This window comes from Psittacula echo (assembly GCF_963264785.1).
Source record: "Psittacula echo genome assembly, chromosome: 6".
Classification (NCBI taxonomy): domain Eukaryota; kingdom Metazoa; phylum Chordata; class Aves; order Psittaciformes; family Psittacidae; genus Psittacula; species Psittacula echo.
This window is the reverse complement of record NC_137743.1, coordinates 16519459-17096174: the sequence shown is the minus strand read 5'-3', so window position 1 is coordinate 17096174 and position 576716 is coordinate 16519459. Positions and strand designations below refer to the sequence as shown.

Genomic DNA, 576716 nt, shown 5'->3' with positions numbered 1-576716 from the left:
AATAAAAGGAAACAACAACAGAAAAAAATGAAAGCTGAAATGAAAAATGAAAATGAAATGAAAAATGAAGTGATGCACAATACAGTTGGTCACCACCTGCTGACCAATACCCAGCCTGACCCAAGCAGTGATCTGGGCCTTCCAGGTGATTGTCCCCAGTTTATATGCTGGACATGACATGCTGTGGTATGGAATACCCGTTTGGCTAGTTTGGGTCAGGTGTCCTGTCTGCTTCCTCCTGGCTTCTTGTACCCCTCCTCACTGGCAGAGCATGAGACTGAAAAGTCCTTGATCAGAGTAAGCATTACTTAGCAACAACTAAAACATTGGTGCGTTACCAGCATTATTCTCAGACTAAAGCCAAAACACAGCACTGCACCAGCTACTAGGAAGGAGAAAAATAACTGCTACTGTGAAACCAGGACATACATTTAAGTATCTGCAAGTCTTACCTTTTTGTCATCTAAAAATTGTTTAAAGGGAAAAAAGATGCCTGCTTAAACTTTGTATGAACTGCAAAGAGAAGAATCCTTTATTTTTGCAGGGATTGACCACAGAATATGTGTTCTAAGGTTGTATTTATTTTCAGTGGGATCTTAGTGGATATGTGAAAGAATTTGAAGCAAGATAATAGGAGAGAGATTGTGTTGATAAACGGCAAAGTGTCAGTAGAGATACTGGTTTTTAAAGGTGAGTGAATAAAATAAACCAAATACAGAGCATATCTTTTTAGTTTGTGGATGGAGCTACTTGGGTCCTTGTCATAATTTAACATTTATATAGTGCTTACTAGGTACAAAACTCTTTATAGATATTAATGATCTTCATTACACCCTCTGAAGCATGTAGGTGATCTTCTATAAATGAACAGTATAGGACCAATATATTTTAGACATAGAAATCTGATAGGAGTTTGAATTTTGATACAAATTTGAAGTGTATGAAGGGCAGACTATATCCCTTAATATCCAAAATCAGCTTTTACAAGTTATGCTTTCATTTTTAAGGAATAAAGTTACAGGGTTTCATTCTGAATGCTTGAATAACATCATGTCTCTGATAGTGGAGTATAGTCAGATGTAGTTTTTCCTGAATTAATGTGTTGGCTGCTACACAGAACAATTATTTAAAAGTTCATACAGAACAGATCTTTAATTTACAAAGACTGTGTCAGCTGTAGCTTCAATTTTTCTGGAAAGGTGGTTACTCATGGAAAGTGGGAGCTTGTCTTTCCTGTCTCCACCCTCCTTGGTTGACAGACTTTCCCTGCAGCAACGAGTTGATAGCAATCAGTTTGAGGACTATTTCTGTAAGGAAAAGTTTCACAGCTTTAGTTCAGCAGTAAGATTAAAAAGAAAGTAGCTGTCATCTATTTCCTTGGCTTAACTAGTTAAAATCATAGCCACATAAATGCCCTATTACTCAAATTTCATACAGTAAACAGACCTTATTATAAGAAAAGCAGTCAAGACTTGCAAACAGTAGTTTGTACCGTAAAATACAAAAACATAAATCTTGACTGGAACTTCAGAATTTGCTGTTATTGTTTCTAGGTAAACTATTTAAGTCTTACAGTGTTTCATTACAGTACCTGTATATCTTGGGACCTTGTCATGTATGATGGAAACATAGACAATTCCCCAGATAAAAAAAGTTAATGTCTTACAACAGCCACATTCTCAAGCATCTTCCAGACTTGCCTCACATTAATTCCCACACTGCTGTTTCACATTGTACCATTTATAAAGGAAAGTACTGTCAAGTTTAAGATGGGAAATCATTTGCAATTGTCAACTTCGACACTTTCTAGTGATATATTCCTGAGTTGCAGTATGAAAATAAGCATTTAAGATTTTTTTTATTTCCCAGGTTGCAACAGTTGGACATGTATTAGACATAATCCCCAAACATTAGGTTCTGTCAGTCTCAGGAAGATTTGACTCTGCTTCCTTTGTACCACATGCTGCCTTTAGTTTATTCTGTAAATAGCTCAATTTACTTAGGTGTGTTTTGTTGGGGTTTTTAAATTTATTTACGTGGTTTACAGAATTTCATTGTACAGCTTTGATTTTGTTCTATACTATTAAATATTGAGTCTTCCAGTAGTTTTGACAACCTGTGCATCACTGATTTTCTGGCTGTGATATTTTCCCCCTCCTATAGTAAATTAATGAAATATCCTTACAATGTGTAGACTTTTTTGTGCTTCTAGGGTTTTCTAAATTCGAAAATCTGACATGTGCACTGGAGAATGAATAAAAAGAAAAGGCTTGTTATTTTCATACTCTGCTGCATTCTTATGTTAGCTCCAAGTTTTTGGATCCTAAAGTAAGATCCATGCCTGTACATTGCAAAAAAAAAAAACCTTCTTAGATTAGGCCCCTTTAGCAGGTTAGAGAGCTGAATGTTGTTTTCACACTTCTTTTAATATCCGCTCAGCAAAATTATGGAAATTTCAGACATTCATTTAAATGTTTGATGACTGGCTTTTTATGTTTGTACTTTACCTCCTGTGTCCTGATAGCATAAACAGTGTCAGTGATAGAAAGCAGGCATTTCAAAACTAAATTTATCTTGAAAACGGGACTGTTATGGTAATTACATACAGAGTTTTAGAAAATTAAAATAATATAAATCTTCACTAAGGGGTCATTCCTCAAAGTCAGGTAACCAGGTATTCAGAAAAGAGCATTTTACCTTTTGTCTTTCAAATCCTTGTGTGGTCATATGCACAGAATATTGTGCTTTAATACTCCAAGGAATTGTTCTACTTGGTTTCTGTAATGAAGCAGTTTCCTTTAATCAAATAGAAGCCAATAGAAATACAGAAGCATTGAACATAGCTCTATGTTGCCCACTGGGAGATAGTTAAATTTGTGCTTGCTTGCACTAGAAGGACATGCTGTTGAAGTGTTTTGTTTTGTTTCTGTAAAAACTCTAATATTCAGTGTGTAAAATTTTCATTTAAAAAAAGCCCCAACAATATTATATGTATTTACTGAGGCAATTAACTGTTAGGCCAATTGCAGAACAATACTATGCATGTTTTAACATGTTACTCCTGTACAAGATGATCGTATTACTTTATACTGTGGATAAACAACTGTGGGCTACTCTGCTGTTTCTAATTTACTTTTTATGATCCTAGGTTATTCTCATTTATTAAATGGAAATAATAATTCACGTATATATTTGTGAGGAAGGACATAACTGTCTTAAACTGCAGTTTGTTTTGATGGAGGTGATTTTGCATTTATCGATAAAAGAAAGATTCCTTGTTAAAAAGATTCTGAGAAAGAAGAATGTTAGGATTTCAGAGTAATTTTTAAAAATTATCAATCAAAACTACTAGTTGTCTATGCATATGTCTTCTTACATGTGCATCAGTGTTTTGGCACAGCCTCTGCCTGTGCAGTTATGTGCTGTGGATGCTGGTCCCATGCAATGTGTTCTTCGTGTGCAGTTAATAATAGAAACAGATACTTTATAACCGATACTTTATATTTTTTGTGATCATGAGATGGTCAAATTTGAAATCCTTAGGACAGTGAGAAAAGCATGCAGCAAGCTCACTGCCCTGGACTTCAAGAGAGCAGACTTTGGCCTCTTCAGGATCCTGCTTAATAAGGTTCCGTGGGATATAGGCCTAGAGGGCAGGGGGCCAAAGACTGTTGGTTGATATTCAGGGATCACCTACTACAAGCTCAGGAGTGTTGCATTCCAACTAGAAGGAAGTGCAGCAGGGGAGCCAGGAGACCTCCTTGGATGGATAAGGAGCTGCTCAGGAAAATTCAAAGGAAAAAAGAGGCTTATAAAAGGTGGAAGCTAGGGACAGGTGGCCTGGGCAGAATATAGGGATGTTGTCCAGGAAGCTAGGGACCAGGTTAAGAAAGCTAAGGCCCAGTTAGAATTAAACTTAGCTAGGGATGTGAAGGATAGCAAGAAGGGATTCTATAGGTACATTGCAAATAAAAGACAGATTAGGGACAACGTAGGCCCTCTCTGAAAGCTATCAGGAGAACTGGCCACCCTGGATTTGGAGAAGGCTGAGGTTCTTAATGACTCCTTTGCCTCAGTCTTCACTGGCAAAGGCTCTGACTGCACCACCCAACTCTTGGAAGGCAGACGTGGGGACTGTGAGAATAAAGACCTTGGGCCCACTGTAGGAGAGGATCTGGTTTGAAGACCATCTTAAAAACCTGAACGTACACAAGTCCATGGAACCTGACGAAATTCATCTGCAGGTCCTGAAGGAGCTGGTGAATGAAGTAGCTAAGCCACTGTCCATCATATTTGAAAAATCATGGCAGTCAGGTGAAGTTCCCGACGACTGGAAAAATGGAAATAGAACCCCCATTTTCAAGAAGAGGAAAATGGATGACCCGGCGAATTACAGACCAGTCAGTCTCACCTCTCTGCCTGGCAAACTCTTGGAGCAGATTCTCCTGGAAGGCATGCTAAGGCACATGAAAAACAAGGAGGTGCTTGGTGACAGCCAGCATGGCTTCACGAAGGGGAAATCCTGCCTGACCAATTTGGTGGCCTTCTATGATGGGGCTACGAAACTGATGGACAGGGGCAGAGCAGTTGACATCATCTACCTGGACTTGTGCAAAGTGTTCGACACTGTCCTGCATGACATCCTTGTCTTTAAATTGGAGAGACATCAGTTTGATAAGTGGACCACTCAATGGATAAAGAACTGGCTGGATGGCCGCCTGCAAAGAGTTGTGGTCAATGGCTCGATGTCCGGCTGGAGACTGGTAACGAGTGGTGTCCCTCAGGGATCGGTGTTGGGACCGGTCTTGTTCAACATCTTTGTCGGTGACATGGACAGTGGGATTGAGTGCACTCTCAGCAAGTTTGCTGATGACACCACGATGTGCAGTTCGATTGAGACGCAGGAGGAAAGGGATGCCATTCAGAGGGACCTCGAGACGCTTTTGAGGTGGGCTGATGCCAACCTGATGAAGCTTAACCATGCCAAGTACAAGGTCCTACACCTGGGTCAGAGCAATCCCAGGCACAGCTATAGGTTGGGCAGAGAAGAGATTCAGAGCAGCCCTGCGGAGAAGGACTTGGGGGTGTCGGTCAATGAGAAAATGAACATGAGCTGGCTGCAGTGTGCGCTCGCAGCCCAGAAAGCGAACGGTATCCTGGGCTACATCAAGAGGAGCGTGACCAGCAGGTCAAAGGAGGTGATCCTGCCCCTCTACTCTGCTCTTGTGAGACCTCACTTGGAGTACTGTGTGCAGTTCTGGTGTCCTCAACATAAAAAGGACATGGAACTGTTGGAACAAGTCCAGAGGAGGGCCATGAGGGTGACCAGGGGACTGGAGCACCTCCCGTGTGAAGACAGGCTGAGAAAGCTGGTACTGTTCAGCCTGGAGAAGAGAAGGCTGCATGGAGACCTCGTAGCAGCCTTCCAGTATTTGAAGGAGGGCTATAAGGATGCTGGGGAGGGACTCTTCATTAGGGACTGTAGTGATAGGACAAGGGGTAACAGGTTAAAACTTAGACAGGAGAAGTTTAGATTGGATATAAGGAAGAAATTCTTTACTGTAAGGGTGGTGAGGCACTGGAATGAGTTGCCCAGGGAGGTTGTGAATGTTCCATCCCTGGTGGTGTTCAAGGCCAGGTTGGACAGAGCCTTGGGTGACATGGTTTAGTGTGAGGTGTCCCTGCCTATGGCAGGGGGGTTGGAACTAGATGATCTTGAGGTCCTTTCCAACCCTAACTATTCTATGATTCTATAAATTTTGATTTGTTAATTTTAAACATAATTATTATCCTCATTATTTTTATAATCTCATTATAATTTTATTTTTTTTTAACAGATCGAACAACCAAACCATATAGTGAGTTGTGATATAGGAAGCTTTGAGTAAGACTCAGAATTAAGTTTTGGTTTTGTAGCTATTAAATAAGAGATGTTCAATATGGGTCTTTTTTGAATAGTATGCCTCAGATATAGTGATTTGTATCTGCTGCAGTGTGTAATTGAGCTTATTTTTACTACTTAAAAAACTGGAATAATTTCTTGCATTTCAGAATTCCTCAGAACATGAATTCTACCTTCCAGTTAGCTAAGTCTCCAAGTATAAAATACCTTAATTTTGACCTCTTAATGCCTAACTTACCCTAATTTTGATGCCGAGTAAATACCTACTTAGCTTTAATACATTCCTGTTTAATGTGAGGTTGCTTTGAAAAGTGAATATTGAATATTGTAATCTAATTTGTAAGATCATAAGGAAAACATTTTGCCTCTTTGAAGTTTTATAAATTGATCCCTTTTTATTTAATATCAAGGGAATGAGTCTAAGAAGGCTAGGTGAGATGAGAAGGGCTCTAAGTGGTTTTCCCCAATAACTATACAATGCTTTCTAAGGTTCATTCCGTGTTATTCAGACACGTATGGCCACAAAACGAGTGAGGAATTGACCTTGTTTTCCTGATTTTCCTCCTGTATCTGAAAATGGATGGGCAGGTGTAGCAGAAGGTTTATGTTCAGATCCCTCCAGGCTCCCATTTTTCTTGGTTTCCCATTTTCTCCTGAATGCTTCCTCTGACAGTTGGAGAATGGTTGCATTGGCATTACCCAGAAAGCAAAGAAAGCTGTACTAATGTGTGGCAAAAGCATTCCAGAGAGAAGACTGTGTTGCGTCTGGTTCCTGTGAGTTCCTTGGATAAATGGAGTTGCAGTGGGAGAGCTGGAAATCACCTGATTTGCTGTAATGCACTATCTGGGGAAAAGATGTGGGAAATACTTGGATGGCAGCAAAGCTGTCTATTTAGTGGAGCTCACTTGAGTGAAGTAAAGTAGTAAAGATCAGAATGTCTAATAGCGCTACTACCAGCACAGTCTCAGAATTGACTAGAGTTCACTAGTTTAGAATTGACTAGTGACTTTAGATGTTCTGAGCTTTGTGCTACCAAATGGTATATTTCTAAAAAACTATTTATGGAGAACTGATATTTCATGTTTCTGAAAGTTAGATTGATTTTAAAGGAGTCAGGTTTTCAAATTCTGGCTTCATGCTTAAAGGATCTAGTCCTGTATATCCATGTACTTTAATATATGTTCACAGTGCTTTTTCATAGACTTGCTTAGCAGTAAACAGAATAAATTGCTTTAATGATGTTTTTCTTCTTGTTTTTCACTGGAGGCAGGTAATACACCTTCTTTACATTAGTAATTGAAACACAGTGAGTTTTAATTGTCAGATGTCACCAGATACTTTAACATGAGTATTTGCAAACATAACTGTGATGATGGTGAGGCACTGGAACAGGTTGCCCAGAGAAGTTCTGGATGCCTCAGCTCTGAAAGTGGATGGCGCTTTGAGCAACCTGGTCTAGTGGAAAGTGTCCCTGTCATGGCAGGAGGGTTGGAACTAGATGATCTTTAAAGTCATTTCAAACCCAAACCGTTCTATGACAACATTAGTTCTGCTGAAATCCATAGAGGTGTATATGGTTGTAGTTACAGTTGCTTGAATTGAGCTTGCATTGAGTACTTCTGAAAAGAGCATTTGTTTAATGTTGGAACATATTCCATATATTCAACTAACAGTTGAGACAATTTTTATTATTTTTTTTTTTTAAAAGCCCATGTCATATCAGAGCTGGCATAGGGAAAAGTTTTGATTGCTTTGATATTTGGGTCATGATAGTGAAAAAAAGGCTTCTGACTTTGCAAATTATGCTAAACTAGGAGAAACAACACAATTAAGTTTTGCACAAAAGAACTTACATTAGTTAAGTATTCAAGCTAATAACTGCCAGGTGTAGTTAAATGCAAATATGTAATGTTACTCTGGGGCAAGAAGCAAATTGAGGGTATCTACTGCATGGAAAGATCTTGGAGCTTGCTGACCAGCAGAGTTACAGAAGGATCTGTTAGAAGAATACCTGGTGTATAAAGTTTTGTTTCAGTACAGCTGTACTGTAGCTGGGGGAAGAAAGAAAAGGGAGAGTTATATACATAAATAAGTTGAAGTCATAGAAGTTGTTAACTCATACATACATGGGGACATTCAAAGTTAAACTGAACTAAGCATTTTTATATTAATCATATTAAGTCAATATGTATATAACACTTGTTCCTTGTCTCCATTCAGTATATTTCACTGAATTACCATTTTATTTCTTAAGAAATATGTGTACACATATATTTTAGATTTCATTTGGTTTCATATTCCTGAGTTTTCTTATACTGATGTGACCTGAGATCAAATCTGGCAAATTAAGGTGTACTCTGTGTGTATGTTTGACAATAGTTACTTTATGTGCTTAAGACATAGGTTCACATTATCTCCAGTGAAAACGCAGACAGGTTAAAAATACTGTTGTACCTTCTTGCCAAATAGTGGACTTAACCTGCTGTATGTGAAGATGTTATTTTGAAGAGGATAATAGAAAGTAAATAATATAATAAAAAATGTGATGTACTATTCTTTCTGGGGGGAGCAAGAATATGAAACATGTTGAACAACAGGGTGGAAAGAGAGGAGTCCATATTTTAATGGAGTCTAGGAAAATGGAATGTCTGGGATTAATCTGGTCATAAATTAGGTTTTCCTACTCTCATAGTCTGTGCTCATTGGACTTACTAATATGTGGTAATCCACTCTCTCTGTATGGCACCAGGATGAAAAAAGGACTGTCTTTGCCTGCAGAGCCCAGCGCCATCCATTTTCCAACCCACCCCTCTTACAGTCCAAAAAGTGATTGCACATTGCACTCCATTTCTAAATATGATCTACTTTCCCCTTCATCAGATTTTGCGTTTGCTGGAGAAAACACAAGAACTTAGAGTCTGTTTTTGGTGTACTGGGCTTGACTTTATTGGTGATTCAGAAAAATGGGCTCAGATTGGCTGTCAGTGAAAAAGCTCAGCTTTCTGCTGTGAATAATCAACAGTTGGCCAGCAGCTGTGTGTGGAAGGGCTCAACAGTAGAGCCTTGTTGTGGAAAGCTAGTGTTTTATCATCCATATAATTGGTGTCTGAAATCCATCTGCAGCCATGTGTCAACAGATAGCTGAGGTTAGAAATTAAGTCTCTAGCAGTAATAGCCAATTCCTGGAGAAAACATAGGTGTTATAAGAATATGATAATACTGTAGCTGATGTTAAACCAGCATTAGAAGTCAGGGGGAAGGACAGAAACTCAAGCCAAGGTTTTATTCCAGGAACCTTCACCAAATTCTAGCTTAAATGTATGCTGTCTGCCTATGCTAACTTATTGCTGTCTTACTTTGAGGCTGGTGTAGCATGAAGGAAAGAAATCGTAAAATGTCCATGGTGCAAAGGAGTAATTTTAATTCTGGCATAAAATCTGAGACACCTAATATTAACCTTATGAAGTTAATCTTGCATGCCCTTATACACAGTTCTTTAACATTAGACACTGGGGCAGTGGCGGGGGGTGGCTGTGGTAGGTGCTGGTCTTTTTTCCTGCTCTTTATTTGTGATCATCTTAACTGAATTCTGTGTTCAGTCATTTCTGAGGTTACTGTAATAAAATTTGTTTGGCTTGGAATTCTTGCTCTTTGCTTGTAAGTAGCCAGTTCCCTGTTATCCCTCTCTCTTTTGTTGAGGTTGGTTTGGGGGTTTTGGGAGGGGATTTTGTTTGGGTTCTTGTTTTATTTTTTGTTGGGTTTTTGTTGGGTTTTTGTGTGTGTGTGTGTTGGGGTTTTGTTTGTTTGTTTGTTTGTTTTGGTTTTGTTTTTAATTATTTTCCCAAGCTTGGTGAATGTTGTTTCATGGCAGACAGCTTGCATGCCCTGTCACCCTGCCATTCTAATTCTTAAACTGAAACTTTTGGGTTTATGTTTTTATATATCATCTCTGTGTATATGCTGTCTTTCCCCTCTGTTTGTCAGAAAGATTAATGTGACACTAGTATATTACCACAGCATGGCGCAGGATTGTATTAGCTAGTTCTTGTCTCACTAGAAAGGATCCCTATTCCTTTATTGTATGTTTTGTTTGAATTTGTTGACACTATGAGTAGAATCCCACTGAAGGAAAAAATTATCTCTTTGGAAAGCTAACAAAGGAACAGTTCTATATAACAGAAGTGTCACAGAAAAGTGGTCATTGTTTTCATTGTTTGCACCTTTAGACTAAAAAGCCAAAATGAATCCAGTCATTACTGCAATTTTTGTATACTACAGTCACAGTAGTTGAGAGTACTTGCATAAGTGGACAGACAGGAAAATAGTAAAACACATTAGTATAAATATACTAATTTGGGGTATATACTGTTTGAATTCTGAACTGGAGAAGCATGGGTCTCTATTTTTCACACTTAGGTAGAATGACAGAATAATTCAACCTCTATTTGTGAGAGTGCTAACTGAAGCTGGTGAGCCACGGCCTTTCATTTAAGAAATAAAGGTATGAAATATGAAATAAATATGAATATGAAATAAAGGTATGTCGCTCAGTAAAAAAACAGTGCATGTAGCTGAGGAGTTTTGCTGAATAATTCTTAGGAGAAATGAGGGAATGACACAAAGGTGAAAATGAGGCAAATACTCATGACTTTGTGTAAATAACTACTTGAAGTGTGAATTCAGACACTGCTTTGGAGAGCTCTTTAGATGGAATAGTAGATGATGATAGTAAAGAACAGAAAACAATTGCTGTCTGTGTTTTGTTGTGCTAAGTGGAACTTAAACACTCTCTGTAAATAAGCAAGATTGCATCAGACACCAAGTTCCGTCATCTGTTTCCTTCCTTAATCAGAAGAAAACTTGAGAACACTTTAATTTTATGTAGCTGTTTAAGTCAACTGTAGTTGAGCTGATTCCATCTTTAGGAACAACCAACTCTTTACCTGCTACAATAACTTAAGGTAAGGATTGAGAAAACAGGTTCATCATTGTTTGAAGCATTCCATCTCTGATCTAAGTAACTGCCAAGGGATCTCTAGAGAACTTCTCGTTTATGTTTATTTAGAACGCCAGGAGCACCTTAGTCTATTAGGGAAACAGTTATTAAGTCCACGCAGTGCATTCTAACTCACTTTTGAAAGATTTGCACCTCCTTCCACTGAAATTTCAGAGAAGCCAGTTTAGGTATTGGATGCGGGAAGGACTGAGCATGCCTCTTGCATCTAACTTAACACAACTATTCAGTAATAAGAGTTATAATTCTCAAAAAATCCCTTAGTCAAGTTGAAACTAGGAAGAAATTTATTCTTCCAGAATGGGATATTGGGTTTTTATGTTTTCATAAGCTTAGCTAATTTTGAAGGTGTAGATAATACAGTCTTACATCTGGCTGACTTAAAAGTACGACAGTACAGCATAGGTGAGGAGCAGAATAATGATCTGTGTCTACTAAAAGTGTTGTTTCCTGTACTATTTTGACTTTTAGTGTATGTACGGGTACTTAAAACTTGTTACGTAATTCGCATTTAACATCTATTTTTCTTACTTAACTCTGCTTTAAGACTGTTTTCCTACTTCTGTGCGGTTCTTATGGGAGTGTGTTAATTGTGTCCATATTGTGTGTATTTCTAGCACATAGACATTGGGTGTTCTGATTGCATTTTTTTTTGGTTTAACAGTGGTAGAGCTAGCTCAGACCTTACTCAGTTTCTTAAAAATGAATTGTGAATGTTTCTGTCATATAGTCTCATAGTAAAAGTCTTTTCCTTATACGTGATTAGAATTTCTCATGATTCAGCTTACATCTGTTATCTTGCCTCCTCCAAGCATGCAACACTATGAAGAGCCTGGCTGCACTGTGATGAGCTCCTTTTTTGTTAATAGTAGCATTATAGATACTTCACTTGTAAGGTTGACTTCATTTTTTTGTGGTTCTGATACCAGAAAGGTGTTGGAGGCAATTCATCCCACGTGTCTAATCTCTGTTATAGATGTGGGTACTTGAGAAGGTTTAGAAAGAACTTATCAATGTTTATAAGTATCAGTTGGAGAGTGCAAAGAAGATGAACCTGTACTGTACTCAGTGGTGCTTGGCAGGAGAATAAGAAGAGACAGTGGGCATAAAATGAAACATACAAATTCCATCTGAACATAAGAAAACAGTTTTTTATTCTGAGGAAGGTCTGGAATGGGAGGGTTTGGGGTTTTTTATTATTTGGAAAAAATATCGAATAATCTCATATAGATAAGTAAGTTTTCCATTATGATAAAGAGATGAGATGCAAGTTAATGGAAGCCAACTGAACTAAAATACTGTTGGAAGAAACCAATTTTTTTAACCATATGTTCTTAATTAATTGCCTTTTATTCAGATCCATATATCTATTGAAATTAGAATAAAAATCTTGATGTTATTGTTTCCTTCTGTGAATGCACTAGGTCTAATTACTTCAGTAACATTAAACATTTCAGTAAAACTTGTGGGTTATGCCCCCAATCAGTTCCTATTGTTCCAGTAGGAAAAAAATTTAAGTATTCTGAGTCATCATATAACCAAAAATTATTCTTGTTTTTTTTTATTATGTATCAAATTTTTATATAGCAAGCAAGGCAAGTAGAAGTTTATTCAGTTATAAAACAAAACAAACTTTTTTTTTTTTTACCATTCAGTTTCAGACCAAACTAAATTTTCCACAGAATAAAGTAATTTGAAAACGCACTCAAATTTTTAGAAGCATTTTAAGATTTATGGCTTGTAACTGAAGATATTCAGAATTAAAGATTAATTACTAAATTGCAAAATTAGTGTTTATTGAAGGATTGCCAGGTATTTCTAAGATGGTATTTAACTCCTTTATTTACAGACAAAAATGTATCCTGAAGTATCAACATTCTGTGCTACTATTACTACTGTGATTCAGAACTAATGAACTGATTTATCTAGATGGAAGGTTTCTGGAAGACTGAAGCCAGTATTTTTGTTGTAAATAGACCATCCTTCCATGTTACCTTGATCAGCTAGAGCTCAAGCACAAGAGAGCAGGGCCACCAGGATGATCAGGGGAGTGGAGCACCTCCCATATGAAGATAGGCTGAGAAAGTAGAGGCTGTTCAGCCTGGAGAAGAGAAGGCTGCATGGAGACCTCGTAGCAGCCTTCCAGTATCTGAAGGGGGGCTGTAGGGATGCTGAGGAGGGACTCTTCATTAGGGACTGTAGTGATAGGACAAGGCGTAACGGCTTAAAACTTAAATGGGGGAAGTTTAGATTGGATATAAGGAAGAAATTCTTTACTGTAAGGGTGGTGAGGCACTGGAATGGGTTGCTCAAGGAAGTTGTGAATGCTCCATCCCTGGTGTTGTTCAAGGCCAGGTGGGACAGAGCCTTGGGTGACATGGTTTAGTGCGAGGTGTCCCTGCCTATGGCAGGGGGGTTGGAACTAGATGATCTTGAGGTCCTTTCCAACCCGAACTATTCTATGATTTTGTGATTCTATGTGTCACCTGTGATCGACTCCTGTGTACACAAAGCATGAGATATAAAGGAAATAAACTACAGTATAGAATAAGCATCAGAATTGAAACCTCTGACCACAGGAAAAATGTTTGTACTTGTTTCATTCTGTACACAAGCCATAGATGCCAGCAGTGAGTAAGGTGTACAGACGTCTTTTTTTCCCAAAAAGTTCTTTCTACTTCATTTGGTGGTTTTAGTAATTTCTTAGTTCACTTGAACATCAGAATTCATTGGGGACATCTTACACAGAAACTGAATCAGCATGTACACTTCAGGGCATAGGACATCCACAGTTTCTCTGGGCAACCTGTTCCAGTGTCTCAGCACCCTCAGTTTCACTGGAACTTGTGAAAATGAGGTATTATACATATCAACAGCCTAGATTATATTTCAAGTATGAAACTCATGGTTGGAAGTGTCTAACTTCTAGGGTTCAGTTGCTAAAAGATGCATCAATATCTGTATCTATAGTAGACTGATTTGATGAAAAAAAAAAAAAGATAATCTTTGAGTAAGAAGAAGTCTGGCTCAGAAGCATCTGGTACTATCAAGTTTCCTCTTTCAGCCATGAAAGAGATAATCAAGCTCTGAGATAAAAGATTGCGTTTGGATTTTAGAAACATTTTTAGGTGAAAGTGAATTTTTACTCTTCTCTTATTATTTCTCTGTGGTGACTCTGTAGGGTAAGTTTTCCTGTACTGATAAGCTTTGCTAGGAAATCACTTGGTGATGATTTCACTTATTAAATTTTGAAGCTTTGATATTGTGGGCATTAAATGTAAATGAGGTTTTATTCAGGCTTTTTGGTTTTGATGCATTTCCCAGAAAATTAACTGCAAATACAAATCAATGTACTCAGGATTAGAGGTAAATGTATAAATGGAGGTAGATGTTCTTGAGGAAATGTCTTTAACCTAAACTTGAATTTTTGTTTTTCTAAAATGTTTTTTGAAACACCATTACTGTAATTATTTCTTCAAAGAGAGGAGGAAAAGATGCTGTCTTCCCGCCCCACCCCAAGCCACTGTCATAGAAGCACCATTAACATATTTTTTTCAATATTGTTTTGTGAAAATATTTTTAGAAACTTTATAAATGCACTTAAACTCTCCCCAGATGTTGTTAAGTGTTTTTTACATTGTGGGATTTATTTTCAGGAAAATTGAAGCAAAATATACATATACAGCAATATTACAGATGTATGCTGCTTCCTGTTGACGCTGTGTAAAATTTTACCAGATTGCCTTCTGTTTCAAATAGATTGTAAAAAATATTTTTTTACATTTTACATTGACTTGGTTTTAGTTTGCCCCTGTTTTCCTCTGATTATCCTTTTGGGACACTGAGTATGGCTTCAGGCAGCACCTTTTCCGCATTTACTAATTGGTAACACAGCAATGAAACTGAAAATGCATTTCTTAAAATGAAAAATCAAAAAAGACAGTGTAAGGCACAGATGTAGCATAGCATACAGTATTACAGGGCACCTGCTAGTTGCTGATATTTATGTGTTTGAGCAGTTGGTGGTACTTAAAACTGACATGACACATTGAGATTCATCAGTTTGACAGCAAGTCCCACAGTCCATGCTGTCAGATAACAGAAACACTGATAAAGTCTAGTTGGGAATGAAGTGCTGTAGCTGTAATTGTGACAGATAGTGATCCCTACCACTTCTACAAGCAAATAAATATATAAACTTCCTGTTACACACCTTTTAATAGCCTAAATGTAATGCAGTTGAGCTCTTTTTCATTGTCTGATAAATATAAATGAAAAACTGTATTGGTTTTGAAATCTTGCTTTTTTGTCTTTACTCTGTTCTTCAGAATGAGCTACATTAGAAGTGTTCCAAGGACCTTTAATAAATGTGGGAGTATTTTGAGCTGTTTCACTTGGTGATCTGTTTTGAAATGATACATACACAAAGTCAACAGTTTGCAACTTCAGGCAAGGAACTAATTTTGAATAGAGACTTCACTGCTAGATTTAGTAGCATCAGCAGTGGTAAAGAACAGTGCGTAGTTTTTTCAACAAACAAAGGTACCCTGGAGGTACTCCACAATAATCTTTTATTTATGTTTATGTTTATATATACACTTATATATACACTTTCACTTACCAACTTTCAAATTATAGTTGATGAATAAATATGCCACTTACTACTGGAGCAAAAGTAGACTTTTTACTTAGACTGAAGTATTTTTAAATGGCTCAGTGCAGGGCTATTTAGAAGTTTACATATTTTAGATGTGAAATTTTACCAGGTGTGCTTTAATTGCACGTTCTTCAATCCCAATCTCCTTTTTTTTAATTGTTATTTCCTCCCATCTATGGTGACCTATACAGATACTGCTGTGGCACAACATTGCTCTTAAGATAGTTATTATAACCATCTTAGGATAGTAATTAAGTAACACAAGTCAATATTTTCAATAGAATCCTAAATCACACCTGTAACTCTTGTTTTGTTTTTTTGAAGCCCTGAAGATGTGTCACAGGATAGATTATATCTCATAGTTATTACTACTGGTTATCCATATTGCACACTGTTAGAATTGTAGATTACTATACTTTTAACTAGTCGGCTGTAAAGGTTTTTCAGCTGTTCTAAGAGACTTCTGATGCTTTTACCACTTCTCATAACTTTGATCTCTGATTAAAATTACATAATATTAACTTGTTTTCTGAAATTCTTGCTGCTGTATAATTGTTTCTAAGTGCATCAAAAACTAGAATGAAATTTATATTCTTATAACTTAATTAAAATTTTGGTTTACTACAGAATACTAAGCGTAATTTTCATGATCAGATGGTGATATGGAGCTTTTTATTAAGCTTCAGAAAAGAATGCACACAATTTAATTACAAATAAAAGATTCAAGCCAGACTTAACTTCACACTTGACTTTACAATTCTTTCCTTAAGCTTATCTCTTTGCTCAAATGTCTCGATATTCAATAACTTTTCCATACTGTATTCACAAATGTGTCAGTTTTAATGGGAAATATTCACAGTATCTGTGGATAGGTACACTTCCTCTCATTCTGGACTGAGGTCAAATCAAGTAAATCGCTGTGTCCAAGATCATGGAATTCATTAAGCTTTTATATAAAGATGTAAATACAGTTTGTTCCCCCAAGGGAGGAGACTTCCTGTGTGTGCACTGAGGAGTTCACATGTGTAGTAGCTCTGATGTAGGATGTATTGAAGCTGTTGTTGATGCACTTTACCACTCAGTGTCAGCATACATGGCAACTTCATGTATATCTGCTAACGTTATTATTATTGTAGCTGTTAACATTAGCTCTTACGGGGTTGTTTTGTTTATAAACTGTATTTTATGCTAGTAGAAGATGTCAGTTTTCAACAAAAACAGATGTAGACTGGAAGTGTAATCCCATGCTTCCTCCAGAGATAATGCTCTCTGAGAGCTATACAAAAACAATTCTTGAATTACCGAAAGTGAGGAATTTTGTAGTTTTTCAGAAAAGACGTGCTTTTATGTACATTATTAATACTTACTGTTTTTTACCTGGTTGTATTTAATTTTTCATTTTATGGAAGTGCTCTGAAAATGTTCCATAGGTAAACAAATGCCAGGAATGCCATGTCTTCAGGGTAGGTGGAGAAGAAGACTTAAATTCAAACTGCAGTTTGATTGTATGCTAAATAATAACTTCCAGTAAAGACTCCTTCCATTTAATTATATGCAGTTCCAGAATATTTGAGAACACCTATAGTGACCATTAGTAGTGTCCAAGTTAGCCCATGTTGAAGCACCTGGCACTCTTTTATAAATAGTGTTTGGTATATTAGCTTTTGGATTTAATCTTATGAGGGTTAGATGATCTAAACTTCTTAAAGCTTACTGTTCTGCTTCTTTCAGGGAAGATTTAGAGAAAGAGAAGGTGGTTTGTTTTTTGGTTTTGGGTTGTGGGGTTTTTTTTGTTGTTTGTTTTTTGTTTTTTGGTTTTTTTTTTACTATGTTCCTGCAACCATTTGTTCTTTTTAATTTAGTTTTATGCAAGGAAGTTCTTACTCAGGGCAAAACTAGCTTTACAAAAAACACTGTGCTTCTTTCTTACATCCTCATGAAAAGGTGTTAGATTTTCGCACAGAGATAACGTCCTTTGTGCAACAGTCTCAAACAGAAGTATTAAATTTAACTGGTAGCTTTCTTGTGACCTTTTTTATTGATGCTTTTTTTAAAAAACATGGTTAGTAATATACTGATATTTAATAAGTGGCTGTTGATGTTGCATGGGGCTCAAAGGCTTTTTGTTCTTTGTTCTCTGATACAAGATACCGTGTGTGAGGCTACTGATTGACAGCACTGCTTGCTATAACATTTTCTATTTTGCTGTGGTCTGTGGTGTAGTTTAGGTAGGTCTTCAGATATTTCGTCAGGATGCAGCCACAATACCTTGGTTTAAGGAAATTAGCTTCTTCCATTCTTTTATTTTTGGATCATTTTATGTTTACCTGCTTCAACATACATTTCACAGAGGACAACAGTTACAATCAACAAAGTATGCTAACTTTAGAAGCAATTACTGGAAGCCAAAAATGGGGCATAAAGTTAGCTAAATAATTCTCAGAGAGCAAATGGCGTATTTACAATGTTGATTAATCATGCTTTACTTAGAAAGTAATTAACTGATCATATGTGCCATTATGTTCTACGTGTCCTATATGTACCAGCTTTACAGTCAAACAAAGATCACGTTATACTAGAAACTCTTCTAATGTAATTTAGATGAACTTTAACATTTTCCATTTATTACAAATGATCATTAAAAATACATATGTAAAAACTACAAGTTGAAAAGACCTTAGTGGCAGTCCTGCTACTGTTCAGACAGAGCAGACAGCTCTTAAAGCACAAGGAGACTGAAACTGATACACCTTGGTTTTGTTGTGCAGGTTACTCCTTCCCTCTCATATGTCCAGCAGAGGGACTTACTATCTTAAATACATGAAAGCAATAGGTTTTCTTCAGCTTCATCTCCTGATAATTGCTGTGGAATCCCAAGATCACAGAGGAGGAAATGGTGAATGGGAAAAGTGGAGATGAATGATACATGTTTTTAAAAGGGACCATGATCTTTTCTCACCTGGCCAGATAGAATTTTCCTGATTTCTGGGAGCTGGGCCACAGGGAAAGGAAAGTCCCAGAGATTTCATTAAGCTATTGCTTTTACTGTGTATTCAGTGGATTTAATAAGAGTCTGATTTAAACAGAGAGGAAGGAATTTCATGAAGACGATCATCAGGCTTCTGACACTGGCTAATTTGTTTCAGACAGGTTCTGAAAAGTAATCATCCCTCAAATAAGCCTCTTAGAGGATGATTCTCCATCTGACAGTTTATTTGAATTTGATTTCTTTAATCTTAAAAGACTATTTCTGGATCTGCTCCTCACCTACCCCAATGTCTGTTTCTCTGCTCATATTTTCCTTTGGAGGTGGAAAATATTTGGAGAATAAGAGTAGCAAGGCAACTTGTCTGTGGATTTTTGCTGTCATTTTACTTGCAGGCAAGTGAAAACTTGAAGATTGACTCTCAGCATGGGTGGTTATGGATAGCATGCTGCAAGTATTCCTCAGCAGAATATACTTCATTATAGCTGCAACCAAAATCTCAGTCAAGAGATGCATTTTGAAGAATACATACCAACAAAGTGACAAGGCATTTAAAAAACCCCAGAAATTTGCAGTGGAAAGGTGAAATAAAATTATCAGAACCAGGGGGAGCTCTCGCTCAGTGCAACTTCATCAAATTTAAATATAAAAGCTTTCTAACTCTGTGGAAGGTTTCAGTTAAAAAGTTTTGGTAGATTTTCTTCTTTTTTTTTTTTTTTCCACTATGTCTGGATTTGGATTCTTTATTTAACTCTACTGTGTTTTCTCTCCAGACCACTTCATAGTTCATTTGCTAATTAGGAAACTAAAAAAAAAGAAAGCCCAAAAAGCAGGGAAAGAATACAGTCTTTAAAATGAGATCTTACATATTTTTTCCTAAAGTCTTTTTATTGTATTAAAGGGGTCCAGGGGATCTTTAGTTTGTCACTAATGGAAAAGAAATTTTTTTTAGGCTTGAAAATAAGGTCTGTGTAGGTTTTCAAGTATTCTTTTCTTCTAAAGCAGGTTTACAATAACACTGTCAGATGTTTTTCCCAGCAGAGATACAGAGTTTATGCTGAGTAAGACATTAATAGGATAGACAAGTGTCTGGGCAGGAGAGCTGCCACACCACATGCAGTATCCAGACTAAAATCAGGAGTATTTATAGTGGGAAGGGTCGCACCACAGTTACTTAGAAACAGTCTGCTGTGACGGATTGCAGCCTTCTCTATGTGCATTGACTTCTTACCAAGTAACACTCCTTTTGGAACAGGACTTATTGATGCAGATAGCAGCTGTGGATACTTTTATTACCCTAGTAAGGTAGACAAGGTAATTCAAGCTTTCTGGGTCAGATCTAACCTCTATTACCAGAAGTGTGGTAATAAAATAAAAAAAAATAAAAAAAGTGCTAGACTTTACAATATTTTAAAGCCAGTTACCTTTACCAGCAGCATCTTCTATTGCATTCTTGTCCTAAGGATATTTTTAAAATGCTAACCACAAACTATTTTTTAATGAATTTTATTGTTTTTTAATTCATTTCATTTACTAAATTTGGACATGGTTTGTAAATGATCAAAAATGTGCTTGGATATGGTACTGTTCCTCATGGAGTGAGGTTTTGCTCTCTGTAGAGGGCTTTCAGTCACCTCTGGTAGTTCTACTAATGTCTTCACCATCTGAATATTTCTTTCACAAAAGATTCACTTTCACTGATGTATTCTGTTTCATTACCTACTCAAATTAAACAGACTGTTCTTAATTAGTAGTAAGATTTGATTACCAGCTACTCCAGGTTTGTCCTCCCTGCACATAAGGGGCTTTACAAAACAGTTGAATCTCAACTGCTGAAGGGAAACTTTTTTTTTTAATTTATTTATTCACTGTATTATACTATGTGTTGAAATATTCCAGTTTGGGACTGCTGGGGGGGGGCAGTACAAATGCTAAAGACTTCTGCCTACAAGAATTATAATCTCAGCATGAACTAAGAGATGACAGATGGATACAAACCAAGGGGAAGCAATATGAGGAAACAGTGAGATGGTAGAAGGTAGACATTCAGCAAAGGAGCAACTGACTTCTGAAGGGCAAGAAAACATTGGGCAATAAAATAGCTTTGCTAATACTTTCTGGAATGTTTTGTGTGGAGAAGAGCACCGTAAGAGAAAACTCTGCAATTCTGCTGCAAGTAAAGGAGCTGACAATAGAAAAAAGGATGGATGATGATAAATGAAAGATGGCAGCAGACAAAGGTAGATTATGAAGCACTGAAGAAAATGAGGTGAAGCGGAAGACAGTTCATATGTTTGGCCTGTATTGTGATAGCTTCAAATCCTTTTAACTTTTCTTCTTTTAAAGAATTACATTGTGGAACATTGGGGTTAAAGCACCCATCCTACATACAATATGTTAGTTTGCCAGAAAAGTTGTATTAATCTGGCAAAGTATTTTCTGTTATCTTTCGGTTGCACTAACTACAGGATCCAAATGATTTAAAGATCGAAGCCTCCTGAGAATACATCTGGCTCTTTCCTTTTGTATCTCAGGTTGTTGAAACTTTCACTCTGAATAGCTACTGCCATGCTTAATTAGCAAGCAGATCATAAGCAAAACTGCTTCTTCACCAACTGTGACCAGCAGGTATTGACAAGAAAGCCATGTAAACTCTACAAATGACTGCTGGTGTGCTTAAAACAGCAGAAAAATATGTTCACTTCAATGTCCCTGGAGCATTTAGCTTTGTATGTTAGACAGCAGTTTTTACTGGAAATACAAGCACAAGGCTTGTGAACCTGCAAAAATCTATAGATAATGTTCCAGCTGTTTGAGAAAGCCCATGCTCACTTTTTGGTAAAGTGTTGGTAATATTTAACTGGACAAGTTCAAAATGTTTTTCTAGGGGATAGAAAAAACCAAGAGATTGTTCATTTTTCAACTTTTCAGAATAATTTTTGATCTATTTTTGGTACCTTCCAGGTATCAGGACTAAAGCCTTAAAGCAGTCATTTTCCCGGAATAGCAAGACCTTTGTCTCTCTACCACCATGAAAATTTTAATTTGTCCAGTAAAAAAAAAGAAGTCTCAGTTAATCTGTATTAAATTCTGAATTCTGGAAAGAATTGATAACTTCACAAATAAAATCCTGCTGTTTCTTATGTTGTTAGTAGAGAATTAATTCTACATCCTAATTACAAGCAACTGGAATTCTCAAATTATGCTTGCAAATAAACTGTAATATTGACCCTTCAAGTCAGGATGCAGACAAGTGTCAAGAGTCAGCTAACTTAACCAGAGAATCTGCATTTGTTTATCATTGAATCCTTTGGCTTTGATGGACCTAGGCCTCCCTGGGAATACTTTGCATTATAATGTGTATTTAAACCAAAGCCCACCAATGGCTTAGTGTGTATATACATACGTATGTGTACATGAAAACATCTTGATCATTCTGTATAAAAATAATATAAAAGATACATAAATTTATTTAGCATACAAATTATGCTCTATTGGACAATGCAATGTATTTATACCTTGATTAATCATGAAGTCCTCTGTACCTGATTAATTTAAGAGCACTTGTGATCAGTTATGCAGAACTTCTTTTTATGAAATTGAAAACCAGCATACATTTTGTATGCCTAGGCAGAGAGATATTCATGCATTATTATCTGCATGAATTCATAAGTGCCATATTGTCCATTAAAACTACCAAGGAATTAATCTTGCTGACCAGTTTCAATAAGAACTTTTTGCCATAGTAAATAGGAGGTGCAATTTGTAGGAATATTTTTGTAGATTACCTAAGGAAGCTGTGGAAGTTCCATCACTGGAAATTTTTTATGATCAGGTTATACAAACATCTGTCAAGAATGGTTTCGATAAAGTTCATCCTGCCTTGGGACAGAGAGGCAAGGCTAAGTGACACCTTGAGGTCCCTTCCACCTCAGTTTTCTGTGATTCTGTGGTATTATGATGTATATATATAAATATATATTGTAGATATATTTATAAATGTTATTTATAAAAGCTTAATTGTACTATTTTATCTGAATCCTGTTTCTTAAACTTGGGGGATTCACATGTATAAGTAGGAAGGAAAGGAGAATGGTTCCAAATTAATTATGAAAACTTGAAATACCATTTAATTGGATGCTGCATTTTAAGTTCTACCTTGAGACTGATAAAGGACAAAGAGCAAGGAAGAGATAAAAGCAAAGCAGCATAGAAGAAGACTTGAAAGTTTGCTAAATCAACCTTACTTAGTAAAATGTTTTAAATAGAATACATCTGTAAAGACAGGACAAAGTATTCTTCCTACAAGTTTATGAGGAGGAAAGTGTGGCATTGCCTTGAGCAGAGACTGGAATGTTAGAACTGACATCGGAGAGGTGGGTTTAGTGTGAAGTCCCAACTATGCAGGGTGCTGAGAATTCACAGTTCCTATTAAGTTCAGCACGTTCTTAGGGAGTGTAAAAGAGCTGCAATAACAAGTACCAATTTACACAGCAGATCATCTCATGCTACAGATACCCCTTTTGGGTATATAACTGTGGATGAAAGAGCTAGTACTCAAAAGGTAGGCTGCTTCAAGGAAATAACATTTATTGAAGAATGTTTCTTTTATTTCTAGCAGACAATGATAGCATGTTTGGCAGAGTTGTTAGCTTTTGCTAATTGGTGATATAAATAATGTGCTTGTTCAGACTGTTCTTCTGTGAAATTCGTAGAAATGTATGTTTGCAGCCTCTTACTGTATGCCTTGTCCTGTTCATGGAATGAATGGTACAGTTCTTTAGGACTTCAAAACTATGGATGGCAGCAACAATATTTATGCCTATTCAGCTATGCCTGCAATTTATTACCAACTTTTCAAGCTCAAAAACTGAAAACCCAAGGGAGATGGTAATTAAAGTGGAGTTGAAAAGGTGTACAGTTTTGTAAAATGTTCTTCTTTTGAGAAAAGGATTGAAAAGCTGGTGGATAAGGAGGAGAAAACACAAGTTTCCTGAAGTGGTGTGGTCTAATGATGGAAATAATGGTACTCAGACAAATCCAGTACTTGACTGTACTTCTCCCAGAGCCCAGATCAGTGTCCTAACAGAGGCTTATCAAACATTTTTTTAATTAAATAGCATTTGTGTTAAACATAAAAATGTTTCAGTTGTGGTTTTCTACAGAAGAAACATTAATTTGAAAACTTCTGAATTTATGTGGCTTTGCAGTAGTGATTTCTAGTACATGTTGTAGCTACAATTAATATAGCTTTGTTTCTATGAGAAGCACAATGTGGCTTCTCGCATCCAAACTAGGCTAAGCTTGCTAGAATTGACTGAATTGACTGATCTTAGAACAGCAGTACTTGCACTGGTAGAACAGAATTCTGGTATCTTCACCTTTGAAGTGTGCCTTAACCATAAGTCATTTTTCAAGCCTAGTAACAATTTATATCTGTGTGTATGCATGTCAGGGTTTGTTACTTTTTGGTCACTTGAGGACATCTAATATTTTGGGTAATGGGACTCCCCATGAATATTACTGAGTTCTGGTTTTTTTAAGTTAATATTGTTTGATATTATTATGTAATATTTCTGTCATTAAAATACGTTTCTACTATTAAACATTAGTTGTTGAGAATGCTCTCTAAATACTACTGTATAATAATAGATTGGAAGTATTTAGGTTTTTGCAACTCACCCATTTTTAGAAATTTCTGCAACATTTGCACATTTAGAACATGAACAACTACTCAATTTATAGAATGCTCATTAAAAATGAAGTAGCAGTTTAGTATAGGAATAGTTAAGAGGTCAATGAAAGTCCCTGCAGCATGGGACTAAAGCATTTCCCTTTATTTGTCATACTACATACCATTTTCCAGCAGTAATATTGAAAACTGGTAGCATGTAGGTAACCTAAGCTATTTGTTACCTCAGATCTACATGCATGATTAACTTTCTTATTCCATGTAGATGTATTAAAGTAATAAGTACCAATAATGGTAAGCACACAAACAAATACTTTCAAAGAAAATAATATGAGAAAATATTTTCTGTTGCCTTGACAAATATTTAACATACATTTTTAAAATTAATTATTAATTTTATATGCCTCTCTTCTTAGCTGTTAGGTGTAGTTGTTATCAGGTGAAGTGTACCTAGCTGCTTCTGTTATTATGGGCTGTATTTGGAGAAGTTTAGCATTTAGGAAAACTTGGACTTTGATATTAAAGGTTGTCTGTTTAGAATGGAAACGTTAAAATATTCTGGAAGTTTCTTAAACAGTTGCCCTATGCTTCCATCTCTATGGAGTCTTCAAATGTTGTTGAGTGTGTATTTCTGAATCAGATTTTTATAATCATTACTGGTTTGAGCCTTTTTGGTTCTGTGTGCTAATTTTTCACAGTTAATCAAGTGTTTAAAAATGTCTTTGCAATTCCAGTGGATTTTGAAAGTGAGCTATTAACATGAGTCTGAAGGTTTATACTGCTGAAGTGAAATCTGAGTGACAGATATAACAGTTCAGTTAAAATATTCCAGGATTTGATGTGGAAGATATGTCAACTGAAAATGTTGCTGAAATCACAGCAAGGTATGGAAATAATTATATACATATTTAGGTTGGTTGTCTTAGAGGATGAAACCTTTGATAACAAAATAATGTAAGCAAACACTTTTAGACTTAAGTATGGCTTTTTATTTCAAGGAATTCTAGTGTGCGCTTATATTCAAAACATGGCTAAGAGTTCTGTTGGATATCTCTACAGTCATGTCTTGAATAGAGAAAAGGTGAAAATGTAGTTCTAAAATTTAGTTGAGATATTGACAACTGCTCTCCAAGAAATAAGTTCTGAGTTACCAAATAGCCTTTTGTAGATTCTGCTTCAAATACGTATTACATGAAAGAGTTTTTATGTTTATCTTCTGATACTGGCAAGGGTTACAGCTGTACACACTTCAGATGTTGTGTGTCAAAAGGTAAGCATTCTATCTTTCTTCAAATTCAGTATTATGTTAATGCTTTTCAAAACACTGTGGAACCCTAAATACATTTCAGGACTCTTGACAAAGGCATAAACTGCTAGCATTTTAATAGCATAAAAGACTATTTTCTTTTGGTTTAGGGAGGGAGAAACAAAGATTGCTATTACTTCCTTACTTTCTGAAGAACGTTGAATTTGTGTGCATTAATCTACTTAAATTTTAAGCAAAGTTTACCTATGACCAGTATACTGAACAGCTTATTTCATTGATTTAAAAATGTGGTAGTTCACATCTTTTATTTGGAACACTCCTTGAATTTTGCTAGTGGAGCAAATTACCTATGTACCACCAATTAGATTTAAAAATAATAAAAATAAAAAAATATAAGTTACATTACACAGAAAAAAATTAGAGTGTTGTTAAAGAAATAGTGAAGTCCTTAGTTATGGCAAACAAGCTTCAGGGATTTGGAGGAGGAAAGGTTCGGTGCAGGTGTAATTTTATTTGCAATATAAAGAAGAATCAGTTTACACAAATTTGTTTTGGGCAAGTTTTGTTAGAGTGGGAATAGAAACAAAACCCTGAAAGCTTCCATTTCAAGGTAGAAGTGGCAGTAAAGTTAAACAGGTTTAAGAATACTCAAAGTCGGATTAAACGTCTTCTTTGTTCAGAACTGCAAAAGGCATATGAGAACATGAGAATGTTCACTGGGTATCAGATCCTAAAGAGGCAGCTAAAGACTTTTTGTGTTTAAAATGGAGTTTTCATGATGTCGTATATTTGAAGTAGCTTCTGGATAAGACAGGTCTTGGAACTGCTCTTGCTATATAAGACTACCACTAAGAAATAATTGTTCAACTTTTCTCTATACTTACGTTCTAAATTCATACAGTATGAATTTTGTTGCATGGGCAGTATACTGTATGGGCAGATTCAACAAGTATTTTGCTAGTTATTACTCCCCCCCATTGTTGGGGTATATATTTCTGTCATTCAGGTGTGTTCCACCCTTTGATTGTGTTCTTGTTGCATATATTAACCAGTTCTCTGAAACATGCTTTCTTCTTTTTTCAATTCTTCTGTAAAACAGAACTCTTTTGGATAGTAATGTACTTTTTTTCTACAGACTGCTAATAACCTGCAAGTACATGTATGTTACTTTTACACAGGTAGTTAAGGGAATGTGGGGAAGCCACTTAAAGAAATACTAAAACCATACATGCAGCAGTTACCTATAATTTGTATGCGATCTTGAAGCTAAAATCTCAAAACAGTTGGTTAGCAGAAATGAAAGACGGAATTGTCTTATTTTGTATTGTTTAATGATACAGGAATACCTCAGACTATTAGTCCTGTTGCTCTCTTTCTGTTCTTCTGTTGTGCTTAGTAGTACTTGTTTCACACATATTGTTGAGGGTTTTTGTGAAGCTTTATATATGATACAGCCGCAAAGCTGCCAGTCTAAAATACAAACACAATGTCATATATGATGGAGGCAATCAGCAGAAGTAGAGACAGAGGAAAGAAAGCTTAGTATGTAAACAATAATTTCAGGATACAATTTAGACATCTTATCTGTGTCTTAATAATGCCTCTGAATCGCAACACATTGTTCAGTATTTGGAATGCAAAATTCAGAAGTTCACATACTGTTGTCATGGATTTTCCAACATCACAGTGTGTGGGCATCCTGTGTGCAGTGAATTTAGATGTATACATGAATTATTGCTTATGCTCTGATGATAGTTTTCTTCATCCACAGCAGAGGAAGCTGTTCGTTCAGGATTTGCAGACATCAGTGGACAGGTCAAGGTAATAGATTCACTCAAAAGCGTATAGAAAAATCAGAGAAGTTGTCAAACAAGGTGTTAGCATGGACAGGTTTGTAAATGTTTATAAGCAAGAGCCTGTCCTATCGGGGAAGCTAGAAGTGGTGCCAATATTTCATATTGCACATGAATAGCATCATATTTTCAGTTTTTCATAATGCCCCAGTTATCAGTTTATTAGAGGAAGCTGTTCTAGGTGAATCATCTAGCTCAAGCTGAATGTTCCTCAAAATTTACCTATTCCAACTATATCTAAGAACTCTTCAAAAATTAAACAGAGAAAAATATGGGTGTAACATCTTAAAACTAATAAGCTTGAAACCTCTTCTGTGATTCTCGGTTGTAGAAAGGGTTTCTCTCTCTTGGGTTCATTTTTTGGAGTCTGTATGGAATGGGCTGCTAGTGGTTACAAACACCTAAGTCTCCAGCTCCTTTTGGGTCCTGGTAGTAATGAAATACATCCCGTCTTCCCTTCCAAGTATCTTGTCCCTTTCTGTCTGTTCCTTTGGTTTCTTCAGCACCCTTGTGGCATTTATGCTCCCTTGTGCCGCACAATTTTTCATTGCAGTGCACCTGAGTGTGACTGCTGCTGCATAGCCTGGGTGCCAAGCAGGAACTCTGAGGCCAGGAGTGGGGTTTTCTGCTTGGCCTGCCAGCTGCTGTGTAGAGTAGTGGAGAAAAACAGCTGTGGGAAGGGAGAGCATGCTGTGTGCAATGGGTGATTCAGAGAGTTTTGGCAACCAGGTTTCAAATTAGATTGTGTGTAAATATAAATTAGTAGAAACTATAACTTGGCCAAATTTGAAGGAAATTTTCATGGACTCAGTAAAATGCTGACAATTCTTTGCCAGATTACAAAGCCCTGTTTAACAAAATAACACAAACTTCTCAAAGAGCAAGTTGCTATATATTTTCTTTATAACCTGAACAAACTGTGTGATTTGCCCCAGCTTCATTATTGGAAGCAGCTGAGCTCAATAAGTTACTGTTTTCAAGAAAAAACATCACCTTGGGCATGTACGCAAGTGTGACAGACTTGCAACTGAAAACTGGATTTACTAGTAAAACTGTGTTTAGCAGCATTGGTGTAAGTCATTCTAACAGTAATTAAAATTACAAAGATAGGTGGGACTCGGAAGGGAGAACTGAGGAGGAGGGAGGAATAAAGCACGGAAACAAAAGGAGAAAAGTGAAGCCATGAAGGTAAATGCTGAGAGACTGCAGAGCAAGTTAAATAGGAGAGATAAAGAGCATGGAGAACATACAGTAGTTGGATAAAGCTAGATGATAGGTGTCATTTCACAGTAAACAGGTGTCTGCATAAGTGTTTTGGAATAAGCAGTGCATGGAGTTAGCTCAGTTTCGAAGAAGTTGCATTAGTCTTAACCAAATAATAAAGTGTCAAGCATAAAGACTTTATGGATTTGTTGTTAGCATTATTTAACCCATTCCTATGAACTGTTCCAAAGCTACTGAATTCAGTGCAAATAATTCTTGCTGACAGGTGTGATTTGTACCATATACTTACTGTAGAGAATGTTTAGAGCAAAAACATCATCAAATCTCAACAAGTGAACTATAGAATGATTTCATCTGGACTACTTCCAAAGCTGTGTGTTGGAATCTTGAACCATCTGGTGGTTTTTGGTCTTGGACTTTAGCACCAACTCAAAATCCTGCAGAATGCAACAAAGTTCCATTGAATTGCTCTAATCTGTTTGACTATACCTTAAAAAGCTTAATTCAGCTACTTTTGATACATCTCTAACAGGTTTATGTTTGGTCTGTTCTACAGTTCACATTTTGGCTAAACTTTCTTACAAGGAGGCACCAACAAATCAGTATGCAAGAAATGAATACATGCCATTTATTCTGTTATTCAAGCATAATAGAAACTAAAACCACAAATAGAACATAAAACCACGGTAAAGGTGTACCAAAAAAGAGCTTACAAAACAATTTGTTAAAGATATAGGCTACCATTATTTCAAATAATGGAGTAGGAAGCCTCTCTTTATAAAGCAAAATTTACAGGTGATACTAAATTTTCCTGAATAGGAGAAAGAAAAGCCAACTGCAAAGAAGCACCTCAGTGATAATGAGTGATAAATTGACAAGTGAAATTCATTGTTAGTAAATAAAAGTAGTTCTCAAAAGGGTAAAAAAAAATAATTTTGTACCCAAGAATGGATGCGTAATTGACTGTGAGCAATAAAAACAGTAGCAGTCAAAAAAAAGCGCATTTAATATTAGAAATTTTTAGAAAGAAATAGAACAAAGTAGAGAACATCATGGCTACAAGCAGTGTCACAGTGGGGCACCTGCACCTTGAAAAGGTAAAGAAAAGAAGGTAAAGAGTACGAAAAAGGTAAAGAGAAGAAAAGGTAAAGAGTACGATGAGTAAAAGATGATTAAGTCTTTCAAACAAGGACCAAGTAGAACTACAAGTTTTCAGACTGGGAAGAAGAAAATTGAAGGAGGTTATGACAAGTTCATCAAGTCATGAGTGTCAAGTAAATAGATGATGAGTGATTGTTCACTGACTCACTGCAAGGACATTGGGCATTAGATGAAACTAGGAGGTGCTGTGTTTAAGTTAAACCAAAGGAAGTATTTTTTCATGTTTAATATACTTATGCTATGAAACTCCTTGCCACAAGCTGAGTTTACATTGATTTGAAAATGGTAATACTAGTTTCTGATATCCCTTAGGGACTGTAAAGCTAATAATTCTGTCTCAGAGAGACACTGAAACTCAGACTCACTTGAGGCTGGGAAAGTGTGCTCGGAAAAGCACTGCGTGTTTGCCTTGTTGTAGTATGCTCCCTTACATGTAAAGAGGGGATACAGGACAAGTAAAATGCTTGGTCCAACCAAGTGTAGCTTTTTGTAGATTAAGTTTAACAAATGCTTCAGTTAAAACTGCTGCCAAGATGCAAGCATATTTCAGTTGGCTTGTAGCTTCAGAGATGGAGAGCTGGCTTTGTTTCTTTTGTGTGTTTTAATTTGATTTAATCTGAAATTGATATCTCCATTGAGATGAATAGGATAACATTTTTAGATCTGTGTTGTTATTGTCACATAAAAGTATGTTCCTTTCATGGCTAGTTATATTTTAATTTACTCACTGCATATATTCATATCTTTTTTGTGCATTTAATCACATATCAACTGTTGCTTTGTATTTAATGCCTACACTTGCCTTTTAATGCATCTTGAATGAGACCTGCACTATAGAGTTCAGTGTTCATTGGCAAAAAGCTATATTGGACTACACAATTTGTAAGCATAAGAAAAACAATACATAGCATCTTTTATTGATGCCCAGGATGATGGAGGAGACATAGAATCATAGAATCATAGAATAGTTAGGGTTGGAAAGGACCTTGAGATCATCTAGTTCCAACCCCCCTGCCATGGGCAGGGATAAGTGACACTAAGTGAGGAAGGGTACAAACACACTGGAGGACAGGACTGGGTGTCAAAATGTTGTTGCTTTATTCAAGTAATAGTTTGGATTAAATAGGGTGCAGTTTAATAAGGTCAAGTACAAGTAGAAATAAACAAATGTTTAACTGTACAAATCTCAGGTGTGGAGCTATTGACTAGCTCAGAGTGCTGCACAGAAGAATTTCATGTGATTTGATGGATTAGAAGCTGCCCAAGGATTAATGCCATCCCAACAGAAAAAGCAGGAAGAACGTATAATTATTTATGCAGGCCATTGTCTGAAAGGCAGCTGGGATGGTTGATTGTTCTCTGTTAGTGAAGTCTTAGGGTCTTCAAGAGGCCTAGGATTTGGGGTCATGATTGATGTGTATATGAAGCAACAGAAAGAGTCTAGAGATCAGTGAGAATGGTCAGAAGTCTAGAAAACATGACTCACAAGCCAAAATTAAGTAAGTTGTGACTGTTATCATGTACTGTCTCAAGTTTTCCTTTGAGTAGTGTAACGTCTTCAAATTCATTAAGATGTTCATTAAGAAGTTTAGGATTCATCATTTAATCATGTTATCTTATGCCCTGGCATTTATAATATGTTGAAGGATTCAAGTTCCTAAATTTCGTCTTGCTTAATTTTTTATGTTTACCACCTTTTTTCCTCTGGCATGTGACTATCCTGTCATGCTGCTGTCCTTTTTTGTTGTCTTCCGTAAGTCATCCAACTTTGCTTATACTTTCAATATCCATGTCAGACTGTATGCTCTAATTGTATAGTTCCTGATCTTCACTAACTCGGTGAAACACAGAAAGTGGTACTTTGAGCTATGACAGTGGAAACTATGGTAATTTAATCAAAAATGGAGATTTTTCTCTGCCCCTCTTACCACAGAACTCAATAAAGTAAACAAACATGTCCAAACCTATTAAAAATCAATATTTATTTATATAAAATTTCTTTGGAAAATGTATTAAAATAAGTTGTTACATATTTTATATGACCTGCCCCCTAGTTATTATCATCCCAGAAGTACAGATTTCTCAAATTCGATTCTGTTTCCCCTTGAGCTCTTGTAAAATCTATTTTATAGTAGATTGCTTATTTAAAACACTAAATACTGTATTTTGACATACAACTTGAGATGCCCTTTGTCTTTGTTGGCTGTTCTTTTTTATTTGCTTTACATAGGTCTTCAGTAATACTTAGTGGCAATGACACTCCTAGATTAATTGCGCATTGTTCAAAGTATATAACTTTGTCAGTTTTAATTTCATTGCCTTTTTGTTTCACTGAAACATGTTTTTCCAGAACTTGCAAGGGGATGGGCAAGGGTTATCCTAGTTCATTTATCTAATGTAGCAGTCAAAGTACAAAATCCCAAGAAAGTCAAAAGATGTGTGTATTTTTCTGTCTCCTTATATTAACAAATTATTGATGCTTGCAATCTTCTTTTGACAGCCATGTCTGAAATCCCTCTCTCTTCTGAGAGCGATTGACCAGAATGAAACACACTGTTCTTAGTCAATCTGAACCATTAGTTTACAAAAATACATTAAAATTGTACTGGCATTTTCTTTTACTGCTTTTGCATACTAATAGTGTGCTTGCCTTTGTCTACTGTAGTGCATCAAGCTGATGTTTTCATTGAGATTTTTGAGTGATTCGCAATGACTCCGAATTATAGGGCTCTCCAGGAAGTCTGAGGGATCTAGGTGTCCATCTCTAATTTAAAATAAATTAGTAACTGAAGCTCTTTAAGCTCCTTTGAAACTCTCAGCCTGTATCTTTTCTGAAGAGCTGCATGGTGCAATCTTCTGAATTAACCAGGTGCTGAAGATTTCCTGACATTCCTACACTTTCTGAGCTATTTTTTTAATCCACATTGAATCTTTGCTTTTTACACGGAAACTAATAGCGAAGTAGCTTGTCAAAAAGTCAAGTAAGCTATGGAAATCAGTTCTTTTCGCTGTGCTATTTAGCTTGCAAGGTCAATGGAATCCAAGACCTATGTAAAAATTTTGCTCAGCAAAAAGTGATATGTGTTGGATTATATGGGAGGGGGACTGTAATCTAAATAAATTGATTTAATTTTAGCATATTCCCTCCCATTTTCTTATTTTTTTCAAATGTAATTTTTCTCAGTTTGTATCAATGACTGAAAGGAGTTTGGTTGGCGTTTTTTTTGCATTTTTCATAGCTTTAAAATTATCTTTCAACATGGGAGCTGATATTGCTTGTGTTGATTGTTTTGTCAACTCTGTAATTTAAAATCCCTCTAGAACACCCAGATATATTTCTAAACATGCATGGTAATTTAGTATTTCCTTTACTGTTCAGCATTAGCAATGCAGCTCTCTGCTACAATCACAAAAAATCCATCTTAAGGTCCTTTCCAACCCTAACTAGGCTATGATTCTATGATTACCTCCATCTTTCTGTCACCTGGACATTCAAGGTATTTGGATCTGACATTGTAGTATCACTCCAAGGTGAGAAACATAATTTGGAGGAGCGTAAAGTGGGGAAGAGAGGGGAATATTTCAAAACTTTCATAACTTTACTACTAAGTAAATTATTCTATGACTGAATTCTGTGAGACTAAAATTAGACCAATGTAAATGATTCTGAAAAATTTCACCCTCAAGGCTTGTCTTCAAGTGGAAATTACTGTGGTGTAAATTTGAAAACACGTTAGCTGCTCCCCATGTGAATAATCTCATAGTTTGAGGAGGTTGCTCTACTTGGAGAGCATGTAATCAACTGTAAATTCAAACTCCATCTCACTTTGTTATGGCATAACTGTCCAAGGTCTGTTTGCTCCAGCTTCCACAGGGCAATGTGGAAATTGAACTCAGGTTCATTCAGTCTCCACTACCATCACAACCATAATACTATCCTTACCACTTTCACCTTCCTACATATCTGCACTATAGTAGAAGCTAAATTGTCCTGAGGTTTTATATGTTGTAATGAATCTAAGTTCATCTGTGCTTGAACAGCTGTTCATGTTTCCTGGGTGTACACATTTATCTGTTTGCAATAAACTTTGATAATCTACATTTATCAGCATCGGCTGTATTGCTCATGAACCCATGTAAATTCTTTGATTACATTTTCTATTACTGCCTGTTCTTTATTTCTGTGTACTATATATGTGTGTGTGTATTGGCACAAATACAGAACCTAACTCTAGTTATTAAAACAATTAGTAATATGGTTTTGCCTACAGATACTTATTTTTTTGCTTTTCATAACTTCTACTGCTTTCTTCCCTCCTTTCCTCTTTCATTACCAGCTTTGTGGTGCTTTTAGAAGTTGGTTACATCTTATATTTTAAAATACTTCACATTCGATTTCTCTTGCATATTTAAGAACGCAGCAGATCCATAATGTTTTATGAAATAGGTTGAACTTTGTAATTTATTTCCCCTGCTACTTTTAAATTTGACTGAAATTTTGTTTCTGAAACACTCATAGACTGTTAATGACAATTATATCAGCCATTTTTTTGAAATGTCAGGGAGAATAGCTTCATTTTATGAATTTTTTAATGCACTATTCTCTAATTTCTCATAAAACTTTGTTAAGTGCCATAGTATAGGAATTGAGACTCTTTCACATTCAATAATTGAGCTTCTTATTTCTCACACACTGACACTTCAGTGTTGTTCGATGGTAACATCTTGATTCTGATCTCAAAATTTGCTCTGAACTGTTTATTATCTATAAACTCAGAGGGACTTTTGACTGTAATTCGCTTTAAGGCATCAGTAGGTGTTACAGCTTTCCAAGTACATCCATGTCAGACTTTCCTCCCTGTACAGAAAGGTTCTGGAAGAAATTTAACCTGCTCTTAATACTAATGTTCTTTTTGCTTGAAATGTATTTAAATTGATAGATGCCATCAAGAGTAAGTGGGACATGAGTGTGAAAATATTTTTTAGCTAAGAAATGTCAAACTGCAAATCTAAATGAAAATTCAGCATTAAAAATGTAAAATAATGTATACAATTTATAGTTTCTAGAAGAAACACTGTCCTCCCTTGAGAGGAAAAGCTATTACCATTGCTTTAAAACAGAGCTGGCATCAATAACCGGTAGCTTACATTGCTTACTTGCATTACCTTTTTTAGCATGCTATAAACAGAAATAACTATTCCATATTTTATAGTTACAAATTAATTTTTAAAGCCAGATTTATTTTCCCCTGTGGGTACATATTTAAGGTGAGAGGACTGAACATTCATAACCAGAATGCAGAAAAAAATCTTTTATTGCCGCAAAATTAAACATGATGTTGCTTTAAATCGAAGGATACGTTTTTCACAAACTGGACCAGGGGGAAATGGCATTATGACTATGCTTGGCAAACCACTTTATGTATTGATGACTGAACAGTGACATACTGAAAGCTGAGCGTAGGGAGATATAGTGATTGTGATAAGTAATGCTGGGATTTCATCAGAAATCCTCTTTCCCTAACTGAATTTCATGTTAATCTTACCTAATTACTGCATGTTTGTGAGGTTTTCTTTTAAACTTAAAAGTTCTTCTGAAATGGCATAAGGTTTCTACAACTGTCATGAGCTGCAAATGGGTAGGCTGCAAATGTTTGCCAGAGAATCATTACATAAACTTGAATATGTTTTTTCCATCTTGCTGAGTTGGAAAATGGTTGTGTCAGTGTCTGAGACCAGGTGCTCTTCACTGGAGTTCTAAGCCGTAGTAGAGATACAAAAGCTTCAGATGCTCAACATCTTTAAAGATTACAGCACCATTTACACAGGGAATTAAGATTCTCTACTCTGACATTCAGCACTATTCAACTCCATTTTATTAATGAAGCACTACTCACTGTGAGTAATGGCAGCAGAATGCCTCTCTGATTTCATGTGTTTTTAGGCAGTCTGATTTGAAAGTGTTGCTTTGGCGCTTCACTTTCTCTTTTTTCTATGAATCTCACTGGACTTGACATTTGTTCTTCGAAGGTTCAGAGTAACTTCTAAGCTGCTGATGAAGGATCATAGAATAGTTAGGGTTGGAAAGGGGGTTATGTCACAGAAAGCCTCCTGAAAATATTTCTGTTAGCACTATGGAAAAAATCAGAATGTATTGAAAAGGGGAAAAATAATGTACTCAGTAAAATATACAGGGAGAAAATTAAAGTAATTGCACCATGCATAGGGGCTGCTGAGTGTGCTTACGGGAAAAGGGAAACAAGGATCAGGAGACACAATATGTGTATTTTATGTGTAAACCCATCAAATGAAAACACCTACATCATTGCTTTATATAGCAGTGCTTTACAGAATCATAGGGTTGGAAGGGAGCTCTGGAGAACATCTCATCCAACCCCACTGCCAAGGCAGGGCCACCTAGAGCACATAATGGTGATAGAGAACAGATAAAATGGAAATGAGAACTGATCCTCAACTTTTCTTTTTTAAACTTCCTGAGGAAAAATTAAATGGTCCAGAACAGTATGGAATGTGTGGGTTGTGAACTATATTGTAAGGAAAAAAAAACCTAATTGTGGCTAGACAATGGCAATGATAGATCACAAAATTGATCACCTCCTCCCATAGAAAGTAAAGGTCTTTCGCCAGTCTGGAAATGAAATAACAAAATTTTTTGCTTTGTTTTTTTCTGTCTCTTTTACTTGCTGTACAGCCTCCCTACTAGTAAGAGAGTGACTTTGGACATTCTAACAGTTTATTGTTCTAATTAATATGCAGTTAATTATGAAAATATTTCAGAGCTGCTCCATACCTCTTCCTCTTTCTCCTCTGTTACAGGAGTTTCTAGCACCTTGCCAACTACGGGAATACCAATAACAGCATTCAGACTTAAGGAGAAAAATACTAAAAGGTCACTATAAGTGCAACAGATGTTTTCCGAATTGATGCTACAATTTCAAATAAAAAGGTGCTAATTATAAATTTTATCATCATAACCGGCTAACACAATATTTGACTCTGGGAGGGAATCTTACTATGCTCTAATTCATTTTCTGACCATATCTATTGTGGCTTCTCCTCGTTTCTAATGTTCCCATTAGCATTTGTCACAAGTCTCACAGATTTGAAGTCTTAAAGGCCAGATCTTGAATGTATGTGATGGCTCCTAAATATTATTTTACCTTAAAGACCTAGGTGAAAATTGACAGAACTTAAAGGCTCCAAAGAATTGCTGTAGGCACACTCAGACATCAAAGAGCTTTTCTGAGAAGTTGTAACTGATTTGAAGTGAAGCAGCATTAAATGAATAGTGCGGAAAGCTTATTTGGGTGCAAAGTAGTGCTGAACTGTGGGGGAGGAGAAGTGATGCTGTATGTCAGTGAACATGTTCTGCTTGAATTAACCATGCTGTTTGATGTAGTGGTACAACCACAGAAAGTGTGGGGAGACGTTAAACTGGTAGATGCAGAGATTGTTTTTGCACAGAGAAGTTGTCATATTAACTGACTGGACTAGGGGAAAGAGAAGAGGGAGTTGCTTTGTTTTCCACTGAAGAGGTTTTGACATATGTATGTATATCTTTGGCTGGAGTACTGACATGCCTACAGGTTCAGGCTGTACATCAAAGTTAGAAAGGTTGAGACTGCAGGGAATTTTTTCTAAATTCTGTCTTCCCTAACCAAGAAGTGCAAAAGACAGTCAGATAGGAAACCTGCTGAAGCTCAGAGATCCTGGAGGTAAGCATAAGAAGTATTTGGTATTGGCTATCTGCTCCCAGACTTCTTAGAGTAGGGAGTATTCTTTTACTTTATTTTAACATAGTACTTCAGCAGTGGGAACAGGTCTGGTAAGGAGGAAATGATCCAATTTCTGCTTTTCTATGATATCCAGAAAATAAACTCTTTTTCTTACTCTGTAAGACTGAAAGACTGTCATCTTTGACTCTCTTTTTAGCCTGAGGAGCAGTGTGAAAGAGGCATGAGTTTGGCACACTGGGCTACTGTCTGTGCTGTACTGTGATTATTAGGCATTTTCAAATGTTTCCATAATTGCTTTCATTCCTGTGTCTCTGCAGCTGCCTGTTGGGTTGAACATGTAACTCAATAACTGATGTGTTGAAGGCATTGAGTCTTTATTCAAGAAGAGTATTATCTATTTGTTTCTTTCCTAATGTGCTTGCTTGTTCTGTATTATGGTACCTTCTTTGTTAACAAGGATTTGCTTACCAGTGTAAGATTTTGCCTTTTCACTACTTTCTGTATTAATCAGTGTCCTGGTTTAGCAGTAGCAGCCATTTTTTCTCCTTCTTAGTAGCTGGTGCAGCGCTGTGGTTTTGACTTTCGGCCTGGGAATAATACTGGTAAAGCTGATGTTTTTGGTTGCTGGTCAGAATGTTTACCCTGACCAAGGACTTTGTGAGTCTCATGCTCTGCCAGGGAGGAGGGGAAGCTGGGAGGAAGCAGGGACAGGACAGCTGACCCAAGCTAGCCAAAGAGGTATTCCATACCACAGCACGTCATGCCCAGGATGTAGAACTGAGAGTCCCTGGAAGGGCTGGATCACTGTGGGGTGGGGGCAAGGTACCGGTCGGTGAGCGGTTGTATTCTCTTCCCTTGTTATTTCCTTTATCATTATTCTTATTGGTGGTAGCAGTAGTGATTTGTGTTATACCTTAGTTATTAAACTGTTCTTATCTCAACCCGTGGGAGTTGCATTCTTTCGATTCTCCTCCCCGTCCCTCCAGGAGTGGAGGGAAGAAAGGTGGGGGGGGAAGTGGACTGCGTGGTTCTGATTTACGGCCCGGGCTTAAACCACGACAGTTTTAAGAATCGCTAGGCCGTTGCTTTCTGTGGTCTCTGACTTCAAGTTGTGTGTGTTTGTTTACTCTGAGGAAGGAGGCTTTTTTTGTATAATTTTGGATTCTTTGATGCTCAGAGACTCAGCATACTTAAACTCAGCGTGGACTGCGTATGTTTCTTAGTTTAGCAAATCGTGTTGTTTTGTCAAACATTCATACTACTCAGGCCTTTTGTCTCTGATCCTTATCTTGTCTCTTATTAAGGCCTATGCCAGTACCCAAGATTTCAAAATTAGATTTTCAGCCTTAAAACAATTGCCTAGATGACTGATGTTTTCAGTTTCTTTCTGTTCTCTCAAAGACCCAGTTTTATAGGTTTCTGAGCTGGTTTGGGGTGGGTTTTTTTTTTGGTGGGGTGGGGTTGGGTTGGGTTTTTGGGTTTTTTTTAGTTTTTCTCTGCAGTACTCCTCACAATCCTGAGTTAGCCAAAAACTGCTAAAAATACCAAGTACTTAAGAAGTAGCTGTAGTCAGAAAAATAAATATGTCCTTTGGTTGCACACAGTAATGAAGTACTTCTTAAACTTGTTCAGTTATCCTTGACAAGGCCAGATCATTTCAACTCTGATGGGCCTTTCAGCTGCTTTGTTTTATTATGGGTGAATTCTCAGCTCACTTTACACCTGTGCTGAGCCAAGAAGCCTTCTCTTAGTGTATGAATTTGACATTAGAAGGTCTTCAATCTGCTGATTCTTGGATAGGAGGACTTATTACCAAGGGAAGAATCTGTTTATTTCATGCCTTTTACAATGGGGATATACAGCAATTGTATAGGACCCAATACAGCAATTCTTATCAGTCAGCATCATATAACTACTTCCTAGAGACTAATGCCAGTCTTGGAAAAGTTCTCTGAAAAGGTATTATAAACAGAGGGTAAGATAATGACCTTGGCTCAGCAGACTTGGCTGAAGTGCTTATTTGTGGGAGAGCTTTCTAGATGGGGACAAAGAAGCCTCCTTGCCTGCAAGACTTCCATCTCATGGCTTCTCTCCCTGGCCAGCTTCTCACGTGTCACTCCTGGCTGCCTTAGGTAGCTCCCCGTGCAGCTGCCAATGTCTGATGAGCAGCTCTGCCTCTATAGTGGGGCAGTGCTGAAAATGAATCATAAAATATTGACAAGTTCTGCCCAGAAGAACTCTCATGAGGCCAAGTTTTCCCTTTTTGGAGTGCTTAAATACTTTAGAATCCCACTGGTTCAGAGTAGCAGGGGGTTATGGTTGTGATTGGCTTTTTTGTTCTTTTTCTTTTAATGCCAGGAAGTTGTGCTTTTCACAAGAGAGCATAACTAGTTCTAGGGTCACCTGTTTCACATGTATGTCCTGTAGGAATTGCTGGTTTGTACAACAGAGAGCTAACCTGTCCTTGTCCCTCTTGAATGATGCTGCCATCTCTGACCCTCTGAGGAATCTTTTCCTTTGAAAGACGGGTCTCACATAAATTCTCTGCAGCAAATCCTAATATTAATTCCTAAGCATCAGTGAGTATTAAGGTGTTCTTTGTGACAATGAGTGGGGGCAAATGAATAATATTCAACTAATTATATCCAAGGTAGAAATATTGAAGTTTTATCTTAGTAAGATCTGTAGAAATAAAACACAAAAACTAGATATCAGTCACACATCATTACATTTTACACCTCTATAATTCCACAGTTACAGCTTATTCAGCTGAAAACCTGGTATAGCAGATTACATGAATGTTTATGTTGGTCCTCATGCATAATTAACAATTAGAAGTGTAAGTTTAATTCAACAAAACAATAATGTAATCCCATTTGAAATATGCCAATGTGATGTGTAGGGTGGTTAGATATATAAAATTGGCCTTGTTATCTGTATTAATCTGACCACTATCTATCCTTACATCTTAATAGGAGCAGAATTTTTATGGCTATTTAGAGGTATAATTATAATGTACCTCGCTTTATGGACTAAATGTATTAAGGGCCTTCATGAAATTGCGATTCAGTAACTTTTATGTAGATGGTTCGAGTGTGATATTGTCAAAGATACCATAAAGTATGAACATGTAGGCTACAGCCATAGAAGGTTTATTTAGCTCAGAAATATATTAGCATATTTATACTGTATATATTACTGTATATAAGGGCTGCTATATATATTTGCAGTCATCATCAGGCAATTTTCTATCTTGAGTTATCAGAAAAAGGAGTTAGAAAATATAATGTTAGCCTTAGGGAAGCAAACTTTTTTCAAAATTCCTATCTACTAGTATCACCTGCCAATGATTTAATGTGTTTATAGTTTATGCTAACCTTAGCTTTCCTTTTCATCCACTGTAGTCTGTGTACCTGGTAGAAGGGAAGCCTGCAGCCAATTGCCATTACTTCACAGCTCTTATCTTTTACTCACCAAATAGCAATTTTCTTTTTTATTTCTTTTCATATTCCTGTAAGGTAGTAACTGTTGGCTATTAGGAAACTGCAATCTCATTAGAAAAGGTTAATCCAAATAAATTCACTGTTGATGACTGGCACGGGGGTTGGAACTAGATGACCTTAAGGTCCCTTCCAACCTGAACTGTTCTGATTCTATGACTGTATGATATTAGGACTTTAAAATGTTAAAGTCTTTGTCTTTTTTTGGGATAATATATGTTTTTGTATTGATGCTTAAAGAGACACCTTTAGACTCTCTCTTTTCCAGAAGAGTTGTTTTGACAGCAAGACAGGATTTTGGGACAGTCTGTGGGATCATGTTTTTTTAGGAATTACCTCATTTAAGAATTCTTAGTACATGTCCCTAGAAAAAATATGTTTATAGTTTTAGTACAATTAAAGTGAACAAAATTTTTAGGTGCATACAAGAATATTAATGTTCTTTAACAGCAGCATGAACTGCTGTGATGTTTGTGTGACTCTGTAATCTATGGCTCTTTTTTTCACCTTCCTAGTCCTCCACTCCTTGTATAACCAGAGACCAGTGGAGCTCAACTTGAAGTTCTGTTAGAAAAATCCTTCATATTTTACTCACACTCCACGATCACAGGTGGGAGGTGTTCTTCATGTCCAGTCTGTGTATATTCATGGAAACTGGCTAACCTCTCCTGGCAGATTTTGTAAAGCCTTTGATAAAGCCCAGTGATGACATCACGGTTATTACATTTAGTTATTACATTTAATCTGGCAACAGGAGATAAAGTAAATGTGTAGCAGAATACTTTCATGCTCTAGCTAAAGAGTTATCATGTTCTGGGATCACTGTCCTTTCACACCCAGTCTTTAGTTTCATGGAACAGTTAATCTGGGATTCTTCTAAATCAGATCTCATCGAAACTTTTAGGACACATCTCTAAACTTATTCAACTGCACCTATTTCTTATTGATCTAACATAAACCTAAAGTAATTGCACTGCTTGTAATGCAATTCAGGCCTACTCACAATTGTTTCTATGAAGAAAACTTTTTTTAACTTTCAAATATTTTTCACACTTGGAAATGTACTCTCATTGTCTCCTGAACTCAGTCTAGGCAAATGCAAACTGGATGGATAGAAGTAGCTAAATTTTGTTTCCTTTCACTTCATATTAAAGATGATACTATTTTGTTCAACCATTGGACATGTATTTGTAAATGTCAGTTATTTCACACATGTTTCTAGCAAGCAGAATTAAAGTATTATGAAGAGGATTATATGAAAAAACAGGAACAGTAGTACACTTTTTTAAATCGAAGCATATTTTTAAAAATCAAGACAAAAGTTGATGCTTTGTTATATATTTGTTCTGAGCACCTCCCTTTGCTGTAGTTTTCAGTAGCAAACAGTAGTATTTCTGCACAAATACCTAGAAACAACAAAATACTGAATTTATACTTTGTTTCAATTGGAGGGGAGGCACAGGGAAGAAATTGCCATATTCCGCAAAATACTCGAGTCTTATGCTGAAGCATTGAGGTGTTTGCTCTTCAGTTCAGCATGTAGCCCAAATACAAGTTACCACAAAGAGATGGGAGTGGCTGCCATGAAATGGCACAAAACTGGAATTGGAAGGGGAATTGGAATCCCTGGTGGGTTTTATTTTTGGTCAGGACTATAAAGCTGCTACATGACCTTGAACAGATCACATTAACCCTGCCTTTCTGAAAGCATTTGCACCCCGCAGCTGGATCTATAGGTTGGTCAGTTGCAAGTTCCTGTAAGGTGAGAATGGTGTCTTAATGGGGTGCAAACAGTTCATTAACACAAAGTGCTGTGGAATTCTCCAGTGAAAAACATTACAGGCAAACTATTATTAGGAATTAATAATATTATAAGTTGGTATCAATAATATAGTTTGCTTTACTCTATGATGTACTTTACCCTGAAGCAAGATAAATCATAAGCCGCTTAGAAGTTGGGGTTTTTTTACAATAGAGTGCCAGCTGTTAAGGGTCTTTAGAATGCTTTTGCAATATTAAAATGATTTTTCAGCCAGCATATTAGCTTCTTCAGTCTAAGGTTTTAAAAAAGTAAACCAAACAAAAGCCCAAGGTATTATTTCCTTAATTAGTCCTCCCTGCAGCATGAATTTCTTTCTGAATTTCATTTCTGCTTAATAAGTAGCATATCTGTTGATGTTCCTTATGTTACTAAGCAACACCGACACTAACAAATAACAGAAGAAAAAAACCCAAAACATGTAAGAAGGCACTGTAATTTTGATTGTGTATCATGGGGTTAATTTCGTAGGAATACTCTGAGATACAGAGAGTGTGCAGTGCAGCAATGTAAAATATATTGGTTTCATTATAAAAAGCCATTCATATCTTCTAAAAATGTGCATTTCATTGCATAAAGGCAGAAAAACAACACAAAAATTACTCAAATAACATTCCAATTATAGTGGATAAATCATCTTTAAAACCTTTACATTTATGCAGCAATTATAACCTAACCACAGGATCTAACATCTTAGAGCATCATCAAAATCAATCAAATATCTTAGGCTGAAGCTGGAATGTTGTTCTGATGGAATTGCTCCCAAAGGCAATTTTGATCTATTTAGGCACTAGTTTTACAGCACATTCTGAATTTGGCTATTTCTAGTAGTATTTCTTGGGTAAGGTTTTGTTCTAGCAATGACTCTATGACATTTCCACTACATAAAACAACTAATTAATGGCAAACTGGTTAAACTAACATAATTGTTTTCAAAAATGCTTCAGTCCCTAGAAAGCACAGAATCTCTTCTGTTACTTGGTTTCTAAGTGTGTTTTATAGAAAACTGCTGATTTCAGATGATAGGTAAAACAGACTCTCACTCACGTCACATGTGAGCCTGAGAATATTTTAGAAGACCAATATTTCCTTAGCTTCAAGTATGAATTTCTCATTAGTGTCCAGGATTCTTTGGATGACAGTAGTTGGATGACCAGATTCTTAGGTGCATGAAACCAGGTAATTATCAGTTAATTAAGGATAAAACAATATAAGTGTGTTGGGGTTTTTAAATAAAATTAAAAAGAGAATTTGAGCGTTTTTTCATCTATCACCAGGTCTAGGAAGAACATACCTCTATTTATACTATTGTAGAGTGCCCAATCTCACATACTTTTGTATCTTTTTTTACAATGATTTTAGTTTATTTCAGAGAAATTCCTTCTTTCTGCTCTCCCTTCCTATTTTTTGTTTAAGCTATTAACCCAGATAGTCTCAAGAATACTTCTCAAAAACTTGACTATATAATACTAGTTAAATAAAGTTACCCAAAATATCTCTCAAGAATCAATTCATAAAACTGTTTCAAGATGGATTAGGTCTGGAATTTGAATTAGATAATGAGCTGTAAGTTTCAGCTCTGGATCTGCAAGACATCCCTTGCTTGGCAGACATTCAGGCTGGTCTTGCCTTACTTTCAAACTACTTGTAATTGAATATATACAGGTGTATATGCATTATAACATACAATGTGCCATATGTATCAGCACAATAAAGGTAAATTGAAAAAAGATTGTAAGGTGTTTACAAAAACAATTCCTCAATCTTCCTGGAAGAATTTTAAATTTTAAATGAAGATTAATAGAATGTAAATTAACACTGGGGGTTTGGGACAGGTTAAAAGAAAGATTAGCTGCTCCGTCTCCCTTCCTTCCCCCCCCCCCCCCCCTTCTAAATCTCAGCCTACTGACATCAAAGCTCTGAAAAACAGTTGTGCTACCATATATTCCTACTTCAGAGAGGAAAGGAAGTGTTTTCAAAACCATTTTATGTGTAGCTCTACCCTTACTCAGAATGGACTGTTTAGGAACCTTGCAAATCTCCAATAATTTAGCTTGAAATTATTAAAGCAGACTCACTACCTATGAACATGCTTAACATTTGAAGGTCGGTATTTCAGCAGTCATGTGGACTGTGGTGCCTCAAATTGCACGGTCAGTCTTTTACATTCTGTGGAGCTTTTCAAAACCAACATTAGCTGCCATTATAGCAGAATGCATTTTGATTCCTCAGCAGCGCTAACTAGCGTGTTTACCATTTCCCAAACTTGCCATTCTGAAAAATGTAACTACAGATTATTTTAGTATAAACAGATCTTGTTTTCCATCCTGTAATTGCTGTAGAAATGTTTGCATTCCCTGCTCTTGAGAACTTTAAACAGAATTTCCATGTAAAGTTCTTAGTAAAAAACTTGTGACCTTTAAAGTGTAACTTCCTTTCAGGTTTGTAAAGAACAGTATTTTCTGCGGTCTCTGATTACAAATCCAATTTTGTACTTGGACTTTTACAGTATTTAAGATGTATATGCTCACACACTACCTAGTTGAAGCTGTGCTCTTTTCGAAGAAGCAATTGCCCTTTAGGTCTTGCTTGAACATAAGAGGAAATGTTATGTCCAATCTCCACAGATTTGCTCACTAAAGATCTTATTTTTCAAATGGCAATTTTAGGGTTAATATTTGCTATTTATCTGTAATTTTAGCGCTCATTCAGGCTAACAAGAGTCTTTCCCTAGATATCCAAGAAGCTGGAGTAGGTTTTAATAAGATTTAGAAAATAGATTTAATGAATCTGCTACCTTGTCTAGACTGTTGTTATCAAAAATATTAACAGTTTAAGTATTTAAAGTAAGCCTCAAAGTAAACAATTTTTACATGAACTACTAAGTGCTCCTCAGAGCCATGACAAATGGGAATTGTCTGTTTTCTAAGGTTGTTTCTAAGAGGCAAAGTACTGTCAGCAATATATTCAGAAAAAGAGACTGAGAGTGGAACTGAAGAAGGAGCTAAAATCATAGTATTTCTGAGACTACTTTAAAATATGAGCCATAATTCAAATTCCAAAAACAGATACTGTTTTTTAAATGACTGCTGCTTCACTATATGAAATAGCTTGTTTCCACAGTCTACACTGAAAACAAGGCTATAGATCTATTCTATAAATCTTAAAATGTTGTAATTGCTCAGAAATTGGAAGAAGTGCAGGAATCTTCTCAATGAAGATTTTTCCTGTAACATTTTCAGACTTTGAAACAGGCAATCTAAGCATAGTGGCTCCAGTGCAGGTGTTGCATTGATCTGAATTTGAGATGGTAGATCTGTTTGTGATTTGTTTCAAGTAATATATACAAGAATTCCCCAAGAGATTTCAGATGTCAACAACACAGTTAAAGTGACGTTTTCTTTCACTTACATGTGCACATGCACATACTTGGAAGCCTAAAGCTTTTTCCAGATTTTTAAGAAATTTAACATTCACGACTTCCTTAAAATGAACATATGCTATGTGGATTAAGAATAGTGTAACCAGCTCTGACCAGACTTCCCTGCAAAAGTTTTCAGGCATCTAGGTATCTCTTATATTGAACTTTGGAGGAATTGCAGAATATTATCTGAAGGTTTGATTTTGCCAAGATTTTCCTGACACTTAAGTGACTGTGCATCACAAGAACTGGAGAGTCACAAAGAATCCACCGTGACTCATTTTTGTTCCATGCCGATCCAACTCAGACACTTGCTTTGTCACACTTCTAGTTTTCTGCTCTAAAAGGCGCTGATTCAAAAATTTTGCTTATATCTATGCTTTCTTTTATGTGTCTAAGTAAACAGACCTTTCTTAATATGATCCATAGCTCAGTGGAAACCACATGGATGCATCACCATCCAGTGCTATTATTTAGATTAAGATATACTATACTAGAAGGGAATTTTGGGAAAGGCATTGAGATTCTGAAATGCTTTGGAATTATTATTAATATCATATTAGTTATGGTATATACAGCAAGAGAAGTATATCCTGTATATGGAGAAGAACTAGGGAAATCAAGAAAATAATGGTCAAGAATTTTAAATCAGGTAAACAATTCAGTGTTCTGTTTAGAGGAAATAACAAGCTGTTTAAGGGTTAGCATCCATCATCGGTCACCTATGATTAAGGGAAAAAACACACATGCAGATTTTTTTGTTCTGCTGAAATAAAGTCAGGGAAAACAAACAACTTCTGTGTAAATTTTCTGTTGTGATCACAGATTAGATTTGTGAATTGAATTGTGGATTAAATTTCTGACTGGTGATGCATTTAGAAACACTGACCTGTCTGTCTTTATATTTTGTAGATGCTTCAGAAACTTGCTGTGTGTTTACCTCGGGTTCTGCCAACCAGCTTGAGAGGGGACTTACCTATTCTTTCATTAGCCGAGCATATCATTATCTTGAACTAACTATTCCTCTACACATGGCCTTCCTACTGGTGTCAGCTTATCTTCTGCTGACTCATGTTCAGGGTGCTCCTGTTGAGAACGGGGCACTGTTGGAAACACTGAAGTCACAAGTAGGATTATTCAGCAATAAAAGTGAACACTCTTTGGCACAGGTGAGACCTCCTGGCACAAGCCGACAAATACCTCAGACAATCATCATAGGAGTTCGTAAAGGAGGGACAAGGGCTTTGCTGGAAATGTTGGATATTCATCCTAATATTGTGGTGGCAGCTACAGAAGTCCACTTCTTTGACTGGGATGAAAATTATGTGAAAGGAATAGACTGGTATAGAAGTCTGATGCCATTTTCTTATGGAAATCAAATTACAATTGAGAAAACACCAGGCTATTTTACGTCACCACAGGCTCCAGGAAGAATTCATGACATGAATAGCTCCATTAAACTGCTGCTCATTCTAAGAGATCCCACTGAGAGAGTTATATCTGACTATACCCAAGTATATTACAACAGAGTAGAAAGCCACAAGCCTGTTCAGCTTTTTGAAGATATTGTTATTAAGAATGGAGCACTTAATACCAAATACAAAGCTATCCAGAGAAGTCTATATGATGTTCATATGGAAAAGTGGCTTAAGCATTTCAGTTTGGATCAAATTCACATAGTGGATGGCAATACTTTAATCAAGGACCCTCTTCCTGAATTACAAAAAGTTGAAAGATTTCTAAATCTTCCTTCCAGAATTATGTCTTCTAATTTTTATTTTAACCAAACCAAGGGATTCTACTGCATTAGAAGTGACGGAAGGGAGAGATGTTTACATGAATCCAAAGGGCGTCCCCATCCTCTTGTTAACAACACTGTTTTAGAGCAACTGTATTCTTACTTCAGAGAGCACAATGCAAATTTTTTCAGGATGGTTAATCATTCCTTTGACTGGCATTAATGCATTTGGAATCAAATGTTTCTTTAAAAGGGCCTACAACGAACTGTTTCAAACATATCTTTCTAAACTGCAAAGATTTGTATTATGAGAACATACTGGTAGTGTGCTTCATGGGAATAACATTAACTCATTGAAATGGTACCCTTTAGGTTGGGGAAGCAGAAGTTTCACATTTGTATGATTACTGTGAGTCATAGTCTGACCTTCATCTTTTCATCCTGCAAGTACATTGACTTCAACAGACTTCTTTCAGATACACATCTATTACAAAATTTGTGCTGTATTGGAAAAGTAAATGCTTATAACCATGTAAAAATGTAAATATTAGAAATCATATTATTCTGTTATGTATTTTTTGTTCTTGGTATTTTTTATATCACGCACAATTGATAGAGGTGTTGATTTCTAGAATTTTTAATACAGTAAATTAAATTGTATGTTAAAACAGGGGCATACATAGTGGCTCCAATAAATAATTCATCCACTGTTAATGCTGAATTAACTAATTAATAATAAAAGGAATCTATTTCACCTGTGATTTTGAATAGGTGAAGTAGAAGCTCCCTGTCTGTAGATCATTAGTATTAAACTACACTTTTATTATCTTGGATTTGGAAAAATAAATAAATAAATAAATCTCCAAACAAAGTAAGAATATGAGCTGTCTGAAGAAGTTTAAGGTGAGAGTTCTGAATGTAAAGAAATCAAAATATCAACCTCAACTTACACTGTTATTCTGTACACTAAAAAAAAATAAAATACCAACAACAAAAATGCAAAAACATTATTAATATTAGGAACCATGCAATATCTCATTATAAAAATTATCTTGCTTTACTCTTGAATGGAAAAGCTTCTCATTAGTACTACCATATGGATCATGTTTGTACTCTGTTGTTATTCTGTTGTTCTGGCTTTCGTTTACACATCTGCATTGGCACACTGATTCTTCTTAAAAAAAAAAAAAAAAAAAAATTGCTTGCCCTCCAAAGCATGGAATATTTTTATTTTGTCATTTCTAATGCAGACGATGGGATGCTGTCATAGTTAAAATAATATCTTGTTATGCTGTATATCTCAGACACCATGTTCCATATGCTAGGTATGACATACTTGGATTATATATAAAAAACATCTATCTATGCTCCTGCATTAGGAATTTTTTACTTGTTTTGTTTTGTTTGATGGTATTGTACTCATGTGTTCTCCATTTTCATATAAACATTTTATTATTTATCAATACCAAAGAAGATCAACTTGAAACGTTAAATATTGTGCCAGATAGAATTACAGATACAGATATGCTTATTTGACATTGTACCTTGCAGTCCAGAAACTCCGGTGCACCCCTTTAGTAGAACACTCATTAGGTGCATTCCTCTTCAAGCTTCTCAGAACACTGGTGAGTTCTAGTTGTGTGAGCACGCTCCAATCGTCACAGCATCAAACTCTGCTCAATGCTGCTGAAGATCCTGGATCTATGTCCTTCTGTCTAAGCTACTATTCAGCCTATAGGAGCAGATGTTCCTAAAATGGGATTCAGTCTTCCGCTTCTCAAGCTAGAAGGTATGTATTGCAGAGCTAATTTTAAGGCTTCTAATACTTTATGAGGGGGCAACTTATATCCTAGGCAGGTACAGCAGCATTCCACTGAAGCTGAACAGAATCAAACACAGCCAGTTTATGTGGAAATAATCTTCATCAAATATTCCCTCAATAAATAGAAAACATTAAAAATAGTATAATAAATATTATTCTTTATCTCTTCCACTACTTGTATGTGTATACATGAAAGAAAATTATATTTGTCATTAGCATATAATTAACCTCTGAAATAATCTTTCTTAAGTATGCTCTTACTACATCTCTGATTTCTACAGATGGCCGAAATTGTTATTTACTTTTGCCACCTTTTCTGAGAATTCTGAATCATTGGTCAGATCTGGACACTAATCAGAAGTATAAAGTTGATCTGAATCAGGTGTGGAAATCCAAATTTATTTTTTTCAAATTAGCCAAAGAAGAGGATGTTTATGCTGGTCTTATACAATCTCTACAAGGACATTAGATAGGGAAACTGTGGTAATTACAGTCATTTGTCAAGTAAAAACCTATCCCAGAAAAATTCCGAACTCTGAATCAGTAGGGTGATTTTACATTGAACTAACACTTCGTGTTTTGTGAGCACAACACTTTTAGCTGATAACAGAAGCCTCAAATCCAGATTCCCTATATTGTTTAACACAGCCTGTTCTTTCTGACGGGTGCAACCTCAGTGATGAATGAAACTCATTCCAGTCCACTAATTTCAGAAATGTATTGAAGGTAACAACATACCAGCAGTATATATCATACATTGTAGTTTTTCTTTCGGCATTGCTTTCTGTTTCTTATACATTCTACTTGTTTTGCTTCTTTTCAATGAGTCAAACAGTATTGAGTAAGAATGAGGTTCTTTTCTTTATGAGGGCTTTTGGTGGTTTGGGAGGTTTTTTTGTTTGTTGGTTTATTTTGGGGTTTTTTTTGGGAGTTTTTTTTGCAAGAACCTAATTTGGAAATGCTTTAACAAAGGTTTCAGGTAGTTTGCCAGTAATTGAAGAGTTCATATGTCTATATGTCACATTCAATTTCATAGGCTTCCAAGAAAAAAAAAAAAATCTAATGTCTTTCTATATTTGTGCTTGCAGGCATCAAGTCTTTCTTTTTCTTCTCTGAAGTTTACAGCAAATCTTTAGATAAGTTGAATGCAGGAACAGCGGTTGACAGAAGCTGCATGCATCTTTGAAAATGCAGATCCCTTTCTGGAGTTTACATTTCAAGGACAGCTGATCTGTATAGATCAGTGATGCATATATCTACTTGATTTGTTAGCACTCTTCATTCCTGCTCAGCATTTCTGGGAAGGACAGAGTTCATGGAATGAATTCAATGATCACTTTAGAGTTTACTAATACCAGAAGACATATATTATGCCTAGTATAATTTGAGTGAGGGGCTGTTTGTTTAGGTTTGATTTTATATAAATCAAGACACTTGTCTGAAGTTTTGTTTTGATGAATAGTCTAAAACCTCAACCTCTGCAGTACAGAATTCAATAAATGTATCAGACTATAACATTACAAACTGTTTCGATCAGTTTCTCATTTTTGCGGTCCGAAAAGTTTATCTCATGAAGGCTGCCTGACCTTCTTCATTCTTGTCATCTTCAAGATAACACTCCTTCCCTCATCCTCAGGAGGGGGATCAGATCATAGAATCATAGAATAAATCAACTTAAAGCAGATCCACTGAGCCATACTTCAGTAATACAGTAATAAAATAATATAGTAATATATAGTGATATAGTAATATAGTAGTATAGTAATATATAATATAGTATATAATATAGTATTACATATAAATATAGTATATATACTATATATAATATTATAGTATCTATAATATGGTATGGTAATATAGTAATAAAATGCACTCAATTTTTGGCACTTGGAATTGAAAAGTAGTAGAATTTTTGAAAGAACTGGAGGCTCACAATCGGTTTAAAGGTGTTATTAACAAGACAAATGTCAATTTAAGAAATTACAGATATCTCATATGATACATATGATATGATTTCACAATTGATTGCAAACCATAAACTACTCTTCTCCAAATTGGTCATTGAAGGACTTTCATCTCGTTATCTGATATTCAAGAGGTGTTTGCAGAAATAAATTTCATGTGGGAAGGTTGCTTAAAAAGATCATGGAGTTGTTTCAAAGGGTTTGGGATCATCTGAAACAGATGATACAGTCACATGTGTAAGACTACTGCAGAATTTATGATGATTTGTGCAGCTCTTTGATGTTGTTTTGCATTCCACAAATATTAAGCCTTCACTTTAAAAACTCTTCCTTTCCTTTTTCAGTTAAAATGCTGTAGTTATAGTTGCTTTGATCTAATATCACTAAGAATTAACAATATCAAACAAGTGCAGCTGTAACTGGATCAGCTTAGCTTTTGCCACAGTAAGAAGCTCACTCACCCTTAATACTTACCTATGTCTAATATTAGCATTTTTTTTATTCAGACTACATGTATTACCTAAAGTACACAAAGGAAAAGTGTTGGAAAGCTGAAGAGGGGGGGGGTTGCACAGAAAAGCTCTTAGCACTTAATGGGAAGAAAACAAAAAGGTTCCTCTACTGCACTTGTTTTACCATCAGAGGGTTGGATTTTTTCATTGTGTCCTCTGTATCTAACTGCTCAGAGGCCTTCAGCTGGCTTCTGGTCTTTTTGTTCATAGCTTAGCCTTGACAGAGCATTTACAGTACCTCTTAAAGAATACATGTGAAAGCAGAGACATTTTTGGAATATCCATAGGCAATATGATGGAGAAGTTTACAGAGGGTATACACTTAGTGCACTTCATTGTATGCTGCTACCCAACATCAACTCTTTCACTGTCCTTTTGATACAAAGCCAATAGATAACCCTATGAAATGCATTGAAGAAAGATTAGATTGACTACTGTAGGAAACTGCATCTGCATACAGAGTTTTCCGTCTTCATGCACATTTCAACAGTGCATCAAAAAAGAACTTTTAAAATTGGGTTCTTTCCAGCAAGACTGCTTATTTCCTTTGCCAATTTAGATGCTTCTTTCATTAGTTGGACAAAAATTTTGATATTGTAATAATTGCTATAATGTCTTGTGTGGTACAAAAAAAAAAAAAAAAAAGTTACTCCTTTGCTTTATAGGATCACAGTTAAAAAAAAAACAAACCCCAAACCTTGATTCATAGCTTCATAGTAAGAGTGGCACAATAACAATCTCACAATAATATTTCCTTGCATAGAAAGAAGTAAAGATTATACTCATGTAAACTCTTATTTTCTATACTTGTGGATTTGATCCTTCATTTCCTTCAAAAATTTGCAATTTATTGTAGAAATGAACAAACACATTGGAATGAAAATCGGTAATAATTTGCCTAGCACAGTAATCATTGCCAGTAGTTAATGGCCAATATTTAGTTACTGGCCAAATAATTTCACTTCAATTATTTCAAGTTTCAGTGTGACTTGCTAAACTGTTTTGCAAGTTTGTGAAACAAATTTAAAAGTTAGAGCCAACAGTGGATAAAAAGACTTTGTAGTATCATCCTGTGATTGTAGAGGAATTGCCATGTCTTTAAGGTTAATTAACAGTGAAATAAGCTTACCTCAATTCCTGAAAAATTTTGGAATCCAAGATACTAACGGAACTGCAAAGTATAAATTACTAGTTGAAGCTGAATCCACTACTTCAGGAAAATACAACAGATTAAAACAGACTGATATAAATCATACTTTGCTGGTTAAATATATGTGATGTAAAATGTACAGTATCTTGTGTATTAGCCCATGTAACAAGTACTATGAAGTCTATTTTCTGATGCAAAATGGTCTTAAAATTTACATTTTATGTTCTTTTAGTTCCATAACAAGAAACCTCTCAGTACATGTTTAAAGAAAAACATCTTAACGTAAAGTCTTTACAGTGCATTTTTTTTTCTCTCAAAGGACATTTCTGTGGTTTTGTATTGGTTTGAGTCACTGCAATAAATGCAGACTTATCATACCAGAATTAAAAATATAATTTCTGTTTATTACAGTTCTCAGTGAAAAACTATTATGCCCTTACATAAAAATGTTCAAAAATCTCTTTGTATTTTCTCTCTCTTCATTAGCTAATACAACTAAGTTTTAGTTTTTCTTATTTGGAAGAATGTTACTCTAACCTCTTTGCACTGTTACCCAAAAGCACAGACTTGCAGATTGAAGTTAAATGGCAGTAATAAAAGGGAAGGATAGGTAATTAAGAATCCATTCCCTTTGCCACTCAGACTGGCTAAGATTTTCTTATTTTTTAGCTCTTTTGATGTGAACATGATAATGACAAGTGCAAGGTCCTACACCTGGGTCAGAGCAATCCCAGGCACAGCTACAGGTCAGGCAAAGAAGAGATTCAGAGCAGCCCTACAGAGAAGGACTTGGGGGTGTTGGTCAATGAGAAAATGAACATGAGCCGGCAGTGTGCGCTCGCAGCCCGGAAAGCCAACTGTATCCTGGGCTGCATCAAAAAGAGCGTGACCAGCAGGTCGAAGGAGGTGATCCTGCCCCTCTACTCTGCTCTCGTGAGCCCTCACTTGGAGTATTGTGTGCAGTTCTGGTGTCCTCAACATAAAAAGGACATGGAACTGTTGGAACAAGTCCAGAGGAGGGCCACTAGGATGATGAGGGGACTGGAGCACCTCCCATATGAAGATAGGTTGAGAAAGTTAGGACTGTTCAGCCTGGAGAAGACTGCATGGAGACCTCATAGCTGCCTTCCAGTATCTGAAGTGGGGCTATAAGGATGCTGGGGATTCATCAGGGATTGTAGTGATAGGACAAGGGGTAACAGGTTAAAACTTAGACAGGAGAAGTTTAGATTGGATCTAAGGAAGAAATTCTTTACTGTGAGGGTGGTGAGGCACTGGAATGAGTTGCCCAGGGAGGCTGTGAGTGCTCCACGCTTGGCGGTGTTCAAGGCCAGGTTGGATGAGGCCTTGGGTGGCATGGTTTAGTGTGAGGTGTCCCTGCCCATGGCAGGGGGGTTGGAACTAGATGATCTTAAGGTCCTTTCCAACCCTAACTATTCTATGATTCTATGATTCTATTTTGATCCATTATAAACTTTCTATCAGGATACAATCTAGGATGTATCAGCCAAACTTGCAATAGGGGAAAATAAGGCGATTGAAACTAGATGCACTCAAACCTAAGCTGAAAGCTCTTTTCTGCTAAATATTTGCTGACATAATATATCACAGTTACGGATTAAAATTATGGTTGGCCTGATAAGACAATGCACAGGACTAAGTCACATGTTACTATATGGATTTATCTAGGTATTCTACATGCCTGAATTAATTTTACAATCATTAGGCTATTAGGGGCATACATGAATATACATTTAAAATTCCTTATGAATAACTTGGAGCACTAGATGTAGCAGGTTTGGCTTTGATTTGACAAGGACTGTCAGCCTAGAAAAATGCTATGCAACTGTCATGAGAAGATTGAAGATACCTTTTCTGTGCTATGCCAAGACACAAATCTACAACTCAAGACAAGTGATACAGATGGAAAACTGTAAACTGCAGGGGGTGCATTGCTGCCTTGAGTGAAGAAGGATTAAAGGCTCATAAACAACATATGCTATAGTTACACTAGCACGCACCATACACAGCTTGCACAATACACTCAATCTAAACCAAAACCAAGCAGAATCTACAGCTGCCCGCTGAAGTGATCCTGTTGAAGGCATACTGAAGCAGGGGCAACAGTTTCTGTATGAACTATCTGTAACCTATTGTTTGTTGTATTAATAAACTGAAGTCTGTTTAGGCCATGCACTAGGCATCTTCTGTGAGTTAGCATCATATACTGCTCTTAATATTTTCACCTTGCAAACAACGAGTGCTTTATTCTCAGATTCCAAGTGAGCTTCATCCATTATTTGCCAGGCAGCCCACGCTGTTGTAAGTTCTTGTGTACATACGACAAAATGAATAAAACAGATAGATGAACAGATTCTGTGGGAAAAAATGGCTAATGGGTCATATACTTAGGGCCTGTTTATGTACAGTAAGCATAGCAGAACAGGGTTCAAGTAAATTGTCTTTCATACTTTTCAAAATAAACTTTTTGGATGTTTTCATTTCCTCGGGGAAATGAAATGTAGAGGGGAAAGCCTCCTCTACATTGTTTAATAAAACCCTTGCAATTTTAAAATTAAAATTCACATGAGAAGTTAAAATATTTTTATTTCAGTGTCTTAAATCACAAATTACCATTCAGAAGTTACTACGTTTTTATCACCATTTTCTTTTTACTTCTTTTATGCCTTGTGTCACACTTGCCCACCTCTCCCTTGAAAAAGTATTCTCGCAGGAAATACCCTTTTTGCCAGCTGCTTTCAATGTGATATGGGCAGAGTTCACAATGTTAATAATTTGCATTAAAAGTACAATCATTGGGTAGGGTGACAGCTAAATCTTAGATTTCTACATAAGTGAAAAAAATGGCATATGAAATAGAACTATGGTCACTTAAATGGGTAACTGCTGAATCATACTGCAAATTGTGTGCTCCAGATTATATATAAAGAGATCAGGGCTGTTTCAGCCATCCAAATGACTACTTGCATCATCTTATGTGCATTTGGGAAGGGTGGTTTCCCCCTGCCGTCAAATGCACTTTGAGGATTCAATCTGAGAAAAAGTTTTTTTCCAATTCTTAGGCCAGGTGGAAATGAGTGGTTAGGTGCCTTTTTTCCCCCTAAAATTACCCACAGGACAGACTTTTACTGAACTACAGTATGTATTTGTAACAGCAAACTACCTTTGGAAACCCTGTTTAATTTCTTTTGCTAAGTGCTGGGCCATCCGTTATAGTTGTCCAAAACCACAATTCATAGAAACATAGAATAGTTAGAGTTGGAAAGGACCTTAAGATCATCTAGTTCCAACCCTCCTGCCATGGGCAGGGACACCCCACACTAAACCATGCCACCCAAGGCCTCATCCAACATGGCCTTGAACACCGCCAAGGATGGAGCACTCACAACCTCCTTGGGCAACCCATTCCAGTGCCTCACCACCCTCTCAGTAAAGAATTTCTTCCTTATATCCAATCTAAATTTCCCCTAAGTTTGAACCCGTTACCCCTTGTCCTGTCACTACAGTCCCTGATGAATTTTCCATTGCCAGCATCCTTATAGGCCCCCTTCAGATACTGGAAGGCAGCTATGAGATCTCCACGCAGCCTTCTCTTCAACAATTGCTGCAGATGGTAATTATTCTGGATAAACACAGACACCCAGAAAAGTATGAATAAAATATACTAATCCAGCTTTCTGTAGCTACTAGATACAATGAGACAGAAAATACAAGAGCTTGTTATCTTATTAGGGTCCTTTGCCCATGAATCTTCTTTATCAAATAAATATCAGGTACAGTTATATAAGCTTGTATGACTCCCTATCCTGATCATCTGTATATCATTCTCAAATGAAACAGGATTATGTTACCTCACTTTAACACTAGAGCCCAGGATGTTTATTTCACATAAATGCAACTTCACTGCCAGACACCTACTGTCTTTGGGGGTTTATTTTTTCTCTATCTATAAATTCTTGTCTGTGTTTTTTTTCATTTACTGTTGAATTCTGTCTTTTCCTTATTGTAGAATAAATAGTTTTGCTCTTAAATGGAGCTTACCTGAAAAAACAAAACAAAACAAAAAAACCCACAAAAAAACAAACAAAAAAAGCCCAAAACTATGGCTTTCAAAATTAAATCTTGTCTCTGTGCTGTTAGTATGTCAGTGAATCAGATTAAAACTTGCAAGCAATTAAGAAAAAATAGTTAATCCTAACACACATAGCAAGCATAATGATTGAGGATGGTTTTTTGGGGGGATAGGAAAAAAAATCACTTCCCATTAAAAAAAAAAAGAAGCATTTGGATTCATGTGCTCCAAAAATGTTGCTCTGACTTCAGTCAGTTACAATGGCTGCAGTAAAACTAATTTGTAGTTAGAGAATGCTACTTTAGCCTTAGATGGTTGATAAGCCAAATAAAATAACTGCACTTTCTGAAACGTAAGTACTCTTATCAATGCACAAATTAAACATTTGATAGTAATTGTAATATAGAAGCTATTTGTGTCTTAATTTGATTTTTCCTGCAGAAATTCTAGTCAGAGAGTTAGTCAATGGCAAGCAATAAACTACAAGGAGAGGGGCGGAGAGGAAATTCCTTTATATGCATCATTGGCCTCATTCTGTCAACATATCACCCAGATAGCTGGATACACACAGAGATGCATTCTGGCAATGCTAGGAAGGGACCTGCATTTCCTGCTGTCTGTTTCAACTTATTAGTAATAGGATGATGCTTCTGGCACGTCTAAAATAAATTAATATTCTATTAATTCAATTCAAAAAGGGGTCAGGAAGATACACTGCAGATTCCTTCAGTGCAAATTTGAGACCAGTATGTATTAAAAAGAGTACCAAAGTACTCCAATGTGTAATTGCCTAAAGCTGAACCAAATGACAGAATATATTCCAACACTTTCAACATGCCTTCAGTGCAGATTAAGCCACCAGTTCATAAAATAAATATAAATATAGTACTTTCAATACTAACAGTAACACAAAGTAATTATTCTAAATAGTTTTGGTTTAATTTAGAAATAATTTTGTCTGAACTGACAAAAGATTTTTTTTTATTATTGCTGATTTGAAGTTGTGTTCACTGATGAATATTGAGGTCTTTTTGAATATCAAAGAATAACAGTGCAGCAGTATTTTTTTAAAGTGGTAATAGGCTTGGCAAGAGCAGCTGACAAACTTTACATAATTGACTTAAGTGTAATACTGACTGAAAACATTTGCAAGACTATATCTAAGTAACTTATACATAGTATTAGACAATGCCAAAAATAAGAGTAACAGAAAAGTCGGAATAAACATTTTAGCATTTACAGTACCTTATTGATAGGAAGATAAACAAATAGGAGACTAAATCTGTAGCCTTTGACCAGAAACACACTCCTACTTGTAAGACATAACACTTGAGCTAAGGCTGTGGATCCAGACCATTGATTTGATTGTGCTGTATTCTGGTATTTTGTTCACAATACCTGTGTCTTCAGTAGGACCTCAGATACAGTTATATCCTACTCAAGATGAGAAAACCTGTCAGGATTTCACTGGATGTGAGGATGAATTTGGATCATCTTGTAGTAGACTAATAAAGATACCTTTAGCAAAAAAGTCTGAGCACATTTAGTAGCTTGCCCTTTGTGCATTTTACAAGTGAAAAACATAAAAATCTTATTTGAAGTGTTTAGTAGCTTACGAATTAAAATAAACAAGCATAGTAGCCTCTCAAAGATTCCCAAAAACACTGGGCAGTAAGCTGAAAACCTGTAATAATTTTTCATCAGCAATGTTCAAGGCAAAGAGCATTTAATAAGGTTAGAAAATTTCCAGTCTGCTACTTTAAATCATAACTACTAACAGTGAAGTAATTACAACTAAAAGTATTGTTGCACAAAGCTTTTCCAGTCATAGTTGGAAAGCATTTTTTTAAATACACTATAAATTTGTGACACGTTTTAGCTCTGGAGGATAAGTACTCCAGAGGAAAAGACTGTACACACTCAGCTCATTCCATTTCAGAAAACCCTCAGGCCCAAAATCTCTCCCTCCTAACTGTCAAGATTGAAGTGGAGTACAGGGCATCAGAAGCTCAAAAATGCACTTGGGATGCAATCCTCTTGGGACTTTAAATGTTAACATGAAAAATCTTAAACCTTGGGCTACCAGGCAGCTGATACAGATAGCAAAACATTGTGAAGAGTCACACTCATTTCTGCGGATCTCTCCTTGCAACAATAACACACAACTACTTAGTGAATCAGCTGCAGGCAACAGATCATTTATGCAAGTTGCCCAATATACTGCATGTATTTCTTTAATCTGTCTGCCATTTCACAAAGATATGCATCATTATCATCAGGGAATTCAAACAGAGCTTGATCTCATTTTCATCACAATAAAGTTAACAGTCCCTTCAGGTCCTTGAATTACAGCCTCTGGTCAATAACAGCATGTAGACTGCACAACCTGCTGCCCTGCAGGAATGGTACCTTATCACAATTCAAAAGGCCTAGGGAAATAACACTTTCTTCAGACCGCCTGCCTGAGCCAATCATGATATGTTAAATCTGCAGGGAATCTGTCTTGGCTAATCTCACCTTTATCATGTAATTCAGTCATATAAATGGAAAACAGTTGCATGTCTTCCTAGGTTGCAACTGGATATAGATTATGCTAATGATAACTCAGGCCATCTTGCCCTCAAACTCCTGATAAGACAAATTGTCCTTTACGCATAAGTATAGGAACCAAACCAGACCCTTGTGAGACACAATGCTAGGCAAAAACATGCAAAAAATTAACTAGGGTCAAAAGTATGCTGGCACCATCTGCTATCCCAGGTGGCTTAGAAAAATAAGCCAGTCCCAAAGAAATGAAAGAATAAAAAGAAAAATCACCAATTTCTTTACACTCTTCAGTTTGATTTTACTTCCATATTTAAGCCTTCAGGGTGTTCTAGTTTCATATATCCACACTTTTCATTCTCTACAACCAGAAAATGTGGGAATTTCTTTAATTGAAAAAAAAAAGAAAAAGAAAAAAAAAAGCCAAGATACTTACACTAATATATTTGATATATTCACAAATTTCCAATAGCTGAAACTTTGGGGAAAAAAAGAACAAAGACCTGGAATTACCTTGACGCTTGAACTTCAAATGTGGGAGCTGGTGAAGTTGAAGAGAGATTCATCACACACTTCCTATCTAGATTATTAGCTGGAGAACAATCCGGATCTGCAGTATCAGAGAGGAGATGATGCAAAGAGGTGGTAAGGTAAACTATTATGAATCATAGGGGCCAACCTCTATTCATCAGATCCCCATTTAATTTTACGCTAAATGGCATGATTCAAAACCAGATTCTTCTGCTAATTTAATCTGAATTTGGCTCATGGTAAGAACTTGTAACATTTAGATTAAACTCTATGAACACCCACTTTTTTTAATCTAGGACATTTATTTTTTTGTTGATAATAATCAGTGATATATATTCTTAATGAAACATGCTGGTTTTGAAAAAGATTTGTGCAACATGCTTTAAACAGAAACTCCAAATTTGCAATCTCTGCCCTATAGTGTTCTTTGGATTACTTGGATTATCCACATTTCATGTGGATTTTGCAGTTAGTCATGAATATTTCCTATATGTTTACACAAGAAAAAAGTTAGATTAGAGCTTTATTCATGGTCCAATACTATCAGGCATTGTGCCTATGAGAATGAATTATAAATTACATAATTTAATAAATGTCTGATTTGAGAGCCAGCACAGTTTTCTTGATGAATGATACCTAGAAGTTATTAAGTCTGTTATGGATGGAAATGGCACTGAGTTTGCATTTATAAACACATTAACAAAAGAAAGATCAATTTTTTTGAAGTGCTGGGAAACAAGATTTTTCTGATAATATTTTCGTTTATCCTCAACCAAATACCTGTGCTCTCATGCTTCATAAAAAAAAAATACATAAAAAAAAATACAGTGTGAAATTTTCTTCTAGTCTTTGGAAGCCAGCAGTGTGTGCTGGTAGATCCTAATCTCTCCTCCATCCAATTGATGTCTATTTCAGTTTATCCATACTTAAATCACTGCGACCAAATAACTGAAGAGAAACTGATTTGTTTCAAAGCTTTTTGTAAAGAGGAAGGAGCAGTTTCCTCTTTAAAGCTCCAGGCTTACCAGCCAGCTGTTAATTTACTTCAGTAGTACTTAAATTGATGCATGTTTAAGCAGGGAAAATACTGTAAAAAGGAAAGGCAAGTGCTGTTGGGACAACTTCTTTACATAATGCTATAGAATTTTCAATAAAAATAAAAAAGCCACACTCCTTTGTAGACAATGCCTCTATTGATGTGAATCACTGTTATCATCCTTTATGCATGTAATTCTGCACCTATCAATACATAGTCACAAACACTGTAAGCAGCACCCTGAACTGTGCAGACAGAACACAGCCATACTGTGCCTATACCTTTGCTGTGAGTAAAACATCCCCGGGAATGGGTGCCCTGTTCTCTGTAATGGCGTATCAGTGTTTGTTTATCAGTCTGGTCTACTGATAAACCTTGACAAAGAAAAATGGAATAGAAAATAAATTCTCTTCCAAATTTCTTAAAATCAGTAGTTCAATATCTTTCAATAAATGGAAGAAAATGGGAGAAATCAAACTACTGGAAATATCTGAGAAGGGAGAGAGAAAAAGACATGCATTTATTTTCTCCAAAAGCAGACGTTCAACAGAGCAGCTGTACTGAGAGAAATTTCAAACTCCACAGTAGAAGTCAACATCAAAAGCATTGCAGTAATACATGAGACATAAAACAGTGCCCATATTTCATGTGGAAAAACTTAGAATTTATTGGTTTAAGATGCAGATTCACTTAGATGCTGGGGAAGGGATCAACAAATGCTAAATAGATCTTTAAAAGAGAAAAGAAATAAAGAGTTGAGCAGTAAAAAATATAAATAAGGAAAACATTAGATAGATAAAATTAAGTAGGATACATTTCTCATGTATTTTATGTAAATTTATTATTTCAGTGTGTTGAATCTCATCCATTACCTTGTTATTTTTAGATATATCAGATTATTTTTTCCCTTAAGATGAATCCATGTTGTTTGAATATTCACTGTAATGTAAATAGAATACTGGTGGGTTTAGAAATTCTGTACTATAAGAATTATCTCTCAAACTTATATAATATGCTTCTAATGCTAAAAAATTACAATGTGAACATTAACAATCAGGTATGTCGAATCAGACGCTGAGCCAGTAAGAACATTTTTCAGACAAACTAAAGCCATGTTGGCTGTCCTTGTATATTGAAGATACATCTTAGCTGTATAAATTTCACCTAGTTAATTAGAATCACGAGCATTCTGAGCTGACAGGTGCAATTGCCTTTTTTTCCTGCCATAGCAATACTTTCTGTTTTTTCCTACAGGTAGTTGCTTGTGTCTCTAGTGGGAAAGCAAACCAGAAAAATACAGCACTTACGAATTAGCTTTCCTTGAAGAAGTCCTACCTGTTTCCTTTTGACTAAAGCTAAGTTTTAATCACAAATATCTGATTTGTTCAAATATTTTTGCGTCTGTCTGCATATTTACACCTCAGTTTCAAACAGGCATGCAGGATTTTCTGGGTGGCTGAAAAGCACCTGGGTCTAAATACAAGTGGGGTTTTTTGTTTGGTTTTTTGAGGTGGTTTGTTTGAGGGTTTTTTGTGCATACAGAAGTGCAGTGCATAGTTCTAAATAAGTATTTTAAATTTTGTTATTTCTATGCAAGTATAAGGAGAACTGGTACTGAATGTAGGCTTAATAGATTTTTCAGATGTATCTATTTAAAATGCAAATGTGTGTATATGTGAATATCAGGGTCTATGCCTATAAAAAGCCTCTTTAAGTGTTCAGACTCCTAATTATTTTTTCAAAGGATTCCTGGGGATTCTTTGACTCAGATCACCTTTCAATTTTTAATTTACTTTATTAAAATCTCAATAAATCATCATATTGCCAACTTTTCTATCTGGAATTCATTAACATATCAGAAGATAATTTATCAGTCTCATCTCATATATTGCTTCTCATACATCAATTTGTCATTTCTCTGCTTTCATTCTGTTTTATATGAACTAAGAAAATCTTGTTTCAAATTTCTATTAATCCAGGACATCTATATTTTAACTATTTAAAGTCATCTAAAACCTTAAATTAGCCAAGTTTACATATGCCAGATTTTTTAATTTTTTTGCTTGATAGGTGAAAAATATTCTAAACTACTGAATTATAGACAATATTAGGTTTAAGATTCATCAGTGCTGACAAAATCTTGCAATAACAGCTAAGAACCATTTAGCTCTAACAGTATTAACAGTTTTGATATAGCAAGACTTGTGTTTTCTGTGCAATCTTAGATAAGTCACTTAAGCCTTCCTGAATCCCAGAGCTTTTCTGTAGGACATTAGTCAGAAGAATGCAATAGTGCACTAAGTGAACACTCTCCTTCCAATGTACTTAAGGAACTGTAGAGCAACTGCAGGTTGCCCCCACTTAGAAAATGCAGTGTTCCTATTTCATGGGAGTGTAGTGAAGGTGAATCATTCCAGATTATAAGGCACTTGGGCACACACAAAACCTAAAGTAGACAGATAAGTAACCATGCATGTGTGAACCAATATGATCAAAGTGATACTAAAATTGCTTTTGGTAGCTGGCCATCTGCCTGCCTGCATTAGAAGCCAGGTTCTCATCTGCACTTACATTCAGGTGAAATACGTAATATCAAATTGCATCTACACCTTTACCTAGTTTTCACTGATGGCTACAGTGACAGGAAACCGCTGCATAAGTGAGATCAGTCTTAGGACATTGGATATTGTCTGCAGGAACAGAGGTATATTTTACAGAATTCAGTTACCATATGCAGACTGTCATTAGGTAGTTAAGAACTCCAAGTGGATTAAGAGCAACTGGAAAGTCACTAGGACTTTGTCAGTTAAACGTATTACTGTATGAATTCTGAAAAACAGAAAAAAGCCAGCTCTTGTGCACAGTGGTTTTAGCAGATCCAAAGTAGTCCCATTTTAAAACTTTGTAATATAAACAGAGGACTGCTCCCATCAATATCTGATGAAACCCATCATCAAGGATAATGGGTTATCAAGGATAATCATAAGCTATATGATTTTGTGATAGCACTTTTTCAGGAGTGAATGTAGAAAAATCTATGTAATGGAGGTACGAAGTAAAAGCAGAAGAGGCTGTAGATAATCTTTCTTGACATTCTGCAAGACTGCAACTATAAATGACAGTTGTGAACAAGTGGGAGCAATGAACAATAGGAGATTCATCTTACCTGACTGTAGATGCTTACATTGCGGCTACCTGCATATAACTGTATTGTCTAGATTGGTTCAGTAAGAAGTAATATGCAGCAGGCAAAGAAACTGGAAACACAGTTCATCTAGCCTGTTTTAGACATCTATGCAAGATAATACAAATTATGCCCTAAAAGTACCCATTTCCATCCTCTGAAATCTGCAAAAGAATTAACATTTGCAAGTATTTACACTAGCAGTGTTCAAGTAAGATGAATGTTACCCAAATTACTGTCAATGAGAAGAGCAGATGAAAAGTGGAAACCTGGAAGAAAACCACCACATTTATTCCCACCCTGGCAACCAAAAAAGCTGTTGTGGCCATAAATATTTGTGAGAGTTTAAATAGAGGTATTCTCTATAATTCATACACCTACTGGTTTTTTATGCACCATTGTGCTCTAGTCCTTGTTTTTTAACATGTATGTGCTTTATTCAGTACTGTTCTGGAAACTCAAAGGAAAAATCTTTTGCTAATTGCTATTAACAAACCCTTAAAAGGCAGCTACAATCAGCCCCTGACTTGTCTCAGTGACCTCCTGAAACAGCAAATGCCAATGAATGATTATACTCCAGGGGAAAAGAAAAAAGAAAAAAAAAATCCCTTTGTCCTTTAATTTCACTTTATCTCCTTACTTCATACTTTGAGATAGAGTTAAAAAGAAGACAGTAGTCATTTCTTAATAATCTTCTCACCTCAATCAAATCCCTATTATTCACCTTATTCAAAATGAACTATCATGGTTCTTTTGACTCTCTTTGTTCCTATAGAAGTACTACTATACCTTTAATCACTTTGTTAACACCTATCTGAACTCTTTCAGTTTCAGCTTTATCTTTCTTAGGCAGCTGTCAGAGAAGGCACTGGGATCACAAACATGTACAGAAATATAAGTAACAGTTTCTTATATACAGTTTGCCAGATTACCAGTGAGCATGTGTACTTGCTTGGTCACTCCTTGAACTTCAAAAACATGTTCTTGTATCAGTTTTTAGACTGTAAATGATCTAAATTACACAATAAAGAGGCAGAATTTGTGAAAGTTTCAAATGACAACATAAACTTGTAATCTCTCATTAATATAATGTAGTTATGAAAAAGTGGCAGTCTGCCAAAGCAAATATTTTCAACTCCAGGGGAGTACTGTGGGAATATATTGCAAATTCTATGATAGAAAATACAGGCCTAAGAGTCACAAAACTGAGAAAATGTATAAAGAGCAGAATGAGTTAAGAGAAAAGAACAAGTAACAGAAAAATAAAAAAAATTAAAAAGAGATAATTAATTGATCTGGGTACGCTGGAAGGAGGAAGAGTGATAGGGGAAAGATACTTTAAGAGATCAGGCATATTTTACTCTGACGAAAGTGTGAAGGTGTCAGAGAAAATTAATTGTCATAAAGCCCATAAAAATATTTGTTCTGGATCCTAGAGACAGACATCCTTTCCACCCTCACGCCTTCCTGCCAAAGAAACACACAATGATTAAATGAGACCTTTTACTACTTTTTATCAGGTTAGATGCCACAAAGAAAACATTAAAGAACAACTTTTCCTGGACAAAAATGTAACTGTCTGAGAAAAAAAGACAGAGGTGGCTTAACACAGCTGAATGATCTTGGAAGCAAAACCGTCGCTCAAACTCTTGAAATGTTTCCTATGCATCTTTCACATAGCATTGTTAGTTTGTTTGGGACAAATTAATGCAACTGTTGATATCAACCTAATCACATGAGGGATAAGTGAGAGTCACATTTTCTTGAAAAATTTACAGCTATTTAAAGTCAGATTAAAAAGAAGAGACTAAGAATTCTTTCAGAAAGATTCTTGAGCAGATTCTGCATGACTGCAGGGGCAAGGCAGGGAAGCAAAAGTTTGCAGGGAAGTGAAAAAAACTTTAGGAATATAGATGAGCCAAGTTCCCTGAAACAATAATGCTCTTTGAATCATGGGGTTTAAAATGGTTTTTAGACAAATTTTGTAGCACCAGGATGACATCAAGTGGCAACTCAAGCCAATTACTCCACACTTGCGGGAAACAGTCATTATGACATCTCCCTAATAAGCTATTCCTACTGTGTAAACATAATTGTGTTACCAACAACTGCCTCTATTTTAAATTCAATTTTTGCATGTCTTGATTTCAAGTCCTCTGTGCTTTCCTTAAGCTTCCTTCCATAAATAATAAACCTAGAAACCTTCTAACTCAAGAAATAAATCTCTCTTTCTCTAATACCTTTCAATTCAGAAAATAAGAAATACAGATTTTTTTGAATTTATCAGGTTTCTTAGACTTCGTAATAACTGGAATAGCTAGGCTTAGCTAGTCAGACTTTAACTAGAGTGAAAGAAATTAATTTAATACCTTAAAATATCTTCTTGATGTGTAAGGCAGATTATTAATAGTTGAAAGAAATTTCACAGTTTAAGACAGAACAATCACTGGAACAACACCCACAGTGACATGGTAGAGTCCCCATTGCTGGAGGTTTTCATGGTGGGGTTTGACAGAGTGATAATCTCATCCAGGCTCCCTTTGCCATGAAAGGCTGGGCCAGATGATCTTTCAGGGTGCCTCCCAACCCAGGCTATTCTGTGGTTCTGTATTCTAAACAAACAAGAACTCTAGCTTCTGACAAGCTTGTATTAAGGCTATAAAAATATTATAAGCCATTTAGAACTAGTTAATGGATAAACATTTCAAGCACCTTTTTACTTTATTAATAGTACAACTCACTACAGTTTGCATTTCTCGAAATCTTATTCAAATAAATGTCCATCTTCGAACATGGCAGTAAGGATTACAGTCCAAAACTGAGTTTGCAGAAAACTAAGTATCTAAGAGTATTTATAAGACAATCTCTTTCCAACATGAAGAATGTGATCTTAAAAGTTTCCACATTTCCTTTCTTGGTGTTGCACAGAATCTAAGTCCTCATAAAGAAAAAAAAAAAAAAGTCACAAATAGCAGAAGTAATGGAACCTTCCTATGAATTTGTATCCTTTGATCCCACTATCAAGCTTTACACACCACAAGAACCTCACCCTTTTTCCAAAGACCCAGATGTATTTTGTCTGCTTTTCATTTAGAGGGACATTATTTTGAATAAATTTCCTGCTTCTGAGTGCCAGTTTCCACGGATCGTATAGGAACTTAAGTAAATTTCAAATTTGCTTGAAAGTAGCTATCATTTCAAATGTTATTACAGGTACAGTGACTAGATGAAGAAAGAGAGACAGCATTGCCAAGTAAGCCTTGTTTCCTCAAGGAGTTAGTTAATAAAAAAAAAAAAAAAAAGCCACACAAAACTACCACAAACTACCAAACAAAAACCCCCACCAAATTCCAAACCCCCCTCCCCACTAACTATTGCCCTAAACAGCTATCAATTGTCAAGACATCTGTTTCCATTCTTTCTCTTGCTTTCCCAGCCTCCTCTATGAACGTAATGAAGGCTAAAACTCTTCTACATTCCTTTTGCTCTTTCCTTTTTCCCCAGTCTAAATGCAGTTCAAAAGATTACCCACTCTAAAGATGCCTTGCAAAATATACCTACAGGAGTTTTGTCCAAACCTAGTCTTGCCAGCAGTTTCTACTCTGCTTGCATGTCAACTAGTATTTTCATTCAAGTACTCAAATGACACCAAGCTGTCGAGTTCTGCCAAGAGTTCCTCTGTGTTATGTAGTCATGTTTTTTATTGAAACACTCCAACTCTCAGATGTTTTTATCTGCTATGAAGCCCACACTAAGCAAATCTGTGCTAATTCCTGGAAAAGTAAGCCTTAAGGAAGCTACTCATCTAGAAGAACTACACTGCCCTTCAGAGTCTGATAATGACCCAGATGCCCTCAGGGGCTTTTCTAACTAGACAGTCACGTTGTCTTGTCTAAGCTTTGGGGTTTCAGAGCTGAACTTGATAAGGAATGACAGCTCTTAGTCACGGCAGACTCTAGAACTAACAAACTTCTTTAGATGACAGACAGAAAACCAGCTGCATTTAATCTGATTTTATGGCACTGGGTATAATACACATTTTTAAAAGTATTTGTCCTCTAATTACACTTTTTTTTTCTCTGCAATCATTTATTCATATTGAAAGTAGTTTGGGAACAATATAAACAAGAATGTTCATTACTTCATTGCTTTTCTCTTGACCTTTCACTTTCAGGACAAATGAGAGAGTGAACTGCTCGCTTTGAAAGTATATTTGATTGTCATGATGCACAGATAAGAATCATGCCCCTATTTCAGTCATAGACTGAAAATAAAGAGTACAGAACAGAATGTAGAACACTACAGAGACCATGAGGAACTCATCTAAAGCACTTTAATCAGATTACTTCAGTAGTATTTGATAAATGGCTATAAATATTAGTCACACCACAAAACCTAAAAAATAAACAGGACATCTTAAGAAAGGATAGATATAATCAGTCAGAAAACCTGTTCTTATTGTTGTTACATGTTCCATAATTTATTTTTCAAAGTTTTCAGGGTTTTTTTCTCTAAATTAAGGCTAATAGTGTGTGAGTGTCAGAGTGAGAGAACATGAGCAAGGGTAAAAAGAGAGCAAGCGCATTCATGCACCAAAACTGTTGAAAATAATTTTCCACAGTCTTGAGCTACGATGATGGAAACAAACTCACAACAAAAAACTGTGGCTACTTAAGAATCTCTGTTTGGGTTCCTTTTCAACAATAATTTAGCATGTTTGCCAATACTGAAATCATTGGGAAATTCAAACTTTTCCACATACAGGAGCAAAGGAACAAAGGAATTGTAATGCAGCATTCAGCATAAAGTTACAAATAGATGCTTTCTTTCCAAATTCCAAGAGAATTTGATTTGTCATTTTCTTTTGTCAAAGAAGACACTGAGAAAAGAATGTGGCTCTAGTACAAAACTGTTTGGAAATGTTCCTATTTAGAGGATGGAGAAGGATCTTTACTGGCAGACAAAAGGAAGAAATTACAAGTTGAGATAATGGGGAAAAAATAAGTTTCTCAAGCAATCATATTGAGTGCTAAGTAGTTTGGAAATATCAGAATTACTTTGTTTTGATTTAATTAATTTAATGAGAAAAAAATTAAAAGCCTAAATAAAAAACAAACAAACAAACAAAAACCCAACAGACAAAAAGGGAAAAAAAAAAAAAAAGAAAGAAAAAAACCCCAAACAACAAACACCCAACCTGTTAATGCAGTATCACCTAGCATCTTGAAGCTTGTTTTATGTTTATTTTTGGAGAATCAGGTCCTTACCTGATGGAAATTCACATAGTTCCACTAACTTATATTTAACTAGCTGAAGTATCACAAACTATAGCCTAGTATCAACAGGAAACATACACCCTTACAGCTACAGTGCTTGCCACTGTGATAACATGACTTTCCGATGTGGAGTGCTATTATAATTTGAGGTATAATTAGTTACAAAGGAGAAATAGGGAAACAGGGAAACTTCTAAAATCCACTTCTGATCCTACTGATATACACAGAACCTGACATTACAAACCGAAAGCAAATTGTAAAAATAGATAAGATAATGTAGTTTTATTTGATTCATTAATGCAATTCTGCATTGTGAATCTAGCCATCAAGAACGCTTATGCTGTTGCTTAGTCAACAAATTAAAAGCTTCAGAAATAGCATAATACAGGATTAGACTCATTAACAGACCTACATTTTCCTTTTGTTACTGGCATACCAGTAGCATCACTTATGGCTACTCTTTATGCCCTTATCTAGTTTTAGCTTCAGCTAGGCTTGGTCTTAAGAGATCTCATCCTTAAGATATTCTTTTACAGCATCTTCCTATGGCAACTGTTCTTGCTTTCTTTTCCTATATGCCCTCTTTTTGTATTAAGAAGCCATAGGTGACTATCCAGTGTTGGCAGTAGTGTGGTTTTGAACAGGAGGTTGGACTAGATGACCCTCAAAGGTCTCTTCCAACCAATATTTCTATGATTCTGTAAATACTTATTTTCAGTAAGTATCGATTTCTAAACTGATGCTAAATTTTACATTAAAAACAGTACATATAAAAATTGGTTTTAAGTGTACTCATCAGAATACAGTCCATATTAGTTTTGGAATCTACAGTGTACCACTCCCACTTAGTAATTAATGGTCATTAGCTCAGAAAAAACCTATTTTGACAAAAATTTTGGTGCTTACACTGAGCTGTCATTATTTAAATAAAAATAATTTCTTTGAAGAACTGTTACTGTGCTGATTGTTAATGCCTTAAGATGTGAGTATCAGGCCCTAAACGCTTATTATTGGCTAGTATCATGTGATGATACACATAGATGTTTTAAAAATTATAAAGACAGAAAAAAGGATGTTTTTATATTCTCCACATTATGGGAAAGCTGTCAGACAAAAATCACTTCATATGGTTCAATTCCCTACTCCTTTACATTTCGTCACAATAATTTACACCTATTCAAAAGGTATGCAGTTTGTTACCAAACTGGACTGGTTTCAGTTAACACCTAATTTCACTCTGCATATGTGCAAATTAATACATGAGGTGCAAACCAGTGGAGAATTAGGATTCAAGGCAAAAAATTGTCTGGTTAGGCAGTGCAGGAGGTTATCATCAAGTGTGTACTGGTTTCTTTCTGCAGCTCATTTCTTGGGCTAGGAAAATGAGGTACACAATGAATGAAGATAGCAAGAAGAAATTTGTGTTATAAGACCATCCAAGTCACAAGTATTCGTAGGGAATAAGGAAGCTTTCTCCTGAGAAGACTACATTGGCACAAGGCTTCTCAGTTTTTTTGTCCTCTTTATAGTAACAAAAGAAAAGGTAAAGTTCTTAGAAAAAATTGTCATGCAAACTCACTATAAGCAGTGTATGAGCCAGAGCAGGCAGATTCCAAGGTAACAGGGTGATAAAGAACTTGACTTCAAACTTAAAAGCTACAGAAAGAGCCTGTAGGATGCTGAACCTGAGCTAAAAGGCTATCCTTTAGCTAGATCGATTTAAAGAAATTTCAACCTCAGAAAAAAATAAGGTCTTTCCATAAAGGGAAAGAACATTTTACGTAATCTAGGAGACAGTGTAAAGAAACAGGATAGATAACAAATAGCTGGTTGTGTGATCATCAGGCCTAGAAAAAGCTAAGCATAAAATTAATTTGCAGTTTCCACTCTAACAGAAGTTACTATATCACAGAATCACAGAATCCCAAGGGTTGGAAGGGACCTCAAAAGATCATCTACTCCAACCCCCCTGCAAGAGCAGGGTAACCTAGAGTACATCACACAGGAACTTGTCCAGCTGGGCCTTGAATATCTCCAACGTTCGAGACTCCACAACCCCCCTGGGCAACCTGTTCCAGTGCTCTGTCACAATGAAACACCTAATTTGGGTGCCTAAGCTAAGAAACCAAGTTTCTGTGCAGTAACACAGAACCTTCCTGGACTATAACACCAAAGCACAAATTTTCCTTTATGCTTCCCTGCAAAGGAAACATAAGGCTGTGCTTTTGACCTGGCCTGTGCTTCAAAAGGCATGTACCCCTCACTAACATAATGAAACTGGCATCTAGTGGTAACACCCAGATGGCAGCAACCTCCACAAATTTTTGCTACTGATTTCTTTGTTGCCAGGATTTCACTCATACATGGCAAAGTAACACGGAAAATTTCAGGAGTTGGTTTTGCATCAGGAGGGTCAGCCTACATGGCAGAATGCAAGATTCTGCTGATATATCCATGCTAACTCAGCTTCCAAATGCAATAAGGATGAATTACTACATTGTTCTGCCTGGGCACCTTACTCTGCTTAATCAGCAAAGCAACTAGCCTAAGAAAACATTGATCTTCTAAAGCTATAGTACTTTTGAGATCTAAGCAAGTACTGCATTGTGCCATGTCAACACTTGAAAACAGTTGAATTTATGTGAAAATGTGGAGGTCAGTCTTGCAGGCTGACTTCCTTGATTTGGACTAAAATTAAGTGGGAACTGATTGGTTGAACACAAACCAGAAATCACTAAGGAGAAAAAGGAAATGAAATGAGAAGATTATGACAACTAATATCTCAGTTATATGTATGTATGTCTATGAATAGTTACAGCTGAGTGGCAATGGATGGGGAGATTTTACAGTCTCTCTGCTACTTCCCAATCATTTATCACAAATTGCAGGCTGTACAGGACTGAGCTAGGAAAAAGATCATACAACCTAATTTTACTGGAAATGAAAGTTACATTTTGAATGGCCATTTTTGCTTATTTGTATTTTCAGTTTGCCTTTGCTATGAGTGTAAAAGATGTGACTGTATCCAGGAAACTCCTCTGAAGGAAGGGGTGAGTTTTCTACTCTAAAATTCACCAAGCAGCCAATCTTAAATAGCCCATGTATCTTGAACACTGAAATTCATTGTTTCGGGGGTTTGGGTCTTTGAGCGGGTTTGGGTCTTTGAGCAAGTTTGGGTCTTTGAGCAATGCAAGAAAACCTGTGATCAATGGATATAAAAAGTCACAACATGTAAATTTTCTTCTGACTACATGCTAGATACTGGGTTTTTCTATAACTTTAGGTATACAAGAGTTAGTGCTTATAGTAAATATATACCATTTCCACATAAAAGGCAATGCATACTGACTTAATTTTACTAATTACAGTTTGCAGTATCAGACTGATGTCAGTGGTGAATTCAAGAATGAGCAGTGCAAAACTCTTCATACTTCTGTCATGGGAAAGAAAAAGATAGTGCAACATATAAATGTAATTAGAGAGACATGAAACAGTTTATGTTTAAGTGTGAACCTTAAAATTGAAGAGTCTAAGGTGACAGATGCATCGCAAAATTATATTATTTAAACATAGAATCAGTTAATAATATAGAAACAAAATTATCTCCTCCTCAAAGTAAATTGAAATGTCAATGCAAATCAGAATTACAGTACAGGTCCTGCAGCTAGGATATCCAGCTTCTTGTGTAAGAGAGTTTTGCTTATATATGTTAAATATCAAAACCAAATGAACTTCTCTCTCTAGTATGTTTGTTTTTTTGTTTTTTTTTCTCACTAATCTCTTGCTGTTCTAATCTGTATGGACCTCAAAGTATCCCAAATTTGTTAGTTTCAAATCTTGTCATTTTTCTAACTAAGTTCACTGTAATGATAGCAAAAGTAATAGCAAAACCCTTTTTTTTTAAGCAAACCAACCCAGGAATCTGCTGGGCTGGCAGATCTTCATGAGCTCTTACAGCTTTAATTTTAACATTGAAAAGCTAATCAAGTTACATTTTGAAACTGAAATGTTACTTCCTGCTTCTAGATTTCATGCTGGTAATTACAAACTGTTTTTTATAGGGGGAGGGACGGAAGAGCTGCTTAGAGCCTTCTTACCTAAACTTGACAGAATGCCTTTCTGCTATTAAAAGTCCACTCAAAGGCTTGACTTTGCAACACGTTTGTTTTTGTTAGGGTCTTTATGCTCATATGAAAGCAGATTCGTTGCCTGAGTTCAGCTCTTCAAGAAGTTCAGTTTGGATCTGGGAGTGTACATAAAGCAGACATCTAACAATATAAATATTTTTAAAAAGCCAAACCAACCTTAATTGGCTGAAGACCCTACAGTCCTACAGTAAACAGAAGAACTTTGTACACTATAACATTAATGTAAAGCATGTTTAAGGAGCAAAATCAGATTAAACTGTGTTTTAAGTCAAATATTGCAATATCTGAATGTGTTAGGTGGTCAAAATAAATCGATTCCTCTATATGCCAGAAAGCATGTGTTCTTTGACTTTCATGTCTGTAATGATCTTTAAATATGAACACTAAATACAAAAGACCTATTTGGTTTGCTTACAAGATTCTTAGAATGATAAATGTAATTCTAAACAGTATTTGCATCCTCCCACTAAATTTATTCAAGCAAAGAACAACAGTAGAACAATCTGAAGTTTAGTTTCATGTCAGTACAGACATTTTCCAGCAGAACTAGTTAATGTACATGACTCCTTTTAAGAAGGGGGGGAAAAAGCAGAGGGGAGGAGGGAATAAATCAGTAGATCTTTCAGCTATCTGTATGTTGTTAATAGAAATTATAATCATTCCATATTCATAGAGGTGCGGCTGGCTGTTTAGTATCTGATTATAGGGCAATTTAGATTGAAAAGCTTCTCAGAACATCTGCAGATCAACCTCTGATTCAGAGCATGGTCAGCTTTGAACAGCTGTCAGGCCAGGTTACTCAGGGCTTTTTCCAGCTGAGCTGTTAAAACCTACAAGGATAAAGCTGCACAATCTCACAACACTTGACAATCCTCATGGTCAAAAGCCTTTCCTTACACGAAATCAGGATCTTTCTTCTTTCAGCTCATGCCCATTTTCTCTCATCCATCTACCATTTATCACTGTGCCTGAGTCCAGCTTGATTACCTTGTATTGAAAAGCTTTTGTCAGGTCCCCAGTACACCACCGCTTCAAAGTGAAGAAGCCAAGTTCCCTCAGCCTGTCCTTGTAGGGAATGAGCTCCAACCCATTTCTGAGCATCTCAGTGGTCACTGGGCACCTAACCTCCTGGCTGTTTTCTTAAAAAAATAAAAAATAAAAATAAACACACACACACCACAAACCAGATAGAACTGAACAACTGGAAGATACTAAGATTCTAATAGGGTCCTCAAACCCTATAAAGCATTGCAAATGACCTTTTGGTAGCATCTTAAAACCTGACCACGGATCTATGTATGATCATAATTTATGTGACTTGGGTTCAGACAGAGCAGAATCTTATACCTAACGTTTATATCTAGATCTGATATGAAGAGATTAAATTAAGAATAAAACCCTGAGATGCTTTAGATGGTTATTGCATTTCACTTGGCTATTACTGCCATCTAGTGATATAATTTACAATCTTCAAAACTTTTCCTTTAGAAATTATATTGTATCTGATGTGTTTAGAAAGGTTCAGCACGTATTCTGAAATCAATGCTTCTATGTTTCATTTACTTGCTAATGAAATGCCCCATGCCGGTATGCAATTATGTATATACACAGTTTTGGAAGCTGGTATTTTTTTCTATCTTCCCTATAAGCATGCATGTGAAGATCCAGATATTTGCCTAAGAAGAAAACTGTTCAGAACCATAGCAGTAGTTTGGAATGTATTCAGCACCTTCTATTCTGGCAATTTTCCCTTCAACAGTCCACATTATTTATGACTACAGTGGTTGTTAGCAAATAATTCATAATTATTTATATAAATCTAAATTATAAATATATGTTATGAAAATATTTATGGTCAAGGGAGCTAATCTCTTCCTCTTTTCAGTGAACAGAAAGTGTCTCATCTTGATTTAAAAACTAATGACTTACCAGATCTCCTACCTGCCTAACATGAGACAATGAAGTGAGGAAACACTTAATAGTGAAAATTGACTCCTAGGATATTACTGAAGGTTGAAGTTCAAACGAGAATAAGGTACACAATCCAAATGAGAATAAGGTACATAATCTTTATAATAAAGGAAAATTGCCTATTAGAAACATTTATTATTTGTCTGCGATTTGATGTCTTTACATCAAGATTAATCTTTCTAAAGAATTCACTAGAGCTCAAATTTACAATTTAGTTCATACAAAAAGATGGAGGTTTATAATCATCTGGTTTTACTTCCTAGCTAGCAAACTACTTAGCAATTTTCTGTAGTTATGTGCATTTAATAATTTTTTTTAGTCAGATTATCTCACTTCCCTGCATGGTCATCCAGTTCATAGTGCTCCTGTATTTAAATCAATTTATGTATTGAACAAATCCCAAAGAAAAACTAATATCTAAGAATCTTAGGCTTGAGATTATCACATCAACTATAATCAAATTTGGTTTCAATTCTCAATTGAACTGCATGTGAAAAGCCTTCCCACACAGTTCTACCATGGGAGAGGTCAGACTTTCACCATAACTTACCACTTGATGCCTGGATCACAGACCAAGCTCTGAGGGTTCAGTCACAGTGAGCTCTATTAACTTTTTCTTCACAGATGAATCTTTATGTTTCTCCAAGTACTGCTACAGGCCTCTAGGGCACGTTTTTATATTTTATATTATTTGGATGCCACTCCTTGATATCTCCCCTAGCTGCCACTGAAAAACCTGTCTACAAGTCTTTCTTTAGCTCAGCTGAACAAACTATGTGATCTGCTTCAAAATCTGTGATATGGGGAGCTGGATAATAAGGTCACAGAATAGACTATATATGCACTTTCTTGAAGGACCTATTCTCATCAGCATCAGTTAGGAGAGTATTTAGCCTACATATGTTAAGAACACAGTCTGTGGAAAGTTTACATTCTTTAAATTAAGTAATACTTAGGTCCTTTATTCTAGCAAGAACTTGTATAATAAGCACTTTTACTATTATTATCATTGTGAGCTGATGAATGTTTTGTTTGTATATATCCAGATTCCAAATGCGTTCCTGTATTTTCCAGTTCTGAATGTTAAAACAAACATATATATTCTGAGTTTGGACTCAACTCTCTGTACAAAATAAAACCTAATAATTTAGCACAAAGGTAATCCTACTGTCACATGTAGAAGCAACCTCAGTTCTAGCTCACTTGATTCTAATCAGCTCCAAAATCCCAGACAACTTCATTCTTAGATTTCAGCTTTTTGGTGCTAGGTAAGTCTCACTGTAACAATACAATCAGGCAAATGCACCTCTGATAATATTAACTATGCAAATAGGAAAGAAGAAAATGCAAGTCAGACATCATATTCTGCACAGTGGATTTTCATTTTTCCTGGAATCTAGGAAAGAAGAAAATGCAAGTCAGACATCATATTCTGCACAGTGGATTTTCATTTTTCCTGGAATCTCTTCAGATTTAGATACTATTAATAAGTATACATTCTACCATATTACAGTAAGACATTCAAAATACATACTTCTAACCACTAGAGTAAACTGGAAGAAAATGCTGCTTCTGAAACCAGAGGGGCTTGGACATTCTTAATTAAACACGGAGATTATACTGTTGAGCACAGCTATGATTTCTTGCATTCACTGCATCATTGTTAAAGTAACTAATCTGATGGACCACTAGCAGTTCTAAGTTACTCTACTTTGTAAGCCATTACATCAAACATATCTAAAGCAAGAGATGACTTCAAGTGGTAGAAAAGTGTGCATTTTGAATTATCTTTTTAAAAAGCCATCTGCTAGTGTCAGAAATAAAAGGATAGGAAGCAGAAATAATGCTCATACAGAGAATTTTTATTGTCAAATCTGTAACTTGCTAGAGCTAGCAAAAGGGATCAGACAGATGCTTCCAAATCCGTGTATTAACCAGAAAAGGTCCAGGAAAAGATAGCCAGGCATGGGTTAAAGTTAGACATTGGGTCTTGAATTAATCTACTAGTTCATTACTACCAAAAGGGGGGGATCTTGTTCCTCCTGTTTCTGGCTATATACACTGTCCTCCTTTCATATTCTGCACCATACTCTGCATTGAGTCAGTTCAACTTGTTAAACCAGAAGAAAATTAACCTAAGACAGGAGAGGGAATAATTTGTCTGTGATTTGAAGACTGGAATCAATTTATCACACAGTCTATTAAGTGCGAGAGCTGGTGTGAGGGAAGAGGTGGGATCACGCAACTAGGAACACCTGAGGAGTTAGAATTTACCTATTCTCACAAGAGCAAGCTGTTATATTACAGCAGTCATAAAACGTAATTTTATCCTCAAACTGTCCCTCCAAATCCTGCTTATTTATGAGATTTAGCTGTACTTGAAAGCTATCTATACAGTCTTGATCTTCTCTATGCCTCTGTTGCCCAGGCTAGTCCACAGAAATCATACTGGCTTAGTTTGCTACCAAATTGTAGTGTCCCTCAAACTTAGAAAATGCTCCCCCTAACACCCCCACCCCCCTAAAAAAAAAAAAAAAGGAGTAACAAAAGATATTTCCATAGAGTATTCTCACTTTTCATTCCATTTCCCTTTTATCAATGTTTTGAACTACATCAATATTCCTTGAATCAAGGGCATGTCAATTAGAACAGAGCCACTAGAAGATAGAACTGTGGCATCGTAGAAGGTTAAGTAGGGGTATCAGGCCAGTATGTAACCCACCCTTCTCCTAATATTTACCACAACTGGAAAATTGAGACTTACACTTGAATTTCTCAATAGCAGATTTCAGCAGCATGTAAAATTATTTAAAGCTAATGATAATTGAAGAAACTTAACTGAAAAAGATTACCATATTTTGATTAATTGAAAAAACAAGACTGCAATAAATGTCAAGTTTCAAAATAGTATAATCTTATTAAACTGATTCATTATTTGCTGGAATAAAGGCAAATCTATTATAACTAAGCTTGTATAAAGACAATATGCCCAAAATAATTCAATAACCACCTATGAGATTATAGAATTCAGCAATAATGCACCCACTATAATCACAGTCTTTATAACCCCTGATAAAAATGAACCTAAAACACAATCACAACAATTTTACCTTATCACAGCTGCCTATTTATCTTCATATACTTCAACAGTAATAACACAAGGTAAATGGATATATTTTTTATAAACCTGATACATTTTTTTAAGCAAACATGTACATAACAATTGCAAAAAGAAAAAGGATTAAGTGCTGTGACTTCTGTTCCAGGTCAAAAGTAATCTGCTCAAAATTAAACAGCAGGGCAAGTCCCATTTGGGGTTTTAGATTGGGGTTTTTTTTCATTTTGATTATTGTAATACTTGGAGGAAAGTTTTGAGCTGGCAACATTTGCAGTTTCACTGTTCAGCTACAAAAGTTCAGGACATGCAGCAATCAGCTATTGAACTAGCCCATTAAAAACATCAGCTCTGCAGTGACCATCTCTAGGTTAATTCGCAATTTGCTCTCCTTGAAACCCTTACGAGTTCTCACTGGTCTGTTGAAAATGGTTAGGCTAACTCAGGTGCCATCACTGTGGTGGAATAACCTCAAGATACACTCCTTTTCTCCTACAGATAGATCTCAGTGTTACAGCTCTATCACATAAAATTAATCAACAGGCATCACTTACACAAAGATCAGCTTTCAGGGGAAACAGATGTAAGGAGGTCTCTATAAATGCAGCTTCCTGCTGAAAGCAGGGTCAACTTTGAGATCAGATGAAATTCCTTGGGGCTTTATCCATTTAGGTGCTGAAAACCCCCAAGGACAGAGACTGCTAAAGTTCTCTCTGTGCAGCCTGTTCCGATGTTAATGCATAACTGTCCTGAGAAAGGGTGACTAAAATATATCCTTTGTATGGTCAGCCACTGTTTGGGAAGTAACAACATTGAAGGACTATGCTGAATTTTGGTGTAGAAAAGATCCTAAAATTTGACTCCTAGCAAAAGCAAAACCAAAATGTATTGAATAGTTGATATACATTCAGCACAGCAGCCTCTTCCTCTCTTACAATGGCTATAAGAGATATAAGAAAAGAAAGCACTCCCTGGTAAATACTCCTTGAAATACTGATCTCTTCTTTGCCTTTATTCCTCAGAACCAGATTATCCAAAAAGCCTGTGGTTTGGGGTTTGTTTGGGGTTTTTTCTCCTTACTTTCTTTTTTTTCTGACCTACTTCCTCTTGAGAGGTGAAGTGGGAAATTCTGGACAGCTGCTAGTTCAGGTAACATCCATAAGGCAATTTTCCCTTAAAATTCAAATAGCTGTACTCTGAATAAAACAAGGCTGGAAACAGCCAGTCTTAATTATTCCATTCAGCAATGTCATCTGGCAGACTACATCTGAAAACAAAAAGCCAAGAAAAAATGACTGGTAGGATCAAAATTGGTTTGATTTTAGAACACTAAACTGAATGATGAAATAGCTACCTTTGTCTTTAACTACACACAAACACTCCTCCGTACTGGAAACCAGGTTAAGGTAAGGCCCAAATGAAAATCAAAACCAAGGCACTCAGAGAATTCTCAGTCTGTATTTAAATTATTTTCCACCTAAATAATCTTTGAAAAAGAGCAAATCATGACTAAACATTATCACCTTCCATAACTGTCCATTTCATTCTCTTGGGCAGTAGTTAAAAGAAACAAATATTCAGAATTAGTTCCTTAATATTTTCTGAATTCATATTTTCATTTTTATTAGAAAATACATTACACAAGATAATTGCCAGAAATAGACAGGGGGACTTTTAATCATTTGAACAAGATTAGATACCAAAATCCTTGTGTTTTCAATGAAAAGCAATATTTTGTGAAAAGAACATTTTATACTGAGAAGTTTGGAACTAAATATTGATAGTGGTTTGCATTTCTAATTTTGCAGCTATCTGTGATCAACTGGAATGCATGTTTTTTTCTCTAATTCAGGTGCAGAGGAGCTGTTTGGGTTTCAGCTGAAGAGCAAAACAAAGTATCTTCATGGGAAGAAAATACTGGATAATAGAGAATTATCCAATTCCTAAGGAATAGCCTAACAAGAACCAATAATAAGAAGCTGAAAAGAGAGAAATGTAAATCAAAATCTTCAACAAGGTGATTAATTTGAAGCAGGGTGAGGGGATTACTAAGAAAAATAAGGGTCCCATCTTTTGAAAATTAGGTAATCTTTTGAAAGACAAACTATGGTAAAATAAAATTACTAGACTCAAAGCAGAGGTGACTGGTTAAAACTTAATGGCCTGTTAAGTGATCATCTCATATTAAACTTTCTAAGGCTTCTTGTCACCTTCAGTTACACGAATTCCAGATAATTTGCAATGTTTATGCAGCAAAACATAATCATGCTTTATATTTCAGAGCACATTCTAGTGTTATTTTAAGAGGGGAGAGGAACTGAAACAGAATTAACCTAGATCTTAACTCAGGGAGAAAAGCAGAATAATCCCAAGAGGTTTCTCTTTTCTAAGGCTAAACATGGTCAGAGAGAGTTTATTCTAGTAAGAAGATACAGATCTTTTCACTATGTTGTCTTATCAGACATAGAAGCATTTTCTGGCTGTAAGTTGGAAAATGAACATGCTGATATTCCCACTCAAAAAAGTAATTTTTAGACACTGATTCTGGTCATTTTCGTGTAGTCCTGCATTTCACCTGTGTAATTCTGAGTCTGATTTGAGAAGTGTTTTGCAACAGTTTGGGAGCAAGGGCATAATAAAAATGGGGTTTGATATTATTGATTTAGACTGGATATAAGGAAGAAATTCTTTACTGAGAGGGTGGTGAGGCACTGGAATGGGTTGCCCAGGGAGGTTGTGAATGCTCCATCCCTGGTGGTGTTCGAGTCCAGGTTGGATGAGGCCTTGGGTGACATGGTTTAGTGTGGGGTGTCCCTGCCCATGGCAGGGGGGTTGGAATTAGATGATCTTAAGGTCCTTTCCAACCCTAACTATTCTATGATACTATGATTCCTTATAGAATGTTTTTATCTAAAAAGTCCTTTCTGCAAAAAAGAGCTTTTTACCACCAAAAAAAAAAAAAAAAAAAAAAAAAAGAGTCAGTGTTATCAAAGCTCTGGTACATTTTGACAAACTTCAATTCTTTATTTTACGGAAGTATTTTTAAAGATATGTATACACTGAAAAGGAAATTTCATTTTCTGTGAATGAATCTTTTCAAAATAAATTCAGTGAAAACTAGGTAAAAAAAAGGAAGCTATAAAATACTGAAAGGTCTTTAAGCCTGTACAGTGAAGCTGACTGAAAAAACCCCAATCAATCTTCTATTCAGGAAGACAGTTTTAGTCGTTACTTTGCCTTAATTTTTTAGTAAAAACAGTGTTAGACATTTCTGTGATATGTTTATGACACACACAGATCACCAAACATACTTCAGAACTTGGCAGACAGAATAAAGATGTGAAACAACTTTCAAAGTGAATGCTTACTGCACAAAAAAAAAATATTTTTCTCTTTGCTGTTTATCAGCCTTTCTCAAAAAAAACCCAGCTTTTTGCAGGTGGTACAGAGGCTGCTTAGAGATCCTCTCAGATACAGATACTGCCAGATGTGGATTACATTTTCTCACAAAAATAATTTGCTTGTTTTCTTTCTTTGTTTTGAGAGCGCACAACTCTGCTGTGAAGGAAAAGAAGTACTCACAATTCAACTAATAATAGAAGAATAAACCATTGTGCAATCCTGCACTGAATGAATCTTTTGGGACAGATGAGCCGTTATCCAGTACTACTTCTGGGAATCCCTAAAAGCAAAAGAAAAAAATTGTCTCTCTGTATAAGTACAGAAGTGTTAGGAGACCCTTAGGTTCAGGAGCATGAAAGACAGTAAAAACAGATCTGAACAAATCAATGTGGACATCTGTAGCAAAATCCTGGCCTAATTACATCTATCAGAAAAATATATTTTTTTACTTCAATAAAGCCGTAACTTTTTCCTGACGTCCATACATTTCCACCTGTCCTTAGTGTAAAACAACTTTCTTTCACATACCCTGCATAAAGTGATCAAATCTACTCATGTACAAAGCCAGCTTTCAGTCTTGTCAAAAGGGCAAATCATTACTCTCTAACTGAAAGTGAGGAAACCATTTGAAACAGAGTATCATTTTCTCTAATTCTTCAGTAAGCCAAGACTAGGTTTTGAAAATCTAACTAAATTTTAGCCCTAATGCCACTGCAGTTGTCATGCTGATACAAAGGGACAGAAGATATTTTTAAAAGCTCCAGGAAAGTTAAAATCCTTCCAGAATATACTTATTCTCATGCAGTTATTCATGATAATTCTCCTTCTTTAACTTCATATCTCAGTTCCCTTCATGGCAACATAAAGTAACTTCTAGCTAATCTAATATTCTCCTGGCTAAATATAAGATCCAGTCATTTTCACTTGTGTTTTATGTTGTCCTTTCCTCTCTTTCTATTTGAACACTCTTCACTATGATGTTTTTGTTTCATTAAAAAACTGTAATGTACCAGGAGAAATTCATTTTGCATGAGAATGACAAAACTGCCCACTGTCATCTGACTGCCAGATAGGAGTTTTCATGCTTTAAGCTTCAGAGCAAGTTCCATCTCCCATGCAGCAGAGACAAATATCATGCTGCGATTCATTAAATATTATTTTCTTTAAACGCTCTCCAGAGAAAAGTAACTATGAAAAACTGGTCAAATCACAGATCTACAGAAAGAACATGTTTGTAGTGCAATACAATACGTCAGTTTCTCTATGTGGCTTCTGCAAACCTATAAACAATATTTTAATAACTTTAAACCAAAATGGTGATTTTAAAGAACAGTATTGTTCCAGAATGGAATAAAATATATTGAAACTTTTTCTACACATAATATATGCTAATAAGCTGAACACAGTGTTTAAATGAACACAGTGTTGAAATAGTCACAGACTGTTAAGATTCTCAGAAGTTATTAGGAACATAACTAAGTGCCTCATTTACATGTGCCAAATTTCATGCTCCTAAAGATCAGAAAGAAAATTCTACATTAAGGCTGTTTCAAAAAAAGGGGACCTTTTAGGGGCAGAGGAGACATTCAAAATCACTAGCAACTTCTTAGTAACTTGGCCTTGGGTGGTTATTAAAAGGTTTGTTGTAGGTCCAAAAACTGTTTCTCTCTAATTAGGTTATAGATTGCAATCTTATAGGATCCTGCTGCCAGCTACATTTATGTGATTGATTAATAACATGCTGAAAGATCCCAAATTCAGTCTAAACATATTCAATTTGTAATGGAAGAACTCTGTTGTGAAAATTTAATTATATTTTGCTTTAACTTTTTAAAGTGTGCATTTCACTTGTTATTGAATTTACATTTTTCCTGAAGATGTTAGCTAGAATTTTGTGTTTTACAAAAAAAAATTAGGGGGTGAAGAAAGGAGGTACCACAAAAATAAACTGAAATACAAAAGAAAGCACATAGCAGCTATATTTCTAAATATAGAAGACCAGACTTCACCTTTCAATACTAAAGAACTGGTAAGTTGGTTTAGCATTTTCAAAGAACCACGCCTAAAGGATGCTGTTCCACAAGTTTGAAATGCTCTAAATTGTCAGTCCAAAATAGGTTGTCTTGCTCAGGAGATTAAACTGGCCAAACCAAATACCTGTAATTGAAAAGTTCTTGAATGTTTTTTATTTATTTTTTTTTTTAAGACAAAAAAAGAAGCTGTTGTTAAGGTGGGCAAGCACTCCATTTCTTTTTCTGATATAGAAAGTAACTTTCAAAGTAAGTGCTTTCAAAGCATTTATTGCCTCTAGAGACGGAAACCTTTGGGAAAAAATAATTATTTTTTTTCACGGCCCAACGTATTCTGTGTTGTCTTGTCTCCAGTTACATTTATGCGTGTACTTACCGTAAAGGTGAAAATTGATCAACTTTTGTAATAAACTGGCTGACACAGTAATCTCTAACACAGGGACTTATTTCCATTCTTCACATAAATTAGCAGATTGATTTCACCCTAATGCTTGTCTCAATAATTTACCTCAAGTGACTAAAATTTAGGGCAACTACAGATAACCAGACAATCTATTTAAGAAACTGATGCGTTAGTTACTGTGAGATTACCAGCATATGGTAAGAATATTTTTTCCGGTAGAATCCATTTAAATGGTCAAGTTTGATTCATATTTGGCTAGTATATGGTTAAAATTCTCTATTTGAAAGCAGGAGTATGGTGCTTCTTTTAGTTTTCATTTCAGTATAATAATTATCCCATAATACCTTATATCATTTATCCCATTACCATATTTATCCTAGATCTGAAAATATACAATGAAGGCACCAAAATTATACTCTAGGACACACTATTTCTGAAGGAATAGAAATTAATAAAAACAAAGATATTCTTTAAATAAAAGAAAAGAAAGACAGAAAGACAGAAAGAAAGACAGAAAGACAGAAAGACAGAAAGACAGACAGACAGACAGACAGACAGACAGAAAGACAGACAGACAGACAGACAGAAAGAAAGACAGACAGACAGAAAGAGGGAAGGGAAGGGAAGGGAAGGGAAGGGAAGGGAAGGGAAGGGAAGGGAAGGGAAGGGAAGGGAAGGGAAGGGAAGGGAAGGGAAGGGAAGGGAAGGGAAAAGAAAGAAAGAAAGAAAGAAAGAAAGAAAGAAAGAAAGAAAGAAAGAAAGAAAGAAAGAAAGAAAGAAAGAAAGAAAGAAAGAAAGAAAGAAAGAAAGAAAGAAAGAAAGAAAGAAAGAAAGAAAGAAAGAAAGAAAGAAAGAAAGAAAGAAAGAAAGAAAGAAAGAAAGAAAGAAAGAAAGAAAGAAAGAAAGAAAGAAAGAAAGAAAGAAAGAAAGAAAGAAAGAAAGAAAGAAAGAAAGAAAGAAAGAAAGAAAGAAAGAAAGAAAGAAAGAAAGAAAGAAAGAAAGAAAGAGAAAGAAAGAAAGAAAGAAAGAAAGAAAGAAAGAAAGAAAGAAAGAAAGAAAGAAAGAAAGAAAGAGAAAGAAAGAAAGAAAGAAAGAAAGAAAGAAAGAAAGAAAGAAAGAAAGAAAGAAAGAAAGAAAGAAAGAAAGAAAGAAAGAAAGAAAGAAAGAAAGAAAGAAAGAAAGAAAGAAAGAAAGAAAGAAAGAAAGAAAGAAAGAAAGAAAGAAAGAAAGAAAGAAAGAAAGAAAAAGAAAGAAAGAAAGAAAGAAAGAAAGAAAGAAATAGGGGGGAAAAAACCCACCTAGGAAATTATTATCTACCACCACCAAATATTAGCAAGCATTCTACAGTAAACATGTTCAGGTTAGTATACCCTACTGACCTAAACATTAAATTAACCAAATCTCATGTCCTCATATATTGTTCTAATAGCATGTGGGATGTGTGGTTGACAGTTTTTCAGCAGGTTGCTACATGTAGAAAAAAGATCCACACATTTATCAAATAAGTCTGAATTTTATTCTCATTTTCACTTATTTAGCCTTGTGGATTATTTGAAACTGAGCCTGAGGCAGGAGCAAGAATTTTAAGTCTGATTAAGATTGGGCCACTGTATTTTTTATATGTTCAAATTAGATACTTGAATGAAACTTCTCTTTTAAGGGGTAAAAGTAATTGAACAAATCCTTCAATTGGGCTAAAGAAAATTAAAAAGATACTGTATTTACACTCAGAAATATTAGCACGAATAAGTCTGCTGTAACATTACTTTAAAAACACAGTAAATAAAATGTAACTGCCCATAATCAGTTAAGAATTGTAGGCCTCTTTATATCCATAACTTTAACATTGTGTCACACTGTTTTCACAAGAATGCTCTCCAAACAGTTTCAAGGTTAATTTTGCTGTGACTCCCTCTGGTATGGAAAGAAGATAATTCTGTCTCCTCACTAATTTATTTCCCAGCTTGGTATCAGTAGCTTGTACCAACGCTAAATGAAGTTTTCATTTTTCTGTCAAGGCCACTGTTTGAATTTGTCTGTCTGTTGTATTTCTAAAGGTAACATTTATACTTCAAAAGATGTAGAAAAAAAATAGGATGCTTCTTGTTAGTGAGATTGCTGAGAATGTTGTATACCTAGACTGTAGTGCAAGATGCTGTATTTTTCCATTTCTGTTTCCAAGTAATTGAAATTGAAGAGGATTTGCTTGAACCTGATCAAAAGCATTTGCCCCTGTGGCTATAGTACAGACTGGGGGAGGGGGGGAAGGGGGAATCTGTTAGTCACAGTGTCAAACATTAATAAGTTAACTGTATAAGCCTTAAAAGTTTCACTTTTCAGATCATAGTCACAAAAAAAAGTGTTCCATTCTTCATATTCATATTGGCAATTCTATTGAAGTAAGACTATTCTAAGTATATAACATGTAATTTTTTTAATTTGGAGTGATGCAGTTTAGCCTGGGGACACAGGCAGCTTAGTTGTTGACAAAATGATTAGATTCAGACTTAAACTAAGGACTAGATGTAATAACAGTACTCTGTTCAGACATCCCTTTCATTAATGCGCATCTTTCAAGTTTGAACAAGCTCCTAAATAATAATGATATAAATAATAATTTTGTTCAATGCACAGCACAAAAACTTTAGGGCCTGCTGCTCTGAATCAACATAGCCCAAAAATCTTTATTCATTTACAACAGCTGAGGATCTGGTCTACAGGCGGTGCATTACTTGGCATTTGAGACTAAGACTGTTCAGATACACCACCATTTCTTAGTCACTCAGGAAAATGCTTGAAGTACTCCAAAATCTTGTGAGCCATTACCCATATATACAGGTGAATGAGATCCTTACATTTTATTAACACTTAGGTAGTTTTCCACATGCATCTGAAATACATTCTTTAAAAAAAACCAAAAAAAAATCCGATTAAAATAATAATGTGTAATCTATAAGTAACTATTGCATTACTTCTAATAAGAGCTGAGGAAAACAAACAACAACAAAGCTGATCCACACTGCTAATGTTTTATATTAACAAAACGCCTTTGGCTGATAGACTGACATAGTGCTACAACAATGATAGAGAAATGAAATAATAACAAAGCTTTTGATTTCACTATGCTGTTTAGCACACGTTACTTACTCCATTTCCAATTGGAATAGAGACAAAACCCAGTCTTTGGGGATTGCACACAGTTACCAGTTACATCATCCTGGGCCAAGGCACATTAAAATTACTATTATTCTGGGTATCTACACTTTGAAGCTGTGGTTCTGCAGTCAGGCCAGCTGATTTCGCTTTTATTAAAATGAGGAGTCCTTATTTCCACTTCTTTTTCCCTACATCTTGCTAATATGGCTGAAAGCTACTTTATGTTGAATTAATCTTTCACTGAAAACTAGCTAGTGAGTTGAGCTGGGTTATGGAGATGTACAGCAAAAGCCAGAGCCAGCACAGTACAAGCAGCAGGAACATATGTCAGAGATTCAGATAGAAAGCAGAGAGTTAGCAATGACCTGATAAAATTGTCTCAGCTGATGTCAAGAAACTGAATCTTCAGAAAGATTTATAACTGACCCAGTTAAAGATTTCCTTCACCCAGTATCTTCCTCTAGATTTTCACAAATGTGAATACTGAGATTTAACTCTGAATATGCTAGACTGCTGAGTACTATGCTGTACTTTGATTGGTGTACTAATGAAGCACAATGAAGGCAGCAAAGTCACCTGCAAAGACAAACTGAGAAGAGTTTTAAAAACTGTTCGCACATGCTCCTGTCTAGTGAAATACAAGCTACCAATGTTTCAAACACTTTTATCAATTTTCAGCTTTAAACATGATTTTTTTTTTTTTTCCCTTGAAGTCAATGAGTCTGCAGGGACTTAAAATTAAAATTATGTAAAGCTAGTAATGCAAAGCCATATTGTAGAAAACTCATTCCACTGTACATATGTGGTAGAGATAGGGAGGCTTGAGGAAGCTTATCGCCCCAGTCATAATATTACAATAGGCTCAACAATCTTTTCCAGGAACTGTGGAACAAGTTGTTTGTCCTCCTAAGAACACAAGGGAATCATCAGCTACTGAACTGTTTAGCCTATTTCAGTATCAGTGTTTCCTCACTGATACTCTGGGGAAAATACTTGCATGCAAGCATCTTGCAAACTTTTATATGCTTGAAAGGGATCACTTAACACATGGATAATGGAGCACCACATTTTAGTTCAGAGATACCATTTGCAAGGCAGAGAGTGGCCAGCATCAACACTTCAATAACAGTTCAAATTTATCCTGCCCTAATATGAAAAATCAAAACCAATTATTTTTATTTTCCCTTTAAGAAAGCTGGACTTGTTGCCCTGGTATGCCAGAGCAACCTGCAGTTTAAGATAGCTTTGCACCATATAAGTGAAAAGTACAACTGTGTGTGTTCAAGTTCTGCCAATAAATCACCCACACAAACACATAAGTAAGCATGCTTTCAAAGAAGGGGGAAATTGAGGGGTAGAGAAATTTCTCTTTGGGTAGTTTCAAAAAAAGCTTATATTGGTTAATTTATGTCAAAAGGAACTTGAAAATAATCAGACAAGAGAAGGCTGCATGGAGACCTCATAGCAGCCTCCCAGTATCAGAAGGGGGCCTACAAGGATGCTGAAGAGGGACTCTTCATCACAAACTGTAGTGACAGAACAAGAGGTAAGGGATTCAAACTTAAACAGGGGAAGTTTAGGTTAGATATAAGGAGGAAGTTCTTTATTGTGAGGGTGGTGAGGCACTGGAATGGGCTGCCCAAGGAAGTTGTGAATGCTCCATCCCTGGCAGTGTTCAAGGCCAGGTTGGATGGAGTCTTGGATGACATGGTTTAATGAGAGGTGTTCCTGCCCATGGCAGGGGGTTGGAACTAGATGATTCCAGCCCTAACTGTTTTATGATTCTAGATGGAAACCTTAGTTTAAGAACAACAAATCCATTAGCTGTGCTGAATTTCTAAAGACATCTGTATGGTTAAGATGGGTTTCAGCTTTGATTTGTAAAATACTGGCACTTCATATATTATTCAGATAAACCGGAAAAAATAATGAAGATTTTGAGACTCCTCTAAAGTCTGGTGTTTTCACTGAGAATCTTTCACCAACTTCAGTGAACGCTGAATATGAGTTGATTCCAGTTTAGTTTGAAAGCTTTTTCCTGCAGTTTGCATACAACTAACTTTATTTACCCTACTTGGCCCAGAAAACCAGTTTTGAAGGCCAAATACTGTATCTTGCATTCTCTTACTAGTTAAGATACTTGCCAGATTCATTCTTTCAGACACAAAATATGCAAGCTTTCTTTCAACATCTTTGACCATTACTGTTCATGTCACTAACATGTTTTTAATACTTCAACTATCTGTGCACAGTTCACGAATCTTCATTTTAAGGCAATTTAATTTAAAAGAACCCAAAATAATAGAATAGAATCTTATTACACAATCAAGATTTGGCATTTGTAAGCAAAGAAAGCTTATTCTCTTTTGCTTATATAAGAAGATTTTATGCAAATTAATTTTTTTTTTTTTTTTGAAGGATCACTCGCACCTGCTTTTATGCATTCAGTGTATTTTCCTGAAATGAACTGGCACAGGTCCTGCTTTTATTGAAACGCTAATACTTTAGGTACTGAAGAGTGAAATAATTTGCATTCATTAAAAAATTGAACTTAGGTATAATGTTACTATATGACACTTTCAAAACAGCCTAACATTACATATAAATACTGTTTTCCATTACAAGGTTTACCTCAAATACTACAAGGTTTACCTCAAATACTACAAATAATAGTAATTTAATTACATGTTTGTCCAGGTAAGTATGTTCTGTTACAGGATACAAAGTTAAAAACTTATAACCTGACTGGGTCATAATTTAAATTCAGCAGTTTTGTCTGTGAAGCCTTTGGCAGCTCCCGTGACCATCTGTTAAGAGACTGTGTGTTGATCTTTGTTTGATGAGTCACACAGGACAATGTAAGGTTGTAGTTTTATTGAAAGCAGTTCATCATAAGAAAGACCCTGCTGGATTCTACTAAGCACATTACTAAATGAAAAAATGAAATCCTTACTGCATACAGCTAAGTACAAAACAGAAAACAGGAAGTAGGTGAAAACAATGAGACAATTAGTCTCATAAATTAGTGCTGACGAATTAGTCAATATGATGAGCAGTATGATCAACCTACAGCAACCTAGCTATTAAGGTAGTTCTTGAAGGTACCATGGCAAAAGGTAAATTTTAAACACAGATTTCTAGAAAGCTAGTTAAAAAAACTTTGTAGATGTATAAGTAAAACCATGTCATATAGTAGAAAGCCAAAGATTCTAGTTTGGAAACATAATAATAAATACTGTCGTTCTTGGTCAGTCAGAGGCACAAATCAATTTCTCTGTAGTAAATGAGAGTGATACAAGTACTGACTGTGTACAAAGGCCTAGAAAGCAAAAAAAAGCAGCTGCTGTTTTATACAATAAAAGAGAGAAAGGCAAAAAAGCCTCAACCTGCTTCTAAATAATGTTACTGTAGCTGATGCCAGGTATTTTACTTTCCACAGGGCAACATATTAAGAAATATTAAAGCTATATCTGACATTTAAGAAGGAATGTGTCTCTCAGGCACTCACTGAAAAAAGTCAAAATAGAAATCAAAATATTTCTTAGAACAAGAAAAGTCATCACACGTCAACATCACAAAGTGCTTATACATTAGTCCTAACCCCTCCCAAACTTAGGCCACTGTAACCCAAAGCACTTTCAGCATATAGCAACAATTTTTCATATTTTTAAAGCTATCTTCAGAATGTGCATATTAATTATATTAATACATAGCTGCTTAGCACAGTGAAAAGACAGAAAATATCTGAAATGACACATATATACCTATATAAACATACATGCACTAATCATATGTTTATCAAGAATGCCAGATTCATTATGGATACTGAACACCTTTAACATGTCAACTGGCTGAAACTGTACCTATGATCATCATGTTGCTAATCAGAAAAGGCACACTGGTTCAAGAAAATAAAATTTTTTAAAAAAGTATGGAACTTACAATAAAGGAAAGGAGAAATCATATATATAAGTGTCTGCTCAACTGTGAAAGTCACCACCATGGGCTGACAGATCCCATTTTGTATTTAGAATATACAGAGTAAATCGCATTAAAAAAAAAAAAAAAAAATTCTGATCTTCCTTTTTTTGGACATTATACAAAATGTGCAACTATGAATGAACATTCCAGTTTCAATTCAGGTGCTATGGTAGGTCTAACAAATACTATTTCTACATTTAAAACATATAAGAACTTCATTAGAAAGGGCCCAGCCCTGTCACATCCAGAGTTTTTCTGAGGAATAGTGTTCTAAAAATCTGTGCTGAATTTGATTATTAACAGTAATTCAAGAGAGACACCCAAACTGCTACTACATCTTCAACTACTATAAAGTATGCCTCCAGCCTAATCATACTTTTCCAACCTTCCATACAGGTTCAATAAATTGCATTCCAACCTATTTTGTTTCAAAGCCACAATTCAAGCATTATAAATCATGTGGCTGATGGAAGATAAATCTAGGGCTTTCTCTCATGTCTGTGTGTTACAGCCCATTTAGCTTTCCCTTCTGCCTGCATCTACCCTGTAACAATCATTCATGAAAGGACAGGTTACAAGTGTTTGTTTTAGATGAGCAATTCATAATAGCTTTCACATGAGAAAGGGGCTGTTCAAACAGAGCACTTAAAAGAGTGGCAGCTACATAAAATTAAGAATGTTCTTTACTTAGGCAATTAGGTTTTAAGTCCCAGTTTTAAAATGCTAAACTTTCCCTCTCCCCAAGGTAATGATCAACAAATTAATAACACCAGGAACACTGGGATGGCTTTTTTTTTTCCCAGATTTATTAGCCTTGACAAATACATATATATATATTTATATTCCATAACCACAAGAACACCAAGCATTCTTTTAAAACATCACTTCCAGTAATTAAAACTGTCAGCTCCACTTAAACAATAGTGTATGATACTCCATATAGAATTTTACTGAGGTTTGAATGGAAAAAGTGCATGGTTTTATCCAGGCTGTTGTTCAGACAGTGTAAGAATTTACTTGCATGTTTGCCCAAGTGCGCACTGAAGCTAAAGGGAGGTTGACCACTGACTTTAATGAGAGCACTCTCAATCCTACAATCATCCACCTGTGGAGTTGTGTAAGAATACAGAAAGGAGTCTGCCAAATATTTCCAATAACCAGCATTGTCCCACGTGTAATGTCATCCAGGTTCATTGCAAAATATAACCAAAAAAAAAAAAAAAACCCCAAAAAAAACAACAACAAAGAAGGTTCACATACGAACCAAAGGATCACTGCTTTTCTACCTCTGCAGCTATTTGCAGCATTAGACTATTCAAAAGATATTATTAGTCTATTCAAAAGATATTATCATGATCCTGTTGAGGGTAGTAAGTGAGCGAAGCATCTCTTGATAACAGCTGATTTTTTTTTTTCCTGTGTGGGATTCGGAGGGGGCTTGAGAGGGAAGCTGGTGGGGGTTTTCTGGGTTTATTAGTTTGGGTTTCTCTTTGGGGTTTCTTGGGGGGGGGGCTTGGGTTTGCGGTTCTGTTGTTGTTGTTGTTGTTGGCTGGTGGGGTTGTTTTGGAGTTTTTTCGGTTGGTGGGGTTGTTTTGTTTTGTTCTCTTAACCAATAACTCAGAACCTTATTTATTCTTAGGGGAAGCATGTGTGGTGTTTTAAGTGAGGCTTTTCCCAATTCACTTCAACCTCTTTCACAAGTTAAATGCATTAACTTGGTCACCCCTGATCTTGCAGTTGGACTAGATGACCACTGTAGGTGCCTTCCAACTAAAATTTCTCACATAGACAAAAACATTGAAAAATGAAAAATCTATACAAAGCTGTATGTGTCATAATTAAAAAAAAAAAAAAAAAAAAAAAAAAAAGCATGAGATGTTCCTAAAAGTGTGGGGTGTCCCTGCCCATGGCAAGGGTGTTGGAACTAGATGATCTTAAGGTCCTTTCCAACCCTAACTATTCTATGATTCTATGATAAAATCCCAAAGCAGAAAATCAACTTGAGACGCATAAATAAGTCCTTGCAAAAACACACATAAATGCACAGCTGCCCAAAAATGAAATAAAAAGTCTCTTTCACACTGCTTATGGCACCCACCTAAGACAGCTGTGTGTAAACTGATGAAAAATGTACTCCAGAGCTTCACAAACACTAATCTGCCCTTTTGAAGACGCATTACAAGATACTTGGGACTTTAATCCCACTAATTCTAACTGCTCAGGGGGGGTTGAAACAAAAAAATATCCTGTAAGATACATCAGTGCTACACAATTCATCTGACTGTTTCTTTTTTTTTTTTTTTCCCTTCTCTCTCTCTCAAAAAGGAAAAAAAAACCAACACACACACACAGCAAAAGTCCAACACCACCACACAAAAACCCAGCAGCTAACAGCCACGATCTACAAGTCTACACATATGTATGAAGTTAGGTTCACATGGATGTTTTTACAGGAGAAGGTTGTTAAATATAAACATATATGATACCAAATTACACGTATAAGGCATAAAATGCTGGATACATCAATCCTTGTTATGCATTAAAATTTCAGGCTATTCATTTTATACTAGCTACCAATTTTATGTGGTTTTCAGAGGAATGCATGAATGGAGGATATTTCAGAAATTGTGCCCTGAGGTTAAAAGTGATCAGATCACCTCTTTGTATTGAACACCAAAAGCAAAAGATTGACTACTGGCTTTATTTATTTTTTTCTAAAATTTCCAAGTTGCCCGCTTTATTTATCTTTCTGAATAAAAAACAATTTACTAAAAGTTTAATTCTGCAATCTAAATAAAAAACAGCTTTGACTGTGTTCTTAAGAGAGACTGATAAATTACAAATCAGCTGTACTAGGTATTTTCCCAATTCACAAATATGTAATACCAATTATAAACCACAAAAATCAAGAGGCTGTTCCTTCACACATAAGCAAGCTATCTTATTCCTCTCAATGAGAACACTTATACGAACAGCCACTCGTGTTCATAAAGATGGAAGCCTCACAAACGACTTCAGATGTCATTAAGGTCTTCTGTGCATATAGACCTTAGACAAAGCTTCACACACCATCTAATGTCAAAACATACTATTCCCAGGTTTGGTGGTGGTTTCACCCTGTGTTAGATGACCTCTCTAGGACTCAAGACTAAAGCATAAACACTGCCTATATTCCAGCTGCTAATCTAGTAGTTTAACGTTCAATTCCCTTGGGGAAAAACAAACAAACAAAAAACACCACACTTCCCTCCTTCCCCCCCATATGTCTATTTGTCAAAAGAACATATACCAAAACCAAACCTGACAATTCCTTTAGCATGTCTGTTATGTGAAGAGCCGTTCAGTACTGCTCTGAACAGTCTTTGGTTTTGTGCAGTATAGGTTTTCTCTTTCCAGGTGACTTTACTATCTGATTGAAGGCAAAAAGCCCAGCACAGCCAAAGTAAGCATTACATATTATAAATCACAAAACATACAATACTTTCTTCAGGACACAACTAGGATGGCTTCAGGCCAAAAGCACAGAAGCTCTCTGATGAAAAACTGGAAGAATGAATTGTACATTTTGTAAAAATCTAAGGAAAGATTCATCCTACACTAAAATCAGAAACCTTTTTCTTTCAAGTCACTGACTTGATCAGAATGCAATGACTGTTATGACAGGAAGGAACAAACTGAACCTGAGGTTACAAAATGAAAATTAGGAAATTAAGGAAACTTTGACAAATCTTGACAGTGAAAAAGTGCACTTACTGAATTTCAGGAGTGCCCAAACTTATGAATAAACAACATCACATAACAATTAGTACTGTGACTATTTTTGACACAGTAGTTGTCTGAACTAATTTGAACTAATTCCAAACACTTTTGGCTGATCACTCCAGACTTCTAATACATTAAATAGATAATCTTTACACAGGAGATCAAGTTTTATAGCAAAATAAAGGTCCTAAAAGAAAGACAGCAACTTGAAAACAAATGGTTAAAGAATTTGTTAGCAAATAAGATTAAATATGGTGAAACATGTCTCCCAGCCTTGGCATGAGGAGGGAGCCTCACTAGTGCCTGGATAAGCAAAGGAAAGCCTTGTACACAGACCTTGATATCTCCCCAGTAAAGTCGTAATTGCAGTGAAGGACATGATAGAGATTCTCAAAAACAGTGTGCTGGGGAAGACAGGGGGGTAGACAGAAAACATGACAGGGTCTGAGAACAAGAAGTCCCAGATTTACATTTTCCAAACTTCATTGACGTATGTGAAAGAAAACACAGACAATAAATTCTCATTCTCAGCGCACATTTCAAGACATAACTTCGTTAGTCCTATCAGGCCTGTTGTCCATTGTGCTCCCATTTCTACCTCCCACAACATATGAATGATACTTTTCACGTTTTCAGCAGTTTTACGAAGCAGCGCTTTTTGTGCACCCAATCTGCAGGTGCAGCAAAGACCTTGGCAAGGGGCAAACTGATTATCACTTATGAAAACAGTTACACTGTATTGTGCATCCTACTTCAAGGTCTTGAGCAAAGCATAAATTCTCAAGAAAACGAAGTTATTGCAGTTCAAGAATCAGACAGCTAACCAGGTAAGTCCTTTTATTTGTAGAAATTATTTTACAGTATTTTGTAATTCCTAAATCTTTTTTCTCTCTTTCTCTCTCTCATGCACTTGCTCAGTAATTCAAATAGGTATTTTCATAGCTCTTAAGTAAAAAAGCCTCAAATACTGTGTGATCCTCTGAAAACAGGATTTTAATACTGACTGTAATTTATCTTTAGGTCAGTTCTACAGAGCTGACTCTTCATTTTTCCTAAGAACTCTACATTTTCTTTAATGTATTTAAAAAAATTAGATTGCACTGATGAATATTTACATATTAAATACTGTTAAGTCTCTACTGAATCCTAGTAATTAATGTTGGTAGTCTTATACTTTAACCTCTGTTCTAACCTGCACTAGTTCTTAACAGCCTTACAGTTCAAAAGAAAAAAGCACTGTATAAAGAATATAATTTATTTTTATTCTCCTTAATCTATACATTTATATTGCAGGTTTATTCTTGTCACAAGTGGAGATGATCGCAACCTGGCTCGTTGTTCCTTTTTCCTATGCATATACTTCTTTGAGAATTCGATCTAAAGAGGTATAGGGCATGGGAAAATGGGGCGACTGAGGTACTTCACCCTTCATTTGAAACAGCATTGCCACGGCAACTATAGAAATGTATAGAGAACACAGATTTATGAAGAAATGAAAGGTTAATTTATGAAAATCTCAACTGTCAAAAACTGTAAAATGAGATACTGGTGTTATTTACCCTGATATAACAGTTGAATGTTGCTTTCATCCTAAAAATCTGGTAAGATTAATAAGAATAATATTTTAAGCATTTATCCAACTACAGTATTTAATACACCGCTTGGTTTAATGCTCCATCTAAAATGTAAGCACTGCTAAGAAGCTACTTCTGTATTCCTTATTCCCGTAAGCCTCTAATTTAAAATAATGGGACCGCAGTCACACAAACTGCAAAAATGCAACTCTTTGGACTTATCTCAGTTACTGAGAGTAAATCTTTACTGAATTTAGTATGACTCAGGTGTGTAAAGCCCAGTCATGCAAATGTTCTGAAGTGAGCTGTCTGCAATGTATTATTTATTTTTAGGACTTGATCCTTCAAGATTCCAAGTAACTTTTATATGATGCCTGCACTTGTCGAATTACAAATGCCTCTCTTGTAAAAATCAGACAGTTAACAGTAAATCAAATAATAAACATGCTAATTTTTTTTTCTTCTTTCATCCACAGGTACCTTGGCAGTGGAAGTGTAGAAGTTCTGTTGGCTTTTTTTTGTTCAGAAAAAAAAAAGGTGTCATTAAACACACAATGTTCCTGTCAGAATACTTTTATTTACTCTAAACAGCAATGTATCACATCAATGCTGGGGAAAAATATTACTACTATGAAACAATGTACATACTGTAAACCAAATAAGAAACTGATGTTTTAGTCACAGACCAAAAGTTTGCATTACCCTGCATTACAAATTCTAACAAGTCATGCAAAGCTACGTGCTTAGAAAAAGCAAAACTTGGTGCATTACAAGTCATTTTACTCAATGGTTATTGTTATGTTATACTATTCAAGCCTAAATGAATATTTTAGAAGTTACTGTTTTAATTGTAACATAATAGTGTCAGAAAACTGTTCTATTTGCATGTCACTTTTTTTCTTAAATTAAAAGTCAATAAAAAAATTGCACCCACAACTGTATCTTTATTCACTGATTTCATATCAAAGCTATGGTAAAAGGGATGGAAGTACAGAAACAATGCATTACTTAATTCACTTGTGAAAGAAGGGAAAGATTTTGGGATATAAAAAAAAAACCCAACAAACTCAACACATGAAATCTCATGACAGTCATTAAATTTAAGAGAAACCTCTAGAATTATTGCACATAAAAGTGGAAAAACCATATAAATAAAACCAAAAAATAACAAAAGTCAAACTCCCATATAACTTACAGTTTCTCAAGTTCCGGTTTTCACACAAACATACATACATAAATAAATAAATAAATAAATATTTTACCTTTAATACTTCGCTAGTATAACTTAGCCTATAACAATTCCCAGAGCCGTATGCGTCAAGCCTACAAATGATGCTTTTTGGTGGTGGTGGTGGGTTTGGGGACTTTTTTAAAGACACAAAGTATACAGCGTAAATTAAAAGCTAATAGGAAAAATAATGTCATCTCAGCTATAACCAAAAAGAGAAGAGAACAAAGCGTTTGAGTTTGGAGTGAAATCAATAAAAATATCAGGCTGAAGATCAACCATATCAAACATGGTAATAGCAAGGCAACCAGCAAGATTGAACTGAAAGAGTACAACAAGATTGTAAACAACAGAATTTTAACATTTGGTACCTTTTTTTCTGTTAATTTAAAATTTACTGGCTCTTATAAAAACAAACTTAGAACGAGCAAGCTGCTGCATGATTCTGAGTTACCGGCTGGGCTTAAACCACAACAGGTACCTAAAATCAAACATGAAATACAACATTACACACATTCACTATGTTATAGGAATCATTTCACTTTATTTACAAAAACTTGGGGTACCAGGTGTATATGAACTAATAAACAAGCACGTAATTGATTTAGGTTTTTTATGCTTTGGGGTTTGGGAGTTTTTTCTGATTTTAAAATCCATTGAAAAGAACAAATCTACTTCTCACTTACTGATTACTGATTCCAGCTTTCATGTCTGAGGTCAAAACTTTACAAACCTTAACATACCTCTAAGTATTCTCAAACTCCACATTTTTTTATTAACTCCAGCACACCAGTCTTTATAAGCATAGTGAGGTGTGTATATATATATATATATATATATGAAACAACATGACATACAAATGATAAAACTCAGGACAGAAATTGGGAGCAGAGCTAGTAAATCTGGAGAAAGGATAGGATCATGAAGCACAGATTATCTGCAGGTTTTTCCACCTCTTTCTAGTTTGTGCTTAATTTCTCAAACACAGACCACAACCCTATGCTTAAACACCTTCCTGAACAAGACTGAAGGGAGAATAAACGACATGGTGCAGGTGGAGACATTTCCCTTTTTTATTTTGGTGGCATAGAATAAGATCCAAACTAATTATCGCCAAAAAGAAATTATTTTAAGTGTGAGCTGTAAACCTAGGAGGCAAGGACAGAAGGATTCCACTCTGTACATCTTAAATAGAAAGGCAGAACCCTAGCTATAAACATCTTTTTCACCTCCTGAAAAAATTGGGTTAACATGAACTAACAAAACAGTATCATGAAAATAACATACAAAGGTACATGCAACATTACTAAATAGCAAATATTCAGTGAAGTAAAATGAAGGGCTGGAAAAATGCAAAGAACATTACAATACAAAGAAAATCAGTATTAAGGATTTTACTGTTCAACAACTGTATTGCAATTTGTACCACTGCCTGAGTTAAATGGGCAGTGAAGCTCTAACAAACTTCCTTTGCACAAATATACTCTCATGGTTCATTCTGTTTGTCATTTCTCATATCTGTTAAGAAATGGGAACAAAATGGGATATGGGATAGGGAAAAGTATGAACTTACTTCTACCTGCAGATAAAAAAGTAAAAAATGTCCATTAAAGTAGAATAAAATAAAACTTGCCAGATATGAAGCAAGACAGTGATGAACACTGACACTACACCAGTTGCACAAAGACAGAAGCACCAAGCTGGAAAAGACTGGTGATTACTGTTCTAAAGCACTGCAAATCTACCTCTAATACAAGGAGAAATCTATCAAAATTCACTAGCTTAGGGTTTTAAAGTAATTTCATGACCAATTTCTCTCCTCAGAGATGGGATCTTTTCCTTTCTATCAGCAGAAACATGAGTAGAACATTATAATTCTGTAAGAAAACAAAAATTAAAAAAAAAGAAAAAAGAAAAAAAAGGTTTGGTTGCATTAGAACAAACACCAGCATTTTGCATTACAATGACTGGAGTGTAATTGTGTCACACTCCGCATGCTGGACAATTGCTCCTCTGTACTCAGGTAAGGGAAGCAGATTTTTCCCTTTTGGAATTTTTTTGCCTGTGTACCTCATCTGAACCTCATCTCATGTGTTTCAAGGTACTGATTTTGAACTAGATAATTGGTATGTATTTTATGCACAAATTGATAACATCAGCTTGTATTTATATGTGATACTTCAAGGTAATTTAAAACACTGAAGGGTCTCAGTCATGCAGGTAGATGTACAAGCAAATGACAGCTTGAAAACTATTTATAAATAGGAATAAAAATACAATTAATCTAAGTTACAATGCCTATACTTTAAAAAATTTCTGGCTAACTAAAACTTCCTATTTGTCATGGTGTTTCGTTCTGTAATCCCTTACAGCTTAAAAGCAGTGACAAGGATAGAAAGGGTGATAATTCAGTTCCCTTTTACCTGCCTTGATAATCTCTTCCTGAATTTGCACTGCCTATGATAGTTTTCAAACTCTTACATACGTGACTAACTTTGTAGTACAAAGGTTAAAACAAAACCCCAAACCAAGAACAAAGCACCATAGAAAACCACAACACACACACAAACTCCAAAACCAGATCCACAGTTTTGTGTTATAATAGAGGGTTATACATTAATAAGACTCCCTTTAATACAGGAATCTAAAGTGTGTCAGTCCTAGAAAGAGTTAAGGAGCAGGAGTGTGCAACCAGAAGCTCAAAAGGTTAAGTGCAACAGCATTGTAAGCTATTAGGTAAGGTCACTTGCAGTTGTGGAACAGTTCTCTAAGGAGCACAAATAGTTCAAACAAATTAAATTGAAGCAGAAACTAGATTTTCCGAAAAATTGCTGCAAGAGAAATTCAATGGTGCCAATAACACCACTTCAAAACAAGTCTCTGGGGTCTGACGGAACTCTCAAGTAATCCTGTCAAGTTTCGGGCTGGTAGAGAAAAGCTAGCCTGCAGCTGTTTAGCATATTTCGCTACTTCAATATAATTCTTTTCGTAATCATTTCTTCTTTAGTTTACACTTTGGGAGATAAGCATTTTAAAATATAAAAATCAAACCAACAAAAGCCCTCTCAGAAGTCAGGCTACCTTAATTTCATTGCAGTTTTTCATTATCACTGCAAGCAATAGACTTACAAGACAAAAGGAACAATGTTTGAAGGGGTTTTTCCCCTCCATATTTGGTAACAATGTTGTTGTGACCAGCATTACGCAACTCCCATGACTCCCTATTTCTATTCTGCCTCACTGTATATGAGCTTCAAACAGATCACACAACCAACCTGCCTAAAGAAGAAAAAAGGCAGACATAAAATTCTGCTTCCCCCCTCCCAGTGGAACTAGTTCTCTGATCTGATTCATTTTGCACCTGCAAAACCAGCTGCATCAGCGTAATGAAGGAAGAGAAACAGAAGTTGCTTAAATTGGAAGGACACTTACAAACATCTTTGGAATCGCAGTTTGAAGAAAGAGTGTTTATATTTTCTCTGTACTTACTTTCTCCAACACACAAAGAGCCATGATAGATTAACCCTAGAGAGAAGGCCCAAGACTTAGCTAGTGGGAAATATGTCCATGTCCCCCTTTTTCAAAGACTCACTGACTCGTGTAAATCTAGCTAGTCTGTAACACTACCTGTCAGCACTGTCATAACTGACAGTGGGAAAGCAATAAGCAGTCATGGTCTGTACATCCAAACAAAAAAAAAAAAACCCTAACACAGAAGCAACATACTATACCACAAACATTTAGACGCATTTTTAATTGAAACTAAAGCCAAGTCTCCAAATTCATGTTCCATCATCTACACAAAGCTTTTTTCTTTTTGCAGATGCCAAGAGGTCAGTTTTATTACTAAACATGAAAAAGCAAGCTACAGTTTTATACGAAGATTTGAGCACACGAAACACCTCACTAATGCTGGAAAAGAACAGTCCCCCATACCTTCCACCAAAGACATCCAAAAAAGAGGAAAATTGTAGGTCTAAGGGTTAAAAAAAAAACCCAACCAAAACAAAACAAAACAACCACACACACACACACACACACAAATACCACACACACACGCACAAAAATACCACAAACACACACAACCGCCAACACAAAAAATTATAATTTTCAGGTATTTTTCTGTCAACTTTGGGGTGTGAGGTTTTTTCCACTGAAGAACAGCAGTTTAATAATTTACACACCGCACACGTATGTGGGGAGAGGCAGAGGGGCCGGAGAAGAGGGGAGCCTGACTCTATACCTGCCCTAAAATAGCTCAGTTTGTGATTAATCTGGAGGAGGTTTTGGTTAATTAGTTGGGCTTTTACTATATCAAACAAATGCTACAGCAATTTAATTAGTGAGTTCTAATTCTTCCAACTTTTAACACACAGCATAGAAGTATTAGTTGTGTGGCTGCTCTTTTTCTCGTGAAAATTGTTCCAATTTTTAACAAGTCCTAAGTGTACACCCCGCGAAAATGCCAACCCAAACAGATTTCACAGGCACTCCAGAGAGCACCTGTTGAATTTCAGCATTCTCCAAAAACTTTCCTTTCGCTGTAGGCACGCTTCCGCTCAGGACAGCGAAGACAGGAAAGGCTGAGGGGAGTCCCACCACGGTTCTCACGGCTGCGCCCTAGGCAGAACTAGCCTCTCCCACGGTCTCAGCGCTCCCCCTGCTGACACTTGCCCCTGTAAACACGAGGAGAAGGAAGCGGCTGTAATCGGAGGTGGAGAGAGGGTAGTAGAAACGATGTGTCAAACCAAAGGAGACTGGGTTTGCAAAAGCACGGATGAAGGGAAGAAAGGACTGGATGTTTATGACACATATGAGAAGACAAGAGCTATTGCTGAGAGGAATGAATTTGGGGCCTTTAGTGTTTTTCCTATCCTCTTCTGTTTCTGCAAGCCACCGGTTTCTATAATACAACACCCTTCAGAATTTGGGATTACAGTGCTTATTACTGTCAGCAAAATTTAGTTTTTCTTATTTGTGATAGTGAGCTTTGACACAAGTCCACATTGTGGGTTTTTTGTTTTAAGGGTTGGTTTTGTTTTTTTTTTTTTCTTTTTTAAGAAAAAAAAATATTTGTAAATATTAAGCAATCTACTAGGAGCTGAGAAGTTAAAACATACTGCAATTACTCATACAATCTTAATTCTACTTCATAAAATACATGTTACAATGCAGTCTGAATTCAGTGCTTTCAGTCTTATAAATTATTACTTTTTTTTTTTAACCGTAGGGGTCCTCCTTCATTCTTCAGGACCAAAGCCTTATCAGTTGTACATATGGAAACTACAAATTAAGTGAAGAAAGGAAAGCAGAAAGTGAAAAGAAATATCTTAAAATGAAGAAAAGTTGTTTCATATATCATCAACCTATTTCTTCCATCTGGGACAGTTTTCCTGTAAGATGGGTCAAAGCTTTTTAAACAAATATCCTTTTTTTTTTTTTTTTTCCTTATTTTCTGTGTCTTACAATGTGTCAAGGGGGTTAAATTAAAATTAAGTACTATTTGAATTTTAAATCTAAAATATTATTGGTTTCCATTAAAGATACTTTTTCCCATTACCATATAATATGCTTCACTGTCAGAAGGAACCTGAGCAGTAACAGACAACTCCTTTGCTGGAGCACAATGCACTATTAAAATTAAGCTGTCAGCTAGTCGTTGCTGAATCAAATGTGGAAGGAAGCACATGAGTTCAGCCCATTAGACATTCTGCTTCGAGTACTGCAAAGTGCCACTAGGTGACGTAATCCAGCACCACCATATGAGGCCTTGCACTCGTACAAGCCAGCAACATTCTATTCAGTAAAAGTAATAGAGCAAGGAGCAGAGGGCATACTACAGAGTCAAACTGACATAATCAAAGCATCTAGGAAGGCTGGAGAAGAGGAAGCCACGAGAGTAAAGTTATATTCAAAAATCATTTATTTATGAGTGAATTTATGCAACTGTTTCTGTGTGTCTCCACATTGCTCCAGTTCTTACTTTAGTGTATCTGGAGAAACTGAGTAATTATACTGATCCACTGACTGTGAAGTCACTGGCATTTATTTATATAAAGCAACAAAACTACTCATTATTAAAAGGAATCCCCCTGCTTCTTTTCCCTTCCATGCTTCAAGCATTCCTCTGTGCAAGCTACAGAGCTTATCCAGCTCTTCAGTAAGTGGGTTTAACACTTCTAGCTGCTAAAAGCCATGTGCTTTTCTTTTTTCCTTTTTTCTGCTGGCTTAGAAACCTAAAATGGACTCCCTGATAGATCAGAGGGCTAGCTAAAGTCAGTTCATGTGTGGAAAAGCATGCCCGAAAACAAGAGAGGGGCAGTGGAAAAACTCCATTCAACAACAGAGAGCTGTTATTTCTAGTCAACCCATTTTGTTTAACTAGATGTGTCCTTTGTATGAGGTGGAAACTAACATGATATATAACACATGATGAATGCCCTTAATATTTGTTCAAGTGATTGAATTAATCTGTCTCCAGTGTTTTTCATTGCTAGCAAACTGACAAATCCTAGTACAGCTTCTATGCATAAATATTTTTCATAATTTTCTGCAAAGCAATAATTATTTTCATGGTGTTGATTTGACTACCTTCACAACTGATGCAATGACTAAAAACATACAAATTACTAAGAGACACTCCATAAAGTTATTTCAACAAGAGACTTGGACAAAATAAAACATAGCTGTATGTGATACCAAGCATTTTCACTGAGATCTCAGTCAAGAAATGTTAATCATTAAATGACAGCAGTAAAATGTGAGTCATGTACACGTCCCCTACATTTCTCTAGCTTACTATGTACATTCAAAATTTTGGTTATATGTTTTTTTTTTAAGTCCATGTGCTCATAGAAAGTGCTAATAATCAGTGGAAGATGGGATGTTTCATCACAGGACCTGCAGGTTGTTAATTGCTAACTAGAAACACGCGACAATTACTCTTTTAATTGTAATTGCTCTCATGTGATGGTTGCTTATGACGTTACAATCACTCCATCAAAGCCTTTTGAATGCGGCTTTGCCTCAAGCCATGTTCTGTATCTTAGGTAAGTCATCATAATAACACTCAATGCATGAACATTAGCATTTAAAAATATAATTCACTTTAAGCATATGTTTTCTTGTGTTTAGCACCTTCGTACCCATTGACACTTCCTCTTTAGTTTTGAGCTCCCCTCTTTAATTTTGTTCTAACATTACAAGGTTGAGTTGCCTGTCTGGCAAAAATAGTTTGTTGTTGTGAATTACGACTACTCACTCCCACAAAGAAAAAAAGAAAAACCAAAACCAAAAACTAACCCACAACCCCAAGCAGACACACACAAAACACCCAAACCACCAAAATTTAAATATCAACTGAAGGAAACAGAAAGATCTTGCAGAAAAAAACAAGGATAAATAGTATTAAAAGCCTTGAAAAACCAAACATATATTCAGTTTCTAACAGAGGAGAACACTACACATCTTTTATAGTGCAGTCACACACCAGCACAAGAAATTTTAGTCATTATGTCATCTACTTCTCTTTACAATAAACGGACCAGCAAAACATGGGCAGCCACCAGAGTTACTTTAATTTTCTGTCTGCACATGTTTTGCTGCTAACAGTTGCACCAACACAAAAATGTTGTCAACACATTTTATTTTACCCAAGAAGCAGCAGAAGTCCTTAATGGTATGTCTGTGTTGTTTACAATTATAGATCAAAACTACTAGCACTGGTTTTAAAGTATTGTGTTAATGCAAAAATATCCTCAGCAGAAAAAAATCTCAGAGTAATTCTGACTCAAATCTACGCAAGTTTTTATCACCAGCAGATACAGCAAAGGAGATTCCCTACCAGCACCACCCTTTAAAAAGAAACTTGATTTTCAAAAAGAGCTGGGTAATGTGGAAATCCCTACTCCTAGGCTCCAAGGTACAATTTCAAAGGCAAACTATTTCAGAGGATGTAAAGAAAAATTCCAGAAGAATTTCTCAGGTGATTCAGTTCCACGAAAACAAACAAACAAACAAACAAAAAATTATATTAGCTTCGTGTGTCTTTTGAAATTAAGGCTTTTCTCCTAAAAGCTATAAAATGGATTATTCCAATCTAGTTAGATAATAGCATGAGAAATGATTGAAGGATTTAAAGCCAAACACACAAACCCACAAGCTGCATTATCACCAAAACAGAAATTTAAAAACTGACAACTGGCAATCCTTTTGTTGCTTAAAAATATGGTGTTCATTTTAATAGATGAACTAATAACAAATGAAAACCTAGAAGCAGTAGCATAACAAAGGAAAGATGTCTCGTCGTTCTGATTAGATGTCACCAGTAACACTGAATATATTTCAATGATTCACATCAGAAATTGTCTATAACTTTATCATTTTTTTCCAGAACAAACTTTGTTCTTTCTGGGACTAATTTGCTGGTATGTAGGACTAGAAACCAAGCTAACTAAAAATATATATAATGGTCCATTTCAGACAAATTGTCCTGTATACTGAATTATTTCCCAGTAATTTCTCCCAAATGTTACAGGACAGGGTTCAAGGCCTTTAAGATTGATTTCATCTGATAAATGCAGGAAAAAAATCCCTGCAGGTTTCTCTATGGGGTTTGGTTTAGAAATTTTTGGGGTAGGGGTGTTTATGTGTTTATTTCCATTAAAAAAAAAAAAAAAAAAAAAAAAAAAAAAAGCTGTAACTTCTAACTTGCATCTTAACTGGTTTTCAAAGCCATAGATTGCTGATCATGGAATTAGAAGCACTCAAAGTCAATGCCACTGTCAACCCTTTTAGTCTATTCACATAAGATTTTCAATAAAATGTAAACGCCACCTATGCACAGTCATTTCTTTGAAGCCTATGCAGTGACCTGCAGTCACCTCCTAGAAGTTTCATATTGCTAAAAAAAAAAAAAAAAAAGAAGGAAAAGTAGAAGCAGTCTGCCCAGACAGGTGTTAGAGAGAATTTTTTTCTCATTATTACAAGGAGGACAAAACATTTTACAACTGCAGATGCATGTATGAAGAATATTCAAAGCCAGTGTCCAAAAAGGTCTTTCTTACGTCATGCTTTGGCACACTTAACAAAAAAACATGCAAATCTCATTATATTCATAGAAGAAAATAATATTCCTGCCTGAGAAAATGTAGAAAACCCTACAAGAAAAAGAGCTAGAAGGATAGCATTATCTGACTTTTGCCATCTCACTACGAATACATCACCGTTCATAAAAGGTGAAGTTCTTTGAAGTCTGAGAATTAACATGTTGTCTCAAACACATTCAGCTCTGAGTGAGTTAGTTCATTATCTGTGACTGTATAAACTCAGGCAGTAGTGACTGTTTACCGAAACAACCTGTAAATGTGTTAGCCTGTGTTTGCGGAGGATAAGGACTGTGCCATCCCAGGCCCACTTCAGGCCGTAAAAGTGGTTCTTTTCTCACCCTTATCTGAATCATCCCTGAACAGACTGCCTCTGAACAGAGTTTACACTCCTCTTCTTTGATCTACTTTATAAGAACATCAGAACTGTTTACTTTGAAATGCACACATTTCTTTCTTGGGGTGTAGAGAAAGGAGATAGTGTTTTAAGACTTGAACAGTAATTTTCTCAGTGTTTCTGATTCTGACCAATAGGCTGAAATATAACTGCGTATTACTTAATCTCATTCTTTAATAAATTAATAAGAATTAACTTATTCTGCTACCTTTTAGATAAGTCAAAACTTCCCACCCTACTTTCTACGAATGATCTAACAAATTCCCAGGCTAACGTTCTGATTTCAAACCTCTCCTGGAATACTTCGTTAAGTCTCTGATACTGCATAACCTGAATTCAACAGCGGTATCTCCTCTTTCGAAAGAAGATAAAGAGTCCTAATTGCAGCACTCTGCCTCATGGACAGCAGTGAAAAAATATTGAACTTTGCATTTCCAACTAATTCAAACAACATCTACACACCTTGACTTCTTAAAGAGTGGTGTGTTACCCATAGGCATATTGGGAAGATACTAGAATCAGTGGTTTTTTCCACAATTTTACCTGTTTGCAAGCTCGAGAACTACCTGTTCTTACCTTGAGTCACTCCTTTGCCGGTAGAAAGGCAACAGGATTATTCCAAACTTTGCATCAAACAGGCAAAAGTGGCTCCAGCTTTGGGTTAAATCTCATAAAAGAGGCCTCCCTATATTCTCCTTTGTTACCAGTACCGTCTGAATCCTTGTCCTTCATACTGGGAGATAAAGATAGAAAATCACGGCGTGATTCGAGAGTTGAGGCCAGCTTGGGCAGCATAAAAAGCACTGGCCATGATGCAATTACCAGCAGCTACGTGGTCAAGAGACTACTCAGCTGAACTTGGCGCCAGGTCAGGTAGCCTTGAGTTCTGCTAACTGCTGCGTTCAGAGATTAGGCGGATGTAACAATCACCTGAAAGGGGAGATTAAAGCACCTCTCAATGAGGTCCTTTGTCCTCTGTCTCATTTGATGCTTTGCGGCCTTTTCAAAAAACACGTCTCGGAAGGTGCTTTAAATGTTTGCCCCCAGAGCCGGGGAGGCCTCAGTGAGCGGGGACCGGCAGCAGCGGGGGAGATGGAGAAAGGGCCTTTCTCGGTGGAGTGGCTGGCCGAGAGCAGCCGCGGCGGAGCCCGGCTCGCAGCCGCAGCTCCCTGCTCCCCGACCGGGGACATCGGCTGCAGAGGGAACGCGGCCAACCGCGGTGAGTCGTGCTGCGGGACCGTTAGTGGTGGCAGTTGGGCTAACGATCGCCGCGCGTGATGCCGTCGGAGGATAGCAGCCGCACGTGTGGCCGCTGCCTACGTCATCCCCTCCCCACCACCACCCCCACCCCCACCCCCCTCGCCCTGACGCCCGATCGTGTCCCCGCAGCCGCGAGCCGGGACCGGGAGGCCGCTGAGCGCAGCAGCCCCGGGCACGAAGCGGAGGCCGGGACCGGGCGGCCCCGCACCAAGTTCTCGGCCGCGCAGCTGCAGGAGCTGGAGCGGAGCTTCCGCGAGCAGCGCTACATCGGAGCCAGTGAGAAGCGGCGGCTGGCCGCCGTGCTGAACCTCTCCCAGAGCCAGGTGAGCTCCTCTCTGTCTCCGTCTGAGGGCACACGGGCCCAGCACCCCTTCTGAAAGCTGCGGGAGAGGAAAGGCGCCTTGGTCCCTGCTTGCCTTGGCGGGCACCGCATTAACCTCTGGGAGGACGGCAACAGTGACAGCTCCCACAGGTGCGGTAGGCCAGGCCGCTGGCCAGCCCTACCCCTCTGGCAGAGAACCAGCACGATGGAGGTTACACCCCTGCTTCAGCTCTGTGTCCACTGACTGCATGTTTTGTATTAAGCCCGAGACAATATACAAACGAACAGTGAATACTTAAAGTACACTTTTAAGCAGAAACTTGAAAGTAAAACTTCATCAGAGGTTAAAAACCGCTGCCAGCCTTGAGTTACAGTCCTGATCCAACTGAGTAATTGGCTTGCCATGCGTCACAGAGTTCTCACAGCTTGATTCCTTCTCATGCCAAGACAATTGCTCTACTGAGTATAGATCAACGTTATTAGCCCTGACTCTTATAACTGTCAATATATTCTGTCACTCTGATAGTCTGATTTCAGGATGTATTACTATATGGAAAAGGAACAAATGGCTTGTTTTTCAATTTTAACTTTTTTTCCCTTCAGATCAAAACCTGGTTCCAGAATCGTCGTATGAAGTTTAAACGTCAGACTCAAGACGCCAGAGTGGAAGCTCTTTTCTCAGGCTTGTTTTTGCCATATCATTGCTACTCAGATATTGCTACATCCAACTTTTCTCATGGGATGGATGTCAACATCTCTTCTACCTCTCCAGTTTCCCCTCACCCAGCTATGCCAAGCCCTGCCTTGTTGTTACCTTCTGTTGCAGCTCAGCCTCTTCATCCGGTTTTGCCAAGTCTGGCATTACTATTGCCTTCCAGCCCAGGATTATCTTGTTACTCCTCTGCAATTCCAGCAATGACTGTAACTGATGACCATAAAAGACTGAGGTTCCAGCCATACCTTCCTTCCTGTTAAAAATTCCAAAGATTACCTGTAGTCTAAATCAGAACTGCCAGATATCTCTAAGAATAATTATTTAACTTATTTTGTTATATTAAATAAATTGTTGATTCAATTTAATGCTTTAATCAAATGTTGGGGTTTATGTTAAAGGAGAAAGGATTTGTACTAGAGAAGCAGAGGACTTGAAACTTCCTTTTATTCCTGCAGTCTTCATTATGCTGCATTGAAACTTTTATATAAATTTTCCTATCCCAAAGGAATTCTATATAAATATTCTATATTATATATATTATATTCCATATAATACATTCTATATAAATATTCCTATCCTATAATCATGTGGGGAGCCCCACAGAAAAAAACGGTGTACTGTTTACACTTCAGTTTACATACTAATGATGTAATAGACAAGTGTTAAAAACCTTGGCCATTCAACTTGTGTGGGGTTTTAGAGAAAGATTTGTAAACTATAGCAAATAAATTGAAATTAAAATGCTACCAAAGGTGTCAGCACTAGAGAACAAAACTGAACAAGTTTTGTTCCAGTGTTCTCTTTTATCTGTATATTCTCCAAAAACCTAAAGTTGTCTCCCATGTTTGTCCATTTATTGCATTTAAAGAGAAGTGAGGCTAAGTAATTAATTGGCAAGAACGTATTTCGATGCCAATGTCAAACATACCTATAATTTAAACCTGCTGATGAAAGCATTAGAGTTGTTCACAAGTTCAGGTCTCTTGAAACATTCAAAATGAGATTGTTTAGATTTTACTTCTAAAGCTTCAACTGTAGATTGACAGCCTCACTAGTTTTAAACTGCAGCATTCTGTTAGGACTGTTCCTAAAATTCCCAAAGCAAGCTTTATGAAAAATAGCAAAGTTAAGCTTTCAGGGAATAATGAGAAACAAGAGATCTTGCATCAGTATAAAACAACTGGAGCAGGTGTGGTTACATCTTCCCTGCACTCGACCATCGTAACCTATCAGGTGATGGTTAGACTACTTTGCAATTGTCAGGAAAAAAAAATAGAGAACCCACACAGTACAACAAAAGAAGTTGATAAACAGGGCCTACAACACCCTTGTGCCTTTCCATTAACTGTTGTGGAGCTAAAGAGGGCAAAGCTGAAATAAATCTTTGGTAGACATCAGGGATATTGAGATGCACAAGGGGAAATGAACAAGTTTCATCCAAATTCCTGCCTCCTATGTCTCATCTCCTGTCTGATTATAACCTCTGATGAAAAGGAAATCCCTGAACATGCCACAGCAAGGTTTTCTCTGAACCCACTCTTCTGCACTCTGACCTTTCCTATCCAGGGGGAGGGTAAGAGACACCTGAAGGGATTTTCCCCACCACACAGCCCCTCAGTGCCACACTAAGCACCACTCCAAGATGCAGCTGGGCTGCTGAAGGGGCAACACATTCATTTCTCAGCCCTTCGAACAGACTGTAAGATGTAGTGAAGAGGCACCTCACTTCCCTCAGTGACCAGCAAGTTTTCTTCCAGCATGTCAACCTGGATCCTCTTGGTGTTAAGACTATACCTGGTTTGCAACAGCATCGTCAGAGAAAATTCTCCTTACCACTTTCAAGTTGTCTTTTCACAAGTGAGAAAGCCCATAGGCTGTTAAATCGAAACTCCTAATGACTCACTGGATTGGAGGGTGAAGAAGGAAAATTTAGGCTACAACGCAGCAATCAATCAACTTAGTTTCTACTGCATTTAGGAGACCTCTGAGGTGAATTAAAGAAACTTCATTAAAGTGTAATAGATTAAAAGAAATAAGTGCTAAGCAAGCTCTTTCAGGAGAGGAGTGAAAACAGATGCCACAAAGAACAAAAATCTAACAGATTTCAGGATTGTCGAAACACAAATTTGAGCAAGTCACTTTAAATGTTTCTTCCAAAGGGTTCAAATTACTAAAAATAAAATAATTTTTTAAAATGCAGTTGCCATCAGTTATTACGGGCATTTAGTGGTGAAAAATCCCATTAAACAACATGGCTATGAACCAATACAATTGAGCTTTAATACAAAGCGATGCATTGATTAATATCCAGAAAAGAAACTCACCAGCAGTTTATCCTTCCTTCTGGAGAATGCACTCAGCCAAAAGCACAGTGTGGTGCAACTATTAACGTCCAGGTTTCCAAACACACTCAACAACAGACTATACCTCAGTGTCCTGGGTTCAGCTGTGGTCTTAAATCCCAACACTCAGCACAAGCAGAGTCAGGTAAGATGTATTAAAATATGTAAATCCTCCATTACCCAAACAGAAGTTCAGGTGACCATGGTCATTTACACTGTACGAGTGCAGCCTATATAGAGTTGGCACATATAACTGTTCAGATTTTATTTATATGCAATGAAAACCATTCTTTTAACATGTCCATCCAGACTAAACTTAATAACTTTCCCCTTCACCATGGGAAATTTTGCAAAAGCTATTTCTGCTGTTGCTTTTAACTCTCCAGTTCCGTGGACTACCAATACTTAAAAAATTAATATCCTGTCAAAAAAATACTAAGAGTGGCATCACGTCCAATAAATTTTAATATCGTTTAGTACAAATATAAAATTATTTGTTTTCACATTTAACTTAAAATAATAAACATGCTCTTCCAAATCAGACATGAGGTCCTGAGCACACTGTATATCACAGCATACAACACTTTTCTCCTTTGCCTGCCCCTTTTCATTTTCACTATAATGCATATACAGGGTGACCTTGCTTGTCCATTTTGTTCTGAATGACTGGATGGAAAGAAGGATGAGGGAGAAAGTGTCGATGGTAGTAGGGCAGCTCATTTGCCATGAAGTGGTAGGTACTTTGAGATGCATCATATCTGGGAAAGGAGAAGCCGAACTGCACAGCAGGCACCGGGGCAAAAGGCAAGAGTCTCTGGTGCTGCGCAGCAAAGGGGTAGTGGAACCCATCCTGGAACAGAGCCGGAGAGGTGCCCGGGGGGAAGCTGTAGAGTGGAGCAGGAGCCACGAGGCTGTGCTGGTTGTCCTGTATCTGCCTCTTCAGTTTCATCCTCCTGTTCTGAAACCAGGTCTTGATCTGAGCAACGATAAGAGCAGGGTGGGGGATGAAGGAGACAAATCAGGGACTTTGCTTAAAAATAACATGCACACTATGAACAATTGTAGCTCAGCTGCTTCTGCCATTTTTTTTTCTACTTCAGCCGACAAAGGTGGACTTTTGCCCTAGTTGACAGAAGGCAGAGGATCTGGGGGTGTGTGTGTGTAAAAAGGAAGAGTGACCGTGTTCAGCAAGTTCAGATTAATCACTTTGAATCTTTAAGACCATATACAAGGTTCGAAATGTCTGCACAGACCGCTGCACATCGAGAACAAGCAGCTTATCTTACTAAGAAAGACAGGAACCTCGATACCTTCCCTTTAGAAAGTGTCCCCAAATTCCAGACTGTTAACTCGTTAATACCCGACCCACAGGCCCTGATAAATCCAACTGAAGACGGCTACGTCTGTTCAGCGCAGGGAAGGCCGAAGCAAGACTGCCGAGCCCGAAATCGGAATTTGCTTCCCCTGGAACCCACCTGGATCTCCGAGAGCTGCAAGGCAGCCGCTAGCTTCCTCCGCTCCGAGGCCCCCAGGTACTTCTGGCGCTGGAAGGTCTTCTCCAACCGGCAGACTTGGTCCGAGGTGAAGGCGGTCCGCGCCCGCCGCTGCCGCCCGGGGCTCCCCCCCTCAGCTGCCGCGGCGGCGCGCTCCCCTCCCGCGCTCTCGCTTTCGTAGCCCGAGGACTCGTCGGCGCTCAGCCAGCCGCTGTCGAGGGCTGCAAACGAGGAAGAAAAGGGCAGCCGTGAGGCCTTTTCCCCGGCTGGGGGAGTGCCTCCGCCTCCCTTCGTCTGACAAGCAGTTGCACCGACGGGAGCCAGGGTCCCGTGTGCACACACCTCCCCCCCGACACTCCCCTCTTCTTCGTCCCTGTCCATTCTCACCCACCTGGCTCTGACGGGCCCGCGTCGGTAGGCTCTCGGGGACTGTCTCGGTCAGGCTGGGCTGCGCAGGGCTTGCTGTCCTCCGGCTGGCTCGGCTGCGGCCCGCCCCGTCGGGGCTCGGCTCTGACCACGAGTGGGGTACTGCCGAGGGAAGTGGGTGGACGTGGAGGCGCAGCAGATGTGAGGCCGGACCTCTTGGGGCTTGGTCTCAGCCGAAGGGAGCTGGGCCTGGCTCATGGTGAGAGGGGCTACGGGACCTACGAGCTCGGTCCGCTCTTATATGTGCGCTCCGGTCCCGGGCGGGCTCGTTTGCAAGTGTGAACCCACATCAAAGTGGGAATCGAGCAGAGATAACAGCTGCTAGCATGGAGGAAAGTTCACACATCTGGCAAATGTCTACAGTCCTTGGCTCCAGCGTGTCTGCGGAGCCGGGAGACCCCCTTGAAGTGCAAACCTGCCCCTCTCCCCCGGAGGGCTCGGCACGGGCAAGCCCAGCCCCGCAAACGACGTTTAAAGATGCCGAAGGTGCCGATAACAGCTCCGTTTTACCCACTTCCTTTTCAGTCGTGGGGTCCCGTATTACGCAGGTACCCAAAACCAGGCCCGAGACGGGCCGGACTACCCCGCTCCGTCGGAGCACGGGTCGAGGCCAGGGCAGGGGTAATGGTGAGGTGTAAGGTAACGCTGGCAGGGCCTGCCAGACCCGGGCATTGCACCTCGCGGGAGCTGCGGAGACCGGCGTCCCTGGGAAAAGCGATGGGGGACCACTATCAGGAAGTCCCTATCCCCCAGGCTGAGCCCTCACTCCCAGGGACCGCGGCCGGGTTAGGGGGGTTAGTAGAGCCGCGGGCCCTCTCAGCTTGAACTTGGCGCCGTCTGTCTAGCCAGAAAACGCAACCGATCTTCGGAAGAGCTCAGCGATCAAAGCCTAAGTGATCACCGAAGCTCGCACTTCATCAGCTTCAAACTATCCAAATCCACACGTTGCTTCCCGAGAAGGACGGTGTCCAGGTAATGCAGGGAGGACGCCAGGACACACCCTCCCTCACCCCACCCAGCCCCAGCAAAGCCGAGGGAAAGTCGGGGAAAGGTTGGATGGGAAAACAGGCATCCTGGCCTCTCAGCCTGTCGCCGGGCCCTTCTTGTGTCCGACATCTACCCGGCTTTTAGCCACCCCATTGAAAAAGTCCGCACAGACCACAACCGCTCTGGCAGCAGCGATACTGTGATAACACGCTCTTCCTGAAGGTCAGGGGAAGTAGCTGCCGTTGCTGTAACTGAGTAAAAGCACAGGCAGGACCTCAATTTCCACTGAACTCCTAAGGGTTCCCGCTGAGATGCACAACTAAAAGGAGTGGGCATCATGCAGCTGGGCCTAACAGGGCAGGAGCTTGTTTCTTTCTAAGAACGCAGCAATAACCTAGATTCTCACACTTAAAAGTAGATGCGAGTTTCATTTTTGTAATAAACAAAGTCAACCACATTAGCCAATCCAACTTCCCCCGAATCTGCCCCTATCTTTAATAGATCAGGGGAGAAAATTGTATTCGTGGTATCCATTTTCATTGTTTCAAGTGTTCCTGTAACTCCAGGGCTGCGGGAATGGTCGGTGCGTTATTTACAACCCCTCTGCCCTCGAAGACCCCGCTGTTTATCCCAGCTCTGGCCCCAGGGAGCGATAAAGCCCAGGTACTAAGAGCAATGCAAACGCCTTACAAAGCCCACCGAGCCCAGAAGCTGGATTCTTCCTGGAGCTTTGCTTGTGATAACAGCCCCTAAGGGCAAGGATGCGGCAGGCTGTGGTTGCCTCGATACTGCTCTTTGGGGTGCTGGGCACGGCCACTAAAAGACCTTCACTGGGTGCTAGCACAAGGCTGTAATTTTGTCTGATAGGCACAAGGCAGTGCAAATTCCCAAGTAGTTGAACACTGAGCTGAACAACAGACTCCCCCCCGGCTTGAACCACATACTTGTGAGTGGCACTGACCCAGGCAAAACCTCCGTAACGGGAGCATTTCCTAGACGCAGTTCAGTCAATCAGGGATAGGTCATTTGCTACTCCTCAAAAGAGCTGAGTGCTTGCATATTCGTTTTAATAGCTTCTGGATGTAATAACTATTCCTAAACTATTCCACCTGTGCATGGTACCTCTTGTTCTGGAGCAAATGCACCTCTGTACTCATTGTCTCCATCTTATTTCAGAATAGCAATTTCTTGAATAACTCCATGTGAGGACAAATCCAAGCAGAGAACCTCAGACTCCACCGCATATAAACTTATGCACAGTGAGCTGTCCCTTGCAATGCATCGTATATTATCTGCAGAGCCTAGTTCCCTTCTAAAACTAAATTTGGAGGTAGTATCTGACCACCACTGTGATTCAGAAACTCTTAAACTGAGCACACACCTGTCTAGCAAGCAGGATGCCTCTCCATCGATACTCCAGCAGATGAAATCTATGCAAAGCTAGGCAGTCCTGAGTCCCCTGTGCCCTGCAGTCCCCCGACCCAGACACACAGTGACACCAAGGAACCATCTAGGGAGAGACACTTAAACCCTACTGCCAAGATTAAACCAGGCTTGAGATGACCATTCAGTGCTGTACCCAAAGAGACCAATATGCACATTAGCATTTATACATCATGTGTCTGGGAGAAGGAAACGGTCAGTACACCTGAAAAGCTACGTAGCAGCTATCATTTCCCTTCTCATTAGACTAAGGATGCAGGGAAGCATGTGACCTGTCCCATTGTCTCTTTCAAGTAGAATCCAACATTAATTGTTTTTTTGTAAGATGTTTATACCCAACCCTCAGATGAACCCCCGGATGAAATCTGTAGATGAGCATCTGTTGACCACAAAACCCTGGAACAGATGGCGAAGGGATGGGAGGTGTTATGGGGCTGTTGCAGCTCCCATCAGAAAGAAGTGGCAGCTTGAGAAACTTGAAAACTTTGATGGCCCTGGGTAGACAAAAGCTCTGCAACTGGAGTTAAAACCTCATAGAAATATAGTGCTTATAGGAGACAAAATTTACTTCCATTCAATTATTTTGTATTACTTGAAGCTTTTGTAACATTCAGTCGATAGATTTATATTTTTTTAATCATGGGTATACAAGTTTTTAGGGAAGAATGTAGAAGAATGTAGAATACATCCAGAACCTGGGGATACTGTATTATCTCAGAATATACGTGTATTTTTCTTACACAATTTGCATTAAGAACATAGTGGCCCTGTTTCTCCAAATCATAGATCAGAATACTTATTGTTCTGCATTTGCATATAGGCCTTACAACCAGAAGAAATATGCTTGCTTCAAGAAATTTACTAATAACTTATGTGCATTTGTAACTCAGTATAACACCCTGAAATTTAGTTGCAGCAATTAATGCTAGGATGTGAGAATTACATCTAAGACCATTAGAACAAAGTGCTCTTTCTATGTGAACTCTACAAGACCTCTAGGGGCAAATGATAGATTTATCTCTCTGGTGCACAACTGGAATATTTCTTTTGGGACTTCGTGCACACACACAAAATATAAGCCCATAAGAGCTGGCAGGACTGTAGCAGTTCTACATGCATGGGTTTGTTGCTGGCGAGAAGGCTCACCCTGCTATCTAGGCTGCAGTGTTTTTTACACCAGTTATTAGAAGCTCACCCTTTATTAGAAGCTGAAGTGCTTGTACTCCCCAAGAATGCTGTTGGTGTGCCAAGTCCTCCAACATACCATCACACCTAGTTGTGTGACAGCATAAGTAAAAATAGCCACAAACAGGAAAACGTAAGAGTTATCCTTCTCAACAAAAAGGAATTTCAGGCATAATAGGGCAAATCTTCAGATTCCAACTTTCCTTCTAGGAGCCATGTCTGAAAATAGTCCATAAAAATAAAATAAAATAAAATAAAATAAAATAAAATAAAATAAAATAAAATAAAATAAAAAAAAAAAATGTACTGAGCAAACTATCATAGCATTTATCATAGATGAAGAGCTGATGTACCAAATCACCATCACCAGACCAGGGACCTGTTGGGCTACCAAGGTTTTTGGCTCCAGCATAAGCAGATCTCATTTGTCTTTTTCTGAAAAAAAAAAAAAAAAAAGAAAAAGAAAAAGAAAAAAAATCCTAACAACAACAAACCCCAGATATTTCAGAGTCTACTTGACAAAACTGCAGTTAGAGGATGCAGGAAGCACAACTGCATTGCCACCCCACCCATCCGGAGGGAAACAGCCCAAGCCCGCTGTTTAGCTGCACAAATAAGCAGGAGAAGGGAATCTGGGGCAGCGCAGCAGCCCCTTGGAGGTAAGTAAGCTGATTTACTGAAAGGGAGGAGGTTAACACAGGTAAGACATTGTGCCCTGTTCCTGCCAGGGCCTTAGGAAACCCCAGGCCACAGGCAGTGGCATGGCCCGGGCTGGGCCCTCGGAGCCGCCGGCCGCGGCCTGTGGGACAATCGGTGACTTGTTTGTACCCTCCGCTGCTACCCTTTGGAAATGCTAACTAGGTTATTCAGCGCCTCCTTTGATGTCCTGATAGGTGCTATTAGATAGTCAATTAGGCATCAACGAGATCGATTGTTTCGGAATAGCCGCTACTCTGTTTGAAGTACCCGTGAGCACGAACAGTGTCATCATCACCCAGGCGCTCCTTCGCCCGCGGGAACAACGCGGGCTGACAACCCATAAATAACAAATGCCACTGACTCACCCAGCAGTGCTACACCCTCTTCCCTCCCGGCTCACACGCTGCTAAGCCCAGCTATTCCTATTCAGCATAGGTCGGAGCAAACAGGCGCTTTGCATTAAAAAGTTTATCGGGGAAATCTCATTCAGTTCTTTGCGCAACTAATGGAAAAAGTGCTCCGATAAGTTAAGGATAAGTTAAGTACAAGTCAGCTCGAAACAAAATAGCACTTGAATTCCCATGCACGCCATTGCCAAATTGCCCGAGGACTTGTGACACCTCCACAGTTGTTTAGAATTGCCCAGGCGGAATAACTAAGCACTAAAATAAGAACTAACGCACTTAACCTGCCTCAATACCAAAAGAGATCCCGGAATTAGCTCCCTACTACATACTATTAGGAGTTATCACTAAATCGAGGCCTAGAAATTTAGGAGACAACTATAAAGAAAAAGTAAGAAAGTCTACACAAGGAACATGTCGAGACCAAGAGAAGTCTCCCTTTTTTTCTTCCTTTCCCCCTCTTCCCCCCTTGGGATTTATCAAGTTAATTGTCATCTAATTGCGTATCAAAGAAAGAGATAATGGGCAGCAATTAGATGTAATGGCCTGCCAGTGCAAGATATCTCCCGATTAGCACACAACACCGAATAACTTCGCCTGGTTTGTAAAGAGGTCCCCGGAGTGGCTCCAGCGAGTCTGGGAGCTGCAGGGGGGGACACCCCGACACCCTTCTTCACCCCCAGTGTCTCGTCAAACCGGGATAGGCGAGGGCCTGCCGGCTCCCCGCCGTTACCGTGATGCTAAGGCAGCTGCTCTACTCCCCCCTCCCGCACGCACTGCGGGGTGCAAGGCTTTGAAGTTAGTGCTCCGGCAATTTTCTCTTCCCACCCCTTTTCCTGCCCGGGGAGCCCAGCTTCCAGGTTATGCAGCCCCTTCCTCGAGAGCCGCCAGGCCGGGAGCTCCAGCAGTTTCACCGCACAAGTATTATGCTGTTCCTCCCCAGCTAATGGACTCGGCTTTGCCCTCCTCCCTGCATTTGTAGCTGACTTGCATATACTGCTTTGTCTTGTCGGAGAGTATTCCGGTACTGGTGGTTATTCTGCGGTTATTTACTAACTGGTGGTTATTTGATTGTGGTTACTACACCCGAAATTAAAGGCTAGAAGGGAAGAGGGCTCTCGACCTCACTGGTGGAGCAGCCCGGGAACTACCTGCAGAGGCGAGCAGCCGGTGCGGTGCCCCAGCAGAGTCGCTTGGCTTCCCGGAGAGGGACTGAGAGTGTGCAGGGGTCCTGAGCTGCCGCTATTGCCCCTTTATTGCTGCCGGGAGTAAAACACAGTGGGTGAGAAATTCAAACAAGCGGGAATACTACTTGAAAGGATATCTGATGTGGTTTTGTTTTTTTTTTTTATCCCAGATCAAAAGGAAAACTTGAAGCTGCTTTTGAGTAATATAGCTGGACCGCTTTAGCAAAAATGAAATTATTTCATATACAGTTTTCTAGACCTCTGGAATGTAGCAGTTATCTTCTAGAGAAAGCCAACTTTTGCATGAAGAAGAGGAATTAGCACTTAGGTATCCAGAGGAAGCTGTTCCCTTTAGAGACTCAGCCAAATGAAAAATCATCTCCCTCGTTCATTTGAGCAGTTGTCGGGAAACTGAACGATATCTTCAAGCTAGCGCTGCTAAAACACGGACAAGGTATTTCCTGTGCTTGTTGAGGATACAAGTTGCCAAGGAATCATTATGTTAAGTGATCATTAGCACCTTCATAAACAGATCCCAGCTTCTCCGTCGCCGGCCGTTCTGCAGCTCATGCGCCCGGAGACAGGACACCCTCAGCCCGCGCCCCCAGCAAGGCTGAGGGGAGCCGCGTACCAGCACCCCGCCGGCAAAGCCCCCACCACCGAGACCGCCCAGTAGCTAATGCCGCTCGGCCCCGCAGCCCTGCTTGTCCTGGAGTGGTTCCCACTATCCCGCGGGCCTAAATCATGGCAAAGACTGCATGTACTACGTGTTGTCCCAGCAGGCCCAGTCGTCTCTCGCTTGCTGTAAACTTTTGCACTTAGGAGGAACAGTTTCCTCCACCCCTCCGAGCACCGCTGGGGCTCAGTGGAGCAGCACTCGGATGCTGGCAGATGCGGAGCTAGGCCGGCTCTGAGATGCTCACCCGCTGGGTTAGCCAGGCCCGGCCCAGCGGCCGCGGAAAACCCGATGATGCTGCAGCGGAGCCGGCTAGGGGTTAGCAGACCAGGGAGAGTATACCCGGGGGAGAACGGGTCGGACACCCCAGGAGGACTCACAACCACCGATAAGGTGTGCGCCTGCCTCTCACTTAGTATCATCCACCCCTCACAAACCCTGCCCTACGAAAGCAGCTTCCTTCCGCGGGTGGGACCACTTTGTTACCCCTCTTTCTTCCCGAGCTCTTTCCTCTCTCTCTCACTTCCCCCGGGCCCAGCTGCCATGGAGACCTTATCTCCCCAAACACCTTTCACCCGAACCCATTTGGGCCGGGGAGCTCTCACAGTGCTGCGGGCAGCCCTGGGCTCGACCAGTCCCCCCGGAGGTTGCTGTTCACACCCCACCCCCAGCCCCCAAATCCGCAGGCTCTGAATTCTAACAGCAAGAAGGGCTATTGCTATTCCTTTTTTATGGGGTGATGAAAACAGTTGGAGAGTGGGGTTCTCCCCTGTGGCCATACAAGATGATGAGGGGATCATCTCAACCACTATTCCCTTGAATTCAGAATGGCCAAATCGAGTCCTGACTCACTCCCTTTCCTCCCTCCCCTTCCAATTTAAAAATTGGATGCTTAAGAACAGAAAGTATTTACCATTGCAGAGCTTTATGGAAATATTCCAGTTCCCTAATGATTTTTGAAAGAGTCAAGAGAGAATTGTAGGTATTTTTTTTTTCTTGTAATCAATATAGCCGTTTAGCAATACCTGACTTTAAGAAATAAGTCCCCACTAAATGGGAATTTTTATCTAGTGTCACCAAATTTCCTTAATCCCAAACTGCATCATTTTCCTGAAGAGGTATCACCAAGATTGATAGCACCTGAGCCCTTATTAGTTTTCTTGCATTAAAGCTACATTAATTGTGCAATCGCAAGCAAATATTAATATCTCAAATGGCTAGAAAAACACAGCATGGATTACAAAATAATTAGGGAGACTTCCAAATGTGACAGCTTCTCAGAAAATCAAAAGCCACAGCTTTCAGCGGCACATAATGTTGCTTTTCACCAGGCAAGTGTACTCAAGTGGCAGATTGGCCCCTCATACAAAAGAAAACAGTGGTGGTCAAGGATGACAGAGAACCTTCAGACCATTCATTACATGAGCCCAGATTACAAGTGCGCCGGAAATACTCTAATAACCCCCAAGATCAATTCTAAAGTGATGGAAATTTTTATTGCTGTTTTCATGTTAGTTGACAGTTGACTTCGAAAGATTTATGGCAACCTACATCAGTCAAGGAACCTTTCTCAGAGCCCTTTCTCCAGCCTGAAATCAGGCTGTTTTGTTCTTAAGTTTTCTAGAGCTTTATTCAAATTTAAAAAGTGCATAGCACAATGGTAACATCTTTACTGCTGCCTGGTGAAAACCAGCTTTGTAATGTTACATTTCTTTTGATCATACCCTCATACCCTGTTAGGTGCATTAGGTGAGATACTGGGATACTATTTTGTTGATAAGAAACTTCAAGGATAGGTCCTTTCCAAGCCCTGTTTAGGCAAGAGGCCACTACTAATCTACTGAGGCTGCACACGAAAGCGTGAAGATATATTTACATATTTATTTAGTAGGTAACATTTTATATCTTAAAATCACATTCTATATATTATTTAAAGGGTTCCATCTGGACTATATCAAGACCAGTATTAAGTATTAGCAACAGGTGTATCCATATATTTGGTCAAAAGTACACCCATCATAGAAAATACCATCTAAGGAGTAGCTGAAGGAGTTTACCTGTTTTAGAGGACAGGGGGAAATTCACGCTTTTTAGCACTCACCCTCAGTAAATTGGAGGGGGCAGAACAGATCTCGATAATAAAGGAATCTGTGCTTCCTTTAACAGAGTTACCTTTTAGGGCAGGATAAATAGCTCTATAATCCTTGTGTGAGGAATTCACACCAAAACTGGAAAAAGTTTATTAAAAGATTTATATTAGTGTTTGTCCCACTTCTTTTCTATTTTACACAGTTGCCTATAAATGCTGGGGCATGAAGTCCATGATTCAGATTGTCCAGTATGCCTCTGTAAAATATCTTGCACATTGCTGCATCATAACTCCACCAGGCAGTTACAGATAGGTAACGGTAGTGCAAATCCTCCTTAGCCATAGTCCTTATCAAAGGGTCAGACACCCAGCAAGAAAGCTGTGGGGTCCCCGTACCCAATAAAGCAGGGTGCCGCCCAAAAGCCCACAGGCTGTGCTCTGCAGGCACTGCTGAGTTCCGGGCTGGGTGCCGGGAGCGCCGCCAAGGTGAAGCCTCCGGAGGCAGTCCCTTGCCGGGGCAGAGGAGGTGGCTGGGCCATGTACGTGAGCGGCAAGGGTACAATGCTTCTCTGAGGTCCGTAAGGGAGGCTGCAGAAAGACTCCGTCCTCAGCTCCTGCAACTGCCGCTTGAGTTTCATCCGGCGGTTCTGAAACCAGGTCTTGATCTGGGAGAAGGGGAGGGAAGAAGAAGGGATGAGGTTACAGCGGCGCCCAGCTCACGCCACGGCCAATGCCCAAGCCGTTGTCCATTCTATTACCTAAGCAACGGCAACTCATGCTGCTGCCCATACTATTTTCCAAGGCCCCCGCTAACCTGAACCTCCGAGAGCCGCATCCTGCCGGCCAGCTTGCGGCGCTCGGCAGCCCCCAGGTATTGTTGCCTCTGGAAGGAGCTCTCCAGGGTGCTGACCTGCACGGCGCTGAAGGCAGTGCGTAGCCGCCGGCCGCCCTTGCCGCCGGCCTCCTCGGAGCCCGAGAGCTCTGGACTTCCCTCCGGCGGGGACTGCTCTGCTCCAGGCGGCCGCCCGCCTGCTTCTGGGGACAGGCGAAAGGGAGAGAAAAGGGTCAGCCAGGGCCTGGGAACCCCTAGGGTGCCCACTCGCCTCCTTCGCTTCCGGGCAGCAGCTGCACAGTCGCGCCTTATCGGGGGACCCGGATTGTGGGGGGTACCAGGCCCGTCCGTCCTTTTCCTCCCATTCCAGAAGCACCAGGATACTCCCGAGGCCGCCGTTACCTGTAGCAGAGGGTGCCGCCAAACGCTCCCGGCTCCTGCCGCCTCTCCCAGCCCGCGGCCCGGCGGGCTGCTTCTTGCTCCGTTCACTCAAGCCGGGGCTGGACGCGGCAGCGGGCCGGTGGCCCTCGGAGGATGATCGTTGCGTGGAGCCCGCGGTGGTGCTCTTGAGCGCCTGGCTGCTCTGAGACAACCACTCCACAGAGAAAGGGGCCTTGGTCATCCTGCCTTGTTTCAGAGATGTAGGAGGGTGTCGGGGAGCACGGCTCTTTCTTTATACCGCAAGTCGCGGAGGAAAACGTTGTTTGTGTAAATACACATCAAAGGGCCAGATAAGTATCATCTAATTGCTATCAGTTCTCTCCCTCCACCCCCCCCAACAAAAGATACCGTTCACACATTGCCACAGCTCGTGGAGGCCCGGCTCCGCCGTGTCTGCTCCTGGAGTTATTCCTCCGCCGTCAGTGATTTACAGCTCTTGTTACATCCTATCCCGATGCAAATGGCATTTATGGAGCTGAGCAGCCTCAAACGGCGCTGGGGAATGCACACCCGGGGGAGCGCACAGGGACCAGCATCCCCGGACGCTTCTGCACCCTTCTTCTAGAGCTGGCTTTTCCATTCCTTTTAAAGCAGATCCACTGTGTAAAGGGATCCTCTCAAGCCTGCTCCTATCTGGACTGAGCACTGTGTTCTCGAGATAGCCCGAGGCAGGCAAGTAGATAAACTCACTCATTGCATTCTCCTGGGTATCAGGTCGTAAGCACCAGGCAGAGGGCAAGGGGTTTGGAGGAAAAGGCTGTGAAACAGAAAAAAGTAAAGGTCAAGGCTATTGAGTTGTACAAATCGACTGGCTTCTGGCTGCTTAAATAAAGTATGTTTTCTGGACTAAAGTATCGGGTGAAAAAAAAAAAAAAAGAAAAAGAAAGAAAAAAGACAACTTTCCGCCTTAGAATTGACATTCTACTGAGGTTACAGAATTCACATCATATCTTCCTTCCCAGATCTCTTGCAGCTGTTCAGGTCACACAGGTTTCTCTGCTATTTCACTCTTCCTACCTTTCCTCTCATTGCCTTATGCATGTCTTTCAGAAGTATTCCCATTCTTCTTTGGGTTTTGTGTGCACCAGGAACACTTGGCTGCTGCAGTAATGTCAAAACGACAAAAGGTTTCTGGTGCTTTATGGGCAGTTTTTCACTGCAGAATAATCATGAATTCCCTCCCCTTTCCATCCTCCCATTCAGTGCAAGATCAGAGTGGGACCACTGCACCATTGATTACTCCTATCACACCCCTGCTTAGTATCAGTCTGCCCCCAGAAATCACGACTGCATGTTTGATTTGTCTGTCCTTGTTCCTGCCTTCTGCTTTACAACTGACCTCTACCACCTGCAAACAAAGTGCTCTACTGTCCCTTTATCCTGTGACTTGCGCGGTTATTCTGCCATTCATGCTGGATTTCTCAGTATTTGCTTTCTCTGCAATGACAATTAATATGACCATGCTTCTATCTTTTTCTTAAACTTTCAGCGAGGTAGAGGCTTGAAGACTGAAGCCCTTCTATTTATTTTCTATCTAAATTTTTCAATGTATTCCATTTTAATATAATAAAACATATTTTTCATTATATTAACCCAGTGAAAAGGTTTTATTTAAACCCTCTTCTATCTTTTCCTAGAACCAACAGTTCAACTTACTGTCTGCTCGAAGTATGATATCCATTCACCCATCCATGAATCCATTCACTATATTAAAGAGTGTGATGTCTAATTTCTTGAAACCTCATCCACTTATCCTTCCCAAGCATTTTCAGATTAGCAATGGGAAGTTTGGAAAGTTTACTTAATCAAACTGTATAAGATTGTTTTTAAATTTTCTCTATTTTATAAACACCCCCCAATATACCAAGCAGAGGTTCTTAACTATTCTTTTCATTAGGTAAATGTGAAGACTACCCCCACCAAAAACCTGAGGAAATACTTTAAAATACCAGAAGTTCTGAGTGTTAGCCAGTTCTGGTGACAACATATTTCACAGAGCAGATCAAGCAGGCATGAGATAGATGGAGCGAAGACATATAGGAATCTGCTCTGTTAACTGAATTACTAAATGATAAGTCCCCGGAGTCTCCTGCATGTAACATGTGGCCTTAACAGCAGCCTCACTAGTCAGAAGTGGGAATACCAGTGCTGTTGCCTGCCTTGCAGAATCCTGCAGTCAGGCAAAATGCCATTCTTAAGGACTAAATTTCATGAACATCAGAAAAAGGAAGCGTAACTTTCTTGCAACCTTCTTTTGCAATTTATACACTCTAATTACTTTAACAGCATTCTGTATCACAGATGGGGTAAGATCCCAAGGGAATATGCTACTTACATACTTATATAACATATATTCATATATATCTATATGCAATTAGTAAAAAAAAAGTATAAAAGTCTATCTAATGATATCCAGTTTTATTTATGTCAACAAATAAAAGGCACTTGGCAAGATATTGGTTAGGACAAAAAGAATATATGACATATGATGGTGCTTTAAAAAAATCTTGGGTTTTAGCATCCACTGATACATCTGCCACACAGTTTCTTTACAGATTTTAAGACATTTTTGCCATCTGAGCTGCAAATTACATCTTTATCCACTGCTGGTTTATTAATTGCATTGCATCAAGGCAAATGTCACACAGCTGAAAGATGGTGTCAAGTGTTGAGCTCTCAGAGACGCAAATTGATTATATTGTGACAAGGTTAACCCAAATCTCATTTGGTTATATATAAAATGTGTAACTATCCTGAAAAGTGGCAGATAACTTCTGCATGTTAATGACTGCTATGATACTTAACAGCTGTTAGTTTAATTTTATCAACAATTCCTAAGCTGCCTCCTTTCTATCTATTATTCACTATTTGTTTGAAAATTTCCTGGTAAACTGTGATTCACAAATACCACGTTAAAAATCAAGTGATATTGCCAATGGGATGAAAACCTGCTCATGCTAAAGTCCTCAGGAATCTGTCAGATAGGACCTCTCATTCTGCTGCTACAAGGAGGAGGAAAAAAAGAGCTCAGGCATATCAACATGACTGCCACTGGCAGAAGTCTGAAGATTCATTTTCTGAAGAAAATGACAATACTTTTCAGATATTTGTATAATACACGGTTGCACTCTCTGGCGAGGCAGCACCTTCTCCGTGAAAATAAGGAACATCAGCTTCCTGAAGACCAAAGGAGACAGGGGATCATAATGCCAAACACCAGGCCAGGCCATTCTGTGGGAGATGGTGTAGAAGGGAACATTTTAGTATCCAGGAGAATTAAAATGAGTTGAGATTTGTCACTTGACAAATCTTGTGAGCAGCAGCTGCATTCAAAGAGGCCAAGAAGTGGCTTTACTGACGTTTGGCTGGGACAGGTAGGGTGAGATCAAGATAAGGGTGCTTATATGCAAAACAGCTCAGCAGAAATGCATACACACAACAGTGGTCTCAGGCTGAGGAGGTTCTGCAGAACTAGCTAGTCCTGTTTGGATGCCTTCTAGGCAGTTGATAACATAGAAAATTTGGGATAACAGTCCAGCCTTTGAGAATTAATTGCTGCTCCACATCTTCCAGCCAGGAGGCCAGCTCTGCCCTAGTAAGCCAGCACAGAGCCCTAGAGAGAGGCAAGATTGTGCTCTGAGATATCTCCTTCCTGTTGAAGTTTTGAAGGAACTGAAGAGAAAGTAGCAGAGGGCTGCCAAGTACCTTGTGTTCCCACAGGTACTGGAGAAAAATGCCACCACTTGGCCTTGCTGCAGCGGGCGTCTGCAAGACCAAAGGAGGAGACCATCATTTTGTAACAGCAGGTGACCCTTTCTTGTAAAAGTTGAGGGTGCTGTAAGACTAGATAGAGTGAATGTGTGGTCCTTGGGAACAGGTAGGTGCTGATACAATTCAAAGAGTAAAAAAAGCAGTTTATGACACACAAGAGGATGCACGTTCATCTATGGACATGCAGATTCCCTGTGAAGGTCTGCCCAGTGAAATAAAGGCTGCCGTACAGTTCTATGGTCTTTGCCCTGATATGTTTATCCAACCATTGTAATTTCTGAGAAATCACTGTTTAAGACTTAAAAGTGTTAGAAATGGCCTCTAACCAATCTCTTTATTAGCAATTATTATAATCTTTCCTCTTTGACAGAATAAGAACTACTTTTCCACAAGGAATGAAAAGATCATATATGCAGGAGGGCCTGAAATAAACAGAATTACAATGCATAGACAAAAATTAAAGTCTCATCATGCTTGGAATTGATCTAAATTAACAGAGCTCCCACAGCTCTTTACCATAAGGCTGTTACCAGCAACTAGGCAGAATAGGTGAAATGTTTTTAAAAGATACACGTTCTGCAGAGACATGATGTAAATATTAAGAAAGAAAACATGTGTTATGTTTTTAACAGTTCTTTACCCAAATTTAAGCTTATGAAAAAAAAAAATCAATATGAATCAGTTTCAATATGAAACGTGCCAGGAAGCAGCATGAAAAGGGGCTTAAGAAATGATTTTATTTTCTGAAGATAGGGATTGTTAGGTGCTCAAACATGCTTTAGGATCTTGGTTATGTTAGATATATGTATCATCTAGGGATATGAGATGTACTTACAGAGAATAATGGGCATATGGAAATTCCCATAAATGCCACTAGTTTTAGTAATTTTTCAGATCACTTGGACTAACATTCTGATGGATACTGCAAAATGTCACACTTTCATGCACTGAAATCCTTTCAAAACCCACTCCACATTTTAGATCAATGCTTTTTGTTGTTTTGTCAGTCTCCGCTGAAGGATAAATATTTCATGATGGTTACTTTGAAAGTTACATTTAACAACCTATTAGATATAAAACCAAGAATGCATTAAATCAGAATTGCTCCATTATTTTTACTTTTTGTTTCCCACAAACATATTCTAGAGAAATTTATCTATGACTAAAGCATTTATAATTCTTGAAAGTAACTTTTCACTTTCAACTATCATAGAATGATTTTTTTTTTTTTCCTTTTTCCTTGATTTTAGAGTTCGAATTGGAGCATGATAAGCCAGCAAGAGAATGAGCTATCACAGCTTGGCAGCCCTGGCTCATCTATCACCCTCAGTGCCCATCCTAGCCTATGGTTTGAAATGCATCGGTCCCAGCAGTGAAAATATTTTACAGAATCTTCCTTCCCTTGACTTATACCAAATATAAATCACATCTTTGTACTGCTCCAAACCCAGTCTGTTCAAATTAAATTGAAATAAATGTTACCTTTTTTTTTTTTTCCAGTTCCCCTTTTTTTTTTTTTTTTTTTTCAGTTCAAGGCTTGTCTCCATTTCATGTTTCTAGTCATTCCTTCCTGTCGCCTGTATTCCTCACTATAGAGTTTCTTCCTATCGCCTTTCTTCCAGTCACTTCTACTAAGTATCCTGCAAATGTTACTTTGACAGGATGCAGAACTGTAGCAGCAGAGCACAAATGACACTGCCCATCTACCTTCATTGCCTTCCAAAACAGGGAGCACAGACATGTCCCAACATTCCCTCTCAGTATATTGATAAAGGAAAATATGGGCTGTTGCAGGTGAGGACAGGAATGTAGTTAGGTAAGATGCTTGACACTGCCCCTATGTAATCCAATGTCTGTGTTTCCTCCCCAAGCAATGCAGCATACTTCTTTTGACAGGTTTTACACAAACAAATGCATTACACATCGACAGAAGGTACTTAAGGTTTAAAATTATAAAGTTGTGTGTGCATGCACTTCTCTAAAATATTAAAGGGAGCAGCTGAACACAAACACGTTCGTTTTAAAAATTGGAATAATAAAAAAAATCTCTGCTATTTCGTGTTAGCCTGTTTCTAACAGGCAAATTTTAGGCAGACATCTGGAAAGCCGACCGTTTTTCCCGATACCTTTGCTCATAATGAGGCGCGTACATCTAAAAGTCTGCAAGGGTCTCTTGTGCCATCTTCTGGTTATATTAAGACTTCACATTCAAGAAACTGCTAGGCAAAGGAAGAGAAAAGGTCGCAGACTTTTAGCTGAGGCAATGATTGAATCATTTAGTTTGGAAAAACCCTTTAGATCATCGAGTCCAACCGTTAACCTAGCATTGCCAAGTCTGCCACTAAACCATGTCCCTAAATGCCACATCTACACATATTTTAACTACCTCCAGGGATGGTGAGTCAGTTCTTAGCCAGCTAAAAGAACTAGTAAACCTTGCTTTCCACCTTTTCTCAACACATGGATGTGCATGGAGGGCTTTTATCCCTTTGCACATTTTAGAACCAAGTAATTTTCTCATTGCATTAGCATCTGTATATCATGGAAATTCAGTATCCCTCTGTAACATCTCTTACGTAAGTTCTAGTAATGGACACCCTGGCAACACCTATTTGTTTGCTGTCTCAGTGCAAAAATGTAAATTAAACCCTTGAAAATTAAATTTAACCTTCATCATGATTATTGTGCGTTCTAGTCTTGTGTGTTGTATAAGTGTGCTCTCTCCCACCCCATATTGTATTAGTAAAATCACAGACACAGTTGGATCCAGGCCCCACCTGTAATAATACAGTGTAGGGCATGAGAAGACATTATTATGGTAACCCAGGATAGTTTGCCTCGCTCATCAGAGTATGTTAGTTCCAAATACATCTTATCTTCTTGTTCTGGTAAGACAAGATGGTTCACTCACCCCTACCCCCACCATCTGCATTGCCAAGGTGAAGGCTGGCTGTGGATCTCAGAATTTAGACAACAGCACTTGTATTACATCAGTTCATCAACGAGCAAAACAGGACATTGCATATGTATGGTATGTTAATCAGTGCAGGTTTTATTACTCACCCTTGTGGTGCTTTCCCTTGAGCTTCACTCCTGAGCAGGGCTCCACTTCATTCGGTCCCATTTGATTAGCACTGGTGTCCCAGGAATCCCATCATGGTAATGCCATGCTTTTGGTTAAAGCCAAGGCTCTCACTGAGTGTTGTGCCTCATCCCTGAGGGATCCACACCTGCTTTTTGCTTGTAATATAGAGGTAGTCCTACCCCTCCTATCTCCCACTCAATTTATCTTCACAATTCAATGGACACTGGTAATTACCCTTTGAAATGAGATACTAACTAGTTGTGTATCCACCTTACAGTACCATCATCAGGATCCTAGCAACTTAATAAATAATCAGCTCAGGTGGATCTGTTGTCAATGGGTTTATTGACTTTAACACATAACATAGTGTTTTGTTTTTACATATTGGAAGAGTTAGTCTGACAAAGGAGACCATCATGCTATTTGGAAATTACTTTACAGAGAAATGCATGTTGGCCTTTTAAATTAGTCTCTATGCTTGAAGATTTTTAGACAGGTTTTTTTCAGTAACTGGTCTGGTATCAAAGTTCATCTGACTGATTCCCCAAGTCATTCTTTTACCTCGCCTTTCCACTCATTCCTGTGCTCTTGCACACTTTCAATAAGTAATATTATTTTCTGGTTCTCTGGGATCTCACTCATTCTTAATCAAAAATACAATCATTCCAAGATTGAGTTTTGCACCATATTATTATAGAACAGATTTAATCAGAATTTAATATTCTAAAACATCTAATTAGCTTGATAGTTCCCTTTCTGACCTGTATTTCTGTTTCCTGGTTAACTTTGATTGTGACACACATTGTTTAGAGAATAGGGAGTGAAATACAAAGCACTTCAGGCTTTTGCACCATTTGACATTTATTCACTTATCCTAATAAGCAGAGAACTTTTATTGTATAATAGAAAATTATTTAAGAATCCATTTTTATTGTTTTGCTTTTCCCTTGCTGTACAGTTTTGTTCCTAACCTGCTGTGCTGTTCTGCCTATGCAGCCTTATTGTTCCTACTTATTTTCAGTATTCTTTTTTGGTATTTTTCAGGTCAGTGATGGGCCCCTAATGCAGCCACACTGCTGTCAGGTTTTTTTTTCCCTTTGCTTGAGAATAGACTGTTGTTATACTTAAAATATGGCCTGTTTTAGAACCCTGTTTTAGAAACCCTCAGCTCTCTTGAATTTCTTTTTGCCTTAGAATTCTTTCCTCAGGAGCTCATGTACCAATTTCTTGATTTTACTGATTGGTTTTCTGAAGCCCACTGTTGCTCACCTGCTTCTTTTTTCCCTTTCTTTCCTTTGTATCATGAACTCTGTTGTCTCATGGTAATGCTCATCTTGATTGATTTTCAACTTTCCATTATTAGATTTTCAACTAGTTTATTAATCCCAGTACAAATGAATTCTCCACACTGTTTTTGGCCAATGATTAGTTAGAGACTACACGTTATGGCACCTCCCGCTCTTAGTTTAAACACAGAAAAACCTATGTAGGCCTGCCTTTTGATTCTTAACTATATTTATTTTTGACTTACATTTTAGTACTAATTCACCTTGTCATTCCTTCTTTCCATGTTAGTTCCCTCTAATGCTTTGCAACATTTTGTGTACTACAGGTCTAGCTTTTTCCCATTATTATTTTTCTAAGCCTCCTCCACTAGTTTGTTTGCAGAAAAAGTCTTAAGTATCTGTTTCTTAAGTGAATATTTTACTACTGTTACTGTTTTTGAGCTTTATGAGATATGATCACAAATAAGCATCTACTTGCAGAGATTTTAATTCTGAGTCTGGTACTTAGGCTCACGACCCCATGCCCAGTTAAGCTTTCCAAATTATGTCTCTCAGGTAATGGCAACTCAAATTCTCTAGCCTTCTGAGCTCTAAATTTCATGATGAAAATTGAGTTCGACCAGTTTTAAACACAGTATTTATTTTAATGTCTAAATAATGCCAACATGCAAATGAGACCAACTTTAGCATTAGAGTGAAGAACTAAATAGTCTTACAGCTAAGACTCAGCACATATTTACAAGATAGTAATTAAACTGTTTCCTCTTAGGCAAGTTACAAAAGCATCATTTATGTTAGACCAAAAATGAATAAACAGAATGATGCAAAGACCAGGTCCTAGACTAGATTACTGCAGTGGCCTGATGTAATATGGCGACTGCAAATTCTACTTATATGTGAGACACTGAAATATCACTGAACAGGAAGCACACTAAAATAATGCCAGCCTAAGACTGTCCTGCCACACTTTCAGGTTGTTCACAGACAACCTTCATGTAATAGCTAAAAGTCTTCTTCAAACATTGCAACAGAAGAAACTAAAGAGCTCTTCTCCACAAAAGGAGAGAAGATAATTTTGAAAGTCAAAGTTTCTAGTTTACAGGAGTTATTGTCACTCATTTATAGATTAAAAGCAGCCTCATAAAGAGGTCTTTCAAACATTTTGCTGCAGGAATTTTTAAATAGAGATTGGAAAGTGGAATTGTTCATTCTCACGTGTATTTTAGAGAATTACATACAAATCACATAAAAAACACTAATAGAATATTCCACTGCAAATAAGTAATTCATTGGTACTTAAATAATTACAGGATCTCTTGGGAAAAAAAACCTTATATAATGCAAATTGTAATGGGGGCAGTTAAAATGGCTATGTGAAAATATCTTACATTTATAATAACTAGATGATAATAACTAGGCTGAGAAAAGGGGGGCTACAGGGATGCTGGGGATGGACTCTTCATCAGGGACTGTAGTGATAGGACAAGGGGTAATGGGTTCAAACTTAAACAGGGGAAGTTTAGATTGGATATAAGGAGGAAGTTCTTTACTGTAAGGGTGGTGAGGCACTGGAATGGGCTGCCCAAGGGAGTTGTGAATGCTCCATCCCTGGCGGTGTTCAAGGCCAGGTTGGACAGAGCCTTGGGTGACATGATTTAGTGGGACGTGTCCCTGCCCGTGGCAGGGAGGTTTGGAACTAGATGATCTTAAGGTCCTCTCCAACCCTAACTATTCTATGATTCTATGACAAAAAATACTTACAGATAAATAATACCTGCTAGTTGGGCAAATCCCAAAGATGACCACTCAATTAAGCTTGATTTATGGGGCTTGAGTTTTCAAATACTGTTCAAACCTGCATTTCCAATGCTTTGATACCTCTTCTAAAGATCAACATGCATTTTAAAAGATTCATAAAGCACATTTTAAGAAAGATTTTCTGGAAGAAAAAAAAAGAAGAAAAACTCTAACCAGAACTGAATGTGTATTCTAAATAAGGATATGCTTTGGATTGTATTTAAGCAAGAATAAGGAGAAAAATAATTTATCTACACTTTTTCCCTCATTGCAATATCAAGGATTGAAGCAATCAACCATATGTTTAGCGCTGAAAAATTGTTAGCTTCCCTTCCTTCAAACTGTAGTTTGTCATGTAGAAACAGATTTCCTAAAATTTTAATCGTTTGCAAATCACATACAGTACTCACGGGAGTCTCAGCAATCCAATGCATAAAGGAAGAATGTAGAAAACCATGAAAATAAAGTTTAGAAGTGGATGAAAAACTTCCAAGGAAAAAAATTTGTCAGAATTATGAATCAGTGTTGGTTCATGAAATATTTTTCCAGTTTCTTGTTTCCGGTTTCTATGAGATAGTTCATAGATTCCAATTGAATTCACCCTTGTTTCCTGACAGGCTTCTGGAGGAGGTGTTGGAGATGGAAATCTGCTTTCAAATGTAGATAGTATAACTAGGACATAGTTCCCAGGTGTCTAGCAGGAGGCCTCAAAACCCCAGGGATCCTGGGGACAGACACCTGCAAAGGGACACAGAGAGAGCACCAATGCACAGAGCACCTGGAAAGGCTCCCAAGGAGCAGATGTCATTTCAGAAACTCCATGGGTCACTGTTGGAAAAATAAACAACATAAAACAAGATGAGGGAAGTGTGGAAAAAGTAAAAAACTAGGACAGCTGGTGGCAATTCTGGCTTAAAGAACAAACTAATTTTTCCCCCCCCAAACATTCTAATTTGGTATTGGAATGGAAACATGAGACCAGACTGCAAAGTCCCTCATTTATGTAATTCAACTACTGATGCCAATAATGTTTTGCCAAGATACAACTGAGCTTGTTTCTTTGAAATGTTTTGTCCTATGTTTCCTTTTAAGAAGACATTCCCCACAAAGAAAGAAAACTTTGGCCCAACTTTTCCTTCTTGTTAGTAATAAATAAGCAGTACAGTTATACGCTAGATGTAACTAGTTTATTCTGAAATCTGTGTCACATAAGATGTGCATATATCAGTGTTCATGGAAAAAAGCAAACCAGTTTCCTTGTATAAAAATGATTTTGATTTTTTTTCAATAGCTATTTACATTTTCTTTTATTGTTGATGTTGTGATGTCTAAATACCAAATCTTAAATATCTAATTGATGAAAACACCCCAAAGTAGTACTGCAACTCAATATTATGCTTTTAGAGAAAAATGAGGTGATACACTGAAGCATTATACAGAAGACATGAAATGACTTTTAATTTCTTGTATAGCACCAGTTACAGTTATAAACATAATATTGGCTAGGTGTAGTAGTTGCTTTCAATCCTGATAAAAACTGTAAGAAATATATGAGACAGCTATAATGAGTGCAAAATATAAATGCTGAGTAAATCCATAAAAGCAATTTCAACAGTTTGACTGGCAACTAAGTAAAATTAATTTATTAAAATGCTTGGCAAGTTTTGTGGAGTTCTTTACATTAGAAAAGCTTATGCTACTTAAGATTTTACTGTCTTTCAAAGGCAAGGTGTGGCTTCAAGAGAATGGTGGTTTTTAATTGAGAAAACCCCAATAAATACTAATAAAACCAGTTCTTTAAAAATAAATGCATATAGATCAAATACGTGAAACGTATGTCTGAAGATAAAGTTATCATTAACATTCTCAAATCACTGTATTACATAAAGATAGAAGGCCAAGATTAAATGTTTCTACATTTGGCAATTTTTAAAGAAATAGCAACACATTTTGCTTCCTTAAGGGTAAGTCAGAATACTACAATTAATGACATGCTAAACCTACATATGGCAAATAATAAAACAAATCATCTTAAGAGTAGAACACATGCAAGAAAACCCAGTTGAGGACTGAGTTCTCCAGTGTTTAAACCAATAAGAACACAAATGTTAGTATTAATATATTAGTAAAAGTAACCAATTATTTACGGAAAATATGGACATACCTTGTTTTTACTGAGAAATATGAGGAGTGGCTTGTGATGTATATATTGTTGTTACTGACAGGAGAAAAGGAGAGGCTTTCTTCTTAAACATTGAAGAAGCTACAATTTACATGTGCACATTCATTTCTGTCAAATACAGTAATACAACTTGCAATATACGAGGTCTGCGCACATTCCCATTTCTTACATCATTATCCTTCTCCATCACTAAAATGTGCCAAGACAGTTCACATCTGTGCTTCGCATCTCTCAAAACATTTTCTTACTAATTTTTCTTTTTTTTAAGACCCGTTTAGCAAATATCTGTCAGGACAGAGTTTATTTTAGCTGTTTCTTGCCCCTCCCCACTTCTTTTACAATATTATCATTGTATCTCTGGTAGATATTCTTATATTTGTAACTAATTTGTAGCCTTAATATTTTGGCCTTGCATAAACCTGGGTAGCTCAACAAACATCCTAGCAATAGCATCACAATTCATTGCCATTTAGAAGGTCTTGTAAGTGTAAGCTCTACAAACAGGTTATCATTGAAGTTTTACAAGTTACATATCCAAATTTCACACAGTTATCTTCTACTTAGTGCTGCTGGAGCACTGCAGTCTACAAAAGCAACCTGATAATCAAATCTGCACACACACATACATACACAAATTGATTCTTGTGCCCAATACAGGAAAAAAAAGCAATTTCACACTTACTGTTTTCACAAGCCCATGAGCAAATCAATAAATTCATAATATTTAGATTCAGATCTTATTTTCATTTGGAAAAAGGTTAGTTTGATGACATTAAAAACCAAACAAAGTTGCAACATGGCATTCCTCTCCTTCCTCAGTATGCTTAAAGAAAAAGATGGCAAATTCTTTAAGTTAATTATAGTTTTCAAAATACACAACGTAAAATCAAGACACACCAACAGTGAAAGGATCTTAGATGATCTGTGTCCCTGAATTATATGCACACTGACAGTATACAAGTGTACGATGCTTATATAAAAATATACTCAACATTTAATGAACTATACTCTGAACTCTCTTAGGCCAACTTTGCAACAGAAGCTGTAAGTTTAGTGTATATCCACAGGATTGTTTAGATATTTGTTTTGGGGTTAATTATTCTTTTAATGCTAAACAACAGTGACAGTTAGTCATCTCTTTCTTCTACACTCTTTGTACTTTAATCTTTACTTTTATTCTTTTGATCTTTCATCCAGTTGCTAAGGATTCAAATCTCATTAGTCAGCATTTTATAATTCCATGTTAAAAATATAATTGTTTCAACTTGATATAGTATTTTAAGTCACTTCCCTTAAGTATCTGCTTGGGAATTGGTTCAGGAGATGAAGTCAACTGAATCCAGTCTTACAATCCACGCTTGGAATACAACAGATGAAATGTAAATAATTACTGAAATGTTGCCTTCATTCTGCGCAGTGTGTCCTGAATTTTTCGAGAATGTTTTTCTGCTGGTATCTGATGGAAGTTGGCACAGTTACCAGCTGCCAAGGCAGAAACATCTGCATCTTTAAAGCAAGTTATTCTTTGTCTGAGGTAAGATTGCAGCTTGAAATCTGGTGTATATGTGTAAGGATTCTCTTGAAATGCATGAACTTGGCTCACAACTTTGGCAATATTTCTTGAAAGAGAATACAGTAAAAAAAAAGTTAGTTTCTTATGCTGACAATAAAACCAAAACCAAACTCCCCAAATCCAAACTTTAAAAGAAATTCAAAGGCATTGAGCATTCTCTTCTACAACGTATGTCCCTTTGACTGAAACCATTTAAACTGCTAACTGAAATGTTGCATTAGCTTGCATTACCCCTTTAGACAACAGTCTATTTTAAAAAGTTATGTGACATACCTATATAGTTAAAATTATTACCTAAGTTTAGTCCACTTGTGAGCTCCATTTGTCATTGTGAATCCTCCAGTTTCAAGTTGTTGGACATGCATAGCCAAAACATGGGCTGATGGAATTGTTGGAAGTGTTTTGAATCTTTCTCCTTCCATCAAGCACAAGCTGTCACTTTTTAAAAACACCTAGTTTAAAAATGCACACAGATAAATCTCCTGTTAAGTATTGCGGCAGGTTTTAAAAGAAGTTCGCCACTTCATGTGTTTAGTGCTAGGGATTTGTTTGTCATGAATATTAACTTTTGGCATTGAAGACTACACTATGAATTAATCTGGTGGCAAACATTTTAAAGCACACAAAGTAAGTAATCAAAAGATACTTCATACATAATTGTAATTGTTCTAAATCATAACCAAAATAATATTTTAGAACTTCATTTTATGATTCAAAATTGCACAGATCAGTAAGAAAATGCTTGAGATAAAATAAATATTTAAGATTTTTCAAAACAGATTACAGCCACAAAATTTCTGCAGACATCGTCAGGAAAAGTTATTTAATGGTCTAGCTTGCATTGAAAGCTATGAAATGGCTTTATTTTTAATCACATAGGATACATTTTTGAGAAATACTGAGGAAAATTCACACAAACCTTTTGGATTAAGAATCAGAAGTCTTAAATTAAAATCTCCTTTATAATACAAAAAAATAATTATGGCTTTCAGGCTGCAAAGGCACCCACTTATCAGAACTTGCATCTTCTCCAATCCCAAAGAAGTGTTTTTACATTAAAGACTTCATACTATACCTCAACAGCCTTGAGTTCCTCCATTATTTCAGCTACTTTTGCAGGTAAGATTTTCCAGGCCTTACAAGAAAACAAAATACATTTTTGTCTTTCACATTGATGTCTATATTGGAAAAAGATTATGTTAAGCAGAATAGTTACAGAACAGAGCCCCAGACTTACTGGTAACTGACGTACAATAAGATTTTCCAAGCCTGCTAGGATCTGCATCGCAGTAGCAAAATTTCTTTGTTCATAGCAGTATTTTGCTATTAGAAGAAATTTTGATAATAAGCTCACCTGCAGCTGAAAAAAAAATAAGATATACTCTCTATATATAAAATATATACTAAATATATAGAGTAAATCTACATAAATCTAAATAATAAAATTAAATGAGAAGGAAAAAAAAAAAGGAGATTCATTTTCTTTTTGAATTTGTTACCAAAACTGTTGACTGTGATAACATTTCCCTCCAACACAAAAATTCCCATTTCATGTCACCAAGTTGTCCTTGTCTGACATCTATTCTCCTCAGGCAACCCATTTCTTAATAAGTTTTGAGATCTCCTACTACAAAACATCCAAGACCCTCCTTGCAAACTGAATTTTTAACTGCCCACTTACAGGTGTATTTCAGAATATTTATGGCAGTTTTGCTATATAGCAACTCCTATACAATAAAAATAACTATTTCATAATTAATAATACAATAAAACAATGACAAACCTTAGATGTGTGACATGTTACAATTTCAGCAGCAACCCAGGTGCTGACATTGTCTGCATTTCTTAATAATTGTAGAAGGTACTGGTCTTGTATGCACTTTGACAGAAACAGATTACAGACTTTAAATGGAACTGTCTCAGCAGAAACAGCCCTATGGAGAAAATGGGGAAAAAAAGGCAAAAATAATTGATGCTGACTTTGAATTTTCAAAGAAAATCTTGATTGTGAAGATGCCAACTTCTAACCCTTTAAAATGATTTTGCAGTTTTTGCAGTCTTGAGTTTATGATCTTTTACAAAGTACATAGTGATCTATGTCACTTTTTTCCCTATAATTACAAGATAATGATATGTAATTTCAAGATAAGGATGTAGTATATGTTTCTATACATAAAGGCACCTTCACCACTTGTTACTAAATAAACCAAGCCATCTAATCTGGTGCAAAATAACAGCCAGAAATCCAAACTCATTAAAAACTGCAGTCACATAAAAAATTGAGCCTGATACCTAGTGGCACCATAGAGTTTGTTTCCCATGCTTGAACGACTGAATAAGTATAAACCAGCCAAGTTAGCCTCTGTCATTTGACAATCAGTAAAAGATGAGCTGCTTTAGATGTTCATTCCCTGCTCTTACAAAAAAAGTCTATTTCAGATAGTGCAATTAACAAGTATTAATTAAAAACTAGCCGAATCCACTGAGTACATAAGAAGCAGACCATAATCAAATATAATTAGGTCCATGTGACTAGATGAAAACAACAATTACCATTGAGCAAGTAATTTAAATAGGTTGATAACCACTCTAATAACTAGAGGAAAATTCTTATCTATCTGTGAATACTTGATACTTCATCTACCTAACAGTACAAAATCAACATTGCACAGAGAGGTTCTGATGTTTCCATCCACATTCAGAACCAAACTGCATAAAGTCCTGGACAACCTGTTGTCACTGAATTTGCTTAAGGCAGGGAACGTTGTACTACATGATCTTGAGAGGTCTCTTCCAACCTCCTCTATTCTGTGACATTACAATGGGCACTGAGATTTTATATGCATACAAACATGCGTGATCATGAAGCCTGTTTCAGAAACTGTTATTTTTTTTTCTGCCAAAATGGAACCTTTGAAACAACTCCGCAGTACAAGTCTTCAGAAATATTTTGTCCTGACCCACTTTGGATTTAAAAGAAATCACCTTTCAAATGTGACCTACCACATACGTGCACAGGTATGTATATGTATAATATCTCCTGAAAGCAAAAAATTTATATAAACAGACTGTCTAGTCTGTTGAAAATATATTAAGTATTTAAAATGTTTCTCTCTTCCTGAATATATTAAAGGTGTAACACAGTAAGTTATTGTGCATCAACAGAATAGAGGGCAGTTAAAATAAGTAACTTACTTTTGGACAGAAACACATTTGTCTTTAACACCAAGTGCTCTTGAATTTAGAAAGTGTACCGGATGACATTTATGAAATACTTCCTGAACAAAAAGAGCAAGATATAGCTGTTGTTAAGATCAAGCAGTTCTTTTAAAATACTCAGGGATAAAAAAGACAGACAGTTCTTCTCCCCCCGCCTCCCCTTCCCTTCTCTTCAGCAAATTAATCAGAGGGATCACAATCTAAATTTTACTGTAGAAAGTTCAGGGAAAAATGGATCATCTTAATTCAAAGTCTTATGAAGTAATACAAAATAGCTTGAAAGAGGGTTGGGAAATGTTAAGGAAAGAAGGCTGAGTACAATGTAAGAAGACAGATATTATTTTTACTTCCAAGTAAACCTAGACCTCTGTACCTGTTGCAGTAATGTCAGCTGACAACAAAGCTGTTGCACACCGTATTCTATTAAGAGATATGGTCCTACTTCATCTGCTTTAGTGAAGGAGACTAGGAATTCTTCTGTAAAAGTGTTATAGCATGGCTTTGGCAAAATTGATGAACTGGTGTACAGTCGCTCTCTCTGATATTGTGCAATTGGTCCCACACTTTTGGAAAGCTTCCAGTTAAAGTTCTGTAGGAAAGAAAAAAAACAAACTACAACTTCTTTAAAGCAAACATTATGTCTCCCCTCGATGTAACTTCCTGGAATGTTCTGTTAGAGAAACATCTTTGTGGATGCAAAACTTTTCAGTTCATCTTCAAGGTTAGCCCAGACACTGATTGGTTTATTCAACACTGCTATTTTAAGCTAATACTCACAGTCGATGAGTCTGTGCAGTAGGCTGCCAGATGAGTATTTAAAACAACCTTCTGTGTATTCAGGCTTGCTGCTATAATATGGTGCATATTCTTAAGTTCTATATTTTATATTCTACGTCTTACTATTTCTTGTACTCTTTTTGCTTAGCATTAAACATCCTTTCCAAAGAAATATTTGGTTTTCCATTCTTTTCCCTTTTTCTATCTTCCAGTATCATTAAAATACAGTGAAAATAAAACAAGTCTATGTTTCTCTATTCTGCTTGCCTTTTATTGGTTGAATCCCCAGAATACTCCATGGAATTCTGCACCTTTTTCAGAAGGCTGATTCTAAATTCAACTTACACATTACAGATACATTTGACTTCCACATGTCATTTTGGTCACTCTGTAGAGAGAGGTCTTTTTTTCAGGAGAAGTATTATACAGCATGTTCTGGCTTCTGGGGTTATTTTTCACTAGCACACTATATAAATTAGCAAATGTGGACAAAAGTTTAGACAAGTTTTTGGTACAAGCTTTGAAGTTTCAGCAGGAACCCTGTCAGCTCCTGCTGTTGTAAGACTGTATTTATAGTCTTACAAAGATATATGCCCAATAAAAAGTATTTATCTTTGACAAGGAGGAAAAGGTTTCCTAGGTAAGTCACATGCTAGTATCAAGGATGAAAAGTTCAAGTTCTTTCAAAATTATTACCTGTTCTATTGTACTGAAACAGCTGACAGGGCACAATTAAGGCTTAAGATTATTTATGCAGTTATAGAACAGTTTAGGCCTTAAATACTTCCAACAGAAAATTTAAAATGCAGGTAGATAATTTTTGCTAGATCAGGATCTCAACCATGAGCTGGATCTCTAGTTTTTGTCAGAAAATAATCAATGGAAATATGTTCTATATACTGCTGTCTGGTGAAAAGACATACCTTTCTGGAAACGTCTTCTGAGAGTTTTTTACACATGGAATGTAATGTTTTTCTGTCCTCCTCACCTTCCTCTTCACATTTGTCCAGGCTAGAGCTCTGATGAGCACTGCCACTTTTCCTGGCAGAAGCATCCTCAAGCAATGACAACAAGCGTTCACCATAGCCATTTAATGGAGCAACCTGTAAATGCAAAACAGTTAACAGAATATTGAACTCAATTTCCCATAAAATATAAACAAAACAATACAGTTGAAAGATTCATGTCTGTCCAAAACCAGGCATAGTCAACATAGCTGTCAAAGACAGCAGTATATTTATTTTACTTTAATTGTAATTAGAACAGTCTTTTGCAATAAGAATCTTACATATACCCCACCTGACTTAAATGGATTATATTTTTTTCCCCCTTTAAGCCTTTACTGAAATTCTGACTTACCTTGGAAGAAATAAATTCTTTTAGGGTGCATAAAAGATCAGTATTTGTTGCAAAGTCTACACTGTAGCAGTCTTCAATCCAAGCCTGCAGGATGTAGAAACTGCGGTTACATATTTTGGTAAGTGAGGTGGAAGAATCCAGGCTTGCACTGGTGGGAAGAAAAAAGAACTGTTTTAACCAAAATTGGTATCCAATCCAAATTTAAAAATAAGTGTTCAATAAACCACAAGTTTATTTTCAAAGTGTTAAGGCATTACACGTCCAAAAACCCACAAGTATTATTTGGTAATGACTGCGTTATCTCAGTTCTTGAGCTTCATGTCTCTAGAATCCATGGCTGTATGGAAACAAAGCTGTGGTTGTACTTACGGTTGTAAGTACATCACTGAACAACTATTGAAAGTAAGAATTCAGAACTAAAAAAAAAAACAAACCAAAAAAGTAACCACACTGTCATATATAGCACTTACTCTAGGGTCACTCTCACTTTGCAAGACTGTCTTAAAAAAAAAACCCATCAAAATTCAATTTAATTAGGTAAAGCTGTTCAGAAACAGCTATTTGCCATTGGGAGGGGACACAACAGGGGGACAACTGTGCTTTAATATAATTTTTCACAGGAAATTACTGTACCTGGACAAAGTGCTGCTGATTCTATCAAGAAGAAACTGCAAAAATTCTTCTTGCGTGCAGAAATAGCGAAATGTGTAGAGAAACTGCTGTACATAGCCTTCTAAAAATGCATTTCTGTGAAGAACAAGAAAAACTTCAGACAAGTAAAACCACATTTTCTTCTTGCATCAGACTACAGCAGTAGAAAAAAAATCCTCAAAATCTCATGAATTAACAGAGATTTCAAATTCTGAAGATCTATATAAAACCCTGATTCCTTTTTATTTTATTTTTACACATCAAATATTATGATTGCCAACACAGAAAGCATAATTTGTTTTAAAAAAAGTTTCTCTATTTGCAATTTTGTGAACAACCACTTTGACATTTCTATTATGATAATAAATTACATTTTAAGTAGTATGGAAGAACAAGTTTAAATTTTTTCCCCATCAACTCACTTGAAAAGATTTTTATTATAATAACAGCATAAAAAGTAGATATTTTAAGCAAGAAAATATTTCCTGTAGCTCTAATTAGAATAGTGGTTGTTTTAACAACAGAATATACTTATTACACACATTAAAAATGTGCATATTTTATTTTTTGTATACACACACATACTCTCAAGGTTTGAACACAGATTAATTGTCCTGCCTCCCTGATGGTTTACAGCTAACCATAAAAATTTGGGTTTGATATGTGTGGGAGCTCTGACTAAAACAATTTCTTCAGTTTGTGCATAATATTAACTACCAGGAACAGCAACACTCAGGATAAGTAACTGAGTCTGAAAAGTCAGGATGACCTGGAGGAAGTAGCTGGGAGTAAGTTGCTCCCTCTATAGTGGCACAAGTCTGATGAAGCCTCCGAGGCAGTTTCCATCCTTCATACTATTGTGCCTCAGGCACCCTAAAACAACACTGCCCTCACCCTAGTTGAAGATAAAGGACATCTTTGTCCACATTTAAGCCCTGAAGAAAGACTCTATCTTGATCGGTTCCAAGGACTGGGGCAATAATCTGTAAAACATTTTCATATCCAGGCCCTATTAATAAGAATTATCAATTTTTATGTTTTGAAGAATTGTTATACTGCTGAGAGTAGCATAAAGCCTTGATTCCATGGCAACCATAAGAGCAAAACCTTAAATAAGTACAGGATAAAAAAGTTACAAGTTATTAGTTTTTGATTTATTATCAAATGCTTCAAGTTTTAATTGAATCCAAACTTAACAGTTTGGCCTATTTCTTATCAGGCAATCTTTTGCCATTTCCATGCCCATTTCTGTAAGCAAGGGTTCTCAGAAATAACATTAAACTCGATTCAAAAGAGGAGAATTTATGCAATGTTGAGGAACTAGGGTTTATCACAGAGACTATTTTTTCCTGAATTAGCAACTATGCCTCAACCCACTCCAAATTAAGGACATGCAAAAGATACTATACCTAGAATATAAATAAGCCATTAAACCAAGTGGTGTACCAGCCTGCAGAACTCTTATTCCATTTTGATTATTACACTGGTGTTTCTCTGTGTTATAGTAAAGAAGTACTGATGACTCATCTGTAGGTGTCACATCCACTGTGTCAGTTCTCTCGTTGCGAATGATTGTAGGCAGCACACAGGATTCCACACCCCACTGCTCTGCAGACATGATCTGCTCAAAGATGCAAAGCCATGAAAACATAAACCATAGGAAACTAAAGAGGAAAATCCACACAAAATACAGTCAAAGCCTAATCACATTTCATTATGCAACTGATTTATTTATTTTTTTTTTTTTTTAACTTCTAAGCAATACTAATAGCAGTTACTTTTTCTTTTGCTAATTTAGATCCTACTTAATTTGGCACTTTGACACAAAACATTTTGCATTTCATATACTGACTTGGGCAGCCAACTACATTGATGCAGTAATGACATGACAAATGAAACACAAGCAAAATAAAGTCTGACTTGCCTGCATATATTTCTTCACCAGTTCAAGAAACTGTACTTTTGATTTAATCTCCTGTAGCTGTTCTTTCAGTTTGGGCAACATAGATTTAGTTTCAGGACCTTTAAATTTAAAACACACAGTGTAAGAACATCACTGATTCTGATTTACAGGGAAAAATAATAAAATCCTTTAAAGTACTACACATCCATTTCATTAATTGCAAGTTGCTGTAATCTTACCTTTGTTGCTTCTTTCTTTCTGTAACAGTTTCTGGTAAAACTTTATGGTCTTCCTGTAATTTTTTGTCTCCATCATTAGCAATTGTTCTAGTTCCTATTTAAAGAGAAAAAGGATTCTGATCAGAATGGTAAAAGCAAGGTTCTAGTGAGAAACAGAAGTTTAAGAAGAAAATTATTTTGTATAAAAAAGAGAACATCCAAACAGACAATTAATATATTAACCAGGAAAAACTATCTTTCACACCTGTGCTTACAGGCAAGCTACAACATGCATCACCTGTCCCCATGAAAGCATTAGTTATGGCACAGTGTTGCAACTTCAGAACTAGAACTAGTTTCTGTTTGATGAGACTGCACTGAAGTTTGCCTGAATCCATTTTTATAAATATGCTTTTAGTTATAACTGCACTTATCTTGTTGTTCTCTGGAGCAGTTAAAAAAGTTATACTCAGAAGTCATTCAGAATTAAAAGTGATGGTTTCTGAAATCAGTGCAGACCCCTGAAAATCTCTGTTAAGTAGCTGACCTATATTTGCAGCAAGAACGGAATCATTGACGAAAGTGATGCTTTCATTCAACTATGTAGAATTACGTTATATTACAGAACCAGGTCAGAAAGCAGACAGGAGAGCTGCTCTATAAAAGATATACCGATTTTGAAGTTCAGATTACATATTTTATATTTATGCATTTTACATAATTGAAAAAATGAACTAAATTTCTATAGAATTGTATAACTTAAGCAATGGATAAAATTAAATTATAGTGGCCTTCTCACATTAATATGAAAGTTAATGTAAACATTTATAATTGTTTGCATATCAAAGGTTTCATTACTTTACCAACCAATGAAAATGGGCCATCCGCTTTGGGTTCAGCTTCTTATTTATTATGAAACACCAAACATGATGTGTGTTGTGTTTTATAGAAGTGGTGGCTTTTGCACTTGGGTCCTAAGCTAACTACCAGTGACCTAGTTACTTGAAAGAGCATTTTAAATGGACTAAGTTCACTGAATACAGCAGACAGAACTCCCACAAGCACAGCAATCAGAAAACACATAGCTCAGAGCTAACATATCAAACAACAGATTGGTAAATAGGTTAGCTTTAATGGGAAGGGCTTACTAGAAATAAATTTAAGTTTGAGAAAAACCTGTCACTGTTTTTCAGAAAAGCTCAAAAGGTTTAACAACACAGTTCATTAGCAGGAAGAGCCACAAAAGCCCTGTGGATTTTTAAAACACTGCTACATAGGCATCACATAGAGAATAATGAAAGCACGGAAAAGCTATTACCTGATTCTGAATTAGAAATTGTTTGCTTTTACTTAAAGACTTGGTTTTGTTTCATCAATTAAATTGAAACCAAGTTGATTAAGACACTATGAACACAGAGAGGGAATCAGAGAGAATGACCACTTTCTGATGCTTGGAATCTGATGTGCAGAAGTGGTTTGCCCCATAAATAAATTCAGGTGAGTAGAAACAAAGTCAGTAGCAAATTCCCAGTCTATTCCCCAACATCTTCCAGTTTAGGTAGGTATAGAATATAAACATTTTTGATGAAGCTACACATTCAATGGTTCTGATCCCTCTGAAATACATTTATTTGTCAGGATGTACTTCTGTAGAACATCCCTTATTCTAGGGCACAAAGTAATGACAATGTGACTTTGCTTGGGAAAATTAGAAATTCCAATCTGTCCTTGAAGCATAAGTTTTTTACATCCTGAAGAGTGACTCAACCAAAGGATTCAGAATATTGACAGAAGAGAAAGGAAAAGAGAAAAGGAATGGGAAAGGGAAAACTGTGACCAGAACATGCAAAACCTTTGCTAGCAACAACCTAGTCACAGCTTGGGTGCACTGAAGTTTAGTGGAGACTCTTACAAGTAGCTTATAAGGGATAGCTGAAACCTAGCATGTGCAAAGAAGAAAAGAGCAAAGGCTAAGGCTGAAGGCTTGGGGCTGCAAAAAAACCTGAAGCCAGCTTATCAGACTACGGAAAACAACCTTCTTATTATGAGGGCAGACCTGGACATCCTCCTGGAGAAACAGCAGCCCTGGTACCTGCCTTCCCTTTAAGGACTTGGTTTGCTTTGCCTGTATTGCACTCTGTATGAGAGTGCAAAATCAGCAGCTCCTGGACTAGAGATGACATGTGATGCAAGGGACATACACTTGTTTGCCTTACAAGGACTAAGTTTTCTAAATGCATATTAACCTTTGCTGACCTTAAGAACCACAAAGAACTATCTGATAAGCACCTGAACTGCAATGAACTGATAAGCACTTACACAGTAAAGCCACCTGAACTGCAATGAACTGATAAGCACTTATACAGTAAAGCATTGATTATTTTTATGACACTTGAAAGTGTCACCTTGATCCATAAATATTTTATTTTTATTTTATTTCACATTCTTTCCAAACATAAAAATGCATGTTACCTTTTTTGAATCATAACTTGATTAATCCTGTCAATATTGTTCATCATACAATAAATGTTTTACTTTTTGCATCTTATTAAATCACAACCTAAGGTGGAGACAATATCTAACAGTTCCCAGTAGAAAAATAGAAAAGTTCATTATTTTTATGGCAGAATACTTAATTTTGCCATAAATGTATGTTCTGACACTCACAGTTTCTCAGAACTTTTGTGTTCTCAAACCTACTTAAAGGTATACAAAATAAAAGAACAAAATAAATTTAATTGCATTTAGTTTTAGAATGTGAATAAATATACATTTGAATTATATTAATATTTTCATTGGAGAGATTCGTGTATTAGTGAGATGTACATGTCTCCAAAACTGTAATTTGTTGTGTGGTTAGACTCTCATTCAGTACTCAACTGCAGCTGCAGACTAGACTTGCATTGACCAAGCAGAGCTACTCCTATGAAAGAGAAGTGCCACTAAGTTGGGACAAATGCAGTGAAGCTCAAACGTGTAACTACCTTTAAACATGCACTCTTTGAAACAGCAACTCTTAAACATTGCTTTAGTGCACTTTACCGCAAAGCTGTAGAATCAGGTCAACTTTGTCGCTAACTTTTCGAACACCTGTCAAAGACCTGGGGCAAGAAGTAGGTTAATATAGTCCTTGTTAGACAATGAAAATTAGACTACAACTAACAAGGAACTGGTTTCTGAAATAGAACTGGTTTGATGAATCAGGCAGCAAAGAGACAGGAGAAAGAAGCTAGGCAGAGCTGCTTAGCACCTACATGGTGATAATGGATTGTCTTAAGAGCTTAGAATCATCATCTTCTGACTGTTGCAATATCAGAAAAATAAATTTCAGTTTCATATTTTTTCTCTGTCTTTCTTATATATATTGACCACTTAAAACTTGTAACAATTCATCTCATCTCAGCAATACTGCTAATAGTTTACTTCAGAAATTGTCATGATTGATGGAGTTTGGAAAAACAGCAGGATTTTAGAAAGGTTTTCTTTGCTCAGGTTAGATGTTCAAGATTGCTGCAATTAAGGGAATATGATCCTGTAAGTTTTTATTTTAAACACATTTGGAAGAAGCTGGATTTCACAGAAAGTCAGTGGAGTAATGCCAGCAGAAAGTTTAAAGCTGTTGATGCTATGGTAGTGAAAGAAATAAAACCAGTCAGGAGACCAAAAAGTAACTGGTATTTTAAAGTATCTTCTGTTAAATTTGTAGTAACAAGACACTTAAAACACATTTTTAATAAAAATTATGAAATAATATTTAAAAATATTATGGTTTTAAGATTATATACCTTAATATTCTAGTATGCCAAGACTTTTTTATATAAATAGTACAAGAGAGAATATAAGTATCTGCACATACATGCTTTTTTTGAAATTTACTCTTCTTTTGCAATGCATTCAAAACATTTCTACATCATAAAAGTGTACTTAATCTTCCATTAATAATCTTCTCTGAATATAAACTGAAATATAAACTGAATTTGACTTAATAAAAAAAATGACAATTTATAATTGTATTCCTTGTAACTTGGATACAAAGTGATGTCACAAATTAGGAAGACTATTTACGTAAGATACCAAGCTTCTACTGTCTCCAAATAATTCTTTTATTCTTGTTTGTCCACCTGGCCTCATATGCAGTCCAGATCACATACATTATTTCTGCATTACTGAGAGAGAATAAGATCAGAGTCTAATTTTTGTCTGGCTATTAAGATTTCAGATTTTAGATACCATTAGGAAGATTAGTTCATTTATCCTCTGAGTAGTATGTATCTTTTTGAGCTATCAGAATGTATATTCTTTTGCTCTCTAAAAGAATTATTTACTAATTGCTAAACTGATCTTTGTATCAGTAGTAATTGTCCTCCACTGGAATGTTCTCGGCATGAACACAATATAACTTTCTACAGAGATACGTCATGATTATCTCCCTCCCAGCCTCCTGCATTGTTGTTGGGTTAGCCAAGCTCTTACGTATTAATGCATATAGTAGCAATGTATAATAGTACGCAGTAATTTCATAAGCAAATTCCAAAGCAAACTGTAAACACCATAAATCATGCTTCATTTTTGTTGTATATCTCTTAAATGGGGAAAACAACTGTCAAGAACTCAGAAGATAACTTTTGAATCAAACTAAGTTGACAAGTAGCCTGTAAAATCTCAAAGTCAAAAAGACTGCCTGTTGAAACAGAAAAATCTTTTCAGATGCTTATGAAAAATCCTTTACTTGCGAAAATTTGTTCTTTCATCAAAAACTATCTTTCAAGTAAGAGAGATTATACAAGCCCATTTTTCTCTAGTTGGCATGCTTACACAGGATTAAACAGCTTTATAGGATTAAAAATAGGACTTCTTGAGTAGATGGAAATTTGAGAGTGACAGATCTGAAAACTCTTTTTAAAAAATATTTATTTTTACACAAAGCAATAGCTTCTCATGCTATTTTCTCCTATAGACTTACACTTGAACATTAAGAAGCTTTAACTTGCTGAAAAAGACCAGTAAGGTTCTGCTTCATCTTTGTTAAGCATGTATGTGGCAGAAACAATAATAATACCTAAACTAGACAACTAACCATTCTCAGGGACACATGAAGATTCCAGGTGTCCCTATACTAACAGGTTTTCCAGTACCACCAACTCATATACTTAAATATTCCCATTTCCTTCCCATGAGCCAGCTCAACTATATAGATTTTTACATTTTTATATATTATCCTTACTCTGTAGCTTTGGACCTGCAATATTATGAAAATATTTACAAAGTGAAGCTCATTATACATAGATGCACAAATGTGAAATGGAAGTAAATGTGATCAATATAATCTTTTAGGTAATGGAAGACATTTATTTTGGAATACTACCCTGGTTTATCAGTCACACATCACAAATCTTGAAGATTGTAAACCACTTAGGAGTCAGTATTTATAAGAAGGAGAGTTTCAACTCACTAGAACAATTATTATAATTTTTTTAACCAGCAAATAAAGAGGTATCTTAATGATTTTAAATCAATGTACTCACCACTTTTTTAGCATCTATATTTTGTGACTCACTTGATTTCTGCTTTCCAAGGTTTTTCATGTAATTATGAACTTCTGAATCAAAACATTCAGCTCCATAAAATGCACTGCTCCAACCAGGACTACAGCCGTGAAAGTCAGGTAGGTTGGGAGACACAAGGTAGCTGTTTCCAGCTATCTTTATCATGGTCTTTTCCTCGGGCTCTATATGTTCTTCTGCAAAGCCTGGACCAACACAACTGCGGTTGCCTTGTAAACATTGTTGCTCTTTCTCTATGGGGACAGTATTCTGCAGCCTCAATTCTTTTTTGATATTATCCGAAGATGACTCATCAAATTCCATTTCACCTAATGATGTATTTATCATAGGCTCAGCCTTCACATCAAAGGCTGCTTCCCCTTCTCCTAAGAGGGTGTATAGGGGGAAAGAAATAACAGTCATCTGCCGTAGTGCATGCTTTGCTGAACTTAAACACTACACATACAAAACACAATTACAAGACTACTTAGGTGCTCTAACAGTGGTGTTAGGTGCTTATTTTGGCTCTGTGCTATTGTACAGTGATAAAGGTTGAAGACATTTCAGAACTATTAAGCAACAGTTAAACAATACAATTATGAAAATAACACAATATTTTCTGTGCATATGGAAAAAGCATTTAAAAAAAGCTAAGTACAGAAGCTTTAAAAGAAAAAGTATGTCAGACCTGTGCAAGCATTAGTAAAAAGCTTAGCTCTTGAGGTTTTTTCCATCCGTAAGTCTTGAAGTTTTTATTTCGTATATAGAAGGCAGGAATATTTTATATAGCCAAAGGGGATGTAGATGTTAAACTTTCTACTCCTGCAGGACTCAATCCCTTGAGCTATGAAGGAACTTCATAGTTCTAATCGCTACTACCAACTTTAAGGGACAGAAGAGACAGTCACAGGTTGGTATGATGACAGGAGCTTTTACACCTGCCAATAATCTCCTTTTTTCAAGTGAAAAGTCTCCCTTTTCACTTGAGCAACCCTCTAGGGCATAGATATGCCACCTTGGAGTCAAATGGACCTAAACTACTGGTGCAAAGAAATCACATATCCCATAGGAGAGTCTGGCTCTACATTTGCAATTATTCTGAGCCAAAATAGAAGACTGTAACATAGAATGACAGCAGCCAAGTGCAAACTTAACTTTTACGGCAAAATATGAATTTGTAAAATGTAGGGATATAATCCATTCTGTAAAGAACACACAGTTTAACTTTAATCAAAACAGAGAAGTAACCAAGTTTAAATGCTGAAACTTGGCTGAACTATCCTGGGGAAAAAAAAAAAACAAAAAAAACAACAAAAAAAAAAAAAACCCCACACAAAACCACAAAAAAACCTCAAAACCAAGCACCAAAACAACCAGGAAATACTGATGCAACAGCAACCAAATACAAGCTGTTCATGAATATATCAAGCTCAGAAAGGGTAATGGTTTTGTTATAACAATGGGATTTACCAGTCCCAGCTCAGTTTCTAGTTCAGTTACTGAAAACTCAAAATGTGAAGTACAAATAAACAATCCACTAATATAATAACCTCAACGAGTGCCCTGAAATGGTGTCCTGTAACCAAGATTGTGATTAAAGGGCAAAACTATCTTCATTATCCTTTGTCCCACTGTCATTTTGCTATCCATCTTTAAAAAGACACTTCTGTGGATAGAATAGGGAAGTGGAAGAACTCCTAGGAGAGACATAAATACTGTTATTTTTTACCTGTTTATGAAAACCCTTTTGATGAAGTTAAAAAACACCCATTTAAATCTAAAAGCAGTGAAGTTTCTAGACTTCAGTACAATTTCCTTCCTCTGAATTTGTAAATAATTTTATTGACTTTTTTTTTAAATGCATTTTATTTACTTTATTGCCTAGTTTTGTTTTAATTCTGATATGTGAACAAAGAAGGACCAGATCTGTTGCACAGCTATCCTTCAATCAATCAATCCTCAACTTCTTCAGTAACTGAGGCCTAATAAGCATCTTCTAAAGCTTTCCTCTCTGCCTAGCTAAGCTTGCTATGCTGTCTGAAGCCGATCCAATATGGCTGTCCCCCTTTCCTCTCCCTCCTTTAAAGCATGCCACTGGAACATCTAGTGAATGAACACAAGGAAAACCACATTTAGCAGTTAGGATTTTGGGAGTTTTGTAACAGACACATCTGTGTAAATAAGATTAAGTAAAAGTAAATGAAATGGGGATCCCACTCAATGACATTTTTTCACATGTAAGCTTCACATAAGACAACAGGTCCCGAAGGCCAATGTTCAGATTAACTAATAATGTTTGTAAGTGGTAAGGTGGGTATTTTCCTGAAGACACACTCAAAGTGCTAATCTCTCAAAACTTGTGTCATTGATAGATTCCTAGCACACACATAGATCTAGAAACATGAAGTTCTTTCTCACCCTCTTTCTGATCACCGCTTGCCAACAAGCTATCAAAATTCTTTAGATCTTGGAATGCATTGCCACACTTTGAATCATCTGCCTCAGTTATGCTGAAAATAAAAGATAATTAGGGAAAATTAATGTTTTATATACCTTTATATTTACATCAATAAAATAAGATCTTACAGATGGCTCTATGTATGTAAAGGGCTTCATAGAATTTATCTACCTCCTGAAGTTTGCATGTCCAACTTCAGTTATTTTACAAGAAGAAAATGTTCAAATGGATATTAAACACACTGAGCAAGATGTGGAAATTTTACCTTACAGCATTTGGTAAAATTCCAACAGAAGTATCAGAACACGTACAAACAGAAGGCATAACTCCATGCATAACTCAGACTGCGAATTATAGTAATGGGTTTTTCAGTCAGGATTCAACCTCTGGTTAACAGTCTGACTCTAAGTCACCCTTAATAATAATAATAAGTTATATAACATAACTTATTCAAAGAAGGTTAATAATTAAAACCTGCCATATTCTTTGTCTAAAATGAACATAAAATAAAGAATATAGCAGTATCTCAGAATATTCTTTGTCTGAAGAAGTAAGCAGTGTCTCAGAGATATTCTCAGACAGTTCTCACTTGTGATCTAAAAGCTAGATGTGTATTTTTTACTGGTTAAATGATGATTTCTTTTCCATTTCCATTTTCAAAAACTTTGTAACAAAACTTCATACAGAGGTTTATCATCTTAGTATATGCCAATAATTCAGCTGCAACAGCTAAAGTTTATCCTACCATCACATTCAACTTGAGGGAATTAAGAAGATAACCTCCGTCCAAGTTTCAATAGCTCCTTAAAAGAGCCAACCAAATAGGAAATAAACCAGCACATCAGGGTCTGATATCTGGAGGTTGTACTCTATTCTTTCTGACACTTGTTGTAGGGATTATATATATTTTAACACTGAAGTGTTTATAGATCACATCTACCAAGTCAAAATTTCCAATTTGTAATTCCAGACCATGACTGACAAAAAATCCCGTACATAACTTTCACATATAAATTGATTACTGTTTACAATAGCCTTCAGGAAAAAACTTCTATAAGTATGCTACATTTAGAGGCTGCAATAAAACAATAATGCTTTTTACTATTTTTCAGGTAGACATGTCATGGAAAATGAAACAGTAAAATGAGAAATCAATTATGCTGGTGTTTTCTCACTTAATAGACCAATTACAAAGACTGCCAGGAGGAACACTGAGTCAAACTAAACCAGTTAAGAAAAGCATTTCTAGCAAAGCTAACTTAATTATGCTGGTGTTTTCTCACTTAATAGACCAATTACAAAGACTGCCAGGAGGAACACTGAGTCAAACTAAACCAGTTAAGAAAAGCATTTCTAGCAAAACTAACTTAATTTCCTTATTATTAGGTGTGAATAAAACAAAAGAATGCATGAAGAACTAAACTGAAACAGAATAAGCAAATTGAACAGTAAGAAAAATATATTTCACTTCTGATTAAACAGCCTCTTTCTAACGAGACCATGAAGCCAATGGTTGAAAACAATATTGACTGGAATCAGGTTTCCATTATTCAGATATCCTAAAATGGGAGTTACAGACAAGCTTAGTGCTTAGCCATTAAGCACTGTTTGCTATGGAGAGAGCCATAAAGTATCTAATAAACTCTGAAATTAGCAGTTTGCAGGAAAAAAGTAAGGATACTTGAAGAGAAGCAGCATATCCCTTCCTGCTTCTAAAAAGTAGGGAGAAAAGCACTAAACTGAACTGCAGGAAGGAAAAAGTTTAAAAACACTTACCATAAATGTGAAGGTCTTTCTCCATTTACTACCTGATAGAGATTCTCCAGTAATTTTTCATCCCAGTAAAGGTCACAAAACTTTTCACAAATTCTATCGGAGAATATGCCAAATCTAATTTCCTTTAAGTTTAAAATGAAGTTACCTTGTTAAAAAAAGAAAAGAAACAACAGACAAAAAACATTAACAACAATATTCTTACACATCAATGACAATAATCTACAGAAGAAAAGCTACATACCCATATCAAAAACTTCAACTCCATTCTCTAGATAACCATCAAATGCAAACTCCTCCTGTATAAGATGAACCACTTCCTGTAGTAAAGTGTCACTTGTTCTGTTCTGCTGGGACAGGGCTTCAGCGTCAAAGAGATGAGAATTTTCTTGATTCACTGAGGTACATGGTGTGTATCCTTGTTCAGTGAAAATACTGTCTACATTGGCAGTACACTTAATTTCTTGGCAGGTGGTGTGAATAACTAGGTTACTCTTATCAAACTTGTTCTGTGTATTAGCAGTCTCGCAGTTTTGCACTTTGTAAAGGGAAGCATCATTTTCTGTCTGTGTGCTTATCTTATAACTTGCAATAGTACTTGAAAGTAGCACTGGCAAACTATGATAGCAATCATAAGCAATTCTTGAACGAAGAGGTTTATTTGGTATTTGCTCTGATACAGCTAAATGTACCGGTACAAATGTTGTAACTCTTTTCTCTGAGTCCTGTTTGAGAATGATGTTACTTATATGAAGAAAATTAGAAGAGGTAGGACAAGCTGAGGAGCTTGAAGCAACTTCAGGTAATATGCTCTTTTCCGGTAGAATATGTGAGGAATCAGATGGTGTTGGTAAAGTAACTATAGAAGTAAATGCATTGCCTGGCTTTTGCTCTTCTGAAGATATTTGGGATGAATGGCTTGGAACTTTTAAATCACACTCACGTATTTCAGATTCAGCAACATCTGTGGCCTCAGTAGCACAGCTTTTAGAATCTTCTGTAAATCCTGATTTGTTGTTGCCTATGTGTTTTTCTTGTCTTGTCTCTTTATTGAATTGTTCAGAAGCTGGTGTGTGAACCTCACTGAAAAGGAAAAAGAAAAATTTTTGCTGACAATTCCAGTAGACTTAACAATTAATTGTCAAGTTTAACTTATTCTGCTTTAAGATATACTAACTTTGTTATATTTTCATTTCGTTGCAGAATAATAGGCTTGAAGTGAGTTGCAGGAGAGGTGAATGCAACAGGTAATGTAGCTTTCTCACAATTTAGAGAAATTTGGCATGGTACTGGTCCTTTAACTGCTACAAGTTTACTTTCACTGGTAATAGGCACAAATCCTGAAATCAAAACCACAGAAAGATGAACAATATGTATAATATAAATGTAAGGTAAATAACAATCAATTTAGAAAAAAAACCCCAACAAAACCCAAACCCATGCACCTAAGAAAATATTACATAGAGAACTGATCTAGAGAACACTAAAACAAAGTAAACATGTCAGTTTATACTTACCTAGACTTGACTCTGAAGGGTCCATTTCATGTCTTTCATTTTTAAATGCAAAAGCAACATGATCTTGAGACGAGATTATGTCTTCCTCAACAGCCTAACAATTAAAATTGAAGTCCAAACTGAATTTATTAGCTTTTTTCTTTTTTTAAATTTTGTTCCAGTTTATATTACTTCCAAAAAACTCAAACCAACCCAACACCCATATAAATCTAGAATGTTGCAAAACAACAATCTAGTCATGCTAAGGTGGAGAATTAAAACAAATGGCATACAAAACTCTAAGGACTGTTATAACCATTTGGAAAACTCTGTTTCAAATCAAAACCTCTAGGTAATCAAAGATTTGAACAGTTAGTTCCATGGATTGACTGAATGCTCCATGCATTATATACACATAAACAAAGAGAACACAACAGTTACATATTGATATCTTCTATTCTGATAAGAGGAGTGGTAAATGCAAGAGAGTTTACAAAATTAAGTTACTAGTTCTTCATCTATACAGACTGTAGATTCACGGCAGCAGAATCTGGGGAGTGACTACTCCAACAGCAAGAACTGGAAAAAAAATCAATACTTAAAGGCTATTTGAAGATAAATCAAAATGAGAACAAATCTAACTATACTTGCGGGGGATGAAAGTCTTACTGGAATACAATTTATGGAATTTATTAAAAAAAGTAGAGAATTAAAAAACGGTAGCACTCTTACCTTAAAGACAGATTTATTCAGCAATGCCAAAATGCTTTTGCTGTTTACACCTTGTTCAAATAAATAACGACTGCATGTCTTAAAAAAAAAAAAAAAGGAAGTCATAATTTCCAGTCGGTAGAAAGTTTTCAATCAAGTAGGATATTATTGGACAAGGGCAAAGTCAAGCTAAGTAGCCAATTGGAAATAATCTAAGTTTAGGATGTCTTATGAACTTATTCCAAGTACCTTATTGACAATTTCAATATAAATTAAAAACACACCCCTCTGCTGTCCCTAGGGAGGTAACTTATAAAACAACCTTCACAGTGTCAGATTATGATTTAATTAGATATCAGTTTATTACCAAAATAAATATTTTGATATTCAAATTATTAAAATAATACTTTAGACAACTAGATTACACATAAAATTGCTTAAATGTAGTAACCTTAATTGCATCAGCTACAGAAGGTCTTTCTTCAGGGTTTTTTCTTGCCATATCCAGAAGAAGTTTTTTAAATTTTCTTGGCAATACTAGTTTGTGACTTGGTGGAACACTGGATTTTGCAGCCATCCACAGAACTGCAGCAACAGCATAAATGCAGACCTGGTATAAAGTAAGAGACAGGAAAGATGTAAACAGACTTAAAAAAAAAAAACCCTTTCACTTCAAAACCCATTCCAGCAAATTATCCAAAAATTTCCCTCTTTCCCCACACAAATAATAATGCATAGAGCTTCCAAAGTAGAGATCACATTTGGCTTTTGAAGATGCTGATGAAAATCCCTGCCCATTAAAAAAAAAAAAAAAGCTATTATGCATGCAGGGCAAATAATAGTAGCTAATTTTCTACTGTTAGAGTAAAAGACATAATTTATCTTGTTCTTTCTCTAGCAAAATTATTCAGGAAAAAAGTGTTTTTAGAATAATTTTGAAGAATTCCTTTCTCATGTAAAAAGTTAAGATTGCTGCAAGCCTTAGAGTTCTACCATAAAACCTGATATTTAAAAAGGTCATGATAATTCAGCAAGTAAGTGGCACACAGTAATTATGAGCTAGCCAATGCAAGTCATATTTTACAGAGAAGATTACAAGTATCGGAAGAATGAAGTACTGTATATTCATTTCAGCAATTACTGTGCTATCTGCAGCTAGACAAACTGAAGTTGTCATGATGAAGAACCTCTAAAAGCACTTGATCGTCACAAGCTTTCTTGTTTTATTTGAAGAATAAAAGAGTTTGAAGAACACAAAGAGTTGTGGTCAATGGCTCAATGTGCAGCTGGAGATCAGTGACAAATGGCATCCCTCAGGGATCGGTGTTGGAACTGGTCTTGTTCAACATCTTTGTCGGTGACATGGACAGTGGGATTGAGTACTCCCTCAGCAAGTTTACTTATGACACCAAGCTGTGTGGTTCAGTTGATACGCCAGAGGGAAGGAATGCCATCCAGAGGAACCTTGACACACTTGTGAGGTGGGCTGGTGCCAACCTTATGAAGTTTAACCATGCCAAGTGCAAGGTCCTACACCTGGGTCAGAGCAATCCTAGGCACAGCTACAGGTTAGGCAAAGAGATTCAGAGCAGCTCTGTGGAGAAGGACTTGGGGGTGTTGGTCAATGAGAAAATGAGCATGAGCCGGCAGTGTGCGCTCGCAGCCCAGAAAGCCAACCGTATCCTGGGCTGCATCAAAAGGAGCGTGACCAGCAGGTCAAAGGAGGTGATCCTGTCCCTCTACTCTGCTCTCGTGAGACCTCACTTGGAGTATTGTGCACAGTTCTGGTGTCCTCAACATAAAAAGGAGATGGAACTGTTGGAACAAGTGCAGAGGAGGGCCACGAGGATGATCAGGGGGCTGGAGCACGTCCTGCATGAAGACAGGCTGAGAAAGCTGGGGCTGTTTAGCCTGGAGAAGAGAAGGCTGCATGGAGACCTCATAGCAGCCTTCCAGTATTTGAAGGGGGACTATAACGATGCTGGGGATGGACTATTCATCAGGGACTCTAGTGACAGGACAAGGGGTAACGGGTTCAAACTTAAACAGGGGAAGTTTAGATTGGATATAAGGAGGAAGTTCTTTACTGTGAGGGTGGTGAGGCACTGGAATGGGTTGCTCAAGGAAGTTGTGAATGCTCCATCCCTGGCAGTGTTCAAACCAAGGCTGGATAAAGCCTTGGGTGATGTGGTTTAGTGTGAGGTGTTCCTGCCCATGGCAGCGGTTTGGAACTAGGTGATCTTAAGGTCCTTTCCAACCCTAGAACTTCTATGATTCTATAAAAATTACAATTTTCAGACAGAGCCAGCTTTAGCCTACTTAATGCTTAGTTTACATATATTAGTATGTACTACAAATGCAATTTTGACAAAGCACCATGCTTCTTCACATTGCCTCTAAAAGATTAAAAATGACAGAAACCTAAACACAGTACAGAATAATGTGGTTCGATAGAACAATATTTCTAGCACTTTTTTGACCAAAGTGAACAGCAATGAACACAAGATAATGAGGAAGTTCACTATAATGAAAATAACCTGTGAACCAGCTGAACTGTTGAACAAAAGCTACTAGTAGATACAAAACCACCTGAAGTAGGAGAAAGAAGCTCCACCAAACAAAAAAAAGTTTTTCCCCTTAAGCTCAGAATTCCTAGAGATCAATGGAATCACAATGTTAACCTACATTTATTTATTTAGGAAAAACCAGGTCAGCTTATTCTATATATAATGTAGATAAACAAGTCAAAAGATTACTTTTCTAAAGAAAAAGAATAAAGCATAAAGACTTTAGAGTTATTAATTTCTATTGTCTGGTAAAACTGCTGTATTAGATTTCAGGGTTAGCTTAAGCTTTTGAAGCCTTTGAAAAACCTGCATGTTGGATCACAGTAGTTTAAGAAAAAAAAAGCAATTTTAAATAAGATATATAAATATTTTCTAGCTACAGATTATTTTACAGAAAGTCAAACTCTGTCTTTAGTAGATTTTTTATAAGTTTTTTTTTCTAATTCATGACTATGGTGTCTAATTTTAAAGAACTCATGGACACAAGGTACTTATTAGGTAACATTTTTTCTTGTTACATTATAGAAAGGTACCATGAATTATTTTTTCCTAACTGCTAAGATCACTGTAGTGCAGTTTGCTATTCAGATGGAGTTGCAGTGGAGACACATACCCACCTGCTATTTATTAGCATGGTTATCATCCCTGCTCCAAAAACTCCTAATGGCTTATATCTATAGCAAAAAGCTCTAGGAAAATTGTATTGGTAAAAGACAATAATTCATAGTGTTCCAATAGTAAAAATATGCTGATAGTGACATTTTACCTAGTCTTCCAAATAAGCTAAATGTTTGGGCTTTAGCCTAGACAGTGTAAAATCCCAATCTTAGCATGATCTCCAGAGGGTGAGAACATGACTTCAAAGTCTGTCTTATTGTTAACAAACTAATAATTATTAAGTCTTATGGAAAACTATGGATTAACAGATTTTTGGCAGTTACTCCAACAGTTTTGGAAGGCATAATTATTTTTCAGAAGCAACTAATTTCATGGCAGATCAGTATACAAAACCCCACAGATAACTAAGAAACATAGGGGGAAATGAGAAATATTATCAGAATTGTAGAAGAGTTTAGCTTTCTTCCTCAAGCAGCAGAAGGATGCAACTGTACCTTGATAAAATGCAATGCATAGCAACCTACATAACCTACCACATTACCTTCTCAGTATCCACATACTCTTCTTCAATTTCAGGAGCTAAGTAAAATATATCACATGATTCTAAATGAGAAAAGAAACAAGAAACAAAAAGTAAGATGGTTGCTTTCTTCTCCACTCAGCCCGAAAAGAAATAAAAGCAGAGCACACAATGTATTAGTTTACCATCAGCTTTTGGAGCAGCAAAGAGAATACTTCCATGGCAGTTAATCAGCACGGAGTCCAAACATAACACCACTGCAAAATAAGCCACAAAAGGGCAGGGCATAATAAGCATCTGTCTTGTAACTATTTGACAATAATACAAATATGTAATTTAAAAAATAATTTGCAGTGTCAGCAATCATCCTATGATAAATGATGCTTTAAATAACACTAATGCTAGAACAGACACCACCCAATAAAGAGACAACAGATGTATTATCACTCAAACCAATTCCTGCAGAACAGAAAAGACAGTAAAAATGGGATTACAATAAATAAAAAGGCTTAGAACACCAGAAGTTTATTCTCTTTATAGCCAGCATTGAAAAGGAAGACCAAGAAAGGAACAAAACAGAAAAAGAAATATAACAGCTACATGTACGCTAGTATTCTTACAAGGTACCAATAAAGACAGTCAATTTATCTTATGCTTTTAATCTCTCTTTTTTTCCCTTCTCCAAGCCCACCAAATACAGGGTCAATATCTCGAGACAGTTGGGACATATGTGAGCAGATGTAGAACACGTCAAGGTAGGATAGGATATGGAGTCGAGTTTTGCACAAATAGTTATGATTGCACACACTGAAGAAGTGTTACATAGATTGGTATTTGCAAGGCCCTGAAATTTTCCACAGTTAGGAAAGAAATAACTGACTTCTAAAACTATTTTAAATTATCTGAGGTCCTCAAGAACTTAATATTAAGGTCATGAAATTGTGTTATATAATTTCAGTAACAGAAACTTGTGATAAGACTACATTTAGCTGTTTGATGTCTTCAAAGCACACTGTAATTTAACATGTTTCAACATAAGCCGACTGGTTGGCAATATAGTCCTGCGTTTGTAGACTACCATCTAATATGTTTTCATATTAACGTGTTCATATTAATAAATGTAGTAGAATATTCTTTCATTAACTTAAGAGGTTAACCATTAAATTTATTACCTATTAAATAAAATATTGAAGAGGCATAAGAGTAAAACATATTTTTATTAAATAATAAATTGAAGAAATCTAAGAAAATTAAAATAACAAAGAAAGGAAATAATCTTTTTGCAGTTATCTATATACAGCACATCTAAAGCCACTAAATTGCTCACAATGCTTAATGTAAATACAGGCTTGCCTACTACCTTCAATAATATTTAAGCTGGACCTGAAGTATGTGTTTTGAAAAGCAAAGCTTTGCCAAATGGAAACCTTTACAAGTTATTTTTGTAGAGGCAGCTCCCCTGAGAACAGTTCATGCTTTCTATCTTTGCTTCTCAAGAGTTATGCCTTTGGCCCTGAATCTGCAACAGTTCATGCTAACCAATTCTGAACGACAGTGCAACATGAGAATTCTCACCTAGGTTCATTAAAGTGCTTATGAGCAACAGGTAGGCTACATCTTTTGCTATGAGGAAAGGAAATATATGAAGTCTCAGTAGAGGGTACAAATCCTCCTGCAACTTTTTGTAGCAGGACTGAATTAAAAAAATACTTGGAGAAGGGTATATTTTCTTACCCAGATCATTCCTGCTTAGGATAATGAAAAAAGTGTAATCAAGGAAGGATTTGTAGGAAAAGGCTGTTCATGTGAACAAATCATAAATAATCCAGTTTATTCCATGTTTCATATATTTAACTATGACTCATCAGCTACCAATCTTACACTACCAGTGTTAAGGCAAAAGATATTTTAACAAATATCCTTTTATATGATATCAGCTTCACTTTTAATTAGTTAATATTATTGAAAAGGAACGGTGAGAACACTTTATGGGTGTATGTGGGGGCACAGAAGTAGTGACACCACTGCAAGTCATTCTGCAATGCACAATTACTCTCAGAACAGGCAGAGAATCCTCTAGCACAAATACTCTACATCTGAAAACAATATTCAGCTTCGAGGTAGTTTTATTTGTCAAATATGGAATTTATGTAAGGTGCCTTCCATTTACTGGTTTGTATCATTATGTTCACTTTTATAGGCTACGTAAGGTTCAGATCACGACTCAGACCTGCATATTCTGGGTGCATGGAAGTACAGTAACAGAGGCTAGCTAGGCATATTAAATTAGAATCTGAGTCATTATGTGCAATTACTTGAAACCTTCACAAACACTAGCACCATGCTATAAGGCTGAAATAATCCATCTGTTGCAAGGTATATAAATGCTTAATTTTAAGGCTAACATCATTTAAAGTGCTCAGAAATCTCCATTTATGGACAATTTCCTTTTTAACAGTTTTATATCACACAAGATAAAACAGCTGAAGCTGAAAACCAAAGGGACGCGGTAAGTTTTCTGTGCCTCATTATCCAATTTCTTATGTTCAGTTATAGACTTCAAGCTCATCCTTGCCCAAACCATCAATAGCAGGCTTTTTAAATTGAGAAAAATAAAAGGCAGGGGGTGGCAGTGGGAACCTCTGTTCTGTTTATCAGAACAGCTACAGACTGATTATTAGCACAAGCTAAACCAACATTCAGAATGCCTATGGAAATTTAGGATGGTCTTCTCCCCAGTTACACACAACACATTCTAATTCTCCCAAAGGACAGTTCCCCATTGCTCTCTCTGAAGCTGACTTCTGATAATTCTCATATAAACTGAAGTATAGGGAGTGTGGAAGGAGTAATGTCATGTCAAGACCCTGGGTGCTTTAAACTAATGAAGCCCTGTATTATCAAAAATACATCAGGAAGCATTTGTCAAAAAGGAATCCAGGCAAGAGAGGAAGTTTTATATTTACATATACAGCAAACATACTTCTTCCTGCTTTCAACTTACAAGTCCCAAGTGCTTAACAGTCGCAGTACAGTTTCTCCATCCCTGAAATGTCTGAACACATTCAGACTATTCAGGCTATTCAGCCTGGAGAAGAGAAGGCTGCGTGGAGACCTCATAGCAACCTTCCAGTATCTGAAGGGGGCCTACAAGGATGCTGGGGATGGACTCTTCATCAGGGACTCTAGTGACAGGACAAGGGGTAACGGGTTAAAACTTAAACAGGGGAAGTTTAGATTGGATCTAAGGAAGAAATTCTTTACTGAGAGGGTGGTGAGGCACTGGAATGGGTTGCCCAGGGAAGTTGTGAATGCTCCATCCTTGGCGGTGTTCAAGGCCAGGTTGGATGAGGCCTTGAGTGGCATGGTTTAGTGTGGGGTGTCCCTGCTCATGGCAAGGTGGTTGGAACTGGATGATCTTAAGGTCCTTTCCAACCCTAACTATTCTATGATTCTATGAACACAAAATCTGTTTCACGGCTTGAAGTCATAGTGATTTGTTTCCCCATGAAAAGAATAAAGAGAAGACATTCCTCTATATAAGAAAGATAACTCTAAATTGAGTAAAAACTCTAACCCACAATTTGAGAAAATTCAATTAGAAACATTGCTTATTAACTTTTATGTACACAAACATCAAAGTCGAGATATTAACAATTAAGACAATAAACAATACAGTAAACATGAAAAACTAAGCAAACATTTTAACATAATTAAGACTATACCTGGATAATCTCCATAAGTCTGCAGAGTACATAAACACTCATGACATAATGCCCAGAGTTCATAGTCTTTCAGGGGTTTACCATACCAGGACAACAGGATTTTTAGAGAGATGCACTGAAATAAAAGGAGTGAGTATGCAGCAAGTTATTAAAAATTATCACAAACAAAAAAAGTTTACTGATGCAATGAAAAAGCAAGTCTTAATATACAACACACTCACCTAAAAAGCATTGAGGTTTATTGCACTTACCAGTAATGAACTAATAATACTTGTTATATAAAGTATTATATATATAATTATATTAGTATTGTATGTTACTGAAAGTATTATATATATAATACTTCTTATTGAAAAAGCATTGCACATTTAGCTAGCTGTATAGATGAACCAATATTTCCTTAAACATGCAACAAAAGTGGAATTCAAGTGAAATTTCAGCCAGAATAAAAGTCTTTCAGCAAAAATTAGCTGTTTGGAAGCTCTTTCTTGTCATACTAAGGAAAGACTCTTAAGATGTTAAAGATGACAATTAACTAGAGATGACACCTAGACTTAAAGACATAAAAATCCAAGTGATCACCACCAAGAAAAAAATTCCACATTCGAACCCTGATTTACCCTGACAGTTTCATTACACGTCTTATCTTAAAGATTTCATCAACATTTGTTGCTCTTCTGTGAAAGATGTTAACAATGTTGACAGAATTAATGACTGGTTTATTTGAAGTCCAAACATGTTGTTCTGCTTTTAAGCACTGGCTGCTCAATTTGTAGCCACAGATTTTGTTTTTCTGGCTCTCAATTTAGCATTTGATACCTGGCATAATATATTTATGTAATGGATCCTGCTCCACAGAAACTCACTGTTCTTTAGAGAATCCATTTTTCAAGTTCTTTTTTGGGGAGGTGAATATAAGAATTTGAAATTGATAGTATGGTACAGACACCTTCCCAATCAAGCTGTGCTAATGGAAGAGCTTATCGCTACTAGTGACTCTTGGCATCAGTTGGACCTTATGATCTCCACCAACCAAAGGAACAGTAAAAGATTCACAGTAGGCAGAAACATCTGGGTTAGAACCGAGACATCCAACTATTTTTAAAAACAGCACCACACATCTTCTGTTGTGTATGCAGCCCCAAGATTATAAACTATCTTTAAATGTCAACTTTTGGCCACACTGGGGAAAAAAAACTACTAGAAGCAATTCAGAATTAACTCTGGGGGAAAAAAAGAAAACAAAACAAAACAAAAATGGAGCACAGGAGACAAAGATTAAAACCTCTGAACTGTTCTGTTGTTTTTACAGACACCTTTATATTCCAATCAGTCTTTGCAAAATCTAAGCAGACTAAGGGTCCCTCTCACTCACACACTATGGTAGTTCATCATTACATTTGGCACATCAGTCTCTGCACTGCCATTTAATGCAGTCAGTCTTCCATTATCCTGGCTATGAAACACCCATCAGGGAGGCACTATTTGGATTTTATTGTAAAATACGTAATGAACAGACTACTGCATTAACTTTCAAGATTGACAAACAGAAATAGCTTTCTTGTGATCTATGGGGCGGAGAAAAAGAACCACATTTCTGCAGCTGAAACTTTGTTGGTACTTCTTACCAGAAGACCTTTTCAAGGAACGTAATAATTCAGGCTCATACTGTTTAGATATCCCTTGAGAGTGGTACAGATAAACTATATTTTTTTAACATGTGCAAAACACACCTTTTGATTTACTTAAAATGTTTTATATTCTGCCTACCTCCAACTTACATAAAAATTAGTTTTGTGCTTTTATTCTCCTACCCTCCATTGTGGCACATGACAAAAATTAGTAACTTCAGAATAGACAGATTTAAAGTCAAGTAATAAGGTTGAGCTTCATTCTCATATTTTGCTATCACCAGCATCCTGACATGCAAAATTCTTTCATCAATGTGCTCCTTCATTATATCTCGACAATTAAGCTCTTGAACCGTCTGATAAAAAGACATCAATCACACAGCAGGAAGGAAAAGGAGAGATAGAAGAATTAGTCTAGAGAATATTCAAGACAAAGTGTCATACTTGATTACTATCCCTGACCAGTGCTGCATTCCCTGCTCCACAGCACCCTAGTTCTCATGTGCATCAAGTGTCTTTGCTCACAGACACTTTACAATGAAAGAAACAGAATAATTTTCAAATTCACCCTGTACAGCTGACATGAGAGGAATCAAAATAGAAATTCTACCGTCTGACTTGAATATTACGAAGGTTTTAAGATTTGGGAATATTTTTGTAATAAGTACACACCACTGCCACATGTGTTTTTGAAAGAGAATCCCTCCTCTTGAAGTTTATGTTCCTAGAGGCTCTAAAAGCTGCAGCAGAGAAAGATGGACTTCCTCTATTCCATATACAAATCACCTCTCACTTCAGGACAAGGTGATGGATGGCTAGCTAGGGGGAAGAACCACCTCTCATTAAATTGGAGACTGAAGTTAGTTGTACAGCAGAAAGCTGAAAGGCATTTCCTATCACTTCTGGGATGATAACCAAGCTCTCTAGAGGAAGAAAGAAATGACAAAGAAATTTAAGCACAGCAGAAAAGTGGGAACAAGCCCTAAGAGGAGCAGCAAAAGTTTATGATAAGAAAAAACAAAGTGTCAATGATAGATAACAAAATAGAAGATGAAAAAGTACCAGAAAAAGTCTGTTTCAGAAGGAAAAAATGATGCAGGAAAAGCAAATCTTAGCAGAAGTGAGAATCACTGCCATCCACAGAATGGCCAAATTAACCCGAGTCAGGAATAAAAAAAAAAAAAAAAAATGCAGTTACAGGTTGGTGAACTTTATTTAAATGTATACCCTCATTGTTTCTCTCTGGCAAGCATCCTAAAGAAGAATGAGCTTCAAATATTAATATTGCTAGCTAGCTGTTTCTTCTGTGATACTAATAGCTAACTGCATTGGCATTATCTCTTATTATAATTCAAGTCTCTCCCAACCTTGACCATACCAAAAGGTTATTTTCATTCTTGAAAATGAAACAAAATGCAAAAACCAACCAAACAAAAAACCAAACCCCCCCCCCCAAAAAAAAATCCACGGCCCCCTACCCTAAAAACAACAAAAAAAAAAACTAACAAAAAAAAACCAAAACCAAAACCCGCACATAAAAATCCAAACCAAAAAACAACCCAAGAAGGTAGTTCTTCTAGTGTTCTAATTATTGAAACTGCTCACCTTCCTACACCAGAAAGAGAATTCTAGAAGACTTCATCTGAAGACTGAGGGTTCAGACTTGCTGGGGATTTGTCCTAACACTTTATAAAAGTTAGAGGTGCATGATAAGACATGTTTCATCATACATTTACAGCTGTGATGAAAAATGTGAGCAGTCTGGTTAAAATAGTTTCCGCAGGAAAAATGATACACTTTTCAACTTCAGGTTATGAGGCAACTTTTATTTAAGCCTCAAACCTCAAAGGTATTTAACGCAGTGCACATTCAAATCCCGCTGAACTTCTTTATGTTCTGGTAAACACTTAAGTGTAAAATTTTTTTACTTAAGCATGTCTGATGTTTGGTTGTTATGTTTGGGTTTTTTCTACATGCAATTCTCCAATTCACAGCTATTACTATTCCCTACAACTTCAAAAAAACTTCACTCAACCACCAAGGAAAAAAGACAAAAAACCAAAACTAACAAACTGAAACACTGGAAAACATATGATTAAATATTTTAGTCAAACCACATGTAGCATGCATTGTTCATTAACCATCTGTTCAGACATATTAGCAAAGCAAGCTCAAGAGAATCGCTCAGCATCCATAATGCCTCAAATCCACTTCATTTAAAGCATTAATGCTGTTTTAATACTGACATTCATACATTTATTAAGATATTAGCACCAGTGGAATTGCAAAGAGCAAACAAAATTACAATCCAGTGCCTCTTCCTGAATTTTTTTGTGTACTTAATCTGACCTTTGCATAACAGAAATTGTATAACCCAGTTTGAAGTAAGAAAGTTTTTTACAGCAGTTTTGACAGAAAATTATGAAAAAGCCAAATGACTGATTATCGTCTATAGCTACAAACTGGTGACATTTTGTTTTATGCCAAAAAATCACTTTTTAAGCCTCACTTGTTTTGTTTGGGTTTTTTTTTTTTAGTCTTTTTTTTTTTTCCCCCAACAAAAGTGGCGTTTAGTTCTTCAGATCATTTAACAGATCTTTTATTTCATTGTGGGTACCAGAATTGTAAAACCAAAGCTTTTTAATAAAAGTTTTATATATTCAGACTATGCCAATGTACTATATTTTATGAATATAATGCTGGCATGTTTTAAACAGCCAAAGCAAGCAAGATTTATCATTTTTCTTTTCTTAATAAATACTGTTCTGGGAATTGACAACTTCTTTCTTTCAAGTGTTATTTCCCAGTATTCAAGTGTCATTCTCTAGCTGCATGGCTTTTCACTTCTCTCATGCTCGACTGGATATGAATAACCAACAGAAAATAAATGTGTATCTGCCGGGTTCCCATTAACCCTTCTCATGTAAAGGCCATAGCATTTGAACCACAAATAAACATTAAAAGCATTAGAGATGAGACACACCTGATTGGAATGAAATTGGTTAGAGAAATAAAAGATCCCCACTCAAACTTGAAGTGAAAAATATTTATTTATGCATGCAAAACTATAAAAACTACTAGGAAAACCCTCACAAGATACATTGCAGTAGCCAGACAAGCAAGCAAGTACTTTTAGTAATGCTTACTAGCAGTAAAGCACACAACATTAAGAAGCAGTGTTGGAGTATTAGAAAAATACTATCCACTGGAGAAGTATTGACAGGCAAGAAAAACTGCCTGTTCTCCAGAGCAGACAAGGTTGATCTTCAACCAGATGGGACTGGTATTGCATTTCTCTAAAGAACAAGAAATATTTAAAGGGATGCTAGTGGTACTATTTCAAGAGCTTTTTTGCTGCAATCATGCTTATCTGTTACAGAAAAGTAGTGAAAAAGCAACACTGTAAATCTGAGGGATTTTTTTATTTAGCCCAGAAGATAAAAATCACATTAGCTTGGGCTTCACACTTTTTGTGCCTTTACAGTAAATGAAAAAAACTCTCAGACTCAAATTATACCTCCTTAGAAACATAACAAACAACCAAAAAAACACCCATACATTTTTAGGCATTTGGTAAAATTCTGGCACAGAGAAATAAAATGAAAGGTAACTTGAAAGAGACATCAGTTGCAACTTCTCACATAAGGGATAGCACAGTATGGCTTTATTTTTGCAATTATCAGAAGGTAAGACAGAGGCAGAAAGTGATGTTTCAGAAGCCCGAGAAATAACATTTCTTGTCCAAAAGAAGAAAAAGAAGCCGAAAACATTAACACCCCTCCCCTTTCCTCTAAGACAACTTATAATAGTCTGCCATACCTCACTTCTACCAAGAGCCTACTTAGAAGAATGAAATTCTGTTCAAACTCAAAAAACATTTTATTTAAATTGATGATGAAAGAGTTGAGGGGAATTTCAGAAGGATGGCCGAATAACCTGAAAACACATTCTTCTTTACTTTTCCATGTGCCAATCTCAAGTGCAGCTGCAGGAAAAGGAAATGGGACATTTTTTACATCTTTTACATCATGCAAGAATTTTAGAAAACTTTAATTCTGAGGAAGGAGATTTTCTCAAAAGTATCTTCATGTACCCAGACTTAAATTGTTGTCCTGGCAATCCAATAAGGACAGAATACAGGTCTTATTTCAACAGTTCTTTTCCTACTTAAAGAAGGACCCCTATCACTACACTCAATTTATGTTCTTAAGTGATGACAGTTTATACACCACACCTCTCTAGTTAACACAGAAGCTAAGTAAGCCCACTTCCACCTCAAGGCAAGTGACTTAAGTATGGTACCTTTATTTCCTGGAATTAAAACCCTGAAAAACAACCAAACCAAACCAATCCACAAACACAAAACAAAACAAAAATCCAAACCAGCTGCAGTAGGGTTTTATAGTAGTCTGATAGCCTTATCCTAGCCATCTTCTTCATGACAAATAAACATGCAAGATAACTCCTAGGTTTATACAGTTTAGCATTAAAACATAAAAACTCAATTCAGAGAAAAGACTTGTACTTCAGATGACAGTTTTTTCTGTTGCTTGAGTACTAAGACATATCTAGATTTCTGTTTACTAATAAGCTTTCTCACAAGATGTCAGCGATTGAAATTACTATGATCCTTGCTAGAAACACAAGTACATCTACTAAATGAAGAGGTTCATGTAACTCCAGAGTAGCAAGTGACAAAGAAAAAGCAGAAGATTTTGGACTCTTCTGAATATGTTAGGTTGCATACTGCAGAGCAGGAAGAGGGGGGAAAAAAAGTGGGGAAAAAAAAAAAGTGTCTACAGTACATGGATCTTTTCCCAGAGTTTGAAGAATGCACCTGCAGGATTTAAGCATTAAATAAAGGGTTCAATATGCATACAATGAGTAACTCCCTCAGAGAGCAAAACCATGCCATGTGGTACTTATCCATATTTACTATCCTCCTGCGCTATGAGTTCAATAAGTGTACATGCTGTTGGGAGGAGAAGAGACAGGAAAGGGATAAAAAAAACATTTAAAGCAGAATCTTCAATGTTGAATTGATTTTTCTTTCTTTTTTTTTTTTTTTTTAGCTATGATAAACCAAAGGCTATGATGAACACACCTTATAGTCCTAGGTTACTACTCCAGTGGATGTGTTTGGGCAAGGTGAAAAGAGGGATGGATGCAGACTGAAAATAACCTTAGATGCCACTGCATGAGAGGGCTGGAAGACTGGCTTTTAGGCAAGGAGAGCAAGGGTGAGTTGACAGTAAGCAAGTAAGGAAAAAAAACCCAGTATGTTCATAATTTTTGTAAATGAAATATTTGAAGTTTGTGCTGCTCATTTTTATCAAGTCACAACAAGGCTGGACTGTCATCAAGGCTGGCATCAACCACCTGCATTTTTAGCTAGCAGCTTTCCTATTACATGGCTTGTTTGCATCTCTTTGAGTGTGGCACAAGAGAAAACCATCTAATTAGAGACCAAACTTGTCCACCCTGAGAATATGTAACTTGAGCAGAGACCACACTACAACTACCTATCAACAAATTCTAGTAGACTAATTATCAGCTCTCCTTTGTATTTGAGTATTTATAAAGGTGAAATGCTTGAGACAACATATCCATCATATTGTGCACATATTTGAATTCTATCATGAAATATACACAACAAACACAGAAGCGGCAATTTAAGAACACAGAACAGATATAGCATATGTACAGTTTTCAAAAACTTAAATGTACACATAAAGAGTAAAAAAAAAAAAAAAAAAAAAAAAAAGTGGAGTCTTTCTACCTCCCGAAGCAGATGGGATATTGCCATTGATTTCAATGAGGTCATGTTTACAGTCAGGAACTCTGCAATTTTTATAAGCACCTGGGATGCCCACTGCAAGGTAGTGGACTTTATGCACTGACAGTAACAAAGAGTTAAAAATCCACATATGCTTTGGTAATGTTATCTTACAAATGTAACCAACTTTTATGCTGCTCTAACATGCTAGCAAGTATACTCCATTTGTAAGAAAAAAAATTAAGATGAAAGTTGATTTTGCACAGCATAATTTTCACTGTAGCTCTTTACTTTTAAAGAGGAAAAAAGAATCACCATGTTTCCAATATTAACTCTAAAAGTGCGCAGACTAGCAAAATTCAATTTTCGAGGATGATAAAAGGGATGGGGGGGGGAAAAAAGTCACACAGTATTTAAGTCATTTCATCTCCACATAAGTGACTACACCAACTATATAATGAAGACTTTATTTTTACTACCTGCTCATTATTTTTGATTTCTGACCCTCTGCCTCCACAAAGATTATCTTCATTATTGTTTGCACTCATCGCACCGTTGCTTAATTCTGGAAACCTAATTAGGTTTGATCCATATCTGTTCCCACTGGGTTTTGTCGTTAACACTGAAGCCATCTTGCTAAAATGTGGTAAAGAATTTTCATTTGACCCTTGAAAAGTTTCAGAAGAGTCTTCCAATGTCATGTAATTGTCTACCATTTTTGCTCCAGCAAATGATTGATTTGGACCTTTCAGCATACTAGCTGTATTTGGCATTTCAGAGGTAGCATCAGAACAGTCATCTTTGCGATCAGATGAAGCAAAACCTATCTTTTTACCATTAATAAGCAACATATGTTCTTCTAGATTCATGCCAGACACCTGTGTGCATACACACGGAGCTTCTAAATGAAGATCATTAACCTGGTGATTCGTTGGTTCTATTTTTGGTGGACTACTAATAGCAAACGAATTAAGATTTCCTTTTGCAAAAGCAACCTCATTATTATTGTCTAGAGGTAGTGACTGCTGCGTTAGCAAGTGATTTTTCCTAGCTAGCGGTCCACTGTTGGTTACAGAAGTAAAAAAGTTATTTGTATCTGCAGGTTCCATTGGTAGCTTTGGAAAGGTTTTAATTTTTCTCAAAGAACCTTTCTTAAAAATGCCATCTCTCTCCAGGTCAGTAACACAAGATTTTATATCCAATGCAACACTAGCAAAACTGTCAGTATACACTGCATGTTTGTCCTCTTCTTTGCTCTTTTTATTTTGAGTTGCAAGTTGAGAACGTTGAGTTTTCTCATTATCCAGATCAATTTGCATTTCCTTTAAACCTCTTTCTCTGCCAGTCACCATAGTAACTATAGAAGAATCCTTATGACAGGTAGCTGTCACATCTTCTACTGCAGACAAATCACCTGCTATGTCGTTTTTCTCATTTGAATGCAATTTAGATCCCAGACTTCTCTGACACATTCTTCCCTTCCACATGTTATCACAGACATCTAGATGCAAAAACAGATGCTTGTATTAAATGCATATTTAAACCTTTCAATCTTCCCTAAAAAATATTTATATTGCTTTTTCTGCTACTACTGTTACATACCTTTAGTATGTTACACAATTATTTCTGGACAAGTCACTTTTAATCATAAAAGGACACATAATTATGTTTATTAGAATTGTACTCTTGCTGCTCCCCACCCCCAATCCACAAATGATTAATAATGTCTTTTTGATATTTAGAAAGGAACCTATAAGAGAAAGTACAAAACCACAGTATTTTAAAAATCATTACATACATCAGGCAATCTAAAGTTCTAGACTAAATATATTTTAAGGTTACCTTGAGAAGCACCAAATGATTCAATTGAAAGAACTCTTCTTCCAACAGCAGACAAGCTTCGACAAATATTACTTGATGAAGCAACCTTCAGCTTTTCTTCACATAATGACAAAACGCTCTAGAGAAAATTAGTGTTAAATACTTAATTATTAATAATTTGTGAGTTTTGACTAAAGTCCATCATTTTAACTCACATAGTGCATCTGAATTTATATGATGTTATGTTGGAGGTTTTCTGTGCGCTGTTCATTATACTGTGTGTTTCTATTATGTCATTGAATTAATTTCTCATTTTTACCACAGGCTATCATGAAATTATTTAATACATTTCAAGTTCTAGCCTACAGTTAGAACACTAAGAACAATTGATAAAATTAATATATATGAATAACATAATGAAACCGTAGAAATCTAGAGTGTGGATTATTTTTTACACAGCCAGTGATTCATGTGAAGTGACATATGCAGGATAATAACTGGTTTTATTACCAAAATTACATTATAAGTACATCCTGAATCTTTAAAAACTTCAAAATACAAATATCTGGAATGTACTGTTACCAATTAGAGAAAGCAATCAGTATCAAATCACAAAAAGAATCATTATTACATAGCTCTAATCTGTAGCCTGAGTATCATTCAATGGCATTAGCACTGGTCTCACACACAATTAACTACAGGCATTCACATCTGAAAACCTGTTACTTAGGGAAGGAAGTGAAAGAGAGCTGCCTTGTCAAATGCATCCCACTGTTTCCTCAGTAACTGTTCCTAAATAAACACTGATGGAACCTCATACAGCTCTGATGAGCTGCTCTTACTTCCCCATTAGCCTGCTCAACTGCTCTTCTACTGTTGTTGTGAGTGGAAGAAAGATACCGGCTCTGCTGGTTCATGCATCAGATTGAGGAAGGGCAGGAAAAAGTGAGACAGGTTTTTTTTTGGGGGGGGGGAGGGGCGGAATAAGGGTGTGTTGTTTGGTTGTTTTTTGTTTTTTGTTTTTTTTTTTCTTTTTGGTTTGTTTTGTCATTGTTGGTTTTTTTGGTGTTTTTTTTTGGGGGGGGGGGTTGTTGTTTTTTTTTCCCCCAAGAATGAAAATAATTTTTTTATATGGTCACAAAGCAACCTTTGTATATTATCCTAGACCATCCTTGACCCACTCTATTCTTGGGCTGATGTGAGTAGTCAGCAATAGCTTTCGCTGACTACAGACCAAATGGAGATGGGTAGAGAGTACTGTACAATTCCTTTCCTGATTATGCTTGAAAGTGAACAAAAAAAAAAAAATACAGGAAAGCTGATCAAGAAGGCCCTGTGTAGTCCCCAGCCAGGGAGCCAGTGTTTGCTTTATAAAAATGAATCTATTAATTCTTCTTCTGCAGCATCCCTTATGTGAAGGATAGGTGCTACAGCATTTAAAATATACACTAGCAGCCCAGGAGGGAAAAAAAAAAAAGTACACAGCGCTACACAGAAGTAAATGAACTGAATCCACAAAAAGCTGTATTTGAACAACTGTTACTCTCTGGCTACAGTCTGAAAGTCTGCAAAACAACACATTAAAGCTAAAATTTCACACATTAATACCAAATAACATGTTACCTTAAAAAATTCTTTATATCTTCAAATTCTTTATGAAAACTAAAGGTATTTCACAGCATAATTCCTGTATTTATTACTTCTAATGGCTTTCTCTCTCTAAACTAAACATTAAATGGGAAGAAACAGGTAATGAGAAAATTTAGATCCTCAAGTATATTCACCCAATCTTCTTCAAAATTCAAATCACCGTAGAATATCTACATCTGTTCTCAGGTTGCCACTCCATTAGAGTAAGAAGAAACAATTTCTTTTGAGTCTGGGAAAACTTCAGCTTTCTTACAAAAGTTGAGCATATTAAAGACCATCTGTTTATTAATGAGGACATACAGAAATCTTTTTGTCACCTTATTTTGAACAGGAAATTATGTAAAGCTGTTTTACCTCAATATCTGGCCTATTTTCAGGATTCTCTTCTTGCATTTGTTCCAGTAGAGTATGTAGATCCTGTCCAAATTCTGATTCTGTTTCAGGTTCTAATATATATTCTATTGCTGCTTTCATCGTTGCACCCAAAGAATAGACATGCGCCTGTATGAAGTTTACAAAAAGGCATTAAACACATTACCAATTGTTTCTCATGCCAAAAAAGCTCTGAGAGCACAAGGGATACAGCTTACATTGCTTTCATTTTTAATTTACAAGGTAACAGTTTACTGGAAAGGTGGTCTAATTTAAACAGGAGGGACAAAACAGGCTTTAGTCCTGGCTTGGGGGATATGCATTTTACAAACAAAAAGAAATAACTCTGTGAGGTCCAGCTAGAACCCTTTTTCTTCCTCACCTATATCAAGTATTACAATTGTTCACTTGCTACAGTAAAATATAAAACTTGTCCCCCTGTGTGTGCAAGCAGAGCTAGAAGCATGCTGGGAGATCAAAGTGGCATTCTTCTTAGCAGGTAAAAACAAATTAGTTTGCCAAAAAACTTTACATATAGCAGTATTTCTTAAGTGCTATCTAGCAGAAAGAAGGTAAGCAAAATCAATATAGCATAGTACCACTTGTCTCTGAAGATACTTATGAAATAATTTTAAAGAAATACTCCATATTTGCAATCTCTGCTCCCCTTACAGCCTACAGGCTTGTGATGAGCTCCAATAAAAACAGAAGTGAGACAACAGTTTTCTTAAATCTAGTGCTTATGCATTAGATTTGCCATACAACTCAGCTACCTCCTACTTTTAGAAACACTGTGCTTCTTAAAAAAAAAAAACAACAAAACAAAGCAAACCCAACCCAAAAAAACCCCCAAAAAATCTTTCCAGTTCTGCTTTAGTAGTAATAAAATTTGTCCATGATGGCCTATATTTTATTTTCATATTCTATTCAAAGTACACAATTCAGTAAAATTTATAACCAGGATTATAACTGCAAGTTCGTGTAAATACTTCAGTGGTGATGTAGTACAGCCAGGAATTCAAGTGTACTGAAAACTGCCCTCTCAGGTTTACCAATACATACCAGATTTTTACGTGAAATATGGTGGTACTAATGCATTTGTTACATGCTTTGCTATTTTTCACCCTAGAAAGAAAACTAACTTTAAGGTCAAAAGCAATTTCTTCCCTAGACCCTCCAGTTCCTCCCTCCAATTTTCTCATTACAGTGTATTATTATCTCTAAATTGTATGAAGGGGAGGTGACTTGTTCCACAGGCATGCATACATGTTTACTTTTCTAATGAGGCAGGGCAACTCCACAAGGGGAAGTGCAACACTACTGTGTAAGGAAGTGCTCTGTGTGTAAGCAAGCAGCTTGGACAGTTTCATTTCTCCCCCTTCCTCCCTGCCCCCCCAAACTGAGAAAGCATAGACTGGTGCTGACTACTGGATATAAAGCCTTGATTTGCCCTTGGAACACACCAAGATCATAGAATCATAGAATAGTTAGGGTTGGAAAGGACCTTAAGATCATCTAGTTCCAGCCCCCCTGCCATGGGCAGGGACACCCCACACTAAACCATGTCACCCAACGCCTCATCCAACCTGGCCTTGAACACCGCCAAGGACGGAGCACTCACAACCTCCCTGGGCAACCCATTCCAGTGCCCCACCACCCTCTCAGTAAAGAATTTCTTCCTTAGCTCCAATCTAAACTTCCCCTGCTTAAGTTTGAACCCATTACCCCTTGTCCTATCACTACAGTTCCTGATGAAGAGTCCATCCCCAGCATCCTTGTAGGCCCCCTTCAGATACTGGAAGACTGCTATGAGGTCTTCATGCAGCCTTCTCTTCTCCAGGCTGAACAGCCCCAGCTTTCTCAGCCCCAGCTTTCTCAGCCTGTCTCCATACGGGAGGTGCTCCAGTCCCCTGATCATCCTCGTGGCCCTCCTCTGGACTTGTTCCAACAGTTCCATGTCCTTTTTATGTTGAGGACACCAGAACTGCACACAATACTCCAAGTGAGGTCTCACGAGAGCAGAGTAGATCAGGACAAAGGTCAGAAAAACAAACCATGTCATAGGATCTAAAAGGAAAAGATCAATTTATTCTTTTGTCTTTTTTTTTTTTTTTTGCAAAGCAGTAATTTCAGTCTCAAGTTCTTCACTATCATACAACTTCACCATCATGCAGAAGAGACAACTGAAGACTTTTGTTTTAATCTTCAGAGTCTCAAAGAAACTCAGGCAGGAATTGTTACGATTTTTATTTTAATTTAGCATAAGAATGAATGTTGCTCATCTGTTCCAAGAGTAAAGGCTACTTTTCCTCTCCCCTTCCCCCCCCAATACATTAAGCTATAACCCACTTAGTGGTAGTAGCCCTACCAAACTACACTATTGACAGACTGCCATGATTATGGTTTGGTGGGGTCTTTTTTGGGTTTTGGGGGTTTTTTTGGTGGGTTTTTTTTTTTTTTTTGGTTGGTTTGTTGTTTTTTTTTTTTTGTTAAAATAAACCTGTCTATATTGGCAAAAAGGATACAAAACTATGAAACCTGAGCAAAACTCATTAACAAGGTGGTAGAAAGACAGTTATTTCTTCATACTTCCTGAAGTTACCACTCCTTCACCCATACTTATTTTGGCTTCAGAAAACAAACTCCATCCTGGACTAACAGAAGTACAACTTCTAATAAATGTTTAGATGGTCCTGCAGTCAGCACAAATTAACTCACTATAAACCTAACTAGGTATAAATTAATACATTTCTAAGCCTGCCCAAGACTGAAGGCCTGGGAAAAAAAAAACAAGAAAAAAAGTATTCTAGATTCATACTTCAGTATATTTCAAACTGGGCAAGAAATTTAACCAAAATTCCTTCCCTAACATCCAGGAATTTATGAAGACAGTTTTAAGGGTTTTTTTTCTACAGGCTGTTTCATAAGCTTTTGAACAGTGAAGAGGAAGTGTAGAGTATAGAACTTATTCCTCTACTTTGACATTACTGTGAGCTTAGTGAGCTATGCCATTTTGCATTTCTCAATGGACATCATAAAAGAAAACTGAATATAAAGAATAAGACAGAAAGGAAGACAAACTCTTAAAAATGTAATACAGCCTATTTAAAGAACTTTTTATATAAAAGCAATATTGTACTGTGGTAGTTTCATATACTCAATGTTATTGAGTTTTTCCATGTATTTTATATGAGCTGTAACAAGTGACACCAGCTCTGTTGCACAAAATTACTATTAAAGAAATTAATCACTCCCTTAAGCATAAGGAAAAAATCATAATGTACAGGTTATGGACATATATTATGCAGACCAAGCAATGTCAGAATACCAGATGAAAATAATGTCATGTACTGTGGGGGTACCTTTGAATACAGGAGCTACTTCTGAACAGAATAACTAATGTCAGCCTCCCTATGTTGATTCTAACATCAGGAACGGGTAGAATTGCTTTCTTCAGAAAATTTGTTTTCAGACTGTAACATCCACTATATAACTGACTCCAGGATTCATTGATGACACTTTAAATATATTGCTTATGTGCTTTTTCATCATGTGGCAAAAGCAAGCAACACATTACGTTGGTATGCCATCAGCAAATCATAGACTCATAGAATAGTAGGGTTGGAAAGGACCTTAAGATCATCAAGTTCCAACCCCCCTGCCATGGGCAGGGACACCTCACACTAAACCATGCCACCCAAGGCCTCATCCAATCTGGCTTTGAACACTGCCAAGAGTGGAGCATTCACAACCTAATCTTGCATTTGTATTTATTTAGTATGGTGTTCTACTTATAGAAATGCCAAGGTTAACAAACGCAGCAGCAGCAAAAACCAACTTCAATCTTATTCATTCTTAGGGAAAAAAAAATTAAAGGGAGGGGGAGAAAAGAGAAAAAGCAACTAAGACTCATCCTACAGAAACATAAGGTTGTAACATTTGGCAGGTCCCTAACAACCCACATCAAAAGACAGGATGTAGTCATGAAGTAAGAATTAAAAACAATTTACTTCAAATTGTCAACTTCACACATTTCTGTTTCTGTGTTTGGCATTTAGCAAACAGGTAGAAATTTCAGGGAAACTCAGTGAACTAGGATATGGCTGCAAAAGATTCTTGTTCCTGTCTCCTCTTTTTACGATGTTCAAAAGTAGTATTTTACACGTGTCTACAGGCATTGCTTTATTTTATCATTTGGACATCACCTGTATGATTAAGCCTCTCCAAAAGACGTGTGATTCCTCAGCATTTGATTTCATTTACAGAATGTAGTGTTTACTCCAAACAAACTCTTGTTTATTCTTATGCACTGTGTATCCAGTCCTTTTCAGTAATAAATTTATAAGAAATCATAGATAATTTCTTATAATACAGAAGAAATAGAATTCATTACATACAACTCAAATACCAACTCCAAAAGCAGGACAGAAAGATGAGGAATTTAACTTTGAGGGAACAAAAAATTTGCCTTTGACAAATTTTTTTTACCCACAGGAGGATGCATATGGACATAAGACACAGGAACAGGAAGGGCAAAGGAACATATTACCTCATCCCACTCTTCCCAATTAATAATTTCTGTGCACAGTGGGGTATAACTCATATACCCTAGTCTGCCTTCAAAAGCACAAGGGTCTCAGATACAAGCAGATAGGCTTCCACTCCCTTCATTTTGCTGTCCTGTTTTAAAGAAGTTCACTGCATCTTTTCTTGTACAAGGAGAAGGCCAGACTCATATTAAAGGTATTTTTTTTCATCCAGAGTTGTTCTGTTGAGATACTTCCTTTCCTCTGCCACGACCACCTCCACAAGAAAAGGGCAAAAGAAAATCCAGCTTTTTAATCAATTTCCTGAGCTGACAGTAAACATGGTTAATATGTAAAGTAAACAAAAATAACCTTAAGTCTCCTGTCTGAACTGGAGCAATGAGAAAATGAGTTAGTGATCATCCACTAGGTGGGGCGTTCCCCAAGTTTATGGATCAAATCTGGTTCTGCTTACCAGACTGTTTAGTTTTAGAAAGAAAATTTCACTTTCTGGGAAAGCAAGATGGTAAATGCAATAAATAAATAAATAAATAAGTACCAAATATCTAATGCTCATTAGAAGGAACTACTCTCAATGAAAACAAGCTCACAATTAAGCTAAGGGGTTTTTTAGCATGCTACAAGGAAAGTTAGAAACAAATAGGAAAGAGCAGCAAACAACTTTTCTTCTCCTAGAAGTCAAGCAAAAACTGGTACTGTACTGGCAGTTAGGAACTTCCTTTAGTAGTTAGGAGGGTTTTGTGTTCCTCCTTAGTTTATGAAAACCCCCAAACCAAAAAATGCCAACCCACCAAAAAAACCCACCTGTTTTAAATCTAGCTAAGAATAATTTTTGAATTACAGGAACTTTTGCATTACAGGATACCAACATTAATAGCTGGTAAACAGCATGCATTTCAAGAAAGATCCAAAGGAATTAAAGATGAAACCAAAATGTCTTCACAATTACACCCAACCTGTAGCTGTGCCTGGGATTGCCCTGACGCAGGTGTAGGACCTTGCACTTCCCTTTGCTGAACTTCATGAGGTTTGTGTTGGCCCACCTCTCAAGAATGTCAAAGTCCCTCTGAATGACATCCCTTCCTTCCAGCATCTTGACTGTACCACATAGCTGGGTGTCATCAGCAAACTTGCTGGAAGCACTTACCAAGGGAGAAGACAGCTTCTATCATCGTGCTAAAATTCTATATAATAAGTGATCTACATTCAAGGCTTCTGCCAGTTCCAATCAAAAGTTATCTGCCTTGCTGCATGCCGATTTATGACCATTTAACACTATAGGAAGTGAAATCAGAGAACAGTAATGATCCACTATAGTTTTAAAATCTCCAAATCAAAAGATCAAGAGAGGAAGTAAAAGCTCCAAGCCTACATGCAGAGTGTGACAGAGGCTCTGTTGTATTACTGCCTGACAGGGCTAATGAAGTAGTCTTCTATAGGAACTCATACTTGCAGATAAACACTACAGGAAAAAAACTGACAAAAGAGCTTTTGAGTAGTGACTGCATAAGCATTTAGCATATTGCAATTATGAATAATGACCATTTATATTTTGTATTGAGATTTCACTAAGTTCATGTAGGTCTTCAGCTGAACTGAATCAGACACACTGTAATAGAATTAATACTTCCTGTAAAACATTTTTGACTAAATGACAAGCTACAGAAATAGTCCAAGACAGTTCTTGTTTTTGACATTCATATCTGACCCTTATTTTACTTTGCAATTTTTTCTTTTATTTATTGAGATGCTTCCACCCTTTCACAATTCAAAGCATTTAAAGGTTCCTTTAATGAAAGCTTCAGTGTTGCTATAAAATTTGAAGTTTTATAAAGAAATTCAAGGTACTGCTTGAGAAAATTACTATTGGGAGAAAATATTTCATATTTATATGTCTTTTTTCAATGTACTCTAAATTGCATTATTTTTATGCAAAAGAAAGTCAGACAGCAAAGTTCTTCTGCAACAAAATGAAAGGGAAATAAGGCTATTTTTAATGCTTTCCTTCTTTACGAAGAGACTAAATGCTTTTCTGCATAACTGTAATTACTGAAAGCTGCTGTATAAAACATTAGCTTTTTATTCATTTGGCACTTTGGATGTGTAGATAATTAGTTTGCAGAATGCGCTAAAAGTGCTAAACCACTGTACACTATTCACAAAGCATATACTGTAGCTTGAATTGGTAGCAAACGTTGGAAAAACAACATTTTCAACCAAAGCTGTATTTGCAGTTTGTCCCTTCTAACTACAGTTGCTACTTAGCTTTGAAATTTTTTTTCCCTGAAAGACTGTCATAGTCCTTCTAAAATTGGCATAAGAATTCAGCCACATGTCAGATTTTCTCAAATAATGTGTTCCAAGCTGAAGTCTGCAGGTATTTCAACTCTTAAATTGCCTTTTAATTTACCTAACTAAGTGAAACGTTTTACTATGTTCCTAGACAAACATCAGGTAACCAGTTTATACCACAAAACGCAAGCAAGGCTTCATAGATACAATCTAAAAAGCAATGCTACAACAACATAAGGAGATGTGAACTAAGCAAAATACAAACGCACTTGGAAAGAGTATGTATCAGATACACTATGACTCAAATGTTGTCTAGTCCCTACATTTTATTTTGGTTTCTTGTGACTTCTATTTATATCATTCAGTTTGAACTGACAAACTCTACACATCAGTCTAATCTCAGTTTTATAGTTGCAGGCTTCTTCTCTATAATGGTCCATGACAACTGTTTTATCTCCATGAATTTGTCTAAGCTTTATCCACAAACAACCTTTTTGCATCTGTGGTTTGCAGCAAGAATTTCCACAGCTTACTGCATAACAAAGAAGCATTCTCTCTTGTTTTGAGTCTGTTCAACGAGCTTTGAACCTGTGTTCAACTCATTGTTGCCACCTACTTCATCTACCAGAGCTGGCAAATACTCTATGGCTGCAGTCATGGCATACTTCACAGATTTCTAGCAGAGCTTCTCCTTCAGGGCTTTGTTTTCCAGGCTAAAGACTATTACTGTAAATAATTGCATCTTTTATGAATGCTGTTTCACCATCTGGTCCTGGAAATTCATTTTATTGCTAATTTTGTCAACTTGGTCACTCTTATTTGAGATTTTTTTATTGGACGCTCTTATTCGAGGTTTTTTTTTTTTTTTATAACTCCCCATAAAGAAGAAGGGGGAGTCAGAAAATACAAAAACTTTTCAAATGCACCTCAATATAGTTTCAAGAAGCTGTTACCTTAACTATTGTAGTGAAGATTGTGATACATCTTAAGCCACTGGCAGCCATCTTTGTAAACATTCGTTTCACTTTAAGAAGTCACACGAAGATGAACATACACAAAAACTTGACCAAATTTAAAACATGCTATGTGTATGAAATTACTCATGTGTTGCCAGGTTGAGGACACAAATTAAGAACAGGTTTATTACATTTCCATCCCTTTTTTAAGGCTCCCTTAATCACAAAAAAAAAAAAAAAAAAAAAAAAAAAAAATCAGCATCCCAACACAGATGGGCACACCAATTACTCCTCTCTTGCAGGACTGTAGAAGTATAATTATACAGGTAAGGAAGAACACTGCAGTAAAACTGTTGGAGACCTCAGAGGTTAGATAGCAAAAGTTACAAACACTTATCTTTAAAGCTTCTTAAACAATGCTATTTTCTTAGAACTGTCTTTGAAACAGAGTTTTATGTATCATAACTCTCCTTTATTTATGTTTATCAGCCATTAACCTCCTTACTTTTAAATTACATGCCATAGGTAATTCACTTATCACTTAATTATACTAACAAAATTTATCCCCTGTAGGCGTAGAATCATAGAATAGTTAGGGTTGGAAAGGACCTTAAGATCATCTAGTTCCAGCCCCCCTGCCATGGGCAGGGACAACCCACACTAAACCATGCCATCCAAGGCCTCATCCAACCTGGCCTTGAACACCGCCAAGGACGGAGCACTCACAACCTCCCTGGGCAACCCATTCCAGTGCCCCACCACCCTCTCAGTAAAGAATTTCTTCCTTAGATCCAATCTAAACTTCCCCTGCTTAAGTTTGAACCCGTTACCCCTTGTCCTATCACTACAGTCCCTGATGAATAGTCCATCCCCAGCATCCTTGTAGGCCCCCTTCAGATACTGGAAGGTTGCTATGAGGTCTTCATGCAGCCTTCTCTTCTCCAGGCTGAACAGCCCCAGCTTTCTCAGCCTGTCTCCATACGGGAGGTGCTCCAGTCCCCTGATCATCCTCGTGGCCCTCCTCTGGACTTGTTCCAACAGTTCCATGTCCTTTTTATGTTGAGGACACCAGAACTGCACACAATACATAGAAACAAGGAAGCCTGGGAAACTGTTCTATGCACTCTGAGCAGACTAGCTGTCTTCTCTCAACTGTTTAAGCTTTTTTTCATTATATGGCAAATATGATGTTATACAAGTTCATTAACTTATAGTTACTGAAGTTATTTGTTTAAAAAAGTATATTAATTTTATCTTTAATGTAAGAGAATTTGCCTACTGGTAAAGTCTCTCACTCAGAGCCAGGTAATGCATTTGCACAATTCTGCACTGGGGGATGCTTAACTCCACATTTTGGAGATAAAAGACTGAAGTGCAGCATTTCCCATTAAGAACGCTATGGGACAATTTACTCAAATAGCATCCCAGGTCCTTTACCATGGCATGGATCAACAATATCAGGATTCTGATAGGTAAAATATTTGTTGCTGTGAAGTAACCATTTCATTTTCCTTTGAAGTAGTAATCTACGTAGATTTTTTTTTTTTGTTTATATATATTTTTTTTTTCTCAAAAGAAACATACAGAAGAATCACTGATGAGCGGCAAATGTAAAAAGCTGGCCAAACACTTCTGAACAGATCCAACTGCATAATATCTTGTTAAGACCACATTCAAAACATGAATTTTCACACAACAGCTGTAGGTGACTGAAATAGCAAATGAGTAGGTAGCTCTCATTTCATGCATCAGGAATGTAAACAGTGAAGGATAATCAGGAATGATTTGTGGTTTGGTTGTTGCTTTTTGGGGGGCAGTGGTGCTGTTGGGGCTGGTTTGGGTTTGGGGTTTTTTGTTGTTGTTTTTGTTTGATTGTTTCACTGGGGAATGATTTCTGCAGAAGTAAACCTTGCTCCTTCTCTATTCAGGCATAGAACTCATGTGACAGGACTTGAAGCGTACAGCCCATAAACAAGTAATATTTTACAAGGAAAGAGTAACATAGATGTTTCATTCATGCACTCCTTGAAAACCTGATTAAATCAACATTCCTGAGTCAAAAGGCCACCCCTGTTGCCATTAAAATTTGAAAGAAAGGAAGAGAATTTTGCATGGGTTTGAGTGCTGGTTTTTGTTTATTTTTTATTTTTTTATTTTTTTAATTTTACTATAACTTGGTAAAAGGGCTTAGAAGTTCAAGAATCCTGGAATATGTATATCCTAACAGGTTTATACAAAAATGTCTCCAATAGTCACTTAAGAAAGCCTAAGTCACTTGCAATGCTTTTCCCAGGAGACAAGATCCTTAGTTTCAAAAGGGTATTCGCAACTGTTCTTTGGAACTTTTTTGAAATGCTGTAACTAAAGGAGAATGACGTGTGAGTGACAACCATTTTATTACAATCCTGAAAAATTTTATCTAGAGATTAGGAAGTTGCTCATTTCTGATGACTACTTCTAAATCAATCAGTTCCCGAACCTTTCAAAAGAAGGAGATATTTATGAATGTTCTCATACACCGGTGAAATGCAAATCATAAATGTAGTTCATGAAAATGGTAAAAATGAATTGTTTGTCATTGTTCAAGGAGTATAAAGCCTCCAGATCTAGTCTAGCAATGACCATGGATCTTTCAGTGAACTGAATATCCATGTGAAACAGACATAAAATTAATGAAATCTTCTGATACCAAGTAATGACAAGGAATAATTTTGCTGAAGGTCTTCATGTCACTTTTAAGGTTCAGGCTTTCAAAAGCATTTCTAACATTTCAAAAGCATTTCTAACATTTCAAAAGCATTTCTAACATTTCAAAAGCATTTCTAACATTTCAAAAGCATTTCTAACATTCTAAGTAGTAAATTATGTAAACAAGTACAGACTGCATGGGAAATTAAGTTCTGCCGGTAAGACCAATATGATGATGGCTCCATGAAAAAAAAAAAAAAAAAAGAAGAAAAAGTTTGAATGGGCAGCACCAGAAACTGACAGGTAATTCTACCAAGACTAAGGAAGACAACTTCATCTGTGTCTGAGAAAGTATAAGTACTAATCAGAAGACTTTATGAGGAAGAAGCTGAAGATAAACAATTGATCCAAAACTTTTCTTTGTCTTTAACACTAAAGATGCCAAAGTTTTATGACACTGCACAAGTATAACAGGAGAAAACAATCTGCCCCCTTTTCCACAGATTTCTGCTTATGATAGAAACTATCTGCAAATTTATCCAATACAAATCCTCAGGCTTCTAAAAAAAGTAAATTTCAACTACTACAGGAACCAACTGTTTTAAGTCAGAACACAAAAGTCCTCTTTTCACTCCCAATCTTTCCCTCACAACCCCAATATCCTCAAATAAGCTGATGTGAAAAATGCTTTTTTACATCAGTGAATAATCCTCCTCAATCTTAAATAAATTATCTTAGCTTTAATAATGCCTTCTTATAGGAATCTTATTGCTGAGTAAGGAAGAAACCTAGAATTCCATGCATTTTCATTGAACAGGTAACCTGTTCAGTCATTTCTCTCCTGAGGACATTTTTCCGCCAAAGAGACAGACTACTCCTGATAAAAATATAAATCAGTCTGTGAAAAGCTCTTTCACATTTAGAGGCAAAACTGTGAAAATACCAGCAACATGCTCATAAAGTCTGCTAGAAAAGATCAGTATAAGTTTGCAAACTCAGCTCCAGGACTAAGCAACAAGCCGTAGGTTTTTGAGGTAATCAAGTTAGAAACTTTAAGATATTCTATACATAAAAACCAGGCTGCTGTGGGGAGGAAAAAAAAAAAAAAAAATAAAAGAGGGGAAAAAAAATTCTTCCTTTGGTTATCTCTTTGTGGAAAATTACTAAAGGATGATATTCGCCCAGTACTAAATCCCTGAATGGAACCTCAATTGGGCCAATGATGTTATCCTTGTGCTCTTGCTTTTACATTTCCTCTTCTATAGCACAGCAGAGGTACAGGTAACTAAATAGAAGTAATCTATTTTTACCACTGAAGGAAAAGACAGCTTCAAAAAACACTCAGAAGAAAGAATGGTTTAGACTACAGGAGGAGATAAGTTACCAGTTGCTGATGACAAGCCTTGCTGCTATTAAACTGAATTAGTCTCAAGAGGAGGCTTCATGAAACCAAGAGAAACAGAACTCAGAAAAAAGGCACTAAGAGTTTCAAAAGACTTATTCCCCCATCAGATAAACACAAACCCAAAAACCCCTCTAGGAGAACATGCAAAAATTTTCTTTTTTCCTCCTGCACTTAGAGCTAAAGAAAGAATAGAACAGCAGAATAGTCACAGCATTCAAAAGGTACTGCTTTAAAAGACCAGAATAATGGCAAAGGCAAGACTTTCTTTATACCTTCTGCTGTTTTGATCTGGGAGAAAGATGAAGGCTTTGATATTTAGAGAAGGACCAACAGCTGAGACCTGAGCACTAGCTCAGTAACAATCAGCTATTGAGAAATACTGCAGCACCAAACTGTCAGCCGTTTTCTTCAATAGGACCAACATATATGTATGCCCTGAACCTTCCTTTCTTTATCTATTCCCTAAACTAGAGCAGCAGTTTCCATTTGGCACTTCAACTTATGCATTTATATGTATATAAAATATTTGTATGTATATGGTATATCTCAAATCCAACTGCCTTGTCACATTTCATAGGAATAAGCTGTAGGAATCGTAACTACTTAGTTTAAAAAACAACAAGAACAAAAAAACAAACAACAAAAAACCCTAAAACTCAGTAATACATTTTAGCTTGTCTCTATTAGCACTAGTTATGTAACTTTTTCATATTTTCAAGGTTGCTGAGATACTTGGACTTATTTTTTTAATATAAATCAACTATAACCCACTGAGAACTGCAAGTTGAAAGCTATCGCATTCTTAGAAAAGAGACAAGTCATGTTCAGCCTTTTCTGGTTCTGATTCTTTCCCAGGTCAGCATACTCCACTCCTGCCATGATAGCAAAAAGATCAAGTTCTAGATGAGAAAACAGACTTGTGACACTCACTTTTCTCTCATTTTCTCTCCTGTATTTTCCCCTTCTCTTTGAGGTAGTATTCAGTTCTGTATTACTTTCCAATTCTTTTATTTCTGAAAGGTTTTAATCCTGCTGCATACAGAGATTTCTGAACTACTGCATTTTATCACCTCTATATAATGGAAGAAGTCACTAAGCAGAAGCATTATCCAGTCTGCTTCAGATATTAGGGGAAAAAAAAAAAAAAAAAAGCAGACTGAAAATTCACTGATTTCTGTTACAGAGGTTCACCAGAACAAGCAAAGTTGAATAGCCACATTATTAAAAGATTATAAATGCAAGTTCACACATTGCAGACATCAGTCCTTCATCTCACTGAAAGCTCATATCTTAGAAATGTAGGGTTCTACATCAATTGAATCTCTGTGTCAGACTCAATGGCAGTTTTGTGATACAGATAAATAGCTATTTGAAACTGGTGAGACAACCACTGTTTTTAACCTGAGGCAAACTTGTGTTGTAGTGACAGAAACAAGGCTACTAATGAACTCACCAATATTTAACTATTCCTGTTGGGCCTCTAATCGGTCAAATTTCAAAAGTCTATCACTATATTTCCCAGGACAAGAAAATAGGAACCATTTTCATTAGGAAAAGGTTAACGCTCTTCCTATTTAGAGGAGAGGACCGGAACTCAGCTTATACTGAAGATGAATTGTTTGACAAGAACAGTACATAGTCAAGTAGGCAAAATTCAAAAGCAGCCTCAAATCTGTATTTTTGAAACTCAGTCTCTTGATGTCTTTCCAGAACAGAAAAATTCACATTCTATACTGCTCTCTACAGTAGCATATGGGTAAAACATTACAAAATGAGAGGCTAGTCTTTATACTTGAGGTGTTTCTAACTAAATTCTAGCTCAAGATTCTAGGAGAGCAAAAAAGTGGTCAATACTTGCTCTAGCAAATACAGACACACTTTCCAGCTTAGAGAAGTACAAAGTGATATCTTTACATCAATGCAGGCAAGTGACAGCATCAGCCATCAGAAAACTTTTACTGAACACAGCCACATCACATACCTGTGTTTGCAATAGGAATAAAAGTGAAAATGATAATAAGTGTGCTGTATGGAAATTCAGCTTTTCTTTGGAGTTACAATATGGATCATAACTCTAAAGTTTGTTTCCTGTTTCCCTCTCTCTCTTTGCAGCAGCCAGTCGTTAACGGTGCAGTTACCAGGGCACAATGGTAATAGAACTCTGTGCAGAGATAGCAAAGTTAGAGGAAAAAAATGAATACAGATACATAGGAGATTCTCTATAGTTCAATGCTGTCCTAGAAACCACCAGTACCTGCTTGGCTGCCTTTTCTTCCCTTGCACTGTGACTATGTTTACACCAGGAAGAGGAAGACGTAATAGAACTACAAGCCAAACACATTACTGTACCAGTTACTTGGAAGAAAAATAACTATTTGAGCCAAAACCAGGACCCCTATTAAATGCTGCTTCAACCACTTAGCAACACAGTCCATTCAAGGACTCTTGAGACCTTCAGAAACAGCAATCCTTCCTCCAACCCCACAGGTTAGCAGCTCTAAAGAAGTCATCAGTTGGTGACTCAGTCACACTTCACTGTTGGCACAAAAAGCCCCTTTCACAGCTACTTCCTTCTTGACGTTTTTCTCTCTAAAAAGTTTGTTCTACACCTGACACTGAAGCTGACAAGTCCCTGAAGGGCTTTTACCTTCCTACTCTCAACAGTAACTGAAGTTAGTGTTATTTTTCCCACTTTACAAATGGAGAGCAAGTCAGAAAACAAGTCACAAGTCTTTCACCACATGAAATCAATTACTTTTCAGTCCTGCACATTGTCATTTGGATGAAGCTTTAGCTCTCTTGCTATTTGAAATTCCAACTAAAACCTGAAATTTATAATAGTGTTGTTTCAGACACCAGGACAGTAATTCAATTTGCTCCCATGTCTATTACCCTTGTGTGCCTCTGAGTGTCAGCTAAGTTTAGTAACTAATTAGACTGGAGTCACTATTCCATTAGAGGTCTGGATCAGTAATTCACCAAGCAGGAAACAAAACATCTCTTGTTGAAATAACAGTCGCTTTTATTTGAGGAATTTTTTACTTTTTTTTTTTCTTTTAAGAGTTTAAAGAGGAAGAAGTCATCCAGTAGCTATACAAACCTCACTGTGTGCTTCCATTTTAGAAGCCACAAAGTAAGTCATGCTCAAATCAACTGAAACCTCTGGCTGACATAAGTATTTTAAATCAGCTGAGCTTTGACACTAGGGCAATAGTCTATCAAAGATCTTCCTGAACATAATTAGTTGTTCCATAGCTTATTTTTTTTCTTTATTTTGAAATGGAACAGTTTCAATACAAACACTACTTTTCATTGCTCTCAACAAAGCAGCTAAACAGCTGCAAAAACACTCCTTCAACAAAGAACAACTGAGTAAGCTAATTGCCAAGGAAGAAGGAAGCTGTAACAGAAAAGATTTGATGTCACTGTAAAAAGGGCAGCTTATTGATATAGTATAAAAAATCTTATAATACCAAGAAAACACAAGGGCCCAGGGTTTCCTCAGATAGATGTATATAAACTAATGCTATTCTGCTATTGCAGAAGATGTTACAACTAGGGGCGGGGGATAGACAAAAGTATCAATACCTTTGAAAAAGAGAAGTTTTGCTATCAAGAAGGAAACAGTTACCTTGGAAAGATTACAGTATTATAAAACTGTCGTTAGAAATACATAAGGATTAACCCACTGCAGGTGTTAGAAACTGCAAAGCAAAAGCAAGATGAGGTCAGTGTGGAATACGTGGCAGAATTTGATCTGGTACCAAAGTACTTTAGTACTTTTTGAATTTTATAATTATGATACTGCTGAAAGAGAAGACTTCAATAATAAACCTGTACACAGATGAGTTTTACCAAAGAGGGATACAATGACCTTGTACATCAGACAGAACTAAAATTTCAGGTCACTTAGCATTCCCACAGTCTTCCCAAACTTCCATTTCACCTTGTTCCATCCTCTTGGTCTTCTAACCTCTTTCAGTGTATTTATTTGCTACCTGCATAAGAGTTCAACAACTACTAGAGCAGGAAGACAGGGTTAGGAGGAAAAGCAATTTTGCCAGAGAAGTAAATAATCTCACAAGTCTGTACGTGTATGTGTCAGAGTCTTTGAGGCTTGTTAAGGGGCAAGGGATGGAGAAAACTTTTATGTAAAATCTTACACATGTATGTAAAAAAGTTGTATGTCCAGCTTCAGACATACAACATAAAGAAAACAAAAATAGTCACCTTTGGGTTACTTTGGGATTTGCTTTCCTAACCAAACCTGAATATAAAAACTACTGCAGCTGCCAAGTTCAATTGCAAAACTGGTCACCTCCCAACCACCCCTCATCCACATTGGCTCCCTGTCCCCAAAGACTACCAAAAAAACCAGCCTGGGTGTAGGGCGAGAGTGAGCACAAAAATCATTAGAGTTCTGTTGGCCTATCTACATTGATAAAGCATAGCAGAATGAAGAAATTTTGCATCCATAACCTTCAAACACTGTACTACTTCCTACTCTGCAATACTACCCTTCCTGCTTTAGCATTCTCATCTTAGTTGTAGTACTACATACTTCCAAGGTTCACTTATACTTCCCCCCTCCCCCACCAATGAAACAGAGAACAATAAACATGACTATGAAGGCTGTAACTACAAAAAGTAAAAGGTATTTGTGTTGAACTAAAGAGAAACAGAATATTTTTTATACCTTGAATTGAACAAGTTTGAATTCTCTAAGAATACATGTCAGAAAAAATACTGTATGAAAAAAAAAGGATATTAAGCAAGCAAGCACTCCTGCAGCATGCAATGAGATAGTTGACTTGGGAGGCTAATGAATTAGTATAAACAATTTAGATCTAATTTAATTTAACAATGTAGAGCATTTGTGCATTGCAAAGCAACAGACAGTAATTTGTTTCTTCATTAAATCAAAGATAAAATTGCTGATTATCCTTCCATGAATTATTTTATTGAAGACGATGACAAACAAATTTTATATTTAGTCATAAAAGTTCATGGCTAGTCTCCAAACAACCAAATGTAACCAGTGAGGGATACCAGTGAACATAGTAGAGGCCAGCTGTAGTTTAAGACAACACATTCAGCCAAACCAGATTCTCACATTGTAACAGTTAGTGAACATGTGTTTATACTGAACATTAATATAGCATTTTACATTTACTTTTTATTTCCACAAAGCATATCTAAACATCACAATTTACTGTTTGCAATCTTTAAATGTGTTAACATGATACATTTGGAATGCTGAGCATTTGGTACTAAAATTATAAAAACCCCCTCTATTTTACAGATAAATTTTTGAACTTGCCTCAAAAGTGTTACCAGTGATATCAAATTCTGGTGGAACAAAGGCACCCTCTGGATCATCTTTGAAAGCAAAAGGAAACATGTCAGATTAGAAATTAATAGCCTTGTTTGTTTAAAAAATAAGCAAATTTGATGATACAAATTTAATTATGTTCTAAGACCTGACAAAAAAGAAACTATGCATATAGCAGTATTTTGCTTCACTCACATGATATACAAATAACTTATTATCCATGATTCTAGTACTATAAGTAAAGTGTTATTTTCAAACTTCCTGTAACAAAATACCACTTTTCCTACTAAGAAACAAAACACCCTAAAAGAAATACATTTACCACAGCTAACCATGTCTTGCCTTCAGACATTTATGTTTAGATCAAGTTATCACCTAAGCTAGTGCAGCTCAGCTGTGGCTTGCAGACTTTATTTGATTAATGCGACATTTCCATTCACTGTTTTCCACTGCAGACTTGGGTGATAAGGGTTAAAGCACAAAACCAACCTGAACAGCTAATTGCTTCTTCATCTACCAACTAGCTTAGAACCTTGACCCTTCTGCTTAGTTTATTTTAATTATGAGAAGAGTTGAGGAAACACATTCCCCACCTGTGCGCTGTTAGCAGGGAACTGAGCTACTGCAGTAACTGCTCCTGAATAAAGAGGTGCAAGAAAAAAAGGAACATCTTAAGAGAAACCAATGCTGCTGCAGCATCTAACCAGACATATATTGTCACACTGCACTGAAGTCACATGAATGCATTAAACAACATCAGGGATTAAAAAAAAAAGTGCCAGACTAAACTCCTATTTTTCACTTACATATTCAGCTCACCTAGTCTACCCTTCTGTGAAGCCAATGGATGATTGAGATAACTTACAAGCAAAGACTACAAGTTTCCCATCTCAAAAGAGAACGAAAAAAAAAAGGTATGCTCACAGGTGTAGTATACTTTTCATAGCTTTAGGTCCAATAAAGCTTTTGTGCCTGTATTTTAGAAGTGAAATGCAAAGCTCTTTTACTGTGAGGATACTAAACTCACTTGGTAAGTTTTGTGGGTTTTTTTTTTTGTTTTTGTTTTTTTTTTTTTTTTTACTGTCCTGGGTTCAGCAGCAGCAGTCATTTTTTCTTCTTAGTAGCTGCTGCAGCACTGTGTTTTTGACTATCGGCCTGGGAACAGAGCTGATAACACAGATGTTTAGACTGACCAAGGACTTTGAGGGTCTCATGCTCTGCCAGGGAGGAGGAGAAGCTGGGAGGAAGCAGGGACAGGACACCTGACCCAAACTAGCCAAAGAGGTATTCCATACCACAGCACGTCATGCCCAGGATGTAGAACTGAGAGTTCCCGGAAGGGCTAGAGCACTGCGGGGTGGGGGTGAGGTACCGGTTGGTGAGCAGTTGTATTCTCTTCCTTGTTATTTCCTTTACCATTATTACTATTAGTGGTAGCAGTAGTGATTTGTGTTATACCTTAGTTATTAAACTGTTCTTATCTCAACCCGTGGGAGTTGCATTCTTTCGATTCTCCTCCCCGTCCCTCCAGAAGCGGAGGGAAGAAAGGTGGGGGGGGAAGTGGACTTCGTGGTTCTGATTTACGGCCTGGGCTTAAACCACGACATTTACATATTCATACATTGCAGCTACCTGGCATGGTTGACTATCCATGACATCCACATGCCACTAACTGATTTAGTTTCTTGCTATGCTCCTGAACGTACTTTCTCACTGAAAAAGAGAGCACCCCTCATTTTTTTTCTGATATTTGGGGAGGCAGGAGGGTAAGAGAACTAATGGACAGAAGATGTTTCGTCCTCTCTTCTCCCCTCCAGACTATTGCTCCTTCTTTTCATCTCCCCATTACCTTTTCCCTTTCTTTCCATAGAATACTTTAAAGATTGTACAAGCATACAGTTTTTTGTCACTAGTAAAGCTTGCTGTAATCTTTTAATATCACGTTTACAATGGAAATTTTTCTGATCTGAAGAGACAAGATATCACAGCCCTTGGCAGTATATCCTATTGAATGTTTGTCACTGTAGCACCACAGAACCTGCAGGAAGCAGAACATGCTGCTAAAGGGAGGTGACAGGCTGTTAATTTTCTCTCACTGGCAAGCAAATCCAGAGGTTATAATTTTCTTCAGGAAGAATAAATCCATAGATAACTATAGGGAAGCAAAAAGGCCAACCTCCCAAGTACCTATCTAGCAAACTTTATTTTAACCAAATAGGAATAAGATTTGCAAGAAAGTGGAAGAAAAAGATTCAAAGACACAGTGGAGCATGCATGTGGAAAACAGAATATATACATAACTTCTTGCAGTCCTAGGGAAAACACAACTTTCCTTAAAGAGAACTAATGAAAATTCCCTCTCTCAGAAACGAGCATGACTTCAGGGAACTAAATCTTTGTCCATTTGCTTTGCACAGGAATTTGTTATCCCACATTTTAAGCACCTGAATACAGCAAATACACGGATCAATTGTTTGCCAGCTACTCAATTAGACTAAAACATTTAAGAAGAAATTGATTTTTTTCTTTCCTAGTAGCAATTTTTCATCCACCAGATTTCTTCTCTTCACCGAGTCTTTCATATACCCTTATGAATACAAAGTTGTTTTTAATTTTTTAACTTCAAGTTATGACAAGCTCATGAAAATAACGGAAATTGATTCCACATTACCCTATTAACACAGAACTAAAAGTTGACTCACATATTAGGGAAATTTAAGCACAAAACAAATATAACAACAATTATAGAGATATATTTTCTTCTTTATTAATTATATTTTATAATGTTACATGCTTATTTGATATACTATCTTTAATTCTAAAGAAGGCAGCAAACATCCATTTGTTGCAAAGTTAGTTTACCCCATTTTTTCTAACTACTGTCATGTAAATTTCAACTGAAAGAATAAACACTTATTCTGACATAGATTTAAAAGTAAATTAGGTTAAAGAAAACATAATAACCTGAGCAGTGTGTATACAGACCAGAACAGTTCTTCTAGTTACAACCTGACAAATATTTAACAAGGACTACAGAGCAAGAGCTGGGGTTTCTTGTTTTGTTTTGTAATATTCCTAACAAGCTCAAGACCCATCATTTTGAGATGGGTCATGTGAAAATGGAATAGTGACAATGACATGCTTTTATGTCTGTCCTGAAATCAGAAGTCATCTTTTTAAGTTAAGCATCCCCCCATTCATCTACTACAATATCTGAAGATTTCATATGCTACTACATACTGATTTTAGCATATTAAAATTCACGTCTCAGTCAGTCACCATACTTGCCGATTCTAAAAACCATGACTTAAAATAAATCCAAAATATGCTCATTCAAGAGGGCTTTTCCTTTCTAACAGTGAATATGCACCAGAATTGCCCCATTCTCTGTGGCCACAATCATCACGATAAACTGAATGTCAGATTTCTCTAGAAATAGCACATATCCATGAAATGAGAAGAAAGGGAAAAGCCCAATAATGTGCTTTACACAGGTAAAGTCTTGTGGACACAGATACACAAATACATACTACAGTGTTTAAAATGGATATAAATCACATTCTCCTGGATAAGTCTCAAAATCACCTGAATGAATCTTCTAAGAAAACCCATAAAAGCCTTTGATCACCAATCACAAAATTGAGCACGCAGTTTCATATGGACCTATACTCACCCATTCCTAAACAAGTTTTTGTTTTCTCTTTATTTTAGCTACAAGTCTTAAGAATAGAATATAATGCTTTCCTACAGTCTCTCACTATGAGTTTCCATAGTTCTAAAATAAAAGGCCTGTAAACACAAATACTTACCACTGAGCTGTTCCATGAAGCATACATTGCCATTGGTGTTAAAAGCCAAAGTATCAGGAGTGATGCACAGTGTCTGGAAGATTGCAGAATGGGCAATACTCTTCAGAGAATGGCAACACTCCAGGCAAATTGCCCAGATATCTTGCTCAGTAAGACAGCTATCCCGCAGCGACAAAATATCAGCAAGGGACACATTCTCCTGCCAAGATATGAATTAATAAATTACCCTGGATTTCATGGCACTACTTTGTGTATCATAGATTACATTTGACACAATTGGCTCAGAGTAATCTTTCCAGCAAGTTCTCAAACTTTCTAGGACTAACACCCCAAGAAACACCAAGTGCATGACTTTGTTCTTAACACAAGGAGTCTCTCAAGAAGCAGTTAACCTGAATAAAGGTATTGCAGTATGTTAAAATTCTTAAAAAGAAAAAAAAACAAAAAAACAAAAAAACCAAAAAAAACCCACACACACAAAAAAACCCAAAACAAACAAACAAAAAAACCCAAAAAAACCAAAAACAAAAACAAAAAATAAAACTTACTATGGGAGCTATGTGAGTTACATAAACACTGCATCAAAGTTAGGAAAACAGACCATTGGGAGGTAAAAGCAGAGAGACTAAGTTAAAACATTTTGTTTAACCCATGTCTCCCTAAAGTTCTCCCAGAAGGCTTCAGATAAACTACTCAAAAATTCTCTTCACTGCAGTTTTCCCTACCATCTGTGATCTGGGAAGGAGTACCCTTTAAATTAGCCTGCCTCAAGAATGATGCTGTTGTGAAGTTTAGTTATATAGACTACTTAATAAACACTCAAAAGCCAAGCAAGTCATAGGAAAAGTGTTCTTACACTTTGATTGAAAACCAAACACTTTGGTTGTTCTAGGCCTCCCCATTATACCCAGAGCTCTCAGTGGTCAAAATAGCTCATAGACTTCATTTCTAAGTTACTGTCTGTCCTGGGTTCAGCAGCAGCAGTCAGTTTTTCTCCTTCTTAGTAGCTGGTGCAGCGCTGTGGTTTTGACTTTCGGCCTGGGAAAAATATTGATAAAGCTGATGTTTTCAGTTACTGGTCAGAATGTTTATCCTGACCAAGGACTTTGTGAGTCTCATGCTGTGCCAGGGAGGAGGAGAAGCCGGGAGGAAGCAGGGACAGGACACCTGACCCAAACTAGCCAAAGAGGTATTCGATACCACAGCACGTCATGCCCAGGAGGTAGAACTGAGAGTGGCCCGGAGGGGCTACAACGCTGCGGGGTGGGGGTGAGGTACCGGTTGGTGAGCGGTTGTATTCTCTTGCCTTGTTATTTCCTTTATCATTATTATTATTGGTGGTAGCAGTAGTGTAGGTTTGTGTTATACCTTAGTTATTAAACTGTTCTTATCTCAACCCGTGGGAGTTGCATTCTTTCGATTCTCCTCCCCATCCCCCCAGGAGCAGAGGGAAGAAAGGTGGGGGAGGAAGTAGACTGCGTGGTTCTGATTTACGACCTGGGCTTAAACCACGACACTGTCCTAAATTATAAGCCAACTTTCTTTGACCTCGCTATGAGAATAAGGCTGAGAAGAGTCCATTTTCCAAAAAAAAAAAAAAAAAAAAAAAAAAAAAAAAAAAAAGTGGCTGCAAAGTGGCTTTCCTAGGTAAGATATTCAGAAACAATGCTTAGTTCAAAGCAGCAAGCCTCTTTATGTACAGTTTTTAGAATACAAAACTAATACATTACCCATAGCTACAGAGTAAAGCTTTCATGAACATAAAGGAATGACAAAACAACACAAACAAAACATCAATCCCACCTGTAAGGAAAAATACGCTAACAAAAATGGAAGTGTCTACAGAACTTACTTTACATCAAACTATATCACTATGAATTACACATAATATTTTCTTATTTACATGCAGTAATTAAGACTAAAATCTATGTTTCTGAATTATATTAATTATACCTTGAATTGAAGATGCAGCTCTATATTACTTAAAGTACGAGATAGTCAGCAAAACAGAGTGTGAGGTACCTTAGAGTTCAGAAAACCATGGTGGCTTAAACTTTTAATTCCTTGGAAAACAGAGTTTAAACTTTCTTTTCATACCTCAGTCCTGGTGAGCATAAATGATATTTGGATTACCATTTACAGAAAGGTTAACAGTTTGTTAACATGTTTTTTCAGAGAATCAAGTATTGCGCTCATAATAGCCTTCAAACACAGAACCACCTTTAGTTCCAAAATTTATTTTGCTTTTTAGTCTGAAGCAGAATGCTTAATAAATGAGGAAAAAATCCCAAACAAACCCAAACAAACAAAAACCAAGCAAACAAAACCACTCACAAACAAACAACCCCCCCCAAATCCCAACCTAAAAAAAGCAAAAAAATCCAGGTGGGAAATAAAGCACACTTAGTATTAATTGGGAAACTTAACTTCTATTATTAATATTCTAATTTTCATCAGCCTAGAGATGGATTAATTTACTAATGGCAGCATTACTACAGTGCTTTCTAGCACTCATCACGAACCCCGGGCTCATTGAGTTTAGTCCTACATAATGATGAACAGCAAAAGCCCTTAGAGTTCAGGTACACAAGACAAAAGATCTCATTTCTTTTGTGCTGTGCCTAGCACCATATGTGTAATGCTGCCATCATGTTTTGAGGGTGGATGAGGAGGTTTTGCATATCTTTATGGTGAACTTCTTCCAAGCATGAAGGGCAGCACAGTGATTCCTGTATCTGAAAACATTAACATATGAAAAGGAACTGGACCGCAAGCCATTAGATTTTGAAGCTGACCAAACTGGTAGGTAGGATGAGGATAGGCAGGATGATGATAGGCTTGGAAAGGAAACTACAAACTGCTAATTCTATGGCAAGAAAAAGTTTAAAAAAGAAAAAATAAATAGAAATTCTATGATCAAAGCAATGAACCTGTAATAATTTTTATTTTAAACTCTCATAGGATCAACCTTTAAAACTGCCTCAATATCAAATTCCAGTCACAATCAGGACTTGATAGAATTTACGACAAGCTTTGAGGCTGAGCTCTACAAGCGGATACTAATCATTAGTAGTGATATCTACAGTATAAACCTACAAAAAAATCTCTGTCTTGTGGTTATTTGGGGAGTAAACAAAAGATAATAATGAACTCATGTCAGATAAACTTCTTTTCCTTCCAGGTGATGGGACAGTTAGGCAATACATAAAAAACCTAAACAAAACCAAAAAAACCCCAATCTCATAACAAAGGAAAAGGAAAGTGAAAAAGGGGGGAAAGAAGGAAAAAAAAATAAAAAAAAAAAAAAAGAAGAAGAAGAACGGCCTATGAATGAATGTTCAGTACCTTCAATCAGCAATAGATGGCTAGGTGAAGATTAAAAAACCAAAGCAAAACACCAGTACCACAACCATACCGCAAGCCTTCCTCTTTCCAGTGCTCCAGGATGTGATACCATGTATTTCTCCACAGAAACCATGTATTTCTCCACAGAAACCATGTATTTCTCTACAGATTACGCTGTCTTGACCCGAGTTACTAAAACTGATGTTGCCGCAAAGCAAGGCCTTTGTGAAAAATGAAGCATTGAAAACAGAGAGACATGCAGTGGACTAGTTTGCATCCCCAAAGCCATACAGAAACAAAGTTTTCACTGGGGGGGGGGGGAAGAAAAAGTCCTTTTAAGACTACAACACAGAAGTTTCTGGCAAGCTGAAGCTTCTGGCGAGGCATGACTTCTATACTTGGACCGCTGAAAGTTGGTCCACTTGAATTACAGGAAAACTCGAGTGTGTTATGTAACAGAGATGCTGATGCTTTTTCCCTCATCTCATTATCAGTAAGATACACTTGTAAAAGCAATTATTGTTTAATAACTACAAAAAGTGAACAGGTCAGACAATCATGCTTTAATTACTCACTTCAGTTCTCATTTTATTCTTATATTTTCTTCAGAAAATCTAAAACAGTGCAGTAGCATATAATTAGGCTGAGGAAGAGAGAGCAGGAAGAGAAAACTAATTGGCTACAGGTAACTTCTCAAAAAAATTAAAATTAAATATTAAGGAGTGTGAGACAAAGAAAGTCCTAGTAAAGAAAGACACCTTAAACACACCCACATCCTTTGCATTTCCTGCTCTTCAGCTCAGGCAGCTTCTTGCTTCACATATTGGCTTTTGTAAACCACATACATTACACCCCAACCTCATTCCTTATACAGGTCCAGTGACGAAAGTCACAGGCTCCACTAAATGACTAAGCATTCACAGTTTTCTGGCACCTAAGCCTTTTTGCCAATTCACACAAACTTCAAAACAATCTGTTCCAAAAATCATGGAAAATGTGTCAACCAAATGTTAACCATTCATTAAATTCCTCACATTTTAAGAAAAAACACTGAGTTGCCTGGGTAAGCCTACCAAGTATGCTTCAAAGCAGCCCTTTTAATTTCTCTAGCCACCAGGTGACGGATCATGCTCATTCTCTCAGCAAGAATATGGAAAATATTCATGTACCTGGAATAACCAAATAGAAAGGACTGCTGAGAATCCATAATCAAAGTATATATTTAGCAGGTGAGAAAAATAGGCTCAGGCCTTCCTCACACGGAAGAGTTGACCTTCAGTTTTCTCACACCCTGAAGAAACACTGCAAGAGACTTTTAATTTTAAAACTCACTTTTAAGTCCTGATTGAGTTTGGGTTCTTCACATAGCAAATGAGAAAGTCTGCAAGATCTCATTTGGGGAACAAGTGGCTCATATATCATTTACCAAATTTCCACTTAAAAAAACCAAGCCAAACAACCAACTTAAAACCAACAAAACATTCTGCCCAAACATTCAGCAGGGGGGCTAAGGAACACACTTCATGTGGAAAGATACAAAGATGAGCAAGAGCAATAAAAACCAAGTGCAAAACCACGCACAAAACCAGATAAATGCGATGACAGAACTGAGTTTAGCTACAGGTTATTTCAGGTTATTTGGCATAGCAACTGAACAAACAGCAACAGGGCAGGAGAAGATGAGTGTACAAAAAATCTGGTTTGTAGCTACAGGAAACACTTTTGCTTGTAATAAGAGATTTCCCTGTATCAGGTGTGACAAGGACGTTCAGTCCCCGACCGCAGCCTTAACCCACGGCTGCCACGAGAGTTACGAGACACCCCGCACTCGAGGACCATGTCTTTGCTGTTGTGTGGAGAAGGTGCATGGGGACTGACTAAGCCCGACTTGGTCGCCAGAATAACCAGGCAGGAGAACGTGAGGAACACACCGTGAACCCGAAGAGGACAGTTTTGCTGCCGCGGCCTGGCCGCTCCTGGCGGGCCGGGCGACCCCCAAGCTCCGGCCGGAGCCGGGGCCCTCGCAGCTGATCCCACGGTGGGGGCAAGAGGAACGAGGCGCCAGCTAGAGTAGTGGGGTGCCGGCTACCCCTGAGGCTGCCTCATCACAGGTGAGTGCAAGGGCGGCGGCGGCTCCGTCCCTGCACCTGCCTCACTCACCTCGTCCTCCAGCAGCGTCGGTAGAGGCTCGAAGTCATAGCAGTTCACCTCCTCCTCTTCATAAAACACGTCCTCTGCGGCGCCAACAGCCTCCATTGTGCACAGCGAGGGAGCAGGGGCTTCACCTCCGCAGCCTCTCTGCACGCCCGGAGCACAGCCCTCGGCCCCCGCCACGGCTCATCCCCACAACCGCCTGCAGGCTACCCCCTGCGGCGACCCCCACAGCACCGGGCCAGCGCTCCCTCTCTGATTTAACCCCTTCCCCTTCCGGCGGGGGCCTGCCGCGGGGAGGCCCTTGCCTCTCCCGGCGGCCGCAGCAGCCCGCTCAAGCCCTCGGCTGGGGCAGTGGTGCCATGGCAACGCGGCCCGCCGCCGCCTCGCCCTCCCGGCGCGGCCTCGCTGCAGCGGCGCCCGCCCTCCTGTAGCGGCGCCCGCCCCGAGAGTCACAGGGCGCGAATCCCGACGTGTGCCCCGAGCCCCTTCCTCCTCGTTGATGGATGAACTCCCGGCACGAAGGTGGTGGCGTGGTGGTGGCCCTGAGGGGCAGCCCTCCGCAGTGCCAGCTGCGGCCGCCGAGCGCCGAGGGAGCCAGCTGGGCTGCGCTCTCCGAGAGAACAGTGGCGGCGGGAGGGAGAGATGGCGGTCTAGTGTCCGGCGAGAGGCCGGGGAGGCGGCGTGGCCTGGCGACCGAGGTGCTATCTGTCGGTATGGCCAGGGAGCTGCTCCCGCCGGCGAGCGTTTTCCTTCCGTGGGGTTACCTGTCTGCCCGTGTGCCTCGGCCTCGTTTTATCATCCCGGCTCTCCAAATCACTGGATTTACTGCATATACCAGAGTTTACAATTAGGCAAGTGACCAAACCTCGGTGGCATGATCATGGCCATAACTCCTGAGGCAGGTCAAACGGTGACAAGCATGAAAATAGTCTGGAAATACCGATTTTCATTTTTTCCTAGCTCTTCTTTGCTATACACAGCGCTTAAGGTGCCTAAAACAACTTCATTAAGGCTCCTTTTGAAAATGAAGGCTCAAGATCAAGGATTCCTTCAGAAATACCACCTGCATAGGCACATGTTTTTAAGTAAACCCCATTGGAAACTGCAAATTGTGTTGGTAAACAGGTCGAAGCCATTCCCCTTTCTGCCTGGGAAAGGGGGTTGGCTTGGTGGGGAGGTAACTGCACACACTGCATACACCCCTGAGCAGGTGTCTCCTAATTGAACTTAAAGCCTGAGTGCAGGTACATGGAAATCTTACATCTCCGTTGTAACCAGCATGGCAGATAGAGAGAATAGACTGCTTTCTCCTGTAATTAAATTTCACAACTACATGTAGTTGGAAAATAATAGTGCCATTTTCATTATCCTGCTTTCCTATATGCCTATAATTCTGTGTCAAAATGGAGTATGTTAATGAATTAATATGTACACAGTGCATCAAGCAAAAACAAAGGGTTTATATTTTTTTTTTGTATATAGTGCCCTTTGGAAAAGATTAATTCGCTATTAAAATATATATTAACAAACACTGTGAAGCAAACGAAGATTAACTGCCTCATAGAAGTAATCTTGCAGCAGTCATAAGATTTCTCTCAATTAAACATTAATTGGATAAATTTTGCAGATACACCATGCTACTGAGGAAACACCTAAACCCAGGCAGATTGGAATCTTCCATGTACATGCTGTCTTTTTACTAACATTTTTGAACTAACTTGTGGTGAACAAAATGCATATATATTTAAAATTTGATATCTCAGGCTTTTAAATGTGGACAAATGTTAAAACATGGGAACAGTGAGTGCCTGATGCTTCTGAAAATAAAGCCCAACATGAGACTAAGAACAGTATTATTAGAAAATGTTTCTTAAAATGTATTTCACCAGCATATTTAGCAAAATGTTTTCCTCAGACAGTACAATGTACCCAAGAAGAACCTTGAATACCCAAGAAGAACCTTGAATACCCAAAAAGAACCAAGACTCTTGCAGGCTGGACTTACAACTGCATTGTAAAGAAAAAGAAAACAGAAAAATTTCTTTAATGTGTAAATTGGGTCTAAAAATCTATGCTCATCCATAAATAGATCTTAGACAAGAGCTCCATTGCAATTACTGCTTGAGCATTCAGAAACATTTCTGAAAAATTATAGTTTAAGTCAAGTCTCTGGATGCTGCATGGAAATTCACATGCTAGTTTTGAAAGGATAGGGTTTTTTGTTGAATAAGAGAGATTCCCTTGCTAGAAAGAATTAGTAATTGAATGATGAGGCATTTCCTTGTAAGAGTCATTATTTGGACCTTGAATCTAGGCTTGGGTAGATTTTGTCAGAGTAAGTGTATCCAAGTGATTCGAGATGCTTGAGACCTGTCTCCCGGTTGTTACAGTTAATTTACTTGCTGTGTTGAAGAACTATTTATATCAAATGGAATATGTACAAAATGGAAAACAAAATGACATAAATACAAGATTTCTCTGTAAATGAAAACTTGTAGCAGACTTAGCCTTATCATAAGTGCCTTGATAGGCAGGACAAAACAGCACTGGAACTGATACGGTCTGATAGATATATCCAGAATGGTTGCTATGTTAAGCCTTTGCTCTCATCAGTAATTCTGCTGTTTTGCTTTTCTCATTGGTCTCACAGATGAGACAACTGTCAGAAAAGGCATTTTAACTTGTTTGATACATTCATGTAGTGATTCTCAGACTAGAATATTCATTCTGATTAACATTTGCAATTAATCATGGCCCACGGGAGTAGTTGGAGGACATGCAACACTACGCAGTTCGACATTAGAAAAACCCCACATGCAGATGAAGCTGTCAGTTTGTCTGCAGTCATATTTTCCATTCTTTATTTTCCACAATATTGCTTAAGATATGTAAAGTTCTTAAAATGTCTTTATCTAGTATTGGTAGGCATTTTTTGAAAGACGTTTTGATGGATATGAATGCCTGTGGAATTTATTTTCTGAGTCTGAGGTTGGCTGAACATGCAAGTGAATTTCATATTAAAACCAGAAATATATAGAACAGCAATCACATTTTTAAAGGTGAGTGTTCTCAAGAGGCAGAATTAAAAATATTATTTTGCACTACTAATATTCTATAGCCCAAAAAGAAATAAGAAATGTTATCATAGATTAAAGAGATACACTGTAACTGAAATTGCTTTGGTGAAGGATATTTGAAACAGGTTTCACTATGGAGGTACTGGAGAGAGGTTTCATTTCTCTGTGATCAGATTTTAGAATCATAGAATCATGGAATAGTTAGGGTTGAAAAGTACCTTAAGAACATCTAGTTCCAACCCCTCTGCCATGGGCAGGGACACCTCACACTAAACCATGTCACCCAAGGCTCTGTCCATATATCCAATCTAAACTTCCCCTGTTTCAGTTTGAACCCGCTACCCCTTGTCCTGTCACTACAGTCCCTAATTAAGAGTCCATCCCCAGCAACGTTATAGGCCCCCTTCAGATACTGGAAGGTTGCTATGAGGTCTCCACGCAGCCTTCTCTTCTCCAGGCTGAACAGCCCCAACTTTCTCAGCCTATCTTCATGCAGGAGGTGCTCCAGTCCACTGATCATCCTCTTGGCCCTCCTCTGCACTTGTTTCAACAGCTCCATGTCCTTTTTATGTTGAGGACACCAGAACTGTGCACAGTACTCCCAAGTGAGGTCTCACGAGAGCAGAGTAGGGGGGCAGGATCACCTCCTTTGACCTGCTGGTCACGCTTCTTTTGATGCAGCCCAGGATAGGGTTGGCTTTCTGAGCTGCGAGCGCACACTGCCGGCTCATGCTCATTTTCTCATCGAGCAACGCTCCCAAGTCCTTCTCCGCAGGGCCGTTCTGAATCTCTTCTCTGCCCAAGCTGTAGCTGTGCCTGAGATTGCTCTGACCCAGGTGTAGGACCTTGCACTTGGCATGGTTAAACTTTATAAGGTTGGCATCAGCCCACCTCACAAGCGTGTCAAGGTTCCTCTGGATGGCATTCCTTCCCTCTGGCGTATCAACCGAACCACACAGCTTGGTGTCATCGGCAAACTTGCTGAGGGTGCACTCAATCCCACTGTCCATGTCACTAACAAAGATGTTGAACAAGACCGGTCTCAACACTGATCCCTGAGGGACACCACTCATTAGTGGTCTCCAGCTGGACATTGAGCCATTGACCACAATTGTTTGTGTGCGGCCATCCAGACAGTGTTTATCCACCAAGTTGTCCATCTGTCAAATTGATGTCTTTCCAGTTTAGAGACAAGGATGTCATGTGGGACAGTGTCGAGTGTATTGCACAAGAACAGGTAGATGACGTCAACTGCTCTGCCCGTCCATCAGTTCCGTAGCCCCATCATAGAAGGCCACCAAATTGGTCAGGCAGGATTTCCCCTTAGTGAAGCCATGCTGGCTGTCACCAAGCACCTCCTTGTTTTTCATGTGCCTTAGCATGCCTTCCAGGAGAATCTGCTCCAAGATTTTGCCAGGCACAGAGGTGAGACTGACTTGTCTGTAGTTCCTTGGGTCATCCATTTTCCCCTTCTTGAAAAGGGGGTTATATTTCCATTTTTCCAGTCGTTGGGAACTTCAGCTGACTGCCATGATTTTGGTTATGAACTGAGATCTCTTCAGCAACAATAACACTGGGAATCACAATTATTAGAGATTTTCACTTCTTAAGTGTAGATTAAAGATGAAAAACTACTGAGCAAAAGTGAACTTGAGGTATAGTGTAGATATTATACATGAGAAACACCTTGACCAAAAAGTCATTGAATCAACAAGGAGTCTGGTGTATGATCACAAACAAGGCAGAGGGACTGGATCTAATACATCTGATTTCAGTCTTCTCATAGCTACAGCACACTTCCCTTAAGCTCTATCTAATTTGTGACAAATGCAATAGAGCTAGGGCAGTTTGTAATTTCCACATAAGCAGTGTTTGCAGCAAAATAGCTGACTTGATTTCTGTCTCTATCAGCATCTGATAGCAGATGTCTAGAGAAGAGTGTAGGAACAAGGTGGTTATGTACTATATGCTTCCAGTGCAGTCTCACAACCTCCAAAGAGTCACAGTTCAGATATTCCCTAAGGCAGTGGTAGTGCCTACTGGTTTAAGAGACACTAGAATATTTTTCTTTAATGAATTTGTTCATTCACTTTTTGAGTCTGAATAGTTTTACTGTCCACCATATCCTACTGCAGAATTCCTCAGCTTACCTACATATTGCATAAAATAAATTCTTTGTTTCATTTGAGGCCTCTAGTTTCTTGTATTTAAAAAAGGTGTGGATAGATTCCCTACTTATCATCTTTCTATCAGTTGTGATGCTATAGAGTTGTCATATCTCCCATAGTTTTATCTTTCCAGGTGGAAAGGTCCTGGACTAGTTACACATCTGCAGAATAGAAATTACTTCGATCATGCTTTATTGCTTCACAGCACTAATTGTGCAATTACGTAATAAAAAATTGTGAAAAGGAGGTTGGAAAGAGAGGGGAAAGAAAGGGAGGAAGGAAGGATGGGAGGGAGGAAATTGTATAGGATACAACTGTTGTGACACTTTGTGCCACTGGAGATGTCTTTCATGTCCTTTTGTATTTTTTTCCTTTTCATTATAGCACTTTGGTTATTCTTTTTAATATATTATACAATTATAATTGACTGTTAAAGTTTTGGTGTGCCAGCCTTGAAGATGAAAGGTACACGTTTGTTACACTATAATTAGATTGTACATTCTCCTTTTAGGAGCTTTTGTTTAATGGTAGTTTGCCTGAAGGTTCTCATTTTAATTTAGTGTGTGTGAAACTGAGGAAACTGAAGGATTACAGTATAAAGAGTTGGGTTTTGTGTGTGTATGACATATGCTTTTCAATTGTTTGGTTTTTGTTAATCAGAGATCACTTTACTGCCATGGACTACCATACTTTCACAGTCTATGAAGCTACTGTTCTTCCTTCAGCAGATATATATATTTCAAGGTAGAGAAAAGCTTTCTGCCAGTTGCCAACTGCTGCTGCCTTTGTGGCAGCAGTGAGAAAGCATTGTAATAAAAAGTAAATTATGTGTTGCTGCTATTGAAAAACCTGAAAGAATTAAAAGGTAAAGATACTGCAATTTTTTAACCAGCCCCATTGCTGCTACTAATTGTATATGAGCACAAATCTGCTTGCCTGAAGTGGCAGGTTAGTATGTATTCCAGGTACTTCAGAATCTTGCAAAGGCAATATGGATGTGGTAGCTTTGCATTTCTGAAGAGGATCAGCAAATCATACGCATAGAATGCTGACTTTGTAGGCATCCTCTTTCCATGGTGTTGAGTGGTAGGGATGTAAATTTAAGAATCATCAAGCACAATCTTCAGTCATTATAGGCACCTGTCACATCATTCTTTTCACAGAAATATCAGACTCCACCTGTTCCTACATTTTAGGCTTCTTCTGATTTCCAGTCTCTACCTATGCACTTTATCCCGAATATTGTCTTTTATCTTTTAATTTCAGTTCCTATTTCTTTACAGATTACCGTATTATGCGTACATCTGTTCTGTTGCTTTTGACTTTGTTTGTCTATTCTAAACTGCACATTTTCTTAAACCTGTGTTCTAGTCATGATTGCTTTTCTATGACACTACACTTCTGTTCTCTTTATACTATTGATAAATTTAATTTCATAATTTCCTTATGTGCTTGGGAAATTGATCTTTTCAATAGATCCTATCTACCCCCCTGGTGCATTTCTTTATGGAGATTTTTGCTTTTTCTCATCTTCATAATCTTCTCACATGTCCACTGTCTAAAGATTTCGATTTGATTGCATCTTCTTTGAATAGTAGTTTCATTTGTTGTCACGCAAAAGGCTATCAATGCAATCTTTGTTGTTCTCCTCACAACATCTTTCAAACATCTAATACATCTGAATAATCATCTGAACCGCAGCTGCATCTTCAGTTCCTGTATTCTTTATATATGATCTCTACTAGGTGGCACTCCAGGCATAGATAGCTCTCATCAGGAGCTACTTTAGGGTAATGTGCTTTGCATTGAGACATCTCCACTTTCTTTGTCATTTAAGTATCCTATGCTAGTCAGTTGAACATGACCTTCTTGTACCAGCTGAAATGCAGGGAAAAACAGCAGAAGTAAAGATATAATTTGGCCCCAATTGAAGTCAATAGCAAAACTGTTGCGGCATAATTTGCTTTGAAGAGAGCTTATCGAGATGCAAGATCAAAGACCAGAATTATTTTTATAAAAATCGGAAATTTACCTAGTGATGATCCAATATGTAACCACGTGTCTTTCTTTTCACCACTGGAAAATTAGAGTACAGAAAATAAAGCCCAAAATCAGTCCAATGCTAAGTCTGGTATGTGGGAATTTCTGAGTCATTGTCTCATGAATTCATTTAGATTATTAGGTTTTTCATAGGCAGTATCTATCAAGAAGTAAATGTGTGTGTATTCACACATACAGAGGTCAATAGTGGGATTCTTTCTGTTGTTATCATTTGGGAGTGTTACATGACTTCCTTTATCTCAGTGTCTTAGTACATCCCAGGTATTCCCACAATAGGCTTGTTTTGCAAGGTGATGACTGCTTTGCTTGTTTCACACAGTAAAGTGAGGTAACATGAAAATAAATCACTTCCAACATTACTCGGGAGGCTCATATCAACTGGAAATTTAAGCTGTAAACCTGAAGAGCCAAATTTACAGTGCAATTGCTAAGCGTCCTGCAATTGATTCTGAAGTGCTTTATTTTTGACATTATAACATTGTCTCCATAACACAATATTGTCTTTATAGTACCTATTGGTCCCCTTGTGCTTTTAATTCATTTTAGTGGTTATCATTTGAAAACACTAGAAAGTTGTGCAGAAGATAATTTTAAAAGATAATGTGCATAATAAAGTCTAATATGACACGTATGCCAGTTTTGCACTGGAAAAGAAGCTTTAGGTAGTACTAGACATCCTTCAAAGAAACACCTCATGAGAATTAACTAAATCTTAAAATCATATTAAAAAACCCACTAAAATTAACTCTGTGCAGGCAGAATTCTAAGCCTGAGATTGCCTGTATTTCTTACATTTGGCTATTTCCTTAAGCTTTCCTCTATAGAGATTTATGAGATCATTGAGCCGTTCATAATGGAAAGGAAAACACTAACAAGACAAAGTAATCTCCCATCCATGGGGCAGTGAATGAAACTGCATTGTTTAAATCCTTCTTGAAGTTAATGAATCAGCAGCAAAAGTCCTTCCTGAAGACCTAATGTCTCCAAAATATCACCTGTCTCCCCAACAGCTGATACAGAATACACTAGTGTCCTTGCTGTTCTACTCCTTTCCCCAGAGACATGACCATGGTTATCCTGGGAATCTTTCCAATAAAATATAAAGACAAACTAGAACATAGATGACTTGATTTACTAGCAACAGAGATAATATACAATATTTACAATTTAAAATTTTTTATTATTGTGACTATTTGTCTCCAGTGAAGATTTAGCTACCATGTTTCATGCTTGGGTCACTGTGGTTCTTTCTTCTTGACATTGAATTGGAAAGGCATTTAGAAATTCCACCTGTGCAAGACAAAACAGCTCAAATCTCCTGAGAACATGCCAGGTGCTGTTCTCCATATTTCTTACAGGCCTTCCAAAATAACAACACAGCATATCCAGCAACCTGTTCTCCATTCTTACCCTAGGAAAACAACTGCTTTCCATGGAAGCCCAAGGGCTGCAGTATTCCACTGTGAAGCTCTCAGGAGCTGAGATCAGACTGTTCTTGGCATAGGGCCCTATGTTATGTTACTTTGTGCCAGAGCTGATTAGAATGAGTCTGATCACAATCAATTTCAGATCACAATGCTGAACTCAGTCTTCTGCCAAGCCCTTCAATCAGTAACAAAGGTAGTTAAAAGAACTTTCTAAAGTACAGATCATCCAATAAAGTCACTTGACCTGACAAGAGGTGAAGAGAAGGTTTTAACATACAAACTGAGGCAAATCTCACACAGGGTATCAGAAACTGTTTGTTGAAAAACACAGCAGGAGCCGTACTGAAGCTACGAAAAATGCAGATTTGATTTCCAAAATAGTTCCATAGAGATTTTTATTTTTCACATGGTAGTCACAAGCATACTAAAAAAGGGCATAGTTTGACCTCTGCTATGATACTTTGAAAATGCTGTGAATAGGTTGCACTCCTGGCAGATGGAAGTAGCTGTCCTCTATGCAGGCAGGCTTTGGATTTTGAACCCTGGTGCCCCACACAGATGAGTGCCCTTTTGCATTCTGAAAAAAAAATCCCAACACTTCTATTTCCTGTCACCCTAAATTAAGACTCTTCCCTAACTTCTCAATTCACCTACTGCAATGAAAAATCAATTATTTGCACTAATCGAGTCTCAGTTTTGTAATTGCTGCCTAGATAATTTGCTGATGCATGCATTAGTAGTCCTTACGTATTGTGTCACTGGGGACTTCTTTATACTGGGAAATGCTCCTCTGAGGAGAAGCAGTCAATACCCAGAATCTAGCCATAAAATACAACCAGAAAGCATAGTTTTCTGTACAAGACTGAATCTTGTACATTGCACATGCAGATTAGCAGGAGGAGAGAAACTCTTACCAAAAGAGTTCCTCTTACCAAGAGGGCTCATCAGGAAAGGGAGAAAATAGCTTCTCAGCCTTCACATGATACAGGGCCTGAAGAATTGAGCTGCAGTGTGGTTTACAGGACCATAGATTTTTAGACTTCCCTGTCTTCTTTAGAACTAATTCAGGGGCAGAGGTGACTGATTTGCAAAGACTGCTGGAGATATGATCATTAGTTGTATGTTAGTGAAGCTCAAGATAGTGTTTAATGAGCCAGGAGGAAAGAAAAATCACTGAGTTCAGCTCAAAGTCTATAGTAGCTACAGTGAGTATGGGTTTGAAACATTGTCATTAATTAGGCATCGTCAGTTACCTCTTGGATGAAACCAAAGCCATCTTGGGCATCATAAAATACATGAACTACAGTCTATGTGACCAGAATTTGAGAATCCAAATTAATCAACTGGGTAAATCTCTCTTACAAACTGTTAGAACTATTGATTCATCTATAACATGTTATTAAATTTTCATTCTTAGGAAAGATAGCTGATTTATATTAAGGAAAAAAAAAAAGGAAAGATTGCTGGTAGTAAGAGGTTAAGTACATAAATATCCCATAAAGAAACTCTCATAGCACACAGGGAGAAGCAGAAAGAGTACAAGATGATGCCAATGCGTAGGATTCTGTTGATTCCATGAAAGTTTGGGTCTCTACATTGATGTCTCCATGAACACCACTTTCAGTCAGGAAAAAATCAGCTACTTGTATATCAGAAACGACACATCCCAATTTTAATCTGCATCACAAGGATAGATAAATTATTTCAATTCAGCTTTTTGAAAAAAACCACTATTATGTGTAGAAGCATAGCCAGGAAAAGTCATAGAATGGTTTGGGCTGGAAGGAACCATAAAGTACCTGCATGCAAGCTTCCCTAGTAAGATTTCCGTTATCCTGGCCATTCCTTACTATTTCATGAAATAAGAGGGAAACTCTTCCTATCATGTCTTTTCTCTGAATACCCACGTAAAGCCTCTTCTGCTTGGGACCTAAAAATACAAGACTAGATTCACTTACAAATTCAATGTAACAACCTCTAGTTTTCCTAATGTACCTGATGCCTTTTGGGTTCCCCAGACGTAAGTAGTTGTCAGGGTGGCACAGGATCAGTGGAATGGCTTTTATTCCTACCTTGTACAAAAGGCTACCTGGGCATGACAAGAGGACCTGGCCTCCAGGAATGTCCTCCTGAAGCCAGAATGTCTCTGACCAGTGTGAGGCCAAACTACTGGACATTTTGTTTGGTATGAAGGAGAGCCTTTAGGTACTACAGAACCAACACAGGAATATCAAGTGTTCATATGGCTTACTCTGTCCTAGGCTTGGGGCAGAACAAAGTAAAGCCTAGCAGCAGTTTGATGTGCCAGTTCCCCTCAGCCATGCCAGGCATACCTCAGCTGCAGCCAACAACCTGGCACTGAGGCTCAATTAACCAAGAGAGGTTATATAACGAGCACAGAATTTCAGCCAGAAAAATTCAAACGTATCTGCACACAAAACCCTCATTGTTCAGTCCAGTCACTTCTGTTACGCACCAGCTGCTTCTGTGAACAATTTTTCAGCTTATCCTCAAACAGTATCTGTCCTTGATCATGTAATCAGTATTTAAAGCTGTGACTGTGATGTTATTGATCCCACTTGTGCCTCCAGCATGTGTTTCAATGGAAAATCCAGCACAGAAGGAAAGTGCAGAACACTTTCTCAGCATCCGCAAGAAGAAAAAGATGCATTTTTCTACCTCCTGATTTTATGGTTTGTTGTATAGTATCAATAATCTCTATTGCTTTCATATACTTGCAATAAGTGGCTTTTGAGATCAATGAAAATCTGAACTTCACTTTGGCTATTAATCATTCTCAGTAGCCATTTATTGCTTCATATATTACAAATAACAGAAGTTATTCCTCAAACCTACCAGGTCGCTGAGGACTGCAAATTTCAAGCCTGAGAGACAGATTCACTGATGGCAATCCCTGTGTTGTCTTTTATAACAGTAAGTAATAATAACAGCACTGTGCCTTCAACCTGCAAATTTCAAAACCCACTCTACAATGCATTTAGGAAAATGAACCTTGCTTCTCTGTTTGAAAGAGGGAAGAAGGTGAGGATACAGGTAAGAAATATCTGTGAAGATGCCTCACTGTTTTTTTTTGTCATTATCTGAGAAAGCAATATTTGTAATCTGACAGAATATTAATACCTGCCCTTGGTGCCATCCTGCTAGCAAGGCAGGTTGGGAGTCAACCTTCTGGCTGCAACTGGGGAACAGGCACTGATGGCCCTGGGAGATAGGCTGTATTGCTAGTTCTGGCCAACATCAGCAAAACTGGTGTGAAAAAACATGTTCACTCAACAAACTTGCTCCACATGTTTCCTAATCTGGCCAGTCTTCAGACCCTTTCTTTTCTCCCTACCTTCTCTCTGCCTCGGGCCTAATAATGTATTTTGGGTAGTCATAAAATAAAAATGGGCAATGGCATTTAAGGAGAGAAATCCCATTGTAAGTTTGGTTTCGGAAAGCATGTTCAAACCCTGAGAGTAGTAGTGTGGGTCCTTCACAAAGAATGAATTATCATGAACTTGAACACAGTGTGCTATTCTCTTGTGTTAGAGGCTTCAGCTTTGAGATATATCTGCCTCTTAGATGTCTCTGCCTTAATAATCCATCATACTATATTCCAATAAAAATTCAGAGCCTATTTCTCAGTTCAGTGGAATTCCATATTTGTTTACTCAGATGATGACAGTGGTATAATTTTTTTTGCCTGCACATGGGATTTACAAAATGTGGTAAGAAACTACCACGACTAGAGGCTGTAATCACTTTGAATGTGAGCTGTCAGTTGCACAGGAGCAACCAGGGTGCTCTCAAGACATGGCACAAACCAACTTACTGTTGTCATAGGAAGACGATGAGGCTGTGTGAGGTCAAGCTGTGCTTATAAGGAAGGACTTTTTTTTTTACAGTGGGGGAGGTAAAACAATGGAACAGATTGCCTGGGGAGGTAGTAGATGCCCCGTTTCTGGAAACACTAAAGGCCAGATTGGATGGTGCTCTGAGCAACCTGGTCTAACTGAAGATCCCCCTGCTTATTGCAAGGGAGTTGGACTAGATGGCCTTTGAAGGCCTCTTCCAACCCAAACCATTCTATGATTCTATGAATCCTGGCTGTCTGGAAACAGATGTTATTGGAGCTCAGAGAAAGAACCCCAGCCATCTTTTCCACACACGTTACATTACATGAGGGTAGGAGCAGATGGTCAGTAGGTCAGAATGAGAGGTCCACCAGCAACACTGGCTGTAAGTACATAGTGGAGTGTGTACAATAGTGTCAGTTTGACAGTGCTGCAAATATATACCTCCTTATCCTACAGATCTGCAGCCAGATAATATGAAAATGTGATGTTCTTTCATCTACTTTTCTGCAAGATTCAGAAAGCCAAAGTGAAACTCGACTGGGATATCACAAATTTTTTGTTTGGGCCTCAGACAATGTGAAGAAATAGAGGGGAAAAGCAACTTTGGTGCATTATTAGCATTTTGATAACAGGCTCAGGGACTGGCTGGTTTTAGGTTTGGGGTTTTTTGTTTGGTTTGGGGTTTTTTTTTTAATCGACTGGACAGAATTCACTTTCTTCTCCCAGGTGTAGTCTAGGTACTCTACTCCCCAGTGTTACACTACCTTTAACCATGCCTCATGGTTTAAAAACTCTTTGCCCAGATTAGCCACCTCAATTCCCACAGTTTATTTTAATGTTTTCTACAATTTAATAATGACCTATCCTGCTGAGTCTACTTCTGCATGTAAAATGAGTCTATACTATTAATGACGGCAATTTTGTGTTATTGCAGCACACAGTTGCAACAGGCACTATGTGAAATGAACAGCTGAAAAAAAGTATGAATAAAAACTTCCCTGGTTTTCAACAAAACCTTTGTCATGTTGCATTTCCATTAAGCTTACATAAGACATGGTGCTACCCTGCAAAGTACCTGTGTCTTAACAGTGCTTGCTTATTCGGTGGATTACTTCCCTTTGAATATTAGGAACTATATTTCAATAATGGAAGTAGAGATGGTTTGCTCTTTAGTCTCTCTAGCTCAACAGAAGAAAATCAGAAGGGGAAGAATTGGTTCCTGTTCCTTATGCATCACTGCCTGAATTGTTTCCACGTTTCAAGTCTAATCTAAATTACACTTGTGTAACTCCAGAATATAACAGAAGAGATGCAGCACTGGAACTGAGAGAGGTCTTACAACTTGCTATTGGAAGTTTCAAAAAGTATTACTGACATCTTTCCCCACCCTCCCTTGCTTTCCTACCCTATTTTTTGCAAAGACATTTGTTAGGGATGGCTGAGGTAGTTGTTCATGCAGCTCAACTGGGTCTTGCCAGACCTCTTCAGAACTGGGTGAAGAGCAGATCCTCCATGTATCTAGTGAATGCATATTAATCTTATTAATCAAATAATATTTAACCTCTAGCTGTCTGAGGAGGAATATAAGGTCTCTTGCCTAAATATAAAAACTGCCATGCTTTGTAAGACTAGAGATCTGGTTAGTTCACTTAGCTACCCTGTCTCTGCTACTGGGCAATATCATACGCTTAAATAAGACTATTAGAACACTGCATGTACAGAATGATCCTTCTCCACTTTTAGAAATCAGCATTTTACTGTGATTACAAAAAGACCCTTGTTAACTAGTGAACAGATCACAGGAGTCTGGAAAGATGAGTTCTCTAAATGATTCTTTGAATTGCTTTTTGCCCTCAGGCAATTCACAAAGGTTGGGACTCATTTACCAAGTCAGTATGAAAATATTCACCAGGCTTTGCAAGTTTGTAGGGACTGGATGCCCTTATAAAGCCTTGTGTCACTGCAGCATAGCTTGTCATACAATAGCCATAAAATCTGCTGCTGCCAATAAGAGAAAAACATGCCATGAAAAGTGGTTTAGAGATGCTCTGACATCTTGAAAACCAAATAGACAAATGAGGTTGTAAATTTATGATCCAAGGAAATTTGTACAGAGTAGAAATGGTGAACTTAGAATTATGGTGTTGTATTCAAGTAACTTTTTCTTGTTTATATTTTTCTAAAAATAACAAAAGACTAATGAACACAGAATAACTGTGTAAGTTGCAGAGAACAATGACAGAAGCACCTTTCAAACAAATGCTCAACAAAAGCGAGCACTAATGATCTAGCAGTCTCAAAACAGAGACAAAGAAACTAGTTTTGCACTGACTCAAAACACAAAGACTTGTTATGTCCAAAATTCTCTACAGCATCTAAGGGGAGTATGCTATAAATTCTTTGTTCTTGCAAAAATGGTAAGACTGATGAGTTTTTCTTTATTTGCAAATTGATTTCAGAAACCTCTGAGGTATTCCACAGTTATGTTTTGGAGACATTATTTATCATATTTCTGTTTTGAAGATGCTACTCTGAATCCATCTCTATGCCCTCTTGTTTCATTTCCAGACATACTTGTGTATCAGTTTTACATAATTACCTCAGTCACCAATTTTCAATATATAGAAAACAGAAATATAACTCGACACAAAAAAACTATACCTCACGTTATGTCTCTTAATTTCTATTTGTTCTTCTATCTAATAGAAAAATAAAAAGAAAAATTGTCATGGTTTGTTAGTTAAAGAAAACTAATTTACTCAATGAATTGTATACATAAGTGGAAAAATATGTATGAGTTTCCTTGCTATATTCCAACAAATTGCATATTATCCATCAATAGTATTATCCAGTCATGTAGAATATTAAATAATAAGTTGGCTGCTTTCCATGAATTTCATCAAATATTCCTTTCATACTTAAAAAAGCCTTACAACTTCAGTGAGAAAAAGGGCAATTGGAAAAGTCCAATCATATTTTTCACTAAGTCAGATAGAACAGAGATTTTAGATGTCTGACGTAAAGGAGTTCTGTCTTGCTTCATTTGATAGGCTGTCCTCTTCTGTATTGGCTGCTACTTTATATGGTGATAAATTTTCCTCTAAAAACCTCCAAGAATCTTCCAGGTTATGAAAAAAATGTATTTTTTTCTTTACAAAACTATAATTTGTCTACTGACAAATTGTGACAAAACCCTTAGTACATGTGTTGACTAGTAGGTAGTATTTTTCCTCTGTTCTTTAGAGTGTCACAATCAAAGCTTATATCCACTGCATTCAGTTTGCTCAGAAAATATAAGAATAAACAGTAAAAATTTCTTTTTTAAAAGGTTCCCCTTTGACATCACCTTCCATAAAAAAGTATATGCAAGTGCTTTTTGCAAAACGTTGCTTGATCAGCAGCAAGGTAATTGCTTCCTATCAAAGTCTGAATGTTACTATAAGGCAATATTCTCAGCAGATGGCCTTGCCTATGCAGAAAAGCTGACCAGAACAGTTCTCTTGCAAAACATGTTTTTCTAAAAAAGCTATTTTCCAAAGTAATAGTTTACTTTTTGAGTGGAGGAATGTGTCAGAGGGAATGAATTCCACTCAATTATGTTGCCTCAAAATCTCTGCAGAGAATTGGAAATGGAATTCGCTCTTTGCCTCAGTCTTTGAAGAGCAGCATGAAAGCTATTAAATAACATGACTGCGATCACAAGCATCTGTGGCATGTGATCTGCCTCCGTCCACAGTAAATCACCGAGTCATCATATTGCATATTCATGATATATATTTCTCAGAATAATCTTTCTCAGATCAACGGACTCATATGGCTTCTGTTATCTATTAGGCACTAGGGAGTTCCATCTACAAATCCATTCCTCTAGTGCCTTAACTATAAGCCTTAACTATAATTTGCTTTGTGCAAGGGAAGTAGTAACAGGCAAGTTAAAGAGAAGGATACTCTATTCTTACAGTTGTCAAGAGGTCCAGACCATTAGCAACCAAACTCAGAAAATAAGTTCTGTCATACCAGCCTAATTTCTTAATTGGACTCTAGAAGCCAGAAATTAAGAAACAGTATGGCAGAAGAATGTTTTAACATTACATCAGTATAACTGGAGAAAATCTAGAAGGATATATAACAAGAAGGAAAAATATTATAACTGCATAACCTCAGAGTGGCTGTTAACTGATTCATGCCAACATCATTACTAATAGTGAACTATCAACACTATTCTTCAAAAAGCCTCCTCTACCTCAGATGAATCTCTAAAATTTACTTCATTGACTCAAACTTATCTTCCAAAGCTGTGAATTTACCCAGAGTAGGAATAGACCTAGACAAAATGGAGAGTGTTTGACAGAAAGGACACTTTTCTAAGATACAATTATGCTAACAACTATCTCTCCTTGTTCCATTTTGTGGAAAGGGATTAAGAGTGCCTACTCATCATTCCTACAGCACTCTGAGAGGTATGAAAGCTAAATAAATTCTACATTTCATTTTGAATAACGTTCAGAAAGTAACTCTTGTTTTATTGTGCATTGCTAAACTGTCATGTGACTATTCATCCACACAGGTCTGTGTATCTGGGAAGGAGACTGAACATTATGGGACAGGAGAAATGCCCTTTGGTTGAGTTATGTCATGAAGTGCTGTGTTATATATTGCATTTCTCCCTACCATGGCCAGTGACCAACAGTATTGAAACATTGCCTTCATTAACATCAAACTAAATTAATTGCAGTGGGTCCTATCCTCAGCTGTCATGAGTTGTGAACCATGCTGTGGTCAGTGATATTATGTTGGGTTATTCATCAGAAAATCAGGGCTCCCAGCTGCATTAGATACCCAGGGGATTACTTGAAGTCAGAGTTGAGTTTCTTGATACTGTTCAGATGTTTTGAAGAGTGAAGTTTCTATCAAAGAACAATGTATGCTGTATGTTAACTGTCTCTTTTGTCTTTATGGAGCATCAGTACCAGTAACTGTTACAAACTTCCATAAGAGACCAAGCTGCCCCTCAAGGCACAAGGTTTTGTCAACGTTTTTACTTCTTAAGATAAATCATATTCCCAGTTATAGGTAAAATGTTACCTTTAGATCAGGTTTTGCTGTTATTGAGAACATCACAAGTGGGGAATTGCAGGACAATAGAGCAGAATTTACAAGAGAAATTTTTGCAAATCAATAAATCCCTTTCAAAAGGAAAAAAAAAAAAAAAAAACAACAAACATTTCCGTCCTGATGAAGTAGAAATTCTGGCTAGCACCCAGCAACCAAACCCGAGCAGAAAAACTGCAGCTTAGTATCTTTACAGAAAGGGAAGGAGCTTTTCAACTCCAGCACGCCCTCCTCTGAGCATGACCTATTGCAAATGCATTATCTGGATTCGTGCAGTAGAGGACACTATTTTACACATCATCACCTCCTGCCCAACGTTGTGTGGTAACAGCCCCCACTGTCATCACGCCCTGTCATCCAAATACAAAAGAAGGGTTGCATTAAGTTGTGGATGAAGTGTCATGCATGCCAAGGATGAAATATTATCGACATGATTATTATTATTATTATTAATAATAAAAATAATAGTAACAACCATCGCAATAATAATAATAAAATGATTGAATAGAATTTGTGTATTAAAGGTGTGTGAGTATATGGCTTGACCTGAGTTTTGTTGTGCATGAGCACCCTGAATCTCCTGTCCTGCTAGCATATACCTGAACAATACAGCTGAAACCACAGATAATAAGCGAATTGCCACTCAATCCTCATGAAATGCTAAATCAGCCATCTCTATGTTCCGAACCCAGAATGCACGGCTGTATTCTGATTTTCCTGGAACTTAATCTGATGATTCTGAGTACAAGCAAGACATAGATGCATGAAAACCTAGGGGAAAAATGCATTTATAAAGGTTGCTAAAGGATTTATGTCACGCTAGTTGTTTCAATGCTTAACTTAGCACATCTAGGGAACTATTTAATTAAGTTTCCTTCGAAAGTTCCCAACTATTAACATGTTATAACAGGATTGGGAAATGTAACTATATTCTTGGTTGAAACTTTAATATAAATATGTAATATTGACCTGCCTGCCTCCAAGTAAGACATTGAGGAATAAATTTATAATTGTATTTACAAAAAAAGTATAAATCATCAGCATAAAAGTTATGGAGAAATAGAAATTAAGACTTTTTTTAAAGAATTTTTCCTCATGACCCACTTTTGAACCAGTGGAGTTATCATATAGATTTGATTAGGAAACATCAATCACAATATACCTTTGGTACTGTTTAGTAAGAACAGTCAGAATCACATTTTCTGGAACAAAAATGTAATTAAATGACACAAGGCAAAATTTGGGATTCTCCCTTCCAAGATGCTTTCTGGCAGCACCAAGGGTTCTCTCTTCTCAGTTTAAAGTCATACTATATGAACATTTTCTACTTTATCTTGGACTCTTCTGTGTTATTTCTTTTCTTGTGTCTCTATTTATCTGTGCCCGTTCACAAAGTCACTGCTCAAACAAAGCAGTAGACAGACCTCATGTTCACAGGAAAACTTGCCATGATATACCATGGTATTACTTATACTGTTTTATGTAAAAACCTCAAACAGGTGTCCAGGATCTGTTGTGCAAGGCACAGTACACATACATCAGGAAAAAATCATGTCTAGTTGCATAAACTTCAGTCAGGTTACATCAGCATTAAATTACTTGTCTCATTAACACTTTTTATTAAATTCAAATTAGATTTCTGAATAAAAGTTCCTAGATATTTTTGCTTTACTATTGCAATGATAAATCGGTGCTGTGGGTATAAATTTTAAAGAGAAGAAAGAGGTCTCTTAGAATATTAGGATAATTCAGGTTGGAAGTGACTTCACAACCTGCTGCTCAAATTAGAGTCAGCACTGAATTCAGAACAAGTTTCCCAGAGCTTTGTCCAATGGCGTCTTGAAGTCTTCCAAGGATGGAGAGTCCACAGACTCCCTCAACCTTGGTCCAATGATTAATTATCCTCATAGAGAACATTTTTACATAATATCTATTTAGAAGCTCCCATTTCAATTTAGAGCTGTTGCCTCTCATTTTTTCCTGTAAAGAGCCTGTCTCTGTCTTGGCAAATTCCTGATAGGTCTTGGAAGGCTACTGGATGTTCTTTTGCTATGCCTTCTCTCCTCTGCAGTCTAAACAAGCTCATTTCTCATATGATATGCTCCAGTTGCCTGCCTGTTGTGCCGATGGCCCTCCACTGACCTAGCTCTTCATTTAATTCTGTCTGACTAATGTGGATGTAAAGTCCTGCAAGGGAGGCAGATTTATCTGCACCTAGTCTAAAAAAGAATGTGACATGCTTTTATCACGGTGTTACAATTAATTACAAAATTTAAATATATATTTCATATCACTGCCATCAACTGGAACCTCATAAGCAAGTGACAATCAATCTTTAGGCAGAAATAAAAAGACAGTAACTTCACCTTATGAAATCCTTGTGGCTCCAAGTTGGTCAGCACTTACCTAAGGCTTTGTTCAGCATGACAACCAACTGTCTTCATTGCATAAACAACTGGGCTGCCTTTGAGAAATCTTTACTACTCACAGTAAACATCACAATCTTCCCAGTCTATCCTGTGGAGCTAAAGGAAGAGGCTTTTCCATCCTGAAAGCTAAAAAAAAAAAAGAAAAGGAAAAACAAAAAAGTCCAGGAGGTTGAAAAGAACAGAATTATTCCATTGGAATATGTCCCTTATCATCCTTGACCTTGACTTCAGCCAATTTATATTAGGAACATCACAGTTGTCTATGTTTATATGACTACCCAATTGCTGGGAATAAAAAGATATAAATAACCTATTCATAAACACTAAATTATAAATACCTCTATTGGTAATAAGCATTTAAATGGACTAGGTTATACATGCTGTCCCCAGCTCAGTTCTATAAAAATTCAGAGAATAAACTTGATTTGTCCATTTCTAATCTGGTAGATAATGTGTGTGTTACACGTGGTTATTTCAATCCTTGGGAATGATTCCAGTGAGATAATCTCTTGGGGAAGGTGTGATTTACCAGAGGCTTGTTTCTTCATTAGTTCAAAGGTCTATTAGCAAATATATGGAAAAATTGCAGCTTTTGAGGCTTAATCCCTCTAATTTCAGAGGGACAAGAAAGCAGATAACTGTAAAGTGCTGTAATTCCAGGCACACAGCTCATTGAAGACATGAAGTATTCCCTTTCTAGGTACCATTAGAAGAATTAGAGTCATAAAATGGCTGTAATTTAGAATCTCATCCATCTGATCCACCTTTTTCATCAGTAAGAATTCCACTTAATAAATAGAACTCACAATTTCCTTAAAGGAAGACCTTGCTAAGATCTGAAAATCAGGATTTCACAGGTTCTACTATGGTTAGGACATGCCAGAGAGGAGAGAGTTATACAGTGTGTCTGAGACATTAATTTCATCTCTGTAAGCCAGAAATGGGATACAAGTTTCCAGAGGTGTGAGTGGGATATGGGAGGAACACTCACTAATGGTCCTGTGTGAAAAATCTAAAGTGGTCTTTCAGAGGCAGGGGGGGAAATAGATGAAAAACCCCACTTCCCATGAAAAACAATCCCATGGAAATAATTTATTCAGTTCTTCAAGTAACTCACAGAAGTTTCAGGTAACATTTCTTGAGTTACTAGAATTCTGGAAAGTTTCTTGTTCCTGAAGGGCTTATGCCTCACAGAAATGAGGAAAATCGCCTTGCTGCTTTTACAGAAGGCATAGCTGTGTGTTTCACAGTGAAATGCATTAAGGCACAAGAGAAGTATCTTTCCTTTTATCTTGCAACACATCAGGCATATCCCAGGCATGTAACAAATAATAAATAAAATAACAGCATAAGTGTGACTGGGAATAGAATACTATTACCATACTCTGGAGTCTCTGTCATGCTTTTTCATCACACTCTTGGCAGCCCATTTGTCAGCTGACATCATCGTCTGAGAAAGATCTGTATCAGCTACACATGAGAACAAGAAGCCCAGGATATATTTTTTATTAACTTGCTCCCTGCATGGGCATATCTCAGCAAGATCCTTGAATATAGCTGATGAGTACTGGCCAGTACAGAAAGAGAGTGCAATATTAAACACTTCTTTCCAATGAATTCTTACCTTGTCTCCTGAAAAAAGATGTCTGATGTCAAGGCAAAATACATATCCTTGAGTTTATCCTGCCCTTTTTCTGCTCTAATCCTTTGCTTGAGTATGACTATATCTCATATGTTAGAAAAATCTGGGGAAGTCTGTCTCTAATAACAATTAGCTAGGTTGCAGGAATTTGATACATACAGAAAGATGATTTAAACTGTATAATAAATCCTGGAACTCTTCCTGGCATGGCACCAATGCAGTTAAAACACAGCCCCAACCACTGTGATTGCTCCACCTTTATATTTTATCTGACAGTTCTCTTTCTCTCCATGGATTGTCATGTAGCCCTTTTGCTCTGTCTGTTCACATTACACACTAGCTCCTCTAGTGTCTCTTTCAATTTTTTCCACACAAATGCATTCCCTGTGATATGTTAAAATTTATGCACAGAATACTTCCTCAGACTTACTGTTGCTTTGGCACACTTACCTTTATGCATAAATAATTAATAATAATACAGATTAGTAAATGCCTGACCAAAATATCAGGAGCATACACAAAAGTTAATTTTCATAATATATGTCTCAATGGAGTGCCAGGATAAAATTTTCCTTGTGAAGGATACCCAAGTTTTTCCATAGCTTCACTAGTTTCAGTGTTTGTATTAGCAAGTAGAAGAACTTCCAGTAGCATAAACTGATGGTGACAAAGGCTTTGGTAAGGAAATCAATTCAAACTTGTGACCAAAGACCATATCTGGAGGCAAAAAAAACCCCATTACTGCATATGGCCCTTAGTACTACAGGTTATATTACTACATAAATAAGAATTTGGTGGATGTTTTAGTTTCAAGAGAGAATTGGCAGGTAATATTCGATATGAGGACATTCAAGTTTTGCAACTGAGAAGCTAACATCTCCTTGAGTAACTCTTTAGTGTTCCTCCTCTTTCCCCAGATGTCTTTGAATATGATTTGAGCTGACACCCACAGTTGTGTTTGAATAGCTCTCTTCAGCGCTAGGTTACAGTTCACACGTCACCTTCCCAGACCTAAAAATCATGAAACAATTATGTTTGTCAGCTCATCCTGAGTTTTTACTTTATCATGAAATTTATTGAAAAAGAAATGTTGAGCACTTGATTTCCCTCTTTCAGATCTCTTTTAAACGTTACAAAAAAACTTACTGAATAATATAAATTCCCTCAAAGTATTTATAACTCTCCATATCAGTAATAACTTATACACCAGAAAAGTCTACTTTAAGAACTCTAAGTTAAACCACAAATAAGTTATCTCTTGTTAATATAGTGTTGGCCTCTTTGATTTTAAAATTTATAAATCCAATGAAATGAAAACACATATAAAAGGAATTATATGATCTATATACTTTCCACAGAAAATTTAAACATTTAAACTGAATGAATTCTAAAAGGAACAGTTTTGAGTGTTATTGACTGAAAAAGCAGATGGTGCAAGGATACATTAGTGTCACAGAAGATTACTGTCATCATTAGGAGCAGAGAAAGCATCTCAGTGATGCACTGGGCTTTTTTCATTGCTTTTTAGGTGGTTCAAATCATAAAATATAACCCCCCCTGTTTCTTACTGAAGTTGTGTGTTGAAGAAAGCAATGTATCTCTTATTTACTCTTGTATATAGATTGTTACTCTAAGGGGAAAATTCAGCTTGAAGCTGATAAGTCATTTAAGTCTCACCTAAAACCTTAAAATAGAGTGCAAGTATGACTTAAATTATACATGAACCTTGAGATAGCCTTTGCAGAAAGAGAAACTCAGTTTCCTTAACCCTCGTGCATTAGACTTAACCCATTTTTAAATATAAGGAGGATGAAGGTTTGGCACATTGAAGACACCTACTTGCCTTCTTCAACTTTTTTTCCAGAGGAAAAAATCTATTTCTATCATACAGCCATGTGAAACATAGTTGTAAAAAATAATTCCTGAGTTTTCTATTAACAATATTGGGCAAGGGGTAACGGGTTCAAATTTAAACAGGGGAAGTTTAGATTGGATATAAGGAAGAAATTCTTTACTGTGAGGGTGGTGAGGCACTGGAATGGGTTGCCCAGGGAGCCTGTGAATGCTCCATCCTTGGCGGTGTTCAAGGCCAGGTTGGATGAGGCCTTGGGTGGCATGGTTTAGTGTGGGGTGTCCCTGCCCATGGCAGGGGGGTTGGAACTAGATGATCTTAAGGTCCTTTCCAACCCTAACTATTCTATGATTCTATAATATTAACTGAATCCTATCATAACATAACCTGGAAATATATGTCAGCCCCAGAGTGCCTTCTGTAAGGGTCACAGTCCCTTGCCCCAGGCTCTGCCATGCAGGGAAGGGGGGTTTCTCAACCCAAAGAGCAGCAGCCAAGATGAGGCAGAGTGGCAGCCACCTCTTCTCCTGCCCAGCCAAGATTTTCACTAGAAAAACAAACTAGGAAAAACCATGCATGAACCAATAAAAGAGATCTTATTAATCACAGAAATAGAATCATAGAATAGTCAGGGTTGGAAAGGACCTTAAAATCATCTAGTTCCAACCCCCCTGCCATGGGCAGGGACAACCCACACTAATCCATTTCACCCAAGGCCTCATCCAACCTGGCCTTGAACACCGCCAAGGACGGAGCACTCACAACCTCCCTGGGCAACCCATTCCAGTGCCCCACAACCCTCTCAGTAAAGAATTTCTTCCTTAGATCCAATCTAAACTTCCCCTGTTTAAGTTTGAACCCGTTACCCCTTGTCCTGTCACTACAGTCCCTGATGAATAGTCCATCCCCAGCATCCTTGTAGGCCCCCCTTCAGATACTGGAAGGTTGCTATGAGGTCTCCATGCAGCCTTCTCTTCTCCAGGCTGAACAGCCCCAGCTTTCTCAGCCTATCTTCATACAGGAGGTGCTCCAGTCCCCTGATCATCCTCGTGGCCCTCCTCTGCACTTGTTCCAACAGTTCCATGTCCTTTTTATGTTGAGGACACCAGAACTGCACACAATACTCCAAGTGAGGTCTCACGAGAGCAGAGTAGAGGGGCAGGATCACCTCCTTTGACCTGCTGGTCAAGCTCCTCTTGATGCAGCCCAGGATACGGTTGGCTTTCTGGGCTGTGAGTGCACACTGAAGCCGGCTCATGTTCATTTTCTCATTGACCAACACCCCCAAGTCCTTCTCTGCAGGGCTGCTCTGAATCTCTTCTCTGCCCAACCTGTAGCCGTGCCTGGGATTGCTCTGACCCAGGTGTAGGACCTTGCACTTGGCATGGTTAAACTTTATAAGGTTGGCATCAGCCCACCTCACAAGCATGTCAAAGTCCCTCTGGATGGCATCCCTTCCCTCCAGCGTATCAACCGAACCACACAGCTTGGTGTCATCAGCAAACTTTCTGAGGACGCACTCAATCCCACTGTCCATGTCGCCAACAAAGATGTTGAACAAGACCGGTCTCAACACCGATCCCTGAGGGACACCACTCATTACCGGTCTCCATCCGGATATCGAGCCATTGACCACAACTCTTTGCGTGTGGTCATCCAGCCAGTTCTTGAAAATGAAATTATTTTTATTAAGCACAGTATTCTCAGTTCCATTTAGAAGTCTCAGGACAAGATATATTGGTAGAGAGACTGCAGGAATATTAAATACTTACCTTTTTCTGGCTTCATTCTGAGATCACCCTTGCCTCTTATATCATTACCCATTTTCTCAAACACACAAGAACAGACAAGCCTATTTGGGCCTCAGTGTGTGACTGTGACAGACCCAGGAAGCGTTCCCATTCCAGTGTGACAGTTTAATCTCCATTAATTTTCACCTACTTTAAAAAAGACTCCTCTGTACAAAGTTCAATATTCAAAGTCTGTGTAAGCATTCCCCAGAGTTTTCCGTTCAGCCAGACACTGAATGCATGCGTGTCTGCATGACACCTCACCCAGAACAGCTCTATGTCAGCAGGAAGAAGCAGCTAGATGAGCTCACAAGTCTTCTACTGGTCTAACTGCTGCTTCTTGATCAAGGTTAAAATAATTTATACTAAATTGCCATCTGAGGCTGGGCCTTGATCCAGGCATGCATACCAGTCCACAGAATCCTTTTGCTAAAAAAGATGCTGAGAGTGCAGCCTTCAGTGTATAGAAATAAATTTCACATGCCTTTCAGAAGGGAAGGCAGCTTGAAAACATGCCTGTGGCAGCACAACTGCCTTTGGAACTGGGTTGCATCTACTCCAGAAACCCCCTAACTAGGCCTCAGAGAGACAAACAGCATAGGTATCGCTTAGACATAAAGAGGGGCGATGCTGGAGATTGTCCAGCCATGCTTTGCCTCGCACCATTTACCTTTCAGTGCTAATTAGGAACTATTCACGGAGGAACTTCCACAAGACCAAGAATCACTTTTTCCTGTATATCTGCCATACCTGTCTTCTATATCACAACTGTGAAAAGATACAGGAGCATTAGGGAACTTTTATTTGGGGCACTATAAAAAAAAAACCAGCAAAGCCCAAGCAAGAAATTCTTTAGTTCCAGAAATGTGTTAATCTATAATTAAAAGAAAACACAGAAAAATCAGCAGGATTTTTAATGACGTCCAGACTTGAGCAAAATTGGTGAGAAACTATAAACTGAAATTAGCTACCAGAGAGGTCTCATTCGGTTCAAAATGGCCAGTGGCTTCATTAACTTTGGCAAAAATACTGAATAACTGTGGAAGTTTACAGACTTCAAACATGCTGTTGTTTATATAATACTATGCCTTTACAAGAAAATGGCAGAGAGGATTTATCTGCTTGCCTTTAAAGGCTTAAGCTGATAAGGTAGAAAAAAAATACCAAATGAGAAAACATTCCTACAATAACTTAACTAGTGAGTGCAAGATGATTCAGACTTGGTGCAATGTGTCCATGTGACAATACCGAACTATAGCAATGGATATGCGTAAAAGCATTACAGGCAGCCACAGTGAGTGCCTATGGATACTCTTCTCACTATTGTTCTATTGAACAGAATCCCCTTTGAAGCTGCAAACATGCACGTTTTGAAAAATCCGTTCAGCCCTAGTCAAACTTGCAGCCTGTGGACAGAGGCTAAAAAAGAACATCTTATTTATTTATTTAATATTGAAATGAGAGAAGACAAGAAGCAAAAATTAGATAATTTAAACAGTTATGACTCTGTGAGTTTCTAGTAAAAGCGGGAAGAGCTAGGGACATGTCTTTTGAACAGACAATTCTCAGAGTATCTGGTAAGCACGTACAAACCCTGGGTAGGTACTGCATGCTTGAAGGTTAAATTCATCTTATCTACTTTAGCCCTCTGGAAGTCAGGCATATGGCATAAACCACTTGCTAAGCTGTCTTTATAATCAGTGGAGAGAACAAGGCTCTCAGAAAAGGTGACTAGTCCAGCCAATCTCAGGAAGAGATGAATTTTTCATTTAAAGTGCTCATCTTTTGCTTCTAAGGTCAGCTGTTGTCCCTCTGTAAGTGATAAGCTTGATTTAGATACCTAATATTTAAATAGCTATAAACAGCAGAGAATAGTCCTTTATATGTTCCAACTGCTTAATAAAATACAGGCTCTTTCTCTTCTAAAAGCCAGGTTTGTCAGTGAAAGTATGTGCTACATGTTTCAGTTAATGGTGAAATAAAGGTCAACATTGCACACTGCCTGTCCATTGTGAGCCCCAGCTTAGGCACAAGAGGATGTTGACATCCAAGTCGTTGGTAAATGGTGGCATTCCGGCTCCTCGTGTTTTGGTCCTGAAAGTAAGGCCGTGTCAAGGGGAAGTCCCGTCTTGTATTAAAAAACCCCCAAACATTACATCTAATATTTATAAATCTAATGTCTCGGGTTTGTTGTAGTGGGTTTTGATTTTTCATTTTTCTTTTTCCTAGTGACAACTTAGACAAGTGGAAACAGGCTGGTTACTTGAGCAGAAATTAAATGACACACAGTGAGAAGTGGCAGGTTTCCTCTTTTGTGTGGGTTAATGAGACCTGGTAAGACAGCAAGAAGGTGCTTTCAACTGTTCTAATTAGCTTGACCTAAAAGCCACTTCATGATTCACACACAGCAAATGCAATTTAAAATGGTCAAATTGATGATCAAACATAGACTAGTTAACAACAGAGATTATTAAATACCATCTTCAGGGAATTTTCTGCTCCTTCCAACCCCATGCCAGGTTTTATTGAATATAATGTCCTAGGCTGTGAACAGCTCCTACCAGAAGTCTTGTATGTTTTAACACTCAGGATATATGCCATCTTTAAATACACTGAATACAAATTCAAATTCAAGATGACCATGTCTCACCCTTTCTTATCACTCCTTTGTGCCCTGCGCTTAGCTTGCTGGTGAAATCTGTCTGGGAAGGAGCTTGCTGAAATGCCTCACTGCATGGGAATACACTGCTGGATCTCTGCTTTGGTGAAGCTGTCCTAGAAACCTGCTGGGAATTCTCTTGTTATAGTTGAACACTGTCCACACTTTTTCTCCTAGATTTTTCTCCTATTCTGAGCTATTTCTGTTGGTGGTGCTACTTCATTAGTTATGGAGAACTACTGGCATTTTAATCAGGAGCATCTCATTCTAATCTACCTGCTGGTGAAAAGAGAAAAAAGGTCATATTTGATCCATCCTTCTAGCAAGGCAGCATTCTTCCTGTTGAATACTACAGAGGCAGAGAGGTAAAACTCTTCAGATGATTAGAGGGAATATTTGAAACTCAATTCTACAAAAAGTAGTTTGAAATGAAACCTAAGCTGCAGATTCTGCTATAATGAGAGCAACAGATTGCACAAATGAGAGAAAGAAGTGAGACATATACGTAATGTAAATCAGCACATTAAGTAATCTTTCTACTTGTGAAGGACTCCCTTTATATGTGTTAGGAACATATTTGGACAAGGGATATCAAACAGGCATGAGTCAGTTCCTTTTTTTCTTTTTTTTTTTCCCCATTAGTACATAGCCTGAAGTCTTTTATAAGCCAGAAAAAATACATTTCCTTAATGTGGTCATTGTCCTATATCAAATTAGTAGAGATCATCAAATCTTTCATACTACTGAAGGCCATTTCCAATCTATCTCATTAGCACAATGTTCAATCCAGTTAAAGCTGGGTCAAACTAAAGTGAGCAACTAATGGACTGAAACACTGCATTTTTTTTTTTTTTTATATAAAGTCCCTGAACTCAAAAATATAATATCTCTGATACAAGATCAAATGAAAAATTGTAGCATTTTCTTGAGAAGAACTTTAAAAAGAGATTATAATGTATCCATGCTTGATTTCTTCTGAGATTAAAAATACTATAAAGGGATTATATTGACAAGATATAACAAAGACCAAGTTAAATCCCAGGTTATAACTTGGAAAAAATGAACAGCATTTTTTGTGTGTCTGAATATCATAAAAGTAGTGATAAAAGGGATAACCCCACCAAATACCATCCAGCTCATATTTGAAAGAGAAAACAAGAACAAACAGCCTGTAATCTATGTAGATTCTAAAACAATACATGCTTTGGCACACATTCCTATTTGCCAAGCTTACCAGTATATGACTGATGTTGAGATTTGTATATACTGATTTGTAAGATTCACTTGTGTAAGGAATTTATTATACTTGCATGTGCAAATCAGGCACAGTATCTCATATTTCAGTCTGGACATAATCCCAACAGTGCTTTTCTGAACCTTTTGGCTATGAGTATCTTTATTGGTATCACAAATGAGCGATTGGAGTTCTACAAGGGTCCCAGGACACGTTTAGCACACATCTACACACTCAGTTACAGACAGACATTAGGTTGCTCTGCCAAGCCAGGGGGAGGCAAATGAAATCTCTCTAGACAAGCTGTCAATTTGCTTTGCCTGAGGTAATAGACTGTGCAATTCCCTCGGTGGACATATGCAGAATGGACATATGCATGACCATGTAATTTCTCATTTCGGAACTGTTGCTTAACTTAAATAGCTTTCAAAAGGGGTGGAGAAAGGAGGGGCAGGGGAGAAGGCAAGGGGGAATCCTGTGCTGCTGTTCTTAAAATTATCTTGAAATTTGGCTGAAACTGACACCATAAATACAAGCTAATTAATGAATAGAGGTGCCAGTGTGGTTTTCAATCCAGTAACAACAGCATTATGAGAGAGATATGAACTACAGTACAGCCCTGCCAGATGCTAAGCAACTGCAAAACCAGAATCACAATAATGATGGTAGAACTCTAGGAAATAACCAAACAACTTAGCAAAATAAATTTCCTTAGCTTATGCAAAAGTAGATTGAATGTTTGATTTTTAGTATGTTTACGTCTTAAAAGATTCACATTTTAAGGAAAGCACAGGTTTAATGTTAACTACTGAAACAAGTAAAGTCAAAAAGTTGCTTTCTGGAGGATATCCTTTAATCAGAATTGATCACTGGGCTCTGAGCTATTGGTCAGTGTGGGTGTCACTTCTGGTCTTCAAACTCCATGAAGATATAAGTGCCTAGTCTCAGGAATGCATAATTTAGCAATACCAACATTTCAGTCTTTGCTAAGAATGGCCAGAGTTTCAAAGTGCCACAAATAGCAAGGAGGAGAGATGGCTATGCTCTCTCTTTGGCAAATGTGTGCAGATAAATTTGCCTTAATTTATATTAATGCTTTCTCTGTTTTCTCAAAACTATGTGGAGATTATAACTCATGGGTAAGTGAAGTTTCACTTCACTTTGTCCGTAAAATATAACTGGAGCTTCACATAATAAAAGGGAGCTATAGAGCTGAATTTTCAGAGGCATTCGGCACAATGTTTCTTATCAGAATTGTTTTCAATGTACAACTATAAGCTTTATATATAGCCATGATATGTCAAATTTGGGTCCCTCCTAAGATCTGGGACTTTATTATCTGTTAACTTAGTGCATGAGAACATCATGTTCCCAAAAGCTGATTTTATTGTCATAGCTTTCAACCTATAGCTTTAAGAAAATGTTTTTGTCCTTGAAAAACCTATGATGCAAATTTGCCTCTCTATATAAGGTGTTTTTTTCCACTCAATTATAACAACAGAAATGGAATGTTTTCCCAATTTCATTTAGCCACAGTATTTGTTGGAAATAATGTCTATCTTGTTAAAAAACCTTATATATTGCAAAAAGGAATTCTGTGAAAAAAATAATCCTGTGAGAAGCTCTAGTTATAATGGCAATGTTGGTAGCTCTTTTTTGCTGGGGGAGGGGTTGGGGATGGTTATGTTTTGTTTTATTTTGAAGGAGAAATATCTTCTCTTTGTATTGAATAATGACCAACTTGTCTTTCTCCTTGTTCAGATTATACTGTTTGACATTTCAGGAGGAATGACTTACAGTTCAGAGGCATTAAAGTTATGATCATCACAAGCTTTTATTTTGGTGAAATAAACACATTTCTCTGTTCTTCCTTTCGCCTGCCAGCTCTGACGACGATAGGCATGCTGACAACTGTCAGGACTATTAATGTGTGTTGGGGAAAGAACAAGGGAAATGATATAGTAAAGAGCTCTTTTTTATGGCTGGGAAATTTCTTAAACCAGTAACAAAATGCAATAGGTGAGAACCCCTGTTTTCACAGTTACAGTAACTCTATTATTCAAATCAAATTTGTGCAGTTTGTCTTTATGCTGGCATCTGTTGAGAATAAGTGTAAAAAAGCCACCCAAATTAGGAATGAGATTTTCCCTGTGTACAACAGAGTTTCCTGCAGTGCAGTAAAGTTCATGAAATTGAAGTAACTTTTGGAATGACCCAACCTCCTCATTTCTACACCTGTCCCTGTCAGCAAACTGAAAAACCAGTGTGCTGGAATCTCTTGTTCAGATTTCATGTTTCCTTTGTATTGACATCAATGTGACCTTTCAGTATCTCACAACAGACCAATGGTCTTTATTGGACTAATATTTCAGAATCTGTAGGTTTAACTATGCCTATACGCTACTGGGCAGCAACTTTACTCTTTATGCAGACGAGAAAAAGGGAAAAACTGCATCCATTTTTAAGAAGGGTAGGAAAGAGGACCCTGGGGAAATACTGACCTGTCAGCCTCATCCTCTGTGCCTGGATCAGGGGAACCTCAAGTATCAGTAGAGGCTGGGGGATGAAGGGATTGAGAGCATCTCTGCTGAGAAGGACTTGGAGGTACTGGTGAATGAAAAGCTGGACATGAGTCAACAGTGTGTGTTCACAGCCCAGATAACTATATCTTAGATAAAAGGAATAAATCTTTTATAGTGAGGGTGATGAAACACTGGAACAGGTTGTCTGGAGATGTGGTAGATGCCCTATCCCTGGAAACATTGAAGGTAAAGTTGGAAAGGGCTCTGAGCAACCTGGTCTAGCTTAAGATCCCCCTGCTTTCTGCAGGGTCCCTTCCAACACAAACCATTCTATGATTCTAAGAAATCCAGTTTTGCCCTTGTTTAGTTTTACAACACTGTTCTCTTTAATGTTAACAACTTCTCCCCCTCACTGTTGCCAAGAAAAAAAAAAAAAAAAAAAAAAAAAAGAGATGAAAGCAAAAATTATATTTCCATGCCTGCGAGACAGACAGCACAGTCGACAAGATACTGTGTTGGTGACAGACTGAAGAAATCTCGTCTGGGTAATGCAAGGCACAAAACAAGGCAATATTCACTCTACACCATCATGGAACAGACACATATGATATTTTCCCATGCTCTGCTCATTGCACTGCTTACCTTAGTGCTTTGTTCTTTATAGCAGTAACTACCAGTGTCAATAAATTCTGACCTCTGCCATATAACAGGACCATGGGCTTTTGTAATCCTGAAACAGGTGAGGTATCTGAGGGAAGAAAATAAAGGTCAATTGTCTCTTTGCATCATTCCTGTAAACCACAGCATTAATACAGTGGTCTAGGTAGTTCAAACCAACCTTACAGAGAGATTCTGCCAGAACTGCTTTTGCAGTTCTGAATTCAGCTCCAGGAGACGAATACAAACAAATACAAACAAATCTGCATGTCAGGGGAAGCACACAAAAAAGGATCTCTCTCATAATAGCTGCCTATTAAACTAGACATAAAATCAGAAAGAAAGGAGAATGGGAAAGACAGAAAGAGAAAAAGAAGTTCCACCCATTATTGTGTAACTCTTTGTAAGTAACTTCACGTTTGCATTAGCAAAATACAATTGAGCTCATCATTACTAAAGAACCTTTAAAACACTCACATAATTTTCCTCTCCCCTGTAGTTTCCATGAAACAGATGCATGTGCATATTAAGTTGTATTTTATGATTCATCTGGGGCAACTTAGCTCAGACACATCTTTTTCTTTGCTACAAAACCAGCCTGGATTGATTTTTTTTTTTGTCAAATAAATTCTTAGTGAATGATAGAGTAAGGGCTTTAGTTCCCAAAGTTGTAGAATTATTTCTTCTACTGCATGGCAAGCCAAAGCAATGCATAGCTAGGTTCCATACGCTATCAGGGTACAACCTTAAGGTCACTTAATGTATTAACAGAAAACGGTCCCACAGTATGGAGGAAAATAGGGTCAGCTGTGGGATGGCAGTTCTAATTGGCAGTTTGCAGATGGCTCTCTATGGGTTATAGCTTCTCTCTAGCCACCTACTCACAGACCAATTTTTGAAGACTTCCCAATATTTCACTTCTGCAAGGTGATGCTGAAAGAGCCCAGACATCTGTAGCTGATGCGTTTTGGCCTGAGTTTCAACAATAAGGTGATGGCTAGAATAAAAGTATTGAGGAGCTTCTGGGGTGATGTGCCACAGCATGCTGCAAGGTTATCAGTCCTGATCCCCACACAAGGAACACCTGGCACTAACAATGTGAGAATGTTTCTAGTAAAGACAGAGTGAATTAGGTTGGCTTACGTAACAAAGAACTTACATTTAGATAAAGCACAGCCAGCTGAGTGCTGGTAAAAATCTGGTTGGTTATTCTCTTACATATTGTTTTTCCCATCTTCAGCATTAGCTGGATATATCTTGAATAGCAGAGATATTCCACTCCATTACATTATACATCTGCAACATAAAAGGCTCTGCAAGCAAGTCTTCAACAGACATTAAGGTTTACTGTGATCTCAAAAAGGCAATAGGTTTCTAGACCTTGTCATATGCTATAGTGGAAGGTATTTTTTTGTACAGTATTGTTTGTATAACAAGTCCCAGGATGCTTCATGAAACTTCAAGGCTCTTGCACTTGATGTCTGAAATACTGTGCATATAGTATATACTTGATCATCTCATTTCTGGCATTTTTGCAGATTGCCAGATAATTGTGCAACGCTAGCTCAGATTTCATGAAAAATACTGACTTCTGCTTCTAGGAGCAAAGCTACCTTTAGTAACACTATCAAAGTAAGTAATTCAGAGATGTCCACTTGAATCTGCAGACAGAAGCACTAAACCCAGCAAGAGCCACATCTGTTCATCTACCATTTATTGAACTTCAAAAGGAAATAACAGCAATTAAGTAATATCTTTCTTTTACAGTTATTTCCTCAGAAACATTAGATAAATGTATCCATTTTAACTACCTCTAATTATATGACTATGAGAGTATGCATCTAACTAAATGCTTTTTTGCTCTGAATAGCATATTGTGTCTCCATAGTAACATATAAATAAAAGACCACTTAATTTGTGAAATTCTATTTTTAATAAAATTTTTATTTCTAATTTTCCATTTTTCTTGTAAATGCATTAAAAAAAAATAATCTATTAAAAATATTTTTTGCCAAGATTTAGTTATTGTAAGAGCACATGTTGTGGTACAATCCAAATTACTGACAAGGTACGTAAGATCAGGGAATAATGAAATGGAACCATCTCACACCCAAACAGGAAATCACTCTTTACTGTGAAGTATGCAAAATCTCAGGCTAAAATACCTGTCGTTAGTGCCATAAGTCAAAATCCCCTCATCTCGCCTGGATGCCAGGGTCACCTGAAGTGACCATCTCAATTATCAAATAGCAGTTTTACATTTTTGCTGTGTTCTTTGCCTTTGTCTTGGTATGTCTGAGAAACTAAATATTCCCATGATTAAGGATCTTTTATCCTTTAATAGCATAGGTCCAATTGCTTTTATGCCAATGTTATAATTTATGCTTCAGTAATTCTTTCCTTTCCCTTGTGTTACTACCCCCTCCAGCCTTATTTTCTCTAAACAAGCCAAGATCATTTTTTATCAAACTTTACTCTGCCTTTGAATGTTGTTACATATTGTCCATCTGTACCCTTCAGCTCAAATAATGAAACAGCTCTACCATCAAACTGGTTATCAGAATATTTTTTGTTTTTAAATGCAGGTAGCCAGAACTGTTTATTGTGTTGTAGGTAAATTTTAAGTGTTGCCTGATTTATTATTTTTTTTTTAGCTTGCCTGATATGTCTGAGCACAGTTTTACTTTTCCTCTTCCTTATTACGTTAGTGACTCACAGAAATCCTCTGACTGTCTGGTTTTCAAATATTTAACCCTAAATGCATACCTGTTGTTTTCCCTCCTAAATGCATGGCTTTGTTATACCTCCTTTGTTCAGTGAAAAATATTTCTACTTACCATGGCTAGATATTCCTACATTCTGCCATTATTACTAATATTTGTTCTAAAGCCTGTTTCTGGAAGGTCAAAATCTCCCATAAAGACAGTAAATCTTCCCTAATGCTAATATTTCTCTTTCTAATAACATTATGGAGATCTTTATCCAGCACAAATTAAACTCTAGGGGGCTAAAGCAGACATCCAACATTATCCAAACATTTTATGATCCTTCCTTAAATTGTTTTTTACTCAGATTTACCCATTTTATCATGTTATCCCCCTTTTTTTTTTTTAGCTTAGCAAGTTAGGAATATATAATAGTCTTTCACTACCCTGCCTTTTATTTTTATTTTTCCTGAACAATGTGTACTCTTCCCATTTATGTTGTACCCTAATATTATTATTCTAGCTCAGCTAGGTTGCCCTGGTTATATCTGGCTTGACACCTTGCACCATAATTCAGTTTCCTCTCTTTTGTTGTTCAGATAATTTTAATTCCTATACTGACATTTCTATTGCATCTCAGTAGTTCTATATGATTTCCTAGCTAGATTAGGGATATTTCATTCATGGCATTCCTCATCTGATTCACCAGCTGCTGTCACCAGCTTTTTCTCCTTCAAATTCCCCAAATGACTCTTTCCTTGCAGCATCTTCACTGACCTGTGCCACTGCCTGTGGCATCCTGAGCAACAGTATGTGGTGGGTGGAGTTAAACAGACTAGAGAGAAAATATCTAGTCCCTTCCCATAGGAGAGGTCTGCAGGTGTGAAAGAACCTGAAGAGGTCTTCTTGAATTTCTTGAATTTTGAATTCTTGAAGATTTTCTTCTTGAAGAAAATATACCTAAATTCTAAGTTGGTCATTTTGAAAGGGGTTCACTTGCTTATGAGATAACTCATGTGATGAGAGAGTTGGTGGCCACCTCCTCCCACCCCCAGGTAATTCACGTGATGAGGGTTTCCGTGGTCTCTGGAATTGGTCTCCTTTCATCCCCCGCTGTAGAGGAGCTGTGTTTTTAGGATGATGCAGGTTTGACAGAGCATTGCCTTTGATGTTAGGAACAACAGAGACTCAAGTATTTCCCAAAATACTCTTAGTACAATCATCAAATATTGATCAGTTAATAAAGGCATCTCTGGGAATACCAGGCGTTCAGAAATGAAAGTGATGCCCATAAGCTGCATAATTTCATTGTAATGTGCTATTTTAAATTGTTGTCCATAGGCAAAATCTTGCATTGGCAGGACAGTGGCAAAGTGTGCAACAGCTTTACCCCTACATAGCATCCATATTTCTACATTTGAAGGTGTGAGAAAATTGTTATATTACTTACAGATGTTCCGTCATCTATAGGTTTTTTTTATTGTTCTGTAGAACTCTGTGGCAGAAGTACCTTGAAACTCAAATGAAGAAATAAATCCTAAAAAAATACAAAGGTCTGACACTGAAGTAGAATCTAAGGTTTTGGAGAAGAGGGATTTCTTAAAGGACTTGCATCTCAGGCAGAAAAAAAGTACTATGGAGTCAGATGAAGGCAAACAGAGAAGTCACAACTGACAGTAAGAATAAAAATGGTAGGATTTATCCTTTGTGCAAACAGTCAAGCAAGAAACATTGTTTTGGTAGGAAATGAATGGGACAAATCTGGCCTTCATTATTCCAGCTCCTCTGAACTATTAAATAGGGCAAAAAGTGAAATAAAGATTAAAGCTATTTTTGCTGCCACTGGAGCGGCAAAAAACAGTCTTAGTGGGGATTGAGATCAAACCATAGGACTCTGTTAATTAAAATAGCCACTATTAAGATATTTACTGTCCCTAATAATTGGAGCTATGCAATTTGTACTACTGAGTAAACAAATCATGCTTTAGAAGTTCCCAATTGGCTATTACAGTCTAGTCTATCAGCTGTCATTTAGTTACAAAACCAATTTTCCATGTAGTTTATTTGCATAAACAACATCCTTTCAAAGAGCTTCATGGAAAAAGAAATCACATTAAACTAAATTAAAATTAGGTTAAAGTAATGTTAATAATCTGACAAGCTCCCCAAAGCCAAACTAGTCAAAAATTTTTTAAAAATTTCATGCTGAGTTTTTTTGATGTGTTCACCTCTCTAAGCAGACTTGTGCTGTGTTAAAAGAATGATCATTACTGCTTCTTGAATCCTGTTGTGATCCCGAATGCATGCGTGTGCAGGGTTATTTGTAATTGGTCCCTCTCCAGATATTCTCTCATCTCTCTCTGTTTTCATGAAAACTAAAAAAATATCAGTGCCAACGATCATTTTCCCACTAATCCCTCTCTTTCTCTGTAAATTTTGGGTGTCCTATACTGATGTGGTCTAGATTGGACAGATACTATCACATTGATTTTCTTTGGGTGGACAAGTTGGATCTGCCAAAATTGCGATATTGGGCCACCAACTTTTAACATATTATAGTCACAGACAAGGTGCAGTGAATTTTTAGTTTAAGTACAGAACACTTTTCATAACTTACATATACAGCTTAATATATTAAATATACCCAGATAAGACGAAGAATTTCAGGACTTTTCATAGATCAAGAAGCCAGTGGGAGTCATATCGCAATACAGGTCTTTGTTGAGTAAATATGATGGTTAGATTTGCTCTTTACAGTCTATTGTAACAGTTATAGTCTTCCCCTGATCTTCATTAACCCTGCCTGTGTACCTTCATATCTTGTAACATGTACCATAGCTATCTTCTCAAGGCAGGGGCAATACTTTAGCCTTCTACTCATAAACATTTATTTTATTTTTAAAAAATACAACTTTTTTCTCCATGTACTATCTCAGTATCTTGCATTTCACCCATGTCATTGAAACATTATTGTTTTCACTGAAGGAAATTCTGCCCCTGAGATATTAATCTGGCCAAAGATTTTAGGTTAGGCAACACTGCAGGGAATCCCATTACAGCTGAAGCCAGTAGAACATTGTTTTCCACTGAAAAATACTGAAGGGATTGTAAAGTCTGCAGATTTCTTTGGAAACCTCTTTTAAAGTGCACCTAACCACCCTGCAGGACCCAACAGGATTGTTACAAACAAATTCTAGGTAATATCGGATCTCTTCTAGAAAATTTGCAAGCCCCACCGAGCTTTTAGCTTTTACATTTGTCAGATGAGGTTTACTGAAAAAGGAAAACGTTGAAGCTGCTGACTAAATAAATATAGGTAGATGCCCATGCACCTTTCTCCTGATGACACTGGTGCAATGGAAATTTGTCAGCGATGGCAGCGTTTGCAGGTATAACAGAGAACAAGAAATGTTTTAAACTGCCATGAATGGCTTTACCTTTGGGGAAAGAGAGACTTCTGGGGTTTTTAGGGTATCATTTTTTCACATGTCATTCAGCATATGCTTATGCAACCCAGACTGGTCTTGTTATTCATATTTCACAACATTTCAGGCCAGCATTTTCTCTTCTTCCCCAGAGCTTTAGCTGAGCTGCTCTTGCTTGACTGCCTCTGAGCCGGCATCTGATTCCTGAGTGAATGTGCTTTCACACTGCTCAGATAAAGGGCTTTCACTGCAGTCGTGACTTGCATGGGGTTGGATATTATACCTTTCTTACGTCTAGACCTACAGAGGTGATGACATGCTGATTCATCTATGAATAATCAAAGCGAACTCTCAGCCTCAAAATAGACTTTGCTCAGTTTTATTAACCCCAAGATGCCTGAACAATACTGAGATGTGAAAAAACCCAGAAGTGTCATAATACATGCTGTGTACGGGTGTACCTATTGTGTTGTAAATATGATGAGACATAACAATAGCGAGTGGAATAAGTTTTAAGTAAAGACTGCACACAAAACCTGGAGCTTATGAGTCTTTTTTTTAAGGACACAGCCAGTCCTGGCTCAGCTTCCAGCCTACAATTCTCAGTGCTGCTATTTTGACCCACAACTCACCACCAAAACGTATGCATTTAATTTTGTAGCATTAATTTCTCATTTAGATTCCTTCACATGCATTAAAAACTTGATAATTTTTTCTTCAAATTCTTTAATAAAGTCTACCCTTTTCCTTGAATAAATCTTCTTCACTGAAACCAGATGCTTGAGCACTGGCCAGTGAGGAGAGAGGGACACTGGGCACTTGTCACTCTTATAGGGTAGTAGCTTATGGAAGGACACAGCAGTTGGGCAACTTGGAGACAGCTACAAATCAATTTTTTCCCCATCAGGTGATTGTTCCAAGAGAATGAAGAGAGCTTGAATCAAAAGATATTTATTTCTGTAATGTTTTCATTTCAGCATCAACAACAGGGGATAAACTTTCACAATTTATCTGGAAGACTGATTTGTGTCTTTTGCCCAAAAATCTGTCTGAAGACACTTTTTCCCCTGTAACTCCCAAGCAATGTGTCTACGAATTGATGTACATCCTTAGTTTCATGGAAAAAAAATAGTATCAGGCAGCATCTGGAATTTACTGTTTATGAATTGGAAGATTTTATCAGTGTTTGAGATAAAAAAAGTTAGATATTTGGGGTGTCTCATTAATTGTGTTATTACTTCTCAGATGATTTATTTCAAATTCCTCTAATAGTTAGCCAAAATGATTGTTGTGTTTTTATTTACTGATGGCTACGTTTAGTTTTACAGTTAAGAAAACCAACTTATATTGTATTCTAATATAAAATTGAAAATTAGAATTAATGTATTCTAAAGAACATTGAAATGAAGAACTGGCCTCTATGTTAAGTACATGTTTCTGTAATAAATACATGGGCTTTTTTTACAGGCCTTTTACACTGCTGATATTTTTGTTTGTTTTACAGTTCACAGACAGTGAAGTAAGGTGACCTTCCATCAGATAGACTGCAAGGAAGCTTAGGAGTGGCCTTGGGCACTGGTATCAGCTGCACCTCAATTTAGTAATCTTATTGTCTCTCTCAAAATTAGGTCATCTGAGAGCAAATTCCTAGTTCTTGCTTATGGGGATATTATGTACCATATATTTCTACATACACAGATTTAAATGGAATTGTTCATATTTGAAGAATAGACTCAGATTAACAGAAATCATTTTTTTTACTAATGCCAGGAAAATACATTGTTACTTTTGATGAAATAATATAGTATCTGGCTTATGCTGAGATTCCATGCAGTGCCTGTATATCCTCCTTGTAGACATGAGAAAAATACAAAATGATTTGCTGACCCTCAGCTTTGCAGTTAAGAGCCATGTGACGTATTCCATGAAAACTGGCATGTATAAAAGATCGCATTATTATATACAGCTGTTAAAGACCTAGAAAGTGAACAATGTGCTACTGACATATAAATAATACCTTCTGTGCACAGTTAAACATTGGTGGTATTTTTGCCAGATTTTAAGCTCTTTTGAGGCCAACTGGAACAGCTGAAATAGAACATTAAAAAAATGTTTTGATGCTGGGGCACAGATGGCAGTAGCCCAATGTGTCAAAATAAATGTTTCATTTTGGTCTAATGTGGGAAAAATAGACCTTCTCAATTACTCCAATAATCACAGGTGCAATAAATGCACTCTGTAGCTAAGAAGAGCTATTTCAGATGGGCATTCAGAGAAATTTTATGTATCTTGCTTCCAATAGCCTGAAAAGGTAAATTACCTTAGGCCAATCACTTACTGCTTTTGAAAGGGCTCTAATAGCCCCAGTCAAGCTGGAAGCTTTAATCCTTTATTTGGCACCTGAATTTCACAAACACAGGATGTCTCTCAGAAGAAGCAAGTTTGAGAAGGTGCTGTAGACAACAGATCTGTTAACTTTAAGTCAATGACATGTATGTTTAGGAAATTTAGAATGTGTCCAACAGGCTTCAGCACTTAAATGTTTGTCCAGATTATTGTAGAAAGCTTTGGTGACGAGCAGAACAAACAGAAGAGTCAGTCAAATGGAGGCAAATTGTTTTCAATGTGAACATCTGCTCAGACCTTCCATGTCACTGGCATTGAATGGCCACCACAGCAAACTGGGGGCAGGAGCCTGGAAACAACCATTAATTAGTCTCTTGACTGTTGCATTTGTAACTGAGAGAACAACATCTACATGTGGAAAAGGGGCAGCCCACCAAGGCCTGAGTCACCCCACTGAAATGATACAGTGCTCTGAGGAGAGATGTCAAAAAAACCAACAGATACCACCGTGTGAGAGAAGATACTGGCTAGTTAGGAGACAGCATTTAAAATGGTTTCAGCTGCCGATACTCAGCACTGCTTGGTTACAACCTCAAAGGGTTTTGTCTGTAAGATGGAGCAAAGTGACAAAGAGTGAATGATAATTTTTATGCTACAACACAATGGCAAAACGATTCATGTTCTCTTACCCAATATTTTACTTCCCATGTGAAAATTGAATCTGCTCCAGCTAGTGCAGTGATAGATCACAGTCTGCATGGGCAGTGAGAGGTGTCGGAGGGAGGAATGCAAAGCAAAGCAGACTTAAAACTCAGATCTGGAAGGCACCTCTCATTTTACTGAGACTGTGACCTTCCCGGCAGCTCTACAGCTTGCCTTTGCCTTTGTACAGGTTTGACTCTCTGGCTTTGTGTTTTGTCATCTGCAGTGAGATTGCTGCATTTCTGTTGAAGAGGCTGGATTGTTATTTTTCTCTGGGCACTGCAGCACAGAAGGGAATCTATAGTTTTTGGCTATAAGTGACCTGCAAGGCTTGAAAAGCCTGTGAATACTATTGCAGTATTAATTGTCTTAATCTAAACAACCTAATTTCTTTCATGCTTGTTTTTAATCTGCTTACAGTGTTCCAGGTACCTCAAAACATTACTTTTCTAGGGAAAAAAATAAAATAATAATAATAAAAAAAAGGACCAAGCCCACTTATTTTTTAAATAACACTAGGATGAGGTGCTCAGTGTGGATTTCATATGGGTGACCCAAAAGAGAGGAGTAAAAAGGGGAGATATGGTGCACACAAGAGGTAAATAGCAACATCATGAATCTGTAGCCTGAATTTTAGGCTTTTATAAGGTTTTTCATGAGCATAAGCTGAGGATGATAACCAAAACTCTGAACCACAAAGATGCTTCAAGGAGAGAAATGTATAGGAACATCTGTGAAGTTGACTTCCTACGTTCAACAGGCCAGCATGAGAAGGGACCAAAAGCAGGAAGTCTCTCTTACGTCTGTGCAAAAGGTTCTCCAGAGAGGCCACAAATGTCAAAGTGCTTCAACTTCAGATTGTTGTGATGGCTGGCATGCAGCTGCAGCCACAGAATCAATTCTGCCTATGTCTACAGTTTGCTTTAATTCCACATGGATAAATTAGGGCCAGCAAGAAATGAAGCAGCAGACAATGACTGGTAGATGACCCAAATAAACTAGGTCAACAAGATTTCTAGAGAGATGTTAGAGCCATAAAACTTGCTGGAGGCATAGAGAAGTCGTGGAGCGAATTAATTGTTAGTATCCCTTAAGTTATTATAGACAATTCTAAACTAAAGGTTGGGAAATTCAACCTATCTTATGTATGAAAAGCAGAGCATTCACTTGCTCAAGAAAATTACAGCACTTATTCTGAGTACAGAATTCAATTTCCAAGGATTAATAAGTAAACACCTTAATTAATGTATGAGTTTAAAATAATTTAAATAAGTCCTTTAAGATATTTAACATCTTTTTCAGTCTTTTATTTGTCCTGAATGATCTTCAGAATAATAATTATGCAAGCATTTCATATTTGCAATCTTCTACACCAGCCACAGTCAAAAGAGTGGTTATAATGAAATTAAATTATTAATGATTTCTGACTCTAATTCTTATGACTGGATAGACTGCAGTCTGACTCATTTAACTCTTAACTGGGAAAATGCATAAATATTTTATGATTTAGGGGGGAATTTCTGTTTGTAAACAGACCAGCTCTCATAATTTGAATTTGAGCCATGTGGCTTCAATACTCTAGAAATATAATGGAATAGTATTTTTTGCTTATAGATCAATTTCCATGGAAGAGAAATTTGTTAAAAGGAATTTAAAGTAGTTAATGCATATCAGGAACATATAAAAGATCTAATTTTGTCCAGCCTGTGCAAAATTGTGTTAAAAATATCACTATTAGTAATCTTATGCTTCTTTCAGACTAGTTTTACAAGTGGTAACTTCCTGTACATCTGGGCAGATACTTACAATGCAAGTGAAAGAATAATTATATGGCCACTGGAAAAGCTTCTGATGTTTTAAATGATTCATCCCTTTTATGAACAATTGGGATACCTGTAACACTCAGAAAATCATAGGCTCCATTTAAAACCAGTAGGAAATACTTTAAATACCAGTAATACTTTAGGTTAGAAGACGTATTTTGAAAACAGGGGCTGCTTGCTCAGAACAGAGGGAGGCAGTAACAAGCACTAAGTTGCTATTTCTCTAATATTCTCCACAGCTCATTTATAACTGTGGGCAAGTGTGTATATATGCATATATATATACATACATACAAGTAATGTACATATGTACATGCATACATGTATATATTTTAGAGCTATGTAACTCCTAAGTGCTAGTGAAAATAAAAAAACCCTCTCTGCTTGGAACAGTCTTTTCAGGTTAGCTTTATCCTCTGGTGAGTGACAACAGTGAGGCTCTTTCCAGAAAGGGTTCACGTCAGGAAGAGACCATCTGGATGCTGTCTGAGCCACACAGAGCAAAGTGTGAGAGGGAGAATAAAAAGCAAGAAATAGCAAGAAACTTCTTGGGCAACACGGAGGTGGAAAATGAGGAAGTGCCCTACAAGGGAAATGAGAAGTGATACTTCCTGGTAGATTTGCACAAGAGTGATGCTTTTGGGGAATGTCAGCAGAGGATGTTCTCAGATTGGCTGTGGTGTTTGTGTTTCAGTATTCGTAAACAATCAGTTACTAGGCAAATAAAATAATTACTGTGAGAAAGAGCAGAAACCATTCCAGTCACTTTGCCCAGGGTCTACAGTCAGAACAACTGTTCCCATATGTGGATGTTTCACAACAAATAATATAGAAAACCAAGCAGAAGCATTTTCAGAAAGAGGAGGACACTGTGGATGCCTGACACTGACGTTTCACAATGTGCCTGAGAAAGGACATGAATGACCCTATCATAGGACCTAGCAGACTGCTGCAAGTGGGAAAAATAGACAGGATGGGGGGACTGAAGCTTAATTACCTCCCTGGATAAATCCACATGTAGAGATAAAAAGACAGCAAAGAGCGTTTCAGATTACAGCCATGACACTACCCTGTCAGCACAAGACCCGGTGCTGCCAGGTAGTCTGAGGTCAGGATTGAACCTGTGCTGCCTTTCCAGAAGGAAATGAAAAAGTGAGTGTAATTACAACAATGTGACCATTCAGTGCACAAACCAATGTCAGATAATGAAAAATAGGAGGATATGAGAAGAACTATTGTGTATGAAGCTGGAAAGAAAGAAAAAAAGAGAAATCTCCCAACACAACCCACAGTTTCATCCTGTTCATCACAGTTTGAAGTGCACAGATAGGCACAGGTACAAATACTCTTTCTATGTAAAAACAGTGGATGGAAAATCAGGACTATCTCCACCTAAAAAATGCCAGTTTCAGTGCAGTACATTAGGATCCTAACACATAGTTGCTTTACCTTTGTGCCCAACAGACTACAGGCTCAATCATTTTATATCTAGATCAAGTAAACATATCAAAGAAGGAAGATGAAACTTTGGACCTAGAAACTGGAATAAGGTTTTGGGAAGCTTTCAAGATCCCTAATGGTTAGGGAGTTTATTTCCTGGATTTTGGTGACACTATTGCTGGAAATGTGAAATCTTGAATTATTTTACCAATTTTACTATAAAGACAGGAAAATAGAGGATTATAAACAATGTATTCTAGTATAGGCTACACCCTGGGAAGTTTGCAAGGAAGGGATTCAATTAGAAATATCAAATTCTTAGCGCAGCTCAAGTGCTAGAGAGGAAATAAGGAAGAATTTGATTTAATGGGGACCGCTACAGGACATACCGATAACATGGAGTTAAGCAAGTACCATTGTGGTTTTAATCAGATGTTAAGGGAATTTTTAATTTAAAGCAGTAACTAAGAACTTCATTATGTTGCAGAATATAAAGATTTGCCATTCAAATATGCAGTTTACAAAGAACCTGGCATCTTGAATGTTAAAATGGCACTTAAATGGAACAGTGTCATGAAGGCCGAAGTCAAGGGTGTAGGAGTCCAACACAACTTCCTAGGTTTTCCATAGGCAGGTTGAGACATTATTCTTTCTATTCTGCCTCACCTCTACAACACCTATCTGAAATGAGGGTTTTTCTGAGGCTAGATCTACTGAACATCAAATATATTGTAAACTGCCTGGAAAATTTTACCCTGTAGTTCTTATAGCACCAAGGTCAAAAATCTGCGCTTGAAGGGAAATATATTCCTGAAAGATGTGCTCTCTTGAGTTAAAAATTTCCATTTACTATATCACTAGGGAATTGTTATGAAGTTAATTACTTTTGCAGATTAAAGCGCAAGTCCTACTTCCAGCTCCTAATTGCTGGATCTCTTCATACCTTTGCTGTTGGATTAAAGAATGTATGTATAGTAGTTTCTACCCATACAGGTATGTGTAGACAGTGATCAAATCACTTAATTATTTTTTCTTCTCTTTCTCCACAGACTGAACAGATTCCATGCCTTTAGCTTGTAATGTTTTCAACTTGTCTGTAAGGCTACTGTCTAAATATTATTCAATGTTTTGGCATCTTCTCCAAATGAGCACCATGGCAGGACTAGGCTCACCTGTGCAGTCCAGCTCAATACACTCCTTTGTACTGACATACAGGGCTTGTGGTCACTCTTGTGCTTGCACCATTTCAACAGGTACTTCTACTCCTTTGATTATCCATCGCAACACCCTCCTCCCCATTATGCCCCATTTCTCTTTCATTTCCACCTACTTTTCCTCCATGTGACCCCATGCTATGACAAAAAAGCTCCATTTAATGTGGTTTGCAGCTTGTCAGTTTTCAGATTAGGTTCTAAGCTGTATGCTGTGCCTTTTCTGTTCATTGTGCATTCAACCTAGGACACATGGAAACCAATGGAAAAGTTCCTGTCTGTAATTTCAACCCTACAGCTTCTTGCTCTAAAGTGAAAAAAGTTTGACTAAAGACTGTATAAATTAAACACTCCCTTGCATGGTTACACAAGGAAGGAAAGCTGTGCTGAGCTGTTGAAAATGCCTCTTTGTCAGGCTCTTTCATCGTTTCACTGATTTAAATTCAAACCCCCTTATTTCCTACATAAGATATTTTATTCTTACTTTATCTAAGTAAAAGGAATTCTGCTAAAGATTTTTCATCCTACAGCTCCAGGGCCTTTGAAATCATATCCTGTATGTTTTGTCTCTATCAGCAGTTTCCCCTGCATCAATTTACAATGAACTACATAAGCCACTTATACCAGAGACTCTTCAAGTCATACTGAATTTGATTGGCATATTCTGATCTCCCTGGTTTTGTTAAGCAAGTTGAAACTTAATAACACACTGAGAAGATGAATGGGCTAATGAAGCAGATTGCATGATCTGCAATCATTCCCTTACAGGTAAAGTTCTGAACCGCTGACAGTAAGAGGATTTTTTATTTTTCTCCCCCGTTTTCCATGGTTCCTTTTCACTCTTGGTGCAGTGCTCCGGTGTGCAGCGCTTCAGTGTGCAGCTGCCTGGCTCTGTGCTAGCTACATACTGAAGAACATCTCAGAGTAATGCTGACAATGAGCCTTTTGTGTAATTAAAAAAAGTAACTTTCCTCCTTTTCACTTCAATATCATCAAAAACATTTTGAGTACATATCCACACTAAATAGATCCTTAGTCTAAACCAGTCCACTGGAGTATCAAAGGATGCAGAAAACATTTCCACAGTACAACTGTGTACAGCCTATTTTTACCTAGGGGAAAAGCATTGTGGGTGAAATGTAGTTACTTTCAATGTACTATAGCCCTTGACTCTATGTCACATTGCTTGCGCTGTGCTGCCAAGTGGAATACAATATAGTTATAATGCGAGAATTAAAGCTTCTGTACTAACTCAGGATGGCTAGGGGTTTGTTTTGTTTTGTGCAGCACTTAAACTATTCCCCTTACTAACCAAGAATAGATAAGCTAGTCATTTAACTCTCTCCTCCCTGCTTTTTTGTTCGTATGTGAGCACAATGAAATTTTCAGTAGGTTTTACATGAGAGAATGGAATCAGCCATGCATGCTGATGTCCATTCTCATACCATCTTGTCAAGGGAACTAGGGCTTTCCAACTTCTGGGTTGGGCAATGGGCTCAGTGTCTAAACCTCACATTTTCATTGAAATGCTCTCCTGGTGTGTAAGGCTGGCCAGCTGTTGGTTTAAGGAGGCTGTTGTGCAGTGCCAGAGATTAAAGTACATCCATCCCTCATCGGCGAAAGCTGGAACACCCTGTGGTTTGGAGGGATGCCTTTTTCAGCCACCCCAGGTATCTTCCACAGAGGAAGCTTTCCAGAATAGGCTCCTTTGCAGGGAAGATGGGATTTGCAGGCAGCCTGTATGTCAACATGAATTATCATGGTTAAGGGACAGGCTTCCGACAGACTGCAATACAGCTGCACAGAGCCAAGGCAAGGACTTCGGGCCTCAGCCTGCTCCTTCTTCTAATGCTCCTATGTCCTCATAGTGATGACAGCACTTGGAACAATTATACAACTACTTAAATACTTTGGAAAACAACCCCAAATAAAGGGAAGCTCAAAGGAAAGTCTTTCAAGCCACATCTTCCTTTGTGGCACTCAGCACAGGAAAGGATAGAAAAGTGGAGTCTGTGTTATTTACAAGGCGGCAACCTCAAAATTCCTCTGAGAAGGCTCTCTTTAAAAAGTTCCAGAAACAACATGGAAAAAAGATGGAAAAGAAAGCTTACAGTGACATGACTGGCTTAACTCTAGATGTACACAAACCCACACATTTAAAGAACACTAAATGTACATCAAAGCAAAGCTATTAGAAAGCAGTACGCACTCCTGAAATAGTTAAAAACAACATCAAAAGACAGAGCAAAGCTGTGAATAGAAGTTCCAAAGGCAGTCTTAATTCTAACAGTTCTTCAATGTGATGCGTTTGACTTTGTGCTTCCCTAGTACTGTTTGAAATCAGTTGTCTTTTTTGTGATAATTCCCGGATTTTGAAAGAGAACATTAAAAATACAGAAATTCTATTATGTGGCACATGAAATATCTGGTTAATCAACAGCTTTGAGCATCTGTGGTTGATTCATTGCACAGATTTCTGATGCTTATGTTAATGGAATAGCTGACAGCACTAATAAACTGTTTTTTTATGGCGACCAACATTATAAGCAAATAGCCATTCTGCTAGTAGGCCTTCAGATACTTACTGACTGCAGAGGAATCATAAAGCTTGGCTTACATACCCAACCTGCAAATACCCGTGAACATAATTGTTTCATCCTACTCCCCCATTACCAATTTGGTCCCAGTTTCTTCCTGTCCTGGGTTCAGCAGTAGCAGTCATTCTTGTCCTTCTTAGTAGCTGGTGCAGAGCTGTGGTTTTGACTTTCAGCCTGGGAACAGTGCTGATAACACCAATGTTTTCAGTTACTGGTCAGAATGTTTACCCTGACCAAGGACTGTCTGAGTCTCATGCTCTGCCAGGGAGGAGGGGAAGCCGGAAGGAAGCAGAGACAGGACACCTGACCCAAACTAGCCAAAGAGGTATTCCATACCACAGCACTTCATGCCAGGATGTAGAACTGGGGGCAGTTACCCCGAAGGGCTAAATCACTGCTCGATTGGGCTGGGTTTCAGTTGATGGATGGTGAGCGGTTGTATTCTCTCCCCTTGTTATTTCTCCTATCATTATTATTATTGGTGGTAGCAGTAGTGATTTGTGTTATACCTTAGTTATTGGACTGTTTTTATCTCAACCCGTGGGAGTTACATTCTTTCCATTCTCCTTCCCATCCCTCTGGGAGCGGGGTTGGGGGGCGGGAAGGCTGGGAGTGAGACAGAGACTGTATGGTTCTGATTTACGACTGGGCTTAAACCACGACACTTCCCAAGCCTCCAAGTCCCTCTATTCAATTTTGTGGTCCTACTTCCCCTCCCAGCTTCAAATCAGTCTGCAAGCCAGCTTGCTACAGGTCCCTACTCATACTAGGCTCTCTTCTTTTGGTCTGCTGGCTCTATCCAACTCAATCCACTGCTAGAATCTGTCTCTTATTTTTGGTTTCTTGTAGCCCAGCACTTGTCTCTCCTCATACAAATCAGATAGTTCCCTCCTCCATTCTATCACAGTGCCTATGAGGGGGAGACAAGCTGGAGAGTTCAGCAGAGAAAATGAGAATCAAACCTCCCTGCTTTGCATCTTAATCCTAGCTGAGAGTAGCTGAAGTAAATCATTTATAGGGCAAGTCCTTTAAAGCCCCAGTAGATTGCAGCAGGGATCAGTGAGTGCATCCCCAGCCAAGACAAGGTATGCCTTGACTGACAAGCTCTAAGAAGAAGGGAGATTTTTCACAGTAGTATATTGGGATATTTTTAGTGGCTCAAATTGCTAAGTGTTCTGAACTGCTTACTTTCTAGAAACAGCAAAAAGTGCCCTTATCTTTCACTATAATAGCCATACTTCCTAAATTTTTAAATAACAGGCCTTGAAGACAGAACTATTAGAAAAAAAGTCATTGCAAGGTGTTATTGTGGACAAACATATTTTCCTCAAGTCTCTTCGCTGAAAACATTGCAGTCATTTTGGCTGAACTCTTTAAAATCACGTATCTGAGGGCAGTAACTGCTGAGGGCATAAATCAAACTAAATAGTTAACTTTCAGCTATGTTCTAATTAGTAGCGAACAAGATCTTACAATGAAAAGAATAGGGGAATAAATGACTGTAACTGCTGTAGCTCAGTAACAAATGGGCTAACAAAAGAAAACACTGTGAGAAGAATATTAATAATACGTTTTATTGCTTTCTGTTCTCCCAGAATTTCCTCCCAGCCCCCAGATAAGCTCCTTCTGCTGCCTTTCTCAGGTGTTACTGAGCACCTAGGAGAAAAATAATGAATGAAAACACTGACCATGCTGGTCAATCTCACTTAACAGTGCACTTGCAGGTTAAGGGGAGCAGCTGAAGCAGAGTGACAGGCTGATGCGAACTGTCAGTCATTTTGTTGTTCAAACTGCAAGACACAACAGAATTCGAACAGATCAAAATGTAAAGAGATAGTAGTACCTCCGGAGTATACAGACACCATGTTTACACAATCTCCTCTACCTCTCAGGCATGGCCAGCTGCATAACCTTAAGGCAGGATATTTGTGGTTTAACTGCTCTAGCTCTTGCAAATCAAATTCCAACCCTCCTTGCAGAGAAGTGAGCCCTATAATACTGTCCTGATTTACTGATGCTTCCTTGTTTGGCTTCTGAGAAGCAGGTAATAGACTGGGAAAGATAAGGGCATAGGGATTCACTTGCACCTTTACAGACCTTGTAACAGGGAATAAAAAGTCTATGGTTTAAGTAGTTGAGACAATTTATAGAATAAATTTTCTTCTTAGCAATTTAATTGCCAATTAGAAAATGGTCAGCTGGGTGCAGAAAATCACCAAACCAAAAGCTCCCTTCTCTGTAGAGTTAGGTAAAAGCTGCCTAGAGCACCAAGTTACTACCAAAATTGCTTGGCTGAAGTCAGCCAGCCAGCCTTTAAACCAAGCTGATGAATCTGGATTGATGCAGCTGCCTCCTACAGCTTCTTTCTTAACTGGAGGATGCTGGTACAGGAACTTGAATTTGTGTTCTGGTAAGGAAGCTGCTGTTAATGTCTCCATCAGCCTGACATTTACTAATCATAGGCAACTAAAATTTGGTGAGAGTACAGGTAGTCTCCTTTACAGAGAACCATACCTACCTGAGGAGTTATCCTGCTCAAAGCCACTACCATTAGGTTTATCTGCCTTCAGCCATTAGCATCGGAGTGATGGCTACCCAGCTGCCTGTGTTGTCTGTCAAAGGTGGCCTTGACTTTGCTTTAAACACAGACTTTGCTTTTGGTTTAGAGCCACAGTGAAGGCTTCCCTTGGTGGGTAAACATCTGGATATTGTGCCCACAGGGTAGCTGGCAGGCAGCTCTGTGGTGAAGAAGAACATGTGTTTATGGCCACTGACAGCGGCTGCTCAGCCGTATTAGTACAGACACAACCAACAGACTGCTTGGGAACACTACATATATGATCAGGCATAATGTGCAAAACCATGTGCTTTATTTTCACACCAAAACTCCTTAAATGAGGCTGGGTAGGAATTCTTCTTGTAAACAGTCTATGTGACTTAATACAGTGTCACCTACAGGATCTGAAATTCTGTCATGAAAACTGGAATTTCTATATGCAGAGAAGAACCGTACAGCATCAGAACATATTTTTATCCTGGTAGTATTGTAATAACAACCGTTTGGATTCCTGTTGATTGCATCATTCTCCAAAAATTATCTTTTTGGGATGAAATTTCTCTTGCTTAATCTCAGACAAAAAATGAACTGTAAAAATCTGTTCAGTCATTTTTATGTCATCAGTGAATCACCAAAACCAAACCAATGGTGACTTTAAAACATGTTACACGTGTAAGTCCATGAAGAGTTTACTAGGACAATATATTTTTTATACTCTGGTTATTTCACTGACTTATTTTTATAGCAAAGAAAATCAGGTAAAGTAGTAATGGTTCACTGACTATAATTGACCAAACCCCACAATAAAACAAAGCCAGACTCCCAAAGCATTGAAATTATCTCATTTATCTTAAGGAAAAAAAAAAAAAAAAGTCAAAAGCACAAAACGCATTTTGGTCAAATTTGATGTTACAAAACATTTTTATATTTATTTAACATCATGTTCTCCTACTCTGTAGTTATACTGTATATTTTCTGAAAAAATAATATGCAAATAGATTATTGCATAACACATCTCTTCCAAATTAGCCCAGAAATATTCACTAAATAATTTTTAACACAATAAGAAAAGTGTTTTTATATTTTACGTTTAAATTCCAGAGAGTTTTATCACATAAGATATTCTGTGGAAAGCAGCACCTATTTACTTCTTTGTAAGCCATTATGAAGATGAATCTGCCCTCTCTGACTAAATAACAGAGGTGATTAAAACACAAGCTGAATAAAGAAGCTCACCGAGTGGGTTCTTGCAGAGTGAGTATTTCACTTGGCTGTGTGCGTGGAATATTTTGCATAATGGTCTGCAGACCTCCTAGGTTTTTGCTATTACAGAATATACGTACACATAGTGCTGAGACACAGAGAAGTGGTAATTCACATTATGTCTATGCTTGTTTAGGGCTCACTGTCTATGTGGAATGAGTGAAAGTAATAGTAAAAGAGAACAATTATTAAACAGAAAATATTTCATTATGCAAACAGAAAAAAGACTGTATTTCAGTTTAGAGACAGTTCAAGCATATACAGCATATACATAATAAAGCTCAGGCTTTTTTTTTTTTTTTTTTTGTATTTTGCATTAGCTAAAGAAGCAGTCATGAAACTCTTGTATATTGGCTCAAAACTTGACAACCACCTAGTGCATTCTTCTTGCTTGCCTTTTAAAAATACACAATCTGAGATGGATACATTGCACTGCTGGAGTTTACAATATATATTTAAAATTTACAAAAATACAGAAAAACAAGATTTCTTGCACTCAGATACTGAGCATTAACCCTTTGAGTACTAATTCCCACCTGCAACACTGCAGAACACATTCATCTGACTTACATGTTTTTATAACATTCTAACAATTATAATTGTCATCTTTATGTACACTATTAGGAAATGAATTCCTACATATATATATATAAAAAAAAGGTACAGTCTAATAAACTGCTAATAACAGAAATAGTGGGCTGAAATATGGGATGATTTCTGCAACTATACACAGAGAATCACTGACTGATGATCTCTCAAGGGAATTTGCTATTTCTCTCTGCAGCAATGGAGCAATTGCATAAGCCTCTGTTAAGACCTGACAGCAAACTTTCTCATGTGGCCTTACAGAATTGTGCTTTTTCTCTTATTTATGGGTGCACTGCTCACTTCCCACTGTAGACATTTTTCTCTTAGCTCTATGCTCCTATTCAGTCTCTGCAATCCATTATTATTATGCACCCTTCCTACTTGAAAAAAGCAGTCTTATTTCATGTACAGATAATTATGATGCAGTTCTGTACTGTGAGTTGATGCTTTGTGTCCAGATGTTCATGAAAACATGAAAAAATTTCTTGCCAAGAGCCTTGTTAATCTATTAACAATGGCACTGACCTTGGAGTGCCCTACAATTCAGCAGAAATCATGAACATAAAGAACTTCTCTGAAGATCAAATTTGCATTAAAAGATGAAGACAATCTGAAATTTGCTAAGGGAGGAAATGGGTTTTCAGAAAGCAAGTGATGAAACTAATAGATGGAATCTAAGAAGGTGTGTTTTTGTAAAATGACTGAACTTTCTCTTTCCTGGCAATTCTGGACTACATGGATCATGTAACTAAATAGACAGTATCATATATACAGTGTCTCTGGATGAGAATAAGCTACTTGTAAGAAAATAACTGTAGTCCTCAAAGAGTTAATGATAAAACTGCTCTACCTTAACAGATGTGGAAAGGTTATTGTGAAACAGCTTACAGATTTGTTCAAAAGGCATACTTTACAAAGAAAGAAGTGTAAAACTTGTTGAGACAATTGCTATTACACCTCACAGTGTCACATACAATGAGTAGTGCATGCTCTGTAAAGACATTAGAGTGGACCCTTATCAAAGCTATCATATAACCTTATACAAAGGATTGTGCCACTTAAAACTAGTGCAGATTGATTTGTTTTTTCTTCTGTAGATTTATAATACTCTAGATTAATATCAATAGGGTTTTTCACAGCCTTGTACAACACTTTTTTTGTTCTTTTTTTTTAACACATGTAACACTAGAAAACAGCAAATGGTATATCCTGACATATGTCATGCAAAATACAACCAATACAGCACCATAGATGTAACAGAGATATTACCTAGCACTTCTCTCCCACAAGAAAAAGGACAGAACAGAGACTGTACATTACAGGACTTTACAGGCCGTATGCTACAGAAGATCTTTAGAGGCAGTATCACTTTTGTAGATCTAAAAAGCTGTAATTTTATAAAATCCTGTTTATCATTTCTACCATAGTCACTTCTGATTAAAATCCATAGCACAGTAATAATATTTTGCTACAAAAATAAATAAGTAAAAGTTTAGGATGCTGATATGTTTATAAAAAGTGTCTTAAGTTACTACAGAAGTGAAAACAACTAATGTAAAGGATGGATTTGTAAAAAAAATGTTGTTCTGTCTAACAAAAGGATATTGCCTCTCATATTCAGTTGTCTAGACTTTATTTTCTAATTATCTTTCACAATGATTTTACAACTTTTAAAAATATCATCAGTTCAAAGCTGTCACTATCTCTCTGAGACTCTTACAAAGAAAATGGAAATAAAGCTGGAAAAGCTGTACAATTTATTGATGAGCTACACAAATATGTCGTAGTTTGGAATAAAAACAATAATAATGATGGTTTATGGGGAAAAACACATTATGATGGCCCATGAACTACACAGTAGTTTCATTTTTCCAGGGGCCAGTTTTGATATTTCCTGTACTATCTGAGCTATATATCATGGCTTCATGCACATTTCCCTTGAGAATTCCATTGTGATTCGTCGTATTAAACGGCAATGACTGTGTCCGTGGATGCATTTCAAAATGAGCTGGATGGTGCACAGTGTCACTTTCTGGCATTTTAGCACAACTATATATTACAGTACTTGCATCGCTACTTTCTGGCTGGTTGACAGTAGGATACGGATCACTTTTTGAGCAGCAGGCCCGTCTGTGACCTGACTGGCTATCACGCGTACTGTGGGGACTGTCTGTATGTGAGCTGTGGATGCTGCCATCAATACTTGAAGGAATGTGATAGGCGTATTCTCTTTCACCTGCAGACCTATGCTGACTGAAATAACGTGGCTTAGTTCTGCTTTTCAGACATCTATGAATGTGCATATTGGGTCTGAAGCTCCCCTCGTTGTGGACATGAATGTGAGCTTCGTCATCAAGTAGCTGATCACAGTGCATTTTTGCACAGCATGGTGTCACAGGCGAAAGGCAGTTAACATGATTTTGAACTGCTTGTAGGTTAGTAAGTTTGCAGTGGCTAGGTGCTGGATGATTAAATACACCTGATTTGTTGGGACATGGTGATTCCTGAAGACAAGGTGCGTGAACTTGAGTGTCACCATTGACATTAACCTTTGGGCGCACATTGACCTGGACAGAGTAGGTGTTTCTTCTAGATGGGCAACAGGACCACCAGCAATGCCACACATCATCTCGTTTTGCACAGTGATGGATCAGGATGAAAAGCCCCAAGGTCACACAGAAGGCTCCGTAAAGACAGCTAAATATCATATCCAAGAAATGACCTTGAGATACTGCAAGTGCTCCAAAGGTCCAAGTGGCAGTAAAGAGGAACAAAGTGAATGCTGCGGCTCGAAGCTGAGCCTTAAATGAATGCTCATTTTCCAATAAGGAAGAAGAAATCATGGAGCAAGTTGACTGGGGAATGGAAACAGCGTCTGTAATATGACCATGGCCCACCTCAGTACTTGGCATTCTCTGCGGATCTTCTGTCTTTTCCTTTAACTCATACTTGCGTTCAGGATGGCGCTTCAGTTGCACGTATGTGCAGAGAAAGTAAACACAGGTGACTAGCACAATGAATGCTACTGGCCCATAAAAAGCACCAAGACTAGGCTCCCATGCCATCCAGCAACTGAAAACAACAAAAAAAGCGAGTCAAGAACAAGTTATAGCCCACATGAGATGTGACGGACAACTGACTGATGTGAAATTGGGCTGACTAACTTATATGATTTAACAGTGTCTCAGAAGTTCGTATATGTTCACTGTGGAGGCAGCAAATGTGTCTTTAATATCAATTAAGCTGAGGCATCATTTCATATTTTTTAATAGAATAAAATGTCTAGTATAATTTACGGGATATTAAAGGCAAAAATTTCCCAGAAATGTAGGTCAGTTCAGAATCTAGAATTGCAGTGAAGTGTAAGACCATTTATGTCAACCTTTTTTTCTACTATTAAAAATGTCAGTGCTAATACTTTGATTAAAAAGCAAATGAAGCATAGTTCATACAATCTGTGTGAGCAATAGAAATGTACAGATTTCAGTGGTTTGTATCAATAAACACTGATAGAAACTCTTAAGCCTGTTCTTACAGGATTTTCTTGTTGCCAAAGTAGAGAACAGTCCGAGTAATAAGAGAGACTGAAAAAATGCTTCCAGTCACTGCTTTCTGCAGTGAGTGGACCCAAAAGATATATGCCATTTCTGAATTCTGCACTGTTTCTGAAATTCCTGAGAGTTAATTCACATCAATTTGAATGTCTGCAGAAAAAATTATGGAAACTGATGGTCTCCTTGGGATACATTGGTAGCATAGTATTATTGTAGCATGGATCATTATTTGCTAGGCTTTAAATAATATAACTGTTTTAGACCAGCTTAAAGTAGTTTACAGGCCACTATGAGCTGAATAAGCCTCAGTCAGCTGCATAATTTAGTAGCAGTCTAACAGGACTGTCCTGAAGATGAATGATCTAATCAAATAAACATGGGAGAAGAAAACACTTCTGGCTAATGGAATCCCAGATGGAAACTCGGAGAACTTGGGTCAAGGGGAGAAGGAATATTAGCCTTGTTTTTACTCTTCTCTATGATCTGCTTTTAGCCACGGCTGCTGACAGGGAACTGAGCTGGCAATATAATAAGCTAGTACAGCTGTTATGAGGTTCTTATACTCTAAATATTGCATGGATTTCTGGAAAGAGGAATTAGTTATTTATCTGTCAGACTAAAACAAGAAGTAATGGGCTTAAACTGTAGCAAGAAAGATTTAAATCAGATTTTTCAGATAATTCCCTGGCTGTTAGGACAATTAGGATAATAAGCTGTTGAAAAAAAGTTTGGTCTATCCATTATCAGAGCATTTAAAGCACCTCAGATACAATAACTGTCAGGAATGGTTTGAATATAGCTAATTTCCCACTGGGTCATGAAGACAGACCAGGTGAACTGTCATGATCCATTCCATTCTAAAAGTGACACTGTGACACCTTATACTCATTTAGGCATGTGCAATTTGTTACGGTCCACCCGGTGAGGAACCTTCTGATATCACATTGTCAAGCCAGGAATCATCTACAATTTAGTATAAAAAAGGCAGAATGAATTTTTCTCCGAGGCTGAGAACATCTCAGCTAAAAAGTGGCAGTCCCACTGGGTATTTATCACAAGCAACTGCAGGATTACTACTTTAAATTGTTAAAATCTGAACCTTAAACAAAAGCATATACATATTTATTAATCAGCTTAGAGGCACTCCAAGGAGTATGTATTTTGCTGTCAGACATGCACATGAAAATATTCTCTGAAAGATATTTTTGAAAAAGTAGGTAAGTTACCACCTATATTTAACTGGATAAGCAAAGAGCATAAAGTTACATGAATACTCAAAGTACAATAGAATAATACGTATTTGATGCAAAGTGGAGAATGGAATGCTCCCCAGTGGAACAGTCTCTTGGGATGCTCTTATTTCAAGTGGAATCTCATTGTGGATAACTTAAAAATCTGTTCCATAAAAACAAAGTTAAAGTTTGTGCATCTATATTTACTGTACTAATACTATTAAAAATTAATAAGGCATATAACTGACTCTGCTGTTGTTGAATTAGAAGCTATCTTTTTACTCAGTTTTTCAACCATCCTTCACCTCTGCCTTGTTTTCTGTACAGACTGTGGTACAAGGTATTGATTTGCTATGATTAACATGATTAAAGAAATATAACCTCTGTAACTGTGCCAAAATGAAAGATGTCTCATTTATGAGCATTTATTAACATAAATAATTGAGTCTTTTAATATACTGTTGATTATAAGTGATTGTCTAATTGGATAAGTTTGAACAAATTGAATTGGGCCTTAGGCAGAGCAGTTAGCCATGGTATGTACTGATTTATTATCGGAATTTAAATTTCAATTACCTTTACGGAACCAAATGCTCACTTACAAAGCATTCTCCTTTCTTTCCACTTTCCTTACCCAGAGCATAACTGGTTTCAAATGTATTACAATAGATGTTGAAAGCAGTAACTAAGAGTGATGTGCTTCAGAGTAGGAGTGCTGGCAAAGTACTAATATCTTTACACAGAATGTATTTAACTTTGCAGTCTGATATACTTTCGGCTATGCTTTTATGGAAAGACTTATTGTACTTTATTGGTATCTCATGTTTCATGCCAAGAATTAATAACAATGTGATGCCTGGACAATCTGTAGAGGTGTTCTGAGTACTTACACACTAGTACCCCACAAGGCTATGTCAGGATTGCAAGACACTCTGACACTCTGACTGGAAGATTTCCAGATGGTGAAAATGCAAAATAATTGTTTTTAAGGGAGGGAAGGGGATGGAGGAGGTGGGGAAGGGATTTTTACTTGTCCTTTTTTTCATATAATTATTTATAAATTACCTAAAGTCACCTGAAGGGTATCAGTTCAAGGTAGATAATTCAAAGTATATAATTAATTAGTAGCTGCATTAAATATGATATCCATTAGATATTTTTTAATATTCTTTCACTTGTTCAGATGTAAATGAAGAGAAATTCTGTAAATGAAAAGTGATTCTGTTGAAAGTAATGGAGTCAAATTGGTACAGGTGAAGCAGCAAACCCCAGATTAAGACATTGCTCTTTCATAGCTATTATTTAGTAGAATTTCATAACAAATGTCATCTCAAATGGCATGTCTGTACCCTTCATAAAGTCAGTTACATTTGTCAGCATAGGAAAAAACAACATTTTCCTTAAAAGTTTTATGATGATAGCTTATACTTACTATGGTGCATTGCCTTCAATCCCATAATTATTGATATTGGTTGCTGCTGTAATCCCACATATAATAAAAGGAACTCCACCACTGATCAGGTAAAATCTGTTGAGAGATAATAACTGATATTTTAATTTACCTGACCTTTAGTCAAATAATGCTTTTAAAGTAATGGTAGCTTCTTGAAGTATTTTGTGTACACAATATTGCACGAACATTAAACATGTCCCTAAAAACAGAAAAGCAAAGAATGAAGCATTGTCATGATAAACACTGTACTTTATGGAGCAAACAGCAGAAAGCTTAATATTCAATATTTATACGGACCTGCCTTTACCATCTCTTATGTCTTTAGTAAATATAGTTACTATTGCAGTCATACGATATGGTATGCAGGGATACAGACACTTCTCAATCACTGCTATTACATTGTCCATCAAGACTAAGAGGAACCTGATAATGTGTGGGGGGCATTCTGATCAGAATCTGGCAACTGGTTTTCTATAATGTGTTATAAACATTGAGAAATTTTACAGTCATTGCAAAGCAGGATTTTTACAGAAACAGAGTAAGATTAAATAAATCAGCATTTAAATCAAACCCAGATTTAGTGTTAGAATTTCTTAACCTCACTTCCCCACCTCCTCCTGAAGCAGAATTAGAGGCCAGGCCTCGGAAAATTTCATGTCAACATTTATAGTCAATCTTTGTCCTAATGGTCTAAGCTGTAACAGAGAAGAGAAAATCACCCTCCATATTCATCAAAAAGCCCTTCCAATTTTATAACTTCAAAGTCATTAAGTATATATTTTTTTCTTCAAACTTGGCTTATTCTGTAGAGCTCAACAAATTCCAGTGAACAAGCTGCCTCCTCACAAAATCCGCTCATTCACTGCAGTTTAATGATTGTACATATCTTTTGACTTGAGCATGTTGAATAAGCTAGCTTAATAGCATATTATTATTTTTAACAAAGACATATTCAATGACATTTTTGAAATTCAGGAAATTACTAGGGTAAGCAATGAGGCATAAGAAAGTTAATCCCAATTTATCTAAGAGATAGTAAGGAGCAGAAAAATAGGAATACAGAAGCACGCATAGGAAACCGCACTTCAAAATCATCTGAAGTAGTTACATCATAGAATTTACCTACAATGCAACCTATAATTTCATTTTTTGCAGTGCTGCCACTTTTCACAGATTTGATACATGCATTTAAGTCACATCCTTATCTAAAGCCTCAGACAAGCCAGTATTTGGGTGTTAGATAATCTACTTCATATCTCACACTTTCAGAAGTCTGAAAATAGTTCAGCAGGCTGTAGTGTTCAGCAGAACACTACAACAGTGGCATCAGATGTTCTGAAAGCACTTAGCTACCCAGTGCTTCACTAATTCGGCAAAATCAACCAAATTTCTGTCCTGTCTCATAGCTAAGAGAAAGAAATACATTCTAGAAATTACATATGGTGAAGTCAATGGTTTCAGCATACCTGAGGTGCACTGTACTTATATCCAGCACAGCACAATGCCTGCTCGGTCTCAGCAAGAAAGGAATGGGATTAAAACAGAACAAACAGAAAATATAATCAAAGAAATGGAAGTTAAATTGTAAGAGCAGGAGTGCATGCTCTTGCCAATTTGTGTGAGCTCATGGATACCTTCAACAGCATATAAAAAAGAAAAAAAACCCAACACTGGAATGTCACCAAAGAGAAGAAACATTGTTCAAGAAGATCCATATACATGTTAGTTGTGAAGTAGAAAATTTTAAATTAAGAAATTTAGACCAGTCTTTCCAAACATTAGTTTCTATGCAATCATCAGTTTTTATCAATTTCTCCTTTTTCACCCAGATGATATGTTTAGGACAAATAATTTTGAAGAAAAAGCTGGAGCAGAATTGATACGGCATAAATAAGAAGTGAAGAAAATGCAAATAAATAGCTATGCTTCATACTTCTACAAAACCAAGAGAATCAAAGTGCTTTACAACAATTAATTTAGCCTCACAGCCCCCTGTATGGTTGATAAACATTATTATCCCTGCTATACAGATGAGAAAACAAGCAGGGAGAGATTAAGTGTTCAAGGTCATGCAAAAAATCTGTTTCAGAATGAAACTTAATTCCTGTCCTATGTTTAAATACAAGGCATTTCTCTGTTACTGTAAATGAAGGGACTGGACAAATTATGGCATCCAGGAGTTCATCTCCAAGCCCAAGAAACATGATTGCATCTCTGTGAGTACAAGCAGGAGCAAGAAGAATATAATCTTATCTGAAGGATCCCCTCGTAAGTGGTTCCCCCCTAGTATTCACTAATCCTTTCCAATGACTGCCTGTTACTTCCTATAAAGCCTGACTTGTGGAGGAGGAGCCTGTGGGCGCTATTCCCTGTGCAGCTCTAATACTAGCATAGAATCATAGAATCATAGTGTAGTTAGGGTTGGAAAGGACCTGGTACTTCATACAGTACTGCCTGGGCAAGTACACAGAGCAGATTTTCCAGACCTTTTGCTGTCTTTCAGCCATACAAAAGCAAAAGAAAGAGGCAATGCTCTTGTCCAGTAATGCTCATTCACAGAACAATACAATAAACCAACACTGGAAGGATGAACCTTGTACACTGAGCAAGTTAATGTTTTTCAACCATCTCCTCTCTCTTCCCTGCCCCCCCACCCCCCAAGATATTTTCTTATTTTGAAAATAATGATCAAACTTTTCCCTACACTGTTTACCTAACTTACATTTACTACTTCTTCTCATAACTATCTTTTGATTTTAAAGCCTTAAAGGTCTATATCCTTTCATTAAGTAACCAGCTTTTGTTGTCCAATAACCTTTTCTACTTCTGAATTAATTTTCTTACTTTTCTCATTAAGCCAGTGCACTTACTCCTCTTCACAAAAGAACATGCAGTAACCCAGGATCCAGAGCCAATTTCATCTAATTGTGTTACTTTTCTACCATTCAAGAACACGAACAGTGATACTCAGACTACCAGTAATGAAACTCTGTAGCAGTAGGAAGAAGCCTGCTCTGACAGATATGAGTAATGGAGCCCCCTAACGCAGAAGGCTTGGCTGTACCCAAGACAGCCGTGCAAGCAAATCTTTAAAAACTGAGAAACCACAGGAAGAAATTTTTTTTTTTTTTTTCAGCTGAAATTTGATCTTGACAAGCAGTTAATGTATATAATGCTCTAAAATTACAGGAAAACTAAACTATCTGTGGGATGATTTGGGGCTTTGAAATGATTGCCAAGCTGTTGATTCAATAGCCCTTGGGAAGTTTTTAAAATCTGCACATTGTTGTTCCTGGCCACCCAGGGATGCCCTGATCATTACGAGCAGGCTTTCACATCAGCATATATTTATTTACTGAAGCTCATTCTATCCCATCTCCACTAATATTGTTATCTAAGCTAATTAGATTAAAGCTAGCCTGGTAGGCCTCAGCATGCTGCACTTGCACTGCAGCCACAGTGCAGACAACACCTACAGCCTGAAAACCAGGCTACAAAGATACGCTCAAATGATGTGCAGTAATTTGCAGGGGGAGGGAGGAATCATGCTCATTGAACATTAGAGGGAACTCCTAAGTTCCTGCTGCAGCTGCTTGAGTCTAGTATGCACAAGAGTTTTTACTACATGCACTGACATAAACACAAAAACACCCAACAGAGCAGCAGACACAGCTTGAGGTAATGTTCCTCTGTTGACACCATGGCTTACTGTTTTCTAGCTTCCTTTCCGCAAGAACTCCTCTTGGAAGGTAAACCCTACCACAAAGTACTAGGAGCTATATAGCCAACCTGATAGAAACAGGGTAATGTTAGCAAGAATGACTGCAATAGCCTGCAGGCAGCATCCATTCTGCTAACTTAACATGCAGTATATTCTTCTAAGTTAATTTCCATAAATATTACTCAGTAAGTCAGCAAGTAAAAGGAGAGTTCTACTCAGTGATGAATTTCTTGCATGAGTGTCTGGCTATTCTCTAGCACAAAATTGTTTCCAGATTAAGAACCTTGACTCTGGAATGAATTCTTCTGAAAAGGACCAGACCTTGGCTTTGTGGGTGTAATGCAAGACTGATTTTAAGATTTTTCTGCAGGGGTTGGCAGAATGGCAGTGATTTATCAGGAAGTGATTTAATATCTTCAAATAGTCAATTGCAGACATTACTTGATTAAAATGTATGTATATTTAAAAGCATTCCTCTCTGCATGCACAAGTCTAGAAAGTTACATGTTAGATATCGAAAGATACAAGTGAAACATTAATTTATTTCCTTTTCCTCAGTACAAAAAAAGATTCATTTATTTAGCTCTACATACTGTTAGGGCACTGTTCATATAGGAGGAGATGTCAATCTATTAGCTGCTTGCAAAATAAAAATTAAAATTAAAGAGGAGTCACAGCAAGATGATTTTCTCTTTATTTTTCCTTGAGCTGGGATTTAATTTTAGCATCTTCGTGAAAATAATCCATATAGAAAATGGTCATTAACTTCTGAGCTAACCAGATGCCACAGTTCAAGTACCCAGCAGGCAGCAGATAAGTAGCTGCTCTATAGAAAGCTGAATTTATGAGCCTGATTTTCAAATTATTCTTCCTGAATCTTTCATGCATCACATCGTTTCGTGGTCCTTCTTCCTGCGAATTTTGAAGAAAAAAGAAGACTTTGTAGAAATGATGGTGCTTTTGAAAATATTCTTTTCATCTGAGAAAAAAAAAATTGTCATTTCGAATCCTATGCCCAGATCATCTTGACTTATGAACATATTTACAAATAAGATGTTAATTTTTCTTCACGGCCTTGCTGAAGAGAAATAAGTATTTCTTAAGTGCTTATTCCCTGTTTGTAAAGTAGAATATAAACACAGAGAATACACTAAAAGGTGGGGGGGAAATAATCTACTAATAATGCTAAAATAAACTTTAATATTGCAAGTCAAACTCTGAAAGGTAAATAATACCAGAATTAAGAGTTGTGTGAAAACTCTATTTAGCACCTTTATGTGACAATATTGTTATTCTTTCTGTCTGCTCACAGTCCTTTTTTTCGTTCTGTAAGACCATTCATTCAGTATGGAAGGGATTTCATTCATTCAGAATGGAAGGAACACAGATCACTGGGCCGGTAGTTGCTAATTTTTATATATATTCCTTCTTTCTAGATCTTATTGCAAATTAATAGCCTCAGAAATATTAATTAATTATTCATCATGATGTCTTTGTGAGAATATGTATAATTTCCAAGTAGAGGCAGAGACTAAACCACAGAGAGATGAAGGACAAAACCAGTAAAAAAAGCCTCTGCAAATTTGTTTGCTCAGCTTAAGATGTCCAGGCCTCCATTTGACAAAACTGGACTCAAATTTTTTATTAAAATTGGCCATGAGACAGAAGTTCTAAATACTTCACTGCATCTGCCTTTAAAGACTCATATGGGATCCTGGGCAGTAAAATGGAAGAATGTCACTGTCAGAAGATAGGAAACATCACCTATCAAATGGCCTCAAAACCACTTGCTTTTCTCATGCGAGCCCACTGCACTAGATATTCATAATGATCTTCTGTCTGTCTCAGGTGATGTCTCATGCACTGCCAACTAGAAAGTGTGAGAGTTTAGGCTCTGCTTATGGACGAAGCCAAGAGGATGTGCAGAAGCTATTTCTACTCATTTGGTTAACATCCTTCATGGCTAGTGTAGGCATTATGTCTAATTTTGTGTTTTGCAGGAATTTACAGCCTGGCAGTACAGTTGCAGTTTGCTTTTTTGCTTTACCATGACCCTGTAAGACAGTCTGAGCCAGCATAGAGGACATGGAAAAATAGAATTCAAGAACTCAAAAAATATTTAGTGAAAGTTCAGAAGAAAGAGAAGGGGTTTCATTTATATAGAGATAACCGTATTATCTCTTGGTGAGCTAGACCAACTGGAATAGCCATTGTATCTAAGGAGCAAGAAAGCAAGAGACACCTTGTCCTTTTTTTTTTCCATTTTATTGGAGAATGCTTTGGGGGCCATTTGAAATCAGAGAAATATGATTCTTGCAGTGCATTCCATGCTGCAGTTTAGCTCTATTGACTTTTAGTCTTGCTCAGACTTAAGGAATAAATAACTTCAGTCATTCAGTCAGGTTAAGGAGGTAGTCATGCTGAATGTACTTCTGAAGGAAATAAGTAAAACATTAAGCAACATGTTGGTGAAAGAGAAAATACATTTTTTTTTTTTTTATTTCTTAAATATTCTATCTATATTTTTTAAGGTTTAAAACAAGCATGGAGCTCAGGGAGAGATACTGTTTATATTAATACTTGGAGAGAAATAATAGAAGGAGAAATAAAACTCATGCTTTGAGTATTTTCTATTTGCACAACCATTTTATCCCTAGGGAACACAACAGGCCCTTCAATTCTGTTTCCACACTTAGTTTCTGGTAGTAAAATGGCTGAAACTCTTGTTCAGAGCAATTCATTGCTACTTCATTTTTCCAGGCATTTGACTACTCTAGCATAGAGCTGTTAGCTGAAATTATTCTGCAGTTCCAGCCTACTGAATCAAACACAACTGCATCACCAAGCACTGCAGTACACCTTTAGAAAGCCAATTACCATCAGGATGTACTTTCAAAGGGGAGAAAAGAACCATTAACCTATCAACCCTCATCAAGACAAGCAACAGCCTATATATGAGAATGCCATTTTATCTAATATGAAAGTGAAATGAAAAGTAAAGCATGCAAAGATAGCAATAATACGTGTTGTACCCTTATATTGTCACATATTTAATACTCAATTCACATTATATTAGTATCATGGTTTACGACTGTCAGTATCACCTTGAATTTTAAATAGAAAATATGGATTTCTTTGGTTTTACTTGATGTATTATTTCATAAAGCCTGCCAAAGGAACCAAATGAAATGAGTAGCAGAAGGAGATTTATTTTAATTTGGATCAACTGTGAAAGTCACTGACAGAGGGGTCTGGTCTATGTTCTATGACTAAATTTTGAAATCCTGTTTTGAAAAGGAGTTTATGTGAGTCCCTTATGGCAGTCATCAAAACCAACTCCCTGAATCTCCCTGTGTTTCATGTATTGTTGAGTTTGACAATTACTTGCTTTGTGCAACATTTTTTTTTCAAGAATTGCAGTAATTTATAAAATTTTAAATGCACCAGTCAGGTTCTTGTTTTAGAACTTTTACATCACCTGAAATTACACTCTTTTCAGTTTTCAATTTTCAGAGGAGGAGAACCTTTGGAGTTATTTATTTAACTACTTGGTATATTTTTGGATAAAAAATGAAATTTATTTGTAGTATTAAAAGAGATATTCTAAGACTTTTTTATTATGAACTATATTGTCATTAGAACTGAATAATTTTGATTGCATGAGTTTCACAGGTAATACGTGAAACTGTCCATTTTCTAGAGAATAATAGTCTTAGTTTCATTTTCTGATAACTTTCACCGTACATGCACAGAATGATTCAGAAGGCATTAGTGACCATGCAACTGATGTAATGAAGATAGGGACTTTACTTGTAGACCCAGGTGGCTTATTCTTAGATTTGCTCAGCTGAGTATTTAAGACAGATGTGTGCAAAAAGACAATGAAAAGAGAATACAGGAACTCCTGGGAAATATATTGAGGGAGGACACATTAATTCTGTTCTCCTAAATTAATGTATTCGTTTTCCCTTTTCTCTTATATAAATCAATGATTGTATATGAAGGGCAAAATCTTTGCTGACAGTGCCAAAGGGAGCTGAAAATGTTTAGGAGAAAGAGAAAAATGCAAGAAATACTTCAGAGATGTGAATTTCCACAAAAACTACTTTGTTAATTTGCACAGTCTTATGCAAGCCTCGTACCTTTTGATGCAATATTAAGTCCCTGTTCCAGAGGGCAGGTGATAAAGAATCTCAGCTTTCTCTACTGAACTTTTATGTGGGCACAGAAACAATGGAAATTGATTTCCTACAGATGTTTTCTTATGATTGTCTTTGGTGCCTAAAAAGGTACAAGGTCCTCTAGAGATCTTTCCCCATCTGTCTATCACTTTAGCTTTCCCATATGTTGAGATATTTATCTTTGTTATTCACTTGCCCATCTAGTCACATGAAAATTACAGGAGCTTAATGATCTCTATCAATCCCAAGTTGACTAGCCAAGTTATTAGACAAGGAAAGGCTCAATGGCAGCCACACACCTAAATAAACTGTTTCTTTAAGGAGATCATAATGTAAATAAGAATAAATTTCCATTTTTGTCATTATAGATAATTACAAGCAAAACGTGGAAGATCTGAGCTTTAATTGTTCAAAAACTAGCAGAGGAACAGGAATCTTAAATTCATTGTTTAAAAAAATATCCTGCTTTTTTTTATAATACTACCACAATTCTTACATTAGTTTACTGATTACTGAATGATGAATGTTGGTGTTACTACTTGCAGAGAGAAAATAATAGCAAGAAAGCATGGCTCCAACAAGTTAAAAAGCAATTTTATCTCTCTGCTGGTCCTGAAACATTTTAAGCATCTTATAAAGCGTGTTTGATACAGGCCATTAAAATAATGTTTTTAGGAAATATAACATTGCCCCATGAAATCTGCAATTTCTGCCAAAAAACCCTGCCTTTCTTCAATGAAAATGAAAATTACAGCTTCAAACATAATTGTATATAAAACTGCTGAATGCATCAGCTGGTTTCTGTCAGTAACAGTGATTAGGTGGTCACTATTATACAGAGTACTCTCAGAAATACTTAAAATTATACATGTTCTGGCCAACATATTTTGTGCAATATACATATTTTTAATATTAAATGGGTCAGTATTTAATATATTCACGTCCTTAATAAAGTGCTTTCTTATGAAGTCTACAGAACAATGGTAAATTTCATCTCTTTACCCAGTTTTTGTCAGCATATCCTATGCATGTTCTTAAATGATACCCAGCTGCCATACTCAAGACATATTATACTCTCTGTGGATAGTTAATACATGGAGGTAACTTTATTGGCTTTTAATTAGTAAAACTTCAAAGTATTAAAGCATTCTTACTGTTTCTGAGGGTTTTACCAATAAGGTAATAAACACCTCATCTTCAAAATATTATTAATACATCCCCAAAATTAAACAGATTTAGTATTTCAGGCTTCTGCATCTCTGGTTTTACAATTATGTGCTAATCACAATTTACTTCTACCTTCCATCTATTTAGGTAATTGGATTTAGTTTTTATATTCATATTTTATAAATTTTATATGTTATTTATTTTTATTTTTTATAGACCTAAAATCTAATCACACAGCTAGAGCAAGATGTATCCTCAGGCAAAGTGAGAGGACAAACAGTCTTGTTTAAGACATGAAGAAACCACACACTAAATAAAAATAATATCATTTTGATTATTAAATCTTCTTGGTCTACGAGAAGTATTCAGCCACAGACCCAGAGGGCCATTTAAAATCGAAAAGCAGTTATGTGGAAGATCCATGGAAACCACGAAACCCTTCTATTGAATCTTTCCAGCTACCAAGCTTTTGTCATTGACAAATCAAACCCACATTTTTAAAGAAAAGATGAAACAGTTTCCTGAAAGGAATTGTTTCTGATGTAAAAAGCATACAAGCAGGTTTTGAATTTCTCTACAGTCCATATTCAGTGCACAGTAAAGGAAGGGACTCTGTGCTTTATTTTGGTTCCCATTTTGAAATATTTTGATTAATTTTTTGAATAGTTCCAGTGCTTTTTAGGGCTTGCCACAGGTCACAAATTAAGAAGAAGCATCCCTGAAAATTAAAAAAAAACACCCCAAACCCCTCAAATATCAAAGACATGTTTTTCATTCACAAAGGATACTGCTTTCAATTGTAAAATAAAACATAAAGAAACACTTTCAGGTGAAGTCAGTGCAAGGCACAGATGCACCACAGATATCATCCTAAGATACACCCTAAATGACTTGACATAATGATCCTGCAGGCGCTACATTTTGCTTTATTTCTCAAGACTGCACGACTTAAATTTTTCAATCTAAAAAAAAAAAGTATTATGTGTAAGATGTCTGCCTAAGTTAAACATGGGGCTTCTTTTTTTTTTTTTTTTTATATTTCTGTCCTCATATTGTCTTTGTTCACAAACACTTGCTGAGAAAAAATACCTCTGTTCTTACAAAGAGCAGCTGAACAGACTAGAGTGCCTGACTCAAGAATTCACTTGCACTCCACAAAGACCAGAGTTACAGAAAATTTATGCACCAGAAATTTAAAATGTGAAGCTGCAAAATATAGCTCAAGTAAAACCCCCAAACTATTCAGATGAAACATGTCAAATTTTTTTCCAACCAGGTATTTTCCTGAATATCTATTACCTAATCACTTGTAAATATTGACTTTGATTTCCTTTTCAGAATAAGAAGACATATGAAAATGTTGTCATCTCCCATTAATAATAATACAATTTTACAGCTGGCCATATTTGGAACATGTATCTGTAGCATACACAACCACTACTTACACCTCAATGGATTCATACTGAAAAAAACAGAAATACAAAACCTATTACTTTGATTAATTGTGAATAACTGCTGTTCTGGGTAATTTGGTGGTATTCCAATGTTTTTTTAAAGCACATTTTATTACTTCCTGTCATTTTCCACTTAGGAATCCTTAGTAATGACAGTTTAATTTTCATGTATTTCAGTACTGTAGTATATTCCTCAGTTTTGCTATTTTGAAAGAAAACTGCATTTCCTTTTTTTTTTTTTTTTTTTTTTTGGCTTTACTATTAGCGGGATCAAGTAATTTTAAACCCATGTAGCAATAATCAATGTATTTGGATGTTTTTCTAGAACAATAATTAACAGCCTAGGCTACAGCCTTTACATTTCTTACATTTCATGGTTTTGGTCCATTCAAGATGAAAGCTAGAAGGAAACAGAACTAGGATGGGAGGAAGAAATAAGATCCCTGGAGATTTTAAAAACTAGATGAGGCAATGAGCTAACTCTTAAGTTGGATCTTTGAGTGAAGAGTTACACTAGATGACTTACAGATGTTTCCACCAAACTTACTATTTTTTTGATTCTATGATTAACTTACTATTCACTGTTATCTTTTCAATCATAAGAGGGTCCATCCACACTAGCTGTCAATGATGAGAGAAGGGCTCTTTAAACCTACTGCTCTTCTAGTTTATAACATTCTGTAAATTGAAACATATGCACTACTCAGAGTAGACTTGATTCACAGGTAAGTGACCATAACTTGAAAATTCCTGAAGTTAGAAGAATATCTGTCTGCAGCCAGACTTCTTTAGAAGAGTACAGTGCATTATTAAAATGTAACTGAGCCAGGACATGATTGAGGTCAGAAAGACACCCACTTCTCATCACATCAACAATGCCTGCAGCTCTGAATGCAGCCAAGAACAGTTGCAACAAAAGAAAAAATTATGCTATGTATAAAATCTATTACTGTATCAGGTAAGTTGCACATCCATCACTTACACAAGCGATCCTACTGGCTTTGGTCAAGCTCCATGTGAGTGAAGATGCCGACTTGCATGATTTTGTACTAAACAAGTGCACTCTTCTTTTGCAGAAATTAATCTGTACTCTAAAGAATCTTAGTGAAGTTTCATCCTTACAGCTTGCAAAAATAGAATCATAGAATAGTTAGGGTTGGAAAAGCTTACTTTTGGTTTCACAGAGAAAATCTTGTATTAGGATTTAGGCAATGTTATCCACTTCTACAATCTCCAATTTATCAGATATCCATGTAGCAAAGAACTTAAAATCTTGCCAAGTAAGTCTTACTAAATGTAACAAGCAGCAGTGAAGCATGAAAGCATGATGGAAGTAACTTTCCCTCTTGGTTTTAGACTTTTGGCTTCTTTCTGGAACACCTTCTCCTTCACATTCCTTTGGATGTAATTCAATATGCTAATCCAGAGTAGCAAAAAGCCTTCTCTTTTAATACTACACATAAAAGAATGATTACGGATTACTCTGCTATTAATTTATAGAAAAACTGTATTTAATTAATAACTTGACTCCATGGGGATTTAGATTTATTGATAAAAATTCAGGTTGACATTTTTTCCTTAATTCACCCTATTGAAAAGTAAGAAACAAAGGTACAATTGCATGAGTTCATGAGTATCAATCTTGATTTTCAGTTTTAATACTGAGGTTTTTTGCTGTTGTCAGTTTTAGTCTAACTAAGTTGAGCTACGGAAAATATTATATATATGATGATGGCATGAACATTTGCTTTTTCCTGTTGTTTAAAAACTGACATACACAGAAATCTATTTTTGGTGATCCCTATCCCAGACTTTAACCAGCAGCAAAAACAAAGCTCTTCCATCATATATAAAAAGGTCAAAGAGTAGGTTTCTAAAAAATCACAGCGTTTCTTGGAGCACTCAGCCAGAAGTGATCATGAAACGCTGAAAGAAAAGGACAAGCAGAGATAGAGGAGAGTTATCTTTATAAATAATAATTGAGAAACATTAATTAAAAGCTAGAAATTACATGCTATTTCCAGGACGTTACTGTGTTAGTAATGCAGAAAACATGAGATCTGAAAAGGTATGACTAGCAGTTATTGCCATCTTCACAAAACCATAAGAACATCTCATGCTCAACTTTCCAGGTCAAAAGGCTGCCTATCTTTGCCTAGCTTTGCTATGATAATTGTTATCAGATTTGGCAATGCCACAACCACAAAAATTTTTGTCTCTAGTTGGAAAAAAACATCTTAAATGCATGAAGAGGGAATATAGCTAATTGTTTGCTTATTCAATGGAAGGCTAAGAGTCTGTATAAGTAGACAAGTTTAATGTCATTCTTGTATGAGACAATAACAAGATATGTTATGCCACATTAAATAGTCCAAAATGTCTTACATATGAATTATAATCAGCATAGGGTAGCTATTCTGAAAACAACAGTGGTAGTAATTTGCCCATTATTCCTGTTCCTTATCTTTCTGATTCATGCAAACGAGTTTTATTGACATTAGGAATCCCAGGAATCCAATTCCAAAGTAGTATGCATAAATATTTCTCGGAAATGAACTCTGCCTGTATGTGTATTTTTGTTCTGGAGATGTCTGTAAACTCATGTAATATGAAGAAAAAGCAAGATCCTATGACTGACCACCCATGAGTCACATAGTTAGCAAATATCACAAATTCAGGGACCTTCTATAATCAACCTATAAAACTAATGACCACAAAAGTAAAAGACTAGCAGATAAACTAAGGCAATAAATATATCTGAAGAAATTATCTGATAAGAGAATTATAGGCATACATTTGCGGATAATGTTGTTGGTGAACTACATATATAAACTGATGTAACTACTTGTAGTAAGCATAGCTACCAGTCAAAGCATATTGAACAGGGAAATACTTCTTACATTTCATACATTTTCCACAAAAATCACATGTAGGAAATGTGAAGGATTTGAAGGAAAATATCTGAAATCTCCAATTTCTTGGCATTGCTTATAAATACTGAGAAGCAAACACAAATGATCTTCAGTAATCATAGTTTTCCTACCACATAATCAATAGATAATAACTAGGTACCTTTCAAAATCAATAGATAAATAAGTCAGGTATCTTGTGGGCTCAGGTTTTCTTTCACAGAAAACCCAAGCCAATGTTCACTTTCAGATAAACTGTTAAAATCTTGAATTATTCCCTGAATACCAAGTATGATCCAATAATAATGATATCACCTCGTTATCTGAGTACTCAATCTGTATAGGCACAAAGTTTAATCTGAACATTCTACTTTCTAAGATTAAATATTAAATATTTAAATTATTTTAATCTGTATCATTAAAATTCCAGGGAATTTACTGAATTTTATTTAAAAGTAGCAATAAGCAATAATTTCCATCTATGAATAAAAATCTTCCTGTGATTAATTATGAGTAACTCCCAGTGATTCAGTGAAAACCCATTGTCAGTGTGGATGTTCCACAGCAGAAGCTGGCCTAATTTTTTGTTGTGTTTTATATAGTAACATGGTACCTGAATAAAAATACCTGGAGGATCAGCAGCCAGTTTCTACAAGACTCATAACATTTCCAAATACTGAAGGCATATTTGGAACGTATTAGTTTCAAAGTGTCATCTGTCAGAATTTGCTTGCATAATGAAACACAAAAATTTCTCACAAGACCAACAAGGCTGTAGGAATTCAGCAGTAAATAAAGGTCTGAAAAATGAGAATACTGTTAAGAAAAATGCTTCTTTTAAGAATAACAGAATTGTAGGGTGGGAATGAACATCAAGAGGTCATCCAATCCATTCAAAAGCTCTGAGGCAGGGTCACATTAAAAGCCTATCATGACTGGCTTGGCTTTATCTAATCTGTGTTAACAAATTGCTTATGACAGTTTCCACAGCCTCCTAGGTAACTCATTTTAGTTGTCAGCTCGTCTCATAGTTTAAAATCTTTTTCTAATATCAACCTATTTACCCTTTACTGCAACCTAAACTTTTTTATTATCCTGTCTTCGACAATTTCAGAGAATGTTTTTACTAATGCATTTTAAACCTCAAATGAATGTTATTAACACTCCTAACTAGCAGTAAGGGTCCACAACTTTCAATTGATTTGAGTTAATGTATTCCTTCTTTTTTCATGTTTACAACTACCATTGCAAATAAGGAGTTAAAACTTTTGTTAAAAAAGTTTAGGATAAGGGTTTCAAGCAAAATCGTATGAGTCCAGAAAGTCAAGCTCTAAACAGAATAGGAAATACCAGTATTTTTCTGATGGTACTGACAGATATACTTTTTTTCCTTTCCCATCCTTTCAAATGTGGAACCTCTTAAAGGGATGTGTCTCACCACCAGGGAGGTGATTTAGAATCCCATTAAGAAATATCAGGTATAAGGTTTAAACTGAAATCACAGAAGATAGATAAGAACTGTTAAAATATGTAATAAATTTTTTACCTAACTTAGAATCATAGAATAGTTAGAGTTCAAAAGGACCTTAAGATCATCTAGTTCCAACCCCTCTGCCATGGGCAGGGACACCTCACACTAAACCATGTCACCCAAGGCTCTGTCCAACCTGGCCTTGAACACCGTCAGGGATGGAGCATTCACAACCTCCCTGGGCAACCCATTCCAGTGCCTCATTACCCTTACAGTAAAGAACTTCCTCCTCATATCCAATATAAACTTCCCCTGTTTAAGTTTGAACCCGTTACCCCTTGTCCTGTCACTACAGTCCCTGATGAATAGTCCATCCCCAGCAACGTTATAGGCCCCCTTCAGATACTGGAAGGCTGCTATGAGGTCTCCATGCAGCCTTCTCTTCTCCAGGCTGAACAGCCCCAACTTTCTCAGCCTGTCTCCATATGGGAGGTGCTCCACTCCCCTGATCATCCTCGTGGCCCTCCTCTGCACTTGTTCCAACAGTTCCATGTCCTTTTTATGTTGAGGACACCAGAACTGCACACAATACTCCAAGTGAGGTCTCACGAGAGCTGAGTAGAGGGGCAGGATCACCTCCTTCGACCTCCTGGTCAAGCTCCTTTTGATGCAGCCCAGGATAGGGTTGGCTTTCTGGGCTGCGAGCGCACACTGCCGGCTCATGTTGTCTCTCATTGACCAACACCCCCAAGTCCTTCTCTGCAGGGCTGCTCTGAATCTCTTTTCTGCCCAACCTGTGGCTGTGCCTGGGATTGCTCTGACCCAGGTGTAGGACCTTGCACTTGGCATGGTTAAATCAACCACAACTCTTTGCATGTGGCCAGCCAGCCAGTTCTTTATCCACCAAGTGGTCCACCCATCAAATTGATGTCTCTCCAATTTAGATACATGGATGTCGTGTGGGACAGTGTTGAATGTGTTGCACAAGTCCAGGTAGATGACATCAACTGCTCTGCCCCTGTCCATCAGTTCCGTAGCCCCATCATAGAAGGCCACCAGATTGGTCAGGCAGGATTTCCCCTTCGTGAAGTCATGCTGGCTGTCATCAGTCACCTTGCTTTTCATATGCCTTATCATGCCTTCCAGGAGAATCTGCCCCAAGATTTTGCCAGGCACAGAGGTGAGACTGACTGGTCTGTAGTTCCCTGGGTCATCCATTTTCCCCGTCTTGAAAACAGGGGTTATATTTCCCATTTTCCAGTCGTTGGGAACTTCACCTGACTGCCATGATTTTTCAAATATGATGGACAGTGGCTTAGCTACTTCATTTACCAGCTCCTTCAGGACCCACAGATGGATTTCACAACTTGAGTTTGCTTGTTTCTTGCCTTGTCACAGGCCAGTGTTTTTCCCTTTCCATTTCGTTTATCAATATTATCACCATCTCAGATGTCTTCATGGCTTCTTCTGTCCTGTGTTAATTCTCTGACTGAGCTCCCAGACTTCGTACAGTTCTCCCAAGGTCTGTATGTAGGTCTGCACTTTGTTACAAGACTCGTGCTTTGCTTTGTTTTCTTTGAAGATTCTTTGGATACATTTTTTGTGTCATTTTCACACTGATGCTCTATTTTATTCTGAGACAAAATTTCATCTCCTCATGTACTCCTCGAACTCCTCTACTTCTCAATTTCTATATTTCAGTCATTCCACTGAGTTTCTCTCATTTACAATGTATCCTGCTCTGCACCAGTAATTGTTCAACTGCCTCTGTAAACCAAAGTACTTTATAATGGTGCAAGACAAAGGCTGAAAAATCAGAAGATCAATAGTTAGGAAATTTAGAATGTAAATTCTGAGTAACTCAGCTAACTAGAATTGTATTTTTTGTATGGAAAAAATATAAAGCTTAAAGTGTTCAGTAGAAACAGCAGTGAAAAAATATTATGTATGTATAAGACCTGTTCTACAGATATGGTTTGCCTTCTTTCTACGATCATCTATGAACTGCTGCAGGAACTCCACAGTAGGTAATTTTGAAGTAATCAATCCAGAAAATGTTACACTAACCCCAACAGTCACTGGCTGGTTTTTAATCTAACATATGATAGTTCTATCTACTCCGAAAGTGATTCTTACACGTACCTTATTCTTTACTAAGAATATTAAAATTCCAAAGTGGTGTCATCGGCACCTTTAATTTCCCAGCCTGCATTAACTTAGCTGCTGTGGTTCATTTTTCTGTTTATGCTAAAAGGAAGAGTGATGCTAAACCCAAAAGGCAAAACCCTGAGCCACTGCTGTATGAGATGTAGCTTTGAAAAATGTGCTGCCTTTCACTCTACAACTGATAGACTCCTGAAGATTATTTCACTACTACAGTCTTATCAGTTGAAGGATATCTAAAATTGGTCCAAAGCCTGCTCAAATTTCTAAATTGGTCTATGCTATTTTGAAAATTGAATTAAAATTACTCAGTCATACCCCAGGAGGATGCTAACTTTAAACATTGTTACTCTAAATTGTAAGTATGATTTTCCCTAATGTCTTCTCATTTGGAATTTTTAAGGATAGCTATGTTGAAAAGAAAAGAATCATCCACAGTTCCAGTAATGGACTTCAATGATTTAGGATGCACAAGGACAAGGAGATCAGCAGAAGTATACGTGTGTTTTTCCATGGTTTCAACTCAAACCAAAGTGAATTAATCTAATGCAACTTTTCCTCCCAAAACTTTTAAGCCTTTCTTCCAAAAAGGCATAAAACAGAGATTATCACATATATTTAGCAAGAAGTGTGCACAGAAGTTGGATCTGAAGCTGAATTTACAACAGTTATATTTAAATATGCTTCAGCATATTCAATGTAATATGTGTATCTGTAGATTTCACCAGTCTTGTTTGTCCAAGGAATATATTTTTATTTTCTTAAATTTTTCCATTAGTTATTAAAAAGAATATTCTGAAATGTTACAACCATGCATTTAAAGTTATCATTAAGGAATAATTCTATAGTACACTAGTTGGTTGCCTGCACTGCTCTAGTTTCTATGACATTGTAGTTTATCAGTCTGTACAACATAGTTCAAATGTCCAGTTTTCTTGCAACATTACCATTTTCATCACAGTTAAACTGTATGTATACGAACACCCACTTAAAAGAGAGATGTCCTGTAACAAGGTTAAGATCCAGCTTTCTCACATGTCAGTTTTCGTAAGAAAAAATTAGTAACTAATATGATTCTGGCTTTATTTAAAAAACCCAAATTCTTCATTTTAAAAATTTCTTAAAAATAAATGAGTACAGTCATCCACAGATAGCCTTTTCTGTAACTGTGGTGAATATTACTTCATGCAGATGAGAATGTTTAGTTCTTTGGACATACCACGGCAATAAACATATCTGAAATTATCTTACTCATATCTCTTTACGGCTTTTTTGCATAATCAGGTTTAATCTATACGACACCAAGGAATCATCTGAGAAAATATTTAGCTCTTTCAAATCTGATAAAGTTTTCTACAAAGCCCCCACTGGAGTTTGAATATATTATCTTCAAGGATTTTAGAACTTGCAAAATATCCAATCAGCATTCTACATTTTGCCTGGAGCAGCATATCAAAGCATGGAGCATTTTATCAAACTTACTCTACCCTCTAACTTATCCAATACAATTATGTATATGACTAGCTCAAATTCTAGAAAGTGTTGAGGCAAGGAATAGTGTAACAAGAATTCTGAATTTCCAGGAAATACCTAGATGGGAGTTCATGATAAAAGCATCTGAAAATTCAATCTAATATAGTTCTGCAGATCAGCATGTTGCAGTTACAGCCTTTCAAACTTGAAAATGTCATAGTAATCATTATAAGATCCCCTGAAGCTCATAACTTTGCAAGCTTGCAAATGCCATAACTCACATAGCTAAAATTTCTAAATCCCAAGACCATAATTCCCTCATTAAATGGCCAGGTGTAATTTTCTTTTCTGGCTATGTTTGTCAATAGCTTTTGAACCACGGAGGCCTGAATACCTGACTTGCTATCATAGAATCATAGAATAGTTAGGGTTGGAATGGACCTTAAGATCATCTAGTTCCAACCCCCCTGCCATGGGCAGGGACAACAAGTAATAAGTTGACATATGTTTCTTTTCAATAACCATAAACCATTTCTTTTCATCTATACTAAGTAGCTCAAGCACTGTTCTTTAAACAAAGAGGATAAAACTTCACCTTCTACTTGAACATCTCCTAAAGATTTGGTGTTGTTGGATTTTTACTCTGGAAAGTGTCAACATCATACACATTTCACCTGTACCTTAAGTCATAAAATTATGGCGGTAACAAGATCCTATTTCTAGTTTAATTGCAAGATTCTCTTGAAATGAGATACAATCAAGGAAGAACCTCTGTTCCAGGCATCATTCACTTAAAGCATTTGATAGTGCATTCAGGTCAGACTTGAAGAATAACTTTGCCAACTATGACATGAAAACGAACTTTTAAAATTCTTCCAGTTTGAGTCTTGATTTACAAACCAGATGAAGTGAAACTAAAATAAAGCAGGTGGGTCTGTTACCATCTTGATTTTAATAACACAGTAATTCAGTCACTCGCCTTGAAGGTGGAGAGACGAAGTTCTAATCACTTCTGTTTCTTCAGATCAGCCAGGAAAAAACCCCCCACTATGACACCACACACAGGAAATGCAATGCCAGCTGCAATGAATATTTACATGGCCTATGCAAAGTGCAACAGCTTTCCCAGGGTACCCCTGACAATATATTGCTACTGTGAATCTCCTTAGTATTTTTTTTTTTTATATATATATATACTGAAAATGTTCTTGTGTGGAACAATTAATTGAAAGCTGATTTAAACATTTTCTTTGACCTAAGGTAATTTTCCCACATATGATGGAAATGCACTTAGCTTCAGGCTGAAGTTGAATAAGAATAAATTTATGAAAATGTTTCCCTTGTCACCATTTTATACCCTTTTCCACTGCAGATCTTTCAGTTACTTTGGTAGCTAGCAATAAAATGGCTTTGGCTATAATCCATGACTCCATTTGACCATATATCAGCATTTTAAGAATGATCATATTAAGTAGCTTGTAATATCAGTATGTCCCTAAAGTATCAAACCAACTTCTAGGCACCTTTAGGTTCTGCAATCCTTTTTATTCATGATGAATAGACTAAAACTGCCTGTTTTGTTTTTAAGGTTATCTTTTTTTGTCATCTCTATTTATTGTATCTCAGGTAGCAGAATCTTTCTGGTCATTCTGGCTAAGCACTACAGTCCTTTTGTTTGCTTGTTTGTTTCAGGGTTTGGGATTTTTTTTGAGAACTTGCCTAAATTGGTGGGCTGATATGACACAGTACAGTCTGATAAGATCAGTATTTCTGGTGTATTGTTACATCATTAGTTGTGTTGTATCATCTTTGAATGTCAGTTATTAAAATTGGCTTCAGAATACAGCATTGTTCAAAATCTGAGCTCTATAATTAAACCAAGCTAAAGCTATGGAATGGCTTTCATCCTTAGATTATTTTTATATCCAATATAGTATTATACTAGTTTATTTTTATGTTGAATGTAAGTCTTATTTTTGTGAATAAAACCAAAACGGCAGCTGGAAGGAAAATATGGCTTTCTCCTGTGTTCAGTTTTTATCAAATGCAAAAATTTTAAAAAAGGTATTTCAGCAATATGGCCTTTCTCTTTTCTGTGAAATATCACAAATATTGAAACAAGAAACATGGGAATAGAGATTTGCAGATAATATGTATGAAAGCAGCTATTATACACTACGGGTTTTTTAGGAACCTATGCTACTGAGGCTTTAAGTGGCCTTGCTAATACATGAGGATTGAAAAAACTTCCATTTTTCAATAATGAATCAAACTAATGACAGCAAAATTTGAAAATTATCTAAAAATATACATTGGAAAAGACAATATTCTAGACTTGATTTCCAATAACTAAAATAAGAAGTATTGATAATAATTTCAGAGACACTAGTTAAAATTCCTGATGACTGACCCTGCCCACATCAAAATATTCTGTCCTCTAAGTGAAGGATGCAATCAAGTATTTAAATTAGAGCCAACTTCCTTGAGCATGACATAGCAGATTTTCAGTGAGACTGTTTACTTACTGTACCATGGTTCATTCAACTGGTGATGACCTTACTTGCAGGGAGACATCACTTTCACTTACTCCCCAATGACAGAATTGTCTATTCTAATACTAAGGAGTAAACTACAGAGATCTCCTCAGGGCTTCTGAGAATTGCCCTGTGGCATTTCCCATTTATTTCAACATACACAAACTATAGAGAGTTCTTAAGGAATAGGCAGGTAATCCCTTGAGATAGTCAGATGTAAATTTAAACTTTGTAGAGCTGGTTAGTTATGTTTGCTGCAGGAAGGAAAAATGGGATTCCACGGATCAAGATTACAGGAATTAATATTTCAGGGCATACCATAAAGAAGAAAACAATGGACTGTAACTGATGCCTTTCATCTGACCTCTTTTTTTCTCTCTCTCTCTCCCTCCGTCTCAATCATTGTTTGATACCAGAAGACATGAATTAATGAAAGCCAGTGCTAATGAAAAATGCACTAGAACTTAACTGCATTTCAGAGCTGCTGGTGTCAAGGGGACAAGTAATGTCTGTGTCTGTCAGAATGTAAATTAATTTGCTTCATATGATTCACACTCAAGATCCAAAAAAGAACATGGCCAAAAAAATGACATGACATATTTGGCAAACTTGACATTTTATAGAGAATTTGTTATCATGGTCAAATTTTGATCCCCATTACACTGCTGTTATGCTTCAATAAATTACAGCCAACTTCTTATAACTGATAGGGGAAATTTTCTAGATCCTGACAGTAACAAAGATAATTTTCTGAAGGCCCTTTCAACCTCAGTAATATTAGAACCTATTAGTTCTTTTTATTCTAGAGTTTTTCTCTGATAAAGGACATAACCATTCTTTAAATATCTAAATATAAGAAGTCTTTAGTCTTTATAACTGGAATGTTTTTACCTTCATATATCAGTTTTCAAGATCATGAATATTGTCACATGCAACAAAAATTCAAGAGATAGCTGCTTTATTAGTAACTTTTTTTTTATCAGTAAAAATTGCCACATCTCAATTCGTGATGGAAGTCACAACACTTCTAGCCAGGCTCTCTTGGGACCTGCAGTTAGGCAAATGCAGCAGTACATAGCAGTAGGTCCATTTGTGCCCACGAGTTCATTTCAAGCTTGTTAGAATTCAGATCAAGCATCTAAATGTTCATGCTGAGACAAGCAGGGTTAGCACTGTGAGCAAAGCACTAAGCAGATGCCATGACCCCTCTGGTATAATGCAAGTCTGTAAAATCTCCTCACTGCAAGGCAAGAGGGGCAAGAGGGTCATCATGGGATTGGTTGACACCACCTGAAGGAGAGGGTTTTTGTGATTTGCAAGTTTAACATGGTTTCTCCTTTTTGCAGTGAAAGAATTTAACATAATTCAATGTCACAAAGATACTTAGCTACTGTTTAGCTGGATGCTACTGATTAATGTTCAGGTAGCTGAGAGAAATAATGAGCAAAGGAATGACTGTGAAGATCTGCTGCCACATTCACAGACTGGGAGGATGCAACTAGAGCACTATAGCATCTTGCACATCCATGTGATCAGAGTATAGGTTGTTATTACTACATTACAAACATAGCTCACAAAGAAGACCCCTGTTGTTTCCACTCCAAGAATGATGATTTGGTACTCTGGAAGTATATTGGTGATGTTCAGAAACTTGCCCATATATAAGCTCACGCAGAATAGCAGACACATCCACATATATATTGCATGTACACATCCATTAGCAGGTTCAACTAAACCACTTTGGTTCTCACATACTATTTCTAGGTTGCTCTGTGTGCAAGTTGAAGGGCAGTTTCTATAAAACAAATAAGACAGTTCAAAATATATGAAATATGCAAGCAGCTGTCTTATTCTAAAAATTATACTTCACTATTAAAATTATTCAAAGTTGAAAACAATAAGAGAATGGAATTGAAACCAGCATAACTGACTATAGGTGCTCAGAATGTGCTGCTAAAAACTGATCTAATTTGCCTGAGTTATGATCTTCCCAAAATTCTCAATGTTCAGTTTTAATAGCCACAGTACTAAGCCTAGTACATTGAATACAAATGGAAGTGCACACAATCCACTCCTAAACTGCTGTGACAGCTAGATATACAATTTTTCAAAGGCACTGCATGAGGTACTCTTTCTAGAAGCCCTACAACTTTAGTAAGAACCTTTTAAAAAGCTTATCAAAATATATTAGATATATAAACAAGATGAAGTTCAGCAGACACAATGACATCATCTGTTATCCACATCGCAGTTCATTCTGCAATCTTATTTATGCATATTGATGTTTCTTCATGACAGATGTAGGATATTGGACTCTGTAATCTGAAGTTTGCCGTATTAGTTACCTTGCAAGATGTTCATTGAATAAAAGAGGATGAAGGAAATTAGGAAACATATTTGTACCTAACCCTGAGATGAAAGGTACCTTAACTATCTGTCTTCTTAACAGTAATGTCTGGCCAAGCTTGTAGCTTATCTACTTTTTATTTTAAATGTTTATAGTGCAATTGTGCTCAGTAATCTTATTAAAAATCACAGAAGTATATATTTTTTTTATCTTTCTGGAAAGAAATAATTTAAACAGCAACTTTCAGAAATATTTTCTGCTTGTTCTGTACTCCTCTCTAATCTCTATGTGCACAGGGCACAACGTGAAAACTGCATGCATGTATCAGGTACAAAACTAATTCTACCTGTACCTCAGCTTGGGCTGATGAGAAGTTTTGTACATCGCAAGTAATAGTTGAATCTTGAATGCCCCTTTGTCCTGGCTGGCAGAATCTGACTTCAGATGAGTCAGAAGCCAAACTCTGCCAGGTTTAACAAATGTCCACAGAGGATGAACAGACAAAATTATTTATTTCTATTAAGAATACCAGAGAGTATATTTTACAGGAAGTAATTTCATTATCTGTTGAATTCAATGATGCATTAATTTGATCCACCTCATTAGCATCCAGGCACATCTAGCGAAAAATGTCAGAATTGTTAAAGTTGATTCCAGTTATCAAAGTGATAGGCCCTGAGAGCTTTAACTTTATAATTAACACAAAATACATACATCATGTATAATATGGATACTAAAATACATATAGTGTATCATCTATAACATATGTGATGTGTCATATAATATATGATTAAAAAGAGGCAATATTCAAAATCATATTAACATGAAGAACAAGTTTCAGTAAAATTACACTGCTTGATCACTGCATCTAGAACAGAAAGAAATAAACATACAAGTAGGCAGAGAAATTGAAGCAACTGTTACAAGCAAAGGTCCTTTTTTACTAACAGCTAAGGTCTTCCTTAAGATATTTTTTTTTTTTATTTTCACTGTATTGACTACTTTTCAGAGTGGATCAAGCTCCATGAAAAAAATTTGATGAGAGAATTTTTATAATTTCTTGGTAAATTCCATGTCATAGATTTGTGTATTGATTTTTGGCAGTAGTCCCCACTTACTGACTCACAAAAGATATCCTTATGTCTCATACAGCGAGTGCATATAGAAGGAATATAAAAACACTTATGTAAACTGGAAACCCAGTCTATCATATACATCTGTTACTGGAAAAGACCAAAGGAGAATAGCAAAGTGTACAGTTCTTGATGAACACATTCATATATCTGTGTTCAACAAAACCTGAACACAAGTCAATCTAGGTTTACAGACCTGAATTACTGACAAAGTACCTCTTTTTAAAAGCATCTTGAAGATCATATGCAGAAATATGCTTCATAGAACTGGTGGTCCTGACATATTAAAAAGCTTAACTTAGCCTCCATTTGAACAAATTTAATATTGTTTAGCTATCTACTGGTGTCAAATGAAGACAAAAATTAGTACTCCTTCACCTAAAACCAGACCTGGACAAACTGTGATGTTATCTCCTCTGAACCTGAGGCACAATATGTGTAAAGGCTGGCATCAGCTTATAGATACTAGAACGCTGTCTAACTAAAACATTACTTATAAATGGCTACACTGAAATGTACACAACTAAAATGGATTTTCTGGAAATATTATGATGCAGAATAATTTCGATTTAAATTTTATTAAATCCAGAGAAATTAAAAGGCCCAGAAAAATTATCATTATCATTCTAAAAAGAACAATTACTAATTATGGGTTCATCGTTTTCTTGCTTAAAGCCATTTTTAATTTTCCATATACTATGTCTATTTTCTACATGAAATGAAATTGATCCTTATTACTTTGAATCTAGTACTAGCCTTTATGAAATCATATTAGACATTTCAGTGCCTGTGTCTCTAGGACATATGGTGCCCTAAGTGAGAAAAATAACTTAGAATCATTTTACTTAGTTATTAAATGACTATACTCATGTTCTCTTACAGCTGAAAGGACATTTATAATTTCTATTACTAAAATTAAAATACCTACTGTTTACTTTTACTGCTGGAGAACCTCATCATGACTATTACAACAAAGTTTCTAATTAATCATTATTGTAACCTGATTGTCTATTGTTTTCCAAATCAAACAAGATTTGAATTTTAAGAGCATACACTATACTGGGTCCACGTAAGATGTAATAATTTTCTACCTTAACAGCCATGCTGCAGCATTTGAAAACTGGTTAATTCATTTTGCTATGAACCAGTAACCAAAACAGTGGAATTCTCATCTGTGGGGAATGTTACAGTAAATCACAGATTAGCAAAGTTAGGCACTCTCAGTGAAAATATATCCTCTTGCTTACACCTAACAAAGCTACTGTTCAATATGGCTTTTCACTGTATAAATTCTATGTTAAGTTTTATCAATTTCATCTCCAAAAAGAAAATGTTATAAAAAGCAGAAAACTAATCAAGTTAATAAAGATTTCACTCAGCGGAATCAGACAGCAAAACACAATTCATCTTCCTATAGATTTTTAACAAGTTGTGACAACCTTACACAACCATCTAGAAATGATACTTAATAAACATTTTGAGTTCAAAATAAAATAAGCTAGGACTGTTTAAAAGAACATACTAATCTGGATTTTTTACAGCAAAGGCGTAAAAATTAGAATTCGTATTTCCTGTCCTTTACTATAAAATTGAGGTCTTTAGTCTGAATAGACCATTCAGGTTTTTCCATGATCTATGGGAAAAAGAGAGGCACCTCCATAAGACAATTCATCTTGTCCTCACACAAACATTTAAGACAAATGGGAGGAATTGTTCTCTGGAAGTTCTTCTCTGTCTCAGACTCCCTCCAAAGTCTATACAGGGCAACTATATAACTTTGGCTAATACCTGATTTTTTGATAGCTACAGTCAAAAAGATGAATCAATCTTCTCATGCCTTTGGTTACAAATTCTAGTTTGTGGCAAGTTGGGGTACTTTTTCCTATGCAGACTGATTATTTTGGCTTGAAGTTTCAGCATCTCATAGGCATCTGGTTAAAATTCTTATTACATTAAACTTGCCATGCTGTCAGACACATGTTACTAGTCTGCTCTAACTAGAAAGCTGACAGGGAGTCCAGACTTTCAGTCGCTCCTGTAATAGCATTAGATCTCTGATGTGGAATGAGTGAGGCTGCTATCAGGTTATTAGGCTATCAATACAAGTGTGGGCAAGAGTTACAGAAGAATAGATGAAGGCAAAGGGAGAATCCTTGTAGAGTAGTTTCTGACGATTAAATAATGCCTTAATGCGGAAGCAAGGGAGTATTTTTTCCTCCATAGGAAACCACAGAAACATTTGAATTGTTCCTGCTTAGATAAAGGTATATGAACCTGGCCAGTACCAGTTCTGCATATTTGCATCCCCTGACTACAATTAACTATTAGCATACAACAAATATTCAGATTTGTAGATACACCTAAGTGACTCAATTCCTTATGGATCCTATTTATAGTCTGAAAAAAAAGTAAAGAATACAGAAATGAAAGTGAAAGCTTAAAATTTATCAGTTTTAGAAATACATTTAAAATAAAAGAAAAAGATAATATTCCATACCTGAGTAGTGGTTGCTTTGGATAAGAAGGTTGGTCACTGTTTTGGCATGGCTGAGGCTTTTTTGTGACTTGCTTATAAATATTCCTGGCAGTTACTCCAATCCATAACATAGTAGAGAGTGTAGAATAATGTAGCACTATGCCAACCTAAAAGTAAGAGAAGACAGTTAAACAAGTTAGTAAATGAATCAGTAAAACAAAAATTTTAGAAGACTTATACAGGCAAACATATTTTTTTAAACTGAATTTGTAAGTACGTTAGTTTTTTCTTTCTGTTTGGTTATATCTAACTAGGGAAAACACTTTCAATAAGCAGATGGAAGCTGTTATTTAATCTATCATTGATAATATTTGTGATACCAGATGGTACATTATGAAAATAAGACTGTAAAGACATTTATTTTCTAAGAACCTGATTAATTACAATTTTTTCCACCTCAATTTAAAGTGATGCAAAGCTTAGTTTATGTGCTAAGCTTTGCTAGCTTATCATAACAATGCAATTTAAAAATCAATGAGAGGTCAGCATTTTTGCTTGTTATTTCCTTCATTTTTTAGGAATATCCTGCTGTAGTTCCCTCTCAGCTGTATATAACCAAGCTTGACTTCTTGTAATGTGATCAGTGCTATTTGCCTAAAACCAGATTTCTTCAGGACATATTTTAAGGAATTTATAAACATGGCCATACAATTTTTAAAATTAAATGGCAGACCTTGGCATCCTCCCTTAAAAGGAAATACAAACTCTTAGTAGTGTTATTATAATTTTGTTTCCAAGAAACTGATGTGTTTATCATTGAAAGTAAAATAAAGTATAAACACTTTTGAATACTAACATCTTTGTTATCTTAGTAATTGTTAGTCATTACTATGGAAACAGTAATTGGAATTTTAGCCAATCTTCAATGCCTTATTACTCCAGTTCAGTCTCCATCTGATTATACAAAATGAGGTTACCTTTGAAGCAATAACCTGACACTTTGCAGTGACAAGTAAAATACTGCTATAATTGAAAAGCACACAAATGTTTAAGGAATACAGAGAATTGCTGAATAAAGCTAACACAAATTCATTATAATGATTTATTTGAACCCGTGTTCATTCTTGCTCAACTTAAAATAATTGATAGGTAAAGAAGAAAAATCCATTGATTTTGTTTATATTTAGTAAAATAGCACAAAACTTGAAGATAGCAGCAAATATCATCACTAGAAAGCCCTTTGTAATTTTTCTCTGGGACTTGTCTGACACATTAGACGAGGGAGTATAAAGCCTTCATAAGTATTGTCGCTTGAGGTAACAGAAGCAGAAATAAGAGAATAAGACAACTTTGTACCATCAGCTGGCAGACGTTGCCAGTTCAGTGGCTAGTGCTGTCTGAACTTACTTCATACGCAGCTTGACGCATTTCTGTAGGGACACAGTGAATATGAATATGAACTGGAGGAGGGAGAGCAAGTGAAAGGGGCAAGGCAGAAGGCAGAAGAAGGGAAGGAGAAAGGGGGAGAAAGAAAGGCAGAAAAATGAGAAAGAACTGAAAAAGTTCTAGAGATTGGTTAATAACTTCTTTCTCATTTCAGTATGACACTGCACTATATATTCTGTAATTATTCTATGCAAGTATGCCAGAGTCCATAAGAATATGAACAGCAGGGATGAATTCCATGTGAGAAGGCACCTACATATGAAATGATCAGCCACCTAAGTGAATAAGATTCCTAAAAATAATATGATGAAACAATTTTATTGAACTTTCAATGAGGCAACTGAACTGAACTGAACCACCACTGTATGCCACACCTTAGTCACATTACTTTTCTTCACAGTGTACTCATATTTCCATAGCTCAATTCCTTATGATATATAGTCAAATTGCACAAACATAGACAAGAGACAGAAATGTTATCATCTTCTGTTCTAATTCTTTAATAATACACTTCTTTGTCTCTCCCAAAAAAGAATGCATTTACATTTCCTGCTTACAGGAAGAGAATATATCCTGATGATAGAGGACCAGGACTGACAGACCTGAAGGACAATGGTGGCAATCTGGAGATACAACATATATGACACAACAAAAATGCGGAATTTGCAAGGGTGAGCTGTTATATGAAATTCCAAAGGAAAGGGTACCCCTTTCTTTGTGATTTTGTTTCTCATTTTTCATAACAAAATACACTTTCTGGATGAGAACTTTTACTCTTATTCATCCACTAATAATAATAGGTAAAGAAATGTGCTGTCGGCTGGAGACCGGTAACGAGTGGCGTCCCTCAGGGATCGGTGTTGGGACCGGTCTTGTTCAACATCTTTGTCGGTGACATGGACAGTGGGATTGAGTGCGCCCTCAGCAAGTCTGCCGATGACACCAAGCTGTGTGGTTCAGTTGGTACGCTGGAGGGAAGGGATGCCATCCAGAGGGACTTTGACACGCTTGTGAGGTGGGCTGATGCCAACCTTATAAAGTTTAACCATGACAAGTGCAAGGTCCTACACCTGGGTCGGAGCAATCCCAGGCACAGCCACAGGTTGCGCAGAGAAGAGATTCAGAGCAGCCCTGCAGAGAAGGACTTGGGGGTGTTGGTCAATAAGAAAATGAACATGAGCCGGCAGTGTGCGCTCGCAGCCCAGAAAGCCAACCGTATCCTGGGCTGCATCAAGAGGAGCGTGACCAGCAGGTTGAAGGAGGTGATCCTGCCCCTCTACTCTGCTCTCATGAGACCTCACTTGGAGTATTGTGTACAGTTCTGGTGTCCTCAACATAAAAAGGACATGGAACTGTTGGAATAAGTCCAGAGGAGGGCCACGAAGATGATCAGTGGACTGGAGCACCTGCCGTATGAAGACAGGCTGAGAAAGTTGGGGCTGTTCAGCCTGGAGAAGAGAAGGCTGCGTGGAGACCTCATAGCAGCCTTCCAGTATCTGAATGGGGCCTATAAGGATGCAGGGGATGGACTATTCATCAGGGGCTGTAGTGACAGGACAAGGGGTAACGGGTTCAAACTTAAGCAGGGGAAGTTTAAATTGGATATAAAGAAGAAATTCCTTACTGAGAGGGTGGTGAGGCACTGGAATGGGTTGCCCAAGGAGGTTGTGAATGCTCCATCCTTGGCGGTGTTCAAGGTCAGGTTGGATGAGGCCTTGGGTGAAATGGATTAGTGTGGGTTGTCCCTGCCCATGGCAGAGGGGTTGGAACTAGATGATTTTAAGGTCCTTTCCAACCCTGACTATTCTATGATTCTATGATTTTATATCTTCGCAGTGATGTCAGTCATGCCATGGAGATGTATTTTCCTCATTGCTGCACTCAGAGGCTGTGGCTGCATGCTCTTTTGCCCCTTCAGCGGAACCAGCTCTTTCTAGCTCTCTTGAGTCAGGAAGACATCTGAGCTCTATGCTAGAGATACGCAAGATACCAGCTCATGACATGGAAAGGAAAGATAAGGCTCAACAGAAAGCGGAACAGGACAAAGATAGTTTTGTTCAGTAAACTCACTTAATTCTGTTAGTAAATGTAAAGCTTAGGTTTATGCACTAAATGTTCAAGGTACAAATTTATCTGTGTATATATTATTACTGGATTTGTAACTCTGTAAAGGCTAAGAAGCCAATACATGGATGAAAATTAAATAATGCAGTGTTCAATTAAAACTATTTTCACCCTAAGTAGGAATTTTGCATTTCACATAAAATTGTGGGGGAAGAGTCAAGTTTCCCATTAAAAACAAGGACTATGATTTAATATATTTAAGTGATGACCCATTTTCACATAAGAAGGTTTTCCACTGACAGGCAAAATGGTACAGAACGAACTGTCAGGACATATGCATTGAAGACAGCAAGACAGCATTGCACCTAAACCTATTTAATAACTGCAGTTATATGGTAAAAGAATTTTGTTACCTTGGGCTAATTTTTTCCATTTCCTGTGTTCTTAGAACTTTTATCTTTGGGAAAAAGTACCAGCCTAGTGAATAGAAGATTATGCTTTCAGCAGTGAGAAGATGCTGTATGTGCTCTTTCAATAAATTTCAGTACCTTAGAGGTAACTTAAGTTCCACACCATGCAGTTACCATGGTAATGACCAGAACAACCATTTATGCAAAGCATTTTAGCACAAAAAGCTCTCTTGCTCAGCTTTAACTTGCACAAAATTTTCTTTGGTTTACTCTAGTTTTTAATTATTTTTTTTTTTTTCAATTGTAATCATATTTCAGATAACATTGTCCTTCCTCAGCCAGTTCTGTTTGAAAGAGGATATGGATATTCACTGTCATTCTGATTAAACTATTAATCCTGCACAGAAAGTGATCCTTCTCAGTGAGATGAAGGGATTCAGAAATTTCTTTGTAGTCTGTAACACCACTGGAGGTGAATATTTCATGATCTTAAAACATTTAGCCTTAGAAGAACCCCGTGCTCTCTTCACAGATAGAAAATTTGGAACCTGAGACCCACAAATCAGGTACCTGAGACCAGGAAAGACAATATGAGCATGTGCATCTAACTCAGTAGCATGCAAAGTCTTTAGCTGTCATTGGTTGCTTCTAGTAAAGTTTCCAGCAATCTGATGTCTTGCTTGTTTGTGCATACGGTTAGCTCTGCTCCTGTCTCAGCAGAGATGAGCAATGCAAATCTTAAATAGCATTCTTCACTTCAGACACGCTAACCTAACCCTAACCCTAACTGGCAAACTTAACTTAATCACAGTATATAAATTTTACACCCATTCTTTAAAAAAAAACCAACCACAATAGCTCAAACAGAAAGAACTGCTCTTTTACTCCTCTTCCTATGATAATGCTATATATGCATATATATAGCATTCTATATACAATATATAGCATTACAGATATAGCATTTCTATATATAATTCTCCTACCTGAGATGCGGCGCATAGCTCTAGGACCTCCTTAGTGTAACAGGATTCATACCCAAACCTTGGAAATCCAGTGTTAGTATTCTAGCTTCTAGGCTGCTGGCTAGCATGGAATGGGCTTCAGTTTTCTTTCTGAAGACTTACTGACTGACAGAAATGAATTTATAAGCAGCTTCACATATGACACTCATGGGAGAGAAGGAATATCTGAGCCTTGCCAAATTTTATATGGAAGCTTCCATTTGATAAATTGTATAGGAGGTTCTTGGAGATGTGCTTGAAGTGATCATTCCACTCAGTGACTGGCCACTAGGATGAAAAATTATGATTCTGGCTCACTCCCTAGCTTTTGTGTCTCCTGAATCTTGTGCCCCTAAGCCTATTATTCTTCATGCTTCAACATGTTGAACTGATGATTTAATTCCTAGCATCCATAGCCTCATGGCTATCATGCTCTCCTGGAAAGCAGGGGCCACAAGACTGAAATATTTCAGACTGAGGGTACAGAATCAATGCCCCCCATACATGCGGAATGATCCAGCTAAGTTGTGCCTCCTTCCATCTCATTCCCTACATGAAATCAATACGCCTCCTTCTGCTTTTTGAAGGAAAATAAACTGAGACCCTAACTCTAGGAGATGGAAGTGGCTGACTACATCATCCACTGGCTAGCTCAAGCACCTTTCTGACTAGTGTACTGGCTCTGATTAATTCCATTCTGCTGTTTGTAACATAGCCTTTGCCTCGTATGAAAAATTTTGTCATAAACTCAAGACTGTGGATTCTACAACAGCCAGCATTCAGTGACACCAAGAATCAGATTCATGGGTAATCTAAACAGTCTGTAGATATAACCTCATTCACACAGGAAAACTGAAGAAGCAATCAACTTTTCCACAGCAGCATTCTATCATCAGTTTTCTTCATAAATCATAAAGATGGCATGGCACATACACAAGTGAGGCTGTCTGTATGTTTAAATGCTTAAGCTTCTCAGAAAACCACTAATAAGTCAACCTCTATACCTCCTAGCTTTGGCACTCTGATTATTAATTTACAGAGCAATCCTCTCAGGATTATCCCAGGAGGAGACAGGCACTGGGACTCACAGAATTCTGAAAATTATTGCTGTCGTTAAGCAACAAAGGGTCTGTGGTGGGATGCAGTGGGAGTGAGTATTTGTTTAGCCTCAGTTACTAGCCACAGGAGCCTTGTCTTATATTGTCTGGACTGTTGCATCCATTAGCCCTACCTAGTTACATCAGACAATTTCTACCAGGGACCAAAGGACTGTGGTAAGACTTCTGTGTCTGCATCTTTTCTATATTTTAACTGCTGATATTATCTGTTGTTGTAGCATGGTGTCAGATAAATAAATAACTTCATGAAACTGATTAGAAGGCACGTGTGAATGGATCCGTTCAGTTTAAGTGCACATTTCTCAGCAGCTCAGTATCTAGCCCTATACCATAGCAAGAAACAGCTGTCACTGATAATGTATTTTATGAAGATACCCCTGTAGTTTATGTATTACTCATAACAGATTATTAATAACTCATTTATCTCAATCATTTCTTCATTATCACTATTAATACTGCATTGTTACCACACAATCTACGAAGTAAATAACCAAACCATCACTGTAACAACAGATGGTCATTCATGATCATGTAATTACACAGCCATGGCTGCCATACAAACTAATCTGCTACCTTCACTTGCAGGTAAAGACAACAGTAAGTGATACTTCAATTTGCTAGAACTCACAGATCAATTATGACACAATACATTAGATATAATGAGATACTCATCTCAGAATAATCTAGTAGACAACTGTGTCATTTAAATGAATACCATGTAATATACATGGGTAGATTTTGCACATAGAACATTACAGGTGGTTATAGATCTACACATGCTGTTTGTTGATGGTCATGTACAAGTATACACAAAAGGCTTCCAAAGCATCCCACTGAAAATCAGAGTGAGAACCCTTACACTTAGTGTGCAAGTTTTGCAGTGACTCTGCTGTTGGCTGGCAAATTTTGCTGTTTACACCCATTCAAGCCAATCAGAAGAGCCAGATTAGTGACAGGCAAAATATCTGGAGAATGTTGGCTTAATAAAGTACTTTACTACAGGTAAATACCAACAATGTTCATGAGATCTGGAGCACTTCTACAAAATCTGAGAGGAAGAAATATTTAAGACAAACAAATTGCAACAAGCCCTTATGAGGCATTACAGAAGACGACTGAAATTACTCTCTTTACACACTGTACAGACTCAGCCTCTGTATTGGGAGCAGCTGAAGTCATGCCCTCTCTGTGCATCTCACAGCACTGTGTCCAAAGAAAGGATGAAGCAAGAGATGTGAAATAGTCCAGTACAATGAGGGGTTCATACATCACAAATATCCTGGTCAGCTTTCTCTCATTAGCTTGAGTTACAATTAAAAGACATAATCGTACTATAAACATTCAATCCAAAGATCAGAAAGGACACAAATATTTGGGAATCATAGTTTCCAACTATCCTGTAGAACAGAGAAATATAGTATTCAGGGAATTTTTTAAAATAAGGAAATCTGAGCTGCAGAGAACTAATGTGTTGGTCAGCCTCTCACAGAAACTCAGGTGACAACCAAACACTGAACACTTCCAGTACTGGCATTTTTTTAAAAATTTTACGTAAAATGATGACTTATTCTGAAAATCTTAAGATCCATATAAAAAGAAAGAAAACAATCAATATTATGTTAAAAGACACAGTTTCAGCTTTTCATTCTATCAGAAAGAATTACTAAGGCAGATACTTACAGCTTGACATATAATTGGATATTTAATGCGATTAATTCCACCAGCAAAAACAGCAAATGTAAGAGCAGTATGGAAACAAAAGTTGAGAAGCATGTGCCATCCTTTTCTACTTATTCTGATTGTGCTGTTGAGAAATCACATTTTAAAATTAAAACACAACATATTTATTATGAAAATTGTGATTTTGAAAAAAATGCTTAATACCATAGAATTAAGTTCTCTGATTCTTGAATACCTACTTAGCAATCTATATACAGGGCAGAGTCTTATTTATATAGCTCTGAAACAAATGTTAAAAAGGTAAAATCAGTGGTGGAAACCGTAGAGTCTACTGGCAAGGGTTTACTGACAAAGCTTCCTCCATCAGATCAAGCATTTAGGGTAATAAAAGCAAAAGGCTTATTCCATAGCTTCAGATACGCAGAACTTTAACAAGACATCTCTAAAGAATTAAACAGAAGCTGAAGATCAGAAGTCATTGCATTAAGTTCACTTAATTAATATTTAGCAGCTTCTACAGTACAACACATTCTTACTTTTTTAAATTGCTAATGGTCTTTAACAGAAGTATGTAGTTAAAATAGCATTTATGTAAGTCTTTCATATAAAGGAAAACACAAGTTTTCTAAACCCAAGAAGATTTAGAAGTCCAAGAAAGTTTATTTTATCCAATGACAGCTCCCAGTCATTCAACCATACTTGGTTTTAGAAGTCAACACTGCTAAGGTAGCTGACCAAAGTGCTGCTTAACTGGAATTTGCCAGAAAGCAATTTGATGATGCTTGAGGTTTTATACTGAATCATCAAGTTAGAAATCCTAGGAACAGCGTATAGAGCATTTAGACGTACATCTCAGGAAAGATATAGCTTAGGAACAGCTTCAGAAAGGTTGACATAACCTTATTTTTTATTTCTCTGGTGTAAACCAGATTGCTGATATTACTATCCAACAGTAATACAAGTACTTAAAATTGAATTCTTACCTGTGATGGACAATGTAGGTGATAATGGAAGCAAACAGGCACAATAACATAACTGCAGTACATGCATATACCACAGGGTGCAGAAACTCCCCTGGGTACTGGGGGAAAGACAGCACTGTCTTAAAATCCTATTGAGAAAGCAAAATTATTTAACATTATTGGGCATGTGTGAAACTCTGAGACTTCGTTTCAATATGTCCTGTCATTTCTAGCTGTTCCCTTTCAAGGGCAGGAAAATAAAATTATGAACTTTTTCTGTAGACATAGTTCATGAATTTAAAATAACATTAGACTGCTCTTTCATCATCTGCACACACTTTGCAAGACAGAATTAACTGTTTTGTACAAGCAGACACATCCTAATTAAAAAAAGGTCTGAAAAAATACATAGAATGTTACATTTTCCAGGCATTAGCACTATCTGTTCCTTCTGATAACACGAACTTTACGTGCGTATTTTATTAGGATAGCAAGTGCAAAATATCAAATTACCATAAAGGTCTTTAAATGGCACATACACAGCTGCAGAAGAACCACCCAAAGAAACAAAAGACATGAGAATACATCCAAAATACTGACTGACTCACTTCTCTATTAAAAAATAATTCCCAGTCGATATATCTCCTCTGACCCAGTGACCTTCACACTTAGTTGCAAATAGTCGACTCCCTATGTCAAATCAAAAGCGGCTTGACAGCTATATTAACAGCAGAGTAAAGATACATGCATTCCTTTTGGACCTGATAGTGCCTACTGACACAATTGTTCACAAAAAACATAAATAAAAACTATTGATATTGTTGTAAAATTAACCACATCAAATTCCATTTTAAACTACTGGATCTCACAAGTAAGAAAATAATAGGAGAGCTAAATATGCAGGTGTGATGGACAGAAAGCAAAAGGAGCCCTTTACAGAAAACAGTGTATTTTCAGATTATGTGAATTATACCAAATATTACAGGTTCACTGTAATACATTAAGCCACATCTGTTTGTGGCACTATATGTCTGCAAGCAAATACTATAAATTAGACAGATAAACGATCACTTGAGTGCAAAGTTTCATCTCCTTGCCAGTTTCCATGTACAGTGGCAAAACCGAACACACATCCCAGCACAGAAAAAGTTTAAATCTGAGAAAGTACAGAATATGACAATCCAGCAAACTCTAACACTGAAAATGCTGGCATGTATTTGAAAGAAATTTTTCTTATTTGTCATTTTTAGGTTCTCCTGAAAGAAGATTCAATGCCCTGTTTCACTGAGGTGAATTTTTGCCTTTGAAGACTGGGTCTTTAATAATAATATATTTTTTAGTCAAACTTGCACACAGAGACCTGATTTCCAGCACCGTTATTTACGTATATGAACTTGTACAAGCAGTAGATGTTCATGAGTATATGCAATTATTATGTCAGGGGGAAAGGTACTGTTCTGATTACCTTCCAGAAGTGTCCTTACAAGTAACAGACACCGTAGTAGTCATTATTTTTCTTCATACTAGCTTTACAGTTCCTAAGATTGATTGTACCAGTTTCTCCAGATGTATATTAATGTCAGTTCTAAAACAGAGCAGCTTACAACATACATAAAGAAGATCATAAAAATGAACAAATAATGTAAGAACAAGATGGTGAATGTACGTCATCACATGCCATTTCTCTTCAAGTACTTCCTCAGCTTGTGTGTGTACCTCAGTTAATTCTGTCCAGTCACCACCTGCTCCCCACACAAGTCCTATTTAGCCCTGACCAGCTGACCAAGACTCAAAGTCAGTGGTATGAGTAGTCACTCATCACAGAGATACTCTTATGATGTCTCCTAGTATCTTTCGCTACTCCTAAGCCACAAGCAGAATAGAAAAGACCTCTGTCATTTTTTTTTTTTCATCTTTCTAGTGTGCATGAATATACATTCAGGATATACTGAATTTAAAAATTTCAAATAATTCTTTAAAAGACTACTGGCTCAAAACTGCAACTGAATCTCTACTCAAACACCTATTTTTGACCATCTCTTTCATTTTTTTATCTGTATCAACTTCCCATTAATTCTTTTACAGAGTGAATTTATCAAGGAAGACTAGTATCTACCAGAAATGTTCAGTACAGCTTTGGCTCATATTACTAGAGTAGTAATGTAAATACTAGGCAAGTTAAATAGAAATACTCTGTTGAAAATGATAAAATATTTACTTCTAGCTGTTACTAATATAGTCATACTTTGGTATACCAATAGTATACTTTGCCATAATTTTACGTACACACCTGCTGAATTTCTATGCATTAAAAAATCTGTTACTGAAACTAATATAGTAGTAACAGTGCAATTATTTAGAGAAATAAATATCTTGGATATTTCTGGGGACAAAAAAAAATCAAACCACCAAACAAACCTCTGAAAATTAACAAAGTTGTGAAAAAGAAAACACAGTGAAGCTGCACACTTACAAAGCAACAAATGAAAACAATTTTACTCGGGGTAGCATAATTCAGTGTATTAAGGAGCTAGCTTTTAACAGTATAAATGCAAGAATCAACCAATCACTATGTTTGAATATCAGAATACAGAATAAAAAGAAATACTGTATGTTCTATAGAAATATAGCCTGCAGAAGAATCAAGAACAATCAGCATCTTATAGCTAATTCAATTTAAAATAATCATTTTTTATTATTATCTCTTTCTAATCTTGTTCAGTAAATAAGTGGTGAAATTTTTGAGTATAATAATGCATTACTGCCAATGTAGAATGTGCTTTTTCAGAGTTTCATATATTGAAAATTTATTTCATTATAGATATATAATAAATATATTTTGTTTGTTTTTTGATGATAATGAAATATTATTGATCTGCCAACCTTCTCTGAGTAATCCTCCAGGGAAGACAACATACTGAAAATCAAGTTATTTTTTAAATGCTCTACACAAAGCAGCATAATTGCAATATCCAAGCACCACAGACACTTAGAGTGTACAAGGGCATTTGAACAATTGGGTATGGTAACATTTAGGTTCATATTTGTATTTAGATTTTAGATTACTAGTAGTTAAACAAACAATCAAAAATTACATATTACATGCCAAATATTAAGATGTTTAGGAGCACCAGAATATGAAAATTATCTGTAGAGCTGGGTCTCTATGGAGAGCCAAAAACACTGCAACGACATTGAATGAAGCAGTTTATGTGCTGGGGAGAAGGACTGCTATTTGGCATGATCTCAACTGGCTGAACAGGCTGGAGGAATGGGTTCACAGGAACCTCATGAACTTCAATGAAGAGAAATAAAAAGTTTCCTGCCTCTGGGACAGAGTAATTCCAACAGCAATACTGGCTAGGGGACAACTGACTGGATAAAAGCTTTGCAGAAAAGGATCAGAGGGTCCCAGTAGACAACAAATTGAAAGCAAGGCAGTGGTGAGCCCTTGTGGCACATAAGGTGAACCATGTATTAAGGCCGTACTAACAAGAGTGCAGGCAGCAGGGTGAAGGAAGAGATTATTCCCTTCTATTCACTACTTGTGAGACCAAATGTTGACTAGCGTTCAGTGTGGGGGGCTCCAGTACAAGAAAGGTACAGATGAATTGGAAGGAGCCCTGTAGAAGTCACCAAGACAGTAAGATGGCTGAAGACCTAGATTCATCTCCCATCTCCCAAGAGTTGGTCCATTTTACTGAGCTCCTTTATAGTCTGGATCCCTTTACCCTCTGGTTGAAGCTGCACCACAAAGAATGCAAGAACCATTCAGAAAGAAAGAGCAAATAGAAAGAAATATGAAAAAGCAACCTGAGAAGCTGGAATCTTCTGGGAAGCTGGGCTCACTATTATCTATATGGGGTAAGCATTCTCTGTTAGGTGAGCAGTACATGGCAGCTGAGGACTTGGGTGAAGACTATATGCCTCCTTGCAGGCCTCTAAGTGACAGCAGAGCTTAGAAATCTAGCTCTTCACACTGGGAAACATCTATGCATGCACATGCAGAGGAATCTAATTCCAGGGAATTTTGAAGTTCCCACTACACCACATGTCAACTTCCCAGATAGCACGAAAACTTTCTGGATCTCTTTCATAGTCCTTGGTGCTTAAACTCTGCTAAGGTCTATTCTGTAGGTATAAAAATAGGTGTTTACACAGAAAAAAAAATTGAAAAGTTCATTCTTAAACCTCTCTTGATAAGAAGTCTGATTTTTCAGAGTACTGAACCATACTTCCACAGCCTGTTACAAGCAAACTGTGTGTTCTCTATTGGGAAAACATCAAATACTGTAATTATGTCAACCTTTTCAATGACATCTCTGTAACACTTCCCTGACTCATGAATTAACTTTTCAAAAGGCTTAGACAGATATTTTAATTTGGAGAAGACCTGAAACATAGAAGTTTAGAAGATTGTTTTTCAAGAATTGAACTTCATGAATATGCCTAAGAAATCTTGCAATTGTCTCCAGTCACACTGAAAGTATTGATAAAAAAGACTTAGAAGATTTAGTGAATACTTGTAAAACGAGGGAAAAAACCTTAGCATGATCTGTTCCTAGTATCTTGCCTCTCAATTTCTCATTCACACAATTTTCCACAGATTGCTTCCAGAATAGTTTCGGGAAGGAATTTACTCTGGTTTTGTCAGCTCAATCTCCTCAGCCTAATTATCTCAAGTAGCCATTGACTGACTGTATGCTGCTTTTGCAAATAACAACTACATATACTCACAAAGAAAAAAAATTCCAACGAAGCCACCTATGTTGTTTGGAATAAGGAGATATTGTGACAAAACATGAAATGAGTTGTTTCTGACTTTATGTTAGTTTAAGTCTTCTTCAGGATTACAATAAAACATTCTAACAGTATTTATTAATCCATTTTATGCTAATTGAGAATTAGCATAGTTAGAGTTAAGAATTTTACTAGTGTTTATTTGGCAGATTTGAGGAAATTGCTATTGACAAAGCAGTCTGAGGGGGAAAAAGAAATGCTGTATACAATTACAGTAATATCCATGACTATTGAATTGCCACTCTGGTCTAAGAAACATTAAAGAAAGAACAAAGGACAATGTATGCCAAAACATATTTAGCAAATTTTGAAATTCAATGTTCCTGTTAGATATTTTTTGTTATCTCCTGAAGAGTTTTTACTAGATACACTATGGCCATGGGACACTAGAGTGGTCATAACATACACAAATATTGACCTGAAAAATTAGAATACTGATAGACAGTTCAGTTCACAAAAGAACACAAATACATAGTGTTTATAGAGTAAATACTTATAATCAGATATACTGATTCTTCAGAATCTGTAAGTTCATAATTTTATTCTAAATCAGAAAATCATACTGCAGGGTTCATAGTTCAAGACCCTAAAGTGATCTCCAAAAGAAACTGAAGTACGACCGTCTCTTCCTCCTACAAGTAATGGAAGAAAAGACAAAATTGGGGACTGGTTCAAACACATAGCGTATAAAGAGAAAGGCAGGAAAATAGCTAGGGAATTTAGTTCACTGTATTTTCCTATTACCCCTAGGACATAACATTCAAAAGCTGATCAGAAATAAATAATACTCTGTTATGTTTGACATTACTATTTTACTTCTATCCACTGGCCCAACCCAGAGCAGAGTGAAAGCGTGAAAGTGCGGTGAGGGAAGGAGATTGTACCTCCTTTCCAACTCAACTTCCAAACTGTACTGTCTCTCTCATTGACATCACTTAACAACTGTCACAGAAAGAAATCAAATGACTCAACATGAATCCTCTCACTTGAAGAATGCTCATGCTTATTAATTATCAATTGTAGCTGATAAATCCTTGATTGCTGCCTTTCTAAAAAAGGACTGTACGAAACTTTAATTTTAACCCTTTTACAGTAGACAGGTAGAAACAACTTCTATAAAAGCAATCAGGGAACTTTGTCATACTATTTAAAAAGGTGACAGATCAGAATATGTGCTGTGCTAGCTACAAAAATGGTCATTTAGATTAACTGAGGCTTCTATTTAATCTTGTTCCACAGCAGGATATTCATTATTCTGATGGTAATGTAAAGCTTTATTGCTGCTGTTTAGTTTACTGATGCTACTTGAGTATTCTGCTGTTACTCCAGAACATAATAATCAATTATGAATTTTTATAGGTTGATAGATTAGAGAATTATAGATTAATAACATGTATTACGATACTGTAGCTATTTTCATTGGCTACATACCATATGGTAGCTATTTTGAATTTGCTATCAGTTTGTTAGTATTTTAAAGTATATTAGGCACCCAGGTGTCAATTAAGAAGACATACATAGGTACTTTATATTGTTCACATTATAAATTAATAGCTAAGTAGAACAAGGAAATATTTTTCATTTCTGGTGTGAGAATTGAACTGCCAGAAAAACACAGTCTCTATCAAATGAAACAATCCTTGACTTTATGCCACGAAACACTCATTAAGAAATAACACTTGAATGAAAATGGTCACATATAATGAAGCTACAAAAGTTTTCCAATAGCTGTTTAGAAAGACAGCCGTTGTAAGACATATTTGCATGTGTGTGCATATATATATATATATAAAAAATATTACTTAGGGTCAGGCATCTTTTTTCTTATAAGTGACTGTGAAACATGAGCTAAGGAACATATCCCATTTTTTGCTACCATATCAACTGTAAAGCAAGGGCGAGTCTAAGATTTTCTTGTCTTGAACAGATAAAAATGAAAGATGCACACAAGAAAAAAAGCAAAGTTTAATTACTATAACAAAAAACTCCACAAAATCTCAACTAAAATTACATACTAGTCATAAAAGGCACATTAAAACCTGCCTCAGTTGCCTTTACGGTTATAGAAAAACTAATCTGCTACATCTTATCAGAGAGAAACTTGCATTTGGCTTTACAAATCAAAAATTAATTGTAGCCATTGTGTCAGTATACAGTTTTTGCAACCAAAATGAAAGTAGCTGTTTGCAAACAATTAGTTAACATATACTAACTACTCAAAGTTTCGGAAGAACAGGCTAAACCCAAGCAGTTGAAGGAGGAGGAAGACATTTTGGGTGTGGCACCTGCAAAGTCAACAGGTACTTTCTTTAATGAATTTAGAAAAACATTCTCAAAGCAAGATTATGTTTCATATTTGGGAAAACAAGTGGCTGGGGGAAAAAACGAAACTCATTGAAGCTGTAGGAAATGAGGTGTATTTGATGTTGTCAAATCTTAGAAACAGCTTTTAAATTCTGACCAGTTCTGGAATGGGTGAAAAAAATGTTCCAGTAACTGTGAGCGAAATCAGTTCTTAGGAAGTGGACGATAATATCTGCATTTAACTCCTGGGTGCCACAGTCTTGTGCTATGATTGGCTGCCATCTGGGCTCCATCTGACAGCAGCAGATTGGTATTCTCTGCACACGTCCTCGCAATTCCTGTCTCCTATGTTTGCTGTCCCTTACACATACACACAATGCATTATTTACCCAACTATAAACATTTCTGTAATGTACACAAGCAGCAGCTACAGTGCAATCATGCACCAGCATTCAGGGTCAATCTGGTATTAACAGCACACATCTGGCTATTTTTTTTTACAACTGGTTTATAATAAATATTTTTAATGGTGCAAACATTTTCTCACTTATGTATCTTAGAAAGCTCTAATTTTTCGTTTGATTTCCTTCATTCCCTGAATAATTATAGGTTGCTATTGCACACATATTTTTGCTTTCTTGAAGGTAACTTTCTGTTAAGCAGGATAGTTAAATAACTGCAATGGGATCTGTAAGTGTGACTGAGAACAGACCAAAGCAGGCTGATGTGTTAGCACTGCACAGAAATTTTTTTCTCCATGAACAGCAATTTGGTAAGAAGGCAAGCAGCACTGGTATACAAACTAAAACTCCTACAGGATCAACAAGGACAGCACTGCCCTTACTTAAAAGAGCAGAAAATGTTATTCCTCTCCATTTATTAAATGATTCAACATTGCGGTATGCCTGCAACTAATTAGTATGATCAACACAGTGCAGGGCAGGAACAAAAGCAGACCAGCCTCTGAGATGTGCTGATGTAAAACCACACAGGAATATGCATTTTTAAACCCTGTCCTATAATTTATAACCATTATGCACTAATCTTTCCTTGATGGAACTTTCAGTTGTAAGACTGAATTTAACGTCATTTCTGATTAGGCTTGTCTCTGGATATTAAAACTGACCAGCAGATTTATTAACTTACTAGCAGTTAAATAACTTACTTTCTTTGACTGTTATACTAAACATTATAGAAACCAGAAGGTCAGTTACTGACAAGTAAGAATGAGAGATGCACATAAAAAGAACATATATGCATGGCAAGAGAGAGAGAGAGAGGAGGAGGGAAGGAGAGAAGAAAGGAGGAAGGGAGGGAGGGGAAGGGAGGGAGAAGAGAGGTAGAGAAATACATGTATATTTGCTAAGTCATATACTTACCATTAGCACTGCAAAGTTACTGAAGTGCGTACTCTGAATGGTGGTAATATTGCCTGTAGAACTAATTATGTGGCACCCTTCTCCCCACCAGCCTCCATGTCCATCTAGAAGGTCAAAATCCCAGAAGGCTGCAATGGGGTCTATACCCCGTGCAAAGTGCCTCAACCCTATAGTAAGAGGGCTGGTGAGGTTTCCAAAACTGCACCCATCTGCAAAAGCAACAAACTGAATCAGAGATGGAGCAGAAAACCCTTTATTGATGAGTGCTGTGTAAAGAGATCAGATACACTAAACTATAGGGGAAAAAAAGCAATAGGCATACATGCTTAATGGTCAGAATCAAAGGTAGTGCTCACATTCGGAAAAGTTTGCAGTAGTATAAATAAATCTGAGCATTTCAATACCACAATGTGTCCAAATAATCTAATCATTCTTAACAAAGCAGATTTTTTTTTTGTGGTGGTTCAGGTACTTCTGTTGTGACCAGTGTTATACTATTGCCCATGTAACTGCAGAAACAGCTCAGTTTCATGCTATGATTAATAGCTGAGACAATTCTGCACTTTGAAAGTCACATTAAACCATTTTTAAAATGTTAGTAGAAATGAGGGCACTATTCAGTAGAAAATAAAATTAGTAAAATTGCCTGGGTGAATAATTAATAAACATGACTCACTAGCACACAATATATCACATTTAGACAAAAGCTTCTAACAAAACCTGTTTTACATCCATCGTATCAGAAAGTATTCTGGTGAGTATTAATACATGCAACAGGGCACTACTCCCCCTCCAAAAGCCTCATTTTTATCAGTGTCTAGGATGTTAACACTGCAATTTTCATTGTGAAGTGTAAAAAAGGTTCTTTCCTATAGCACCATGCTTTAAGAAACAACCTCCGTAACAACACTGTCAAGAAACAGTAGTCCAAAATTTTCATTCTAGTCATTCTGCAAGTACATTTCTTTATTTGCAGGATAGTCTAAATAAAATCATTCAGATTGCAAACATTTGTATTGAAGAAAGAGACTGTTTCCAGCCTCTCTGCACACTGTATACTCTGCTCCTCTATTCTCTACATAAGCAAGTATACCATAGCTTTTAGATTAAAGGAAATAATGCATAACAGCTCCTCACCTATTTTAGCAAAAACAGCTGGTGTGGCAACCGTCCTACGTTTCCCATCATCAGCAAGATTTGATGAGTTTCCTGTGCTAGGAAAGAGTTTTCCATTCCGAAAGACAATAAACTGTAGCTTGCAAGTGGAGTTATCAACAGATTGCCAGGCTGAAGACGGAGAGAAGACAGACTGTGGCAAATGAACTGAAGCTACTGCTACAGCATTCTGTACAATGAGAAAAAAAAAGAAACATTTAAAATGCAAATCACAACAGGGTTGCTTTCATGATGTTTTAAACTCCGGTACAAGAAATGTGTGCTGCCTTCCTTTTCGAACAGACTGGAAGCGATCAAAGAAGCACGAGCTGTAACCATGGGAATAGGATCGGTACAGTGCATATTAAAAGGGAAAACGTTTTGATTGAATGTGAGAGTCTATATGGTCAAGCTCCCTGCTGTAGAGGTGAGAATGGTTCTTACCATGCCTGCTAGAGGGTCCATCAACACTGCAGATCTGATTTAAAGAGACAACCTCTACCAGGTTTTCTCCTTCACTTAAAACAGAATCAGACAACTTACACTAAAACATTTCTCTGAAAAGGTACTTAAAGAGTATAAAAATAATTTTATTAATACAAAGAATTGCATCAGCAGAGAATTGCAAGTGCAGTAAACAACACATTTTATGAGTACGTTTTTCTTGCTTCATATAAGGAAAACCAGTTAACTGTGTTTCACTAGTGCAGGGTTAAAAAATATTACAGACACTAATGTACAAGAAGAAAACAAGACGGCACTGGGAGAAAATGAATGAAGACTGTCAGATCGCTGTAATGGCTTTGAGTTGTGAGTGTGTTATACACCCTTTTACAAGCTGATAATTCCCTTACAGCAGAGCTATACAATACATCAAACATTATGTTCTCAGGACTTAACTCATCAAACATTTTTTTCCTACCAAAGTAGCAAAGTAATCATTAAAGACTGATATTTGCAAGAAAAAACAAATGATGAGCAATGGGAAAATAAACAGGGAGTCTGTCCTGAGCCTTGAAGTCAAAAGTGCATGTATTTAAAAACAAACAAACTACAAAATGCTCCAATTTGCATTTCCCCAAAGGGCAAAGTATAGCTTCTGTGCACAAAATTTACATAGATTATCACACAGTTTACTCTAAGCACATGTGCGTTCCCTCTTTGAGAAGTAGAACAATAATTTTCCCAATGATGTAAACAAACATGACATTAATATATGTCCACATGCTGGGAGAAACATACATGTGAGAGAGAAAACAGATCAGCAAACTAAAAAGAATACGAGAAGCATCTACTGACCTCACGATGAATATGGGAGAAAAGCATGATTAGTCTATGATGTCATTGGTAGGCTTAAATAAACAGATAAAGTCTTCTGAACAATTTTATCTTTATTGTCATGTATATTTTGGAAACGATTTGCAATTTTAACACTAAAAATGCCAAAAATGCCTTTTAAAAGTAAGTATTCTATCTAGGTAATGCCACTTACCAAAAATACTCAGGAAAACCAGAGCAAATAACAACAGGACATTTCTACACTAAATTTTAAAATTATTATGAAGGTTTTAATGAGAACTAACTGAGCTATGCAGCAAGCATTCATCCTTAGATTGTTTCCACTGCTTAATTCACTAAAGCTGTCATAATTGGCTTTATCTCATGCTTCTGAAAAAGACATATTTTATTGTATGATATCCCAAAGTATCTGTATATCCTGAACCTCTGATGATACCATTTTGGCCATGAATTAGTTATCCATAAATACGTATAGGAATTTTTTGGAGTGTCATTTGTCAAACCTGAGATCACTGTTGAGGACTTACAGAAGTGTAAGAGAAATTACAATGTGCTTAACTTTATACTGAATTTTTATTATCATTCTATGCTGAAAAAAGCAACAACTATGACATTAATTTACATTAATTACTTATCATACTCAAAAAGAGAAAGCTAGAAGCATCTGAATTAGCTTATGATAAACCAACAGCTAAAGGCACTGGGATAAGCAACAATGTGCTACGATGACAAAAGCAGTCCTACACAAGCCAGAGACAACAGGTTTATAGCACTTTTGCTAAGAGGAGAAATTGTCTAATTCATAGTGGTTCTCTAATTTCTTCATTGGGACTTACTGATACCAATGGGATAAAGTAATAGTGTATACAGGGCTTGGCTATGAGACTGGGGAGGTACAGAGAAGAGGCTGCACGCATCTGAAGCACAGACTGCTGGTGGGTCTGTTGACAGGTTGCACAGCTAGAGAAAGTCCACCCCCAACTCTTCACTATCGCCCTGTCTCTTTCCATACCCATTCACCCCAGACTCTTCACTAAGTTGCATAAAAGAAAGAAATCTCATCATGGCACCCCAAAATCTTACCCACAGACTACAGCTTTGCCTCAGAGAGACAAAGTCAAATGCAGTAATAAAAACCTGTACACACCCTACAAATGATTTAGTGTGGACTGGTCACACTCCTCGGGCTGACTGAGCAAATCTCATATATCACAATATCACAGTATCACAGTATGTTAGAGATTGGAAGGGACCTCAAAAGATCATCTAGTCCAATCCCCCTGCCAGAGCAGGAACACCTAGATGAGGTGACACAGGAATGTGTCCAGGCGGGTTTTGAATGCCTCCAGAGAAGGAGACTCCACAACCTCCCTGGGCAGCCTGTTCCAGTGTTCCGTCACCCTCACTGAGAAAAAGTTTCTTCTCAAGTTTAAGTGGAACCTCTTGTGTTCCAGTTTGTGCCCATTACCCCTTGTCCTATCATTGTTTGCCACTGAGAAGAGCCTGGCTCCATCCTCGTGACACTCCCCCTTTATATATTTATATACACTAATAAGGTCACCCCTCAGTCTCCTCTTCTCCAAACTGTAGAGACCCAGCTCCCTCAGCCTTTCCTCATAAGGGAGATGCTCCACTCCCTTAATCATCTTAGTTGGCCTGCGCTGGACTCTCTCCAGCAGGTCCCTGTCCTTCTTGAACTGAGGGGCCCAGAACTGGACACAATATTCCAGATGCGGTCTCACCAGGGCAGAGTAGAGGGGGAGGAGGACCTCTCTCGACCTACTGACCACCCCCCTTCTAATACACCCCAGGATGCCATTGGCCTTCCTGGCCACAAGGGCACAGTGTTGGCTCATGGTCATCCTGCCGTCCACTAGGACTCCCAGGTCCCTCTCCCCTACACTACTCTCTAACAGGTCATTCCCCAACCTGTACTGGAACCTGGGGTTGTTCCTGCCCAGATGCAGGGCTCTACACTTTCCCTTGTTATATTTCATCAAGTTATTCCCTGCCCAACTCTCCAGCCTGTCCAGGTCTCGCTGGATGGCAGCACAGCCTTCTGGCGTGTCAGCCACTCCTCCCAGCTTAGTGTCATCAGCAAACTTGCTGATAGTACACTCAATTCCCTCATCTAAATCATTGATGAATATATTAAATAATACTGGTCCCAATACTGACCCTTGAGGCACTCCACTAGATACAGGCCTCCAACTAGACTCCGCCCCATAGACTACAACTCTCTGGCTTCTGTCCTTCAGCCAGTTCGCAGTCCATCTCACTACCTGATCATTCAGACCACACTTCCTCAGTTTAGCTATGAGGATGCTGTGGGAGACTGTGTCAAATGCTTTGCTGAAGTCAAGGTAGACCAGCAACATCTAATTACTTACATGACAAAAAGACACATTTACAGAAAATTATTTCCTTATTAGACTTCAGGAGAGTGTCTTTCCCTGTTCGCCTCCTCAAAATGTACCAAGAATATGAATACCCATAACATTAACTATTTAATACTCTTTACTAAGTAATGCCTACAGCCACTTCCTGAGATACAATTTTTGCGAATATTACCCTACTTAATAACCAGGAAGTCCGGTGGAGCAAAGGGCAAAGGGACAGGGCGGTTCATTGAATGGACAAACGTACATGTAAATTCAAGCCAGTCACTGCACATCAAATATTTACTTTATGTAGAAATTCTTCAAAATTAAACATCAAATTCTGCTACAGCAACATGCCTGCAAACGAGCTCCTGTGCTAGGATACTAATGAGAAATGCACACATTGAGAATGCCCACACATTCACAATGCTGTTTAAAATAGGAAGAAATATTTGTGAACAATTTTACTTCTAAGACGTAAGAATTTTTCCAATAGCATTACTCATTATTCACAGAAAAGGAATAATCTGAGCACTCAGGCAATCCCACTTGAGTAGACAATGGAAGGAGCCTGACTGAAGGCTTAGTCTTGGATTCTGCTAAAATAAGATAGTGTGGTAATGAATAAGTTAGTTCCACACTCTTTCCTTAGTTTCACTCTCACTTGGTGAAATAAAAATGATGGTATTTCTTTTGCTCTGCAAGGTGCTCCAGGGTGCAGAAGTGAAACACAATATGGGAACAAATTACTAAAACCAATGACAGCAACATCAAATTTTGAGTGAATAACTGTGCTTCAGATGTTCAAAATCCACAAGAACCATCTCATTTAAAAAAATTTTATTTGGACACCATATCACCACATCACATATGAAGTGACATTTCAGAGCACGCTAGGGGCAGCATCTCAGGAATCTGCTCCACCTCTAAGAGGGGAGAAAGAACACTAGAAATAGAACCACCATCAAGTATCCTGCATAGGAGCTGCAGCTTTGCAATGACACATGTCAGCACCAGCATCTCGCATTTTCCCTGGAAAAGCTTAAGAGCCTGTGTTAGCAATTTACTAGTCAAGATCTAAACATTCAGTGAGCATTTTTAAAACAGAGTATCAATAATTCCTTCATGACTCCATGTCACTTTTAGTCCTATTAACTGGATTGTACTGGCATTGATTAGAAAAACAAAATCCTGAACGTACTGTAGATTTTTCTAAGGAATATTTTTCTGCTGGAAAATACCAGTGCTTTAAAGTGCAATCTTCCACAAACATCCACCCATTTGCACATAATTATGATAGAAATCATACGAATTTCAAAACCTGCCCATATATTCAAAAATCTGCTGTATGACCTGCAGCCAGGGAAAAAGCGCTTATCAGCTCTAAACCAGATCTGAGGATTTTCTGGGAGGTCTCCTAGGACTTTTGGCTCCTAAGACTTCCTGGAACCTGGGAAACTTTCCAAAAAAACAAATGAAAGGTTGTTTTCAACACTGAATCATAATTTGGAAAGTGTAGTTTTGTAAGTACTTTTGAAGTCTCATTTCTTGTTTCCATTTCACAGCTACTTTTTTGTGCGTGTGCATTGTTTTCAAAATATTTGAGGAACAGAAACAGCACAAGCAAATCCAAATGGATCCCAAAAGTTTTAAATTTGAATGGAAAATCTCATTCTAAGAGGAAGAGGTCCTCAGGATACTGAGAGCTATTGAGTTCTGATATTTTTGCAGTTCATGCATATATGACATGTTAAAAATGTTATAAGGGAACAATGAAAGATTGAAAGCAAAGTTTTTCACCAGGTGATTTTAGTCTGGTCAGCATTCAATTTCTTATAATCAATGCTAGCACTTACAAGGAGTTTTTAAGTGTTTAGGGAAGACAGGCTGTTGCCTTAGGAGCCTTTGTGATATGCTGGCCCTTCTACTTTCACAATTCTTTGAAGAAACCTGCTACCACTTTCAACATTGTTCCCCCATTATCTACTTGTCTAAAATTTAGCACAATATTGAGAAACCATACCCATTATCAGATGATCAGTATCAAAAAAAAAGATACTTGGTAATCACTGTGGAATGACAAAAACTATTTTCCTTAGCTTTTTCTTGTGTATGCTTTGATACTAGATTGATTTTGAGTTCAAGCACAGTATTTCACTTTGAGATAAACATTTTTCATAGGAAAGCAGCCAAATTTAAGTCCTCAATCATAAGGCATATTTTTGCCATCAGCAATTTCCTCCACTTAAAAACCAGCACCTTAACAGCACGTTGGAAGAAAACTGGAAGAAAAAAAAATAGAAAAAAAAAAAGAGGAAATAAAATAATCTGAAGGCCTGGCAGAGAACTGGAAAGGCAACTCCCCTGCTTACAGATTGTAAAGAATCTGATGAGGTGTTTTATAGATTCAGATGCATATTATATTATTATGATATGCATATTATATTATTAAAGATACAGGGGTGTTGCCAAAATAGGCACAAGCTACATGAAGTTAAAGTAGCAGTAAAAAAACCCATTGGAATCTAAACTGTATGGGTAATAACCTATATTACTAAATGCGTATTGAATGAGTTAAGAGTGTGGTCACCATAATAAAGCAAATAAATTATTTATACATGTACAGTAGATTTTATTTACTCACAGAATCTTCTTAGAAGCAACTGAAGATTTTAGTTTGGATTGTATGTCAAAAGTTTGGCAGTTAACATAACAAAGAAAGTGCAAAATTGTTTTTTTCAGCTGTCTCTCCTGGTAGATACTTAAATAATACTCCTTTGGAATTACAGCAGTACATGATAGATGAGATTAGGACAGGCATGCGGCCCGGTGCTGTGAGGATTTAGGTAGACTGTACATGAGTACTGATCTCCTTTTTCAGTATGAAAAGTATCAACAAACAACCCCCAAAATTTAGACTATCTGGGAAAATGCCAAAGAAAGGTTCTGTTAAAAGAACGGAAACAATGCCAGTTCGAAGAAATACCATTATACAAGACACATACTCAATAACAAACAATTTGACAGGTCCTAAAAGAGATAGGATTAATTTTGATTTTTTTTTTTTTTTTTTTCAAATGAGGTGGCACCAAGTAAGCAAAGTAGGCAATTCCCAGCCATGTTAACTTATCTACACATACTTGCTCCTAATTTGTCACAGTTTAACTATCCTTTTTAGGCTGCTGTTTAAACACAGCTGTGGAAGGCTCAGGGATGACTAGCAAGTGAAAAGCAAAATTTACATAGATTCCCACAGAAAAATGAAGAGGTACTTCCAAAAATGCAACATAAAATCACCTAGCTATTGAGATGAAATTGCTAAGTACATTAAGATTATTATGTGATAAAGTCATTATGTAGTAATGCTGCAGCCCACATCTATCTCAATATCTGTAAACCTAAGTATAGAGTCCATGCTATCTTTGTTCTAGCCAGGCATAAATGCTGGATTAATGCAAAGTGAAAGTGTGGCATCAACAAGAAATATAGGCAAATTTTATTAAAAGTTCTCACTAATTAATAACAAGTGTTTTCTAGAGCATTTTCTAGAATATTTCTATAGAAATGTTAGATTCAGCAAATAGCAAGGAAATTTTTGAAAAGCTGGTAATATAAAATAATCTTGGAAAATCTGATCATCAGTAAGTCTTTTCTAATAAAATCTAAAAATAAAAGTAGTCTCCACATTAGGATTTTGCATTTCAAATTTGAAAATTTGGTAAACTCAGGAAAATCACTGAAAAAAAATAACAGGACTTTACAAGATCGAGAATGGATAAGCAGATCAAAAAGGACAATGAGTATAATCAGAAAGCCTATGAAGAAGAGAAAACCTCACTGATCAGTGAAACGAAACAGTATTAAGTTTCAAGAAATTGACAGATATCATGATAATTGCCAAAAAAAATTTACATAGAGCAGTCAAGTTCCCCAGATTTATATTAAAAAACAGGACAAAGAAAGTAGGAGAGCTGCCATATAGAAGGAAGCAGGTAATACATTTTTTTATGTAACCTCAATGAAAGTGCTGATATTTACATGGAGACAGTGTTAGGATCAAAAATGAGAAAAAAGAATATAAAAATTACCACAAATGTCAAAGCAAAATTCAATAAAAGCTGAATATTGTTATATAAATATTTTAAAGAACTGATACATGTAATTGGAGGACAACTGTAATATTTTTTATTTTTTTATGAATCTACCAAGTTGGTCAGAAAGCAATGGTGACTGCTCTGTAAAATGGTCTGCAGTTAGGGTGAATGAGTGAGCCAAGTTTGGCATGTCAATAATGATATAAACTTATGCACAAATGAACAATTTTAATTCACAGTTTAAGATCATTCACAGCTGCTGCTGCTGCCATATTAGTCTGCTTCTGTGTCCAGGGACAGGCAGCTTTTAACGAGTTCAAAAGAGCTGACTGGTAAATTGCATGAAAATGTGGTTTCCTTAAGCACTTCTACATGGACCACTATATCATTGTTTCTGGATTCTAGTGTGTTTCTCTGAAATTGCTTATTCATAAGTGCAGAATTCCTTCAAACCATAGGTCAGTGCTTCAAATGCATTCATGAATATATAGTCAGAAAATCTGATACTTTTTTCTAAGAAAATAAAATGTATGGAATTTTACGAGACACAACTGGCCTGTTAATCTGATACCATGAGGGAAAAAGAGAAAGTGAACGAAAAAAAATAATTCAAAGATAACACAAAGGGAGAAAGGGTAGGTTTGCTAGAGATAAATAATGCCAGCTCCAAATGATAGTACTACTTTTATAGACAAGGCAATACAATTCACCTAATTTCTTTGGTTCAATAGAATATAAGATGCTACACAGAAAACAGACAGCTGACTTGAGTCATTGAGAATTAGTAAGTAATAGTGTCAGGTGAATAAGGAACAAGATAAACTTTATAATACAATTATTGACTTTGAAAGTAGAAGACAGTAGAAAACTCAAAGTTTCTATGAAAATCAGTTTGGAGACTTCCAATTTCTATTTGATGACCTTGAAAAAATGTCACCCAAGACAATGTTCTAAATCATACATTTTACAGATTTATGAAGAGAACTTCTATTATAAGCTGGTAAAATAGACCACTTTGGAAAGCAGCAGAAAAGGAAAAGGATCTGAAAGCACTGGTTGATCACAGGATGACTCAGAGCCATTATAATTTAACAATAAAAAACCCCCAATGAATACAGTCCAGAACATACCAGATGATGCATTTCCATGGAAATACTCTGATTTTAAAGGCCTAATTAGAAACACACTATGTAATTGTGATCAACTGGGCTCAGTATCAGTCCACAATAGAATGGGTATAGAGGATGGCTAATAGGGTCACCATTAGAATGAATAACTTGTTTCACAATCGCAGAGTAAAAGAGTTTAGCTTTATTAGCCTAGCAAAATGAAAGAAGAGGCTGTGCTTGTTGTCTTTAAAAATACCATAGGAATAGTATCTAGGGAGGAAGAAGAGTCATGTGAGCAAATAGCCAGCTTGAGAACAAGGACAAATGGGACATTGGTCATGAGAAAAAATGCAGACTTTAAAGTATGCACGTTTCCTAGTCTTTATAGCAGGGAGGAAAGGATAGTTTTCAAAGATTATGGATACAACAGAAAAAACCCCAAACAAACCTACTCATAGAATCACAGAATGGTTTGGTTAGAAGGGACCTTAGAGATCATCTAGCTGCAACTCCCCCTGCCATGGGCAGCTTCCACTAGATCAGGTTGCTCAAAGCCCCATCCAACCTGGCCTTTAACACTTCCAGGGATGAAGCAGCCACAACTTTATGTACTGGAAGGCTGCTCTGAAGTTTCCCTAGAGCCTTCTCTTCTCCAGGCTGAGCAACCCCAATGCTCTCAGCCCACCCTCATAGGAGAGGTGCTCCAACCCTTTGTTCATCTTCATTGCCCTCCTCATAATACTTAACTACGATATTGTGGCAATTTCACAGTCAGCCTTTGAAGCAACTCAATTATCAGCTGAAAAAGGCAATTTTGCAAAAGCCTCAGAATATCACTGTTCCAGTAGCTACAATGTAAGAGCAAAGATTAAGAACCACATTTGTAAATGATTTACTGCTAATAATTTGTTAATACACTTTTTGTGTATTCCAAACTTCCACTTTAGCAAATTAATTTTAAAATTTCCAATTTTTACACAAGTTTTAACCTATTATGGTAATGTATCTTTTGCCCAAATGTTGACAATAACAAAAGAAACACTGTAAAACACAACAGAAATCAATAAGGGGATAACATGATATCACTTGAATTTTATATAAGAAACACCATTTTGTTATAATGTTAGTTATTAATTTTTATATTCAGTTTAGATAAAGTTTTTATCTTAAGGCTCTTTTCAGATATTTCAGACAGCACTACATGACTGTTTCAATTTAAGGTTCCTTATTGTAAGCCAAGCAGAGCCCACAATAGACTTGTCATAATACAGAAAGTTATGCCAGAGAATGCATAAAATTATTCTTCCTGGGAATGTAACAGTTCTTAAGAGTAGCTTATGAGCTTTCAACTGGAACTTGGAGGTTTTTAGGTTTGTTGTTTTTTTTTTTTTTTTTGGGGGGGGGGCATGAGAGGGAAGATCCTTGAAGCCTTAAAGGATCAAAATTCACACTAACTTTCTGCTGTTTTCCTCCAGACCTACAGAGACTCACTGCAGCTTCATTTTTAAAAAGGATGGCTTCTGGCAGTGCACTCTACAGGAAGACTCACCCTATTAGCAGTCTGGTTCACTGGGCCCTTCAGGGATGCATTAGCTCCCAGAAATACTACATTTTCCTCTAAGCAACCTGGGATGAAGGAGTATTTTTCCTTTTTATTTAGAAGCTCAGTTCATCTTCAGGCATTAAATATGTGAGATCTGTCTGGAAAGATGATAAACATATTTGATTTTATTATTACACTGATGAGACTGTGCTTTTAATTATTGTGGATGCACTCACAGGATGGGACAGGAATATTCTAAATTGTTAGAATTTTTAAATATAAAGTCACAATAAATAATCTCATGAGTTTTCTAGTGAAATATCAGCTACATAATTACAAAGCTATCACCATGGATCTTAAAAAAGGGCATCATAATTATACAGAATACCTAACTAACCAAATACCTTTTACAGCTTATTGACCACTGAATTCAATTATATGGAAGTATTACCCCTTTAGAAGAATAAGTCATTTGAATTCTAGCTTCACTATATTGGCATATATGAGGTTTTTTGCCATGACCACTTTTAATTTATTTTTTGAACTAGGTGAACTGTGTTAATGTAGCCCCCATAAAAGTCTTACTTTCTGCACGGTCCATAGCCTAGTAATTATCATATATAAGAAACTATTAGAATGGGATCAAAGAGAATTTCCCACTACTCAGAAATAAAGTGTTAACAAAGATTTTTCTAAAGGTGAAGAAACACAATTTGATTTAAAGGAGAAGAAATAGTAGGTGGCTTATACACATAAAAGAAAACCACTCAGCAGTAAACAAAACTCATATACATTTTGATAGAGTGCAGCACATATTGTTACAGATTTTATGATTTTTCTAAGGTCTTAGATAACCTGTGTATATCCACTTTTGAATACAAGTACACAGTGATGCATTAGGTAATACAGTAATGACTGAATATTGCAACTATTTAATCATCCTAGATGATAGAATTTCTAATTTCACTGATGTGGTATTCACACCTAGTTAAGCTAGATAAATATGAAAGTTCATTTAGCATTACATAAATAGGAATGTCATGAAAAAGTGCCATGCCTTTTGTGTCCTGGTTTCAGCTGGGATAGAGTTAATTTTGCTTCCAGTAGCTGTAAAGGGGCTGTGTTTTGGATTTAATATGAGAACAGAGCTGATAAGGCACCGATGTTTTAGTTGTTGCTAAGTAGCGCTTACCCTGAACAGCGACTTTTCAGTCTCTCGTGCTCTGCCAGTGAGGAGTGGCACAAGAAGCTGTGAGGAAGTACAGCTAGGACAGCTGACCTGAACTAACCAAAGGGATATTCCATACCATACAATACCATGCTCAGTATAGAAACTGGGAGGAGTTGGCCAGGAGCTGCTCAGGGACAGGCACGGCATCGATAGGTGGGTGGTCAGCAGCTGTATGTGCATCACTTATTTTTCTTGGGTTTTATTGCCCTCTCTCTTTCTTTAATCTTGTTTTTCATTATTATTAATTATATTTTACTTTATTTCAATTATTCAACTGTTATTGTCTTAACCTATGGGGTTTGCTTTTTTCTGATTCTCCTTCCCACCCCACTGTGGAGATGGGGTGGGAGTGAGCAAGTGGCTGCATGGTACTCAGTTGCTGGCTGGGGTTAAACCACAACAAAAAGATTAATGTTGAAATTTTTAACAAAAAATTTTGATGAAATAATTTTCCTGAGGAAAAGTAAGCTTCTACATTGCACATGATATAGAGAAGTCCAAGTAGTAAGTGTTTTTCTGGTGCTGCCTTTTCATAAGAATGACTACAATGAAATACTGACATTGCTGCTGGATGACTACTGAAACAGTGCCCCTGATAATGGACGAAAGCTGAAACTGCTGAAAATAATTTTAGCAATTCTGGTCTTTTAGAAGTGAATTTAAAAGTTCCACACCATGAAACAACTCAATATTCTACAGATTTTGAATAATTTGGATATTATCATCAGGAATGATCCCTACTGCCTATAGCCATTAAACAATTCAGACCCAGCATTACTGTTGCAAGCCATAACTTGGGTAAGGCACACACATCTAGAAGCAGATACAAGATTGCTACATTCCTTTGCTTTGCTGTATAGAGACAGTTATGTATTTGAAAGAGAAAAGTGAAAAGATCACCTTTTCTTTAGCTCACATATGCACAGTCACACCTTCCTTCATTCTATTACAAGATACAACTTCATGCTCCTCACAATAGTCAAGAAAATATGCCTCCTCAAGAGGAGCAAATATGATTTCTTCCCTCCTTCTGTTCCCAAATTGTTTTTCATTTTGAAAAACCAATATATTTTAGTCTCCCACTTGCCAAAACAATAATCTGCTTCCTAATTTCAGTCACTCAGTCTATTTATTAGCTTCTATTGTACAGTCAGAAAGCATGTGTCATAAGAAGAAATGTAAAAAGAAAAAAGTGAATAAACTGAGTACAGTTACATTGGCAAGAGAGAGGTTCTGAGTTACAGAAGTGTCTTCACATTAGGATGAAAATACCCAAGGTCTCCAGATGCTAGAGTTGTATGGTGGTAAAGTGGATGTATTTCAATAATGGCAAGTAACACTTTAAGAGAATTCTTCTAATTGAGATGTTGAGTATAAACAAGATGGACACACCACTACTGCTAGTGCCTGTAGTTGTTAGTAGCTGCTGCTCCCCAAAGCTCCCATGCAAAATCACATACCTGGCTTTGTAAGTCTCGCACTCGTCTTCAGGATTTTGATACATCCAGCGTGGACATAGGAGATAAGATATTGAGCTCAGTATGACAATGAAATGATGAAGTCTGATTTTCTCCTTTAAAGTTCAGTTCTGGACAAGTGTCATGCTGAACATCAAGTCAGAGCAAAACTAAACATAGATTTGGTACATGTTTGTGTGTAAAATAAGGGACTATAGATAGTAAAAGGATTTATCTAAGGCTAATTTACCTAAGCTAATTATCAGCACTAATGAGTCCAAATGTGTGCCACAGTGGTGATGCGAGCCTTTGTTTCTCTCTTACTTTCTTGGTTACTGAACAGAAAAGGAATGGTGAAAAGGAGTCCAATTGGAAATAAAGTTGCCAATTTGTTAAGAATAGCACCCTTTTCCAAATCATTCTATTTTTGGGTTAGAAAACAGATATTGCCTGAGGAATGGCATATTCACCCTTTTTTTTTTTCTAACAATGGAAGATGTTTTCTTGCAAGTAATGTATTTGAAGATACGTTTTCTCCAACAATCTAAACTAGAATAATGAGGAAGCTTCGAAAATAAAACATTGTGGGTTGTGTACATAAGTCCACTGTATATGTGAAAATCTGTTCTGTCGGTCCTTTGGTTCAGCCAGAAAGCATTCAGAGCCTAGCAGAACACTTTCACCTTCAACTGAATCACATGTACTCTTCATCATTCATCGTCCTCATTACAGATTACTTGTTTATCTGGACAGATTCCTTAGCGCAGAATGCATCTATTCTAACAAGCATTTAGGAACGATCTACCTTGATTCATTCAATTAAGTTTTTGGATTTTTTTTTTTAAGGGATTTGTCACAGAGTTATGGTAACATCAAAAATACTTGCTAGCATTATCCACAGTAAAATCCAGTAACAACCACAATGGAAGTGAGGTCTGAGTGAATGTTCCATCATACCATGTCTCCACCAATCTAGTAATAATTTTATACAGCCCTTTTAGTTGAAGAAGGTTGAAAGCAAGCTCACTCTTATTTCCTGATGTTTCACAGATACCAATAAATCACCTAGGCATGCATGAAAATTTTTCTTTGTTACTACAAAAATAGTCAGTTGACATAGTCAGTTAGGCATTTCATTTCTAAAAGCTGACCAAATCAAAATCTAAATCCTCTAGTCAAATCAAGTTTTGTAGCTCAGCACTCTGAAACTGTGATGACGTTCTCCTGAGCAAAGTTTTAAAATACTAACATATATTACCAGCTCTTCTCATCAGTCATCACTACATGAAAAATCATTATTTATATTGGATGAAGATGATTTCATATTTCTGGGGCAGTATGTACTGTATTGTTCTCATGCTAGAGAGCACCTTCAAGTAGAGATGCCAAATGAGGTCACTTGAGACTTCTCACATGGTGCATGAACCCAACCGAGGTCTGCACTAACACCAGGAGGATCATCTCCTCATTCCCATTCAGTGACTGCTGAGAATGAAGAAAACTAATATAATGATTTCTAACACTACAGATTTCTTTAAATACTTGAATAGGTGCTAACCTAGCTGAAGTTAGATGGGATGGAACTCGTATAGTAATAAACGAAGACTGAGAACTAAGAATTCACATTATTCTTCTCTCCCCATTTCTTAGATTGAACAAAAGGGAATAACAATCTTAATTCTTCCAAATGCAAAGTTGCTTTCAGTTTGCAATGTACTACAGATGTGGATGGGAAAACATAGCCTTTTCGGTTTGCTCCTGGCTTTTGAATTAATACAAGTTTTCAAGTATTAGTGCTTCAGGGCCTATACACTGAAAAAGCATCATCAACATGTTCATTAAAATCGCAGTCTATAAGCCATGCAGTGTTCACTTTTAAAATCTTGTAAAATAGTTATATAAGCAGCAAATTTGCAATTTAATCAGTGGAAAATGAATTGTTTTACATTGTTATATATAAGCATTTGCAATGGTTTGAATATTTTTGGTCTCCCGCTCTTGCTCTACTAATTTTCTAATCTTTTTCAGTAAAGGTCAATTCTTCTGGCATCAGCATATTTAATGTGTTTACAAATTTCTACCAAAGGCCTTTATTCTAAAGTGCTTTATTTTAGCAGTCAGACACATCAACAGTGTGTATAATTCAGACTTTCTCAAGGGCTTCGACTGCCAAATTTGACTGATTTTTTTTTTTTTTCTATGTTATCATTCTTGCTGAATCACTTCAAGTCTCCTATTAAACTGATATGCCTTTATTTTAGGCAGTAGCATAAAAACTTACTATCTTAACCATTTCACTGTCTTTTTCTTCTGGACTCCCCAGTTTTACTTTCTTCATTAAAAAGGATCAGACTATTTTGCTGAAGCCTACACATTCATTTCTGGACTCTTAGTACTGCTACTACTAGATGCCGATATGAGTACCTGAGTGTATGAATTAATTATTTAGGAGCAAGGATCTGTAAGAAATATGCTCAAGGAGGTAAAGGGAAAGAAAATCAATACAGAAAATTTTTGACTCATGCCAACTGAAGAACTAACAAAATTAATAACTAACATTATTAGCTGAAAGACTGTATTTGAGAAAAACCGACAAGGTCACAAATTGTCTATCTTGGCAATGAGAAAGCTTATGGATTTTTATCATCAGGAATTCTGAGTTCTGGAAGATCTATATATTTACAATGATATGAAAACACTCCTGCCAAGGATACAGACTCTACTAAAAACTGTATACTTATTTTTCTCGGACTACTGTCTAACATAAGTAAGAATTACTTTTATACCCAGTATGAGAGCCTAGATAAAGACAGTAAAGGGTAATTTAGCAAACTAATGAATAGATTTTGATCCTACTTCCTGAACTACACCTAAACTTATTGTCTTTTACTTATTCCATACAGGACATATCAGTGAGAAGTAAAAGTCTTCTCTTGAAAACAGCATTAAAAGTCTCAACTTTAACAAAATGAAAAAAGTTAATGTCCTATTTTCCTGGATACATAAACACAGAAATAAAAAAAATTATTGGCCACGTTGTGCTCTTCTGCCATTGTAAATTTTGATATTCCCACATTTCTTCATTGGATTTACATTAAAATCGCAGTGACAAATACAATCATAAGAAAACCAAATAGTATTCACTAGTTAAAATATCATTTTGTTGGGGCTCTCTGAGGGACACACAATATCCATAGTTTTGGTATCTTCTAGCTTTTTAGATTTCTCTTTGATGTCACTGTTCAGAAGCAATAAGCCAAAAACGATGCAGTATGCATGTCTGAACAACAGCATTTTCTTGCTTTGTAACCTTGACACAGAGAATGCAACATACTTGCACTTGCTAAGCCATGGACTATTCAGCATCATTGTGGTAGCTTTACTCACCAAGTGGAATTAAAAACTGCACTAGAGTTACCATGACAACCAGCTGTCTCCCACATACAGCATCAGTTTGAATTTGTGCAGACCATTTCTAACAGTGATTTAAGTCAACAAATTCAGTACTACCCTAAGGTAAAAATCTGGTTTAAGAACACATAAATATTTTCAATTTCATAATATTACTTAGCCCAATACATTAATTCCAAGCATGGCCTGGGAGATCTTCAGAGTCCTGCAGTGACTTTTCTTAGAAATTAAAAGTGAATGGTAATATTTGGTCAATATACAGATGGGGACCACTGAAATTCTTGACTCAATGAACATGTAAGAAGCAAATGAGAAGAGAAATTGTAACATTCATAGAATAGTTTGTGGAAAAAAATGCATTAGAATATTTCTTTAATAATTTTCTAAAATTTACATTTGAATGATGCTGTTGATTACCTTGGATAGGACCTCCAACATCATCAGTTTATGCTCACTACAGACTCTTACTAGAAAATAAAGTGTAATCCATATTCATCCCAAAGTATCAGCCAGCAATTCTCAATTGGGAAAATAGCCTGAAACTTAAGAGTATAATTTCTGGGCCATGCAATTCTAAAATAAGTTCCTTTGTAGTAAACTCGCAGGATGGCATTTTTTTGTTTGTTTGTGGTTTTTTTTAATATTTACTTGTTAATTTGAAACAGCTGAGCTATAAAGGAGAGAGGGAACAGGAGTATATCAAATTTATATCATATTTACACTGTCTGGTGAAACATCATGGCATGTCTGGTCATCAGTATGAAGTAGCCACCTGGCAGTTTTCAGATCCTTTTGATCAACAAACATTCTTTCAGTAGAGAACAGTCAGTTTTGATTGGGCTTGTTAAGCCTGGAGAAAAGGAGGCTTAAGGGAGACCTCATCGCTCTCTATGATTACATGAAAAGAGGTGTAGCAAGGTGGGTGTTGGTCTTCTCCCAAGTAAAAAGTGATAGGACAAGAGGAAACAGCCTCAAGTTTTGCCAAGGGAGGTTTAGACTGGATATTACAAAAAAATTTCTTTATGGAATGGGTTGTCAAGCATTGGAACAGGCTGCTCAGGGAAGTGGTGTAGTCACCATCCTTTGAGGTAGTTAGAAGACATGTAGATGTGGCACTTAGGGACATGTTTCAATGGTGGACTTGGCAGTGCTAGGTTAACAGTTGAACTTAATCTTACAGGTCTTTTCCAAACTAAATGATTGTATGATTGTCATTGCCTAAATACATAATAGCAATGTGGTCAGGTCTGCTTGCAGAACGGTAGGATGTATTGTTATGAGGAGAGGGAAAACAAGAACCTCCATAACAGTGTAAAAAATCACATACTAATTGTGTATATGAATACTGAGTGTTGGGAAAGAGGGGAAAAATGTTGAGAAAAAGATGGTCAAGTTATAAAAAAGTAATGTATGGTCAAACTAAAGGTTATAAAGTAATAACACTATCACTTATGTAAGAAACTATCGAAAAATCAAAGACAGAAAAACCACATAGAGTCTATATGTATTAAAAAAACTGCTAATGTTACATACTCAATTATGTACATATTAATGATACACTCACTCATTTTTCTGGAAGAAAGTGCCACAACTAGACATTACTGCAGATTTGCCATTTCGTATATGGTATGGAACTTGTTGCATCACAGAACTTAAAAACACATCAGAAAAGCAAACAGGGCAAGCGTTGTAGGGATTGCTGCACGGACAGGAAGTTGCCAGGAGGGACAGGAACCAGCTAACTCTGGGGAGGTGCTTAGGCAACAGATATAAGGAATTGTAACTGAGCAATAAATCATTGTTGACCCGCATTCTGTGAATGCTCTATGTCTTGACCCTAGTTCGGAGGGAACTAGTGCTTCCGTCCCTCACCACACGAGTAGCGAGAAACTACAAGTGTAATGCATTTAACATTCAGAGGCTATAAAGAATCTGATGCTATTATAAGTAGTTTAAATCTGAATCACATGTACTGAGAGTTACTGTATCCTAACACGGAGGAAAATACATAATAAAAATTTTAGCTTCAATATAATGCTTTCAGTTTTAAATAACTTCATTTATGTAGGAATGCTGGTCAGAGGACAACGACAGAAAAATATGTATAATCATAGAATCATATCTAAAAATTTGAGGAAGGAAGTAGCATAGAAATGCATGCAGTCCTGGATCACTGTGGACACACTTGTTATCATTTCTTATTATTTGTTAACTATGCCAAATGCAAGGTCCTACACCTTGGTCAGAGCAATCCCAGGCACAGCCACAGGTTGGGCAGAGAAGACATTCAGAGCAGTCCTGTGGAGAAGGACTTGGGGGTTTTGGTCGATGAGAAAATGAACATGAGCCGGCTGCAGTGTGCGCTCGCAGCCCAGAAAGCCAACCGTATCCTGGGCTGCATCAAGAGGAGCGTGACCAGCAAGTCGAAGGAGGTGATCCTGCCCCTCTACTCTGCTCTCATGAGACCTCACTTGGAGTATTGTGTGCAGTTCTGGTGTCCTCAACATAAAAAGGACATGGAACTGTTGGAACAAGTGCAGAAGAGGGCCACGAGGATGATCAGGGGACTGGAGCACCTCCTGTATGAAGACAGGCTGAGAAAGTTGGGGCTGTTCAGCCTGGAGAAGAGAAGGCTGCGTGGAGACCTCATAGCAGCCTTCCAGTATCTGAATGGGGCCTATAAGGATGCAGGGGATGGACTATTCATCAGGGGCTGTAGTGACAGGACAAGGGGTAACGGGTTCAAACTTAAGCAGGGGAAGTTTAAATTGGATATAAAGAAGAAATTCCTTACTGAGAGGGTGGTGAGGCACTGGAATGGGTTGCCCAAGGAAACTGAATGCTCCATCCCTGGCAGTGCTCAAGGTCAGGTTGTATAAAGCCTTGGGTGACATGGTTTAGTGTGGGGTGTCCCTGTCCATGGCAGGGGGGTTGGAACTAGATGATCTTAAGGTTCTTTCCAACCCTAACTATTCTATGATTCTATGATCAGTGACAGGCAATGTGAAATCAAGCACAAGCTGAAATCAAACCCTTCTTTAAGGTTACACTAATCTGAACTGACAGACACACTGTATGCAAGAAAGAAAAAGAAATGGATTTCTATATAGCACTTAGATCTTCAGCAATGCTAGTGCATAATATTTAGATGTTAAAACAGTAGAATTCAAGGCAGAAAACCACGAGAAAGCAAGAGGAGCAATAAAATATAACTTGGGGCTCCAAATCCACAAACACGAACAATTTATTTTTTTTCCTCAGCAAAAAGGCTGCACAGTCAAAGGTAAAATACAATGGGAAAACAAATATGACTGTTACTGGAACTTAACAGATCTGTAACAATCTATTAGCTCCTAGATTGAGCTGCAATGTACTATCATAAAATAAAATACAAAATTAAATCGAGATGACAATACAGGCAGATGTTAAACAGGGGAAGTTTATATTGGATATAAGGAGGAAGTTCTTTACTGTAAGGGTGGTGAGGCGCTGGAATGGGCTCCTCAGGGAAGTTGTGAATGCTCCATCCCTGGCGGTGTTCAAGGCCAGATTGGACAGAGCCTTTGGTGGCATGGTTTAGCGTGAGGTGTCCCTGCCCATGGCAGGGGGGTTGGAACTAGATGATCTTAAGGTCCTTTCCAACCTTAACTATTCTATTATTCGATGATTCTATGTGAATCATTTTGCCCTGAAGCTGAGTCTATACCCTTGTGTCAAAGATAACCTTAATGGAGTTAAAGTAGCATTGCTAAAAATTAATGGATATTTTCCTTTTACATTTCAAAAGATCACTAAAAGTTTTCATAAAAAAACCAAAACCCAAACCAACAAAAAACCACAACAAACAATACCCTATGATTGTTTATTCTAAAGTAAAGGAAAAAAGTCTTTCAGATAGCAATTTAAATATAAAACCCCCCAAAATGGTCTCACCACTGCCTTCCTCTAAAATAGGACTCACCAAAAGTTTTTATAAGCTTGCTGGATCTATGCCTCTTGTGTACAGTAGACTTATGCATGTGTCTGTATTAACATTTTAGTTTAGACTTTGAACACTGGTCTCTTATTCAGATATTATTTTCATCCTATCATATGAATGCCAGTTTTCAGATTAATTTCCTGATCACATTTCTATTGCCATACATTCACAAATCACTCTCACAGTGCACAATTTGGATTCCATCTGAATGAAACAGTCACAAAATGTACTGATGGGCCACATGAGACCAGACTAGAGCTAATCTGTAACATCCACAAATACATGTAGTATTGATATTGGGTTCTCAGTACCACCTGTTTTGCTCCACAGATTTGTACCACCCTGATTACTAAAGTGGGATTAAACAATCCTCATTTTTTACAAGTTCCGTCTTCCTTTATGTGAGTCTGGTATCTCCTGGTTCTTTTCCTCTTAGGAGTAATTGATATTTGTCTTCTCCTAAGCCTCAAAACCAGCTAAAATGTAGCTCTTGCTCTTCCTTGCATCATTAACACTCCTCCTTTTCTCCTTTCTAAAACTGTGACCAGTTCTGCAATAACCACATTCATCTCAACCTCCACATACAAGAACTAGAACTTCTGTAGACTTATCGTTATGCCTTGTAACAGGCAACCTCATCTGTTGTCCCATTCAAGGACAATTGAGCTGCAATTGAAGTACTTTTCCAAATCAAAGGAAGTCAACAAACCTAAACTGAGATGGAAAGCTTCATGTCTAGACATTAATCTCTACCTGTAAATCTCCTAAAATAGATTTCAATTAGGCAAATAAAACCTACTGAAAAAGACAGTAGGAGAAAGAAATGGGGAGAAACAGAAAATGAACAACATGTGGCTCTTCAAATGGTATAAGGGCAGCTGATCTGATCTGCCTATGAGGATTCTTTTATTAGAATAATGGCATTCTGACACAAAATCTTGTACCTTACATATTCAGGTGATTAAAACATAATAAAGGAAGGGCAATAATCTAAAAATGCAAAGTCTGAAAGAAGTCGTGTTGTCTGGCTAGTTAGTGGATTGAATCAATGAACTGAGCAAACCAAAAATGTTTATTTTATTCTGACCAGTTAACCTCTTTTCAGGAATAAATAAAGTAACTGATACACTTTCAATTGCCACTTCCACTCATACAGTGAAAATGAGATTTTCTGTTACGGAACTAATAAATTTGAATATTTGCAAGACTTTAACTCACTGGAGCAATTAAGCCAATTCAAACTTTATATTCTAGACAGGTAAGCACATAACGCACTGAGAGTTCCTGAGAGAAGTCCATAATTATTTAAGGTGGAGAGAAGTGTGGGGTTTGGTTTGGTTTAGTTTGTTGGGGGTTATTTTCTACTACTTGGACTTCTATATCCTTTTTGGGGAGGGCTTGTATATCCTTTTTTTCATTCATGACTTTAAGAAGAGATATAAGAATTCGTCCCCTTTTCAAAACCTCAATCAGTCTTTACAACCTAATACTGTACACAGTGCTCTTCAGCTACTTAACACACTTACTGATGGTAACTACTTACTTACCTTTACTTTTCATGAAAGAAGAGGAGAAAGTCTCAAACTAGTGAAAACATTTTATAAAATCTATGGTCTGATTAGTCAATGGGGCAAGAATCCACCACTGCGCTTCTGCAATGACCCTTGGCACATCAAACATCTAACAGGAAACGAACGTATTCTAAACTTTGAGACTGTATCATGGTGTTCCAGCCTACACAATTTACAAATCAGTGTGCTTTTCATTAATGTAATAATTATATCATTCTGAGTTATTTATTTATTGAAAAATATTCATATTTTCATATTCTTAAGTATATATATTAATATGATTATTTTTCTATTTAGATTGATTTCCATAATCAGAGAAAATTTATTGTACAAGCAAAATTTATACTAACAATTCCATGCTGCTTATTACAATAATTCTGACAGCTGCAATAAATTTTGGCTTTATTTTCAGACAATATTGTTCCTTGGAAACAATTTAATGAATAAAAAAATTGGTTATGAATCTGAGAGCATCATTTAACAATTGACTTCTTCGCATGAGGTTTTAAAAAAATGCTACATGGAAAGCCTTACTTTCTCTCTTTAAAATGCATATGGGGAAAATTTTGTATAAAATAGAATATGAAGTATAAAATTGAAAGCTAAACAATGAAACCCGGGAAAAAAAGCTACTTTTAAAAATTGTAAAATCATTTCTTAGTATTGCTGAAAAAGTAGTTTTTCATGCACTCAAAAAAAGCAAAAGAGAAATATCTTGTATAGACAAGGCATGTGCAATATACATTCTGCAGTAACTTGATACCCTGCTGAAAATGTATCATCAGATTTAATTAATAATATAGTTGGATTTGCACCAAGCAAAAGCTTCAGCTAGATGTAGCTCTGACAGAGTCTGATTCACAAAAAAATTCAATTTTGCGGTTTGTGTGTAGCATACATCCGTTCTGTAGGGTGTGAAGGGAAGTTTGTAATTTCACAGTATGAGCATTAATTATCATTTTCCTGTATATACTTTGTGGAAATAAAATCATGTTTGCAAGTTAATATCTGCCCATTGTTTTAAAGAAAGAGAGAGCATGTACCGTTCACTCAGGAAATACTGATAAATGGTACCTATATAATATAAACAGTTCAAGAAAGAATGCAGCAGATTATCACACACACAAATCTACACTGCTATGCTAATTTACAGCAGTTAAAGATTTGCTGCAGTCTCTTTTCTGCTTCTCAGTAAACATATAAGAGCAAAAATATTGCATCATTTCAAATCCAGACTCTGTATTTTCAGTTGGTGTAATTTTCAGCAACAGGTACAATCACTTATCCTAAACATTGAGGGGTCTTTCCTGCTTAATCTATCAGCAACTTTCACTGGTATTGAAAGAGGCAGAAGCACTGAGTGTGGGCCAAAATTTCTGTAAAATAGAATAATTTATTGTTGATAATCAAATTTCTTTACTTTGGTAAAACGGTAATGGAGACGATGGCTACATGGATGTTGACTGGCTAGAGAACAGATTTATTATATATGTTTCAATCCAGAGGAATCTCCAGAATGCACCCTTTTTCTCACATGGTAAATGACCAACTGATATTTTTCTCTCTCTTCAGCAGTAAATAACCTCACGGACACTGCAAGGTAAGACAGACATCCAGAAAGTCACGGTTTTGTGCAGATGTTTGTGTTTACCTCATAGTAACCAGGTGTCAGTCACACCACAGCCAGTTGAAACAAATCAAGAGTGCAGGCATCCTCTCAGTACTGCAATGGGTACAAAATGTCTCTGATAAATAAACTTCTCTTTGAATTGCTTTTCCACATCTAAAAATGTTTTCATTTTCCTGTAGATACCTTCTACCGCATTTGATATACACATGGGCTCTGCTAGCCTCTACACTGTCATTGTATCAAGTCACTGCAGATCACACCAACATATGTCTAGTATTAGAGGTTCAGCCCCTTTCACAAGCTCCTAATTCCCCTGATCCTTTATCTTTGACAATTTAAAAAACTGAAATTCATTAAAAACAAACCAAAACCAAACACCACACAATCTGAATTCAAGTTCAAAGCTCAAAAGCACAATTTTGAAGTACTTTCTTAAAATTTATGATCTAGACAAGAAACTATACAGTTTACTAGCTCTTTAAAAATGGACCAGTTAAAAGAAAAAACTGTTCCCATTGTCTCAAACTATTCTGATTTTCTGAAAATATAGAATTATAGAATGGTTTGGGTTGGAAGGCACCTTAAAGATCACCTAGTTCCAACCCCCCTTCCATGGGCAGGGATACCTTTCACTAGACCTGACTGCTCAAAGACTCAATCAAAGGATGAGTATTGTCATAGTAATACAAAATATTGAAGCTCAAAATTATGCATTAGATTTCAGAGCTCCGTAAGAGAATTTAATGTGTTGCATGGAGGATTATATGACAAGGGATAAAAGACAGGGATCACCTCTGTGGAAACACTATGGTCTACTTCATCTGTAATGTATAGCTCAGAAATCCACTGTGTAAATGTTACAAGGTAGTCCAGTAATATAGTAATTTGAAACTAGTGCCTACATAACAAAAAAGGAACTATTAAATGGTTCACACAAATTGCCTGGGAGATTTTACCAGCCATAACCACCATGGAGGTGATTAAGTCTGTAATTGTTCTTTGGCCCTATAGTGCGTAAAGTCCCTGAAGTTCCTTTCACTGTTGCAAGAATTAGAAGTAAACTGCCATAGCATAATTTTTGACAGATGGCTTAATTTTACACATTTAGTATACACTTAGATACTGATCAGCTAATTTCAACTTTAAATTATGAGTACTTGAAATGAAATTCCCCTAAAAAAAAAAAAAAAACCCACAAAAAAACCAAACAAAAACCAAACCACCAAAACTATGCTAAAATGTCTGTTTTAATCAACAGCTTGACAATCCAGTATATTCAGGATGTAAATTCTTAGCTTGGTGCCAAGGCATTATTTCTGATTTTGTATTTTTATCAGCCAGATACAATACAGCAAAAGACACAGCAAACTGACTTCTTCTTCTTGTGCATCACCAGACTTGTACAGTTGTGCCTAATCAGTTGAAACTACAAAAAACCCATTTAAGACAGCAGCATCAGCACTGGCTTAATCTGTGCTGTTAAAAAAAAAAATAAATTAGGTTTTATTTAAATATACAAAATCATACTTTGAAGTACTTCACAACTGGTAATGGCTTAGTGCAGAAAAAAGTTTACAAAGTGCTTACCTTGGTACAAAGTGCTGTCCAAGAACACATTAGCTAGTCCTTATTTCTTTAATGAATACCTAACATATCTGAAGATTGGGATGAGTTAAAACAACAGAACTGGAAAAAGAACACCCAGAAGATAGAAGGGTGTCCTGGGTTCAGCAGTTGCAGTGATTTTTCTCCTTAGTAACTGCTGCAGTGCTGTGGTTTGACTTTCAGCCTGGGAACAGCGATGATAACACCAATGTTTTTATTTGCTGCTTAGTAATGTTTAGTCTGACCAAGGACTTTGTTTTTTTTGCCAGGGAGGAGGGGAAGCTGGAAGGAAGCAGAGACAGGACACCTGACCCAAACTAACCAAAGAGGTATTCCATACCACAGCATGTCATGCCCACTATATAAACTGGGGGCAGTTACTCAGAAGGGCTAGAACACTGCTCTGGTCGGGCTGAGTATCGGTCAGTGGGTGGTGAGTGGTTGTATTCTCTTCCCTTGTTATTTCCCTTATCATTATTATTATTGGTGGTAGCAGTAGTGGTTTGTGTTATACCTTAGTTACTGGACTGTTCTTATCTCAACCCGTGGGAGTTACATTCTTTCAATTCTCCTCCCCATCCCTCTGGGAGCAGGGGGAAGAAGCGGGGGGGAGTGAGCTAACAGCTGCGTGGTTTCTGAGTTACTGACTGGGCTTAAACCATGACAAAGCCATACTAGGCAAAGTTCACAGAGGAAAATGGGAGCTAGGAACAGACAAAATAAATTCAGTTACATTCTTCTGCTGAAGAATGTTTTGGTCTTGCCCTCCATATCTCTTCCATCTGTCTGCTGCACATACTGATAGATTCTATAACTGATATACTGCATACAGTTTTTTAGCTGCCAGTAAAGATGTCGATTATAGTGTGCACAATTATCTTAAATCTCAAATCCAAGATTTAGCATGACTAACTTTTACTTTAAATGTTAACTACATTATTATCTTTTTTTTTTTTAAGTACAGCAAACATTTGTGTAGGTCTGCAGCTTAGGGATACTGCTACTCTGGTGTATAGAACATTACAACTATTTATCTTTCTTGTCTTGTATTTGTGTGCTGCATTTAAGGCCAAACTGATTTATCTGGTAGATTTTACTAAAAGAAGAATAGAAGGAGGAAACCTGACTAGATTGAAAGGCACATGAATTTTACTTTGACTTCAGTGAGACTAGTATTTCTCAAGGTTCAAGAATACCATTTCATAGTTATCTTTCTTCTAACTGGTTCCAAGTAGACGATGTCTACAACCTTTCCCTCATCAGCCAGGTGGGTCACCTTATCGTAGCAGATCAGGCTGGTCAAGCAGGACCTGCCCACATGAAACCATGCTGACTGGGCCTGATTCCACCGTTTTCCCACACATGATTTGTGATCTCACTTAGGATCATCTGCTTCATGACCTCCACTGAGGTCAGACTGACAGGCCTGTAGCTTCGCATGGTCTTTCTTCCAGGCCTCTTTTGTAAAGAGTCATCATATTTGGTTAGGGAGCCCAAGTAGTGCCAGTCAAGAACAATAACAATGATAACATCAGTGTCCTGGGTTCAGCAGCAGCAGTCAGTTTTTCTCCTTCTTAGTAGCTGGTGCAGCGCTGTGGTTTTGACTTTCAGCCTGGGAATAATACTGATAAAGCCGATGTTTTCAGTTACTGGTCAGAATGTTTTCCCTGACCAAGGACTTTGTGAGTCTCATGCTCTGCCAGGGAGGAGGAGAAGCCAGAAGGAAGCAGAGACAGGACACCTGACCCAAACTAGCCAAAGAGGTATTCCATACCACAGCACTTCATGCCCAAGACATAGAACTGAGTTCCCGGAAGGGCTGGATCACTGCAGGGTGGGGGTGAGGTACCGGTCGGTGAGCGGTTGTATTCTCTTCCCTTGTTATTTCTTTTATCATTATTATTGGTGGTAGCAGTAGTGATTTGTGTTATACCTTAGTTATTAAACTGTTCTTATCTCAACCCATGGGAGCTGCATTCTTTCACTTCTCCTCCCCATCCCTCCAGGAGCGGAGGGAAGAAAGGTGCGGGGGGGAAGTAGACTGCGTGGTTGTGATTTACGGCCTGGGCTTAAACCATGACAATCAGAAACATAGCATTAATTAATTCCTGGCTCCGTGACTGGTGTCAGCACCAGAATTTTGTTGTGTTTTATAGTTTCTATGTATATTATCTATTTGAACTAGTCCTTACATGTGTAATTGGTCTATGTACACTTAGTCATTTTCATGAATTCATAATTAAAGTACTCCTCAACTGTCTAAGAGAAAACAGTTATAGCATCTACATCTAATTTTAGTTAGGCAGGGTTCTAAACAGTCTGCTATGCGCTTGACCAGTTATCCTCTGCCTATGCCCATCTTAAGATAAGGATCTGATTTCTGATTGAAGCTCTATACCATATGGTAAAAAAATCAGAGAAAACTGAGAGGAGAACAATAAAGACAATCAGAATCCGGTTTTTAAACTTGCTGCTATCAGCATGATACTACATAACTGGTGAGCATTAAAACACCTGGAACCATTAGGAGATGAGATACAGAGTAGTTTCTAATAATGTCAAGCAGACCTGTGAACATAGAGCATTTAAAAAGAGCCAGAACATGTTTTATGTAGTCTTCCTTATTATGAGCTCAGGAAGTATCAAGTATAATATCCCTTCATAGAAGTCCAAACACAACCATATGTTATGTTTAAGTATAAATAGCAGTAATAATGAAATCTGAGGATAGAAAAGTTAGTTGTGCAAAATGGAGCTGCATGCCAGAGAATTACTACTGTACAGGAAAGAAAACCATAATTCCTGGTACTGACAACGCTTCAGTCAATCAATATATAAGACAAACAAGACAATTACAGGTAGCTGGTGTACAATGTGAGTAAACCAGCCTAAAGCTATCTGCCCATCATGTTGCAAGCAAAAGCCTTAATACAGTGTATGAATGGTGTTAACAGGCATTTGCAGATATTGTGATACATCCTTCCTCCTTGGTACTATGGGTGGTGTAGTAAGTGATGGAAATACCAATAGATGCAAGATGGTATGGGAAAGGTTTAGTGTAAACTTTCAATTTGGGAATGCAGGTGTGAGTCTTCAGAAACAAAAGCAGAGACAAATGTTGTGTAGGAAGTCAAGACTCATTAAGACAAAGGATGGTGAGAAAGAACGGACTACACAGTTAAGCCATGCAAAAATCCTTTCTGAACCACAACTGTACCTCTGTTCCACCTAAATATGAAGACCACTGGTATAAACTAAACTTACCAAATCATCTCAAGAGGCAGAGATGATTTATTTGGCATAAATCCTTTGCCTTGAAAGTTGAGTATAATCACTTCTGAAGATACTAACACCTTTGCACTAAGCCTTAAGTTCAGTAATGACCCATCTTGGTGAGAATATCAGAAAAGCAGATAAATGCAGAATTCAAAGGCATTGGTATGGAAGCATACTCACCTGAGATGATACGTCACTTAGCACTGACTGGTCTGCACAGCTGTGGCATTCAACGTCATTGTTAGCACTTTTGCATGTGAGAGAAGCTGCAGGCCTTAAAAGGTGCACAAGAGAAGTAGCAATAACAAACTTTTCTAAGCTTAAGCAAAATTGAAGGCTTTCACACTCTGAAATTCACATGCCATATATATGTATTTTCTTTGAATACCAATAATTGATTAAAAAAAATATTCTAGCTTATCTGTGCCAAAAATGTGACTGACTTCAGTCAAAATTTTTTAAGCAAACACCAACTACTCCAGTATGCACAATGTGCAAGCTATCAAGCAGGAGGAATTCAAGATGAACTCACTCTATTGGATTCAAAAGCTAAAAAGAATAAAAAGCTAAAAAGAATTTGGCATTCTTTTGATAATTAGATCATCAGTACCCAAACCTGTCTGGAAGCATATGAAGTCTAATTATGCTCATTCCTGAGAAGCCAAAATGTATGTATTTAAAACAGACTTCATTGCATAGACCAAATAATAATGGTGCTGTTTAATACATATGTATTGCACTACAAGTGTCTTAAAACATTACTAGCATACTTCCATCAAATAAAAGATTATCTTATTTGCTTGTAGTACATTTTAACAACGAATATAGTTGTTAGTTCCCTGTTTGTACTTTGAATCTCATTGAAGAAAAAATACTTACAATTTATATAATTGAGTATAAAAAAAATTTACCACCAAATTAAAGAATGTTGTTATGTAATAACTGATACTCACCCACCATTCAGCAGTTCACCAGAGCTAAATGAATTCGGTAAACAAATGTTTTGAAAAAGAATTTTCCACTCTACACAGTACCAATAACTGAAATTTCTGATCTTAGCTTATAAACTACTAGTAACAGCAAGCCTCCATCCAGAGAAATTACTTTTAAAACAAGTTTTTTGTTTGGTATGTGGCTGGCAGATAAAAATCTAATTGTACATACCAACTTGTCTTTCTCTTTGTGCAACACGAGCCTGTTAAAGAGCATGGTAGATAAATGACACTGGCTTTCAAAATACTTCAGTAGTATTTCAGACACCATTTTCGTCTCCTGATAGTTTGCAATTTGTGCAACCTGAGTGTAGCTATTTTTCATCTGCTATTTGAATCATTACAATATTCAAAATATAGATATTTATTATCTTTATAATAGAAGGATCTAGAGCAGAAGTAATAATACTAATAAATACAAATACACAGTAAAAGGAAAGTAAGCCTTACTTTTTCTTTCTTTTTTTTTTTTTTTTTTCCCTCTCCTGCATTTATGGATCAGAAGTATTGGTTTTTGTTAATCAAAGCATTACTTTGTGGGGCACGATTGCTAGTAACAGCTTTTATGATTGGGATGGCATGGCATGAGACATACAAAAATGCCCAAACACCTTAAGAACGGGGCTACAACTGAAGAAAAGAAAAATGCTACCAAGAATAAAATATAAATCAATCATTTAACCACCATGTTATGAAGAGCCAACATAAAGAATAAAGGAAAGACATAGCAGCTGCACGGTAGATATGTGGTTTTCTTTAGATATATTCCAGACTTGAGCAATGCTTTGAATTGATTAAAAGAGTTTTAACTCAGAACTGCAAACTAACTTACACTTACATATGGTACAGTTTTGGACAATACATGATCTGCATGAAAGAAACTACCTCAGTTTAACATTGATTGTAACACAGTTTTAGCAATGCATTGAAACCTAGTAACTTACTGAAACTCAGTCAAAGGTGAAAAGGCATAGCTACAAGTATAGATATATGAATAGAGGAATTCCTTCCTGTTTCACAAAATAACAAACTAGTTTTTGCAAGCGAATCCTCAAGATGGGAGGACAACAGCACACTGACTTTACGCCACGTCAGATATTCTGGAAGCTCATGTGCTTCATAGAAAAGAATATGGTTCTGCCAATGTGTTTTATATCATGCTGAATTTTTGCATGCTTAGATTGGTGCAGGTAATTACTCCCACAGAAGCAATAAAAATGTGTACTAATTAAGCTTATTAGAAGAAGCTATATGCATATACTACAGATAACGTCACAACTGCAGAATTACTCGCTTTAGAAATGACAGGTGAAATTAAGTGATTTGCTCATCCAGCAATGCTGAACTTTGTCTTTTAACAAAGGGAAAGTCAAAGATCAGAGTTTCCATTTCAAGTTGTGAATTCTGCTATACTGTCCTCACAAGTGGGAAATAAAGTTTTACTTGCTTGATATTTTGGCATTTCAAAAATTCTTCCAATTCTGAGTCATGAGCCTCTCATTTTTCCTTCCTTAAGGATCACCAAAGCTAAACTAGCCTAAGCAGCTATGATTAGTATGAAGTTGACAAAGATTCAGGATATGGTAAAGAAAAAGCATTGATGAAATTGTCACTCATATGAGGACAAATGCATAGTTCATATGTGGAGCCGCTAAAGATGATATATATATTTGTGAAAAGCCAGAAATCCAGCCTACATATAGATCTTTATAGCAGTGGTTTTGGTCCTACTCCTTGTCTATAGTGCTCTTACTGAGTAGTTGTTACAGAAACACATGAAGCACTTCATGGTGAAGTCTCCCAAACAATTTTGAAAGCAGAGGGAGAAAACAGAAGCCAAACTTCAGAATTTACATCATCACATTATTGTATTCAACACTCTCATGGCTACAAGGGAGCAAAGTGTCCAACTGGGAGAAGGAAATTGGAGAAAAAAGGATTAAACTAGCAACACTTAAAAAAACAAACCCCACTTTTATTGCTCCAAAGTAGAACTTGCTAGCATGAAATTAGAATGTTGGAAAATACATTGAATTCATGTAGAAGACTAAGATGACTGTGGTTAATTAGAAAAGCCCCATCTTCTGAACATATATAATGACAATTAACTACACATATTTGGTTCCAAAGACATGACATACAGACCTTTTTTGGGAACTAGTAGCATATGTATTTTATTATAGAAGAAGAGTTCATTGCCCAGGGAGGTTGTGAATGCGCCATCCTTGGCGGTGTTCAAGGCCAGGTTGGATGAGGCCTTGGGTGACATGGTTTAGTGTGAGATGTCCCTGCCCATGGCAGGGGGTTGGAACTAGATGATCTTAAGGTCCTTCCAACCCTAACTATTCTATGATTCTATGATTCATGCATTTGATTTCTAGAAGACTTCAATGCAATTTTAGACCCATTTACAAGATGGGCCTACAAAATCTCAGCAAGTGTAAATAAATCTGACTTCAAGATGCCATATCTACATTGTTGTACAAAAGCAGTCATGAGGCTTCAGCGTTTGTATACACCATTTATTCATTAGAGCATTTTTGGGTCAAGCATTACATGGAGACCCAGCCAAGCTCTTGGGTACTTGGCTAGGCAACGTGCCTACCTGCCTCACCATTTTCCATGTGTCTTATTTGCTGACATTAGGAGAGTGATGTCACAGAGATAGATTCTGGTGTTGGCAGTCAGAGTAGACATAGCTAGAAAAACATTGCTTTTACAAAACACAGTCTGAAGAAATCTGCACTTTTAATAAGAGAAACCTGTTGATCCTTCAAACAGAAGTATCCCTCAAATATGTTGTCTTGAATATCAAGAAACAAGGTTTAGGAAAATGTAGGGATTGGTGCACGGAAGATCACGTGATGTGACGGGAAGTTGCCAGGAGGGACAGGAACCAGCTGACTCTGGGGAGGTGCTTAGGCAACATATATAAGGAATTGCAACTGCACAATAAATCGTTGTTGACCCGCATTCCGTGAATGCTCTATATCTTGACCCTAGTTTAGAGGGAACTAGTGCTTCCGTCCCTCACCACACGAGTAGCGAGAAACTACAGGAAAAAAACCCTATAAAAATCCCAAAGATCATGGAAAACCTCAAGGTCTGAGCAGTATTTAGACTGAGAAGGATGTACATATGTATGAATGTGCAGAGAAAATACTCTAGTGAGTATAAAATAATAATGAATAATAAAAATAGCATTCTGCTGAGTGAGGCATATATTCTTTAAATTCACACTTTTTACTGGAGAGAACTTGCACTTGCTGTCTCATATTTAAGTAAAGTAATGCAAAGTAATTCACACCACTATATTTTGCTGTCTAAAGATAACCACTGGAAGCAGTATTTATGCAAAGTAAAAAGAAATAAATCTGCCAATTTTAGCCCAGGACTCAATTTAATGCAGTTCTTATACTCTGGGATCAAGCATAGTACAAATATAGACAGAAGACATTTCCTCACCTGACAAAAAAAAAAAAAAATGCAAAAAGGAATGCAAAATTTCTACTACAGAACTTTTACATGCCTAATATAATGAAGTCTTGCACTTGTGAGAGAGCATAAGTGTATGTCATTATTTGAATTACTCTAATTCTTAAGGATAAGGAAGATCCTATTGTATAGTTTGAAGTTATTTACATAGTTTTACAAAGTTTTGCAAGATTGGCCACATGACCTTGTAAATTGCATCATACAAATATTTAACTGTCATGAACCTGTGGATTTGTCCAGCTTCTCAATGAACTAATGTTCAATCAAACGCAAGAGGAACTGAACATTGTAGTAAACTTCGGCAAAGCAAAAATCTGTTGTTAATAAAAGAACACTTTCCATTCCTATAGCACATTCTTTTCAAACATTTGAAAGTGCTTCATTAACATTTTACATAATCATACAAGGCAGTAATTATCCCTTAATTGCTCAGGTTGTAGAACTGAGTCTCAAAGAATTCAGATAATTTAAGCATCACCATGAAGAAAGTGGTGTGCAGGCAAAAATACAACCCAGCCCACCTGTGTGCTTGTCTGAAGCCTTACCCAAATGACCATATTTGTATTTATCTTGTACCTTGTATTAAACTAAGTAGTTGAGGTAGCAAAAACTATCTAGCTACAAAGTTCTCTATAGCTACCATTAGTACTCCTTTACTATTGCTCCTTATCATTTCCATACTCATCTTTGTGGCCTTTTGCTGACTCAGTATGTCTATGTTGTTCTTCTAGTTGAGAACCCAGATCTGGACAGAGCACTCCAGCTAGTGCTGAATAGATCATATGATGCAGACAGACCACCGTATGTAGCTGGGTTATTCATGATCTCTCATACAGTCTAATCTTCCTAATCCCTCTAGTGCTGAGCACACTTAACATAGTTTTACAAACCTCCTCAGGGAGATGGCTGACTAGGCAATGGAAAATTTAAGAGGCAAATACAACTAATGCTACAAAAAAGTGCTAGCAAGCAAGCACCAAATTTCATACTGTTTTCACAGAAAAACCCTGGAATACCCTGAAGGCTGTTTCTACTTGAAAAGCTATAGACAAAACAGTAAACTGTTACCCCTTTGGTTGTCATAGTAGAGTCAGGATTTCGTGATATTTCTATAACTGATCTTTTAAATGATGAATGTAGATCAAAGACCATCTTCAGCCACCATACTCTCTGCAAGCTTGGAGTGAATTTGCAGTAACAGTCAAATATGTATTCAGATGTGGAAACAGATGATTATGAATATACTGTGTACAGGTTTTCACTCAGTTCCAGAAGTTTGAGAACATTCCCCCTCATATTTCTTTGCTGTTCATCAATGTCTACCCACCGTTCAGTGCTTTTTAAGTGTTGCTTAAACAAGAGTATTAAATGTTATGAAATAACAATTGTACAATTAAAAAAAAAAATAAATGCAGTAGAAAGAAACATCAATTTTTTTATATGTATATTTTGAATATACATATATTGGGTCAATTCTGACATGCTTTTTCATAATTGACTGTATCATACAACATTTTTTTCCCAAAAGGCTTTAAATAATAATAATAAAATATACCTGAGACAATAGTCTGGAAAGCTATGTTTTGATTGAAAAAATATACCTTTGAATATAGAAATAACTGAACAATCCAACTGAAATCAGTGGGCAGTATGGGTTTGTAATGAAACTTCAGGAAGGCCTCTAATGCAAAGGAAACAAAACTCCCCAGGATTGAAAAAGAACTTTTAATAAAACCCTGTAGATAAACCAAGGAAGTGCAGAATGGTAGCGGTAAGGATACTCAAGTCCCCTATAAAATCCAAGTGTGTTTCATATTTACTATCCAAAAAAAAGAACAGTAAGCCAAAAATCTAGATGGCTTCTCATCTGATGTGATGTATTACTTATTTGTTTTGTGATGCAGCATATATGTCATTCTTGAATAATCTGGTTTGTGTAGTGAGATTTTTCACAGGCTGAGTAACAATATGAAGTAGTAAACACATTATTATGTAACAAATCCCCAAACTCTTATTGTTAAAGAGACCTGTAATTCTTAGGAAGCACTTCTGAAAAAAGTAATGAAAGCAATAAAAACTCAGTCTCTTCATCAGAGTAAAAACACATAGATAGGTTTCACACAGAATAAATAAAACCACATATAAACTATGAGAGAGTCCCTTTATGATCTTATAAAACAGATGTTTACACTTCAAAGAATATTTGTGGAAAGAAAAAACCACCGATATAACTAAGTAATTTTGAATTGTTACAATGAATGTATATATGTAGATGACCATGTACGTATTTGAGTTAATTTTCTGTTCATAACAGACATTTCATTTTCAAGTAAATATTTAGAAGCAAACTCTAGATAGCCCTGCAATCCACATAAATTAACTCTACATATTGCAGAGTAAAAGAAGAGAGCAAATTCTTCCCCTAGGGTTCTTAGCCCTAAAGCAGCTATTCTGCAGTTGTTACTGCAGCCCATAGGCAGCAGCAGCCACAGATATTATCCATTACCCTAAAAAGGCATCTTGGACAATTGATTCATGTAATCACAGACTTAATAGTTATCTTCCCTTCCCTTTAACTCATTAACTCCTCCTAACTGTTACAGAATGGGAGGAAAAGTTTGGAGATTTTCTCAGTGTAAACAAGGAATGCAGAATTCCTAGTATGCTTTTGACGGTTTTCTCCTTAGGAAAAATATTCCATATGTACTGCCATATGCATTGCACAAAACAGAAATTTGCTTTCTAAGCAGTATAGAGCAAAGGGTTTATATCATGTTTATTTTCCCTTTATTTTTCCATATAAGTGAACTTGATTTTTGAAGTGTATATACTTTTATTTTTTTCATTATATTCTGGACATGTATTTGAAATGTGCCTTATAATCTGTTCAACAAATGGAATAATTAGCCAATACTTGATTTTAATCTGCATATGCATTTCATGCCTAATCTTATTTCAAATTCTGTCAACAAAGCAATTCCCTTTGAGATTTCAACTCTATTTTTTAATTATTCATTATAGTAGTCTGCAATAATTTAATGCCCCATCTTGTTAGAAACTTTCCAGCTGATCTTACAATTTCTAAGCAGTATCTTGATACATTTCCAGCTTCCACCCTTTTGTCAGTATTGGAATATGTCCTTAGAAGACTTCCTTCTTTCTTCTTTCTATTATCTTTCCTCATTCAGGCTTCTCTTTTCTATTCTTCCTCCAGTAACAATACATTGGTTCATGACACGCTTTCCAACCATTTAACACAGATGACTAAGGTTATCAGATTTCAGTTTAGAGCTCAATATTTTCTTGTTTTAAATAAAATGTAGTAGTATTCCACCAGTACATTACTGTGACACAGTGTCTCCTCAAGCTATAAATAAAACACTCCCTAAAAAAAGACATACAAGATAAAAATGGAGGCAGAGATGCACCATATTGCTATAATGAATATATTTTCTCTGCTGTTCAAGAACACCTGAGCTTAACACCTAATAGATATCTTAGGATAAGGACAGAAGGGAAGGAAGACTAGACCAATCTCCTGATAGGGATCAGTGATATACCAAATCCAGTCAGAGGGCAAGTTTCTCCTTCCAGAGCAATTAACAGAAGTAGTTAAAGAATAAGAAGTGGTGATTATGGCAAACCAACTCCTCTAACTTCTAGGTAAGTAGTACTGGAAGATATGAACTTTGTCCAATAGGTTCTTGGTATTGGCTGGAAATAGAGAAAAGAAAAGTAAGTAGGTACTGGTAAGGACTGCTGTATCCATTCCTGTTTATACAGAGAAGTTGGTCAACAGTATAAAGGACCAGTCAGTTTAAGTTGCCATAAAACAACCAGAGTTTTCAAATACTAGAAAAGAATGGAATTGCAATAGCACATTAAGAACAATGACATTCCAAACCCAGACTTTGACAAAATGAGGAAACAAAAGATGATGGGATCTGCTGGGCAAACATTAAAAGGGATGGGGTTTGTCTGTTTGCTTGTCTTAAAAAAAAAAAAAAAAAAAAAAAAGGTTTAGGAGGCCAGGAACTTTTAAACAGAACCAGTTCAGTTCTGTAGGCCGAAAAAAACCCTTATCTAAACCAAGAAGATAAAAAGGAAGTACATGAAGAGACTTCAGAGTATAAATCAAGATATCTTGACAATTAAGAATAATAGTATCAGCAGTGTAAACAATATCACTTACAAAGGAATAGCATTGATTTCTCAGGGAGGGTGGTGGATTAAGATGCTAACTAACAACAGGTAAGGTGCATTAAGCCAATGAAGAAAATGTTATTAAAAATTACATGTAGAGGAAGACAAAAGGGTCATTTGTTAACAGACAAAGGTCAAAACACTGATAACAGAGAAAGAACAGTTTGGGCATTTTTTTTCTTTGTCTTTAGAAAGCAACTAATTGTGGCCAAGCACTTAACATGATTTTAATAAAAAGGACAGCACAGCATACAAGAAAAAGGGGAAAGAGAAAGAGTAAAATGTTATTTAGATTTCCAGTTTAGATGGACTTAGCAATTTAAGGGAGATGTCATCAACCGAAACAAACTTTAGCTGTCAGGCCTGACAACATATGGAAGAGGGGGACATATCTGAATTAAGGCAGGAGAACTAGTACTTACACTTTCACCTCTCCTTTTAATATTTATACTGATATTCACAGACAAGTTGATTAAATTGGGATATCTGAAAATTTACTAGAACAAATTATTAGAAAATCAATTTCCAAGAACTTGGGGATAATAAGATAATAAACAGACAACACAGATTTGTCAAGAGCAAATCGTATTAGACCAACCTAATTTAATTTTTTTAAAGTAATTAGTCTCGTAGATAAGACAGAAGAAATTGGAAGAAATATTTGCAATTTATCTTAACCTAAGCAAATAAGGGAAATACAGTTTAGCTGTAAGTGCCAAAAGATGAGCATACATGGGCTAGAAATAAGGAATACAAAAAGCAGGTTTTGACATAGATTACAGCAGAGAACATTCCTGATTGAATCACAAGAGGCTTGTTTGGGTCAATGACCATTATACGTTGTCATGAATCATTTAGATATTGCATAGACATTAACATTCTAAATTATTTAAGAGGAGGTTATTCTAAGAATATATAAAATTATTTTGATAAATTCTGGAGGAACAAGTGAGAAATTTCATGAAAGCAAATGCAAACTATTATATTTTAAAAGAAAACATTCATAAACACAAAGGTGATAAAACTGGTTAATTCAGCAGAAACAGAAAGTTGTAATACATCTAACTTTGATGCTTTGATATAATATTCTGGAATAGGTTACATCAAGTAACTGAGAGTTCAGATAGTGGAGCATCCCACTTTTCAAAGACGAATGGACAAATGATCAGACAACATGACTCATGATGTGATTTAATTTGTTAAATCTAAAAAAAAAAAAAAAGGCAGCTGAAAAGCAACATAATAATACAGTGTGTTTCATACTGCATGTTATCTATCATGAAGGAAAAGCTGGCTTACTTGCAACAAAGAAGATGTAGTTCTGACATTGGGAAAACTTTTCCAACTATTAGAAAAAATAAGTTCATTACTGGTTGTGTTAGGCTGTGATCACCAATGGCTCTCATGAAAATAAATTTGTCAGGATAGTCTACATGTACTTGAAATTGCCAAAGAGAAGGAATTATATAGAAATGATAGCTCTGTGGTCACTTGCTGCTTTCTTTTTCTTTCTTTGTAATTAAACAGTTTGATCTTAGTCAATGTTGGGTTTTTTTAAGATTCTGCTCCAGCAAAAATATGAAATAATTTTTCTAGGACAGCTGTGTAATTTCAAAGCCAAAAAATACCATGGTCAACAGACAGGTCAACAAGCCAGATGGGAACTAATTAGCCAGCTTTTGGGAAGAGAGGGCTTTTTAAAGGAAGAATGCAGTACTGCTGATGTGAGACAGACTCACCAGTTAGGAGCCCCATACTCTCCTCTCATTGTTCTCTCCTGCTACAGAATCGAGAACTAACACACTGAGTCACTGAAGCTGAAACAAAGCCAAACTCCATGAGGAATCTGCTTATTCAGCCTATGGAATTAAATTCACACTGTTTAACTGTAATATTTTTTACACTGATGTTTAGAATCAAGCCTTTTAAGAGGCTGGTACAGCACAGAGTATTTGGTCATACAACGTACCTTTTTAGTTTACAAGTAGATGAGATGCTGCAAAACCTTTGCAAGTTCCAAATGCCCCAACTCCCAGTTTGATGTCTGGAATTCTACTGCAAAGGTACAATCTAATTCTGAGTACTTTATCATCTACCTATCAGTCAACTCAGGCTATTACTTTTTCAGCCAAAGTATGCTTAGATGATAGAACTAAAGAGACTGTTTTAAAGAGCTTACCTTGTAGCAGAGTATGCATTCAAAGTACACATATTCATTAAAAAGAAACAAATGAAAAACAACAGGCACTTTGTTGATTCTGGGAGTGATTTTTGCTATCACTGTTTAAAGATAGAAATATGGAGATTAGAGTATTTATATTGACAAACTGTAGTGCATGAGAAAAAGATTCACAAAACAAAAAAACCCCAAACTTTTGACTTTAAAGCCTAAGATTTTGAATAAAGCATATGTCTGGAATTTAGACAAATGGAACTCCTTTTTTAGTTTTATAATATTATAATATTGGAAGGTCATCCTTTAAGAGACTGAAGAAGGCATGTGTCAATCTGAAAAATTAAAAAGCCTTTAACTGTATTCAGGCTCACTCAATAATCTTATGACTTCAAAGATCTCAGCATCTTCACCCAAAGCACTCAGATTTTCACTAAGAGTTTAATGTAATTTTCAAAAGTTAACCAAATGATAAAACACAGAGAACACTTGAACTTTGAACATAGTCTTTACCATTCTATACTTGTCCCTCTACTGCATGAATAAGCACTATGCTATCATGACAAGCTCTTTGCTCTACAGTTCTTACGGTAAGACTACCTATATTCTGACCATAAAGACTCTATCTTGTCCAAACAGAAATTCAATTTATCCCAGCTGCAGTGTGGGCGTTTATGAATTTATGCCAGCTTCTGCACAGGTCTGCACTGGAATAGAACTACTAACACAATCAGAAGTAAAGATTATATATATTACAGATTTCTTTCCAGTATTTTAATACATCAGTTAGAGCTCATAAGAACATCTTAATGTTTTAAGAGTCATGTTCCATTTTTTGCTGTATTGCCTGCACAATGGAAAATGGTTTATACCACTTAGTTACTTGTTTGCAAAAACTGGAGTGCTTTCAAATACAGACAATTCTGATGAAGACCTTTTATACACATCAACTTTAAGTATTTCCTGGTTACATTTTATGATCTTACAGGTCCACCTTGCAAATGTTTACTTAACAAAAATTAACAAAAATTAGGCCTCACTTTCTGAGTACATATTATTCAAAGAAGAGGTAACAGGAAGAGAAACATATTATTACAAGATAAAATCACCCCAATCTGCCATATCTGCATAGCAGCTAATACATTTTAAGTTAGAAGCTTTAGAATTCCTTTATTGCAACCACATGTTTATCAAAAGCTAAAAACTAGCTTTTTAGGGGATAATTTTTTTTATTTTTTTAGTTCAAGGAATCAACATTTTTCAGCATGCTATGCTTTCAAAAAGGATCTTTGTCTATTATTGTAAATTTCTGTGCAGGATTAGCAAAGCACTACCTTACACTTGCATTTTTAACCTGTAAAAATTGTTGCTCAGTTCTTTTGTTAGGAAAGTGGATTTGATTACATTTCAGATAGTAGTCATCTTCTAAGCATTTTGAGTTGTCCGAGGGCACCTCCATGCCCTACTACCTTGGGATTATATAACAAAACATATGTTAATTTATTTAATTGTTAAATTCAGCTGAAAACAGCCATATTTTTTCTTTGGGTCCTTGTGAGATGATAATTAGCTTTGGAGCTGATTTTATTCAATGCTTATTTACAGATCGCAATTCAAATTCAGTGTTTGTGTATACACACACATTTTAACAATTTGTATGGAGAAGCATAAAATTCTTCTGAAGGTACAGATACATGTGAACAATGCAGCTGAAGACCTATGTTCCTCTGTTAGTTAACAAGCAAGTCAGTGTAATTAAGGAAAGAGTTCCACTGAGGAGGTTGCAATTCACATATTACCAAAAAAGACAATGGAATGCCAAAATAAGTTACTTAACTTGAGATAACATGCAAGCAAATGATAATTGAGAAGACACTGCAATATCAACAGGATTTGGCAGTTGGAGTACATTTTCAAACCTTCAACTCAAACAATGTTCCCATTCTACCATATGGATCTCATAGCTGGAAATCCATCAGCAGTGCCAATAGATGTCAAAAAGCTTTCAAAGTAGCTGCTTTAGAAAAGATTACAAGTATTAACTTAAAACAATTTATAAACATGCCAAAATTTCTCAGAGTTCATCAACCTTTTCTCCTCCCTGTGCTTGCCCTGAAAAATATTTTCATGAAAGACCATGAAAATATTCTGAGGCTCACATGAAGAATGAAGCCTGGGTATATTCCATTGCAGGGCAGCAAAGTTAAGATGGGCCAAATTTAACCCTCTCCAAATAAAAATTCTTGGAATATATATATAAAAAACTGGCTTTAGCAACACACAAATAATTCTCAGCATGACAGTGGTGGCACAACCTTATTATTTCTGCAAGCACTAATTGATTCTGTGGGAAAGAATGAATGGAACAAAAATGTCACATAAACACCAATGCTGGGGGAATGTGAACTTTTCAATCTTTTCAACAAAACTTTCTGGAGAAGGGTGTATTCAGGCAGAAGAAAGAAAAAAAAAAAGAAAAGGAGACAATTTCTTTCTCTTTTTTTTTTTTTTTTTTTTTTTGGCTAATACCCAGAAATGTCTCTCTATAAATCTTCCTTCTTTCCCATGCCATGCAGACAAAAGTCTTTCTGACCAATTTAGGGGCCTCAGAAGAGAATGACTTGACACCAACTGAGAGAAGATAGAAACACTCCTCCTCCCCAATCTGTTCATTAAAATGTGTCTCGTTGGCTCATGCTATGAGAAAACATAGGAAGCTTTCCTGGGATATTATTAAGGATTTATAAATACACTAATTCTATTTACTGCATAAAACTTTAAGGTAATATCTGTATTTATTCTATGGCAATATTGAAAACTGGTTTGCATCTGTTCTGAAAAGAAGAAACTATGATTCTATGATTCTAATCCTTAATAAATTATGTGGAAGTAAAATATAACATTAAGATACAGTGAATAATCTGAAGTCATTAATTATTTGGCATTTCTGTTTAGCATGAGATAGAAAGAAATGAAAATTTACCTATTATATTTAAAGACAATAAAGGAAATACCTGTCTGCACAGTAAATCAACACAGATGTTATGGTAGTGTTTTCATTTTCATGTTGGCAGCTAAAATGAGGTCTTAGTCTTGGATAATCTAACCATTAGATTTTTTTTTTTCTGAGAAATTATCATGTTACCTTCTCAAGCAAATGAGATAAACACCAATATTATCCGGGGATTTTTTTTTTTTTTTAACTAGTGCATGTCTTTTGTTAGCAGTCTTCTCTATATGGGACAGCTAAGGTTTAAGATATATCATTATTAATGAGTGGAAGTCAACATTATGAATAATTACAGGCTTCCAACATAAAATACACATTTCACTCAAACAGCCGAAGTACTTATTCATTACACAGTGAATGATAAGGAACTAAGCAATTGTGGATCCGTTGTTTTGGTTTTTTGTGGTTTTTTGTTTGTTTGTTTGTTTTGTTTTTTCTTTTAAATGTAATTTTGAAGATTCAGAAAATGACAATCAGAAAAGCCTAGGGATCTACTGCTGCACAAAGCACAATTTCTATTAACAATCTCTGGGATAGAGTTTTATATGTGGTTTACTGGGACACTTACTCTTCCTGGATACAGAAGACCAGTGTCAAGGTGTCCTAACTCAATATATACAACTTATCTCCTACCAGAGCAAAATGCAGTATTTTGTAGTTGCTTGTAAAATGAGTTTGTCAAAGGGTATAAAGAAGAGTTCAGACCATTTTTATCGAAAAGCAATAGTGTTTTACGATGTGTTGAAACAACTATTTATTTGATACAAAACATGTCAGTTTTATAAAAGGCAAGCTAGAGAACTAAAAGCAATCCACCTAAAAGTATGGAAAACTTATAAAAGATGATGCGTTAAAAAAAAAATTATACATATATGTATGTATGTATTGGACCTGCTAGTCCAACAGCAGTATATATCAAGAGAGCTAATTTTGCCTCTTCCCTCCCTCTCTGAGCCTTCCTCAAAGGCAAAAAGCCAATAACCTAAGTTTCACTACCTGGCTAGCTGATGAAGTAAATCATAGAATCATAGAATCATAGAATACTTACGGTTGGAAAGGACCTTAAGATCATCTAGTTCCAATCCCCCTGCCATGGGCAGGGACACCTCACACTAAACCATGTCACCCAAGGCCTCATCCGACCTGACCTTGAACACCACCAGGGATGGAGCATTCACAACCTCCCTGGGCAACCCATTCCAGTGCCTCACCACCCTAACAGTAAAGAATTTCTTCCTTAGATCCAATTTAAACTTCCCCTGTTTAAGTTTGAACCCGTTACCCCTTGTCCTGTCACTACAGTCCCTGATGAATAGCCCCTCCCCAGCATCCTTCTAGGCCCCCTTCAGATACTGGAAGGCTGCTATGAGGTCTCCATGCAGCCTTCTCTTCTCCAGGCTGAACAGCCCCAACTTTCTCAGCCTGTCTTCATACAGGAGGTGCTCCAGTCCCCTGATCATCCTCGTGGCCCTCCTCTGCACTTGTTCCAACAGTTCCATGTCCTTTTTATGTTGAGGACACCAGAACTGCACACAATACTCCAAGTGAGGTCTCCCGAGAGCAGAGTAGGGGGGCAGGATCACCTCCTTCGACCTGCTGGTCATGCTCCTCTTGATGCAGCCCAGGATACGGTTGGCTTTCTGGGCTGCGAGCGCACACTGCCAGCTCATGTTCATTTTTTCATCGACCAACACCCCGAAGTCCTTCTCTGCAGGGCTGCTCTGAATCTCTTCTCTGCCCAACCTATACCTGTGCCTGGGATTGCTCCAACCCAGCTGTAGCACCTTGCACTTGGCATGGTTAAACTTTATAAGGTTGGCGTCAGCCCACCTCACAAGTGTGTCGAGGTCCCTCTGGATGGCATCCCTTCCCTCTGGCGTATCAACCGAACCACACAGCTTGGTGTCATCGGCAGACTTGCTGAGGGTGCCCTCAATCCCACTGTCCATGTCACTGACAAAGATGTTGAACAAGACCGGTCCCAGCACCGATCCCTGAGGGACACCACTCGTTACCGGTCTCCAGTCGGACATTGAGCCATTGACCACAACTCTTTGCGTGCGGCTATCAAGCCAGTTCTTTATCCACTGCGTGGTCCACCCATCAAATTGATGTCTCTCCAATTTAGAGACAAGGATGTCATGTGGGACAGTGTCGAATGCTTTGCACAAATCCAGGTAGATGATGTCAACCCTGTCCATCAGTTTTGTAGCTCCATCATAGAAGGCCACCAAATTGGTCAGGCAGGATTTCACCTTAGTGAAGCCATGCTGGCTGTCATCAAGCACCTCCTTGTTTTTCATGTGCCTTACCATGCTTTCCAGGAGAATCTGCTCCAAGAGTTTGCCAGGCACAGAAGTGAGACTGACTGGTCTGTAATTCCCCGGGTCATCCATTTTCCCCTTCTTGAAAATGGGGGTTATATTTCCCTTTTTCCAGTCGTCGGGAACTTCACCTGACTGCCATGATTTTTCAAATATGATGGACAGTGGCTTAGCAACTTCATTCACCAGTTCCTTCAGGACCCGCGGATGGATTTCGTCAGGTCCCATGGACTTGTGTACGTTCAGGTTTTTAAGATGGTCTCGAACCAGATCCTCTCCTACAGTGGGCCTAGGGTCTTCATTCTCACAGCCCCTGTGTTCGCCTTCCAAGACTTGGGTGGTGCGGTCAGAGACTTTGCCAGTGAAGACAGAGGCAAAGAAGTCATTAAGAACTTCAGCCTTCTCCAAGTCCTGGGTAGCCAGTTCTCCTGATATCTTCTGAAGGGGGCCTACATTGTCCCTAGTCTTTTACTCGCTACGTAACTATAGAATCCCTTCCTATTACCCTTAACATCCCTAGCTGGGCCTTAGCCTTCCTCACCTGGTCCCTAGCTTCCCGGACAGCATCTCTGTATTCTTCCCAGGCCACCTGTCCCTGCTTCCACCTTCTATAAGCCTCTTTTTTCCTTTGAATTTTCCTGAGCAGCTCCTTATCCATCCAAGGAGGTCTCCTGGCCTTCCTGCTGCACTTCCTTCTAGTTGGGATGCAACATTCTTGAGCTTGGAGCAGGTGATCCTTGAATAACAACCAACAGTCTTGGGCCCCCCTGCCCTCTAGTACTGTATCCCATGGAACCTTACTAAGCACGCTCCTGAAGAGGCCAAAGTCTGCTCTCTTGAAGTCCAGGGCAGTGAGCTTGCTGCACGCTCTTCTCACTGTCCCGAAGATCTCGAATTTGACCATCTCGTGGTCGCTGCAACCAAGGCTGCCCTGGAACGTCACATTTCCAACCAGCCCTTCCCTGTTGGTGAACACGAGGTCAAGCATGGCACCTCTCCTTGTCGGCTCCCCTATTACTTGCAGAAGGAAGTTGTCTTCCACACAATCGAGGAACCTCCTGTATTGCTTGTGCCGAGCGTACCTTCACTCCAACAGATGTCAGGGTGGTTGAAGTAAATCCTATTTAGTCTACAAATTTCAACATGTGGATCATGGATCCCTGAGAATCTGTGGACTAATTCTGAGAGATCTATAAAAAAGTACTAAGAAAAATAAATTCACAGATACCATATACCAACCAGTGGAAAGAAAGTTTCTAAGTTTGTCTACAGCACCAGAGAAACTAAATTAAAGTGCAGGAACCAGAAGAAGCGAAAATCACTGGTACTTGAATCTGAAGGATCACATCGGATTATATAGCATTAAAATGAATTCCTCTGAGTAACAAACAGCAACGTAAATTTGTTAGTCAATTTTTTCTGTTTTCTGATCTACAGAAAGAGAGCTCTAGTGGAATCTTAGTGTCTCTAAAACACCATCCAAATAAAATCAAATGGTTATATTATCCAAGACTAAGACCTCATTTTATCTGCCAACAAATCATAATGAAATATCAGTGGAATAAGTGACAACTTTCAGCTATTACAGATGATGACAGCAATATTTCTTAAACTGTGGAGCTATTCAGGAACATACTTGTGAACAGTCAAGATTAAGAATAAAGTTTTATACTTTTGCTATTATCATACTTACATATATAGATATTTAAGTGTGTATGTATACATATTTTTAAAAAAGACCCAAGTAAAAATTCTCAAGGAGAATTATACAAGTGCAGGATAATTTTCACAAAAATCAGGAAACAGTGTATCACTGAAGCTTTACCACAGATTTTAATAGACAGCAAGCTTAGTAATTTTAAAGCTAGTGCAGCTATTTTGCAGCATTTGAAAGATTATTTTTAGCTACTCAAGTAGTCATTTCTAAGAGCCTACAAGAACTGCACAATTATTTCTAATTTAATAATAAATCAGTGAGATTAATTATTAAATTATCAACACAGGAACACTATAAGCTTACTTTAGGTCCTATAGTCAGAAAATTTAAGTACATATTAGGGGCACCTCCTTTGACATAGTTCTGTCATGACCATTTACAGGCAGGGTAGTGTATATCAGGCCATTCAGTCAAGGGCATGAGATCACACAAGACGCTGAATACCAGATCTTAAGTATACTACTTTGGCAGAATATGCACTATGCAGTACTGAAATGCTGTAATTTTCATTAGTAACAGTAAGACTTTCAGAAATCTCCTAATTTTCTATTCAGAGAAAAATTTCTGAGTTGTCATTTACAGAAACACAAATATTATTACAGAGTCAGCATCTGAGTTCCACTGAAGTCCATTGCTGTACTGTCTGTTCTAACTGAACTGCTATTAGTACAAAGACATACAACGATATGCCGGACTGTCACAGACCAAATCCATGCTTTACCCGAGGTTTAAAACATAGTTTATTCTAAGTCACAATTCTACCTTTTTCTTTAAGAAGAATTCCCCTAATAATATTATTAATTTCCAGTCATGGCTGCACAAGTCAAGGCTGCACAAGAAAATGCAGAGCAGCAAACTGGGGAAGGCTGGGAGACACTCTCTTTGGGCTAGCCCTGTTCTGACACCCTTCCCTCAGCACTTGCTTTAGCCACTGCCAAAGATTACATAACCACTTGATCAATCTAGTCTGTGCCATTTAGATGTTCTTAGTTCTCTACCTATGTATTCTAGCTTTAGCTAGCTAAGGATGTTATTTATACCATCTAAACACTGTATCTTTACAGTGGCCTTCGAAATTCATGCACTGTGTCCTACATGACGACATGAGCACAGGCCACTCAGAAGACCTACCTCCTCCCATAGTATATGCATAGATTGTGACTTCTCACATATTCAGGGGAGCAGAAGGAGAATATTCTGCTGTGAAAGAGCCTGAAGTGAAAATGGCCTTGGGTATTTTCACTGTCTGCACTGGCCAGTGCAGAAAAACATGCTCAAACCATGGCTGTGACGCTCTGGTGTGTTTGTAGTTGATAGGCATCATTACACTGCTCTGGACTGTATTCGGGGAAGGATGTAAATGTAAACACTGTATCTGTCAAGTCATTTATGAGGGAAATGTGGATATGAAAACCACATGCAAAAACCACAACGGAACTAGTAGGTACATTTTGTGAAGATAATTAATGCTGGTATATTTAAGTTATGACGTTAAACACAAAACTATCTTTTACATTTTTGCTTTTGTTTTCACTGACAACCTGCTACTGCTTTGATTAATGTTTCCTTCCCTAGATATAGGGAGATGTGCTCCACTCACTAGTATTTTACATAGGCTTTTAAAGTCCAGGAATAAGTTCAAACTCTAGCTAGATTTCAAGCGTGTATATGACTGCACTTGACTTCCTCAGCATTGACATCTGCAGCTCTTTGTTTTACAGACTTGATCAGTTTGAACTTTCAGTAAGATGGTAAATATAGTATGCATTTAAGTTCTTAACCATTCACATAACTGACTGAAGGTCAAGCCTATCAGACTCGCTTCAGCTAACATCAATTATCCCCACTATTGAAGGTGATGTAACTACAATTCCAGCTAATTGCATCTGTAATATGAGATAGACTGCTTAATAAGGCTCAACATGAGAGAATCAAATTAAGTCTGTCAATCTTATTTGAAATAATGCATTTTGTTATATAAACAGTCCAACAGCCTAAGATTTGTAGATTCGCATTTGGGTGCCTTTTTCAGGCAAATGCATTCCTCTCATGGTAAAATATTCTTCAACGACACTGCACTAAATATATCCTAATATTGAAAAAGGTAAAGATTATTTTACATTCTAGAAATTATTTATCACCTGCTAATGAGAAAACCAGAGAAATACCCTCCAAGCAGCATCTAGTCATAATTGTAAACAGAGAAGTATCTATCTAGTCATTCCTTGCAGTGTTAATTTTCACTGTCTTTGCATAGCTGTAGATAATCACATTCCTGTTAATTTACAGCTATGTTCTAATCCTTCATTTAAAAGTCTACATAGATTTTGATCTTAGCACCTGAACAATCATCTGACAATGTGTGAAGTGACGGTAAAATGCTAGTACACCTGAGGCCTAGGTTTTGTTCAAGGGTAAGCATTCAAGGTAGAGAATCAAGGAAAATTCCTTAGCTAAAGGGACATCCCAACAGTGACCCCATTTGAGGGTGGCTGGTTGTAACCTAACCCATGAACCTCTTTCATCTTCCTGGTCTCTGTTCACACTATCTGGAAAGCATACATAGACGGAAAAGCTGAAAATGCTTTTTCCTCCTTTCCAGGGAGGATTGGGAGAATTCCTGCACTTTTTCTTTGTCTCAAAGCTCAGGAATCAGCTAAGCCAATTACTTGAGGTAATTATATGCAGACTCAGCTCTGCCTGAAATACATTTTACAGGTGAGCTGGACCACAATACTAATCTCTGACATATATGTCAAAGGTGGACTATACTGCACTATGAGTTACAGTTAAAGTGTTTTGAAATTGAAATGGGAACAGTTGGAATTAGGAATCAAATCCAGAATAACCTGAAATTTAATATTCTGTGTAAATGCAACAATCACACTTTTAGTCTTTACAGATGGAACTTCCACTGGTATAAACTGATTATTGACAATATATAGGCCTTAAAGATGTGATTCTAAAAATCTACAATGAAATAAGACCTTATACAGGATATTCTGCATATTTTAATAATGTCTTTACATAAAAGGTTTTAATTTAAAAATCAGAAAATCAAGCAACCTTATTTTTGTATATTTTCATATATTTTCATGATGTCTGCAAAACAGTTTTAATGTTAAATATTACTAATTCAATAATTTCTAATTGTTAAGGCAGGACTCCATGCTGTCTTGCTCATTTGGGATGTTATTTAGCTGATGCTTAACATGAAATAATAATTGTATTTTTCAAACATAAATGTTTGAAAAGTGCTACAGCAACAATCAAGTTAAAAGTATACAGAGTGCAAAACCCTTCTATCAAGCTTTCCATGACAAATTAGAATTCAATCCTTGCCACTAAGAGAGTGCCATTAATTATGCTTAGACAACACAACAAAGACAACAGGTGCTTATAGGAAAGTCATACAAAAGGCTTCACATGGAACTAAGAAGTGATTGCTATGACAGTCCAAAGTAATGCACAGTCTGAAGAATGTTTTTCTTGAAAATTGTTAATGGTTCTAAACAAGGAAAAATTAGCCAGTATCCCCAAGAATATCATAGGCTTTTAGATTAAATGTAGTAATAAGAAAAAAAAAAAAAAAAGCGCAGAGATGTGCCAAGCTGATTCAGCTTGAGAAAACTAAACATTTCATTAAAGATGTTTCAGCTTTGTCTTCTTTAACTGGCTTTAACTATAATTTTCTTTTATGTGTACGAGAAAGTCTTACTGAGGATAAAGAGCAGCTTTTAAGATATATTCTTCCTATCTGAGCATGTTACTTACAAAAGTGATGAACAGTATTTATCAGCAAGAAATAGGGAGGCCTACTTTGCTACTAAGTTTGTTACTAAAGATGAAAAGATTAATCCATCTGTCCATGGGAGAAGAAAGCTTACAAAGAGGCTTGATGAATATGACTGTCTTTGTACAGCTGGGGTAGACTCCTCATCAAAAAGCAGGAATATTAACATGGCTACAACTATATTATACAGCTACAAGAATTTGGCAGTTCTTCCCATTTGCATCTGTTCCACTTTATGGTAACAAATTGCTCTTGTTCTACCTATCTCATGCCCACTGCAAACACTTCCCCAATTTATTTTTACAAAAGATGTGGTGCCAGATTTTTTTTTTTTTTTCCCATTAGTTATAGAATTTGACTGTGTTGAACATTCCTGGACACTTAGAGAGGAATCTGCAGAATAGAAGAGTTCTGGGCAGCAACAGAAATGCAGCAACGATCTGCCCATCATACAAACACAGTATTTCAAATGGAAGCTCCTTCTTACGCTCAAGCTCCTGTCCTAACCTTTTTTGACCATGACAATAAGGCTTAAATGCCAGACTCATGTTTAAAGCACTTTGTGCTGTCTGTTGTACAGACAGTACGACAGCCATTCTGTTGTAAAACCAAAAGTTAACTTCTCCCTTGAATCTCATTAACAGCTATAAACAGGTCATGACTACCCTGATGATGCTCAGTCACAAAATCTATCTATATGATGGTATCTAGCAGTAAAGCATGATTTGGAACAACCAACTACACCTTTGTAATAATAAAAGCAGAGTTATACTTGGAATACTGAAGATGATGTGTTTTGTGGACTACTTTACAAGTCCTCTCTCTTTTTTAGCAAGAAGAAAAAGGAAAACATAATAAGCTAAAAAGTTTTGCTTTCCCCTGGTGACCCACCCAAAAACCTACCTCTGTCACCATACACACATTTCTACCATGGGAATAAGCAGGCCAACTTTATCTTAAGCAAAAAATGAGTGTCTACTTTATTTCCTAAGCAGTGAGAGACTGGGTATATGATAGCACCAACTGGCATGTAATATGGGCTGCTAAAATCTTAACACTACCTCCACTTCTGATTAAAAACCCAAACAGAACAAAACAGAGACTTAATGCAAGTATTGAATATTCCTTAAAACTCTCCTCTCTTATACACAGATTAAAATATTTAAAATTGTGTCTGCTGCCCTCATCCACGCAGATCACTTCTAAATATTATTCTAAGAATATATGATTCTAAAATCATTAATATTACAGTGTGAAATAAAGTTGAGCTGATATTTCAGCAGATAACTCAAATTTTAAAAATGAAATACACTTTCCCTAATTTAGGTAAACTTCTAAGTTTTAACAAAATCACTGTATCTTTCTTCAAGATTCCTGGGACAAATGAGATGGGAGAGCCATGTTAAGAAAGAACCATAAGCCTACAATGTGAAAAAGTACAGAGCTTGTTACGAAGGATCCCTTAAGGTTTGGCAGACTCTTGTTCTCTTGGAATCTTGTTCATTCTGTGAATAAACATGTGATACAGGCCACAACAATGTACTCCTGTATGTTAAAACAAGAATGCAAGCAAACCATCACAGTTCCCTAGACATTCCTGATTTATATACCATAATACCTAAGTATTTGCTCTGGGCATTTAAAATAACCACAATAAAGTAATGATCAATACATGTATTTTCATCTTTCATGTCTATATCAATATTAGCCTTCAGGTTTTACGCAGTGATAATTATCCCCAAAGTATTCTTTTTAGTGGACTATTAAGATGGTTTTTTTTTAAAATCAATAACAAGACTGACATATAATGTATCATAAAAGATCCATAAAAACATGCTTAAGATTTCAATATTTTTCACTGGGATAATAAACGGCAACTAGTTCTCCCAGTAGAGCAAAAGATGTACAGGTCTAACTGAATGTATACTAAATATTTGATTTCTATACAAGAAAAGATAACATCAAGAAACAAGATATACAAGAAAGATAACATCAGCATTTATAAATCAGTGTCTGTACAGAGAAAAATGCAATGGTATTTTTAAGAACTACGATGGATATATAAATGACTTTTCAGCTGATTATATTGTTGTTACATCTCTTGTTTTTCAAGGACCTTTTTATCATTCTAATAATTCTTTCATATCTCTGAAGCAAGAATTAAAAAAAAAAAACCAACATTGTCTTAGCCTTAGTACCAGAGACATAGGAAGGAAGGGAAGAATAATGTCCTCTCTACTTGAGTATCTTTCGTTTAGTCTTGGCTGGAAAGCACTTGAACCCCTGAATACTTAAGCTGATCCTCTTGATATCAAACAGGATTCATCTCAATTGAAAAAAACTCAAGCAGAACCAAGGATAAATAATACTTATTAGCCTCCCTGAGGTATTTTGAGACTGGCTGGTTAACCCTTACATGATGTGTTAACAAGTAATGTATACTACATGCTCACTATGTATAATCACCACCTACATTGGAAGAGGTTTGTCCACTGGCAAAATAGCATTATTTCTATTTTTAATGAAAGGTTAGATGAAAGCAAGAAAGTGCGTAACAGCTATTTCATTTATGAGAATTTAAAATAATTCTGACAAAAGTCTGGTTTGCAACTCAGTGACTCTCCCCACTTACCTCATTTCATTTTAATCTACTTTAAAGCACATTCTACAAGAAAGGAAGCTCTTACTCCTGCGGGATATAAGAGTGAGAGCAAAATGGAACAGATTCTGGAAACATTAAAATTAATGATGTCTGAGAAATCATTATGGTTATAAACCTTGAATCTGACAGTTTTAATACAAGGCTCAAAAAGCTGAGAAACAGTTAAATAAACTGAAGGACCAGATGGTCTCAGCCTTTGGGGAATTCACTACAGACAGATAAAATGGGAAACAGGAGTCAACAGTCAGAAACAAAAGATATTCTGAAGTGTTTTTAAGGGTCTGATTTCTGACAAAAAACTTAAGAAGATAATTTTCCTAGAGATCTTTCCAAGAGATTTTTCAACACTTACATTGCAAAAAGTTCAGATTTGGTATCTCTATGCCCAAGTCAGATCCCTGAAATGAGTTATTTCCACAAGAACAAGCATCGAGACTTGCATTTGTCATAGGAGAAGGAACATTTCCTCTTTGGTTGGATTTGTAACTAATTTGTTTAGTAAATAACTCAAAATGATTTAATATATTCCAAATAATTTAAGTTTAATAGCTACAGTGAAGGACAAGCAAAGGAATTACTTTTAAATACACCTAACTCTTTGGCCTTAACAGAATTAATATGTTGCCTTCCCTCTCCTATTTCCTTTCCACCTGGATTAAAAAAAAAGATTTAAAGAAAAATAATGAAAAAGTGTCATGCCTGCATGAAGGATTACTTACTTTGTGGTTGTGTTGTCACTATAGAAGACAGCTACCTAAATTCTTCAGGCTGTATAATGCCACGGAAATATAAGATTAAGGTAATAAAAATCTAACTTCCTTGGTAAATATGACAGCTACCACTATCTTTTAGAAAACAAACAAACAAACTTTTATTTTCAAAAGTAGCTGAAAATAATTTGAAATTTTTTTTTTTTTAATCTGAAATGGTTATTCTGATAATGTGGCATTAATTTAAATTTTGTATGCCATTGCTCTTGAAGCTTTAAAACAAATTATTTTGAGTCTAAACCTGCAAGTAAGAACGGGACTTTCAGAGTGTAAGTAGTTATTCTGGTGTATCCCTCCTATAACAAGGGAGCAGAAATTAGGGAAAGAAACATTTTTTTTGCAGCATTTGTTGCTAGAAATGGTATTATTCAGGAATTCTCACATTTACTACCAGTCTGAATCTAGCTTTAAAAGTAGTTGCTAAACATTTTAATCACCTAGCCTGCTCATGCAATAGTCAACACGAAATTATTTACACGTTTTCTCACATTTTTGTTTAATTCTTCTGTTCATTTGTCCGCACAGAAATAAAACATAAACTAAATTCTGATGGTAACATAACTCTTAGTAATAGAAATCAACAAGCATATTCACTCAATTCTGCTTCTGAATGAAAGCAAATACAGACTGAAACAAATTCTAATTCTCTAATTCTCATTTTTCTGTCTTTACTGATAAACAAAACAATCTGAGTATTAAGACTTCCACCGTGCTTTGTGCCTTATAAAACTGTGGAAGAAAAGACAGCTAATATTTTAATTTGTTGTCAGATTCACTAGAAGGAGATCAGGATAATGAATTCTGATGATCTGTGATTATATTTTCCAGACTTCTCGTTTTGAACGACCACTGGATCTATTAGCTTCCAATAGGTCAACAAAGCAAGTTCTTTTCCATTACATGGAGTGGAGTTTTTTGTTTTTGAAAATGCCATCCAACATCTCAAAATCCACAAAATATCACAAGCAAGGAAGATGACTTCTGGTTAGTGTAATGCAGGGTAAGAAAGGGAGTCTGGGAGGAGATTTACCAGTCCCTCCAAAATACTTTGAGTTAACAGCAAGAACAGACCAAGAAATGGACAAGGAATAAGAAGTCACAGAATCACAGAATCAGCTAGGTTGGAAAAGACCTTTAAGATCATCAAGTCCAACCACCACTCCAGACTGCCATGACCACTACTAAATCATATCACTGAGGGCCTCATCTACATGGTTTTTGAACACTTTCAGGGATGGTGATTCCACCACTGCCCTGGGCAGCCCATTCCAATACCTGATCACCATCTCTGTGAAGAAATTTTTCCTAATATCCAATCTAAACATCCCCTGATACAGCTTGAGGCTGTTACCTCTTGTGCTATCACTTGTTACTTGGGAGAACAGACTGATGCCCACCTCACTACAACCGCAGCCTTAGAGTCATCAGTACTGAAAGGGAATGCAACAGCACTAGTTGAGTGAGGTCACTTGGGTTTAGTATTGGCTCCATAGGATACGAAACAAGTAAGATTTCATTTAAATCCCTGGAAGTGACTTTTCACCAAGAATCTCTCTCACATATATATACATATGTACATATATTCTGTAACAAAATTCTAACTCAGTCTACAAATTAAATTTTTTCACTGCATCCTCCTATCCCCCCATCCCCCCATTTAGTATGACTGTAGGTAGACAAACCCTTTAATCAGCTTCCAGTCCCTACATCCCTCATTGTCACTAGTAATGTCTACAAATGTGTCTCTCAGAGGGAGACTAAATGACCTTTTTTTTTAAACTTTCCCCCCCCACTTCCCTGACAACTAACACTTGCATGCGCATTGAAAAGCTTAGAGAGAATTGTTCCCAAAATTTATAAAACATTTATGGTACTTTCAGACTTTCATATCAATTAGATTTTGATGAAAGAGACTAGTTATTTTTATTTTCTCAATGACTTTTAAGTTAAAAGTTTCAGATCTAATATATGAAGCTAGATAAGTAATTGTTGATTCCTGCTTCTCATATCCCAGTATGTTTCTCACAACTTCTTTGTATATTATGGTAAACCATAAAGCATTAAAACATGAATTTGTTTCATGGAATTAATCTAAACATGTGGAAGAAAGGGCAGCAGTAGAATTTCCTGCTGTATGAGACTGCTAGCTGCTCATTATGTGAAAATACATAGGACATACAATAATTTGTATAAAGTAAATATTTCACATCAAACCTATGCCAACAGTAAGGAAATTATTTACATAAAACTTAAGATAAATTCTAATGCTTTCTTCTGTTAACAGACTTCCATTTTATTTGCATATCTATTATTTACCCTTTTCAAAACTAAAACTTTTGATGCATCATTTATAGGCTGACTACTGCACGTATATTTGAATATTTTCAAATCCTATTTTCTCTTATTGCAGGCTAATTTTCTGTAAGTATTTTGAAAACAGCTATCTGACATCATGCAAGCCTAAACCATATATAAATGTATATGACTTCATGGCAACAGGCCTGCTCACACCTGAGACCACCAATTCTTAATAGAAGGTAGATAATTTTAGAAACAAAAGGTAGCGATAAATATCTCACTTCTCATAAAACAGCAGGTATATCTAAGCACAGATTTAGTTATCTGATAAATAAAGTTAGTAATATTGAGACCTCAAAAGAGTTTTTTTTTTACTTTATAACATGATTTTGTCCATCCCTTAACTATACTGGTACTAAATCTTTTCAATCTGATAAGGTCAGCAATGAATGCATCAGCCATGCAAAGTGAACAATTATTTATTTCAGCCTTTCCATCCAAATTTGACCTAGTGAACAATTCAGAAAAACAAGAAAAAGTCAAACCACTTCTAACAAGATTAATGACACAACAGACTTCTATTTTCTATAAATTACAGTGGTAGGAAAAACAGAAAACCCCAGCACAGAATTATTGTTTGCTTTTCATGCTAACATCAGCAATGCAAACAAACCAAGAGCAGGCTGTACTGGGCACACTTTCCTTTATCACAGTCCTTTCAAGAAAAGGTTTTGTGGTTTATAATGTTGATAATATTAGCCATTTCCCCCACACACATTACCACACTACCAGTAATCAAGAAAATAAGAGGTTTAATATTTCTGTTTGGCTGACTTGCATGAATACCTAAAAATTGACAATTCTAGCCTGATGTGAACTAACTTTTGCCAAAGAAAAGTGGAAAAATATGCAAGTGCTGACTAATACAATTTACCACAACTCTACTGCATTGTTACACATAATCAAAGAACCTCTAGAAGGACTAGTAAACTATAAAATAACAAAAATAAAGTTATTCTATAGTTTAAATATATGACTGAGGGAGATCTGACTGGCAGAATGACTGGACAGGTATTTTTCAATAGCTGTACAATATGTCAACCCTTGTACTCTGTTGGTCAGTTCTTGTTAGCAACCCTGGAGAGGTTTTACAATTATTTTCTAGTAAACTATGCACAGTAAACACATAGTGAATGTGCACATTTTTATCCTATCTCATTACAGTAACAAACATATTTTGATTGATCCACATATTTAGGTCTGAAGCATAGTGTTATTAAAAAACTCTGAAATATAATGTGTAAATTTTTATCCTGCTTCTCTTATGTCAGTAGGTAGTAGTTACTGTAATTTAGGTATTTATAAAAGTTAGTGGAGTAGTTGCTGAGCTATTTTAAAATTATTTATGTTGCAGATGTGTAAATAATACAAAAACTTTGATGAGTAAAAAGTTTCTATAGCAATTCAACAATAAAAAAAACTTTTGGCCCAATGCATACTATGTATCTTTTTTCCAATTATCTAATGTAGTTGCTTTCTAATTATCTTTCTAGTTGTTATTGAGATGGTCCCCAAGGAGTCTCTCTAATGATCATTTATTGAATTTCTTTAATTTGAAGGAAAATAATTAGTGCTTTCACAATGAAAAAATCAGTTACGAAAGCAAACAGGTGAATACTAAAGACATGAATTGAAGTCTGCTTAGTTAATGTTGCAAGCAACTGTCCTGGGTTCAGCAGTAGCAGTCATTTTTTTCCTCCTTCTTAGTAGCTGGTGCAGCGCTGTGTTTTTGACTTTTGGCCTGGGAACAGCGCTGATAACACTGATGGTTTTAGTTACTGCTCAGATGTTTAGTCTGACCAAGGCCTTTGTGAGTCATGCTCTGCCAGGGAGGAGGGGAAGCCAGGAGGAAGCAGAGACAGGACACCTGACCCAAACTAACCAAAGAGATATTCCATACCACAGCATGTCATGCCCACGATGTAACTGGGACTCACCCGGAAGGGCTACCTGACTGCCAGGTGGGGGCGAGGTATCGGTCGGCGGGTCTTGAGGTGTTGTATTCTCTTCCCTTATTACTTCCTTTACCATTATTATTGGTGGTAGCAGTAGTGATTTGTGTTATACTTTAGTTACTAAACTGTTCTTATCTCAACCCATGAGAGTTACATTCTTTTGATTCTCCTCCCCATCCCTCCGGGAGAGGAGAGAAAAAGGGGGGGAGTGAGTGAATGAGCTGCGTGGCTGGGTTTAAACCACGACAGTAACATAGCTGTAAGATTTTGACTGGTTTTCCAAGTTTGCTGCAAAGATTTCAATGCAAGCTACTATGCCTGTTTGAAAGTCTTATCTACACATTGTTACCTTGGTTCAACCATTGGAAGATCACAAAAAAAAGAAAAAGAATAGAGCTTCCCCAAAAGGAAATTGAGGAAAGCAGCTGCAATGTACTGAGCTCTGTCCAGGAACAGGGGATGAGCGAGTTGAGAGTCTGTGGGTGAGAATTAAGGGGCAGGCTGGCAGGGGCGATACTGTTGTGGGTGTCTGTTACAGGCCACCAGATCAGGGTGAGGAAGTTGACGAGGCCTTCTACAAGCAGCTGAGAGCAGCCTCACAGTCACAGGACGTGGTCGTCGTGGGGGATTTTAATTTCCCTGATGTTTGCTGGAAGGACTACTCAGCAACCCAGCCACAGTCCAGGAGGTTCCTCCAGTGTATGGATGATAACTTCCTCATGCAAATGGTGGATGAGCCAACCAGGAGAGGAGCGCTGCTGGATCTCATCCTCACTAACAAGGAGGGTCTGGTTGAAGCAGTAAAGGTTGAGGGCTGCCTTGGTTGCAGCGACCACGAGATGGTGGAATTCAGGATCTTGTGTGGTAGGACCAGTACAATAGCAAGTAGAATTGCAACCCTGGACTTCAGCAGGGCAAACTTTGGCCTTTTCAAGCAATTGCTAGGGGAAGTCCCATGGGCAAGGCTGCTTGAAGGTAAAGGGGCCCAGGATAGTTGGTTGACATTCAAGAATTGCTTATTCCAAGCTCAAGAGCTGAGCATCCCGACACGTAGGAAGTCAAGGAAGAGGGCCAGGAGACCTGCGTGGCTGAATAAGGAACTGCTGGGTATGCTCAAGTGGAAGAGCAGAGTTTATAGGTCATGGAAGGAGGGGCTGGCCACTCGGGAGGAATATAAGGCTGCTGCTAGAGGATGTAGGAAAGCAGCTAGGATGGCTAAGGCCTCCTTAGAATTAAATCTGGCCAGAGGGGTCAAGGACAACAGAAAGAGCTTTTTCAAATACATAGCTGATAAAACTAACACCAGAGGCAAGGTTGGCCCACTGGTGAATGGGATGGGTGCCCTGGTGACAGAAGATACTGAGATGGCAGAGTTATTGAATGCCTTCTTTGTCTCAGTCTACTCTGCCGGAGGCAGTCCTGAAGAGCCCTGTACTCCTGAGACCTCAGATGAAGTCAGGTCACCGGAGGAGTTTGCCTTAGTCCATGAGGAATGGGTTAGGGACCAGTTGAGCAATCTGGACATCCATAAATCCATGGGTCCAGATGGGATGCACCCGCGGGTGCTGAGGGAACTGGCGGAAGTCATTGCTAGACCACTCTCCATCATCTTTACCAAGTCTTGGGAAACGGGAGAGGTGCCTGAGGACTGGAGGAAAGCAAATGTCACTCCAGTCTTCAAAAAGGGCAAGAAGGAGGACCCGGGTAACTATAGACCGGTCAGCCTCACCTCCATCCCTGGGAAAGTGATGGAACACCTTATCCTTGATGCCATCTTAAGGCATGTCAAGGATAAGAGGGTTATGAGGGGCAGTCAACATGGCTTTACCAAGGGGAAGTCATGCTTGACCAACCTCCTAGCCTTTTATGAGGAAATAACATTGTGGATGGATGATGGCAGAGCAGTGGATGTGGTCTACCTTGACTTCAGCAAAGCATTTGACACAGTCTCCCACAGCATCCTCATAGCTAAACTGAGGAAGTGTGGACTGGACGGTCGGGTGGTGAGGTGGACTGCGAACTGGCTGAAGGACAGAAGCCAGAGAGTTGTAGTCTATGGGGCGGAGTCCAGTTGGAGGCCTGTATCTAGTGGAGTGCCTCAAGGGTCAGTACTGGGACCAGTATTATTTAATATATTCATCAATGATTTAGATGAGGGAATTGAGTGTACTGTCAGCAAGTTTGCTGATGACACTAAGCTGGGAGGAGTGGCTGACACGCCAGAAGGCTGTGCTGCCATCCAGCGAGACCTGGACAGGCTGGAGAGTTGGGCAGGGAATAACTTGATGAAATATAACAAGGGAAAGTGTAGAGTCCTGCATCTGGGCAGGAACAACCCCAGGTTCCAGTACAGGTTGGGGAATGACCTGTTAGAGAGTAGTGTAGGGGAGAGGGACCTGGGGGTCCTAGTGGACGGCAGGATGACCATGAGCCAACACTGTGCCCTTGTGGCCAAGAAGGCCAATGGCATCCTGGGGTGTATTAGAAGGGGGGTGGTCAGTAGGTCGAGAGAGGTCCTCCTTCCCCTCTACTCTGCCCTGGTGAGACCGCATCTGGAATATTGTGTCCAGTTCTGGGCCCCTCAGTTCAAGAAGGACAGGGAACTGCTGGAGAGAGTCCAGCGCAGGCCAACTAAGATGATTAAGGGAGTGGAGCATCTCCCTTATGAGGAAAGGCTGAGGGAGCTGGGTCTCTATAGTTTGGAGAAGAGGAGACTGCGGGGGGACCTTATTAGTGTATATAAATATATAAAGGGGGAGTGTCACGAGGATGGAGCCAGGCTCTTCTCAATGGCAAACAATGATAAGACAAGGGGTAATGGGTATAAACTGGAACACAAGAGGTTCCACTTAAACTTGAGAAGAAACTTCTTCTCAGTGAGGGTGACAGAACACTGGAACAGGCTGCCCAGGGAGGTTGTGGAGTCTCCTTCTCTGGAGACATTCAAAACCCGCCTGGACACATTCCTGTGTAACCTTATCTAGGTGTTCCTGCTCTGGCAGGGGGATTGGACTAGATGATCTTTTGAGGTCCCTTCCAATCTCTAACATACTGTGATACTGTAAAGATGTAAAGAGTAAAATTTACTCTAATTTTCATTGAGCATTAGAACTTTGACCTCTGTCAAAATCCATGCTGCCTTTTTTTTTTTCCCCAGGTATGGAAACTAAAGATGACAAAATATTGTTAATTATGTTTATTTTTTAATTTCTTTTCTTGCAGAAATATACTTTGGACCTGGCTCCTATGTCTCAAATTCTCCCAGAACATCTGGTAATATTTACTTTCTATCCACTAAAATCCTTCCCATGAACTCCTGGTAAGATGTTTTACTGGTATAGAGCAACAAACTGAATTTCCCCTTTTTTCCTTTCTCTTTACTAGACATGCACAATTTCTCATAACACTGAGGCCACAGGTCATTCTTTATATAAAATTACCTGAGCAGTATCAGTAAGTTAAATTCTTAATTATTTTGCTAGAAGGAGATTGGAACATGCTTCTGTCATGGACATCTTGAATCAGAATGACATCCTATTTCTCTGGAAATATTAAGAATCCTTGCTGTTCATTAGAAGCCAAATTTTAACCTGAAACTGTATTTTAAGAAACCTTGTTAAGCTATGCTTATTTTTTTGACAGAGCACTATCTGATAACTTAGACAGGTAATAAAATATTCCTCTTTTTTTCATGATGATGTGTGTTACTTGTCAAAAAAATTAGGTGGCATATCCATTACTCCAAGGTTACCATATATTTACTGGAGGTAAAAATGGACTCATCCTCTTGAAGCAAGACATTTCCCTTGTGTCCTCCAGGCAGGAGTGGTTTTAACTTTGGCATCAATCTGTTTTACAAGCACTTCACAAAACCAGTTAAAACTTACACCTTTACCTATTTTATATGCATTATCCAGCGCATGTAGAATTTTAAAAGCATACTTACACTGGCAAGTAGAATGCAAACAAAGATCTTACTGTGTTCAGGGCTAATTTGATTCTTTTCCTCAAAGTTACAGGTTATTACTTGTAATACCTGACCCAAACACTTTCAACCTTTTAATAACTTTCTCCACATTACACTGACCTTTTCAATATCTTATACTGGGCTACCTGTGAAATGGAACTTGTAAAAACATTTTGCCCTAAGTATATGAAATAGGCTTTCAGTGCATTAAAAAACCCCAAACAAACTCTCAGTATCAATGCTAATTATAATGAAGGCTTCCCTAATATCTGTTTTTTGAAAATGGAGATCAGAATCACCAAACAGTGAGACATAGTCTGTCACTTGAGAACCTTTCTTGACTTCTTTGAAATCAAACTCGGAAGCATTTGGCCAATAAATCTGTCCAAAAAACTTATCTACAAATCTGTTTGTTAATAGTTTAACCAAGCAGATGCATAAGCTGCCATTACTATTGCTGTGATAAATGGACTTCTATGATGGGGCTACGAAACTGATGGACAGGGGCAGAGCAGTTGACGTCATCTACCTGGACTTGTGCAAAGCATTCGACACTGTCCCACATGACATCCTTGTCTCTAAATTGGAGAGACATCAATTTGATGGGTGGACCACGCAGTGGATAAAGAACTGGCTTGATAGCCGCACGCAGAGAGTTGTGGTCAATGGCTCAATGTCCGACTGGAGACCGGTAACGAGTGGTGTCCCTCAGGGATCGGTGTTGGGACCGGTCTTGTTCAACATCTTTGTCGGTGACATGGACAGTGGGATTGAGGGCACCCTCAGCAAGTCTGCCGATGACACCAAGCTGTGTGGTTCGGTTGATACGCCAGAGGGAAGGGATGCCATCCAGAGGGACCTCGACACACTTGTGAGGTGGGCTGATGCCAACCTTATAAAGTTTAACCATGCCAAGTGCAAGGTGCTACAGCTGGGTTGGAGCAATCCCAGGCACAGGTATAGGTTGGGCAGAGAAGAGATTCAGAGCAGCCCTGCAGAGAAGGACTTCGGGGTGTTGGTCGATGAAAAAATGAACATGAGCTGGCAGTGTGCGCTCGCAGCCCAGAAAGCCAACCGTATCCTGGGCTGCATCAAGAGGAGCATGACCAGCAGGTCGAAGGAGGTGATCCTGCCCCCCTACTCTGCTCTCGGGAGACCTCACTTGGAGTATTGTGTGCAGTTCTGGTGTCCTCAACATAAAAAGGACATGGAACTGTTGGAACAAGTGCAGAGGAGGGCCACGAGGATGATCAGGGGACTGGAGCACCTCCTGTATGAAGACAGGCTGAGAAAGTTGGGGCTGTTCAACCTGGAGAAGAGAAGGCTGCGTGGAGACCTCATAGCAGCCTTCCAGTATCTGAAGGGGGCCTAGAAGGATGCTGGGGAGGGGCTATTCATCAGGGACTGTAGTGACAGGACAAGGGGTAACGGGTTCAAACTTAAACAGGGGAAGTTTAAATTGGATCTAAGGAAGAAATTCTTTACTGAGAGGGTGGTGAGGCACTGGAATGGGTTGCCCAGGGAGGCTGTGAATGCTCCATCCTTGGCGGTGTTCAAGGTCAGGTTGGATGAGGCCCTGGGTGACATGGTTTAGTGTGGGGTGTCCCTGCCCATGGCAGGGGGGTTGGAACTAGATGATCTTAAGGTCCTTTCCAACCCTAACTATTCTATGATTCTATGATCATAGAATCACAGAATATTAGGAATTGGAAGGGACCTCAAAAGATCATCTAGTCCAATCCCCCTGCTGGAGCAGGAACACCTAGATGAGGTTACAGAGGAAGGCATCCAGGCAGGTTTTGAATGTCTCCAGAGAAGGAGACTCCACAACTTCCCTGGGCAGCCTGTTCCAGTGTTCCGTTACCCTCACTGAGAAGAAGCTTCTTTTCAAACTTAAGTGGAACCTCTTGTGTTCCAGTTTGAGCCCACTACCCCTTGTCTTACCATTGGTTGTCACCAAGAAGAGCCTGGCTCCATCCTCGTGACACTGACCCTTTATATATTTATAAACATTAATGAGGTCACCCCTCAGTCTCCTCTTTTCCAAACTAAAGAGACCCAGCTCCCTCAGCCTTTCCTCATAAGGGAGATGCTCCACTCCCTTAATCATCTTTGTCGCCCTGCGTTGGACTCTCTCCAGCAGTTCCCTGTCCTTCTTGAACTGAGGGGCCCAGAACTGGACACAATATTCCAGATGCGGTCTCACCAGGGCAGAGTAGAGAGGAAGGAGAACCTCTCTTGACCTACTGACTACCCCCCTTCAAATACACCCCAGGATGCCATTGGCCTTCCTGGCCACAAGGGCACAGTGCTGGCTCATGGTCATCCTCCTATCCACCAGGACCCCCAGGTCCCTTTCTCCTTCACTGCTCTCTAATAGGTTATTCCCCAGCCTGTACTGGAACCTGGGGTTGTTCCTACCCAGATGTAACACTCTACACTTCCCCTTGTTATATTTCATCACATTCTCCACAGCCCAACTCTCCAGCCAGTCCAGGTCTCACTGGATGGCAGCCCAGCCTTCTGGCATGTCAACCACTCCTCCCAGCTTAGTGTCATCAGCAAACTTGCTGATAGTACACTCAATTCCCTCATCCAGGTCATTGATGAAGATATTGAATAATACTGGCCCCAGCAATGACCCTTGAGGCACTCCACTAGATACAGGCCTCCAACTAGACTCCGCCCCACTGATCACAACTCTCTGGCTTCTGTCCTTCAGCCAGTTCGCAGTCCACCTCACCACCCGACCGTCCAGTCCACACTTCCTCAGTTTAGCTGTGAGGATGCTGTGGGAGACTGTGTCAAACGCTTTACTGAACTCAAGGTAGACCACATCCACTGCTCTGCCATAATCCAACCACCTTGTTATGTCTTCACTAAAGGCTATGAGGTTGGTCAAGCACGACTTCCCCTTGGTGAAGCCATGCTGACTGCCCCTAATGACCCTCTTATCCTTGATATGCCTTGATATGCTCCGGCAGGGGAATTGGACTAGATGATCTTTTGTGGTCCCTTCCAATCTCTAGCATACTGTGATACTGTGAGATGGCACCAAGGATAAGGTGTTCCATCAGTTTCCCATGGATGGAGGTGAGGCTGACCGGTCTGTAGTTACCTGGGTCCTCCTTCTTGCCCTTTTTGAAGATTGGAGTGACATTTGCTTTCCTCCAGTCCTCAGGCACCTCTCCCGTTTCCCAAGACTTGGCAAAGATGATGGAGAGTGGTCCAGCAATGACTTCAGCCAGCTCCCTCAGTACCTGGGGGTGCATCCCATCTGGACCCATGGATTTATGGATGTCCAGATTGCTCAATTGCTCCCTAACCCAGTCCTCATCAACTAAGGCAAACTCCTCCATTTTCCCGACTTCTTCTGGGTCCTCAGGGATACGGGGCTCCTCAGGACAGCCTCCAGCAGAGTAGACAGAGACAAAGAAGGCATTCAGCAACTCTGCCTTCTCTGTATCTTCTGTCACCAGGGCACCCACCCCATTCATCAGTGGGCCTACATTACCTCTGGTGTTGGTTTTATCTGTCATATATTTCTGTTGTCCTTGACACCCTCTCGCCAGGTTTAATTCTAAGGAGGCCTTAGCTTTCCTAGTTGCCTCCCTACATCCTCTAGCAGCAGCCTTATATTCTTCCCAAGTGGCCAGCCCCTCCTTCCATGATCTGTAAACTCTCCTCTTCCATTTGAGCTTACCCAGCAGTTCCTTGTCTAACCACGCAGGTCTCTTGGCTCCCTTCCTTGACTTCTTACGTGTTGGGATGCTTTGATCTTGATCTTTGTAGAAGCAGTCCTTGAATGCTAGCCAACTATCTTGATCCCCTTTACCATCAAGCAGCCTTGCCCATGGGATTCCCCCAGCAATTGTTTGAAAAGGCCAAAGTTTGCCCTGCTGAAGTCCAGATTGCAACTCTGCTTGCTGTTCTGCTCCTGCCGCACGAGATCCTAAACTCCACCATTTCATGGTCGCTACAACTGAGGCAGCCCTCAACCTTTACTGCTTCAACTAGACCCTCCTTGTTAGTGAGGATGAGATCCAGCAGTGCTCCTCTCCTAGTCGGTTCCTCCACCATTTGCATCAGAAAGTTATCATCAATGCACTGGAGGAACCTCCTGGACTGTGGATGGCAGGCCGAGTAGTCTTTCCAGCAAACATCAGGGAAGTTAAAATCCCCCACGACAACCAGGGCCTGCGACTCTGAGGCTGCTCTCAGCTGCCTGTAGAAGGCCTCATCAACTTCCTCACCCTGATCTGGTGGCCTGTAATAGACACCTACAACAGTACCACCCCTGCCAGCCTGCCCCTTAATTCTCACCCATAGACTCTCAACCTGCTCCTCATCTGTGCCAGGACAGTACTCAGTACATTGTAGTTGCTCTGTCATGTAAAGGGCAACTCCACCACCTCACCTGGCTGGCCTGTCTTTCCTGAAAAGGACATAGCCATCCATAACCATGTTCCAGTCATGTGAGCTGTCCCACCATGTCTCTGTAATTGCCACCAGATCATAATCTACTGACCGAACACAGGTTTCTAACTCCTGCTTATTCCCCATGCTGCGCGCATTGGTGTACAGGCATTTCAGGGCGCGAGCTGAGCACATCGATTTCACTCTAGGGGGATGGGAGGCCTCCCGGTCTTCATCAATTCTAGAGTGCTGCCCCACTGGTGCCAGCCCAGATACAACTCCATCCCTCTCCAAATCTAGTTTAAAGCTCTCCAAACTAGTCCAACAGCATTCAACAGATGACATTCTGTCTTTATACAACAATAAACCACCAATTTCTTGAAAATATATGCAATGCAAAAGTGGAAATGTATATCCAGCCCTCACCAGGACCATCTTTATCATGATGTTTTGTGTATGACAGAATTGCAGTCAACTTATCTTCAAAGCATAAACAGAAGCATCACAAGCAGATGAAGGGGAAGACGTGCCTGACACCTTCTATGACCACTAGAAGAGAAAGGAAAAAATTCAAAACTAGCCTGAAAGAACTAAATATTACTTTAAGTGATAAGCAGTGAATTAGTACATCATTGGAAGAAGAAGCGAACTACCTGATTAGTTTCTAATGCATTGCCTTCCTCTAGAGAAAACCAAATCAATGGAGAAATAAATCTTAAAATAAAGGACACAATAGAGATCACAATAAAGGAAAAAAAAAAAGTCACAGAAGAGATTGAAAAAGTAGTGAAAGAGAAATGGGTGAAAACAGATCTGATTACCTTAATTTGTAGTGATTAGTCTAGATTTATTCAATCAATAAGCAAATTCCTCATGGCCAAGGCCTTAGAACGTTGGACTTAAGTTCTAAGGAATTCCAAGGCAAGGGAAAAAAAACAACTACAGGTTTTTTTTTTAAAAAAGACTGATTCTTCAAAACATTTTATTTAAAAGAGAATGAGGATGGCGTTATGACTTGACATCAGAGCACACAGATTATGCAGAGCAGCTGGTCTTAAACTGTAACTCCATACAAGATTCTTCTCTTACTATGGATTTGTGTGAATCTAATCCTCTGGGAAGTCAATCAGGAAAGATGGCCTGCTCATCCTATAGCAAAGATCAGTGAAGCAGAATTTACTACTGTAATGCTTTTGTACTTGGCCATGGACTGGATAGCAAGTACAGCTCTGATGGATTCACTACTCTTTTTTCCTATTCTACAAGTCTCACAACCTGTAGGAACACAACAAATTCCAACAAGTTTGTCTGAATACTGTTAAATGTAATGAACCTGAAAATGCAGACACTTTCAAACAGTATGAGATGTATGCCTCTTTACAAAACACAGCCACATAGCCAGGAAAGCTTTCTGTGATTAGGCAGGAAGGAGAAGGATTTATTCCAACAAATAGTCTACCTGAATCAGGTCTAGATGTTTATCTTGCTGTTGCAGGGTTATAATGTGCTTGTACTACAAAATGAGTACTTAGGAGCCAATACCATAGGAAAATATAAACAGATTTAAGATGACAAAAGCAGCTTGATATCTTGACACGCAGTCAGCAGCTTTATGAAAATTTTATATACCTGAGCCTCCTCATTGATAAATTTTCCTTCATTCAGCTTATGTGCTTGTTTGCAGAGATAAAATTTGAGGAATGAATATATATTTTTCTTAAATTTTATACTGTGGTCTGCCTGGGTTAGCTGCACAACCCTGTTATGTGACATAACTCCAGTAAGTTTATTCTTACTGCATTTTCATTTTATTGCTGTTTTAACTATAAAAAGGGATAATTTCTTATATACTTTATTTTTTTTTAATTTTAAATTTATTTTTATTTAAGGGAACAAGGGCCTGTAAAATAATTGCTAATAAAGCTACTATTATGTTACAGTATGAAACTGTTGATAAAGAGATTTCAAAGACATAAAAAGTACAACAACCTGAGCATGTTTTTAGACTCTGAAACCTTCCCAGCAATTTCTGAGTACTGTCTTTGGCAAATGTCCAGTTTAGCTGTAACATAGTTTTTGGAGCTATAGCGATGCCATGTGATAAAAAAAATTGTACAGCAGTTATCAGTAGGCAGTTCCACAGTTAAAATGATCTACCTTATTTCTTATTGGGCTAACAAAAGTTCAGTCAGTCCTCCTGCATGGCTTAACAGAAGAAAGCACTCAACCAGAATGCAGTAACATAGTGAAATGGAGAAAGATGGATAGGAAAAATATTTATGTTTTCAAGACTGATCAAGCAAACAAAGACAACATTGTTCTACATGGCAGAGTATTTCAGAATGAGTCTCTCACACTTCACAGGAAAATTTCTGGGGAAATCTGGAGAGTGTACATGTGTTGTGAAGGTATGCAAAGGACAATCAAGAAAAGTTAGGACAAGTTATTAGAAGTCTTAAAGTAAACGAATAATCTGCACTTAAACATTTCTGTTGATGCTTTCCTTCAAAACTAGGTGGCCTTAGTTCGATGTAGCTGAATTCATTTCCAAAATAATTCAATTCAGGTGAACAGAATTAAAATGACTTTGAATCTGCCTGAGGATGCTCCTTAGGGTTTCACTTAAACACTTTCAAAAATCATTCAGATTGATTTTCCCAAGTGTCTGCATGTAGACAAATCCCTTAAACAGATTACAAAGGGAAATGAAGAAATAACAGAGAGTGCGCCACTAGAAACTGTTATTTCTAAAATAATCTCTTCAGCAACTCAGAATTCATTAATTTTTAATACATTTCTATCATAATTTCAATTTTGATGCATTATTTCAACATATACACATTGAAACCTACAGAGGAGATAGACAGGCTTGTGCTCTCTCAAGCCCTTTCAGCTGTTAAGTAAAACGGGGTTGGTACAATCATTTCTTCTTTGCAAATAAGCACGGTATGCTTTCATGCCAGCACAAGAGAACGTTCTAGCAAAGCTAATGACACAACATGAGAAAAATGGGTTTAGTGCTAGAAAAGCTTTCTTACTCTTTTTTCTTCCTCATAGTTTTGTGAAGACATTACCATAGCTATATGTAGAATCTCTAGCCTGTTCTCTTCTTGAGCTGATGATGTTTAATTTAGTGTCCTACAGTTGTGAACCTCACTCCAGTACTTGCTCACTGTGCTGAATAAACATTTCCTCCCTGACTCCTCAGGTTATATAACAACTTCACATGACACATCTGCATATTTTGCCCACAGAAGATATATTTCATTTTTTGATTTTCCTATCCATAGCTCAGTTGGCAGATCTACTTCATTTTAAAGTACCTTATTCTCAGATCCTACTAATTATTAAAACCTTCCATTATTTGGACTGAAATATAATTTAAACTCAGATCTGGGCCTTTAGTATCTCATTGAACTATGCTGTTTGAGCACTGGTCTCTAGTCAGTGCCTGGCTATGGACTGACTGACCTCATCTCAGACCTACTTCATGACTATGTACCTGTCTACACTGCGCCTGACCCTGGTTTCCCTCACCAGACCTCATCCTGACCTGCAGGTTGCCCTGGGACCTGCCTCATCACTATGAGCTTGTTTGGCTGGACTCTCTCTGAACTTGATGACAATCTTTGAGTCTGCTCGTCTTGCCTCTCAGGTCCTGGTCAGCCTCCAACCCTTCAGACCTTCTGTTTCCTTATAGCTGTCTCTGTGTACAACAAAAAACAGGGATAATTCAATGCTCAGCATACAGGGCAAGATTTCTGGGTGCTCTTTACCATTTCAGACATGCAGGCTTTTCCTTCAGCAGGTCAGTCCCTGAAAGCATCCTTGTATAAATGTGGAACCTGGAGGAGACAAAGTCCCTGTGGGCTGAGGGGAGGTGACAAGAAGGACCAGAAAACAACTTGTGTCTTGGGGCCTTCTGATCAAATTCTTCCAGTTTACACAGACTTCACCTCACTTGGGCCCTGGGCATAAGCAGTCCATGTCCAAGGCCTCCACTATTTCTGTCCCTGGCATGGCTGAGCACAGCTCCATCCATGATGTTGCTGGGCATGCATAACTCCATCCCATTATTAGAAAAGGAGGAATTGTTCTTTACTATGAGGGTGGTGGGCCACTGGAACAGGCTGCCCAGAGTTATGGCTCCTCATCCCTGGAAGTGTTCAAGGCCAGGACGGGGCTTTGAGCAACCTGGTCTAGTGGAAGATGTCCCTGCCCATGGCAGGTGGGCTAGATCTAGATGGTTCTGGATTTGGTTGGATCTTTAAGGTTCCTTCCAACTCAAACCATTCTATGACTCTATGATAAGGCCAACCAATTTTATTACTGCACCACTTTCAAGGATACTGGAAAATCAGCAAATACAGGGTAGCTCTTATCAACTGTATATACATTCCTGAAAACAAAAGACATATTGGAAAGAACATATCACCTTACTCTTCCTAGTAGTAACACTGTTTTAGAAGAAGTAGGATTGCCAAGGCATGTCTACTACATAAGCAACTGTGACTAGCATAAGCCTGAACAAATACATTACCACCTATCAAGAATGAGCAGATAATCAAGAGAAGCAACTGGTTACAAGGTCATGCTTAGTGTCTCAATACTTACTGAATTATCTTGCTTTCACTGATGATTTAAGTTTGCCATATATCAGTGCATCTCTGAGCCTAATGCTAAGAGAAAAAGATAACCTTTTAGAGTTTTAAAATTAAGATAGTGCCCTAGTCACTTTACAGTTTTGTCTTTTGTTTGTTTTTTTAAGCAATAACAAACTGGGTAGATATTTCCAGGAATTCACAGATCATTAGCTAACATAAATATAAATTCCTTTTTCAGTGCAGTGATTCCATTGGGATTATAAAATGGTAAATCAGGCCCCAACAGTACAGCAATAGGTTCTCTGAATATTATATATGCAGATACTCAGCTATCAATAGATTCTAACATTCACTGTTAGTTTTCAATTACATCTAGAGTGATGTTTCACTCTAATGAAACCCCAAAAACCAAAACACTGAGAACCACTGTAGCAAAAGGTACTCAGTGAGTCTGATCCTCTTTGAAAGTTCCTTCCTTAAAGAAACTCTAGCAATTGCACAGTGAAGGAAAACTGAAATGCTGAAGCTTGAGTCTGCCATTTGATTTGATGTGTTATTTGACAGAGTTAAACCAAACTCTAAGGGTAAGATGTACTTTATTTCAAATACACTACATACAATCTGACATATACCCCCGTTAGACATTTACTTACTACAGACTTCGCTTCAATCACACATGAAATTTCTGAAAAGGAAGGATTAAAATATAGATGCCAAATCAATCAAGTACACTGAAAGCCTACAGAGACTGAAAACCATTGTTTTAGTGAACAGGAGCTGTTAAAATAGTTTGGAATGCATATGTAATTCTATTTTATGTGGAAATTAAGAATGTATGCATTTAAATTATGAGTACACTTAAATGGTATATTTATGTTCTGTGGCATTTCTGTAGATGACTGCTACCATCAAAAGTGCAGAGATAAAGGCTGAAGAACACAAAACAGCTGTAAATAACTTCAGTTCAATGAGTTTGATAATTATATGCAACTTTGATAGACTAGTAAGAGTTTTAAATTTGTTAGACACTTTATACAGTACTGATCAAAGTAAGCTTATGAAATAGAGGGCTTTCTGTAATATAATGTCACAGAAACGTGGTTTTGTTTTTAAGTGTCAAGTCCTAAGCTTACTCTTTCTGTTTCAGAGTAGCAGCATATGCTGGTCAGTGAAGCATACACCTCACAGCTGTTACATCTACTGTATGACCTGTATCTATTGAATTAGCCATTGTGTTTTTCAGTTCTGGTTCATCAGACTTTTGTTCTGGGGGCCTTCAATCTAAATTTAGGAAAGAATACAATTCAGTGTTATCTTGTCCATCCATAATTCACAGCCTCCACTTGTTTTGATCTAAAACAACTGGTCAACTTCCCTTCCCTCCCACCCTTTTTAAACAGGAACACAGGATGTATGAAAAAATTCAGTACAAGGATTAATGGCAGAAACCCTCGAGGACTGCAGTTTGATAGTGTATGCTTTTGTATTTGCAAGCACACAGCCAGGATGCTAGCAGATGTGGGCCTTTTAACAATCATCATCACCCCTGTTCTCAGGTTTTTACATTTGCATTTCTACATATAGGAACAAATACAATTTATTGAATAAATAAAAACAAGTGTGGTAATGGAAGACCTAATCCATTAAGATGTCCCAAAAGTTCAGATAATTTTTTTCTCAAAGGAACCAATTTCCTATATTGACAATATTCTGGATACCATCTGTTGAGGAAATCCATAAGGCATGCAAAGATAGATATAAAAATGCTACTGGGATTCCTTTTCTCTATATATTTTTGCCGCAAAGCACCTAGCCTATTAGACTCCTACTGGAGGGAGAAAACAAGGCTAAACTGAGCTTCAGACTGACCCTTCGTGGCTCTGCTTATATCCACTTTTTCACTAACATTTGAAAGAACATTAGATTCAAGTTTCTTACTGAAGCATTGAGTCTTTCTAGCCATTGTAAGTATAATTGTAACTTCTGATTAGCATTTTTTAAGTACTTTTTAGTTACTCATTGATACCAATAGAAGAAAGCATACAAGGCCTGGATTAAGAGTCACTTAAAAACATTTGTTTTTCTCAAGTTCACTAAGGAAATCTACTTGTATTTCATTATGAAGTTCTCTCAGAAAAAAAGGAAAGCTGCATGAGAATTTTATTCCCTAAAAAAAGTTTGTGAAGCAAGTTAACTTTAGAATGATGGTCCATGAATAAAGTCAGACAATGAATATCATAGACCTAGGGAATTACATAGAACTGGGAAATTCTGAAGATGAGGTTTTTGTAACTCAGACAGGAAGTTACGCTATGATCACAACTGTATTTTTCAGGTCTGAATGCACAATGTTCAATAGCAGTTCAACTAATTTACAACCTTTCCTTGATATTTAACACACATTATGCAAACCATACATAAATCAATGCAGGAAGAATTCCCAGCATGAGCATGAATCAGCATATCAACAATCACTCAGTTAAAAAAACCAAGTTTCTCATTGAGATGGGCTCAAGAAATCTTACACCCATCTTTGAGATGCCCAATAGGACAGTAGTCATGCACTTTTACATTCTATTTTGAAAGTGTAACACATGACATTCAGTCTAAAATGGCAGACAGGAATGAAGAACAGTCTCTGACAACTCTTCTAATTACACAAATACACAAGTCTTGTCATAAGGTTTTGTTTGGTTGGTTTAAAAAAACCAAACCCAAAACAACAAACAACTCTCTTTCCTGATCAACAATTTTCCCCTCTTCCCACACCCTCTAACAATATACTTTTTAACAGAGGACAGAATGATCTCATGAGGACTGTAAACCCAACAAACTGATTCTACTACTTTCCCCTTCTTCCCACACTCATTTCCACTTAGTGCTCCCTCTGTACTTCTTTTAGGAGACAACCCTAAGTTCAGAAAACAGATCAAACTCAGCTAGCTTATAGGCATCATAAATGCATAATATTACTTATCCATGTGCTCACTATTTCTTCCAGAATAACTTTCGTTAACCACATACACACAGAAACCAGGACTTGCTTAAAGATTCCACAATAAAATTATATATATGCAGGTGCATGTGTGCTCATAGATGCACACAAATTTACCACTCTTTTCATACAGTAGAGAATATCAGAAATTTACCTTGACTTTTACAATTAAAAAAATACTCTCACATCATTATTTCAGCTATGTATTTTTTGTGAATATCACTATATTAAATCAACAACCACCACAAGAAAATATTTTACTTTACAGTATTTTACATGGTTTTAGATTGATGAGTTAGATTATGCTAAGTACATACAGATTCACCATGACACAGAACATCTCCCAAGTTCTACAAAGTGGTAACAGTCAACAAAATAGGGAAATACTGAATACTTTAACTTAAAAAGGAAACTCAACAGATTTCTACTAGTGTCTACATTTTTTTGGAAGTAACAAAAAAATCAGGGTGAATTCCATCTCCCAGCTAAGCCTACTTAAACCACAGAAACAGCACTCACCCAATGAATTTCCTCATAAACAGGAAACAACAGGACAATATTGGCAGTAATATTTTAACTCAAATTTCATGTCCTATGTCATGGAGACAGTTCTGAAGCATCCTAGTTTTTTCATGAATCAACTCTTCATAAGTCACTTTGAAAAAGGTATTCTACATAATTACACTTCTAGTTCTACACTGTGCTTAAAATACAGCTCTAACATACCCATTTCCTGGAGTGAAAACTTGCATTTCATTGCTGACTTCCAGTACATATTCAGTAATGACAATCTATCTGGCTTTTTGAGATACTCTTTGAGAGTCTCTCGAAAATTCTCACAACATAAAAATTATAGTGTCCTAACAACTACATAGAAAATCATGCAGGCTAATTCTTATACAGCCAGAAAACAAAAAACTACTCAAAAAACCTTTTTTGATATATGACCTTACCTACTGCTGCATTTTCCGTGGTCAGATAGCATCCTTAAGGGAAGCTCAAATCAACACTGTAAATTTCAGAAGGAAGAAGACTGTACCCTTCAGTGAGCAACTTCATGACATATGCAGGTTTTGAATGTTCCAGAAGGAACCTACTCACCTCTGTGCCATTGGCCATTTCACCCTGATCATCACATACAGCTGGAGACTGTCAGGAAACAATTAAGAGTTTCTAGGAGTAGAACCCACATTCAGAAAAAAAGTATCAGCCATATTACTTGCTAATCATCAAAGGAATCCATTTTAGTGAACTTTTTCTCATCACCAAACTGTCTGTGGTCCAACATAAGTAAATACCCAGAAACAAAGGAAAAAAAAAAAAAAACAAACCCAAGAAAAACTTCTAAACACAATTCTACAGTTACTAAAATTAGAAATTGTAAATGCCTTCTGTAACAGCAAAACCAAGTGACAATAAATTAGCTAAACCACGATGTAGTGAAAATTGTTTGAGAAGCAAAACACAATTATTAATTGGATATTAAAGTATGTTCTGTTAAACAACATCAATCTTTCTCAGTAAAAATAGACATCAGAAAGAATTCTGAAAATAGCAGTTGCAAATATTCAACTTACATACAATTCTATAAAAATGCAAAAAGTTGATTATTTGTATAGTAAGAAAATTAGAACTGAGGTACAATTCCTCAAATGTCACTGCAGAACTGGGAATTTCACTAGTACTCAGTATTCTACTTGTTCATTCTTACCTTTGTACCATTAAGTTAACTTAAAATATGTTCTAACAACTATTGTACTGTGCTATTAGCTGTTACCGAGTTGATGTGTTTTTGTTATGAGATTTATCTTAATTAGTGTACAAACTATTATTTAACAGCAGAATGCGCAGGAGGGAGTTTGATAGCTTATAACAAGGAAACTAATCTTACAAAGCCTTTAGGGAAATCCCAAAGAGAACTTTTCTGTAACAAAAGCAATGGTGCAGAAAATCAAAAGAAAATAGTCTTTCACCGAAACATTGTGGATGAGAGAGTGACAGTATATCTCTCTGATACATACTGACAACACACATAAAATCAATTTGATTCATGTGTGACCGGGAACAGACGCTTACTTCACAATAAAGCAAATATGAATTGAAATAACAGAATTTTATCTCAAATTTAAGTTGGTAATTTTCACAGTCCTGTTGTCCTTGTATTTATTCTCTTCAGGCTATTCAGATTTCTTTTCACTTCTTCATGCATACAAGTTAGACATCAAAATTACATAGCATTAAAGGAGAGCCAGTTAAATAACTTAAAACTTTAAACATGTCTCTGAAACGTCAATGCCGTAAACAATGAAATTTAGAAAATGTTTCCAAGTGGCTGATATTCTCTGCAGAATAAGCTTATCTGCTAAAAGAGAAGTGGCAATGGGCATGATAAAAAAAAAGAAGGGAAATGAGTTTGTAATTACACATTTTAAATTTTGTTCTAAGCGTCTATGAAACAAAAAGGTGACACATTTTTCCCACATTCAAAAAAAGTAATGTACATTAATGTTTATACATTAAAACACATGTTAAGCAAATATAAGAATTGTATAAACCCTTCTGCATACCTAACATAATTGACACTTATCCCACAAGTATGAATAGTATTTTGGCACTGTTTCATTTTCTCAATATTGAGAAAGATCTGCAAGAGCAGGAAAGGCATCCACATTATAAAAGACCATGAAGCATGTGCAGAGAAAGAGGGTATATTTAACACAGAATACCAAACTACAAATGTTAAAAGTTGTCACAGGCATAAATATATAAAGATACTGTTTGAGACAGAATAGCAGTAAGAAGTATAAATACATAAATGTGTGATTTGAGCTTTCTGGAAGAAGAAAGAGAGGGGCAGTTTGTCTTGTCTAGCTTTGATTTTGAAATGAAACCCATTTAATCAACTGAACAGCAGACATTTCAGCTTTTTCATAGCTAGTACCCAGTCTACAATCTAAACACACCTGTGAGAAAATTAATACCTGTACAGAAAATACTAGTTTATGTATCACATTGCTGTAATTCAAAATAAATGGAAATTCCTCTCAGATCTTTTCTTCGTACTAAAAGTTTTTACTTAATTGTAAAACAAGGACTCAGTGGTTGTAGAGATATCAACAGCTACTTGTCTACACCTCCTATGTGTCATGTCTAAGAATGAAGAATATTAAAAAATATTTTTAAATGTAAAAAATATAATGAAAATGATTATTCAGAATATTGAATAAACAGATACTATATGTCTGCATAGATGCTAAATCACAATAAACCCCACTATCAGTTAAAATTTAAAACTGTATTTTAAAGATAAAAAACATGTAGAATAAGGGATGGAGCAGGTAAAAATATAATAAACTTTAAAATCCCTACATCACATTAGAAATCCTCTTGTGACAGTACCAACAACCTACCCACAGAGAAAGAAATTATGAGGAATGTGCTGTAATACTCTCCAAGAAGCAATGTGTGCCGGGAAATTAGAGGAAATCATGATGGAAATGATGATGCCAACATAATTAATGCTATATTTATGATGCTTATAAATTTACTAGTTATTACACTCTAGAAATAAATAAATGCAAAATTATAAAATACCAAATTACCCTGGTGATATACTGTAGCATACTATAGTATAGCAGTATTTTGTTGGGTGTGTTTGCTGGTATTTTGATAATAGAGTGTATGTGGTTATGAAAAATTTCAATGTAAACCTTCTCAACAAAAGACTGAAAAACAATTTTAAAATTTTTTTAATGTAGAAGAGAATGAAAGAAGATCTAGGCTGGGGAACAGTTAGTCTAATAGACTGGACCAGAAAAATTAATAAAAAAAAAAAATAGCCATGTCATGTGCAAGTTTCAGGAAGTCTTTTTGGTTTGTATTACATTTTAAATGAGTTTACAAATTCTAAGCATCACTTTGAATTCTAAATTTCCTTAGCTGAACTTATTGCCTTGAAAAATTCTCTACACATGCACCCTGAACTTGGAAAAATGTATCTTAAATGGGTAAGCAACTCAATGAAATCAGTAACAGTAAGCACATGCTTAAACAAAAGTACTTTTCACAACCATGTTCACAGGTGATGAGAATATACATATCATTACAAGTTGCCAATGCAAAAGAAAGGTCTCTATTAATGAGAATCTAACATCTAAAGAGCTAGGAATTTTAAATGCTGTTGTTGCTTTTGTTTCACTGACAGAGGACAAAGTATTGCCCAAACCTTAGTCAAAAGTAATCGGTTTTGCAGAAGTACTGTAGGAAATAATATTTGGAACCCTACAGCTTGGTAACTGTACTTCTTACACTCTGGCTTAAATTGTAATTATTATTTTTATAAGAATTAGCTTTTGCATTAATGAGAAAGTTAATTATTGCACACTCTACTAAGCAGCTTCCAAATGGATATAATTAATTATCTATAGAGGTCCTGAACATTTGACATAAAGTGGATTGTAGGAAGGGCACTTTCATTATGAAATCTATTTTCTGCAGCTTCAAACTTTCTCCTTCAGAGTTCTTCTCTGTTTTTTTAAGTCTGTGCTTTATCCTTCCCCAAATGCCTTGTCACTTGGTGGAAATCTTTGCATTAAATTAATTTCTGTACTCCTGTGAACTTTTATATATGGATTTACTGTTATTTATACATTATTTGTATGGTCTGACAGTCAAATTTATTTTATGCAAGAAAAAAACCTTTTCTTACATACTGATTGTGTATTTTCCAGTAAGTATCTGAGACAAGAATGTTTCTAAAACTGTATAATGTCTCAAAGTGGTATAAGCAAGTAATCATAAGATTTTACCAAAGCCTTTTAGAATTTGTTTTTGTGGTTAGCATGTCTGTACCAACCACAGTACCAATTTAACTTCTAATATTTTATCACATGGACATCACCTGTAATACAACCTGACAAATGAAAGGGTCAGTCTGACTCAGAGCATATAGGAAATAAATAAAATTGTAAAGTAAATGGAATACATGGAAAATATTAGGAGGAATTAAAATTTCAGAAGTCAGAGATTACTTGTGAAAATATAGATGACTGAAATTTTGAAACTTATTTTGGCAATTCATTCCTGTGTCAGAAGAATAATTAAAAAGAGGAAAAACCTTTTTATTTGAAAAGAGTTTTCAATGAAGCTGAAACTGTAAATTATGTTAATGAAACACCCGCCTTAAAGTCCAAGCCTGAATACCTAATCTACAGTCCCTTACAAACTCCACATTTGATTTTGATAGTATATGAGGTTTAAGAATCCATTTTATGTTGAAGTAATTTTAGTAAGTCAGAGAAAGGGTTAATTGTATAACTGATTACCTCTGCACACTGGAGATAGGTTACAGGATCAGGCTGGAACAGAGATTAGGTTCAAAGTATGCTTTTAGATCTCATATCAAAGGGGAACCAGACACTGGATTCATACTGAATGGCACTAAAATTTCATATGCTATTCTCAGAATGTGCAAGTTCAAATAGAGTAGCCTTGTTGGTGTGTCATTATTGTGCTATCCTTAAGACTGCAGCCAGGACATGGGACAGAATCGTGCCTTGGGAGCATTTCTGTGCAGGATCTTAGTCTGGAGTACCAGGCTGGGAAGATGCCCTTAAGCCTACCTAAACAGAGATGAAAACAACTACTGTATCAAAATACAAGCCACTACATGAAAACCTAGGAAAATATATCTAAGCCATTTTTTTTTTTTCACCCACTACAGTCCAGTCAGGCAGCAAAAGCTCCCTACTAACAGCAGAAATGGAATCTAAGAGAAATCATCTGGGTCTAAATCCAACCAGGAGAAACTTCTGATCTGCAATAATAAGTGATTCTTTTTTGACTTTTCGGATTGGTTACTGACTACAGAGCCAGAATTAGATTTAAAGATAAAAATTTGTGTATCAAACTTTCTCTGATTCATGTATTAATAACTCTTGTTCAGATGCCGTCCCCTCTAGTACATGCATTGGGTTTTCATCTTTCTTTTTGCTTTAAGGTATTCGGAAACACTGCAAGTTAGTCTATAAAAGGCCTACTATGTACTTGAGCCATAAGTGGATTTAGACATATTTTAAACAGTTATGTCCTGAACTGATCTGAATGGTGCGTCTCTTTCACAGACTTTAAAATTATTTAATATTCAACAATTATTTTTAACTTCTTTTTTTTTTTTTTTTTTTTTTTTTTACTAATTTATTATATTTTTAACATTTCTTCCCCTTTTGGGGGCTCTCTGTCCCACAATCCAGATCAGGTTAAATTGCGTATAGACAGCTACTGACTTAATTTGTATTGATTTCCTGCTATTGCCAGGAAATATGACTACGGATAAACTAAAAAAGCTTTGATTGCATCATTAAGATAGTTTATGATCATCTATTTCAGTCTTCTCCCACCAAATGCCCTCAATTTTTTTCATGAGTATTCACTTTTTAAATTTACAGTGCAATTTTTTAGCAACAGGCAGATGGCACAAACAATTGTTTATGCTTAGTGAGCAGATGATTTGCAACACTATACATTTTAAGAGGGTTACAGTATTTAGCACAAAAATATACAAACATTCTCTTTTGATGAGCTTTTTAAGGAAAAAAATTCACATTTTTGTTGGAAGTAAATTAAATTTAATCAGATTTTTTTTATTATGATTACTCCTATGCTAAATTGATGAAGATTCTAAGAATAATCTCAGCATTTAAGATGAAGTTCTAAAGAGTCAGGCATAATAACAAGCATTACTTTAAAATACAATGACTAAAAATTGATAACTAAAAGAAGCAACTACCAACTTCATCGCAAATTCTTTATTTTCCTGCTTTTGCATAGCACAGTCAGGTTTACTGTTTTCCTCCATGAGCAAATTCAGAAATAGTTTTGCTAGTGGATGACGATAAATAATCCCATTTTCTGTTATCCATTATGATTCTATAGACCATTCTATTAACAATGAAGAAATGCAACTCACTTCAGAATGAATTCAAGGAGTGCCTAGCCTAAAAGTTTCATTAATTTCACAACAATGAATGAAACATCTTGCTTTTTAGGATTAAATTCAAGGAATATATTTATTCTGTTTATTCACAGGTGTCATTTAAAACCTGAGTACACCTTAGTGTTAAAACCTAAAGCCATGAAACTAACACTTAGCTGAATCTATAATCTCCTGTATTGTGCTATTATAATATTTACAAATTCATATACAGGTGGTAACTATTGATCCACCTAATAAAATAATTTCTGTCACAATATATACCACGTGCTTCAAAATTGCTTTGCATAGTACTAAGTTTACTTTCTTTCTTCTAGCTTCTTTCTTTGTGCAATCAGTAGAGTTTACCTTCTGTATGTTGTATAAAGCCAGCTAGGTTCAAAACACATTTTACTGGGATCTTTGTATTGTGACATTCTGCCAACATTTTAGAAAGGGACATCAAATAAGAAGAGGGACACACTAGTGCTTGACCATCAAACTTTCAAGAGATTAACTTACTAGAAATGCAGGTACTCAGTTTCTGGAGTAATACCAAACGTATTGGTAGAGATAATAAAGAAAAATTTCCAATTAATGTAATACCATGTATATTTCTATTGATAATACCATTCCATACACTGCAGAGTGTTCCAGGGTTGCACCCTGCTGAAATCTTGTCTCTTTTAGATATCTGACGTTGGATTTCATCTTACAGATGTCAAACTCTTTTCAGAGACAATTTCCTCTTTTCTGTAGATAGACATATTAACAGGGTCCACAGAAGAAATTAACTCCATTGCAGGAAATAAAGTTAACCTATTCTTTCCTTACTAAGATGACTCCCTTTTACCAGAAGATCTTGAGAGCACAAAGTACCATATCACTGACTGCATAGTCCATAAAGAAGATTAAAATGCACCAAAGAGAAAATAACTTCAATTAAACTACTTTCAAATTCAGTAAACAACTAATATTGTCCAGAAAAGTGCAATTTTGTCATAGTAAGTATTCCAAGAAATAAGTCTATTAAAGTAAGATTCAACTGAAGGATAATAAAAATTCAACTCTGCAATACTTAAATTTAATAACACGCTCAGCCAAATGCAAAATTTCATTTCCTGCTAGTTCAAAATTTAATTGTTCCACTTCATTATTTGATAATAGCAGTGCATTCTATTAAAAGGCTTATTTATTATTGCTTCTCTTCAGCTACTACTCAAAAACTCCAATGTAACATTCTTTCTCTATATAAAGTTCAGAAGTTAGAGAATGCAATATTATTTTGTGGAAGTACAGGTAATTGCAATGTCAAATCCCCTGAGAATACCTCACTAAAATATTTCCAAATTACTTAAAAGAGTATGCTTACACACAGAAAAGTTTGCAGAATTGGACCCAGAGATAAAAAAATAGAAAAAACAAGACATTTACTCATCTCTATTTACATCCTGCATTCCTGCATTCCACCTGATTATGTTAATGGAATATCCATTAGCAGAACAAAACGTGCTACACCCAATATACCAGTTTAAGGCCACTTGCATGTTGAAATTATTAATCAGTTTACAATGCTAATAACACATAAAATATAATTTTTTCCAAATCAGTATTCTGTTGAAAAACACTGAAATAGCTAAGTTATATTCACAATTGTACTGACTTACCCTGGTAGAAGAATTCATCAAGGAACTATTCAAATTGCCGGTGTTGCACTTGAAATTCAAATGTTGATCAAGATGGTGATCTGCTTCCCAGCTTCCCAAATCACGCACCACTGACTTGTCGGAATTTGCAGATATTTTCTGGAAGGCAGTGCAAGTCATTCCTGTGAAACTAGATGGCTTGATCATAAAGGCCTCCAGAGCAATATTAGAAGATACCTGTAAAAACATTGAGAAGCAGATATGCTGCTAACTCAATAAGCGTAATTGCATTATTATACATGCACTAATTGTATGTGCACACACTTCCACACGTATTTGTAGGGTAAGAAAGAAAATGGAACTTGTCTAAAAAACTGATCTAGAATTCTACAATGACACAGTGGGTTTGCTTGAATGTTTTTTAGGATCATATATTTGTCAGTTATTATATCAGTTCTGCAAATGTGTCATCAGCTTCAATGGAATCAATCTTGATTTAAAGCAATACAGTTATGAAGTGAACTAGCAGTTACAGGAATTATTTTAAAAATTAACAAGGATGTGCTTTGTACCCCAGAAATTAAACAGAAAGCTGCTTACCTATTTGGTGGATGAACTGGTTTTTGTCATCGGTCAATTAGAATATTGAACATGACTACATGGTTCAGTACAAGAGCACAATATAGGTCTTTGGCCTACCCTTTAGCGAGGTGATGCGTCTAACCAGAGACTGTAGCACAGTGCAGAGATATGCCTCTCTATCCTTAAACTAGTATATTCATTTCAGCACAGTCCTGTGCATGAGATATATAGTTCATGTTATAATCAGGGTAACTAGCTTAGACTGGCGCCACACTGATTGGACTATAGTTTCTGCTTCCAGGCATATATTGTTTAGTGACCTGTGAGTGTATGCATTTTGCACATTGATTGCAATGTAGAGACAATGGAGGTAAGCCACAAACTAGCAGGTTTATCAGAAGGTTAAATGTACAAATGTGGTAGTTTATTATTATTGTAATTTGCTTCTGTTATGCAAGCTAGCAACACAAGTACCTTAAATCCAGTTGGTAAAAACTGGTGCGAATCCTACAGAATTCAGAGCATCTGGCTGACAAGAAATGACTTCACTGAAGAAAATCACATTCATTCATATTAACAAATTAATCTAAAGAAAATGTTTTGCATAAAAAAAAGAAGGGCAGGATAGAGGGTAGCGTAACTTTGTAGAAGTCATGGTACCAGTACAAATTCAATTTAGCATGAAACACAGTGCATCACTTGCTGGTCCTCTTTTGAACTTATGAAATGGTTTTCAAATGCACCTTCTTCAGTCACTGATGATTCTGCATGTGTCCAAAATGAAACTACTGAAGCAATTTTAATTTTGACAAAATTAGACAAAAATCCAGAAGCTTTTTTTTTACTTTTTATACTTTTTATATAAAAGTAATATACAAACTACTTTTAAAGTAGAAGTAGCCTAAAGATTGTTTTTAGTTGTTTTTAAATTCATAAAACATTCCTTTTTAATATTAAATTTCTACCTCTCCTGTCATTGCCTGGAGGTGATTATTTTTTATACACTTGAATAAAAATGCCAAAGATCATTAAGAATCAAATAATTTTTCTATTAAAAATCCAGTGGCTGTTTATTGAAAAGTCCTAACACCTGAAACTTGGTTTATCTGTTGTAGATAGACTCTCAAGGAGTTAAAAAATTTACTGCTTGCACAATACTATGACCTGTATCACAGGAATCAAGGCACATTACTCAGTTAAAACTCCTGTGTGGTTACAAGTTTTCTTTAACATAGGAAAAAGCCATTTGTGCATGGCTTCATGTTTCCTGCTATAGAATGGCATAATACTAGTTCCCTATTTCACATTTGAGAGGTGATGGTGAATAAGACGTTTACTATATAATGTTGTAATGAGGATTGAAGTGATTTCACAACAGTGAGCCTTATTTTTAAAATTCTAAATACTGAATTCTTCAAAGACTTGGGATTTTGCACTCCCAAAATTCCTGTAAAGGCCTGACAATGTTTGAGCACTGTGAACATACAATTCTCAGCACATAGAAACAGATGAGTAAAATGTAAGGTAAACCAGTGCTCATTATGTAAGATTGTAAGATGAGCTACAAAATGGATACAGATGAACTTGGGGCAGAATTATCCATGGAAACAAGCCACAGTCAGGTACATCTTATAAAAAGCCACAAACTAATCTTGTCTCTAAGCAGTACAGATACAGACAATGACAATTTGGTTTCCATTTCCTAAACCTCAGTCAAAGGCATCACTCGGCAGAAAGGCCAAAGGGGATTGTTACCTGGGCAAGCTCAGAGTACTGCCGAAGAACGTGAGAGCAAACAAAAAGCTATGTTCCAATTAGCCTAAAAAATTCTGACATTCTAATTGGCGGAGGAATGAAATAAAACTCTTCAAGGATGGATTTTAAAACTATTGCATATGCCTGAGACAGGACCACTGAGATAACTTTTATCATCAGCAGGAAGTTTTCCTTTTCAAACTGCACATCTGACGTATATACATAGAAATTATATAAAAACAGAAGTGAAGAAGCACTGCAGAACAATACTGAAGCGAGATTAATCTGAGGGTGCTGAGGCATACAGATCCATCCTGGGAGTTCTCAGTTGCCCAGGGCACCCTTGCCCTCTCTGGTTGAACCCAGGTCCTCTGAGAAGACTCCCATCGCCTTTCCTCTGGCACAATGTCAAGCTGAGGCTCCTCCAAGGCCTCACCTGAGCTCCATGGTGGCTCCTGGCCACCAGCCCTGGTGCCCCAGGCTCACCACTGACCCCTCGCCATGGTCTGGCCTGGCGATCACCTGCTGATGGCTGCTCCCAGCCTCCCTCTGAGGGACAGACCCCGGCTGGGGACAGGCCTGCCCCTGTGGGACAGACCCTGGCTGGGGAACCCCCAGCCCCTGCAGCATGGTGGTAAGAACCTTGTGCCTGTATGCCTTCTCTAAGATTTTAAATTCCATATGGCAGAATAACATCTTCTTTGCTGTACTCTAATATGATTATTAAACTTTAAATATATCATATTAAAAAAAAAAATATATGAAATTATCTAGTATTTGAAAGTTGCTACTGGCTGTTCTTCCTGCAGTGTGTTTTGTATGCAGTTTGAAAGCAAGGGAGACTTTAGAAGATCTAAACAAAGGTATCCCTCCTGGTGTTTTTCTGACCTTGAAATCAGTCATGCAGCAATCTCATGGAATTAGAAGAACATTTTTGTCTTCCAAAACTGATGTAGGAGTAACAGTTATGGCTCCCAACTAGCTTTTCAATGTACAGGGAAGAGCTGAACATGTTATACAACTGACACAGCTTACAGAGGCTCAATTTTTTTTCTGGAATTGTATTATAAGCTAGTGGCTACCCAAGCTTCAGGGTTTTTATTTGTTGTTGTTTAAAATAAAGAAAGCAAATGCAGTTTCTGGGAGACAGTTTGCTGGCTAGCATCCCAAAGGAACAGAAGTGTTTGGTATTGCATGAGATGACACCAGAAAAACTCCACAGCTTTGTTTATTTACAAATTGCAGTCAACAGTAAACTAATTTTCCTACAGAAAACTATAAGAAGCAGAAAGATAAATCATGGCAATAGGTTAGTGACACAGATTCACATTTCAGTAGACAGAATTACTGTTTACAATAATGTCAACAGCTTCCTGAAGCAGTGACAAGAAGAAAAAAAAGACCCTAGGCACTCAAGATTAAAAAGAATCATAGAATCTAGGAGAAATTGAAGTACAAAGCAACAGAGCCTTTCTGGCTGTCACACTGCAAAATATTTCTATAAGGCACATTATTGTCGCTATGTATTCAATAAAAATAAGTATTTTTATCAATTTGATTATTTTATGTAAATGGCAATTAAATAAAAAAACTTCCTTTAGAAAACAGCCCAATATATTTGTCTGTCCTGGGTTCAGCAGCAGCAGTCAGTTTTTCTCCTTCTTAGTAGCTGGTGCAGCGCTGTGGTTTTGACTTTCAGCCTGGGAATAATACTGATAAAGCCGATGTTTTCAGTTACTGGTCAGAATGTTTACCCTGACCAAGGACTTTGTGAGTCTCATGCTCTGCCAGAGAGGAGGAGAAGCCGGGAGGAAGCAGGGACAGGACACCTGACCCAAACTAGCCAAAGAGGTATTCCATACCACAGCACGTCATGCCGGGGGATGTAACTGGGAGCTACCCGGAAGGGCACGTCCTCTTTTCTGTCGGGCTCTTTTTCCGGCGGGCGGTATCGTATTCTCTTCCCTTGTTATTTCTCTTATCATTATTATTATTGGTGGCAGCAGTAGTGATTTGTGTTATACCTTAGTTACTGGACTGTTTTTATCTCAGCCCGTGGGAGTTACATTCTTTCGATTCTCCTTCCCATCCCTCTGGGGGGGGAGGGAGAAGTAGACTGCGTGGTTCTAATTTACAGCCTGGGCTTAAACCACGACACTGTCTTAGGTTGAAAGACTGCTTTTCAAACAATATACAGTGAAGAAATTAAGGCCATTATGCACATTAGTGTATTCATGTAAAGGCAGTGGACAACTGAGAAAATAAGAAAAGGCTATTTAAAAGCAAGCAAACAAGGAAATCAATCCAAGGAGTGATAAAGCTTTAACAGATTTATCTAAAATTCTAAAAGGATGAGCTTCAAGCTTCTGAATTAGATGCATTTCTGCTACTGAGATATTGAAACTGGCAAAAAGACAGTTTCTCAATGTCCAAATGACAACACCTGAGTATGTAAGTGACAAATTCATGTAGGTGGAGGACAAGTAATAAAAACAATAATTTCATACTGCTACAGTTTACTTCTAAAAAACTAAAACTGACTACAAATTAGTAATCCTTATGACAAGATATATCTTTTGTGATAGTTTTCTAAACTCTTGAAGAAAGCATGGCTTAGAATCCTTTCTGAAAGGCATATTAAAAATCTTAAAGCAACAAGGCAGCATGTTGTCTTTTCTCTTATTAAAAGTTCACTTGGTCAACTTGTACCTTTCAAAATAAACCCATATACTATAGTGGCAAGAAGAACAGAAACTGAGTGAATAGTAAGAACACTAGAAAGATAATGTTGTGAACAGTCTTTTGTAAGAATCACTGCAGTAAATCAAAGTAACTTTTTAATACCATCAATGATACTCAAAAAATACTTTGGTCTTCCATGTAGAATCCAGAAGAAGAAAACAAATAATCACAGAATACAAGTATATTTATATAAATTGGCTATGTTGTGTATCTGGCTTACACAATCTAACTTCTCACTTGTCTATATATTAGTTGGCTGTAAAAATTATAAAGAAAAATTACATTTAAAAAAAAAAATTCTGTCAAAAAAAGCTTTGTAATTTTTTTAAATACCTTTGATATAACTTGAATATTGCTGGTCAGTATTTGGCTTGCAATGTGTTCCACACATCGTACAATCCTGGTGCAGGCTTTGTCTTCTTTTTGAGCCATCCACAACACATGGTCATCGATCAACATTATATTGCTGGCAATTTCAATAAGAGCATCCCCAATCTGGAACAGAAAATAAAACAAACCCCCCAAAACGGTATTGAATGGAAAACTCACAAATAGGAAAAGAGTACAAGTGGAAGAAGGCACCTCATTTTGTTTGGTAACCTTCATTCAAAGACAGTTTTGATTCTATTAAGAAAATTAAATTATTTTAAAAATAAAGTGCAACTGCCTTTAAGGAAAGCTTTTTTTCTTCACAATTCTAAAGCTTATCTTCTAGATACACCACAAAATTGAGTCTCTCTTTGGGTAATAAATGCAATCCCAGAATTATCACGCTCTTTCTTAAACTAATTAAAATTGACTATGCATTTCTAAAGAACTACTTAATGTTTAATCAAAGGACCTTGGGGAGGAGAGGGAGTGAGACAGGAGGGGAAGAAAAATAAAAATAAAGAGGGAAAATATATTTGAAAAATATTTTTGCTACAGACATAATGGGGCAAATTTGAGATGTAACTCAGGTGCTGATATAAACCTGTATCACCTCATTGTCTATACAGAAAGTGTAGGCTTATAGCTTTGGATGTTTTAATTCACTCTTGTGGACAATCCAAAGTGATAAAACTTTGTTTTGTCAGATGATATCTGAAGGGGGCCTACAAGGATGCTGGAGACCGTACTCTTCATCAGGGACTGCAGTGATAGGACAAGGAGTAATGGGTTTAAACTTCAACTGGCAAAGTTCAGGTTAGATATAACGAAGAAGTCCTTTACTGTGAGGGTGGTGAGGCATTGGAACAGATTGCCCAAAGAAGTGCTAAATGCTCCATTCGTGGCAGTGTTCAAGGCCAGGCTGGACAGAGCCTTGGGTGACATGGTCTGTGGTGAGGCATTCCTGCCCATGGCATGGCGGTTGGAACTATATGATCTTAAGGTTCTTTCCAACCCAAACCATTCTACGATTCTATGATATGATATTTTGCAGATTTTGGTAAGTATGACATGTGCTTCAAATTTTTATTAGTATATTGCGTTTAGAAAGTGTGAACATCACTGTGAATACATTCTTGAGATTATTTCAGATAGAAATAAAAATATTTATTTTTTGAATTCTAAAACTTCATTTGAGTGAGATTTCACAATTAGCATGACCACATTACCATTATTTTTGAAGGCAAAGACATGGGATAGATAAACAAGGTCATCACAAATAAACCTTAATAAAAGGTATAAAGAAGTGAAAAAGTGACTGAGAGAAATATAGCTAAAGAAAAGTTCAAGAGGCTAAATGTCAAACTAATGGAAACAGAAAAATAAGGCAAATACAAAGATGATTCAGTAGGAAGGAAAAAAGAATATTCAGCAATGGTGAAAAAGGTTTAAGGAATGACTGAGATTAAGAAGTTGGATCAGTATTTTCAATAAAAAATACACAAATTTTACATGCATTGCAAGGGACACAGAAATAATGAGATTGTATGTGAAACTTTATGTGACTTCCTGAAATATTTAATCTATTTTTGAGAACATAATTACTAGATAATTCTAGATGGCTATTGACAATGTGACAGAGTTATTGATACAATGAATAATAATAAAACACATTAAGAGACTAGAGTGATTTATAAGAAACAATTAAAACATACACCAATGAGCTAGGCAGTAACTTACTGAGGGCAGAATAGTCTATAAACATACAAAAGGAGAGAAATGAGAAAAGGATGTAATTTATATTATAATTAAATGCATTAATGAAGAGTAAAGGCATGGCATTAAAAAATACAAGAATTTGGGCTAATGCATGTACGTATTCCTGGCAAAAAAGTTATAGTATATTGCAAATATGTCCCCGGTACTGCTGTTGAAGCTCTCTTTTTCAAGAGGTGAACCACCAGATGGGACAAAGTACCTATAGCTTGTAAAAAAAGAATAATCCTGTGCTGACTGGGAGAGGCATTCCCCAAAGAGGATGTACAGAAACTGTACTAGTTTGGCTAAAATGATTTTAAAACTTGATAAATCACAGAAAACCTCTGTGCACGTGTTTTGATGAATAATTGTTTTATATAATTGTAGCTTCAGCTGCTAGTCAATTGTAAACTAACATACCTTTGTTCATATGCTGCCTTGTATTACATAAAGTTCAGTCTTATTTATAGTTACATGAGTGCAGCCTCATGTGTGAAAGACACTTTAACTTCACATTTCTTTTCGTACCTTATGAGTGAGAGTTAGGAAATGGGTATTAGTAAAAAGTTCGATGAATAAGTAACATACTTTGTGAACTTGAAACAGATAAAAAGTGTAAAATTCAAAACAGAAGACAGAAACAGAGACAAATCGGGAGAAACGCTTTAAATTACGAAAACAATATGGGATTATGAAGTAAGAGATGTAGAGATACGTGGTGGAAATAGAGATGTTTCTATGCCAAAATCCAGAAACTCAAATCTATCTAAAAGGAAGAAATCCATTAAAAGATTAGAGATGGTGCTCAGTTTTAATGGATAATGCATCAGCTGCTAGAAAAATAAAGAGGCTTTATGGTAAACCCAAATGTTTCTTTTGGATGGTAAATTTTTATTTTGTTAGCAAGCAGCAAGATCTTATCATAGTTTTGAGCTGGAATACAGTTGTAGCTTTGAAACATGATTCTTCGAGAGCACTTGATAATACACTTTAGGTCTTCTGAAATTGACGTTGGAGGCTTTCTCAAATTGGCACTAAAATGTTAACTGTTACAATCCCCAGAGCCATTTTTAACTACAGCTATCATGTATACAAAAACTAAGGGTTATGAAATCTTCATGCAAGCTGTTACTGTGAAAATTAACAGTAAACACTATGATGACCATCGCTGTTTTCTATAAAACCCAATTTTTCCCACAGGGTTTGCATAACTCTGATTAGACTTCCCTGTAAAAATGTCATATGTTACACCAAAAGTTTATGTAGCAATTTGCACTTAAAGACACATCATCTTCTCTTCATGTGAAGTGATATATGCTTTTAAAACTCTGAAAACTCCTGACGAAATGAAAAAAAAACAAAAGAAGCATATGTAACTCCCGTGGCCAGATGGAGAGTCATTTTAAGTTAATTCTAAAATGTGAGACATGGTAGAAATTAAAATGAAAAATAATATTAAAGAAATGGCTTATTGAAAACAAATTTTTATCCCTAAGCAACAACACCTTTGTGAACCAGATGAGATGGCTTAGTTGTCCTTTTTTGGCATAAAGAAACATATCACAGTATATGCAGAATATTTGCTATCAGAATATTAGCAATCAATTTTAGATTTGTGTGCATTATAAAACATTAAAAACAGGGCCATATGTGAAGACTTTACTTCTAAGTGATACTTTTTTTTCACCATAGAGAAAGTATCTTACATCTTCAACTTCATCCACGAAGACAATTAACTTTTCCACTATATAAGCCAAATATATTACATCCATTTTATCCGCAAAGTGGGAAGCACCTCTTGTGTAGGCTGTCAGCTGGCGGGAAAATTCAACCACGGTTGTTAAATTGATGTGCATCTGAAAATACATCAGAATTGTTAGATGTTATAAATCACATCTCTGTTCTTCTAAAAACTGGAGGTCACATCCATTTGGATAATGTTTGCTATAGTTTCACATGGATTTATATGCATCAGTAGGACTATAGAAATATAGACTATATTTCAGGAGCATATGAATGGATCTTCAGCATTAGGCCTTAGATTTCATTGCTGTTATCTAAAGATCACAAAACAGACCAACAAATTCTGAAGATTTTAGTCTACTTTTTCTAGACTGTAACTAACTCACCTCATAAAACATTACCCTAAGCCACTATCCTTGACTTGCCTACATCTTTAGATCATCATGAGAACAACAATATCAGTGGGGGCTTATATATACAGCAATGTATAGTGGGAAAACAAGGAACAACGGTAGTCAGTTGAAAGGAGAAGTTCAGACTGGTTATGAAGAAAATATTTTCTGCCATGAGGATAGTCAAGCATTTGAACAGGTTACCCCAAAAGGTTGTGAAGCCTCCATACTCACAGCTTTTAAAGAGCTGGGTGGTTAAAGCCCTAAGAAACCTGGCCTAACCTCATTTAAGTAGAATTGACAGAATTTGAGAGACCATCCTAATTATTTTATTGTCTTGTAACTGCTCTCTCTTAATGTAGTAATTACTTTTATTCAAGTATGAACACATCTGAAAACAAACTTCCTGTGGTGTTATCTTGCACTACTGATTGGGAAGAAAGGATCAAGGAAATTGAAAGCTGTAAGTTTTCATGTAAGTTACAGGTTTGTGCCATCCTCCATGCTGTCCCCTATTATGCTTTTCTTTCTCATTCATTTCTGTCCATTTAATTTTTTATCTCATTCTCTCTCATTTATCTACAAGAAACCATTTAGGTACTATTTTTTGAGGAAGACATCAAAAAGGAATTTTGAAGTAGGCTTCATATCTGCAGCTTTTTAAAATGCATTATGGACAATGGCAATGAGGAAAGGCACTTCAGCCGACAAAAGTCTGATACAGGACTTCAAGAGAAATTAACATCTTTCTGGTAAAAACACATTAGGGGAAGTCAAAGAAAGAACTAAAGTGAAGCACTGATGACACTGCCAACATTACTAATGGTCAGGTAGAATTCAGCACTCAGACAAAAAAAAATAATTAAAAATAAAAAGCTTCAAAGTAAAACATTTTCTAAAAAGTCCATCCATCCCAAATTTGTGGCTGAACAGACATTTCTTACAAAGCTACTCAGTAATATCAGTACTAGAGAAGGGAAGCCCTGGATTTCATAACATTACCTGACTAAAAGCATGAAGAACCTGAGTTACTTCTTGTGAATAAGGACATTCAGAATAGTTTTCTTCATCCCAACGTCCAGTTCGATTACATTTACGCCATGCCTTAGCCTCTTCTGCACCATTGTGAAAGGCAATGGACTTAAATGAATACTGGAGACAGGGATGGTAAGCAGTTATCCCAGCCAAAGTTTTGGGCCATCTATGAACAACATAAAAATTAAAAATTACAACATGAAATTTCTTATTTAAAGGCAACTTACAATGCAGCAACAATATACAGAACGTATGAGGAAAAAAGCTATTTTAAATTTTACCTCATTATATTCTGAATGAATTACTTTGTTTCCTTGGAAAATGTCAAAATTATACAGGTTCATGTCTGACTGGTCATACATTACTTCTGCATTTATTCCAGGAAGGTTTTCAGTGATAAGGGAAAAATATGTATGGCATTTTCCCTACATTCATCTTTGAAGACTGCACAAAGCAGAGCAGCAAGTCCATGAAGAAAAAAACCCAAACCCTTCCCCTCTCCAAAAAGACCCAACCAAAAAACCCACCCACAAAACCCACAACAAAACCCTATCACTAAATGCTGCTAAAGATAAATGCTCAAAATATTCCTGACAATCTTTGCTTTGTATTTTGACCAAACTCGACAAAGCCCTCTATGCCACAGAGCCCCAAAGAGAAAAAATGCCTGAATATATCAGAAACCAATAAATAAGACTTCAGTACAGACTGTGTCTCATGGAAGAGGAAGGAGCTAGTCCTCAGTCGTTAAACTATTTAGGTATACATGACTTCTGTAGTATGATTTCAAAAGAGTTTTTGAAAACAAACTATAAATCAAGATCAGCCAGAATTACTTTATTTAGCTCATGGAATCATAAAATAGTTTTGGTTGGAAGGAATCTTAAAGATCATCTAGTTCCAACCCCCTGTCATGGGCAGTGACTGCTTCCACTAGACCAGGTTGCTCAAAGCCCCGTCTAACCTGGCCTTCAACGCTTCCAGGGATAAGGCATCCACAAATTCTCTGGGTAACCTGTTCTATTGTCTCACCACCTTCATAGTAAGGATTACTTCCTCAGATCTAATCTGAATCTGCCCTCTGTCAGTTTAAAGCCATTATCCCTTGTCCTGTATCACTACATGCCCTTGCAAAAACTTTATCTTCAGCTTTCTTGTAGGCCTCCTTTAGGTTAGCAGCCTGGAAGGCTCCTATAAGGTCTCCTCAGAGCCTTCTCTTCTCCAGGTTGAACAGCCCCAGCTTTCTCAGCCTGTCTTCACATGGGAGGTGCTCCAGCCCTCTGATCATTCTTGTGGCCCTCCTCTGGACTTGCTCCAACAGCTCCATGTCCCTCTTATGTTGGGGGCCCCAGAGCTGAACACAGTACTCCACATGGAGTCTCATGAGAGCCAAGTAGAGGGGGAGAATCACCTCTCTTGACCTGCTGGTCACACTTGTTTTGATGAAGCCCATGATACAGTTGACTTGGCTGCTAGCAGGCACTGTCAGGTCACATTGGGCTTCTAGTCAACCAACACTCCCAAGTCTTTCTTCTAAGGCCTGCTCTCAATCCATTCTCTGGCCAGCCTGCATTTATGCCTGGGATTACCCCGACCCATGTGGAGCACCTTGCACTTGGTGTTGCTCACCTTCATGAGGTTCACATAAGCCCAAATCTCAAGCCTGTCAACATCCCTCCGAATGACAACCCTTCCCACCAGAGTATTGACCAAACCACATAGGTTGGTAGCGTTGGCAAACATGCACTCAATTCCACTGTCTATGTCACTGACAAAGATGTTAAAGTGCTCGCCCCAATACTGACCCCAGAGGAATGTCACTCTTCACTGAGACTTCACTTGGACATCGAGCCATTGACCACAACTCTCTGTGTGCTACCATCCAGCCAATTATTTATCCATATCTCCCCAGTCTAGAGACAAGGATGTCATATGGGACAATGTTAGATGCCTTGCACAAGGTCATCATCAATCACGACATCAGTCGCTCCTCCCTTATCCACAAATGCTATACTCTTTCATAGAATGCCACCAAACTTGTCAGGCATGATTTGTCCTTAGCGAACCCAAGTTGGCTGTCACCAATCACCACTATATTTTCCATACGCCTTAGCACAGCTTCCAGGAGGATCTAGGAGGATCTTTCCAGGAGGATCTTTCATGATCTTGTGGGCACCAAGGTGAGATTGACTGGCAATTATTATATTATTATATTATATATACTATATATACTATATATCATATAGTATATTAAGTATTATTATACAATACTATTTTTCTCTATATCCACTGCATTCTCTGGAATGACATAAGTCGGATCTATTTCTTTTGCTAGAAAATCATTGTCATTTTCTAGTATGGACACAGCAGGATCAAGTAATTGGGAGAAATCAAAAAAAATCAGAAGTGTATCATCAGCCAGTCAGCATGTCTGGAAAGGATATAGTTCATCAATTGCACTGATGTAATGACTGAACCAAGTCAATCATAAAACCACTTTTCCTGCCAGTGAAGCCACACCTAGCCATTTAACCTTTGCTCAAACATATGTATTATCCCTTCTAAGTTATAAAATGTAGGTGCATTTGGATATTGTTACACAATATGCTGACAGGTTTGGGGCTATGCAAGTTTTCCTTATTTCAAACCAAGAAAAGGTAAGGAGAAAAATATTTTCATATCTTTTAGCTAACTATCACTGGAATAATTAATTTTGAGATGCAAAAACAATTGCTGCAAAATGAACTGTGAAATGTGCTTCAGAAAAAAATCAAAATATGTACAGTGGTATATTTGCCTTTTGTGTCTGAGCTGAAATATTACTTTTAGTAAAACATTTGCATTAATGCAATTGAGCCACACTGACTAGCAACTTACCTCTAAAGTAAATCTAAAAGATAACTCTGAAACAAGCGTTAGTATAGGTAGCAGAATCTGGCCTTCACAAATAAGAATGTTAGAACATAACAACAATTACCATTTGCATTTCAGAATGATCTTACAGACAGCTGGAAAACAAAAACTGAACAAACTGTCCATTAGAGAAAAAAACTCCTAGTACATAAGGCAAATTCATTCTGACTCACAGTGCCTAATTCTTACTGCAGTTGTGCAATTATAAATACCACCTAGGCTGGTCAGCTGAAATAACGACACTTCCTTTTTTTACCCAATAAAAGAACTGCCCTTTCTAGCTTTGCTTTTCTGGTTCAACTCTTTCTACTTACATACTTGCTATGTTACCAAAAGTTCAAATTACCTGTGCGAGAAAAACTACTGGTGTGCTAGCTGCATCTCTCAGGACAAGCCTTCAGAACAATTTCAAGTTCTAATGCTGTTTGAGCCTGATAAATTCACTATAATTTCAAATTCATTCCCTCAAATGCCCAAAGAACCTATGGACTCAGCATCCTTTTGATATACATTTTAAAAATAGATCTGTATTAATTTCTAGAAATATGGTCAATAGGGAGAGAAATGTGCATTCCTGTTCTTTTGATTTATATAAAATGACAAAAATGCCCCTGGTGTTAGTTTGTGTGGTCTGTAGAATTTATATGTATTTATTTACAAAGAAAAGGATGTCATGGCAAGAAAATAAACTTCATAAAGTTGTCGTCTAAAAGATTCAGTATATGTTATCTGGTAGGAAGCATACATAGAATCATAGAATCGTAGAGTAGTTAGGGTTGGAAAGGACCTTAAGATCATCTAGTTCCAATCCCCCTGCCATGGGCAGGGACATCTCACACTAAACCATGACACCCAAGGCCTCATCCAACCTGGCCTTGAACATCGCCAGGGATGGAGCATTCACAACCTCCCTGGGCAACCCATTCCAGTGCCTCACCACCCTAACAGTAAAGAATTTCTTCCTTATATCCAATCTAAACTTCCCCTGTTTAAGTTTGAACCCGTTACCCCTTGTCCTGTCACTACAGTTCCTGATGAATAGTCCCTCTCCAGCATACTTCTAGGCCCCCTTCAAATACTGGAAGGCTGCTATGAGGTCTCCATGCAGCCTTCTCTTCTCCAGGCTGAACAGCCCCAGCTTTCTCAGCCTATCTTCATACGGCAGGTGCTCCAGTCCCCTGATCATCCTCATGGCCCTCCTCTGCACTTGTTCCAACAGTTCCATGTCCTTTTTATGTGTCCTTTTTAATCCATATATGTGGATTAAATAGGTTTATAAATATATGCTCAGCAAATGGAACTACTGCCTAACACATAATAAATATCTTTATAGTTAAGAGAAAACAAGTTATGTAAGTCAATTTCTCTAATTTCTAAATTATTCTTTTTTTATTCAAACACAAGAAATAATAGTGAAAGGCCTTTGAAACAGTTTTAAAAATGAAGATAGGCTTTCAGGTCAGAAGTATATGCAGAAAGTTCTGGTATTGAAGAGAAGCTTCCTCTCTCGTCTGCCTTTCCTTTCATTAACTATTCAAGCTGAATTTTTAAAACAGTTCACTTGGTTACAAATTACTTTCTTGATTTCTCAATAGGAATATCATCATACATCAGTCTTATTGTCAAGCAGGTAATTATATTTTGTTTAAGAGTTTTATGCACAATGTTGAAGTATGTTACAGCTAACTGAAAATAATACCAAATTCCACAGAATCCTTAGCTTTTTCTTCAGTTTATGAGAAATCAAAAAAAACCCCAAAACAACAAACAAAACTCAAAGAAAAAAAAAAACCACCAGCATATGTAGATAAAAATAAAGATGACACAAAAATTACGTTTAGTCAACAAAACTGTACAGATTCTAAGATTCTGATAGCAGAACAAATTTGTTTTCTAATTGTATGATATATTGCGGGAACTCTGTGTCCTTAAGCTCACCTCAAACAGTCTATTTGTTTTACTAGGTAGTTTTATTTGCCATTTTGAGTCTCTTCAGTGAAATATTTTACTAACAGTTTTATGTTATTTGTTACTTCTAATCTCAGCTAACAAAACCGACAGAACTGGAACAGACTGGAAGAGTCCTGAAGATTTAATCTGCTAATGCTTTAATACAGTGTCATCATATTCTGTAATTTTGAAAAAAAAAAAAAAAAGAACAATTTTGAATCCTGTCTCATTTAGCTGTAAAGAGCCTACACCTTTTGAGTTTTTCTATAACCTCACTGAGGAATTAGATTCTCTGACTTTCACAAACCACTGCTGCTCTTCACTAAGTGCCATTTCCCAGAAAAAATCAGTGTGTTCCTCCTTCATACTATGTTACATAAAATGACAAACAAGTGACATCTTCATAACCAACACTGCAGTATCATGTCCATAAGTATGAATATTGCTTGCAGTGATATTAATATATGAAAGACACTCCAAAACCAGCAAATCATACCTGAAATCTCCTTTGTTGTTAATGATTCTTTCTGCAGGGCAGTAGGGTGCAGCCGTTTCAAGTACCACAATTTCTACATGTTTAGTGCTATTTCCATACGAATTGTTTACTAGACACTCCCAATCTCCAGATGCATCGATGTCAATGCTGGATAGGATAAGTTCACTATAAAAGAAGATTAATTATTGTATATAAATTATAAAGAGACCGAACCATTGGTTTTCTGACATTAACTTCTCTTCAGGGATTTTCTATGAAACTATCAAAACAGGTTTTCCTCTATGTTATTACAGGGACAGACAGTATGCGAGAGATTGGTATTAAGATTTTAGCAGCAATTTAGGTCAGTTTGGATTATCCACTCAGATCATAACAGGCAATAACACAGATTACAAATCATCACAAAAGGATATCAGTTATGTATCAATGCCCGTTCTCCTTTCCCTGAATATAAAATGTTGGTTTTGTTGCATAAACAAGCACTTCAAAGTCTAAAATGCATTTCAAATTGGCAATGCAACCAATCTACACAGAATGCATCCCCCTTCAGCTGCAATTGCAGCTCCTGTTGCATTTCAACAGCAGAATCTGCTTCTTCTGTGATGACATTGGAAAAGTGGCCAGTGATTTTAGAAGCCATTAACATTAGAAGGGATATTTTTCCTGATGAATGCAAATGCTGATATTTCTTTCAGTACTTTACTACTCACAAATTTCTTTCACACTGTACTCCACCAAATATGAAATGTAAGGGTGCATTAATTCTATAATGAGTGTTAGAGAAGTTAAATATAGGGACTTCTTATGGCTTCTCTTACAATAAAAACTTTGTACATGACTACCCTACACCAGGATTTAGCTGCCTAAGCTAAATAGCCTATGTATAATTAGAGAAGGAAGAAATAATTTCAGAAACATTTACAATTCTCCAGAACTGCTCTAGTTAATATTTTCTATATAGTTTAAATCCAATGAGAAGCTTTCCTTCATCTAATGAATGCAACCCTGGCTCTAATGAGGTCAATAAAGTTTAGTTTTTCAACTGGCATTATCAGAGATAGAATTTTATCTGATTACTGTAACTCTGCAGCTCTCACAGGAAAAAAAAAGCTAACTAACTACTACATTTTAAAAAGGTAATACATCAGATCTTAAATGTGCCATTGGGCTATAAATTAATTTTATAACCATTTTAAAGAAAGTACAGCTTTTGAAAAAAATAGGAAGAGATAAAAATGCAGCAATGATCTGAAATATTTACTTTACACAAATGGCTCAACTTTGAATCTGCCTTCTGGTTTAGACAATTAGAAATTATGTGGGAAGAAATGGAATATGCCAGAAAAATGGAGAAGGTACATTATATGAACAGAAGCACAGAACTTAAAAGTTATTAAGTCAATTTCAAAACTATATTTAAAACAAAATCTTTAAAAATTCTACCTGCGGCCTTTGGCATTTTTGTGAAGATCCTTACATTTGAAAGATACGCACAGAATAATTAAAAAAAAAAAAAAATTTAAATTTTGGCTCTTTTAAACATCTTAAAAAATGTCACCTTTTTCAGTTTAAACCTTTGCAGATTACACATGCACTTTTATTAACTTCTCTACAAGAAATGATTGAATCAGATCTCCCAGTATAAAGTCTATTTCTGATACAGGTGAAAGTAGACCACAATCAAGGTAGGAACTCATTAGACAGCTGCATATGTAGTTTTCCCTTTGAAACATACACACAATGAAGGATGATTTTCTCATGTACTTACTACAGGACTGTTATCTTTGTTCCCAGAAAACAAACCAACCATGGTAAATAGCCTTCAAGTTAAATTGCGTCCAAATTTTTGTTGAATTTATCATTAAACAGGAACTTTAAAAATCTCACAATTTATCTATTTATCATGGTTTTAAACTCCAAGTACTTTGTAACTCCTTATTTTTGCAATTAATTCTAACTTGGTTTATTGCAGAATATATAGAAAACACATTACTAGCCATTCGCATACAGCGTAACTGAATATTTTCATGTCAAAAGAAGCTATTGTTCTCTTAAGAAGTCTTAGATGGGAAAGCCCAGTAACAGCAGCCACTCAGCTAACTCAATATACCTTTTTACATTCAGGTTGAAATACTTATGCGAAATTATCCAGCTGATAACAATTTTTTAATTAAATCTTCTATTTCATATGTCACAACAATCTCACATCATCTTTACAGACAACTGAGAAAGAATATATTCCTAAAGCTTATAAAAATAATTATACATAAAAGCATAAAAATTCACCCATGGCATGAAGACCCAGAGAGTTCCCAAATGAACAGAGTGCATGATTGATGCACTGACCTTTTGAAATATTTCCTATATCTATAATTATTGTTAATGATACAAACTTGATAAAATTTGGAACCATGGTGATTTTAGGTAAAAAACCCCCTTGAACATATATCAGTTTTACAGTTAAGTGATGTGAAAATAAATAAATATGAAGAAAAAGGGTGAATTTTGCATTTATTTAAATTGCTGAAGTGTGTTCCAATGTGATTTTATTTGCTGCTAAACACATCTCCTGTCATTAGATGAAATTTCAAAGACAGACAAATACTGACTGATCAGTGTTGCTTCTGGTAGAAACACAGTACCTGAACACTAGTTCAAGTTCTCTAAAATGTGAAGTAAATCCTCACATTCACACTTTTAATTTTCTATGGCCCTTTCTGCAGATGGTGAACCAAATAAGCCAGAATAGGTTTATGCAATATAGTAGAAGCTGTATAATGACTAGAACATGGAACTGTCTTCAGAATTGCCATCTGGCCACTGTAAATGATGCATTCATTTATATTCCTCTAGGAATATTTTGGATAGCAAGCCCAATGGTGAAACTGTTCATTTACTTACCATCTGGATATGACAAATGATAAATTGATCTTATACCCCCGGAGAATTTGGGGAATTGGATTTCAAAAAAAAAAAAAAGGTCTTAATTCTCAGAGCAGTCAACTTGATTCTTTAAGTTTCTCCACTTATAATCCTTCACAACATCACAGTCCTGGCAGACCAAATGGACAGGGTAGGCCTGTATACAATTTTGAATCTCTTCACAAAGTTTTGCAGTAGGTCAGTTATATATTTTAAGACTTGCACTGTTACATGAGTAACAGTGAGTTACTGTTCTGGACATACATGAGTTTGTCCAGAAGTTCCGTTTTATTTTCTTACTCTTAATAGAAAGGCATTCTCCATCTATCTTGGCCATGGCAAGAAGTCTTGTTAAAAGGCAAGAACTATCCTATGACCTGAATATGTGGCAGGACTCCCTGGTTTAGGAGCTTGTCAAGAGCACAACAGAATTAAGACAGGACAGCACCTTTGGCTGTGTATTTTTCTTAATTATCCTCATTGAAGCTAATAAACATCAGGCCACAAATGAAAACATCTTGTCTACACTATGCAGTTTTCCTAAGGATGGAGTATCAATCAGAAAGAGGTTCTACTACCTCTACATTAGTAATCACATCCTGCTCCTCAGAAGTGTGATAGTTGCAAATTTGTGGAAATTTTTGGCCTACCAAAACATAAAGCGAAGTCATACACTTATGAGATGTTATCAAGGCAAACTGAATATGAAGATTGCTGCTTGATGAGAACAAAAGGATGACTAGCATGCTTTTATCAAATTATTACAGAGACCTTCTCAGTAAAAACATTGAAAGGAAGAAAGAGAATATACACGTTTCTTTTTTATACTGGGAAATATCATGCATAGTAAGATTTCTTTTTCAAATGTGATGAATGACATTGAAAAATTAATTAAAATGTATAGCTGATACAATTGCATGAAAAATTTCTTATAATATTCAATAGAAGCCTGTGGCATTTGTCATTACAAAGAGAGGAACCATAATACAGGTGGAAGCCATACTCATGTAATCAAGTAACCCATGACAATAGATTTCTATTTGAGGCATGTTTTGCATTGCTATAGCTATGCATAACTAATTAGACAATCAGAAGTAGGTCTCATTATGCAAAGTTACTCAACCACATCCTAAAGTAATACCTTAGCGACATTTACTGTATGCCCCAGCAGTCATTTGCATGCCAAAAAAAACCAGTAATGAATAAAGAGGAGACTTCGACACCATATTTTGATTGGCTTTCCACAAGAAATGTTTTAAAGACTGACTTGAGCTCCTGTAAGATGGAAAGAACCAACTGCTCTTCTGGAGACAAATAAAAACTAATTACTCAAATGCAGATTACACTTAGGTTTCTTCATATTCTTCTACAGACATAAATAGTGAATGCTTTCCTACAGTTTGGTCAGAAGGCCTGCATAACCTGCATCCAACCTGTACCACCCTAAATTATTAATACTAACACAAAATCTAAAAAACGAGTGTGAGCCTCCAGAGTACACTGCTACTTGGAATACAGCCTTTCACAGGGGATAGAAGGTTAAAACATGGAAAATGAAAACAGAATGTGTAAATCTAGGCACTTTAACTGGACTTAAATTGCTAGTCTGATCTCTCTGACAAAATTACTTATTTATCCATGAAAGAAACAGCTTTAGAAGGTTGATGGCATTTAAAGAAAGCTTGTGGCCAGGAAACTGTAAGAGAAAACGAAGATTAAAGATTAAAGTCAGTACTAATTTTATGCTAGATGTCTAGCAAATATTTTCAGATTTATCATACACTTGGGAAATTCAATGCACATGATTTTCTGTTTCTTCTGATTGAGTATAAAAGCAAAGCATAATTTACCATTTAATGCCATCCATAGCTACCCAAGAAACATAATGTGCTGCTTCTACTATAATTTACCTACGTTGTTCACATCAGTATGTAAGAACCACGACAATAGTTGGACTTCACAGATGGCAATGGAAAGGACTTAATTTTAATGACAATTTATTGACAGAAAAGAACCCATAAAACCCCAACCTACTTCCAAAATTGGAGAAAAGACCTGTATGTCAATTAGTAAACCTCCTTGCTTTATTTCCTTTGTATTGCTCAAGTTACTTCAACTGAAATGCACATGTTCAAAAATATTGTCTAATATTACCAATTTGTTATGTAAACTTTTGCCCAATAGCTAGATGCGTTTTCTGTAGGTGGGTGTCAAAGAACCTGTGACCTACATCTTTGTGCCATCTATTTGTTGTAATTGAGAAACCAAGTACTAATGTAAGAGTGACTCTACCAAATAATCTTCAGAAATGGAGTCAGAAATCTAAATAACTCTACAACATGCCACAACACGTCTGGCTTGTATGATCCTTTTCTTTCTCATTGAGCTTGTCAGGTAGAGACAGACTACCAGCTACTGTGCTGCATTGAAGGGTGTGCATAAAGATGTTTCCATTTATCTTCATATTACCACAGTCCTAGAGTCAACACATGCTAGTCTAGCTAGCCAAGAATGTAAAGTGGGGAGAGAAAGAAAAGGTATTAACAGCTCTAGAGCACTCAAAGCTTTCTCTTGCTGTCTTCAGACAGCTGGCAGGTCTGTGACGGCACAGTGCTCTAAAGCTATCTGAAGAGAGTACACTTAGGGCCAGAGCTTATTCACAGAGCTTATTCAAAGTACTTTATGAACCTGTTGTCTATCATTGAGCTGCACTGTCAGTGAAAAGTTTAGGGATGCTGAAATACGTTTATTGTTATTAATTTTGTTATACCAGCAAACTGCTTGACTGCAGGATGTATACAGCTGCAGTCTTCTGGGGAAATAGTGCTACACTGCTGTATGCCTTTCATCTGCCATTAAGTAGTCTGTATGCTGCAATGTTATATCCAGAGGAAGCTTTATTTCATTAGCATAACTCTTGTGATCTGTACACTATCAGAGGTTCTTAGACAAAAATAACATGATGACAATCACTCCAATAGCCAAAATTACATAAAAAGCTTTTAAAGTAAAATATTTCCAAGATGATACAGAAGTGCTAACCTACTTAAGACAATTCTTGATTATTTGATTAGGTGCCACTGGGACCTGCAAAAACAAAAGAATAAAAGGGAACAAACAAACAAAACCACAACCTGCCCCCCCCCCAAAAAAAAAAAAAAACAAAACCCATAAACCCCACCAAACTACATAAAGCCCGAAACAAAACTACCACATTAATTTTACAATTTCAAATTATTTGTCAAATTCAGACTACTTTGACAGAATTTCCCACTCTCCCTATTCAGAATCTAAACGTAGAAATTAATTACTTTATGTATGCTTTATGGGATAAGTAATTGTGTATTAGGGCTAGAAACTGACCTGTTTTATTTGCTGACCTGTAAGAAATTCTGGAAGATCTAAAAAGTAGGTAAGACATAGCAGATTCCTACATAAGAACTTCAGGAATGATCTTTATTATTTCTCTAGTATATAGTGTATTTCCAACAGTGTAAACTTTTTTGAGATGGCCAGGGGTCATCCAATCAAAATATCATAAACAATTAAAAAGAGGGCTCTTGCATCCTGTACAGAGAAAGAAGGGAAGGGGCTTGGACCTTTTTCATGGAGTTCCAGACTGCTAATGGAGCAGCTTTTTGTATGTTCATAAGGAATATGTCCTGCAATATGTTCTCTATGTTGAATAGATTGAAATACACAAAAAGTAAAAAATAATTCAGTTATTTGTTTTAATATTTCTAACGTTTTGATTTAAAGAAATTGTTTGCTTCACCAGTATCTAGGGTGAGTGACCTGGCAGCAGTACCTCAGAGTCTGGACATAAGTCATAATTGCTCTGATAATCACAGTTGCTGCACAGGGTTACAAACTACTGCCTGGACTGAGAGAAATGTAAAATTATACTTTACATTCATGTTGACAGGAAAGGCAATTTTAAAAATCCAGTCCTGAGATGTTCACTCCAAACTGCTGCAGTGCAGCATTTCCTCAGCTGTATAGCTGCAGCGTTTTGAAGAGTCACAGTAAAATCATTCTGGCCCTAAAAAGTCAATGCAAAACTCCACTGCAGGGGGGAAAGTAGAAATTTTTATTGTTAATACTGAACTTAACATTTTATTTCAGTGGTGTGGCTGGATGGACCCATACATAACTGCAGGAAATAAACAGAAGTGGGAGGTCAAAATTTAGTGCAATGCATCTTCATGATCTGTTCTCAACATCAAAATAATGATAATGTTCTTCAAGAGGGATTCCATAATTTTCCTCATACCGTTCTGACTTAGTATTTCTCTATGGCTTTTTTCATTCTATCAGCCAAAACCACTTGCATATATTTGTCTGTGAAAATAATCTATTTGTCATTCACGTTTCAATAAACAGTTACTCAAATTAAGCCTGCAGTTTATATGGCACAGCACAATTCTTACATAGTGGCCTATTCCTTTAACGATAGATGGTATCATGGTTGCTGCTTTTGTTTTTCATTGTACTAGTACACATTTTTATAACCGTACTTTAAATTATTCCCAAACTGATTTGTAATAAAACTGTCATTGAGTTTTATTCAGATAATTGAAAGATTTTTAGAGAAAAGGCCTAAATTTAATTAATCTTTTAGATTAATTCACAGGAAGATTCTCTTAATCTCAAATAATTAAACCTTTTGCCTGTGCATTTCATAATATTCTGAAAGAATTTTAAATATTAACCTCCTGTCTGATATATGAGAATGTTGCTGGCAAAGGTGCATCTGTCGCTAGTCTTTGATGCCTTCAGAGCCTGAAGTAAACTGTATACCATTGACTACAGGTTTTAAAGTAATCTTGAAACATTGATTTACAATTTAAATGGTTATTTTGCTTCATTTCTTTCATAGCTGCTTGACAACTAAGGGTCAGAGTCAATTAGGTGAACCAATAAAATATCAGCACTAAACAATTTCTGCTGATTTCCCTGGGCTTTTCAGCAGGACCCTCAGCTGCTCATCTTCAAATGCTCATGACAGCAGAACACAAAATGATCATAAAATATCTGCATTTCTGAATCAGATTCTTTAGATCTGTTCTAACATTTATTTTTGTTAACCTTGTGCAGAATGAATGCCCAATATTTTGCCATGATTTGGCACGTATCTGAATCTCCAATTCTTTATCCAACCTAGCAACACATTCATCAGTGCTATACCATTTTCAGACTGTTCTGAAGCTAGTATCAGCCAAAACCACTACTGCTTGATTCATATCTTTTCCAGATGTATTCTTGCCACAAACTGTTAGGGAAGTTCAGGGGTCATTTGGATCCTTTCCACAAAAAACAGGCATAGAGTTTCTGTCTTTCTCACAAAAATTCTGTAAGTGTTTTGTTCTTTCTCATAACGAATGCCGGCCTGGATCTCAAATTTGTCATGACACTACCTGTCTACTCTTGGAATTGATTTTCTTTCTATAATCATAGAAACAATACTTGTTCTTTTAGTGAAACTGTCTCAGACAGATTCCAAACTCTTTACTAATAGTTTTATTAATGTGATCATTTCAAATATTTAAAAATTACTAACTGGACTCAAAACCCCCTTTAGATTACAAAAATAATGATCAAAATTTTTTAATCCACAACATTTTAGTTCCTTTTTACTTTTTCCTCATTTTTTCTCTATTACAGTATAAGTAGATCATGATTCGAAACTCTTCCTTGCTATCAGACATTTCTTTTGCAGACGGAAATTTTGAACATTTTCACTCTAAATGTGGCTGTCAGAAATCAATATACACATTTTATGTATAAATGTTAAAATTGGTTTTCTTACTATTTCCCCTATCCTTGTTACACCTAATGGATCAGCTGTAGTTTCATTTTCTGTTATCTCAAATGTTACTATTTCTTTCATTATTTACTTATGACTATGCCACATTGGTACTGACAGCTGTCAAAATGTAAAGCCCTAGATGTTTTTAAAAATCCAACTTTCTTAAGCTGCTTCTTTTTTCTTTTTTTTTTAAATTTATTTAAGAGAAGAACACTGTGGGGGATCCCAGTTGAGACCTAATAGTTTGTCTTTCCAGACTATCTATGCAACAAGTATTACATCTGAAAAACACTTCTGATACTAGCACCTGCTATCCTAGGTTTAGTTGGGAGCATGTTAGTTTCTCCAGTTGTAACACTCCTTTTTATGGGTTCTTAACTTTATGCACTGTTTAATGTTTTCAGGAGTACTTCTGCACTTTAGTGGTCCCAGAGCAGCCATTACAGCTGTCAGAAGCATAAGCACTGTTGATCACACTACAAAAGTATTTACAGAATAGAACTAAAAAGACTAAAACTGTCATTTTAGTATATGTAGCAAATAAGAAAATTCCTCAAAATTAAAGCCTTTCTACTACTGTGAAGTTGTTTGGTTTATAAAACTAGAATATTTTTGTTTTTAAATTTAGTATTATAATAACTGTCCTGCTAGCCTCTCATTCCAAGCACTGAAAAGCAACAGTGGGAAAGCTAGGAAAGATGCTGTGCCGCAGAGAAACATATATAATCTGCCTTCTATGTGGTTTCAGGGATATGGACTGTTTCATTGACATTTATGGTGATCAAACTGATAATCTAATATTCCACGCTTAAAAAATTAGGCTGTCTTCGTGGAAACACAAGTAACAATTTAGTTAGATCCATTCACAGATGATAGGAAATTACTTCCACATCACATTTACATTTTCATGTATGATTATGACATTTATACACAGGCATAATGACAGAAAATTCAACATGAGTAAAATAAAATATTATTATCATTGGCAAGAAATGGTAAATGTGAGCTAGCAGCAGAATTGAAAACACCTTCTCAAGCTCTCCGATAAGGGAATACTCTTTGCCAAGAAAAATGTCACAGGCCGGAATAGAGTTCAAAACTTTAGTTTAATTATTGTAACAAAAACATTTATTTTAGTTTCTTCTGCTTTATCATAAGAGACAAAAAATACACATTTGGATATTTTACCCTTTTACTCTGCCAGTTAATAAAACAGAAGGGTTTAGTATGATGTTTGTGTTGTAAATCCATGTCCAGAAATATCTGGAACTACCCAATAAAATAACCATATGAAAATGTTTGAATAAGCAGCTTTTGGAACAGGACTACACCTCTTTGTTCAAAACTAGGTTCAGTAATCTTTAAATTGCTAAGCAGGACAAGCCAAAGCCTATCCTTTAGTGCAATCACAGAAAACTACAGATAGTGGACATCTGCTGTAAAGATTAGGCAAAATATGACACTGTGAGTAAATTACCTTTAGTTTTACTCCAAATCTTACCCTTAACACATGGTAACCTCAGGAAGACGCTGTCTTTCTGATGTTTCAAGGGGTCTTGTACAACTGTGATTTAGCCTTAAGAGCTATCACAAGCTAGTGTGTTATAGCATGCAACAAGCGTATTACTACATAGTATTGTAATATGTAATAAGCATGCTATTGGTATTATTTTAACATGTAATAATGATACAAACTGAGTTCTAGTATATATTGTTATAATGATGGGATTAAAATTAAGAAATGCTGAAGAAAGTTTTTACAATCATAACTTGGCCAATATTTTCTCATTTTCAACACAAAGATACAATAATCTCTATAATTTACATTAAGAAAAATCACTGACTTCAAAACAGTATTGTTTTTAAAAGCTAGTTTCAAAAGTATAGATGTCTCATGCTTTTAGTAAGTTAATTTTGATCAGCCCCTTGATCAAAGCAGAGACATGACTGCCTGAATATTTTTGACTGGATAAGGACTATGCTGTACGTTTTAAGGCAGTGTTGATGGCCAACTTTAAAATAAGTAACACATAGTTCAAATTAATGAGCAATTAAAATGCCATACACTTTTAAATCAGTTTTTATGAAGATTTTAATTAAAAAATATTTTGTCTCATTTTGACAGTCTATATCATGTAACTTGGAAAAGTCAAAGTATTTTTCCAGTCTATAACTGCAAATATGATGATGCATTTAGAGAACATTCTTTCTGAATACCTAGTCACACTGCATGCTGCAACATAAGCATCAAGGTCACTTATCAAATGGCACAGAAAACAAGGTAAGTAGCAGATCAACCATCCTTATTAAAATATTGGTATGGTAGACAATGATTCTTATTTAACAGTCTGGCAAAATATAAGCAATATAAGGTAAAATTCAGTCTAGCTACTTCTAAACCATCTTTTTTAAAAGAATAACTATTTTGAAAATCTTAACATTTTTAGATAATTTCAATTTATTACTCAACAAATTGCTTATGTAGTGCAAAATTAATTCAGCTGAAAAATATAAGGTGATTAACAGCAAGTCTTTTAATTTCGATATCATGGAAATAAGAAGAACATTTAATTTAAGTGACTTGGCAGTTATATAATAGCTCATGCACTTGGCGTTACCATACTAATTGGCCTAACAGTCTTTTTCATTATTCGCTATAGCCATACTCATTGTTATTAGAAGAAAGCCAGTACCTGCGAGAATAGGTCAGGTCTACGCCTCTAGATCTACAGGACTCCAAAAGGGGTCAAATAATCAGACAGGAGACAAAATTCATAAAGCCAAAATGACCCCAGTGGAGAGGAATTACTTTGACTCCCTTCATAACTTTCATTTGATAGTTCAAGAAGCATTTTAGGTCAATTATATTAATAGAAACTGGTTGAGTGAAAAGATGATAATGATGATCCAGAGCTAATTAGCATAGCTATTTTCACTCTATCTTCCACAAAGAGAAAGCCAGAACATAGACGCAGAATCAGACTTTTTTTTTTTTTATCAATCATCAATTTTTTGGATGGAAATTGGCAGAGGACAAAAGGACATATGCAACAGCTTAGTAGCTTTTAGTGACAAGACAACACTTTATGATGAAAACCAAAAGTAAACGCAGAAATTTATAATAATTTATTAAGATTTAAAAGGCAAAACTGAATTAAAAGTGGAATGATATATTCACTGCCAAATATTAGTTGTTCCTTTTTTATAGAAGCCTATTCTACTTCATTCTTCTTGCATTTTTCACATCAGGAAAGGTTTCTGTAGATCTCTGTGTCTCAAACACACAGAGACACAGATGCTAAAAGTCACAGAAAGGTGAGAAATATTTTAGTAAGAAACAAATTTGGGATGACATAACTAAAGAAGGTAGGTTGCAGTATATTGGAACCTCCAAAAAATAATCTAAGCCTTTTAAATTGATAGTTCTTCACAGGAAGATCACAATTCAAACATTTAGGTGGTGTCATGAAGTAGTTTTGGTGTAAGTCACTCATGTTACTGAAGTTATTCTAAATTCAGTTTAATCTCATGGTTTACGGTGTAAGAAACTGGTTTGATCTGTTTCAAACTCATGGTTGATCAAATCAGGATACTTAGACACAAGATATACAATTTTGTATCTATGAAAAATCTCTACCTCTGTGTGTTGAAACTGAAGCATGCAATTGAATTGCTCCAAAAAACAGTTCCTGATGCATGTTTTAATAAGGCTTATTCTAAGTGTTGAATCTGTTCACTTTGCCTGTAAGTCTGACTATTACAAGGGGTATACATTACCGTGTAATTAAGCAGCAGTCATGAATGATGCTGTCCTCCACATATATGCCTCTCTCTTCATCTGTTTCAATCAGGTGACCAGCATGGTACCAATGTACTTGAGTGGTATTGTCGACATATGTTGCAGTGCACTGAAATGGCAAGCGGTCTCCATGAAAAACCACTTGTCTTTGCGATGGGATCAGCTCAAAGAGAGGAAGTTCTAGAGGCCCAGCTACAGGGGGAAAAAAAAAAAAAGGAAAAAAGGTCATAATGAATTCCTCTCTTAAGAATATTGTAAAGTGAACTAATCGTATGCAGTTCTAGTTTCCTAGATCTTCACATTAAAGCACTAATAGATATGCCCACAAACTACCCATTTAAACCTCATCATGTTGCAAGTTCTAAGGATCACATTTCTTTCACTGGTGTGAGCTCAGACAACTAAAGATTGCTGGAATATCTACAAAAAGTGGTTGAGGTCAGAAGGGATCTTTTGAGATGCTCCAGCCCAGTCTCCTACTCAATACAGGATGCATGTACAGAGGTGTACAGAGGGAAAAAAAAAAAAAAAAAAAAAAAAAATACAGCTATTAAATTCCCTCTGTCTTTCCCCAATAATGAGAATATTGCATATGCTAAGAAAAATATTACAAAAAAAAGATTCTATAATCATATACCCAAACACCTAAATACAATTAAAAAATAAATGGCATTGTAAGCTTAGAAGGCATACGTACTTTTTGCCCTCCTAAAAGTATGCTCATTTCATAGATTTGACAGTGATTGAAGGCTGTATCCTTCAATCCTACAGATTCTGTACAGACTGAATCTCTAGACAGTCGTTGTTTTCTTTCAATTTTATTTCTAGATTTCAAAACTACCTTAACACATATTCAGTAAAATATTTTCTATACATTTTGAGATTGATGCTCTTTCTTTTAAGCCAGTAGGAGAACACTGAAAAGGAGCATTTTAGGAAAAGAAATTTAAATAGAGGCTTTGCATCTAAAGAAAGATCATCTTCTATGGGATAATATGGAATAAAGGAAAATCTTATTTTCTTTTTTCTGATATAGTTTTCTTAGGCAGGAAAAGAAAATTAATGTGTCTGATACTTTGTTATCATTACACAAAATTCTAATGGTAACAAAACTACTAAAGATTGACATATGTGATTTATGAACATGCTACCATGAACATCCTGCAGAACAGTTCCTAAAATACAACATTTCACCTCAGCCTACAATGCCAAAACAGTTGCCTGAGCCTGCATCACTTCAGAACTTCATTACTGCAATCTCATCTTAGACAAAATGCCTAAGGTCTTGCACTTTGGAAATCCTTCTACTTACACGAGGATAGAAAATTTAAGCTAGATCTTCTTCTCTCTTATTTTTCTTCTGTTTACATTTAAAGGTCTCTCATCGTTGATATCTATCCAGCCTACAGGGTTGTCAGTTGAAAGGTCACCCTTCTACATTTGCACCACTAGTAACTATCTCAAACATCTATTTTTCTGACAAGTACTTCAACATTTTTTTTTTCTCCATTTCACTGCTCACCATCTTCTTTAAACTTTCTCCTCAAAATCCTCCATTGCCTGTTAATAAATACAGATGAACTTAACCATGCCTAGCCAGACTGAAACCCATAATCACTGGCTCTACAACAGATAACCAATAGTATCTGTTCCTCTCCTTACTCAGCATCCCACCCTAACACACTTCTGTCATGCAGATACTGTCTTTAGAACACTTTAATTGTGAGAAGCTGCATTTATAAACCTAACTTTGGGCCCTCAATACTATTGGGGAATTTAAATGTTAAATGGCGTATTCATCACCTGCTTTGAATAAACAGTGAGAAGGACCATTTCTACCTTTTAACAGAGTAAGAATGCTGGCCAGCATAATACACAGGATTTATACAGGAGTGAATGTGTGATACTTCTGTTCCGGAGAATCACACAAAGGATTAAGAGGCTAGCCACTGTCTACTGAAATGTAAATCTGCTGTGACTATAACAAACAGGCTTCAGAAACCCATCCTTACTTGTTTATCCATCCTGTACTTATCTTCTGATTGAACCTTTTATTTTTGGACACTAAAAATTCCTTGAAACATACCTAGTATTGTTACATGATCCTTGGCTTCTAACTAGAAGAAGAGAAAGTAAACCAGATTAATACCTCATTCATAATAGCCACAGGCTTGGTCTCGGTCATTTACATCAAAAGTTTTTACTGGAAAATGGAGAGAACCTCTCCCTCCAAAAGGATGAAACCTTTGTGTTGCATTTCAAAGTCAATTAAGGAATATAAATAAAAGCTATGGTGTGGAAGTTAACTACAGATTAATGGAATGATTACGAATATGGAGTCCAGAAAAATTCAATGTACTATCACAAGTACAACAGCAATAAATAGTACTCACAGAAATAAAACATTTCTCATGAATACAGTAATTTTAACTGAGGATATTGTATGCTGTCAAAGGTTTTTACTCATGCAGTGAGCGACACATTGTGTCATGAGGCTATGAAGTAGCTAGAGTGTGAACTATAGCGTCAATATTTCTTAAGTCAAGCTAAATAACTTGCCTGGCATATGGATGTAGTCTAATATTATCACTTTGAGTTTATCTCTGCCTTTATAGGTATCTCTAAGGCTCTCCTGTTATCACTTCTCTTGCACAGCCTTGTAATCACAAAACCCAGAAATGGAATGGGAATGAAGTGTCCTGTACAGATTAAAAGTAAAGTAAAGAAGTAAATGAAACCCTTTTTTACTGCAGCATATCAAAAAGGAGAAAATGATCCTTTGATTGACATCAGTCTATCAACAACCTACTCATCTTCTTTTTATTTGCAACAAAGATGCAAAGGGAATGAAACACACCTGGTATCCTTTGGCTAGGATATCCTTCTAACCAGATGAACTTTTTGAGAATGTACTGATATGGGCTGGCAAAGTGACAAATAATTTTGCAAACTCATTTTCAAAGTGAAATTAGTAAAATTTCTATAGATTATGACATTTGCAAACCATAGAAGGTACACTTCAGTAGTTCTGCAAAACATCTGCTTTTAATCTCTGTGATGTCTACAAAAAAATGATTACCAGAGCTAATCTTTTGTTGTTTTCCAGGGATAATCATGATTTAAATGACTGAGGTTCTGTAACTATTACTTACACAAAAGTTTCAGTTGACTTCCTTGACACAGTTCACAGATATAAGCATTAATTGCATCAATGAGTTCCGAGATTAGGTCCAATACCCTTTATCCTGAATGATTATAAAATGGTTGTATAGTTCCATCAGCATCAGCTGGAAATACTTATTTTAAATCCATAATTCAACAATCCTTCAGGTTCAGAATAAAAATAAATTTACTAATGCCGTACACATATTTTCAAGATTGACTTTGAGAATAAAGAAGTAAGAAATTCTGAAAGTATGATTTTGGCATTGATTTTACAGCACTGGAAATATAACAGCTCTGGCAAGCATATCCCTACACAATAGAAATTTTCTCTTTGATTATGTGATTACTGAAGACTAAATGGTGATTACTAAACTGTGATTACTAACTGTATGCCATCTGTAAAGCTCATGTGTTTGTATGTGTATGGTAGCTACAACAGCCTCGTATGATTAAAAATAATTTGCAGCTTACTACTAAGTCCCAGGAGAGGAGGGTCTAATTTAGGGGGATTTTATTTATTTAATTTATACACACATCAAAAATATTCCAAGATTCTCCTTCAAAGACAATCCACTCTGCTGCCCTTAAATTTGGAGCCAGCCCCATCATCTACAAATGAGAGGTATGACTCTCCTGTAAGCATTTAGATCAACGGCTGATGAGTGTTTCACAGTCTTTACCTGTCTTGTCTCTCTAGTCAGCACTAAACCACGATTGTGGCAGAGCACCACAGGAATCACTGATTGCAGCATGAATCTAAAGGTCTAACCCATCATTACAGTAATTACATCTGTTTCTTTATCTTTCACTTCGCTGCAGAAAAGGGTTTGGTTGACTGAAAGCCAGATTCTTTCTTTAATCCAGTCTTGTATTTCAGATTAGCTCTAGACTAGAATACTGAGAACATACGGAGGAGGAATCAGGTTACAGAAATACCACTGAATTAGAATATCACTTAAGAGTCCTTCTCTCTGAAAGTATATCCCTGTACATTTTAACACATGCAGTGCCCCAAGATGCATATAAAGTTAAAAAAGAAAACAGAAATTATTTTAATCACCATTAGCTAAACGAGAAGAACAGCAAGGTTCACTGAAACTCTAAAGAAATGTTCCAATGAGTATGTCCTTAATATCTATAAACCTATTTATCTCATATGTATAGACAAATTAATACTTTGTCATTTTCCTTACAATTCAGCTCTTCAGATTTTAAAAATAGTTCAATTTTCCATCTAATTTTGGCCTTCTTTCTTTTTTTAGTGTTTTAAAAGATGAAAAGGAGAAGAATGTAAAGGAAATACCGCTGTCACTGCACATATATAGAATATAAATGATTGTAAAAGTCACAACATAAAATGCATTTCTACCTGTATTTCAGGTGCATTTTAAATACAGTATTATCATATTTAGAATGTATGCACTTCCAATGAATGGATAGTACTGTTTTCTGGGTGAATGATCAAAAGCAAATTGGTAAGCACAAAAGCTGGCCAATGCAATTGATTTGTCTAAACACCACAGGAAGTCAGCTAGTCATTGGCCAACACAAGGCAGCACAAGGTACTGGAGGCACGATCAGAGAAAAACAAAACTATGTCCAACTACCAGCCACATTTGTTTCATTTTCTGTGGCATAACTTATAACCTGGGCAGCACAATTCTTTACAGCTAAATGGCTACTTAGTGCATAATCCAGGGTACTATGTTAGCACATTCTGCTGTTCAGTTCACAACAAACACATTTTTCTGCTGTACATGTTCTGGCCCTCATTGACTGGCATCGTCTGATATTGGCAGCTTTTACAGTCAGAAATATGAAAATTCACAGGTTTCTCCAGGTTCCCCACATATCAGTCCAATATTACAGTACTCAGTGCAGTATTACAGGGCTTGTGTCTCAGTATACACATTGACTGCTGCATTTTGATAGAAAATTCAGTTTGCTACAGTGCACTACAAGCTTTTGGGACAGAAAAAAGCCAGAGGTTGGCATTTTGCTTCTTGTTAATCACTTGATTTATTGCAATGCCAAGGGGCTTTTCATTTAAACGGAGTGTGCCTACAGAGGCGGCACATCCTGCTGACAAAAGTGTGAGTTAGAGCTCTAATATTTGTATACAATCTCAGTGCGAAAGAAATGTGCATGGAAAGCACGGGGGGGGAACTTGGAAGTGAGGACAAAGTAAAGGAACTGGTCCAATAAAAAGGACAGATGAAAATGAGGAAAAACAAATTGAAAAACATTAGTTAAAAATTTGAATTGCTGACACAGCAAATTATGTCTGCTGATATTTACTGAATGCAACTTAAGAGATTGATATGAATTGCCAGTTCTGCCAAGAAAGGGAGGTGCAAGAACACCAATGCCAATTTCTGTATTGCAAAATTTGCTGACAATAGCGAAAGGTTTGGTGTAGAAAGTCGCAGACACTGCCGCATGCCAAGGAAATCAAGAATGACTACAGAACTGGAGTCAAGCTATAGTTTTAATAAAAGCTGTGCCTGGCTCCAATTTTAACATAATATCAAGAAAATACAGATGCCAACATGCATTAAACACATCTAAATGAGACAAGTCTTTTGGATTTAAGACAAGTCTTTTGGATTTGAGACAAGAAAGCTTTGTGTCATATTGATTTACCGCTTGCTGCAGAAAAACTGGAGCTTCTGTTTGTGTAACAGCGTCCTGCTTCCACCAACTTCATAATAATGGTAGGAGAAGGCATATTCCACACCATTTTATCATTTCCTTTCACCCTTGTACGTTCTTTTTAGACAGAAACAGAAAGTAGATGCCTTTTTTTTTTTTTTTTTTTGGTTTTTGCAGCATCTCATAATTACAGGTTTATGCTTATTTTGTAATGCTAAGTGTTACACTAAAATGACAACTGATTACCAAAGAGCAAGTCGCTTCAGCAAATCCAAGTCATACAGGTACCAATCAGCACTCAGCAAGTGAATCACAAGTCCAGCCATGACGAAGTCATTTAACTGACTTTCTCTACTGGAGTTCCACCATATTTATAAGCCTCTGTGAAAATAAGTGATCATTTTGCACTGGGTCTAGGTACTGATGCTTCTGGTGCCCATTACAAACATTTCAAGTGAGGGAATAGCAGAAAAACATTTTCTTATCTACTAATGATAGCAGTGATTTACTTGGTAGAAAAGCAGAGGTAGAGAAATACAGAGGTAGCAGGTTTCACTTAATAACATTTAATATAACTCCAAATATCATAATATTACTTTGTAAAATGGTAACAGCTACTTGAAAAATTTCTACAACAGAAAATTCAAGGTTTCAGTCCAGTTAATCAATTAATCAAAAACATTACTTGCGTGCAGGCAAAATAGAGCTCACATCTTGCATTGGAATATCTAGTAGAATTTAAAAGAATGGGCAAAGAGTTTTTTCATCACTGATTTCTGTCTTATCAAATAAAACTGCTGCCACTTTCAATTTCTGATTTTCAAATTGTCCCAGAAGTCTACTTTAGAATCTAGGGAGCATTTGATTATTTGCCACATCCTGAAATTTGAAGACCATGACATATTGGCAGCTAAGGTATTGGAAGGTTCATCAACACAAATTCCTTCACTGGCAAGAGCTGGAAGCCATTGCTAGAAAGTTAATTTTGATTACTCAAATTATCCTTATGGCAAACAAGCTGGCAGGCTCATGGCTATGCACACTCATTACAGCTTGCAGTTAATAAAAGTGGTTGAGCAGTTGCAAGGTAAATCACATAGCTCTACAAAATATACTGATTTACATTCTCTAACTGGGAAGTGCAGTGGTAGCACTCATTTTCCAAACCTTAAGAATGACTAGTCACCTTCTTTTTATTTTCAGCTCGTTCCTACACCTTTAGACCCTGGAAACATGGCAGCAGAAGGTCCCAGGAGTGGCAGTGACTGTCCCTAATTGCCCAGACAGAGTCCAGCAGGCTACATGAGTACCCATCTATTCTGCAAGAATGCCAAACAAAGAAGAAACATAAAAGTCATAAAAGATGCTGCCCAAGCCATAGTTCTGCTGAAGTAAGAACTTACTCCAGTCATTGTATGGTATTTTTCCATTCCAAAGTCCTCTCAGCCCAGCTAACATTGTCAGAAACTGCAGCTCTCAACATCAATTTTTACACATATATTAAAGTGCTGCATGATGATTTGTCCTATAAAAATGTGAAATATCACTATAGTATACTCCACTTAATTAAAACAGAGAATGTTGGGATGGAGGTTTCATAGGGAACTTTCCCATGAGAACAATAAAGATTAATTACAACAAACTGTAGTTAAGTGCTGTTAAGTGGACAATATTGACATAGGTTTGGTAAAGAAGTTTGTATAATTTTATCTAGAAATTGCTAGTATAAAATTAATCATAGCCTTTTAATGTACGTGTTACCACATGTATCTTCTGGGATACTTCACTGGCCTTAGTCACGGCAGGCTGTCTTACCATTGCTTTGCTCATGAGCTTTTGGAGATGGCCAATCAAGTCTCCCAGTGGCAAAAGTTTTGAAGATCAAAGAGGCTTCGTTTCACTGATATTCTCCTCACTATATCTCAGGTAAATTTTCTTTTACACATTTTTTGGAACAAGTGGGCAAAGACAATGTAGAAAATAGGACACAATTGTACGTTAAAAACTTCTGATGTAGTCTAAGACTAAGCTATGGTAAGAAAAACAAATTTGGTACAGTTCCAGCATCTAAACCAGTGAGATTTCAAGGATGAAAAGTTCTGTTGAACAATATTTCCATGTGTGAGCAGAGCTACAAGAAAATACATAATAGTAAAACTTTATCATGTACATTTCTTGAATGACCATTTTAATACTTATTTCACATTTATAAGTTTCAAATGCTATTCATTTTGCACCCTAAAACTTCCAGCAGCCTTCTAAATTACAAGTAAAGAAACTAGATACCAATGTTTAATGTTAAATATGGAGCAACATATTCTTTTTTTCCCCTCAGTTTGAGAATGATCGTATTAGAATAAGAAATCTAGAATTTGGAGCCAAAATGCTAGAGCACTGGTGTTTTGGCCACTTAGCTCTGACAAAAAATGAATCTACCACCTCTGTCTCTGAAGGATCAAAAATGTGCAGTTATATTATTTATCTACAGACCTTCTGTTATTATGAATATTTTCTTATTTAAAAAAAAATCCTGAATTGTTAATACTGCAAAAATAGTAATAATTGCAAGAAGATTTAACTATAAATAACTGTATCACTATCCATATCTTGCAAAACATAATCCAGTGAAAGGTTGCTAATGTGAATATTCCTATTTCAATATAATTAGACTTATTCATATGATTAGGCACTCCCTGCAGAATTGGAGCTGAAGTCTTGATCCTGAATATTCCTGAAGACAATGATGCTCCGCATGAATGCAGCAGGCTATCTGCAGGCTGCCAAGAAACTGCAGGACTGGAATCTAAATCTGGATAATTAATCCATCATTCTTTGTACTTGAGACTTTGAGTTTAGTCAGTTACTGCATAGTGAAAAAACCTCACAGTTCAATATTTATAGCATGTTAATGTAGTAAGAATGACTTGTAAATGAAGAAAGAAATGGTTGAAACAATAATCTCAAAACCATCCCTAAATTTAAGGAAATAACGGATGAGACCAAAAAAAAACCTTTTGTGTACACTGAGAGAAATAAATGAAGAAAAATGTTCCTTGTTAACTTTGAGTCAATACTTGTTACTGCAACATATTTCATGTAGGAAAGGAAACTTTTAAGAACAATCTATGTGCATATACATACAATTGTTGTTTTAAGACTCAAAGGGCAATGTAGGTAGTTATGTTTTGAAACTGTATGAAAAGAAGCAACTTCAAATCTTATTTCTCACCCAATATCCCTAGCATAAAATATTTGACAGCATTCTTAAAAGTTGATACATAATGAGGCTGAACACATTCAGATGATTAAATTTAGGGTTAAATTTAAATGTTGAAATGATGAAAAATTCTTCTTTCAAAGATAACATTTTCCAGTATCAATCTACTTTTTTCTACATTTACCATTTTAAAAGTACGTATCTCTTTCAAAGTTCTCAATATTGGACAGTGGAAACAGACTTTGCTAGCGATGAAGGGAAAACAATATACAAACACATCAGGTAAAATTATAAGGCCATATCAACATATAAAGCATCTGAAAGATCACTATTCCACTATTTCTGAGAAAGCATTCAAGGCCACACTGTGTTTTAAGTGTCAATGTCAAGAACAAAAAAGCTGCTTCAAAAAATGAATGTATAAAACAGGAAGTATAGAAAAGAAAATGGCCTCATTTTTCCCAATGACATTACTCTAAGTGATTTAAAATGTCCTGAATGTTCTGAATTTTTGTGGTATTTTAGTTAATACTGCAAAAAAATAATTACCTACGAAAATAGACTAGGGAGATGCATGTGGCCTGAGAGAAATATGCCTTAATGCTCCTCTGTTCTCGTGAGACCTCACTTGGAGTATTGTGTGCAGTTCTGGTGTCCTCAACATAAAAAGGACATGGAACTGTTGGAACAAGTCCAGAGGAGGGCCACAAGGATGATCAGCGGACTGAAGCACCTCCCATGTGAAGATAGGCTGAGAAAGCTGGGGCTGTTCAACCTGGAGAAGAGAAGGCTGCGTGGAGACCTCATAGCAGCCTTCCAGTATCTGAAGGGGGGCTATAGGGATGCTGGGGAGGGACTATTCCTCAGGGACTGTAGTGATAGAATGAGGGGTAACAGGTTAAAACTTAAACAGGGCAAGTTTAGATTGGATATAGGGAAGAAGTTCTTTACTGTAAGGGTGGTGAGTCACTGGAACGGGCTGCCCAAGGAAGTTGTGAGTGCTCCATCCCTGGCGGTGTTCAAGGCCAGATTGGACAGAGCCTTGGGTGACATGATTTAGTGTGAGGTGTCCCTGCCCATGTCAGGGGGGTTGGAAGTAGATGATCTTAAGGTCATTTCCAACCCTAACTATTGTATGATTCTATGGTTCTATATTTAAGCAGATTACAATATGTGCCAGTGTAGTCCTTTCAGTAGTGCTGAAAGTACTTCATAATTTTCTATGTAACAAATACAATCTTAAAATAGGTTGGGTGAAGAAGTGATTCAGAGCAGTCCTGCGGAGAAGGGCTTCAGGTGTTGGTCAATGAGAAACTGAACATGAGCCAGCTTCAGTGTGCACTCACAGCCCAAAAACCGATCATATCGTGGGAGTATGACCAGCAGGTCGAAGGAGGTTATCTTGCCCCTCTGCTCTGCTCTTGTGAGACCTCATTTGCAGTACTGTACGCAGTTCTGGTGTCCTCATCATAAGAAAGACGTAGAGCTGTTGGAGCAAGTCTGAAGGAGGGCCCCAAGGATGATCAGGGCGGTAAAGCACCTCCCATATGCAGACAGACGGAGAAAGTTGGGGCTGTTCAGCCTGGAGAAGAGAAGGCTGCATGGAGACCTCATAGCATCCTTTGAAAATCTGAAGGGGGCGTACAAGGATGCCAGAGAGGGACTCTTCATCAGAGACTGCAGCAATAGAATGAGGGGTAATGGGTCTAAACTTAAACAGAGGAAGTTCAGGTTAGATATAAGGAAGAAGTTCTTTACTGTGAGGGTAGTGAGGCACTGGAACAGGCTGCCCAAAGAAGCAGTAAATGCTCCATCCCTAGCAGTGTTCAAGGTTAAGTATAACTATATCTCCATCCCTACATATTATTTACGTTTTCTATGAAGTGTTTAAGTCATGGTATTCCATAAAATAGAAGCCAGGAAAGGATCTATTCCTTTGATTTGTAGTAACCCTGCTAAACAGGAAGTCTATTACAAAAAAAAAGTGCCTTTCCATAATCTTTTGTGAGTCACAATTTGCTAATTTCACTCATGAGCTAACACTTCAAACTAAGGTAGTTTACGGAATTAAGAGACTGAGTAATAATTCAAACACTGTTGGGCACAACTTGTAGCTATTATCTTCCACTCTTTCTCACCCCTATTTTCAGTAGGATGGATTTTTATTCCTCTTTAGTCTTAAGGCTTTTCTCAGTAGACAGCCCCCTAAGGCATGCTAGAAACCTATTAATACACATCTTATACCAATAAAACTCGAGTTCTGTATTTTGAATATGCATTTTCTGTCATACATAGTGAAAGTCCTAATTGACTAATAAAGCTATGAGAAAATTAGAATCAACCAAAATAATTTCTCACTACAAACTTCATGTAAACAGTTAAAATTCTATTCATCACAACTAACAAGAACACTACCCATGAACAGAATACACATTTTGTCATAATACATACTTTCAAAATAACATACTATAACAACCACTGTAAGTCAGATGACGCACATTACAGTTCATTTTCATGAACATGGAGCACCCAGAGCAACAAAAGAATTCAAAACCAGCTTCTGGATACTCAGAGTGTCTGCAAAACAGGCTCCTAAGCCTACGAAGGCCACCCTCTCCCATTAAGGTAGATGAAAATACACTACATAAAAATAGATGCTATCTCAGTCATGTTAATACAAGAAAGGAAAATGACTCAGCTGGGATATTTTGCTTTGTAATTTGCCACTACCCTGTACTTTGCAAATTCTGTTTCCACCATATTTTCTCCTGAGATTCCATCTTAAAATGAATGTGAGTTTGTATCTACTTCCTTACACTGGAAGTTTCTTGACTGAGGATGGCATGCAAAGAACATGCAATGGTAGCTTTGCTAATTGTCCGCATTTGCCCTTGCTAGTTATTGCAACAACATGGGCTTTTCAGAGACGAGCAAATAGTAATAGTAGTAGTAGTAATAATAATAATAATAATTCTGTATCTTAGAACTTCTTTTAACTCTTGTCCTACAGTCCTATGTTGAAGCAGTTCAACATGCAAGGAGATTTTCTCACGTTCAGTACAATACAGCAAATAAGGAAGTGTGAAACAGAAAAATTTGTCGCAGAAGTATAATAAAGACACAAGCAAATGATTCACTTCTTCAAAGACAGAGACTTGTGCATAGCTTTCCATCAATACAGATAGAGAAAGAGGGTAAGCATATTTTTAGATTACATTTAGCCAATTCCTCATGAAAGGGTCAGACGCAAAGCGCTAGAATAAGCTCTGCTAACATGGCCTGAGAGCCATTCCAGACTGTTAAAAGACCACTTTATCAGGCTTACTGCCAAACTGCCTTAGAGCAGGCTGCTAGGAAAGGCAAGGACAACAACAGGAACAGGAAGGGTGACGTGTGACAAAACTAGCTTGCCTGAAAGTGCTGTGATGAGGTGGTGCAGATGTATATGCATCAAATTATCTGATCGAGTAGAGCAAACTGACTTGAAAAAAATCTAGGTGCCTCTCCACATTTAAAATTCCTGAGAGTTGAAAAGATACTACATATAGTTCTTTTAACCTGTCTGCTTTATAGGTCCATGCAACAATATGATGACCAAGGTTAGGACAGTAGACAACATAAGCCTGAAAAGCTACTGACACCAAGCAAAAACCTAAACCTATCCATGGTCTGCATAATGATAAAATGCATAATGATAAGGAATAGAAATGTAATTTACTATGTATAAAAGCATTAAACTAAGAAAAAATACTTAATATCCTTTTATATTTTATTACTTTTGAAGTTATTTATTTTTTTAATTTAAAAAGAAGTGACAGCATGGACCCAATTGCTCATCTATAAACATCTGTAAAGAAAACATATATGCAAAAAGCAATACTTAAATTTGTAGTAGAATGCATGAGAAACTGTATTCTGTCCCAGGAGAATGAGACAATTTTCTTTGTGGTGGAAATAAAGAAATAAAAATATCCTAAAGCACTCTAAGACTATATTTATACTTTGACTTTTACAATATTTTTGTATACTTAGTAAATATTTACATCATTTCTAGCAAAATCATTTATACAAAGATTATTGACATTATGTCAGCTACTTTCTAAATTTTAAATACAATCTAACTGGGGAATACAAAATAGTCAGCACTTTTCCAAAAATCTGTTTGATGAGTCAACATTTTCTAACAGAAAAATTCTTCATCAGAGTTGTATGATGTCAACCATAATTTGCAAAACAACTGAACTTTTACTACTTAGTACTATTAGTTCAATAGCATCAATACAGCTGTGAAACTAAGAAACTAAATTCTAATAACCCATTCATGAGTGCAAAGAATCGAATACCCCTTCTGTTATCTCCTTAAGACAAAAATTCCTACAGGTCTTTCCTGAGTGAAGAATTTGGCCTATAGAATTCATTTCTGCTGATGATGTGCACAAGTGATAAAACACAGACTCCTATCAGACCTCAGCTGGAATTTATAGCACTGGCGTTCAGGAAAATTATATTTCCTCCTGTAAATTGAGTAAGTTATACTTGAAGTCATGGAGAAGCAGTAACAAGGCACTGCATGAAGCCAATTTCACAATTGTTTTGCAGAAAGATACTCTGTCCATACCATTAAGAATTCATTGCAGTCCTTCATAATTGAGGCAGAAGACAAAGGAAAAACTAACTTTTCACGCTTATTTCCAACATTGTTAAAAACTGTTTTATAGATGAACATTTCTGAGAATTGGAGATTTTTGTTAACAAAGATTTACATAGCTCTTATAAGCTGTTAATGAAATACACAAGCAGAACCCTGTGAATTAAAAAACTGTGCAGTCACTTAAATTAACTTGTATTAAAATCCTCAAAGCAAGTGCTTAACTGCTTTCAATGAGTGACTGCTTTGGCTGTTGTGAGTTATCAGATGCATGAGAAAGATTTGCCACAAAGAAATTTGAAAGATGATTTCTTGTCCCATCAAAACATAAATCTAAATAGCACATGGTGAACTGCTCTCTGCAGCTACTCAGAACTTTTTTACTGTCAGTTTCCTCTCCACATACTTTCACTTTTTGACTAATTCCCTCATTCACCTGTGAAGATCTTTGCCATTTCTTTTTTATTTTGTTTTTCTTTTTCCATTGAATTCTTCTTTTCTATGCTAACCTTGTGACTGTGATACCTCATGATATCTTCCAGTATGTAGAAATGGATAGTAACTATAAATACATATGCTTGACAGAAGGGAAGATGTTCATATGCAGGAGTTTTTAATTTTTAAATCAATTAATATTTTCATTAAGATATGCTTGATTAGATTAGCTCTACGCATATTTTAACACATTTTCAAAACATTCTCATTAGCTGTTATTATTTTGGTAGCACACAGCCTTCTATTATGCCTAAATTCAGATTAAGCTACTGAAAATGAAATTGCCAAATTTTGTGGGCACTGTGAGCTGCCCAACAGATATTATAAGCACTGTGAAGTACCTGGCAGGCATTACAGAGCTGGTGGAAGGCTCAGCAAATATAACCACTGTGAAACTCTCTACAGATACTAAAAGCAGTGTCAAGCTATTGGCAGTCCTTACAAACCTTGTCAAGTGTTCTGTGGACATTATAAATACTAGTTGAGAGATGGGAATTATAAATTCTGTATCAGAGGTGTGGCAAGGAGTCCTATTAGGCATTAAGGTATGAAAATCTGAGAAATTGCTTTCATTTACTCTGTAAATTTCACAGGTACACATTCATTGGCAACCTAGGAATACCAATTAATAGTCCTTAATCAATTCTTCTGATCATTCCAGAATTTTCAAAAGGACTTTTCCTTCTGGGAAATGGATCTCTATGAAGATGCCCTTGCTGGGTATCTATAAAAAGACAGCTTGGTATTTGAGAAGTATTGCAGATTTTCAAATGTTCTGTAGTATAGGCTACTGGAAACTTCTCTGCCTTTTTCTTACAAGCACCCATCCCTTATTTGCCAGACAGGTATCTGTGTTTCCTTAACAATTCAGCTGATGGACCTTCTATAACTGATATTCACATCCTTTCACATCTCTCCCAACTTGTAAATATCTGTACTAGGTGTTAAAACCATTTATTTTGTTATTACTCCCATCAGCTGTAATGTCCCTTCTGCTATAAATGTGTCAGCAACAGCATCATTCCTCTTGTGGTTGTTAGGATAAAAGCATTTTCTTTCCTTTTGTTTCCATGAGGCATTAGCAAAGTCACCATCCCAGCAATTTCCCACCATTCAAGAAAGTCAAAGGTTCAAAGATTTTGTGATTAATCAAGTATGTGTGAAATTATATTTCTGGTTATGGAACCTACCAGCATCATCTTAGACAAGGTTTTTTTCTCTGCAGCATGTGATACTTTCAAAATCTCTGTTTTAGTCTGCTCTTTGCTAGACGGTGTTCAGTGTGAGATGAGTTTTCTTTGCTCAGTTATACTTCTTTTGTTTCCTTCCTCACACCATATCCATCATGTTCCAACCCTAACCATTCTATGATTCTGTACTTGCTGTGGTGGAAAATCTTTTCCAAAAATCAATTTACTTAGAGGTCTTCAAATACAAAATTCACCTAACTGAAGCTCACTGTAGGAATTCTGTTCATCCCCAAGACACAGTGCTAAAATGTATAGTTACAGGTTTATAAAAATGAAAAAAAAAAACCAAGAATGAAATCTGACATTTTTGTCATGATGTCAGAGGTATAACTTGAAAGGAACATTCCATAAATCATTGTAGGAATCCTCAGTTCATGCTATATACAATGTAGAGCTATCATCGTGGGTTAATGCTTTAAATCATAATTACATGTTACCTAATATATACACAGGAAAGTGTTATTTTTGCAATACATATACATATATAATTTTATATGAAACAAGAAGCTTGTATTTTTTTCCATTCTCTTTCAGCCTTAGTGGTATCTTCTGTGCCATATACCTGCATATTTCTTGTGCCTAAAAGCAATTCAGATTTATTACTCTTTTGGCTGTTTGTTTTTTGTGGGTTTTTTTGCATAATTTCTGGTTTTTAATATTTTCTCTGGATTCTACTTCAGTTTGTAATGTTAAATGAAAGTACACTCACCACATATCAGTTGGTTTTCCTTCAGGTTATGAAATGACAGTCCTTGTAAAGCACTGGGGTATGCACAAACTGTTTCCTCTGCTATTCGAACTGAAGCATTTCTGGCCCATTGCAGGACCCATTTTAGATTACAGTCACAAATGAGTGAATCAGTGTTAAAATGTCTAGAAAGGCAAAGAAAGACCACAATTAGTACACATTGGCAGTTTCCATAAACATATTTTCTTCCGTTAGATTTCAATTATTTAATTCCAAAGAGAACTAATTCTAGGTAGATGCATAACTATGGATGTACAATTATAGATGTATAATTGTAAAGATATCCCAAGACAACTAATTCACATTCTCCCACTGTTAATGACTTCCAAGACATTACGTCAAAATTCTGGTTTTGATTACAGAAAGCATGACTGACTACTGAATTAAATTTGAGTATGTGCTACTGTAGAAAGTCACATTGTAACTCACTTACACTTTTAAGTAGTAGATCTACCTAAGTAAGGATTACCTTAAGTAAGTAAGATCTACCTTTAGATCTCAGAGAGGTACATTTATTATAAATAACTGGAAATTGTTATTATAATTACAGGAAAAATATTTAATGTGTTTTAGTGTATTTAGACATTATATGTTGCATGTATAGTTTACATGATGTAATGCATGAAAACACGGAGAGGTGTAAGATCATAAAGGACAAAAAAAACACGGATACTAGTCAGGATGGCTAGACTGGGCTAGTCATGAATGGGGTCAAGTTGTCAGCACTATCCATTTCACCAGGACAGATAGAAAATGGCAGCTCATCAATAGAAAGCCAGACACTGGTTACAGATCACTGCATATTTTACAGTTCGAATGCATTTCTAGAAACTATCCTGTTTGAACTCATATTCAAATCTGCTGTGTTTGTTCTCATGTCTTTCTTGAATATTATAGTTTTCTGAACATAAGGAACGATACTTACAGTGCTTTCAGAGCTAGCAGCTCAGAAAAAAGTCCATTCATGAGACTTGAAAAAATATTCCCTGATAAGTTCCTAGAAAAAACGCAATTTAGAGTCAGTTATAACAAATACAAGAAAACAAAGTTGTTAGAGTAGAATTTTCCCAGTGCTAATTAAGAAATTCTGTTTTCTTGACAACAGCAAAAACATATTTAGATTTGTACGTTGCTTTTTCATAAATGACAGCAATATTCAAATCACATAACACACTTTTACTTTGTTTTCATAGCAGGTAAACATACAATTCACTTGGTCTAATAAATGTGACTATTTCTACATATTTAATAGAATAGAATTCTGGAAGAGAATATTCTAGAATTTAAGTGACAATATTCATTAAATGATGAGTCAGTGAGACTTATGTTGTATTTTTATAGTACATGTAGAATGTCACTTCAAGGAAAAGGACTAAAACCAGTGTCTTAATTTAGTAATTATCAGAAGAATTCAAGCAATTCATTAAAACAGTAATGAGGTATCAAAGTAACTACACAAATAGTTTCATTACGAAGGACTTTAAACAAACTGATTTTTCCTATCCTTAACTTAAGGACATTTCCATTTTAACTACTGTTTTCTATTTCTTGTCTTGATGGCTGAATGGATTAGGCTGAATGCTTAAAAATAGATGCAATTCAAATTTGCCTAGTTTAACTACATTGCTCTGCCAGTGCCTTAACAGTATAAAAGGTAAATGCTTAATATCAAGTAATATTGTCTTTTTCTACACCAATAAACTGAAAAATTAGTGCAGTATCCAAGATTTATATTTCACAGCATATGATTTACCTGCTTTTGAAATACATATATATGTTCCTCTCTACGCAGTGCCTGAAGCCTGAATTCAAGGACGGCTACAAAATTTCAGCTATCAGTGAAATTGCAGATCTTTTCGCTGGAGATTTGTTATTACATACAGAAAAAAAGTACAGACTGGCAAAGAAAATGGTTTCATTACTTTTTCATTAAAAAGGATGTTTTTAGAATCATTGATTTTACTTCTCTTATGTCTACAAAGTAAAGAATGTATACTAAACCAAAGACCAGGAGCAGTGTTCCACCAGTGAGAAATCTGCAAAAATATGAACCAGCTCCATAAAGTAAGGAAGAACAAAAACCTCAAGAATCATGCTTTCTACAGAAAACTGTGCAGAAACATATGCATTAATGAATCCGAGAAAGAAGAGAAAATATTGCTAATTTATAAATTAAGAAAGTTATGAAGCATTCTTGAAACACTAACTAATCTCATTTTTGCACATAATTAATTTCTCACCACTGAACTAATAATTAAAAAGAAGAAACTGGACTTTGAACACTTCAAATTTGCATAGTAATTTAAAGAAAAATTCTACTAATACAGAAAATAAACTGGTTCAGCAACATTAAGTGAAATTGTTTCTCATTATATTCAGTGACAATGAGATGTACGGATATAATGGAACTCATTGTTAAGATTTTGTTTAGCAGTGCACCTTTAATACAATTGTGATGCAAAGCTCCTGAAAATGGAAGCACTTTTGAGTATCTATCTCTTCAAGTGTGGGTATGTCTAAAGGTGGAAATGAATGTTTGCTTGTAGCTGCCTATACCTTTAATATTTTGGATTTATCACCAGGAACTAAAAATACTGAGCATTTCATAAACGCTCAGTTACTTCCTTAAAATTAAATGGATCTACTCATGTGCTTATTGGACATAAGCCCTAACGAGGAATATCCTGAAGCAACTCAGTGAACTGGGACATTAAATGGACTAAATCAGAAACTGATAACCCTGACATTTACACTGAAGGAAATCAGAAGTGGTTCCACTAATATTTAAGAAGTCACAGTAGTATAAACTTACCGACAGAGGACAATCACACTGAACTGAGGGATGGGGAAAGCAATCTGTCTAGCCTTGCATGGATGGCATCCAGAAGCCAGAAATGCAGGGGGTTTCTTTTCTCTGCCTTATCTCACTGCAGTATGACATTTCTAATCAGATACAAATCCCAGCTTTCCCCTTAAATAGCTAGTGAGGCTTCATACAACAAAACAAACAGAACACCAAGCCTGAATTCTGGTAATTCCATTTGGACCAAAGGAAGGCTTTATGCGTGGTTAATATTTTAAGAAACAGTGAAGAACGGTAAGTTGTTTCCCTAGCTAATATGGCAGGGTCACAGCAGATGTATGGGAGCTATGCAACTGAGTCAGTGTCCATTCTGTCTAGTGAACCGATGCACTTCCCATAGGTCCTGCCAAACCCACCAAGGTATCTAGCGAGAACTCACCTACACTGTGCTAACCTAAAAATTCCTGACTCATGTTCCATTTACAGACTTTTGGCTTATTTTCATTGGGACAGCTAAGTACAGAACCATTTTCTTCAGTGGTTTTGCCAAGTGCTGTAATAATTGAGTTACTGACAGTTAAAAACAAAAGCCAGCAAGACAATTTTCCATATTCTTTCATATTTTTCTGGAAGTGATCTGGTTTGAAGTTTCCATATTACTAGTAATAATTAGCAAACTAAGATCATGTTCATAGGGCTGTGTAAGTCATAAAGCAATACATTTCTATGCTCAAGAAACACATAATTACAATATCTAGATCTTAAACAAATAAAACCCCTTGTTTTTTAACAAAACTTTCAGAAATCTTTTCAGATCATCCCAATAACGCAGGCATTTCTGAGCTAGATATCTGCAATACCCTGCAAATGCCTGGATCTGTCAGTTCAGATAACTTATGTTATATTTTAAAATACAGAATAATAGAATAGTTAGGGTTGGAAAGGACCTTAAGATCATCTAGTTACAACCCCCCTGACATGGGCAGGGACACCTCACACTAAACCAGGTCACCCAAGGCTCTGTCCAACCTGGCCTTGAACACCGCCAAGGATGGAGCATTCACAACCTCCCTGGGCAACCCATTCCGATGCATCATCACCCTAACAGTAAAGAATTTCTTCCTTATATCCAATCTAAACTTGCCCTGTTTAAGTTTTAACCTGTTACCCCTCATTCTATCACTACAGTCCCTGAGGAATAGTCCCTCCCCAGCATCCCTATAGCCCCCCTTCAGATACTGGAAGGCTGCTATGAGGTCTCCACGCAGCCTTCTCTTCTCCAGGTTGAACAGCCCCAGCTTTCTCAGCCTGTCTTCATATGGGAGGTGCTCCAGTCCCCTGATGATCCTCATGGCCCTCCTCTGCACTTGTTCCAACAGTTCCATGTCCTTTTTATGTTGAGGACACCAGAACTGCACACAATACTCCAAGTGAGGTCTCCCGAGAGCAGAGTAGAGGGGCAGGATCACCGCCTTTGACCTGCTGGTCACGTTCCTTTTGATGCAGCCCAGGATACAGTTGGCTTTCTGGGCTGCGAGCGCACACTGCCGGCTCATGTTAAGTTTCTCACAGACCAACACGCTCAAGTCCTTCTCCACAGAGCTGCTCTGAATCTCTTCTCTGCACAACCTGTACCTGTGCCTGGGATTGCTACAGTACAAATGCATAACACTGTGAAATTCCACTGTTTCAGGTATCCTAAAAGCCCAGACTAGCTTGATTTTAAAAGGACATTTGTTCTAAAAACATCTGTATCACGTAGTTTGCAAACATTTCAAACATAAATTAATGCACTCCAAAGCTGAGAGCACTTACAATACCATTACCTTAATCCATTAGCAGAAACATATGCTTTCCGTTTTATCAGAGGTAGAATGGTTTAGTCTTACATAGAAGGTCCTACACATTTTTTTGACATACCAAATACTCTTGTGCTTTTAAAGAAATTAATAAAACACTTTTGCCAAAAGTTTTAATATAAATGACAAACACTGTAAAACAGTCAAAGGGAGTTATTCATCTCATTCTGAGGCAGAATATAGGTAGAAGCTGGAGTATATGAATATGAAGAATGCTTCACTCTTATATGCAGTATTTAAAAGCAAAAGCTGAATGCCAGGGTGATAGATTGATCTTCTGTGCAAAAAGACTGGGATAGGAAGAGTAAAAAATGACAACAGAAGTACAAAGAGCGCAGGTTAGGGTGCATATTTTTTTGATATTGCTGAAATGGGATCTGTTTGATTCACTATGTTACTGGTTTTGTGCTTTATTTGTTGCACCATACAAAGTGATTAGTTGCTTCAGTGGCAGCAAGAAAGTCACACAAGAATTTGTGGTATAGTATTATCATAAAGGTAACTGTTACTGCTGATTCAGAGAGGGAATGAAGAATAAATCAGATATACTTTAATCAAACAATTGGAAATAAGAAAGAAGTTTTGTTTCAAACTTTCAGAAGGAAGATCCAGCAGTAGCTACTTGTTGAAACAGATTTAAGGCTGCAACATTTCAGAACCTGAAGAACTAACTTATGGTCCATTCGTGGCTGTGTTCAAGGCCTGGTTGGATAGAGCCTTGGGTGACATAGTCTAGTGTGTGGTGTCCCTGCCCATGCAGGGGGGTTGGAACCAGATGATCTTAAGGTCCTTTCCAACCCTAACTGTTCTATGATTCCATGAGTTGATGGGGGACTAAAGAAATGAAATCTGATACATCAGTACAGTGGCACCATCCCAGTATTTCACAGCTCTTGATGTTTCGATTAAATATAAACAGAATTAGTGTGGATGGCAGCTCCATTACCTAGCAAAAATATGTTTGCATACATAATTCTAGAACAAACCACTGAAACATGGCCACTGAGGGGCCAAAGGAGATTTGGAAGATTTGTTGCATTTAATTATGTCACTCCTAGTTAGACTACATGCACCTCATCACAGCACAAACACAGCCAAAGGGTAATATATAAGCCAAAAAAGTTAAGCTAATATCTTAGAAGACATAATAAATCTTCTCTTATACTGTCTGAGGCACTGTCAGCTGCATCCGTCATGATGTGAAAGCATTTTGGAATAATTTTCCAGAGTACAATTCATCAAATCCAAGAAGGTGCAAAAATTAGATCAGTCTCAAGGAACATAATCACATCTCACTGGCTGCAGTAATTTCAGGAGCTGTGTGAAATTTTAGGTTTCATTAGTAACTGGAAATTCAATTCCTATTCACTGAAATACCCATCCTGACTTCAAACAGAGTAAAAGTCTTCTTTTCTACATAATCAAGAAGCTTACATTTTTTATGGTTTCTGTATGTGTGCATGCTTTCAAAACAATACTGGATGATACTACTAATTAATCTCAAGAATTTCTAAAATAGAATGCACAAACCCACCAAGCCCTCTGAAGAGTGTTGGCATTATCCCTGAAAGCTCAGGCTGTTCTCATCCTTCATTTTAGCGATGTACGAAGTATTGAAACATACCTTTACCGTAGTTTAGAAATATGCATTACATCACTTGGTTAAATATCCTATTTCAGTTTGGGCCTAGAGCTGATTTTTCAGCCCTAAATATGTTTTTTTCAAACTGAATTAGATTTATAGGATTGAGTGAAATACACTGTGTTATTTTCACCTGGTATTCGTGCTTGTAAACAGTATAAGAAAATCTCATCTCTGTACTTCACAGAAGGTGCATGTGAAGATTTATGTCCTTTGCTCCTTCCAAGTGGACTCACGGCTCTCCCTACTGGTTTTGGTAACAGCCTGCAAAGATCCTCCTGTAATTCACGTCTGATAACATAACACAGGAGAGCTCTAGTTATCACAATCAACAGCTGCACGAATCAATGTATATACATGTATCTTTATATTGCTCCTTCAGTAGTCTAAAGCACATTTGATGGCTCTGAAATCAGTTCTGTGTTTAAGAACTTGTCATCTTTTCCCTAGTACAATTACATACACTGATGTTACACTAAGTAAATGCTTCTCCATAACCTTTTCAGAGACCAGCTTTCTCATAGGCCTGAAATGACAAGTAAACACAATTCAGAGGCATCAGTAGCAACAGAAAAATGTCTCACTGTATTTTAAACACGTCTAAAAAGTCAGATTCTGGGAACTCTGTATGAACTTCCAGGGGAAAAAAGGCTATGAAGTGTTAGAAAAGTACCAGGTGGCATTAGCTTGCAGTCAATGAACAATCACCAGTTTTCACGCCAGAGGCAAATCAAAATCCCAGCTCACATAATTACTATCGGCATTATGTTATTATATGAGATTTCTGAGATTGAGGAACAAATGACGCTATGAACAGTAGGAAACTGTTTCTCTTGATTGAGATTGTAGTTGTGTTTCTTCACAAAATAATCACTGACCAACAATAGTAATGGCACTTTTGACTTTGGTTTGGTAAGGAGGACAGTCCCTACAAAAGAGAAGGTCATAACTTTTGACATAGCAATCATGAACTGATTTACTTTGGATAAAAGGGGAATTTAGACTTATCTATTAGTGTGCTTCTGATTTCCAAAGGTCAGACTTTTGGAGGGGAAAAAAGATAAAAGTAGCTAGCGAAGAACTACAAAAGTGCATGAACTGGAATGCAGAATGGCCCCATTTGTTCAGTCAGTGGTAGAAAGGCAATTTAAAACACATACAGGAAAAATGTGAGATAGACTAAATGGATCAATAACCAAATCTTGTATCTTGAAAAATTAATTCAAATTTTAAAAAGATCAAAGGAATACAGAGACTATAATGAACAGGAAAAGGTTAGCAAAAAGACAGAATGCATGGAGTGAAGATAAGTGTCAAAATTTAAGTTGGAAAATACACTAAAACTTGGTGCAAAAGACACTTTAACAATATTACCGTATTATAAGTAAGAAATTGTTGTGTTTCCTTACCATCACAAGACTGAAATTCTGTATTTAACTTTTAACTAGCCTTTATGCTGGAGTCTGGAAGATTTACGAATGCAGTTTTTAGACATATTTTCCTGAGCATCTAGAAGCACCTTCCATTAAATGAGGTGACTTCTCCATTTTGAATTAAACATACCCCCTATGGTAATCTAGCCATATAGTCACAGCCATGTTCACTGTGCACAACAAAAGGAGACCCAGCAACCCTCAATGGCTACGTTAGGCTTGCCCAAATTGGCCAAGTATCTGAGGTGAGTAAAAAGAGGGGCAGTATGCAGCTGTTCATCAACATGCTATCAAAGCTCCTCCCATCATCCGTTCTCACTTGTTTTCATCCGAGAAGATTTGGCATAGTTACTCTCATTAATGTGATCAGTAAGCATGCCAGATTTCAGCCTTTTACCTGGTGTCATCTTGACCTCATGGCAGATCTTTCTAGAAAGATTTCCCTGTTTTTCCAAGGAAATGCCAGAACTGGCTGGAGAAGAAGAAAATAAAGTGTGAGACTTGTAACACACTATGATGCAGTATAGGAATTTACTTCCCATTCAGGAATAAAGACAAATGTGAAAGAAGATAGGGAGTCCTCCTGGGTCTGGCCAAATGTCCATTTAAACCAGGCCCCTTCCTATGAATTGTCCCTTTCCCAACCAGGAAAGTCACAGCCAACTAACTCCTAATACTTGTCTATGCTGTACCACACTTTTGGCTGCTCCTTGTCCTTCTCTGAACCTTTTCTGCTTTTGGTCATCTTTTTGGTCAAGAATGCATGTTCTTTGCTTTTTTCCCCATAGTACAATGGATGTTCTCCAATCTGTTCTCTCTTCCTTTAATAACAACCCCGAATTTTTTTTTTAAATGATACTGAGTAGATGTTTTTATGGCATTATCTACTATCATCTCAAAACATCTTTCCTGCCTTTTAATGGTTACCTCAGAACAGATTTGCTTTTTGATCCCTTGCATCATTTAATATTTATCTACATTAAATTTCATCTGCCATTTTACTGCCTAGTCTTGGAGTCCTGTATGTTACTTCAGTCCTTCTTCAAAATCAACCACTGCCTCTAATTCTCTGGTTAACCTAGTATCTAGTAGCAAACTTTGTCATCACACATTTCATCTCTTCTTCCAGGTTATCTGATTCTCCCTATCTACTATCATAATCTCATATTTTCTGAGTGCTCTTTCTTGAATAGCCTGATAATCTATTTCTATATTTAAAATATCAAGTCATCGCAATCAAAGGCTCAGGAGATGGTTGGGTTTTTTTAGTACAAATCCTGTAGTTCTCTTAGAATGAGTGTTTATTGCCAGTTGTACTCAGGTAAGCAATATGAGAGTTTGGATTCCTCTTGTTTAAAACAAAAGTGGTATTATACTCACAGTTTGTGAAGACTGTTAAGTCCAACAAACATTTCTGGTGTTAGGCAACCAATTCTGTTATTTGAAAGATCCCTGGAAAAAAACCCAAACCCCATTAAACATTAGGGCTTATTCATATACACACCTATGTAATCACATACAGCCTCTTTATTTTTAACAGTTTAGGAGTTAGAGACAAATGAGAAATAAATGTAACTGAATTAAATAGATTTAGCAACTTTCATATTAACATTATTGACCAATATTTCACAAACATATCGTACTGCAACTTATACTAATTACATTAAAATGTGATTTTTACATGAGTAGCAAAAAAAACTAGAAATTATTTGCAATATAAAGAATTTCCTTTCTCAAAGTTACTAGCACCTATTTGTTTACTTATGAAAAATACTATGCATTTTGTGGCATGCAATATTCAGCCAAAATTGACCTATTTTTACTGTGTACTAATATCTCATCTCATTGAGAGCATTCGTTATTGCTGAAGAAATCGCAGAAACCAGAGGGCAACTATTTTTTGAGCTAGTAAGGTCAGTCTTGATAAGCATTTGGCAAGCTCTTTTAAGAGCAATACAGTGGCTGTGTCAGAACAGAAGTAGTACTAGGCACTATGATCCATAACTCTTGTCTGCAGAAGGGTAAATGAATGTTTTCTGAACAAGTCATACATACAACATAATGTACAGGATACTTACAGGAAGGAGACAAAAATATGTATGAACAATTATGTTGTGATAACAACATGAATACTGCCTCTTGGCGCATTCTGAACTAGTGTTTGGTTTTCAACCCTGACCCAAATTTTCCAAGTATGGGTTTTTAGAAATAACTCCAGTAATGTAAGAATCTTAAGTGATTATACATCCATTAAAATGTTAAAATTGATCTGAATATATTTTTCTTCTAGAGTGAATGGTAGTCCAATTTGTTTGCTACATTGTGCATATTCCCTATTTTTCTATTGTTAGAGAACACTAAAGTAATCAAACATGACAATAAAGGTTGTAGTTTGACAAATCCAGTTATTGCTTTCACAGAAATATATCAAATTAAATAGAATGTGAAGGCAACTTCTTTAGAATTCACTACAAAGTCTTCTTCTATCACTCAAAGAATATATTAGAATGAAAATGTTTCTTAAATGCTTATCAGGGATATTAAGTGAGAAAATAATGTGGATAACAACATAGTGCAATAATTACATATTAAGCATTATTCTTTAAGTTCTCTTAATGAAAGCTACATTAAAAAAAATCTAAAAATCTGATTTTAAGACAAACAAACATACATATACCTATATGTATGTCTATATATCTTTCTATTAGAAGAGGTAAATAGTAAACAAGAACCTACCCAAAATTCTTGGTTGGGTGTTGCTTTACTTCTGTCTAAGCAAAGTCTGAGCACATATGAAAGAAATGCATCACTATGCGGGACATAACTTGGGTAGCAAAAGTAAATTTAATCTGAACTAGTCAAAACAGATGCATATTTCTCTAAGTGCAGCACACAGAAAAAAATTGTATTTTTATCAAAGTGGAAGGCTAAACACCCATTTCTCAAAGTTTATTTCAATGAAAGCTATTTTCACAATTATATGGCAAGGGCTGAAATCTCTGCGTTATAAAACATGTTTTCTAAACAAACATTAGTAAAAAGAAAAGACAGTTTGCTGCACATTCCTCCAGACTAATACATGTTCTATAAGACATAATTCAATTCTTAATGTACAAAGCTGGTGTTCCTATTCAGGAGTAAGACATTTAACTTACTAATGCTGACTTGCAAAATTGTTTTTAAGAGAAAACAAAACTGTTGAATAACCATGTGCCATAATTTTAATGCTTCATAATTTTCAATTTTCTTCAATTCTGTATGTACTTCTTTGAGTAAACCCTTGAAATAATTCAGCTTGTCATTCAAACCCAAATTATAACTGTTCCCCAAATCATTCACAGAAAACATTTTGATAATGACAGCCTGCAGTTTGTCTGTCTGACTTACCATACCTATATCTCTTGCAGTTGCCCATAATAAATCAACTTCTGCTTTTCACAGCATCATTTATATTTTAGATGTGAAATGAAATGTGAATGTAAAGCAGAGTGTTAAAATAATTACTGTATTCAGCATTCAACAGGAGTTTACACTACTTACTCCTTTTGCTCAACTGCCTCTCCCCTACAGTTGCAGTAATGAAGTGCAGAGATGTTCTTGTTCACTATGTTTACACCGATTTGTGTCTTTTATGTGGCAGGACAGCAACTAGTTGATTCCTTGTCTCTAGATTGCTCCCAGTGTTATTTGTTCATATCACCAACAGGGTTGGGTTTTTTAAGATCTAGCATGATAAATCTCAACATTGCCATTCCTAGTTTGCTGAAGTATTTTCTTCTCACTTTTCCCCGTGCTTAATGACATCCTCTTCCTTGACTCATCTCTCCTGACTGACCTAAGGCTCTACCTGTGCAGTCTTCAGATGTGCAGCCCATGACTTGCACAGGTTTCCTGGTTTTCCCACAAGAGGTCAGGGTTGTGTTATTACAATATGCAGCCAAAGAAACAATTACAGCTCAGTTTGATCATTTCATTGTATTGTTATCCCTCTATACAGAGTAAGCAAGAAAGTTTCACATAATGTTTTTCTTTGTATTAAAAATATATATGCTACTCTGACTTCATCATTATCATGTCATTCGCTTTCTAACACACTTAAAACTTACTGGTTGGTGTTAGAAAATACTGCTACCCACACAATCACAGATGGAAATCTTTTACTTAGGTTGTGCAGTGTTCCCTGCACATAGCAGTTAGGGGAATCCAGCTTCAGAAGAAAAAAGTAGAAGAATTTGTAAATTTCCTTTTCTTTTTCTGTGGATTTGCATTCTTTCTCATCTAAATATTCCCATTCCAAGAAAATAATCAGTATTTTCTCATGAGTTTTCTCATCACACATAAGACAGCACACACGATGTCTAGGCAGATTTTTGGAATGTGCTGATGTCCTGGTTAGTCAGGACATCGACATTTGGATGCCATCACTTGGAAAATTATAAATAAAACAGAGTTCATCTCACTTTTCCTTCAGGCTAGGTAGAAATAAGGCAGGTCTATAGTCCTTGTTAATTAAAAGCAAAAAGGCCCTCTTATAGGATCTTAGTAACTTCTACATATGTAGTTTAAAAATCAACAATTCTAATAAATTCTAAAGCATGGCAGTTTCCTTTCCAAGAGTTCATGTTACAGACTTGGTCTGTGGTAAAAGTAAAGTAGAACTTACATAATGAAAAAACACTGTGTAGCACAAAACATTGCTTACACGTACTTAAACCACTCAGTTTTATTTGTGATTAATGTCTCCAGTAAAATACCGTCTCTTAAATCATTGATTAGGCGTGTTTTTTAACTTTGTAGATATACTTGTTAGGATATTTATTGAAGAGCAAATAGATAATTTTAAATGGGAGAGGGTAAAAAAGGGGGGAAATTAAAAAAAAAACAAAACAAAACACAACAAAACAAACAAACAATCAAAGAAAAAAAAAAAGAAAAGAAGAAAAAGCCATAGTAAATTTAAAAAAGCACAGTGTGTGATTTCTATTTTACAGCCGGTGCCGTTATGTGATTATTGCTTGGTGGCCTATTTGAGTTGCCCAAGGATAGAAATGTCGATACAAACACAATTTTCAGAATAATTCAAATGGAATTAATACTCACAGGCGCTTCAGTTCTGAAAGTCCATGGAAGGCCCCTGGCTCAATTGTGCTGATCAAATTATTCTTCAGATCTCTAGAGAGACATAATAGGAGACATAATAAATTAATTATCATTTTACCTACCCTTATACACAAGGTGTGCGAAATGCAATGCAATTCTTAATCTTTGTCTTAGGTAAAACCAAGAATTTATTTCTTTTAAATAATAACATAAAAAAACATTGCAGCATTTGCAGCTTATAAAAATATATTTTCCCAAGTAAGATGGTTAAGATTAGATGTTAAAAAAAGAAAAACAACAAACCAAACCAAAAGAACTGCTTGCTTTGATTCTTCTCCTATTTAAACTTCTCAAAACAAGTTTATCAGCCATTTTGCCCTAGGGAAGATATTTTAATCAATGAGTGAATAAAATAATCAGTCAGCAGAGCAAGAGCTTTTTAGTTAGCTTATTCATTGTGCTGTGCACTTTACACTTGATAAATTTCTCATTTCCACCTAATACAGGCAAAGCAGGTGGCACATGAGACATGAATAGACAGGTCTCGTTTCTGTCCTGAAACACAAGTGATTTCTCATATTTGGCAGATAAGTGATTCATTTTGCACTTGCTGACAATTCAGAAGATCGGTTCTTGCATGGATAAAGAATATTTCACTGGCATTAGTAATCTCATCTGCTCCTGGCACAGTGCTTGGGGCCATGACATTGCTTTCAGCTGAGTCCCCACAGAGATTTAGTGCTGAATTGTCTCAAGACTCTTGTGATGTGAACCCTGAGGAAATGCCTTCATTGAAATTAGATAAGCAGGCCTAGGAGAAAGATGCTGTAAATTCTTGTAGAGTCAGTGTTCATCTTCTGACAATTTGCAATTCATAGGCAATGACTGGTGCATGGTAATATCAGCATTGTTTCTCAGACTGGCCACTTCCAGGATATCACAGCACATTCACTGCTTTACTCTGCCAAAGTATGGATGTATCAACAGTCACAAGTCATCTTATTTATGACTTTTTATTTTATTCCAAATAAAATGCACAGTAGGTGAAATCTTTGTTCCACAAGCTGTGATTACCCTCAATAGCGCAAAATTTCATCCCAAATGGTCAGTTCATATTTTAATTTCAAAATCAAAATCATTAATAAATAATTCTGTATTTTGTAGTATTTTTTGCAGATTTTCTAAACAGAATTACAAAAATTTGTGCATCGCACCCATTTTGTTTTAGTGAGGATGCTGATGAGTGCTATGTCCCTAACAAAGACAGGAACTCCTAATGGTCAAGTTCAGCTTTCTGCTTGGACCATGCAACGCTGAGTCATTAAGAAGGTGACAAGACATTCTTATTACATATGTACAAGATGCTCTGTCTTACATATAAGAAATGCAGAGCTACCAAAGGCACAGCAGACCAAGACTGTAATTTTGATGGAGAAAAAACCTAAAACCCACAAACAAACTGGAATATCAGTTTAATTTAGAAAATATAGATATTCAGTTGCTTCAGATGTAAAATCCTAACTGTAAACAAGAATCAAGATAATCACTTAGATTTTGTTAAAAGTTTACTCAGCTCAAAGTTTATGCTGCATGAATCAGTGAGGCATGACAGGAATGACACATGGCAATGTCACCTGTCCAGTAAATTTAGATTATCATTTCTTCTTTGTTCCAGCTTGCTCTACATAAATACTTTACAATGACTATGTGTTTTACCTGATCTTGTGATGTTATTGCAAAAAAGCAAAGTACCAAAAGAAAGATAGGAAAACTGAAATCAAACAATAGTCGATGTTTTGAGTCTTTTGAAAACGTAAGTAGTGAAAGCATATAGGTTTACTAATTAAGAATGCCTGTGATTAAGTAACTTAACTGAAGTTACAAGCATTCATAGAACTATGAAATACATTAGAGACTTTAGCCATGCATGTCCGAATTCGGAGTTCTAATTTCTTACTGTTTTCATCTTAGCTTGTTTTAGATATTTCAAAGTTCTTTTTTTTCCAGTTGCTTTTTTCACTAATAAACCATTATTGGTTCATTATGCAAAGAATGGGCTCATCTCAGCCCAACACAAATACAATGCATATTACAAGAACATACTAAAGATGCACGAACTAGTCCAGCTGTCCAGTATCAATGCAACTTTTAAACAGTGATGTATGACTATATCCATATATAGATACTTTAAGCATGCACATTACATGTCATAGGTCATTTGTATTTGCTGGAGCCACAATGGCAGTCTCTTACTCATTGCTAAGCTAGTAATAAGCATAAAACCCAGGAGTGCTTCCTTCTGTACTGCTCTGGTGCAGTACAAAGATGAGTATGTCTGCACTGCCTGGGAAAGGGAGTGATTCAGAGCCCATGAATTTCCCCATAGTCTCAAGAAACCAGCAATATGAGTCAGAGGCAAGGGTAGAAAAGGTGGCACAGGGGTGAGGGGGGCAGGCAGAAGGGAAAGTGTCAAAATGTCCATTCAGGAGACAGGTGAAGACACCAAAATGGTGCTTGAGCAAGGACCTTGATGGTGATTTGGGCATTCATAAGAAAGCTACACAGTCTATGACTAATTTCAGGCATAAAAATCTCTTTCCTTTCTCCTGGAAATCACATAAGCAAAATAATGGCAGAAATACAACATCAAGGTTGGTGCTTCCACTGATTCTTAGCTGGCAAAACACAGAAGAACCCCACAGACAATAGAGAGGAATCAGTGGCTACAGCCATCCTCCTGCGGCTCTTCTGCCCTTCTCCATATTCTCTAATCCAGGCAAAGCAGTTTTCTTCCTTAATTTGTCCTCTTCCCTTCTACTGCATTTGGATGAAAGGAACAGTAGCTGATTTAACCACAAAGGAAATACAGGGATGACGTTTCTTATGAAAACACTCTCTAAGAACTGGAAGAAGCTTTGGGGCTTGGTTGTTTGGGGTTTTTCTGTTGTTTTTGTTTTTTAAATTTTGTGGTAAAAAATTTTCATCTTAGTTCCCTGGTACCAGCAGCAGCTACCAGATTCATCTTTCTTCTGCCTTTCTCTGCTCAAGAAGTTATGACATTTCTTTAACTCCAAATTTGCCACACCTTCTCAGACGCAAAACTGTTCATACAAAACTTTTGCAGTCTTCTCCGAAGTCCCATCAATTTGCAAAGATATGTCAATATATTTGTAAAAGCTAATCTACATGAGTGTGTTTTCTGTTGATGGTTTAGGATTTTTGCTGTGTGGGTGAGCAAAGTTTCATTTTTATTAATCTTCAAGTATTCCGTACTCCAGTTCAGTTCACACCAAACATTAGGGCTTAGCATTCTCTAGACAGCACTACTGCTTGTACAGTATGTTAAATATGTAACTACTAAGGCTGAAGGAAGTTCTTTAGCTTGCAGAAATGAGTCTGTGTGGAAAAGTCTGAAAGGACCCTGTTCTTATGTGAACTCTGTATACTAAAAACTTAAAAGACGAACGAACAAACAAACCAAAACCCAAATCCAATACTACAAATCCTTTGGATCTATGCTGATTTACACTGTGATGCATTTGAAAACTACTTAAGAAGCATAGTTCGGAGCAAATATCCACATTTTAGGCAGGGGAAACTGATTTAATTATCAATCTTTGTATCAATTACACACATTCTGTGTTAACTCACAACTCATCTAAATGCTCTACAAGTTGTAAATAAGAGAAGTGACCATCTCTTATAGCAAGCAATGGTAACAGCTTACAATAAATATAAAAGAGTCAGTACGAGTAGTGAACTGTAAGCAAGTTTTAATGCCAGTCAAAATAACCAAGTAGACAAAAGGTCTCCCATTTACTGCAGTCCTCTATGTTCTAGTTTATGGAAACTGCACCGTTTCCCCGTAACTTGTAACCACATAGGAAAAACCAGTATAATCCTAAACTATCATCTACAGGAAGAAAAAAAGCCAGTTTAATGTTAGTAGAAGGCAGACCATTCCAAGGAAAAGTGTCCATCACTTGCACTGTCCCAGACAAGACATCTGGTCTCCTTATTTTGGAAATTACACTTAAATTAGGTAGGTCATTTTAGTAAGGATATTCTCAGAAAATTGTAGATGATTATACTACCCACAATCCTGGCACTTTGTTAGTAATTAGTATTATTCCATAATGTTTCCATATACTTCTGGCCTGACAAAATAGATGTTTTCTTCCTTGTTCTCCTTGATAACTAAAATGTGATTAAAATAAACAAAATTATCACAACTGTTAATCGCTTCCAATTCTTACTTCTACATTAGGAAAATCTATTAGCATGCCTCCCACTTGTATTTTTTAGAAAATTACTTTCATTAAAAAACCAAATTAGGTTCTCCCATTTTCTAATTTAGCAAAGAGTTTGTTATAGTGAAGCCTTATGGCAATGAGTATCAACTTTCACTGAGCTAAATAAAGAAACCAGAGTAAATTTGGTTGTATGTTTACATTTTTTCCCCAAGAGCTACTGCTGAGGTTTGGCAAAAGGTCATGATCCAAGGCATGCCAAACAGCAGCCCAGCCTGGGCCACACACATACACATATGCATACATAACATGCAAGTGATTTTAACATCAGCCAAAAGCAAGAGAAAAGGGAAAGAACCCCAGTATCATAATACTAAATGACCACAGCATGACCCAGTTAAAGTCCAAAATGAAAGCATTTTCTAACCAACAGAATTGGTTTTGCATCATTTCTGATGTAGCATTCTAACTTTAAAGTATCCATTCTGAATCTGAATGACATGTCATTAGTGGTGTGGGTCTATACATCCAGTGGCGTGACCTGAAAATAAATCAAAACCAAGTGTCTTGTAACAAGTACAGACAGATGGAAACTGTATGAAGTTAGCTGTAGTCGTAACAACTGCAGCACTTATATCAAGGCTGTAGAGCTATATAAAAATAAAATGCTGCAGTATTTACTGAAATGTTTCCCCTAATTTTATTAGGGTTGCTAGATATACTTTGAGCATGGTACTCCAATATTAATGAGACCTCAATAAGTAAAACAACTATAGGATGAACCATGTTATCATTAAAAACCAATCTCAGATAGTTTCAGTAAGTTAACAGAATGGAGCTTCCTTTTCAAATACAAGTCTGAACTTACATAAATTAAATATCATTAACCACTGCCTTCCTACATGCATGTAAATAATTTGTATGTATATGCAAATTAAAGTCCTACAGGTAAATACATGAGGATTCTTTTACTAAGTATCACAAGCTGCTGGGAGTTTATAATCTTACACATTAATCTTTGAACTGACTTTTACTTACTAAAGACATTTAAGAGAAGTTACCTCAACAAAAACAGTCAACTTAAGTAGGGGAAATCTGTGTTTGATATACTCACTTCCTGATGGTTTAGCTGAGAGGTAAATGAAACAAGAGGCTACTAATGGGACTTTACAACAACATTTAATAGCTACTCCAGGCCTCTCAGCTATTAGGCCTCTTCCATGGCCAAATCCCTGATTATCTAAATGTGTTCTTGAGATTCTTGATGCTTCAAGTTCACAGTATGCGCTTACGCAGTACATAGTAGGAAAAATTGCTAAAACATAGACAGTCCATTAACAAAACAATCTTAAGCTACGTTCTGACATTTTGGGCATTTTATACCAACGTCTGTGCCTTCAAACACTGCAGATTCTTCCCCCAACTTAGAATATACGTACTGTAGATATTTTGAATACATATTCATAACAAGAATGTTCAACTAATTCCAATACTTCATTCAAATTCCTGACATCGATACATCTTTCATAAAAAATTATAGGTTGTACCAAGAGGACATCTGTGTTTAGAAAGCTGTCATTATGGTGCTGCAAACTTTCCAAAAAAGCCCTGAGAAGAGCAATCAGTTGTTGGGCAGATGCCAAATGCCAGTGAAATACCACTGACTTTCCGCATTTTGCATATTACTATGAAACAACAACAGAAAAAAAAAAAAGAAAAAAAAAGAAAAGGTCACATCTACCACTTCTTTCTCATGCAAAATATTCCAGCTAAACTAAATGACACCTTTGACCAAGAAATGAATGGAGACCTGGGACCCTTGAAGAATATTCACTCCTAAAACATCATTATGATCACAGAGGTAGGAAAGAGGCATAGCCAATTATGAAAGCCAACATTTAGCGCCTATCCTGCAGTCACAATGGAAACTGTCAGGGTTAGCAGTCCTGGATACAGAAATAAAGAATTAAGATAGTATTGGTAAAATATGTTTGGAAACATTTCAGATGCACTCATCTGCACAGTACCTATCAGGAACCAGTGATTCATTATTATATTTTGGTGGCCTGGATATTATCAAAAATTATTTCCATTGCCATTGTTGGAGAATGCATTGTTGGTCACACACTGTAGACAGAGAAACAGGCAGGTTAAGCGATATCCATTACCTGGTATCATAAACAGTAAATGAAGCACTCCCATGAAACTCCAGAGGTCTTGTTTGGTTTTCGCTTTTATGACGAGAGTGTATATTTTATCTACTTTCCAGAATCAGAAAAGTTATGGTTGCACTGATGTCAAGTTTCAAGACATAAGGCTAAACTTTTTTTTTTATATAGTTTATTCCCACAGGATAATAAACATGCACATAAACATGAAAAATAATTGTCCAGTAACTGTCTGCCTTTGCAGACACAGAGGCTACAGGTCTTTTGTTTGTGTAGCATGTTGGAGCATGTTGATTATGCATTTTTCCTTAAATTTTCTTTTTTAATCTAAGCCATTGCTAGCTGGACTACCTAAAATAATAGACCATAAGGACTAGACAAAATAATAACTGCTGCCCATTCAAGGTACTAATGAATGATGGGAAGTTTTAAACCAGTCACTTGATGACAATGATGACATATAAAACAACAAAAAGGTCATCACATTTTTGTTGGTTTTTTTTAATTTAAGGACAATAACTCCTTCACATCAAACGTGCTGTGGCAATTTGGCGGCTGTTCATTATTTAGAAAAATGTTAAACAAGGTGCCAATAATGGCAGCTGAACAAAAACAGATACAGGTTTTACAGCAGTTTGCTTGCTTGCAGTATCCCACAGAATGTTACAACACATTTCACTTTAATGGTAATAATCACAGATGAAGAACATAAGGCTTCCAGTATTTTAATTGAAGGAACAGTAAATCAAGTTAGAAAAAGTGAGTAAAGAGCTTGGTAAAGCATGACAGACTTAAGCTGCAAATTTTTTGTTGATACATTTTTCTACATGCATATATATGAAAATAGCATTTAAAAATATTAATTTATCCAGTAGAAACTCGAGTTGGATTCCAAATATAGCATCAACAAATCAAAATGTGGGATAAAGACGCAAATACTTTTGGTAACTACCTTTAGTTTAGCATTTTGTTATTTTTGTTGTTTTCTAATAAAGAAAAATCATCTGTGCTTTCCAGATTCTTTTTCCTTGGCCTGTTTTCAAGAAAAAACTTCAGCAAAACATTCAAATTCCAAATATATACAACTTTTCCTATATATGTTTTCTTTTCCTGGAAAATGCCACAAAACCAGAGATATATGGCGGGGTCATGTTAGGTCTGAAAGCTATTGGCTGTGTATGTGCAAAAAGCACATGCTTGGCAGTTGTAACCTGGGGAGTCAAGATGGAGTGCTTATGCTGCCCAGCAGAAGGAGTCATGTGGATCAGTTCCATGGGGCTAAAACAAGACCGTGGGGCCAGAAGCAATAAAGACCAAGAGAAGCACATAAAGTGAATTTCAAGTCTCCACAGCTTTGCATGCAGCTCTGTAGTGCCAGCAGAAAATATTCATGAGTGCCGCCAATCATGCCCTGGTGTATGATAGATTTGGCATAACATTGATTATGATAGCAGAGCTTGTGTCTACCCACAACTATGTAGCAACATGACAAGCACAGAGACTGTTGGTGGCTGAAAAGAGCCAGAGGCTTCCTCAATTTTTACACCCACTGGGACTTCTCTGTGTGTTCATGCCTAGAAGGCAGTTCAGCATGGGTTAGGTTTCTTGACACATGCTCTACTCCTTTTAAAAAAAGGCTAACCACTGGGGGAATAAGGGAGCGGAGCAGAGCTCTGAGCAGAATTCCAACCTGTGAAAAAACTACAAAGTGAAAAAGCATGGAAAAAAAGTGTTCTGAACAGACAAAACAAAATGTAAAATGGACACCTTTAGAATGAATAAAAACCATTTCTGGTGATAAGGGTTTAAAATCCAGTGTAGGAATTGCTATTCCATGTTCTAAGACTGCACTTATTTGCCTGTTCAAATTTCCAGAAATGTGTATTCAATATTATTTCATCACATTTCAAACGCTGGAGTCACAGTTTACCAGCATAATTACAATTATGAAAATTAAATATTGGAAATGTATCCAGTATTTTTAGAAATTCATCTGAATTCATTTTCTCCAGTAAAGGCGGGAGATTTGAAATTTACACTAAATTATCAGAGGTATCAACGTAATGAAAACATGTTTTATTACCTATGAGAACCATAAAATATACAAACCATTGTATCATGGAGCTTTGGATGCTTGGGGTTTTGTTTTTTTTTCTTTAAAGGAAATGTTTGATTCTTTTTCTGTTACTAAACCAATACTGAATTGGAAGAACACAAGCAATTCTTTTTTGAAAAACAGTTTGAACTTCAGAGAAATATTTTCTTCCATGGCTTAAAACATCCGAAGAAAAGAAGAAAGAATTCCATCTTGAGCTGTAAAGGAAAGATAAGTACCTGCAGATGGCCCACGGATTAGTTTAGAGTAGTTTTGAGCCAAAAATAAGATATTTTACTACTCAGAATCAATATCAAATTCAATAAAATATGAATCATCTTTCCTATGTTTATTTTATTGTAGTGTTTTCATAAGACAGCAGTAGAACACTTCTAAAAATAAGGTGATTTCCCCAGGTAGGGACTCTACCTTCTGCCTTCCTATTTCTATGCAACCTCATTTTAAAAAATAAGAATCTTAATTAACGATGTAACACAGAATATAGCCACTGATTATATATTAAATCCTGAGGGACCTGCAGTTGTTACTTACCTCCTAATGAGAGATGGACAGGACAGCACTGCAATAACCTCCACCCACCTCCAAAAATGAGTATACTCAAAGCCTTTCTTCCTATTTATCTGGGAATATGTTAATGCCTAGATACATTTCAGCAACACCTACAGCAGGAAGTGTTTTCCAGAAAAGGAGGGGAAAAAATTAAAAACAGAGACCATATGAACATTTAATTCAGATGGTGTTAGAGGGAAGATTAATTACATAGAAATGCTGTCAATCTAAACTGTCAATTACTAGTACGTTAGGGTTAACGAGGGAGACTTGTCTATAAGCAGTTTAATCAGATGAATTAAATCTTAGTGAAAGACTGGTCTGGAATCATTCCTCAGAAACCTCTGTTTTATATAAACCGGGGCTTTGTTAATAACTTAGACAAATTTAAATAATTTCAAACCAACCATGTGTGCCAATAACAAGGCATGCAGAATCATCTTATCGTGCAGAAATCAGGGGTAATGAGTGTCTTCTTCAACAGCTCTCAAGAATTTTCTTGAGTATTTTCACTGCACAGTTTTTACATTTGCGCTTTCCGGCAGGTACTTGCCAGAAATTTAAAAAAAATTTTTTTACTAAAATTTCATATGAAATATGGGTGAATGATAGAACAAACCAGAAGGCTAAAAGTAAGGAGACCACAGGATTTCTATGAATATACAATTCCTACACATTTGTTATGGTCACTGCCATATACTTTACATACTATACAATGCATATGTTGTGAGATTTTCAAGTAAAAATTGATTTAAACAAACTAAGAAGTTACAGTTGTTCTACCTTAGAAGTGACAGACTGATATTAATTTCAAGCCAAAGCCTCTCCTATTACAAATAATGAGAAGTTGGCACATACTTTACAACTTGCCCCTGTTGGTCCCACTTGAAATGTTATTTTTCAATTATTTCCATGCTTTGTTGTTTTTCTCCTAGTGTTTCAGACAAAAGTACAGCTTTTTAAAGTAAAATTTCTTTTGTTTATATAAATGTCTTCGTTATTCAGCTCTAGAATATGCAAAGATCATTAAAAAACCCCCAACAAACCCATAACCCAAAAAATAAAACAGAACCAATAAAAATCGACAGAGCGTAATAATACACAATAGTAGCTGAGGCCACAGGAACACCCACAGGTCTTCAAGCCTTGAAGGTATACCAAAAAATTGAGGAAACAGGAAAGGAAGCATAAAAAAAAGGATGCAGGTAAAGAAGGAGTATGTTATTGTTGGAGACAGTTACTGCTGAACGCCAATAGTATGTTTTGTTCAGTTAGATATCAATTCCTCTTCTATCCTTCTCACCCTATGGAGTAATAAAAACTTCTTTTCCCACCTTGTTTTTTCACATTCCTTCCTGGCATCTCCCATCTACCTTCTACACACTGCCTCTCCCTCGGCCCCTCAGAAATGGTGCTTTGTTTCCGCGGTCTTCCTACATAAGGCCGGGGACACAGCTATTCTGTCCAACAACTAATTCAGTTTACTTGTCAGAACATCATTCAGTCATGAAGGGGATAGAAAACTCCACAGGTAATTTGGGGCACCTTTGCTTACAAAGTTTGCATTTGGAAACTCAACAGAAACTTTGGAGTTCCTTTGTTCCCAGCCTAGCCAGCTGTGCCATGCTGGTTTCCTAATGGGTTTCCTATTTTCAGTTAGTTGTGGAAGTGAATTAAGGACTATATTTCTCAGTGAAGTGCACATGCTATATTGAGAATAAACACATACAGACAGGTGATTAATCAGCAATGGATATTTCATTTAAAAGCTCATAATCATGACCATACATGACAAATCCTAATACAACTATTTCCCTACTAAAAAAACATTAATACCTTCCAGTGCTACTAGGGCTACAAGCATTAAGAAAGAAACTTTGGTGGTAGCTTTATGGTGGCTATTTTTACACACATTTATAACTCTGCACTTGATACATCTTCCGAAAGGATGACAGCATTTGACACAAATCATGTGTTATCTTACTGACATCACTATATAAAACATCAGATAAGTATATCATCATGGTGGGTTGACCTTGGCTAGCTGCACATCAGACTAACTGAACTGTTTGTGGTCCTAATGGGAAACAGGAGCATGGATGCTCATAAATTCAATTAAGTAACTTCCTGAAATACAGCTAAACTTCATGTTTCATAAATTAAAAAAAATGAAAAAAATATTTTCAACTATTTAAACAGCTCTATTAAATAACTTTACAAGTTAATTTTACATTCCTGTCATTTGTGACTAATATTGACGTTTTATATCGAACACCTTGTATAGTTTTTCTAATGTGCAACGCTCTGATAAATCTGTTCATGACCGTGCTATGGCAAAAATAATCTTAGTGTCTAATCAACCAGTCTGTTCAACTATACAAGTAACTATATTGCAAGAAAATGCTGACTTAACAACAAGCATTCAGGCAAAACTCCTAAGAAACGCTGCTATGTGTTTTACACACCTGCATCTTAAGAGGTCTATAAAAACAATTCATTATAATAACAACTCTTACATCTAATAAATACTTCTGAATTAGTAGACTGTAAGACCTTGAGAAACTGGTATTGTAATTAGTTGTACAGGTGCTTTGCACAGACTGACAACACAGAAAAAATGCTTTTCATTCTAACTTGACAGCAAAAGATATCTGTGAATTATGACCCTTCATTCTTGCCGTTTTCTAATACAAATTTCTTTCATTCTGTTTCTAAACAATTCACTCACTTTTAACCACTAGTGATTTTATTTCCCTTTGCTTACATTGCTATCCAGTGAACTTCAAACAGAAATTCCTGGGTATTGTCATGCTCTGCACATCCATGCAGAAAGAACTGTAATCATTTTGAAGATGTTCTTTCATCAAAATATTTCCCTGGGATTACATTTAATAAAAAAGTATGTCTTATATTCCTTCCTCTCACTTTGATACATTTTTATCTTTTACACCTGAAAAGAAACATACAGTATGTTTTGCCCTTTTAAAAAGTGTGAATCCACCGCCTACTCATAAAACACATCACATCACTAGACTGTGGCCTAACTGCTTTTTATACAAAAATAAAAATAGATCATAATATTTTTATCCAGTAAAATGAATTACTGAATTGCAGATTATGACCATCCCTTGGAAACTTAATTCTTACTAAACAAATTCAATAATCTTAATATTTTCTATAGTCCTGTTACGAATTGTTTAGATACTAGGATAATTACTGAAATATAAAAGACTATATAAAGGCAAAAATGTCTTGATGATATGAGAGACATAAGGAGCACAAAGATAATGATCACTGCACCAGTAAAATAAGAAGGCATGCAGAACTCTTCCAAGTATTTCAGTTATATACTAGATGCAATTTTAATAATTATTTAAGCACTGATCAAGTCAAATTGGACCTTATATTCCAAATGCCTCCTGCACCACTTCATGAAGGAAACTTTCATAGATGAGGCTTTAACAGTCCTTCATAAACTAAGCTTTACATTACTGTACATCAATAGGAGTACACTTTTCTTGTTATTTCAAAGTCTCAAATAGTATGACCAATAGGACAATATCCATCTTTGGAAAATTTAGAAGGCACTGTAAAATCTATTATCTTAAGTTGATCTAATTACAAAATCATATTATTTTATTTGAAAAAGTATTTACCGTTTAGTGTGAAGTCTGCACTGCAGTACATAAACCTGCCAACCAGTCTTCTGCAAGAGCATCTCTCTTAATGGCTACTTCACTTGTCAAGAAAAAGAAACCTGACCCTGGCCACTATTGTTTCTCCCTCTTATTCAAAAACCCCAAAATAATTCTTCCTTTACAAAAGATTTATTACTGGGGAAGCAATGCTATTTCAAACTAGCGTTTCTGTGCTAAGTTGACTTTTTCTTCAAGTGATCTCAAACCTTTCAGCTGAAACCCAAATAACAACTCTGTGCCTCATGCTGACTTCAATTCTAGGTAATTGTAAATTAAGGTTCACTATAACTATTAGTGAACTAGCAGAATCTGACCTTTTGATTAAAAGATGACTGTGAATCTCCGTAACAGATAGACCTTATGTGAAACTGGTTTATCAGAGAGCAGGTCACCCTTAGACTTTTCTAAGTCAATACCAAATTTTGAATTCATCCTTTCCATGAGAACTTTGAAAATAACTCAGCTCAACAGATAAGCAACAGTTGTCATAATGCTCAGTAATGCATATGCTGTTCTTTGGAGATTCTTCCTTTTGTACATTATTTTTGTGTGACCATCAAGTCAAAGCAGGTGATGATCTTGCCCCTCTACTCTGCTCTCATGAGACCTCACTTGCAGTATTGTGTGTAGTTCTGGTGTCCTTAACATAAAAAGGACATGGAACTGTTGGGACAAGTCCAAAGGAGGGCCACGAGGATGATCAGGGGGCTGGAGCACCTCCTGCATGAAGACAGGCTGAGAAAGTTGGGGCTGTTCAACCTGGAGAAGAGAAGGCTGCGTGGAGACCTCATAGCAGCCTTCCAGTATCTGAAGGGGGCCTATAAGGATGCTGGAGAGGGACTCTTCATTAGTGATAGGACAAGGGGTAACAGGTTAAAACATAAACAGGGGAAGTTTAGATTGGATATAAGGAAGAAGTTCTTTACTGTAAGGGTGGTGAGGCACTGGAATGGGCTGCTCAGGGAAGCTGTGAATGCTCCATTCCTGACAGTGTTCAAGGCCAGGTTGGACAGAGCCTTGGGTGACATGGTTTAGTGTGAGATGCCCGGTCCACAGCAGGTGTGCTGGAACTAGATGTCTTAAGGTCCTTTCCAACCCTAACTATTACTATGATTCTATGATTCTATTTTCATTTAGCCAATATCGAGACATAAAAAATCTGCTACATTTATACAAGCAGTAACAGTAAAGAATGCTGAGACATAGCTAGTCAAATCATGTAAAGTATTAACAAACAGGAATATAAACATTTCTGAAATAAAAAGCAGGACTGGATAATCTCTTCTTCAAATCAACTGACCTGAATAGCAGAAATTATTTTCAACACTTTCAAATACTCAAAGCATGTCAAACTCAGAAATGACTTAATGCCTAGCAGAACCACACTAACATATACTTGGCCACCTGAAGTATGATGGGCAAAGTGTTGGCCCATATCCAAAAAAGCACTTAAGCTGACTAAATGAAACTTAAGTGGAACATAGGTACTAAGTCCCAGAGTGCAATCACAGCCCCTTCACCTCCTACATGTACAAATGGCTTCAGGTACTTTAGTCTTCACTTTTCAAGTTCCCGAAGCACAGAAATGGTGTAGGGCATGCCAAACACCTTGGAGCTGGTCTCATACAAAAGCTCTTTTGGGATTTGCAGACAAGATCTACCCACATGGTGGCTCTCTGCAGGGCCAAGCAGGCTAAGGGATTGCACTCAGTAAAGCTACAAAAACAAATCACAGCTCTGCATCCCAGAAAACAGCAAAGGGGTGAAGAAGTGTTGCCATCCATCTTTTCTATGACAATCTAGCTACGAGAGCTGGGGAAATAAAAGACGCTCTTTCAGTACCATCCTCGCACTGAAGGGATGTATACCTACATTTAAAACACACAGAAGCTGAAGAAACAGACTGGAGTCTGTTCCCTAAAGAAGTATTTCTGTATTTTATCAAATTAATGTTTACAGGAAACCCCATTTTCTCCTTGGTGATGAAATACCCTTGGCACTTGACCATTTTTTTTTTCTTTCTGGCCCCATAAATCTTAAAACACTTGACAGTGTTTTGGCACAGCTCCACTTCAGCAAGACCTACATCCCAGTTAAGGCTTTTCCCAGAGAGGTAGCAAATATATGATGTGCTCAGGCTGGACAGGATGAACCTTAGTCTTTCTCTTCCCAAGCAGATACTCCAGCCAGTAGACTAGTACAGAAATAACAAAAACAATATTACTTTCTTTTACAACAGGTTTCAAAAGAAAATATGGCGTCATTTATGCCTATAAAGAGGAATGGCTTCAGAAGATGTATTAGGTTGCAAATCCCAGTCCAACAATGGCTTCTAATTTAGGGCTGCACAGGAAAAAATCGTATCAGGCTTCAGCATTTCTGTAAGCCACTTGGTGCTTGTTCAGTCCCTCAGCATGATGGCTGGTTTGGATTGTCTTCTTAAATACCTAATTCTCCACATGTATAGAGAGCTTAGGCCTCCAAAGAATAGATGAGAAATATCTGTGCTACTCATGGCAAGTAGAACAACCACCAAGTCTACTGTATCTTGTTGCTGTTGGGAGCCTTAGTGAACTCCTCAGCTAGCAAGCTGCTAAATTTTCTGTTTAAGGGCTGCATGTATTATTTACTACCCATTTGGCTGGGGTTCAGTTTGTTTTTAGCTGTTTTCAGATGGCTTTGAGAGAGGCCAAGACTAGAATCAACGTTCTCTTCAATCCAGCAAGCAAAAACCAAACAAGACAGTAGTAGCAAACCACAGCAGAAAGCATAATTAATGTGACATGTCCTTCCTTCCAATGCAGAGACCTAAGGTGTGTGTTTGGGATTGCAACTCGAATATCTTAAGAAGTAATGACACAGTGCAATACCCTAACAGTGCAAACACTGCAGGCAAAACTTTGAAAAGCAACCATTCTTTTTAATTTTAAAAAGACTCGGAGCATACAGCTAAATATGACTTTTCATTTCCTTTCCCATATAGAGCACTTTAAAAAGGGTTAATTCTGGAGAACCGTGTTTTCCTGTGGAACAATATATACTATGCACATTCCAATCTTTTCCCTTCCCTCTGCTAACAAGTGGTGGGAAAGGGCAACTCAGAAAATATGCCATCCTATATCTGTCTCCCACTCAGCACACACACTAACCCAGTTCTCCAAGATCTCATCATCACAGTGTTCAGCTCATTAAATTCAGCTGAAGGATGAGAACTGAGCTGCAATGCTAAATGTGCACAGTTTGTTTACCAGCAAGAACACTGTATGTAGTGTTGCTTACAACATACCCCATAATACGGAAGCTTTCTTGTTGGCTGCTTTGACAATTTATCTATTCATATCAAAGTGAAACAGAGCTGCTTTAAAACTGTTGCTCCTTGTCCTAAGAAGAATATTAAAAACTATCACAGTGAAATCTCTGTTGCCATCAAAAGGTCATTGATTCAACAGACAAACAACCTAGTGTTAATGATTTAACAAAACATTTTTCACACAGATTACATGCTCATCCATCAATATATTTTTCACATCAAGAAAATAAAGATAATTTTTTAAAAGCCAATTACAAAGAATCATGTGCAAACAAATACAATGCCTAGGAAATTATGCTTCTGCCTAAAAAAAAAAAAACACTCAAAAAACCCACACACACAGGAAAAAACAACAAACAAACAAAATTAAATTAAAACCACAAAAAAGTAAAAAATGTTGCCATTGTTTGCAATTAGACTCAACAGAAGAACTGTCCTAAAAAGAGAACAATGTTGTTGTACAATTTGTTCAGCCTCTTGATTAGAATAGGGCTGTATGCAGGCAATCATATAGGCTTTTATTTCTTCACTCCTTTATCTCTTTTTGAGTACATACATGCATAAGGGAGAGAAGCTAAAAGGCTGATCTTTACTTCCTGTGACCACCACATTCCTGCTAAGTAGCATATGAAATAAAATAAACATTACACGTTATTTCAGCCATTCTAAATTTTAGAAAAATGAAACTCAAGCAATAACCAAAGTAGAAAGCAGTTAAGACTGTTTAACTTTGAAAAGCACATACAGTTGACTAGTGAAAATGATAATGGAAATGTTTTTTATGCAGGCTTCAACAATATCTAGTTAACATAAAAAATGTGCAAGTTAAAATTTTGTCATAAGACAAATTTAGCAGTTCTAGCGACAAACATATATGGATATCTCCATAACTGATGATGACACGCTTGTTTATTATGTCTGAAATATAAGATTTATATAGATAAGATTTATAATATAAAATTTATGGTGTATTTAACTATTTATTGCTTTTAAGTACTGATTGGTGACTGCTGCTGTTAAAAAATTGTGAGTGTTGAAGATGTTGATAGTTAGGTGGGCTTCTTTATTGTTTTGGTTTAAATTAAGGCTCCTGTCATTTAGGGTAGAGCTAAATATAGACAGTCATTCTAACTGAATCTATGTAAGACATGGATGACTGATCCAAAACAATGTTATATAGATGGCACAAATTTAAAATCATTCCCTGACATACTAACTACAAGTGCAGAAAGCAACAGAATTACGTAATTGAAAAAAAGGATTTCCTTACAACAAGAGATTATCAGAGAGTATGAACTGAACTGTGCGTGTATGTCAGCAGCGGATTAAATCATCTCGTGGCAAGATATTAGAACTAACACATTTCTATCTGTGATTTGTTTACCAGTTTTGTAACTTGACTGTATCTTCAATGTGGGAGTTTTTCAGGAGGTATAATACTGCAATTCATGTAGAAATTTTTGACAACATTTGGAGTAAGTTGTTGCTCTTGATTTACTAACTGGTTGGGGTAGTACTAATCTTGAACAAGTTGACCATTTAAAATCACAGGGCTAGACATGACTAAGCACTGCTACTTTCTACTAAGCTGATAAATCTAGCCATCTATGTATTAAATAAAATGCAGAGGCTGATACCCAGAATACTTTCAGCATTTGCACCAATAAGATTTGAACTAAAAGTATTGTACTTTTATGTATTTTTGGCACAATGACTTGTTTCCAGGAGCAACAAAAACAATAACAAAGAAAATATTTCATATTTATCTTACAGAAGCCTCTTTCATGCTGTGCAAACACATTTTTTCCCATTCTTTTTGCATATATAGAGAATGATCGGACGCAAGCTCGTCCATGTACAATCATTTGCAGGTTCAGCCACCCTATGTTCCCTGCCCTAAAGAGATCAGAATAAAATCCAAAGGAGTTTTGTCACTGACCTCTGAGAGACCAGAATGAAGTCAAAGAAATTCTTGTTCTACAATTATTTCAAATGCAATAGAAATACAAAGTAGCAGTTGAAACAAATCTTAAATCATTATTTAAACAAACTAAAATGGCCCAGATTGCTCTGATGTTGGGGGAGTGTTCATTTAAAGCTAATTCTATAAACTTTGACCCTGGGCATAGACTCTGTGATACTGATTCAACTAAAAGGCTCCTTCCCAAACAATCCATTCATTCTGACTTAGCTAATGTATTTATGACACCAGTATTGAAGGATCTGCATGAGATTTATAGGCTATCACAGCGCTAACTCTTCCCAGTAAAGTCTTAATTACTTTCAGAAAAATGGGGAATGTGATGACCATGTTTATTTTTATAACCTTTTTTTCTTTTAAACTAATCAAATATGGCTTAAATGATTCACTGGGAAGACAAAATATTCATAAAAGCTCTAGAAGACAGTAATTATTGATGGAAGAATCAGAAATGTGCAGCTTTCCCAGCAGCAGAAAAAGCCTGTCCCATTTCTGCAAAACAAAAAAAAAAACCCACCACCTAAAACTGGCATTGAACAACATTTCTGTCATTTATAAATGTCCACAGTGTCACCCAGAAAACAGATAACTACTGTATAGTTGTCGTGGTTTAAGCCCAGGTCGTAAATTAGAACCATGCAGTCTATTTCTCTCCCCCACCCTTTCTTCCCCCCGGTCCTGGAGGGATGGGAAGGAGAATTGAAAGAATGCAACTCCCACGGGTTGAGATAAAAACAGTTTAATAACTAAGGTATAACACAAATCACTACTGCTACCACCAATAATAATAATGATAAAGGAAATAACAAGGGAAGAGAATACAACCGCTCACCAGCCGGTACCTTGACCCCACCCTGCAGTGATCTAGCCCTTCCGTGAACTCTCAGTTCTACATCCTGGGCATGACGTGCTGTGTTATGGAATACCTCTTTGGCTAGTTTGGGTCAGGTGTCCTGTTCCTGCTTCCTCCCGCTTCCCCTCCTCCCTGGCAGAGCATGAGACTCACAAAGTCCTTGGTCAGAGTAAACATTCTGACCAGCAACTGAAAACATCGGCTTTATCAGTATTATTCCCAGACCGAAAGTCAAAACCACAGCGCTGCACCAGCTACTAAGAAGGAGAAAAAATGACTGCTGCTGCTGAACCCAGGACAATAGTGCATTAAGATCCTTAGTCCAGCTGGTCCATTTTTTCTCTAAGCTTTAAAAAACATTTCCAAAAATACAAAGCATTTTTAATGGATTTCAATGGTCTCTTTCTTCTTTTACATAAAATCACTCAGAAGAAGGATGTTTTCTTAAAAACAATCTGCTATCCAGGTCCACCCTCTCAGGCATGTCGCTTGGAGCGGTTCCCAAACTATCCCCAAAGCACTATCGTTTCAGCAACTGGAATGACAACTTCTTTTAATTGTTTGAGATCCTGCAGGCTTCTATCTGAGAACAAAGCATGCACACAAAGCACATTCTATGGCCACGATTCAAGTTCTTTTGAAAATAAATGATATATTGAAACAATGCTATGTTATATAAAGCAGCCTATCTGACACTGGAGTAGCATTACACCAAAGCGTAGCCAAGTTCATTTCCCACCCCTGCAATTGGACATACTAGAAGTGCAATAAAACTTACATAAAGCAACTTTTTCATTATGTGGAACCTAAAGCATTTGGTTGAAATCTGAAGAGACTTTACCATGAAGAAGAAAAGATAAAGTCTGTTTAGTAACAGACAAAAAAAATAATTAATCCAAAACAAAAGTCTATTTGATGGTTGGTTGTAATACATTTTATGATGACAAGAACAAGAGAGTATCTAATGAAGCTCAAAAGCAATATATTTAAAGCTGACAGAAGGAAGTACTCTAACACAATGTGTAATTAACCTGCAGTCTCATTACTAAAACGTTATCACTGAGGTCAAGAGCTTAGTAGGATTCACTAAAAGAATTAGAAATTATACACCTAATGAGGACCTTCATATACACATCAGACAGGATTTCTGAGAACCCATTATAAAAAGACAGTTTCTTTCATGGATTGGTTGTTCTTTAATTGCTGTTTCTGAAGATTTTATTATCTTATACATCTGAGCTAAAATCTGGACTCAACAACATGTACAGCCACTAACTTTTAGTGGGGTAGGCTGCTTATCTCTGGCAAGGGGCAAAATATTGGAGAAATTGCACAAACACTCTGATTTACAGCATGAGATTCAAATTCTTCTGATCAAACTGGTAAAAGCCATAATGTAAATGCTTTCAGAGAACTTTAAAATTGCTTAACTAAATGCAACTTTGTTAGTAAATTAGAGAATCAAGCTAAACAAATTTAAACAATCTCTAAATGATTGTGTATTTATAAAGACACAGAATGTCTTCTACATAGCCCTTAAACAACAGTACACCTCTTCCCTCATTTATCTCTTCTTAGTTCTTGTATCTATCAATCTATCAATTTACAAGCCAAATGGCTCAGCTATAATGTAAGCTTGGTGACAATCGACTTTGTAATTTAAAGCAAAGATTTGGGCTGTTCTTTTTTTATTTTTCCTCAGAGTTGGCAAGCATTTCCCAGGCAGTATAGAAAACTTCACATTTATGAAATTAAGCCTTGGGCTTTCAGAAGACTTTACAAAAGGTTATGTTTGTAATCTTCAGTGTTTATTTTACTATGAAACCAACACATTCAGCAATAAGTCAGATTTATTGTGAAAATAAACACATTAGGACCTTATAAATAGCTGTTAGAAAAGTTCCGTATGGTCTGCCAAAAGCCCCAAGTGATTGGTTCATGAACTTTTCCTCTGTATGCTCTAATGCCTTGAAAAAATTGTTTATTTTTGACTGGTTATGAATAGATGAGGATTATATTTCATGTACAGTCTCCATTAAAGTATCAGGATTTAGAACACTTCCAAACTTTTAAGAAACTCACATAAAAAAAAAATAAACTGTTGACAGCAGATATACATAAAGAATTGGCACAGTGGAGTGTTATTTTAAAGCTGCCTTTACACAATGAGTTTCTCAATTTACCTGGTTATATCCCCTAAAAAGAAAGAAATAAATTGTTGCTTAACGACACTGGAAAACTTCAATGTTTATCTAAATGCCTACAGCAACTGATGCAGCATAAGTTTATGCAAATAACTGTTTCTGCTTCATCAAGGAGGATCTTATATTGTCTTATACCTGCAGCAGATAAGCTTTTACAAACTTAGGAGTCTTTTGGTAAGAGATTGGTCAGACATCGAGCTGCACATGAACCCTAAATCCTTTGGTATGGAATGCCGTTACAAATTTGCTCACTGTGAATGACAATATCCCCAGTATTGAGTCAGCTCTGATTTCCATATCACTTCCAGCAGACAGTCTGCACACTCAGACCAAGATGCTAACTCCTAAAACCAGGATGGAGAGCTGTTCCTCTAGAATGTAGCCATCTTTCTACAACTGTGCAGAATGACCAAAGTCCTCATCCTCAGACTTTAAAAGAATATCTTTAAAATTATATTTCACAGTTTCTGTGAGTATGAAACCAGCAGTCACAATTTAAATAAAAAGCATATCTGGGTGGACACCATATTAGAAAAAGGTTTCTCAGTAGTGCTAATACAGTAGTAACAGGGAGGGCCAGAAAACATCTTTATTTTATGAAAACTAGAGGCTTGGTTTTATTTTCTCATTCAACACTAGAAAAAGAAATCAGGTTCTCAGTGTTTCGGAAGGAAACAGGAAAGATACAGAATAACTGAGAGCCCAGTAGGCAGCACAAGCCTTGTGACAGGGAACAGCCACTGCTGCCCAGTGTGGAGCAAACGTTAAAATCCAGCACTTCCCTGATCCCAGAAAATACCTTGTCAGCTTTAGTTCTCAAATCTGATCCTTTTTTAAATGAATAAAATAAATGCTATTTGCATCAGACTGGTTCAACAGAAAACACTGCCAAGTCACTTAATTTAGGTACAGCAGTGATCCCATGTAAATCCAGCCACCCCTCCCACTGAAAGTGTCACCAATGCATTTATACAAAAATTTTCAGTTTTGAATTACTGAAAATATTCCTCCCCCAGTTTTGAAAACAGATGTAGGACTCTATTGTCACCTGATATCCATCAGAAATTAAAGGACATTCCAACTATGAAAAAACCCATGCAGCAGAATTCCTCTTAAGTGAGCAGAATTACCCCCTCCTAAGTAAAAGGCTCTTTTTTTTTTTTTTTTGTTTGGTTACTTTTACATGCTACAGCAGATGTAGCACATTTTGTATGAGTTTCTGCTTGAATGAATAATAGAGACATGAGCACTTGTATAAACAAGGAAAGGTATTTAATGAACATATTGTACATACTAAAGAGGCTGCTTTCTGTTGGAAGAGTGTAGAATGCATTCTTCCAAGTGCATGAAAATCCCATATTAATGATGCATGAGTTTTCTGTGAACTGGGCCAAGCATAAACTGTCAACCGCATTTAAAACTCTGAATCAAACCTGCTAATTGTTCATTTCAACATTTAAAAATATATATATATCCTCCTCTCCCTGAAAACAGAAGATATCTAAAATGATAGTATTATTTTTACATCATTTTTCATTACAGATTGTTTGTATTTCTATTTTTAAAATTCAAGCCTGCTTGTCTCAGATGAATGCACTCCTCTAGAACTGCAATTTGTTTCATTGTGCTTTCATTCATTTTCATTCTCTTCATGAGCAAGTGACATTTGAAAAACCAAAAGAAGAGGACAGAGTAGTTGGAACCTCATATTTACAGTGTATTTATAGCATCTGGCATATTGAACACAGTTTTCTGAAAGATATTATTAGATCTGTCAGTGAGTGTCCTGATGCTTTTTCAGGACTATGGGTTCAATCTACAAAAGCAAGTGCTGAGGCTTTCAATACTTGACTGCAGTCAGAGCCTTGAGTGAAGCACTTTGGCTTTCTATGCAATAGGAGTACAAAACCTACCAGATAGGACAAGACTAAAAGTCCATCCAGCCAAGAGTCCTTTATACAACTGTGGCCAGCAGTGGAAACTCATAATAAATGCTTATCAGAAACATTGATGTCTCCCTCATGTACTCTCCAAGCTTTGTGCTGGATGCACCACATGTATTTCATCATCATTTACTCATTTAGAGGAGACAGCACATGCTGATGCAGGGATTATACAGACAGCAAGCTGACACGATAGAACAGAGCTGGCTGATGCAACGGCAGGTTGCTATGACTTTTCCCATGGTTATGTGGAGGTCAGAAGATGGCAGCAAGTACAGTAGGTAAGAGCTACTTTGTCCCACTGAAATGGTTGTATTTCAGAACCCTCATATGCATGAAGCTGTGCAAAGAACTTCTCCAGCTCTTGAGCACTGGGTCCATTGATAAAAGGGAGGCTGTACCAGTTTCGAAGGCGACATTTTTTTGCAACCTACTGGCATAGGATACTAAAAACAGTGACATAAATTTTGGCTTAGTAGTTTGAGACCAGCAAGTAAAACAGCAGGTGTTGTGTTGACAGATATTTGGGTGACAATGACTTCTGGATTTTACTGATAGTGATTAAAAGATGACGAAATAATAGAATTCACAGCTGGCATTCCCAAACTGTGCAAGATCCTTCCACAGTGCTCCCACAGTGTGAAAATACTTTGGCTAATCAGAAATAGAACCACTCATTCTTATGAAAACTTTCCTCCACACAGGACTGCAGGGAAGGTACTTCCCCCATTCGTGGCCTCTAATGCACAGCTTTTCTCAGAGGAAGGGTGGTGACAATGATGCTCTCTCCCTTCTAGTTTAGCAAACCCACACCTATTTCCAATAGGTAAAATCTCAACTGTCATCAACCTTCCACATATGCTCCTAAAGCAGGTACTTGGTAACATTCTTACAGACTTTCTCAACCCCTGACATTGAAGATTTCTACTCCAGGATTGAACAACTCTTCATCAAATTAACAAATAAATTAGTCACAACTATATTGGCAACGAATTCAACAGCATTTCCTGGCTTGCACACAACCACAAACTGAAGTCTTAAGGTTATATCTTCTGTCATGGAAAAGAACACCTCTAAAACCAGAACGAAAACAAACAAAAAAAAAACCTCAGAGATAACTCAGCAGTATTTTTATTTTTTTTTTTAATCAAAGTAGATGGCAAGCACATTTACCTCATGGCAGATTCTCCACCAATTGGCTGAACAGCTCCATATTTCATAAGTCTTCAAAAGAAGATGTTGCAGAATTTGTAATTTGTACACTTATTTATCATCTGCCAAGCTCTTACTGTAGACAATTCAAACTTCAGTGTTAAACCTAGCTCTAATCTGCTGGTTAATCAAAACATTTATGAAAAAGCCAAGCAGAAAGTTGCTAGATATCCCCAAACAATATGCATACCCAGATGAGAAAGCACCATCAAAAATACATACAGTGAGAGCTGTTATTGAATTTAAATATAACTATAAAAATGGAAAATAAATAAAAATTGTTTAGACTTCTAACTTTTTTAAGATGAGAAACTATTGACTAGCTACTTGACCAAACAGTTCAGAAAGGTGATATTTGCCTTACCTGTCAGTTAAGACACTACTGAAAACTTACCTGTTCAAACAAATTTCACAAAATCAAAAAGCTCATGTATCTCACTTCTGACAGACAGACAAGTTGGTAGGATAGAAAAGTCTTTGAATTAACATCTTGGTTTTGATGTTTGCATGTAACAAACTTGGTTTGGGAAAACTTATGCTTACCTAATACAACACATGATGAGGAAAACGGAGTAACCAGAGGTCCCAGTACTGCAACACTCTCGTCATGATTTCTTATGCACAGGGCTTTTCTGTTTCTTTGTAACCCCACTGTTCATTATTTTTGTGCAGACACATGTGCATCTATTTTGAAATCTATAAAGTATTTTAACAGCAACCATGTAACAGTTATTACTCTGACCTAGAAACAGAAGCAAATAGGTTCATCATAGTAAATTATTTTTGTTTAATGCAGATGTTTTATTGGAAGGAGTAAGCTTCAGTGCCTCAGTCACGCAGCAACAATGTGTAGGGAACAAATTGCTAGAGGCCAACTAATTAAATAGTTATGAAGGGACAACATGACCTTTTATTTTCCAAGCAATTATAATTATTTTTTAAAAGAATGAATAATAATCTAATTATATACAAATATATAGAAAATATCATAAATTATATGTACTTTGCTGTGACAGACGAGGAGCAGAAGTGCTTTCAATTTTACATTGCTGTCTTTCATAGCCAATTATGGGCTCTCAGCTGAGAGTGAGAGACCACCATCATTAATTGAATCCAATTTCACATTGATAAAATTGATCCTATTAAAATAAACCTACTGGCACAACAAGCAACTTTCGTTGTTCCTTTCCAATCAGCCATGAGGGAAATGGGAAGGAGGCTCAATCTACTTCTACTTTAATCAATAAGCTCTTTAAATGGCATTCACCATGTTCTGCACTGACGCTGCCCTCTGAAGAACCATTCTGCAGTTTTATTCAACCAGAGAGCAAAAGGAAGCCAGTAACTTTCTTTCACCAGACAGAGCTGTTTGCCATTTCCACGCTCCATCTACTTAGATCTCACCAACATGAGCACTGACCAGATATAAGTAAAATAGTTTCTATGCCTCAAAGTTTTACATAAACAGTGAAAGTAGTAGACGTGTTCTGGTCAAACATACCAGTAATGTCAAAACAGATTTTAAACTTCAGCTAGTTAGGAGACACTAAAGGTTAAATACTGATTGACAAGAAGCTATTAAACGGGAATGTTTTCACTGGCATCATCTCATCTCTATGAGCTCAGCAATCTTCAGTCATGCGCTTATAAACAGTAATTCTACTGTGTCTGAAACCCTAGCAAGCTGCAGATATGGACCATATCAGCATGAGAAAGTAGTTTACTCAGCTGCTCCCTTTAGTGGCTCTGCCTAGGGAAGTGCAATTTAAGGCTTGGACTTCTTTTCTAGAATTTCTACATATTAGAACAGTACATCTGAGTGCAGTACATCCCTTTCAAGAACTAGCTGCCTAAAAGAAAAGTCTATGCTATCAAATGAAAGAACAGTTTTATATGTGCACAGCATCTCAATTTTACTTAATTTAAAAGAACCAACCAGGATAGTCTACAATGTAAACCTGAAAATCTACATATCAAGTTTGACATACATCTATTGAGTAGTTAGTGGGTGTTTTCACAGTAAAACTACTAAAAAGGACCAAAAGTATTCAAAGCATTGTGGTTCCAGGCATTTTTGAAAGCTTACATAAAAGAGAGGGTTACACCCCGCAGACCTCTGAAATTTGTACAGATGTTCTTACTTCTATTTAATCAGGCTATGCCTATTACTTACCAGAAAAGATAATTTGAGAGAAAGTATTTTCATGCCTTAATCACATTATCTGAATTCCAAATAAATTGCTACCTTTAGGCACTACTTTTAGTCACAGGCAGCAGAGCTGCTTGGCTTTTCTTTCTTACTTTAACATTATCCAATCACATTTAATAAAATATTGAGTTATGAATAAAATTAATAGATAATAAATAAAATATAATGCATTGATGTGAAAAGATTATAAATACATTTAAATCAGTATAAAGTTAAATACAAAACTTTTAAAAGGCAATAAAGAGTGGACATTTGCTACAACTAATGTAATGTCTACTGTTGTCACAGGTATTGTGACACAGCTCTATCATCCTATTCAGATATTTACAAACATTACTGTTATTTTCTAACTCCATGGTGTTTCTCTGCTTTTATGCGGACTTAAGAATCTTCTATATTAAGTGTACATTTTAATAGTGGAATGATTTTTATATGTGATTTTTTCATTAAAAGCTACAATTTTAGACAGCAGAAAGATAGTATTTCTTTTGCCCTCTGAACAATGACATTGTGCACAGATTTAACTGACATGCTTAGGATTCTACTGTAACTATTAATCAAAATAAAACACTGGAAAAGGTTTCTCATTTTCCTTTTTCTCTTTTCAGTTGTGGCCAATCATGACTTAGACAAAGCCAAGACATCTGTGGCATTCAGTGCAGGAAGCAACACTGCCCCTCATCTTGACCTTTTTTCTCTCTGCTATATTTAAAGAAGGAACAAATTACAACTAAAATTAATTTTTTAGTTTAGAAGAAACAAAGGGAAATTTTAAATCATAAGTCTAAAATGTGTGGTATGGATGAAAATCTGTGGTAGTGGCAAAACTAATATTTAGTCAAGTTTTCAAAACAGACCAAATGCAAAGCATGTTACATAAACTGTTGGAGTGTGTACTTCTTCATATTATCTGAAAACCAGAGTGCTGAAGGTTATTAAAAACCAAGATGCAGAAAACATAACAATCATCTCACGTGGAAGGCGGCATATAGAGAAACTAGCAGCTGCCATTCAGTTTGTCTGAAAATATGCAGGCACAAAATCATTATGAAAAATGAGAGGAGCTAAATCCAGATTTCAAAAAGAGGAGCAGGGTGGAAGTGAAGGAAGAGGTTTCTAAGTAGAAGATTGTTTAGGAGGAGATGGCAAATAAGCATTATCCAGGTAGTAACAGGTTGCAAACTGTGAATATGTTACATCAGTGAGATGCAAAAAGCCTGAACCATGGTTAGAAGATGAAAATTCAATAGCCTGAAGTACTCTACATTGCCATGCAGCATAATGAATTTATATCTGTCACTAACAGGAAATGGAATACAAGTTGACATAAGGTGTCAAAGGTCAGGAAACACAAATCAGTCCAACAGTGCTTTTCTCACATTTTCCATATTACATACTATCAAGAATTATTTCCCACACAGTTTTTCTTTTTTACTGTAACTTTCACTGCACACACAATTTCCTACCCCAAAAGCTAAAATTTTGCTTGTCACAATGGAAAACCCGTCATTTTTACCACCTCAATAAGTTTAGTGTTAATGAATGGCAAAAAACTAAATGTTTCAAACTCTTTGAGCTATTGTAAATAGAGCATAGCTCCAGAATAAATTCATAACTCTGATTTAGATTCAGTGTAGCAGCCCTCAATGCACATACATGAGGTGCATTGCCACACCAAGTACCATATTTAAGGCTTGTTTCTACAGAATTTATTTCTCACTGAGAACTCAGGGAATACAAATGGTTGTTGAAAATTTCATAAAGGTAATAGAGGAAAACAGAAGGCAAAGAAGAAACACATCAATTATTTTAGCTTTTCAGGGAAAAAAAATACAGAGCCATGCAACATGATTATAGTAGTCCCATAAATCAACACACATAAAACAAAATACTGACTAAATTTTGCATATTTGGGGAAAAAAAGACACAAATCACTTCTTACATTTTCTATGTTGACATTGATTTAACTTGTAAAAGCAATAATGTCCAAAAAACTAACCACTCCATTGTCTCTCCCTACCGTATCTCTAAAGTATTAAAAGATTAATTCTACATAAATACAATTATTTTTATTTTTTTTAAAGCAATCTTGTTAACTAGTATCAAGAGCAGGTTCCAACACAAGCTTTTTAAGGGAGTAGTTAACAACGTATCTCCACTGTTTTACCACTCTGTGTGCATGCACACCACAGAGAAAACTGCCCACAACCCTGCACCTTAACTAGTCACCTGCTTGCTTTTTTCCCATTTGCATTAACTGAGAAAGAAAACATAGTTAAACCATCATGAGTATTCAAGACTAACTATGATCTTGCATAAATCAGCTGAAATACTTACCTAAAGAAATGTAGGAAACTCCTGTATTTTTAAACTTACAGTATTAAATTGTGTGGCAACCTACTGGCAGTAAAACCTGAAAAATTGTATACAAATTTTTGGAAAACACCAGAAATTCTATTCCATATGAATAAAAGAGATGAATGAAAAAGAGAGGAAAATGTGAAATATTTTAAAAATGGAAGCTTGGTTGCACTAGATTTCCTGGGCAAACATTTATTAGAATTGAAAGATTTACTATCAAGGAACATCATCTCTAAGAAAAGATGAGTTTGAATAGGTTCCTACATCTCATCCTTTTCCTGTAAATATCCATCTGACTACCACGGATCATCAAATTCGGTACAGTCTTTAATCCAGGGCAAAGGGGACTGCAGAGTCAACGTCACAGGAAAGTTTGGTTAGTAAGTGAGATAATATATATTTAATATAGAGAAATCCAATTTCATCAAGTCAGAAGTGTTGCTGCTCAGATGTCTTTGCAATGTCCTTCCCTGGCTTTCAAACTGGCTTTCAAAAAGACAGAGAAGCCTACATGCAGTACTGTACTTATCCCTATGTGTATCTGCTTTGTTGTCACTTATGTAAAAATTTATCTCTGAATCACATTTCTAAGTGATTCCAGGTCCAGCAGTGATCCCACACACATTCTGAGCTTCAGCTTTGTGCCACATGGAACTGTGATGCTGCTTCTGACCTCACAGCTGTCAAAGTCATATAGCTACATATATAAACTCTCTGCTCTGCTCAAACTAACACATATTACAGAAAGAATTCTGCAACTCAGATTATCTACTCATGGAAAAACAAAAGCTGTCCACACTTACAGGGAAGAGCATTTTCAGGGATCGGCAAAATACAGGAGTCTCAAGGAAGGTTAAAAAGCTTAGTTAACAAAAGTCTCACCAAAAAAAAAAAAAGTTTAAATGGAAAGACTAAAACACAGAAACAACCATTTTCTCATTTACTTAAACATTCATAGTATTCATCGGAAGTAGTACTTTCAGGAAATCCAGAAAGCAGAATATATCTTTTATGTTAAAAGCAACACTTTCCATTATATGTAAGACCTCAGTCCAGTGAGCAAGGTGATTGCTACAGTCGTGCCATTTCAATATAGTAGTGGGGAACTTAAATCAATAATTGGTGCCTTTTTTTTCCATGTAGGTTTGCGAAAAACACTAGTCATTTTCCCTAAAATGACATTTTTTTTAGAGACAGCTTTCTCAAAGGAGGAAAGTACATCACATAGAAAAGGAGTTACTCCTTTAATGAATAGAAGGCGGGGAGTATCCCCTCCCCTGCAGGAAGGTAACATGACAGATTTCATAAATTGAGGAAATTAGCATAAAATTCAATCTGTTTTCCCATATAAAATCCTATTAATGATATATTAACTTACATAACCAAGGCTCTCTCCATAAACTTTTCAATTATATATTTGACATGTTCTTTGAGATTGACATCATTAATACCAATGAAAATTAATGGGAATTCCACAATGCTCTTTAGCACATCAACAGAAGACATTCCCCAAGGGAGTTATTGAGGAATACCTACATTCAGCAGTAAAAGAAAATGGTTAGAAAAAAGCTAGCACTTCTGCAGTCCTTATTAATACTAGAAGTTCATTTTTCTTTAAAGATCTTGCAGAAGAAACGCAAAGGATAATTTTTTATTTGATAACATGGCAACTATAAATCTGATTTGGAATATATGATTCTAGGAAAGTTGCTAAACCCAAAATGCAATCAGCAAAAGAGAAGATGATAGAGACTGCTTCAGTGAACAATGCTTTCCTGTGGTTTGAGTATGGCTGGAGTTGAAGAATCTTTCAGCAACTTTAAAACTGAATCTGCATTACATTCATCACCCTGTTAATGACTATAGGGAAACAGGCACACACATGTTCACATTTGAAGTTCTTCCTAGAGACTTTTTCCTTCTTTCTCTTTCTTTCATAATTTAGGAAAGATTCTGTTCTCCATTACTTCCAAATTAAATTTGACCAGTAAAACACCGAATACAGGGCAAAAGATCCTGCAGAGAAAAATATATCCAAAGTGGTAACTTCAACAATATGTGAAGTAATACCAGCAGTTTTCCCCATTTTCCAAATGTAAAATGTTTGTTATTTGTGATCAGTCGGTTCTCCCCTGGAACTTCGGCAAGAAGGTGAGGGTGTTGAAGGGCTTGAGAGGGTGGCTGGGAGCACAAAGAAAGTACTCATACACTTTTCCACGCCCTGTGTTCCCATGTGCTTCCCCAACTACATTCTTTTATGAGACTGTATATATAGCTAAGACTAATTTAAAATTCCTCACTTAGACAATGCATTCTTGCCCGAGTGGTACACAGCTGCTTCAGTCATTCAGAATATTTTGCAGGACGTTGAATTTGCTTACAAGTGGACATCTTCCCTGATGTCTGCTATAAATTAGCCTGAGTGCAAATAAAGGGAGTTTTATTGCATTATGTTTGGTGAGCTTTCGTGTGAGAAAATGCTCAAGAAAAAAAAAACTGAAAATTAGCACAACAGTTATACCATTTTGAGTGTACGTACTTCTGGGAATTGTATTTGCAACCTTGGTAATGAACAGCACTCTTTGTCAGTGAAAATCTCACTTCTATTGGGAAACCAGGGAAGGGAAAATGGTAGGCATGTGTATTTTATCTATAAAACCATAGTCTCCTAGGTATCCACAGACACTGTTATACAACATTAACACATTGCATTGTATATATTACGTTATATATTATTTACATAATGTATTCTGTTACTAGTATTATGTGTATTACTGTAATATATGTGTAACTGAAAGCTGAAAGCTGTAGCCACGTGTTCTTAGTGTTCATATAATCAAAATTTATGTAATAAGCTTTAAAAAATCTATTTGCTTGCAGTGTTTTGAACAGTTAAACAGCAGCTTGAATGGGAAAACATGTAACTTCTTGCTATAGTGGTGCATTTTAATTAAACAAATTCCTGATTTTATTTCCTTGAATTCAGAGCACCACAAATACACTTATGAAAAAATAAAAATCCAGAGCTAATTGGTTTATAAGACAGGGTCTTATTTTAAATTTCCACCTTATCAAATTGCATTGCTATATGAGCATATACACAGATGAGAAACTATTTAGGTCAGTTAACAGTCCAAATACCTTTTTGCAAAGACAACAGAAGTACTGGATATCACCAATTAATACCAACGTAGCTCTGTGGCTTATAACTAATAAAAAGCCACCAGATTTAAAGCCACCACTGAGCTGAAAATATTTAGAACTAAAACTGTAGCATGCAATAGGGAAGGATTTCACAAGCTTTCTATCCTTACTGCAGACAGCTTGTACATTAAACATTTGATGATGTGAGAAAAACAGAACACACTGTCTGTGCAAAAACCTTCTGTATAGCACAGCAACAAAAATAAATATTTCATTGAAAAACTCTCAAACCTGTAAGGGAAGCTACTTTTATTACTTCTACAGTATCAGCTTTATCTTCTGGGTGGCCAAGTATGCACTAGGCAAAAGAAAGTGAAGTTTTGCCAAAAAAAGAAACTTTTTCATTCCTTTGTGTTGGACTACATGGAATACTAAGTCTTCCCTGAAAATCTGGGTTGTAATTCAGTATCTAGTAAAACACTGTATACAGCCTGGCACAACACACACCCAAGAGGGTCTATCACACACCAAACTCTTTGGCATTTCAAAACATTTAAAAGACAACCTACTGACATATGACAAATTTCCACAGACAGCAGCAGCTGCATGGCCTAGTGCTGTTGCCACTATTAACCTCAGTTGCAATTTGATGGCTGAATTAAGTTGTCTGCCAGCAGTTCCAGCTGGCATAATACATTACTGCGTGGTGTCATGCGGTTTATCCACGGTCAGTGTTGTGACATGCTGAGCTCCATGTGTTTATCCTCTTTTTACAGATAAAGCATAAATCCTGGAACTTCGTGCAAAGTACTGATTTCTTTAAGTCATAGCCATTCCAGGTCTTATCAGCTCTAGTGTTATATGAATTTCATAAAAATAAACTTGCAAACAAACTAAATTCTCTCATCTCTGCACAGCATGGTACCATACATAACAAGACTTGGGAAAGGGATGGTGCAAGGATACAGCTAAACGGCACCTTGGGGGCAAATAAAGTTTCATGTATTCATATTTCGCGGCTTTCAGGTTACTCAGACCTGAAACAGTCCCTGAAAGATTAGCACAAACTCAGAGTAACCTCCTGCAAGCTAATTTTGGACGGCACCTAATCCTGATTGTACAAAGATGCACAAGGATGCATAATCCCATCACACATTCAGCGTCCATGTGTCCTGGATTCTAAGTGTTATTCAAAGACACAAATTGCCCGTTACCAAACAGAACACAGTTTGCTTAGAGACAAGCATATATGCAAAGTAACAAAGTTTGTTGCTTTGCTAATGCCCACCCTTTTAAAGAAAAGGTTCCCATCTTAGTGTCCACAGGCACATGTAATCCACTGCTGGAGTCCTGTTTTGTGAGGTGGATACCTACAGAGGGGTCAGGCTGCAGATCCTCTACTCCCATAGTCACACTAAACAAAAAAGAAAAACAACCCTGTTTCCACTCTCTTATCATTTAATAGATACCTCCTGTACCAGAAATGGGAGAACTGTAAGACACGGTGTATTCACAACTTGTATTGCTCCAAATATTATATCTATTTCTAACACACTACACTTGAAACTGTATACATCTGACTTCAAACAGATTTCAGAATCTGATTTTAAGAGTAGTGATAGAGGAGCAATTCTATTGTCAAGGCTCATTTTGAGACTCTGGGAATATACACAGTGGTATTTTTGCAAACAACTTGTTATTTGAGAAAAAAGAACCTGTTTCTTGTTCTCTTCAGAGATAAAAATAAGTATAAGGTTTATTGGTTGTTTTTTTTACATTTCATTGTATGATATATCCATCTTGACAAATGTGATTATGTTTATTACTGTGAAACCTTATCTAAGAAAAATAAAACAAAATCACCACAAACTAAATGTTTCTTGTTACACTTCAAAGTGTATTAACTTCTCTATTCAGTTTCCTTTCCTTAAAAATAGAAACCAATTTTAAGGTGAACATCTTTTCAAAATGTAGACAATGAAGCAAGGACAACATTCCTAAGCAAAGCAAACTGATAAAAAGTATGGGACTTCATGCAGTCCTATGGCTGTTCACAGCATTCACCACAAAGATCTGGAAACAAGGAAGAGAACCTTTTCATCAGTTTTATACTAAACTCCCAGTTAAGCCACGTTGAGCAGGTTTTGAGAACTTCCTGCAAGATTAGCCTTTTAAGTGTACACTATTTTTAATGGCAGTGACCTTTATTATTTCCAATAGTGAATCAAAACAAGGAGGTTGTTACCCGCAGTCCCATGTGGAGGCAACAAGAAGCACCCTCACATCTGCCATTTCTCTGACCTCTCAGGAGGTGACAAGACTCACTGCTTTTGCCAGCTCTGAGGCTGGCCCCTCCTTAATTACAGCAGCAACTATAACGAAACTTTATATCATTACTAACTAGCTCCACCACAACACAGGGTTTGATCACTTCTAAAAGGTTTCCCTTTTTGCAGTTACAATAATTCTCTTCAAGCTGTTCCTCAACTTGTACCAAAAGCACAGAGAATAATCAAGAAAAAAACTCTTTACATGCTTTTCTAGATCAAAATGGGTTTTAAATGGAGTTTCGGTTTTGTCATGTGAGGGTTTTCTGGGGAGGAAGGGGGTGATGTCTTTCAATTAATGTGAATGAGAGCCGGTCCAGAGCAAGCAAAATGTGTAAGGAATGCAGAACGGAGCCCTTGAGGTATTTGGTGGATGGTGAGGGAAACAAAATTAAAAGTAACTGAGGTGCCTCTGTTAAAACCATCTACTTTGTACGCACATGAACATTATCTTATTAAAGATTCATAAGGACTTTATAGTTTTAATGCACATGTGGCCAGTGTTTCAGCCAGAACTCTTAAAAAGGAATTAAAAAAGAGAGAAGATACTTCACTCTTTTAACTGACTCCATTTTCATGAGAGATAGAAGCCTCCTTTTTTAAACACCAAAGCACAGTTGCAGCAAAAGCCTGCCATTCTAACAAAGGTCTGAACAGATGAAAAATCAGTATTTCTGTTGCAATTCATATTCAAAACTGCTACCCATTTCCTACTTCTGAATTTCTGCATTTTCTTGCCCCAGCAAAAAATGAAACCATGCCCCTTAGTCACAAATCTTTTCTGCAATCACACAGCTGTCAGTGAGCAGCATCCTGAATGGCTCCTTAGCTGCAAAGTATAGTAAGACAAGAAGAGGAGAAAAAGGATTAGGGAAGGGAAAGAGCCCTCCCTATATTAAGTTGAAAGTTTGAACACAGAAAGCTCAGCACTGGATTTCCGTTGGTCAGCCTAAGATAATTACAACTTCAGTAGGATCTACCCGTTGTTTAAGGATTCATGGATTTTTTCTTTCTTATAATTTTTTGTGGTGCAGGTTATACACTCCACTTCCACTATGGTCTGTTGTGTTTCAAAGGTGGAAACATCTCTTTAAGAGCAGACATAAAGGGGATGTGTTTCACAAGCAGGGTAATGTTGAGGTCTCCTGTCCTGTTACTTTATTTTCACTGGAAAGGTGAAAAGCTTTCTGCTGCTCTTTTCCTTGTCATTTTCTTCTCTGGTCCAAATGACCCATTTGACTTTACAGGGGTTCCTTTATTTTTCTCTTTGCCAAAAATCTATCTGGTAAAAAGCAATGACTTTAGACATAAGACAGACAGGCATAAGCAAGCCCTCAGCAAACTACCCAAGCTTGTACTGGGGACTAAGGGAGGACCAAGTTACATGTCATTAGACCTCTGGCATAGTTGTGCAAAAGAAGTTTTGCAAGAAAGCCAGTAACTGTAAGAACTGCCCTCAGAGGGGTTACAATTGTCAACTTGACTTTTTGTTTCCCAAGACACTCCAAGACATTTTTTTCCAATACAACACAGACCATCGCTCATTGGCCAGGCCGCCCCTTCAGTGCCCTGCAATGCAATCTGAAGCATATTATTTTTACGCAATGTGAATTACTTCCTCCTCTGCTGTGTGGAGCATGTGGCTCCCTCTGCACTATTCACCACTCATTCTAGGGATAAGGAACCCAAAACAAACATCTAAACACAGGTTTCCAGCACTGTCCTAGGCTAGGAATAGTCAGCCCACTCAGGTAAGGCCACATGCCTATGGTTTAAGCAGATTTAGAGCAATGAATTTTTTTCCTTTTTTTTCAGCAGCTCTTTGGTACCCTCCCTTTCAGTGTGTTGCTATCAGCATCCCATCACTCATTCACAGGTGTCCTGTACTTACATCCTTCCAAGCTCTCTCTACTGTGGTACCAAAATAAATTTTCCAATCCTGCTCTTTCCATCTTGATTTTTATTTAATCTCACACTCCATTTCTCTTGCTATTTTTATCTTCTCCTTTACACTTTCCACTAATCTTTTTAAAAGCACAGGCCATAGTCAGAGTGCTTTAAGTCTTAATAACAATATTCCCATCTACAAAGATCACCTTCATCTCCAGTTCGGTTGAGCATGCATGGTTCCCTGATATTGGTTAATGTGCCTGTATTATTAAATATTTGGTGTTCTCTGTTTGACTTTCATTCCCCAAAATTATTTGGCATTAGAATTCTCTATACCCCAAGATAATTATCTCACTATTTTCCCCAGGAAGACAGAGTATTTTTGTAGTGAATGACCACATCTCTACCATGTCAGGCTTAGTTAGATATTAATAATGGGTAATACTATTCTTCCCACAAATTTTCATGCTCACAATATCTTACAGCTATGTTAGGAGAAATAGATTAGACCACATACTTACAATAAGTGTCAGTCACAAAAGCATGCAACTTAGATGGTAGCAGCAACAAACTTTTAGGAAGACAGGCAAAATGCAAATTTATCAATGTAAATTTCTTCAATAATATTCCTTAAACTTTGACTCAGTAAAAGCTTACTTTGCTGTACATTCTTGTCATTATAGCATGTTTATTGTTAAGTATTCCACAGCATTATACAAAATTTCTTCATATGCTTATGCCCACACGTAACATGTGCAGACACAAGTTAACAACTGCTGTTGTCAAGGATATCGTAAACAGCAAGAGCAATTCCCATTACGACACCTGAATTTCCGAGAAAAATTCAAGAGGATAGTTGATACCTCTTGGTATCAGGTATTTGATAAATCACCATGAGGAAAATTCCCATGTTCTTTATGATACCATTCCATAGCCCACAGTCACAGTAGCCCTTCAAACGTTATTTCTTAAAAATCTTTACCAAGTAAAATCAACATGAAAAGGCAGATAAATCTACAGTCCTATTGTTGATTTTATCATTTATGCTTAGCATTTCTTGTTCTGCTAAAATTATCTAATCTGACTTGCTTGTAGCAAAATAAGTATTTTAGCAATTAATGCTTGTACGGCTAAGCATTATTGTATTGCTAAGCATTAGCAATACAATAGGTCATTCAGAACTCCGAAATTGAAGTTTTTATCTTACCACAAGACCAAACTCTGACATACAGCAATCTTTTATCTTTCTTTTATTTAGGGTTTTTATTTTTTCCTCAGTTTTTGAACTTTTAAAAAATACCTTGTTTTTGCCTGACTGGTTAGGATCAAAGGTTTGCTGCTTTCGCAAAACTTATTAAGTTACAATATGCTACTAGGTTTTTAGGTGATTTTTTTTTCATATGAGAACTGTTTTAATGAAATGTTTTCTATTGAGTTCATTGTCAACTTTTAAATATTTATTTATAGGCATATTAAACCACCGATATTGTAACTCCATCATCATGTACAATCAGAATTCTCATACTCCATTTCCCAATTGATGAAGCTCCAATTTTACTATCAACGCATTTCATCCATACACACTATTGTTAATTATAGTCCAGAGCCCTGTACATATCTCTGAACTGCTTTCTTTTATTTTCTTTATGTACACAAATCCAGCAAGTTACTTCTAGAATTACTTTTACTGGATATTTTCCACAGTGTTTAGATATGATAGACACACACACATATAATGTGAATGTTCTTAGATCATTGATTTCATTACTCAATATAAAACTTTGCACAAATGTAACGTATATTGTTTAAAAGCTTGCATCTCAGCCAAAGGAAACCAGATCATTATTGAACTGTGCAAGTTCACATCTGAAACACAGGGACAAATCCTGAATATTTCAAATCTGAACATAACAGTGTTGAGAGAGGAGAGTGGATAAAAACAAACAAACAAACAAACAATTTTGCATAATTTCTTTAAATCTTGGCCACAACATTTTTCCATTTGTCCTCAGAAAGAACCCAGCTGTTTTTTAATGAATGTCTGTAAGAAGTTAACCACTGGCTTAACCTAAAATGAACCAAACAACAATCAAAAGATCTGATTAAATTATTCGCACTAGAAATTAAAAATATAGAATTAGAACAAATCTATACTAAGTTTTTGGAAGAGATTTTCGTATAGCTAAAGAGAAGAAAGATCTAAAACTTAAAGTTTTAACCTTATAAATGTTTCACTGCAGAAGCAAATTCACATTTGGGAAGATTTTTAAAAGAAAGTTTTGAGCAAATAACCTATAGAATGTTATATTTGCTTGAAGGATGGCAACACTACTTTTAATAACAGTATTTATTCCATTCTAGAAAAATATGGTATCCAATTCCATTATACAATAAACAGTTTAAAAACAGTGCATAAAACATATTTAAGAGGAGTGCCATGGTGCAGTAAATTAGATGTTTTTTCTCAAAAAAGGAATTTATGACCTGTGTTAATCATGCAATGACCAAGCAAATCAAGAGTGGATTTATCATATAAAAAAAACCAAAGCAATCCAAAAGTATGGGAGATCTGCAGAAACTGGATTGTTGAGCATTATTCTTGGCAAAAATCATGCAGATCAAATGATTCCTGATGTACTTGTTGCTGATGAAAATTGTGTTATATTAACACTACACTGACCCCCAGCATCACTTCAGAGAGAGGTTTGTTTGGGTTAAGATAAGTGACACTTTTTAGGCTCTGGTAATAGCAAATCACTTTTGCGATGACAATCATTGATCAGCTTTTAAAAATATCTTCTGATGAAGGTTACCTGCCAATAATAGATAAAAGAACCTGGAAACAGGAAGCATAAATCCTCAAATGGTGGTGTATGCGTGTATGCATGTATAGAGATATTTTCCTTACCCAAACTGTAGCCTTCCTCTGCAACGTATGGTAAGTTCTAACCATTTCCATTGTCTCTGTCTCTGAGAAAGGAGCAGGAGGGAGCAAAGAGGGGTCAGAGGATAGCAACCTGCAGCAGAGCCTCATTTTGCATTTCTGTCAGCCCCTTTTTGCATTATTCCCTTAAGTCTTTTTTCTGACATCATTAGGAATGAAGCAAATAAGAAGCAAAACAGCCATCTTCAATTTAATTCTGTAAAATCAGGTAGGATAAAACTAAATGAGCACGTATAATAGTAATTAACACTTAGAAATCCCTTATTTTCAGCAATAGAATAAAATGAAATAAATACATGATTAGGAAAATACAAGTGAACAAGCCAGAAAACAAGACTTAACACATTCCAAAATTTAACACACAGAAATGCACAGAATAGCTGACATGCAAAAGGAGAAATGGAAATAAAGAACAAGAAAAATTGCTTTGACTTTTAGCATTCCAGGATGTAGATGGCTTGCTGGGTAATTGGCTGATTGATTGTTCTGCTGACTTTCTGGGTGAGTGGTGGAGCAGGCTGGCTGCCTTCCTTCAGGCTCATTGCTGGCAAATTGGCACTGATATACATACGTGCACATGCACTCTCTTTTTTAATTTCGTTGAATCCATCCTCATTTTGTCTCACATAGGAGCTTGAAACTTCAATGGGAAATAAAAGGTAATTGTATTTAGAGTAAATATTGCCAAAATGGCAGTATTGTTCTCATCTTTCAGTTTATACTTAGCCAACCTGAATTTATGCAAGCACCTGATGTAAACAGTCTACTCATGTAGCTCTACTTCAGAAATTCATGATGATTTTGCTATTCTTAATGTCAGAACATCAGCTTAGAAGCTAGAGGTAATACTACTGAAATAATATTGCACACAAAAGGATTATTCTCAAAGTCAAGATCGATACAAGTCACCCAGATCTACTACTATCACAATATTGAAACAAGAGAAGTACCATTTCTAGTTTTAGTTCAGCCTGTGGATTGAAGCAGGAAAGTCAGCAGCAGCTGCTATCACAAGTTACTCTTTTTACATTAGTCTATTACGAAAGTTTGAAAATAAAATCTGTAAGCCAGTATAAAAGGTTCTTTCTGTCATTCTGCAAGATTGATAATACCTTGTGTGATCCTGTCTGCATTTTGCTGGCTCACCACACTTCATTAGGGTTTGTTTTTCATATACCATCTTTTAAATGTTGTTGAACTACACAAGGACTTAAATAGGTCATCAGAAAAGCTCTGGTTTCAGAAAATATCCATGTCATTAATGTCTGACAGTGGATCACAAAGAAGTGTATATGTTGTCTGCCCTTCCCAGCTATAAGTCTTGTGTAAACCCAGTAACGAAAACAGGATCCATGCCTGCTTTCAAACATGACTAGCTTACCAGGAAAACTGGTACAGTTTCCTCTTACGGTAAGACAGAATCTTATTACATGAGTAGGTAGGTATAAAAAACAAGGGAGCAGCTGCTGTGTAACAACATAGTCAATAGGGAAAAATAAGTGAAATGTCTTGTTTAGTCTGAAGAAAAGGCATTTAATTTGATTTATACAAATAAACTACAAACATCACAAACCACTACTGATACACATGAATGCAAGAAAAATGGGAAAGAAGGCTTGTAACAGGTCTGTATTTTACCCTCGATCTCTGTGCAGGTGACAGTTTGAATAAAAATAATAATTAAAAAAGAAAATCAATTTACTGAATAGTCAGTTCTAGAGGAGGCAAAAAGAAAAGAACCTCCCCCACGCACCCAGTAATAAAATTTGGAAGAAGAGGAGGAAACATTTCAATTTCATCAGCAGGAAGCTTTAAAGTTTCACTGAGCTTGTCTAAGTGACAATTTGGTCTGTACTGCCTGGTTACACAAGACAGAGAAAGCAGCTTTATACAGGCTTCCTAAGTCCTAAAGTCCCAGTGAATTTCCCAAGGATATTTACTGCATATAGATGCTCCAGAGGGGTCTTTTTTATATTCAGCTGTGTAAGAGTTTTACAACATCAACATCACTTCTGAATGTTAAAGTATGCTGAAACTGTATTTGTCTGACTATTCAATAAACTGGATTCAAATCCATTTTTAGAGCACACTGTCATTGCATAAAAAAATAAATCTTTTCAGATAAAAATCTTACTTCTAGATGCATTTCAGGCTTTATGCCCATAAATACTTTTATAAAGGATATATACATTTCATAGTTATTTTCATGATATCATGAAGAGATTATCATATTTTTGATTTGCTTAGACTAGGAAAGTGAACATTACACCACTGTTTATAAATGATGAATGCTACAAAGAGAAAAGGGTTAGTTTAAGTTAAAGGACAACAGTACTACAAGATCATATGGATAAAAATAGGCTATGAGTACATTTAGATCCCAGATTAGGAAAAGCAGAATTAAAAAAAAAATGTTAAGCTATTAAAGAAACAGAGATTTGAAGCAGCCTCCAAATTGCTTGTTTAAAATGCAGTTTGAAACTGTTACAGAAGGGGGTTTATGCCTGGACGAGGTTTACTACAGTTAGAAAGTGCAGTTTATGACATGAATTTTTGCATATTCACAGCTGAGCCCTCTCTGGGCACCTGCAAGAACCAGCAATATTTTTTTATTTCTTGCTTGATGGAGCACATAGTTTTGGGAGCTGCCCCCACTCCTCTCTTTTCACTGAAAAAGGCAAAGAGTAAGAGCGTTGGATAGTTTACACTGGCAACCTGAATTGGTCTGGTACCAAAAACTTTTCAAGTGTCCGGTGTTGCTATCCCTTGCTGGCTTACTCATGGTCAAAGAAACTGTCACATTTGGACTGATAGGGATTTATTGGTTACAGTGGCAGAGACATGTAAAAGGAAAATGTTTATAAAACCCACTGTGACACATTGCAACTTCTTCTCTTCTGACACGTTATAATTTTTAGGGACATTATTTTGAACTGAAGTTTCAGTGTTCTTAATAGAGTGCTGGAAAGCAATTAATGGAGCAGCTAGCTTATGGTGTACATGATGAGAGGGAGAGTTGAACAAATTTTCTTTTTATCCCTGGAAACTCAGCCTGCCTGCAACCCATTCTGGTCTTACATTCCTAAATATTTTTGTAAGTTCACATAACTGTACAGTAGGAAAGCTTAATGCAGTACTCAAACTTCACTCAAATGGGAGAATTGTCCCTTGTGAGGCACTTGCACTTCTCAGAAATACCTAAAAAGCAATTAATTGTACAAAGGGGAAAAAAGCTATCAAATTCTCAACTTAGCTGCTGACACAGTACAGAAAACACTGTTTTGTTCCGAACACAGTGTACTTTAAACTCCCATTTCTGCTGAAAAGCATGTCTTTAAGGTCTTTAAAAAAGTATTAACTTACTTTGCATAAAGAAACAAATGTGAATATTGAACATTAAAAAACCCAGAAAGAACACTTGGTGAAAATAACAAATGCACCATGTGTCTGGGGAACACATATTAGCCGTAAAAGTTTCTTTCATTAGCCATTAATTATAGCAACATAGCAAATGTGTTACAGTCACAGTTGAAAGGGTATGTTTTTTAATAAATTTTGGGTATTCATATACCTGCAACTAAAGTATTTTTTCCTGATTTAGCATCTTTCATATTTCTTCATAGGCAGACATTGATTTTAAGAGATTCAAGATGCCCCTGTGGCAGTTTTCTGGGTTATAAAGGCATGATAAAAACATTTTATTTATTCTTCAGCAAGTTTCTTACATTATGCTAACTCAAGTGGCTTCTTTTTAACTTAAAATGCTCATTTCTACAAGATAAAGTTCACTATCATTCAACAGATCAATTTTTGCTTCATTCTTTCAAGTTCACAACGATATAAAAATAACTATTCTTATTCCAGCACAAAGTTTCTCCCTGTACTCCCCCAGCAGAACACTTTCTAAAGTAGAGCATAGAGGAATTTTGTAATTCTTTTTTTCCACAGAATATGTGCATAGTTCAGACTACACAAACATCCTCTATAGCTCCCCCAGTCACTTTCCATTTCAAGAACGAGGCAATTTGTGTTAACACAAGACAGCTTATCATGTGCTAAGTCTGCATACAATTTTCTCGTGAGAACAACCATTTTGTACCTACTTGACACATGCAGCTACACTACACCCAACTAATCAATTCTGTCTATATTAAGAAGTGGGGAGAAAAACTGCCCGCAGCTGTTATACTACATCAGCTTTCCTAACTACTTCAGACAACTCATTTTGGGGATTTTTCTTTTCTTTAAACTAAACTGGCATAAAACATAGGCCTTCTTTCTATTTCTTTTCTTCTGCTTTTTTTTTTTTTTTTTTTCCCCATTCTCAGAGATTATTGACGAAATGCAAGTGTCAGAGAACAAGCTATGCTTTCTGCAGGCATCCCCAGAATCTGGGAGGGCAACAAGCTCCCAGGGTCATTGGGTACCCTTGGAGGATTTATATACTAGCATAATATGGATGAGCAATAGCATGTTTTCACTAGAGTCCTCACGGGCTAGTCTACAAACAAGATTTTTTGGAAGAGAATAGTTTACATATATAATCTTTTTTTTTTTTTCCTTGTAAGTATGCAAATGAGAAATGTCTCTGAATTGACATCAAGTCAAAGATAGAGACACAAAAAAAACCCAGGTATCAGTAAGGTCCAGAAAGCTCTCTGGGAGGGAAGGATGAAGTTGAGAGCTTTTCTTCTGATACTGACTTTCACCCAACAACACCATGATGTTGAAATGTTCCTATTCAGAACCTGATGTGTCTCACATTTCATATACATATACTACCAGAGGAGGCAACAGACAGTAAACATGCTAAAGACCACATTGCATATGAATACAAGACATACTATAATATTTTCTAGAGTTTGAAACATTCAATCAATAGCCCACAGCTGAGAGGTCGAAACCAAAAAATACTGAAGACAAGGACTCTGCTATCAATTCATCTTCCAGCTCACTTTGCAAGATTAGCTATTATTGATCAACTAACACTAATTTTTATCAGCTTGGCTTCCCAGCATGCTGCTCCGTGACTTTATCAAACAGCTGTTTAACCACATTTCTATTTTTCCTACTTCTCCAACCAGTCTGCCATTTCTTTACGGAAAATATATGCAGCTTGCATCAGTCCTACGTGGTGTAACTCATCTTCACCATTTCAAAAAGATTATGTGAACACAAAACACTTGAAATTAAATACTGACATCTATGACAAAGATGTTCCTGAAACTGCTGTGTCCCCACACAACATTTATTTTGCCATGCTAGCATTTTCAACATTAATCTGTTTTTTCAAGGAAAAAAATTGCTATACTCAAAAGTACAGCAATGCAACCTGGCAAACCACTGAAGTCTTAAATATTGGCTCTACACCACATACATACCAGCAGCTGGCAACTTCGTGCCCAAGCTGAAACCGTATTTTCACGCCAGAACTGAAGGAATGTAATCCCAGCAGCACATTCAGAATGGCATAAACACCCGTCACGCCAATGAGCATCGCCTGCGAGGGAATGCAGGGCTGGCAAGTCTTATGTCTCATTATGAAGCACAAAATTAAAGGAAAGACACATGGCCTGGTAACCCATGTTGTTTCTATCAGAGGGAAAAAAATACAGCAACAACCAGAGAAAAGAATGTGGCAGTTAGGAGACAAACAAAAGACAAGCTTTAAGGTAGAAAGAAGAGATGAGAAAGAAACTTGACTCCAGACCATTGCGCTGAAACTGTGCAACTGATTTTACTAATGCATTTTTCAGAGTTAATTGCTGCTGTTTTTAAACAGAACTCTAATATCCAAGAAGAAACATCCTCTCCTATTTGAATTACTGGTTTTTTGGTGTGTTTTTTGGTTTTGGTTTTGTCTTGTTTTTTTTTTTTTTTGTGCACATTATGGCAGTAACAGCTCTACACAAGTAAATATAGAGGGTATTTTCCTGTTGTCCTGTCTAAAATATAAAGTATATGATGTCTAATATTCAGTATTGTGATTTTGTACTGGTTAATAACAAATTACTAGAGGAAAAAATACAGTATCTTTCTGTCAGACTACAATACAAGTGCTTTGATATGCTTGCTTTGATATACTTGCACTCCTTTATGTCTACATGAGGACCAACAGCGGTTTTTCAAAGTCCACTTTTCTGTTTCATGTTTTCAAAGGATCCTTCACGTCTGCTGTTGCCTCTTGCTGCTTATGTAACCAGGCAGATATTTTCATCAAGCTACAGTAATCAAGGCATCCATGGATCTCTCTCATTTTATACTTAAAACACTGAACCCAGAAAATACACATGCACATATTGATTGTGATGACAGTACTAGGAGAAGGGGAATATCAGTTCTGCAAACTCAAATTCCTAGTGCTGGGTCAGGATTTGGTTCATTACATTCACTCTTGCTTGGCATATTCTAGTGTAATATTGCTCACAGAAGAAAAACAAAACAAAACAAGAACATTCGATAGGACAGCTACAGCTGACTTTTACCCATTAAAAAAAAAAGTTTATGGCAAAATTCAAAAGAAGAGAGTGCCTGATTTTCAATCATTTATCTCAAATAAAGCCTTCTCTTTCCAAAGATTTTCTTCTTTCAAATGACTCTTTTGTTTAACATCAATATGTATTCTGTTACTTTACTGTTACACATTTGCTACCGCATGCATATAATTCCCCATTTACACAAACACCTTTTTGAGTAAGAAGGATTAATTCCTTTAAGTAAAAGACATACTAGCTAAAAAGTACTCTTAGTTGGATGCCAACTTCCAGGATCAAATAATGACAAAATAAATCTGTCAATAAATAAATACTGTAAAGCTGTAAAGCTGTCCAACTTAAACAGTTAGTTGGAAATTACCCACTATGAATAAGATAATTCTAGCTAAGTAAGGTGATAGAGGCAAATTTTCATTACAACATTACCTTTTATTTGTAATAAATAAATCTGTATATTTGCATTATTTACAAAACAACTCAAATTTTAAATGTTAATGAGGAATCCATAACAGATGCTAAAAAAAAGAAACCTTCAAAGTGAGGAACTGAAGATATTCTGGTGCTACAAGGATCATTTTCGTATCTCCTTTCAGTCTAATACCAGATTTACACCAGTCTATCTCACCAATCCATGTCATTGAAACTGCAAGGTATTAAAATGGTTTTATAGAAATTGGATTTTGTGAAACTTAATGGATTTTATGGAAAAAAAAAAAAAACCACCACTTTTTTATGACATGCATTTAATTATTTAGCAGTAATTCATTTAAATGTTATAAAATTCATTGATAGATAAATTAAGTTTTTAAACGTTTTAAGACATTTAAAGAAGACATTCATTTAATTGGATGTCTCTATCTTCTGGCTGCATCAGAATAAACATAATATTGGTGTTATTGAGTGACATGACCAAAATTACCACAATGGCAGATGCCCAAGCACCAGAGGGATGCAAAATCCCTGAGCATCCAGGCTGTTATCACCACAAAGGAAGACTGGCCATGGTGGATGCAGAAAGAGCCCCAGGATAGGTAAGAAATCTGGTTCTAACCCAGGGATATGGTATAAACCCAGACAAAAATGTCTTTCAGTATCTAACCATGGTATTCATGATCAACAAAAAATATGGGATGGCTAAGCATCTGTATGTATTAAACTCTGAAAAATACAGCCCAGTTTACCAGCTTAACACTAATTTTTGTAGCAGAAATTGGTTCTGTTCATGCTTCAGGATAAGCCTCAAAAAACGTTCATTTCACAAACAGTTATTCTAATTTTAGGTAAAAAAATATTATTATATGGGTAAATATTTTCTTCCCTCTTTCTGATCTGTCTGCTACCTGACATATATTCATAGCTTTTTTTTAACCCCTTCCTGTATTTGTAAAGCTCTATTTCCTGAGCAGCTTTAACTCTTCAAAATTGTTATTTGCAGTAGATGCATCTCTGGAAGAACATGGACCTTAACTTCGGTAATTCATAAATTTTCAGAGCTTTCCTTTTTGAACTCAATATTTATAATTGCCTTAGTACAAATATACTGCAGTCAAGCATACTTAACATCGACCAAAATCCTGCGAGCTAGATTAGCTGCATCTAGAAGTGGCAAAGAGAACTATCCTGCTTCATGCTAACACCAACATCATTGTAATTAGAAAGACAATCTCTTAATCTGGCACTGAAACCAAAAGGGTAACTCAAAGCTCAACAAGCATCAAGAGGAATATGAATTTTCAGTCTAATTTAGAGCATGTGCAGAAAGTAAAGTGTTGCTCCAGGAGAAAAATCATTTTCCATAACTATTCCCATCCATCCTCACCTACTGGAATATCCTCAATAGTAATGCAGCATAACAAGATTTTTGTAAACGATTTCAACATAACAAGAAATCTTACAGGAAAAGTTGCTTACATCTCCCCAGGACTCCTGGACATATTACTAGACAAGGAAAAATACTGGTTGGAGCATTTGTATTATTTTTCTTTGAGAACATTTGGGGTGAGTTTCAACAAAGAACTTGTTTGTCATCATTATCAACTAGGTCTAGAGAATTTGCTGAATCCATGTGGGATTTTAAATACAAGAAAAAATGTCAGGAAAACTTCAGATACTTGAAAGGAGCTTGCACTGACTTTTCTTTCTCCATATTTTTTCCAAACTACATAAAACCAAACAGTTTCAATCATGCTGTAATTACTCACACATCAAATAGCTCTAAGAAACAGGTTTTAAAATTGTCCTTTCCCTGAGTAACATCACAGATTTTCACTAAACACGGCATTTGAAATTAATTAAGACGGTCATTGAGGTCTCCAAGATTACCAATCTACTTTCTGTTAAATGTCCATGCATGATGTTAGTGGCACACTCCTTAGTTGCAAACTGTACAATTGGATCCTGTCATTCTGAAATATTATTAGTTTATAATAACTAGATTTTTTTTTTAATTTTTACAATAATCCAAAAAAAGAGCACATAATTCTAAATTTAATTTGTGACGTTTCTCACTTTAAAGATAGCATACATACATATTGAAAATAAAATTGTTTAATGACTCCTTGAAGCATATTTACAATCCTTCACAGTGCCTAGGAAAAACATCTCTGTTTCTTCATGTGTGTGCACGTGCATTTCAAAAAAATAGGCAGGAAAAGAAACTGAGTGACCGGCAATTTAGAGAATGTAAATTGTATGTTTAAAGAAGCACATCGATATATGAGAATGTAAACCCTTTATATTTTACCCTTTCATCACTTGAGTTTTGCTAAAGAACATCTAGATACCATATTTTTATACCAGCGGTTTAACATGTTTTTTCTATGGCCTCATTTGTTGTGGTTGTCTTTCCAGCCCTTTCATTCCCTCAAGTTAATGTGTTATTATTTCAATTGCACAGCACAATATATAGTTGCAGAATGTCATACTGAAATCTACCAAAAGTATCTTTTATGCAATCTTATCTAATAATAACTGAGGACAATATGTGACTGCATGGCACTGCCACACAGTTGGGAACTTTACAATACAGTGACGTTTAATAAAAATGCACACAATTTAAGTGACAGGTGATTAAGTAAGACTAATTTATAAAGCTAAAAAAAATTAAAAATACATTCAATGCTAAATTCTTACAAATACCTCAGTATTATTTTCCTTTATCTAGAAACATGTCTAGGAATACTGCAAATAGAAACATGTCTAGGAATACTGTGAAAACATAACAGCAATTTTCTGTAAAACAGTCACTGTCAAATTATTAGTGTCTTGCATGCTTTCCTTCTGGGTCAACCTTGAAAAATATGTGTAATCTTGCTTAGTGCTCTTCCATCCTGATTTCCCAAGGAAACGCTGCTTATGCAGTCATGGTCTGTTTGTGTATGTTTATTTTTATTTGCTGTTTCCCTCCCAGTAGCTTCTGAACTCATTGAAGAGTTTCAGCCACAGACACAGCAGTCTCAAAAGTAATTATGCTCCTATAATCTTAATGAAAAAGTATATTTGGTTGTGAAAGAAAGAAACAGAAACGTCATGTACCCACTTCAGAAAATTGCAAGTAAATGATCAACTTCATTATGAACAAGGAAGGCAACAGTGAAGAAGCCACAACAGGTTGCCTCCAGCTAGAGGCAACATAGGGAGTTAGTGCAGGACAGGGGTTATTGTTGCATCACAAGTAATTGTGACAGAATGCTTGCTGCAGAAGGTAAGAAAACTAGTAGTGTGGATAATAGCTCAGACACATACTGATTTTGCCAGCTGACATCAGGATGAGATTCATTTCCTAGAATAGATCTTAAGTTCAGGTCCAGCACAGCTGAAGCACCTGGCTGAACATCAGTCCTTGACCCCAGAAGCATCATGTGGACCATGACTGACCAAATATTTTCAAGCATAAAAAGATTTGCCACAACTGTTAGCAATGATATTACTTTGCTGCACACTATCCAGAGACTGCAATGTCTTCGAAAAAGGGTCCAGACCATATACTGCCATGATAAGATATCTTCTGGTAATTTAGTTATCAGCACTAGCCTATGATTTTTTGGGTAATAGCAATGGCTAGCCCCACTGCCCAAAAGTTAAAAATAAACAAATAAATAATAATTTTAAAAAGTAAACTAAGTCACAGATTTTCTATTTAATGTACTGTTCCAATTTATGGGAAAACTATACTATCAAATTATATACAGTCAATTTTAGAGTTGTTGAGATCCTCCAAACTTTTTTAACTAAATGTGAGCTTTTGGATTGCAGAGACTTACTTGAAAGGGTTACCTCACTATTTCACCCCTTTGAAACCCCACTTTGCCTTTCTTTTATGGTACCCAGAGTATGCGAAAAGCTTATTTAAATGCCTATGGTAATTGATGCTGTCTTGCTCAATCAATGCACCTCCCAGTAAGATAGGACAGTGACTATGAACAGGAAAAACAGTGGGAACTGAAACCACTGCAAGCTGTGAAGTCTTCACCCCAAGCTGCAGATCCAAACTGAACTCAGCCTCTTGAATGTGGAACCATCTCCACAGAGTGTATCACAGAAATGGGTCCAAGGTGCTCACTGTAATCTAGAATTTATGGTCTGTAGATCTCTTCCAGTGAACTGCCACAAAGCTCTTCATATTTTAGCCAACTGTTTCCTTACCACACTTGCTTAAAAAAAGTTAATTTTCTTACCTACATTTCTGTTTTATTCCAAATCAAGGCCTCTATAACCAAGCACCATACAAAACCTAAATTTACAGAATATTTTATTCTCGCAAATTATACTCCCTTCTTAATGCCTTTTGTTAGTACTATAAAGTAAGCCCAGTGGCACAGAGATGCACTATGATCCAGATGCTGTAACACATTTGTGGCTCAGCTTTTCCAAAACAGAAAAAGGCAGCAATTCCTAGTTTCAGAAAACTCAAACTAGGGAGCAAGAGATTTCCATCTCTATAGAACACTCATGAGTTACTGTTCACACACATAAAAAAATAAAAAAAAAATAAAATAAAGAAAAAGCACCTTTTGCAAGGCAGTGTTTTCCAAAACACTTTTACAAACTGCCTAGTAAAAACACTAAAATTTCATAAATGTATTTATTTTGATCACTATTATTTATATAGTTTTTATGACAGAATTATATGTTTCATTATTAATAGAGTATTAGCAAATATAGGATTATCTGTCTACTACTAAAAGGGAAATAATTGTATCCCCAAACATCTTTGTTCCTGGCTGGCTGGTTGTACCCCTAAAAAACTAGTATCGTATTTCCTTTTATAGCAATAACAGAATTTAAGGCAATCTGAAATAGAAACCTTGTAACACTTACTCTATGGTTGAAAAAAAATGCAATTTTCGGAGAATTCTGCAGAAATAAATACAAATCAGGTCCAACTACATTTTGAAAAAAGATGCATTTTATATATATACTATATATATATTGCACTATATTATACATATAATGTATATATAATGCACTATATTATACATTATATGATAAAAGAGTTCTACAGTAGTCTTTGTTTTAGAGAAGTTGATTCTGTCTTACTCTTAAAATGGACAGTTAAGATGCAAACAATTTATATTTCTCAGTTTGCTTGATTAAAGTTGCATAAAATGAGGAGTCCTTGTTAAAAGCAACTGCTCAGTGAGGTCTCTCACTCATGTAACATGCTGTTGAGAAATCACCAGAACTTGGGAGGATTCACACATCCATGATTACAGATGTAATTCCTGTTGTGACACGCATTGAAAAACAAAATAAGGAGAAAGGTATCACTAGCATATTGGAGTAGGGCTTCAAACTGTTCCTTGCTCAAAAAGAGCTTTTGAGCATTCCAGGATAGTAAAGTGGCAGAATTTACAAGTCACTCAGTTCCACCTGAAATTTTTCTTCTCCTCTAAAGTTTTCAAGCCTGACAATGAATGATTTCACTTTCCATGTAAGCTAATGGTCTTCTGGCTCATGAACTCATGGTAACCACAAAAGAATTACAAACACACATGATTCTTGCCTCTGTGTCATACACATTACTAATCTTTCATTCTCAACAGGACTACAAGGAGTGCAAAGACAAATTAAATGCTAATCCTGCATGCTAAGCACCTGATGTTGTAAACTTATCATTATCTTAAAGGAAGCTCCATTCTCCTGCTACTGTACTTCACAGGATTCTCTACACTTACTTTCAGAAAAGAAACAAAAGTTCTTGTTGGTAAATTTTGATGCTCCATGACGATTCTCCATTTTAAGCGATACCTGAAATACTGCTCTGAATTAGATTGTGTGGAAAAGGCAAAGCTGAGGAAATCTTTGTTGAAGGGTTAAGTGCACTCGTCCATATGTAGTTCATTCACACTCACCTCCTAGTAGACTATTCCAGCTGTTGTAAACCCCCCCAGCTGAAACACAGACTTCACATATATTGAAAATAAGTGTATGGGACCAGACAACAAGAAACAGAGCATCTTAATCTGATGAGATTGTCACTGCCTGAATTCTAGTCCTTGCTTCAAGGACCACTTACAGATTTTGTATTAGTGCCATGGCCAAACAGCATTACATACAGAACAGATTATACTCTGGCATAACAGGTTATGCCAGGTTGGATGAGGCGTTGGGTGACATGGTTTAGTGTGGGGTGTCCCTGCCCATGGCAGGGGGGTTGGAACTAGATGATCTCAAGGTCCTTCCCAACCCCAACTATTCTATGATTCTATAATACACAAATATTCTTCATTCCATACCTTGTATCGCTGCCTATATTAACTAAATGCAGAGAAAATGTAGGATTCCTTTTCATAACTGTTCAGAGTTAGCTTTATCGTAACCCTTCAAGGTGCTTAAGAGATTGCTCCAGACCTTGAAATACATTGCTTGTTTTTAAACTGCATTTATATTATTCAAATATCTCAGTATCATATACTTACCCACCTTATTACACAATCATAAACAGGATGCATATCTCACACATAAATAGTAAAATATTAGCTAAAGTTCATTTTAATATGCAATTTTTTACATATGGTAACATTCATTCAATGTAGAATACATTCATGCATTCATATATATTCATGCCTTCATGAATGTAGCAACTCCTTTACATCAACAGCTCTGCATATTGAAGGCATTATCACAAAGCAATATAAACATAATTTAGCTTAAACTGCAGGAGATATTGTAAGATATGAATGATATAATTACTCATTTTACATGCACTGGCAAAATAAGCTTTAGATAGATATAAAAAACAGCCTTTCAGACTTGCTCACATGATTATTCTCAAATAAGTGACGTATATATGCAGACAGCAGTGTTATTGCAGTATAGCTGATACTGCCTATTTATTCCATTGAAGTTTCCAAATATTTCCTCCTCTAATGCATTAGCTGCTCTGAACTCCTCTTCCCCACTTCAAATATTGGCCATGGAACTTTATCAATGTCATTGTCTGCTACGGTGATAAATGCTGTCCAATTTCTTTAGAATATAATTAAAATATAGAATTGAATTAAAATCAGAATAGTATTAAAATGGAAGTATTGGAGACCAATGAGTTAAATAACCTAAACTACATGTCAGGTATATTAGTGTTACCATTACATATACCAGTCTTCACCGTGATAGTGTACATAGTGTAGTACAAGTCTTTGACTGAATGTTTATTTTAGTTCCAAATTGATGGCAGTGCTCTCCTGTATTTTCCACATCCATCCCCGTTCACTCATTTTTATGCTGTTTCTTAACTTGATGACTGCCCAGAAACTCTACTGTGCAATACAGTTCAGAACATCTCAACTTCATTATCTGATGTTTGGTTTTATATTTTAAATACACAGACTTTTTAATTGAAGGTGGAACGAGGCTGATCAGTTACTCACAGTCTCTCCAGGGATCTCAGTCCAAAGAAAGAGCCATTCTTCAACCATAAGATCTTGTTGTTACTCAGAATCCTACAAGAAGTCAGGAAAGAATCTGGTTAACAGAACATGATAATCCCACTGGTTAAAAACATATAATTATAGTAAATGACTCCTCTGTAAAATACTAATCACCAAATTCTCTGCTTCATTTGCATTTTCCCATCATCACAGTAAATAAAAATTACAATTTAATCTAAGTATATAATTTCTTCTTTATTAAATAAAAGCACGTCCAAGAATTATGTCAACAAATAGATTTTGACTTCATCTTGAAAATTGTAACACCAATAAATGCCCACACTTCACTAGCTGATTCTAAATTACCACACGTAAAGGTACTTGTTAGGCTTCCCAGTCAGTGAAAATGCTGATAAAGCAAAGGGCATGTTAAAAACTGCTATAGTAGATTAGAGGACAATACAGTCACTTTGCAGCGGCTGCTATAGCAGGGATGTACAGAAGAATGATGGCTGATAGATACAAAGCATTCAATTTTCTACAGTAGAGACAAACAAAAACCCCACTCTTTTACCCCAAAAACAGACTAGTCCAATAACGTTTTCCTGTTGCAACCTCTGCATAGTAGAAATTCAGTCATAAAGCCATGTGTGGCCTATCAATGACCACCTCATGCAAATGCATGCAAACTGGTCCTGCATGCAAGCTATTAAAAAAGTTGACTATTCTTCCTCTTCATGTTAAACTACTGTGGATGTCACAAGCAGGTCTTTCTGGTTTAGTGATTTTTCAACAGTGTACTTTCCCAGCTATTTCAGAGGCAATAGAATATGAAAATGCACTCACTCTGAAGATGCTACAACTTAAAAACCTTCCAATATACAAAAGAAATGCAACTTGTCTTACAAGCTCAAGAAATTGTTTTTCTAAACAGATCTAATGATTATGCAATGCGCAGAAGAAATGTTTGCCTCTGTAAAAAAGTCTAATTTCAACTGCTTGGGAAATGAGTTTTTTAAAGTAACATTTGCAACAGGTTATATTTCTTTAGTTCTCAAAAAATCCACTTCAAAATAAGAAGTTTAACTTGCAATACAGATAGAAATAAAACACTTTTCAAAAGTAGTTTTATGCCTTTTTTTGTGAATCAAATTTTTACTTTTGTAAAGTTTTACAACAGTCTGTTACACAAGACTATCTTAACTTGTCTTGCTCTTCACATTTCCCATTGTGTATGAACAGTAAGTGCTTTGCCCCAGCATACACCTATTACATAAAATCTCAAGTTTAGGTGCAAAAGACAACACATAACACTGACACATAGTGAAACAGAAAATTACTTATGTAAGAAAATTAAAAAAAATCAAATGCTATTAAGATTTGGAGATTTTTGTAAGTTATTGCTAAAATTGATCAATAAACATGTGTAAATATTTTGAAGGCATTTGCTGGCCTACTGTCAGAGAACTGAGCAGCTCAGATCTGTATGCTGTTACACTATGTTGTTACTGAATACACTTGTGCAGCAACATTACTTCTCACCCAGAACCAGTCAGTATAACCTGCAAGTGGCAATTTGGGATCAATCATTATCATTACACCCAGGCATGTGAAAGCACATGGAAGTCTATGTTTATGACAAAAATTATATATATATATATATATATATATATATATATAAAAAATATATTGGAGCATTGGATATTTAATATGCATATTATATATGCACCAACATTCATACAGCTATTGCCATCAACTAAGAAACTCCATTTCTCACAAGATCTTCCTTCAAATTCTCAGTTTAAAAATTCTGTGTATGACATTATATATTTCTCTATCAACTCTTCACTAACATCTTAGCAATACATTTAATCAGTGACCTGACAAAAGACAGAAAACTGTTTCAATTTACCTCATCAGATTTTCTGAACCTACAAGGGGCTCATCTGGTGACTAAACTAGAAATTTTTTTAAAGTTCTGAATATCTAAACTAGAAAATGTAGATGTACAAAGTGTTCTATTATTTTATTCTGTTCTTTTATTGACCTTCTGAGGCTACACAGAACTTGTGTCAAGAAAAAATGACGTCCCAAAATCAAAATTGGCTGCGCTTGGAAAGACTAACATCATAAATTCCATTTCATGTTGGGTCATTTGGTTACATGCTGTGTTACAGAAAGACCAACAATTGTCTATTACAATGACATTAGATATAAGTTATATTTGGACTGCTCTACATAGCCTGATTTGTAAAGATACATGTACTTCAGAACTTTCATCTGGCTTAGATACAAGTAGTTTTGTTTTTGAAATATTTTCACAGTACCAATTTGTTTTTCCAGCCTTCTATTCATTCTGCCCAGAAAAAGAAGGCAGCCTGAACTTTCCTGGCAACTCCAGGAAAATGCATCACAACTCAGCAGCACATGGTCTCCCACTCTCTGCCTCTGGGTCTCCTTCTGTATGGCACTAAGCATGAACACAGAAACCATTATCATTAACCCACATAAAACAAACTCTTAGAAACTAAAGATAACTATCTAACTAGTAATAAATCACAAGACTGAGCCAAAGATTTAGTTCATAAATGGAACACAGTAAACCCAGCTGATGTTCTGTAATACAACTATCTCATTTACTCACTTGCTTTAATTTTTCTGAAAGATAAACCAAGTCTTGCAAAACATTACAGACATCACAATTAAAAAAAAAAAAAAAAAATTACAACTAAACTAAAAAAAAATATATAAATCACAGAACTTAACTTTGTAGATTTAAGTTTCTAAATGAAAAACCTTTCAAATCTTTATACCAGACTTTCACAGTGACTTTCACACAGAGATCAGGTTTCAAAAATTAAGTTTCCTTCAGGGCCTTCTCTACAGTGCCAACTAAAATTCAGGTTTTATAAACAAAGTAATATGGGTATTATTGTTAAAATACGATTCTTTGTCTGTTCAGCATCAGAGCTTTAGAGAATCCTAGCATTCCACTAAGGTCCATGGGGAAAAAAAAAATGTTCTCCAAGAATTACTACAAGTTATCTACATTTCATTCAGTTGGCTGGTATACTACATGAGAAGAATCCACCTGTTTTTAATTAGCTCTAGTGATGTCCAAGAACTTGCAATGGGCTGTTATCAAAAAAGGATTTGGTTTGCACTGAAGAATAATTTTGCACTGTATTCTGCAAATACAATGAACAACTTCACTGGCAAACTTAAATCACGCTATTTTTCATACAGTAATGACTCATTTGTTAAACTTTTGATGCGACTCGTAATATTCTTCCCTTCTGAGGACATTTGCTGTTGGAATGAGGCTAGAAAGGAGGAAGGCTTTAGTTACAACGTTCAATATACTAACCCAGAAATGAGGCTTAACTACAGATGACTACTACAGATGACTACTTCCCGACGACTGGAAGAAGGGAAATATAACCCCCATTTTCAAGAAGGGGAAAATGGATGACCCAGGGAATTACAGACCAGTCAGTCTCACCTCTGTGCCTGGCAAAATCTTGGAGCAGATTCTCCTGGAAGAAATGCTGAGGCACATGAAAAACAAGGAGGTGCTTGGTGACAGCCAGCATGGCTTCACTAAGGGAAAATCCTGCCTGACCAATTTGGTGGCCTTCTATGATGGGGCTACAGAACTGATGGACAGGGGCAGAGCAGTTGACGTCATCTACCTGCACTTTTGCAAAGCCTTCGACACTGTCCCACATGACATCCTTGTCTCTAAGTTGGAGAGACATCAATTTGATGGGTGGACCACTCGGTGCATAAAGAACTGGCTGGATGGCCACATGCAAAGAGTTGTGGTCAATGGCTCGATGTCCGGCTGGAGAGCGGTAACCAGTGGTATCCCTCAGGGATCGGTGTTGGGACCAATCTTGTTCAACATCTTTGTCGGTGACATGGACAGTGGGATTGAGCGCGCCCTCAGCAAGTTTGCGATGACACCAAGCTGTGTGGTTCGGTTGATACGCCGAAGGGAAGGGATGCCATCCAGAGGGACCTCGACACACTTGTGAGGTGGGCTGATGCCAACCTGATGAAGTTTAACCATGCCAAGTGCAAGGCCCTACACCTGGGTCGGAGCAATCCCAGGCACAGCCACAGGTTGGGCAGAGAAGACATTCAGAGCAGTCCTGTGGAGAAGGACTTGGGGGTGTTGGTCGATGAGAAAATGAACATGAGCCGGCTTCAGTGTGCGCTCGCAGCCCAGAAAGCCAACCGTATCCTGGGCTGCATCAAGAGGAGCGTGACCAGCAGGTCGAAGGAGGTGATCCTGCCTCTCTGCTCTCGGGAGACCTCACTTGGAGTATTGAGCGCAGTTCTGGTGTCCTCAACATAAAAAGGACATGGAACTGTTGGAACAAGTGCAGAGGAGGGCCACGAGGATGATCAGGGGACTGGAGCACCTCCTGTATGGAGATAGGCTGAGAAAGTTGGGGCTGTTCAGCCTGGAGAAGAGAAGGCTGCGTGGAGACCTCATAGCAGCCTTCCAGTATCTGAAGGGGGCCTATAAGGATGCTGGGGATGGACTCTTCATCAGGGACTGTAGTGACAGGACAAGGGGTAACGGGTTCAAACTTAAACAGGGGAAGTTTAGATTGGATCTAAGGAAGAAATTCTTTACTGAGAGGGTGGTGAGGCACTGGAATGGGTTGCCCAGGGAGGTTGTGAATGCTTCATCCTTGGCGGTGTTCAAGGCCAGGTTGGATGAGGCCTTGGGTGACATGGTTTAGTGTGGGGTGTCCCTGCCCATGGCAGGGGGGCTGGAACTAGATGATCTTAAGGTCCTTTCCAACCCTAACTGTTCTATGATTTTATGATTCTATGATGAAAAATCTTTTCAAGTAATCAATGCCTGGTCAAACTGTGGCTCTTACTCTTGATGCTGAAATTACAGAGTGATTTTGTATATTACTTCTTCAGAAAAGAAACAGAATGGACAGCAAATGTATGAAGTATGGCTGAAATAGTTAGGTATCTCTTTCCCCTTGAATACAGTCACCTGCTTCCAGGCAGATGTATGTAATTGGAGATCTGCAGAAATTTTGCAGGAAAACGGAGACATGACACACATCCCTTTCTTGTACTTAAAGAAGGAAAGGTTTTGTGTATAAATACATGGGAAAATGTTCTATTCTTATATTTAATTTTGGATAGCTTATATTTATAATTTTTAGATGTAACAGAAACTGAGTCACTTACTCTAATAAAAAATTATATATAGTTTGGAGATCCCCCCCATCCATCCACTATGATTAAGTATTTCTCAGATTTTATTTATTCATAGTATTTTCACTTGTCCTTTTTTTTTCCTGACGTGCTAGTGAGTTACAGTGATAAATATTGCTACACATCACAACTAGGCAGCTGGTTTGAATAATTATCAGATTCTAGCCATGTGCTAAGAATTCCACATTTTCAATATTTTATTCCCGAGAGAAATATTAAGGAAATGAGCACACTTTATAACCAAAATCCACTTAAAATGTTTTGTTTTCTTTTCTATAAAAAAATATTAAAAAGAAAAAACAAAATCCTAGAGAAACCTTCTGAGAAGGTACTTATTTTAAAGTTCAGATTGCAAAATGTCTTTGCACTATATGTAATAATCCTAACCCTAAGTAACAGGAAGTTTAAACGGTGGTACTTTGAGCCCTGGCCCTCACAGGATAAATCTAACTAAAACAGTGCTGGGGAGCACCATTAGCACCACCAACCAGCCCCACTCTGCTGATCAGACACATCATGAACTTCACTGACCTTTTAAAATCTTACAACTTTGCTGCTCCTCTCCAAAAACACTTTCAGGGACAGGGAGGACATTCAGCAGACACTAACTCTACACCAGGTTTGCCCTTTCTCGGGCCTTTGAAGCCCTCCAGCACTATTTCCATGGACTCTGAAGGGATATCCTTCACACACCCTCTCTTGATCTAGAGTGACACCTAAAAGCTCATAACCCATACATGTAGTTTCACAATGCAAATGTACTTCTCTGATGGGCTGCAACACAAGCTGCATGCTGCTTCCTTCATCCTGCACTGGAAACAAACTAACCAACCTCACACGTACACAAGAACCAAAATCATACAAAGAAGCATACTAACAATTGATAAGCATGGATGGTCAATGAGCTGTTGCTTCCACTCTCTCCTGGACCTCCTTCTTTAGCAATATAGGTAGATTTAAAAGGATGAATTGTTCTAATGGGCTACAAGCCATCACTGGTTTTATTTCTGGTTTAATTCAAATGGAAGAAATAGTCACAAATCAGTTTGCTTAAATTGATGTTATTATTTTTGGGTTTTGTGAAACCACTAAAATGCAAAAAGACATCGTAATCCTGTGCATGCAACAAAGTCTCATTTAAGTAGAAAACGTGCTCAGTTTAACAGAATCTACTATAGTATTAAAAAAGTATCAAATAAAAAGCTCTCAATTATAATGCAACTTCAAATTCCTACAACCCCTCAAACAGAGAAAAAGAACCTTTCACCATACCTTCAAAGTCAATGGACGTGGATTCAGTTGACATTACTGTGGAAACAAATTCCACAGCTGATGGTTCCACATCCCACCCAGCAAAACCTGAAGACTATGAGTTCACACAGCAGTGCATCCACAGAGAAAACACGTCAGATAACCAAATCCATGAAAGACAATAGATGAAGACTGTTGTTCCCAAATGCATAGTGAACACAGAAGGAAGTGTGACCCAATACTGTAAATATGTATTTCCTCTGATAATATTCACAGGAGAAAATAAACAAAAACTACAAGAGGAAAAACAAACAAAAAAAATCAAAACCACACCAAAAACCCCAAGACAAACCAAAACCAACCAACCAAAAAAAAAAAAAAAACCACACTAAGAAAAAAAAACAAACACACTAACTTCATAGGGGTATAATATAGATAAGATGAAGAACCAACATCTAGAAAATTGGTCCTTCCCTTTCTGTAAGACCTGCTCACTGAGACCAGCTTAAGTACACTTAAGTACCACAGGAGACACGTACTAGAAGACCAACCATACCTGCCCTGCTGTACTCTGTAATTCCTCTTAATTCCTATTTGTTCTTCCACTTTTCAAGTACAAATGTGTGTCAGATGGATATCTAAGAAAATTTGACAAAAGATAGAAAAGTCAGTCTATTAAGACTGTATATCTGAGACCTATATGTTGGAATTGTGTTAAGAAATCATGTTTCAAGTTCTGCAGTTTCTCTTACATACTAATTCAGTTCAAGCAGAGGGGGATATCTTTTATTTCAAAGTAAAAATTTAAGTGCTAATAGTAGTTTACCATTTTGGATGGAAGCCTGATAACATTCGATATGTTGCAGTTTCAGCTGTTTGCTGTCTCTACACATGGCATATGGTTAGATACAAAAGAAGTGTGAGCAGACATCCTATGAAAAACTTGGACACAGTAGGGAAAAAACCTATTTTATTTCATTATGGTATCAGAGTAAGACTAGGAACTTTTATATTGGAATGCTACAGTGTAAAATGAAAAACTGTCTTTCAGGTTTTAAAATGCTTCTCAGTAAACCAGAATATTGTTTATTCCCACAACATCCATAATTCATTGAGAACTGCACCATATAAACAAATTATGAAGGAGCTTGCAGCAGAAAGAAAAAAATGGTAAGACTAGAAAGGAAAAAAGTATGCCTGATTTTTGTGCCATGTATGCAGCAACATATGGAGCTAACATAGAATAGAGGTCATAATCCCACTTTTCAGCCCCCTCCAAACTGAAGACCACAGCTGAGTTACTACCTAATGCTTCAACAAATAACATCTGAACTATAAAGATAAACTGGAAGGAAAGTTACAGAACAATAATGAAACTCACTGAACAAAAGAGAAGAATGACTGAAACAGGATTGACAGATCACTAGATCAATGGGGTGTGGCAGACACCTACATAGTTCAATAACCAAACAGAAAGGAGGAAAAATTAGTAAAATATCAGAAGTATTTATCAATTCCTTATATATCAGTATTTGTGTATAGTAAAGTCATAGTGTCTACTACTCTGCCCAACTTTGAGAACATAAAAACTTAAAAAAACATTAAGATAAGTTATCAGAATACTAAAGATTTATATAATGGCCTCAAGTGACACCTCTCTTCCCAAAGGGGGCTCTGGTCCATTGCGTTCTTTTCAAACGAAACAGAGCCTGCTGGCAACATTATTAAAAGGAATCATAAAAGTCCTGTAGAAAGTAATAAAACCTAGTCACTTCACACCTCTAATTCCAGCTGGTTTTATCATTATCTTCGGTATATACTAGCTTTTGTTAAACCCACTCCCTTCCAGCATAACCAATCCCAAGCATTAGTGAAAACAGAAAAATACTCCAAAATGACCTTGATGGTAGACAGCGTGTTACATGTGACAAACCCTCCAAAAAAACTAGTGCTTCTTATAGACAAAGAAGCAATAACAGTGTACTATGATAGAATCATAGAATGGTTAGGGTTGGAAAAGACCTTAAGATCGAGTTTCAACCCTCCTGCTATGCGCAGGGATACCTCACACCAGACCATGTCTCCCAACGCCCTGTCCAACCTCCTTTTCGTTAGAACAGTACCAGCAGAACAGATACTTCCAGACCTTGACACTAGTTCATGATAGCAAAAGAAGCACTGAAACTGTAAGCCCTGAGAAATTTCCTGGTAGGCAACGATTTATTTAAATGAAAGTCCTTCCAGAAGTGCAAAGAAATGTTAATAATCTGCCATAAATTTAACTGAATTTAGAAGAAATTGTAGCTGACCACTCATGCTATGGAAACACAATACTGGGGGTTTTTTGTGGAAAACCACTGCTCAATAACCTCACTTCCATTATTTCAAAATATGAGGCAAAACTCTTGGTTTTGTTGCTAGGGCAACAACAGTCCTCTTGGGTGATATGAGACTGCTAGGTCACATTCAAAATACCACTGCCAGAGAGTTCTTGCATAAATCCACACAACAACTGATTTACTTAAGTAAAATCATATTCAAGAAAACTTCTGTGTAAGCAACATTACAATTCAACAGTTAAATTTTACAATTTAAATAAAATATTACCATCACTAGGAGGACACACAACTCATTCTCTCCTTAATACTGGTTCGGTTGTATGAATGCATTAACATGAATGCATAGAAGGAAGCAGCAAGGTCACTCTTAAGTAGAAATCTTAATATGATAACTTAACAGTGGGGGAGTTAAAGAGTTCCCAGCTTTTGAAACAAGCCCCCTCCACTGCAGGGTGATATTCGTTAACTAAACAGGACAAGAAGCAGCAAGAATCAAAGCATTGCTAATAGGACTGTAAGTATTTCACAAAAGAAATGTGGTTGTCTGGTGTATGACAGCAAATTTCTGACCTAGTTGATCCTCTTAAGTAAAACACTTTTTTTTCACAAGAACTTTAAGATGTAAAGGTTATATCTATAGAACAGTGAAGACCTAAATTTCATATAGGATTCTATGTCCAAACTTCAATCAACTGTATTCAACAAAGTCTACACCTGGAAAACACACGAATGACTGTAGAAAAAGTTTCACAATGTAAACAGTACATAGAATAAAATTATGCAGTGCTATTTCCTGAAATCATAGAATATTGGACTGCTCATATAAAAATGTGCTGAATCATTACTATTTTACTACATGTACATGTATTTATAACATCATTAAATTGTCCTGATAAAAGTTGCTTTTAAAAGTTTTGAACTTGAGTGCAGATAACTTTTTCAAATGTAATCTAAAAAAACACACACATGATCTTTGCTAAGACAACATTTTAATTAAATTTTTTGAAAAAGACATAATTTTACCTAAGTGAACTTTTGGACTATGCCTTTATACCTACTATGTGCATGATCTTTAGTCAAGAGATAGTTATGTGTGTTTAACTTTCTGTGATGGGTCCTACTGAGCCTAGCAGAATTATTTACATGAATTAAATTTATCATGTGCATTAGTTTTTGAAGATCAAAGGTTCTATTGTCAACATTTTCTTTGGAGAAAGGGAGGAATCCTTCAAAGATCTCTTTACAATGAGAAGGAAACTCTTAAGTCTGAACTTTCAATAAAACACCGTTTGTAAAGGCATGTGCAGGCAGTGGGTGACAGCATGGGTCTGCATGCCTTGTTCCTTGTCTTGCCTTTGACTCACTGCGCAGCCTTCATTCAAAGAATATATATTTTTAAATGCATTTTTATTGGGGAAAATGAGGCTGTTACAGAGTATAAAAAAACCAGCAAGTTCTTCACTGAGTAAACAGGTGTAACATAAATGGATTTAACGAAGTGACTGTTTCTAGGAGAATTAGCTTTTGATTTGCTTGTCATTCAACTCAGTTGACTTATGGGGAAATGACATTCTTATATTTTTTTCTCATTCAAACTTTTATAAAATTCATCAATAGCTACAGTGCAAACACCATGAGAAGCAGAGCAGCTGAGTGAACAATGCACAAGAACGGTGTGCAGATTTGAGCATTTCAGTATGTTCAGCACCAATTATACAGACGAGCTGAGAAACGTCTTTATCCTCTAGGACAGGAATTTTTATACTCATTTCATTGGACTAAGGAGTTCATTTAGGTTCTCCATTTCAAAAAGGATACTGCAAGTAATTTGCCACAGTAATTCATAGCAAGGTTAACAAAGGAGCATACCCTTCCTTTCTCCTGGACTTACTCTACTACTCAACCAAATATCATCAGTATCCCAATCTGCCTTGCAGCTACCACAGGTGGGCCAAACCTGTTGTTTATATTACCTATGATATGTCAGGTAGCTTTGTTCTACAACTAAATTCTAAATCATTGTTTAAGTTCCAGATATTTAATAAGATTAATTAAATTTTAATCATTGATTTAGTCAAAATTTTTGAAGAAATATTTCACCTTTCCTAATTTGGATTTTACTACACCTTTCTTTCTTCAAAGTCTGGAAAAGGATTAACAATTCCTGAGCCACCATTCCTTGTTTTTTTAATTTCCTTTCCTGAGATCTTTTCAGCATTATTCTTACTCAGCTCACTGCTCTCTTTTTTAAACCCTGAAACATCTGTTCTGCTTTTCCCACTTTTGTTATTCTATGCATGTCTGAAACAGCACTGTAAAGTTTCCACATTTCTGAAAAAACATTCTCAGAATTGTCTTAAAAAATGCTCATGTGTCTCAATTACTACAATAGATAAGCAGTAAGAACTGATGAATATAAACCCAGAAAAACAGTGAAAATTTATCACTCTGGTAATTTATTTTGATTTTTCTACAAATTGGTTTGGTTTTATAACAGCTATATCTCAACTCATAGGTTCTGCTGGGACAGCAATTGTGTTTTGCAAAAGAGATATCCGCAGTATTTTTTTTTTTTTTTTATGACAATCTGTATCATCTGATAATTCAATAAAATACAAAACTCTTGCTGAAAAAAAAAAACCGGGTTTGACAACATAAAATAATTCCTAGCTGAGTGGGAAGACAAATTCTTTTCTCATAAGGAGACATTTTTAAGAGCTAGGTTATTAAATCTAACTTATTTGCTCTATTTTGCCTCAACCACTAGGACTGCATGTCAGAACACTTAAGTCCTCATTTAGCTTCAAAGAGTGACAGTAACAGAGATTTAACTGCTTATAGGAAGAGACAAGTTCTTCTACAGAACTTCTGACAACTACTGATATATGCTCTGGCAGAATAAGACCCTGAAATTTGAAACAGTTGGTGATTATTCATATTTCATTCAGAAAGTATAATGCACACAAGCCACCATTATATCAGTTTACAGTTCTTCTGATGTTTTTGCAAGGCTTGAAAATGCTTTTAAAAACTGAGATTAAGGAAAGTGTCCAGCTTAGGTAGAAAATGCAGGACCACAGCTAATTCAAGATCTCTGAATCACCAACATTGGAAGGGACCTCCAGAAAATGTCCAGTCCCACCTCCTGCCCAAAGCAGATTCAGTTCAATCAGAGCACTGATCAGAGTGGTGAATTGGTGACACCTTTCTGTAATGGAGACATTAGCTGAGGTGGATTATTTTGGCTTTAAACTCTAGTTCTGAAATACGAGAAATTAAACAATCCCTGAAAAACTCAAATTCAGAAGTTAAATCCAGATAGCACAGAGGTACTTTGGTCTACAGCTACTGCAGAGACTAGACACTTACAGCAAAAAACAGGATTGTCACACCTATCAGACTGAGGAACCCTAAACATGAGGATGCAGACTTGAAGCTTTACCTGAGTCTCCTACTTTACCCAACATGGGTCCCTAACTTGACCAAGAATATTTGTAATACAGATTATACAGCAAAATCGCCAACGTGTAGTCTACAGGTTGGATGTGGTTTATTTGTGTGACAGTGCCTTCCTTTTAAATATTTTTTCAGGATCCATATGCCACAAGTGAGACCAAGACAGACAGCAACCTCTCTCATATCAACTCCCAGTTCTATATTGCCCAGCTAAGTCAAATTGGAAAACTATTAAAACATAATAATATTTCTAGAATTTCCATTGTTCCCAGTACTAGCTAATATTATTAAAGGGTTTACTTCAAAAATTCCCTATCTTATTATTACTGAATATATATACAGAAAAGTAGAAACATTTCATTTCTTCTAAAAATAATTACGTTTTCAGCCAGCTTTTTATTTCTAATTTGAGAATATTTTAAGATGTGCCAAACCAATACACAGAATTAATAATTAATTATTACAGGTAAAAAGCAGAAGCAATCATCTCCAAGTGTATCTACCTCGCAGCTTTCAACTAAAGTGGTCAACTACAATCTCACTTGTGATTTGTCTTTTTTGATCTTAGTCTCAGATGCTATCTATCAGCTCAGGTACTTAAAATTATCTTCCCACGGCTATGTTGATCAATATTTCATGTTCTTTCCATCTTAGTTATATGCATACACTTTGAAATAAAGCTTTCAGCTGTTCAAAATACTGTTATAAATAATACAAACAAAGAAACCAAACATTTGATCCAACTTCCATCACACAACTAATTTCCTCCTGCCTTGCTTTGTCTTTCTTTTACATTAGTCAATGTTCAGATCATTCAACAATCTTTTGTTTGATACTTGATTGTAAATATTCTGCTTCACCTCACAGCATGTATTTCTGCCAAATTTAGCTCTACTAACTAGTTGTCTGCATTGCTTTTACAGTAATAAACTCTGACAGCAATATCCACAAGGAATTGCAAAGCCTTTGTAGGGAATCATGTCCTGAAGCTATCACAGCTATGTTAAATGAAGCTTGGTTATTCCTAATGGTTTCCCAATTCATTTCTTTTAGTGGTTTTTAAAGTTTTCCTAAAATAATGATGACAGAATAATTTATTCATTTTTCAGAACTCTTCAGATCCTTGAATAAATAATGAGAGTGACAGCACATTTCAGGGATGCCTGAAATGACACGAAATGGGCTTGCTTAAGTGAGACCAGTTGCACTTATTTATTTTTTAAAAACAGAGACTGTCTACAGGAAGAACAGAAGAAATACAAGGCACAAAAGAAAAAAAGCGGGGACAGGGAAGAGAGTATAGCTCTGAGTGCTAATGAAGAAAAACAACCGAAGGGAAGTAAGATAAAGTTTATCATGTCTGGTACACATGCAACTAATTAGCTATTTATTAAAGTGGTCCACAAGTGTTACACAACTGTTCTTTAGGAAGGCAGCATGACCTGGTTGAAGTTAATTAAAATAACAAAAAAAGAGCAGGTCCTTAAACAATTCCTAAAATAAATCGCTTGGACATTCATTCTTCAGTCAAGCTAGTGTTTAGAGCAACAGGCAGTTTGGTGTAACAATATGGAAGATGCATCATCCGACAAAGACAAGTAGATACAAGAAAGAACAGAGCATAACAGACAGTTCTGGTAGCAGCCAAAATCTGCATGAGTACCCCCATCGGTTTATTTTCCATTAAAATACCTTTTCTCATTTATAACTGTACTACATGCAACACACATTGTGGTTATTTCCTTACTGATCACCCACACTAGTGACACTTACCAGATTATTATTTTGTGTTTACTGTGTTAGTGTAAGAGATGGCTATCATACAGCATTAAGGCAGCAAGTTGCTAGTACAGATATTTTGTCTCATTACTGGATACAGACTGAAACAATGTCATATTTCTTAAAGGTTACCACGTGCTGTCCAGACCAAAAGGAAAAAAAGATCATCTGTATTAGAATGAAAAGTCTGCAACTTTCTCAGGATTATCAAGTAACATTTATAACATTAAACCTGAATATTTCAATGTTGTTTCAGTCTTCCCCTCACACTATGGTATTACAATGACTAAAGGGAGAGTAAATAGGATAACTTAAAACTTCATTTAAATATCCATTTATGCTGTGTTTCCTGTATTGAATTCATCTAACTCTGGTATTCCTTGCTAGTTAGGTCCCTTTCTCTAAAACTTGTTTACTTACCTTCCAAGGTCTTATAGAATATTAGACAAGCACATAGAGATTGAGAGATTTGATGTCAAAAGTTAGCTTCTGTATGTACCACAGAATAGTTGAAAGATATCAAACGCCCTTCTCTGCAAAGCTTTCTGAACAATGCGTATTAAAGATTAGGTAAAAATAGGAGTTTCCAAAAATTAACTTTTTTAAAATTGTAACACAAAACACAATATATACTTCAAAAATGGCCACACATTCTAATCTTTGTATCAGGCACTTTTTTTTAACTGAGAACATCCCAAAGAAGTGGTAAATGCTCCATCCCTGGCAGTGTTCAAGGCCAGGTTGGACAGAACCTTGGGCAATATGATCTAGGGTGAGGTGTCCCTGCCCATGGCAGGGGGGTTGGAACTAGATGATCTTAAGCTCCTTTCCAATCCTAACTATTCTATGATTCTATGTACAAGTCCTTCATGGAAGTCAACTTATCAGGAACTAATTGCTCCTGAGCAAAACCAATTATATTCAGTATAGACCAGAGAAAAATTTAGTAAGAATAGCTCAATGTCTTAATTATGTATGATTCTGGTCTAATCCATTTGAATATTTATATATAATACTAGATTACTTAAAAGCATTTCATGGAAAGATAATCACCCATTCCCATAATAACAATAATACCTGAAATCAAGCTTAACGCATCCGTATCACTTGTCTGCCTCCAACAGTATTACTTACTGTGTCATGCTCTAATTTTCTTTTCTATTCATTTTCAAAAAAGTTTCTATGCATACAAAATAAATCTTATTTCAAGATAACATCTCTGCAAAGGAACTGGTTTTTGAGGAATTTGGCACGTCTTAAAATGTCCATCTCTGCAAGTCTGGTTGCCAACTTTTTTTAAAATGAGAAGTTTCCAGGTATTGTGGACACCAAACTTGCTGACACAAGTGTACCATGCAGGTACACTACCTTAGCAAAAAAGGTGGTTTTCCCTTCACAAACCTGACTCATGACTTCTGAGCACGTGAATTTGACAGCAATGCTTCCTTGCCCCTGCCTTTTCAAACTCTAACACTACAAGCATTTACTGTAACAAACCCTGGAATGCTGAAACATAATAATTTCCTTGCCATAGCAGGGAGCTGTGTACTTCCCTGCCACAGGAGGGCACAGGCAGTTACCTCTGCAGTATGCTCCATTTTCTTTGGAGCCCACAGCAAACCTTTGGGACTGTCAACCCTTTTGTGAGGGGAAGAAATTCAGAGCTTGCAGAGCAGGCAAGCAGCGGTGACAGGACTTGGCACAGTCACCATGAGTATAGGATTGGGAAAGGGTCAGGAGCTGCTGATGACTGAGCCCACATCAACGGGACATCCACGGTCACTTAGAGCTTTCTGCAGGTAGCAAAAGTCAGGAGAGTAGGAATTTGGGAATCTCATCAAGCAGCTTCAGTCTGAGTGCCTATGGCTCCCTGAGGGCTCTTCTCACAGTGAAATATTCAGATCGCTAGCTCTGAAGCACTTCTTTGCTAAAACCCATACAACTGCTGCTGAATAATCTGACACTCAATACAGGCATGACTTTAAATTCCTATACTAAATAAGTTGAAAAGAGGTTTCCTAGATGCTATTTTTGCAGTTCTATCTACAACGGCTCTATTTGTAAATTTACTTCATTTCGAAGGTATATGTGTTTGAGATGTACAGCTCAGATATGTTCCTTTATCAGACTCATCACCCTTAGAGAGGGGATGTTTTACCTTTCAGACATTATTGTGTAGACATTCAGACATTATCTGGGGATTCAGCAGAGCCAAGATAACTGGAATTTTAAATTGCTTTTGACATTTCTTACATCTACAGTAATGAATGACATATCAGCTACCTATTGTGATACATGTGCATGTGAACACCATTATCAACCTGTGGGCGCTGAAAGTTTTTTTTATAAGTTAAAGTGCTATACTAAACTGACTTCATACAGCAGGACCAAAAGGGAGCTGTAGAAAAGCAAAAACTATCTTTTAGTATCCTTTTTTATGATTCCAATATGCATAATAGAGGATATATAAAACGTCATTCCTTACTCTGAAAGGTATTTTCCTTGGCCAGCAGAATTTTCTTAATCTCCTTTAAGGGAACAGATTTTCAGATATTTAAAATGGCAAACTGTCTTATAACTGAGGCAATATGTCAAAGGTTACTTTTTCATTGCAAAGCTTTCTCTCACTGGTTTTAGCCAAATGGAACTAAGACTATTTTTATTTTGCAATAATCTATCTGGATAAGAACACAGCACATGAATAAACAGAGGACTTCAAGCTCCCTCCACTTTCAGTGCAAAATAACATAGGTATCAAGAACAGTTAGAATACAAGCAAAGAAATAATAGGAACAAAAGTATTTAAACTTTCACACAGGCTTTACGATCAAAGACGAAATCAGGAGTGGTGCAGTAGAAGCAAAAAATGATCTTCATTAGGACCCTACCAGTGGAAGCTGTATTATGCTCTGTTCTCTAAATCACATCTGAGTATTCTTTACCCTGAAAATTACACCAATTTATGTAAGCATTGTTTCACAGACAGTGAATCAAAGTACCAGGAAGAGAATTATTTGTGTGGTTTTGGACTTCCTTCTATGTTGGCAACAAAACCAAATTTCCTGCGTTTCAGGCTACAACTCTGAGCAAGCAACTCTCCTTCCCACTTCACTGATTTTTAACCTGAGCATTAGGTTGAATGAGAACTATATAGCTGAGAATTACCACGAAAGCAAAAACTGTGAGCAAGAATCAGCTAAGATGTACGAGTCAAATTGGGAAAGCTTAAAACAACACCAGCTGCGCTTGCTCAGGCAAAGCTAATTTCACCCCTAAGACTAAGCTTCTTAGTAAATCACTATGCACAATAACCGACACACATACATATATACATTTTATAGATTCCATTAAACCTGTTACATTTCAGTAAAGCACTACCTCATCTCTCTGGGAAAGCTTTCTTGGTGCTTTTCCTGTTAAGCATGAAACAGTTGCAATCTGAAGCTCAGCTATAAAACCTTACTAAGCCAAAGGGCAGTGGAAGCAGTGGTTCCTGCTGGGGCACTCACTGACCCAGTGATGGACAGGAAGCGGTTCTTCTGAACAGAGAGACAGAAAACCTCAAAGGAAAGACCAAGTTGATATGATCTGACATAAAAATTAGCTACCTACCTTTGTAAGACATATGCTTAAGACTTTGCTCAGGTGATTGCTCAGAGAATAATATGCCACAGTAGAAACTGGCATTAAAACATCATTTCAGCAAGCATCTTCAATCCTAGAGGGCGTAATGGTCACTTCCAGTCTTGTCAACATTAAGCTACACACAGACCGTTTCAGTGACCTTAAAAACTGTTATACACAAGGTATCATGCCAGAACATACCTCTTAATGCCAGAGAACAAGTGTTTTGCGAGCCTCTTTGGAAAACCAGTATCTTCTCTGTGTTGCCAAACCCCAAGGAATATTCAACTGAGCTTTAAAGGGACATTTGTAACTGGTACGATTTGACAGAAATTCAGGGATAGCTTGACATGGTTTGAGCAGACAAGATTAAAAGGATGCAAATACACCACACAGAATATTGACTTTGCAAAGTCAAGCTGTAAAGCCTGAAATCACTTCCACTTAGCAGATGCCATGTACCAGAAGACCTAAAATCCAGTACAAGAAAATCTGATTGCTGATTCACACAGTTCATCATAAACTTAAAGGCAGAAGCATATAAATCCTCCCCAAGAATGCATCTATAGAACCCCATCAAGGTGTCAGATCTCTGCTGTATTTTCAGCTCCCTCTTCAGTGTAAGGGATAAATAAAAAAGATTGCAGGCTCGATGGCATCTTTACAGAGTGCTTTAAGTACTTGGGTTTGAAAGGAAGATTCTGACTGCCAGAATTTCTTTAAATAAAATCTCAACACATGGTGAAGGGCACAAGGCTGGAAAATTTATGGCCATTCATGTAGATTAAGATGACAAGTGAACCCAGCTAATGATGAGTACTTTCATTTAATAGGTGCCACAGCTCATGAGATGGCTGCATTTGGAATTGGTGCAGGAGTGGTTTAATCAGTTGTCACTTGGTGAAATTCTGACACAGACTTTTATGTAGATACTTGGCTACCAAAAACAATGAAAAACTGCTGACATTTATTGACCTTTCACCCACACCTAATACAGTCTGACATAAAGACTGTTAACTCAGTCTGTCAATTATGAATTGCCACTCTGCTCTCACTCTGATCAACTAAATCATCTGTGGTGTTAAAAACAAAAACTCCTTCTATACCTACCTTGGCAGTAAGTCTCATGAAAACATTCACTGTTGGATAAAGTTTTGAGCTTGCATCACTCTTTTACAGCTGTGATAAATCACTGTTACCATGGTTTGTGTGACCACAGATTTATATAAAATGTAGATGAAATTGCATCTGCAGATTTGGCTTGTACTCCAGAATATGATAGTTATTCTCATAAACCTTCAAAATACTGTTTCTAAAGCTGATTTCAGAACTTTGAGACCTACTAGCACTGGAGCCTGAAATCAAATACCTTCACACCTACAGCATCTGTTCGAGTTCAACTACCAAGAAAGAGGGAAGGAATAATAATAAAAAAATAGCAAAATTAATGCATAAGAACTTTCTGAAATATCTTAGAGTTGATCTGAATAGAAGAGTCAAATACAGGTATCATTTGGAGAATGTCAACAAAATATAAAAACCATTCAGAATGCAGTTAACATTACTTGACTGAGCAATTCAAGTATCTTCAAGATTTTACAGACTTCACCACAAACACTGATTCTACCTGTAACAGATCAGTGCTTTTCAAAATGCCAAACTTGGAAAGAGTTATTTTTCTTTCAATTTATATTACATATTTATAAAGCTAGTGACTTAAATAGCAAGCAATGCAAATTATAACATTTTCTTGCACGTCACTACAAAGCAACAATGGTAGGGCTGTTCCGTACATTGTACTTTGCCATTTAAGACATGTCTTTTATCTTAGATATTATTTCTGCTTTTGTACCTTTATAGACTGAAAAGAATAATTTTGAAAAACATTTAAAAAATACAAGAATGACTTCATACCTGAGCCCGCCACTTTCAATCATGTTAAATGATACTGATTTAATAGATGAATGTGCTACTCTTACTCATACTAAGTGATATATATGAATACATCATGAATATCATCAACTAGCAAAGTAAGTCACATTGAAATCTAGAATGTCAGTTTTTAAATCTCTTGCTCACATTTCTAGGCAATTGCTCAGCAAAATAATATCTTTGCACAGCGCTAGAATATTCCCAGAGTACCAATTTTACCAATGCAGAGTATCAAGCTATGTGCTTTAGAAAACGTTAAGAATAAGATCTCGTCTCTCTAAGGTCAACACCAGAGGAAATCACCCACCACCTACAGTAAAATGTGGAAGAGAGGTCCTGGTCTACAGACAACAGCCAGAAAAGGGCAAGAGGAGAAGACCCTGGACAGTGGCAACTGAGACAAATAGTTAACTGGATCAGATTGAAATTATAAAAGCGAATTCACTTTTTATCACTTTCTCACACTTTTTGGAATTTAGTATACTCTTCAGAAATGCCCAAGAGACAGATGTTTCAATAAATGTCTCAGCAAATTTCACCATATTCACCATACTCAATTGACGAACACATTTAGTAACCTAAGGAGAGGTACACCACTTTAACTATTTAATCACCCTTCTTCTAAAGCATCCATGGTTGTAATTTTATCCAAATGATATACCAGAACTATAAAAAGCTACTTGACCTACAATCTGGACCATCTCACTCCCATCTGTAAATCATTAGCTAACCACTGACTAGTCAGCAGTTACACATTTTAGGTAGCCATTTATTACATAATTTTTTAAAAATATATACAAAATTATTGGGGGATTTAAGAGTCATGTAAGAAAAAGATTAACAGATTCCTAATTTAGTTTGAATATAACTTAAATGAAATTGTATCAACAAGCTTTTACAATACATGTGATATATTTAATTTATATTTCTTTAAGCTTGCAATAAAATTTTCTAAGCTGTATTAGCCCAAGGCACATAACATTCATAAGACGAGTAGTTGCATAGTTTATATTGCCTAATTTTGTAGATGCACAGTTTCAGAAAGAATGAGCAGCAAAAATCAACTACAAACCACTACTAGTCTCATTCATTCCCAAATGAACTATTACTTTAAGAAGTGAAAATTCCAGTATCTTACATGCAGCATAACTTAAAAAAACCCCAAACATACACTAAGTTTGCTTTCCAACAGGACTTGGTATTTTACAACATTCACTCTGTTCCTCAGAGAAGGCTGCTGAGCTCCTAATAGTTCCATAAGCTCAAAATAAAAGTGGAGCTCTTGGCCATATTGCTTTGGAATGTTAAGTCTGTAAACTAGGCAAAGTATTTATATGCTTAGGGGTGGTTTTGATTCTATAATAAAAGGAATTTAAATTCCTAAATCCAATGGTGTTATTATGAACCTTCAAGACAGTTTTCTAAACTTCAATGTGCCTTTATCTTTAAATTACTTTGGCTTTCCTACTATGTTTAAAGAGAAAGAGCTTTCATAAGGCTGATTAAAATTTTTCTAAGCTATATAGTTTCATAAATATGTTTTCATGAAGAAAGAAGAGCTCTTGAACTTGAGATGGGCAGCTTTTGAATCTAGAAATTCAATTTCCTTAGAGAATATCTGAAAGCCACATTACAGGAAGCTATGGTTCCTGACTTAAGGGAAGTGGAGGGAAGGATAAGTAAATAACAAAATGTGCAGCTGACCTGAACCTGCCAAAAAATCAAAATAAATATTACTCTGCATATATTGTCCTGAGAACACGTTATATTAAAACAGCAGCTGACATGCACCAATAAATAAAAAAGGTATGAACTCAATGTTTGATATGTCAACACTTAGCAAATTATCAAAACAAAAATAGCAGTCTAAACTAACTACTTTCATCAGCATTCATGATCATTTTCTTCCATTTTCCTTACATTTAAAATACATTCCTGATTGCTTTTGGTAGTAAACAACACACAAATAAAGGAATTATCTTGCTGATTGATTATATTTTATTGCACACTGCTAACCCTATTTCTGACCGTGTGAAGCATTGCACACTTCAAAGGAATGACAAAATCTCACATTGTTTAAAGTCTGTCTTCAGTGATCTTATTACCCAATAACATCAATTAATTTATGCCTGCAGCCTTATTAATCTACTCCAGTGTAAACAGATTTTCTCATTGTATGTTTTCTTTTCCAAATTTCCTTCTAAAGCATTATACTACCTGCTTTGACAGTTTCACTCCCTGCATTTAGACATAATTTAAATAAGTATTATTTGATTTTACCATTTCTGTCATATTAATTAAATTTACTGCTTCATAATCAAAAAACTTTATCTCAGTATTTAACTTGAGTTTATATTTTTATACTGCAATGGTAAACTTTTTGAAAATAACACTGTTTTCATTAGTAATATTTGTTCCATATCTAAATTTTACTCATCTCAATTCACCTCCTCTCCAATGTCACTAAAAGCTCCCTCTTAAGATTAGTGCTCATTATATCCTGCCAATGTATTTCTTTGCTCTTAATACTGACGCATCCATGTTATTCACTCTTCACTTACTGGCAATTATGTCTCTGATCACGTTCTGAAGTTCAGAGTACTGAGTTTTTCCAGTTCCATTTCTGTCAAAAAGAGGTATGAAGGGCCAAGTGTAAAAATTTATCAGATGAGTTATTTTGCTACAACTCAAAAATATTATCGCAGCACAGAAAAAAAAAAAAAAAAAAAAAAAAAAAAAAAGAAAGCTTTGTCTTTTCTAGTTAACTGATTTACTAAAATTATTCAAATGGAGACCTGTGGTTGTTTTTAAAAACAGAAAGATTGTTATATTCCAAAAATTGCATATAAAAAAAGTCCAAGTATGCCTAACAGGCAAATAGTGATTTGTCATTAGCACTCAGTATATACAAGTGCTAAACATGAACAGTTTAAAAATACCAAGCGAAACCAAATCCTGCCAATCCTTCTGCCTGCCAAGGATAACATTTGGCCATACATTTTCTCCCCTGAGACACCAGAAAAACTTTTACTTTTTCAGGGTTCAATGCATAAGCATCTAATAAAGGTATCAAAAGTAATATATGATAATGAATCATGTGTTAAGAAACAACCCTGCCACTAAACTATTTAAAAATACATCCTTCATTTAATTGTCTTCTCTCCTAACATAGGGAGCCCTAACCCATGTTCTTACAACTGTATCATAATAAAATTCAAGATAATTTTGATATATCAGCATCCAAGAGGTTTTCTATTTCTTTATACTTTAAGTCTTTCTTTGAAGGTTAATTCATTGGAACTGTTGGCTTCCTTCCAGGAATAATTTTTTCTGGTCTCCAGACTTTCAAAATATTGTTACTGTAATTAACATGTATTTGAAGACTTGATATTCCTTCATTGCCTTCAAAGTCTACTGAATACCTTGTGCCAATCAACTTATTCATGGGATAAAATGAATGAGGCAATCTCTGAACTGTGTTGATCCAATATTGCAATCCAGCGGCTATCATACAGAAATACACCTAAAAAAGGTATGATTTTATTTTTTCATAACAGCTAAACTGAACAAGTACTTAAAAATCCTTGATAACTTCAGCAGATTTGCCTCCCCTTTTACTTCAGAGATTAATGATGAAATCCAGCATAACTTCACAGTACTTTATAAATAAACAATAATAATGACTTTTCATGCAGAAACAATTAAGTCACCATAGCATATTTGTTCACATCCACCACATTCTTGTCCTTAACTGACATGGAGGACTACACCTGTTATTTTTAATACATAACTGACCATCTGAAAACATTACTGTAATTCCCCTTTTGCTTATTTTCTCTTCAGAACCTCTGTCTCCAGATCAACACTGCAATGCAGAGTGTAGCCACAAAGAAGGAAGCTAGTTTTTCCAGTTTGGATTCACACAGTCAGGAGTGGACATCAAAGCTTATCAAGGAGGACTCAAAAACCTTACTGAAACGGGATGTGATCCCAGCTTCTTCAGAAGACAGGAACAACTGGCCAGCAAATACATGTATGAGATAAGAACTTCTCAAAAGGCAAAACAGTGCACAAGTACTTTCCTTAAGTGTGTTACACATATTCTAGTGTACAATTGCTAAGTATTCCTGTGGCTGGCAGGTTTCCTTCTAGACTTGCTTCACTGTAAGTAGTAGGCCAAACTTATACCGGTTGGTACCAGCTTCTATAGGGTATACCACATAGAAGTGTTAGGTAAGTTGCAACTGAATCTACTCCAGCAGAAAAGGAGAATAGGGAAAAAAATAATTTTTTTTTTAAAGTACTTTCCTACCAGCTCTATGAAACACAATTCTTTCATAAACAGAGAAATCCATCAGCTCTCCTCCCCAGCTAATGAAACTTCACAAGAAAAGCAGCTTGTAACAACTTGAAAATGCATGTATTTATTTAAAGATTATCCATTTCGAATGTGAAGCCTGAAGGTAAAGGGCCTACTTCAAAGGTGCCCTACAGGACTGGTTGGTAGGTAACAGTGACTTTCAAAACTCAAGTCTGAGACCCTGTCCATGGCTTAAACAAACTAGGACAAACCTTATCCCCTGAATTCTGACTTGGAGCAGTGCAAGACTTCAATTCTCTGATAACATAATGCTGGTTACTATAACTTCAGGTTTTTTCAACAGAAAGATTTTTAATGTGTCAGTTCAAACACTTCACATATCTTGTACAGGATATAACATGATGTTTAAATTAAAATTCACTGTAGTAAATCAAACTAATATGAGTGAATCTTTCCTAAGAATCTATCAAGTGTCAAAGTTAGAAAGGTTGTCAAAGGTCCTTAGTCATAGCTGGTTTTTAACATGTGTTCTGTTTTGCTGTTCCAGACTTTGTCCCTTTTTTCCCACCAGCTTTTTAATTTCTGTCCTGGTCAGCAGCTGAAGTAATAGGAAATCATAATATTGCAAGACTGAAAGCATTTTGAAAGTAGAACTAGTTCTTTCCCTTTTCAAATACCTCAATAATTTCAAAATGCACTGATCTCACTTGTGCAGTTCTGGTGTCCTCAACATAAGGAGGATATAGAGCTGTCAGAGCAAGTCCAGAGGAAGGCCATGAGGATGATCAGGGGCCTGGAGCACCTCCTATATGAAGACAGGAGAAAAGTTGGGGCTGTTCAGCCTGGAGAAGAGAAGGCTGCATGGAGACCTCATAGCAGCCTTCCAGTATCTGAAGGAGGCTGGAGAGGGTACTTTTCATCAGGTATTGTAGCAATAGGACAAGGGGTAATAGGTTCAAACTAAAACAGGGGAAGTTCAGGTTAGATATAAGGCAGAAGCTCTTCACTGTGAGGGTGACGAGGCACTGGAACAGGTTGCCCAAAGAAGTGATAAATGCTCCATCCCTGGCGGTGTTCAAGGCTGGACAAAGCCTTGGGCGATATGGTCTAAGGTGAGGTGTCCCTACCCATGACAGGGGGGTTGGAACAAGATGACCTTAAGATCCTTTCAAACCCAAAGCATTATAAGATTCTATGATTATTTTTAAGACTTCTGAATGTGTCTCAGTGCCACTATCTCATATTATATTCAATAAAACTTTTAGTGAACATTTCAGAACTGATCCTAGTAAATATCCAGAATAATTTAATCCCAGGCACTTGCCAAGGTATATGATTAGTTCACTTTTATGAGCTCAGCCATGTCATAGGATAAGCCAGAGATGCATGAAAACACTACACAGACTGTAAACACCACTGATGAAGTCTGTGTACAGAAATAATGCAGAACCCCTCTAAATTTCTGAACTAATATAAAACTATATCAAGTAATTCTCAAGTATGCGTAATAAGGCTGTGAGCTGGCAGATCTTTGAAGATCTGCTAGTCCATTTGCTCCCCAACGAGAACTCAAAGGTTTTCCTACCGTGGAAGACAGAATAGAAATAAGCAGAGGTTGAATCCAGACCACCCCCCTGCCCTTGGCTACTTCTTCCATGCAGTTAGTTGGGGAATTTGGTGGTTTGTTTGGGGTTTTGGGGAGTTGGGTTGGTTTTGCTTGGTTGGCTGGGTTTTTTTCTCCTGCTTGTTTGAAAATTAGTTTTCGGAAATTAATTTTCTTTGTCTTGCATCAAAATCTGAACTACCCTTTCTGGTCTTTCAGCAACCGCCACAGTGTCCCCATGCTGGTGTCTGAGTTCAGGACACAAGCACGCTTTGAAGGGAATCCTGCTCATCCCCACTTCTGTGCTTTGGCTTGCTGCACAAAGCAGCCTACAAGTACACTGATGGGATTTCTTGCAGGTGAAATCAAGTTCAAGGCCTGCTCCAGGAATGCATCTAATGCCTTTCAGAAGGCAAGAAGCACTCAGCCTGTGAGACCAGATTAGAGCTAGTCTGAAATTAAATACAGACACTCCTCTTCATCCCCAAAGCATGGAGTTCTACAGCAGCATTTCATACTCCAAATTGAAATGAAACCTGTCCAGGATGGACATCCAGTCCTCAGCATCAGCTCTTGCACCCCATGGATCCATGGTGCAGCGCACATTGAAGCCCTGCGCAAATGTCCTGGACTGGCAAGTTCCTGTTCGCCACTACCCCACCCACTCAGCTGCCAGGTACCTGGGAATACCAAGCTAACAGCTAGTTTTATCTCAGGCAAAATTTCCAGGCAGATTAAGGCACTGTACTTTCTTGCCTTCAAGTGTCATCACAACAGCTTTTATATTTTACATAGAAAGGAGGGAAAGGAAATACTTCCTAGAGGGCCAAGAAGAACCTCCATCCTCTACTGGATACTAGGGGAAACCGAGTAACTGAGGAAAAGGCTGAGGTACTTAATGATGCCTTTGCCTCTGTCTTTTAACAGTCATACCAGCCATCCTCACGGTACTTAGTCCCCAGAGTTGGATAGCGGAGATGGGGAGCTGACTGAAGTTGCCATAATTCAGGAAGAAATAGTTAGTGGCCTGCTACTCCACTTAGATGTATACAAGTCTATGAGGCTGGATGGGTTACACCCAGGAGTGCTGAAGGAGCTGGCAGAGGAGCTTGCTAAGCCACTCTTCATCCGTCAGCAGTCCTGGTCTAGTGGGCAGTCCCAGAGGATTGGAGGTTGGCCAGCACGATGCTTCTCTATAAAAAGGGCAGAAAGGATGACCCAGAAACTACACGGCTGTCAGCCTGAGCTCAGTGCTGGGGAAGGTCATGGAGCAGATGATCCTAAGTGAGATCATAAAGCATGTGCGGGAGAATGGAGGGATCAGGCCCAGTCAGCATGGGTTCATGAAGGGCCAACCATCCCAAGGGATGTCAGATGAAAGTACAAGCTAAAAACCAGCAGATGCTCAATTAATTTACTTAGCTATTACTGAGCTTCTGTGCTTGGCAGGTATTCCTTGGAAACACTGAAAACCCATGACAACCAACCTCTCTCAAATCCCTCCCTCTCACACCTCAGCCATGAGCTCTACAGATCATTCATTTGGTCAGGCCTGGGAAAGCAATGCACAGATGCTTTTACTTATCATCTGGAGCTACTGCCATTTTATCATGTTGCCCATGACTTTTTATGCATAAAAATAATAAATTAGCCGTTTCTCTTACAATATGTGCAAGAAATCCAGCATAATCATTCATGTTTGTATTACCATAAAGTAAGAAAATGGTAATAACATGGTAGGTAGATGTTAAAATGCAACAGGATTGAAAAGAAGTGCAGATGAATCATTAAGCCATCCCTCTGCAACTGAAGAGTACTCATTATCTACTTGAAGAATGGTATTTCACTACATTGTCAATACTCATTTGAATCTGTGTGATATTTAAGAGTTAAGTGCTTACCTGCAAGCTATGCATCACCACGGCTTCCTCTTTCCCCCTCCCCATCCTCTCAAAAATAATAATCCTGCAACCTGAAGTCATACATTTCAAATGACAGAATTTACAGACACAGTATTTGCCTAGAGGACCATCAGTCTGACTCAGTAACATGATTTGTTTTGTGTGAGTTTTTTACTGTTTTTACATATTGAATGTCTTTTATGAACAACTTCTACATGTATCTTACCAGAACAAAAATGATAGAGTGCGTTACCAAAAACATGAACTTGGATTCCACAGATCATTTGTATCATAAATATTATAATTTTCACTTGCTTTCAACTACACACTCAGAACAACAAATATTACAGATAAAACCAGCATAAATTTAGCTTTAGGCCAGACTACAGATTGTGGTAAATACTAAAATTAAGTCAACTTGTGGATTGTTTAGGGATGTCAAACCAGAAGAACAAACCCTGTAATATTGCATTTTGTCACAGACTACATGAAACATTTCTTATTCTTACTATATTCAAAAATAGTTAAGCAATGAACATTATTTTAAAAAAGTGGATCTTGACTTTTAATGATTTCTCCCTATAAAAATTAGGAATTCATCTCACACATGTTATTAAAATGAATCAAGTACCATGGTATCATCTCGCACTAAAGGACCTATTGATGTATTTCTGTCAGACTGGTATGAGTAAGTTTCCCCTTTCTATATTCATTAAAGTAAAATAAGATTTTATTCACCTTGAAAGAACACAGAATATGTTCTGCACTCTCTGTTCTTGACAGGAGTCCCAAAGCCTGCAGTTATCACTCTCACTAGGCCTATAATTTAAATGCCTAAATAAAATACTGTACAATTGATGTGTCCTAGGAAGAATTAAATTCAGAAAAAGCTTGGTTTAAGTCACTCAATATATTTTTATTTTATTAGAAATCCCCAGAGTATAAATCTTGCTACTCACATGCCAGCTCCTATTGTCAGTTTGTATTTTCTCAGCTTGGCTGTTGTCAAGATTCATTGACAATAACATTTGGATATACAGTCCATCAAAATGGTTCATAAATACATATTGTATTAAATGAGATTAACCATCTTTGATCATACATGCTGTGCCATAAAACTGTCACATGCAGACCTCATTAACTGTGCCATTAAACTGATGTGACTTAGAAAGGCTTTTCCTGTGAAAATGGTACCTTTCTGCAAAAATGGGCAGCAAACATTTTTACCAACACCAGAGTAATCAAGATAGCGGCTGGGGACACTAGACAAAGTGAAGAACTCTGAACAGAGCAAGGGAACAGCAGCTTCCTTAAATGCCTGAAGCATGGATGCCATAAAAACATTTCAAGATCTTGCTACCGAATTCTGGCAAAGGACTTTGCTCTTGGATACTTTAATAATAGTTTGCACATTGTCTAGGAAAGCCAGTCATGCAGTTTTAAGTTACCAAGGAGAAAAGAGCTTGCTGGTTATAAGTGTTCTCGTTTTGTTGGGGGTTTTATATTTTTAAATAAAAATTCTTTATATTTTTTTTAATTTATAAATTTTATAATAATCCTTCCCCCAGCAGCTGTGCATCAGATTCTGATTTAATTCCAAATGGTTAGCAGAGATGTTCTACACAGCAGAAAGCTGAAAGCCAGCTGCATTGTGAACCTCCCTCAAAATACCTTTACTTTACAAACTGAAGCAACAGTAATTTAACTGTCTAGAAAGTGTTCATGATTAAAGAATTGTCAGTATGAAGTTTTCTCCTTTGCCCTAGTACCTTCAATTACTCCTTTGGGTTTAGAATTTTACTATAATATATTGTATATATTATACCTGTTACACAAGAAATTATCCATCAATAATACCAAAATAATCTTAGATTACATATGAACATATCAGTGAATCTTCAGAGTGATTAACATGTTTTTTCAAAGCTGTCATTTCAGTAAGTAAAACATACTAATTTCACACACACAAGCTGTAGTTGTAGGTTCTTCAGCTAGTTGTTAACTTGATTGAAAGTGACGTGAAAAGAGCAGACATCTAACTTGCTTAGCCTGTCTTTATGAATTATAACATAGTACTTTCATTGATGCATAAATTATAAAATAAATATCAAGTAAGACCAAGAGGAAATATTTTTAATATGGCTAAAAGTTTGCACTTCCTTGCACAGGAAAGGAACAGTGCCAAATTACAGAAATCACTTTAATAGAAAAATTTCAAATAGAGGGTACAGGGTAAGACTTTAAAAACAGTAGCTACTGAAACATTAAACTTAATGAGCAACTTAAAGACCAAAGAATGGTAACATTCAAATCACAAAGCTCTTCACGACTTTCATCTCTACAACAAAACTGCTAAACACTGACTTAAAGCTATACTGGGTTTTAGTAGCATCCCTTTAACCAACACCCACCACCCAATAAAAATCCTACTGTCAGCAACAGACAGGGAAAACAGAAATACAGTTGATTAGAGTAGCATGTAGACAAAGTCTGATTATTTTTAAATTGCAACTTCTTCTGTTAATAACTTTTTTGTTGTCAGAATTTTGTAGGTGAAGGAGTGAGGATTTCATTTGAAGAAGAAATTAAAGTAGGTTAACATCAAATAATAAACACCATTAAAATCACTGGGTTCAACATCTCAATAGTTAAATTAGAGTCAGAGTATTTGGCAGAATTCAAAGCAGAACTATTCACAGATGAAGTACACCTGGTGAACACATTTGCCAGTGTCAATTCAAAAGACACTTGGAAACTATTCAGTATTGAGTATTTCCAAATACACAGTGTACTACAGCACAATCAACAAATTTCTTTTGATACCACCATGATTCTACTTCTGTATTTAAAAAAATAATAGTCACATTTTTATGAATATTATACTAGACTCCCATATGGAAAGAAACATTGCATAGATCCTCTTGCTATTTCTACATCCGTACCCAAAAGCATTTAAATTATGGTTTTGGTAGCATGCTAGAATACATACTAGCAGTAGATTTACACCAGTTCATTTATTTTAATGCCCAGAATAGACCAAGATGACCATGCTACATAACACAAAGAACCTCTCCTAATAAAAGCCATGTTAAGCCACCAACTTCTTGTTGAGTTTTTAAAATACTCAGTCTTAACTGAAGAAGGAATGAAGTATCCATTACAGTTCCTATGTCTTCCAAAGGTTAATTACTTAGATTTCCACTGGCATTTTTATTCTGAATGCATTTGGTTTGAGCTCTCGATGACCATATCTCATTATTTCCCAAATTAAATTATCTTTGATATCAGACATATTTCTTCTGTGTACACACATATGGGACATGATCAAATAACCTCTTAACCTCAAATAAGTAAAAGAGATTTATGAGAACATATTTCAGGATACAGTATGTATTTTCTAGTTATTAAATCATCCTTGAAATTTTAAAGTATACTTAGAACGTCTTTTTTATAGTAATGTTTTTCTCAGTAGCAGCAAACAAAGTAATATTTACTCCTTAATTCTGCTTTGTATTCCCTGTTTTTGGATCCAAGTCAGTATTATCAGTGCACTTTTAGTACTATCACACCAGGAACAGATGCTTAACCGATTATGCACCACTATAATTAACTGGTTTTCAGTGACACAATTTTGGAACTGTTTTCAGGAACGTGCAAGTGCAAACTACTTTCTTTGTTCTGGATATATGACAACGTTCTTGGCCATGTTAAAATGAATGTTGATCTATTGAGTCCAGCTTGCCAAGTGATCCCAGTTACCCTAAAGGGCTGTCCCAGGCTGTAATCATTCCTCCCAACTCTGCCTTCTGAGAACTTTATATTTTCCATCTGGATCATGAATAAATATACTGAACAGCAAGAAGTTATCAGAAGCAGGTCAGACTGCAGTCTATTTAGCTCTCCGTCCTGTCTTTGACCGTGATCAAGAGCAGATACATGCATATAAAAATCACAGCAAGAAGCTCTGCTGCTAGGCTACTTTTTATTTCTTATGAAACTCCAATAAAATAATTTGCTGTAGATGCACCACTGTGGGTTTACACAGTGGGAACAGGATGCTGTGTTCTGTTACCCATGTTGACTGCAGCTGAGGTGTCATTTTCACAGGCTGCATCACCTCCAGAGTACCACTCCTGCAGGTAGCAAGTGTCTGGTTCAAAGTCAACCAATACATAAAGTTAAAATTCCCTTTTCAGTTAACATTCATCAATATTGAATTTTATCTTTATTTTATAGAAATCTTCTTCATAATCACAATAAAGGAGAGGGAGAAAAGACTAGGACAGCTAATGGAGTACTCATAAGCCTAAGACAACAACTCATACTCTCACCCCCGCTTCCCATTCATTATTTTTTTAAGCACTAACAAACTAACCTTAATGAAACATTTTCTTCAGTGATCAATGTCTTTTTCTGCAGTATAACTTCTACTACAATATAGTGCAAAACCAGACCAAAAATACTATTTGAAGCTAACACTTGCGAGCTCAATGTGAGCAGCCATTTCCCTACAACCACATCCTGATTCTGGGCTGGAGTAACTACCAGCAACCCATCACATCCTCTGCACCTGCAAAATAGCCTTCGACTCTGCCTTGCTGTCAGCAATGGACACATTTCTCCAGACCCGTAGAAAGTGCTTGGCAGAGCAGATCTGTCTCTGATAATGGGACAGGATCTCCTCTGCAACTGTAAACCTTCAAACCATGCACATAGATTGATACATGGAAAGAACTTTTAAGCATTTTGCCCTACTGTAAGAAGTACCAATGCAGTGTAGGTATCTTATAATTCTATTTTTAATCATCTCCTCTTTCAGGAACAATCTGGCAGACATTAGGCAGCCTGAATGGTCAACAGTGGCAAAGGCTTTCCTACTAAAGGCTCAAGGAGAGGACTTTTCTGCTGGTCAGTTCCTGGAAAGTGGCTCCCATAACTAACAGTTTAAAATAAAAAAAGAAAAAAAAACCCACCAACAACAGAAAGCCAACTCAAAAAGAAAAAATATTAAAAAGAAACAGTCAACAGTATCAATAGTATGGCAGGAAATCAGGAAAATGGTGCAGAACAAAGTAACAAATAAAAGGAGAAAGGACAGCAGCCTGTGCCTGCCCTAAACTCAGTGATGAAAAACACAGGTTTTGTGGCCAGCCTGCAACAGATATTCAGAGAGGATCAGCCTCATGCATGTCCCAGTGTTTCACAGAGATAATGTGGAGAGACTGTCTTAAGGAGGGAGCATTAAAAAGAGTAATCCAGTTTAAAATAGCATTGTCAATATTTTTACCTTCCCCTCCTCATCAAAAAATTCAAGCTAAAAATGCAAATTTTTCCACTTTTAATTTCTTTTATCCATTTTCTTCCAGTCTCAGATGCATACACTGATGACCCATACTCAGTAAGTACCAAAATCTACTAAACTACTATTAGCAGGTTACAAGGCTTAGAGCTGTGAACTAAAGAATAGACAGAAAGACAAAACTGAAGTTTATCTCAAGCAAAGTGACTATCAATCAGCAGAGCCATGTTGCAGTTTTTCTGAACAAATACTCTGCCAGCATCAATACTGATCAAAATTATTTTTAACAGACAAGATAAAAAAAAAAAAAAAAAATAAAAAGGACCAATTGACAAGCAGCCTGTACCTTTTAAAGCCATTTACCTCTTCCAAAACCTCTTTTCACTGGCATGCTGTTATTGCAATTTAACAATTTGGGGTTTTTTTCTCACAATGAGACCACCTTTCTCTCTCCTTTCCACAGTGCCAGGAACTAAATGAAGTACAAATTTGTCTCAAAACACAAGGAAAATTGAAGATGTACTTATGGTTCAGGAATACAGAGAGAAGCAGGAAAATCAATTAATCTGCTACGAGAAATCTAGGCCAGCCAATGAGAAAGCTGACTTCAAGCTTTTATTTTTCATCAAACCAAAATGTTAAAGCAGAAGTAGAGCTTCATTTTTTCCCCCCAGAAGACCAATGCATTTCCCACAGAGTGAGTTAGGTTGGCTATCTAAAGAAGTTTTATCATTGCTCTCTTTTCATAAAGTTAAACACAATGTTGATTACATACAAGAAAGCATATTGTTAGTAGTATATATTAATTTTATAACTTGAAATTGCATCACCTCGTTGCCTTTCAGCTTACTGACAGTGATTAATGACAGATAACAAGAAAAAACTGCAGACAGGTTTTCCCCCATTGATGACAGAACCTGGTCCATTTTCATGTCTTCAATGACCACATCAGCTCTGGCTGAAACAAACTGTAAGGCGTTTTGAACTCTTGAAACTCAGAAATAATCAAAAGGAGGGAGCCCCTTGCCAGCATGTAGTTGAGCTGTGGTACGTCTTGCCACAGGATGCCCCCAGTGCAGGGAGCTGGCACGGGTTCTGGAGGAGGCAGACTGGGCTCTGGAAAAACAATCCATTTTGGTAAATTAAATACACAAGAACTGCAGCTCTGAGTTGGGATGGAGACCAGGAGATCCTTGTGGGAAATATCACACTGCCACTCTATCCTAGGCACCTGCTTCTAAGCACCTTTAAACTGGAGACACAGTACTGAGCAGCATTATGGGTATTTGCTCTGGTCCAGGGCAGCCACTCATATTTCTATTGATGGTCCAGATGGCAGGAAATGAAAAGCTGTGTAACCATAAAGATTTTTGAAGTCCATGTATTATATTTTTACATATTCCAAAACAATTCTAGTAACTGAAAGTTCATATGAAACAGCAAAGCAGCAAGTAAAAATAGATAGCAAAACCAGCTGCCCAAATTCTTTCAAAGCTTTATTAGCTATTCCAGTTTCAAAAAGGAAACAACAGCCAACCAAAAAGTCTTATAGACTAACTAATCCTACGGAACCACTGGCTCAACATATAACTTAATACCACCATTTTGACAGTTACTTTCAGAGAAAAAAAAAAAAAAAATAAGCCCCAACTTGATTTCAGTGCTATTGAATAAGTAATTACTTGAGGGATTTTGTTTAAAACAATCACTCTGCCTCAGCTAAAGCAGTACTCTGGAAAGCTAGCATTAAAAAATTATTTGTTCTAATCTATTCCAAACTGGGGCTTGGCATCTAATCCCTCTTCATTACCAAACAGCTTGGAAACTAAGTATTCCATTTGTAAAGTATCCATAATAACAATACCAAATAGTTGACCTGAGTTCTTCAAAGATACCTATAGAAAATAAAAACTTACACAGCATGTAATTACAGGGAGATACAAGCAATCAACTCCCTGAAAAATACATGAAAAATATATGAAAACATAATGGAGGATGTTTTCATTTAAAGTCATTTTGTCCAATTAGCGATGCTGCTGTATTTTTTATTCAAATAAAGAGGTCATCTTAGCCAGCAATTTACTGTTTAACTGTGTAAAATTGTTATGAAGACCATTCTATGGACCAAGTCATTAATGGGCTAGTTATTAAATACAGGCATAAAATAACTGAGAATTTTTTCAGAAAGAATAACTTTCTAGAAACAGGTTTATGATAATCAATAAGCATGAAGAACTTTAAAGCAGTAAGTTCATTTGCTCTAAATGCAGAAGATTAGAAATTACTGCATTTATTTAGCTCTTACAGTTATTTTTTGCATCATCAATCTATACTATTGACTCTCAAAACTGTTATTTATAATATGTAATTGTGTAGAAAGTGTAAAGAATTATGAAAGATACAACAATAAATTACCATTAATGTGGGAGCTTTTCCAAATTTTAAGTGTTAGGAATTTTGTTATTTATCCTTTTATTATAGAAGGGGAAAGAAAAAGAAAACTTAAAAAATTACTTCCCTTTTTTCTACAAATCTCCTTGTTTCTTTTTCGGTTTAAACTAAAGGCATTAGCACTAGCATATTTGGAACAGATCCAAGAGGGTTAATGAGTACATAAATATGCCAGGTAAGTTTTCATTTAACATGAAGAGCAGTTAGCATTCATTGCATACATATATTAAATCATACAAATTGACAAATATTAAACATTTATGATTGACATCATGTCATTTTCTGATGCTCATATCTCAGATGTTGTCATTGTTTGGTCTTCCTCTGGTATACTTTGGGTCCACAAAAAACAGGTCCTCAAATGCTAAGAACTTAATGCAACTCTATCAATCAGCACGCTAAGGAAAGGAAAGGAAAGGAAAGGAAAGGAAAGGAAAGGAAAGGAAAGGAAAGGAAAGGAAAGGAAAGGAAAGGAAAGGAAAGGAAAGGAAAGGAAAGGAAAGGAAAGGAAAGGAAAGGAAAGGAAAGGAAAGGAAAGGAAAGGAAAGGAAAGGAAAGGAAAGGAAAGGAAAGGAAAGGAAAGGAAAGGAAAGGAAAGGAAAGGAAAGGAAAGGAAAGGAAAGGAAAGGAAAGAAGACACGACCATCAGGAAAAAAAAAAAAAAAAAACAACAAACAAACCCACAAACCCAGAAAAAGACATTAAAAAACAAAACAAAACAAAAATAACCCACAACCAACCAAACAGCCTTATAGACCGCTTCCTGCTCACACTGAATGGACTTACATACTTACCCAAAGTCTCCTAACATTAACAGAAAAAAGTACGGAACTTCCCTCCCCAAGACTCCTATCTGATATAGCCAAGAGAAAGAGCAGATTAATTTTCTGAGCGCATACTGCTACCAAAAATGGAGGAAAAACTCCTCATAAAGAAATTAACTGCAGATATTATTCTTACATGCACCAGTAGTTTAACAGCTACCTGAAAATCTATTGTAACTCCCACAGCTTAACTTAGTTTTCTAAGCACCACGTAATCCAAATTCCTTTAAACAATCGTGATATCTTACTTTGAAAAGTTACCTGAAGCATAATATGACAAAACTTTACCATTCTCCCACTACAGATGATTACCTTGCTATAAATGAGATGATGTATGACTCCATCAGGGACTCTAAATAAGTCTAATCATAAAATATATGCCCAAAACAGAAGCCTTATAATGACACTCATTACCGAGTGAATAATGTATTGTTTTCTTCCAACGGAGAGAATGCTTTGTTTTGTGCATTTTGACTGTGTTTTGTTTCCTGCATCCCATATGTATCATGGATGGAAAACTGTGGTTTTTGCAAAATTGAAATGGATTTGTCAACATCTACAGCCACAACTGAGAACAGTTCATTAACTTTATCTAATTTAAGATAGAGGCATACGATAAACTTAAAATGTGAATACTAGCTATATCACAGGAGAAAGGAATGCAGTCCCTTAAGCTTAGACTTGCCTACAAGTTTAGTTTAGTTTTAGTTTTAGTTTAGTTTTCTGGCCTGAGAACTGCAATGAGAATAACAGGACACATCAAGATTTCATCTTTATAATTATTTGCATTATACACATTAAACAGTTTTGGAAGGACTGTTGCAATATTGCATGAAAGTTGTCACAAAGGTATAGAGAAAACTGGAAATTAAGCTTTTCCTCTTCCCGTCTGAATAATACACAATGCTGGGGATGGAAAACAAATCTGATGGATGTGACTGTTCCCTCTGATTATCAGCAACATGTTTGCTGGGTCAATATAAAATTACTGCCTGACATAACCACATTCAGATTCTCTACTCCGCTGGCTGCAGTTTAAATGATAAACTCTGTAAGGAGTCACAGCTAGAGCTTCAAACAGTTTTCTTGTTTGTAAGTTGTGCAATAGAATCAGCTCCATCTGCCTGGCCCCAATTCCAGGCACCACTGAACTCCAGGACTTAATTCAGATCTCTCTAAGGACCCATATCCTCACTCATTTCAGTTCCACTCAGTAAGTTCAGAAGAGACGGATAAAATGAGTCAAGGATCAAAGGTGATGAGGAAAGACGTAATGGAGGGGTTTAGAAAAGGAAAAGAACTTTAGAGTCATGCAACACTAAAAAAGTAGTGGAGACCATGAGCTGAAAGCAGAAGCTGCAGCATGCAGCAGTGAAAGTGCAGAGGCTGGCAGTGAAGTGGAGCATGCCAAGGACCAAGAGCAGGGAGATATGTTTTTTCCTTTTTTAGAAATGCATTTACAGTAAATTATGCAATACATGCAAGCAGTGAACAAAAATAAGATGCAGATGAGAAGAAAAAAGGGGGAATAACAACAACAACAATAATAATAATCATAGAATCACAGAATAGTTAGGGTTGGCAAGGACCTCAAAATCATCTAGTTCCAACCCCCTCGCCATGGGCAGGGATATCTCATACTAAATCATGTCACTCAAGGCTCTATCCAACTTGAACACTGCCAGGGATGGAGCATTCACAACTTCCCTGGGCAACCCATTCCAGTGCCTCATCACTCTTACAGTAATAAGGAAAGTTCAGAATGAAAAGGTTCCAGAAATAATGGCAGATGGGTCCAAGCACAGAGAATGACCCATGAAAGACTTAAGAAAAATCAGCATTTTTTTTAGCATGCAAAGCTCCCCTGATAAGACACGTTAAAAGTGTAATAATTCCGTTACTTAGGAGTGCTGGTAAATTAGATTCATCAAAATTGGTAGCACCTTTTCTGTTTTTTTCTCCCTTTCTCTTAAATGCTGGTAGGTTTCCTGCTGCATCAGGTTATTAGCTCATTACAGTAAAGGAACATTCCCTCACCTTTCAGCATACTTTTGAAATTTCTGTAAAACCTACTGTATTAACAAAGTTGCTCACAGACAGGTTATGCTCTTCTTTCCACCCTCTGCTCTCAAAGAAATCAATACCATGCACATTAATTTTTAATGCACCTATCAAAAAAATTGTTGCCAAGGAACTACCGATATATAGTAATTTTAAGTGCACAATTCTTTCATTAAATCTATGCTTTTCTTCACATTTTCCAGGCCTGATTTGGTTACTACTAGTTTTCACTTTATTTTCCATTGTATGGTGTAGTTTGTTCTTTTCAAGTTACAGTAGACATAAAACCTTCACTTTCCCAATTTCTACTTTTGTCTATAAAACATGCACTTTCTGGGACAGTCAATTCCATAACACAAAGAGAATGATTTTATGGGGAGACATCCTTTTGATTGATATTAGAAGGAAGAAATCATAGTAATTCTTCAATAAACAAGGAGAACCATAGATGTACATAAGTTGGAATTTGGAGGCCTTGACTTCTCATGTTACACAAAACCCATAATGATACCTTAATAACATAGAAAATCCATTAAACTTCATTTTGTGTTATACAAAGCCTACAGTATATATGCTGAAAATGCATGCCAGGCCTTTATACCTTCAAGAGTTTTGATAAATAGCCATTTCAGAAGAAAGCCACTCACCAAAGGAAAGCTTAAAACATAAGTTTAAAAGAATTTGCTTACTTATGCATAGCTATCAGCAAGCCTAAATTGTATATGATCTAGGAATAAAACTCAGGTTTTTGCAAAGATTTATAGGTCTATGAGCATAATACCCAGAAACCACTGTGTGCTTATTTTATTGACACAACAGTTTATACATTTGACATACTGCTGTTCAGATAAGATTATATTCAACTAAGTACAGAAAAGAAACTGTCAACAAGTCTGTAAGACTATGATAGAAACTGCAAAAGCACAGCTTTCATATGACTAACCATACCTTCAGAGTACTCCCAAATCAGTCCCAGGCATGAAAACACAGTTGGAACTCATTTTAAGAGAAGTGTGAAGAATAGCATGTTGCCACAAAAATAGTAATCAAGCCTGAACTGTGTGCTCCCTGTACTACATAATTGCCAAAGAAGATGGAAGAAAAGTTAATATTAGAAAGAATACAGAGTTTTTAGCCAAATTGTATTTGGGAAGTCTAGAACTAGAAAGCAAACTTGTAATTGATCGAAATTAATCATAGTTGATTAGAGATGCACATACCCAACCTTTTCATGTTTTGTACACTTTTACTGCTGTGAGGGTTTTGTTATTCTATCAGGAAGATGGAAAGAGAAGAAACCTAGAAATCGAAATGCAATTTTTCCTCAAAAATCTAAATCAAATTGTATAAACAGTGATTCTTGAAAACATGAACAAGTATTAAGAGTAAAAACCAAGTTGGCACAAAGCTCTGGCCCTCAGATATGTACAAAGGAAGTATGTAAGCTTCATATATGTGAACGTACGTTTCCTCCTGGCTGTTAGAGCAGAACCTTTGCCTCAGTAAAGATACTCTGCCCTTTGACTTTCAGATTTATGCCAGCTCTGTATTATAAAAACAAGACAACAGTCGGCAGTGAGGAAAGTAGGGATGGATTATCTGGAACACGACTACATTCAACAGCTGCAAAATTTGTGATGACAGAGGTTCCAAAATAAGGAGAAACTCTGCATAAGAAAGCAGTGTTACTCCACCTATTTCTGACCAGAAAGTTTCGGGGCCTATATCAATGGCGAAAGAATAAATGGGCTTCCAGAGTCACATGGGTTAATATAACCCTGTTTTTGTACAACATCAAAAAAAAAAAAAAAATAATAAGATCGTGACTTTAAACCTCTGAAAATGGAGAAAAAGGACAATGAATGTAACATTAAACCTTTAGAGCTTCATTTTAATAACATTCTTCAGACCCTTTCCTCCTGGCTATTCAGACGTGTTTTAAGAGAGTCCTTTTCCCTCCTTCACCTCTCTCCCAACCACTCCATCACTCCCCCTCTTCACCTCACATCTTATAATGCTAAGAGGATATTTAGAAAAGGACAAGGAAAGAAAAATGTATTTTGAGAAAATGTTTCAGTGTGCCTTCTGGGAAAGAAAGAAAGAAAAAAACCAAATGAAGAGCTACATTTTCGAATCTTTAAGGAACAGTCCATTCTAAGAGCTGACAGTACTTTGGTCCTGAGGGGCAGCAACTCATGCAACGCCCTACAAAAGCAAATCCCGCATATATAAATCACCTTCTCCCTGGCCCCTACTGCAACAGATGAAAATACCTACACTTCAGAACCAAATTTCTGTTTCAAATACCTTCTGATAAGGAATTAGATTGGCCTAATATTCATAAAACCTATCTACAAAAAAAAAAAAAAAAGAGCCAGTGACATATGCTAAATATCTTCCTGCTTAAAACAAACAAGGGCAAAAGCCAACCAGCTGACAAATTATACCATATTATAAGACCCCAACTTAATTTGGAACTTCTTAATAGATATCAGACATACACTTAGATGATAACACTCACTTCCCACATGTATTACTATCCTCCTATCTATCCTAACCAGTTTACTTTTACCTCTGGATGAAACCAAGTAGAAGACCACAATACTGCAAATTTCCTAATCTGCAACGAAAAAAGGACTTGCTTTCTACATGAAATTAGTAAATTAATTAACGGTTCAATACTGTAAAATCATTTTAGCTGTTTCTAAAATTATCATCTCTTTGTCATGCACAAACTACCTGTCTCAAAGAAAGTTACACTGAGGACTTAAAAGCAGCAGAGGGATATATGGCACTGTTTTAACTTATGACATTTCCAGCTTAATAATACTAGTAAAGACAGAAACTTCAGCATGGTTCATATAACTTAAAAAATTAATCTGGTAACTACTAAAGCAGCCTTTATTGTATTTTGGCCATTACTTGCAAAGAGAGTTTTATTTTCCTTAACAGAATTTTTTGACTCTCCTCTAGTGTTAAAATCCCAGCAAATGCGTCGGTTTAATTCAAAGAGAGTCACGCTTTGGAAGTGGTCATCATATTTGCTGTTACTGACAAGCAGACAAGGGCCTTCCAAGTTTCATGTGTATGTTGTGCCAGTTTGCTTTGGTTAGGAGTTTCTTTCCCAATAACTGGCATTTCAAAAAAAAAAGAAAGCAAGCATGTATAAATATGTATACACACATAAATAATGGAGCAGGAAACCTGGTTTTATTCTTTTTTTCTGCCACTTTCAGTGAAAACAGGAAGCCGACCAAAGTGAAAATGTCTGTGCAAACCTTTATAACGAGAATTAATCTTTAACAGCATTGCTAATTTGTAAATAAAAGCGTTATGTGAGATCTCTCATCAATAAAGAAAAAGATGCAAGTTTTGAGATGCGGAAATAAAACTACTGAATAATACTTTTTGATCATCCTTTCCTCAATTCTTCCTTTGTTTGCTTTGGCTAGCTTAAACTCTAAGTTCTTTGGGACACAAAGAACATTTTTTCTGATCTATTTTTACAGCAAGATGCTTATATTAAGTAAACCATATCGATATATCCTAAACTGAATATAGGAGTGTAAAAGACAAGACTGGACATGAAACTAATACAGTAATATAATAACTTTGAATAAGTTCCAGTAGACATGACATAAATGAATGCAACATAAAAGTAACTTTGGGACAGAGAGAAAAGCGGGGCAATGCTGCTTTCAGAAGACTACTTACCGTTTGTAAAGTGTTTTGAAGATGAAAACCCCTATATGAGTATTATGGCTACAGATTACCACTGGAGTCATGTGGCCTCAGTCAGAAACAGAGTACCTGACGACTTTGAGACAACCTCTGATTAGGGTTAGCATAGAAGAGAAAGAAAATCGCAAATAATCTTTGTCTCTGGAGTTACACTTTGAAAACCCAAATGATTGGTAAAAAACCCAAACAATAAACAAAACAAAGTTAAATACTGATTCAATATAAGAATTCCCAAGTATTCAGCCATACGTTCTAAACTGAGAAAACTGTATTATCCTGAAGGGATATGTCTCCTCCTCGTTGGGTCTGCATTCCCATGCCTACTGGGAGTGATGTGGGGAGAGCAGATCTCATAAATTAGTGATTCAATAGCTGTACTCTTCATGGGGAAAAAAAGAATAAAGAGTATTACTCCACCCTGCCCCAATATCCAATATACAAGGCACAGAAATAACATGTTGCAAATCTATAAGATCTAGGATTCCTTTTACAGGATACATGCAAATACTATATGAAGTTACAGTTATATTTTTTTATTTTGGTCTACATCAAGCATTTGAATCTCATTCCCAAAGCAGTAAAATGCTAAATAAAGGCAGTGAAACAGGATTTTGTGGGTTTTGGTATTTTAATATAAAGAGGAGGAGATAACTGCTTTATTAGCTTATATTTTGATTGTATTTCTAGTATGTTTATTTATTATTGGGAGCATTTATATTGTATGTTTTTGGGAGGCAGTACTGAAAAGCTCCAGTGTTCATACGATTCCAAAGAAAACTTCTCTACCTCGTAAACTGGAAATAATTGGTGAGCATTTCTTCAGTGACTTCACACTAGTTTGCAGTCACTGTGTGTGACTGTGTCAGAAGTATTTTCAGTAGCAGTACTTTTACTACAGATATGCCACAAAAGAGCCAAAATTGGCAAACTCAGCCAAGGTCCATGGTCACTCAGGTGAAAAAAGAAACCAAAACATTAAACTAACAAATCGTAACTTCTTAAATTTGCTGATAAGCAACACTACCCAGCATGCAAATGAAATGTTACACATCCACAGCTTCATCTCTTAATAACTTAAGAGACACAGCACAGGCAACTCCTCTATCATCTCTGCAGAACAGCTATTAGAATTTGGCTTTGATCTTCTCTTCTAAAAGAAAAAAAGCACTAAGAAAGCAGCATCCCTATATATTAAGTATATATATAAGAAGATTACTTAATCTGCCCAAAACCTCCCAAACTGTTTGTTACGTTGTTTCATTACAGTGTTACTGCATCTGAATTCCTTTATTCACCTTAATTGTTAAAGCAATCCAAAAAATTATGTTCCATATGTTAAAGCTCTCTTTCTCTCTATGGGCCAATAAAACTGAATGGAAGCAGGCAGTGACTACTAGAATATTCTCTTTTGCCCAAGTCTTCCATACAGCTACAAAAACAAACGTAAGAGCACTAGTGTTTGAGCTTTTAATCACTATTTCCTGCAGCTGGCCAAATCTCACAAGTGTGATTTAATTCAGAAACAGTTTCTCCTGGAAAATCTCTGACACATTCAATCAAATTGTCATCTGTATGTTCCAGCTACTGAAAATTATTATGTCTCTAACACAGATTTTAAATTTTTTTTCCTTTTTATCTTCAAGATTCAGCCTTACATTACTGAGAAGGAAAAAAACTGAAAAAACAGACTGTAAGAGGGAAGGGATAAATTTAGGTGATACATGGTACTGTACTCATCCATGTGAAACTCAACAAAAAGCAATGATTTGTGATGTTTTATATCAGCTAAGGACAGCTAATCAGCTCTCAGACCAATGGCTGTTTATAATCAAAGTTAAAAAAAAAACCCAACCAACCACAGTATCTTTCTAATGAGTATGAGCAAACATTACCTGAAATGCATACATTTAGAGTGATACTATCAAGTTTACTACTGATGCCTTAAATCATATGTATAAGTGAGCAAATCCTCCCACCTACCACTTCGAATGCACCACCTCCCCCGTTCATCTTTTCTCACTTCTGTTTCCAATTCAATTTCTTTTCATTACATTGAATACATACTTCTGTTGATCTTATGCTCAGCTGGATTCATCTACTGGTGCTTAGCTCGTTAAAAGTTTCTTAAGAAAAAAAAAGTCTAAATAAGACTCTGTAAATCAATGCTTAAGAAGAAAAACCTTTGCAGACATGCTGAGCTTCTACAGCTCCTTAAGCAATGGGGAAAAAACAGTCTCTGCCTGCCCAAGATGTTAACATTTTTTATTTCTGGTGGAGTACAAACCTTAACTACACAGTCAGTTATATAAACTACAGAAGTAGCAGTGAACTTATCACCTAAGTCAAAAGTTACGCTGATGTCATAATTTTATTCTAAACCAGCCTATTAAAATTTGGCAGGAAGTGTAGCTTTTCTATCTTGTGTACTAACAAGCAAAAGTTCCCCAAATGAATTATTGGCACACAGCTAACCAGCATCAGGTCACTCAACAGTTATAGCTAAAACTGAACTGAAGCCTACGCAGCACATCTGTACATTTACAAGCACAAGCTCCCCAGATGTTATAAATTACTATCTTTACCACTTGTCTCCCAAAAGTGTTGACTTAAAGAAAATGCAGTGAACAGTGGAGATGTTCACAGCAGGAATTGTCAACAGAACTAAATTCAACAGCAAAAGATCTGTTGATGTGTGCATGATGTAAAGGGTAAATGTCACAGAGCTATTACCGCTTGGGTCCATTACAGGGCCATTACTTTCACCTATACTTGACGATGCAGTTGGAAAAAGTTCTACTAATTTACTTACAGTGCACACCATTTATTCAAGTTTAGCCTTAACCTATTTCCAAGTCTCCTGGGGAGATAGAAAAAAAAAGGCAAAATACCAAACTGAGTCATTTTCAATTACCAGACAACTCAACAATATTGGCTATTCAGTCATTTTAAGTGTTTGTATACAAACTCTTGTTCAAAAAAAAAAAAAAAAAAAAAAAAAACCCAAAAGAAGACATCAAATTCCAAACGTTATTTAGAAAAGTGGGAAACGAGAATCAGACAGCACACCAGAAGGCAGTTTGCCATTATCGATACCATAATACATTTATTGCCGGGACAGTTTGAGCCCATCCCGTCGCCGGCTGAAAGGTGCACCAGCGAGCTCCATCAGTTCTGCTAGCACTGACATTTCCCAAACCACCACACACAGCAGCATGCAATTTACATTGGGGTAAGCCCAGCTTCCCCTGCTCTACCAAAACGCCAGCAAGTTTCCAAACTGTGCAGAAGAAGAAAATAAATAAATAAATAAATAAATAAACCATCCCACCCAACTCTCATTTTTTTAAAAGCCCGGCCAGGGTTAGAATCTGCGCGGAGTGGTTCTGTCTGCTCCTTCTGCCGCACAGTGGGGTCCCGATCCCTCCCCGCAGCCCTCTCCCCTGGGCGCCCCACACCGTCTCCTCCCGCGGGAACGTCCCGGGGCTAGGTGCGCACTGCCTCGTGGGCCGTACTCACAGAGACACGGTGCGGTTGGGCAGCACTGCCGGCTGCAAAGTTTCCACCAAGTCTCCGCCGCTGCAGACCACTTTGATGCGGAGGGCCGGGCGCCCGGGCCCCTTGGCGCGCTCGGCGGCGCAGAGGCAGCGGTCCACGATGAGGTCGGGGCAGTTCCTGCTGGCCCCGCACAGCCCCAGCACGGCGGCCACCAGGCAGAAGAGGCGGCGGCACAGCCCGCGCATGCTGAGCCAGCCAGGGACCCGCCAGCTGCCGCCACCACCGCTCCGCGCCGCGCATGGCACGCGCCGAGCAGCTCCGCGCCCCTCCGCGGGAGCCGCGCTCCCCTCCACGCCTCCTGCGCCCACCCCAACCCCGCCCCGCCTCTCGCTGCTGCCGGCTCCGCTCCGAGGGACCCCCCCTTCCTCCTCCTCCTTCTCCTCGGAGGAGCCACCGCTCCTTTCCTGCCGCAGCCCGTGCAGCCGCGGCGCTGGGCGGACTCCGCTGCGCGCCCTGGCCCCCTCCGCCAGCCGCTCAACGGGTGCACCCCCCCCCAGGACCCGGGGCCGCCCCTGTGCCCCACGGGGAGCGCCGGGGAGTTCCTTGCGCGGGTGCCACCTGACTGAACCGCGGTGCTTTGAGCCCGCGTTGGTTGTCCGGTAGCTGGGGGGAAAACAGACCGGTGCGCCAGGGACGAGCTGCAGCGGGCGCGACCAACCTGAGCACAGGCTGGAAAATCGGAGCTGGAAAAAATATGTGGGAATCTAGTTTTGGAAATAGCTCTCTTTCCTAGCGCTCTAGAGAAATGCGTGTGCTTAGGGCTGTTCGCACCTATGGTGATGGGAAAGGAGTTTCAGGCTACGGGCAAAGGTCAGTGTAGACCAAGAGACAGCAGTGTCGTCCTGCCAGCTCCACACGAAGCAGCCACTGGCGCCCGGGAGGGTCCGTGCAATTAGCTGCTTCAGACACATCAGACAGTGCTGTGGACATGACCTAAATCAAAGGTTTGATCAGTAGTCGAAGGCTGTTTTATCATCCAGGGCAACAAGCAGATTTCTTTCTTTTCTGCACCACTCTGGCTTTGGAACATTCTCAGTAATGTGCTTAGTAACTCTTACGGTAGGTTTTCAGTATCAACTGCAAGCTACCCTGTGGGGTTTTTTTCTGAAAGTGAAGAAAAATCCAGTTTGTAACAGGGACTTCCATTTTTAATGGACTTTTACAGAGAGAGCATGTTCCTTACTCAGTGGAGACTCACACCACACATTTTCATTGCAGGATCTAGGCCAAGATTACTAATAGTCTGCCATGGCTGTAAAGCTATTTTAAGAAATTACTAGGGTTTTTTTAAACAATATTGCATTATAGTCCCTTAGGGAAGATTTGTCTTGCACGTTTACGATGTCTGTTATCACTGTGTTCTAATATTGAATTGAAGCCTTTAAGCACTATGTTTATTAATAAGCATTAGAAGGGTTAGTGCCCTTGTGAGATTCCAGGCTAATAGGAACTTTCTCAGGAGCAATCTTTTTCTCAATAGTTGTTGATTTGAAGAATTATAAATATTACAACCTCTGTTCTTTTATTTTTAAAAGCAAAGCTGTGTAAGTCTTACTGGCAGAGAGCAAAATGGACTGTGTTACAGGAGACCACTCAACACTGTAATGGCTGCATGCTGGTCTTTATCATAAAGAAACCCTAGGCAAATATTTACTTAGCTTTGAAAAATTCTATCTCAACCATACCAGTTTTTAAAGCACAAGTAGAGAATACATGTTTATTGGGACATAGTATAGATTTCATTGTGTTAACCTTGCTGAGAAGGAATGGAATTTTTCAGTCAAACTCAGCCCTAAACACAGAATTTTAGCATTTTTTCTAATTCACTGATCCTGAAAGTTTTTTAAGAATATCGTTTTATTAAGGAACAAGAAGATTTACAACCACATTGAAGCCATCTATCAAATCCTACACTAAAGGTAGAAAACATTAAAGGTGAAATATAAGGGAAGTTTTCTCTCCACTTCCTGATGTATCTGATTTTTTTTTTTTTTTTACCTTGCTTTTATACAACAGATTTTGGTCACCTTCCCTCTCTCACTTTCAACTTCAAATATGAAGAAAGTAAAATTTATATAATGAATGAAAAGCACAGATGGTGGCTCCAGCCCTGAGATCTCACAGTCTAAATGGATCTAATTGAAAGAAGGACCCAAGTACCTTACAGAGCTCACAGTATTGCTTCAGTTGTCAGCAGCCAGCAGTTGAGGCAGTAGTAATGATTTTCCCAGACTTTGGATGATGCAGCTTCAACCCTGCTCATGATATACAAACACCTGATTTTCCCATGTCTTGGGAAGGTGATATAATCTCACATTCCATTGTGAAATGGGAAGCTGCAAACTGAAAAGCAGCCAACATTGCACTATGTTTGGGTTCCAGGACTGCCAGTCTTAGTCAAACTGTGTGCCTACAGCTTGGGTGCCTTTGGACACCTACATAGCAGATAGCATATGATAGAGCATATGCTCCTTAGCTGGGTTCTGGTATATGCAAAAAGAGAATTATGAGTTTACAGTGTATACTGAAGTCAAAGATACTTGGAGAATTTAAGTGCTAAATAGAACTGGGCTGTTACATAGAACTGAGTGAGGATTTTTTAAATTTATAGTTGACCTTGGACCCTTCAATTTCCCTTAAATCTTTCTAACTCTAGCCCAAGGCTTTTGCAAACACACTTTGGGATATCTTTTCTTACAGTTTTCTCTCTTGGTTTGGTCAGCAACCAGATTGTGATCTCTGCTGGTCTCCTTTTCCATGCAGGGCCAACTAGGAGAACTTAAGAAACACTTAAGGAGTCCTAGAATGCCAAGTCTTGCTCAGATGAACTTCCTAGCAGACAGAAGCAAGACCAGAGATTGACTTGAAACATGAAATATTTTCTAATTTTAATAATTTATTTACAGTTAAAATCTTGCTTTGGTTATTTGATTAAATCATAGAAATGAAGGTTAATTTTTCCTAGATCGGAGAAGTAGGAAAATGACTGTATGTGACTATTTTCTTTGTACTTTTACTTCTATCAAAAATGTTAAGGATTTTTAGTAGGTCTATGTATGCGTATACCATGATGTTACAGCAGTACTTGAGAGGGAAATTTTATCCTGTGGCTGAGTGTGTAAGTGCTAAAAAGGAATGTAAATAAATTTAGGAAGATAATTCTAAAATGGTATTAGCCTGAATGAATATGAACAATGTTAAAAGGATGAAGAGGTTAGAGATACAGGTAATGCATTAACATGACACTGCATACATTATATTTAGATCATGTTCCCAAGCACAAAACAGCAACAGCACCTACTTAGCGTCACAGGACATTATACAGCAATTAAGTAACAAGATGGTGTTATACAATAATAGGAAATAGGGGGGAGCAGAATGTAAATAAGTCAATTTGAATTTTGTCAGGATTTCAAAATTGTATGTTAGTATTGGAACAGAGCCATGGAAACTTTAATAACCACAAACAGGTTTTGGTCAGGCTTTTGTTTCGTTTCTTATCCAGAAGTTGGCACTCTATCAGCACTCCACCAATTCCTTGAACATTGACCCTTTATTGACAGTAGTGAAACAATAAATCATTCACCCTATATCTGCCAGCACCTTGGTATCCTAGTTCTGTTATCCCATCATGACTGTATCTCATGCTACTTGTCACATTAGCATAACACCATGTTATAGGTCTGTAAGCCTTGGCAATGGAATTATTAAAAAAGAAGCCCAGAAGAGTTTTGGCCTAGAAAAAGGCTATGTAAAGTAACTGGAAAAAACCAATCCAGAGCAGGTATCCACCAAGACCCTTGGAATTCTGTGAAAAGACATTGTTTGAAAGGTGATAGAGGGAAAAAACAGAATAGATAAAAATACACAATACAACATTTATGTTGAAAGGATCCAATGAGTTTTAGCTTCACAAGTAATGAATTAATATGTCAGCATTAGATGTGGGATAGTCCTGGTCCATAAAGAGCTCATATATGGCGCTGACAATATCAAAACAAAGATAATGAAACAATAAAAGCAAAGTTGTTCGGAGTTGTTGCCAATCACTAGAATTAATTGGATAAAACTGCGGAAACAGGCTCTCGGCAAAATGATCCTAAAACCTATTTAACAGACTGAGTAATCTTTTAAGGAAATGCGGAAACTGAGTCATTCAAAACTGGAGTAATCAGAGCAGGGAATCATGTACCGGGGGAACAATGCCATGTTACAAAGAACTGACAAAACAGGATTTCCATTTCTGCTGTTCTGCATGAGCACAATCAGAAACACCTCTGGTTTTATGTTAAGAAATGGTTATGTAAGAAACCCTCAAATATCATTGCATTGTTTTCTTTCCACTGACATTTTGCATCCTAGTCATAGTTAAAACTATAGTATTGTATCTGGAATCAAAATGGCTTTGAACACTTCTGTCCTTTAGAAACCTGCAGACAGGTTTCTCAAAAGTTGCACTGAACTTTTCATTGAAATAAATAAGGAGGTTCTTTAAATTAGAGACTTCTTACAAAAAAACCTGTGGCTTTATTTATTCTGTAGCAGAGCAGAAGCCAATGCAAAATTCTGTTAGAAACCAAGAATGTAGCTCTGAAGTGTTGCATAAATAATAAGCAGCTATCGGTGGGAAGTGGAATAATTATCACAGAACTATCAACAGTGAAATAAATAATATTTGAGGAAAAACCTAGAGTATTAGCTTTCTCTCAGTACTGAGCCAAGTTGTTTTGTTTTGGTTTTTTTAATGAATACTTCAAAGTTATTGCTAAATAATATAAACTTCTCTCCCCCCCAAAAAATCATACCTACGTGGGGGTGTAGGTATCAGTGTAAATTTCTGATGACCAACAAATGCCACTCCGTTACCAAGTCCCTCAGCTGCCTCAGAGAACAGATTGAAATTGTTCAGAAATGCTATTCATGGCATATACTTTTTAATGTTCTAGCCTTTGTCCCTTCATGCTGTTTTATTTACTTGCATAGTAGCAGAAGAATAGCACTTTTGCATGGTCAGCCAAAGGAGAAGCAGCTTTTTTTAGCTTTGTACCTTCTGAGGTCCCACACAGGGCAAGGTTCATACTGCAAAACTGCACTGAAAACTGAAACACTGTCCTACAGAAGGCAGAACAGAAAGTACAGAGAGGACAGCAGCTGCCTTCTGTCCCACAGACCCGGGTAACTATTCCTGCAGGAATGCGGAGCTTCCATGAGAGCCACCCTCTTTCTCTCACGCGTGGTTTTGAGATGCACTGGGAGAACATATTTTTGGACATTGATGTACAGATGCCAGTGCTTCTCAGTATTGTTCATTCCTAAGACACGTGAAAATTCTCACTGACTTACCAGCATACCTTGTATCAGAGAAAAGGGGGAGAAAACCAAAGAACAAACCTAGCACCCTGAAAACTGAATATTCTTTGGGCAGAGAGCTATTCCAAATATTTTTCTGTCATACAAAAATGCTTTTTCTCTATGTCACCTCCCTGCATAAAGAAGGTCAAATGAGCCTTTTCCCCATCTTTCTGAATTGTGAAGACCTCTGAATACCCTCTTTTATACTTCTAGAGGTGGCAGGCCAGGTACTCCCTTCATCTCAGAAGAGATATAAAATGATAAGTGGGTGGATATTCTAAGGTCAAGAAGATGACAAGGGTCACAGACATAAATAGCAAAAGCAACAACTATTTGTGCAACTTCATTAATGGACTTTAAATACACTTTGTAGTAGTTGTTAATGGAGTTTGGGTTTGAAGCATGGTCAGAGAATGCCAGAATGGAGCTCTGGATATCACCTGATCTAAGCTCCCAGATAAAATAGTGTCAGCTTCAGAATTACATTTGGTTGCTCAGGGCTTGACCAGCGACATTTTGAGCCACTACACAGATGAGGATTTCATAGTCTCTGGGCCCTGCTCCAGTGTTTGGTTATCCTTGCTATGAAGAATTTTCTTTCCTTAGCTCTTAAAATAAGTTCCCTTGCTGCAAATTGAATCTATTCCCTCTTTTTCTTTCGCTGTGTACCCCTGGAAAAAAAGTCTAGCTGCCATGTAGTCTTCAGCTACCCATTAGATAATTGAAGACAGCATGAAGATCTTCCTTTTGCCCCCTCTTCTCCAGGCAGAACAAACTTCTGCTCTCTCCTTTGCATGTCAGATGCTCTAGCCCCACAGCAATCTCGCTGACACTCCAATGAATTAGAGCCAGCTTATACATGGGTTTTTTGTATGACTGTAACATCTTGTGAAAATACATGAATGGTGCAAAGAAAAAAAAGTGGTTATTACTCTATTATTTTCCTTCTTAACTTAATGGCAAGGATATTCAACAAATTTCAGGGTTACTTGCTATCATGCATCCAGTGAGTTAAAATAACATATTAATCTAACCCATATTTCACTGCTTGCTGTTCTATTCACTTGTAGCAGAAAAAGTAAAATAATGATTTACAATCTGAAAGACAAGGATTAAAGTACGAAGCCCATTGTACAAGAGATGCTTAAGATGGAGAAATGTTGCATTGCCTATTACATTATGTCCTTGTCACTCAGTTACGTGGAATTCTATCTGAATGCCAACAGCAGTATAATAGAAAAGATTGCATGCATAGCTGGTGGTTCTAGTAACTTACTCATTTTTAAATGATCAATTGAAAACATAGTGAAAATAAATTGCAAAGACTAAATGAGAACTTGTATTTATACTTGAACAGAGATTTTAAAAACTAAACTATACCATGTCTTGAACTAATTTTGTGGGTTTTAAGTAGATTTGTATTTTGTGGCCAAGTCAGCATGTCCATTGATAGAAGTACTAACATGTAAAGCCAACAAATCCAATTACCACTAACAGCTGTGCAACAGTTCTGCTAATATCAGTAATAGCTCACTCTAAATTCTATTACACTTACATCTTTCTTGAAATTCCTTCTGTCAAAACAAATTTCTGTCCCTGTTGCCTTACAACCAGAAAACTCATCTATTATATTCTGACTGCATATTCCAATTTTCTTTTCATTTCCCGCTTCACACCACTTGGAATTGTGTCAGTCACAATTACATATTAGTTCTTTTAAATTCCTTTGGAGAGTTCAAGTCTTCCTCAACTAAAGATGGTTTATAAACTGACTTCTTTTATCAGGTAGATGCCTTCTTCCCTCTATTTCCAATGTCTTTCAGATTTGTCAGTAATTCTTGAGTTCGTTTTATACTTTCTATACAGTCTTGAAGAACTGGAGTGTTGCCTTGGTCTCCTCATGCAAAAATATCAAGAATAATTTGTCCCTTCCATAATATTTTAGTCTCCGTCCTGCTTTTTAAGAAGTGTTATGCCATTTTATATCATTTGCCTTGGTACTTTTAGAAAGGAAAGCCTTTGGTGTTATAAGAAATCAAAGTACTATATAATTACAGTATTAGATACAGCAATGGCAGCTAAGGTCAACTAAAAAAAAAAAAAACACAACTAAAAAAACCCCAAAAAACAAACCCCAAATACTTAAAAGTATTATATATTATAGTATTATAGATATATCTAGATATAGATATATCTATAATACTATATATATATACTATATATATATAGTATATATTATATTATATATTAAAGTATTATAGGCATGGAAAATAAAAAGCATATGTATTTGCAAATCTTAATTGCTGTTAAGCATAGCACAAATGATTCATGAAAACTTTACTGCTTTTAAATGGTCCCACCTACATCTGAACCCTATAGTATCAAGACTAGATGCTGAGAATGTAGCTGTTGCCTTAAAACTCAGAAATGCTAATATCCAAAAAGCCTACTGTAAAAACAATTTCATAAAAAAAATACTCCTAAAGTTCTTTATAAGGGTGTGATAAAGAATATGAGAACCAGTTTAAAACATCTGTGATTAAAATCCATAAATATACTATACTAATATTCAGGAAAATAAAATAACTGGCAAAGATCATTGAAATTATTTGTTTCTCATTCGTAAATTTGTGTGTCATGCTGGTGTTAACTAGTATCAGACGCTAAACCTACCACAACACAAACTGGAGAGGCCTGCTTTTTAAATGAAGACTTCCAGCTCCTGAGAACTACTAAAAAGCTACTGTCCTTTTCTAGTAAAATATACTATTTTCCCACTGTTTCCTAACTTCCTCTCTTAATATGCAAGCGCATTTGGAATACTGAATCACACTCCAGAATGGCAGCAATTGGTATGCATACGGTGTTAATTGAGTCAGGAAACATTCCTTACCAAATGGATATGGATTTTTGTGAATGCATAATAGCCCTTTAAGAAGCTTAATAGAAAAGTATGAAACCTTTTACAAACAGCATTCCAAAGCAAGATTGCCAAAAGCAAGTGTACATAAATAGCTCAGATAATTGGAGACGTATTCCTGCACCCATCCCCAGCGACAGAATGGGACTGCAGACCACGCACTGTGGTTTGTATCAGCTTCCTAGCCTGGATTGATCCTTAAATTGCCCTCATCTTCTTTCAAACACCAGAAATTTCAGTTTTGTCCTCTTTGCCAGAGCTTTGGCATTTGTTAGTCACTGAACATAGCTTCCCACTTTCCACATATGAGTAGATTTTTAAATCCTGCACTTGTTACAGAAGCAGCAACAGGCTGGTACAAAGATCTGGGCTCACCATGCTGTACACGCACCTTTCGCTGGCATGGCAAGTCCTGTCCCCACACCAAAACAAAAGGGAATAGGAGATGAAATCCAGCAGGACAGTGGTAGCGCAAGGAACTGAACGCAGGCACCTCAACTTTACATTCCTCACTGGGCCAAGGGGCACAGCTGCTTTCTGATACTATTGAACATTGTAATGGTAGTTTTGATGAGTCTCCTGTAAAGAGCCATCTACACAATACTATTCATTATCTGTTTTCTTTATCTACATTTCCAAAACCATGTGTATGGCATATGTTTCTCATCGTTGACTATGACCTTTGTTTATTTATAGTTTTAAAATCTCTGACTACTGCCAGACACTATTAAAAATAAACATTTTTAATTGTTTTCATGTTTTATCCTCCCCTCCCCTTTCCACACAAGTCTGACAGGATGAAACATTGTTTTTCCTTGGGATACAGCTACTTCTGCTGCAAGAATGAAGAGGACTAGAAGGAAGTTGTATACATATTATCAGAATAGTTTTATATTCAACAGTCTGGAAACAAAGCAAACTACCATCTCCCAGCCCCCTTTAATATAGGTCTCACCATTCCCAGGCTCTTATCTTCAGCTGAGGAGGCAGAAATGAGTACTGAATTGCTCTCTTGCCTTTAGCCCAGCCAAACCTAGCTCAAAACCCAGCAAACTCTCAACACAAGAGGCCATCTTCATTTCCCATATAAACAAATAGCCAAACTGTTCAGTGCAAGGTGAGTTTTTGTTTCCTCAGGCAAACAAAAAGCCTTCTGTATCCAAAATGAGTTGGTTTAACAACTAGAATAAATGATGAGAATGTCACAACTGTGCTATACCACCTTCTATTTATAATTTGTGGTTTTGTCTTTGGAAACAGGCACCGTTTTGGGGTTTCTTGGTTAGTTGTGGTTTTTTAGGAATCTGATTCCAGATCTAGGCAAAATGGGTACAAAATACTAGGGAAAAGTTAATACACAGCTTCTTTTCAGTCTTTTTGATCAGCTGGCTTTTGTGGTACATCACTCAGATTAGACTTTTCCATAAACCCGATTTCAGGCTACAAAGCCATGTTCAGGGAACTGGAATGCCTCCTTGGCACCATAGATTTTACTGTATGAAGTTTGCCACTCTAATAGCATTGCAGAGCCTAAACATCGTAGTGTACTGTTGAAGAGAATAGAGATACATTAATTAAAGGTGCTCCTAAATCTCTGCAATATTATCTACAATTCTTGGTGTACCTACCAGAAGCAGTAAGTACCAGACCATTTTTGATATCTGATGTAGCTCCTTTTCTGAATCAAGCTTCTAATTTATTTCTCAATCAATAGTAATGACTATGTTTTAGAGAAGCCACTAGGCTGACTCAGTTTCCCAATGTGAACAGGGGTGGATCATACTGTGTGTTTCAGTTTTCTTTTTTCCATTATTCTTCTATTTGACTTTTTTAAACTAGATATCCTTAGGCAAAGCCATTCCTTAATAGGTCTTTATACACTGCCTGGCACAGGGGCCCCCAAAGAGAGTCAGTGCCCTTCAGTAGGTTCAGATTTTGCAAAGCAGTGTATGATCAGTATCACATAACATGCTCTGAAGCTGAAATCAAAGGACCCCAAAGAACTCTCTCATCTTTTTGGGGAGGGGGGGGGAGAAGGAAGAAAAGGAAAAAGAAAAAAAAGGGGAACCAAGGATCTAGGTGACTTTCATCCTCCATCCCTGTGAGGAGTTCCCAGCTCTTACTTCTTCTGCATGGTGAGGTGAAATCTCCCTGATGAAAGTACCAAGTGAAGAAAAAACAGACATCTGAGTGGGATATTTAGGGACAGCCTGGCAGATTGTGAAGCAGTACAGTCCTGATGGAAAAAGGCTACTAACATCCATCTTTGGAAAGAATACTGCCTTTCTTCCCAGACAAAGAAGGGGTAAAAATATTCCTAGCCCTTGGCAAAAATTCAGAGTGTATGTGCTTGTCTGGGGCAGTAGGGGTGATCAAAGAAGGGGTGGGTGGAAGTTTTACACTCCTCCTGACATGTCTGGGGAGCAGGTAGAAAACAGGGAGGGGACAGTTACAGAAAGAGCGATTACATGTCGTTTCTTTGCACGGTTTTGCTTGTTTAGATGATTACTGGTCTGTGTGTGAACATGAATTCCTTCTGAATATATTAATTTATTTTGTTTCTTCTTTTATGCTCTCTCTGTTAGACCCCTTTGTACAAGAGACTGCAAGAGGAATTTCTGATCTCCCCTAATTGTCTTTAGCTCAATCTTGACAACAGAAGCAAGTGACATCAACCTTCCGTGTAGGTAGGAAAGTCAAAGCCCATGGCCTAAATTAGTGATCCATGATTCAGAGATTTGTTCCTCCATCTTATCTCTGCAGGTGGCTGTACAGCACATAGTCTAACTCCAGAGTACCAGTGTGAGCCTGTTCCCTCCAGGGACAGCAGTTATGCAGTGCTGATGGACCCAGCCTAGATATGCTGTCTGGAAAGGTACAGTCACTCCTCAACAGGAAGAGTGATGGAAAATTTGACTGCAGAAACTTCCAGCCTATGGTGTCCTCAGTACCATTGTGCTTGGAAACTGCTGCTATGTTGAGGTAACAGACAAGCCTTGAATTTCCAGAGAAACTGTAAAAATCAGACATCTCCATCTGCTGATGCTGCCGTCCACACTTCCTGTCTCAAACAAACTGAATGGATGTTCTGGATCATGTACAGCTCGTGAACCTTGGCCAGCAGCATGGCTGAATGCGGCCTCCTGCTCCCCTGTTTGGAGAGGAAACTTTCATTTCCTGACTATGCTATCGTTTAAAAAGTAATAATTCATAATCCCAAATCATAATCCAGAATTACTACTGGATATTTAGATCTCCCAGGCAAATATAATATTTCAAAGTTATGGTATAATTGAAATTAGTGACAGCATTTCACCTGAGCTGACATAGCCAGGCATTCACGCACTAAATCTTGCCAAAGTAGCAGAACACTTATTAATGAGGGATTCCACTGATGCTCCAACAGCTCGATCTCCTGCATAAGAGAAGCTCTTTAAAAAAATTCAGGAATTTCCTGAATTGTGTCTTTAGTAGAAACAAAATATAAATAATTCAGAAAAAATATATCCAACTTTGACTGATGGATTTCTGGTAATGGAAAAGCTACAAGGTCATTACTAATATAGGCACAAAAGTTAATTACTGCCATTTATACATAATCTGCACCTCATTTCTAGGAGAATTTGCTTAGCTTCTAACTGGAGAGATCAAACTTTGTTCTCCTACTAATAAGTCAATAGGAGAGTTACCTGTTTTGGGGACTGTAGTTGTTATAGGTTGGGAAAAATTACCTTTAGCCTACAGATTATACGATAAATAAATTGAACTTTCTGAGTTTTATGACGAAGTTTCACATCCTCTTCTCATTCTTGTGATTCCTGTCTGACCATTCCAACTTTTTCTTGTCGGAACCGGGAACCTGATATTCAGGCAGCTACACATAAGCTGATAGTGCTCCTCCTTGAAACCACACATTTCCACTAACTTTGGTGAAGACTTGTAGCAAACTGGCTTGAGTGATTAAGCAGATGTCCTAGAAATAAATTTCTCAAAAACCCCTTGCAATCATAACCCAAAATTAGGCTATTGTAAAGGCACTTCACTGTGCTTTACTGAACAAGGTATGCAATTTCAGCTCATTCTATCAATATGAACATTGGGTTAGACTGAGATATGATGTTTTCCAAAAAAATTATGAAGTGGAAGAGAAAAGAAAGAGGCCCAAAAATTGTTCAACTATAAAATAACTTTCCCCTTTTAACCAACATCTGATCTTCCTGTGATACTTTCCTGCAGGTAGAATTATATAACTGAAGTAAATAATTAGATGCCAAACTTTGTGTGTGTGTGTGGTTGTCGACGGATCTAATTGTCAAAAACATCACGAAGTAACATTGGGTGCATAATTCCTGGATTATCATTAGCTGCAAAAAAATCAAATAGCTCTGACTCTTCTTGTAAACAACCTAGAAGTTACACACACTGATTTTTAGAGGCAGGGTAAAAGTTCTCCTACTTTATTTATAGAGGTGGAGAGAGACAAGGATATCCTTTGGACTACTGCAACTCAAAACTCGGAAAGAGTTTCCTGCTTCCAACTGTGTTACTAGGAAACAGGAAAAGCAAAAAAGAATATTTACCAAAAAATATTCCTCTAGTTTGTATATATTATATCAGACTGCTATTACTACTGGCCATGAGAAAAAAAAAGCTTAACATCTAGTCTTTCTGGACTTTAGGCTATTTATTATCATATATTTACACTTCTGAAATCATAGTTAGCAGCAGAGCTCCTCTGTGCTCAGAGCATATTTCTAGCCTAGGAATAGCTACTGCCAGAGGAAATAAGCAAGAGGGTCAGGGGACAAGCAAATTAAAAACAAACCCGAAATAACCCAAGGATGTACTGCTTTGATAAATGTAAGCTTGTTTTAAATGCTTTTCTTGTAAAGAGGATGTCTATATTTGATCAATAATAGTACATTTCTTGAAACATACAGGAATCCATGAGGTATTTATTTCCACATAAAACAGAGCTCTGAAATCTGTGAAGGTGACAAGGAGACTTAATAATGCATTCCCCACCCCCCAATGGGTGTTAATCCTGATTAATCCAAATTTTAATGATATTTTACAGCCTGAATTTTTTGTTGTTACCATAACACACAGAAAATCCTTAGCATGGCTGCCAAATTGATCTAATCCTTTACTCCACTTTAAGTAAAACAAAATAGTAGTAGCATTCAATGTTTTCTTCCACTACAGGAAAGAAACCTCCTAGCTATGTTTTGCTGAAGATGCACAGCTATATTAAGGCTCATTAGAAGGATCACCCACTTGCTCATTTTTCAGCATAGGTCACACAAGTGGTAACAGATGGTTTTCAGAAAACATTTCATTATGTCATAAACTCCATCCCTTAAAAAAAAAAAAAAAAAATCAACAAAATCAACAAAATCAACAAAAGGCAAAAAAAAACTAACAAAAAACTGCTTACCAGCAGCAAACCACAAACACCCTTTCCCTCCAAAACACAAACCAGAACACCACCACATACAACATAAACAAAAAACCTGACCTCACTCACACAAAAAAATATCAGAATTATCATGTACAGGAAATCAGGTGCTAGCAGAAAATATTCTTTGCTAAATTGAGGCCTAATCTGGAAGCTGCAGAGAAAGTTTGAAAACATCATTATACAGAAACATGACAATCAGATGACAGCTTCCTTGTATTTTCAATTTCAGAGACCTTCACTTATTTGAACGCATGTTACTGGCATCAATACTTAGACAGAAGTTCGTCTAAAGGGTTGATCCTCCTGGCCAGGCTTTCTGTGTTGTGCAGTGAAGTATGATCTATAACAAGCCAAGTGATCCAACCGTCTTTGAATGCAGTCAGTAAACAATATTTTCTTATCATGCATACTAGATAAAGAACAAATTTGTTTGACATTTAAAATTATTCAATACTTAAGTAAACTAATGGTTGGCTGTGAATACTGATTATGAATAAGTTCAAATATTATCATAGGTGACAAAAGTTTTAGAGGGTTGTACAGCTAAGCTGTGTTACAGTAAGAGTCGACCTTAAGAAAATAATACTTTTTAAAATAATCTCTTCATCTACTCTCCATTTCTCCCCCTTAGTCTGAATACTTGTATATTCCAGAGAATGGCTTAGGCATTAGGAATGTGTTTTAAAGCCAATTTTCTTGACTTTATTTTTATATTCAAAAAAAAAAGCCTACCACTTTTAAAGGGCACAGCTTCAATGTATTATTTCTGCTCTTGCACAACGGGCATTCTTACTGAAGAAACAGAAATCTTATCAAAGCACTGTTCCCCAAAGTAAAACTGGAACTGACAGTTTCAGTCGCACCACCATCCTTACTGCCAAACATATCAATATTTCATGGTAAAGCAGCACATTAATTGAACAATTTTTTTTCTGGTGGGGGAAGAAGGGGGGAGTATGTGTGAAAAAGTCTACACATCTTCCCACAGACATTACAGTCACCTGGACATTTCTAAAAGTGGAAGAAATCATGTCTTCTTTGTTTCTTTCCTTCCCTGCAACCACTTTTCTTTTTCCTCTGAATGATCAAGACAAGGGTGATTTTGCTGATACACTGTTAGCCTGACATGGGATAAACTCCAGAGCAGGGAAATGTCTTCAAGAAGCATAAGGTTGAAAGGTAGGATCTGTGCTGGCAAAGGCAGCACAGCCCCTGTTGTACACCCAGTGCTTCAGCACTGAAATGCAGACCATGCAGCAGCACCAGGTCATCTCCTCTTTTTTTCTGCCTGTTTCCCAGCATGAACCAAAATATCCAGCATATCTAAGAATTTTCTTTAACTCCACCAAGGGGTATTCAGAATTTATAATACCCTTCTGCAGAAGGTCATAGATTTATTTCCCCATACCACTTAGGAATGGATTGAAAAGTAGAGTTGAAAATTAATCCATCACTCAGTTTAGAAGTGAATGAAACAAAATAGGAGGTATACATTTTAAAACTATTTCCAGAATATTCCTGAAGCAGTTACAGAAGCAAGGATAAAACCATCAAGAATAGTAATTAAGCATTATGTCTCCTTTTTATATTTTCTGCGACAATATAGAGGAAAGGGTCATAGAAAAAATAAACGCTTTTCCCTTTTAGCCTGCACAACATGAAAAATCGACTTTTACCTTATCTCATAGAATCATTGAATCATAGAATAGTTAGGGTTGGAAAGGACCTTAAGATCATCAAGTTCCAAAGCCCTTGCCATGGGCAGGGACACCCCACACTAAACCAGGTCACCCAAGGCTCTCTCCAACCTGGCCTTGAACACTGCCAGGGATGAAGCATTCACAACTTCCTTGGGCAACCCATTCCAGTGCCTCATCACCCTTACAGTAAAGAACTTCCTCCTTATATCCAATCTAAACTTCCCCTGTTTAAGTTTGAACCCGTTACCCCTTGTCCTATCACTACCATTCCCCATGAAGAGTCCCTCCCTAGCATCCTTACAGCCCCCCTTCAGATACTGGAAGGCTGCTATGAGGTCTCCACGCAGCCTTCTCTTCTCCAGGCTGAACAGCCCCAACTTTCTCAGCCTGTCTCCATATGGGAGGTGCTCCAGTCCCCTGATCATCCTCGTGGCCCTCCTCTGCACTTGTTCCAACAGTTCCATGTCCTTTTTATGTTGAGGACACCAGAACTGTACACAATACTCCAAGTGAGGTCTCCCGAGAGCAGAGTAGAGGGGCAGGATCACCTCCTTCGACCTGCCGGTCACGCTTCTCTTGATGCAGCCCAGGATACGGTTGGCTTTCTGGGCTGCGAGCGCACACTGCAGCCGGCTCATGTTCATTTTCTCATTGACCAACACCCCCAAGTCCTTCTCCGCAGGGCAAATCTCACATGATTTGAATAAAATCTGATTTTATGTTATTTAAAAAGAATGGCCTTTCAAGCAGCAGATGTATACCAAACCACCACTCACAATAGTCACCAGTATAGCACAGGCTTTGCTGTCGGGTCTCAAAATTCTGCAGGCTGTTTATAGATGTTGGAGATATCTAATTCTCCTGCTTGTAAGAATTTATTCGCAGAATTACCCAGCAACTCCCTTACAGAAGCCCAGACAGCCCTAGCACATTTATGATTCAGTCATCAACTTTGTTAAGTTCCTATCTGTCTAATGTCCCAAGGCAGCCTGGTGTTCTGGTGGTTTGCAGAAATTTCTTTCAGAGAACAGAGAAAAGAAGTCTACACCATGACAGATAGAGAAGCAAATGGAAGTGAGTGCTTGCAGGGCCCTCAATGGGAATTAAAATAAATGCTCCATGTCACTCCACTTACAACAAGGAGTAGAAGTCTGGAGGTAAATCAGCTAGAAAAGTTTGTCCTTTGCCTATCTTTTTACTTATTTGCTCCTTCTCACCAAAATGAATGGTTTCTGAGAATCTAAATTAGTCTGAAAAAAAGAGGATGATATTTATAATGCGTGGGGTGTTTATAATAAAACAGGATTACTGAATAGTTAAACATATAAATCATAAATGTACTGTGGCTGTGAAACACGTGATGTCCCATAACATTCAGAGACTTCATCAGTACTGTGCCAGGTCAGATAAAGCAAATTCCTGTTGTCCCCATCCGCTTCATTTGCTAATGCAAACAATATTAGACAACTTACCTCTCTTTTACTCTACTGGTAAGCAGCTTCATAAGTCTACTAGTCACACACAGATCATCATCTTAAGAACAGATTATTCTAAATAAAAAGTAATTTTAGAGGTTTTTTTTAAAGAAAAATAACCTTTTAAAGAAAATCAAATCAAGATTCTTCTAAAACAGCAGCAAGATCAAAATTTAGCCATTGTAACTTCAACTCACATTACCCTTCTCTATTATATCTACTAGCATTAAGCTTCCTTGAATTTGTGCATTTTATTAAAAAGGGAAAGCTTTGTAGCATCACCTAAAAGTAGTTAACTCTTAGTATAAGAAAATAAGTTTTCTTCCAAAAAAAAAAAATTAGGACTGCTGATCAGCTGGAGTGCATGAAATTGCTGAGTAATTAGGAAATCCAAAGTAGTCAGACTAAGCTATCTTCTCTAACTTGTTTCCTACTTTCCATACCACCCAAAGGATGTATATGTAATTGTATCAGACCACCTATAAAATGTATATGTAATTGTATCAGACCACTGACCATTTTCCAATCTGGACAATTAACACTAACACAAAATATCATAAACCCAGGAAATATAACACTCTGCTAGTTTTAAGTAGGTGATATTCTGCTCTAGGAAATTATTATGAAAATACTTCATTAAGTAATAATTGGCCAATTTAGATGTTGAACTTCCACACTAAACCTTATAATGTAGGATGAAGGATAGAATTGTTTTGCAGAAATTACTTTGAGGGACACATTCAGATGTTTTACAGTTGAACGAATTGAAGTACCACAGCAGGACTTGAAAGAGCTGCAATCTACCCCTGGTTTACTAGGAAATCTCACTACATAGACATCCATATCTATGATTCAGATCCCCTACAGATCATTGTTTTTATTAAGTGCTTTGCAATTTACTAGCAAAAAGATATGAAAATTATTATTTCTCTTACATCCTTCATGATTTTAATTCTAATCCTTCTTCCGATTTACATGTCAAAGTTCTCACTGATCTCAGCAGAAGCAAGATGAAGACTTCTGGCAACAATTTTGAGAAGCTTAAGATTTTCCTGATACCAAGCTAAAAGCTTCCAGCAGAGTTGAAGTAGGCCAGATTGATATTTGTCATGGGTCTTCCTACAAGAGCTGTATGATTGAAGCTAGTGTATGTTTATTTTACCTTCACCTTCTCAGCCTTTATTCTATCATTGAGTAATTGGTTGCAAGGCCTGTTGTAAAACTACAACTTGTCTGATACTACAAAAATGACATTACATTACTTAATCTTAATCCAGTGTTTGCATTATATTCTGACTGAAATCCTAGCTCATTTAGAAAGGATGCCCGCCTGGAGCTTGCTTTCTGTGGTATAGTACAGTTGGCCTATTTTAATCCTCAGTGACAAAAACTGCAACTTTCCAAGAAATAAAGCCTACCTATAAATTAGTTCAGTTTGCATTAGTCAGGCAGTGGAAGAATAAAACTTAAAGGTTCAGGTTTAAAATATCTGAAAAATTAGTATAGGCTAACATTAAGCAACAGGTTATTGGAGCTGTGTATCTCCTAGGATATGCATGTATCTCCTGGCATCTATTGGTAACGCCACAGATAAGCTGAAGCTGTTAAAGCACTTTGAAATGTCAACAGTCAGTTTCATAAGTAAGACATAGGTAGGAAATGTGGGGGAGGGAGGAGAAATCATTCAAATATTCAAGCTACTGTCTGCTCAGTCCAGCAGTTCTCCCTGCTCACGACCCATAGGTCTTTAAAATGCCTTGTTTAAGTATCCTAAAATTTATTAAAAAAAAAAAAAAAAAAAAAGTTGTCAGCTGGCCACAGACCACACATTCCAGAACTGAAGTAGAAAGGAATGTGAACGGGTGGGTGGGGGAGAGGAAGGAAATCAGATTTAGTATTGAAAACAAGACTAAACTGAGAAGCAGCTGATGTGCAGTCAAGTAGTTGCAATATGTAAGCCTATTTTTGTTCATAGTACCTCGTTCAGAAAAATAAGTGTTGAATAGCCATTTACTCTTTTACTTTGAAGGTTTTATTTTAACTTCATCCATATAACATCATTTATGAGATACCAAGGACAAGAAGTAAATTCAGACAAGCTGTAGGCCATCTACAGGTCAAAAAGATGGTTAATATTTCTTTATTCAGAATGAAACAATAGCTCAGGAGGTTCTGATAGATGAATTCATTTAACCGAATGCTAAGCAGGTATAGACTCCCAAAGGCAATGAGAACATAAAAGATTATGAAATAAACCAGTCAGTTTGAAGATGGAGACCAAAGGTTTGTACTACTGCCAATGTAGAACTATTCCAGGATTTTTTGCATTTGGTGTTAAGAGCAGGAGTGTCAGAAAAGTGACAGTGCCTAATTGAGCTACATTTAATACTACCTACCTTTACCTTGGGAGAGAGAAGAAAGTAGTCAGCAATATAAGAGGGATATTAGCTTTTTAGTCTGATTAGTATTTAGTCTAAAAAGTTATTCTCTAGAAATTCTGCAGATGACACAAAAGTACTTCTCGCTTTCTACTACTGCTTCTCAGAGGCTAAGTGAGGCTTTTCTCTATTCCTGGAAGGATCTCAGTGGTAAGACCCCAATTGATCTGTAGCAGAGAGAAAGGATTCAGAAAAGTCTGGAAGAAGCAGCATAGGCTAAGAACAGTAGCAAGGAAATAGATAAATTAGAAGCATGTATTGCTACCATTACTGTCAGGGCATTTACTTGGACAGCAAAAGAAGGAATTGGGATGATCAGAAGAAACACTATATTTTCTTTTGTGCCAAACACCTTACCATGTTTGAAAAGATTTTGTGCTTGTCATTTTCTTTTAAAGACATCAGAGATTAAATTGCTACTGTTTGTCCAACATCTGTGTTGGTTCAGCTGGCTCTGGGCCCTCATACTGCAGTAAAGCACATCACTCTGTACTGAGAGTTACTGTGCACTTCAGTGTGGGACAGAATGGGACAAATCTCCTGTGATGGGAAGATTTGGGATTTTGCAAATTATTTTTAAGGAGAAAAAGGCAGAAGAATCTGTAGTAAGGTGACATGGCAGGACGGCCCTGTGACCCCAAGGGAGGGAAGATTTGGTTGACTTGGGTAATGCTGATGCTGATCACCGAGTCAGCTGTGGACATGAACATATTTCTGACTGCTCTTCAACTAGCCAAGAAGTTCTTCCAAGAAGCCAGCCCTTTGATCTGGTCAAGGACTGGCCATCAATCACAAGGGCACTAGTTGTTTGAACTGGACTCTTATCTTAGTAACGGGATAAATAATATAAGCATCCTTCAATGGCTAAACAGGTCCCTGGAGGCAAGACAGTCACGCCAATTTGCCCCTGAAATGGTAGTTCTGAGGAAAGACTGGTCCTAAATAACTACTCTGCATCTGAGCTTCCTGTATCACCGTTCCTTATCATTATTTGTCGATCCCTTTATAATAGTGACAGCATTATATTAGTACTCTTAATTGCTTCAGAAATTCCACAGTTAATAGAACAGGGAATTTTTGTTTGTTTTTGCTGGCCCTGTTCCCTTTTGAGGAACGAAAACATCATCAACAAGGTTTGAATTTGGAGCGGGTTTACGTGAGCATCACCACATTCATCATTTTAAGTTCCAAAATATAGCTTTTGCATCTCCATTCCCTCAAATCTCTAATACAAATATTTCTGAAAAAAAGTTTCTAGAGGAGCAAAAATTTCCCTAATTTTGGAAAAAGTAAATGAAAAAAAGTTAAAAAAAAAAAAAAAAAAAAAAAAAACCAACAAAAAAACACTAACCTCCAAAACCAAAAAGAAGTTGTCTTATTTAGCTCTTCATGGAATGTTATAACATATTTCACACAGACTCTTTTTTCCCCCACCTGGAATTTGTGTCATACTTCCTCCCATAAGCAAAGAAACAAACACAGCATTTAATTGACCATTATGATAGTAAAACCTACGAGTAACTTACATCTTGTGGGAAAAAAATTAAAAGGGGTAAATCAAACATCAAAAATCCACATCTCAGAGCTTATACTCTCAGATTGTAAGTATAACAGTAAATGCACTTTTCTAGTTCTATATATTTTGTTATTATCAACTTTAGAATAGAGATGTTAATGTAAGTGTCACGGACAATAGATAATAGGAAGTTAGCAACTTCAATCTAAAACAACAGGGAGTAAAACGACACTGAGGCAGCAGAGGAAATGTTTTACTCAAGAACATATTTTTGTTTGTTACTATTTCCTGTATGTTGTTAAACTGTTTTCCTCAAAGATTACTCAGAAAGGTTATTCTACTCTTCCTTTACAAAAGCCTATTAAAGGGGGGGGCCTAGACATTCATTTTCTCTTACTAATGGAATTAACGTAAAGATCATCAGGATAGATAAAACAAGCTGAAGTGGAGAAAGTAGGAAATAAACTCACAGTTTGAGTTGTGTAAACTCTCTGTCACCAGTACACAGCATACCATCAATAACCCAGAAAGGTACCTTCAGCCTGGCTCTTGCCTAATAAAAGCTCCCTTCCCTACCCCAAAATTAAACTTCTGCCTAATGCACCTGAGATTAATTTCCTAAAATAAGGAATAACTTACAGTTCTTCTTTATGGCACACAGCTGCTGCAGGTTCATGCAATAATGAAGTAGGAATGAAGTTAAATAAAGATGTCATTGTTAACAGCAGAGAAGCATTAGGCTTTGCAGAGCATAGGGAAATAATAGTTTAAAACCTTATTTTTACTGCAGTGGTGCAGTACTACAGTTATGTGCTAACTTACCATGATGTGTGGTTTTTTGTACTTTATAGCAGGAGTTTTATGCTCCTTATTCACCTACAGACTATGTTTATTCTTTTTGAAAGTCATCTTGGTCTTTGTTCAAATGGTGTTAAAATGCTTCTGCTTTCTATCACAGCTATAACATATTTAACTGTAAAATTATACAGTCTAAAACTATCTCTTACTCTTTGTAAAACCAGATTTTATTTAGCTTAAGAGCAAAAAAAAAAAAAATCTACTTAGACCTGGTAGGTTTTGATGATGAAATATTTCTAACTGGATCAATAAATCCAGGAAAGAAACTATTATAAACACATTCTATGTAATATATTGTAAGAGCTAGTAAGACAAAAAAGACATAGTAAAAATAGTAGATATTATGCTGAAGTACATAAAACTTTGAATTCCTAAACGTTCCCTAAGCAAAAGCCTTACAGAGGCAACACAATATAACTAAGAAATTGAAAGGAGGATGAAACAGCACATATGTGTTCACTTTCTAAGACTCCAGTTTCATCATATTATCAAAGGGTCCAGTAACTCTTAACTCATTAGTACCCTTAATGATTATTTGGTGTCTAGAGTCTTCCTTTCACCTGCATCACTTTGTGCATGAGCCCTCTTGTAATTGAAACCAGTCAGCCTGCCATGTGGGCTGAAGGAATTCAAGGCTGAGAATTTTCAAGGTATTCTAAGGGATTTAATTTCAATAATCAATATCCCTGGGAGTGCTTTGAATAGTCTTAGCACAAAACCCAAGTATACTGAAACTCTGGTGAATCTATTAATTACATTGGTCTGTTTGTTTAAGAAAGGGGTATTTGGTTTATTACAAATAAATACCTTCTCAAGCTTTTTCTCCTGGGATTCTTTTTAGTTTTAAATTTGAGTGTTTATGTGAATCAAATTGAAAAGTTTCTAGCACATTAAACTTGAAATAAGTTTAGATAGCAACTATGATTCCCTGCAATGGTTACTAAAGCTGTGTGGAATTACTTTTATTACCATCCATTTCGTTTAGTTCTCTACAATTCAAGCTAAAGACAAGGTTAAAGGACAGCATTATAGGTTCAGCTGTTATCTTAGCTGTGATCATTTCTTCTGCTCAAGAAATGTAAGCAAATGTCACTGTTTTCTTTCCAAAGTGAATGTAACTGCCATGGAGATTACTGTTCAGTACACTGTATATCTCTTCTGTAATCTGTAAATTAAAGCAAAATCTAGAAAGCGTTACATAAAAATTTTCCAGTAGCAACTGAATGCATATTAGATGCTGTTAAATGTCAGGTGGCAATATAATGTGCGTCCTACTGCATGAGCGATCACCGGAGGCAATGCCTTTCACCATCAATCTAAAAATGGTTATGGTGATAAGATAAAGCTAATACTTACACATGTAGGTCTGAAGACAGAGCTCCCTTTTATTTACATGGGGAAACAAATGATCTCAGAGCATGTGTATATTTCAGAAAAGCAAAGAGAGGAATCTTTTCCAGTCCTTGCAATGAGACTGGGTTAGTTCACATTAAGAAATGACCCTACAACACATACCATTGAAAGCACATTGATTTTTAATTCAGTAAAAAAGGAGGTACTTGTCGGAATGCAGATACTTTTTGTGGTATGTTCCGAATGCAAGCAGAGAGTGGAATGGATTAGTTATCTAGGGACTATGGAAAATTAAATGTCCTTTAGAATGTGAGTTAAGTACCACAGAGGTTAGAAGAGCATGTAATTGTAATGACTCACAGCTATTGCTTGTGATAACTCCACAGTGCCATTAGATAAAGAGGAAAAAAAGTTGACACTGTTGTGGCTTATCTTGAGAGCATGAAAATGCATATGTTCCGATTGCTGTTATTATTACCATAACTATCACCATAGGGATGAGTAGGCATAACCATTTTGTGCTAATCAGTGTACAAAACACATACGAAATAACAAAACCACAACAGTCTTAAGTAGAAGAGACAAGCAAAAAATGTAAAGGCAGCGAAGCAAAAGACATAAAGTACAAGGATGACAATGCAACGTTATAAGGTGGTTGTTTCAGGACACCAACAGCATAATTATTTTCAAGTACCTGTTTTTTTTAAGACAAGCAGCAAATGACTTGTTACCTACAGTACTTTATGGCAGAAGCGGAGATGCGTAGGCCTCTTGTGAGACCTCCTCTGGAACTTGTGAAAGTTTCTTGTCACTGGTGTTTAAGATTAACCTGAGGATAATCAAGGGAAAAATATCCTATTTCATGAGAACAGATTAAAAGATTTAGATCTTTGTTTGCTTTGCCTAATAAAATGTGGGGGATAGTATTGCTGTCTATAAATATATCATGGGCAAATGTTAGGAGAGAGGGGAAAGCTTTAATGGATTAGACACTGTTAGCATAGGAATAAAGAGCTGCAGTGTTAGTAGGCAGTCTATAGCCATGACCAAAGAAAAGTTCTGGAATAGCTTCCCAAAATAAGGCTAGTTGGATCCTGAATTAATTAGTTTTAAGATTGCATTCAATACATTTTATGTAGCATGATATCTGTAGCAGTTTGGTTGCCTACATTTAATAACTCCAGAAAAAGTGCCTTCCATTCACTTTTTGTGGTTTGATTATTGGCAGAAATTCTAGTTGGCTGAAATTGGGTGAAATGAAGTCCCTACTCCCTTCTGCAGACACAGTTTTACCATCATATCAACATCAGGGACACTATACTGTAATACATGAGCAGGCATCAGCCACTAAAATCAGTGAGGCTCCGTGGGATGTAAATATCTGCTTACATGGATTAAAGTGTCATGCAGGATTACAAACTACAGCCTTTGACATGTTTTAAGGGGGAAAAAAAAAAAAGCTTAAAGTATATCCTGCACTTCCACGGAATTAATGAGGTTAATGTTAGGCTTCCACAGACAGTAATTCATCATTTTTCCTCATGAATGAATGGGTTGTATATGATTAATGAAGCTTCCAGATGACCTGCAATGCATGTTGCATAACACAAGGCCTGGTACGTTCCCAGTGATTGGCAAAATCAATCATTTTATTTATGTTTCATTACTGCTAATAGTTTTATAGCCACCTTGAAAAAATTGGGAAGCAGTAAAGGATAACTTTTTGGCTTGATAAGTAGTTTATTAATTTAAGAATAAATATTTAGCCATGCCCTCCAAACTGTAATGTTTGTCCTTTAGTCCACTTATTTGTGTTTTCTCTGACATATAATTTTTATCCCCCAGGTTTTACACTTTCTCCAAACTTCCTAGAAGTAAAACCATAAACCATGAATAAGAATTCTATTTCAGGAACAGCGCTGCATACCTTTACCATGAAAAACTTTATTTTAAACAAACACTCAAAAAAAAAAAAAAAAAAGTGCAGTTACCTAAATAGAATTTTTAGCTTTTTGTTCTGCTTAGTATGTTACTTTCTGATTATATGATTAACAGAGGACATCTAATAAACAAGCAGAAGTGTAACAATGTAGTAGATATTTCTTCACAAGTTTCCAGCAGTACAGAAGTAATTTTGCACCTTCTGATCACTTGAAATATGGTTTTCACTAAAATCCATGATTATTCCATAAAAATATTTATGACTGAGATGAAAAAAGTCATAATTTATTAGATATGAGAGATTGTTCAGATCAAAAGAAATTCTTTGCATTCAGGAGGTTGTTGTATTTTGTTCTCTTTTTTGTTTTAAGTCTGTATTCTATTCATGCCCAGATAGAGATTGTAACTTTCTGGTTTTGATGCTTCACATACTGAGAACCCTTGCTCATTTATACTGAAGGAAATAGAAGTTCTTATGAGTGTAAAAGAAAAAGAAAATGGTTACGGGGAGAAAAAAAAAAAGAAAAGGAAAAAAAAAATATTGAATAGCAGGGGATATTTTGAAGAAAACGCCAGGTGATTCATTGGTGATGTTCACTGGTTAGTGCTCATTTCTGCAATGAAGGATTGCTCTCTACATCACTCACTGACTTAAAAGGTTTCATTAGTTTGACACTTATGACACTGCAGCATTCAAAAGATGTGTTTTGATGCTGAACTCTCAACTCCACATAATCACAATGACCCAAATGCCATCAGAGTTGACAGCTTATCCACCTCATCTCCTGTGTTACAAGGCCTTTGTAAGTGGATTTTCGAGTTGATAAACTTAGCTGTCTTTTATGATTACTGATTTTGCCTTATTTTATTGTTGATTCATGTCTGAAATTTCTCCATGTGCTTCTCTACTGGAATGATTCAAATAAATAAAAAGTAGTTTAGGTATCTGGGGTGTGCAGAAAAACATTCTAAGTAAGTTTTTGTTTATTACTGTTTTCCCCTCCCTAACCTCAGCTTATTAGATATTTTAAAGATGTTTAGGTCAATTCCGTTGCAAATTATGACTGAAAACATTTATTAAGTCCAGAAGATGACCTTTAAATTAAACATTGAATAATGTGTCTTTGGGAGCCCTCTCTGCAGGTTTCCTCTGTTGACAGAAGTAGTTTATTTTACATAGATTTTTGTTAATCACTTTTTCATTTGGATGTATACTTCTCAGACTGAAACTCAGAAGAGAGAAGTTTGAGAGAAGTTCAGCCTGAGAAGTAAACTGAAGATAAAATGGATGCTTTCTCCATCTAAATTTTGGATTCAAAAGGTACAGTATATGATTGATGGAATTATTGAGTAACTGCAATGGTGGATAAAGAACCGGCTGGATGGCCGCACACAAAGAGTTGTGTTCAATGGCTCGATGTCCGGCTGGAGACCAGTAACCAGTGGTATCCCTCAGGGATCGGTGTTGGGACCAATCTTGTTCAACATCTTTGCTGGTGACATGGACAGTGGGATTGAGCGCGCCCTCAGCAAGTTTGCCAATGACACCAAGCTGTGTGGTTCGGTTGATACGCCGGAGGGAAGGGATGCCATCCAGAGGGACCTCGACACGCTTGTGAGGTGGGCTGATGCCAACCTGATGAAGTTTAACCATGCCAAGTGCAAGGTCCTACACCTGGGTTGGAGCAATCCCAGGCACAGCCACAGGTTGGGCAAAGAAGAGATTCAGAGCAGCCCTGTGGAGAAGGACTTGGGGGTGTTGGTCAATGAGAAAATGAACATGAGCCGGCTGCAGTGTGCGCTCGCAGCCCAGAAAGCCAACCGTATCCTGGGCTGCATCAAAAGGAACGTGACCAGCAGGTCAAAGGGGGTGATCCTGCCCCTCTACTCTGCTCTCGTGAGACCTCACTTGCAGTATTGTGTGCAGTTCTGGTGTCCTCAACATAAAAAGGACATGGAACTGTTGGGACAAGTGCAGAGGAGGGCCACGAGGATGATCAGGGGACTGGAGCACCTCCCGTATGGAGATAGGCTGAGAAAGTTGGGGCTGTTCAGCCTGGAGAAGAGAAGGCTGCATAGGGACCTCATAGCAGTCTTCCAGTATCTGAAGGGGGGTCTACAAGGATGCTGGGGAGGGACTCTTCATCAGGGACTGTAGTGATAGGACAAGCAGTCATGAGTTAAAACTTAAACAGGGGAAGTTTAGATTGGATATAAGGAAGAAATTCTTTACTGTTAGGGTAGTGGGGCACTGGAATGGGTTGCCCAGGGAGGTTGTGAATGCTCCATCCTTGGCGGTGTTCAAGGCCAGGTTGGATGAGGCCTTGGGTGACATGGTTTAGTGTGGGGTGTCCCTGCCCATGGCAGGGGGGTTGGAACTAGATGATCTTAAGGTCCTTTCCAACCCTAACTATTCTATGATTCTATAATAAGCCACAAAGAATGGCTGATGAAAAATACCACAAAAAACTTGGCTTCTGAGTTTATGTTACCTAACTGTTTTTCTAGAGGATGCCAGCTTTTCTTCTATATTTTTCCTATGTATCTCATTTTCCAAACCCTATTACCTTATTCATGTGTCTGTAACATCTGGTGTAATGCTATATCAGGCCAAGAGAGCATTTCTGCACCAATTTTCCATCTGAATGTAATGCAGTTGAACATAGTTGAAAGTAATGGAGAGAAAGAAATAGAAGAAAATGGTAAGAGTTACATAATATGTGAAGAACTACTCCTTGGAAGATTTCTGAAATTATGTTACAGCAATACTGTCAAGGAATTTGTGCCATAACGGGTAGGTGATGGTTTCTCACCCCTCTCTGACCTATACAGTTTATCAGTTTAACATGTGCTTTGCTGGCATTTTTTTTAATTCAGTTTTCCCTATGTACACAGATTTTGGATACCCAGTTTTTAAAAGAAAAGTCAATCCCCATAAATCAAACATACAATTAAATACAGCAACATGTAAAACTCATTATAAATCAATGGCAGCCGAATGATCACTGATTTGCAAACTGTTCGGGCTCTTGCAATCTCACATAAAGTGCTGTTATACAAGGCTATGTGTCACAAAGGGCAAAATGGTCATTTTGCATTTACTGAGGAAACTGGCTTCCAAGTGGCAGAGGATTTGGATGTCTTTCTGCACATGAAAATAAATTTAAAGAGCAGATCTCATATAGGAGAAAGCTGAGCTAGTCATTCAGCAAAGACTTTTATTGCAACAGTTGCAAATTGTGGTTTAACTGTGGTGTAATCGTGTGTAATTTTGTCTGAGAGCTTGGTCTCTAGTGTCCTGTGAATACATGAGAGTCTCAACTCATATTAACAGTAGTGCCTTGTCCAGATCTGAGCAGAGTGATGTTTGAAATTATGGACTCTGAAAGTGCTGAGAAAAGACTGAGTGAAGCACCAAGGTCATAAGATAAAATGTTGAAACACATGTTAAAGTATCATAAACTTTGACTACTTTCATTATTTTTGTATTGGCTCATAATCATAGAATCATAGAATTGTTTGGGTTGGAAGAGACCTTCAAAGTCTATCTAGTCCAAAGCCCCCTACAATGACCAGGGATGTCTTCAATTAGATCGGATTGATCATAAGTTTCCTTAATTCTGATCACTTAAGGTTTTAATAGATTGAGTGAATCAGACGTAAGAGCTGATACTGAGTTGTAAGAAATTGTCTTCTGCCTACTGTAATTTGCAATACTGTTAAAAAAATGAACAAAATATGTAGTTTTTACCATTAATCAACACAGATTAGATTTCTTTTCCTGAGATGAAATGTAATAAATCTCAGAGGATACCTACTCTGCTTGTTCTGGAGGGCTTGCCTGGTAATATAAGAAACTTGCTTTTATATTTTAAACATCCCTTTTTATATTTTAATGGGAACTACAACACAGCTATGGTAATGCAGACATGCAATTTCCTCAGAGATAAGAAGAACTGAGAAAAATGAAATTGTTAGGTAAGGTGCTGTCTCTAGCGCTTATCCCTCACTGGGGAAATTTGCAGTTCCTTTTTTCACCTAACAACGGTACCAGGCTAATCTGGTTGTTGGGACAGAAATGCAGCTTTCTTCCTGCATATCCAAGATGCCACCATTTCCCTAATGACACTTAAATTGATGCCTCCATTTCTCAAATTTTTTTTCTGAAATCAGCATCTTAGCAGCAAAAGGTAGCATAATGCACTCATAGGAAATTACAGTATTTTGTGAATCATTAAATAAGAATGGTAAAGATGAT

General features: G+C 36.9%; 4 protein-coding genes and 1 pseudogene across 5 annotated transcripts; 1 reads left to right on the top strand and 4 right to left on the bottom strand.

Moving 5' to 3' along the window:
* The first annotated feature begins 47285 nt into the window (after positions 1-47285).
* Positions 47286-48215, top strand: LOC308222409 (heparan sulfate glucosamine 3-O-sulfotransferase 1 pseudogene; annotated as a pseudogene). Its single transcript has one exon. The product of its transcript is annotated as a heparan sulfate glucosamine 3-O-sulfotransferase 1 pseudogene (transcript).
* A 65415-nt stretch (positions 48216-113630) lies between these two features.
* Positions 113631-114888, bottom strand: LOC308223206 (homeobox protein pv.1-like; the record flags this gene model as incomplete). Its single annotated transcript, XM_080621959.1, has 2 exons — positions 113631-113990; positions 114490-114888. 2 exons carry the CDS (start codon positions 114886-114888, stop codon positions 113631-113633), a joined length of 759 nt encoding a protein of 252 aa, XP_080478085.1.
* A 9074-nt stretch (positions 114889-123962) lies between these two features.
* LOC308223205 (uncharacterized protein) lies at positions 123963-126565 on the bottom strand (the record flags this gene model as incomplete). The annotated part of the gene is made up of 4 exons (XM_080621958.1): positions 123963-124268; positions 124418-124742; positions 124925-125106; positions 126533-126565. The coding sequence occupies 4 exons, from the start codon at positions 126563-126565 to the stop codon at positions 123963-123965; spliced, it is 846 nt and encodes a 281-aa protein (XP_080478084.1).
* An 11819-nt stretch (positions 126566-138384) lies between these two features.
* On the bottom strand, positions 138385-203988 carry KNDC1 (kinase non-catalytic C-lobe domain containing 1; the record flags this gene model as incomplete). The annotated part of the gene is made up of 30 exons (XM_080620253.1): positions 138385-138616; positions 138865-139022; positions 139646-139705; positions 139808-139930; positions 140354-140504; positions 141766-141848; positions 142163-142378; positions 143490-143669; positions 143926-144073; positions 144559-144672; positions 145986-146197; positions 146501-146598; positions 146719-146812; positions 152223-152626; positions 154659-154750; positions 156475-156619; positions 156716-157554; positions 157649-157811; positions 157989-158082; positions 158700-158777; positions 159130-159288; positions 162405-162466; positions 162569-162640; positions 166109-166223; positions 173995-175016; positions 175358-175475; positions 177341-177487; positions 194567-194625; positions 198388-198586; positions 203893-203988. 30 exons carry the CDS (start codon positions 203986-203988, stop codon positions 138385-138387), a joined length of 5733 nt encoding a protein of 1910 aa, XP_080476379.1.
* Positions 203989-258883: 54895 nt separating this feature from the next.
* On the bottom strand, positions 258884-547629 carry LOC308222796 (adhesion G protein-coupled receptor A3-like; the record flags this gene model as incomplete). Its single annotated transcript, XM_080621161.1, has 19 exons — positions 258884-260105; positions 263252-263347; positions 290323-290468; positions 298021-298144; positions 299004-299131; positions 307466-307674; positions 308603-308810; positions 391278-391493; positions 396669-396830; positions 400169-400318; positions 401600-401798; positions 406992-407156; positions 419500-419713; positions 435658-435821; positions 436622-436693; positions 444814-444885; positions 448534-448605; positions 502058-502129; positions 547406-547629. The coding sequence occupies 19 exons, from the start codon at positions 547627-547629 to the stop codon at positions 258884-258886; spliced, it is 3915 nt and encodes a 1304-aa protein (XP_080477287.1).
* Between the last annotated feature and the right edge of the window lie 29087 nt (positions 547630-576716).